General features: G+C 38.8%; 16 protein-coding genes, 2 long non-coding RNA genes, 1 other non-coding gene and 1 pseudogene across 35 annotated transcripts; 9 read left to right on the top strand and 11 right to left on the bottom strand.

The window, feature by feature from the left end:
- Positions 1 to 9,066: 9,066 nt before the first annotated feature.
- LOC114243400 (CLIP domain-containing serine protease HP8) lies at positions 9,067 to 12,801 on the bottom strand. Its single transcript, XM_028174881.2, has 4 exons — positions 12,628 to 12,801; positions 11,329 to 11,503; positions 9,937 to 10,112; positions 9,067 to 9,627 (listed from the first exon to the last, which is right to left on the bottom strand). Exons 1-4 carry the CDS (start codon positions 12,692 to 12,694, stop codon positions 9,245 to 9,247), a joined length of 801 nt encoding a protein of 266 aa, XP_028030682.2. The 5' UTR covers positions 12,695 to 12,801; the 3' UTR covers positions 9,067 to 9,244.
- Positions 12,802 to 24,431: 11,630 nt separating this feature from the next.
- On the bottom strand, positions 24,432 to 35,244 carry LOC114243399 (CLIP domain-containing serine protease HP8). Its single transcript, XM_028174880.2, has 4 exons — positions 35,036 to 35,244; positions 31,456 to 31,630; positions 28,856 to 29,031; positions 24,432 to 27,876 (listed from the first exon to the last, which is right to left on the bottom strand). The coding sequence occupies exons 1-4, from the start codon at positions 35,115 to 35,117 to the stop codon at positions 27,497 to 27,499; spliced, it is 813 nt and encodes a 270-aa protein (XP_028030681.2). The 5' UTR covers positions 35,118 to 35,244; the 3' UTR covers positions 24,432 to 27,496.
- Positions 35,245 to 40,924: 5,680 nt separating this feature from the next.
- On the bottom strand, positions 40,925 to 203,368 carry mim (missing-in-metastasis). Of its 5 annotated transcripts, none has more exons than XM_089738985.1 (25): positions 202,857 to 203,368; positions 127,935 to 127,996; positions 126,509 to 126,582; positions 100,331 to 100,415; positions 94,955 to 95,171; positions 93,120 to 93,236; positions 92,406 to 92,513; positions 91,684 to 91,825; positions 90,423 to 90,508; positions 89,279 to 89,368; positions 87,828 to 87,930; positions 86,995 to 87,087; positions 85,386 to 85,489; positions 83,561 to 83,675; positions 82,747 to 82,841; positions 71,120 to 71,237; positions 68,519 to 68,710; positions 67,460 to 67,566; positions 66,550 to 66,646; positions 65,748 to 66,071; positions 64,539 to 64,664; positions 63,523 to 63,693; positions 62,160 to 62,249; positions 61,448 to 61,575; positions 40,925 to 47,917 (listed from the first exon to the last, which is right to left on the bottom strand). In XM_089738985.1, exons 1-25 carry the CDS (start codon positions 202,926 to 202,928, stop codon positions 47,810 to 47,812), a joined length of 3,024 nt encoding a protein of 1,007 aa, XP_089595111.1. In that variant the 5' UTR covers positions 202,929 to 203,368; the 3' UTR covers positions 40,925 to 47,809. The 5 variants fall into 5 exon arrangements, with proteins under 5 accessions (XP_089595111.1, XP_028030670.2, XP_089595112.1 ...); XM_028174869.2 differs by having other exon boundaries at positions 90,423 to 90,517; positions 202,857 to 203,367; XM_089738986.1 differs by lacking the exon at positions 89,279 to 89,368.
- Positions 75,735 to 81,213, top strand: LOC114243397 (uncharacterized). The gene is made up of 5 exons (XM_089739083.1): positions 75,735 to 75,871; positions 77,933 to 77,965; positions 79,806 to 79,998; positions 80,454 to 80,593; positions 81,074 to 81,213. Exons 1-5 carry the CDS (start codon positions 75,834 to 75,836, stop codon positions 81,153 to 81,155), a joined length of 486 nt encoding a protein of 161 aa, XP_089595209.1. The 5' UTR covers positions 75,735 to 75,833; the 3' UTR covers positions 81,156 to 81,213.
- On the top strand, positions 105,157 to 124,955 carry LOC114243395 (phenoloxidase-activating enzyme). 2 transcript variants are annotated; one of them, XM_089739113.1, is made up of 9 exons: positions 105,162 to 105,312; positions 110,179 to 110,253; positions 113,542 to 113,699; positions 115,859 to 115,995; positions 120,447 to 120,607; positions 121,604 to 121,766; positions 122,697 to 122,902; positions 123,345 to 123,499; positions 123,844 to 124,955. In XM_089739113.1, the coding sequence occupies exons 1-9, from the start codon at positions 105,255 to 105,257 to the stop codon at positions 124,099 to 124,101; spliced, it is 1,371 nt and encodes a 456-aa protein (XP_089595239.1). In that variant the 5' UTR covers positions 105,162 to 105,254; the 3' UTR covers positions 124,102 to 124,955. The 2 variants fall into 2 exon arrangements, with proteins under 2 accessions (XP_089595240.1, XP_089595239.1); XM_089739114.1 differs by lacking the exon at positions 110,179 to 110,253 and having other exon boundaries at positions 105,157 to 105,312.
- On the bottom strand, positions 160,137 to 160,226 carry LOC114243424 (U6atac minor spliceosomal RNA). The gene has a single exon (XR_003624693.2). It is a non-coding gene; the product is annotated as a U6atac minor spliceosomal RNA (small nuclear RNA).
- A 1,522-nt stretch (positions 203,369 to 204,890) lies between the features above and the next one.
- Positions 204,891 to 222,164, bottom strand: PPAE (prophenoloxidase activating enzyme). Its single transcript, XM_028174877.2, has 8 exons — positions 222,004 to 222,164; positions 210,617 to 210,771; positions 209,377 to 209,504; positions 208,079 to 208,257; positions 206,887 to 207,049; positions 206,207 to 206,412; positions 205,709 to 205,875; positions 204,891 to 205,217 (listed from the first exon to the last, which is right to left on the bottom strand). The coding sequence occupies exons 1-8, from the start codon at positions 222,065 to 222,067 to the stop codon at positions 204,954 to 204,956; spliced, it is 1,326 nt and encodes a 441-aa protein (XP_028030678.2). The 5' UTR covers positions 222,068 to 222,164; the 3' UTR covers positions 204,891 to 204,953.
- A 12,466-nt stretch (positions 222,165 to 234,630) lies between these two features.
- Positions 234,631 to 250,594, top strand: SMC5 (structural maintenance of chromosomes 5). Its single transcript, XM_089739002.1, is given in 21 exon segments — positions 234,631 to 234,840; positions 235,261 to 235,402; positions 235,689 to 235,877; positions 236,148 to 236,368; positions 236,577 to 236,823; positions 237,394 to 237,601; positions 238,159 to 238,306; positions 238,858 to 238,999; positions 239,289 to 239,494; positions 239,992 to 240,155; positions 240,880 to 241,009; positions 241,269 to 241,404; positions 243,081 to 243,287; positions 243,654 to 243,737; positions 244,467 to 244,556; positions 244,559 to 244,687; positions 245,729 to 245,838; positions 247,219 to 247,336; positions 248,429 to 248,586; positions 248,946 to 249,063; positions 249,340 to 250,594. Coding segments are annotated over 21 exon segments (3,150 nt in total). The 5' UTR covers positions 234,631 to 234,769; the 3' UTR covers positions 249,472 to 250,594.
- On the bottom strand, positions 250,314 to 269,181 carry LOC114243360 (armadillo repeat-containing protein 6 homolog). Its single transcript, XM_089738996.1, has 9 exons — positions 268,912 to 269,181; positions 267,873 to 268,019; positions 267,268 to 267,485; positions 263,678 to 263,834; positions 261,809 to 261,944; positions 260,880 to 261,045; positions 254,126 to 254,219; positions 252,924 to 253,073; positions 250,314 to 251,151 (listed from the first exon to the last, which is right to left on the bottom strand). The coding sequence occupies exons 1-9, from the start codon at positions 269,026 to 269,028 to the stop codon at positions 250,936 to 250,938; spliced, it is 1,401 nt and encodes a 466-aa protein (XP_089595122.1). The 5' UTR covers positions 269,029 to 269,181; the 3' UTR covers positions 250,314 to 250,935.
- LOC149499715 (tektin-4-like) lies at positions 258,784 to 260,138 on the top strand. Its single transcript, XM_089738997.1, has one exon. The coding sequence runs from the start codon at positions 258,897 to 258,899 to the stop codon at positions 260,136 to 260,138; it is 1,242 nt and encodes a 413-aa protein (XP_089595123.1). The 5' UTR covers positions 258,784 to 258,896.
- A 755-nt stretch (positions 269,182 to 269,936) lies between the features above and the next one.
- On the top strand, positions 269,937 to 277,884 carry shrb (charged multivesicular body protein shrub). 2 transcript variants are annotated; one of them, XM_089738999.1, is made up of 6 exons: positions 269,937 to 269,954; positions 270,023 to 270,324; positions 272,049 to 272,226; positions 273,207 to 273,357; positions 274,694 to 274,808; positions 275,905 to 277,884. In XM_089738999.1, exons 2-6 carry the CDS (start codon positions 270,144 to 270,146, stop codon positions 275,946 to 275,948), a joined length of 669 nt encoding a protein of 222 aa, XP_089595125.1. In that variant the 5' UTR covers positions 269,937 to 269,954; positions 270,023 to 270,143; the 3' UTR covers positions 275,949 to 277,884. The 2 variants fall into 2 exon arrangements, with proteins under 2 accessions (XP_089595125.1, XP_028030666.1); XM_028174865.2 differs by lacking the exon at positions 269,937 to 269,954 and having other exon boundaries at positions 269,995 to 270,324.
- Positions 277,885 to 280,985: 3,101 nt separating this feature from the next.
- LOC149499716 (uncharacterized) lies at positions 280,986 to 283,634 on the top strand. Its single transcript, XM_089739001.1, has 2 exons — positions 280,986 to 281,271; positions 281,909 to 283,634. Exons 1-2 carry the CDS (start codon positions 281,242 to 281,244, stop codon positions 282,311 to 282,313), a joined length of 435 nt encoding a protein of 144 aa, XP_089595127.1. The 5' UTR covers positions 280,986 to 281,241; the 3' UTR covers positions 282,314 to 283,634.
- Positions 283,635 to 284,276: 642 nt separating this feature from the next.
- PICK1 (protein interacting with PRKCA 1) lies at positions 284,277 to 295,692 on the bottom strand. 4 transcript variants are annotated; one of them, XM_089738992.1, is made up of 13 exons: positions 295,512 to 295,666; positions 294,596 to 294,715; positions 294,003 to 294,056; positions 293,884 to 293,928; positions 292,925 to 293,011; positions 290,997 to 291,108; positions 290,469 to 290,597; positions 289,646 to 289,878; positions 289,092 to 289,266; positions 288,346 to 288,539; positions 286,077 to 286,229; positions 285,832 to 285,934; positions 284,277 to 284,654 (listed from the first exon to the last, which is right to left on the bottom strand). In XM_089738992.1, exons 2-13 carry the CDS (start codon positions 294,682 to 294,684, stop codon positions 284,295 to 284,297), a joined length of 1,734 nt encoding a protein of 577 aa, XP_089595118.1. In that variant the 5' UTR covers positions 294,685 to 294,715; positions 295,512 to 295,666; the 3' UTR covers positions 284,277 to 284,294. The 4 variants fall into 4 exon arrangements, with proteins under 4 accessions (XP_089595118.1, XP_089595119.1, XP_089595120.1 ...); XM_089738993.1 differs by lacking the exon at positions 293,884 to 293,928; XM_089738994.1 differs by lacking the exons at positions 292,925 to 293,011; positions 293,884 to 293,928; positions 294,003 to 294,056 and having other exon boundaries at positions 295,512 to 295,692.
- Positions 295,693 to 297,508: 1,816 nt separating this feature from the next.
- Positions 297,509 to 301,502, top strand: LOC114243409 (uncharacterized). Its single transcript, XM_028174891.2, has 2 exons — positions 297,509 to 297,720; positions 300,147 to 301,502. The coding sequence occupies exons 1-2, from the start codon at positions 297,664 to 297,666 to the stop codon at positions 300,438 to 300,440; spliced, it is 351 nt and encodes a 116-aa protein (XP_028030692.2). The 5' UTR covers positions 297,509 to 297,663; the 3' UTR covers positions 300,441 to 301,502.
- A 5,451-nt stretch (positions 301,503 to 306,953) lies between these two features.
- On the top strand, positions 306,954 to 308,105 carry LOC149499717 (uncharacterized). Its single transcript, XR_016325539.1, has 2 exons — positions 306,954 to 307,199; positions 307,276 to 308,105. It is a non-coding gene; the product is annotated as an uncharacterized LOC149499717 (long non-coding RNA).
- Positions 308,106 to 310,478: 2,373 nt separating this feature from the next.
- On the bottom strand, positions 310,479 to 439,840 carry sano (CABIT domain-containing protein serrano). Of its 7 annotated transcripts, none has more exons than XM_028174905.2 (6): positions 439,565 to 439,837; positions 395,461 to 395,480; positions 360,874 to 360,900; positions 340,346 to 340,401; positions 321,843 to 323,734; positions 310,479 to 316,396 (listed from the first exon to the last, which is right to left on the bottom strand). In XM_028174905.2, the coding sequence occupies exon 5, from the start codon at positions 323,719 to 323,721 to the stop codon at positions 321,850 to 321,852; it is 1,872 nt and encodes a 623-aa protein (XP_028030706.2). In that variant the 5' UTR covers positions 323,722 to 323,734; positions 340,346 to 340,401; positions 360,874 to 360,900; positions 395,461 to 395,480; positions 439,565 to 439,837; the 3' UTR covers positions 310,479 to 316,396; positions 321,843 to 321,849. The 7 variants fall into 7 exon arrangements, with proteins under 7 accessions (XP_028030706.2, XP_028030707.2, XP_089595114.1 ...); XM_028174906.2 differs by having other exon boundaries at positions 360,849 to 360,900; XM_089738988.1 differs by lacking the exon at positions 395,461 to 395,480 and having other exon boundaries at positions 439,565 to 439,840.
- Positions 327,546 to 328,355, bottom strand: LOC149499718 (uncharacterized; annotated as a pseudogene).
- Positions 439,841 to 470,670: 30,830 nt separating the features above from the next.
- Positions 470,671 to 471,543, bottom strand: LOC149499719 (uncharacterized). The gene is made up of 2 exons (XR_016325548.1): positions 471,150 to 471,543; positions 470,671 to 470,820 (listed from the first exon to the last, which is right to left on the bottom strand). It is a non-coding gene; the product is annotated as an uncharacterized LOC149499719 (long non-coding RNA).
- Positions 471,544 to 484,350: 12,807 nt separating this feature from the next.
- glv3 (gloverin 3) lies at positions 484,351 to 492,500 on the top strand. 2 transcript variants are annotated; one of them, XM_089739055.1, is made up of 5 exons: positions 484,351 to 484,453; positions 489,676 to 489,767; positions 489,872 to 489,986; positions 491,066 to 491,251; positions 492,126 to 492,500. In XM_089739055.1, the coding sequence occupies exons 2-5, from the start codon at positions 489,682 to 489,684 to the stop codon at positions 492,258 to 492,260; spliced, it is 522 nt and encodes a 173-aa protein (XP_089595181.1). In that variant the 5' UTR covers positions 484,351 to 484,453; positions 489,676 to 489,681; the 3' UTR covers positions 492,261 to 492,500. The 2 variants fall into 2 exon arrangements, with proteins under 2 accessions (XP_089595181.1, XP_089595180.1); XM_089739054.1 differs by lacking the exon at positions 484,351 to 484,453 and adding an exon at positions 489,252 to 489,405.
- A 47,611-nt stretch (positions 492,501 to 540,111) lies between these two features.
- Positions 540,112 to 573,741, bottom strand: LOC114243401 (nose resistant to fluoxetine protein 6). Its single transcript, XM_028174882.2, has 13 exons — positions 573,596 to 573,741; positions 564,299 to 564,447; positions 563,268 to 563,438; positions 561,572 to 561,728; positions 559,936 to 560,038; positions 559,065 to 559,152; positions 551,535 to 551,701; positions 550,799 to 550,984; positions 545,989 to 546,168; positions 543,346 to 543,496; positions 542,772 to 542,952; positions 541,706 to 541,848; positions 540,112 to 540,486 (listed from the first exon to the last, which is right to left on the bottom strand). The coding sequence occupies exons 1-13, from the start codon at positions 573,681 to 573,683 to the stop codon at positions 540,283 to 540,285; spliced, it is 1,968 nt and encodes a 655-aa protein (XP_028030683.2). The 5' UTR covers positions 573,684 to 573,741; the 3' UTR covers positions 540,112 to 540,282.
- Positions 573,742 to 576,716: the final 2,975 nt, after the last annotated feature.

Consider the following 576,716-nt stretch of genomic DNA (forward strand, 5'->3'; position numbering starts at 1 on the left):
TCAAACACTTGAGTACATATGTATGTACATATGCTTATTACATGTGAACATGGTTTGGCACACCCTGTATATAGATAAGTGAATGCATTACGCCAACAAGAAATCTAGTCGTGTAAATAATTTTTTTAGATATAAATCTGTTGATAGTTGAATTTGAAATGCGAAATTCGAATTTTTATTGTATTTGCTAGAGGGAGTTTTCTAGCAGATAATTTGTTGCCTAAATTATTATGAGCGAGATAACTATAACATATTAGACAAAGAGGGCAATAACGAAATACTAGTTCTTAAAGTGGCAAAGTGGAAGGAAAGAGGCCTAGGGGGCGTAGTCCCATGCGCTGGTCCGAACAGATTAAGACGACTTTGGAATCCAGCATCAATGTCGCTATCCACTGCGCGGAGGACAGAAGTGAATGGAAGAACATAGTCCTGACAAAAGTGCTCAGTAAAGGTCACGACCCTCAGAACTGAGGAATACGACGCACGGAGGGAGTTCTTAACGACAATTGAATTTCTTCGAGTAGCTTTCAAACAAACAAATAAATATTATAATATACATCACTATTTCACTATTGTGCCAATATCAGATTGGTTTGGACCTTCTCGATTCGATTGGAGATTGAGATTGGATTATCGGTTGGACCTTTGCTAAATATACGTAAACATTTATGGATTCATGCCACATGCCAATAGCAGTAGTCGATTTTCCAGGCACATTAAAAAAATTACAATGAATTTTATTTTTGTGAGCACGCAATGTACAACAAAAATCACTTGCGGGGTCAATGTACTCCTGTGTCGCAATGGAGCTACAATTAATATTATTTCGAATTTCACATTTTAATAATATAGTATAATATAATAATAATATAGATGTATTAAATAAATCGTTTAAGCTCTTTAGAACTAATGTTAAATTTTAATATCTACATAAAAAGACTGATTTACCATCTAATTGTTTCGTTCTATACATTTTTGTTCCGGATATAAATAAATGTTAGATTTAATCTAAGTTTTGTTTGATTTATTATTTTTTAAATATAGCCTTTTACGAAATCACAGATCCCCTGGTGTTCAATAATTCCATTAAACCGGAATGCATGACCGCTTCGTGGCTGAAATAGATCGCTCAGATCGCAGACTCATTCAGAAAACACCTTTGCAAAATTAATATGGCATTATCAAAAATGATGCCCTAAATCACAAACTGTTAGGTGCCTTGAGGTGTACGTGAGTAAGGGCCCTTTGACCTTGAACCCGCGGGCTGCTCCCAACATCAGCAGACCGTCAAGTCCCAACACTTTTGAGGATCGCCCCCTTGATAAACAAAAGGTAACTCGAAGTGTAGTCACGAGTAATCAGGATAATGCTGGTAACAATAAATTTAAGTTAAGGTGGACAAACAAACGTTCAATAACACTTCATCACTATCATCAGCCCATAGACGTCCACAGCTCGATATAGACCTAAAAGACTATGCCACTATGATATGTCCTGCGCAGTCCGCATCCAGCAGATTTCCGCTATCTTTAGCAAGTCAAGTTTTGATGTCGTCGTGGCCTAACGGATAAGACGTCCGGTATATTCGTGTTGCGCACGATGCACCGATGTCATCTCAGGCGGGTACCAATTTTTCTAATGAAATACGTACTCAACAAATGTTCACGATTGACTTCCACGGTGAAGGAATAGCATCGTGTAATAAAAATGAAACCCGCAAAATTATAATTTGCGTAATTATTGGTGGTAGGACCTCTTGTGAGTCCGCGCGGGTGGGTACCACCGCCCTGCCTATTTCTGCCGTGAAGCAGTAATGGGTTTCGGTTTGAAGGGTGGGGCAGCCGTTGAAACCATACTGAGACCTTAGAACTCATTACTCAAGGTGGGTGGCGCGTTGTAGATGTCCATGGGCTCTAGTAACCACTTAACACCAGGTGGGCCGTGAGCTCGTCCACACATATTAGCAATAAATAAATAAAATATCGGCCTACCTTGTGGCAGGCCTTAAGATGTCTTGACATCACTCACGACATCAGAACCTTTGCCCTAATCACTGACACTTCAATCACGTAATCCATTGAGCTTATTTGGCTATCATGGTTCTACTGCTATTCTCCTGATTCGAATCAGGTCAGTTGCAGGAAACTTCAGGAAACTTCAAGCCCTCCCCGCTGCTCTTTGAGTTTGCTGTAAAAACGGAGACATTAGAACCCATATCTCAAGGTGGGTGGTGGTATTTATGTCATAGATGTCGATGGGCTCCGGTAACCACTTAACACCAGGTAGACCGTGAGCTCGTTCTAATATCTAAGCAATAAAAAAGAGTGACCTAAGAAGAACACTTCATTGACTAACATATAAATAAATTTGGAATAATTTAATTATAGCACAGTCGGTAAAGAGGTGTGGTTAAATTTATGTATTTCTTGGATAAATGCATTCCTGTTCTCATTAACTTGTGGCTTAGTGTTCTTGGAATGCAGCATGTCATGCGCGATGGTCGTTACAACGAAATTCTGGTCGTCTAGAGATTAAGGTCATTGCATTACTTGCCATTCATCAATATGAGTCAGATAAATTTAAAATAGCATGTGAATTTCTGCACATTTCAACTATTATTGTCTAAGAACAGCACTAGTATCGTTGTGATAGAGAGAGAGAGAGGGAGAGGAGAGAGAGAGAAAGAGTATTCGTTGTGATAGTGTCATCAATTCTCCATCCCATTTCGAATTCTTACACCTTTCCAGACAATTTTTTGTCTATCATCCAGCCTTGGGGTGAACTTCCCCCCCACAGTGTTTTCTGAAGAATACATGATTTTTGAAGTCAAACTTCTAATGCGGCTTCCAACAAGGTTGCGTTAAACGTTTAACGCTACCATACTAGAAAGAGACAGAGCGAGAGTGAATGCGTGGGACTCGAACGCATGCGCGTAGTATACCTGCCATATACCTATATATACCATATAATATAAATGTTGAAGATGTCGCATCTGTTATACACAGCATTCCCTATTAAAAGAGCAATCTGATTTAAGGATGAAAAATGAAAAAAAAACACAATACTACACATCGAAAACGAAGTTTCACTTCATTCACGTGCACTAAGTTGCACGCCCGCCGTTTTTTTTTGTGTTTGTTATCTTCTTGAAATAAAGTTTGTGGAGAAGGTTTGAGAATTAAAACTAACCTCAGCCATACAATTCAGAGACACCGCCTGTCGGACATAAGCTAATATTATTGCAAAAACGACTTTGGAATTTAGAAAAAATATATCCAGAAGCTATCTGCTTTATATCTAGTGATCTAGTTAATTCGCTTTTCTTTATTTATTGCTTATATCGGTGGAGGAGCACACAGCCCACCTGGTGTAAAGTGGTAACTGGAGCCCATAGACATCTACAGCGTAAATACCGCCACCTACCTTGAAATATGAGCTCTGAGGTCTCAGTGTAGTTACAACGGCTGGCCTACCCTTCGAACCGAAACTGCTTCACGGCAGAAGTAGGCAGAATGATGGCACCTACACGTGCGGGCTCACAAGATACCACCACCACCACAAGGTACCACCAGTAAAAACGCCTTTCGCCACTCCAATACCTTTCATCGTTTCACTTCAACTATAAATCTGTGGCGGCTGCAAAATCAACCACCACCATCAAGTGGCACGATTCAAATCTATTTGGAGGAACCTGGAAAAGAGTCGACAATAAATAACATCTAAAAATGACAACAGAAAAAATGTGAATAGAAATTTATTTACAACTAGTGGTCCCCTTGTAGTCGAAATTCGACTATAACTAATGGAAATTATAAGTTTGTACACTATTATGATTCTATTGTCAAGGACTATTTATTATACTTCTTAAATCATAGATTTCGTCAAGACTACACTATAGACAAATAATATAAAAGATAAACAATAATAACCTACTTTCAATTTGACCACAGAGTTTAAGCATTAACTAAAGTTTGACAATAAACAAAGAGCATATATACATAATACCTATGTGTGTGTGTCAAATACATGGTAGTATGTGTAATGTTTTCTTTATTGATTTACTGTATCTTTTATGCATTATTTTTAAAAAATATTAGCATTGTGCACTCCTTTTCTATACTCCTTCTCCTTGCAATCTTCGTAAAAAGGGACACAAAGTTTTTGCTTCACGTATTAATATAGATTACCTACATATAACTTTAGAAAGAAATATTAAAAAGAGAATTACTTATAGCTTTAATTTTATATGAATTAAGTAAACGGTGCTTTCAATGATAAAACAAAATATCGAATGCATAATATTTGTTTGATTACAGAGGCCCGAGATTTATTTGATATTTAAATGGATATTTAAATGGTAACGTGTTACCACACAACCGAGTTCAAAGCAATTAAACAATTAATGGAGTGCGATGATAATTATAATTTAATAATATTTTCAATATAATTCAATCGCCCCTGACGCAATCGCGCCGGTTCCATGGTAACAGTGAGTGGGAAATAATTTATCCTGTGCCACTTATTTAAACATCTTTTATATACCTAGTAGCTGACCCGGCAAACGTTGTTTTGCCATATATAAGATTTCTAGGGAATTTGTAGTGTAGAAAAAAAAAAAGTTATTGTAAGTGTGTAAGGATGTGGTAGATGAGTGAAAGAGGCATGTAGCGCTGTGAACGATGAAGGATTATAAAAATAACAATATCTCATTCAACCAACATAATGTCTCATTATAACAAAAAAAAAATTCCAAAAAATAAAAAATAAATCTTGGGGGTGGACAACCCTTATCATTTAAGGGTATGAAAAATAGATAGTAGCCGATTCTCAGGCTTACTGAATATGCATAAAAAATTTCATGAGAATCGGTCAAGCGGTTTCGAAGGAGTATGGGAACGAACATTGTGACACGAGAATTTTATATATTAGATTATAAGTACAGGTAGCCCACATATAACACGGTATTTCAGAACACGGTTCAACACTAACATGATAAGAAAAATTCCCCAAAAATCCTCTTAAAACACGATGCTTCTATAACAAAATAACGAGTTTTTTTTTTTTAAATAAAAAAATAGCATACAAACATAGTTGAGATGTTTGAAGGTGGCACCTATGACAGATTAGTTGAGAAGTGCGCGTGTCGGATGGTATAGATATGAGACGATGGTATAGATATGAGAGAGATATGTGATGAGACGAAATGATAATGAGGTTGGTAACAGAGTTTTAACTATGTATGTGGAAAGCTATAGAGGAAGAGGTAAACCTAAGAAGAAATGGATGGATTGCGTGAAAGACGATATGGGTAAGAGGAAAGTGAGGGAAGAAATAGCATGTGGGGTGCTTAACGACGGAGCAAAGATCTTCCACCGAGCGGGTGATATTGCTCGGTAGACCGACAGACCGAATGTTGTTGTTCGGAACTTGTATATAGGTATATACAAGCTTATCTTGAAAATGTCGTGAGCGAGATTCAGGCATCTGTCAATTATCTTGCGTTGTATGATGGCTACCCGCCACAGGCATATGATAGAGAAGTATGGAAGAAGAAAACAAGTTACGCCAACCCCAGATGACTGGGGGAAGCACAGGATAATGATGATGATCATCATCATCAGCCTGCGGCAGGCAATAGGACTCCCCCAAAGCTCGCCACTGAACCCGATCTTCGGTTCTACGCTTCCAGTTACTGCCAGCTGCCTTACGCAGTTCGTCGCTCCATCTAGCAGAAGGGCGTCCTACACTACGCTTGCCGGTTCGTGGTCTCCACTCCAGAACACGTCTACCCCAACGGTTATCGGTTCTGCGACATATGTGACCAGCCCACTGCCACTTCAGCTTACCAACTCTGCGAGCTATATCGAGAATGATGATAGTTGAGATGTTTCATTCAGAAAAAATACTCTCCTTTTTGTATTGGCTTCTAGTCTCATATACCATGGCTTTGTTGGAACGTATCTACCGTGTTATAGGAAGGCTACCTGTACTATAATTCTTTACATACTAACATGGGTTATATTACCACAAAAATTAATATGGATCAGGTTTGCTGTTAGATGGTACTAAGTGCACTCATAAGCATTAAATTCGTTCATAGTAAAGCTCTGTTTGTACAATAATAATATGTCTGTATATTATAGAAAGATTAGTCAAGTATAAAAAAAATCCCCTACGTATTCGCTACCCTAAGAGGCTATTCTAACTACGTCTGGACTGGTAGGTGAGCTCACGGGGCTCAACCTGAGTCGCGACCCACTGAGTAGATCCGGCGAGAAACTCAGTGGGCTGTTAATTTACTCTACTGGATGATAAACTCATTTTTAGTATGCTTTTGTTAGCTTGCTTGTATAACAGATTTTTCAACATATTTTTTTTATTATTTGGTTGTGTGATCGAGCTCACAGCCCATCTGGTGGAAAATGATTACCGAAGTCCATGGTCATCAACAAACGTAAACGTCGCCACGCACCTTAAGACATGAGTTCTAAATTCGAGTTTTACAGTATAACGGCTGTAAAGTCATTACTGCTTCACGACAGAAATAGGCAGGGCGGTGGTACCTACCCGCGCGGACTCACAAGACGTCCTAGCACCAATAATCACGCAAATCGATGTTGCGGGTTTGATTTACACAATGCTATTCCTGATATTTCAAAGTAACTCGTGATTGTGTGTTGGGTTCTGATTTCATTTGAAAATATTAGTACTTGAGCACAGTCACACCGAATTTTAGTTTATAGTAGTGGTCCCGCAGTAGTCGAAATTCGACTATAATTAATTGACTATAATTAATTGAAATTATAAGTTTGAACATTATTAAGGTTCTGTTGTCAAATACTATAATCACAGATTTCGCCAAAACTGCACTATAGACAAGTAATATTAAAGACAAACTATATTAACCTATTCTCAATTTGACCACAGACTTTAAACAATAACAAAAGTTTGACAGTAAACAAAGAGTATATGTGTGTTGTGTCAAATACATGGTGGTGTGTGTAATGTTTTTTTATTGGTTTAATGTATTATTGATGCATAATTTAAAAAAATATATTAGCACTCTGCACTCCTTCTCTATATTCTCTATAAGTGTGGAAAATTTCATACTCCTCCGTCCGCGCAATTTTCGTAAAAAGGCGTACAAAGTTTTTGCTTCACGTATTAATGTATAGTTAGCAAATAAAACAATTGGCCATAAAAGTTTGACTCATAAGACCGGTGCTAATTGAAGAAAAAAATATGCATATAACCATACCAACCAAAACGAATATGTGGTGGGTCATTTACTTTTCTAAGAACATGCTTGTTCGATGAATCAGTGCTTTGAGTAATTTCTCCGCGATCATGCACTATGACGTCATTGTTTGAATCACTAAAATCCCGTCTACTCAGAAGTTTAATAATTTTTTTCTCAATGTGGGTCAGTCAGGTCAGGTCATGGTCTGCTTGGGGTTAGTGGTAATGAAACAATATAAAATGAGTAATGAGACAATATAAATTTATTTATTTTTTTGTATATAATACAAATGTTGAAGATATCGCATCTCTTATACACAGCATTCCCTATTACAAGAGCAATCTGATTTAAGGATGAAAAATGAAGAAAACCACAATACTACACATCGAAAAAGAAGTTTCACTTCATTCGCGTGGATCAAGTTGCACGCGCGCCGTTTTTTATACACATTAGTTTCGTCGCGACTTAATGTTTTTCTAAATCTTACTTTTCAATATTAACGTTCGCTTTCTTATCTTAAACCTGCTATCGAAGGCAAGACTACTGAGTTGGCTATCTTTAAAACGTAGATTGATACATTTTCGATTGAGATACCTAGCAATGCTTGCGATAATTTCCTCTTATTATTTTTTATGTAGTGTTATAATCTTTCCAGCTTATCATGAAAATCTTTGTATATATTGTTTATGATTTAGTGATTTGCATTTTATTATTATAAAGACTAGAAGTCTCACAGTAGTCGAAATTCGACTAAATTAATTAATTGGAATTGTAAGTTTGTACACTATTATGATTGTATTTTATACTTCTATAATCACAAATTTCGCCAAGACTACACTATAAAAAAATATTAATAAAGACAAACAATATTTAATCTATTCTCAATTTGACCACAGACGTCAAGAACAAAAGTTTGACAATAAATAGTATGCATGCGTGTGTGCGTCAAATACATTGTATGTAGTGTGTGTAATGTTGTCTTTATTGATTTAATGTATCTTTTATGCATTATTTTAAAAAAATATTAGCATTGTGCACTTCTTCTCTATATTCTGTATAAGTGTGGAAAACTTCATACTCCTCCGGGGAGGATCCGAAATGACGTAAAATTTGCACTCTATTGCTTAATTAAAGATGACAATTAATTGTCGCCAAGTCTTTGAATATCGGTAAAGAAGTTCATCAAACATTGCGGTCATGCCATAGCAAAATTTATTTTAGAAGGCCTTAAGGCAGGCACTTAAGTCTTTATGACTTTACAACTGAATCATCTCTTATTGTCGGATTAATAGCGATTACATTGTTGCAAGAGCATTCAATAAAGTTTACAGACCCATTTTCTTAGTAATCCAAATCATTTTATTCTATATATAAAACGCCTAAATTTCACAATTGAACCTAAATCCTGATTACATATTTAAAAAACATGATAATAGAGTATAATTATAGTATAATAAGAAAAGCAAACTGAATGGAAGGCTTTAGAGGAAGCGGTAGACCTAAGAAGAAATGGATGGATTGCGTGAAAAATTATATGTGCAAGAGGGGAGTGAGCGAAGAAATGATATATTATGATAGAAGAGTATGGAAGGAGAAAACATGTTGCGCCGACCCCAGGTGACTGGGAGAAAAGGCAGGAGAATGATGAATAAGAAAAACAAATTACGTCACTTCAAAATACCAAATTACTGAAGCAATTTTCATGGAATTTGGTGATGGAATTTGAAATTTCGAAAAAAAATGAGTCATAAATATATGGGAGTAAATATTTGGGTAGCAAAAGGTTTTGAAGTCTTTTAAAAATAAAACAAATTTGATAATTTCAATACATTTATTACATCAGCTTACATTATGAGTAATGTATTAAATATCATGGATTGCGACTCTTTCTTCGCATATGCTTGATTAAGTTCTTTAGTTATATCTTCAACGAAATCACATTCCGTCTTCGGCGTCCCCCGGGACAACTAGCAACTTGAAACCGACTACCGCGTCTTAGACAGCTCAAATCTTCATTACATCCCCGATCCAGTCCAAGAACATGGTAACATTCGTATAAATCCCGGGATATCCTTGTGAACCGCAATGGACGTGGCCAGCGCTGGTGATGCCCCACAACTCAGATCTCCTCTTCATGACCACCAATGGCCCACCGGAGTCCCCGCGGCACGTGTCCATTCCTCTTTCGCCACCAGCACAAATTATTTTATCGGGCAACTTTGTTTGCTTGTACATTGCTTGGCAATCTTCAATCGACCAGTTCGGTAATGGTATCAGCTTTTTGATGTGACTGTATAAGCCGTTTGCTTGCTGTCCCCATCCTGAGGCCAAGAACAATGTCCTAGGACTTAACGTTCCAGTAGGAAGACAAACAGGACGGATGAAATCTGTAAAAATAGAATAGTTTAATTCTCTAACCGTTTTTTGTGTCAATGTCGAAGGATTCCAAAAAAGATCGGCAATGTCCTACATTCAAAGTGGTCCAAATTAACAAACTAACAATCTAACATTCTGTTTAATATTTACGGGTACTGGAACCGATAGATATCATAATGCTTAATGCGAAGACACACCCTGAACAAGTCATATTGTATCACGCCCGACCCAATTTTCGCACCGAAATATAATGCTTCGCAAATATACGTGGAATTGCGGTCCATTTCCTACAACCAGTAACAGGTGTAAGCGATTCTTACCAGTATAAGGAGCATCCTTTTCTAGCTTCAACACAGCGATGTCATTTTGTTTATCAACGTAGTCTGGATGCGCGAAGATCTCGGTGACATTGATACGAACAACTTTGTCAGAACAAACACCTTCAGAGCAGTCAATTTTAGAGGCCGTGTCGTATTCCCCCAAGCGTACGGTTAACCTGTAAAAGATCGTGGTCATTATTTCTGGTTTCTTGCTTATACTTAGTATAGATCGGAATCGATATTATTATGTATTTTGTAGATCCGTAAGTGGGGTCGCCTTAACCTTTTGTTAAGCGGATAACGGTCCTCACATAAATGACAGTTTTATTGGTATATTGGACAACACATGCCCGATTCAAGGCATCAATAGACAGGATAATTGAGGCCGTCAGCGCAAAAGTGGCCTAACCCACATTTTTTTATATTCAAGCTTATAATATGTATATTGGAATTTATTTAAAATGTAATAAGTTTTGATGCAAAACCGGCCTTAGTTTTATCCATAGATAACATATAGCTTTGTAAACATTATTGTACTTTTGCCGACCCAAATTCAAATTCATGAAAATTCAAACCTAATTGCCTCCATACTAACTATGGTAAGCTTAGACCACTTTTGCCCTGACGGCCTCAATTATAACTACCCTTTTTGGCTCATAATATACCCTTGATTGAAAATTCCCTTAAGCGAGAAAATATGAGGTAATGCCATTCTAAGCCAATATTTATATCTATCTTAACCATTACATTAAGGACTACAAAAAGGAGAAAGCGTCTGCTTTAGATTGTGTTTCATTGCACCTCGTGCAGAATGACAATTAGAGTTTGTTCAATTAGCCGCCGGTTACAGCAATTTATTTCCTTACGTAACAAAATTAATTATGGAAATATAATTATAGTCGTGAATCTGAATTGAATTTTGCCTTACTACTTGCCTTTGCCTACTGCGAATTTGTGGACATTGTTGTTAGCAACAGAGTAATAGGGATAATTAATTATTGTCCTATTTAATTTTCTAATTGAATTACAATTGAACTAATTATCACGTTGATTTAGAGTCGGGTATTACGAATTCAGATGCGTGTTTATCAACTATCCTAATTTGATAGATGAGAAACTTTGAGATAAATCAGTTTCAAATGGTGTGGTGGTAAAATCATTTTTTCTTACACTATTTTTAATTCAAATTTATTAAAAAAAATATTCTATTTTTTAGTTGGATTTTTTTTTCATTTCCTTTTTAAATATTGAATTGTCATCGGTCCTTAGTAAGTATATCAAAATTTCGAGTTAATCCGACATTTTGCAGTGGATCAAAATCATGTTCAAAGATTCCGTTACAAACATACATACGTCTGAAACTGATAAAACGCGTATTAATAAAGAACTAACCGATCGAAGACGGCGTTCCTGACGCAGTGAGCAGCAGTGATGACGTGACGGGGTCCGACCAGCGTACCTCCACACCTGGCACCTGTGCGTCTTCCTTCACGGTGGTACTCGAGCAGAACCAGCCAGGGGTCTTGGTGTATTAGTCTCCAAGAGGCTGTGACACCGCATGGTTTCTCTGTGCACAAAAAGCAACGTAATGCAATTAAATATAGAGTTTATTTTTGGCAACTACAAAATCGATTCTATGCTTACGGAAATACAAAGAGTCATTCAATACTTTTGTTCATCTATAAATGTTATAAACAATGTATGCATATTCACAATTCTTACTAGTGAAATGACTTATAAGTCCACATTAGTGGGTAATGTTTACATATCATTAACTTAACAATTAATAGGCAGACATATCTCATGTTAATGAAAAAAATAAGACCACAGAACTTGTAAATTCAACACGAAGTGCTCGTCGCCAGATTTCGTCACTGTCAACGGCATGGCAACAAAGAGAAACGATTTATAATTGACAAAAATTTGCAACGTCAGAGGATAAACCACGCGTTGAAAGCGTTTTTCCTCTTAGTCATGGGGATCTCCGTTTTATTAGTGACAATTTGGCCGATTGGGCTATTTAATAACAATAGTACTTTAATTAATATTAAACAAACTTTTCTCGATTATTTTAACAAAATTTAGCTTTATTAATAAATTCCGTCTTACATAGGAAGTCTTGGACCGCGTGGACTGTTGACATTGACAGTGATTTGTCTGACAAAATTACTATGCACTTATAACTTTTTTTATTGCTGGTTGCTATAACTTATTATTGCTATAACTTGTTTTTTATGGCTGGATGGGTGGAGGAGTTCACAGCCAACCTGGTGCTAAGTGGTTACCGGAACCCATAGACATCTACAACGTAAGTGCCGCCACCCACCTTGAAATATGAGCACGATGTCCATGGGCTGCCATAAATATTAACAACAAATTTCCTTTACCTCGTATACCAATTAACAAAAAGACACCAAAAGTAAACTTTAATATTGCAGTGCCTTAAATATATAATGATATTGTTTTGTGAACTAAAATTTATAGAGCGTCTTGTAACGCACGGCTTGGGTGCCACCACTCTAACTAATTCTGCCGCGAAGTGGTAATGTTTTCAGAACTGAGACTCAGAACTGATGTCTCAAGGTAGGTTGCGGCATTTACGGTAGCTGTCGTCCCCGGTAACCACTTATCGCCAGGCGGGCCATTAACTCATTCACCCATCGAAGCTTAAAATAAAAACAACAAACTCACCATCAGGCAGATTCAAGAACAAAACGAATAAACCAAAGGCAAAAAATGCTAATATGTAACACTTCATCTAGCCGAAGTCGCGTAAGTGTATCAATCGAAAATAAAAGCAGTTCAAGATTTTTTTGTTACGAAAATAATGCATCTTTCAAAATTGTCCAACTGTATCGTAACGCGTCTTTGTATAAACTGAATTCAATTGGGTTTTCGCGGCGTATATATGGCGACGCGATCGACGCGCCTACAGCTGATTCCGATGCAACCGGTTACGTGTTTGGCCATTGACGCAGCGACGGGTCTTTTCTCACCTAAGCTGGTTTTTACTGGTACCTCTTGTGAGTCCGCACGGGTAGGTACCACCGCCTGTTTCTGCCGTGAAGCAGTAATGCGTTTCGGTTTGATGAGTGGGGCAGCCGTTGTAACTATACTGAGACCTTAGAACTCATATCTCAAGGCGGGGGGCGGCATTTACGCTGTAGATGTCTATAGGCTGTGGGCTCGTCCAACCATCTAAGCAATAAAAATAAAAACCTAGAGGGCTATGCCAGCGTAAACGGACGAGTAGATGATCTCACGGGGCTCTAACCAGAGGACACTGTTAATATTGGCCCTAGCAAGAGCAGTGCTTCGCAGAATCTACCACCGGATCGAAAACTTGACCCACTGAGAAGGTCCAGCGAGAAACCGGTTCGACGGGCCTTAAAAACCCCAAACATCTAACATTCCCAAACGTCTCATCAATCTGGTTTGAGGAGTTAGCTTTTTGTCAGCATTCATTTCGTCTCACTTTTCAAGGTCCTTATTTTACATTTCTTTTATGATGCAACTGTAATCCTTATTCGTAAACCAGTGGTATTGTCCTGCATATTTTTGCGGTGAAGCAGTAATGCGTTGCAGTTAGAAAGGTGGCACGAACGCTATTTAAAATCTAAAGTTCAACCTTCTTCCTTCGACATTGGTAACACCTCCTCGATTGGGTCTATTCTCGGTTTGATGCTGAGATATATACCAAATCCTTATTTGATTTTAATTTCGATATGTTTACTTGGTATTACTGGTGATCGAGCCACGTGGGATAGTGGAAGTACAATCCATTTTATAGCAGTGTTAGGGAACGCTCTGAAGGATTGTTTGAGAAGATTTTGTCATGATGTTATTACCGTTGTACCCGCCATCGGAACTGAGTTCATCTTTTTATTTAATTTTTTATTTCTTAGATGGGTGGACGAGCTCACAGCCCACCTGGTGTTAAGTGGTTACTGGAGCCTATAGACATCTACAACGTAAATACGCCATCCAACTTGAGATATAAGTTCTGAGGTCTCAGTATAGTTACAACGGCTGCCCCACGGAAACGCATTACTGCTTCACGGCAGAAATAGGCAGGATGGTGGTGCCTAACCATGCGGACTCACGAGAGGTCCTACCACCAGTAATTACGCAAATTGTAATTTTGATTTTTATTACACGATGTTATATTCCACGCGGACGAAGTAGCGGGCGAAAGCTAGTTAGAGAATAAAATAATCATTATGTAAATTTCAAGACGATTCAATTTAGTCATAAGGCGACTCAGACTACCAGAATTACATCGGAATGTTTTTTTTAACATTGACCGGACCAGTCTAACTGGTATTACACCTCTAATTTGTCTGTCGGCGTATGATTATCAACAAAACCCGGTCGAGATTATAAAGAGAGTAATTTATAATATAATAATATAATCCGAGATTGTAGTTATTATTTTTATTTAATTCTAGTATAAATGAAATGTTAATGCAGTGCAATGAAGTGTAATATAGATATGCAAAATCTGAAGTAAATAAATAAATAAAATGACACAACCGGGTCGTTCGTTTTAACTAATATAACTAGTCAGGTCATAAGTATTGTCACACAGTAAAAACTTTTCTTTTAGAATGCTGGCCACAAAAAAGTTTATTGAATTCGAATTTCGGATTGTTCATGAAAATAAAAATGTATACTTTTAGAATTTTACTCATTTTTAAATATGGAGTGGACGCTTAAAGAAGACCGTGTTGCAGTTATTGCGTTGCATCGTTGCGGTTACGCGCCAATTCAAATTTTTAACATACTGAAAAATTGGAATATAACCAAAAGATTCGTTTATCGTACCATCAAACGATACAATGAAGACTCTAGTGTAGATGACAGGTCAAGAAGTGGTCGCCCTCGGTCTGTTAGGACTCCAGCAGTGATAAAAGCTGTGAAGGCGCGAATTCAAAGAAATCCCAAATGTAAGCAGAAACTGTTGGCCCTTCAGATGGGGTTAAGCAGAACCACGGTGAAAAGGGTGTTAAATGAAGACTTAGGGCTTCGGGCATATCGAAGAAAAACAGGACATCGTTTGAATGCTCGTCTAATGGACCTGAGACTGAAGAGATGCCGCGCTTTGTTGAAGCGGTACGCGGGAAAAAAATATCGGGAAATTCTTTTTTCGGATGAAAAATTTTTTACCGTAGAAGAGAGCTACAACAAACAAAATGATAAGGTGTACGCACACAGTAGTGAAGAAGCGAGCAACCGTATTCCGCGTGTCCAACGAGGTCATTTTCCATCCTCGCTCATGGTATGGTTGGGAGTTTCTTATTGGGGCTTAACAGAGGTACATTTTTGTGAGAAAGGTGTAAAAACGAATGCAGTTGTGTATCAAAATACAGTCCTGACGAACCTTGTGGAACCTGTTTCTCATACCATGTTCAATAACAGGCACTGGGTATTCCAACAAGATTCGGCGCCAGCTCATAGAGCGAAGAGCACACAAGACTGGCTGGCGGCGCGTGAAATCGACTTCATCCGGCACGAATACTGGCCCTCCTCCAGTTCAGATTTGTATCCGTTAGATTACATGATATGGCAACACTTGGAGGAAAAGGCGTGCTCAAAGCCTCATCCCAATTTGGAGTCACTCAAGACATCCTTGATTAAGGCAGCCGCCGATATTGACATGGACCTCGTTCGTGCTGCGATAGACGACTGGCCGCGCAGATTGAAGGCAGATTCAAAATCACGGAGGTCATTTTGAATAAACTTTAGTGTCATAAGAATCTATGTTTTGTTAAGTTCATTTTGGTATATGAATGGTTACATAATGAATAAACTTGTTTCAATTATTTTACATTAAACATGTGACAGAATTTATGACCTGACTAGGTATACACGTGTTAAAACTAATAGCGTTTTATTTCATAGGCGACAAACTAGTTCATTGGAAACACCACTTTTTTTACTTATGGGAATTACAACAGCTATAGAGAAAGTATCTACATAGTTACTACGCAAACTTTTGTTTTCGTCTATTGACCATTTAATGCGAATAACACGATTGACATTGACATTGCACAGGGCAATACGAGAGTCGTGCTGTTAAATAATAATCGTGAACTCCTTTTCCCGGAAAAATAGGGCAGGTAGTCCCCCTATACATATTTATTTATGACATATGACAGACTTTTATTTTAGCGATATTAAAATCGATTATCAATTATTTTGCGAAATCGACCGACTTAAATAAGCAACTCTTTTAGGGGGCTGGGTGTACCACTTTTCAACAAGATCCCACTAAGCGTTCAATTACTACCTGTTCATAGATTTAAGAAAACTGTCAAGGAACGTTTGTGCAACAAGGCATAATAATATTATAAAGTTAAAGATTATTTACTAGATGGCACTACGAATGAGGCGTTCGCTCCTGGCCTTTTCATTTTTCATTAATATTATTATTATTTTTATTGTATTTTTTGACTTGTTTTTTCCTTTATTGGAAATATTTTTATTTATTTAAAAAAAAACATTTTTGAGAAGAAAACAAAAAAAAAAGCCTGCTGAGTTTGTTTCGCCGGTTCTTCTCAGGACTGTGGCTTTTTGTGGAACCGGTGGTAGAGTTAACATTGTTATCTAAGTATATTTTGACATTCAACAAGTGTGTCATACTGATATTTAAGTTGTAATAAATGATTTTGAATTTGAATTTGCTATGAAATTCGCGCTAGCCCTTATTTTAATGCCACTAACATTTCGACTAACTATCGAGAAATTTGAAGGTAATATTCAAGTTGAGATATTTATGGACGCATGTACTTTAAATATAAAGTCATCTTTTCACCTGAATGCCTATTTCTGCCGCGAAGCAGTAATGCGTTTCGGTTTGAAGGGTGGGGCAGCCGTTGTAACTATACTTGAGACCTTAGAACTTGTATCTCAAGGTGGGTGGCGCATTTACCTTGTAGATGTCTATGGGTTCCAGTAACTACTTAACACCAGGTAGGCTGCGAGCTCGTCCACACATCTAGGCAATAAAAAAAATAATAATAAAAAAAACAAAATAAAAAAACAAGATCAATGAACAAAAATAAATGACAACTTAAATTAACACCTAAAGTTATATAAATTTTAATGTATGTACTTACATATTTATTCACAGAATAAATGCATATTTTAATATAGTTAAAAAACCTATTTATTTACATTGTATGTCTGGAAGAGGCTTAGAGAATACTAATTACTGTAACAATACTGGCCGGTGTACTTTTAAAATTTTTCGTATTTTCTGTCCACTAATTGAACTTTCAACTTGATTAGATTTTTGTCTACTTCGCTATCATGCGTTTCGGTTTAAGCTTTAAGCTTCATAACTATACTGAGACCTTAGAATTTATATCTCGAGATGGGTGGCGCATTTACGTTGTAGATGTCTATGGGCTCCAGTAACCACTCAACATCAGGTGGGCTGTGAGCTCGTCCACTCATCTAAGCAATAAAAAAAAAACAATTGAATAGTTTGATTTAATGACTTAAGATGAATGTCAGTATTCACGTTTTTTAGGCCTCTGTAAGCAGACGAGCATACGCTCCACCTGATGGTGAGTTGTTACCGTCGCCCATGGACTTCAGCAATGCCAGGGACAGAGCCAAGCCACTGGCTGCCATTAAGTACTCTCCATAAGCCTCGTTTGAAGAAGGACACGTCACAGCGCTCGGGAGACACCGTGGAGGGGAGTTCATTCCAAAGCCGGATGGTACGTGGCAAAAAAGACCTCTGGAAACGCACTGTCAATGAACGCAGCGGTTCCAGACAATATGGATGAACTCTGCTCCGATGGCGTGAGGTGTGATGATAAAAAGGAGATGGGGAGATCATTTCGAATTACTCCTCAGAGCACTCCCCATGGAACATACGCTAAAACACAGATGATTGGTATTAAATCTCGTAAAGTCTAGTGTTAGTAATTTAAATGGTCATAATATGTAACACATAGGAAAGTGCTGTTTTCGTGGCCCCAATCTACGTGTTTCGTAGCGATGACGTTACACTTGTGTTTCGTAATATTTATACAATTAATTTATTTATATGAATTAAATGTTATTTATTGAAAGCTTTGAAATGCAGCAGTACATTATGCAATATAAATAGAGCGCTTTCTGAAATTTAAAAGGACATCGACGCTTGAAAGACAAACGTGTCTAAGCGACAATGACTGCTATATACATAAATGATAGGCAATAACCATATTCGATGCGCAAAAAATATATATTTCTAGGTCTGTTAAAATCATCTCTATCCTACAGCTAGATTCGTTAAAATAGATTTTTTTTCAGGTATTTCAACTTTAAATTAGTCTACTGTAAAGTTCACGCATTGTCGCTTGGAGTCACGTTTGCCTTTCAAGCGTCGATATATTACATTTATCCGATGGGGAATGGTCAGTTGTCCATGGACAGCTGTCACACTGTCACAGCTGTTGAGATTTTGACTTCATATCGGGGTGAACCATTCATGATGGGATAACTATAACCTCTCTTAAGTACCTAGTACCAAACACGCCTTACCCTGGTCTGGCTAACTTCAGCTTGAGACCATGACTTGGTTGTGTCCCTAACTTTGCTAATGACCCTGGGCAACGGCGATTGCTTACCATCAGGTGATCCGTTTACTTGAGAATATAAAGGTAGTAAAAAGTAAAAAGATCGATCCGAACCGGCTTACGCATCAGCGTGTTTCCCCATATAAAAACCTTCATGAAAAGACGTGGATTTATCTATTGCGTAATCGGTCAACGACCTCACAGTCTATCTTTTTTTTTATTGCTTAGATGAGACGAGCTCACAGCCCAACTGATGTTAAGTGGTTACTGGAGCCCATAGACATCTACGACGTAAATGCACCACCCACCTCGAGATATCAGTTCTAAGGTCTCAGTATAGTTACAACGGCTTACCTTTCAAACTCTCAACACGAATGCACCGGACGTCTTATCCTTTAGGCCACTACGACTCCTTAATGTACATGTACAACATAAATGCCGCCAACTACCTTGAGATATAAGTTCTAAGATCTCAGTTGCTACAACAAAACGTAAAACATAACTGTATCAAGATTCGAAGAAATACAACTAGTTTATCAAGGATAAAATGTTTATAAATAGTGTAGCGAAGCACGCGGTTATCACGTGTATCAATGAACTCTTCATAACCTACATTAGTCACTCCTACGTAACAACACTGGGATTGCCCGGCAATGGACTTCAAAGAATGTATATATTACACATGCAGCTTGTGACGTAATAACAAACAACTCGGACAAGGTTTGAATATTGCAGTAAGATTCTTGTCGGAAACAAATTTCCTAGTTTCACACAGGTTCTAAAAGCTCCTTCAAACATGTACGTTGCATATTCCAACGTAAACTTTATAATATACTAGCTTTTGCCCGCGACTTCGTGCGCGTGAAATAGTTCACAAATAATGCTTTATTTTAGAACAAATATGGTTAGCATAAAAAACGTTATAGTGAGCCAACCTTAACCAATAGACATATGCTGTCGCGGACTTTTTTTTTAGATCTTTTAAAGGGGAACATTTCTGTCATACATTATTTTAGCGAAACTTTAACCGTTTCTGCAGCGCACGCAACGGAAGCTCTCAAAAGTGAAAAATCCCGATTTTAAAACAATATTTATTGGTGCTTCGCTTGTATTGATCTTAGCGTAATGTAATATAGCCTGTAGCCTTCCTTAATAAATGGGCTATCTAACACTGAAAGAATTTTTCAAATCGGACCAGTAGTTCTTGAGATTAGCGCGTTCAAACAAACAAACGCTTCAGCTTTATAATATTAGTATAGATTAAAGTTTATGGTTTTATCGGGCTTTAGCGGGAGGCTTCAGTTTTAATTCCTCAAAGGTCCAAGTCAGTGAAGCTCTCATGATAAGGAATGAGGTACACCTCCTATATACTACTACACCAGAAATAGGCAGAATGATGATGTCCACCTGGGCGGATTTGCAGAGTGCCAAACAGTTTTTCGGAAATTATATTTCACGCATTTATAGATGCTGTAGTTGTAGTGCTGCTTCACTAACTGTATCGGGTAGGCGCTGACACGAAGGATGGCTTACACAGTGAGTATGAATATCTACTGCTTTGAATAATTTATTGAAGTTAAAAATATACACAAACAAACTATAACATAAGAACGAACATGTAGGAGTAGTAAAGGCACTGACACGAACGATGGGTAACACAGCGATTATGAATATATGCTGCCCTCAGTTTTTCAAGATTGCCGAAGTGTTGAACAATCAATAATGGATGATTGCCTAAAATCATAAGCGACAGCGATTTTGTCGAATTGTAAGGCGGTTGCCCAAGTAGTGGCGGGTAAGTGAGTCGCCACACATTCCTTTTTTTCGCCTACCTATTCGTTGGTAGCCTAAGAGGTTAGCCTATGTACAACAGACTTTTGCGTTCGGTCCGCGGACCAGTTCACAGCTTATCTTAGATTAAGTGGTACAACGTGTTTGAGATTAATTAGTTACGTTGAATTTGCAGTTCTAACAGATTAACAATAGATCCATTCAACTAAATTAAGGATGGCAATACCGCAATGCTTAAAGGTAGGCAGCGGCTTGCCTCTGCCCCTGGCATTGCTGGATTCCATGGGCGACGGTAACCACTCACCATCAGGTGGGCCATATGCTCGTCTACCTACAAGGGCAATAAAAAAAGGCAAAAGTCTTCAACGCTTGCGTGCTGCCGGTCATGACATATCGCGCTGAAACGTGAACATTGGCCTTAGGTCTGGTCCGTAAGTTCAAAGTCGCTCAGCGTGATATGGAAAGGTGTATGCTTGGAGTTTCTTTGATGGATTGAGTCAGAAATGAGGAGATCCGTCAAAGAACCAAAGTAACCGACATAGCCCTAAAGATTAGCAAGCTGAAATGGCAATAGGCCGGACATACCTATGCCATTTCAGAGCAGATGCGTTCTGGAGACCCCGTACCGGTAAGCGCGGCGTTGGGCATCCCCCTGGGGATATGCTGGAAAAGATTAGATGTGGAAGGTGGAGGATCGTTCATTATAGCGGACTATGGGAGAGGCCTACATCCAGCAGTGGCGAGATACAGGCTGACGATGAAGGATGGTAATGCACATCTACGCCCATCCTAAGCTTTCGCATTAGTCACTAGCATTAATAAAATTCATTGATTAATTTCATACGTATTCATCAAAACTTGAATCACCCGTTAATTGGCGTATCAAAGGTCTATTCTGGCGGTCTCGATTTGAGTCAACGGCACCGTGACGTAAATACATCATCATTAGTCCGCAGCGGTCCAGCTATGGGCATGTGGGTTCGCTACCACCATGACTGCACCAGCAATGTCCGCATCTCGCAGACTTCTTTTTTTTTTCCTACCTAAGCTGGTAGCCTTGAGAGGCTATTCCAGCGTAAGCTTAACTAGTAGGTGAGCTCACGGGGCTCAAACCTGACGACGTTGCTAACACGAACCCTAGCAAGAGCCGTGCTTCGCAGAATCTACGACTGGATCGGAAACGCGACCCACTGAGAAGATCCGGCGAGAAACTCAGTGGGCTGTGTCTGAGGGTTAATTTACTTGTCGAGCCCTTCGTCGCAAGCGACGGGTTGCGCCCCACAAACCCGCCTATTTCTGCCGTGAAGCAGTAATGCATTTCGGTTTGAAGGGTGGAGTAGCCGTTGTAACTATACTGAGACCTTAGAACTTATATCTCAAGGTGGGTGGCGCATTTACGTTGTAGGTGTCTATGGGCTCCAGTAACCACTTAACACCAGGTGGGCTGTGAGCTCTTCCACCCATCGAGCAATAAAAAAAATCAACAAAACATTGCTCTTGCTAGCGCTAGTGTTATCAAATTTTCTCAGGCTTAACCCGTGAGCTGACCTACCCATCCGGGCGTAAATGGAATAGCTCTTTAGACTAAAATCGATTAAGTAGGGAACAAAATTAACGCGACCACAATTACAAGTGATTCTGTGTCATTAATTTCGGATTGTCATTTTTACATAAATAGTGACTTTATACGCTGTACGCTTTATGCTCTGACGAGTGCTGACGGTGAGGTGTTGGTATTCTTAATAGTCACAATCATAGGTCATGAGGCAGACACGGTCGGTAACCGCGGAATTGTGAATAATTTTTGTTTTATTACTTATATCGGACATTCTCACGACTAGTCTGGCTTTAAGTGGTTACATCTACATGTATGTATACACTGGCTTTTACCCGCGACATCGTCCGCGTGGAATAGTTCACAAATAATGCTTTATTTTAGAACAAATTTGGTCAGCATAAAAAACGTTATAGTAAGCCAACAGACATGTGCTGTCGCGAACTTTTATTATATCTTTTAAAGGGGAACAATTTTATCATACATTATTTTAGCGAAACTTTAACCGTTTCTGTAAAGGGAAAAAAACCCGGTTTCGAAACATTCTTTATTGGTGCTCCACTTGTATTGATCTTACCGTGATGTTATAGAGCCTATAGCCTTCCTCAATAAATGGGCTATCTGACACTGAAAGAAATTTTTCAAATCGGACCAGTAGTCCCTGAGATTAGCGTGTTCAAACAAACAAACTCTTCAGCTTTATAATATTAGTATAGACTAACTGGATGAACACGAACAATAGTACCACTGACCTTGAAACGTGTGTCTAAGCTGAGGTTTCACAGTAAAACGGCTACCCCGCCCTTCAAACCGAAACGCATTGCTTATCCAAGTGGACGCAGCCCGTGTTCACTTACGACTTCGGCAGCGAAGGAAGAATGTTGTCCATATAAAAAAAAAGATGTGTGGTGTCGTGGGACACCGGATAAGAACGAAGTTCCTTATTATAAAAATATTAATTTTAAGTTCTGTTCGAGGTATAAAGAAAATAATTCTTCGGATGTACATTTTGTATTGTGATTTTTTTATTGATATAAATAAATATAAACTACTTTACAAAATTATCAACTTTATTTTATTCACAATGATTTATAAAAAAATATATAATAATAATATACAAAGAAACAGCTATTTATATGAATAATAATAATAGCCGTCATCACGTAGACTATACATTAGACACTGTATAGCAATCATACTAAGACTATACATAAATAATAAAAATCTTACGTTACGGACGTTTTTTCTCGGTTAGGGCACCCCTCCGCATCGTCCCATAAGGAACTTCGTTCTAAAAAGAAACCCGTAAAATTTATTTATTCAGGTCGCTTCTTGTGACGCAGTGCACTTTGAACCCGGCCGGTTAAATACCGACAACCTCCTACCACGAAATATTCGCGGGTTGCGGTTTAGTGAGTATCGTTGTAGTCAAGAATGACAACTAACTAGGGGTTTCGAAGTGTGACAGCTAAGCTGACAACTTATTCCACAGTTTTTCCCTGAGAGCTGTGGCGCCAAAAGAAAAACATTCTTTGTCTGAGTCACTTCAAAAGGTTGCGGTCTCTTGCCTATCTCGTGTTCATTTGCATAAAGTGGGAATTCCTTGGTGACTCACAGATACACAATAAAATCCCTCAAAATTAAGATTAATCTAACATAGGTTATATTAGTCACAATAAATCTTTTGAAACAATATACCGAATGTCAATCCCTTTAGAATGATATGGCCTACATTCCATAGCCTGCAATTTTCACTCACCTCACTTGATTCCAAATCTGTAACTGTCACGCAGCTAGGAACCACAGCTGGGAGCTTTAATAAAGTCTTATAAAGGAGCTGATGGACCTACCAACGACTTATCTTTTCTATTTTCTGCACAATAAAATTGCATTTGCTACCTTTGAGACCTACAAATTATTTTCAAAAAAGGTTTTAAGTGCTTTGTTATAGATGAGTAAAGTTAAGAAACGAGATAAGAAAGAAATGAGTAAATAGCTAACCTGCCATGGTACCCCTTGCTTTATTTGCAACTGAAAAAGTCTGAAAGTGGCACCTGTGACCGAGAAGTCGCCAAGTGCGCGTTTGGGATGGTATGGACGTGTCATGAGACGAAATGGCAATGAGGTTGGTAAGAGAGTTTTAGTTATGAATGTAGAAAGCTTTAGAGGAAGAGGTAGACCTAAGAAAAATGGATGGATTGCGTGAAAGACGATATGTATAAGAGGGGACTGAGCGAAAAAATGGTATATGATAGAGGAGTATGGAAGGAGAAAACAAGTTACGCGGACCCCAGGTGACTGGAAGAAGGGCAGGAAAATGATGATGAATTGGTAATAATGGGATATGGTGATGCTTCGTGAGGCCCGTCAATACTTTGCCCTCCAACACTAAATGTCAACACGACCACTCAGTCAAGAGAGACACGATTGAGACAAAGACATTGATAATACAACTGGTTACTGATACTAAGGCTGTCTTATGAGTCCGCACGGGTAGGTATCACCGCCCTGCCTATTTCTGCCCTGAAACAGTAATGCGTTTCAGTTTGAAATTTTGAAATAAAACAAAAAAGAAATCGATTGACAGTTACTTTATTTTTAACCTTTTTTTGTGAAATATTTTTAATAAAACACGATTACATAATAATTCATTATTTACTATAGTAATAACCACGTGTAATAACGAATACATTGTAAAGTTTCTTTGTGTCACTCGTATGAGCTCCTGAGTGTGCGAAAGTGTTTGATAATGAGAACTACATGTAAAATTTATCACCACACCCTACACTTATAGGCATGACTTTTCACTAGCTATAGACATAATTAGATTTACTTTTACGACTTAATCTCGTGATATTATTTTCGTATGCGACCATAAAAACTGTGGAGCATTTGAAATGTCGGAAATAATATGGATACAATAAAAAAAAAAGCGAAGCCATACCGTAAAAGTAATTCTGGTTACATATAGGTAAATAATTTATAAATTACCAATAGTTCTTCAATTAATCTTATAATAGCGAGGACAGAAAGGTTATTAGGTTTAAGCGCCATATTTGCAACTTTACAATGACTTAAAATTTAAAATTTGGAAAATATATCGTAACAAAAAATTTCTTCATTTATTTTTATGGAGTTAACTTAGTTAAAGTTAAATTAAAAACATCAAACTGTGGATATTAATATCAAATAAAACGGAGCTTTCATTACAAAGATAAATGGCGCGTATTCGTACGTCATTACCGATCCTCCCGATCCATTAACGGTGCTTTTAAGTACCACAAGCACCGGTCACTGTCCTCGTCGAACCCGTCACTTGCGACGAAGGGCTCGACGAGCGAATTAACCCATAGACACAGCCCACTGAGTTTCTCGCCGGATCTTCTCAGTGTATTTTCCGCGAAGTACTGCTCTTGCTAGGGCCAGTGTTAGCAACACTCCGGTTAGAGCCCCGTGAGCTCACCTACACGTCAAGGAGAAGCTGAAATAGCCTCTGAAGGCTATCAGCATAGGTAGGAAAAATCGCGTATTTAGCGAAATCTCCCTTTAACTAAATAGTCTTTCACCCATCGATATATACTTAATAACGAATCAAAACGACTCTATTGCCTTAACCAAACATTGAATTCCGTTTCACCGATAGTTGTAATTCAATTAATTAAATTGAAACACCCTTTGTATGTGTGTGTAAGTATTTATAATTATTTTTTAATTGTTTTAATTAATGATATTAAAATTGTGTTTTAACTTAAAAACAATTGTAATTATAATTTATGATCTGATTGAATTCCGTTTCACCGATAGTTGTAATTCAATTAATTAAATTGAAACACCCTTTATATGAGTGTGTAAGTGTTTATAATTATTTTTTAATTGTTTTAACTAATGATATTGAAATGGTGTTTTAACTTAAAAACAATTGTAATTATAATTTATGATCTGATGTAAAGAAAAAAATGCAAGGATGGCTATAAAGAAATAATGTAATTAATTAAAGATTCAGCATTCCTAACTTCTTCAACGTGCCTTCATGGAACTTAGGTGTGTTAAATATTAGACGTGTTTCACTTATAGCACGTGGTTGAAATATTAATATTAAGCAGCCAAGATATTTTTAGGATATTTTTTAATATTTATAGATTTTATAGATTTTTATTTGTTATTTTCTATATTATATATTTTTGTATTTATTATTTTTTACCGACTTCGATAAATAACGGTATCAATTCGATTATATGCCTTGCTTTTTGCAATTCGATTATATGCTTCCAGGTTGCCTGGAAGAGATCGGTTTCAGCGATAAGGCCGCCAATTTATATCACCAACTTTTATTTGTTTTATTAGTTTACTCTGTACATAATATGGTGTTAAATAAAGAGTTATATTATTATTATATTTTTTTGTATATACGTTACCGCAGAACTTTTTTCTAGAAGGATTGATTTTCACGATTCTTTTTTTTATTTCAAAACAGGTGTTTCTTATGCGGTCCTTTTTAAATATTATCAAGATCTGACCGGTAATTAATGAGTTATCCTAAATAATTCATTTCGTAATTGACTTCGTATGCATTGACGATATATAAACTTTGTTGAAGTCGGTTTCATTTTTTATTTTTTTACAAATATAATAAAGGATAAATTTAATTATGTAGACGCTTAAACAATATTATAGAACAGTCTTATTTAAAATAAAAGGTTAATAATAAAAGTCCCTACGGACACCAGATAAAACATCTTTAAGCCTATCAAATATTTACAATTGAGGCCATCAGCGTAAAAGTGGCTTAACCCACAATTTTTTATATTCAAGCTTATATGACGTATATTGGAATTTATTTAAAACTAGCTGACCCGGTAGACTTCGTAGTGCCTCAATCGATAAATCAAAGACCTACATTATTGTATAAAATAAACTTAAAACAAACAAAAGGAATCTGTCCGACGGGGGACACATCGAAGGGAAAACAAAATGCATTTTCATATTTACCTACCTTTTAAACCTTCTCTGGACTTCCACAGATAATTCAAGACCAAAATTAACCAAATCGGTCCAGCCGCTCTGAGTTTTAACGAGACTAACGAACCGCAATTCATTTTATATACATAATCGGCCAATCCCTATCTCACCCATAGATAACAGATAGCTTTGTAAACATTATTTTTGAGCGTATTGTTTTTCTTCTACTCAAATTCAAATTCATCCATACTAACTATCGTAAGCTTAGGCCACTTTTGCGCAGACGGCCCCAATTGTAATATTGTTAATTTATCGGAACCATAATGAACTTTTTAACTGTAATGAACTTCGATAAAGTGTTTGACAGTCTTCGTATTGAGGTCTCATAAGCCACTAAACAAATCTTTTTGGCTTTTTTTAATATTGCATATAAAACATAGATTGATTGGAATATTTTTTTTATTGCTTAGATGGGTTGACGAGCTCACAGCCCACCTGTTTTTAAGTGGTTACTGGAGCTCATGGACATCTACAACGTAAATGCCGCCACCCACCTTGAGACGTGAGTTATAAGATCTCAGTATAGTACAACGGTTATCTATCTATATAGACTGGTTATTTCTTATGAAATTTAGTCATTTCAAAAGATCGAAAATTTCCTGGTCATCACGTCATTCGCAGTTCAGTGTTTCGTGACCAAGCTTATCCAATCTATGTAGTCATAGACACTGACGTATACAGCTGGGAAGCCCTTGGTTCCGCATCGCTGGCACCCAGTGCTGGTGACTCCGACGAACTCCACTCTCTCCTTCACCAGAGCAAGAGTACCACCAGAGTCTCCGCGGCAAGTATCAACGCCTTCTTCGCCTCCAGCACAGAGCACCTTATCTGGCAGATTCTCGAAGACTCTATGGCATTGCTCTAGAGACCAGTTGGGTAATGGCAGGATCTTCTTGATATTACTGTACATTCCTATAGTGGGGATCTCCCCCCAGCCGGTAGCGTAAAGGGTGACGTTGCCCTTAATCGGATTGGATGGAAGGCAGATCGGCCGAATGAAGTCTGAAAGGAAAGTGATTTTATTATATAAATAATAATAAACATACTTAAACATCACATACTTTTTACTGATAGTAGGACCTCTTATGAGTCCGCGCGGGTAGGTACCACCGCCCTGCCTATTTCTGCCGTGAAGCAGTAATGCGTTTCGGTTTGAAGGGTGGGGCAGCCGTTGTAACTATACTTGAGATCTTAGAAGTTATATCTCAAGGTGGGTGGCGCATTCACGTTGTATTTGTCTATGGGCTCCAGTAACCACTTAATACCAGGTGAGTTGTGAGCTCATCCACCCATTTAAGCAATAAATAAAATAAAAACTTCAAAGTTCTTTATTAAATGACGGGATTTGAAAGCCTAGAGAGAAAAAGTTCATTTAAAACATATTTTAATGAACAAATGTACAAAAATTTTATTTACGAAATTATTTCACTATCAGTAATAATTGTGTATTTACAACTTAGCAACGTAAGTGCTTATCCAAAGCGAGCTTCCTGCTGTAAATTATCGAGCTTTGGGAGGAAAATGGTAAAAGTTTTCAACGTTCGAATAGTGCTTAATAGTGGGCTTTTTGGCCAACATCGGATGAATGAGGGTCACCACTTAACCTTGTCTTGGTAAATAAGATTTAATAGACAGAAGATAAGTGTTCATAAATAAAACTCTGTTTAAGGTGTGATTCTAGTGAATAAAATCGTCACAGTTTTATAATTTCGATCCGAGAATCTATCTGACACTGCGATGGTTAATTTGATACCATCGGCATCTCCATCAGTACGTAACTGTCAAGACCACATTTCGTAACTCTCTCCCTTAATTCAGTGCCAATGGTACCACGTATTGTAAGCTCGAACTGATTGACTCTATCGTTATTGCCTCTTCCTGATTCCTAACCAATGGAGAGACCCGGTTTGGGGACTAGATCTTTCACTTCGACTAACCACTAGATGAGTTACGAAGAAAACGTAGCAGTATTTATTGTTACCTGTATATGGCGCGTCCGTGTCCAGTTTCAGAATCGCGATATCCCCTTCTTTTCCATCGTAGTCGGGGTGCACGATTATCTCCGAAACTTGGATGGACAGGGTAGGATCAGAGCACAAGCCCGTCACGTAATCCTTCTCCGTTGAAACGTCATAGTCGCCGAGACGAGCCGCCAGACTGAAAATCCCAAACGTAATGTTGCTTATTGTTGTTGGATTCAAATTAGTTACTAATATCCACGGGTAAAAGGCTGTCTGGTTTCTGTTGAGTATATTTTAGGACCTGTGCACTACTCTGTGGTTATATATGTTAGTCTATAATTTAGTTTAGTTTGTCTATAATGTGTTATTACTAATGTATCTATGACAAGTCACTTCACTTCCGCTCTGCTAATAAAATGGTGCCCGTACTTTTGTGAATTAATTTGCCAAATGAAATCCAATAGTTTCCACCACCCTGTCTTATTCTCTGTTTCTGTGAAGCAGTAATGCGTTTCGGTTTGAAGAACGGGGCACCCGTTGTACTGTGAGATCTTCGAACTCATGTCTCAAGGTGGGTGGCGGCAATTACGTTGTAGATGTATATGGGCTCCAGTAACCGCTCAACACCAGGTGAGCCATAAGCTCGTTCACCCATGTAAACCATAAATAAAAAAGCGACATTTTTTCAACTTTACAGGAGAGCCAAATAAAGTTCAAACTTTTAAAGAGAGCCAAATAAAGTTCAAACTTTGAAAAGTTTAAAAGTTTGAACTTTATTTGGCTCTCCTGTAAAGTTGAAAAAATGTCGCTTTTTTATTTATGGTATTTATTTCAAAAGTCGGAATTTTTTTCCGACTTTCAAACTTGACAAAAAACTTGAGGTTCAATTAAATATCTCGAATTGTAGATACTAATACCAAATAAAAAGCTCCTTTAATTACAAAGATAAATATCGGGTATTAACTGAATTGTCGCTTAAGCCATATTTGAGATTTTCATCCCTCGATATAGTTCATTGAATTGAGTTAAAACTCCACTGAGATTTGTTCAGCTTTACAAACTCTTCGACGGTTCATCAAAGTTGAGCTTAATGTCGTAGATAAGTTAGGAGGGAAGATAGCCTAAATACTGATCTTACATTGCAGCCATTATAAAAATTATAAAGGTATTTTTTTTGTCATCTAATAATAACAAAGTGGCGGGTAGGAAAAGTTCAAGTGAGACTGGATTCTTAACTAAAATATATCGTCTTTTCGAATTAAAAGTGTAAAATTTCCAAATATATTCGAAATTGAGTTAATATGCGGAATCATTTGGTATTATTTTTCTAATAAATACTGTCAAAAAAGCGTAACCTAGTTTTAGTTTTTTTTTTAGTTTTCCTATGTTTTGACTACTATTAACAAAATTAATATATAATTTTTTCTTATTTTAAAAGACGGATAATGTAACTGGTACAAAATAAAAAATAAATGTTGCAAAGATGATTAATATTAAAAATATCACATGTTAGAATACTCTCCTTCAAAATTAGTAAGTTTTGAGATTATACAGTTTTAATGCGACAAGATATGTGATATCACCTTTCTGATACTAAGGGGTTATCGGAGGTTTTTTTTGTTAGTACCTAAGCTGATCGTCTTGAGAGACCACATCAGCGTCACTGTGCAGTGTGGTCGCGACAGCTCTGTGTCTGTATTCCGTTTTCTGTGGCCTTTGGATGTATTTTGTATTTAAATTCCAAGAAAATGAAGCGCTCTTCATTATTGAAGGAAATCAGAAAGAGAGGCACAGCCGCTATCTGCCGCAGAGAATCTTCAAGTCGTTTGGTTGATATCACCTTTTTTTTCTCCTACCTAAGCTTGCCTACCTAAGCCTTGAGAGGCTATTTCAGCGTAACCTTAACTAGTAGGTGAGCTCACGGGGCTCAAACCTGGCGTTGTTGCTAACACGAACCCTAGCAAAAGCCGGGCTTCGCAGAGTCTACCACCGGATCGGAAACGCCACCCAGGGACGTCTTAAACTAGGATGGGGCCCTTGGGCACACAAGAATTTGAGGCCCTTTTGGAAAGTAAAAAAAGCGAATTATAATAATATTTTTTTACTGAGTATGAGACCATTTATTATAGGTAATCAAATACAGTATGATATAATATGTCATTAATGATATTAGAATGCTGCTGGTTTTTTGGTTACGATTTCGATAACGGTTTCTTTCGGGATTTCTGTTGAGAAAATCTTCTATTACAAGCATAGTATATGCCTTGTAAATACCTTCTGATTTGTGAAAAAAGTGTAATGTGCCCGACAAAAATGTTTTGAGAATAAACGTGTAAGAGAAATTGTCGGTCTTTCGGGACCCCTTGAGAATGGGGGCCCTGGGCACGGGCCCCGTGTGCCCTTATAATAAAGACGGTATTGACGCGACCCACTGAGAAGATTCGACGAGAAACTCAGTGGGCTGTGTCTATGGGTTTATTTACTCGCCGAGCCCTTCGTCACAAGCGACGAGCTTAACGAGAACGATGACTGGGTTATTGGAGCCTGAAGATGTTCCAGTATCACCGCCCATAATAAAACACAAAGATTTTCTCGTCTAACAAACGCGAGTAAAACTTACCGGGTGAACTTTATTTTCCTGACACAATGAGCTGCTGTTACGACGTGCCGAGGGCTGATCAGCGTGCCGGAACACCTGTATTCCTTCTGATGATCACCCACGTAGTACTCCAAGTAGACTAACCAGGGGTTGTGATGGATAAGGTTGCCGCTGGCTTCAATTCCACATCTGTGCTCTGGAATAACGTTGGGACTGCTTTAAAAAATTGAGTTTTAGAGAAAGAGAGAGATAAGGGCTAAAGAGGAAATGAGAGAGAAAGAGACAGATTAAGGTTTTACTGGTGGTAGGACCTCTTGTGAGTCCGCGCGGGTAGGAACCACCACCCTGCCTATTTCTGCCGTGAAGCAGTAATGCATTTCGGTTTGAAGGGCGGGGCAGCCGTTGTAACTATATTTGAGACCTTAGAACTTATATCTCAAGGTGGGTGCCGCATTTACGTTGTAGATGTCTACGGGCTCCAATAACCGCTTAACACCAGGTGGGCTGTGAGCTCGTCCACCCATCTAAGCAATAAAAAAAAATAAAAAAAAGATAGAGAGAAAAAGAGACAGAGAATATAATGAAAACTAAAGCAGAATTAACATTCAAAAACATTTGCGTTATAATTCTTTATTGCTCGAGCTCTTGTGTTTGAGAGTTCGTGGATTTCTACGGACCTGCACCACGCCTCCAATAAAAATTATATCAGCCCATACTAAGAGTTCGCATTCACGTAAATACGTCAACGTATTTTTTTTTATTGTATGTGTGATTAAAATTAATGAAATTTGACCATTACATGGGTCAACACCAAATTTGACTTGGATTGCAAAGCATAAAATTTCGATATTTTAGATCGTAAGTATGACGGAAAAAAAAACAAAATGTGTGCAATTCACACGTGGTAGAAGTGAAACCTTCCAAAATTAAAATACAATTATCCTAAACGTCTTAAGTATATGTAAAATTTTGTCATTAGTAAATCATTGTAAGGTAGCGCCCTCTGTGAATTGATATTTTAATTTCACGTATAATCCTAAATTAAAATTCACTACAAGAGCTTTCATACACACGTTAGTATTAAGAAATCTCACAGATGGCGCTGTATTAAATAGTATGTATATTTCTGTCTCATTCTTTGTATTTGTGTCTCTTACCTGTCGTTTTTTCCGTTGCATCCGTTTTGAAATCACAACGATTCTAAAGAAGTTTTCACTTCAAAATACTTGGCATGAAACAGTTTGCTTTTGAACTTTAATAAATTGACCACAAATATGAAACAGAATGCATCAGCATCGTATATTTACATTTTCGTGGCATTTTAAGTTTTTCTGGGCTTGTACAAAACACCCGATCGTTGTTTATGACTCGAGTGCCATCTAGTGGCACTGTGTAAACGTAAACACCCCACTCTCACAGCGCAGCTTTTTTGGAAGGATTAAAATTAATTAAAATTTATAAAAAACGTAACGTTTGTAGGTGAGCTCACGGGGCTCAAACCTGACTACGATGCTAACACGAACCCTATCATGAGCCGTGCTTCGCAGAATCTACCACCGGATCGGAAACGCGACCCACTGAGAAGATCCGGCGAGAAACACAGTGGGCTGTGTCTGAGAGTTAATTTGCTCGTCGAGCCCTTCGTCGCAAGCGACGGGTTCGACGAGAACGGTGACCGGTGCTTGAAGTACCTAAAAGCACCGTTAGTGGATCGGGAGGATCCGAGATGACGTGTTTTGGGCGACGTCAACTGCTTTCCATTCTGTCCACAGGATCGGGAATGTAGTTACCGGCGGCCACGATGAGAGGGTTCTCGTGTCGTGCCGCTTTATCGAAGAGGGTTTTTTTTTTTTATTGTTGTGTTATCGACATTTCAATTCGTTATAATCATACATTACGCCGGCTCTCAAAACGAGATAAGCTTAGCTTTTAGCGAATTTACCTCGAGCACACAGCATCCGGTATAACACAAGGAAACTCGCGATATTACATACACTCAAAGTAATTTCCAGCGCTGGTTATTGTGAAACATATTATTCAATATTTGTTTAATACGCAAACAAATTACTATACGTCTATACATACATAAGTCGTAACAAATACGTCTATTTACGTACGTATTCCTGATTGGTACTGGTTTGCTGCGATGTAGACATGCATTCCAGTTTAAGGGGTGGGATAATCGTTAATCTATACTAATATTATAAAGAGGAAAGATTTGTTTGTTTGTTTGTATTGAATAGGCTCCGAAACTACTGAGCCGATTTGAAAAATGCTTTCACTGTTTGGAAGCTACACTATTCCCGAGTGACATAGGCTATAATCTTTTTTGAAAAAAAATTAGGAATCCTTATTAAAACTCCAATAATGTAACCCAAGGTGTAAGAAAATTACCTAAAATATTCTTTACATCGCGTGCCCTGCGAAAACTATTGATGATAGAATAAAATAATGTACTACGACTTTGTAGACCGCATTATTATTTACAAAAAGTGTCGTGACTGCATATGTCTAACTTTTATAGTTATGCCGCAACAAGTGTTTTTTTTTTTAAATAAAACAACGTCAAATATCGTTGAATTTTTTGTTAAAGACCCGAGCGAAGCCGGAGCGGGCCGCTTGTTATTACTATTTTGGTCTTTCTTTCTTTTAGAGACTTTGATCTCATGTCTTCGGCTAGTTATCAGTATTAACGTGGTAAGATCTATAAGCACTGATAACCCCTTAACACTTGGTGGCCTGTAATTTCGTCCACGCATCTGATATAATAAATAATATTTTTTTTATAATAGCAAAGCGAACTAGAAAAGACATTTTATTTATTACAAGAGGCCCACTCCGGCTTCGCTCGGGTCTTTAACAAAAATTTCAACGCTATTTGACATTGTTTTATTTTTTAAAATAAAAGAACACTCATTGCAGCATAACTATAATAGTTAGACATATGCTGTCACGACACTTTTTGTAAATAACATGTATTCTACAAATTCGTGGTGCATTATTTCATTCTATCATCAATAGTTTTCGCAGGGCACGCGATGTAAAGAATATTTTAGGTAATTTTTTTACACCTTGGGTTACATTATTGGAGTTTTAGTAAGGATCCTTAATTTTTTTTTAAAAAGATTATAGCCTGTGTCACTCGGGAATAGTGTAGCTTCCAAACAGTGAAAAAATTTTTCAATTCGGTTCAGTAGTTTCGGAGCCTATTCAATACAAACAAACAAACAAATCTTTCCTCTTTATAATATTAGTATAGATTTTATCCTGTTTTTGTTGAAAGGAGTTTTAGTGTTATCGGTTCTTGAAGCATGTGCAAAATTTAAGTCAATGGGACCGTATTGAGATCGTTAAAAAGGACATTCAAGGATTCCGTTACAAACAGATAAATATAGCACACATGTGTACATACATACTGAGTGGGTCGCAAGTCCGATCCGGTGGTAGATTCAGTGAAGTACTCTTAGTAGGGCTAGTGTTAGCAAAATCTCTTAGGTTGAGCCCGTGAGCTCACTTACCGGTCCGGGCGTAGTTAGAATATCCCCTTAGTCTCCAGCGAAAAAAACTAATAAAAGCTTGTGAAAAAGTTGTCAACACTCACCATTTCCCTTAAATTTTGGGAATTCAAGAAACACAAATACGCAAATCGCCGCGATGCACAAATATAATTTTATACTATACATAGTAAAAAAATATATGATAGATTTAATAATAACATCAAAGGATGTCGAACCAACTACGGCTAATAAGCCTTTTTAGTTGACCGAACGATCCCCGACAAGATCCGAACTGCGAATGAAGCTTAAAATTCACATTCGAAACGTTACGTATAGTTATTAAAAAGTTTTCCTCGTATTTTAGTAGCATAGTAAATGTATTTACTGATACACATTTTAGTTGTGAATCACACGTATAACCAGAAGATTTCTGGTCTGGATCAGCAGGGCTCACAACTCGCGTTAGCTGATGCCTAAGGTCGACGATGTTAACATTTTGGAACGAAATTCCTTATGGGACGATGCGGAGGGGTATCTTAAACGGGAAAAAACGTCCGTAACGTAAGAGTTTATTAGTAATGCACACAGTGTACGACTTAACTTTGTAATAACGTACAAAAAATAACATATTTTTTTATCATTCATTGACCACGATCTCAGAGCGTTTGTTTGCGCAATACACTGACTCTTATGCAAACAACCGTGAATGAAGTGTACCACAATAAGTTCGCACGTTACCGAACGACCGTGGGTTGTTGCAAAACCTCCAGTTTTATTTTCTTTACACCTTGAATAGAACTTAAAATTAATATTATTATAATAAGGAACTTCGTTCCTATCCGGTCTCCCACGACACCACACATCTTTTTTTTTCTTTTCCCTTTTCTGATCGTTAGTAGGATTCGCATCGCGCCAAACCATTGTTGAGAAATCATATTTCATGCATTATGTTTACGGTTCATCGGACGGTCGACCATCCTAAGTACCATTGAAAGGACCAGATGGAGAGACTTACTGAAACTCCAAGCTAGCCGGTGGCAGGATCGCGTAAAACGGCGTCTCTTGGTATCTTTTTCTTTCCCTACCTAATCGTCGCTAGCCTAAGAGACTATTCCAACTCCGTAAGTGAGCTCACGGGCTCATCCTGAGTGAATTGCTAACACTAGCCCTAGCAAGAGCAGTGCTTCGCAGAATCTACTAACTTCCTGAAAACTCTTCGTCGGAGTCGACGAGAACGGTGACCGGTGCTTGAAGAGCCTAAGCACACCGAGAGTGGAATTGTTAAGTGTTGCGCCCTGACACATGAGGTAGATGAATAATAACTTTTTGATTCCAGCGATTAACTCAAAGATTCTTGGATAGATCTTGTCACTATTACGACAAAATCCGTTCGTAGTATCAGTATCGTAAATAACTTACCAATTAAACACACCGGGTTTATACATATATTTTTATTGCCCTTGTAGGCAGATGAGCATGCGGCCCACCTGATGGTGAGTGGTTACCGTCGCCCATGGACTTCAGCAATACCAGGGGCAGAGCCAAGCCGCTGCCTACCTATATATTATTATGTATTTATAGCATTTCTACGGCGAAGCTATGAAGGGTTCTATTTCGTAGGATAGCACCAGCAGAGCAGTAGTAGTCTATTAGTACCTATGAATAGCGGAAACAGCTTAATATTAAATGGGGTGTGAACTCGATTGTCCATTTTAGCTGAGTGGGCGTTTAGGTCGACTTCAAACCATCAACATATTTGAATTATAATAATAATAATGATGATGAAAATTATTTATTCCAACCATAAGTTACAAAAATTCAAAGAAACGAAAAATAAAAGAAAAATATCGTATCTTCACTACATAGTATAAAACAAAGTCGCTTTCTCTGTCCCTATATCTGTCTGTCCCTGTGTATGCTTAAATCTTTAAAACTACGCAACGGATTTTGATGCGGTTTTTTTTAATAGATAGAGTGATTGAAGAGGAAGGTTTATAATATGTATAATAACATCCATTAAATAGTGGAGAAATCAATAATAAATTACAGTTTCCGAAGCGATGCGAGGGCGGGTCGCTAGTATTACTTAAACGGCTGTACTGCCAATCAGACTGAAATAGGTGAATCTTTTGCGGTAGAAATAAGCAGGAAGGTTAAATCTACCAGTTCTATAACATTTTGTGCTGGAAAGTAGACCGCTTTTTCTGACAGAGTACCTGAGAATGTGTTATCTGCTCCAAAAGATCTGTTTACGTAAGTTTTAGGCTGAATTAGCCCTGAAGAAGCCACCCGATAGTTCCATGTAGGTCGCAGTTACTAGTTGAGTTTCTCCGATGGTCTAAAAGGAAGGGAAACTTTGAACATGCAAAGGCGCTGAGCTAAGATACGATGGATAGGATAAGGACGAGCATTTTCAAGCTTCTTTGTGAGCTATGGCAGAACCTTTACAGCGATTCCGATCCGGTGGTAGATGCTCTCGTTGATCAGCTGCTTTCGAGCTGACAGACCTCTTTGGGACCTCCGCATATCCTCTCCTTCCAGCTGAGCCCTCATATTCACCCTCCCTTCATTGGCATTTCCATGTCAAGCGGCAATACCTCCGAACTAACCGCAAAAAATAATTAAATGTCAAGTAACTCTAACACATATATTGACTTGGACATGGATTCATACTGATACCTTGTGGTGGAGTGGCCAGTATCAGTATCTAGAATACCAAAGAGGTGATTAAAGTTCTTGAACCAAGCATAAAGTTATTGAGCGCACAGCTTCGGAAAATATTAGATTAATTAAAGAAAAAAAGTTCAATATGAAATTAAAAAATAATGAAAGACGTTGCATTTTCTCGAGATAATGCGTTAATCATATTCCTTGTGTCAATCGTTGGTCAATAAATTACCATTTTGCACTCGATTCGTAAATCTGCTGGTATCCAAATCACGAAGCATCCGGCTTTGTAATTATATACCCGGCTTACTTAGTTCTTAGACCATGTCATTTACCATTAAATATCCTATGTTTTAATCCAGACTATAAGCTCTTGTGTAGAATTCGATCCAGCCCATTGAGCATGATTGTTTAACAAAAGGCAGCGGCTTGGCTCTGCCCCTGGCATTGCTGAAGTCCATGGGCGACGGTAACCACTCACCAGCAGGTGAGCCGTATGCTAGTCTGCCTACAAGGGCAATAAAAAAAAAAAACTTCCAAAAATTTCATATTAATTTTAATACTAATAACACAGAAACGCTTAGTTTTGTTTTTTTTAAATAAATAATACAGAACTTTTTTTAATAGCTTCTTAATTTAAATAAGTACCTATACCTAATAATTATCAATTTACAACGTAAACATTCCATATAGCTTAGACGGCTAATAAATACCATCGGGTTGACAACATCATTTACACCGAATTGCACGCATTTTATGGTAATACGTAAATAATATATTAAATTAATAATGAATTATAGTCATTCAGCTGGACACCTACTATTAATACTAGTCATCGGGTTGATGAATATTTTTTTTATAATTTAATTACACTAAGTACTATATTTTCATTTTTGTCGACAGGCAGATGAGCGCACACCCCGCCTAGTATTGTAATACGTGACTACTGTCAGTCGAGTTTTTCCACGTTCTAAAATAACTATACCTTATTTTCAATGTTTTTATTTTTTATTTATTTCTTAGATGGGTGGTCGAGCTCACAGCCCACCTGGTGTTAAGTGGTTACTGGAGCCCATGGACATCTAAAACGTAAATGCGCCACCCACCTTGAGGTATAAGTTCTAAGGTCTCAGTATAGTTACAACGGCCGCCCCATCCTTCAAACCGAAACGCGTTACTGCTTCACGGCAGAAACAGGCAGGGTGGTGGTACCTACCCGTGCGGACTAACAAGAGGTCCTACCACCAGTAAAAAAATCCAATGTTAAATGCTATACTTAAAAACTGGAAATATGAATTTTATTTCCTGTACATATTGGCGAACAAACACCTAGCTCACTTACACATAATTACTTATACAATCACTTATTTATAGTAACTGCTTCATTTCTCTCGACAACTAACTAAATTCTTGTAGGAAAAACCCTTTTAATCACCATGGATTTCCTTCCAGCGCCACATGTTAAACTAGAAAGCACAAATAGCCTATTTTTCTAATGAAATAGGTACGTACTTGCCGTAATGTTCACGATTGACTTCCACGGTGAAGGAATAACATCGTGTAATAAAAATCAAACTAGCAAAATTATAATTTGCGTAATTACTGGTATTGGGACCTCTTGTGAGTCCGCACGGGTAGGTACCACCGCCCTGCCTATTTCTGCCGTGAAGCAGTAATGCGTTTCGGTTTTAAGGGTGGGGCAGCCGTTGTAACTATACTGAGACCTTAGAACTTATACCTCAAGGTGGGTGGCGCATTTACGTTATAGATGTCTATGGGCTCCGGTAACCACTTAGCACCAGGTGGGCTGTGAGCTCGTCCACCCATCTAAGGAATAAAAAAAAATAGCTCCGTGTCGTAAACGATTTCATTCCCGCACTGGTTGGTTGGGAACATGAGCTCGCATTAACATTTTCCACTAGTGCGCTTAGTGTGAGTTTTGTAACGTTCTCGATAGCGTAAAAGTTAACACAAATTATAAAAAAAACAGCGCCCCTAGCGACAAACGTAGGTAAACGTTCCAACTCCATACAAATCTGAGTTAACTTTTACGCTATCGAGAATGTTAAAAAACTCACACCAAGCACACTGACCTATCGTTTTTTGTTTTTTTTTGTTTTTATGATTGAAGGATTACTGGTGGCCCGGAGACATTTCCAGTTTCACCAGGACAGCTGGTGGGCGAGCAAAGGCTCAGCCAGGAGGGGTGGGATTTGCTAACAGCTGCCCGAGCGCCCCCGAAGGAGACTTAACAGCTCAAGAGCAACTGCTTCGCGAATGAATCTACTACCGGATCGGAATCGCGACCCGCTGAGAAGATCCGGCGAGAAACTCAGCCATGGGTTAGGTTGCACGTCGAACTCTTTGCCGAGTTCGACGAGTACGGTTACCGAGGTCCCTAAGCCTGCTCCTAGTATTAGAGCTGAAGGCCTCTAATGCAAAGGTAATTGGATCTGATGGATCCGTAAGGACGTGTCTATGGCGTCGACGGTGACTGGCTCCTGCGTGATCAGGGTTCGGGACGTAGTCAGCGGTGGCAAGGATAAGGGGATTATCAAGACGCATAGCCTTATCGAAGTACCGTTCCGATGCTGACTTCATGTATTTCCGGATTGATTCGAGGCCCAGGTCGTCGTGTAGGTCAACGTTTCTCACGAACCACGGAGCTCCGACGCCTAACCTGCAAAAACTGGACTGTAGGGATTGGAGGGTTCTATGTGCGTGCGGGCCGCGTGAGCGAACACCACACTCGCATAAGTCATGACGGGCCTTGTGCAGGTTTTGTAGTGTCACCTTGTTCCGAAGGGACATTTTATTCCGCTTACAGATCATTTGGTAGAGTCTGCCGAGAATAAACGCGGCACGGTCGCGGACTGATTTTACTGGTGGTAGGACCACTTGTGAGTCCGCGCGGATAGGTACCACCGCCCTGCTTATTTCTGCCGTGAAGCAGTAATGCGTTTCGGTTTGAAGGGTGGGGTAGCCGTTGTAACTATACTGAGACTTTAGAACTTGTATCTCAAGGTGGGTGGCGCGTCTACCTTGTAGATGTCTATGGGCTCCAGTAACCACTTAACATCAGGTGGGCTGTGAGCTCGTCCACCCATCTAAGCAATAAAAAAAAAATAAAAAAAAAAATGCGGGCGGAATGTCATCGATGCGCCCAGGGTAACGCCCAGGTACTTGACCTTCCTGGCCCAGGGTATGGGTTGTCTAAAGAGAGTAATCGAGGGCTGACTATCGTCTATCGACAACAAAAATACCATTAAACGCCAAAACTAAATTTGCATAACTGAAAATAGACTGAAAATAAAAAAAGACCAATCTTCGGACAATAATGTTTTTATTCCACCAATTCACCATAATCAGTTTACATAAAAAGTCTCTTCTTAATCTAATAGTTTTTAGTTTTAAACGGAAGTTTTACATACACTGAACGGTTACGTGGAAATTATATTATTTATTACACATATCAAAAGAATGTAAACATTATATATTAATAATAAATAACTTGTTTTTTTTTGTCTACAATGCGTCTCATATTAAAAAATCACGTCAGGCGGCCATTTTGTCAAAGCGTTTTATGTCTGAATGTCAGCGGTTAACACAGTATAACTGAGGCCATCAGCACAAAAGTGGCCTAACCGACAATTTTTTTTTTATTCAAGCTTATATGACGTATATTGGAATTTATTTAAAATATAATAAATTTTGATGCAAAACCGGCCTATCCCTAGTCTCACCCACAGATAACAGATAGTTTTGTAAAAATTATTTTTGCGCGTATTGTTTTTTTTTTTTGTTTACTAAAATTCAAATTCATGAAAATTCCAACCTAATTGCCTCCATACTAACTATGTTAAGCTTAGGTCACTTTTGCGCTGAGGGCCTCAATTTACCTAAGAAGGTATGACTTTAGAAATGCTCAAAAGAAAAGTCCATACGTCACTATTTCGAAGAGGTGAACAAGATTAGTGAACATATCACACAAAAACTTATAACAGTTCATTAGTGTGAAAATCACGAAAAGCATTCCATGAGCAAACTTTACTGGAGATTCTTTATTTAGTGCTCAATAACGTAAACCGGTTTCTTTTAGAAAAAATAGTGATTGTGCTTAGTTTAGTGATTGATTAGTAGATGTGTGTATGTGATTATTATCATTATGATGTGATTAGTAGATCTAGTGTGAAGAGATTGCGATTAGTCACAATCACATGATATGCTCCTGCTATTAATTTATAGCGTTTCGTTATATGTACCCGCTACAAGCTTATAGCAATTTGGTTTTGATTTGAAAAGAACAAGCCCTAGTGTTTTAATGTCGATTCTGCGCGTCTATAAACAACAACTCAGTTATTTTTATTTTATATTTTATTGCTTAGATGAGTGGACGAGCTCACAGCCCACCTGGCGTTAAGTGGTTAAATACTGGAGCCCATAGACATCTACGACGTAAATGCGCCACCCACCTTGAGATATAAGAGTATAGTTACAACGGCTGTCCCACCGTTCAAACCGAAACGCATTGCTGCTTCACGGCTGAGATAGGTTGGGTGGTGATGTCTACCCGTGCGGACTCACAAGGGATCCTACCACCAGTAATCAATTCAATCAAAAAGTCAATTTTAATACATGCTTTTTTCTATGATTAACAATATAATATCCACGCTACCGAAATAATTACAAATACTACGAAACACAGTAACGGACGTCAAATTACGCGACTTCTTCACTATACGATATGTTTAAAAACAACTACACCTACACACCTATCTTTTTTTTATAAACACGCTTAGAAAAACAAAAAATTAAAATAATAAAAAATAAAAAAAAACCTTTTATAACGATTTACCATTTTCAATTAATAATTACTTAGAAGACATTACTTTATCAGATAGAAATTATATAGCAAGTGTTTTTTTTTTTTAATAATAATAAAGTTCCTCACTTCAAATAAGAATAAGTTAATATTATTCTTTGTCATGCAAAAACTTTCATTCAGTTTCGACTGTTTCGATTTGCGTTAAAAAAAATAAGTAAAAAGTCATTATCCAAAATTGTTCGTTTAGATCTACGTATTAAGATTTATTTTAGCTAAAATAACGACTCGACAAATAGCGCGTAGCACGCGTTTACACAAACGCGAAATACGTTTACGCTAATCTGTATCGACTGCGGTACGGAATAAGGTTTAGTTTTTGATAGCGATATTTTAAGATGAAAATCCAACTAAAAATTAGAAATCATGACAAGAACTGTGGAATAAAAGGGTTTAAAATTAAAAAAAAAAGTGCTAAAAGCTAATAAGAAGCCGTTATTTTAGCTAATTACAACACTATGGCAAATAGCACGGAACCTAAACAGTATTCAGTCTATCTTTAACAATATATAGCAAATAGAATTTCAAAAGTCTGAAAATTTATACATAGTTTATATAATGTTCATCTTAGATATTATATACATATATAGTTCAATGTATTTTATTTTAGGCATACAATAAATTTTGTTAGCATGCGTGAGTTATTGTTGACTGCTATGTTCGATAATTGAAGACACTCAAAACGGGTTAAGTCAAAAATTTGAATTTGACAAATCGTTATTACCTAGGATATGCAGTTCTCACATTCGATAATATCGGTAATTTATACATTAATCTTATTATTATATTATAATATATTCAATGTTCCAACATTTACACACTCAAGAGGTAATTATTAAAGAATGTTTTATCTTATCATTCATGCATGATATAAACAATTTCAGATTTCATTCATTATTTGGATGAGGGTAGTAACATAAAATATATGAGATTTCATTAAAACCAAATGTCGATATTAGTCGATATTTCGACTCTATATTTGTGGAATATTTACGATATGTGATTTTTCATAACTAAATTATGATATAGCTACAATTTTAGATAACATCGCTTATTTGGGTGAGGGCAATATTACAAAAAATATGAGATTTCGTTCATTCAACAAATGTCATGATTTTACTTGACGTCGCGTCATTTCATAGGCGCGTCGTGAGCCTACATCTTTCTTTTTTGTTTCTTATCTGGGTGAACGAGCAAACCTGATGTTAAGTCACAACAAAACGATATCGGTGGATTTGATTTAAGTGACATTTCACTTAATATAACACATTTATCTTTATAATTAAAATATCCGTTTTAATTGGTATTAGCAGCATCAAGAGTTCGATGTTCTGGTTCGATGGTGAGTGGTTACCGTCGCCCATGGACTTCAGCAATGCCAGGGGCAGAGCCAAGCCGCTGCCTACCACTTAATACTCTCCACAAGCCTCATTTGAAGAAGGACATGTCATAGCGCTCGGGAAACACCGTGGAGGGGAGCTCATTCCATAGCCGGATGGTACGTGGCAAAAAAGATCTCTGGAAACGCACTGTGGATGACCGCAGTAGCTCCAGGTAGTATGGATGAACTCTACTCCGGTGGCGGGCGGTGCGATGGTAAAAACGAGATGCCGGTATCATCTCGAACAATTCCTCGGAGCACTCCCCATGGAACATACGGTCGCTCGCCTTTGTTGCTCGCGTTTAATAAATGTATATTTTTTATTTGATTAGTTTTGGTAATTTTAAGTATATTTCAACGATACTATGTACACATATGGACTTGTTGTTGCTGTCTGAAATATAATAAATCATTCACTCATTCATAATTCATTTGAATTTTCAAAAATGACGCTTAAACAAAAGAACCCTTCTAGCCTCGATAGTACATAGTCAAAGAAAGGCCGAAATTGATAATTTCATTCAAAAGATCTTTAGTTCGGAATGGCGATAGGCTTTTTTCTCACTAATGTAAACGGACAACTATTTTCATTTTTTTTATTGCTTAAATTGGGGAACGAGCTCACAGCCCACCTGGTTGTTAAGTGGTTACTGAAGCCTATAGACATCTACAGCGTAAATGCGCCACCCACCTTGAGATATAAATTCTGAGGTCTCAGTATAGTTACAACGGCTGCCTCACCCTTCAAACCGAAACGCATTACTGCTTCACGGCAGAAATAGGCGGGGCGGTGGTCCCTACCCGTGCGGACTCACAAGAGATCCTACCACCAGTAATTTTACATTATAATTACATTTAAATTACAATTACATGTACAGCGTGTGTTAAAACTATATTAGTTCTATTAAAAACGAAGTTTAGTGATAGATCCCGAAAATGATTTGCACGCAATGTATCACAATTAAAAATCCACTGACGTGCGAGGTCAACGACCGCGAGAGCGAACGCCTTAATTACGGATTACTATTCATTTCATTATTTATTAATTTTTAAGAGCGAGTAGATTGTATTGTAGTACACCTTAACATGACCAAATTTTATTTGTGATACATTGCGTGATAATAAGGTTCATGTTAATTAAAACTGTCCATTAAAATAAACTAAAACATTGAAAACAACAGAGCTCAGGTTTTATATTTGAAATAATTCTTATTAATTTTACGAATGATTCCATAAGTTTTTTTTTTATTGTTGTTTGTTAATAAGAGATTTGGTATTTGGATATACATCCGCTTAATCCTGTTTGCGGTTCACCGTCGTTAAGTTTTTTTTGGTTTTTTTTTTTTATCTGAACCATATGAGTCATTTATCGGATTCACTATGTAAGTTCCAAATTCTTTGTTTTTTGGTAGACAAGCTATAGATCTGAAGACACCAGTTATAAATAATCATACATAGATGATTTATGTATATTTTTTTTCGAATACCTTAATTTTACCTACATACCTGTTTATTTTCATATATTAACTGAAATTTATTATTTTTCGGAACATAATTTTTTTTATTGCCCTTGTAGGCAGACGGAGCATACGGCCCACCTGATGGTGTGTGGTTACCGTCGCACATGGACTTCAGCAATGCCAGGGGCAGAGCCAAGCCGCTGCCTACCAAAAATCTGTATGACTGGAGAGTAAACGCCTGACGCGTCCGTATTGCACTTTTTTCAAGGATAATACTTTGATCGTGGTATGAAAAGGGAATTCGCCACAATTCTAAATTACCGTCCTGTTGTTAGGCAAGCCTTCCAGTTTCGACGGTAGGTCTGCCGCTGTTGAAATTTCAACAATGAAAGTTTTTTTTTGTTTTTTTTACAGTATCTATATATTAATACGTGAAGCAAAAAAATTGTATCCCTTTTTACGAAAATTGCGCGGACGGAGGATTATGAAATTTCTCACACTTATAGAGAATACAATGAAGGAGTGCAGAATGCTAATTTTTTTTTAAATTATGCATTAATACATTAAATCAATAAAAAAACATTACAAACACTACCATGTATTTGACACACACACACACACATATTTATACTCTATGTTTATTGTCAAACTTTTGTTGTTGCTTAAAGTCTGTGGTCAAATTGAAAATAGGTTAATATTGTTTATCTTTAATATTATTTGTCTACAGTTGTAGTCTTGGCGAGATCTGTGATTATAGAAGTATAATAATTTTTGACAATTGAACCATAATAATGTTCAAACTTATAATTTCAATTAATCATAGTCCAATTTCGACTACTGCGGGATCACTAGTCATTTTAAAATGACCTATTCATTGTTTAATCAAAAGCGAATTGAATTGTGTAAACAGTAAATAAATGCTATTCCTTTACACACATTGAAGCAATGAAAAATATGGTTGTTTTTTTTTCGTAGAATCGATTTGTACACGTAACATTCATGATAATCAACTACATTTTCCTATTATGTAGGTAGCCATTTACGTAATAGCTTATGCTAGATTTACATAGCAATATGAATGTATACAGGAAAATAACGGTTCATTTATGCTTGTGCATATTACCCAATTTTAAACATTGCCTACTAAACGAATGATAATTGATGAATGTTTTTATTTTTGTTTTTATATGGTCATTTCACGTCACAGATCGATGCCTCCAATGAACACTACGCTAACTCCAAATTCGTAGGTTTACAGGGGGAGCGTTTAAACGAAAAAATAAAAACTTTAGAGGTGTCAAGGGACACCCGGATGGAACGAAGTTCCTTTCGATTAATTAGTGAAGGAATTGTAATTTTTTTTTAAAGTTATAATAATAAATTACGGCATTATGAAGGAAAAAAAAACAATACTATGAACTAAATTACTATTGTTGAAACGCTATCTCGAGAAACTGTACTCATTACGCGGACCAATCGGATGCGAGCAATGTCACGCGATAAGCGCCTACACGTTGATTGGTCAGAATGACGGATCTAAAAAATGTCGTGACAACTTTTCGTAAGAATTTTTTCCGTCTAGCCCCCTTTCACAACGCGCGATAAGGAACTTCGTTCCAAAAGTTGATAAAACCTTTATTATTGCAGATACATTTATGGTTTCTTCTTGTGTAACCAGCTGATTTACTCTTGCTTCGAACCCCATCAATAATGATTAATTGTAATACTTTTAAAATAGTGAAGCGATTTGCGTGAAAAACGAAAATTTCATAATTTTGAGTTATAGTAGTGTTCATTGGAGGCATCGAGATGACGAATGTCGCAAAGCATCCGACATAACGGAAATCGTGAAACGATATCTTGATATCGGAATCGTAATTTGTAAAAAATCCTTTTTTTTTAGAAATTTCTTTTTAACATGCGTTTTTGTGTCTGTATGTGTGTGTATGTAGTATGTACATGTGTTAATAAACTCGGATGCTTCCTACGCTTTCCATTGCGTGTTAAAAAAATAACAGAAAAACTGTTTGTGTTAGGAGTAAGAGTTATCATCATCCTGCCTATTTCTGGCCCACAGCAGTAATGCAGTTTCTAAGGTGCGAAATCATTTACACGATAAACGACCTTATGTCTTCAGTAATGCGAGTCTTCAATGAACCTAGTTACCCGTTTACGTGAGGATAATACATTATTTAAATAACATAGATTTACCGCACAATTTTCAACCTTATAACAAGTAGTATAAGAACGTTTCAAGTTCTGAATACTTTCGTTATTGATCGTACTGCCATTGCTATTTTTAACACCAATCAAAATTCGAACTTATTTCTCTACACATTTAAGTTGTAATCATATTAACGTATTGATCCATTCAATGCTCTGTGTTAGAGCACTGCATACACATTAATGTTTCGCAAAATATAGCAGTCAAATTTCTACCTTATCGCGTATGCGTTTAAAGTAGCATTTCCTTTGTCTGTTTTCGTGTTTAGCGTATTTTCGGTGCTGATCTGTCGTTGCAGTGCTTGTTCCGACGCAGGGTCGCTCCGCGTTTGATCTGCTCCATCAGAGACGTGTGGCACACCCTCGGATCGGGCTGAAACAAGAACACATAATATAACACTACATATACAAAAATGAATTGCTGTTCGTTAGTCTCGCTAAAACTCGAGAACGGCTGGACCGATTTGGCTAATTTTGGTCTTGAATTATTTGTGGGAGTCCAGAGAAGATTTAAAGGGTAGATAAATATGAAAATGCTTGGAATTAAATAAAAATAACAATTTTGTTTTTCCTTTGATGTGTCCCCCGTCGGACGGATTCCTTTTGTTTGTTTTAAGTTTATTTTATACAAAAGTTTAGGTCTTTTATTTATCGATTGAGGTACTACGAAGTCTGCCGGGTCAGCTAGTCTACCAATACAAATATTATGCCGGTACGACAACGCCATCTGTTGTCCAATAACAAAAAACGAATATCAAAACAACCGGAACGTCTCTTGAATGATCTGGAACATAGTAGACATGGTCGTAACGGCTATAAAAGTAACTCAGACGACAGGGCAACAATACATTTCGGATCATCCACATTCCACTCTCGGTGCTTTTAGCCATTTTATCAATCGCTATTGTAATCAAGCTGGTCGATGCAATAGCTAACTTAATTGTAGTTATTGTTTTTATTTAATTTTAGTATTCTATATGAAATATTATTGTTAATGAATGTAATATGGATGCAAAATCTGAAGTAAAAGAAATAAATAAAATACATAAATAAATAAAGGGTTCGATTTCCCACCGGTCACCGTCCTCGTTGAACCCGTCGCTTGCAACGAAGGGCTGACGAGCGAACTAACCCATAGACACGTTTCCGATCCGGCAGTAGATTCTCCGAAGCAGTGCTCTTGCTAGGGCCAGTCTTGGCAACACTCCGGTTTGAGCCCCGTTTGCCTTCACATTAAGGCGAAACTGAAATAGCCTCTCAAGGCTATCAGCATAAGTAGGAAAAAAAAAGGAAAAAAAAACCATGGACCCAACCCAATGAGTTTCTTGCCGGATCTTCTCAATGGTTCGCGATTGCGATCCGATGGTAGATTCGGCGGAGCACTGCTCTTGTTAGGACTAGTGTTAACGAATTCTCTTAGGTTCAGCCTCGTGAGTACGCTTACCCTTTCAGTAAAATCAGAATAGCCCCTCAAAACTATCGGCAATTAGTAACAAAAACGAAACATCAAGGCAGCTAGCTTTTTTTTATTGCCCTTGTAGGTAGACGAGCATATGGCCCACCTAATGGTGAGTGGTTACCGTCGCCCATGGACTTCAGCAATGCCAGGGGCAGAGCCAAGCCGCTGCCTACCGCTTAATACTCTCCACAAGCCTCGTTTGAAGAAGGACATGTCATGTCGACAAACGAGTTACCTCAAGAAAGCGAATTGTAATAGTGAAACCTTAATCATCGCAACAATTATATTACAATTTACAATAATATAATAAAATAAAAAAAATGACTGGTGATAGGACCTCTTGTGAGTCTGCACGAGTAGGTATCACCACCCCGCCTATTTCTGCCGTGAAGCTGTAATGCGTTTCGGTTTGAAGGGTGAGGCAGCCGTTGTAACTATACTGAGACCTTAGAACTTATATCTCAAGGTGGGTGGCACATTTACGTTGTAAATGTCTATGGGATCCAGTAACCACTAAACACCAGATGGGCTGTGAGCTCGTCCACCCATTGTCTAAGCAATAATAAAATAATAAAAATTAAATTATGCTTTAATTATTTTGAGACCCAGATCTTTAGTCCCGTTTAAAAATTATAAGCGTGTGCGTAATTTATTAAAAAAAAAAATACAAGTTTCCGTTTTTATCTTGGTGGTTCTTATAGTCGGTGATAATTATTCCAATATGGTCGCTTATTCGACCTATATATGACCCGGCGTCCTATAGCATACTCCGTGACTCGACATTTCCGATTTTCATCCAATTAACCACAACATATTTTATTCAAGTTGATTACGTTTTTAAATGCGTTCCGAGACCGCAAACGCCTTTAAAAGTTCGTTTTATTGCTAGATTAATTAAATCCGTCGAGGTTACTAGCATAGGTAAGACAAAAAAAATCTATATATTAATACGTGAAGCAAAAACTTTGTATCCCTTTTTACGAAAATTATGCGGACGGAGGAGTATGAAATTTTCCACACTTATAGAGAATATAGAGAAGAAGTGCACAATGCTAAGATTTTTTTTAAATAATGCATAAAAGATACATTAAATCAATAAAGAAAACATTACACACACTACATACCATGTATTTGACGCACACACGCATGCATACTATTTATTGTCAAACTTTTGTTCTTGACGTCTGTTGTCAAATTGGGAATAGATTAAATATTGTTTGTCTTTATTAATTTTTTTTATAGTGTAGCCTTGACGAAATTTGTGATTATCTATACTAATATTATAAAGAGGAAAGATTTGTTTGTTTGTTTGTTTCGAATAGGCTCCGAAACTACTGGACCGATTTGATAAATTCTTTTTCCATTAGAAGCCGACATTGTCCCTGATGAACATAGGCTACTTTATTTTTATTTATTTTTTATTTATTTTTTTGGTTTCACGTGTGTTTTAATGTTTCCGAAGCGAAGCGAGGGCGGGTCGCTAGTAGAATTATAAAATACAATTATAATAGTGTACAAACTTTTTATATCATTCCAATTAATTATAGTCGAATTTCGACTACTGCGGGAACTCTAGTAAAATTAAAAGTGTATGAATCAAAACGTCCCACATTTTCGTTTCGCTAATATTATTATAGTTACGCGTTGGGGTTCGGGATAAATAAAAATTATACCTATATGTAAATTAATACTGCATTAACACGTAGAACACTTAACGAGCAAAAAATTAAAAATCTTAATTGGCTTCTTCCGCTTCGCTTCCGATCAGGTGATCCGTTCGCTGGTTCGCTTCGAGTAGTTCCGATTACTGACTAATTGCGTGCCATCTCAACACCGCTTTTATAGCCGATACGATATCCCTATATTTATCGAGAACATTCTGGGCAAGTCGAATAGCTTCGATGCGTGTTTCCGCTATCTGACAATAGACGGTGTTGTACTTCTCGAGCATTCTCGACGTTACGCCTTTGATATTCGTTTCTACTATTCGGCGATAGATGACGTTACTCTTACTGGGGTAGCATTATTATTATCCGTCAAAATGTTGCTCTAAGGAGCATATAGAAGTTACACTTCAAAAAAAATCGGCTGTAGCGTGCAACCCTACCGACATAACAAGTCGCGCTCGGGCATTATCGGGCGCGATCGGAATTCCCGAACCAGAAGGCGTCTCCTGACGTCAGTCGACAAGTTTCGCGCGCGAAAGTTTAACATAAAAATAATATCTACGTCATATTAATATAGTTAGTATCGTTTAGTATCTGGATTCTTTTTCTCCGTTTCCTGTTTATATTATAACATTGTACACTACAAAAACATAAGAGTTTATAAAATACAAGCCATACTCGCCCGGTTCGCTGAGCATTTAAAATTAGCATTATCATTTATTTCCATTATTATTAGGGAGTCCAACACTCATATAAATATTAGCCTATCCATTAAGTACATGTATTTTCTACATGGACACCAAGTTTCAAGTCAATCGGATGCACGGTTCAGTAGTTATAGCAGATCATCCGTAAAAACCACTGTAAATTTATATATTAGTATAGATATAGAAGTATAGATTGCGTTCGACTTATTTAGTTTTGAGTGACAGTTTTCCGAGAGTAGCAAATAACAAAACACAAGAACAGCCTGATCGTGAGCTCATCTATGTATGTATGCTGATACGGCGCCCATTCTCCAACAAAATTCGTCTCTCATACGATCGTATCAGAGCTGATTTTTACTGGTAGGGCCTCTTGTGAGTCCATGCGAGTAGGTACCACCGCCCTGCCTATTTCTGCCGTGAAGCACTAATGCGTTTCGGTCTGAAGGGTGGGGCAGCCGCTGTAAGTATACTTGAGACCTTAGAACTTATATCTCCAGGTGGGTGGCGCATTTACGTTGTAGATGTCTATGTGCTCTTAACACCAGCTGGTTTGTGTGCTCGTTCATCCATGTAAGCAATAAAAAATAAAAAAAATCCGCGGCAACGCTGAGCGCGGAATCAAACAAGATTATCGTACCGTCGGTTTTAAATAACAGAAGCCTAATCTTATAAAAAACGAGCGATATGTTCGTTCCTAGAACTTCAATCGATTCTATGAAATACGACCGATAACAGTGACGCCGAATTAATTATAAAAAATATTATAAAGCTGAAGAGTTTGTTTGTTTGTATGAACGCGCTTATCTCAGGAAGCACTGGTCCGATTTGAAAAATTCTTTCAGTGTTAAATAGCCCATTTATCGAGGAAGGCTATACACGTTACGACCAATACAAGCGGAGCATCAATAAAGAATGTTTCTAAATCGGGGTTTTAATCCCTTTTGAGAGCTTAACCGTAGTTTAGCTAATAAAAAAAAGTGCGTGCGTACAAAGTACACATGCCAGAAGTGAAACTTTTTTGGCGAACTAATTTATAAGTCTTGCTTATATTTATACAAATCTAAAACTTTAGATTTCCGAGACTTAGAGGAAGGGAAAAAGGAAGAATGTTCCCGCCAAAAGTCTGTCAAATGTCAATCTCAAACCTCACTGTTGACAGTCACATTATGGCCGTTTTCCAATTACAGCACAAGAGCGCATTATGCGGCATAATGCTCAACTAAGCTTCAGCATAATTCGGCATTGTGCGTCACTGAGTCGCATTATGCTCTGTAATTGGAAAACTACCTGTATGTACTTAATGGTTGGTTGAGCATTATGCCGTATAATGCGCTCTTGTGCTGTAATTGGAAAACGGCCTACGTTTAGATTTCTAAATTGTAAATGACTAATATTTTTCCAATTGAATTGACTAATTTAATTTCATGCTATTTGATTAATGTTCCAAACTCTTTTCATTTCATTTAACTTCCCATTAACATTTTTCACAAAAAAATTATAAAATATTAGGCTGTATGGTATAATACATTTGCCTTTCCAGTTGAAAAAATACAACAACTACCACTACTAACATTTGACAAGTACTTAATTTCAATAGTAGTTTGATGTCACTTCCGTTGCATACCTGCGTGACGTTCTGTAAAAATTTTACCCTCATGCGCCTAAAGAAGTTTCACTTCAAAAATTATGGTCGAATTGATAGCTTCCACTTTTGAAGTCGGTTAAAATCATTTTGGTACCTTAAATAGCTCCTTAGCATTCTATTATTCAAAAATATTTTCACTTTCTACGTAAATGAAGAGGCGGGTAAAATTTAGCGTTATGCCAAGGTAACTATTCCACACGAATAAAGTCGCGGGCAAAAGCTAGTTAATTATAAAATGAAAATGTAATATCAAAATATATACCGCGGAATGGTCTAAGCAATATTTCACGTAATACGCGACATTCATCTTTGTAATTAAGGGTTCGTTTTATTTGGTATTAGCATCAATGGTTCGATGTTTTTAATTCTGAACTTCAATGCCTTTTTTTTATTGCTTGTATGGGTGGACGAGCTCACAGCCCACCTGGTGTTAAGTGGTTACTGGAGCCCATGGACATCTACAACGTAAATGCGCCGCCCACCTTGAAATATAAGTTCTAAGGTCTCAAGTATAGTTACAACGGTTGCCCCGCCCTTCAAGCCGAAACGCATTACTGCTTCACGGCAGAAATAGGCAGGGTGGTGGTACCTGTCAGCGCGGACTCACAAGAGGTTCTACCACCAGTGAAAATCAATAAAGTTTAATCCATGGAAATAGCTGAAGAGATTTTTTTGTCATAATGTGTATTTTTTCCGAATCATAGATTAATACACATTAACTAGTTATAGATAAGCAACTCAAGTACTCAACAGAAATGTTTACGGGCGTTGGACACTAAATGGCTTCGCTTCGATTAGTTTTTTTTTTTTATAGATATTAGTTTTATAGATATTTTTTAGATAATAGTTTAAAAATACTAACAAAATACGCTTTTATAGAAAATCCAACAAAAAATAAATTGAAATAAATTTAGTAAAAAAAGCGTGGGGTGCATGGTATCAGCAGATATATATATTTTATGAACAGATATGAATAGAAGGGTTATTTTGATATCCTGAAAAGCACCCCACGCTTTTTTACAATAAAATCATTTTTTCTTAAATTATTTTTAATTCAAATTTATTAAAATTAATTATTTATTTTTTATAAAGGTTTATTTTGTTAGTTTTTTTAAACTATTTTTTTTTATTGCTTAGATGGTTGGACGAGCTCACAGCCCACCTGGTTTGCGGTTAAATAATTAAAAATAATATAATTAGCATTTGAAGAAGTAAACCAACGCACTTATTCATTTTCCTGGCCACCTCAAGATACGTATAAGAAATAGACGCATGACGGGATAAATCTCTTGAATGCGTAAAACATTGACGATCGTCTTAAGTTTGATGTGACGCAATCTGTCTTTAACACAAACACAAATAACATAATAAATGAACATTTAGCCTTCAAATCGACGGCCCCTTCGTAAAAAGCGTCATGTCAATTAAATGATAGTTTAAAAAAATCGGTTGTCTGTAAAGTCGGTTTACTGACGATAGTTGAACGTGACAACGTCATAAGAAAATACTGATGGAATGGTTTTCATTTTTCAAAAATTTTAATTTTATTTGTTTGATAGATATTTTGTATGGACAATTGACACCACATTCACTTTTCACTGAACTTCATACTTGACGGAAACATGTAAATGTATTATTGTATAGCAGCTGTCCACGCGGATGCATCGCTCACTCAAGTAGGAGAGAGACAGATGCCGAACGCTGCCGAACGCGGAGGCCGATTGTGCCTCTTTGTCGCTCGTTGCGCGCTCTCGCTTGCACTTCAAGCCTTAAATGGAACGCCTCAATGAGTCATGTTTTTTCGTGCGTGCAGTCGGTTCCATCGAATTATAAGACGTTGTCACGTCAAAAACTAACAAAATACGCTTTTATAGAAAATCCAACTAAAAAATAGAAAATAAATTTTAATAAATTTGAATTAAAAATAATGTAAGAAAAAAATGATTTTATTGTAGTCTTTTTAAACTGTGTGAAAAGTAAGTTTTTAAACTATTATTTATTTGACATTTTTAGTTAAATTTTATTTTTTTCAATATTTTATTTTATCATTTTTTTTTAAATATTAAATTGTCACTTGTCCTTAATATAAATAATAAATAAAATAAAAAATAAAAATAAAAAAGCCTTATATTTCTTGCTTTTCATACCAAAAAAAAATTTACATTATTAATATGCATGCAAAATAATTCACATTTTTAAATTTATTATCCAATATTCAAAATAATTAACAAAATAATTTTTAATTGAATCTTGATTATTATTTTTTGATTATGTACATGTTATGAGTGATAAGAAGTATTGAATTGTGTTCTTATTTTAAGAAATAATATACATAACATTTGGAATAATTTTTACATAGAAAAGTACTAAATATTGATTTAATTGGTTAAATTAGTCAGGGTTTATTTATGTTAGCAAGAACCCTCTCAATGAAAGGTGAAGGCCTCCTCCAGAGATGACCAGTACTCTCTATTCTCTGCCGCTCGCGGCCATTGTACACCTGCTACTTTTATGATGTCATCTGCCCATCGTGTAATTGGTCTACCTCTTTTCCTCTGTCCTAGTGGACCGCGCCATGATGTTGTCTTTGCGGTCCAGCGGTTGTCGCTGAGCCTCGCTACATGTCCAGCCCAACGCCATTTCAGCTTTTGTGAATAGCTGAGAGCGTCGATGGCTTTGGTTTTCTGTCTTATAGTCGTATGGCGGATCCTTTGGATTTTCTTAATTTTCAAGATGCTTCTTTCCATGCTCCTTTGACAGGATATAATTTTATTTTTTACTTTTCTGGTAAATTTCCATGTTTGACAGGCGTATGTTAATGAGGGTAGTAGGCAGGTGTTCATGACTTTCGTTTTCATCCGTATGCTCATATCGCTTTTGAGTATTTCTTTGAGACTCCAGAACTTTTTCCATATGTTGTTGATCCTTCTCTCCACTTCTAATTCATTATTTTGTTGGTTGAATGAAACTTGCTTACCCAGATAAATGTAAGCACCGACATATGCTAAAGAAGAATTTTCAAGATATATCGGTCTTTCGATATGGTTCGTCATGATATTGGTTTTTGTTAGATTGATCTCCAAGCCTACTTTACGACTTTCTTCATGTAGAGTGTTTATCATTATTTGCAGTTGGTTAATACTTTCTGATAGCAGGGCTATGTCGTCGGCAAATCTCAAATGGCTCAAGTAACATCCATTTATATTTATGCCAACTCTTTCCCAGTTTAACTTGCCAATGATGGACTCTAGCACCGCTATGAAGATGGTCGGCGAGAGTGGGTCTCCCTGTCGTACGCCTTTTCTTATTTGTATGGATGGCCCTGTAGTTTCCAGCTTCACTCTGCTAGTGCTGTTGTCGTAAATATTTTTTAGGACTTTTATGTAATCTAGTGGTACTTGTTGAGAGAGCAGAGTTTCCCATATGGATGAGTGGAGCAGAGAATCAAATGCTTTTTGGTAATCGATAAAGACAATGTAGAGTGGTCTGTTGAACTCTTGGTACTTTTCTATCAGCATTTCTAGTGAGTGTATGTGGTCCAGTGTTGAAAAGCCTCTTCTGAAGCCTGCCTGTTCGATGGGTTGGTATTTCTCTGTGCTTTCTTTTATTTTTTTCTCTATTATTGAGGAGAACAGTTTATATAGTGAAGGTAGTAAGCTTATCGGTCTGTAATTACTTATATTATTAGGGTCTCCTTTTTTGTACAGTAAGATGATATCAGACTCTGACCATTGACGAGGTGTATACGAGCTGTTCAGTATCTGATTAAATAGTCGAGTTAGTGGTTTTGCTAGATACGCGCATCCGAGCTTTATGGTTTCGTTGGTGATCCTGTCGGGGCCTGGACTTTTCTCTATTTTTAGTGATTTAATCCCTTTAATCACTTCGGATTCGTCTATGACTGCTCTCGTCTCTACTTGATTTGTGCCCGGTAGTTCATATGTACATTGATTCGGTGCGCTATATAGCTCCTTGTAAAATTCTGTGGCTATTTTCAGTATTTCTGTTCTATTTTGGGTATTTTTTACTTTGTCTTTCAATTCTTCAATCCATGTTTTGTGTGTTCTGATTTCTTTGTATGCTTTCTTGACACTATTTGTAGTATTTAGATGTTTTTCAATGATTCTTGTGCGGTGCACCTTATAGTCTAGATTAATACGTTTACTTATGAGTTTGTAGAGTGCTTTTAGTTCATTTTTCATGGTTCTGGATTTCGGTTTTGTCCTTTGTAATTCTTGTCTTCTGCAAATTAACGCCTTTGTGCGTGCTGATAGTACTTGGTTTTTAACTGAGTTTCTGTTGGATGAAACCTCGTGAGCTTTTTTCAGGCTGTTGTTTATTGCGTTTGTTATATCATCATAATAATTCTGAACGGTGTCCTCATCTCTCCGGTCCTCTAGTAGGTTTATTAAGTTGCTATTTAGTGTCTGCTTGTAGGTTTCCGCTTCTTCTTCGTTCTCTAGTTGGAATCTGGGGCATTGACCGAACTTCCTACGACTTTTTGTTTTGGGGACAATGTTTAATGATGCTCTCACTGGTCTATGATCTGAAGGGTAAGTGATATTTAAAACCTGAATATCATATATGTTTCTGTGTAAGTTTGTTAAAATGTAGTCTATTTCATTTTTTATTTTCCCATTGGGTGATCTCCAAGTCCATCTTTGTTTGTTTGTTTTTTTGAAAAAGGTGTTCATAATTGCAAAATTGTTCTCATGTGCAAAATCGATGAGCCTGTTTCCTCTACAGTTTCTATCTCCATATCCGTGGTTACCAGTGACTGTTTCGTTGGGATTGGTTTGTCCTATTTTGGCGTTAAAGTCACCCATGACTATGATATTGTTTTCTGAGAGTTGTATGGCTTTGTCAACAGTACTGTAGAAAAATTCCAATTCTTCGTCGCTCGAGGCCTCTGTTGGAGCGTAAACTTGAATTATGCTTAATTCTAAGCTATCGATATTCATCCTTAGCAGCGCTACTCTTTCTGAAAGACCTATGAAGCTTGTAATATATCTTTTCAGATATTTTTTGACAATAAAACCCACTCCGTATAATCCGGGCGTATCTCCGGTGTAGTAGAGGATAAACTCATCATGTTCTTCGATTGTGTTTCCTAGTTTTCTTGTTTCCGAAAGACCGATAATGTCAAAGTTTATATTTTTCAAGCATTCTGTTAATTCCAGTAGTCGTGAATACGTCGACATAGTTCTAACATTGTATGTGGCTATATATAGAGTGTTCTGGTGACTGTTTTTTCTGCATTTTGTTTTAATTTTCTCTGGAGGGTTTTGGTCGGATTCTCCCGCGGTGACCAGCCGTCTTGGGAGATTGAGGTTGAGATTGTTATTTTGTCTAATTCGCTAATTGTTATTTTGTCGTTTTCTTGTTTTCTTGTTCTGGAGAAGACCGAGACCGAGAGGGGAGCCCGTGAAGTGTTAGCGTCGGCTTTTTTATAAGGTAGCTCGTCATATTATTATTTTTAATAATTTTTGTTGTTTGTTTTTTGTTTCCGCTGCTGCTTGAACTTCTCAATGATTCCGGTGATTCTGATGAGTTCCTTTTCTTATCTTTTTTCTCATGTTCAATTTGCTCGCTTGGTAAAACATTTTCCTTTTGTGTATTTTTGGTTCCTAAAACGACAAGTCTTTGATATATTTTATGATTGCCCTGTTTCCGGATTGTCTTTCTTTGATTAACTCGCTCTGAAGCTCCCTGCGTTTTTTTAGTATATCTTGGGGGAAATCTTCTTTTATGTAAACGGGTGATGATATCAGTTTTTTCTTATTTTTAAGTCATTTTATTTTTAACCCCATAGTGCTCAATGTTACTACAATGGGTCTCGTGTTTTCCCCTCTTTTTCCAACTCGCCTTACAAATTCAACGCTGTTTTCATTGCATTCAATGCTTAAATATTTGTTTATAATTTCTAGCACAATTTGCAACAGATCCTGATATGACCTTTCACCTTCTTCGACTCCGAAAAAGAGCAGATTTCTCTTTCTCTTCAATCTCTCCATGTTATCTATTTTGTTTTTCTGCCATTCTAATTGTTGTTCAAGTAACTCGGTCTTTAATTCAAGACTGTGAAATTTTTCATTCATATTATTTATAATGGTATTTTTTATTTCCTCCTTCATATCTAACATATCCGCTTTTTGTTGTTTCATCTCTTCTTGCATGCTTCTTAATATATTTTTAATTTCTTCCATTACTTTTATACCTCAAAGTACTACTAATACAATCTTGTGGATAGTATTGGAACTACGTTGCTTATAGCAGATGTTATCTTCAGTTTATCGAGTTTTATCTTGAGAGTTCAGCTGCTCACGCTAGGTGGCGCTAACGTTTTTGTACGAGGTGATTTGTGTGACGATGCGAATAATATTTATGTTAGGTTATACACCAATGCAAAAAATAAATCAAATAGAATCCTTGTGTTCACTATTTAACAGTTTAACGATTTTAATGATTATTTATGTCCCCTTCACTGCACTTAACGAGTTTTAGATCATTTACACTTAGAGTAATGGATATAAATGTCAGTTGCGCGTCCCTTGATATTTTTATAGATTTTGTATTGTTTACGCACTCTTTCAATAGGAAAACATTTGTTCCTGTGGTTCTTAGTATTGTTCCTTTATTTATCACTACTTTATCACACTTTAACCGCTACTACTATTTATTACTTAGTTAAAAAGCAGACGATGAAGTGAACGGTGGCACAGTCCGCGAACTACCTTATCCTTAGTCCTTAATATAAGTATACCAAATTTCGAGTTAATCCGACGTTTTGAAGGGGGTCAAAATCATGTTCAAAGATTCCGTTACACACTAACATATACATACGTCTGAAGCTAATAAAAGCATATTAAAATGGTGGTTTACAGGAGAGCGTTTTAAAGTTTCAATCTCATGTGTAATGAAATCATAAAAGTAGCTTCTATCTTTTAGTATTGATTTCAAGTATTCAATTTAGGCCGGTTCTAATGGTATAATCATTGTTTATAATTTCCTCAATTTTCCCGGAAAAGTAGTTAAGATGACTGTGTCTACCACAACTATGAAATAATAATAATTTATTAATAATATTTTTTAAGACCGTATAAAAGTTTATGTAAAGTTGACTCTGTATTTACATCAACAGTCTTTTTATTTTGAAAAGTTGACGTCTTATACGTTTATTTATCTTTTGAAATATTACATAATATATAAAATTTAAAATTATATGGTAATATGAGAGAGAGTGAGAGTGAGAGAGAGTGAGTGAGAGTGAGTGAGAGAGAGAGAGAGAGAGAGAGAGAATGAGATAGATAGAGAATGAGATAGAGAGAGAGGGAGAATGAGATAGAGAGAGAGAGAGAGAATGAGATAGAGAGAGAGAGAGAGAATGAGATAGAGAGAGAGAGAATGAGATAGAGAGAGAGAGAATGAGATAGAGAGAGAGAGAGAATGAGATAGAGAGAGAGAGAATGAGATAGAGAGAGAGAGAGAATGAGATAGAGAGAGAGAGAGAGAGAGACAGAGAAAAAGAGAATACACTTTATTGCACACCAAAACAAAATTTACATTCAAAAAACAGTCAAAAAGCAGATACATTTGTACAATAGGCGGTCTTATCGCTAAAAGCGATCTCTTCCAGACAACTGTTTAATTTACAGAAATTCTGTACATGTAGAATTTTTTTACATTATTTTGGTTCTAGGTTCAAAGACTTACTTCTATAATCACAGATTTCGTCAAGACTACACTATAGATAAATAATATTGAAGACAAACAATATTAATCTATTCTCAATTTGACCACAAACTTTAAACAATAATAAGTTTGACAATAAGCAGATGCGTGTGTGTGTCAAATACATGGTAGTGTACGTAATGTTTTTATTATTGATTTAAAGTATTTTTATGCATAGTTAAAAATTATTAGTTTTCTGCAAATTAGCGTCCTTCTCTATATTCTCTATAAGTGTGAGAAATTTCATACTTCTCCGCCCACGCAATTTTCTTAAAAAGGGGTACAAAGATTTGCTTCACGTATTAATTATATAGATAAGAAACTTTTAAGAAACTATATATTCGTTTTTTAATTTGTTTTTACGGTAGGCAGCGGCTTGGCTCTGCCCCTGGCATTGCTGAGGTCCATGGGCGACGGTTACCACTCAGCATCAGGTTGGCCTATGCTTATCTACCAACAAGGGTATATGTATGTGTACATATATGTATATATAACCGCGTGTAATTTGTTTCCAAATGATTCTTGTTCACCTGATGCGTTGTCTGGAAGAGATCGCTCTTAGCGATAAGACCCCCAATTGTACTTTTTTGTATTTAATGCATCGCACTATTAATTTGTTTTTTGGTGTACAATAATGAATACTCTCTCTCTCTCTCTCAAAGGCAATTTCTTTTTTTAACCAATATGAGGGTACCTGCGCGTGCGCGTTGATAATATCGCGTACATTGCTGGCTCGGGTCGAGTTTAATTGTCTTCGTTGTTGCTGTATCGTCGCCGAGAGCTTGTCCAAGAACGCCGGCTGCACAGCACTTGGCACTGTACCTGTATGCAAATGTAATGGTGGTCAAAATGTTTTTTTTTTTTGTAAAAAAAGTTTAAAAGTTTAAAAAAAAAACTATAATTTATTTTATTATTTGTTTATTGCTTCGATGAGTGGACGAGCTCGCAGCTTAGCCTGTTGAGTGGTAACGGGCCCATAACACCTACAATGTAGATACCATCGCCCACCTTGTGATATGAGTTCTAAGGTCCTCAGTATAGTTACAACGTCTGCTTTAGATAATAGTTTTTTGATGTGAAACATCTATAGCCGCACGTAAAACCGATTTCTGGCGTGGCGACGCATGCCGTGGCGACGCGTCGCCATGCGCAATCGACTGTGCGATTCTCTCCCACTCGATCCGGCGTTAAGCCATCTCTCTCGCTACACTGAGCTCGGATACCTATAGTGTATACTTCGTAGTGTATACACTATAATATCGAGTTATCATCGGTCCTTTATAACTGTGCCAAATTTCGAATTAATCCGACGTTTTGAAGGGGATCGCATACTAACATACATACATCTGAAGCTAATAAAAGAATATTATTAGTGGTATAAAGCGGTGTAGTTGTATGTTCGTCACCTTTCCCCTTGGCGGGGTCGGCGCGGCGCGGGGCGCGCGGGGACAGCTGCGGCGCCAGCTTCGCGCTCAGACTCGCGATCAGCCCGCCCTCTGCCGACAACAAACAAAGCTTAGGAAACATTACAACAAGACTAAAACAAGTTGACATCAAATTTATAACGAGAGGTGAAAGGCTATACGGTTTAAGCATAGTTGATATTTGTAATTAAAGGTGCGTTTTATTTGGCACTAGCGACCCGCCCTCGCTTCGCTACGGAAACTGTAATTCATTATTGATTTCTCCACTATTTAATGGATGTTATTATACACATAAGCCTTCCTCATCAATCACTCTATCTATTAAAGAAAACCGCAACAAAATCCGTCCGTAGTTTTAAAGATTTAAGCATACATAGGGATATAGGGACAGAGAAAGCCACTTTGTTTTATATACTATGTGATGATTAGCATCCGTAGTTTACCGTAGTAGACCGTAGTTTTAAAGATTTAAGCATACATAGGGATATAGGGACAGAGAAAGCCACTTTGTTTTATATACTATGTGATGATTAGCATCAATTAAGTTTACTCCGTTTAAATAGCTGAACAGTTTATTTTTTTGTTAAGATCATTTTTCTTTAATTTTTTAATAAAATTGCTAAAATGTTGTTTAAACGAAAAAGCCGTTCATCCCCTCGATAATATGATAACGTTATAGCGTCGTTGTCAAAGCAAAATCTGCTATGTGCACTTTTTAAGATTTTTACTTTTTGATCTTTTCGTATAGTTAACAGCTCTATCTACCGTATAAAAAAAAAGTTATGTGTCTATAGCTTTAATATTTATCTGTAGCTTTCATTTGATCATCATCATCATCATCATCATCAACAGCACACAGTCGTCCACTGCTGGACATAGGCCTCTCCTAACCCACACCACTGAGCCTGGTCTACGGCTCTCCTCATCCACTTCTTGTCGGCCACCGTTCGGAGGTCATCTCACCACTTCATTCACTTCATTTGTTTTACTTCTTAAAAATTCACCTTCATATAAAATTTTATACGAAAATGTTTTTAATCGTTAATTCAAAATAGAGTTTTTGCACATAGCAGATTTTGGTTTGACAGCGACGATATACGGTTATATCGCGTGAATCAAAGATGGCACATTGTGTTCGCTATATTCAGTGTATAAATATTCAGATAATACTAAATCCTAGTAGAAGGGAAGCAATTTATTTGAGCGAAAAATGCGACTAGGAGATTCACAAGAGAATGAGCAACGCTCTGTAACACAGAGTAATGCAAGTGGTGGGGGGTATGTGCACGCCGCGCCGCGCCCCGCCCCGCCCCGCCGCGCCCCGCCCCGCCGCGCCGCGCCTCACCTGCGCTGGTCCGCTGCGTGTCGGCGCTGTGCGAGCGCGCCGCGATGCCGCGCCGCAGCGCGAGCGGGCTGGTGTCGAGGCGCGGGTTGTTGTAGCCGCCCATTAGCTGCGACGGCTGCGCGTATATGCTGTTGCTCTGACCGTACTTCTTCTCTTGCTGCAGCTTAAAGCCTGAACCGTAAATAGTTACTTTAATTATTTTTTAAAAATCACTTCACACACGTCTTCGAATCACACACATTCACACATCACCAATTACACATTCATTCATTCATTCATTCACACATCATCAATCACACACATCTTCAAATATGACTCAGTTAAAATAACAAATAATAATCAATGTTTATACATTTATCATAATACCGGTTTTTTTGAGGCTTAGGAATGACTTGGTTCTTGTCGGCGCCTTAGGACAGTTTACAATCAACAAACAGGTGGCGGATCTGTATTTTCAACAAACCGTTGTATCTCATATAATTAGCGAGTCTCACCGGAATCAAATCTGGATTTCATTAGTTTCGAATTAATAAACAAAGTAGTTTGAGGAGTGTGATCATACGACTGTATAAACCTGGTATTATCCAGTAACTGCTGGTTGCGCAGCGTGCTGTAGGGCTCGACCAGAAGAATCAGAATCAATTACTGGTGGTAGGTGGTAGGACTTCTTGTGAGACCGCACGGGTAGGTACCACCACCCTGCCTATTTCTGCCGTGAAGCAGTAATGCGTTTCGGTTTGAAGGGCGGGGCAGCCGTTGTAACTATACTGAGACCTTAGACCTTACATCTCAAGGTGGGTGGCGCATTTACGTCATAGATGTCTATATGCTCCAGTGACCATTTAACACCAGGTGGGTTGTGAGATCTTCCACCCATTTAAGCAATAAAAAAAACCTTTAGTGTCATTCACGGACCAAGCCAAGCCGCTACCTACCCAAACACTCCCATAAAAGCCTCATTTGAAAACCGGTCATTGCTTAAGTCACAACTCGGAAGGTTCCGGTACAACACGTACCGGTCTGTCCGTAGTGAGATTCGCTGGTGGTCCGGAGCCCGAAGCTCGACAGCGAGTTGTCGCTGTGGCTCGGGGTCGAGGGCGTGGAGCCCTGCGGGGAGCCTCGGCCCTCCGTGAACATTGGACCTGCCGGGGCAATAACAGTTTGAGAAACAGACGCGCTTTTGAGTCTCCGACTTCATATCTCAAGGATGACGTCCAGACGATGTCTATGGACTATGGGCAGGGGGCCATAAGATCGTTTGCCCCTCGGTACAATAAGATGATAAAAACTTTTTTGACGTGACAACGTCTTATAATTCGATGGAGCCGACTGCACGCAAGAAAAAACATGATTCCTTGAGGCGTTCCATTTAAGGCTTGAAGTGCAAGCGAGAGCGCGCAACGAGCAAAAAAAGGGGTACAATCGGCCTCCGCGTTCGGCCGCGGTCGACATCTGTCTCTCCTACTTGAGTGAGCGATGCATCCGCGTGGACAGCTGCTATACAATAATACATTTACATGTTTCCGTCAAGTATGAAGTTCAGTGAAAAGTGAATGTGGTGTCAATTGTCCACACAAAATATTTATCAAACAAATAAAATTAAAATTTTCTTTTCAAAAATGAAACCATTCCATCAGTATTTTCTTATGACGTTGTCACGTTCAACTATCGTCAGTAAACCGACTTTACAGACAACCGATTTTTTTTATTGCCTGATAGGCAAACGAGCATACGGCCCACTTGATGGTCAGTGGTTACCGTCGCCCATGGACTTCAGCAATGCCAGGGGCAGAGCCAAGCCGCTGCCTACCGCTTACAACGGCTGCCGCAACCTTCAAACTGAAATGCATTACTGCTCCACGGCAGAAATAGGCAGAGTAGTGGTACCTATCTATCGCGGACTCACTAGAGGTCCTACCACCGGTAAATGTTCGTCTGTCTGTTTGTTCGTCTGTTGATCGAAAAACGACCATAATGACGCTTTAAGCTTAGATTCGTTTCCTCTTGCGCGACGGTAACCACTTACCATCAGGTGGGCCGTATGCTCGGCTGCCTGCTCGAGCAATAAAAAAAAACACTATACTTGAGACCTTAGAACTTATATCTCAAGGTGGGTGGCGCATTTACGTTGCAGATGTCTATGGGCTCCAGTAACCACTTAACACCAGGTTGGCTGTGATCTCGTCCAACCATCTAAGCAATAAAAAAACAACATGAAACCATACCAATATTAGCTTCCTTGAAGATATCCGAGTTGGAACCGGACATGCTTGTCTTCCTCGCGTGCGCTGAGTTCTCCACGTAAGTCATGATCCGGTGGCCGGTCTGTCCGTAGATTGGGTTCAGGTTCCCAGTGTTGCTGACGTTGACCGTCGACGAGACACCGGTCTTAGCCTGCTGGAACGTGCTGAGGGAGAGCGCGGTCTGGGCGGGCGAGGTCGTGGAGTTTAGCTGTTGGACGCTACGTCGCACCAGACCAGGCGAGGCAGGCGTGTGCTTCAACTCAGTCAGTTGCTTCACGGTCTCCGCCACGTTGGTGGGTTGCTGTGCTGTACGAATGTGAGAGGTTCCGTCAACGTAAGCTTAAAGGCGACCTCCTTAACGTCAGGGTCCGATCGCCAAGAAAACAATGACGAATATTTAAATTTGCCTTTTTTATGATTGAAAAATTACTGGTGGCCCGAAGGCCTTTCCAGTTTTACCAGGACAGTTGGGCGAGCAAAGGCTCAGCCAGGAGGGGTGGGATCGAAAAAAAAAACAAAATTTGCCTTGCAACAAAAGCTATGTGCGCAGGACAAACCAAGACAATTATGCTGAATTTGTACATGGTCCTTACAACTATACAACAAAAAAAAACACAATAACAATCTAACTTATAATGTAAGGAAATAATATTACTCACAATATACACTAACCTACATATTATAATATTATTTCATATTATAACAGAATGTAAGAGGAAAATATGCTTGGCCTAAAGGTCTCGTTACGAGGCCGTAAACTTTTCATACGAAAAAAACAACTTACCATGATTAGTTTCGCCGTCAGGTTGCAATAAGAAAGCCGGTGGCGGCGGAAGGTTGTCGGCGTCGGTCGGCCCCATCGGGGGGCTCTGGGTATTTGTCTAGAAACACAAGCAGTTACTTCGCTTTTGTTCCGCACACAGCTAGCCGAGGACTTGGGTCAGCGGTTCTCAACCATTAGATTCAACGTCAATTAAAAATACAATATTATTATCATTAAAACAACGACCAGGCGTTATTGCACGTCTGGAATACATACCGACGGGTTATTAAACTGTAACATCATTGAGCTATTTAGCGTAGTTCTAGTAGAGTTTTTGCAAACGATTGTTTATTTACTTCGTATTTCGAGGGGTGAAAGGCTGTTTGGCTTAAACGACATTTTTGCAACTTTTAAGAGCCATTCAAAGTTGAACATTTTTGGGAAAATATCATAACAAAAAAAATACATGTGTGCAATTCACACGTGGTAGAAGTGAAACCTTCAAAAATTTAAATACAATTATCCTAAATGTCTAAGTATTATGTAAAATTTTGTCATTAGTAAATAATTGTAAATCATCTTTTATAGTATGAGGTAGCGCCCTCTGTGAATTAATATTTTAACTTCACGTATAATCCTAAATTAAAATTCACACAAGAGGGCTCATACACACGTTAGTATTAAAGAAGCTCAAAGATGGCGCTGTATTAAAAAAACACTACACTGAGAACATCTAATGCGTTCCATCTCATTCTCTCGCCGGCTGAATCCTATACATTTATGTGTTTGCGTCTCTATGGACTTATTTTTTCGTTTCATCGAGTTTGAATCACAACGACTCTAAAGAGGTTTCACTTCAAACAAAAAAATATCAGCTATTTGAATGAAGTAAACTTAATTGTCGCGTCACGCTACGTCACGTTAGTCTCACCTGTCCATAGGCCGGTCGTTGAGGCCGAGATATGGAAGAGGACCGGCGCACTGGGGGCGGCGGCTTACCGAGCGAGCTGGAGGAACCACGCCTCGACCACACCGTCGCTGCGTGACGGAAACACCAGTCATATTTAAAACTTTTATTTTACTGGTGGTAGGACCTCTTGTAAGTCCCCACGGGCAAGTACCACCACCCCGCCTATTTCTGGGCAGGACGGTGGTACCTACCCGCGCAGACTCACAAGAGGTCCTACCACCATTAAATATAGCACTTTCATAGGTCTTGCAATATCCTGTAGGTACTGAAAAAGACATCGCTATACCTACCGTATGTAGTGACAACATCGGAAGCACTCTGCATTACAGAGGCCTTTGTACCAGTGTGCTTAGTGTGAGTTTTTTAATGTACTCGATAGCGAAAAAGTTAACTCAAATTTGTATGGAGTTGGAATAGGGCCCCAAGCGGCAATCGAAGGGAAGCTAAAAAACTCGCACTAAGCACACTGAACCCTTTACAATGAATATAAGGAACGGAAAAAAAAAACGTGTAAATTTGGCCGCAAAAAAAAAGCTTCTAAACACCTTCATGCAGCATCATTCGTGATAAAGACATAAAAATCTAAATCAGCTGCCTTTAAGAGAACTACAAACCTTGGAGCTTTGTTGATCACCATCAAAATCCATTCTTCGTGTGTCTCGGCGCACGCCTGATTTCGATATCCAACGCTGTCACTCCGATCGAAACTTACAAACGCGACCATCGCTAGTCGGTAATGTACTAGAAACTGTTGCATACCCGCATTCCGTAAACCTCTGCTGAGATCTTCTGCCAGAAGCTGTTTTTTTATTTTTATTTTTTAAATTGCATTGTTGGTGGTTAAACGAAAGATTCCGAGTAATTTTAATTTGCTTAATAATTACTGAATAATTTCAATCAATAATATAAATCTCGTCGTGGCAATAGAGGTGTTAATTGATATTTGATTAAAATGAACCTAATTCCGGAACTAAGAAATCTTTCGTTTAACCATGTCTAGGGGTGGTAGTGGTTTCTGACCTGTCATTGACAGGGGCCGCCGCTTGGGCACGGCCGGTTTCTTCCCGACGGTGGCGAAGGGGGGAGAGTCGCAGGCCGCGTCGAGCGACCTCACCGCCTCCTCGAGACTCCCGAGGGATATCGAAAAGCTCTCGCGCGCGGCCGCTACGGAAGCTTCGGTGGCGCGACGCAGCGTTACGATCTCAGAATCGACTGAGCAACGGAAAAATCATGCAAAGCTTTGTGTAAACGAAAAAAACAAAAACAACAAACTTTTGAAAGAATTTCACGGTTGATATATCTGTTTCAAAGTCAATTAGAAGGGACTTCATGATCCACACGCTTCAAATAAGGACTAGTCAGAATTTAATCTTGACGTTTCAAAAGGTAACGCATTACTGCTTCACAGAGTTTCCTTCTTTTGTTTACATTTCTATAATTTTCTCTAAAATAAACAGTGAAAGTTTCCTAGTGTAATACGCCCGTATAAGTTTAAAGACACTACTCATTTAATTTACATTTTACGAAATCATTGAACACGAGATAATTCATCCATATAAAATGAACAGTGAATATACATATTTTATATAAAAACCGTGAAATTGATTCAACGTTATAAAAAATAAACAAAAGGAAAACATTCAACAAGCAAAAGTGAACCTAAAAACAAGGGTATCAGCATCCCCTATGGATTGACGATCATTATTTTAAATTGGTTAGTTAATTTGAAAACAATACAAAAAGCATGGGGGTCATACGCTGTCTATTAAAATTATAAAGCAAGCTATTCAAGTAACGAGACTGAGTATTGAGTATGAAACGGATAGCTGCTTGAGTGACAATCATTAAAGCCGGATAACCGGTTCAATTTATTGCAAGAAATCACAAAACCGGTCCAAAAGGTTCATCATTATAATCAGCCTGTATCCCTCCACTGCTGGATGTAGGTCAATCCCATAGTCCGCCAAAAAGTTTATTATTCACAAACCTTCCCTTTTTTCTTGAAAAGATCAAGATAATCTTTGACACTGCTTGAACGAATCTAAATCTTAGTGTACGTAGTTTAGGGTCTAATTTCGTTCCTTTTATGAACACTAGTAAAATTTAATGTATTATTATATGTTATTTGTTGGTTGTAAATGAAAACAATCCAAGACCTTCGCCATTAGCCTTATCTATATATATAAAAATGAATTGCTTTTCGTTAGTCTCGCTAAAACTCGAGAACGGCTGAACCGATTTGCCTAATTTTGGTCTTGAATTATTTGTCGAAGTCCAGATAAGGTTTAAAAGGTAGATAAATATGAAAATTCTCGAAATTAAATAAAGTTTAGGTATTTTATTTATCGATTGAGGCACTACGAAGTCTGCCGGGTCAGCTAATAATAAAATAAAATGTGCAAGGGCTTTTTTTTCCAGCTTATGCTGATAGCCTTGAGAGGCTATATCGGCTCAAGCCGGGTGTGTTGCTAACACTGATCCTAGCAAGAGCATTGCTTCGTAGAATCTACCACCGGATCGGAAATGCGACCCAGTGAGAAGATCCGGCGAGAAACTCAAGGGCATTCTCCGTGTTAATAGTAGATTAAGCAGTGTAATTGTTTAGTTTTCCCCGTCAGTAAGTATCTACAGTCGGAACCGCTGCGCCACTTTGAGAAGACGGCACGACATGAGAACCTTCTTGTCGTGAACGCTGGAAACTACATACCCGATCCTGTAGACCGAATGGTAAACCGTCGACGTCGTCCAAAGCACGTCATCACGGATCCCCCTGATCCATTAACGGTGCTTTTAGGCACTACAAGCACCGGTCACCGTCCTCGGGCTCGACGAGCGAATTAACCCATAGACACAGCCCACTGAGTTTCTCGCCGGATCTTCTCAGTGGGTCGCGTTTCCGATCCGTTGGTAGATTCTGCGAAGCACTGCTCTTGCTAGAGCCAGTGTTAGCAGCTCTCCGGTTTGAGCCCCGTGAGCTCACCTACACACGCTAGGGTAAGCTGAAATAGCCTCTCAAGGCTATCAGCATAGGTAAAAAAAAGTTTAGTTTTTATTCCGAGTAGAATTACTTTCATAACATTATAAGTTAGATCTCGTTATCTATATATAATATATTTTATCCTACAGGATCCACATTAGGAACATTGTGTACTTAGCCATTTATCTTGATTAATCGTGCGCACAGATTTTTTACTTGTTTACTATTGTGTAACTTGTAATGTTTATTTTGTGTCTAATAAATAAATAATAATAAATAAATAAAATTGAAACGTTTACATCCTTGTTAAATGATTGTTCTACAAAAATCCCGTGTAAATTCTAAGCTAATATCGCGTATTATTTTATTCATAAAACCCGTACAAGTTCACGGTAAAACTGAATGAAAACAAAGTTTTTCCTGTTACGTTGATTTTAACAAACTTTAAGGAGGCGTTAGTTCAAAACTAGAACATCGAAAATGGACAAATACGTGTAAACAACTTAAACGCTTTTATTACTTAGGTATTAAAGCTCGATATTGAAAAACACGAAACTAAATTAAAATTATAAATCTACATTGGAAAACAAGACAGGACTGTTCATTCCAAAATCAACTTTATTTCAATACAATAGAGTCCTTACCGTCTGCGTGCTGAACTTGATGCTGAATAGTGAGGTCTTCGGCAGCGAAGGCTCCTTGACTTCCGTAGCCGCTTGACGACTCTAAAGACGATTCGCTAGCACTGCTCTCTGAACACACCTGGAATTCAGATATAATAAACCTTTAGCTATGATAAATTACTTTCATATCACTGGTTTTTAATACGCTATTATTAGCTTCAGACGTATGTATATGTTAGTATATAACAGAATCTTTGAACATGATTTTATCCCCTTTCAAAACGTCGGATTAACTCGAAATTTGGTATACTTATTAAGGACAATGGCTTGGTATCAGTAGTTATAAATATTAATTGAACAGATATGAGTAGAAGGGTTATTTTGATAATATCCTGAAAAGCACCGCACGCTTTTTTTACAATAAAATCATTTTTTATTACACTATTTTTAATTCGAATTTATTAAAAAAAATACTTATTTTTAGTTGGATTTTTTATAAAAGCGTATTTTGTTCGTTTTTTTAAACTATTATTTATTTTTTTCCTACCTAAGCTGATGGCCTTGAAAGGCCATTTCAGCGTAACCATAACAAGTAAGCAAGTTCGCGGAAATCAAACCTGACGACATTGCTAGCACTTAACCCTAACAAGAGCAGTGCTTCGCCGAGTCTACCACCAGACCGGAAACGCGACCCACTGAGAAGATCCGGCGAGAAACTCAGTGGGCTATGTTTATGGGTTAATTTACTCGCCGAGCCCTTCGTCGCAAGCGACGGGTTCGTCAAGAACGATGACTGGTGCTTGAGGTACATAAAAGCACCGTTAGTGGATCGGGAGGATCCGAAATGACGTGTTTTGGGCGACGTCGACTGTTCACTATCACTGGAGGGGGTAATGTTTCGACATCGCCCCCACAAGACAAAAACCACATTGCGCCCAAAAAAAACCGCACTATTAAAGAAATACTATTGTATTGTTGCATTATTTTCAAAATCAACTACCCTACCCAGAAATTATGTGATCTTAAGCTTTATTAGGATTCGCGAAATTAAAAAATATCAGTTGACCCGTCCACGTGAAGCTGGCTATCAGCAAATTTACTGGTGTAAGGACCTCTTGTGAGTTCGCGCGGGTAGGTACCACCACCCCGCCTATTGCTGCCGTGAAGCAGTAACGCGTTTCTGTTTGAAGGGTGGGGCAGCCGTTGTAACTATACTGAGACCTTAGAACCCATATCTCAAGGCGGGTGGCGGCATTTACGTTGTAAATGTCTTAGATTCCAGTAACCACTTAACACCAGGTGGGCTATTAGCTCGTCCATCCATCTAAGCAATAAAACGAAAACAGTTAACTGCATGAATTTTTGCTGACGTATTTTGGACTTTTTTTTTTTATTTAAAATAATATCGCCGTCAGACCTCACTTCAAAAGAAATAGAAAGACGAATAGCCAATGCATGGAAAAGGTACTGGAATCTAAAAGAAGTGATGAAAAACAATGAAACAAGCATGACCATTAAAAGGAAACTCTTCAACACCTGCATCCTCCCTGTCCTTACATACGGATGTCAAACATGGGCCCTAACAATGGCACATGCTGGAAAATTAGAAGTTTGTCAAAACGCTATAGAGAGGAGCATGACGGGGAAAAGATTATCAGACAAAATAAGAACATCAACAATTAAAAAACAAACTCAATTAAAGGATGTCTCAGTTACAATAAGGAAACTTAAATGGAAGTGGACGGGGCATACTATAAGAGGACAGGAGAAATGGTCTAAAACTATAATGTACTGGTATCCGAGAGACAGAAAAAGAAACCGAGGTAGACCATTTAGGAGATGGGTGGACGACATTAAGGCAGTTGCGGGAAGCACATGGACCAGAACAGCTGAAAATAGAAGCTTATGGAGGCAGTTGGAGGAGGCCTATGTCTATAATAGACAAACAGACAATAACTAATAATAACATAGGCAAAAAAAAAAAAAAACAAGCTTGAAAAAAAAAAAAAAATTTAATTAATATTAATACCACTTGTATATGTAAAAAAAAATGTATTTGTCTGAATAAAGGCTTTATTATTATTATTATTTTGGACTTAACTGCATGGCTCAAAGGAAAATCGGCACAATTTACTATATGGCATGTGAACTCAATTTTAAAACAATTAACATGTGTATGAGATAATAATTATTGTTGCCGATCTCATGTATTACATACACATACATAATACAAAACGGAACAATGGCTTGTGATGTGATTACTGTTGCCTTCTTATTGTTTTTATTACGAATTTGTGTGTGCGTGTACCACGACCGAATGGATTTGATCATTTCTGTTCAATATTATTAAATCGAACAAAATGATGATGAAGACTTTTTTGTTTTTTTTTGTGTGTTTTTATTCATTTATTTATTTATTACACTTCATGTAAAATTAACATTGGCGGACTTAATGCCTATGGCATTCTCTACCAGTCAACCAAAGGTAGTGCAGAGTAAATAGTGGTAGGTGCAATGAAATTTATATTAAATTACAAATATGTACATACACAAAAGATATATACATATATACAGTGTTTTAGTGGTTATTGGAGCCGGTCGATCGGCACTCATTTTGAGATATTATTATGTTATCAAAAGTCTTAGTTCTATAGTACAACGGCTCTACCGCGCTCATAGCTGGAAGGCATTATTTACTGCGTCACGGCAGAAACCGACAGGGTCCAGTGTGCTTAGTGCGAGTTTTTTAACGTTTTCGATGGTGTAAAAGTTAACTCTAATTTGTATGCAGTTGGAACAGCGCCCCTAGCGGCAAACGTAGGCAAACGTTTGATAAAATTGGAAAGGCCCGCAAAATTATAATTTGCATAATTACTGGTGGTAGGACCTCTTGTGAGTCCGCGCGAACTTATATCGCGGGCCGCCAGGTTTCTTTTCTTCTTCTTTTTTATTGATGCACAAAACCACGGAATAGATAAATAAGGTTGGAATGGTAATGTAGGCGGGGCAAGCGTGCCACAGTTATGATTGTACAAACATAACTCGACCGATTCTTTCATTCACCGCGTTTAGTGCGCTTCGGACTACTTTAGCCAACAGATCTCCGCTTTATAGTGCCGTGTTGTGCAATTATAACTTGTAAAACAAAAAATCAGACCTCAAGTATAGAGCGAGGAGGTATATCTTTCGATCGGTAAGTCGAAATTACCATTTAATTACAATATTATTTGTCTAAAACATAAAAATATACTGAGCATTATGAAATTCCAAATATTAACAATATTATTGCAGCAAGTTATAAATAGCATACATTGCGCGATGTGTACTCGCCCAATGAACGCAATGACCAAGTCAGCTTCCAATGTACTACATGCATTGCGTTCTCTACACTTCAATCTTTGAAATTTCGGCCTTTGCCCTGATTGGCCGTGCAGTTTGTCGATAGTGAGGTGACCATGTGGTGAAATAAAATCATCGACAGAATTCTCGACTATATTTACATTTGACATGGATAATTTTTGCATTATTTTATATTTAATTAATGACACCTAGTATATTCTTAGTGAGACGTATTTTGAGTAAAATAAATATGTATTATTATTATTGAATTATTATCATTGAATTAAAGTGAAGGTATAATATAAAGGGACATGTAGACCTCTCATTTACGGGTATTTACTATATTGTCTAAGACGTATTAAAATCTAAGTAAAATGCTATTTGACTTATGCAGTAAATAAAAAATTTTAGGTTTCCTAAAGAACCTAACGCCAGGGAACAATGGATTGACGTGACAGGTAGAGGAAACTGGAGACAAAGACGAGTACTATTTGCTCTAAACATTTTACTGAAAATGATTTTACCATAAAAAAAATCAGAATACACTTAGTTTTGAAAAATTCATTCGCAATTAATAGCAAGCGCCAACTGCTTAACAAATACGTTTTATTCCAGCGACAGTGACTATTTGTAATTAATAATAGTAAAATAGTTTTTTTTTCAATATTTATTTCATGTTTCATTTTCTCCATTCATTCATCAGATAATTTATGGATAAAGAATATCGATTTTATCAAGCACTAGCGTGTATGAACATTTTTATTGCCTTTTTGCGTGTGTGAGTGTGTATGCCTACGGGTGTTTTGTGCTAGTTTGCGAACGAATATCTGTCCTGAGATTTATGTGTGGGTGTTTTTGTTGTGTGCGAAATACTTGTAATCACAGTGTGTGTATGTGTAGAAATTAAAATAGTGGGGATGAAGCGGCGACACTGGTTCTAATACAAAATTAGAGCAAAGGCCTTTCCAACCTTATTTATCTATTCCGTGCACAAAACAAATTACAACCATAGAAATTATTAGTTTCAATATTTAACATAACAATATGTTTTTTATACATACACACACACGCTCACACACACAAACCGCACGCGCACACACTCACACACATATGTAAGTAACTATCTAATTAAATTTAAATTAATAATAATAATTAATTAATTTAAATTAAATTAATCCCTCAATCATAAAAAAAGAGCAACTAAAATTAATTTCAAGTATCAAGACTCGCATCTTGACTGCATCTCGATACTACCAGTTCTACGGTCGATATAATAAAAGCGTCGATAATTATTTTCACGGCGCATAACGCTCCGTGTGGCTGAATACGTACGTACAGTCAGTTGTTTTGCTATCGCTTCGAGAGATTTACGTTCGAACTTAACGTTGTATTGAACATGGCCTCGAACGCTGATAAGCTGCTTTGGATTTTACTGTGAGTATTTATTTACTGATAGTTTTCACGGTACCTATCTCCTAATCGAATTAAAGATGAAATACAACAGAGTCTAGTAAGCATCGTTCGACGGTTCTTCAATATTATGTTTCCTAACAAAATTATATGTAGGTGAATTAAACTGAACTAGTGGTCCCGCAGTAGTCGAGATTCCACTATAATTAATTGAAATTATAAGTTTAAACATTATTATGGTTCTACTATCAAACACTATTATATTTCGATAATATTATCAAAGTATTCGCCAAAACTGCACTATAGATCAATAATGTTAATGACAAACATTATTAATCTGTTTTCAATTCGACCACAGACTTTAAAAAATAACAAAAGTTTCCCAATTGACAGTAAACAAAGAGTATATTTTTATGTATGTGTTGTGTCAAATACATGGTAGTGTGCGTAATGTTTTCTTTAATGATTTAATGTATCTTTTATGCATTATTTTAAAAAAAAATAGCATTGTGCACTCCTCCTCTATATTCTCTATAAGCGTGGAAAATTTCATACTCCTCGGTCCGCGCAATTTTCGTAGAGAGGGATACAAAGTTTTTGCTTCACGTATTAATATATAGATTGATAAAGCTCAATGCATTAAATATACATTTTAGATCGATACATTAAATCGGTTCAAATAAATTTATCGGTCAACCTATTTTATTATTACGCGAACATTCACAGAAGTAACCGTACGCGAATTCTCCACACTCCATAACGTTTGTTTTTTTTCTGTTCCTCTTATTATAATAGGCGTTTACTATAATTAGATTAGCATATGGATTCTCGTTTTATGACTTCTATAATATATTATGCTTTAGATTACTCATTCTGCATTAATAAATGACAATGAAATGAAATCAAAATAATTAATGAAAAAAGAGATGACAAAAAAAGAGATAGCGCGAGAAAGGGAGTGTGTGAAAGAGACAGCGTCAAAGAGAGAGAGAGAGAGAGAGAGAAAGAGAACTTAAACTTTATTTCACACCAAAAGACAATTAACATTTACAAGCAGTCAAAGTTAATAATAGTTAGGTAAGAAAAGGAGAAAACAATGAAAAGAAAAATCCTAGACATCGAAGAAGATTGAGTGAGGCGACATGTAATAAAAGTAGGTGTCAATTAGTCATAAAATAAGTTAAAATAATAGAGACGATTTGGTATGAGAACCCTCGCCCGGCGAATCTAGGTAGGAATCCGAGGTCGCGAGAATGGGTAGGAAAAACAAAAAAAAACAAAAAAGAACAATTAAACTATAATAGGGAATGTTTTGTTGCGGGCTGTATGAGCCGATTGCTGATGACACAGAAAACGTGCTTTGTGCTGCAATGCGGTTTATTTGTATGTGTATACGCCTGATATTTTATGAGTATAGTAAGCACGTCCGCTTGCGGTGAAAAGTAAAAAAGGAAGAGACTGACATCAACAATGTTGCCAGTCATATAATCTTATTTTCCATATAAAATGTTGGAGTTGCCAACAGGGAATCAGTTATATTTCACGATAATTGGTTAAGTATGGCTCGGCTAATCAATAGTTATGTACAACCCACAATATCACCCGCCCAATGCTGACTATAACACCAGTCAGAGAAGAGACGAGGCGTAGTACAATTCAGTATTGACAGACAGATTTTGGTCCATCGGTCAGCACCACCAATATATTTTTTTCCCGAACCAATCACGCACTCTGACGTGAAGGATGGATCTACCAATGTCCTATCACCAGTAAACCAGTCTATGGGCAAACAAAGACTGACCATTAACTAAAGCTTTATATCAAACTAGCTGACCCGGCAGACTTCTTAGTGCCTCAATCGATAAATAAAAGACACATCAAGGGGACACATTAAAGGAAAAACAAAATTGTTTGTTTTTATATAATTCCGAGCTTTTTTATATTTTCTCACCTTTTAAACCTTCCCTGGACTTCCACGAATAATTCAAGACCAAAATTAGCCAAATCGGTCCAGCCGTTCTCGAGTTTTAGCGAGACTAACGAACAGCAATTCATTTTTATATATAAGAGATGAAACCATTTCAGGTTCGCGGGCGTTCTTTCTTACGGCACGCAATGGTGAGTAAAATCCATTATTATTATGCACTAGCGACCCGCCCTCGCTTCGCTTCGGAAACATTAAATTTTGATTATTGATAGGCGAAGCCCGCCATGTTGCGCGCGGTACGACTATTACTGCAGGAGACGCCGCGGGGCGAAGCTAGTCTAAAAAAAGTTGCCTATGTTACTCCTTATATCATCAGCTACTTATTAGTAAAAATCTCATCAGAATCGGTCCAGCCGTTTCAGAGATTAACCGGAACAAACAGACAGACAGACAAAATTGTAAAAAATGTTATTTTGGTGTATGTACCGTATATATTATATTCATATGCATGTAGTAAAAAGCGGTTATTTCAATACTAGAAACAGACACTAATTTTATTTATATGTATAGATTAGTAATGGACTTGCAATGTCCTGTGCAATCCGACATCGCGTGTCACACAACCTATCTATTTTTTACAGCCTAATTGAAGGTAGACAGTCAATGTCGGTCATGGACATCAACAAAACCAAGGGTCACAGCCAAGTCGCTACCATTTCCTGACATCGTACCGAACAAAGACATTCTAGTCTATAGGGAATTCACACAATACTAAATAAACCGTGAATACATGTCATAAATTCGTCAATACATTTTTTTTTATTGCTTGGATGGATGGACGAGCTCACAGCCCTCGCGGTGTTAAGTGATTACTGGAGCCCATGGACATCTACGACGTAAATGCGCCACCCACCTTGGGATATAAGTTCTCAAGTATAGTTACAACGGCTGCCCCACCCTTCAAAAGGAAACGCATTGCTGCTTCACGGCAGAAATAGGCAGGGTGGTGGTACCTACCCGTGCGGACTCACAAGAGGTCCTACCACCGGTAAAACAGTATTTCGACGTTGATACTGTAATAAAATACTATTGATATTGTAATGAACTAAAAAAACATTTTTAGATTTTTCACAAGTTACATTATTGTTCAACGTATGTAAGTTATCTTCACGATTTCTTCAAGGTCCGTTTATAAAACTTATAAAAACATAACTAATCAATTAAAAACATCGATATTTAACTATAACTTCATTCTACTAAAACATTCAGACTTCATAAAAAAGTATCTAATGAATAAAAATTGTGTTTTTGTTTGTTCGTTTTCTATCCCTTCGGTCTGTAGGGTATTGGCGGTTGTTGGCACTCTTCCTGCTGGTCCTCCTTCTTGCGTCGATAATCCTCAATGCTGAGGGTCGTGGCCTCCTCTAATAACTTCCTCCTAGGTTATCCTGCGCCACTGGTGGTAGGACCTCTTGTGAGTCTGCGCGTGTAGGTACCATCACCCTGCCTATTACTGCGACACAGTAATGCGTTTCGGTTTGAAGGGTGGGGCAGGCGTTGTAACTATACTCGAGACATTAGAACTTATATCTCAAGGTGGGTGGCGCATTTACGTTGTAGATGTCTATGGGCTCCAGTAACCACTTAACATCAGGTGGGCTGTGAACTCGTCCACCCATCGAGAAATAAAAAAATAACTGCCTATTCTCGGTGGTGTGGATACCAATGTTGCCCAGATATGCTCCACCCTCAACACTTCGATCCACGTTACTATCCTGCTAGTGAGGTCCATAAATACCACCACCCTGCCTATTTGTGGCGCGAAGTAGTCGTCTGTTTCTATGTAAAGGGTGGGGCAACCGTCGTAGAGTGCTATTGTAACTTCGACCTTATATATAAAGCTCGATGGCGGAAATTGTGTTGTGATATCTATTGGCAATCACTACGCACCGAATGCGCTGTACGCACATCGGGTTTCTCTCGTATATCGACATATTTTGATTAAATTAATAAAACACCTATCTACCACAGCCCTATGCACGAAATGACGGACGCAAAAGCTGCTTACAAATCCGGCGAAATACCGGACAGCTCCATGCCTATAACGTTGGATAATATCAAAGCAAAACTCAAGGAGTCCGGCATCTTTGACTGGCAAGATACGAGCTTAAACGATAGAGAGCGAAAGGAGTTAAGTAAACTCTTTGATGCAGTGGAAATTATGGTGAGATTTTTGTTAGTTTTGCACACTTTTCCATCCACCAAACTGGGCTTATGTGATTACCGAAAACAATGAGGATTTCATCAGCCAACTTGAAATAAGATGTCGCAGTTTCAATTGTAATGTTGCTGTCTGGCCTATAATAGGCGAGGCGATAGTACCCATCCGGGCGGGCTTACAAGTCGCCCTAACACCAACAATTACACATCGGTTTAAGTCATCTGTGAGAGCACGTGTTAGGCGTGTTAACACGTTCAGCCGACCAGTGACTTAACCGAGTTAGCTGAAATTTGCGAAGCAGTTGGAACAGCGCCCCTAGCGGCAAACCTAGGCGAAGGTTCTAACTCCATACAAATTTGCGTTAACTTTTACGCTATCGAGAACTTTAAAAAACTCGCACTAAGCACACAGATCGACTCTATCGACGACGTATTCACCTAAAAAATCGAATGTTACAGACTACATCTCGCAATCGACAGCCTCCGAACGTGCAAAACATGTTCTCTACCCTGCGTCTCGTCGAGAGAGTCGTTAAGAAGCAACTCAAAGAGGGACAGATATCCGAATCTTTAGCCGGGAAATTCCAATGGGAGAAACTGTGAGTAATTCAACTGTTATTTTGAGGGGTTTTTTTTTATTGCCCTTGTAGACAGACGAGCATACGGCCCACCTGATGGTGAGTGGTTACCGTCGCCGACGGACTTCAGCAATGCCAGGGGCAGAGCCAAGCCGCTGCCTACCGCAATAGAGATGGAGGCTATACCCTCACGTTTCGACATGGGAATCAGCGCTGTGATTTTTTTTCTACCTAAGCTGGTAAGCTTAGAATGCTATGCCACCGTAACCTGATGAGTAAGTGAGAGCTCACGGGGCTCTAACCAGAAGACGCTGCTAACACTAGCCCTAGCAAGAGCAGTGCTTCGCAGAATCTAAGGCCAGATCGGAGACGCGACCCACTGAGAAGATCCGGCAAGAAACTCAGTGGGCTGTATCTGCCTCTTAAATTCTGCTCACGTGAGCTCATTTGGCACTGAATTTGTACTCAATCGATCCTGATTACATTCTTTAATGCTTCCAGATCTACACGTCAAAGGCGAGAGAGACCGCTGTACCATTTAGATAAATTCGCCAACGTCAGAATGTATAAGAACATTTCTTGAAACTTAAAATCATTATTTCATATTAATTAAATTTAATATTTTGTAATCTCCGTCCAAAGCATTTCTTTTACTTTTGATAGCTCTAGCACTAATCGATTAGTGATGTTCTAGCACGTTATCGATTCGATTTATTATAACAATCGAATACTCTAATCGAAATTATTTAGCCACATTTTGGTATTTTTCTTTCCTTAACAAAATATCTACGATACTCTTTTTGGTTCAAATATTAATACACTGACTTTCACGGCAGATTTTCTGAGTGGGTCACGTTTCCGATCCGATGGTAGATTTTGCGAAGCAATGCTCTTGCTAGGGCTAGTGTTAGCAAATTCTCTCAGGTTGAGCCCCGTGAGCTCACCTACCAATTAGTGAGTACCTAGAATAGTCCCCTAGGCTAGCAGCAAATAGGGAGGGGAAAACCTTAAAACACCGATATAAATATTTATCCAGCTGATGAGCACGTCAAAATATATAAAAAAATGCATTTTTTGTTAATGATTGTCAGATAACAATCATGGTAATTCATTAGGGTACTGTGAGATATCAAATCATATCCTAAACGCATTCGACACCTGTCATTCTGAAATGTAGCTATCTCGCTCTTGACTCAACTTCCTTCTTATCTTTTTGCTAAGTGTTCGGTTAAGTGGGCGCTCGTATTAAATGATGCTTATTGATTAATTAAGTGTTTTAATCCATACTAGTGGTCCGGCAGTAGTCGGAATTTCACTATAATTAATTGAAATTATAAGTTTGAACGTTATTATGGTTCTATTGTCAAAGACTATTATTATGTCAAAGACTTCTATAATCACAGATTTCACCAAGACCACACCATAGACAAATAAGCAATATTAACCTTTTCTCAATTTGATCACAGACTAACAGAGCAACAAAAGTTTGACAATAAACATGGAGTATTCATATGCGTGGGTGTCAAATACACGGTAGTGTGTGTAACGTTTTTTTATTGATTTAATGTATTATTAATGCATAATTTAAAAAAAAAATACCATTCGGCACCCCTTCTTTATAAGTGTGGGAAATTTCATACTCCTCCGTCCGTGAAATTTTCGTAAAAAGGGGTACAAAGTTTTTGCTTCACGTATTAAAATATAGATAATAATAAGAAAATTGCTTACGTCAAAGGTAATACATAATGATTGGATAAATTTTTTTGTATGATAAACACAATTTATTTTCTCGCAAAAAAATATGTAATTACTGGTGGCAGGACGCCTTGTGGGTCCGCTCGTGTGTGTGTGTGTTTTTTTTTTATTGCTTGAATGGGTGGACGAGCTCACAGCCCACCTGATGTTAAGTGGTTACTGGAGCCCATAAACATCTACAACGTAAATGCGCCACCCATCTTGAGATATAAGGTCTCAGTCTAGCTACAACGGCTGCTCCGCCCTTCAAGCCGAAACGCATTACTGCTTCACGGCAGAAATAGGCAGGGTGGTGGTAACTACCCGTGCGGACTCACAAGAGGTCCTACACCCAGTATAAAAACCAGTGCAGCAGTGAAGCAACCGCTGCAGTGCAAACCTTGAGACATCGACTTCATGTCTCAAGGTGGGGCACGTACCTTCTCCTGGTGCGGCTGCTCGCTGAGGGCGTGGGCGCGGGAGGCGGCCAGCGAAGCCAGCTCCGACATGTTCACGTACACTGCTTGCGGCATCTCTGTACACGGAATGATCACCACGCTACATTCTAGCTCACTGACATTGACAATGTTCATTAGAGAATAAAAACCGTTCGAGAAGTCGTCGTGGCCTAAGGGATAAGACGTCCGGTGCGTTCGCATGTAGCGATGCAACGGTGTTTGAATCCCGCAGGCGGGTACCAATTTTTCTGATGAAATACGTACTCAACAAATGTTCACGAATGACTTCCACGGTGAAGGAATAATAATATCGAGTAATAAAAAAAAAACGCAAAATTATAATTTGCGTAATTAGTGATGGTAGGACCTCTTGTGAGTCCGCATGGGTAGGCACCACCGGGTAGGTACCTATTCCTGCCGTGAAGCAGTAATGCGTTTCGGTTTGAAGGGTGGGGCAGCTGTTGTAACTATACTGAAACCACAGAACTTATATCTCAAAATGGGTGGCGGCATTTACGTTGTACACGTCCATGGACTCCAGCAACCACTTAACACCAGGTGGGCTGTGAGCTCGTCCACCCATCTAAGCAATAAAAAAAACCTAAGCGACCCAACCCAAAACTTCAATTTGAAAATAAAGAAAAAACGCAACACCCTGTATATATGCAGTAAGCAATAGAGACTTCAAAATCCTTATACACCAGATGTTCTCTATCGAAGAGGTTTCAGGGCGCTCTTAAGTCGGACCGCTAGCTGTGCTATGGCTGAAGGTCATCAGATAGAGTTAGATAGAGACCCTTAGTGAGGTGCGGCGGTAGCGACGAAGGCTTGTTGTGCTTGAAGTCCTGCTGCGGAGAGTTCGCGTTGATCAGCTTCACCGGCACGCTGGGTCGCTCCAAGGACGAACATCTCTGAACAATAAAAAAAGAAAAGATTGTTTTATGATTAAAAGATACAGGTGGCCCGAAGGTCTTTCCAGTTTCACCAGGACAGGTGGGCGAGCAAAGGCTCAACCAGAAGAGATGGGATTTGCTAACAGCTGCCCGAGCGCCTCCGAAGGAGACCTAACAACTCAAGAGCAACTGCTTCGCGAATTAATCTACTAAAGGATCGGAATCGCGACCCGCTGACAAGATTCGGCGAGAAACTCAGCGAGCTGATTCATGGGTTAGGTTGCACGTCGACCTCTTTGTCGAGTTCGACGAGTACGGTTACCGGGGTCCCTAAGCCTGCTCCTAGTATTAGAGCTGAAGGCGTCTAATGCAACGGTTATTGGATCTGATGGATCCGTAAGGACGTGTCTAGGGCGTCGACGATGACTGGCTCCTGCGTGATCAGGATTCTATTGAAGTATGACGTATACGTTAATTTTAAGTTGATTAAAACATATAATACGACTAAGTGCACTCACATTTCGGCACCGTCTTTTATTTATTGCTAAAATGGATGGCCGAGCTCAAGGTCCATTTGGAGTTAAGTGGTCACCGGAGCCCATAGACATCCAACACCCATTCCGTTTTAATGTAAAACTTATGGCAAAGTTGTAAAACTAATGCCAAATCCCTGGTAAGAGATAACACAGCATACCGACCACACAAAGAGGTAAATTAATTATAAATAAATAACTCGAACAAAACACGCATGATCATCTGGCACAAATCTAAGATTCCAAGTCTTATGGAAACCAGAGACTGCCGAACATACTTATATTTTAAATATATACATATATATATATATTTTATTGCTTAGATGGGTGGACGACCTCACAGCCCACCTGGTGTTAAATGGTTACTGGAGTGGTTACTGGAGCCCATAGACATCTACAACGTAAATGCGCCACCCACCTTGAGATATAAATTCCAAGGTCTCAGTATAGTTACAACGGCTACCCCACCCTTCGAACCGAAACGCATTACTGCTTCACGGCGGAAATAGGCGGGGTGGTGGTATCTACCCGTGCGGACTCCCAAGGGGTCCTACCACCAGTATTACGCAAATTATAATTTTGCGGGTTTCATTTTTATCACACGATGTTATTCCTTCACCGTGGAAGTCAATCGTGAACATTTGTTGAGTACGTATTTCATTAGAAAAATTGGTACCCGCCTGCGGGATTCGAACACCGGTGCATCGCTACATACGAATGCACCGGACGTGTTATCCTTTAGGCCACGACGACTTCGATATATAGACATTAAACACCCAGACAGAGAGCAAACAAATATGTTCATCACGCGAATGTTTTCCCCGATGCGGGAATCGAACCCACGACCCTCGGCGCTACAGCCAGGGCCGCTAACCACTGCATCACCGACTCAGTCATGTGGATATGGAGGATATGGATAAAATATATCGACGCTTGAAAGGCAAACGTGACTAAGCGACAATAACTGCTTTGTACAAAAATGATACGCAATAACCATATTCGATGCGCAAAAAATATATATTTCTAGGTCTATTGAAATCATTTCAATCCTACAGCTAGATTCATTAAAATAGATTTTTTTTCAGGTATTTCTACTTTAAATTAGTATACTGTAAAGTTCACGCATTGTCGCTTAGCCACGTTTGCCTTTCAAGCGTCGATATGGTCAAAAGACAAAGAGTATGGGTACACTCACAGTGGGCAACGGTGGGCGAGCGTAAATACCGCCTTCCCTCTGCTCGGCGTCCGTCGCGAAAGTGTGTACGCTGAGAGCGGGACGAGGATGGTTCCTTTCGTAGGCTGAAACAAATTTGTTTATCCAAATCCAAACATTTTTTTTTATTTATTGATGCACAAAACAAATTACAATCATTAAAGTACATATTAGCTAAATCGTACAAGTAGTACCTAGATCTAATCTGGATTGCAATCTAAATAGTATGTGCACTCAGCAAAACCATATTAATGTGCAAAGCTTTAGCTATTGAAAACACAATTGAAATTACAAATATTGATAACTAGCCATTGTTAAATAGGATATCCTTCACACATTTGACAAATCCCCTGAGTCTAGGTTCAAAGGTATCAAGGTTACCATGACAAAACAAAACCTTAAGGTTTAATTTCGCGTTTTTTTACCATCGTACCAAAATTAATTCCAAAGTTTCGTAAACGTTTACAATTGTGGCCATAGTTATATGGCGTTTACTGGAGGTCCATCCTAAGAGTCTTGTTTACGCATCAACTCCTCTTTCGCAAAGTCGGGAAAGACGCAGGCAGCGCGGCGAGGGAGGGGGCGGCAAACCGACGGAACGGCGAGCTCCGCGACGCATAGAAAACATACAACCACCTTCACTTCTGAACGGGACTCAACAGCTACAAGACGCGCAATATTATGTACAATATTACTTCATATTAAACCAAAAATAATTTAATAGTATTTTATAATTTAACGGCAGACTTCACAAGCCACCTAAGAAAGAAATCACAAAGGAAAAAAACTAAAATGTGGTGTCGTGGGACACCAGGTAGGAACGATCGGCTAATGTAGAATCGACACAATTTGCAAAAAAAAAAAACGTGCTCAATTTTATTTAGGTTTCCTTGATTTTTCTCTTAAATTTTGCTGATTAGTTTTTATTTAAGTATAGGAAAGTATTTAGGAAATTCAGTATTTTAGGAAATAATAAATTACGTAAAATAGAAAAAGAATGGATGAGAGAACGAAAAGAAAGAGGGAGAAAGAGAAAGGTATTATACACTACTCGCTTGTGTATACGACTGTCGCGCCTGCGCACGTCTCATTTAACGGTTTTATTCCACGCACTTTTTTCCACGGATTTTTTCTTACGGTTTTACCATCACATTTTTTCAGTTCGGTCGCGCAGCAAAATCCCTATCCCCTCCAAGCCTGCCGTAAGGAACTTGGTTCCAAAAATACAGTCTGAGAAATTCACAATCAAAAACAAGTCTCAACCTTGGAATTGCGATGACGTTGTTAGGGATTCTTACCCACGCGAATCTGCATGCTTTATTATCAGCTATATTTTCTTTTGTACGTCATCACTAACATTTCGATAACTTTACAGTTCTCCGATACTTGTACATTGTGTTGACGACTATCCTCTAATTATTAGATAACTTTGTCCCTTTATATCATTATAATATATAATATAAAGGGACAAAGTTATCCATCGGTCTCTTTCACTCCGTCCCCTTCCTCTTAAACAAAACTTGATCAGATGTTTTAAAAAAAAAACGTATTTTTTTTGATGCGAAAGGTACCAATTATACATTATATTTACCGGCCGATATGGTGTGGGGTCGACCCCCCATGATGGCGGAGGCGGCTCGCTCAAACTGCGCCGTGTCCTTTAGATCCGGCCACGTCGCCGAGGCTGTACAATGAAAACATGTCTATGAGATTTTTAACCCTACGACTCGATTAACTTTATATTCTCCTAGTGAAGAATTTTTTAAGATAAATAAATAATTTGTTTTTTTTTTTACAATCGAACGTGTGGTTTTTCTATAACCTTGGATATTATGTATATGTATTCAGAAGCCTTTGCGTAAATCATATTTTGTAATATACCAAACCTTATACGAGAGGCGCTAGACTGACTAACTAGCCAACATCTGTTATTTATACACTAGCAATTCTCTTTGACAAAAACCAAATAAACATGTTTCACAATGTATAGTTTTAACAATTTGGTATTTTAGCACCGCGCAATGTATAGTACACAATGCTTGGGGTCAACGACCGTTACGCTGAACATAAGTAAGGTACTATTGATCGTTAACGCGAGTTCAATGACTCGAGAGAGCCGGTGATTGTCTTATCAATATACAATAGCCGAACATAGCATTTACAATAATATATACATATAAAATAGGCAAGGACAAAATACAATTTACTTATGTTTGTCAGCTGATGTTCATTTTTTCTACTAACAAACTTCACTGTTACCTTATTAATCACAAAAAAAATGTACCATTTAGCCTTAATTCGCCAATTATAGAAAAGTGAGCATGGCATACGTAAAGTGAATCGAGTCTTAGGATTCCAGTGATTAAGGTCGAATTTCCGTCACATGACCAGCCATAATTATCCTTTAAAAACCGCAAATCTGACCTGCATTAGCGACATCGTGTGTGCTGTCGTCCTTGTCTTCATCTTCCAGAGCGCCCTTCGCCGGCGTCAGACACTCGCTGCTAACGCTTTGATTGTCAGATCCCTGTCGATAGTAAAACTATTTTCAAAATCAACCAACTTAATACAAACAGGGACATATCTAGAGAGATGTCAAGAGCAAAATTCCTGAACCGCGCTAACGACATTTGCAATTTTTTGTTACTAACGAAGATCGGCGATGGATATCTCGTACCACCTGGTGTTAAGCGTTTCCCATAAAAGCACCCCTCTTTTCATCTAGACCAAAAATGTCTATGGGCTCCGGAAACCACTTAACACCAGATGGGCTATAAACTCGTCCATCCATACATGCAATAAAACAATGGAAGGTAGTCTCGTTTGCTGTACGCATTTACTTTTTATTACTGAACATCGGGAGACGAGCTCTCGGTCCATCTGGTATTAAGTGATTACAGGAGTTCACATACATACATCGCCAGGTATATGCCGCTGCCCATCCTAATCTAGTCTAAATTCTATGGTTAACGGATGTTCCACTCTTGAAGTTCGAACGTATGCTTTGGTGTTGTGGCAATACCAAGCCATTAGGGCGTTTTCGTCCTAACATGTATTTAAGTTGAGCATCGCGTAGTATAATAGTCTAATGGCGCCCTTATATTCTTCCCCGGTCACCACCCTCACCGAACCCGTCGCTTGCGACGAAGGGCTCGACGGGTAAATTAACCCATAGACACAGCCCACTGAGTTTTTCGTCGGATCTTCTCATTGGGTCGCGTTTCCGATCTGGTGGTAGATTCTGCGAAGCACTGCCCTTGCTAGGGCCAGGTTTAGCAACGTCGTCGGTTTTGAGCCCCGAGAGCTCACATACTCGCTCGGTTACGCTGGCATAGCCTCTCAAGGCTACGTGCTTAGGTAGGAAAAATAATTAAATAGACTGGGTCTGTCGAATCCGAAGATACTGAGAATGAGGCTAATTCTAAAAGACCTAAAGACTAGACCGTACATTAATCGAGTTAATCCGACTTTTTGAAGGGGCTCTAAATAATGTTCAAAGATACCGTTACGTACCAACATACGTATGAAGCTAATAAAAACGTATTAATAAAACAAAAAAAAAATCTTACACAATTTTTAATTCAAATTTATTTTCTATTTTCTAGTTGGATTTTCTATAAAAGAGTATTTTGTTCGTTTTTTTAAACTATTATTTATTTTTCATTTTATAGTTGAATTATTGTTTAAATATTTTTTTTAAATTGAATTATCATCGGCCCTTAATAAGTATACCAAATTTCGAGTTAATCCGAAGTTTTGAAGGGGGTCATAATCATGTTCAAAGATTTCGTTACAAACATACATACTAACTAAACATACATACGTCTGAAGCTAATAAAAGCGTATAAATAATAAAATAAAAACAATAAAATTACATTGTCGACGTAGAGCGAGCGTCGTTGTAAAGCGTCCTGTGAACGGAATCCGGAGTCGGCGCTGCACACGCTCGACAAACGTGCCGTCGACTGTGTACCCGCGGTGAGAAAAACAAAAACAAAAAACAAAACAAAACAAACTACATATAAAACAGAAAAAAATATTACAACAAAACAAACTACATATAACACAAAAAAAAAAAATTACAAAAACGTACAATAATTAATTTAAATATAAAATAAAAAACCATAAATAAAATTAAAAGAAATCAGACACATAAAGTCGGATGTCGTGATTTAGGCTTCCGAAAAACAGATACTTTTAAAACTATTTGGCTTTAACACATTATTATGTACTAAAGACAAAAAGAACCATACACGAATTAGTTACCGATGATATTTTTGCCAAAGGTTAAATTCCGATCTTGATGTATTTCTGATTTCGAGAATTTTCTAACCGACACCCCAACACATTTTAGTAAATGTCTGTTAATTTATTAAATTCGTCTATTTTCGAAAAAAAACCATAATTTTTAAAACAAGAACTAACTAGGATTTAGTGTCTTTTAAAATGACAAAAAAACTATAAATTCTCGACCTAATTCGTAGGGTCTATTAAATTTTAAAAATATCACTTTTTGAAGCTGATTCACTTTTTTATTATTTTCGAAGCTCATCATTTCTTAAACTTTTTCTTATAACATTAAAAAACTAAAAAATTACGTTGTAAAATCCGACGACACTTATAATACAGTGGATCTAAAAGTATCCGTAAGTAAATTCCGTTTTAGAACCAAATCGTTTGTCTCATTTTAGTGTCGCATTTTCGTTTCATCCAATTCCAAATTCGAAACAAAAATATTTTCGCTTCTACAATTCAAAACAGACCCTTATGAATCTCAAGTCGAAAACGACTAATCACATATAACTACAAAAAACCAACCGATTACATCTCGCTATGTAAAAACATAAAATCGAAGATCAACTTTTTCGATGCCCGAGAGCGAGAGAAAGAGACAGGTAGATCTATATCCGTCTCTTTTTATCATATTATCACGAAAACATTCCCTCGGTTTGCATTTAAAAACATAGCTCTCACCGCATTGAAAAAAATATTGCTCTACCCTCAAAACAAGCAACGTACCTGGGACAACTGATCGCTGTTGTTGTGTGCGGGCATTGTACCGGACGACGCATTGGATATCGGGGTGGAACAGCTCACCGTCGATCCTGAGACGCCTATTTAATGAACACGTATACACATTCACGAGAACAGAAATTTCGGAGCTTAACCCTTCTAAGCCTGCCATGTTGGTCACCGGTACCTTACATGGCGCACTGAAACACGTCATTACGGATCCTTCCGATCCATTAACAGTGCTTTAGTCCTCGCCGAACCCGTCGTTTGCGACGAAGGGCTCGACGAGCGAATTAACCCATAGATACAGCCCACTGAGTTTCTCGCCGGATCTTCTCAGTTGGTCGCGTTTCCTATCCACTGGTAGATGCGAAGCACTGCTCTTGCTGGGGCCAGTGTTAGCAACGCTTCCGGTTTGAGCCCCGTGAGCTCACCTACATGTTAGGGTGTAGCTGAAATGGCCTCTCAAGGCTATCAGCATACGTAGGAAAAACAAAGAAGTAACTATGTCGATTTTTCTCTTAACAATGTTCGTTTAAATGCAAGCTTCGATGCCATAACATTATTCCTCAAACTTTTTTCGATCTACTCATTGGACATGTCATTTAGACCATAAGCCATAGAGGAATGTCCGATATTAAAACAAAGAAAACCGCGTCCTAGGTACTGAGATTGAAAGCCCCCTCAAAGACATCTGCCATGCCATAATATTATTCCTCAAACTTTTTTCGATCTACTCATTGGACATGTCATTTAGACCATAAGCCATAGAGGAATGTCCGATATTAAAACAAAGAAAACCGCGTCCTAGGTACTTAGATTGAAAGCCCCCTCAAAGACATCTGTCATGCCATAATATTATTCCTCAAAATTTTTTCGATCTACTCATTGGACATGTCATTTAGACCATAAGCCATAGAGGAATGTCCGATATTAAAACAAAGAAAACCGCGTCCTAGGTACTTAGATTGAAAGCCCCCTCAAAGACATCTGCCATGCCATAATATTATTCCTCAAACTATCTTTCAATATACTCATTGAACACTTCATTTACACCATAAGCCATAGAGGAGAAAATCCGGTATTAAAATAAAGAAAACCGCGTCCAAGGTACTTTGATTGAAAAACCCCTCAAAGACATCTTCCATGCCATTTTGTCAACGTTTTCAGACCATAAGCCATAAAGGAATGTTGGGCATTAAAACAAAGAAGACCGCGTCTTAGCTTGAAAGACGAGGACCTAGAACATTCCACGCGGATTACTGACCGTGGTGTTCGGAGCAGTGACTGTTTAGCGACGAGATAGACGTGAGACTCGACTTGCGGCTGCCGAGACGGGACGAGGACGGCGAGTGAGGGGCCGACTGGCACTCCCAGCCGCTCGCACACGATTTCACGTCGCAGATAACCTTACAAATAAATTCATAGTTATACCCTACGCCTGTTTGCTTAGTGCCAGTTTTTTAACGTTCTCGATCGCGTAAAAGTTAACTCTTAACTTGTATTTCTTTTATTGCTTAGATAGGTTGTTACCGGAACTCATAGACATCTAGAACGTAAATGCGCCACCCACCTTGAGATATAAGTTCTAAGGTCTTATCAAGTATAGTTACAACGGCGGCCCCATCCTTCAAACCGAAACGCATTACTGCTTCACGGCAGAAATAGGCAGGGTGGTGGTACCTACCCGTGCGGACTCACAAGAGGTCCTACCACCAGTAAAAAAATCATTATAAAAATTGGTACCCGCCGGCGGGATTCGAACACCGGTGCATCGCTAGATACGAATGCACCGGACGTCTTATCCTTTAGGCCACAGTTTCTAAATGCCGAAAATGACGACTTGTATGCAGTTAGACGAGCGCTCCTAGCGATTCCAACTGCACACAAACTTGAGTTAACTTTCACGCGATCGAGAATGTTTAAAAACTCGCACTGAGCACATCGATCTGGTTTGCTAGTTTCAGTGATAGGATTCAAACGCGTTACTTGTAAACTAGCCGCCGGCAAGGTTCTCGGTTCGGCGGTGTGTCGTATTAGCTGATCGCTTCCCTCTTGCAGGTGACCGAGCTCCGCTAGCATTGCCACTTCACACTCCTGAAATAAAACAATTGGATTCTTGCTTTTTTTTAAGTGATTTTACGACCTGGTAACTAAGACCTTTAAGTTTTTTTTTTTTTATTGCTTAGATGTGTGGACGAACTCACAGCCCACCTGGTGTTAAGTGGTTACTGGAGCCCATAGACATCTACAACGTAAATGCGCCACACACCTTGAGATATGAGTTCTAAGATCTCAGTATAGTCTCGTGTCTTATTTCAATTTATATTCTTATTATTATGAAAAATGATAACATGGAGTGAAATAAAATGAAATGAGATGATATGATATGGGATGAAATATAATCTCAGTAAAATGGTGGTCATTTACTGAGATTTTTTTCAGTGGACTTTTTAGAGGATCCAGAGAAGTTACGTCCAGCGGCTTTGTTTCATTTTCCGACATTTGTGCACCTTCACAGATATTACACAGTTAATTATCCACCGTTATTACACATTTAAACCTGAAGTAGCACTAAATAGACAAAATAAAACAAATCACACAACTTCACTCCTCGCGTTCCTGCCAAAAAGTCCATTAGATTCTCGCTTCGATTCATGAACATAGAGCTGTCGAGGTTTAGCGTATAGATCCGTCCATTACCACCACAGGGTTGAGCAGCGACACGAAGTGGCAGAAGCGGCTCCGTTCCTCGATCAAGGCTGCCTTAACAGCCTTCTCTTCCATTTCTTCCAATTGCTGCTTGCGTTCTTGAACGTCCTGTAATTTAAAGAAATCAAGCAATGTCAACTATTTTTAATATTGCATCATCGTTGATTCTTCTTCGAAACGCATAAAGTTGTGGGTTTTACTCTAGCCACGGTTACGCTGAAATAGCCCCTAAGGCTATCAGCTTAGGTAGGAAAGAAGAGAAAAAAAAAAAAAAAAAAAAAAAAAAAAAAAAAAAAAAAAAAAAAAAAAAAAACAGTAGTTGTTTTAATCTCGTTAGTATATGGATGGTAGAGGTAAGGAGAACAGTCTGTGTGTGAAAAAGTGTCCGTTAAAATCTGCTAAATAAGGGTGGCGCTACAGTAGCAACCGGGTAAATTTTAAAAAGGCGCTGAAAGTTATTAGAAGAAGTCAGAGAAATAAAAAAGGACGAAAGAACTGTAAGCACTATAAAATCACAAAAAGTATTTTATTTAAAGCTGATAAGAAAATGCAATCGATGTCTCCACGTTTTACCACAGCAATAATTTTAGGTTATATTGACGAAATTAGTTTGGACTACGTAAACATGTGAGGTCTTGTATATTACACTGTCACTAACTACTCTAGTCATTAAATATATTAAATTTCCTAACTCAGCATATTTCAATCAGTTAACAACTGCTTAATTCCCTGTGCCTACGCTAGCGCCATTCTGGAGGATTTTTGAACAGTTATTTAGAACACTTTTCAAGCCGTCCTCCTTACCTCTATCCTCCATAATCTAGTACTACATTCCTCTGAAACTAGCTTCCTCCTAGGTCCAAAATGTCTCCTTATTATTCCCTAGGGTCATTAATGAAACAAACTAAATAATCTAACAAAGAATAACAAAGAGTAGCCCTTTTAACAGCTTGCAATAGTGAGATTTATTTTAGATAAAAATATAACTAGAACAATAATTAGATTATAAATTCGTTTGTGAATTCAAATTATGGTGGCCTGTGCATCGTTCTACAACATATAGACTCTGGCACATTAGAATGATCTATGACGCAACACATCTCTATGTATACTTGATGTCGACTCTTAGTTTGAAGATGCAGATGCAGACTATACACAACAGTGTGCTTAGTGCGAGTTTTTTAACGTTCTCGATAGCGTGAAAGTTAGCTCATATTTGTATGGAATGGGATCGTTTGCGTACGTTTGCCGCTAGGGGCGCTGTTCCAACTGCATACAAAATTGGGTTAACTTTTACGCTATCGAGAACGTTATGAAACTCGCACTAAGCAGACTGGAGCTTTATCAGGAGTCCACAAGTTTTTTTTTTTATTGCTTAGATTGGTGGACGAGCTCATAGCCCGCCTGGTGTTCAGTGGTGACTGGAGCCCATGGACATCTTCAACGTAAATGCGCCACCCACCTTGAGATATGAGTTCTAAGATCTCAGTATAGTTACAACGGCTGCCCCACCCTTCAAACCAAAACGGATTGTAGGGACACAGTTTAGCAGCGTATGCAGTTTTGTACATCGCTTGCATTTGGTCAGTCGTACATAGCCCACCCGACACGGCTGACACTTGTGAATATACGGAGTTGAATTGGAACCAACTTGTTTTATTAATAAAGGGCAGTTTACACCTTTTACTCTTGCATGAGCAACCGTACACGCATTACTGCTTCACGGCCGAAATAGGCAGGGCGGTGGTACGTACCCGCGCGGACTCATAAGAAGTCCTACCACCAGTAAGATTATCGCCTCTATATTTGATAAGAAATATCGTCACCTGCATGCAAACGTCGGCCCTTCGTTTAGCGTCGGGCGGTGCTCTCCTGGCTTTCCTGGCGTGGCGCTGCGCTTCCGTCATCCTCCTCCTGAGTTCTGCTCGAGCGCGTTTACATTCCCTCGCGTGATCGCGGCTCAGAGCCCCCGTGGCGCAGCCGCCGCGCCGCCAATCATCCGCGCGTTCAGACAGCGGTGTTATCATGGTCTCCATAAGAGCACTGTAATGACATTACAATCGAATTTTATTTTTTTTACTTTTTGGCGAGAACTCGAGGAGTGAAGTAGTGTGATTTGTTTTATTTTGTCTATTTAGCGTTTCTTCAGGGTTAAATGTGTAATTACGGTGGCTTATGAAGTCTTTCATATCTGTGAATGTGCACAAATGTGGGAAAATGAAACAAACCGGCTGAAAGTAACTTCTCGGGATCCTCCAAAAAGCAGTAATGCGTTTTGGTTTGAAGGGTGGGGCAGCCGTTGTAACTATACTTGAGACCTTAGAACTTATATCTCAAGGTGGGTGGCGCATTTACGTTGTGGATGTCTATGGGCTCCAGTAACCACTTTACACCAGGTGAACTGTGAGCTCGTCCACCCATCTAAGTAATTAAAAAAAAAAGTCCACTGAAAACATCTCAGTAACTGACCACCATTTTACTGAGATTATATTTCGTCCCATATCATCTCATTTCATTTAATTTCATCCCAGTTGATTAATATCTCAAATTAATCATCTACATTTTATTTCATTTCATTCAATATTATCATTTTTTCATAAAAATAAGAATATATAAAAATAAGAATATAGGTTTTAGTTACCAGGTCATAAAAACTCCCTTAAAGAAAACAACAATATTTTTAGCACGTTGACTGCGAGACTATATGAAGGATTTTTATCCAGTGTGTATGTTATCTTTCCAAGGCAACATTGGCCTCAAAAATGTTTTCGAATATACCCATACTTTTAGAAATTTGGACTTGTCGCCTTACGCACCAAGCGAAAAGTTTTGACTGCGGCATCAGGGAATAGTTGCTTGTGGGAATTTTAAGTTGCATAACACAGCTAACGTGTTAAAACATCTAGACTACCGAACAACAAGACTACCGAAATGAATACTTGAAATGTTCATCCATTATGCTCAGTGCAAGTTTTTTAACTTTTCGATCGCGTAAAAGTTAACTCAAATTTGTATGAAGTTGGAATGTTTGCCGCTAGGGTCGCTGTTCCATTTCGGCGCGCAACGCGGTATCGTAAGTTTCACGTAGTCGGTGTGGTAGAGCTCGATGGGGTTTAGTCGGTAGTCGGTTCTGCGGGGCAAGTGATTCGCGCACCTTTTTCAATGCGTAGTCTCCTGTGAGAAGTTGGGGGAGGTGAAGGACCTCGGCCCTTCTCTTCTCGCCTTCTTCCTCTTTGGAGGCGCCAGAGTCCGACATAAACCGGTCCGTTAGCCCCCTCGACCGGGTATCCGTAAATGGATTCCTCAGCGTTAAAAAAAGGGTCGCTGTTCCAAGTATCACGCGATCGAGAAGTTATAGAATTCGTACTAAGCACACAGATTCAAGTTGAAGGTTTTTTTTAATTTCTTTAATAATTTTGTACAGACGATCCTACCCGATGGGTCGTAATTACAGTTATTTATGTATGTATTTTTTATGAGCAAATTCGTACTTAGAACTTCTCGAGGTTTAGAATCCTTCTGTATAATAAATCATTCACTGTGTGAAAGCTCGTATAGACTATGTCTAATGATAAGTTCCTTTGGCATAATAATCATTCAATGTTTAAAAGCCCGTAGTACATACGGATCCAACAAGGATATACAATCCCCCCTCTTGGCTGAGCCTTTGCTCGCCCACCTGTCCTGGTGAAACTGGAAAGGCCTTCGGGCCACCAGTAAACTTTCAATCATAAAAAAAAAAAAAGGATATACAATGACTTACAATGTCATAAAATTATTAAAACGCGAACAATCATCAAGTTGCAAACGGCTTTGTTCGTTTATTTCAAATACTAAGAGGAAAATCTCAATTAAATTCACATTTTATATATTTCATTCAAAATTTTATTATTCTGAATACAAAATATAAGGAAGCATGATGTCACAATTCACCGCATCAATAAATCATCATTTCTGCCGTGAAGCAGTAATGTGTTTCGGTTTGAAGGGTGGGGCAGCCGTTGTAACTATACCGAGACCTTAGAACTTATCTCAAGGTGGGTGGCGCATTTACGTTATAGATGTCTATGGGCTCCAGTAACCACTTAACACCAGGTGGGCTGTGAGCTCGTCCACCTATCTAAGCAATAAATAAATAAAAAGATATATAGCATATAGGAGGATGACAAAATATTACATGCTTTTATTAGCCGCAATCTGTTAGGAATGCTTTAAAGATTTCTTCGCTACTTCATAGAGCTGCCCTTTATGACAAGAGTTTTTTTAGTATGTCAACAAGAATATATAATAAACTATACCTATATATATAAAAGAAAGTCGTGTTAGTTACACTATTTATAACTCAAGAACGGCTGAACTGATTTGGCTGTAAATTGGTGAGGAGATAGCTTAGAACCAGGAGCAGGACATAGGATACTTTTTATCACGTTCCCGTGGGACGTGACATAAAACGTGATATAACAAAACGCAACTGACAGCTAAACGTAATATATTCTATGGTTAATTATCGTAGAATTTTAAAGTTGACGTGTTTAAAACAAACAGTGTGGCGGAACAAAGTTCGCCGGGTCCGCTAGTAAACTATAAAAATTTTGAAGACAGTAAATTTACAAGATTTTAAGCAAAAATTGCAAGTATTTTTATTAGATAAGGCTTACTATACTATGTCAGAATATTTAAACGATAACATCAGATAATTTAGATGATAAAGTAGAATAGAGTTAAATAATTATAATTTAAGTTTAATGTTTTTATGTAGATTATACTTACACCTAATATTTGTACGCTTTATTAGCAAGACATAGTGATACATTTATTAATACTAGAGGTCCCGCAGTAGTCGAAATTCGACTATAATTAATTGGAATTGTAAGTTTGTAAGCTATTGATTGTATTTTATACTTCTATAATCACAAAATTCGTCAAGGTTACTCTATAAAAAAATTTAATAAAGACAAATAATATATTTTATCTATTCTCAATTTGACCACAGACGTCAAGAATAAAAGTTTGACAATAAATATGCAAGTATGCATGCGTGTGTGCGTCAAATACATGGTATGTAGTGTGTGTAATGTTTTCTTTATTGATTTAATGTATCTTTTATGCATTATTTAAAAAAATATTAGCATTGTGCACTCCTTCTCTATATTCTCTATAAGTGTAGAAAATTTCATACTCCTCCGTCCGCGCAATTTTCGTAAAAAGGGATACAAAGTTTTTGCTTCACGTATTAATATATAGATTAAGCACCATCTTTGTTAACCTATGACCACAAATAATAATAAAATAAAAAAAGCATATGCAGATATATGTATATCGTAGCACATACATATATGTATATATTTACACATCATATTATATAACACCATATTGTTGGTATGTTGGTATGTGTTGTGTGCATGTCGTTCACATTTATTGATATTCTATTACTACGTCGCTATACTTCTGGTCGTGATCTTGATTGGCGTGTGTTTAATTAACAACTAGAGGATGACCGAGCTTTGCTGTTTTTTTTTTTTTTGATAAATTGTTGTTTGAGATTTTGATATTATATTACATTATTTGTTACTTTTTTTCAAAAATTTTTTTTATGTTTAAGTTGATTATCGATATAGTTGATTATTGAAAACACGAATAAAACAACATTTTCTGAAAATAAACCATAGCTAAATCGATTTATCGCCCCTGAAATCTCCTGTATACTAAATTTTATGAAAAACGTTGGAGCCGTTTCCGAGATTCAGATTATATATATATATATTTACATAGTGTAAAACAAAGTCGCTTTCTCTGTCCCTATGTATGCTTAAATCTTTAAAACTTCGCAACGGATTTTGATGCGGTTTTTTTAATAGAAAGAGTATTTAGAGATATAGAGGATTTAGAGGAAGAGGTAGACCTAAGAAGAAATGGATGGATTGTGTGAAAGACGATATGGGTAGGAGGGGAGTGAGCGAAGAAATGGTATATGATAGAAGAGTATGAAAGGAGAAAACATGTTGCGCCGACCCCAGGTGACTGGGAGAAGGGCAGGATAATGATGATAATGATGAGAGTGATTGGAGAGGAAGGTTTATATGTATAATAACATTCATTAAATAGTGGAGAAATCATTAATAAATTACAGCTTCCGAAGCGAAGCGAGAGCGGGTCGCTAGTATATTTATGTACAAGAATTGCTCGTTTAAAGATATAAGATTTCACAGACCTACTTCAGTCCACTTCACGGGAGACCTACCACGGTCTGACAGCCTATATCTTGCCGTGGTACATGTACCACCAGGCACCCGATCGAAAGATCCCCATGACGCGACATTGCATTAGTTGGTATTCATAATTACGGTCAGTCTCCCAGGTATTTCACTATCGCGATTGGTCTTTAGCTACGCACTTAGCTTAGGGCCAGATTGGCCAGATTATCTTCGTCTCCGCTCCCACAACTCGACACTATGTCTGCTTCGGACGAGCTACTTTTCGCTTGGAGCTGTCTACTCCAGTACTTGCCTCGGGATGTGTATGAGCTCTCTTCCTAAGAGTATGGTCTATTCTACGGCACGCTTCTCACAAGCGTTCGTTGGTATTACCTAGTATTCTTTGGTTTCTAAAATCCAGAGAATTTAGAAAGAAGGCGTGACTGTTTCGCGACAGGTTCAGACGGAATGGTGATACCCACTGGTGGGAATCTACACTATCACCAATAAATGATTGATATTGATGCATTGATGAAATTGATGATCGCAGCGTGGTGGTACGATAAAAAAAGGAACGCTGATGGCTATTCCCCGGTTACAGGCCTAGTCGCCTATTGCGACACCCATAAAACTACATATATCAGGTGATGGAATGGTGTGTCGACATCACCCAACTAACTTGTCCGTATATACCCCGAAAATATATTCTAAGATCATATTTGAATATTTTTGTTTTTTTTCTTAGATGGATGGACGAGCTCACAGCCCACCTGGTGTTAAGTGGTTACTGGAGCCCATAGACATTTACAACGTAAATACGACACCCACCTTGAGATATAAGTTCTAAGATCTCAGTATAGTTACAACGGCTACCCTACCCTTCAGACCGAAACGCATTACTGTTTCACGCCAGAAATAGGCAGGGCGGTGGTACTTAACCCGCACGGACTCACAAGAGGTCCTACCACCAGTTGAATCCAATAAAACTAATAACAACGTATTCTGTACCTGATGAAAGTCTTCATTCTGGTTTCGATGGCGCGATGTCGAAGGCACACCCGCGTCAGGGCTGTGCCGATCTCCTTCGTTGCGCCTGAAATAAATAAATAAACAACAATAAATCGTAATTTTTTTGTATTGCTTTGATAAGTGACCCAAGTGACAGCCCTGTGGGTGTAAATTAGTTACCGACACCCGTAGAAATCATAACTAGATAGCAACTACATAACAGTTGGAAGACAACGCATTTTAAAGATTAATCGTAATATGAACAAGGAAAGTTCATTCTTGAACCGATTGGTACGCGGCAAGTGTGGCGGGTAGCCATCATACAATGCAAGATATTTGACAGATGCCTGAATCTCGCTTACGACATTTTCAAGATAAGCATGCATATATACAAGCTCCGAACAACAACATTGGGACCGTCGGTCTACCGAGCAAATATCACCCGTTCGGTGGAAGATCTTCCATTTTTCGTTTAAGCCTCCCAAACTGGACATCCAGTAATCCATAAGCGAGATTCAGGTATCTGTGAAATATCTTGCGTTGTATGATGGGTCCATCTATTCTAACGCCTCCTTTCCAGTTTTCTAAAGTCTGGCGCATTATATATTCCCCATATAGATTGAAGAGAATAGGTGAAATAACATATCCTTGCCGGACTCTTTTTGGAAACGAATTTAACTTGAAGTGGAATTTTCGATAGAGATAGACCCAAACCCCGACTCGTACAGGTTACGAATCAACATAATAAGATGACCCGGAACTCCTGTTTCACTTAGGACCTCCCACAGTTTCTCCCATTTCACGCCACAGCCAGAACAATATCTGGAATGAACAGTTGATGAAGGCAGTTGTTCTGGCTAGTATGGACGTATAGAAGACAGCATCATCTCCAATAGTTCTTCAGAGCACTCAGACACTAAACACAGACTTGATGTTTTTGTAGCTGTTTGTAACGAAGGGAAGCTGTTCCAGCTCCATACAAATTTGAGTTAACTTTTACGCGATCGAGAAGTTAAAAACTCGCACTAAGCTCACTGTGGGTAAGCTGTTCCAATGCCGTACAAAGTTGAGTTAACTTTTACGCGATTGAGAAGTTAAAAGCTCGCAGTAAGCTCACTGTGGGGAAGCTGTTCCAATGCCGTACAAAGTTGAGTTAACTTTTACGCGATCGAGAAGTTAAAAGCTCGCAGTAAGCTCACTGTGGGGAAGCTGTTCCAATGCCGTACAAATTTGAGTTAACTTTTACGCGGTCGAGAAGTTAAAAACTCGCACTAAGCTCACTGTGGGGAAGCTGTTCTAATGCCGTACAAATTTGAGTTAACTTTTACGCGATCGAGAAGTTAAAACCTCGCACTAAGCTCACTGTGGGGAAGCTGTTCCAATGCCGTACAAATTTGAGTTAACTTTTACGCGATCGAGAAGTTAAAACCTCGCACTAAGCTCACTGTGGGGAAGCTGTTCCAATGCCGTACAAATTTGAGTTAACTTTTACGCGATCGAGAAGTTAAAAACTCGCAGTAAGCACACAGAACGGATTACACGACGAAAGTAGTAATTATTAAATCGCGTCACAACAAATACTTATCGTTACAGTACATTATCGATTACATAAACAATCACCCACATTATCGCAAGCAAAACATTGACACGCAATTACCTCCTTTGCTCGACGGGGTTTCCCCGTTACTGAGAAAACATAACAATGAAATATGAGACTTAAGACGTTTGGGTTAGAAATAAAATTGCTCTGTCTTGAATGGTGATCGGACGCATCAATGAAACAATTCACGAACTCTCCTTATATATTCGTGTCCTTATACGACTAAAACACAATAATGATTTAGCCAAAATTTAAGGTAGCAAGTGAAGTCTGACTTTACTTGTACTTAATAGTTTATTTGATATATACCGGGTGCTATTATGAAGTCGAAATTCAAATCGAGTCATCAATTTAATCGAGTAACAAATACGAATATAACAAGTTTAAATCAAGCACGTAGGGAATACGTAAAATAAAACCATCGCCTTCCGTGATGACGGAATGGTGTCATGTAATAAATATTAAACCAGCCTATTTGATAGCCTAACTAGCTGACCCGGCAGACTTCGTAGTGCCTCAATCGATAAATAAAAGACCAAAACTTTTGTATAAAATAAACTTAAAACAAACAAAAGGAATCCGTCCGACGGAGGACACAACAAAGGGAAAAAAAATTGTTATTTTTATTTGATTCCGAGCATTTTCATATTTATCCACCTAAAAAAAAAAAAAAAAAAAAAAAAAAAATTATAATAATTTAAATCGCGACACAACCATGCGGACCTGGTTGTAGGGTGGTGCAACTAAGACGATTTTTTTCCCTTCCATTCGCTGGTGGCCTAAGGTTCTATTGCAGTACCGGACGAGTAGGTGAGCTCACGGGCTCAACCCGAGAGGATTTGGTAACACTAAGCCTAGCAAGAGCAGTGCTTCACTGAATCTACAACCGGATCGGAATCGTGACCCACTCAGAAGATCCGGCGATCAACTCAGCGGACTGTGTTTATGGGATTAGACAATGCGCTTCTTTCTTTCTGGTCCGTTCCCTCAATGCTGAGGATCGTGACTGTATGTCAATCTTCTCCACTCGGTCCGGTTCTGCGCCATATGTACCGCTCCCCATATCTGGCCTCCAGTCACCTCTTTGAGTTGGTCAACCCATCTAGCTGGCGCTCTTCCTCTAGCGCACTTCCCCTCCATTTGTCCGAGAATTGTGAGTTTCTCCAGGCTGTGCAATGAGGATCGCATTATGTGCCCAAAGAAACTCCGGATCCTTTCCTGGCACATAGTCAGCATGCGCATTTAGACTTAAATAATATGTCTCAAGGTAAATTATAAAATACACTAACTAGTACAAATACAAATAAACGGACTATAAATACAAGATATACAAATAAACGTTTTATTGCACATACTCACATTAAATCTTGGCACAAACATAGATTGTAAAATATACAAGATCATTGCAAACACGTTTCTATTTATTTATTTATTTCATGTTCCGTTTATTGCTAAGCTTCATAGATAGACGTGTGTGTGGGTTGTGAATCCAAAAGGCGGATTTCGAGTTTCGACTCTTTTTTTTTTTAAATTGTATACAATATACGAATTATAGTACGCTTTATAAAAAAGGCTGATGTATCTCAATATGGTCTTCAATATGGTCTCAGTTCATTGTTTAATAATTAATCATCTCTTTAATTAAAACCACTTTTACTCTTTTAAGCGTGCGTTTTTTATTGGTTTTATAATTTTTACTGCCCTTGTGGGTAGACAAGTATACAGTCCGCCTGATGGTGAGGGGCTACCGGCGCTCATGGACATCAGCAATGCCATTTTATTTCCACCTTTCGAATACCATACAATTTTCGTGGTTACAGGTGACTGACGAAACAGTAGCTTTAGAGAAAGACTCGAGAAATGCGAAAAAAATACTATAATCACCTGAAATTACCAGTAACTAAGCAACAATTAAACATAAGACAGACCCTGATCTCCTTTTTTTTTTATTGCTTAGATGGATGAACGAGCTCACAGCCCACCTGGTGTTAAGTGGATACTGAAGCCCATAGACATCTACAACGTAAATGCGCCACCTACCTTGAGATATAAGTTCTAAGGTCTCAAGTATAGTTACAACGGCTGCCCCACCCTTCAAACCGAAACGCATAACTGCTTCACGGCAGAAATAGGCAGGGTGGTGGTACCTACCAGTGCGGACTCACAAGGGGTCCTACCACCGGTAAAATCTGCCAATTTATAGCAATAAATAAATAATCAAACATCGTATTTAGAAATTTCTGGACACGCGGCTTTATTTGTCACCTTTCTGACCCACCGGGTACTCCGGTGGTAGACTCCTTCGTTGAGTCGACAAACTGAATAATAATTATAAATCTGTATCTGTAATCTGACGAAGCATGTTGCGGATAATAACATGTACTTTTAGGTTAGGAATATTGTGTTCTTTTTTGGAGTTTACTCCTTTAGAATCGATTTACATATATAGGCCCGGGGTATGAAAATTATGGGGACCAAAATCGTACTAGCATGTCACACGAAATGCGTTATGCGCATTTCGTGTGACATGCTAGTACATGCGCCGGCAGTCCGCCACAAAGCCTCGTACTGATCGCGCGTTTCTCTCATTATTGTATTTTCATATATTTGTTAGTCGTTTGTTTTGTGTCTCGTTAATTTGTTAATAATCTGTAGTGTATCGTGTTGTCGTAATATAGAACTATTTCTCGTATTGTTTCGTTTAATTTTTTATATCCAGTAAACTCCAGTCGTGCGTCGGAGCGGACACACACACTTTTTTTTTTTTATAATAAACTCTAGGAATGTTTTACTTGAAATATGTCGATGTGTTTATTGTACATACTCATATTATGGGTATAAGAGTGATAGATTTCGATCCCGTGTCGTGGCTGCTTTCATATTGTAATACTGATCCATTACGCTAGACACTTAATAATAGTTGGACTATATCATCGTGGCCTAAGCGATAAGACGTCCGGTGCATTTGTATCTAGCGAAGCAACCGTGTTCGAATCTCAGGCGGGTACCAATTTTTTAATGAAATACGTACTCAACAAATGTTCACGATTGACTTCCACGGTGAAGGAATAACATCGTGTTTCGCCTTGAAGGGTGAGGTAAGCTTTACTAAAAAAAAAAAAAACAGAGAAAAAAAAAACGTCTCTCAGAGGACAAAAAACAATAGGTAAACTGTAACGCAACAAATTCGCTTGACTCATCTGTGACACACACAGACATTAGACGATGACCGGTCGAACTTGTCAGAGTAAATACGTTTACCGGTGAGTGCGGTCGTGTTCTAAACGTTGTGATATGAAGTGATTTTTAATAAAACAAAATAAAATGTCTCCGTTGTTGTTTACGACAATCGTAGCGGCTTATTTATGCATCGCAAACGGACGTGAGTTCATCGAAATAAGTTTTTACGTACGACTTGAATAGAAACCTTGACTTTCAGTTTTTATTCGCGCGTCTTAAGGATAGAATGAATTGTACCAAATCATATGCTAGTCGCTAATAAATTTTTAGGAATTACTACGAGTTCTATTCTGACGATCGAACTACTGACAGAATCTTATCATTAATTTATTAGTCTTATTAAGTTATCATCGTCCAGAAATGGTAACGAAGAACAGTGATGCCCTTTAATTGCAGACCATCCTCTCAGGTTGGGCCCGTGAGCTCACCTTACTGTCCGGGCGTAGCTGGAATATACTACCAACGAATAGTTAGGGGAAAACAAATCAAACCAAAAAATACCTACTTCTGCCGTGAAGCAGTTATGCGTTTCGGTTTGAAGGGTGGGGCGGCCGTTGTAACTATACTGAGACCTTAGAACTTATATCTCAAGGTGGGTGGCGCATTTTTACGTTGTAGATGTCTATGGGCTCCAGTAACCACTTAACACCAGGTGGGCTGTAAGCTCGTCCAACATCTAAGCTATAAAAAAATAAAAAATAAAACCAGAAAAGCATAAGGCGGTCTTAATTGCGTTCGGCTTCACACAACCATTAAGTCAAACAGGAATTATAAATTATAATTAAAACAATACGTTGTAATTTTCGGCGCGCACAAGAAGCGTTAAAAGCGACTTATTTCACGTGAAACAAGAATTATAAGTGATTATTTGAGAAGCAGTATTACTTTTAGGTGCACGCGTCTCTCTTCGAAAAAGGAAAGTGTCTCCAAATAAGAATCTTGACGGTTCTAATCGCGGTCGCCGCCATTGAAATCTGCCTACACAGACGTTTAGACAAATGTGTAGGTAATTATCGGTAGACCACCAGTGTTTCAGTGCAAGTTACTGTGGCAGTATGTAGCTATAACACTGTGGTAATAGCAACTTGGTTGTGACCCTGGGATGCGTCCGTGACTGACAGCAACCTCTGACCTCTCCCCATTACTTTTTTTTCTCCCTAAGCTGCTGGTCTAGAGAGATCATGTCAGCGTCACCGGGTTAGTAGCTTAAACCTGACGATGTTGCTAACACGAACCCTAGCAAGAGCCGTACTTCGCAGAATCTACCACCGGATCGGAAACGCGACCCACTGAGAAGGTCCGGCGAGAAACTCAGTGGGCTGTGTCTGTGGGTTAATTTACTCGCCGAGCCCTTCGTCTCAAGCGACGGGTTCGACGAGAACGATGACCGGTCCCGATTACGTAGCCGTACGCTTTTTCTACTGATTGAAATGAATAGGCGAGCTCACATAGCCTGGTGTTGTGATTACCGATACCCGTAAGCTTCAGCCCGTGAATGCCTTCTCCTTCAACTCTAAGCCATTATTAGTACACGGCTAATGACATAGATATGGACTACGTTTAAAAATGTATTAATTGGTACTCGACACCATTAACAAGAGAATAGCCGTTAGTTGTTTTTGTTCTTTTTTTTTATCAGCAACCTATTTCTTTTTTTTTTAAATCAATTCATTTTCGTGCAAATAAGTTTAATTTTAAATACAACGACATTTTTTTATAAGCTTTATAATATATTTTTTTGATTCTTTTTATCTATAGACCGACGAAAACTCGATAAAATAAACCTTTTGTTTTGACACGTCATTTTAATAATAAAAACAATAAATAAAACTGAATGCAATCAATGAATCTGAATGTTAAGATAACAGTCATTATACCTAATCGATTATCCGATCATTGGCCTTAATAAATACGTATTTCCTTAACTGGGTCAAATCACTATACACTTTATTCTCTATATACAGTCCAAAGCACGAAGTAGGTATTATATAAGCTAGTAGTAGGTAGGCACATAGATTTTCTCTGTTGTACAAAAAAAACAACACGGATGTTTTATTTATAAAGAAAAAGGATTATTAAGGAAAACTTGTAAAACTTATATAATTTTCTAGTTCTATTTCGCAAATTTACTATGAAATATTATCCAAGCATTCCAACTAGTTTTTGACACGGTTTATTAGCTTAACCTCTATATAGGTATCTATCGTACTGATTTTTTCAACTTTCTGTATTAGAGTAAAACAAGTTGTTCTAATCATCAAACCGGAGCTCTCGATTTACGGTCGGGAGAAGCTGGACCAACCCGAGCGTAATACACAACACAAACCAAAAACCGTAAATGCCTTATAAATAAACTACCGACCCGCCCACGCTTCGCTTCGGAAACTGTAATTTACTATTGATTTCTCCACTATTTAATGGATGTCATTATACATATAAACCTTCTTCTTCAATCACTCTATCTATTAAAAAAAGCCGCATCAAAATCCGTTGCGTAGTTTTAAAGATTTAAGCATACATAGGGATATAGGGACAGAGAAAGCGACTTTGTTTTATACTATGTAGTGATTGCGTTAACAACACTAGCCTTGCTCTTCACTCACTCTAACCGGCGCCATCTAGGCGGGCTTCGGATAGCCTGCCGACCAAGAGGGCTGGTGGTCGTGGCGCCGACGACCGCCAGTCCGGCGTCCCGAGGGGGAAGGTGATGGGAGAGATGTGCTCCACACTAAACGCTTCACTTTCCCCCCTTTGCCTTTTCATGAGTTCTGTCTCATGCGAGGTTTGGACGTTGGTTGTTGAACGACAGGAGGTTTCAGTCGGTTCGACTCCGACATACTCCGCCCGCCATCCCCAGTGGAGGGCGGAAGTCCGGCGATTTCCTACTGATCAAAAACAAAAAAGCCTTGCTCGTCACCTACACAATTACTGATTTTGTTAAATAAGACCTTTACGGATTGCGTGCTCACGGACTATTTACGAAAACATAATTACCCAGTTTTGGGCTTGAACCAACAACAGACCCAGCTAGATAGAGGCCATATATAAATTTCCAACTAATTATATTAGTCATAGCGCACAATCCTTTGTATGTACAGCTTTACTTATCCTTGTGCTAATATTGCATTAGCAATAGGTAAATTTATCATTATATTATTCATTTATTTGTTTTTTCATCCGATAAGTGCAACGCGGCTAATTTCTTTCCTGAAATGATTCTTGTCAACCCGATGGCGATCTGGAAGAGATTGCTCTTACCGATAAGATCACCTGATAAGTTTGTTTTACATTATCTTTACTTATATTGTCTTCACAGAATCACTAAACGAATACAAATATCGTTAATATCAATATTCTTAATCTAAGGCTAATAAAGATTTGAATGAAAATATCTCAAAAAATGAATAACTTTGTGGTGGACATTTTTTTGCTTTCCGTATTAGCTTTGCATCTGGTGAGCAGTTAGTTGGTCAGTCCACGCGCGTATTAATAACTAGCTTTTGCCCGCGACTCCGTCCGCGTGGAATAGTTACTTTGACATAACCCTAAATATTACTCCCCACTTCATTTACGTAGAATGTGAAAATATTTTTGAATTGTATAATGTTAAGGAGCTATTTAAACCCTTATTTTGAAACATTATTTATTGGTGCTCCACTTGTATTGGGTCTTAACCATGATGTTATATAGCTTTTATAGCCTATAGCCTTCCTTAATCAATGGGCTATCTAACACTGAAATAATTTTTCAAATCGGACCAATAGTTCCTGGGATTAGCGCGTTCAAACAAACAAATTCCTCAGCTTTATAATATTAAGTACTAGCTGACCCGGCAAACCTCGTAGTGCCTCAATCGATAAATAAAAGATCTAAGCTTTTGTATAAAATAAACTTAAATCAAACAAAAGGAATTCGTCCGATGGGGGACGATGTGTCAAAGGAAAAGCAAAATTGTTATTTTTATTTAGTTCCGAGAATTTTCATATTTATCTAACTTTTTAAACCTTCCCTGGACTTCCACAAATAATTCAAGACCAAAATTAGCCAAATCGGTCCAGCCGTTCTCGAGTTTTAGCGAGACTAACGAACAGCAATTCATTTTTATATATATAGAAGATAGATGTCTTAAGTAACAGAAGTTTAAGATAATTCTTTCGATTGTAAAAATAAACATCCAGGGGATCCGCAGTCAATTCTGAGTCTATTCGCATTCGTTCACGGATTACGGTGCCATAATCTCGAACCAGAGTCCGAAAGCGATTCCAGAATGTTCCAAATGAAATCACATATTAAGGCTAACGAACTTTTTTACTGGTGGTAGGAACTGTTGTGAGTCCGCGCGGGTAGGTACCACCGCCCTGCTTATTTCTGCCGTGAAGCAGTAATGCGTTTCGGTCTGAAGGGTGGGGCAGCCGTTGTAACTATACTTGCGACCTTAGAACGTATATCTCAAGGTGGGTGACGGAATTTGCGTTGTAGATGTCTATGGGCTCCGGTAACCACTCACCGTGAGCTGTGAGCTCTTCCACCCATCAAAGTAATAAAAAAAAAAAACGAAGATCTTCGAGAAATATCAGCAACCAAATTAACACGCGGTTTCGGTATTTCTAATATCAATTTAGCACGAAATTCAATGAATCCTTATTTATAAACGATAAATCAATGACCTTTACAAAACCTAGACTTTTTATGCCTTAGATGGGTGGATGGGATCGCAGCCCACCCGCTGTTACCGGAGCCCATAGACACCTACAACGTAAATGCCGTCACCACCTTGAGTACCTGCGGCTGCCCCACTATTCACCCTGTGTGTGTGTTCTTAGTAGACGGTGGAACTTAGTATAACACTAAAACCACAGTCGCTTTTCTAACTAAACGTATTAGGAGGCGCCGAGCTGGGACACGTCGGCGTCCCAACTATCCGACATAGCCTAGGTCCTACGAAGTCAACCAGTCATCATATCACGAACATCCCCCGGTATTGAGTTCCTTGTTTTCCTGCTTATAGGTACCGCAGCACACATAGATAACGATTCAATTTATTTTGAGGATGACTTAAGAAAAAACGAAATAAACGGTGAAGGTAAAAACCATTAACGTATTAAAACTAACTAGAGGTCACGCAGTAGTCGAAATTCGACTATAATTAATTGGAATTGTAAGTTTGTACACTATTATGATTGTATTTTATACTTCTATAATCACAAATTTCGCCAAGACTACACTATAAAAAATATCAATAAAGGCAAACAATATTTAATCTCAATTTGACAACAGACGTCAAGAACAAAAGTTTGACAATAAATAGTATGCATGCGTGTGTGCGTCAAATACATGGTATGTAGTGTGTGTAATGTTTTCTTTATCGATTTAATGTATCTTTTATGCATTCTTTTAAAAAAATATTAGCATTGTGCACTTCTTCTCTATATTCTCTATAAGTGTAGAAAATTTCATACTCCTCCGTCCGCGCAATTTTCGTAAAAAGGGATACAAAGTTTTTGCTTCACGTATTAATATATATTAAAACTAATGCTAGAGTTTTGCAAGTGACAATCGCGAAGGAATAAACGATGTTGAACTATCCGCGCAGAAAATTCAAGATAAAGATATTAGAAACTGTAACACAACTTATCTTCGTATTCCGATATCGAAAACTAAGAAATTTTATACGTCGATATTCAAATATTTCCCGTCCGTGAGAAGCTGACATAGCCCTTTAGGCTACCAGAAATGGGTAGGGAAAAAAAACCCACTGTAGATTTATATATTAGTATAGAAGTATAGATTGCGTTCGACTTATTTAGTTTTGAGTGACAGTTTTCCGCGAGTAGCAAATAACAAAACACAAGAACAGCCTGATCGTGAGCTCATCTCTATGTATGTATGCTGATACGGCGCGCATTTTCCAACAAAATTCGTCTCTCATACGATCGTATCAGAGCTGAAGTCGTCGTGGCCTAAAGGATAAGACGTCCGGTGCATTCGTTGTTGCGATGCACCGGTGTTCGAATCCCGCAGGCGGGTACCAATTTTTCTAATGAAATACGTACTCAACAAATGTTCACGATTGACTTCCACGGTGAAGGAATAGCATCGTGTAATAAAAACCAAACCCGCAAAATTATAATTTGTAATCACTGGTGGTAAGACCTCTTGTGAGTCCGCACGGATAGGTACCACCACCCTGCCCATTTCTGCCGTGAAGCAGTAATGCGTTTCGGTTTGAAGGATTGGGTAGCCGTGGTAACTATACTGAGACCTTAGAACTTATATCTCAAGGTGAGTGGCGCATTTACGTTGTAGATGTCTATGGGCTCCAGTAACCACTTAATACCAGGTGAGCTAGTCCACCCATCTAAGCAATAAAAAAAAATTAACCATTAATAGAAAAATTAACGAGTAATACGTTAGTCATCCGTGATCCGATGAAAACTGTAAAGTATTCTAAACGTCAAAAATAATGAAATGAATATAACAAACACGATACGAAACGCCATTTCTAAATAAACAATATGGAATAATAAATTTAAAAAAAACAAAAACATAATAATTCTAAATATTATTGGATATTGAAGGACTTAAAAAACAATTCAAAGATTAGAGTCTGAAAACTAAAGGAATAAATGACATGATCATATCATAATTAAAATTAAAACTAGTGTAGTGTGTAATATCCAAAACGACAATAGTAATTAGTAAATTATATTTCATGTATTCGTGTATAAATTAAGAACGATTTAGATTTTTCAATATCCAATTATATGTAACATTAATGGGATTTCTCATATCAATCAACTTCTGAATTTACCAAATCATTCGTTCATTTCATTCACCGAGTTACATAAGCTTCGTTCCGTTAGAAGCCATTTACCCATCAAGTTTAATATATTTTCTAAATATTATAATTATCAATTGCTTAATTTACCAGAACGGGCCTGCTTTTAAAATGGCTACTATTTTACAATCATAGGTGTGTTCAATTTAAATAGTCCAGAGCCCAGACTCACAGGCATTTTTGGGGAAATATCTCGTATTATAATTTATTACTACAAGCTTTTACGGATCTTTCTTTAAAGTATCTGAAAAACATGGCGATAATTCAATATCTAATGGCTCCACATTATTGGTATTTGTAAGACCTATACTAATGAACGTATGACTGAAGACACCCAATCTAACGAAATTTTTCATAAAGCGAAACCATTTTTATAGTTGGAGTTAGCAAATTTGAATTGTTTACCGATAACATTGACTGTGTATTAACCTGTGTATTATAAACCCCTTAAAGTATCAAACACATTGTATAAGTTATCAAAGATAATATAGGAAATAGTTTGCAATTATATACATACATTACTACCAAAAATCATCGATTCTATTCCGTGCTATAACTTGTAAAAATTAAATATATTTTAATGTGCTATAAAAAAATACAAAACGCATGTCCCCGGGAGGTCAAATCACCGATTTAACGATTACGGACATACCCAAAAATCAGTACTTTACAACAGATGCAGATACGTCTGTAACATTGTTTGCCTGTTAGATCATCACTTATCACTTTGCGATCTAAGGTTTTTGTGTGTGTAGAATTTCTAACCATTCGTAATTCTACTAATTGTTTTAATATTATCAATATTATCGTCCATAATTATTATTAATAAAATATGTTGTATCTCAGGAATGTGGACAAGATAGGATCATAATAACAAACTACATTATTATTTTTGCAACGTTTCGGTCTTTTATTAGACCTTCATCAGGCATCTGAAAATTACACATATTATTAACCGACAATATAAAAATAACAAATGTCAACACTACAATATTTACCATAATATGAATTCCAACAATCACTATCTTACACTGCACAGTTGCCTTAGTCATCATAAATTAATACAAATTATATATAAATTAATAATTTATTAATATGTGTAATTTTCAGATGCCTGATGAAGGTCTAATAAAAGACCGAAACGTTGAAAAAATAATAATGTAATTTGTTATTATGATCATATCTTGTCCACATTCCTGAGATACAAAATATTTTAATTGTTTTAATCTTTGTGTGTGACATAAAAGGCTTTATTATAATGCGGAGTTTCGACAAGTTTTTTATTTATTTATTTAGACACACCAACAGCAATACACACAAAACATTCAAGCTTAAAATCAACTTGTATATAAATAACGATTACGGACATACCCAAAAATCAGTACTTTACACCAGATGCAGATACGTCTGTAACGTTGTTTGTTTGTTGTTTGTGAGTTTTAACATAACTTGTTTTTTTTTTTTTGTGTGTCACTAAGGCACCTTTTAGTTTTTCAATAACATATTAATGAAATCGCATATCTCGCATTTCAGAGTCAACGTGCACGGCCTCCAGTGGCGGTCAGGGAACTTGTGTGGATATCTACAAATGTGAGCCATTGCTGGCCCTCGTTAGAAAGCCTGATCGTACTCCACAGGATCTGGAAACTCTCAAGAAATCTCAATGCGGGTTTCAGGGAGGGAAACCGTTGGTAATGTCATTCATTGGATACTTGTAACTTTGTTCATTAAATAACCAAATCTGGGCATGACTCTTAGATTTGAAAGAAATCATGGCCTATAGGATATGACGCCACGTGTATTCGTATTGAAAGATGTGACTATGGCGATGTTCAAAACCTGTAGGCGTGTACCAAATGTTACCGTGATACTTTGACAAACAGAAAACCCGTAGTGCAAAACATTAAGAATATAGTGTTGACATTGTTATTTAAATCTGTCATTGTCGCACTGGATGGGGTTTAAAAATAACATGTATTTTGATTTTATTTTGAGTTCTAGTGATGTTTACATCCGTATTTGACAGCGGCAAATCAAATATTGTTCTACAAATCAAAATTGAAGTTAGAGGGTTGACTTAGAAATCCAAGCGAGAAACCAGTTCCACCAAACCAAACCCAAAATGAGCACATTATTCGTTTAAGGAATCTAGTCTTTCCTCTTAAAGCGATTGACCTTTTCCAAACTAAGCTGTATCGTGAGATTTTTTTGGATTGAAAAAAAAAACATTACTTTGTAAAAAAAAAACATTACTTTGTAATTTTTTTTTATTCCTTAGATTGGTGAACGAGCTCACAGTCCACCTGGTGTTAAGTGGTTACTGGAGCCCATAGACATCTACAACGTAAATGCGCCACCTACCTTGAGATATAAGTTCTAAGGTCTCAGTATAGTTACAACGGCTGCTCCACCCTTCAAACCGAAACGCATTACTGCTTCACGGCAGAAATAGGCACGGTGGTGGTACCTATCCGCGCGGACTCACAAGAGGTCCTACCACCAGTAATTACGCAAATTATAATTTTGCGGGTTTGATTTTTATTACACGATGTTATTCCTTCACCGTGGAAGTCAATCGTGAACATTTACTGAGTACATATTTCATTAGAAAAATTGGTACCCGCCTGAGATTCGAACACCGGTGCATCGCTCAACACGAATGCACCGGACGTCTTATCCTTTAGGCCACGACGACTTCAAATGGCTATCTGTTTCAATATAGTCAAGAAGCATACGAGGAAATGTAACCGAAAGAGCACATCAACCATAATCGATATTGTAAATTGCAACGGGAATTACATTAATTAAATGCAAAGGAAAAACAGAATTTTCCTGCACGACGTGAAAACTTTACGGACACACATCTCTGTAAATATGAGTCATAAGTAGCATGCGTACGTAATGTGATAAATTTTTAGTAATTAGTTTTCCTCGTCATATGACTTTTTGTTGTTTATCTCATTTAAATTCTCACGGATATAATCTACGCGAGTTAATATTTCTAAATCAAGCATTTTTGATGATCAAAATATTTTCTGTTACCAATCCAAATGTTTAATACGCATTTATGAGACAAATACTTTCAAAGAAAGAAAACTACACTACAGTCAAAGAAAGAAAATGGTACATATTAAAACTAGTGTTCGCCCAGTAATCGAAATTCAAACAAAACAAATTGACTGGCCTCCTCAACGTTCAAATAAAATTTATGTATTAATTTTCCTCATTTGTTTTACTGTATAATAGCTACTAAACAAAAAAGTAGATCGGTTCACGAACAAATTAGAATTTTTTTCCTTTATGGGCAAACGATCATACGGCCCAACAGTTGATGAATGGTTACCGTCGCCCATGGACGTCAGCAGAGCCAAACCGCTGTCTACCGTTAAGTAATCTCCGCAAGCCTCGTTTGAAGAACAACATGTCAAAGTGACATAGTATTTATTTATTTTTATTTGTCTGTTTTATCTTTGCGTAATTATATACTGCGAAATTTGTAATGTTCTAAACAGCATTTAGCTGAGTGAGCTTTACTCATTCGTGACTAAAATTACAAAAACCCTCGCCGAAATAGTGCATGACAAAAAATTTGAATAATCATATCCTTGCTTTAATGCTTATCATTGATATCGCTTGGATGCTATTTTAACTACTTGGTTCATGACAGGGCGCAATGGAAGCCTCAACGGGCTAAATAGGGTCGGGTCAACGGGTTAGTTTAATTTTATATACATGATATATTACAATATGCATTAAATCACTTACAACAGTTAGGACAAAAGCGCGATGAGCAAAAACATTAGCTCCGACATTCGAAGCTTGAAATTCCATTGTCATCATCCAATTTCAGGTATGCTGTCCAAGTGAATGTCACACACCGGATGGTAAACCAGGAAAATGTATAAACATATACTCTTGCGAACACCTCACTCAAATGTTGAGGCCTCCGACCTCGAAGGAAAACATGTTATACGTACAAAACTCCAGGTAAATTATTATTTTTCAATAATAGTTTTAGCGTTTCTAGTTTTTTTCTTTTATGTTTGCGAGATTACTGGTGGCCCGGAGGCCTTTCCAGTTTTACCAGGGCAGGTGGGCGAGAGCAAGGGCTCGGCCAGGACGTGTGGGATTTGCTAACAGCTACCCGAGCGCCTCCAAAGGAGACCTAACAACTCAAAAGTAGCTGCTTCGCGAATGAATCTACTACTGGGTCGGAATCGCGACCCGCTGAGAAGATCCAGCGAGAAACTGAGCGCGCTGATGCATGGGTTAGGTTGCACGTCGAACTCTTTGCCGAGTTCGACGAGTACGGTTACCGGGGTCCCTACTCCTAGAGTGTTAGAGCTAAATATGTCTAATGCAAGGGCGTTTCCAGTACACGAAAACGGAACGGAACAACGGAAATTGTTTAATCAATCATTAAAATACAAATAAAATTATTAGAATGGTCTCTTTGTCTAAATATTTAATTAGACTATGACGCGGACGTCGATCATATAGGTACCTTTTCAACGCTCAAAATAGAGGAACTCTTGGGCCATACAGTGTTAAGTAGTCAATGAATCACCCACTACCTCACAGTTTTATAATACCTTTTACTGTAAAACACATTTTCGAGAGTTAGGGCTCATATCACAGCGTATAGTCGTATTTTTAATTAGACGAAGCGACCTGACAGTAGCTAGTGTCACTTTGTAAAATAATGTTGCCATATTGAAAGTAATAGTGATGCGTTCAGTTCTCGTTCAATCAGATGAATGAACAATGAGTGTGAATAGTTAATCATTTCAAACTATAAAAGAATATTATTTCTATTTTACAATAAAATTGTATTAAAGTGCTCTAATATATGTTACTAGTAGTATGTAACTACAATCAGTTTTTTTTAAATGTCATTACCTACCTGTAATTGTTATATTTTATACATCTATAGTTTCAACATATACAGTAGAATTCATATACAACGACTTCGCTTATAACGACTAACCGCTTTTAACGACGATCATGATTACTTAAGTTAGGTTTCATAGTTAGGTACTGAGAAAATATAACCGTTTAGTGCGACTCCGTTTTAAGCGACCAACTGCTTATAGCGACCCTTAATTGTGAATATTATGATGATACGTCCGGTTAAAACGACGCACAATGCTTTGTTTACATAAACTACCAATACCTCGGCGCCCCAACTTCACTCAGATTAGAAGCCGGTGAATCAAATGCAACCCTCGCAAAGAAGTTTGGCGTATCTCATTCTACAATATCAACAATAAAAGAGAATAAAGATAAGATCGAGCCGCTATTTAATTCCAATGTTTTAAAATACAAACGTGTAAGGACTTATAGTCATAAGTCGGTGGATAAGGCATTGTTCCAGTGGTTCGAGCTTCAGCGCGATTGGGGAATACCCGTGAATGTACCTCTGCTACAAGAGAAAGCAATTTTTCGCTATACAGTTAGACATGCAAATTTTTACATGCTCCATGAGTTGGATAAACATATGTACTTAACATATGTACTTAAGAAATAATTCTGCCGTTTTGTACGTCATCCGGTTAGTACGACATAGTTTCGCCGGTCCCTTGAAGGTCGTTATATTCGGATTCTACTGTAGTTGATGTATTGAAAATAGAAGTCTTACAAGTTTCCGCGCAATCTTTTCCTTAATGTTTAAAACACTCGGTATTCAGTATAGGTAGATACTGTAGGAACATAATAGTCGAAAACTCGTTGGTATGTACAAAGCACGACTAAAATTCGAACCCCGTACCCGATATCGGCAGTTCGGCACACTAACTATTCACTAGACAACCGAGGCAATTTCATTAAATCAGGAGTTTTTTCAATCATTCACTTTGTCACAACACTATTTTTATTTCATCAAAAACTGATCACACAGTAAACGTCAATTGACTTCGTCTAATAAAAAATACGACTATAGGTGGCGATATTCGCAATATTATATTTATATAATATATAATAAGTATAACTTCGGGGACCGTTTAACATCAGGTGTGCCGTGACCTCATTCACTAATATAGGCAACAAAAAAATTTACCCGAATCACACACTTGATTGTATAAGTTTATCATCAGTCGTAGATATCGTACGGCAACGCTTCGTCAAACCAGTCATTGGCAGTGATGTCACGTGTGTATGTTACGAGATTATACATTAAACCTGTTATTGTAATCGCAGACAACCATCTCACGGACACGTCCTCCCCCATCATTCGAATATCGTGTCTTATGTAACAATATTTTTTAACAACCGAAACCGGCTGAGCAGCTTGTATTTAGTTTAGCACCAAAACAAGTACAGTCAATCCTGGGTAAGTGAGAACTGGATAAGTAAGAAAACTCTATAAGTGAGAGTAATAGCCATGACTCGTCATTTTTAGCTCCCAAAACCTCTATTAGCGAGAAACAGAAACCTTTGTAAGGGAGAGTCGTTTTTCCCCCATGGACCTCCGTAATTGAGACTGCTACTTATCTATACGCGACAGTCGAGCTTTATTTATTTATATTATTTAGGAGGAACAAATGACAAAATAAATTACAAATTTAACATTTGACTCATTATAACTCATTCTTAACTTTCGTGGAACTTCCTACCATTGTTTTTGTATTGTTTTCTCGTCAATATTGAACGTATTCTATTTCGTGGAACTAAATAACGTTGTTAATTTATCGCATTCTTTTCGAACGGACACGTGTGCCTGTGTACCGTCCTGTTTGTCGGACTTACTCAGTTTATCGTTAATCCATTGCGAAGGAAAGTTCTGGTCTGCATCGTGTCAAAACGAAAAATTAAAGTACTGTCATTAGGTGATAAAACTTAAAATAGTAAATGTGTTTGAATCGGGAATATCACGAAATGAAATTCAGAGGGTGCATTAGAGAGAAACTCGCGTTAGTGAGAAACCTCTATAAACGTTCACGATTGACTTCCACGGTGAAGGAATAACATCGTGTAATAAAAACCAAACCCGCAAAATTATAATTTGCGTAATCACTGGTGGTAGGACCTCTTGGGAGTCCGCACGGGTAGGTACCACCACCCCGCCTATTTCCGCCGTGAAGCAGTAATGCGTTTCGGTTCGAAGGGTGGGGTAGCCGTTGTAACTATACTGAGACCTTAGAACTTATATCTCTAGGTGGGTGGCGCATTTACGTTGTAGATGTCTATGGACTCCAGTAACCACTTAACACCAGGTGGGCTGTGAGCTCGTACATCCATCTAAGCAATAAAAAAAAAAACCTGAATGAGATTGTGCTCCCTTAAACTCTCGCTTATCCAGGTTTGACTGTACATTGCATAACTTACAAAACTATCATTTCGTATTTTCATTTCAAAAAACTCGTTCCAGATTATTTACGTGATCTTTCTCGTATGCTGTTTTTGTTATTTGTTTCTTTATCTATCTTCTTCTATCTATATATATAAAAATGAATTGCTGTTCGTTAGTCTCGCTAAAACTCGAGAACGGCTGGACCGATTTGGCTAATTTTGGTCTTGAATTGTTTGGGGAAGTCCAGGGAAGGTTTAAAGGTAGATAAATATGAAAATGCTCGGTATTATAACAGTTTTGTTTTCCCTTTGATGTGTCCCCCGTCGGACGAATTCCTTTTGTTTGTTTTAAGTTTATTTTATACAAAAGTTTAGGTCTTTTATTTACCGATTGAGGCACTACGAAGTCTGCCGGGTCAGCTAGTCTTATATATAAAATTCTCGTGTCACAATGTTAGTTACCATACTCCTCTCTGAAACGGTTCGACCGATTTTTATGAAATTTTATATGTATGTTCAGTAGGCCTGAGAATCGTCTACTATCTATTTTTCATATCCCTAAGTGATAAGGGTTGTCCACCCCTAACAATATTTTTTTATTTTTTCGACAATTTTTTTTTTTGTTATAGTGAGGTATATTGTGGTTGAATGAGGGTTTTTTTTTCTACACTAGAATTCCCTAGAAATCTTATATATGGCAAGACAACGTTTGCTAGGTCCGCTAATAATGATAGAAAAACAAATTATGAAAAAAAAATTACATCTGAAGAGATTTGCTCCAATTCGAACGTGTTCCAATAAATACAAAATACAAATACAATACAAAATAAATAAATATTTACTAACAATCACGCCACGTTAACTGGTCCCGTGATAAGTTCGTAAAGAACTTGTGTTACAGGTACCAGATAACGGAAATAAATGTAAGATTTTTATTATACGCATACATATATTTAATATACATCCATAACCCTGGAAAAGACATTTATATTTATCATACAAATATCTTCCCTTGGCGGGTTTCGAACCCGCGACCCCTTATGTAGTGACCATGTCACTTACCACTACACCAGACGGCCGTTTGTAAATAAATACAAAATCTCCACAATGTAATGAGGAAAATTGACACAAACGAAAATAATCTGTTTCAGGTGTAAAAGTGCAGATCAATACAGTGTATGCTGTGGCCCAGCGCCTTTAGTCACACCCCCCCCTCCAGCGGGCAGCTGCAGGGCGACTGTTTCGGCATTACTACCCAACCCAGCGGACTCTTGTTGTGGTCTAGACGCCAACGTTGGAAACAAAATCGTTGGTATGTACGTCATCAAATACGTATTGTCGTCATCGATCTAATACAGCCTTTCCCAAAGTGGGCGATAACGCCCCCTTGTGGGCGCCGCAGGCCTAAAGGGGGGCGGTAAGAGACCCAGAAAAAATGGGGGCGTAGAGATTTGGGAGGTGATTTGTAACTTCATCTAGAATTCTTAGACACCGACTGAGCTCTCGCTATAGTGGTTTTAAAGTAGGTGAAGAAATGGGGGCGCTAAAAATAATTTATTCTCAAAGTGGGCCGTAAACAACAAAGTTTGGGAACCCCTGATCTAATAGTTTGGAATTAAAGCTATTCGATCCGTTGAGGATTCGGGGTTAGGCTACAACAGATATGAGGCGAGCGCATCAAAGGATACAAGTTTGGCTAGCTCTGTTTTACACACAATTGCGTTTCGATTTCACCCTGTGGAAGTGTAGTGCACTAAACCGATCCTTGACATGGCTAATCTCGATTTCTAGGTTATTCATAGCAGACATCCCGATGTACTCTACAGGCTCAACGCCGGTGCGAGTTGGGAATCGCGGCGCGATCACCCGATTTCTCTTTGAGAAAAAAGACCCCACAAATCCCCTAACCTCGCTAAGCAAATTAAGGCCTTTTGCTCCGCGCGATAAGACTTAACTTTATTTTTATTTTTTATTTTTTCCTACCTAAGGTTACGCTGAAATCAAATCAGTGATTTCAGCGTAACCTTAGCTAGTAGGTGAGCTCACGGGGTTCAAACCGAGGTGATGCTAACACTGACCCTAGCAAGAGCAGTGCCTCGCAGAATCTACCACCGGATCGGAAACGCGACCCACTGAGAAGATCCGGCGAGAAACTCAGTGGGCTGTGTCTATGGTTTAATTCGCTCGTCGAGCCCTTCGTCGCAAGCGACGGGTTCGACGAGGATTGGGGCCAGTGCTTGTGGTACCTAAAAGCACCACTTAACTTAATGAAGAACAATAAAACTAACCGATGAAACTTTTTTGCCAGGTGGAACAGCGACTGCTATCGACCAATACCCGTGGCTGATAGTCATCGAGTATGTCAGTGATAACAGGATCAAATTATTGTGTGGTGGCTCGCTGATAAGCGGTAGATATGTTCTTACAGCTGGCCACTGCATAGCCGGAGCGGTCCTTCAAATCGGAAAACCGTAAGTATTTCAGTCGCGGATATATCTTACGTTTCCTTTAACTCCAAAATATTCAAAATAAGATTGTTTTATGCTGTGTAGCTTATGATCTTATCCTGATGATACGGTGTTCGTTGGTGGTATTTTCCATAAGATGTACCAACGAATTCAATAAAGCCAAACAAATCAGTAGGCAGCAGTTTGGCTTTGCCCCTGGTATTGTGGACGTCCATGGGCGATAGTAACCACTCACCATCAGGTGGGCCGTACGCTCGTCTGTCTACAAGGGCAATAAAAAAACAAAAAAAAACACGACGTGTTTCTGTAAATTTCCAGAAACCCAACTAGAGACTAAATTTATTGTTTCTCAAGGGAAGAACCAGAACACAAAAAATACATACTTAGCTAGAATTCCTATGACGTTCCAAGATTTTCATCAGAAGTGCGTGCACGGGATCATTAATCATACTTAATTGTTTAACTTGAGGAAAACTTTGAAAACCACCGTTTGAACATAGTGAATTTCCAATCGAAATTATTTTTTAATAGTAGCGGTGGAATAGTTCTAGTGGGTCACAATTCCGATCTTGGGGTAGATTTAGGCAAGCGGTGCTCTTACTTGGACATATTAGCAAACTATTTCAGGCCGAATCCCTCGTCCACTGTGAGCTCATTCACTATGCTTGATAAGGCCAAAATAGTTCCTTGAGGCTACTTTCAATACTACTTACTTAGGCGAAGAAACACAATGAAAGGAAGTATTCTAGCATAGCACAAAAAACACTCAATGTGACACGCGATTAATTAGAACAACTGACTGTTCTTCGTACATTTCGAAGGCCTCAAAGCATTATCTAGTCACAACAAAGATATACCATTAAATTATACTTCAAGTACAGTACTAAGTCAGCATTTACAGTGATTGACCGAAAAAAATCACAAAATTTTCAGTACCAACATTAGACTCGGCGAATACGACACGGCTAATAGCGGACCGGATTGTGTGGTTGTCGAAGCCGGAGGCACGGACTGCACGGAAGATATAGTAGTCATACCTATTGAACAGATCATACCCCATCCGGAATATAATCCTGTCAGCCCTCAAAGGAAGAACGATATCGCTTTGATTAGAATGAGTCAAATGGCTCCTTATACTGGTCAGTATATTGCATTACTTGGACTCAGCTCTTTTTATGTTTCAGTTCTATAGTTTATTCTATAGTTCTTCGCGGCAGTAATAGGCATATTGGTGATACCTAACCCAATGCTACCAAAAGCTTTTAACAATCCAACGAGGGTAACAAAAAAAATTGTCCCAAAAACATAATACAATGCTTACACCACAACCATGATTATTTCTGTTGCGAAGTAATGCCCTATCTCTCAACGTGTATAGCGGCAGCATATATTGAAATCGATCGTGTTTGAGAGGAAAATCATTTTTTGTTTTATTTACCGCAAATGAAAAAGAATAGATAAAAATAGGTACACATTTTGGCCTTTGTACACGGCACTTTGCTCTAAATTTAAATGGGTAAAACCCTTTACTTTACTTTACTGTACCCAGGATTAAAGATTGTTGTTATACGCGTTTTTCAGATTTCATCCGACCGATCTGCCTTCCATCGGCGGACATTACAGTGAACACACCAAATAAAACAGTATTCTACGCCGCCGGTTGGGGTGCAGTGAGCACGAACCAGATCAGCAGCGATGTCAAATCCCACGTAGACTTGCCTTACATTCCCCACAGTGTGAGTTTTTTTTTCCCTACCGGTAACCTAGACACGCTATTTCTGAGCTAGCTAAGCCAGAGACAATTTGCTAGCACCAGCAAGAGCGGTGCTTTTTTGAATCTACTACCCGATCGGAATTGCGAGCCACTGAGAAAATCCGGCGCGAAACTCAGTGAGCTACATTTATTCTAAAAGTAGAAATGCACCTCGATTGCAGTTTAGGACGAGTAAGGTATAATTTTCAAGTTGTGTTTTGTCAATTTAGTCTCTCGTTCCATTAGTACCGGGAATCCTAGTTTGGGGCCAAGAGACCACGTGTGGTTTGTCCCCGATTACTTATTTATCCCGAGTAATTTTTTCAGATTTGCCAACCAGCGTACTCGGTGCAAAACCGCAAAATAACTTTATGGAACAAACAGATTTGCGCTGGCGGTGTTCCGGGCAAAGACTCTTGCAAGGGCGACTCCGGTGGGCCATTGATGTACGAGAACGGTAGACAATATGAAGTCGTCGGTGTGGTCAGTTTTGGCCCAACGCCGTGCGGCCTTCCCGATATTCCGGGCGTTTACACCAAAGTCTACGAATACCTCGATTGGATCAGGAGCACGGTCAAATCATAGATTTAATTTCGAACGTGAAGTGCCTATGAGTGATCACAATTGGCAACATCTTTAGCCACATAAATGTTTACTGGCAATGTTAATAACATGATGACAGTTGGGTTTAAGTCACCCGCATGTCTGTTAGCCTAAATTAATAAAACTAACAATGGACAACTCAAATTGAATTGATGTTATCGTGTTAAATGGAATACAAATAAGAGAAAATTAGTAGCGTATAAATTAAAGCAGATAATTATTGGTTATTTTTTTTCTAGACTAGTTTCGATGAATGGCTACGGGATTTTATTTATTAAAATTTACTCCTATATTCGATATTCACATGTTACAACCGTTGCATTATTCTCTTGCACATGAGACGCTTCTGCGAAACTAATTTGTGATTTGTGCTTGAAATCAACCGTAATTAGATTTTGTTTTCACAAGGTCTAACATTTTTTCGATTACGAAGATGAAGGGTATATTTGCAATGTAGCCTTAATTAAATTTGCGGCCCAGTCAAAATTTCGAAGTGGTTAAAGAGCCGTGTCATATATATGGCATATATACATACCTAATGCGGCATACGCTACAAAAAATATACTGTAACTTCAGACGACTGATAAAAAGTTCAAAAGTACTATTGGTAATATCAGATCATTACTTTATTTGAATCTGGAGGAAGAATATGTGGAATCTGGTCGAGTTGAAGAACAATAATTATTGTTAAGCGCTACTAAAACTCTATTAAATAATTTAAAATGTAACATTGACATGTCATAACGATCTCATTCTCTGGATTCGAACTATTCTGTTGGTGTTTATTTTAAGAACCAGCTTTGTATTTTGATAATTAAAACAATTTACGTTTTCGAGTATGAGTCTTATTTGAACTAAGTCTATACTTAGTCTGGCCATAAATACTGTTACAATTAAAAATAAACAAAATATTACATTTGAATTTGGAATCTGTCATTTTTATATGATTGCTCATTGAATTTTCTCACTTTGGCGCCAATACATTGTACAATATTTTGCGATATTAAAATGGAATGGGGTGATAAAGAGAACCGAAAAGTAGTGAAGCCCCTTAACAACACCATGTTCAATAATCAAGAATGGTCCTTCCAGCAGGACTCGGCACCAGGTCATAAAGCTCGGTCTACGCAGTCTTGGTTGGAAACGAACGTTTCGGACTTCATCAGAGCTGAAGACTGGCCGTCGTCTAGTCCCGATCTTAATCCGCTGGATTATGATTTATGGTCAGTTTTAGAGAGTACGGCTTGCTCTAAGCGCCATGATAGTGGAGTCCCTAAAACAATCCGTACGATTGGCAGTGAAAATTTTTCCCATGGAAAGAGTGCGTGCTTCTATTGATAACTGGCCTCAACGTTTAAAGGACTGTATTGCAGCCAATGGAGACCACTTCGAATAAGCTTTTTATACTTTAAATTGTTTTATATTTATGTATTAAACTAATACACTGTAAAAGTAATAAATGTTATTTGCGATAGATTTTTTTTTGTTTTCCTTTGTAACAGTATTTATGGCCAGACTAAGTATACACAAACTTTTCCGATACAATGCGACCATTATTACTGTTTACTATCGAAAACCGCTGCACAAACAATGTTTTTTAGGTATTTCCTGAGAGCTACAGCTACTTCCTCATTTGACTGCTGACGGCTGACGATTAAGACACCTTGTTTTCCAAAACAATTACGCTGCCAACAAAGGTCGACTTCGGCGATGGGTATTATATCGCATACCAAAAAAAACATGTCACAAGTCTGCACAAGTCTTTTGCTTTTACACATAGTCACATTACAAATATTCTCTTTATTGCTGAGGGTAGGACCTCTTGTGAGTGCGCGCGGGTAGGCACCACCACCCTGTCTATTTCTGCCATGAAGCAGTAATGCGATTCGGTTTGAAAGGTGGGGCATTCGTTGTAACCATACTGAGACCTTAGAACTTATATCTAAAGGTGGGTGGCGCATGTATGCTGTAGATGTCTATGGGTTCCAGTAACCACTTAACACCAGGTGGACTGTGAGCTCGTCCACCCATCTAAGCAATAAAAAAAAATCTCTTTAAATATCTAGAATTTCCGTGGCATTCATAACTTGACAGAGATTAATGGCTCTGACAAACCGGGTGAGCTATCAGCACATTCAACCTTCAACGCTAATAATTGAGCTTATCATCATATAATTATTGACTCTGGAAGTTCAATACAACCACCAACATCAGCAGCATCTTACAAAGCCAGCATTAAGTGGGGCTTATCAATGAGCGACTACTTGGTTATACCCAGAATTTAAAGACCACAAAGGCAGCAACGAGATAAGATACGCCGTTGACACTTCAAAAACATATGGTATATCTGAACGTAGTGTTAAGAATGTGAAGTTCAATCTCTACTCACCTCTGGCATTGGTCGCGGCGTCTGCTATCTTCTGAAACGCGTCCAGAAACGCAGCAATGGCGACTAACGCTGATCTGCGAAAATGATAATTAACATATAAACCCCAAGGTCTTAAATACTATACATTTAGGACACACAAATTACCAGTTGCCATATTCTAGTTGCAAAAACAAACGACTAAAGTTCCTTGTGAAGCACGAGGTCATAGTTTTAGAATGGCGAGTTAAATCAGGACTCCTATACTGTAGAATACTGCATACTATCCTATACTGCATACTAATAACCATTCATTTTCCTCACCACAAGTATGACATATTTCACATATTGCACAGTTTTATTTTTATTTTTGCAAGCAATAGCTATTTTGATTTTGGATTAAGGCCACTTGCCGTTAGGACCTGTGATAGATTCGATAGTGGATTAAGGCCAGTTGTGGGTATGGTTTGGTATTTGGACATAACAGGCCTGATCTCTATTGGCCGCGGCCGATATGCGTAAATTGGATTCTTCTGTGGTTTCCTACCTAAGCTGATAGCCTTGAGAGGCTATTTCAGCGTAACCTTAGCTATTAGGTGAGCTCACGGAGCTCAAACCGGAGTGAATGCTAACACTGACCCTAGCAAGAGCAGTGCTTCGCAGAATCTATCACCGGATCGGAAACGCGATCCACTGAAAAGATTCGGCGACTAAGGACTACGATAGGAGCACGTTTGTTACAAGTCTGCGATACGACTACTGTCTATTACCAGTAAACGCGCCCTATAAGTGATATGAATTCTAGACAGGTTTCAACGAAAGCAGCGGTAACTGCCAAGTTAATAGTTATTTCAAAAGGATTCATATTCGTTTTCAAATATAGCACCTAGATGATACCGAATAGCAAATTGTTTATCATTAATTTCAATATTTACAATTGAAATGTTAGTATTGTACCCGTTAAAACTGTGACGTGAAATCTCATTTTATTTTCCCATGTTTTTGGTATGCATATACCTACCGATACCGTATATATTCGAGTGTGAATTTTATTTATTTATTTAACGGCAATATTTAAATAATATTCATAAGGATGGTTGTATTTATCTTGTACTTAGAAGACATAACAATAAAAAACCTTCGTCTTCATCGTGTCTTAGTGTGGTCTAGAATAGCACAACCCTTTTTCTTCCCTTGCGTGTTGTAATAGCGACTAAGGAATTACTAGTCGTAGGACCAGCAGTAATGCATTTCGGTTTGAAGGGTGGAGCCGTTGTAACTATACTTGAGACCTTAGAACTTATATCTCAAGGTGAGTGGCGTTTTACGTTGTAGGTGTCTATGGGCTCCAGTCACCACTTAACACCAGGTGAGCTGTGAGCTCATCCAACCCACCTAAGCAATAAAATAAGGCATAAAAGTAATTTTACTATTACTCTCTGATACTCACTTCAGTGCTGAATGTAGCTTCGTTGCTTTGGATATGAACTCCTCCCACATCGGAGTACTGTTCTGTAACAACAGAAAAATAACGATGATCTATCTATACTAATATTATAAAGAGGAAAGATTTGTTTGTTTGTTTGAATTGTATAGGCTCTGAAACTACTGAACCGATTTGAAAAAATTCTTTCACTGTTGGAAAGCTACGCTATCCCCGGGTGACATAGGCTATATTTATTATATATTAAAAAAAATTAGGGATCCTTACTGAAACTCCAATAATGTAGCCCAATGTGTAAAAAAATACCTAAAATTCTTTACATCACGTGAGCTACTTCCCAAGCGAAGCCGGGGCGGGCCGCTAGTTTAAAATAAAAACGAACGAATAAAAAAGTTTCGAGTTTCGAGTTCTTTGGACATATCGCCAGAAAGAGAGGTGACAATCTGGAAAAGCCGCTGGTAGCAGACAAGGTATGCGGAAGAAGGCCCAGAGGCAAAGTCCAATGCGCTGGTCGGACCAGATACGCTCCACTCGCAACACTTCAGTCTAAGTTGCTATCCACACAGATAGGCAGGGATGGCGCAGGATAATACAGCCGAAAGTTGTTAGAGAAGGCAACGACCCTCAGCATTGAGGATTATCGACGAAGGAGAAGGAGGAAAATAAAAACACATGGATTTATTTAAAAAAATACAAAACCCGGTCAAACTACGCCGCGACCACCACTAGTATGAAACACAATGACTTCGCAGTCCCCGAGTTGCTTACTTGAGTGGACGAGCTCACGGCCCACCTGGTGTTAAGTGGTTACCGGAGTACATAGACATATACAACGTAAAGGCACCCTGAGATATGAGTCCTAAGGTTTTAGTTTTTACAGTATAACGGCTGCCCCACTCTTCAAACCGAAACGCATTGCTGCTTCACACATCATCATCATCATCATCATCATCATCAGCCTATAGCGACCCACTGCTGGACATAGGCCTCTCCAATTGTTCGCCACTGAGCACGATCCTCGGCTTCTCTCATCCAGTACCTGCCAGCCACCCTGCACTGCGTTTTCCAGTTCGCGGTCTCCACTCAAGAACGCGTTTACCCCAACGGTTATCGGTTGTTCGGCTAAAATGGCCAGCCCATTGCCACTTCAGCTTACTAATCCGCTGTGCTATGTCTATAGCTTCACACATTGTTTTGAAAATGAGCAAACAGATTTAGGTCACAAAATTCCGACCACATTCCATGCACGCCGTGTTTCCTTTTGTTGAGCTCCGCTAAAAGCAACGTATAATTTCTCAATTGTCGATCATCGTGCGCTTATTTCGCTTCATTGCAAACGGCTGCCGCGTAACGGATGCTAGCAATTTGTCAGATATTGTTCTTTGTAACAGGTGAACGGATAGTTTTAAAATGGACGAGTCGAGCTTGAAACTAGATTATTTATTTAGACTATAGTCTGTTCTATTCTAAGATTCTTTATGTATACCACAGTCTACATAGAGAATCTAGTCCTAAGAATAATTATCTAATATTAGGCTTTTACTGACGAAATCGCCATTGAGTATACACAAAGTTGGTCATTTTTTTATAAATACTTTCTATTACTTCTATTAATCAAAATATGCACCCATGGTGTCGATGTTTTCAATGTGCTACTGGAAGAAGTCAGATTTACAGGAGCCAATAAGCTCTTCAAAGGCATTTTGTACTGCCGGTCGGGAAATGAAATTTTCCCTACCCAGAAGTTGTCCAAGCTTTGGAAAAAGAACAATTCTGGCAACGGTACGAAGTAATATCTAGTGAGAACGATGGATGCGCAAAACGCCAAATGTTAGACGTATTCAAGTCAATAAATAATGAGTTTGTAGTGTTTAGGCTTCTCAAGATCCGGTCACCGTCCTCGACGAAGGGCTCGACGAGTAAACTAACCCATAGACACAGCCCACTGAGTTTCTCGCCGGCTCTTCTCAGTGGGTCGCCATTCCGATCCGGTGGTAGATTCTGCGAAGCACTGCTCTTGTTAGGGTTAGTGTTAGCAAATTCCCTCAGGTTGAGCCCGTGAACTGATCTTTCCGTCCAGGCGTAACTGGAATAGCCTACCAGCGAATAAGTAGGTACAAAAAAAAGTATGTAGTGTTAACTCCGTACACGTCATTAATATTGTGAGCCGTTTGTGCGACATATTCCGGTCATCATTCTCGTCGAACCCGTCGCTTGCGACGAAGGGCTCGACGAGTAAATTAACCCACAGACACAGCCCACTGAGTTTCTCGCCGGCTCTTCTCAGTGGGTCGCCATTCCGATCCGGTGGTAGATTCTGCGAAGCACTGCTCTTGTTAGGGTTAGTGTTAGCAAATTCCCTCAGGTTGAGCCCGTGAACTGATCTTTCCGTCCAGGCGTAACTGGAATAGCCTACCAGCGAATAAGTAGGTACAAAAAAAAGTATGTAGTGTTAACTCCGTACACGTCATTAATATTGTGAGCCGTTTGTGCGACATATTCCGGTCATCATTCTCGTCGAACCCGTCGCTTGCGACGAAGGGCTCGACGAGTAAATTAACCCACAGACACAGCCCACTGAGTTTCTCGCCGGATCTTCTCAGTGGATCGCGTTTCCGATCCGGTGGTAGATTCTGCGAAGCACGGCTCTTGCTAGGGTTCGTGTTAGCAACGTCGTCAGGTTTGAGCCTCGTGAGCTCACCTACTAGTTAAGGTTACGCTGAAATAGCCTCTCAAGGCTATCAGCTTAGGTAGGGAAAAAAAAGCGACATTTTTATCGCATAGGAACTCACTCGTATTTCAATGTATGTACTTTTATTGTGTCCATATTGATGACAAAAAATTCAAATGTAGTGAAAACAAAACACTAATCAATAAACATATGACTGAATTTGAAAATAGATATCTCTATATTTCAAATAAATTTAATTTCAATTGCTAGTATTGTAAATCGGCTACCTGTTATTTTATTAAGGGAGATTCGTTAGCAATACAACTTTGAGACAAGACTTGATGATAGTAAATGAAACCTAGATCCGTGATTCATTATTCAACAATCTATACTAATATATAAATCTACAGTGGTTTCTACGGATGTTCCGTTATAGCTACTGAACCATGCATCCGATTGGCTTGAAACTTGGTATTCATGTAGAAAATACATGTACTTAATGGATAGGCTAATATTTAGATGAGTGTTGAACTCCCTAATAATAATGACAATAAACAATAATGTTAATTTTAAATGTCCAGCGAAGCGGGCCAGTGCCGCTGGTCATCTATAAAACGTCAAAGTCCCACAGATCAATCAAGTGACCCTTGAGACAGTACTCCGTACATAATACTCCAAAATCTCTTCTATGTATAGCACAACGCAACCCTTCAATCATCATTTCACAACTATAAAGATTCTCATAACGCAATCACGTCATATTCCCGACGACTGAGAAAGATCAAAAGCAAGGGGGGCTATAAACAACTTTCAACATCGCCGACTTTTTAATATTACTGCATGCTCACTAATTAAAATTAATAACCGATGTTAAAAATAAAACATTTTGACATATTATGTCTATCATGACACTTGTCAAATCTAAATTCTAAAATTATCAAGATTTTTCAGTCAACTTCAATCTCATAATCGAAAAATTTCGGGGAAAAATATTGAGATAGAAAAGCTGTGAAATGTTATATGAAGTCTTAAAATAGCTACGGGAACGGGAAACGAATCAGACACAGGTGGTGGCAGTACCGAAACTGCTGGTAGTTTTTGCCACAACATTCGCCATCAAAGCGTGCTTATAAAAATACAGGATATGGCTTAAATATCACCGCCTACAAAAAAACAATAAACTAGATTAGGTGTTATACTTGCGAGATCTTACGTTTTTTTTATCACGCAAGGCCGTATTTGCGTCTAGCCCACTTAGGACTTCGCAGTCAGAGGATCTTACACTTATAATTGCCCTTAGCATACGGATTGGTGACCTAATCACTCCTAGCTACTATTACGATATTGCCTTAATTACCCTATTACAAAATGGAGGCCCAAACCTTAATTTAACGGTAGTCACATGAGCTTAACATAGATTTCCTGTGATATCGTTTTATTTACTGGTGGTAGGACCTCTTGTGAGTCGGCGCGGGTGGGTACCACCACTCTGCCTATTTCTGCCGTGAAGCAGTAATGCGTTTCGGTTTGAGGGTGGGGCAGCCGTTGTAACTATACTTGAAACCTTGGAACTTATATATCAAGGTGGGTGGCGCATTTACGTTGTGGATGTCTATGGGCTCCAGTAACCACTTAACACCAGGTGGGCTGTGAGCTCGTCCACCCATATAAGCAATAAAAAAATTTGTGTCGACGGATAGAAGAGCTCATCATGGCTGTCTTGGTTTGAAGTTGGTACAGGACCCCGTGAATCTCAAAAAAGCTATTGAAGGCTATTAGGAAGATGCCATCGGCAAACACTCACTGGAACAACATCGTTTTAAAGGCGAGGAATGATGATGGGATTATTCAATTGAGTGGCGTATTAAGTTCATCAGCACCAAACCACATTACGTACAATGACAAAGCAAACAATTTTCGTCTTCATTAGAAGACATTATGAATGAAGGTACCAATTTTTCAATTTGGTCCGCATACTCTCGACTAATTCTGTTTATCGAATCTAACACGTTCACATGTGAATATCTGATGGCTAACAATTACCTGCAAATACAACATATTCAAATAAAACACGTACTTAACACGCTTTCTACAAAGATAGACAGTATTAAAAAAATTTGGCTCTCTATAATTGCAAATATTGATTTTATGACGTGTTGTGAGTGGCACAAACAGAAATTATCATGATTGGCTATCTCTGTCCCAAAACTTTGGTTGAAAGGTCGGAGACAACGTTAAATTATAAAAATCGACCTAATGTCTTAAGATGTTCAAGTTATGTGTATGATCTCTGGCAACCTCGTAAAAAAATAAGGTCTCAAGTATAGTTACAACGGCTGCTCCACCCTTCAAACCGAAACGCATTACTGCTTCACGGCAGAAATAGGCAGGGTGGTGGCACTTACCCGTGCGGACTCACAAGAGTTCCTACCACCACTAATTACGCAAATTAGAATTTTGCGGGTTTGATTTTTATTAGACAATGTTATTCCTTCACCGTGGAAGTCAATCGTGAACATTTGTTGAGTACGTATTTCATTAGAAAAATTGGTACCCGCCTGAGATTCGAACACCGGTGCATCGCTCAACACGAATGCACCGGACGTCTTATCCGTTAGGCCACGACGACTGCATGACCTGATTAATCAAAACGATTGCACGATTTCATTAATATTAAACCCATTTCGGTATTGAGAACAGCGTCGTCACACCCTGTATAATTAAATCGCGTTAAGGTCTTTTAATATCTTAAAATTTAATTAAATACCGAAAAATCCTCCTACCCTCAATACAATGAACTCGAAATTGTCATCGGCACAAGGTATTGTTGAATTGAAAATGTTCCGATCAGCGTGGACGTCCACTCAAACAATTATCCCTCTCAACGCTTCCCGGGGTTCGTCCCAGCCGATGTATAATAGACTGCGGATGTATACGACTGACTACACGGTCTATGGTACTGCCAAATTGTCATGTCCGAACCCCGTGATAATGCCTCCGTGACATGTTGGACCGTTTTACAGCTTGCGATACGATTTCGTCTTTTTGTTTAAAATGGTGATAACTTTAAAATGTAATTTAAGGATAAATACTTTTTTAAGCCTATTATATTTTAATGATAGGTATATCTCGTGAGGGTCATCGTGACTGGTAAGGTAGATGGGAAAAGACCTCGGGGGCGCAGCCCAACACGTTGGTCCGACCAGATCCGCACCGCTCTTGATTCCACGTTTCACAACGCCCTCCACACCGCCAGAGACAAGAATGGATGGAGAAAGATCGTGCGTGCGAAGGTGATACAAAAGGGTGGTCACGACCCTCAGCAATGAGGAATACGACGCAAGGAGAAGGAGATATCTCACTGTTTCTCTGTTTATTGTAACTAAGCACCGTAGTTACCGAGGGAAACGTGCATTATTTTTATTTTATTTATTATTAGCCATATCTTTAGTGATCGATATAAGAAAATGCTAGAAAGCGGAAAATTTTAAAGCAAGGATTGCGGCCAGCACCGCGGTATCACCTAGTCCACAATATTTTCTTAGCCGTATATTTTAATGAGACCAGAGAAACAGTAGCATAGTTTGAATGCAGAACTTTTTTTTATTATCTGATATTATCTAAATCTGTCGCTGCGCGTTCAGTGTAGAAATTTCAAAGCTTTGTCAAACTACTATAATGATCCCTATTTCTCGTGGATCACACAGGTTCGGGTATAATGTCCAAATATTGTAGATAAAAAAGGTGTTTGTACATTTTTAAAAAAAACTAAATTCTCTACGTATTCTATGAATATCATTGAAGCAGACCATCGTCAAGGACGTGCTGCTAAATTTAATTTAAAAAATTCCGCGAATCGTTTTTCATGGTAAACGATCTCGACCGATCTAGAACTTTCATTGAAAACATTCGAGAACAATCGCGTCGATATTTTCACGTCAAAATTTTCTTACGTTTCCCTGAAGCGTAACTAGATCGTACAATCTAAACAGACCTCGACGAGTCAATGACCCGGAGCGCGGCTTGTTAGGGAAAGCGGGAACAACGGACCCATCATGATACTTCGGCAACGGGATCGCGCGAAAACTGACAACTCGTTTTTTTATGTATTATTTGTATTATAATATAAAGGATCACATTATGGCGGATATTGAGGAGAATAACTCCACCCAAAACGATGCCGAAGACTGGACAAACTTTTTTTTAATTGCCCTTGTAGGCAGACGAGCATACGATCCACCTGATGGTGAATGGTTACCGTCGCCCATGGACTTCAGCAATGCCAGGGGCAGAGCCAAGCCGCTGCCTACCGTTAAGTGCTCTCCACAAGCCTCGTTTTAAGGAGGACAAATCATAGCGCTCGGGAAATAAAAAAAATAAAAAAAGCTACATAGCTCACAAGATATTTGATAGATGCCTTAATCTCGCTAACATTTTCATGATAAGCTTACATTTATAAAAATTCTGAATACCAGCATTCGACGTTCGATTTACCATGCAATTTCACCGGCTCAGTGGAAGATCTTCCCTTTGTTGCTACCTCAAAATAACATCACTGGGTGCGAGTATACTAGACGTTTCCCCGTGAAGCCGCTCCAATATAAAACCTGGTTAGTTACTTTGCTTGTCGACAATAACTCACTATCTCTATATTTAAAAATGAATTGCTGTTCGTTAGTCTCGCTAAAACTCGAGAACGGCTGAACCGATTTGGCTAATTTTGGTCTTGAATTATTTGTGGAAGTCCAGAGAAGGTTTAAAAGGTAGATAAATATGAAAATACTCGGAATTAAATAAAAATAACAATTTTGTTTTTCCTTTGATGTATCCCCCGTCGGACGGGTTCCTTTTGTTTGTTTTAAGTTTATTTTATACAAAAAGTTTAGGTCTTTTATTTATAGATTGAGGCATTACGAAGTCTGCCGGGTCAGCTAGTCACCAATATTGAAAATAAGGCTGTACATTCGTTTGTCTTCGTCAATCTATAAACTAATACCACCTAATCAACCAATAGCAAAATCATGATCCCCTTAATAAAAATAATAAAAAAACATGTCCGTTGCTACACCCGACGGATCCTTATGGGTCTACTTAATGCTCCTTCCCTCTCCACTTACGCCATTAGTTAAGATAAAAAAAAACGTATATAAGATAAAGTCGTATCTTAACGAATTATCAAGATGATTTCATAAGCTTTCTACTAAAGGTTTAAGTAATAACGCGATGTAAAAGAATGTTCGTTCAACTTGTGATAAAAATACTAGACCGATTCCGGTTTAATGTAAACTTTTAATTAGGGTTGTGAAATTAATAAAAATTAAATAATAGTTAAAAAAAAGATGGTATCAGCAGTTAAAAATATTTTATGAATAGATATGAGTAGAAGGGTTATTTTGATAATATCCTGAAAAGCACCCTACGCTTTTTTTAATTCAAATTTATTAAAATTTCTTTTCTATTTTTTTGTTGGATTTTCTATAAAAGCGTACTTTTTTTTAAGTTTATTTAAAGTATTTTTTATTTTTTAGTTGAATTAAAAAATTTTCAATTATTTTTTTTAATATTAATTTGTCATCGTTCCTTAATAAGTATGCCAAATTTCGAGTTAATCCGACGTTTTGAAGGGGTCCAAAATCATGTTCAAAGATTTGTTTACATACTAACATACATACGTCTGAAGCTAATAAAAATAATCACAATAGTACTTTTATTGAGAAATCACATAGGAAGATCCGCCACTGAATCCTTGTCATTGCCCCGTAAGCCGACAACCTGAATGTAAAATTATCGTTAGAGCGATTCGGGTAATTGTCACGTACCCACCTGTGTGCTCAGTGCGAGTTTTTTAACTACTCGAACACGTAAAAGTTAACTCAGATATGTATGGACGACCCGTCGGTCGGGCATCCTTGGGGTGGCGCCGCGTGTCTGGTTGTAGTGTTGACCGCGGGAACCCCGACCGGGTACTGAGATCGGACGTCGGGTGTAAGAGTGCAGGGGAGTCGTTTAGTGCGGTAGGGCCCTAAAACTCCTTGGGCCCGCGGTCTGCTGCGTCTGTGGATGAAGAGAGCCGAAGACCGGTGTTTCCCGAGCGCTATGTCATGTTCTTCTTTAAAAGAGGCTTGTGGAGGGTATTAAGTGGTAGGCAGCGGCTTGGCTCTGCCCCTGGTATTGCTGAAGTCCATGGGCGACGGTAACCACTCACCATCAGGTGGGCCGTGTGCTCGTCTGCCTACAAGGACAATTAATAAATAAAAAGACCGGGCTCAGTGGTGTGATTCCGCCCTAGTTGAAGGTATGTATATTGTGGACACATGCTGTCTGCAATAGCGTTCAACGTGTTAAAAAACAAATTCCACGCGCCCGCCAACCCTGCGCTTGCAAGTCCATAGTTAACAAACTGTTATAAAACGGATTACACTGCGCGTGCCGACTGAGCGATGCAAGATTAAACCGTCCTGACCGGCTGTTTACGTTAAACTACGATTTTTCGTCCGTCAATCGTGTTCCGATTTACGTTAGATTCGCTTTGATGCACAACTTTTGCCGATCGACCCGAATTCTGAGGTGAATGAAGTCGCCGTGGCCTAAAGGATAAGACGTCCGGTGCATTCGTGTTGAAGCGATGCACCAGTGTTCGAATCCCGCAGGCGGGTACCAATTTTTCTAATGAAATACGTACTCGACAAATGTTCACGATTGACTTCCACGGTGAAGGAATAACATCGTGTAATAAAAATCAAACCCGCAAAGTTATAATTTGCGTAATTACTGGTGGTAGGTCCGCGCGGATAGGTACCACCGCCCTGCCTATTTCTGCCGTGAAGCAGTAATGCGTTTCGGTTTGAAGGGTCGGACAGCCGTTGTCACCATACTGAGACCTTAGAACTCATATCTCAAGGTAGGTGGCGCATTTACGTTGTAGATGTCTATGGGCTCCAGTAACCACTTAAGACCAGGTGGGCTGTGAGCTCGTCCACACATCTAAGCAATAAAAAAAAATTATTTATCGATGTTATAATACTTAGTTAATCTCCTGCCTAAATATGCTTTCGAATACCACATATTATTATAACCACGTCCAGAATACGAACAGTGTAGTTCTTTATTATCGGGTCGTCGACATAAATCGATACGGCCCGCTTACCCTTGAGAGATTTGAGACGCTTTGTAATGTCAATAAACAGACGGCCGAGTGAAGAGTTCAAATCGTTGACATTAACGGTTTGTGTGTAACCAATATTACGGGGTCAAGTGGGGGGAAAACTAAAGTTTATGTAGTTTTTTTTTTATTGCTTAGATTTGTGGACGAGCACACTGCCCACGTGGTGTTAAGTGGTTACTGGAGCCCATAGACATCTACGACGTAAATGCGCCACCCACCTTGAGGTATGAGTTCTAAGGTCTCAAGTATAGATACAACGGCTGCCCCACCCTTCAAACCGAAACGCATTACTGCTTCACGGCAGAAATGGGCCCGGTGGTGGTACCTACCCGTGCGGACTCCCAAGAGGTCCTAACACCAGTGATTACGCAAATTATAATTTTGCGGGTTTGATTTTTATAATAATACGATGTTATTGGAAGTCAACCGTGGAAGGCAATCGTTAACACTTGTTGAGTACATATTTCATTAAAAAAAAGAAACATGTGTGCAATTCACACATGTTAGAAGTGAAACCTTCAAAAATTAAAATACAATCATCCTAAATGTCTAAGTATATGTAAAACTTTGTCATTAGTAAATAATTGTAAATCATCTTTTATAGTATGAGGTAACGCCCTCTGTGAATCGATATTTTAACGTCACGTATAATCCTAAATTTAAATTCACTACAAGAGGTTTCATACGCACGTTATTATTAAAAAATCTCATAGATGGCGTTGTATTAACATTTTTCGACACTTCCGTTGCATATCTGCGTGACGTTACATCTGTAAAATGTTTACCCTCATGCGCCTAAAGAAGTTTCACTTCAAAAAATCGTGGAAAAAAAACAATATTACGCGTTCACAGCACAGCTTGTTTGCGACTCCTGTTGTTGTACAGCCTGTGTGCTCAGTGCGAGTATTTTACCGCTCTCGATAGCGTAAAAGTTAACTCAAATTTGTATGCAGTTGGAACGTTTGCCTACGTTTGCCGCTAGGGGCGCCGTCTAAACAATTTAATTGTCATTTTTTGGTAAAAATGTTGTCTTGGTGAACATATAAAAAAAAAATTTGCCTGTGAAGCTTGACTGTAATATTAAAAAAAAAAGATAATTCGAAAAAAAAACAGCGTCATTTATTTATGCATCTCAACGTAAGATTTCATCATTTTTACGGCAACATTTCATAGGAATTAGGGGGGCGCGATCAAAACACACGCAATAAATGAAGCATAATAAGGAGTTTACGCTCTATGTCTAGGAGGAGTTTCAAAGTGAGAAAAAACGATGTGGGTGATTTATTCATATTAATGTTTGCTCACTGATTCACTGAAAACAGAATCGTAATCACTCAAACCTTAAAATTTAAAATAACATACAAAAAAGTCCAACAATGGGTTTCCAAATATATTAATTTAAAGCTAAAAAGCATTAATCTAAGGTTCGCAGATAAGATTAAATAAAAAAATCAAATCGGTTGCCGAACTGAGGAGAAAAGTAATAGGCATTTAACTGTTTTGCTTTACCTCTTTATAATATACTGGCGGCCCGCTCCGGCTCCGCTCGGGTGTTTAACAACAATTTCAACGATATTTGACGATGTTTTTTTTTTAAATAAAAGAGCACTTATTGCGGCATAACTATGATAGTTAAACATAAGCCGGCGCGAAATTTTTTGTAAATAATAATGTGTTCTACAAAGCCGTAGTACATTCTTTTATTCTATCTTCTCTATATATAAAAATGAATTGCTGTTCGTCAGTCTCGCTAAAACTCGAGAACGGCTGGACCGATTTGGCTAATTTTGGTCTTGAATTATTTCTGGAAGTCCAGAGAAAGTTTAAAAGGTAAATAAATATGAAAATGCTTGGAATTAAACAATAATAACAATTTTGTTTTTTCTTTGATGTGTCCCCCGTCGGACGGATTCCTTTTGTTTCTTTTAAGTTTATTTTATACAAAAGTTTAGGTCTTTTATTTATCGATTGAGGCACTACGAAGTCTGCCGGGTCAGCTAGTCATCAATAGTTTTCGCAGAACACGCGATGTAAATAATATTTTAGGTGTTTTTTTTACACCTTGGGTTACATTAAGTATTGGAGTTTTAGTAAGGATCCCTAATTTTTTTCAAAAAAGATTTTAGTTTATGTCACTCGGCAATAGTGTAGCTTCCAAACAGGAAAGAATTTTTGAAATCGGTTTAGTAGTTTCGGAGCCTATTCAATACAAACAAACAAACAAATCTTTCCTCTTTATAATATTAGTATAGATAGTATAGAAGTATAGACTATGATTTTAAAACTCGTTCGAAAGTAATATGTCCATTGTATTTTAATACTTATCTGTTTCATTCTAACACAAAAATCTGAATCACTTCAAACTTTAAATTTCATAAAATCGAGTAATAGAGTTTTACGTCCGGCTGAAATCGATCCGAGATCGGTTCGAAGGAAAGCGGAGCGTATCACAGTCACTTCTCTAAGCCTGTCACATCAATCACAATAATCTTGTAATCGAGATAAAATCGTTAACTGTGTCACTAACATCACTACAGCATGTAGGTTCGTGTGCTGATTAAAAGACTGGGTTACATTTATATATTAACTAGCTGACCCGGTAAACATTGTTTTGCCTTAAATAAGATTTCTAGGGAATTTCTAGTGTAGAAAAAAACTAACTTATTGTAAGTGTGTAAGGATGTGGTAAATGAGTGAAAGAGGTATGTAGTGCTGTGAACGATGAGGGAATATATAATAAAAATAACAAAACCTCATCCAACCACATACCTCATTATAACAAAAAAATGTCCAAATAAAAAAAAATGTTAGGGGTGGACAACCCTAATCACTTAGGGGTATGAAAAATAGATAGTAGCCGATTCTCAGACTTACTGAATATGCATAAAAAATTTCATGAGAATCGGTCAAGCGGTTTCGGAGGAGTATGGGAACGAACATTGTGACACGAGAATTTTATATATTAGACTAGATGATGACCGAGCTTTGCTCTGTTTTTTTTTTGGTTACGTTGTTGTGTCTTTAAAGCGGTTAGTTGCCCTCAATTAAGAAAAATAGTATTATTATTCGCCAATAGATGTCGGGAAGAGTTGATTATTGAAAACACGAATAAAACAACCTTTTCTGAAAAAAAATCGTAGCTAGATCGATTTATCGCCCCCGAAATCCCCTGTATACTAAATTTTATGAAAATCGTTGGAGCCGTTTCCGAGATTCAGTTTATATACATATATATTAATATACAAGAATTGCTCGTTTAAAGGTATAAAATACGTGAAGCAAAAATTTTGTACCTGTATGTAACCTTTTTACGAAAATTGCGCGGACGGAGGAGTATGACATTTCCCACATTTCCAAATATAGTATTATTGTTGGTAGCTTGTTCTATGTGAGTTATTTGAAAGTATAGTTAGCAACAAAGCAAATCCTTATATCAATTATAATCGTTCAATATTTCATGATAGACAGGGCATTAAATGCAGTGGCATTAAACAATGACGTCTGACGTTTACTGGTGGTAGGACCTCTTGTGAGTCCTCGCGGGTAGGTACCACCACCCTGCCTATTTCGGCCGTGAAGCAGTAATGCATTTCGATTTGAAGGGTGGGGCAGCCGTTGTAACTATACTTGAGACCTTAGAACTTATATCTCAAGGTGGGTGGCGCATTTACGTTGTGGATGCATATGGGCTCCAGTAACCACTTAACACCAGGCGGGCTGTCAGCTCGTCCTCCCATCTAAGCAATAAAAAAAAAAACCTCACTTTTCAAATGTACCACACAATTTCTACATAAAAACTGTCCACTCTTCTCTAACTCTATCAAAAACTCCAACCGCTCCTGAGTTGCGAACCTACGACATGAGTGAGTTTCATCTTGCAAAACAATTACTTCACAATAAAAATCTTATTACGTGTTAATAGCTCAAATTGCAGCGGAGTGCTTTTTAAATTGATTTACGTTATAAGTGATTCGAATTTAAAATCGGCGCGTTGGGAATTGTAAGCGTGTCATTGACGTTATCACATTTAATGTACTTAATTAAATAGATTTAATAAAACATTTCGAATTAGTTTAATATTCTACAAATGCTTTTATTTGTGTTATTATTGTACACTTAAACTGAACGAATGAAAAAATTGAGTATGAATAAATGAGTATGAATAAATGAGTATGAATGAATGAGTATATCAGAGGAAGTGTGAAAGTAGCCCCGGTAAGCAACAAATTAAAGAGCGGACGATTAGCGTGGTATGGACATGTGATGCGTAGAGAGAAGATGCATGTGACTAGATGTATGGAAATGGTAGTGCAAGGTAGAGGGGGTAGTGCAAGGTAGTCATGGATGGAGTGTGGGAATGATGATATGAGAGAGAGAGGAGTGAGTGTTTACGGCTAATAGAAGAGAGTGGAAGAGAAAAATTAGCTGTGCCGACCCCGCCTAGTGGGATAAGGTGGAGAATAAGAAGAAGAGATAGGTGAACGAACTCACGGTTCATCTGCTGTAAAGTTGTTACCGCAACTGTAAGCAGCACATACCTATATCGCTATATACACCTCGAGAAACGAATTCCAAGTTTCGATTACATTGTACAAGGACTATTGCACCTTTGAGAGCTTTTTGTAGCTTTTATCCCAAATTATGTAGGGTTGGCGTAGTATATCCTCCTAATATACTGCATAGGGACCAAGCAAGAGTTTTACGACCAGCCTACCTGACGACAACCCTTTAGTGGAACTTTTTCTGTTTCTTCTTTTCGTATTTCTTTCACTTCATCCATTTTTTTTTGTTCTATGATTACGAGTATAAGCGTTATTTTTATTAGCTTGTATACACTAAAATTTAGGTATGCAGCGACTTAGCTCTGTCTGTGGCATTGCTGACGTCCATGAGCGACGGTAACCACTCACCATCAGGTGGGCCGTATACTCGACTGCACACAAGGAAAAAAATCGTTTTTCTGTATTTTCATAACATTGTACCCTTCAGAGTAGAACGCATAATAGGTTTTTGACAGAAATATTCAGGTTATGTGGCCTCATAATACGCTTTTATCAGCAAATGTGGGTAGGCAATCGCGCTACTCTTTTATAAAATAATAGTCACAGAACGCTACCAACGCTACCGCCTTCTCCGAAGAAACTTTTAGAAGCTATTTGCGACACCTACGGCAACAGGGTGATTCTATTGTAGACCGTTATACAATGTTCGATCAGCATATTAATTTTGTTAACAAGTATATGTAAGCATTTGTAAACAAGCAGGTTTGGGGTTCAGACCAAATTTTGTCACTAATTGTTTAAACAATTAACCAACTTTCCACTAAAGGTCTAGGCAACGTGGGCGACGGAAAGCAGCGCTCATCGGTGATATACAATTATCAGCGTTAAAACAAAGCATTAATGGAGTCAATCGTGTAACACATATTGAACTAACGGGGGGCCATAAAAATCGCGGTCTTCTAATACATATTAAGGTATAAAATAAATAAAGAGAAGTCGAGGAAGATTGCCAACCAGGTGGTCGGACATTATCAAGGAGGCCACAAACACCAGCGTCCCGGGCGCCATTAAGCAGGCCGAATGCAGGCAACATTGGAGGAAGCTGGTGCAAAAACTGGACCAAGGTGGTCACGACCCTCAGTAATGAGGAAACGACAAAGAAGAAGAAGAAGAAGAATACATATTAATTGAATACTAGACTTAATTAAATCAATATTAATATTTCGATTTCGCTCCAATGGAATACCATACATTTTTTTATCACACAATAATTACTCTGAAAGAATAAAAGTCCAGTAGGTACCGAAAAAACACTGGTCTACTAATATTACAATGAAGTATATATGAGGTATTGATTGGACGCTTATTAAAAATGTGTTTCGCTAAGTCGATTTTGCTGACAGAGATAAGCATTTAAGATAACATCTACCCATCCAAAAGGGGCGAACAAATTGGGAATACGTCATGAGATGTTTACGATAGGAGGAATGAAAATCTGAATCCATATTTAATTAAAACTCTCCGAGCTATTATGCTACGACCGAATTTCGTTTCGCATTTACTTATTAATATACATAGGTAATTAAACTAAGCTTAAAACTATTGGGTAGATAATTCGTACTTAATGGCGATTTGGGGTGTCATAAAAATAATAATTTCGAATACTATATATATGACGCCTGGTTGTATTTTGTTTATTGCCCTTGTGAGCAGACGAACGTACGGCTCCCCTGATGATGAGGGGTTTCCGTGGCTCATGGGCGTCAGCAATGCCAGGGGCAGAACCAAGCCGCTGCCTGCCTATTATCTATACTAAAATATAAATCTACAGTGGTTTTTACGGATGTTCCGTTATAACTACTAAACCGTGCATCCGATTGACTTGGAACTTGGTATCCATGTAGAAAATTCATGTCCTTAATGGATAGCCTAATATTTATATATCCATGTAGAAAATTAATGTACTTAATGGATAGGCTAATATTTATATGAGTGTTGGACTCTCTACAACAATTGCGAGGGCGTTAATGATGAGAATCTTTGTGGGGGTGAGAAATAATAATGTTAATATGAAATGCCCAGCGAAGCGGACATGTACAGCTAGTATGCTAATAAAGTCAAAAGTCAACTTGTACGTTGACACAGAAAAGTTTTTAAATTTTGATTAACATAATAATTTTACATTATTTATATAATGAAACGACTACGTTCAAACTTGGACACCATCATGCGTTCTCAAACGCTTGAACACTGGAATGTCAACACGGATCAGTTCTGCCGTCGTGTCTGCGGAATTTAATGAGCCCCTTGCATTAACTTTCTCTCCCGCATCTTCCATTATGGATTTCGAAGATGATGTTCTTTGTATATGCGCTCTCGATCCGAAATCAAATTAAAAACTACAGCATGGTACCAATTTTTCTAATGAAAGACGTACTCAACAAATATTTACGATTGACTTCCACGGTAAAGGAATAACATCGAGGAATAAAAATCAAACCCGAAAAATACAATTTTCGTAATTACCTTATATCTCAAGATGGGTGGCGCATTTACGTTGTAGATGTCTATAGGCTCCAGTAACCACATAACACCAGGTGGACTGTGAGCCCGTCCACCGATCTAAGCAATAAAAAAAAAAGCTGCTGAACAAGCTCATGGCCTACCTGTTGTTAAACAGTTACCAATACACATCGCAACGTCAATGTCACTACCTACATTAAATCATGTGGTCCTAAGTCTTGTTTAATACGTGTATCAGACCCTTGAAACCGGAACGCGATTGCTTCATAGCGTGGTAGTGATACCATCAGTAATTACGCAAATTATATACTTTTCAGATTTTGTATTGATTACACAATGTATTGTTCGAATACCTTCCATTTTTCTAAACAGAATGTAAGGTTAAAAATGCAGAAACGTTGCATCACAAAAAAAACACATAATATATTCTGGAATACCGCTTGTTTCGCGGCTCGATCTATGAATAGAACGCGTAGGTAAAGCCGAATAGTGTTGCGATCGTGACCGAACTGTTGAGTGTCGATGCAATTTGTTTGGGACGGATTCGCGACGGATAAGCCGCGAATCGCGACACGTATTCCGTGAGCCGAATCTTTTATTATTGTTATTTTAAAAACGATCGTCGCGCGTAACTGTACAGTTTGTACTATGACGCGGTTGACGAACTCAAAACGATTCCGATTAGTTATACCGAAGATAAATGAACAACCAATACATAGATACCTATATATATAGACTAGCGACCCGCCCTCGCTTCGCTTCGGAAACATTAAAACACACATGAAACCAAAAAAATAAAAAATAAAAAAGTAGCCTATGTTCATCAGGGACAATGTCGGCTTCTAATGGAAAAAGATTTTTTCAAATCGGTCCAGTAGTTTCGGAGCCTATTCGAAACAAACAAATCTTTCCTCTTTATAATATTAATAATAATAATAAAGTATATAAGTATAGATTGGTTGTTAATTTATTGGTTTTTATTTTAATTTAAAGATAATATGAATGAATATCGTCATTATTGGTGATAGAGCTAGGTATGTTAACGATCTTGCGCGTGTACCACGTGATCTTTATTAAAATCTTGAGTAAAAAAAGGTAAGCCATCGACATATCAGTTATAACGATTGCGCATTCCTACCGTGTGGGTCTATTATTGGGAAATATCGATTCGTACTTTATAAAGATCAGAATGAGCGAAACCTTTCGAAATTTCGCAAATTTCTTAAGACATAACGGAAGCAGCGAGCTATGTATTAAAATGATATTTACTTTCATATAAAACGTTCTGTTTATTACAAAGCCAAGCCGCTACCTGCCGCAAGTGTCTATAGTGATAATAAATCATTTTACCTGCCCTCCTGCACCTTTGTGCATTGATTTTAACAAATCCTAAATCCACTTAACGCTTATGTGGCTTGGCTATTGATAATCATCAGTTTTGTAGCGACGAAATCGGTTCACGAATTTATTTTTTATTTAATGCTTAGATGGGTGGACGAGCTCACAGCCCACCTGATGTTAAGTGGTTACCGGAGCCCATAGACATCTTGAGATATAAGTTGTAACGTATAGTTGCAACGGCTGCCCCACCCTTCAAACCGAAACACATTACTGCTTCACGGCAGAAATAGGCAGGGTGGTGGTACCTACCAGTGCGGACTCACAAGAGGTCCTACAACCAGTATAAATACGAATGAAAATTACACGTTAATTTAAAGAAACGTAGATATAAAATCGCGAGCCACTCTTATTATCAAACTAGCGGTACCGGTCCGCTTCGCTGGGCATTTAAAATTAACATTATTATTTCTCACCCCCACAAAGATTCTCATCATTAATGCCTCCGCAACTAGTGTAGGGAGTCCATTACTCATATAAATATTAGCCTATCCATTAATTACATGCATTTTTTACATGGATACCAAGTTTCAAGTCAATCGAATGAATGGTTCAGTAAATATAACGGAACATCCGTAAAAACCACTGTAGATTTATATATTAGTATAGATAAAATCTCAGCTACACACGGTAGCCGCACTACGAAGCCGACCAATCATTTTGCAACATTATTAACGACTTATCCCTTTCAATGTTGAACAGATGATATTACTAGTCTTGGTGCCATCAAGGTCAGCAGAGCCGGCGTGAAAGAAAGTAGGTCGTAGTCTCGTGTTGAGAAACAAACACATAATTGATCATTACGATCGTGTACTGACAGGGATTTAGTATATGTAGGTTTTGTGAACGCGTGGCGTGATAAAGCCAATTCAAGATGAATTCGTCAATAAAATAGCAGCAGAATAAGCAATCGACCTAATCAAAATAAATAATAGTTTAAAAAAACTAACAAAATACGCTTTTATAGAAAATCTAACTAAAAAATAGAAAATAAATTTTAATAAATTTGAATTAAAAAAAGTGTAAGAAAAAATGATTTTACTGTAAAAAAGCGTGAGGTGCTTATCAGGATATTATCAAAATAACCCTTCTACTCATATCTGTTCATAAAATATTTATAACTACTGATACTATGCACCCCTATGCTTTTTTTACAATAAAATCTTTTTTTCTTACACCATTTTTTAATTCAAATTTATAAAATAAATTTTTTTTTTTAGTTGGATTTTCTATAAAAGTGTGTTTTTTTTAGTTTTTTAAACTATTATTTATTTTTCATTTTTTAGTCGAATTTAAAATTTTTCAATAAGTATATCTATATATTAATACGTGAAGCAAAAACTTTGTATCCCTTTTTAAGAAAATTGCGTGGACGGAGGAGGATGACATTTTTTAAAATAATGGATAAAAGATACATTAAATCAATAAAGAAAACGTTACACACACTACATACCATATATTTGACGCACACATGCATGCATACTATTTATTGTCAAACTTTTGTTCTTGACGTCTGTTGTCAAATTGAGAATAGAATATGGTATATTTTTTATAGTGTAGTCTTGGCGAAATTTGTGATTATAGAAGTATAAAATACTATCATAATAGTGTACAAACTTACAATTCCAATTAATTATAGTCGAATTTCGACTACTGCGGGACCTCTAGTATTTTTTAAATATTGAATTGTCATCTGTCCTTAATATGTGTACCAAATTTCGAGTTAATCCTACGTTTTGAAGGGTGTCAAAATCATGTTCAAAAATTTCGCAAACATATATACTAACATATACCTATACGTCTGAAGCTAATAAAAGCGTATTAATTAGTCGCTAACTGTCATGAATATAATTCTCATGTCTCCATGTGATTCGTTGGCTTCAGTAAACTAGAATTATTTATGACGGAGTGACTGATTCCATGGTCTTTTAAAATGATTTTCTTCATTATTATCATTGCCTTCTATAGTGAGAGCAATTAAAACTAAGTAATTAAAATTCCTTTGATAGAATTTGAAGTGTACTACAATAACAACAGAGAACTCCACTTTGATCGGCTGCTCGAGCTGTTTTTTTTTCCTACCTATTCTAGTAACCTCGAGGGATTATTCTAGACTCACCGAACTAGTAGGTGAGCTCACGGGGCTCAAACCTGACGACGTTGCTAACATGAACCCTAGCAAGAGCCATGCTTCGCAGAATCTACCACTGGATCGGAACCGCGACCCACTGTGAAGATCCAGAAACTCAGTGGGCTGTATCTGTGGGTTAATTTACTCGCCGAGCCCTTCGTCGCAAGCGACGGGTTCGGTGAGAACGATAACCGGCGTTTAACCTACTTAAAAGCACAAGAAATGACGTGTTTTGGGCGACGTGGACTGTTTACCATTTGGTCCGCAGGATCGACTATGTAGTTACCGGCGGCCACGATGAGAGGATTCTCGTGTCGTGCCGCTTTATCGAAGTCACGTTGTGCAACAATAGTCATTCGTATTTAGAACAGTGGGTCTTATCCATCATGAATTTTTCTGAATACCTCTTAAGCAATTGTTTACAATTGTTCGTAGTCATCGTGGCCTAAAGGATAAGACGTCCGGTGCATTCGTGTGTAGCGATGCACCGGTGTTCGAATACCGCAGGCGGGTACCAATTTTTCTAATGAAATACGTACTCAACAAATGTTCACGATTGACTTCCACGGTGAAGGAATAACATCGTGTAATAAAAATCAAACCCGCAAAATTATACTTTGCGTAATCACTGGTGATAGGACCTCTTGGGAGTCCGCACGGGTAGGTACCACTACCCCGCCTATTTCCGCCGTGAAGCAGTAATGCGTTTCGGTTCGAAGGGTGGGGTAGCCGTTGTAACTATACTGAGACCTTAGAACTTATATCTCGAGGTGGGTGGCGCATTTACGTTGTAGATGTCTATGGGCTCCAGTAACCACTTAACACCAGGTGGGCTGTGAGCTCGTCCACCCATCTAAGCAATAAAAAAAAAAGCGTTGAACTTATAACAGGTAACTACAATACATCTTAGCTAAGCAAATAGTAGTGCTGTGCCGATATATATTTAGTATTTTCTATCTAATATTCTATAAGATTTGTACAGAATTGTATCGTCGACTGTGACAACGAAAATTGAGTACACTAAAAATGGGAAATAAAGCAATGACAATAAAACGCCAGATTAAACCGTTGTGAATTACAATTTTATTGGTATCTCTGATATAAAACGGTATGATCAATATTCTTTACTCGAGTTCTATGAATTCAAAGCAATCATCGACATGTGCGAAAAGAACAAAAATCAACAGGTCATTAACAAAAAAAAAATGCACAGAACACGGTTCAAATAGTTGTGAAGATGGAGGGAGACCTTGTATTTTATAGTGCTGGCCAGACGCCAAAACCGCGAACCCAAACAGTTCGGATATTAAGGAACGCATCATCACATATGACAGACAGTTACACAATTAGGTCGATCCAACCGAAACTAACGGCCCGGTTCTGAAGTTTTTGATATATCATAATTTGCTTTTGACATAACGATACGACATACGATTTGTTTGTGAATGCGGCAAATAAGAAGCCAATCAATAACAACACTGGTCATGCATTTTGATATGCGCATGCATAAACAGCCGGTAAACAGTTCAAGAAGTTTCAACTCAACCTCAAACTACATCTCTTTTTTTATTGCTTAAATTGGTGGACGAGCTCACAGCCCACCTGGTGTTAAGTGGTTCCTGGAGCCCATAGACATCTACAACGTAAATGCGCCACCCACCTTGAGATATAAGTTCTAAGGTCTAAGTTACAACGGCTGCCCCACCCTTCAAACCGAAACGCATTACTGCTTCACGGCAGAAATAGGCAGGGTGGTGGTACGTATCCGCGCGGACTCATAAGAGGTCCTACCGCCAGTAAGTCTGAATGTAACTAAATCCGTGTAAAGAAACGTGAAGTTCTAAAGAAAGTAAGATAAGCATTCAATAATAGTAAATAATAATAAAGATAAGCGAGGTAAAGATAAACAATTGGGCAGTATTTATGATACGAAGTCTAAATGCTGAAAATGTTCGAGAAAGATATCATTTAGCAAAACATTTAATTAAATTTGTCTTCGATTGCAAATACATTATAGATATCGCAAACAATATTGAAGGAACAAGTATATTCACTAACCAAGGGTATGATAGGGCTTTCAATTGCACATATACTATAGCAGAACTAAAAATCGAACTGTATCATAATATCAAAATCAGTATATACTCCCATTTTACCGAATCACAATTTGAAAACACAAACACATTCCGCCGTAACTTCGCATCATTATAAAGTAAACAAGCTCCTAAAATTGGGACAACAAAGTAACGAGAGCCCATGAATATGCGAGCGAGTCCACGGGCGATTGTTTTAACGAAACACGGTATTCAGAAAACAAGCATCCATGTAGTTAATGTAATAATCGAATTGTTGTTACAGAAATAGCTTTAATTACAGTTTCTGCTCTGAACAATGAAAGTGAATTTCCAAATAATTACAAAGTAAATACATGAAACTGAAATTGTCTGCATATTCGCAAAATACGAGATATTCGATAATCATTACATATTACAATCATGTTTATTTCTGCCCCAAAATTAAGATACGTTCGAGGGTGAAAAGTAAGACAACCCATTCTATTCAAATCAAAGCACTCTATATTTCAGCAGTCAATAGAGACTGAATGTCCTACGAAATCCTTGCGTCGAAGGAATGCTCTGGGTGGGATCCAAGTGGAATCCAAAACGCCCGGGACAAAATCTGACCCTAATTATTACGGTTAGCATCCAAGGCCAACTATGCAACCAAACACGCGGCCATTGTATCTATGGGACACGGTAGCTGTTCAACATCATAATAAAAACACAAAGACCTTTCAGGTGTGGTCTTAGCGTCAAAGATCCTGTCGACAAAAGGCCAAAACACAGAAAAGAATTCACCGTACAAAAAACCACAAAAATATATATTCAAGGCACGCTGTCGTAGCACTGTTACACGTCATATTACATAACTATTGATACAGTTGTTCAATAACAATGCACATGTTTACGGTATGTTTTGAAGTGAAGAGGATTTTGTTTCGGTCTACTGGTATCCGAACACAGTTCGTGCTATAGTGAGAAACCTTTGAACTAACTGCTCTTCGTTCCCAGAACGAAAACATGTTTTAGATGATTGAAAGAAGTCAATCCCTGAAGACAAAAATCTGGTGAGATCGATTTGAAAAGCGCGTTGACAGAACACCGAATGGACAAATTAGAAACTACCGAATATTTTATTTACAAAAACATGCAAAGTCAAAGATATAAGTTGTCATAGCCGAACAAGATAGCCAAAATCAAATGGGATACGAATTCAAGACTTAATTTTTTATCTAATTCACTTATTGTCTTTATGATAGATTAAAAGTATTTTCCTTAGAGTTAGTTCCTGAAGAGTTCATTTTTTTCTTCACTTGTGATCACTTCAAAACGCGAGGAACAAATAGGTTTCAAGAACAGGATATGGTGCTATAATTGATTTGGTTACATTCAAAGACCACGTCTTCGACTCACAACCACAAAATTTCAATTTCGTTACGAATCCATTCCAAATAAATCACACCTAAATGAAGAATACCACTGTTTGGCGATACAATCGAAATTGCCCCCGGTTGGTCGTTGGAAAACAAAAATAAATAAATCAGAGAAACATACTTTCAATCGTAAAGCTTTAAGTAAAACAACTAAGAGGTTACTGAATAAAGATCCTAGTAACCATTGGAGGACGCTATTCTTTCAACAAATAATACCATGAGACGAGATTAAGTATAAACATATTCCTTTAATATCCGTTTCTTATTTCATTAACTCACTACATCGTAAACATAAAATCTTATCCACGGTTTCAGAAATTTATTTGTGGGTGTGTGTGTGTGTGTGTTACGAATAATCAGATTATTCTTATACTGTCGGGGACAGTATAATGTAGGGAATGATCTCCATGATTTTGTAACAAGCAAGCGCATCGTGGCGTGGCGTGACCGACCGTAACATGTCCACAAAAACCACGTCCACACGTATTTGTAGTGAAACCTGTCAGTTGCAAGGAACCGGAGAACGAGCGCGTCCGCTCTGGCGAAATCAATGTAAGGTCAGTGGAAACGAAACAAGGAAACCTGAACTGAATTTAAATTTTTTTATTACATGCAATTACTTGTATTAAATTATATTGCACTAGGCGATTTTAACGATAATTCCGAGCTCAACGTGTTTGGTATGAAATCATCAAGGTAATTAATAGTGAAAACGTAATAATAACAAAATATTTACGTAGCAATTTTAAAATTGAAAACCAATTTAATCATTACGACCTTCGAAGACTACAACTATCCATATTTGATACATGGCATTAACTTAATCAAACTTCTTACGTAATTGATAAAACGCTTCTTTCCGCTTATCCATACACATCCAGCTAGACAATGAACCAATAAAACAAACGGCAAATAGTTTGGCGACGTTTGAATACGATGCCAATAATCGAGCAGCGATATCGTGGACTGAATATTAAGTTGAGTAACACGAGCCTCATAATAATCAAGGTCACGAATGTCAGACATGTAGAAATGAGTCCGTTGTATTTACAATGCGTAAAGGCAAAATTCAGAAGGCGCGCACGTTATTTGAATGAACACAACGTAGTGTAATATTCTTTCAATACATATTCCTATGGTTAACCTTGTATATATACGCATACTGTTCTTCTCTAAGCTCGTCTATAATATCTATTGCGACAGACAAACCTCTTACAAATATAAAATTGTTTTTTCAGTGTTTTTCTTTCTTATTGCAATAAGACATTTGGAATTTGTTTGTCTGATAATATAATATTAATGTAGAGACACGTCTGATGTAATTTAACTACAACTTTGAAATTAATTTAATGGTGAAATAAAAAAAACTAAACAGAAGGTAGGTGTAAAGACATCTCTACTTCTAACAACTTTCGCTCAGTTTTCAGTCTAGCAGCAATTTCGCTTGCAGCAGCACTGAAATACTGGGAGCTATGCAGATCAATAATCTTGTTAAAAAACCGTGTAATATATCGATTTTAAAGTAATTAATATCGATAAAGGATAATCGATATGTAACGTGCATTTCATTTAACATTTCCAAAGTTTATGAAAGCACAGATTCACTTACGTACTTTTATTTATTCCTACCTATTAGCCTAAGCGGCTAGTCCAGCTACGCCCGCATGGTTAGGTGAGCTGACTGACTGAGCTTGAGAGATTTAGCTAATACTGGCCCAGCAAGAGCAGTACTTCGCAGAATCTACCACCGGATCGGAATCGCGACCCACTGAGAAGATCCGGCGAGAAAATCAGTGGGTTGTATCTACGAGTTAGTTTGCTCGTCGAACTCTTCGTCGTAATTAGTTGAGACTTTAACCGTACATCTTAATGGTAATCATTCATCCACCTTATGCAATAAAAGATTTGCGGGATTCGAGTTATGTTATCTATGAGCTCCGGTAATTTGATATTAATCAGACCGTCAGTTCCCATGCCTATCTTGGCGAATAATAATAATAACATCAAGCCTGAAAGTAGATCGCTATTCAAACAGAACTTTTCCCTCGCGTCTCTGAATCCCAGCGCGTGAAAGGGTCAGAGTACCGCTACTACAGCCACGCCGGCGCCGGCGCAATGCTCTGCGATCGATCTGACCCAACACGTACTGTTGAATTATTGTAGTTCATGTACATAATTTGTATTGGCAATTCGACATTTCGCTGGAATTATTCCTAATTTGATGACAGGGAGAGATGACGCGACATCGTGAGACGCATCAAGTCTGCCCCTTCCAACACTACATGACGATCACGACCACTCTGTCAAGAGTGACACGACTGAGATGATGATGATTCCTAATTTACAACCAAAAAAATATGACTCCACAATTTAGGCATAGAGAATTCATAGACACCACAAAGAATCTGACTGTCATTCAAAATCCTCTTTAAAATCTCGTTTGATAACCGGGAGTATTACCACAATTCACAATCACTTCCCATTTTTTCCATAGGTTAATCGAATAATCAATTGGAGCCGCATCCAGAGTGTTCCTGTCTTCTTTTAACATATTTGCTGCGGCGGAGAGTATCTGACTTAACATTTCTCGTCTCTAAGTCTTTTGCCAGAACCAAAGAGACTTTACTGACTGTAAAGATGATTTTTTTTATTGCTTAGATGGGTGGACGAGCTCACAGCCCACCTGGTGTTAAGTGGTTACCGGAGCCCATAGACATCTATAACGTAAATGCGCCACCCACCTTGAGATATAAGTTCTAAGGTCTCAAGTATAGTTACAACGGCTGTCCCACCCTTCAAACCGAAACGCATTACTGCTTCACGGCATAAATAGGTAGGGCGGCGGTACCTACCCGTGCGGACTCACAAGAGGTTCTACCAGTTCAAAACCCTCTTTAAAATCTCGTTTGATAATCGGGAGTATTACCACAATTCACAATCACTACCCATTTTTTCCATAGGTTTATCAAATAATCAATTGGAACCGCATCTAGAGCATTCATGTCTTCTTTTTACATATTTGCGGCGGCGGAGAGTATTTGACTTAACATTTCTCGTCTCTAAATCTCTTGCCAGAACCAAAGAGACTTCACTGATTCTAAACATGAATTTGAATTATAAACAAAAACATCATCAGATATGAATTCATACGACCCCAGTAAGGTACCGGATGCTTGGTATGAATGTTTTATGCGTTGAATCGGCGACGATTCCCGTGTCATCCATCTAAGACGTGTTTACTTATAAATTGACTTGTAAATGAAATGACGGCTTGGACTTTATAGCACGGTCGTTTATCATTTTCTCCTGTAAAATGAATTGAATAAGTGGTTCGTTTCGTAAACTTATACTTCGATATCGTTAAGGATTTATCTTTAGCGATAAATAACCCAAGACGAAATTAATTAGCATAGAAGATGTTTTAATCAACCTGTATTAGTTGGAAAAGTGTAAAATCTAAATGGGATAATTAGGTAAAAGCCAAGCAAAAATATCTCGAATTATAGTTAACGCCAAAACTCTTGACCTTTAACTCAGCTAAGCAAACCGGTAAACTTCGCCAAATAAACGCCAGTTTGTTGGTTGTCGATATAGTTTACTTAAAAACCGCTTTATGTTAATAAAGGTACCTCAGCGTTCAATTAAGCACCTTATTACAGAAGAAACACGACGTGATTTTCGATGGACACCTATGCCATTTACGAACCAAAACTAAGCGCTTTGATTAACCAAACATTTGAATTAGGGTGGACCAAACGAATTTTTCGCAATCCAAAAGCGAAACCAATTTTTAGTTGCTTAAGTCCAACAAACCTTTTAGGTAGAGAATCCGCGAAACAATTTCGAGCACAACCCCAGACATTAACCCCTTCTCTAGTTGACACGTTGCCTATTACTACATATTTTATGTCGCTATTGTGTGCTACGTCAAACTTTGAGGTAATGAGGGTTTGAAAGGCTTTATAACACAGAGGTAAGTTGTAGACACATTCTGTAATAGTTAAAAGTTGCGGTCCTCAACCTTTTTTTACTCAACGACGCACTAACATACTGTTGGTACGCAAAATTCTTACGTACTTAAAAAAAAATTTGCTGAAATGAAGGTACTTACTTGTACATACATTGCTTGCATTTGACGTCCTTTAAATATTAATCATAGTTGGACAATTAACAACTAGGAAACAGTTGTATCTTTACCCTATATGTTCACCAGCAACGCAATTTCTCTAGATAAGAATATCACTTTTGTAAATCTAGCGACACACTTGACAGGGGTATGTCTCACCACATGATGGTTGAGAACAGAATGGAAAGCAGTCGACGTCGCCCCAAATACGTCATTTCGGATCCTCCAGATCCACTAACGGTGCTTTTAGGTACCTCAAGCACCGGTCATCGTTCTCGTCGAACCCGGCGCTTGCGACGAAGGGCTCGACGAATAAGTTAACCCTCAGACACAGCCCACTGAGTTTCTCGCCGGATCTTCTCAGTGGATTGCGTTTCCGATCCGGTGGTAAATTCTGCTAAGCACGGCTCTTGCTAGGGTTCTTGTTAGCAACGTCATCAGGTTTGAGCCCTGTGAGCTCACCTACTAGTTAAAGCGACGCTGATATAGCCTCTCAAGGCTATCAGCTTAGGTAGGGAAACAAAATGGTTGAGAGTCGCCGGATTGTATGGTCTCTTGAGATTTAAAACTTTTAAGAGAGCCTTGTACATTATGTTTGTCCTTACTATTATAAACTTTAAATTTGGCTATTTAAATTTATATCTAATGTATTTTAGCCCGTGCTTTATAGGATGGATTTCTTTAAGTGAAGATCATTTGAATTACTACTATTTATTTCTTTTAGTCTACAAGTATTTATGTTTGATCAGAACTATTCTTATTAAAAAATATGAACAACAAAACAAACAACAGTCGAATGGCTTCATACAAAAAACGCTTTCTCATGCATTTCGCTTTTGTGCTTACTTCCCCGGCTGAAATGTATGGGGTCCGTGCTTTGGTACACTCCTGTGCTCTTTGTCAGACTTTTGTTTATCGATGCATAGACTTTTTCGATATAGCACGACCGAGGTTAATGATCTGTAGAACATTCATTAAATATACTGGTACTATTTGTAGTTTGTCTCTTGTTATTACACTCGATTACCAAATATTCGGTGTTTGTATAACACCATCCTATCCTTCATCGTTGATATCGATAATCATAAGTCGAATTCTATTATTATCTATATATTAATACGTGAAGCAAAAACTTTGTATCCCTTTTTACGAAAATTGCGCGGACGGAGGAGTATGAAATTTTCTACACTTATAGAGAATATAGAGAAGGAGTGCAGAATATTATTATTTTTTAAAATTATGCCTAAAAAATACATTAAATCAATAAAAAAACATTACACACACTACCGTATGTATGTATTTGACGCACACACGCATGCGTTCTATTTATTTAATGTCAAGCTTTTGATCTTGACGTCTGTGGTCAAATTGAGAATAGATTAAATATTGTTTGTCTTTATTAATATTTTTCTATAGTGTAGTCTTGACGAAATTTGTGATTATAGAAGTATAATAGTCTTTGAAAATACAATCATAATTGTGTACAAACTCACAATTTCAATTAATTATGGTCGAATTTCGACTACTGCGGGACCACTAGTTTATTGAATTATTTCATTGTTACGCTACGCTGCATTGTTTTATGATGCAATTCGCAAGCAGCGGACCTGGCAACAGAGCTCACGACGACCACAGATCCATATCTAGACACAGTCCGGTGCGTCTGGATCATGAGTGGTAACTTCACGCATCGATCGTTGCTGTTCTAGTGATGGACCTCCTATTATTGACAGGTATGTCGATGATCGAAAAATTCATAGTTCCCTATCTACTACAGCCTTGTCACATAAAAACCAACTCTGTATAAAATATATAAATCGATTTTTGAAACGCGTATCCGAAGCTATTTTTAAAAATGCAACATGTCTTTGAGTTCGAGAATGTGTACTTTTTTATCTAGTTCATACGTCAAAAGGTAAATTATAAAATAAAAACAAACCGAACTCGATCAGTTAGTCGTTCTTTATCGACAAAACTATTCACATCACTATCACTCAAGCTAGAGTTCGTCGACACGGCAGGCGCTAGTTTTTGCGGCACGTTTCCTGTCAACTAATGAGATGCAGCATCCTCCGTCGTCTTTGTGTGATCTCGACGGATGCTTCGTATAGACGTTCCATTTCTTTACGAAAGTTCATTCTATTGATTACTTTGGAAATTGTGGGACTTCAAAGACTTTGATAATGATGGTGTGAGTTTCTCTCGTTCTATCTAGTTGGGACTTATTTGTCGACGAAGGAAGGTGGAAGATTTTTTTATTGCCCTTGTAGGCAGACGAGCATACGGCCCACCTGATGGTGAGTGGTTACCGTTGCCCATGGACTTCAGCAATGCCAGAGGCAGAGCCAAGCCGCTACCTACCGCTTAATACTCTCCACAAGCCTCTTTTAAAGAAGGACATGTCATAGCGCTCGGGAAACACTGTGGAGGGGAGCTCATTCCATAGCCGGATGGTACGTGGCAAAAAAGACCTCTGGAAACGCACTCTCGATGAACGCAGCGGTTCCAGATGATATGGATGAACTCTGCTCCGATGGCGGGAGGTGCGATGATAAAAAGGAGATGAGGGAATCATCTCAAACAATTCCTCAGAGCACTCGTCATGGAAGATCTCATAGCCCATAGGAAATATTACTTTAAAGGCTAATAGAGTGCGGACTATAGCGAGTATATTACTACCCACTCTTGTTTTGAGCATAATCCGATACGTTATCAATATTACCTATAATAAATCAGTGAAAATTCGACTTAATATACATTTCCCGTTACGGTCTTTGGTAAGCGCACAATCAGATAGCGTGAGAGCTACGTTGACAGTCATACGTTTATTTAATCAGTTAAAGTAGCATTCCGATGTTGGCGACCGCGACCGACGACTGCGACAGGGTCGCGCGACTTACTGCTTAGTATAAATTTATATGGAACCCTAAACAACGCAAACGACCGGTCGCTAGCAAGCGACGCTACTGCTACTGGAGCAGTGACTCCGCGCGACCCGTCCACGTTGCACGTCAAAATGGCGTCATTTTCCACACATGATGACGAATTATTAATAGATGTAGTATCTAAAAACCTACCTATGTATGATTCGACACTCCGCTCATATCGAGATAATGTTATTCGAGACAATATTTGGGAAGAAATTGGCGAAATTCTTGTTTCCGAAAGCAAGGCAAACAAAATAAGTGTATCATCTTCTTGTTCTAATAAAAATCTGTATAGCTCTTTTCCTGGTTGCGGATAAATTGTCCGACATAATTATACTGAGTACTAGAACACAGCTGTGTACAACAAAAACTGCGGGCAGACTGGCCGTCGGTCGCGGTCGTTGATATCCGAATTCCATTGATCATCAGGCAACAGGCGACCAGGGTCGCGGTCACTTGTCGCCCTGGTCGCCAACATCGGAATGCTACCATTAGACCGATAAAACTCATCGAAATAGGTACATCTATAGAAGACTATCACTCGACCTAACTATTTCAATGTTAGTATGTCAAAGAGTACGTCAACTGGGCTGGTGTGAGTGATGCCCAACACACTCGTATCAGACTTTCGCGATACGTACCCATCGTATTCAAGTGGAACATTTACAATTCAAAATGGTCTCTTATTTCCTAAATTAACAGAATGTGAAAGCCTATTTTTAAAAGACATTTCGGTTAATATGCGACATAATATACCATTGTAAATTAAAGTTCTATCCTCTATTAAAGACCTCTTGTGAGTCCGCACGGGTAGGTACCATCGTCCTGCCTATTTCTGCAGTGAAGCAGCAATGTGTTTCGGTTAGAAAAGGTAGCCATTGTACTGTAAGAAACCTATACCTTAAAACTCATATCTCAAGGTAGGTTATTATTAGGTGGCATTTAGGTTGTAGACGTCTATGGACTCCGGTAACCTCTTAACATCAAGTGGAGCGTGAGTTCGTCCACCCACCTAACCAATAAATAAAAAGACATCGACTACCGTGTAAATCTTAATAAGCTGTGGCGGCTGCATGGTCGGTACTCTTGAATGCAGATCTCACTTATCAATACAGATTTATACAAATTTCATAACTAGTGAACGACAATATTGTGACATGAAAATTGGTGCAATTATATATTCTAATTTTTTTCCCTACCTAAGCTATCAAGCCTTGAGAGGCTATTTCAGCGTAACCTCAACCAGTAGGTGAGCTCACGGGGCTCAAACCTGAAAACGTTTGGTTAATTAGTGCCTTAACCAAATTATGTGTTCCATCCTTGTCAAGGGGAGTGCTAACCGTCTCTCCTTTCAATAGACACTATATTCTGAGAATATCTGACGTCTAAGGAGATTTCTATCAAGACTCGCGAAGCCCGAAGGAAATTGTAAAAGCTTGATTAATTGCTTGCTACGCTCGATCGACAATGATGACGTAATCAAAAATACATAGCTACCGATAGTTGCTAACGCACTGGAACTAGTTATGATGTCATCAATTGAACTTTGTTAAGCTAACTTAGTTGAGCGACCTTGTCGGAACTTATTTACTTAGAATCACTACTACAATTACTAAGATAGCAAGCTCGTCGAAATAAATGTTTTCTAAAATATCCTTTGAAGTTGCACACTTTAAGTTGACATTCTTTTTTATTGCCCTTGTAGACAGACGAGCATACGGCCCACTTGATGGTGGGTGATTACCGTCGCCCATGGACGTCAGCAATGCCAGGGGCACAGCTAAGCCGCCACCTACCGTTAAGTACTCTCCACAAGTCTCGTTTGAAGAAGGACATGTCCTAGCCTAGCGCGTTCCAAAGCCGGACGATACGTGGCAAAAAAGGTCTCTTGAAGAGTATCATGTATGAACGCAGTGGTTCTAGTTCTAGCATGATCTCTATTCCAGTTACAGGCGGTGCGACGGTAAAACGAGATGATGGGATGATCTCAAATAATTCCTTGGAGCTCTACCCATGGAACATACGGTACAAAATACGGAGAGAACCGAGGTCCCTCCGCAGAGGTTGCAAACGATCCGTGAGAATGGGATTATCGACAATGTGAACGGCCCTTTTTTCGCCGTTTTAATAAAAATTTGATTAACGTACACGAACACTTTTATATTGTTTATTTTGAACTTAATTATTTGACGAACCATGAATTTTTTTCAAAATGTGAAATGCCTAGAGGTCGAAGTCCAAACCGGTGGACTGACCAGGTTACTCAGCAGCTAGTAATATCAATCAATGAAGCTCTCGATTAGGTCAAGGTGGAAAGAAAGAAAAGTCCACATACAAATGACGGTCCTCAACAACGAGGGTACCACTGAGAAGACTGGCCAAACAAAGCCAATGCTACCAAGTCGAGCAGACTTAACTGTTCATTAGCCTAGAACTACGCGAGTTGGCCTAGAACAATTAATTGAACATATAATAAAAATTAATAGCCACAATTGCGAAATGGCTTTAAAATTACGAGCAGGCAACGTACATTTCATTGATGCGAGGCACTCGAGAACGTTAGGAAACCGGTTGCGTGCGCCGCGCCGTTTGTGGCCCGGACGTCAATAAGCAGAAACCAACGGACGTATTAATCCTTATTAATGATGGCTCATTTGACTCGTCAAAATCCAAAATGACAATGGTATTAAAAATCGGTTTGGGAATCATGAGGTTAAAACCCTTCGAAATTCGGTGATGAAGCCAATTGAGGCCGTTAGGGCAAAAGTGGCCTAATCCACAATTTTTGATAATCAAGCTCATATTGGAATTTATTTAAAATATAATAAATTTTGATGCAAAATCGGCCTACCCATAGTTTCACCCATAGGTAACAGATAGTTTTGTAAACATTATTTTTGCCGTATTGTTTTTTTGCCTACTCAAATTCAAATTCATCCATACTAACTATGGTAAGCTTAGGCCACTTTTGCGCTGACGGCCTCAATTGTTATTAGCTTTTATAAGAATGAGGACGTGCAAGTTTCCCGTTACGCACCCATTCTTTTGAATACCTATTTCCCAAGGTACTACAGATACAGCAGCGCTGGTACGAAATCTCAGATACGTCTTGAGGTGCTCGGCAATTCGTCTACTTGCCTCCTACACTGATCGAAAATGGAAATGGTTATGTACTATAGAGTAATACAGACCTTCGATCTAAGGTTAAAAAAGTTAAAACCGGGGCCAATTTGTTTATTTCGATCACGAAACATTCGAAAGGTATCGGGCGTCTTTCAGAATCGATTCTAAAACACACACACTCGCGTACAATATCATTGCCGGAATGGGGAAATGTAGATCAATGCCGGAATAATATAAATAAATAAGAAATCTCAACTGCATTGGAATAAGAAATTGCTTTGCAGCCGAAGTGAAAAGTCTATTTATTTTTTTTTGCTTAGATGGGTGGACGAGCTCACAGCCCACCCGGTGTTAAGTGGTTACTGAAGCCCATAGACATCTACAGCGTAAATGCGCCACTCACCTTGAGATATAAGTTCTAAGGTCTCAAGTATAGTTACAACGGCTGCCCCACCCTTCAAACCGAAACGCACTACCTCTTCACGGCAGAAATAGGCAGGGTGGTCGTACCCACCCGCGCGGACTCACAAGAGGTCCTACCACCAGTAAATTGTTTTTATCTATTGTGTTCCCTGGTTATTCACTGGAAACTCAGTGGGCTGTGTCTACAGATTAGTTCGACGAGGACGGTGACCGGTGCTAAAAGCACCTTGAGTGGATGCCGGGGGAAAAAAGTGTCTGAGACGTTAGTTTAAACATAATTTACGCAGCATAATGTATTACTTGGCAATACTATTGCATTATATATTTGCATTGTTAATAATGAGCAACAAATTAGGTGATATTAAAATAAATTGCTTGTTTACAAACAATAATGCGGAAAAAAGGTACTACGTGTCCGTTTAGATATAATTCAAAATGGTAACATAGAAAATTTAGGTATTAAAATAAGCTTTATCCTTTCGGTCACATTAGATTGCCTTATCCATTATTTTAACACAAGTTGTTCAACTTTCATTCGTTCTTTGATCATAGCTCCACAAGCATTACACTCATCGTGAGGCGGTCAATTGTGAAACAAAAGAACATCAGGCCAGCTGTCACGACACCGCTGTAACGCAATGTAATTACATTTTCTTTTTTTTTAAACATTCAATTTCAATAATTGACCCGAACACACCAGAGACACCGGATTCATTTCCTCGCGTACTTTCCCTGTCGCCTATTGAATTACCAATCACGGAAAGTAGGTTTTATTGTGGAGTTGTGCTGGGGGATTTTTTCGTTTCGTACCCATATGTTTAAGGCACGTATTCGCGTGACTCGGCTCTCGTGCTATTCGATTCGGAAACGTTTAAGAACGCGGTTTAGTGGCGAAGATCGAGTGAATCGAATCATTTCTGTTTGATCGAGTGTCCCCGTATTGAATTTTATCTTTTCGTATTTCTTTTTTATTAGCTTTAGTTGACAAACAGACTTTCTTGAATACAATTCATTCATGCCATGAACAATGTTAGTAAATTCCTTTTTTTTTTTACCTAAGCTATGCCAGCGTCACCGAGCAAATAGATGAGCTTAGGGGCTCTAAGCTGGGGTCGTCGTTAACACTAACCCAAACTAAGTAGCGAGAAACTCAGTGGACTGTATCTATGTGTTAAATAGTTAAAAGACCGCATTCGTATAACGCGTTTGTATACGAACATGGATAGACATGGACTTGTGATGTCGTATATCAGAGGCAAACACCGAAATATTTGGTAATAATAAACTAATCAATTGGCGAAACTAGATGCGGTGACTCCTCGACCACCTTGACCTTGTCTTCTTGCTCTTTCTGAATCCCGGCTTGGCTGGGGGCGGAGACCCTTGGGCAACGGGCGAAGGACTGGTCGTCAGTTCCATCACTAACATCGATCGTCTCCAATCAATTCCTACTGTTTTTTTAAGTACTTTTGGCAAAAATCATCAAAGCACATCACCTGGACGGTCAATCCTTAGTACGCCCACTCGTAAATAGTCACATTACCTGAAGAAAAAAAACACGCACTGTATTATTCATATTCACGTTTAAGTATTATCTCTTGTAACTAAATATATAGATATGTTAATGCCTATTATTTTATACATACTAACAAATCAGTACCATGAGTTTTACGACTGGCCCGACGTCAACCCTCCTTGGGACAGCTATCGTTAGCATAAAATGATAGTCAGAAGAAGTTTCTTTTTTTTTTCTACCTATTCTAGTGACCTCGAGGCCACAGGCTCTAACCTGTGGACATTGCTAACACTAGCCCTAGCAAGAGCAGCGCTTCGCAGGACTTACCGCCGGATTGGGCACGCGACCCACTGAGAAAATCCGTCGAGAAACTCAGTGGACAGTGTCTGTGGGTTAGTTTACTCGCCGAACCCTTCGCAAGTGACGGGTTCGCCGAGAACGGTGACCGGTGCTTGAGTTACCTAAAAGCACCGCTAGTGGATCTGGTGAATTCGAAATAACGTGACAGAAGTTCCTTATTCGCCTTTTGTGACACCCACGGGAAGACATGGTCCGATTTTAAGATGGGAATGACCTTGTTTATAATTACTATGTAATAAAATAAGGCCCTAAATCGGTTGCGAAATTTTTTTGGTCACATTGACAGCTATTAAAAAGGATTTAGAAAAAAAAAAAAAAACGACTTAAAATATGTTTAAACAACAAAATTTCTTTACAACAAAAATCGTGACCACGAAACCCTTCGGAGAATGTTTTCGCCGTAATCACAGCGCACTGATTACTATTTAAACTTTTGTTTCAGTCAAAACAATTGTAATCGTGGGAACGTCGCCGTCGTGTCATTGACATTGGAGCTGAAGATAATGTGAGAACGATACGTGTGACTTGATTTAAAATTGTGTTTAGTTAAAAATGCTTATGGAATAGAACCGATGTTCTTAAGGAAGGTATATAAATAAGCCCTTTCATTAGTATGAGACCTACACAATGTTGAGAGGATTGGAGGAGCTGACAGAGAATTTAATTTTATCACTCAGAATGAGCACACGAGCTCACGAGCCACTCGGTATTAAGTGGGTACTGGAGCGCTTAAATATCACAAAGTGAATGCCGTGATTGACTTCCACGGTGAAGGAATAACATCGTGTAATAAAAATCAAACCTGAAAAATTATAATTTGCGTTATTACTGGTGGTAGGAACTCTTTTGAGTCCGCAGGGGTAGGTACCACCACCCTGCCTATTTCTGCCGTGAAGCAGTAATGCGTTTCGGTTTGAAGGGTGGGGCAGCCGTTGTACTGTAAAAACCTTACAACTCATATCTGAAGGTAGGTGGCGGCATTTACGTTGTAGGTGTCTATGGGCTCCGGTAACCACTTAACATCAGGTGGGCCGTGTGCTCATCCACCCACCTAAGCAAAAAATAACTGCTTATTTCGGCCTATAAGCAGTAATGCGTTCCGGTTTGAAGGGTGCAGTGGTCATTGTTCTATAGAACTCATGTCTCAATGTTGATGGCGGCATTTACGTTGTTGACGACTATGGGCTCTGTTAACCACTTAACACCAGGTAAGCCGTGTGCTCGCTCGTGTGCTAAGCAATAACATAAAAAAGCCGTGTCATGTTTGCAAATTGTTCGACTGATAATCGTGATCAATGCCTGTTAATAAAATATATCACAAATAAACCTCACGATCAATAGGTGCTGTGTAATATTTCTAGCTAATCTATCTATTGATACGAAATGCTGAATACTGATAAAACTTCAAGTGCTTCGTTACAGCATTAGTAAGGTAATTTCCAACTAAACTCATTACGGACCTTGCAGACTCATCGAATCGAAAACGTCGCATGATCACGTACTTACGTACGTTTCATTTACACGTTGGACACTAGACTAGAAACAATGTTTAGGCTATTGGGCTGCGAATGACATGCGACTGTCGTTCATGGAAAGACGGGTAAATATCCTCGCTGGCCACGACTGACCCTGATGTCACATCTAACATCCTGAAAAACATTGAGGGTATCGCTGTTTCTGTAAGTCCATTCTTGAACTATTCGACCCTTGGAGAATGTCATGGCTTTGAACGTGTTAAGAATTTTATTTACTTTTTTTATTTCCCTTGTAGGCGGACGAGTATACGGCCCACCTGATGGTGAGTGGTTACCATCGCCCGTGGACTTCAGCAATGCCAAAGGCAGAGCCAAGCCGCTGCCTACCGCTTAACGCTCTCCGCAAGCCTCTTTTAAAGAAGGAAATGTCAAAGCGCTCGGGAAACACCGTGGAGGGGAGCTCATTCTATAGCCGGATGGTATGTGGCAAAAAATACCTCTGGAAACGCAGTGTCGATGAACGCAGCGGTTCCAGATAATATGGATGAACTCTGCTCTGCTTACTTTATTTTGGCCATCCATTTTGATGGAAGATTACATAAACAGCCGGTGAACAGTTCACGGAGCCTCAACTCAACCTCAAACTACATCTCTTTTTTTTATTGCTTAAATTGGTGGACGAGCTCACAGCCCACCTGGTGTTAAGCGGTTACTGGAGCCCATAGACATCTACAACGTAAATGCACCACCCACATTGAGATATAAGGTCTCAAATATAGTTACAACAGCTGCCCTACCCTTCAAACCGAAAAGCATTACTGCTTCACGGCAGAAATAGCCAGAGTGGTACCTACCCGTGCGGACTCACTAGACGTCCTACCATCAGTAAAAATCAATAAAACCAACTTAATCAACAATATTATATTTATTGTTTTTCAATGAAATAAACGTTCAAATTCTGTGTGTACGTGCCCCGATAACCAAACGAATGTTATTTGAATTAGAGATAATTTAATTTGAAATTTAAAACATTCGTCGAGGTCATGCAAACAATACAAAAATAAACAGGAATATCATTATTATATTCGGAATTCTTAAGCAGGATCATTCAGGGTCATTTAGTTTACCGGAGTTAGTCCTATACCTATGTATTAGCTGATACAATACATTGTCCTCCATTAAGGCAAGGTGGAAGAGTAGGAGAGTAGGAACTGAACTTTTTACTGGTGGTAGGACCTCTTGTGAGTCCGCACGGGTAGGAACCCACCGCCCTGCCTATTTCTGCCGTGAAGCAGTTATGCGTTTCGGTTTGAAGGATGGAGCAGCCGTTGTAACTATACTTGAAACGTGGTCCGAAAATGAAAAACATAGAACCTGTACAATCTCAGAAAAACGCAACCCTGTACGGTTTAAAGGCAGGACAGGACCCACAATCAAATAAACGGGATAACCGGTCTAATCCAGTTATACAACAAGCATCCACGTTGTAGATTGATTTCGCTTACAGTTCTACGACCAGCCGCCTCATTTTGATAGCTGAGCTGAAGCGGATCCGTCTGGTGTAAACCAGTTACCGGAGACAACACGAGATAAATTCCGCTACCCACATTGGGACAGAAAATTTTGGTCTCAGTAGCATTGATGCAGCAAAAACGAAATAGCATGATCTCTGGGTGGCAGAAATACGTAGGAAGGTATACCTGACGCTTTGACGTTAACCTTAGATTGGTCAAGCAGAATAGGCATTAATGGGAATCATTCACAGACAAATATTACTACTACCTTAGATGGTCAGTTGGTACCAATCATAGTATTTAATAAATAAAAAACATGAAGGATTACTTGTGCCCCTGAAGCCTTTCCAGTTTCACCCGGACAGGTGGTTGAGCATAGGCTTAGCCAGGAGATGTGGAATTTACTAACAGCTGCCCGAGCGCCTCCTAAGAAGACCTAGCAGCTAAAAGGCCACAGCTTGGGGAATGCATCTGCTACCGGATCGGAATGGCCATTTTAAATTATATTGCCAATCCGTCTAGAACTGAAGCAGTACTAATATTAAAATTTATACGACCATATAAGGTTTACTTTCCTTCCTTTCCTTTTTAAATTCCCCGTACTTCGCCTTTTCTCGTGAAAGGGTAAAGTAGGTAACGGCCATCATTTCTTGAGTTAATGATCCTTAAATTGGCACTTTATACGGGGCTCTGTCGCGAGCGAGATATTTCAGGTAATTCTGTTTCGTTAAGAGAAGATATTAAACAGAAAATTGGAGGGCGCGTTTAACACATAAACAAGAGTATTGACGATTTGGTTAAGGAGTGTACCGAATATTATAACCGCTTTGAACTTCAGTTCTTAATTCTTATAATCCAATTGTATTAAAAAAATATTTCGAGAAAAAGCATTAAATTTTAATTCTAAATCAATTCAACAAATTTGTGATATTTTTAACAATTCTAACAATTCTTTGTTTCATTCCAATGGGTTTAAGTAAATTATTCGTGTTCATATTTAAGTATCTAATCTAGAATCGTAACCGGCCAAATTAGTAACATCACTATATTCATATCTATGGGTCAATGTTACTGTTTGTCACATTGTTTGACAGTAAGTAGAATCAGAATTTATTGTCGACGATACCTCCACTGCGAAAGCAATAAAAAAACATGATATACCACAATTATTCGGGATCCGAACAATCCAATGGGGCCCGCCCGGAAGTGTCTCAGAGCGTTTGCCGTGTTTACCGAATAGGAAATGTTTGTTCCCTAAATAGAGTTTCTGTTTAGTGTTTCACACGAAAATAGGGTATCGCTGGTAGCATTTTCGGTTAAAACGATGAGTTTTTTATAGTACGTACAAACTGGCCTACTTATTATAACGGCACTCGTGAAGAAATTTCATTTTACGTCCGGAAAACTGACAACTAAATTATGCTAGCAAACTGGTAATTTAGAAGAAAAGAAATCCTGAGATCGAAATCTTATGGGTTAGCCCGATCAGGCGTGGGCATCCTCAAAACCCTGTGTCTGAAGATATCCATGCTCCTGAAGATCAATAGAAATGCCAACTGTCCGAATATTGTTATAAAGAATTTATCGGCGGACGATTTTTTTGTAACTATTGCTAACATGACCACAAATAGTTATTTTCTTGTCCTAATAGAAATCTACATAACATTCCTGAAACATTGCAATCCGTTGACAATCGAGATAAACAGAACTACTTCGAACGAAGCCTTCAATCCAGACTTAACCGCCAATCCAAATTTGCAACCAAACTAGAACGCAATATTACATCCACCAAACAATATTACGGCGCCAGGAAACTAAATCTCGACACGACTAATGCAATAATAAAGCAATCACGGAGCTGAGCATCCAACTTGACTATTAACGTTGAAACATTATATGGAATATTCTAGATAATATATACGTTCACATTTATTAACAAACAATCGAGTTAGCTTATCTTATCTATTTTAACTACATTTTCATTATCTATTTATTAATACGTGAAGCAAAAACTTTGTATCCCTTTTTACGAAAATTGCGCGGACGGAGGAGTATGAAATTTTCCACACTTATAGAGAATATAGAGAAGAAGTGCAAAATGCTAATATTTTTTGAAAAGAATGCATAAAAGATACTTTAAATCAATAAAGAAAACATTACACACACTACATACCATGTATTTGACGCACACACGCATGCATACTATTTATTTATTGTCAAACTTTTGTTCTTGACGTCTGTTGTCAAATTGAGAATAGATTAAATATTGTTTGTCTTGGTTAATATTTTTTATAGTGTAGTCTTGGCGAAATTTGTGATTATAGAAGTATAAAATACAATCATAATAGTGTACAAACTTACAATTCCAATTAATTATAGTCGAATTTCGACTACTGTTGAACCTCTAGTTATCACTATTCTACAAAAAATGTCAAAAGAGAACTTATAATTATTTAAGATCAAATTGCTAGTTAAATTTTATTAATTTTGCTATATTCATGCACATTTAGAATTTAGGCATAATTGTTAAATTAATTCAAAGGTTAAATTTTTCGTTCAGCTCATCCTATTAATTGAATTCAAATGTAAAAAGACAAATTAGGTTACAATTTGGTACACACAAAATAATGATAGAAATAATGTTAATCACTTTCGTGGCCACAAATTAGGTGTGACATTAATCCCTTAAAATCTTGTAAACATTGAAAAGCTTACGAAAACTAATAATATGTTGATGTTGATAAGGGATTATGAACTATAAAATGTTTGGCCCATAAATCCGAACAGGTCAACTAAGCTGACTACAAAAACGTAATGGATAAGAATAAATATATCAACGATTTATATCAAAATCAAAATAAGTCCCGAAAAAGGTAAATTGTTCGATGTGTCCTTTACTAAATCTAGATTGCAGCAATAAATAATAAAGATTAATAACAATTAAGGCTTTAAGCTTAACGGGTAAGATGCTTAAGATATTTCAATTCCTAGATACTATTTTAAGTAAACCAAAAACCTAAATCGTTTTTTATAAATAGCTTCCGCTATGACGTGTTCAAATCTAGCAAAACTTATAAGTTGCGAATTACCGGTTCGGTGTATTGTGAGTTAGTACGATACCAATGTCTATCTATCTACCTATACTAATATTATAAAGCTGAAGAATTTGTTTGTTTGAACGCGCTAATCTCAGGAACTACTGGTCCGATTTGATTCTTTCAGTGTCAGATAGCTCATTTATTGAGGAAGGCTATAGGCTATATAACATCACGCTAAGACCAATAGGACCTTTTAGAAGTCGTCGTGGCCTAAAAGATAAGACGTCTGGTGCATTCGTGTTGAGCGATGCACCGGTGTTCAAATCCCGCAGGCGGGTACCAATTTTTCTAATGAAATACGTACTCAACAAATGTTCACGATTGACTTCCACGGTGAAGGAATAACATCGTGTAATAACAATGAAACCCGCAAATTTATAATTTGGGTAGTTACTGGTGGTAGGACCTCTTGGGAGTCCGCGCGGGTGGGTACCACCACCCTGCCTATTTCTGCCATGAAGCAGTAATGCGTTTCGGTTTGAAGGGTGGGGCAGCCGTTGTAACTATACTTGAGACCTTACAACTTATATCACAAGGTGGGTGGCGCATTTACGTTGTAGATGTCTATGGGCTCCAGTAACCACTTAACACCAGGTGGGCTGTGAGCTCGTCCACACATCAAAGCAATAAAAAAAAAGGACCAATTGGACCAAGCGGAGCACCAAAAAATAATGTTTCAAAATTGGGGTATTTTTCCTTTTTGAGAGCTTACGCTGTATGTAGATATACGTCAAAGTAACTATTCCACGCAGACGAAGTCGCGGGCAAAAGCTAATCCTAACATAACAGTACAATCCATTGAAACATATTTATCGAACACAAATATACCAAAGTACGAAAACCCTATGACACGATACAAGCAACATAAAGCTTCCGTAAATCCACGACAGAAGGTTCTTAGCGTCTAAATGCGAATGCGAATACAATCAGTAAAGATTAGCGCGAATCCTTTTTGTTTCTATCGAAGGCTCGACAGCTTAGGAACCAAAAAGCTTACGGTATATCTGGTCTTTAGTGACCACCGGTGGCCATAGACATCCTGATGTAAATAAAAGATCTCAATCAACTTGTAATTCTTGTTCTTCTAACCTCAACACCTGACTAGTTCGCGAAATCAATTGGTAGGAATTAGAAGTTCTGCGCCCATGGTTATGCATCAGATGATCAGATGATCATGCATCAATGTAGAAATCATTCTTGAGCCCATATTAAGTTATTAGAAATATCTGAACTTCACTGTACCGTCACTTCGTTTTCGCAATTAAAACATTTGACTACTTAGTCTAAATTAAGGCAAGTATGATCAGTGGAAGATCAAAATTTGTACACCCTTTTTAAAGGCATAATCATAATGACTTTGTCTCCAAACTATATTCAATAAATACTCAATCATTTAATACAGTTTTGGTATTAAATGTCTTAAGAACAAGCTGTAGCTGCATGATATACACGAATAGCCCTAAAGCAATATCATTAAGTCACATGTCTACATCAGGTCATTCGATAACTACCTTTTAACGTATTGAAGGCTGGGTCACCCGGTCATTTTTCCATATTACGACGTCTCAGGGTGTGGCGGCATCCATTCTGATATACGCAGATACACCATTAGGTGAGCTATTAGCCAACGATAAGCAATGACTTGTATGATACTTTTTGTGACTTTTACCCGCATTCTGTAGCAATCTTATTGCTGGTAGATTTTTTTTATTGCCCTTATAGGCAGACGAGCACACGGCCCCCCTGATGGTGAGTGGTAACCGTCGCCCATGGACTTCAGCAATGCCAGGATCAGAGCCAAGTCGCTGCCTACCGCTTAAGACTCTCCACAAGCCTCGTTTGAAGAAGGACATGTCATAGCGCTCGGGAAACACCGTGGAGGAGAGCTCGTTCCATAGCTGGATGGTATGTGGCAAAAAATATCTCTGAAAACGCACTTTGCGCGTGGACTTTTTCAACACCGGCTGTCCAGTAAAGTTAACTGTTAAATCTTCGTAAGCTGCGAAGTGTTTATATAACTGTATTTCTGTTATTCGAAAGAGTGAGAGATATTATTGATAATATTTGTTTATATATGTTTTTATAGGCATACATTTATGATTTATGTATATGTATTTATTTATGTATATCTATATATTTATGTTATTGTATTTATTTAAATACGAGTATTTGTATCTATAAATATTATGTATGTTAAGTAATACCACCTTCACACTACACCTACCAAGTTTCATCTCTGCACTCCCCTAAGGTAGACTATTAGAGAATGCCTATGGCATTAAGTCCGCCTTTATACTGTCTAGTATATGAAGTTATAAATAAATAAATAAATATTAATAAATCGTCTATACACACCGTTTACCGATAGTAAGGGATCAGTTTCTTGAAACAAGGATTAAATAACTCTCTTATGCAGCGCTGATCGCTCCTGTGGTATTTAGTTTTAGTAGTTTTAGTAGAGGTCCCGCAGTAGTCGAAATTCGACTATAATTAATTGGAATTGTAAGTTTGTACACTATTATGATTGTATTTTATACTTCTGTAATCACAAATTTCGCCAAGACTACACTATAAAAAATATTAACAGAGACTATTTCAGACTAATCAGAGACAGAGAATATTTACTCTCAATTTGACAACAGACGTCAAGAACAAAAGTTTGACAATAAATAGTATGCATGCGTGTGTGCGTCAAATACATGGTAGTGTGTGTAATGTTTTCTTTATTGATTTAATGTATCTTTTATGCATTATTTAAAAAAAATATTAGCATTGTGCACCTCTTCTCTATATTCTCTATAAGTGTCGAAAATTTCATACTCCTCCGTCCGCGCAATTTTCGTTAAAAGGGATACAAAGTTTTTGCTTCACGTATTAATATATAGATAACTACACATCGACAATAATCTTAATAAACTGAAGCCGGAAACGAAGACTGGAATACAGATATTTACAAACTGAAATCCTACGACGATTTTTACAGTACCTACCGTCGTTACGTCAGAGCGTCGGCTTGTCTATAATGACGTCATCGTGAAACATAGAAACCTGAAAACGATAGTCGCGCCACCCGCATGCATGCCGCAGCCCCCGACCTAAATCCAGTGCAGCGACCCTAAGAACTTTTATCGAACCAGCTCACGTGGTCTCCAGATGAAGAGGGAAGAAATAAAAAAAAAAAACAACGACCAACGGGTAAAACTAAACGCGTCGAGTGGGCAGAATCAGGAAGGAGGCAGATTAGATTCTGCGGTCGGCGGTACAATACCGTTTGAGGTTGAATTACTGTCATTCTTGTTACGTCACGACCGTTAACTGTTGATGACGCTATTGCCCATAGGTTATATATAGGCCGTGAAAAGTCCCTGTTTCTCTTGTCAGGTTTGAGCCCCGTGAGCTCACCTATTAGTTAAGGTTACGCTGAAATAGCCTCTCAAGGCTCTCAGCTAGGTAGAAAAAAAATGCCTTTTTCTCATGAACAAAAGGAGTTCTTAGGAGGTTGTTGGCATATTTGTCGCATTTGAACAGTAACCATACCGACAATCTTTTTCAGTGCTCTGAGCTTCTAAATGTTATGGGTGGATTGAAAAGAATCGTGCACATGTAAGAATTACGTAATGTAAAAAAAAAGATGCTTAAAATTACGAAGCGTCATTATCATTACGGTACGGACGTGCAACACGGTCCCATTACGCACAGATTCTTCCTAATATCTTTTTTTTAAAACTTCATTTCACAATTAATTTGATGTTATTTTCTTGCAAAGATTCTAATAATATCTACCGGTTACATAGAGAAATTGAAGTACACAATCAAAGAAAGTAATATGCCTACAAGCTCGAGTCAGTTTCTTATAAGTTTATGAAAACATTAAGTTTCGGAGTAAGCTAATTAAAAGTTTCGACCATGAACATTTACAACATTATCGAGAAATACAATACTAAAGCTCAACTAAACAAAGCCAGCGTGGAAAATAGAATGGTAAAGTTTTCAATGATTACAACGAGCTAACGAACGTTCGTGTTAACTAAAATCATAACAATGAGTCGATGTTGCTCGGAGGACCAAAACCGAATCAAATACGCACCGAACTAATTTTACGGTTTTGCGACTATTCGAAATCAGGTCGAGACATCAAACGTTGAATTTGAGACATTAATTTTATTAAGAGCATCGATCGGTTGGGATAAACGATGCGGCCTACCTATATTTAAGTCAACGGCACGGAATTAAGTGAGTAGTTTATTATTTGCACTCCAAGGGTGGCACAGTCGTCAAGACATCATGCTGGTTGATATATTATGAAGCCGTATCTTTCAATCAATAGTCTAGTTATCTACTAAGAATCACTCATGTTTTGTTGTTGAATCGCTTATGTTGTCAATAGTTTTACCGGCGGAAGGGCGTGTTATGAGTCCGCACGGGTAGGTACTATCAGTCTGCCTATTTCTGGCGTGAAGCAGTAATTTGTATCCATTTGAAAGGCAACTGTTGTGCGGTAAAAATGAGACTTAGAACTCATATCACAATGTGGGTGGCGGCATTTACGTTTTTGATGTCTGCGAACTCCAGTAACCAATTAACATCAGGTGGGTGGGTAAGCTCCTCCACTTATATAAGCAATAAAAAAAGGAAAGATAACAATGTCCAGGCGTTCTGGTTTGAAGGGTTGAAACCTTTTGACAGTTAAAACTTAGAACTCATATCTCATAGTGGACGGCGGAATTAACTTTGTGGTCTCCGGTGAAACCATTAAAAATTAGATAAACCTAGGAAACTGGCCGCTCAGTGGATAAAGAAATATTTAAAAAGAAATAATATATATGTCGGAGAGGGTCATTAGTTTGGTAGCCAAACGAAACGCAGCACGAATCCCGAGAGATGGCAGCACGGTTGCGGTATCGTCGGAGCTCGGCTAACTTCGTGCTGCGACAGAGCCTAGCCGACTGAGGGGCGTAGACGCCATCACACTCACCAACCAGCCTTCTTGAAGAGCGGTGCCTCCGTCCTAAGAACTGTCATTCGTTTTCGTTTGCTAACGTAAAGAGAAGATTTCTAAATTGCTCTAAGACAACAAATGTGATTGGTGTACTCTATATTTCTCTTAGCTCGATCACCCTATTCGCCTCTATGATGTCTGACGATAGTGTTAATAATTGTGTCTTCTCCGACAAATACATATTTTCCTGGAGACCGATCTTTAATCGTCACACAAAAGGTAATTTATATAACACAATACAACACGTACAAATAAAAGAATACAGTTGTATAAATAAAGAAAATCAATTCGATACACTTTTACGTTCGGTCGGGTTTTCATTTAAATTGTGCCAAAACTATTTTATACGTTTGAAAAATCGAATTTAAAAAATGATTTTATTGTAAAAAAAGCGTGGGGTGCATGGTATCAGTAGATAAAAATATTTTATAAACAGATATGAGTAGAAGGGTTATTTTGATAATATCCTTAAAAGCTGCCCACGTTTTTTTACAATAAAATCATTTTTTCTTACACTATGTTTAATTCAAATTTATTAAAAAAAAATTCTATTTTTAGTTGGATTTTCTATAAATACATATACTATTAGTTTTTTAAAACATTATTTATTTTTCATTTTTTAGTTCAATTTAAATTTTTCAACATTTTTTTTTTCATTTTCTTTTTATATATTGAATTGTCATCGGTCCTTAATAAGTATACCAAATTTCGAGTTAATCCGACGTTTTGAAGGGGGTCAAAATTATGTTCAAAGATTCCGTTACAAACATACATACGTCTGAAGCTAATAAAAAAGCGTATTAAATTAAAAAGACAAAAGAGAAATGATTTCGCAAAAACACGAACGCGATCAGTGTCTCGAATTCACAGGTTACTCGATTCCATTCAAAACAAAAGACATACCAACGTTATACATAATAATATATCGAGTTCGCTTGCGTTGACAGATGATAAACGCGTAGCAACCATTCCATAATACGATCGCCTTGTAACGTTGTGAGAAATTAGACACTCGTGTTATTCTCATAGGATGCTCGGTCAACAGATATTAACGGGTCACGTCCTTATGGCTCCATCAGATCCAATAACCTTTGCATTAGACGCCTTCAGCTCTAACACTAGGAGCAGGCTTAGGGACCCCGGTAACCGTACTCGTCGAACTCGACAAAGAATTCGCCGTGCAACCTAACCCTTGAATCAGCTCGCTGAGTTTCTCGCCGGATCTTCTCAGCGGGTCGCGATTCCGATCCGGTAGTAGATTCATTCGCGAAGCAGCTGCTCTTGAGCTGTTAGGTCTCCTTCGGAGGCGCTCGGGTAGCTGTTAGCAAATCCCACCCCTCTTGGCTGAGCCTTTGCTCGCCCACCTGTCCTGATGAAACTGGAAAGGCCTCCGGGCCACCAGTAATTCTTCAATCATAAAAAAAAAGATATTAACGGGAACCCTTAAGCCTTGTTCCGACTAGGCGAGTATTTTAGTCGAGTACTGACTAATTTAGTGGCTAAACTACTCGCTACTCGCCTGAAAAATAGAACAAAATGGATTGACTTGACTAAATTATTTACTAACCTACTCGACTAAATTTTTAGTGCTCAGACACATTTAGCTACTAAATTACTCGGTACTCGACTAAAATACTCGCCTAGTCCGAACAAGGCTTAACGGATAGGTACGCTGTACTTATAACCAGACGCGTGTTCCGATTTAAAGAAGGGGGTGCACCGTTTTACAGCAAAATTGAGTCTTCGATCTCATGTCTCAAGCTCGATATATCAGCTGCAATTACGTCACCAAAAGGAATAACTTATTTTGAGATGAGGCTAAATGCATCTTATTTTGCGTAATCACTGGTGGTAGAGGACCTCTTGTGAGTCCGCACGGGTGCGTCCCACCACCCTGCCTATTTCTGCCGTGAAGCAGTAACGCGTTTCGGTTTGAAGGGCGGGACAGCCGCTGTAACTATACTTGGGATCTTAGAACTTATATCTCAAGGTGGGTGGCGCATTTACGTTGTAGATGTCTATGGGCTCCAGTAACCACTTAACATCAAGTGGGCTGTGAGCTCGTCTCATATAAGCAATAAAAAAAAACGTTCATCGTCTACAATCCATTCGAATATTACCCAGAATAAAAATATTTTGAAATGATATTGATCCTCAAAAGGTAAATCTCCTAATTTATAACATGCTTCGAACATTTTCCAAACAAGCTATCAACACCCACGGTCAATACGAACTAAATTATTTAAGCATAATACATTTTTGTAACAAAATTCGAAACTGATGTTCGTCTCATTATGGTTTGCGGGATGTTTTTTGCTGCCAACGTTGACGGACGACATAACAAAATACTCCTAATGAATGAATACTCATGTCAGAGGTTCGAGGTTGAGAGAGAGGTTTGAAGGGGGGAGCCGTTGTAACTATACTGAGACTCTAGAACTTATATCTCAAGGTGGGTGGCGCATTTACATTGTAGATGTCTATGGGCTCCAGTAACCACTTAACATCAGGTGGGCTGTGAGCTCGTCCACCCATTTAAGCAATAAAAAAAAAGAAAAAACAATCGCTCACATTTCATAATTTTTTTGTAATTTATTTGTGTTTCCATCTCTTTCTTGCCCTTATCCCGCTATGTAGGGTCGGCTATACATGTCCTTTTTTTCCATTCAGGCCTAACATACCTCATCTCTGCACCTACACCCTTCTCTCACATATTTTCGTCAACACAATCCATCCGAGTTTTTTTGTCCTTAATATTTGTTTAATATATTTCTGTATACCAAAAACAATTTGCAGCGAGCCGAAGTTGTTGCTCGTTGTAACGGAGCGACCCATGTCCCACGGGGTGAAGCAGAAATCGAATTAAAAGTGGATTTCGTTCGCGCAGACCGTGATCGTTTAGCGGTAAAAACGTGCAAAACAGTAACATTTGCATTTCCGTATACTGGCGTACCAACGCCTCGATCCTAAAGTAACTAAACATCTCTCAAAGGTCGTCATCAACAGTGCAGTCCAGGATTCTCAGATATTCTGGACACCGTATCGCGACGGTCAGTTGAGTCTATTAAAAAACTTGTTGTTCACGGTAGGGTTGCTTTAAAACCTTACGAAAACACCATGTTAAATGGGGTTTTCATAAGGTTTTTCACGTGCGTGCGCCAAGCCTTAGTTCGCGAGCTATAGAGAACAGCTGTCAAGGATATAATAAACCAGGATTCCACATGACCACGACTGCTCTGCCAAGAGTTACCGACTATGATGATACTGGCGGACTCTTACACAAATCTACGTATTTCCAAATGTGTTTTTCCGAGAATGGAAAATCTGATTAAAGGACACTAAGAATTTAATCTTCATTTCACTTTCTTTCTTGAAAACTAGCTTGACAGCAAGTGGTAACGGAAGCCCTTAGCCATTATAATATCATTGCAGTCACTCGCCTTTAACTATCATAACTTTCTGATAACATTTCACCAATATCAATATTCGGTATTTTGCGGTAGGCAGCGGCTTGGCTCTGCCCCTGGCATTGCTGAAGTCCATGGGCGACGGTAACCACTCACCATCAGGTGGGCCGTGTGCTCATCTACCTACAAGGGCAATAAACATAAAAATTCATTTATGGTTTAATTAAGCAAAACCGTATTAGTTTTAAAATGTGATACCCAGAAATCGCGGCAAGTAAACTGGCAAACGCAGTAATTATTTAATTATATAGTTGTAACCACATTCGTCACGGGTCTTGGCTGTTCCTATTTACAAAATCAACGTTTCGTCATAATTACGTAATGACTTCACAGTCTCAAAAAATTGTGAGCTACCGTAATGTTACCGTGAAATCGGATAATCGGCAAATTATATCATCAGTGGACAAGTAAGTCCAGCGAGGCCATTCCGAACCTGTCTAGTAGTTATTCGTAAAAGTTCTATTATCTTAACACTAATCATACCAACGCTTACTGGTACTTATTTCTACCATAGCGGGTAGTTAACGGTATACGACAAGTATTACTCAAAATAAACAAGACAAAAATAGTATAATAGCTGTAGATTAATTGGTAAGAAAAGTCATTAAGTCAAATTTGCAAATGCAATAAGATCATACGTGCATTCTCGATGCAAAAGTTCAAAATGGGTCATTTAACCCGTTAGGGTATGTTTAGTGTTAAATGACGTTTCGGCTAATAACTCCGTTTATAGGTCCGATAAGCGTTTCACTGTGAAATAAGGCCGTTTCGAATGTACTATGATACCGGTTTTAATTTTACCACCACAGTTATCCAACAATAGCAGATCTGCCTGAAACTCAACGGCACCGGAGCCTTAGATATCAAGTTCTAAGTCCTAAGTTTTAGGGGAATTATTGCTTCAGCAAAGAAATTGTGACTTGAAATATATCTTATCACCATTGCTTAAGAGAGAAATTAGGAAAATTACTGAAATTACGATATGAACCTGGAAAGACAGGCCTTTCTTCTTCTTCTTCTTTGTCGTTTCCTCATTACTGAGGGTCGTGACCACCTTGGTCTAGTTTTTGCACCAGCTTCCTCCAATGTTGCCTGCATTCGGCCTGTTTAATGGCGCCCGGGACGCTGGTGTTTGTGGCCTCCTTGACAATGTCCGTCCACCTGGTTAACGATCAGGCCTAGGCTAAGCCAAATCAAGGAATCCCATCCAATAAAAATCAGAACCAGTTATTAAATGCATACAATAACATCCTGTCAGTGTTGTAGATCGTTTAACTGTTCCTTCGTGACTTGAAATCCAATAGGACAGTAGTCATATCACGAGGACCATATTAATGGGTTATCATAATTGTAGTTGTCTACATTAGGTGTATATCAATCAGTGCTGCTAGCCGTTGAGGAGTCCCCTAATCCGGTTCCCTAATCCGGATCCGTGGCATGAAACAAATAACATTTATAATAGAATCCATAATCAAAAATTGTAGTACTGTGGTCCGTTGAAGAGTTTCTTTGTCTGAAGCTAATCCTGTCAATTAAATCGTGATAAATATAAGCAATGCATTGACATCGAAAGCAACATTAAAGACAACAATCTCATAGGGGTTCTAATGATTCTTACTAGGTTTGACCTAGACAATCATACGTGCAATCAAAAACCGCTAGTCTTATATATTAAGTATATTATTATCTATGACCTAGTCCAAACAAAAGTGCTCCGTAAAGGTCACGACCCTCAGCACTGAAGAACACGATGCAAGGAAGGCCATCTGTGACCGCAAGTAACATAAAATCTTGTAAAGACAAAGTCCTCGACGCGCCATTTTCGTTACCATGGCAACCGCTTTCAAATTAATGATACCAATGTATTGTTCGTACTCTCACCAACGTCCAAAACAATGACTAGATTGTCGTCGGCGTTTCAAAAGCCAAAAGATTACTCAGTGGAACAGTTATCATTCTTTTCGTTATAATGATCGCCACTGATGACCACATTCTCGTGACAACGCAACTATTATACGGTACAATAATATCACCGAACTGTAATGGAAATATTATCTTTAAGTATTTGTGAGTAAGTCCGTGGAGAAATAAGCCGTTTAACCGTAAAATTAAAATATTAATTTGAGTATTTCTTAGATTGACAATTATACTTTTTAGCAACGAAGAAACTGATGGTAAAACGCTTCAAAAGATACTAAGTACTACTACTTCGGGACCACAACAGCCAAGAGGAAGCGAAGTGAAAACAAATTTCTGAGCAGACGGATATCACAGTTAGGCTGGGTTTTGTAACAGAAGCCGAACCTAGAAATATATTAACAGCAATATAATTCGAATTCACGCGGTATGGATAATTACTAATCATTTACTAGCCCTAGCAAGAGCAGTGATTCGTTGAATCTCCCACCATTTCGGAATAAAGATCCAGCGGACAGCGCAGTGGGTTATTCTAGCTCTTTTTAATTGCTTTCTGAAGACTAAAATAATGTTTGCAATAATCTGTCTCGTCCCTCCAAACAAATTCACTACCTAGCTAAGTATACAAAAAAGCTGTAGCATAAAGAACAGCACAGAAAGAATATTTTAGTGCTCTAAAAAATCTTATAGTTCCGTTCTGGATTGAGTAAGCCGGTCACGCGCACAGCTGACGACGCGTGCTCGGTAATACCTCATTTACATTGCTGAATATATTAGACGTCGACTTCAGAACATGTGAAGTTTTCGGATTTACACGTACTCTGGTTGTGATTTTACGAAATCATCATACACGTCTCGCAGTCCGCGATGTTTGGTGCCAAAGTCAGATTCCACTACGTGTGAGATAAAAACGTAAGTTACTCTCATGATGTGTCTGTGTGGAGGAAAGATGTGGAACCGAGTCGCTTGTAAAGAGATGTTAGAGTCATATCTTCAGTAATGAATCTTGCGGGTGATATAAAGAAATCCAAACATTACAGAATTAGTAGTCATAAATGCCTAACCTATACTTATTATTATTATTACTCTCCTGCCTAAAGCCCTAATCTTACGTACATATGACATGTTACCGTTAACCTACTCCGGTCACCGTTCTCGTTGAACCCGTCGCTTATAACGAAGGGCTCGGCGAGTAAACTAACCCACAGACACAGCCCACTGAGTTTCTCGCCGGATCTTCTCAGTGGGTCGCGTTTCCGATCTGGTGGTAGATTCTGTGAAGCACGGCTCTTGCTAGGGTTCGTGTTAGCAACATCGTCAGGTTTGAACCCCATGAGCTCACATACTAGATAGCGATGACGCTGACATGGTTACTCTAGACTAGTCTAGACCATCAGCTTAGGTAGAAAAAAAAGCTACCTGGTTTCTCCAAAGGGACCCGTCTCAAGCAGTTGTAAGAATCCCGTTTTGTCTTCAATCCTACGACTCAGTCAACATTGTAAGCTTATACTTTCGGTCTTTTAATCAACAATGATGACCTCACGTTTATTGTATCAGAGAAACTAATGACTCACCTAATGGTAGGTGCTTGTTTTCCATAAACGTAACATCCGCCCACTTTGCAACATTAAAAAAGAAGCTTGCAATCCTTAAAGAAATACACCTAACTAGACTAAAATGTATTCATTTCACTGCGAACATCTGACCATATGTTAAAGCAATAATAATTATAGTCGGGGACAAGTAACACACACGGTCATCTGGTCCTAAACTAGGATTCCCAGTACTATGGGGGGAACCAAGAACTGATATAAATACTTATATACGTTTTAATATATAAGTAATAAGCACCCAGGGTAAGAACAAACAAACCTGTTCATTAGACAAAATTTAATGTTTGCCCGACTTGGGAATCTAATCCACCAGCCTCGGTCCAGTAGTCAGGGGCGCTACCTACTGCGTCACGGAGTCAGTCAAGTAAATCATGAGCTCAATCGCGACACCATGAGTGACACATATCAAGTCAACTGACAAATGCTTAGTAATCGCAAAGCAGAAGAAACAATATAGCCTATTACCGTTTGAGTTTATCAAAAATTCAAAATCTTTTCGTATGTGACATATTCAAGAAATATCCAGCATGGCTGGATGTGATTGTAAGAAAACGTAGTCATAGCTTAAAGTAAATGATTATTACCCGCACTTCAATCAGATTAACCGACCAAATCCCTTCATCTCTCACTTCCAAGCTTCATGGTTACGGAATCATGCAATTCAAGTTCGTCACAGGTGGCGTAACATCGTCAAACGGAGAAAGGAATTATACAATTTGTTCTCGAGATAAATATTGGTAAGAGACTGGCGTTATCCCTTAATCTTGCTCGTAGATTAGCATTGGAGCGACCCGCGCCGTTACAGATTCAGTTTTTCTGAAGTAACTGAACATTTTAGACCAAACTATATTACATAAACAACACACCCTTTGAAACGTCTGACCGTGACCAAATAGATAAGACGCCCGGTGTACATGTATCAATTGATACAACAACGTCGTACCACTCCAGGGATAGATATCAATATATCTAAGATGTGTATCTAACACGTGCTAGCTAACGAATGAAAGAGCGTCGTGTAATAAAATCGCTCACCTAAATCTGTGTACTCACTGTCCTCATGCGTATGTACTTCATATTAATCGTTGCCTACTTAACAGAGTAGTGGTGATCGTCTATACTGCATAGTATTGGAGCGGGAAAATTTGATGGTATGTGCTACCTATTAGCGGCTTATCCGGCCCAAGCGACGCAAACGAAATGCCACCGTGGCCCAAAACATGTCTTGTCGGATCTCCCCGATCCACTTTTATCCGCTTTTGGGCCCTTCAACCACCGGTACCATCTTCGTCAAACTTGTCGATTGTGACTAAGAGCAAGCGAACTAACCCACACATACAATCCACTAAGTTTCACGCCGGATCTTCTCAGTGGGTCGATTCCGATCCGGTGGTAGATTCTGCGAAGCACTGCTCTTGCTTGGGCTACTGTTAGCCAATTCTCTCAGTTCGAGCCCATGAGCCCAGCTACCCGTCCGGGCGTAGTGGAATACCCGTGGACATATCTACAGCAACAAAAATGTGCGACAAGATTCGTCCCGTCTGTCGCCTGAACCTTTAGGATAAGCAGCATTGACAGGGTGCAAGGGTGCAGTGCGCTCATAACCCTAACCTTCGTTTAAGAAATCAATACTCACCCTTACGAAACATTACGACCCTCTTTTAAGGGCTCTGCGAGTGTAATGTCCATTAATTGTATACGTTCATAGTTACAAGTGTTGCGTTGGATTTAGTTATGATATGTCCGCATTCGAAGTTTAGTATTCGTTAACGTATGTCCTTCTTCTAACCAAACTAGCGACTTTGCTGTTTTTTTTTATTTCGACAGCAACACGCATTAGCTTTACGGTTAATTAATCTTTCGATTTTTTTATTGTCATTATATTATTTCAGACATTTCGAATACCTACTTTACGCTTGGTTACATCGACGACATTTTCATATTTTGCTAACTACCGTCTATTTGTATAAAAACTATTTCTGGACTTTTAAGTTTTATATACAGAATTGAACTAACAGAATCTTAGGTTTGGCTGCTCATGTCGAAAGCTCGCAAAAACCGAAGAATACACTATAGCCACAGGCGTGTTATTAAACATGTTAAATCATTTTAAATAGCTAATAAAAGAGATTCTTCATCCACGCAATTATGTCCTAATCACAATGTTTCGATTAACTTTGACAAAGCCAAATTTTAATATCCGTTTCTCTTTGTTCGTCTCAGTTTCGTCTCGTTTTGTTGCTTCTTGTTCGTACATTATTCGTGATTTATATTTTTATAAACACATAGAATCCGCAATTAATGAGTACACCAACCTCTATTGCTAGTCTAAACCTTAAGAGTTCATCGAACCTTGCTGTTTTTTTTTTTTTCTCAAAATATTATAAATCAATTCTTCAGCGTGTTGCTTACATACTCGCGATAATAGTTAAAACGTTTCGGGGTTTGGGTACTCGAATGTTTTTAAAATGTCGTGAAAAACGACTTATGTGATATTAAGACATTGGTTTTAATCGCAATTTAAATAATATTTTTTTTTTTTGTTTTTTATTGCTTAGATGGATGGACGAGCTCACAGCCCACCTGGTGTTAAGTGGTTACTGGAGCCCATAAACATCTACAACGTAAATGCGCCACCCACCTCGAGATACAAGTTCTAAGGTCTCAAGTATAGTTACAACGGCTACCCCACCCTTCGAACCGAAACGCATTACTGCTTCACGGCGGAAATAGGCGGGGTGGTGGTACCTACCCGTGCGGACTCCCAAGAGGTCCTACCACCGTGAAAAATATCGCACATACGGTGCTATAAAGTAACTTTTGCAATTTTTGTTAGCACTGAACTGAGTATGAGAAAATACATTTTTTTATAGTTATTAGTGAGACGAGAGAGATGTTTGCTTTTACTGATGAAGTTTAAAGTTGTAGTTTAAATATTATCATTTTATTTCTATAGCCTAGCAGAACTATATAAGATGTTGAACTATCCAACGTTTCTCCTTAAAAATTACATAGTTTGCATAAGTGACATTATTGCACCGTATGTGCGATATGTTGTTTTGATAAATATCAAAAAGGTTTAGTCGTCGTAGCCTAACAGATAAGACGTCCGATGCATTCGTGTTGAGCGATGCACCGGTGTTCGAATCCCGAGGGCGGGTACCAATTTTTCTAATGAAATACGTACTCAACAAATGTTCACGATTGATTTCCACGGTGAAGGAATAACATCGTGTAATAAAAATGAAACCCGCAAAATTATAATTTGCGTAATTACTGGTGGTAGGACCTCTTGCGAGTCCGCGCGGGTAGGTACCACTACCCTGCCTATTTCTGCCGTGAAGCGGTAATGCGTTTCGGTTTGAAGGGTGGGGCAGCCGTTGTAACTATACTTGAGACCTTAGAACTTATATCTCAAGGCGGGTGGCGCATTTACGTCGTAAATGTCTATGGGTTCCAGTAACCACTTGACACCAGATAGGCTGTGAGCTCGTCCACCCATCTAAGCAATAAAAAAAAAAGTACTACCGCTCAGCCATCTCTGGCGACGTAAACTAATATACACACATATTATGTATTTACAATAATAACGTGTCCGTGTTTGTGTATCAAATCGGGGATAAACGCAAGTGACCCTTTCGAAGCCCTTCACTGTGCTCGCTTGTCTCGTCATAAAAAATTACGGTAACCGTAACGGTTTGAGATATACTTTTGAGGCTGGCAACGTAGTGATGTGCTGTTGCCATACGGTGTGGAGGAGGAAAATGGGGCGCGCTTGCAGCGAAGAGTGGGGAGAAAGTCACAAAAGCGATTGCTTATTTCAAAATCATGCTCTCTCAAAAATAACATCAATTAGTCATTGTTATTATTAGTTTTTTAATCAATCGATAGGTACGTCGTGGGTAAATTATTTCCTAAAGTGAATCTTGTTCACCTGATGGTTTACTGGAAGAGATCGCTCTTAGCGATAAAACAGCCCATTGTAGTTTTTTGTATTTAATGTTTTGCATTAATTTTCTTTGCGTACAATAAAGCATACTCTCTATATCTCTCTCAATTATATTAAAAGCAAGTTTATTAAAATTCAATTGCGGTTTTTCCTAACCGCCTCCTCACTAATTCATTACACTATCTTTATTCCGAGGAACCGGTTTTGATATTTCATTTATACGATTAAAACAGGTAATTTCGGTGAAATTTAAACATTTGACGATATTGTTATTTTCCATTCCAATTGAAATAAAATTAATAACGGCCGTCTGGCGTGGTGGTAAGCGACATGGTCACTACACAAGGGGGTCGCTGGTTCGAATCCCGCCAAGGGAAGATATTTGTATGATAAATATAAATGTCTTTTCCAGGGTTATGTATGTATTTTAAATATATGTATGTGTATAATAAAAATCTTACATTTATTTTACATTTATTTCCGTTATCTGGTACCTGTAACACAAGTTCTTTACGAACTTATCACGGGACCAGTTTACGTGGCGTGATTGTTAGTAAATATTTATTTATTTATAAAAATTATCGCAAGAACTTAAAACGTTTCACTAGTGATGATTCCGTTGTTTCATCTCTTCATTAATACCCCGTGAGCATGAGAGCTGTAAATATCAGAAACATGTGCGGTTGATAAGTATTTTTATCTAGTACCGGTGAAATAACGGTTGCCATAACTACCGCTAGTTGTGCAAAAAACATTTATTCTTTGAAAGTACTCGCCGCACAACCTAGCGGACAATGACAGTGCCATGGTAATACTTTCCCTGGAGTCCTAACTATATCTATACCAAATGCCATTTCGATAAAGCGGCACGACACGAGAACCCTCTCATCGTGACCGCCGGTAACTACATAGCCGATCCTGCGGACCAATTGGTAAACAGTCGACGTAGCCCAACACGTCATCTCGGGTCCTCCCGATCCACTAACGGTGTTTTTAGGTACCTCAAGCACCGGTCATCGTTCTCGTCGAACCCGTCGCTTGCGACGAAGGGCTCGGCGAGTAAATTAACCCACAGACACAGCTCACTGAGTTTCTCGCCGGATCTTCTCAGTGGGTAGGCGTATCCAATGGTAGATTCTGCGAAGCACTGCTCTTGCTAGGGCCAGTGTTAGCAAAACCTCCTGGTTTGTGCCTCGAGAGCTCAACTACACGCTAGGCTAACGCTGATATAGCCTCTCAAGGATATCAGCATAGGTAGGAAAAAAAACCGAAAATCAAAATACTTCGAGCACCATATTAATACGTCAGCAACACAGGAACCCACTAACCGGGTCGGTCATACAAGGTAAGGAGCTGCATCCGACAGACCTACATAATTATTATTCGCCACAATGAACGTAAGAAGCTGCAGCGACCCAAATACGACCGAGAACCGGTACCGTCCCGACTCGCAGAACGGGTCGGTCGCAAGCACGGAATCGATTATTCGATTTGTTCGCATCTTGCATGTACACATGTAAAAAGTAAGTCATCTGATTTTTTTATTCATTCTTGTTGGGTGTCTTTTGAACCCGCACGGGAAATTCGTTAATGACATTATCAAGATTAGCTTGCATATATAAAAGTTTCGAATAATACCATTTCTACAGTCGGCGTATCGAGCGATATCATTCGATCGTTGGAAAATCTTCCCTATATCCTATTCCCATTTTTTCCCCAACATATTTATATAAAGGCCCATAAAAGGCTACTCCAGCTACGCCTGGACGAGTAGGTGAGCTCACGGGCTCAACCTGAGAGAATTCGCTAACATTAGCGCTTGAGGGGCCTAAAAGCACCGAAAGTGAATCCGGGGGATCCGACGAGACATCCCTTTTCTCCCAAATAGATAGCCAACACGTGTTCACAAACGACTTCCACAATGAGAAAATAACTCGAAAAATAAAAGACAATTAGGAAATACTGGAATAGTCTGTAATTAACATTTTATTAACCGCAACAAGTGTGGCTGTGTAATAAAATAAAACGTAATATAGGAAAAAAACAGTTTTAAAGCGTATCAGAGGGTAGAACGAAAACACAGTTCGAATTTTCAGTCACTACTCCGTTAGAAGCTTCTCGAAATGATGTCGCTGGTCTGTATCCTGTCAGTGCATCGACCCGTACACGTGTTTGTACGCTGTACACGGGTGCGCTACCTACAAATAGCTATAAGATAAGATAACGGCGATGCAGTTCTGTCTCGTCCCTTTTTTTGTTTGCACCTACGTACTCTTCGGATACTATTCAAATAGTTCGTAACGGACTAACCACATTTTGAGGGTCGAAAGAAAGTGCGGTAAAAATCTGAATCGCAATATCGACTTATAAATGTGGTTTTTTTTTATTACCCGCGTAGGCAGACGAGCATATGGCCGGTATAGTCGCAAATCGCAAATCCCGAAACGGTATTCGGACCGTCAGTTGAAGATCGTCCCTATGCCGTTGCCTATAGCGAGATGGCATTTAAACAAAATAAGCCAGGCGGTAGGGCGTGTTAGGAATCCGCACGGGCAGGTACCATCACTCAGCCTAATTCTGCCTTGAAGTAGTAATCTATGGCAGTAGCCATCATACAATGCAAGATGTTTGACAGATGCCTGAATCTAGCTTACGACATTTTCAAGATAAGCTTGCATATATACAAGTTCCGAACAACAACATTCGGACCGTCGGTCTACCGAGCAATATCACTCGCTCGGTGGAAGATCTTCCCTTTGTCGTTAAGCCTTCCCAAAATGCGTTTTGGTTTGAAGGGCGGAGCAGCCGTTGTACTATACAACAGATTTAGATTTCATATCTCAAGGTGGGTAGCAGCATTTACGTTAACCACTTAATGGTCCCGGTAACCACTTTATAACACCAATACGATAAAAAATTAAAAGGGTAAAAATGAATTAGTTTCAATACAGAGGCGGTATCATTTAACAACATACTTTGGGCACGGTTGTATTAAGATCTATTTTCGTTTTTTATTAGTCTATTTGACGAAGAGTTTACAAAGGATATTCGGTTGGATATCAACCTATTGGAATCCTTTTAGCGATATACCAATTAGATTCGTTAATAGAGAAATCTTTAGCCGTGAATATAGAAATTGGATCGCATTTTTTAAAACCGGGATTAGTGAACACGCGAATGAAGGACACGCGAATAAGGAGCTTTTACCGTATTCTTCGGACACATAATTACAAAAGCTTCAAATGCGTTGCGAAAACGTCGATTAATAATTTAAAATTCGACGCTTGAAAGGCAAACGTCACTAAGCGACAATAACTGCTTTGTACATAAATGATAGGCAATAACCATATTCGATACGCAAAAAAAATATATTTCTAGGTCTATTGAAATCATTTCAATCCTACATCTAGATTCGTTAAAATAGTTTTTTTTCAGGTATTTCTACTTTAGATTAGTATACTGTAAAGTTCATGCATTGCGCTTAGTCACCTTTGCCTTTCAAACGTCGAATACATACAATACTGACTGACTTTAAAATATTAAATATTTTTGAAAACATGATTAAAATTAACACTAATAAATTAATATAGTAAAAAAGAACAAAAATTCACATCCACTTGAATACGGAACCCTTAAAAAACGCGTACGTATCTCCGCCGTCTACTATTGTATCTGTCTACTCAACGATCAATGTATTTCGTAAACCAACCTTGCAATATAGTAGCCGATACGAATTTATCGATGTCTTTAGTACAATTTCACGAACTATCAAACATAGCGGATCACGATCGTACTGTTATTTTTATCAAGCATCGAATATCGACTATCATGCACTATACAAAGATAAGTCAATAAAAATAAATGCCTATATTCAGAGATAATTGAATGTCATTTCTAAACCACTAGGTTCGTGTAGAGTGTAGAGTATTTGACCTAGTGTGTAAAAGGCTCGGTGTAATATACTTATATCAATTGACTAGCGGCCAGATCCGGCTCCGCTCGGGTCTTTAATAAAATTTCAACGATATTTAACGTTTTTTTTAAATAAAAGAGCACTTATAGCGGCATAACTATAATAATTAGACATATGCTGTCACTACACTTTTTGTAAATAATAATGTGTTCTACTAAGTCGTAGTACATTATTTTATTCTATCATCAATAGTTTTCGCAGGGCACGCGATGTAAAGAATATTTTAGGTAATTTTTTTACACTTTGGGTTACATTATTGGAGTTTTAGTGAGGATCGCTAATTTTTTTTTAAAATATTATAGCCTATGTCACTCGGGAATAGTGTAGCTTCCAAACAGTGAAATAATTTTTCAAATCAGTTCAGTAGTTTCGGAGCCTATTCAATACCAACAAACAAACAAATCTTTCCTCTTTATAATATTAGTATAGATAGTATAGAAGTATAGATGTATTTGTGTATAAATTAAGAACAATTTAGATTTTTCAATATCCAATTATATGTAACATTAATGGGATTTCTCATATCAATCAGCCCAGCAGCATCTTAAGCCCCTCAAACACCTACTTCATGGCAAAAATAGGAAGGTGGTATCTGCTTGTGTGGGCTTATAATACACCTTAACCCTATTCGTTTGAATGAAGTACATATTTTGATATAAAGACATTGTTCCGTAATCGTAAACAATGTAATTTTGGTGCCTTCTCATATTCTGTCATCCCAGGATATATTTTCTTCCTACCTATTCGGACTATTCCAGCTACGTGCGGACGGGTAGGCGAGCTCACGGGCTCAATCTGAGAGATTTACTAGCCCTAGCAAGAGCAGTGCTTCACAGAATCTACCACCGCATCGAACAACACTGAGAAGATACGGAGGATCCGACAAATTATGTTTCGGACGACTTTGGCTTTGCGTTTCCTCGTCGCATGGATTGAATATGCTTAATCATGAGTACATCTTAGTATAGAATCTTTGTACAGGTACTGCACGAAACACATCCCTTTGCATCTTGTTTGTACATACCTATTTCTGCTAATTCTATAAAAATAAATAATAGTTTAAAAAAGTAAAAAAAGACGCAATATAAAATATATTTTAAACTATTTTCAATTTAAATTTATTAAAATTTACTAGCGACCCGCCCTCGCTTCGCTTCGGAAACATTAAAACACACATGAAACCAAAAAAAAAAAAAAAAAAATTAAAAAAAGTAGCCTATTTTCATCAGGGACAATGTCGGCTTCTAATGGAAAAAGAATTTTTCAAATCGGTCCAGTAGTTTCGGAGCCTATTCGAAACAAACAAACAAACAAATCTTTCCTCTTTATAATATTAGTATAGATTTTCTATTTTTTAGTTAAATTTTGTATAAAAACGTATTTTTAAAGCTATTAAGTATTTTAACATCAATTCCTGCCTTATCGACTATAGATAAAAATTATATAAATTGGCAAAAATCTTATTTTGCAAATTGAATAATGGAATAATATTATCAAATTAGTGTATTGTCATCGGTCCTCGATAAATCTACAAAGTTTGAATGGCCGTTCAAAGTGGGTCAAAATCGCGTCTAAAGGAGTCAGTTACAAACATACAAACATACATACAAGTGAAGCTAATATAAATCGTGTAAAAAGAGAATAAAATATGACGAAGAGGCATCAGGCGCGCTGTGTCTGCCCACAATACTACATAAAGAATACGAACACCTAAAATAATGACACGCTGAAGAATATTCTCAATCGAATATCCACTCTACTCTGTGCGCGCAGTTTTAAGTAAAAACGATAAAGTACGCTAACCAAACGCATTAGAATCTATATTTAGATATTGACTGAGAGCAGATGAATTCGCTGAGCCTAACCGCGTGACCTTTCACGAGTCGCGCGGTGAACGCCTAACCCGCTAAGGTCAAGGAGACTGAGGTTGCAAATGGGTGTTTTAAAGCTGTCCCGAAAGCTCAATTTGCTCCTTCGAGAGACGATGAAAGTTGTCCCAACATTTTAGAAGTAAAGCCTAACAAGGACTACGCCTCATTCACGTCACTGAATTCTCTATCAGGATATTCTCATTCATTCTTAGTAATTTTGTTTAGTGTCTATTGGGCATTAAAATCACTTGATATAAAACTACTGGAATCTCACGGTTACTTAGCTATGCAGTAAAAATTATTAACAAAGTTTGTTCTTATCTAATGCCACAATGTGGGGTCGGCGTAGTATGTCCTCTTTTTCCATTCCGGCCTATCATACGTCAACTCTGCACTAACACTCTCCTCACACATATCCTCTATCACACAACCCGTCCAAGCAATTTTAGGACGCCCCCTCCTCATATTAGGTTCCCTTTTAAATAAATAATAAAATCTATTTAAAAACAGCATATCTGAATCAGCTTTTACGTTAACATGATTTAGATCAAATACAGGAACATGTCACCCCAAAGGTACTTACAGTGACACAGAAGATATAATCTGCGGACGATGTCGTTACAAGTCGTTACAAGAATGAATATAAGGAAAATGTTATACGATCCTATCCGTCACAGCTAATAGATTCCATTGCATTGTAAGGAAAGGATCACTAAAGAACGTCCTGATCGATTTGACTTTCCATTTGTATTCATAATCTGAATTAAGATAACGAAAACGGAGAGAAATCACTGAGAAAATTAGAAAAATCGTATAGAAAAACGATAGGAAACAAAATTGAAATCTAAACGTGACTTTTGTCACGTCATCAAAATATTTTTTGAGCCCTTTGACTGCCGTGTAGGTGACCGGTGCCCTACGTCCCACTGAGGTAATTATATTGATTTCTGTTACTAAGGCGCCTGGATTGCCTAGCTTGGTCTTTTTGGTCTCTCAGAAACAGATTCATTATCAGTTTTTTTTTTATTACATAGATGGGTGGACGAGCTCACAGCCCACCTGGTGTTAAGTGGTTACTGGAGCCCATAGACATCTACAACGTAAATGCGCCACCCACCTTGAGATATAAGTTCTAAGATCTCAGTATAGTTACAACGGCCGTCCCACCCCTTTAAACCGAAACGCATTACTGATTCACGGCAGAAATAGGCAGGGTGGTGGTATCTACCCGCACGGACTCACAAGACGTCTTACCATCAGTACCATCAAAGTTTTTTCGGATTCGTCTTTCCCAAAGTCTACACTGAATATTCCGGGGCTTTAGTAACAGAAATCGACTTAATTACTTCAGTGCGCCTCGTAGGGCACCGGTGACCTACACGGCAGTCAAACAGTTGAACAATGAATGCACATTCGTTGTCTCTTAGTGCTAGTCTAATTCAATAATCCATTCAGCATTGTTACAACATCCTCAATTTCGCGTCGTCTATTCACTGAAGCATGCACAAACAACTACTTCGATGCGATCTCGGACGAGAAATCAGAGCTGCCAGATTTTTTTTAAAACGGATTTTATGACCTGGTAACTAAGACCTTTAGATCATATCTTACTTTAATTTATATTCTTAATTTTATGAAAAATGATAATATGGACTGAAATGAAATAAAATGAAGATGATTAATTTGAGATCAACTAGGATGAAATTAAATGAAATGAGATGCGATGAAATATAATCTCTGTAAAATGGTGGTAATTTACTGACATTTTTTCAGTGGACTTTTTGGAGGATCCCGAGAAGTGACGTCCAGCGGCTTTGTTTCATTTTCCCACATTTGTGCACTTTCACAGATATTAAACAGTTAATAAATCACCGTTATTACGCATTTAAACCTGAAGAGACACTAAATAGACAAAATAAAACAAATCACACAACTTCACTCCTCGCATTCCCGCCAAAAACCCAGACATGCCGGATAGAGGGCATCCCAAGCTCTTCATAAGCATTTTCGACCAGAATTTGAGAAGTCTTTACTCGTTTTCTTTGTAAGGAAGGGTCACGAAAACAAATTTAAAACAATATCCCCCGGGACAAATCGATGTCTTCTAAAGTAATTCCGTGATTTTAAATAAAATTAGATACTTTTGTTTTTAGCTTATTAACCTACTTTAAAAAAGGAGGAGGTTCTCAATTCGACTGTTTTTTTTATGTTTGTTATCTCATAACTTTTGACTGGGTGAATCGATTTTGATGATTATTTTTTTATTAGAAAGCTGACGCTTTCCGTGTGGTCTCATTTCAATTTAGTTCAGTTCTGATAATGGTATCCATGAGAAAACCACATTAGTCTTAAATTTGCACTAAGTACGTGCGCGACAAATAGATGATTTTTTTTTCTACTTTACTTAACACCTGCGATCAGTCGCCAAGACTATAATCAGGTGAGTTGTGATTTAACAATTGGTTTGGAGGGACAGAGCCAATGCTCCGTCTCGCCTTAGTAGGGTAGCACGTCGGCTCTCTTGAGTCTTCTAATCGGATTTGGATGCAATAGTAAGCTGGACAACGGGTTTGGGTGAGCTTTCAAGCGGTTCTTATAGTTGGCTGAGTATCGTTTAACTTCATCCAAGATGGTTGGGATTTCCAGGTACTCGTGGATTTCAGAATTTCGAGTATACCAAGGCGCCGACGAGAGTACCCTCAGGATACTGTTTTGAGCTCAAAATAGATGAATAACTCAATGTCACGCCAACCGATTTCGATGATTATTGTTTTTGGTGTATATTAATTTGTTTTGGAATATCTTTTTTTTCTATTTGAAGTCTATTTTGTTAAAGCATGTCTATTTACAAGTATTTATGTTCTGTTTCAAAATTGAATGTATCTTTCGAGAATAGGTATGCACGTCTAATTCTTTGGATGCTCTATGGCTTAAGCCTTTTAACGGATTTCAATATGTTAATCTGAGGTGTTATTATATTCGTCTCAGTTTTGAAAAATTGCCATAAGGTGCATTATTTATTTGTTCAATGAAGTTCTTTTTTTCGTGAGGACCGCGTTTTTTTTTTCTTGCTTAGATGGGTGGACGAGCTCACAGCCCACCTGGTGTTAAGTGGTTACTGGAGCCCATAGACATCCACAACGTAAATGCGCCACCCACCTTGAGATACAAGTTCTAAGGTCTCAAGTATAGTTACAACGGCTGCCCCACCCTTTAAACCGAAACGAATTACTGCTTCACGGCAGAAATAGGCAGGGTGGTGGTACCCACCCGCGCGGACTCACTAGAGGTCCTACCACCAGTAAAATTGTAGGGGTATTCGTATTGGCTCGCGCGAATCTAAGATTTCCTCGTCAATGACGTGAACTTGTATGCAGTTTTTATACGCAAAAAAAAAAGTTAACAATCATGTTTCGTGTCGCTTCTAGTACCGAGTACAGTAACGTAGAAATATTATATTTGATTTTTTTATTAATCAAATCATTTTGCGGTTTGTTATTAACTCTCCTATTAACGAAAAATTTGCACTCAAAAATTAATACGTCAAATACGATATTTTATAAGAACTTATAATGTTTTGGTAGTGTACAGTATTATATTATTAGCAGCAAACGGAGAAAACAAAGCTTTACTAAGAAAAATTTTGTTTTTTTGCTTTTTTTTTTGCCACGTTAATTGGTCCCGTGATAAGTTCGTAAAGAACTTTTGTTACGTCGCTCGCGACGAAGCGCTCGACGAGTAAATTAACCCACAGACACAGCCCAATGATTTTCTCGACGGATCTTCTCAGTGGGTTGCGTTTCCGATCCGGTGGTAGATTCTGCGAAGCACGGCCCTTGCTAGGGTTCGTGTTAGCAACACCGTCAGGTTTGAGCCCCGTGAGCTCACCTACTAGTTAAGGTTACACTGCTATGGTCTCTTCAGATCATCAGCGCAGATAGGAAAAAAAAAGCGAATCTTGTCGATTGACAGAGACATCTAGTGACAGTTGCGTATTCGGGAATTCCGATTGCGCCCGATGACGCCCGAGCGCGACTTAGATGTACCGCCAGTGTTGCCCGCTACAACTCCGCTGCGAATCTCGATGCACCGGTGTTCGAATCTCAGACGGGTACCAATTTTTCTAATGAAATACGTACTCCACAAATGTTCACGATTGACATCCACGGTGAAGGAATAGCATCGTGTAATAAAAATTAAACCCGCAAAATTTTATATGTTCGCTGAAAATATTGTATTATACACGTCTCGTACGTCTTAACGGTCTGTTTATCAATACAAACGTTCACGTGTGTTTATTAGTACGAAACCGAACGTGTATCGGCGTTACTAATTGATCTAACAGGTTAATTGGGTTCTCGATTCAATAATCGTTTTAGATGTTCGTATTTTTTTTTTGTTTTTGTTTTTGTCGATAGCGCGCGATGACACCGTTTTGTATAAACATGATAGAATAGATAAATCTATATATTAATACGTGAAGCAAAAACTTTGTATCCCTTTTTACGAAAATTGCGCGGACGGAGGAGTATGAAATATTCCATACTTATAGAGAATATAGAAAAGAAGTGCACAATGCTAATATTTTTTTTAAATAATGCATAAAAGATACATTAAATCGATAAAGAAAACAGTACACACACTACATACCATGTATTTGACGCATACACGCATGCATACTATTTATTGTCAAACTTTTGTTCTTGACGTCTGTTGTCAAATTGAGAATATTGTTTGTCTTTGTTAATATTTTCTATAGTGTAGTCTTGGCGAAATTTGATGATTATAGAAATATAAAATACAACCATAATAGTGTACAAACTTACAATTCCAATTAATTATAGTCGAATTTCGACTACTGCGGGACCTCTAGTATTTAGAAAAATCTTCGAGTTGATTTTGTGCAGAAATGAAGGATATTTTTTTATTGCTTAGATGGGTGGACGGGCTCACAGCCCACCTGGTGTTAAGTGGTTACTGGAGCCCATAGACATCTACAGCATACATGCGCCACCCACCTTTAGATATAAGTTCTAAGGTCTCAGTATGGTTACAACGGCTGCCCCACCCTTCAAACCGAAACGCATTACTTCTTCACGGCAGAAATAGGCAGAGCGGTAGTACCTACCCGTGCGGACTCACAAGAGGTCCACTAGTACCAATTTACATATGTGCTTTGAATTACTTAGCAAAAAATTACATTCATTTTACGCGTTACAAACATGAAACGCTTTATTCTTCTAATAATCTTAATACTGTTCACTGTTAGCTAAAACAAGAACTAGCAAATAATTTAACGCGCTCCCAAGATATTGCGATAACTGTTCAGTACGCGCGGTACGTAAACGCAGCCGTCCGTGACCACAGAAACCGTAAATTATATGAAAACCTAAAATTAAACCAAAAAATACTGTACTCGAGTTGTTAGGTCTCCTTTGGAGGCGCTCGGGCAGCTGTTAGCAAATTCCACCCATCCTAGCTGAGTCTTTGCTCGCCAGGCCTGTCATGGTGAAACTGAAAAGGCCGCCGGGCCATTATTTATCCCACATTCATAAAAAAAAAGTTTTTGAATGGATCCAAAGATGCCGTATTGTCCGAAGACCTTGCGGGAACAGAAGACCCAGAGACCTTGTAGAAGGGGAAGGTTTTGCTAACGCTCCCGGGGACTTAACAGCTCAAGGGCAGCTGGTTCGCGAGTGCATCTACCACGGAATCAGATCGCGACTTGCTGAAAAGACCCGGCGAAAAACTCAGAGGGCCGATGCTATGGGCTAAGATTCAAGTCGAACTATTAGGCGAATTCTACAGCTACCCCGACCTATGCTTTGGTTGCTATTACTAGGTAAAAGAGACTTAGGAATTCATGTCTCAGGTAGGTGTCAGCATTTTTTGTTGTTCATGTCTATGGGCTCCCGTGACCACTTAATAACAGGTGGACTGTGGCTCATCCACCGAGCAAATAAAAAAATAAAAAAACAGCACTGAGAGTAAATCATGAGGTGAGGCAGAACATAAGATCAAGTATTCAAGCTAATGTAAACCTTTTACCTTTCAAAAAGGAATATATAGTTATAGTAATAGAATGGTTTTGTGACATAAAGAACAAATTTTATCCCACCTCTCCTGGTGAAACTGGAAAGGCCTCCGGGCCACCAGTAATCCTTCAATCATAAAAAAAAAACAGTTTTTTCTCTCTCATATAATTTCTATTTCAAGTTGAATTGATGAACTAGTTCCACATAATAATGCTGTTAAACTATTTTGTGTTGAAAACTCCTTTAGTAGTGGTAAACTTTTATTACGCTTTTTATTAATAATGAATGCAGATCCATCTGTTGATCGCTAGCTACTTTGCCCTGATGTTAAATCAATACCTAAAGCCGTAAGCATCACGATGTGAATAACACCTTGGGATAAAAAGTCTTCTTCTTTAAAATTGTGTGTTTAAAAAATGTTTATTCTTTAAAATGAAACAAAATTGCTTTCGTTATAAAATTATTTACTGCAAAACCAATTTAAGGTGTTACGAAGATGGTTTTTTTTTAATTAATCTATACGAACGCCATAAAACGAACACGCGTATCGTCGAGTTAGTTCTTCGCTCTGTTTATTTTTAAAAGAAAGCTGCCATGCTGTTGTAACAGACTAAGTAACATCGTTCAATTTTTTTTAATACCTCGGATGAATATGTGGTTTATATCCATTTCGACAAAGCGGCACGACACGAGAACACTCTCATCGTGGCCGCCGGTAACTACATTCCCGATTCTGCGGGCAGAATGGAAAGCAGTCGACGTCGCCCAAAACACGTCATTTCGGATCCTCCCGATCCACTAACGGTACTTTTAGGTACCTCAAGCACCGGTCATCGTACTCGTCGAACACGTCGCTTGCGACGAAAAGCTCGGCGAGTAAATTAAACCACAGACACAGCCCACTGAGTTTCTCGCCGGATCTTCTCAGTGGGGCGCGTTTCCGATCCGGTGGTAGAATCTACGAAGCACGGCTGTTGCTAGGGTTCGTGTTAGCAACGTCGTCAGGTCTGAGCCCCGTGAGCTCACCTACTAGTTAAGGTTACGCTGAAATAGCCTCTCAAGGCTATCAGCTTAGGTAGGAAAATTTTAAATAAAAAGGTTTTTTATATTTGACGCACTCACCGGCATCTATAGACAGAACATTATCGTTGCCCATCTGAGCGGTCGGTTCGTACCTTCGTCGTCTATTTGGTATTAAATTGTAATCCCTTTTCTGTTTTCCCTTTTTCCTCTTTCTCTGTCGTCTTGTTCAGCTCAACGATCGTCTGTATTTATTTCTCTTGTCCAGTCTAGGAAAGTCACATTGTCGAGTCTCCCTTTTAGTCTCTCTCGGGTTATTGTAGGTAGTATGTATGGATGAAGTCGTCATGGCCTAAAGGATAAGACTTCCGGTGCATACGTGTTGAGCGATGCACCGGTGTTCGAATCTCAAGCGGGTACCAAATTTTTCTAATGAAATTCCTACTTAACAAATTTTCACGATTGACTTCCACGGTGAACGAATAACATCATGCAATAAAATTCAAACCCGTAAAATTATAATTTGAGATATCTCGATCATACGATCTGCAACGATCTGCAGGTGTTGAGAGCAGATCGCGGGCCCACCCACTAAACGAGTCCCCTGCACTCTTACACCCGACGTCCGATCTCCGTCCGTGGTCAAAACCCGGTCAGAGTAGGGGGATTCCCGCGGTCAACACTACAACCAGACAGACATGCGGCGCCATCCCGAGGACGCCCGACCAACGACGTCGGTCTCCGCGGTACGGCGGCCCTACCAGGCCGCCCAGGCGATGCCAGTAGTGTTCCGGGATACCCCGCTGGGCCAGAACCAGCCTGCCGGGTCGGAACGCGATACACCGCCGACCGGGTTGCTCTTCCACAGTATGTTCGGCGACGCAAGCGACGACGAAAATGCGGACAAAAAAACAATTCAGTTTACCTGTTGCCTTTTGACAAAATATATACGAAATATAAAACTATAGCTGTATATAATGTTGGATATTTTTAGAAAATTATTTGGTTAAAGTCATCTTTTATTTACTGCAGCCATTACCTGTTCGTAATTAAATCGTAATCAGCTTAAAAATACCACAACATGATATCACTCATACTCTATTGAATAAAATTAAGTTGATTGTGTGCATAAACTGCTAATTGGTTAAATGTGAGAATGATGTAAGCATCTTAGATTAATGAATGGCTTGAATATTATAGGTAAGTTTGTTTTTTTATTCCATAGCGAACAAGCTAAGACCTTTCTGCTGTTAAGTGGTAAGGGATCCCAGAGACGTCACTATGCGAATGCTACCACTTTAGACACAAGTTCTGAGTCTCAATTGTATATTATTAAGAATGTCTTATCAGAACACAATACTCCTTCTCGACCAATATGTAGTTAAGTAAAAAATATTAAGTATTTCTGTACATTCCATACATATCAATTCTATACATACCAATGTTTACATCATCAGCCAACATTGATTTAACCTTGTTAATAATGTTGGTATGCACAATACATATTGTACAATGCTCATCAATTGAATTTATTAGTAAGTGTTGAATTATAAATAATCTTGTTTCATTTTATATCAGTCTGAATTTTTTAAGGGCATAGATTTCTAGTATTGGTTCACTTGCAAACTAATTTTAGAATTCGTAATTGTGTTTCTGCATCACGCAAGGCATTTCAGTTCAAGGAGTGAGTTGTCCATTATTAATAAACAAGTGGCATCTTAATCTTGTATGGATACAAGTCACATTTAGAAAGTGAATGTTTTTTTTTTGTTTTTTTTTATTGCTTAGATTGATGGACAAGCTCACAGCCCACCTGTTGTTAAATGGTTACTGGAGCCCATAGACATCTACAAAGTAAATGCCGCCACCCACTTTGAGATATGGGTTCTAAGGTCTCAGCATAGTTATGACGGCTGCCCCACCCTTCAAACCGAAACAGTTTACTGCTTCACAGCAGAAATAAGCAGGGTGTTGGTACATACCCCTGTGGACTCACAAGAGGTCCTACCACCTGTAATAGCACAAATTTTGCAGATTTGATTTTTATTACACCCTGTTATTCCTGCACAGTGGAAGTCAATTGTGAACATTTGTTAAGTACGTATATCATTAGAGAATTGGTACCGGCCCGTGGGATCCAAACATGGGTGCATCGCTAGATACGAATGCACCGGATGTAATATCATTTAGGCCACAATGACCACAAAATTTGTGTATAAACATCTCTTTTTGGATTAAAATTAGCCCCACATATACACAATAAATATCAATCGAAAAGGTTCTTAAAATTTATATTAAAATTCTTAAACTTAACTTCCTTGACTTGCTTGCTGTCTTTATTGAATTGGAATATTAGTTGTTGTCCTCAAGTTTACATTAACAGTTGATCATGATGGAAATAAGCTAGAGTGTTATAGTTTAATGATGCTTGCAAAGACAGTCAGAACATATTAAGTCGTTGTGGCCTAAAGGATAAGACGTCCGGTGCATTCGTATGTAGCGATGCACCGGTGTTCGAATCGCGCAGGCGGGTACCAATTTTTCTAATGAAATACGTACTCAACAAATGTTCACGATTGACTTCCACGGTGAAGGAATAACATCGTGTAATAAAAATCAAACCCGCAAAATTATAACTTGCGTAATCACTGGTGGTAGGACCTCTTGGGAGTCCGCACGGGTAGGTACCACCACCCCGCCTATTTCCGCCCTGAAGCAATAATGCGTTTCGGTTTGAAGGGTGGGGTAGCCGTTGTAACTATACTGAGATCTTAGAACTTATATCTCGAGGTGGGTGGCGCATTTACGTTGTAGATGTCTATGGGCTCCAGTAACCACTTAACACCAGGTGGGCTGTGAGCTCGTCCATCCATATAAGAAATAAAAAAAAAAAAAAAAAAAACGTGCTTTACTAAGATTACTCAGGGTAATACTGCAGGTAAGGGTAATAACTGCAAACTGACATAGATATGATTCTGATGACACATGTACCAGAACCCAAATTCTGATCAACGGTTAGAAAACTAGGATATTACACAATTTTCTTAACATACCAATGAGATTAATCAAAGGAACACAATGTTTTCTTGGAATTGTGAATCTATATTATAAACATTACCATGGGAGTAACAAAACATTAATATAAATCATTGTAAACGCTACAAACAAACCAATTTTGATGGCTGTATAATGCAAAGTGTACTGTATTTGACAAATATCACCATCTCCCTCAAAGCCCTCGTGTATTCAGTTTAAAATGTATAGCCATTACACAATTTATTTGAGGCTTTGTCCACATCCCTCGTGGTGAGCAACATATTCAAGTCTGGACTCACAAACCAACACTGTGGAGTGAGACCAATTACCCAATTCAATTTAAAAATAATTTACTCCTCTTTTTTTATTCTGATGATGATGATAATTGAAAAAATTGAACACCTATAAATTAAACATGAACGTCACAAATAGAACGAAAATATTTTTTCCATCAAATTACGCCTTGATCTCCAAATATTGAAGAGTCAAATTTTTTCAATATAATCGGTTTATTTTGGTACTTTGTTTAATGATTTTGCACAAATTCTGGGGCAAGAAACCAAAGGCTACGCACATCCTCCCACTAACTATTATTCTACCTACCTTCATATCCGAAACAATCTGCTGGTATAGATTCCATAACGGCGAGCAATCCTTCTCAGTGGTCCCCTCCATTTTCGTTATACACAAAAACACTACAAGCACGGTCGAATTTTATCTAAGAAAGCTACACTCCTCACTTCTCAGAGCACGCCATTAAAATAAAGCAATAAATGTTTCATTTTTCTGTTACTTAATTCACAACAATTTTCTAGTACATTTCAAGATTACCTACATTCACACAAGAACATTGTTAGAAACATTAACAAATAAATCAATATTTATAAACACATTTCGTTCATAAAATAGTAATTTTCACATATTTCTATCACACTACAGTTGGATAGTTTCTAGATACGTGAAGAATAAATGTTTGGGGGTACTTTAATTCAGAAAAACTTCAACAGAATTGAATTTCATACAAAACAAACTATCTTTACATCAATATCGAGGCGCGAATCTTACTAAAACGACAAACACGCTCGCCGATCGGGCTCGATTTGTTTGATGCTGAATCGGTTCATTTTTTTGTAAAAATTCACGGCCACCGGTAAATAGACCTTATAGTGTGTGCCCATGCTGCCAGATCTTATAGTCAAAAGCAGAATTTTAATGGCGCCGTTTTATGAGTGTAATTTTCAAGTTTCAATATTTTTTATTACAATTGTGAACGAAAAACATAAAATACACAAAAAGAAAACGATTTAAATTAAAATAAATTGTACTAGATTACTGTGGATTCACAAACGTCCATCCCAGTTAAAATTAAATGACTCAAAAGAAAAGTATATATTATCATTTATCATATTGTTGAGCTAAAAACTCCTTTAACAACGTTGTGATTAGCTACTCGACGAAACAAATAGAAGAACGAAAGCAATTTAAAAAAAAAACATTTGCGTCCAGAATTTCATCTGTGAGGCAAATCTTTGGAGGTTTTCCTTTCACTATGGGTCAATTACAAACTTTTTTGTCCTACGGTTAATCAAAAATCTCCTATCCTTCGTGTGAAATACACATCTAATAATGACTTTAAGATTAATGATAAACGACTATTTATTTGGCAATGGTTATGACTCCCAGGCCACGGGCCAGTTTTAACATATTATTGTGCTCAATTACTTATGAACTCAGCAGCAGTGTCGCTGGTTTTTTTTAACGGCTTGACGGCTTTTGGCAACTTAGCTTTTTAGTCTATTAAGGTAATTTACTGTAACTTAATAATAAGCTTTTTAAAGAACCCTTTAATCGTTTTCAGTTGTTTTTATTTCTGTTTCCACACTTTTGATGTTTTGTAATAAAAAAAACTACGTTAACTGTTTTGTGTGCCCAAAGACAGGCTCAGCTGCCACAGATATTGTTTTGAAATTTACACGTTGCAGTTTCTGCCTTTCCAGCTTCACCAGGACGGGTGGACGAATTACATGGTTCAACTGGAAGGAGGGTGGGTGGTAACAACCGCCCCAGCACCCCCGATTGTGGACTGGACTGTATCTGACCTAACATCCTATAGCAGCGAATCTGGACCAGGTGGATCCCTCAAAAGGTGTCGAGCGTCGTCGATCATTGGCTGCTGCGTGTGGGTCATAAGTAGCTATTAAACATCGTCTAGCATCGATAAGCATGAGATTCAAATCGTCACGAGGGTCCACATTCCTCACATATCGTGTTCCAACTGCTAAAATTGAATTGATTGATTGAAGAGTTTGGAGGAGTTTTGTATGGGAGTGGGTTCTGTGACTGAACATAATATGTACTCTGATAAGTTATTGTGTTCGACTGATGTTGATCTAGTAATTGCTAAGATTTTAAGGCTGTTGATTCAAAATACCTTAATTTATAATGTAAGCATGCAAGTTTCTTTGTGAAAGCTTTCGATGTAACTTACTTTTTTAGTCTAAAAATTAAAACTAGTGACTTTTACTCGTTTACAAATAATGACGTCATAGTCACAGTACAGATTATACAAGTATTGACAGTACGAAACGGAATGCTGCAAGATGCAGTCACGAAGAAGGTATCAATAACAAAACAAAGTTTAAGCATTAGTAAATTTAATGGTTTTATTAGTTACATTTATGCAGTAATTTTACGCTCATCTCAAGGTTCAATTGTATTTTGTATCCATGGCAGGTATTCATAAACATTTGTGTAAACTCCAGGTATATCGATCTGGCCACACTTTTCGGGTCCGAAGCTCACAATACCGACTGCTTCGTATTTTTTGGAATGTTCATACATAAGAGGACCACCCGAGTCACCCTTACAAGAATCTTTACCTGCTTCACCGCCGGCACACATTTGTCCCTTCCACAAGGTTATTCTTTGGCCATTGCGCAATGGTTTCTGGTTTGCTTCGCAGACCTATGTGTGCGACAAAAAACTATCATTAAAATCAACCTAAATAAATATCTTTGAATTCGACTTATTAATTTCATTCTGTTAGGACTTTTTTTAATTAAAAATTTATAAATGTTGTTTAAATTTTAGAACAGTTTTAGATCAAGAGATCTGAACCATAGAGTTTGACTATTTGACACAAGATAGGTACTGAATGACTTGAAATAAAGCGACCAAATAAACAAATTAATTAAAAATAACCTAAAATATTCCTTCCGTATAACAAAACTCTGAACGCCGGTAATCGCTCTGAATGTAGTAATATGTTTATTATATTAAACTATAAGATGACTATATCTCATTTTAAGTGAACGATTTAAAAAAACATTCTTCAAGCCTAAGACATTTTAATATAGAAGTCTTACATAATTTATTTTGAATGGAATTGAACAGAAAACAACACAATTATTGATCGTAAAATGAATTTGACGAATTTGTTATTTAATATTACTCACGTCTCGTTGTACAAAAGGCAGTGTTACGTGAAGCTTGATCTTGCTGCTTCTAACTGTCCCATTGTCGAACTGCAAGTATCGTCCCCAGCCAGCCACAGTCAGAGCGAATTTACTTGGCGGGTTCACTGTGTAATCTGTACTCGGCAAGCATATAGGCCTGATGAAATCTGAAATTAAAATCTCATTTTTACTGGTGCTAATAAACTGCCATAGCGCAATACGCATCGTTCAAACTGCTTCGCGGTAGAAATAGGCAGAATAGTAGCGCCCACCCGTGCGAGTTAACAATATACACTATAAAGGTTTTATGTGTGTGTGTTCTGGAGAGTACATAACGGTGGGCAGCGAGTTAGTTCTGCTCCTGGCATCTGGGCCGTATACTCGTCTACCCATAGAAATTTAAGATTCGACTTTTCACTTTCCCGCCAAAACTTGGCAACATAATAATGTTGCCAGCAATTCCAAACTGTAATTGAAAAACTACCAAAACAATATTACCTGTAAAAGGCGCGATGCTTTGCAGCCTGATCAACCCGATGTCGTGTTTCCGAAGTACATGATAGGGCTGATAGTCGGGGTGAGGTATGGTCTTCTCAATGCCTATCTTGACCAATGGGTCCGTGCAATCCGTGCCACCCGCTGATACGGACACGCAATCACGGCCCGGGTTCGTCGTGTTGTACTCGCCGAGACGCACTGTTTTCCTGAATATACGACGTATTATCAAAGCAAATATCCATCACATGTCCTATACATATTATAAATGCGAATATGAGTTCGTTCAGTGATTTGTACGATTTCACGTCTCAAAAATGGCAAAATGGCACAGAAAAAGACAGAGTGTATTTCAATTGGAAAAAAATGCGATTTTCGAGGTACAGATTTTTTTCTACATTAACACAAGATAAGCCGCGTGTAAGGGCTAGTCTACTTAAGTTTCCCTCCGCGCAATGGCATTTCTAATCCATGTAGCGCCCGTGTGCAATCGTTATCCTAGTGCTCTCTAGTCATGCAGTCAAAATGGAAAAGCTACAAATGTAACAGGTTCATTCTCAACACAGTCTCAATTACATTTGTATGGCTTACGCGAGTTGAAATTATCAGAATTAATTTACGATTCAATGTTAGGTTTTTAGTGTGGGTCTTTAGTTTTAGTCAGGATGTAATGTGAAACTTACGGCGTGCCTACATCCAAGATCGCTCCTTTCACGCAATGACCGGCAGTGAGCACGTACTTCCCGCTGATGAGCGCCCCGCCACAGAGCAGCATCGTTCTCTCAAGCCTTACATACTCGATGACCACCAGCCAAGGATACGAGTCGATGGATGCGGGTGCACCACCTGTTATGAGTAAGATATAGCCATATAAGCTATGGAAGTTGCTTGTCATGTAGACATAAACGATGGTGACGTCACAGCTCCGGCAGAGGCCAGCTGGTGTGAGAAGCTATCTTGCGACACATTGTTTTTTTTATGATTGAAGGATTACTGGTAGCCTCTGAAAGTTCATGACAGGCGGGCGAGCAAAGGCTCAGTCAGTAGGGGTGGGATTTGCTAACAGCTGCCCGAGCGCCTCCAAAGGAGACTTAATAACTCAAAAGCAGCTGCTTCGCTAATGAATCTACTACCAGATCGGAATCGCGACCCACTGGGAAGATCCGGCGAGAAACTCCGCGGGCTAATGCATGGGTTATGAGGAAGACACATTGTGCCCAGATTACTTTTTCGAATAAAATGTTTTGTTACTAGGATACATTTTTCTTGCTCGAGACATACGCTGCGCAATATGGTTCGGGGAACTCCATCATTCTGAACGTTAGCTTCAACCGATAAATTAATAAAAACATTTTATTTCTAACTAATCTGTGTTACAAATGTAACGCTTCAGTGATATTGAACGGCTCGTGTTGCCGTAAAACCTACATCCTGTTTTCTAATTTGAATCCACTTGTGGCGCACAGTTCGAATTGAGTAACACATAACTCTATATTTATTTATTAGTCGGTTCTTGTGGCAAGCTCTATAGGCTCCAAAGCGGCTGAACTAAATACAATGAAATTTTCAGAAAATTTTCAGGTTAGCCTAGCAGATCGATCCCTGTTTGATAGTGATCGAAGATAAATCAAAGATCCGTCCGCAAAGCGATTTCTACTGGACAAAGATAATGTAACGTTTTGACTTTGAATTTGAACTGATCAAGTAAAAATCCTTACCAAAACCCGACTTAACGAGTGCGTGCTCCAAGCCTCAGCTCGCGAACTATGGAGAACACCTGTCAGGGCTTTAATAAACAAGGATTCCACACAACCACGACAGCTCTACCAAGAGTAACCTATAACGATGAATGAATATCTAACACTGTTAACTAACCAACGATTTTGTCTCCGACGGCTATGTCCCGGCCGCAACACTTCCCTTCCGGATTAGGGGGGGTGGCAGTCATCTCGCTCTGACAGGCGTGCACCCGCTTCGGTCTGGGGGTCGTGGTCACTGCCGTCGACTGTGGCGCAGTAACACAGCATATGCTCTGTTGTTCTGATCCTTGACAACTGGAATAATGATTAACAACTAAGTGCAGAACGAGGTCTAATACACCTTGTACGAATTGCGCTGTCTCTCTGTTGTAAGGAGGTCGTTGTAGTTAAAGAAAGAGATCATTAAAGATATTACTTATTAAAACAGAATGTCCGCTGTGAGCGGGTTCTGTCTTAAATAGCCAGGAAACTACGAGTCGGACCACAATTGGCCACATTCCAGGTTAGATGGTATAATATGTGCTTGGTGACTAAAAATCGTTAAGAATAAATAATACAGATTTGTTCGTCACAACGCTTACAAATCGTAGATATATAATGATATTACCGCCCTTCTTCTTCTTATCAGCCCACAGACGTCCACTGCTGGACATAGGTCTCCCCAAGTCTCGCCACAAAGACCGGTCCTGCGCTGCCTGCATCCAGCACATCCCCGCAAACCTCGATAGATCGTTGGTCTATCTTCTGGGAGGCCTACCCACGCTACGTCTTCCGGTACGCGGTCACCACTCAAGAACTTTCTGGCCCCAACGGCCATCCGTTCTACGAACAATGTGTCCCTGCCCACTGCCACTTCAACGTCGCGATTCTTACCGTCCATTTGATCTTAATTATTTAGAAGAGCTTTGTCTATTGCTAGTCCTAGGAAGCCCTTTCGCTAGGAAGGGATGTAGAATATTTTTCAGACACACCAATCAATTAACTGGTGAATTAATTCATCATAATATGTTGAGGTTCGTAGACCTCGTTCGTAGAATTAAACTTTATTTTACGATTCATTCATGTGTATGTTATTGGATGTTTGGAATAAATTGTAGACAGGTTTCGCGGCTCCGAAAAACTATTGTTCTTATTCGAATACTGTTAACTGCCGTCTAATTTTCTAGTGTTAACTACCGTCTAATTTACACGCGAAATTAAACCGTGAAATTCACTTTAATTATGGCAAATTCATTTCATGTACATTACAGCGTTAGTAATACAGCCAGCAGTTGAGAATTCAATATGTTTTGAGCAGGCCACCGACGGACATCAAAGTTGGACTGGCTGTTTACTTCTTTATGGCTGTAACATCGGACACCCAACAAAAAGACGCCTTAGGTATTTGGATATACAATACAAAACAGAACATACACAGATCCCCGGACATAATTTAGATTCGCTTCATTCGGATTCTTCAGCAATTGAAGAACGTGCGGACATGAATTTATGTTGACACAATTCCCTTGCTGACCATCAGCTGCGTTGCATGGACAGCAAACCTGCAAAAGCAACGTTTCCAAGATTACAGTACAATTCTAAAGCAATCTCAATATAAATAGCAAGACGGACTAAAGCTAAATTAAGCTATTATTTTGGTGCTCCTGATTAGCGCATCGTTGTATTATCATCGGTTTTTGACACACCCGTAAGATTTCAGGTCAATAGCACGTCTTGAAATCAACGAAAATTACTTTTATATCCTCCATTACATGAATAAATTGATACAGGTTAAGCTGATAAAAATGTGTTAAGAATAGCGCAAAAACAAAATAACAACACATTCCATCCACCGATCAATGCTTATTGTTAATACGACATGTTCTAAGCACAGATACGTTTAGAGCCTATGGGTCTACGGAGGGACTTTGTTTCTCTCTGTATCTTGTACCGTATGTTCCATGGTGGTCTGAGGAATTGTTTGAGATGATCCCACCATCTCGTTTTTACCATCGCACCATCCGCCACTGGAGTAGAATTCATCCATACTACCTGGAGCCACTGCGTTCATCCATAGTGCATTGCCAGCGATCTTTTTTGCCATGTACCATCCGGTTTTGGAATAAACTCCCCTGTACGGTGTTTCCCGAGCGCTATGAAATGTGCTTCTTCAAACGAGGCTTGTGGAGAGTACTTAATGGTAGGCAGCGGCTTGACTCTGCCCCTGGCATTTCTGACGTCCATGAGCGACGGTAACCGTTTATCATCAGGTGGGCCGTATGCTGGTCTGCATATAAGGGTCATAAAAAAAAGATTGGTGCACTATTCTATTTTTGCGTGTACGCGAAACCGTTAGCTCGTTCGTCCGTAAACACATTAAAATAGAATTGGAATACTCTTAATTTTTACAACTAACATGTTAAGTCCTATAGTTTGGCCCGAGCGCAGAACTTTCTACGATGCTCCCGCGCAAGCTATTCCGAACTTGGTAGCCGTTGACGGTAAAAGCAGACCCACTGAACGATTCCCTGCATTCTCGGCCGATCCTATCCCCGATAGAGACAGAACTAGGTTCGAGCAACGTATTCTGTTAAAATTTGTGGTAATATCTATCCGCATCGGCTCGCGATGGGGTAATACCGTAATCTAATAAAAAGATAATGTAATTACTCACAGCAGGAACTGAATTCTTGGTGCCGCATTGGGAGTCCCTCAAGAACTTCTCATCTTGCTGGGTTCTCCTCTGATTATTTAATATGGCCAGGAGTGCCTTGCATTCATACACGGATACGCAATTACCGTTAAGTCCGTTCGGTGTCCGGCATGATTCTATAAAATAATGTATATTGTCAATTAACAAAAAAAAAAACAAATTGTAACCAAAAACAATACGAACGTCGATAAAATTAAATGAGAATATCATCATTGTAGAACGAAGTCAATCAAATTTGCGTTGTAGAGGTTAACCTAAAAACAGCTCATGTCTTCATAAAGTCAGTATAAAGTCAGTCTTGATAAAATTTTACCAACTCAAAAACACCGGCCTCCTAATAAAAAAATAATATCCGAAATCGGTTCACAAACAATGTTGTAACACACATAAAAAAACTTCCTCCTTTTGTTGAGTAGATTAAAAAGCTATGGACAATTTTGTTTGAATATCTGAGGCTGTTGTACTGTTTGCAGCGATTTCATCGTGAAAATAAGGAAAAAACTATAGCTATATATCATTATATCTATTGAATTATTATGCATAATAATACGAGTATAATATACCTAGATTTTTTTCGTTTTTCGCAATTTATAGCTCTAACGTTCGAATACATAAAATTTAATATTACTTAACGTCATGTCATAATGTCGTAATGTCAAAGTTCACGGACTTTTCGAGTGCCTTTCTTAAAATCAATAATGGGCACCCTGTATCTTTAAATGAGCTTCTGCGTATCTATCATTTAGCTAACGCAAGAAACAAATCAATCTACTGTAATTTTTTTATTTGTAGATAGCAGCACAAATCTATAGAGCTGACAGAATTCTAAGCTGCTTTATTAAAGTTCACTTTTTATTGCTCTTTTAGGCAGAAGAATATATGGTCCAAGATATGTCATAGCGCTTATTAAGCATCGTGGAGGGAAATTAATACCAAAGCCGGCCGCTTCGTGACAAAATAGATCTCTGGAAACGCATTGTTGATGAACAGAGCTACTCTAGTTAGTACGAACTCTGCTTCATTCACTATTGTATTGCAAGATTTCCAGTAATGGCAAGGGTCATAGATTCGTAGACTTTGATAACGATGAGTTGAAAGTAATATAGGAATTTTAGTATCTTATTATTTTATTTAAAACTACTTTTACGGTTTAATTTCACTATTTTTCTTGTAATTATTTTCGACGCTTCGAATAGTTTAGAGTTTCGTTGTCGACTATCGATTTAATAGTGCCAACGACTCGCGAATACCTACAGAAAAGGAAACCTACTTTAAGTTGGGCCACATCCGCGCAATATTACATAGCTCACAATATATTTTATGGCTCTGCTGTGAAATCTAATGCACCCATGCGTACGCGGAAGTCTAGCGATTCCATTAAAAAAGCGTGTGAAATCCAGAAAATCGTCAGCCATATAAATTATATGGTAGAAATTCGTCATAATCATTTATTTCCAAAAAAAAAATTATATCTTAAATACAACATGGCAACACCTTAAGTAAAAATCGTCATTTTTAACTTTTTTTTTCGAATATTTTATTCAATATCAATATGTACTGATTTTGTGCATTTATTTACCAAATTCATAACCTTTATTTTGGAAACACTGTACGATTAAGAAGTCTTAATTTAAATGTTGCTAATGTAGTAGGTAGTGACCAGAACTAGCAGGAAAAAGTTTTCAAAATTGATCTGCAAAAAATTTAGCCTTGATAATTTAACAAACTGGTAGCAAAGTTCGCTCAACAGAAAATCATAAATTTAAACGCGGCTTGACGCCATTTTTTAATTATTTTTTTAAAATTTGAACATACGAACACGTTATTATTTAGACATGTAAATATGTAATTATTTTAGTTTTTATCGAAACATCTTGTTTGATTGCAAAACGAACATAATCATATGGAATATCAATAGTAAATAGAAGCTTCAGTTAGTTTTTTGCTAATATTAAATACAAAAATATTCATCCTATGCTGATAGCCTTGAGAGGCTATTTCAGCGTACCCTAGCTTGTGTAGGTGAGCTCGCGGGGCTCAAACCGGAGAATTGCTAACACCGCCCTAGCAAGAGCAGTGCTTCGCAGAATCTACCACCGGATCGGAAGCGCGACCCACTGAGAAGATCCGGCGAGAAACTCAGTGGGCTGTGTCTGTGGGTTAATTCGCTCGTCGAGCCCTTCGTCGCAAGCGACGGGTTCGACGAGGACGGTGACCGGAAATATTCATAATAATGCCTTTATGGAACAGTTTCTTTACACTGAATCTTTATCTGTATCTAAATCTAATATTAAAACCTTGTTTTTAATGATATACTAAATATATTTAAAAACAAGGTTTATCTATAGATTCATTAGGTACGGCGCTTGCAACAGGACGGTATATCAAAAAATAGACCCCTGAATTAATAGTGTTTTTAATGTACTTAGATGACGCTTACATATCAAGTGTATAATCAAGTGTATAATCTGTGTAAGTAGCCGCGAAATTTTAATACGACGGGAGGCGGGTGATTTAGGGCTGAATAAATCAACCAATCGAAACGCTTTGTATAATATTTATAACAATAATAATGATAATAACTGGGAACGAGTCACGCACCGTAATCCGATCTCAATTTAGGATTCTCTGTGTTGAGACCACTACAGACTGACAAATCTACTTAGATACGTTTATAGTGAGGGGTAGGTCTCAGGGTACTATTTAATAAAACTATGGGCTAGTCACCAATATCAAATGTCTAAGTCCTGTTACACAAACAATTTACGAGATAGAACAATAATTACCGCAAGCCACCGGAAACAAATTTAATTATCTGTCAAAAAAAAAACTATGTAGTGTCTGTTTGTAATATTGAAGTAACCGCTTTTTGCTGCATGCGTATGAATACTACAATACATACACCAAAATATATTTTTTTACAATTTTTGTCTGTCTGTCTGTCTGTTTGTTCCGGCTAATCTCTGGAACGGCTGGACCGATTTTGACGATACTTTCACTGATAGGTAGCTGATGATATAAGGAGTAACTTAGCTTACTTAAGCTTTTTTAGATTAGCTTCGCCCCGCGGCGTCACTCGTGGTACGACAATAACCGCGAGCAACGTCGCGGGACTCAGCTATTAATAATAAAATTTAATGTTTTCGAAGCGAAGCGAGGGCGGGTCGCTAGTAAGATAATAAACAACCAGAGCAAAGAGCAAACAAATCTGTTCATCACATCAATGTTCGCCTGATGTGGGAATCGAACCCACGACCCTCGGCGCCACAATCAGAGCCGCGAACTACTACACCAACGAGTCGATCAAGAAATTTTATCACCCAGCATGAAATAACTCGACGAATGCCTAGTATATCTGCTTCCATAAATATGACTGCGTATTCACTGATTCGTGATTTTACGTACTAACAGATCTACAAACAAACTGGTTTTTTTTTAGGATTGTAAGATTAGTGTTGGCCCGGAGGCCTTTCCAGTTTTACCAGGACAGGTGGGCGAGCAAAGCCTCAGCCAGGAGACTTACAGTCTAGAGAACGACATTTAAGCAACTCTCTATCCCGGAAAACGCAATTCACGCAGCTGAAACCGCGGAACAATAGTCAGGACTCTGTAACTGCGATACTATAAGACAAATGTTTTTTTGTATAGAAACTAGCGACATCTTGGAGCAGATGCCCCTAAACTTACATGTTGTAAAAGTTAAGGCATTTATTTGTTGTACAACTAAACACAGAAAAAAAAAATATATATCATACAAGTCTTTATTTGATAAAGACAAATTGATTAAATTTTATCAATTTGTGGTTTGTGAAAATTTACAAAATCCTTCATTAAAAACAAAATATAGGATAGGTAATATGCTACTGCCATCTACAGGAGCGATGAGAAACTAATCGAAGCGAAGCCATCTAATGGCCGACGCCCGTAATCATTTTTGTTGAGTGCTTCAGTTGCTTAACTATAACTAACTTATGTGTGTTATCTATGATAAGAGTTGTTAAATCAAATAATCTCTAATATATAAAAATGAATTGCTGTTCGTTAGTCTCGCTAAAACTCGAGAACAGCTGGACCGATTTGGCTAATTTTGGTCTTGAATTATTTTTGGAAGTCCAGAGAAGATTTAAAAGGTAGATAAATATGAAAATGCTCGGAATTAAATAAAAATAACAATTTTGTTTTTCCTTTGATGTGTCCTCCGTCGGTGTTTTATTTATCGATTGAGGCACTACGAAGTCTGCCGGGTCAGCTAGTTACTATATAAAATATCATTGAATTATAAACCGGAAAACGTCACGCACGCACTACCACTCTAAGTTGGAAAAGAATTAGGCACGACGTTTAATCATGGGAGGATCATGAAGCGAGCAATACAATTTTTTGTATATACAAAAAAAGGCAGCCAATATAGGTGCTCTACGATGAAAGCCAATAGTATATACAATTAAAGCCACATTTACGGTTTAATCTCCCCTTTTTTTTACATATTACAACATATTCTTTCCGACTTATCGAGTACTTTACAGTATTCGTGGTCGCACGGACGAATTGCGGTTTTTAATTCGTCGACATTTGAGTATTGTGCTAAATGTAATATAACTATAATGTAACTAAAATGTAATGTAATGTGACTATACTGAGACCTTAGAACTTATCTCAAGGTGGGTGGCGCATTTACGTTGTAGATGTCTATGGGCTCTAGTAGCCACTTAACACCGGGTGGGCTGTGAGCTCGTCCACCCATCTAAGCAATAAATAAAAAATTCGGAATAAGTAAACGAGTATGTGACTTGTAATAACATAACGTTAATAAAAGTCGGTTGTCTGTAAAGTCGGTTTACTGACGATAGTTGAACGTGACAACGTCATAAGAAAATACGCCTCAGAGCGAGGTAACGCTGCGTGAGTCATGTTTTTGCGTGCATGTAGCCGGCTCCATCGAATTATAAGACGTTGTCACGTCAAAAGAAAACGCGAAATTAAACCGTAATAGTAATTTTAATGAAACATAAACTTAATGTAATTAAAGATGAGAATTAAATGGGAGGCTAAATGTTTCGCACGAACTCACCAAGACTATAACATCTAGTTCAGTTAGCCGGACCGGAAAAACAGGTCTTGTGATGCACAAACATATTCGCTGCGTGATGTTAATTGTTTTTTTTTTTTTGTTTTATTACTGGCGCAGACGAACGACGCCAAAGGATCGTAGATATTCGATTGTAGAAGATAAGGCCACATAGCTCTGTGGTATTAACAATATAATTTTATATTGTTTTCTCACGTCATTTCGGATCCTTCTGAACCACTATTGGTGCTTTCAGGTACATCAAGCATTAGTCCTCGTCGAACCGGTCGCTTGCGACGAAGGTTTCGACGAGTAAACTAACCCATAGACCCAGCCCACTGAGTTTCTCGCCGGATCTGCTCAGTGGGTTACGTTTCCGATTCGGTGGGAGATTCTGCGAAGCACTGCACTTCCTAGGGCTAGTGATAGCAACATCCTCAGGTTAGAGCTCCGTGACTTCACCTACTTGCCCGGTTACGCTGGCATTGTCCCCTAGGTTTGGGAGGAGATTAGCAGTATAGGTAAGAAAAAGAAAGCCAGCCGGTGTCCGAATTCTCCTAGATAGACCCTTGCCGAGGGGGTGCTTAGTTAAGCTTACTTGGGTCCAGTCCAGAATCTAACCGGGAAAGGTAGGAGGATGAACCATGAACAGAAATTCAGTCAGAGACGCGGTCACTCTAAGAACTCTACAGCGAAAACAACACTACCACCACGGTCATCGAATTAATCATACGTTTGGAAGTCGATGAACTACGAATACCTCTTTATTGATTCATCCAAGATACATACTTACCTATATTACAAATAACATAAACATGTAAAAACATGCCTTTGAATTTTCCTGTTTATTAAAATCGTGAGCAAAAAGAATTATCAAATAAAAATATTTTATTGAAAGTGATTCAAAAATCTCTACGTACATTTAAAAAAGTAAGAACCACGCTAAATAACAAATCGAATTAAGGGTTGGTTTTATCTTTTTTTTTATGCCCCATTAATACTGGGTAGGATATTAGAGCGAAATTATGAAATTGCTCTATTGTCAGCTGTCAAGCGTGTGAAGTTTCATGGAAGTTTCCAAATCAACCCGACGTCTATAAGCTATGCTATAAGCCTATGAAAATGACGTTATTTAACTTTTACAATTATTTAATTCTAATTTTTTCTTAGTATTTCTGAACAAAAATACCGACAACTGTTTGTACTTTAGTACTAGTCAACCATTTATTTCAAATATAGACAACATTTTACTATTATTCCAGCTACGCCCTGACGAGTACCTGAGCTCACGAGCTCAACCTGAGAGAATTTGCAAACACTAGCCCTAGCAAGAGCAGTGTTTCGCAGAATCTTTTTTTTTTTTTTATTGCTTAGATGGGTGGACGAGCTCTCAGCCCACCTGGTGTAAAGTGGTAACTGGAGCCCATAGACATCCACAACGTAAATGCGCCACCCACCTTGAGATATAAGTTCTAAGGTCTCAAGTATTGTTACAACGGCTTCACGGCAGAAATAGGCAGGGTGGTGGTACCCACCCGCGCGGACTCACAAGAGGTCCTACCACCAGTAAATCTACCACCGGATCGGAATCACGACCCAACGAGAAGATCCGGCAAGTAACTCAGTGGGCTGTGTCTGTGGGTTACTTCGCTCGTCTCGCTCCTTTGAAAGATTGGGTCGCTACGCCAAGTCAATAGTAGTAATAATATTGACAAATGTAAGGTCGTCTCAAGTACCACTAGAAAAACATCAAAACAAATTATTAAATATCACATTTCGTAATGTGCGTCATCAATTAAATAAAAAAACGCTAAATAATATCCTAACTCTGATTCTTTGAATGCGAAATTATTTATGAAGTTTGGAAACACGTTTTAGTTGGTGAACGTGAAAAAAAGACCTGTTGTTGCTTATGGACGCTATTCTCACGCGGATACAGCAACAAATCAGTATTCGCAGATTCAGATGGGACTTACGTCATTTTTCAGCGCTATCTTTTGTGACAAACATCTATGTCATATATTGTCTCTTCTTTACAGTGTCCTGTTTAATTCCTCGTCCCCGCGCTACCTTCAGGAACGTTTTGATTTCCTACATACTGCAAGCTCTCATTCACTCAGGTCATCGGAGAATTTAATGCTGAAGTTTCCGGCTCACGGGACGTCATTTTATGACCATTCCTTTGCGGTTGAAGCTGTCCGCTTATGGAATGCGTTACCCTTAAGCGTCAAACAATCGTCCTCGCCGGAAATTTTCAAGTCCAGATTGAAATCGTACTACACACTGCACAATGGCTCCTATGATATAACTGTATAAGTTCCTACTTCTTTTGTATTTAATCTTGTATATTTTTAGTATTTATTTGTATTTAATCGTATGTAAGTTTATCTTATATGGTATTTATTTTTCACATGTGTATATAAGTATATATTTTTATGTAAGTTTATTAAGAGATAGCACCGTCCAGTTAACCTATTCCTCTCCCTGCAAGGTTGCCTGGAAGAGATCGCTTTCAGCGATAAGGCCGCCAATTTATATCACCGACTTTTGTTTTATTAGTTTACTCTGTACATATTAAGGTGTTAAATAAAGAGTTATTATTATGTGTGAATGCGTCTGTTATGTTCTATCACAGATCCAGACCAATTAAAGTTTAACGTATTAATTAAGTGTGCTGTGGCGGTAGCCATCACACAACGCAAGATATTTAACAGATGCCTGAATCTCGTTTACGACATTTTCAAGATTCAAAACAATACAAGCTCCGAACAACAACACTCAGAGTCATCGTTCTCATCGAACCTGTCGCTTGCGACGAAGGGCTCGGCGAGTTAATTCACGCACAGGAACAGCCCACTGAGTTTCTCGCCGGATCTTCTCAGTGGGTCGCGTTTCCGATCCGGTGGTAGATTCCTACTAGTTAAGGTTACGCTGATATGGTCTCTCTAGACCATCAGCTTAGGTAGGATAAAAAAAAACAACACTCGGATCGTTGGTCTACCTGGTCTACCGAGCAATTTCACCCGCTCGATGGAAGATCTTCCTTTCGTCGTATATACCTACAGTACTAATTATTAATTACGTATATAGGTAAATAATGTAGGCTTACATAAAGGGAAGTATGTTCGCAAATTTTCAAAATTGTCACGGTGATCTTTCAGCATAATATTTAAAAAACAGAGAACTCTGTCTTAATATGGCCACGTTTTATTTCCAGTTCTTACAACAAACAAGTTGTGTGCTATTTATTTAAAGGATTGCCTATTTTCGCTCATTAAAGCATATACTCGATGATGAACAACTGAATAAATTATTGACGATAAAAATTCAGGCTGACGAGTTTTGGGTGTGATGAGTTTTCAATTACAATATGAACATTAAAATTGCCGAATACTGTAAATAACTTAATGTTAATACAGTACCAGGCGATATGAAGTGCACATCGGACTTTAGAAAGAGATAATCGGCTAATTTCGGCTTCGTAGAGCATTGTCTCTGTCATACGAAACGCTAATTTTCTTGCCTAATCGGTGGTGGGCCTCCAGTTACGCGGCGTTTTGCGAGAAAGAGAAATTCTGACACTAGCTCTAGCAAGAGCAGTACTACGCTGAATCTATCACAAGAAATCGCATTGTCTGTGGGTTAGGTTGCACGTCCAACTCTTTGACGAATTCGACGAGATCGGTGACTGGTGCTTGGAGTACCTATAAGGTGAGGAAATGAGGTTCCGCGTAACTACTATATCTGTTTTTTTATTGCTTAGATGGGTGGATGAGCTCACAGCCCACCTGGTGTTAAGTGGTGACCGGAGCCCATAGACATCTACGACGTAAATGCCGCCATCCACCTCAAGACATGAGTTCTTAGATCTAAGTTTTTACAGTACAACGGTTGCACCACCCTTCAAACCGAAACGCATTACTGCTTCACGGCAGAAATAGGCAGGGTGGTGGTACCTACCCGTGCGGACTCACAAGAGGTCCTACCACCAGTAAAAGTAATGGTTTAAAATATAGCAATATTTTATGTACGTATATACATATTTTATTTGAACCCCTGTTGTACTTTTGTTGCCCACTGTACTTAAATTATTAAAATAAACGTTAAAAGATGATCTATTATATAATTATTTTAATAATTCAACATACAATTTAAATTTACATTGTAAAGGATTGTATTTTAATAATTCGTATCATAATAATATTGAAATTTATGTAAATGCAAAAAAAAAAATTGAATCAAGACACTAAGGTCATAATAATCTCAGGAAGTAATAAATCAAATTTGTAAAGAAAAAAAATGTTTTCTGTGGTTTGTTTGTTGAGAAAAATTCTGTCTGGTTTTGGGAACATAGGGAATATTGCCGATGCTTTTAGAAAAGCCAATTAACCGGCCAACCTAATGTGAAAAACACATACTTAATTCGGCATAAAAACATGGATGCTAAGTAGTCTATTCTGAATTGTTCGAAATTAGCCGAGGCTTAGACCGCGAGATTCAGCTTCGACAACACAACCCACACAGTTTCTTGCCGGATCTTCTCAGTGGGTCGCGATTCCGATTCTGTATTAGATTCAGCGAAGCACTGCTCTTGCACCTTGGTAACACAACCAGTGTTACCAAGCTCTCTCAGGTTGAGCCCGTGACCTCACCTACCAGTCACCCTGAAGCTGTAATAGCCTCTTAGGCTACCAGCAAACAGCCAAGGACAAAAAAACAACCTCTATTTAAGACAGCGTCTAAAAGAGATTAAAAGACGTACCGCGTCATGAATTATTTGGTTAACTGACATTTATAAATTCATAAAACCTTAATTGTAATGTAACACAATCTACCATTATAGCGACCGTTTAAAAATTATTTAAATTAAATACATAAAAATACAAATAAACAATCGTTTTTCATTACTAGACCGGAATTTTATTTAAATCAAACAAACACCCTTTGACTGTGGAGATAATTAATCGACAATATTAAACATAATGTTTGAATACAATAATAATAATGTGATTTATTTTTTTGAACTTCAGTAAACAAGTTTAATTTATTCAAATACAAACGAGATACGGCGGCAGCTTGTTCTTTTTTTTGTTTTAAATCAAAAAACAGTCGTGAACTTTTCGAAACCTTTCGACCTGCCTACCTCTACGGATTGAAGAATTCAAATACGCATTACATAATTGCGGAGATTGAAATTCATTAAGTTCTCAGATTTTTTCTCGTTTACCACATCTGGTAGAGATTGAACTGCAGCAGGATCTCTACCATATTTTCAAAACTCCACAAAAACGTGACTTTTACTTAATTTGCGTTGCGACTGAATAACAATAACGAATAGTCTTTACGTCATAATAATTTTACGTAATAGTCTACGCCAACGTAAGCCCCATCGAGTCTCTGACTGAGGATCCACCTGGACCATTCTGGGAACTAAGTATGTAGAGAAACGTCGGTAGACCATAAGCTATGAGTGCAAATGTAAAGCACTAGTCAGGCAAACTACGTAGACCTCATTCGTGCACAAAGCTCTGGAACCTCGGGAAGGAGAATAGAAAGCGGCAAAGATTGACGAAACGATGAGGTCACCCTTTGATCCACAACAAGAACTCAGCTGACTGTGGATATAGAGACATGACTTGAAATCCAATGACATTACGTCGGGTCATAAGTAGATTCAACTTTATATCTGTGATGTTAAGGTACTCTTTTATGTTTCAAGTCGTAAGGACACTGAAGACTGCGATTAAGTTGATCGCTAGTCAGGGCAGCATTGAGTTAAGAATCGGGCCGCTAATATAAGGGGAGCCCGCAGTAATCGAAGATAGTCATCTACCCTTCAAACCGTCATATACATAACACAATTTGTCAAAGCTGATATTGCATTGCGTGCTTCGAAGATTGATTTGCTAACAGCTGCTAACTAATATTTCAATTTTTTTTTTTACGGGTTTATTGTCCGGATCGCGTTTTAGTTGATGAAACTAAAAAGGACATTCAATGTTGTATCTAAAGGGTAATATGAAAGCAAGTTTCGATTTAAAATGCGAAAAGCTCATAAAATTTATTACTGTTTTAAGAATGAAACGGCGAGAGAATGGAGGATGATTAACAGCTCTTCAAACATAAAATACTTCCAACTTTATCCGGAATTTTGCTATGTAGCTAAATGTCAGTGAGAAAAAACTTATAACATGCTTTAGCACCTTTAAATCCGGTTTTATTTCGAAACACAAAACAAAGGATTTAAAGAAAATGAAACAAGAAAAAGAAAAAAACTTACGTGCAACAACACTTTTGGTCTGGATCGCCAGAACAGCCACGATGAATGTCCAAATTAAAAACATTTTACCACGTAGGTTCCACTAATATAAAACCTACACGTCCGATACGTTCGGACTTTGTTGCTGTTCTGAGCGAAATCAACAACAGACGTAGTATTTCTAGTTTATAAAACTTCGCGTATCTGCCAAGTGACCAAGAGAATCCTTTACGAATGACTAATTTTAATAAGCACATCATAATGTATCGTAATTGAGGAAAATGATACATAATTTTTTAAATGAATTCAATATGCAATTAATTGAAGCGTCACTGAAACAAACATCCTCATTTACAGTTTATCCTTTGGGAAATGTTTAAGTTGCATTTAACCAAACTAGAGGTCCCGCAGTTGTCGAAATTCGACTATAATTAATTGGAATTGTAAATTTCTACACTATTATGATTGTATTTTATACTTCTATAATCACAAATTTCGTCAAGGCTACACTATAAAAATATTAACAAAGACAGACAATAATAATAATAATAATAAGCCCATTTTATTTCCAAACACAAATAGAAAAAAAGAAAAAAAAGAAAAAACGCCTTATCAAATAAAAATTACAAAATTAAATATAAACTTGTGCTTGGAACCCCATTCGGGTATAGGCCTCCTCCAGCTTGCTCCACTCTTCCCTATCCTTGGCTTTGTTTCTCCATTCTTTTCCAGTTGCTGCTATTATTTCGTCGATCCATCTGCTTCTTGGTCGTCCTCTTCTTCTTTTGCCCGCTGGTCCTTCCCATGTTGTAATTTCTAATGTCCATCTTTTATCCGTATATCTCGCAAGATGTCCTGCCCAGCGCCACTTTTGTGTCAGAGCGTACCTGAGAGCATCTATCAGCTTTGTTTTTTCTCTAATGTATTCGCTTCTTATCCTTTGTATTTTTCTTATATTCAATATACTTCTTTCCATCACTTTCTGAGAGGTCGCTAATTTTGTTTTTATTTTTGTGTTGTAAGTCCATGTTTGGCACCCATATAAAAGAGTCGGAAGAATACAGGTATCCATCACAGTCTTTTTCAGGTGAAGAGGGAAGGACCCTTTTAGAATTTCCTTTAAGCTCCAGAATTTTCTCCAAGTTATATTGATTCGGCGTTCGACTTCTTCTTCATCGTTGTTGTTTTTAAATGAAATTAATTTTCCGAGATATATATAGCTGTTTACGTACTCTAACGGTTTGCCATACAAGCTGATTCTATCAGTACTACTGTTTGTCATTACTTTGGTTTTGTCTTGGTTCATTTTGAGACCGACTTTTTCGCTTTCCTCGCATAAAATATTTATCATTTTTTCGAGTTTTTCGTTTGTTTCAGCGAAGAGAACGATATCATCAGCAAATCTCAAATGTGTAAGTCGCTTCCCATTTACTTTGATTCCGTTCGATGGCCAGTGTACATTTTCAAAGATAAGCTGTAGTACTGCTATAAACAGCTTAGGCGACAAAGGATCACCCTGTCTTACTCCTCGGCAGATTTTTATGTCCTCTCCCCGTTTTTCCAGTTTGACTCTGCTGATACTTCCATCATAGATGTTTTTTAATATTTTTATGTATTTATCATGAACGTGACATTTATCTAGGGCTTTCCATATGAAATTATGTACGATTGTATCGAAGGCTTTAGCATAGTCGATGAAAGCTATGTACAGTGGTCTATTGAACTCTTTATATTTCTCTACAACTTGTTGTATAACATGTATATGATCTATTGTGGAAAAACCCGAACGGAAACCTGCTTGTTCGATCGGCTGGTGTTCATCAATTTTTGGAGTCATTCTGCTTTGTAAAATTGATTTTTTTTAAATGAATTCAATATGCAATTAATTGAAGCGTCACTGAAACAAACATCCTCATTTACAGTTTATCCTTTGGGAAATGTTTAAGTTGCATTTAACCAAACTAGAGGTCCCGCAGTTGTCGAAATTCGACTATAATTAATTGGAATTGTAAATTTCTACACTATTATGATTGTATTTTATACTTCTATAATCACAAATTTCGCCAAGGCTACACTATAAAAATATTAACAAAGACAGACAATATTTAATCTCAATTTGACAACAGACGTCAAGAACAAAAGTTTGACAATAAATAGTTTGCATGCGTGTGTGCGTCAAATACATGGTATGTAGTGTGTGTAATGTTTTCTTTATTGATTTAATGTATCTTTTATGCATTATTTTAAAAAAATATTAGCATTGTGCACTTCTTCTCTATATTCTCTATAAGTGTGGAAAATTTCATACTCCTCCGTCCGCGCAATTTTCGTAAAAAGGGATACAAAGTTTTTGCTTCACGTATTAATATATAGATTCAAAGCGCAGCGGAGCAATAGCGACACGATTCACTAATATATTTGCTGATGTCTGTTTTAAGGATTATCACGCGTGTATTTACATAATTACTAAATGGGGTTACCATATTTTGTGTCAAATAATTATGGATGAAAAAAATAAATTTCTATTTCAAGCGTATTTTAATTGAAAAGAACATTTATCTAATTGCAAACACTCATCCTTGATATTTTCATATCGACTAGAAATACTATAATTCTAGTTTCTTATTTCTTCATTATAATTTCTGTTGGTCCATCCTTACTTGGTTCTGTTAGTTTTGACATGGCCATTAAATAAATAATGTAGCCTACACATATTCCAGGCCAAAAATCGCTTCCAAACTTTCGTTATAACGTGCGAATCTCAATGGGAATTTATATTTATATTATATTTTGCGTCAGTCTCGCTAAAACTCGAGGACGGCTCGACCGATTTGGCTAATTTTGGTCTTGAATTATTTGTGGAAGTCCAGGGAAGGTTTAAAATGTAGATAAATATGAAAATGCTCGGAATTAAATAAAAATAGCAATTTTGTTTTTCCTCTGATGTGTCCCCCGCCGGACGGATTCCTTTGGTTTGTTTTAAGTTTATTTTTTACAAAAGTTTAGGTCTTTTATTTATCGATTGAGGCACTACGTAGTCTGCCGGGTCAGCTAGTAAAATAATATATTTTTAATAGATTTCTACAAATAAGTGAAGCACTGCTCTTACCGCAGCAGATGTCGGCAAATCCTTTCAGGCTCTCTTCCTGTGAGCTTCGCCTACCAGTCAGGTATAGCCAGAATAGCCCCAGAGGCTATTGATGATCGGGCAAGATTAAAATCACTGCTGTCATTAATAATACATGACATGACTGCGGCAGAATAACGGTGGTGGTATCTATTCTTTCGCCCTCACGATATACCACAGATACCGATAAAAAATTTAAAAAATTGTATTTATGCAAAGTTATGCTGGAAATGTCTTTAGATTCAGACATCTGTCAAATATGTTGTGTTCTATGATAGCTGATATGAGCAGTGGATTTCTCAGTTGTTAGTAGGAGACCACAGATTGCAGAAGTAGGGTGGATTGTTTTATAACAACACTGCATTAGTGTGGTGGAAACGGCAGGGCGGGCGTCGTAAAAACGTGCCAAGGATTACTACCGGAAAACGAACAACAGCATTCTGAACATACATCCAACAAAAACCAACCAACTGGTAATATTTGCGTATTGTATTGTAAGCCCGCACGGGTAGATATTACTGCCTTGCCTATTACTGCAGTGAGGCAGTAATGCGTTTCGGCTTAAAAGGTGCTCTGAGGAATTGTTCGAGATGATACCGGCATCTCGTTTTTACCATCGCATCGCCCGCCACCGGAATAGAGTTCATCCATACTACCTGGAGCCACTGCGGTCATCCACAGTGCGTTTCCAGAGGTCTTTTTTGCCACGTACCATCCGGCTATGGAATGAGCTCCCCTCCACAGTGTTTCCCGAGCGCTATCACATGTCCTTCGTCAAACGAGGCTTGTTTGTGGAGAGTTATTAAGCGGTAGGCAGCGGCTTGGCTCTGCCCCTGGCATTGCTGAAGTCCATGGGCGACGGTAACCACTTACCATCAGGTGAGCCGTATGCTCGTCTGCCTACAAGGGCAATAAAAAAAAGGCGGGGCAGTCGTTATACTGTAAAAATTGAGAATTATGAGCGGCGGCATAAACGTGGCTAATGACAATGGGCTCCGGTGATCACTTAACACCGAGTGGGTCGTGAGTGCGCCCACAGATCTTATCATTAAGAAAAAATATATAATAAAACTATCACATTTACCGCTTCGTTTCCTATAATCAGGAGTAAATTAACTAATCAACGTTTGTTGAAATATAACTTCCAAATGCCCCTTCCATTATTATATTTTGTTATGTTTAAGTTTTATAATTATTTTTGTTGGTTCTCTTTTATTTAACGCCTGCCGTGTTTTGTTGTTCAGGATTACCAAGTATTTTAAAATTACCATTGTTCGCTCAATGATCTAAATTTAACTGTTCTCATTGACATTACAAGCTTTCGATTCTTCTTCTTCTTAGCGTTTCCCGATCTACTCTTACAAGAAATAAAATAGCAATTGAGATAAATAACATGCAAAGTTTACAAAGATTCAGTTTACGATCAGATCTTCTTTTTTTTTATTGCTTAGATGGGTGGACGAGCTCTCAGCCCACCTGGTGTTAAGTGGTTATTGGAGCCCATGGACATCTACAACGTAAATGCGCCAGCCACCTTGACATATAAGTTCTAAGATCTCAGTATAGTTACAACGGCTACCCCATCCTTCAAACCGAAACGCATTACTGCTTCACGGCCTATTTCGGCAGGGCGGTGGTACTTACCCGCGCGGGCACACAGGAGGTCCTACCACCAGTAAGTGCCAGAGTCCGCTTTCTTCTCCTTCACTTTGCGCGGTCTTCGGCATCCTTCTGGGTGAGGTTATTCTCCTCCATTTACAACATCCAACCAGCGTTTCTTTGGCCTACCACGGGATCTTAGTACCTATACTTAGAGATTGAGGCATCTATTTCGGACGCAGTCTGAAGGCCTGTGTGGTTTATTATGTGTGTTATGGTATGGTAAATCGATTTTTTTCTGCCTAAGGCTTAGAAGCTATGCCTGTGTAACCGAGCGAGTAGGTGAGCTCTCGTCGTTCTGACCTGGTCACGTTGCTAACACTATCCCCATCAAGAGCAGTGCTTCGCTGAATCTACCACCGGATCGAAAGCGCGACCCACTGAAGATAAGGCGAGAAACTCAGTGAGCTGTGTCTGTGGGTTAATTTACTCGCCACACCCTTCGTAGCAAGCGACGGGTTCGACGAGAACGATGACCGATGCTTGAGGTACCTAAAAGCACCGATAGTGTATCGAGAGGATCCGAAATTATTGTTTACCATTCTGTCTGCAGGATCGGGTATGTAGTTACCGGCGGCCACGACGAGAGGGTTTCCGTGTCGCGCGGTTTTCTCGAAATGCCGATTTTGATGTTTTTATTCTTCGATCAATAATACTATTTTATTTTATTTTATTTAAAATCTGGTATTCCTCATGTGGTCTAATTTAAATGTTATCAAGGTCTAACTAGTAGCTTTTGAATTATCCTTAATAATGCATATTTAACTGACTCCGACTATATTGCTGATGTTCGCATTTAATTTTCTTGAAATCGCTTTTTTATATAGGTATATTCTTCTGTTATATGTAAGAGATCGACCGGAGAAGACATGAATGGAATGTGTGAATGATGATATGAGAGAGAGAGAGAGAGGAGTGAGTATTGAGATGGCGGCTGATAGAAGAGAATGGGAGAGAAAAATTAGATGTGCCGACCCCACCTAGTGGGATAAGGTTGAGAAAAAGAAGAAGATTCTTCTATTATATACATTTCATTTTTAATTAGGTATCACGAAAACGTACGTAAAATGAACAGTAGAGAATAACAATACAGTACTTAATTATTTAATAATTGCCTGTAAATGTTTATTATTAACTAGCTTTTGCCTGCGACTTCGTAAGCGTGAAAGAGTTACTTTGGCATAACGCTAAATTTTACCCGCCTCTTCATTTACGTAGAAAGTGAAAATATTTTTGAATAATAAAATATTAAGGAGCTATTTAAGGTACCAAAATCGCGCTTTTTAACCGACTTCAAACGAGGAAGTTATCAATTGGACCACAATTTTTTTATCTATGTATGTTCACCGATTTCTCGAGAATGCTTGAACCGATTCTGATAAAATAAACACTTTTTTTTCAAAAGGGTAAACTTCCCGAATGGCCATGTTATCATCAAGATCTGATGATAGGATCCTGGAGAAATTCAGAAAAATGTATAATTTTCAAAGCCTAAATATTTTTAGAACTTTTAAAGGGGAACAATTTTGTCATACATTAATTTAGCGAAACTTTAACCGTTTCCGCAGCGCACGCAGCGGAAGCTCTTAAAAGGGAAAAATACCCCGATTTTGAAATATTCTTTATTGATGCTCCGCTTGTATTGGTCTTAGCGTGATGTTATATAGCCTATAGCTTTCCTTAATAAATGAACTATCTGACATTGAAAGAATTTTTCAAAACGTACCAATAGTTCCTGACATTAGCGAGTTCAAACAAACAAACAAATTCTCCAACTTTATAATATTAGTATAGATTTACGTTCTAATGTAAATTCCGTTGGAAATCCTCCAACAAATAAACAATCAGTACTAAAAACAAACACTAATTTTTCAGTAAAGCTAGAGACCCTAAACAAACATATTCAAATGTGTTACCAATAAATTTATACGCTGAATTCTGAAGTTGTCTTTTTGAAGTACGTTAAAAATATTATACAAGATACATCAGGACGAATGAGACTTTTTTTCCTACTTATGCTGGTAGCCTTGAAGGGTTAAGCCCACTGAGTTTCTCGCCGGATCTTTTCAGAGGGTCGCGTTTCCGATCCGGTGGTAGTTTTTCACTGATGGTAGGACCTCTTTGTGAGTCCGCACGGGTAGGTACCACCACCCCGCCTATTTCTACCGTGAAGGAGTAATGCGTTTCGGTTTGAAGGGTGGGGTAGCTGTTGTAACTATACTGAGACCTTAGAACTTATATCTCAAGGTGGGTGGCGCATTTACATTGTAGATATCTATGGGCTCCAGTAACCTCTTAATACCAGGTGGGCTGTGAGCTCGTCCACCTATCTAAGCAATAAAAAAAAAAAAATCTGCGAAGCACTGTTCTTGCTAGGGCCAGTGCATGGCTGTACAACCTTTTTATAAGTAATCGTATTAACCACTCTATATATATATATATATATATTGGTCTGTGGATGCGACTTACCCCTACGGCTCTAAGATGGGTACTGAAGCTATTAGAGAGAGCACGATAAATACGAACTTTTCCGAACAATTACGAAGGAAAAGCTTTTCTCACTATATCTATGGCACACTGGCGCAGTCGGCAGTTGCCTCTGCACAGACTATCAAAACTTTAAATGAACATCACTACATTCAGAATATGGTATGCTATTCCCAAACCAGTCCGAACCAATTTCAAATGACATTGAAGTAGAAAACTTCTCTCAATGGTTTCTCTTTTGTTTCTGGCTCTCCAATATTCAAATAACACATTACAAATATCATCGAGTAGTTCTTAGTATGGGCACTCCCTCGATTACAGGAAAACACCGTATTTAAAACACAACAATGCTAACACTAATGCATACAATAATACAGGAATATAAGGAAAGGCAAACCAATAAATTCAAAAACAATGGAATGTCTTTAAAAAAATGTGAAATAATAATAATTAAAAAAACATAATGTTTATTGCGTTGATTAACCAGTTTTAAGTCTAAGTGTACTTAGGGCGAGTTTTTTAACTTCTCGATCGCGTAAAAGTTAACTCAAGGCTATGGCCCTAAAAAAAAAAAATTTGTACTGTGTTGGAAAGTTTGCCTGTGTTTTCCGCTAGGGGCGCTGTTCCAACTCCATACAAAGAGTTGATTTTTACGCTATCGTGAACGTTAAAAAGCTCGAAGCACACAATTCTTTGACTCCTCTGCTACGGCTCTACAGCGAAATGTTCAGGTACGGAATATTATTTACTACCTTGCCTTGTACGAGATGAATAAAATTGTTTTTGAAACACAAACCTTTAAAAACATGTGTTAAAAAATTGAATAAATTTCAATTGTGGGTTTCAATTTCAATGTTCATGATTGACTTCTACGGTGCAGGAATAACATCGTGTAATAAAAATCAAACCCGCAAAATTATAATTTGAGTAATTACTGGTGGTAGGACCTCTTAAGTCCGCACGGGTAGGTACCACCTCCCTGCCTATTTCTGCCGTGAAGCAGTAATGCGTTTCGGTTTGAAGGATGGGGCAGCCGTTGTGACTATACTGAGACCTTAGAACTTGGTGCATTTACCTTGTAGACGTCTATGGGCTCCAGTAAACACTTAACACCAGGTGGGCTGTGAGCTGCTCCATCCATGTAAGTAATAAAAATAATTTTTTTTAATAAAATAAAATTTGTAATAATTTTTTTTTTGCGTGATGTTATTAGATCGATGGCTTCGCAAGGTAAGACAGGGGTCTTACAGGGGTCAGGGGACCCCTCCTGAGATACATAACGAACTCGACCACTTTGTCATCATGTACATGGCATATAGACATCATACCATATAGCAGATACCATCATCACTCACCCGGAGACATGGCGTCGATTTTCCAATTTTTTACGACTATTATACTCTATTCCGATTACGAAGTCCCATGACACAGATGTTATTATGTGTGTGTGATTTAATTGTATAATGATTTAAATTGATTGTGTATTTTTTAAATGATCTTTATGACCGTGAACAAAAAATGATTATTCTTACAAATTTTGCAAAACGTGAAGAGTTACCTACGTTCTAAGAAGTGTCAAAAGGGAGTTCGTAATTAGAATAGAGTATTTTTTTTATTGCTTAGATGAGTGGAGAGCTCACAGCCCACCTAGTGTTAAGGGGTTACTGGAGCCCATAGAAATCTACAACGTAAATGCGCCACCCACCTTGAGACACAAGTTCTAAGGTCTCAGTACAGTTACAACGGCTGCCCTGCTCTTCAGACCGAAACGCATTACTGCTTCACGCAGAAATAGGCAGGGTGGTGGCACCTACCCGCGCGGACTCACAAGAGGTCCTACCACCAGTAAAAGAGTATATTCGAGCCGTAATGCGGGGCTGCTTCGCTGCAGAAATATGCAAGATTGCAGTTACAACCGAGATGGACTTGCAAAGCGCAGTACCCACGGTTAGTAAATAATTCTCAAAACAGAGATTTATATGGTAACATGTCGAAAGGGTTAACGCATTATACATTTATCAAAAAGGAGAATCACCAATTGTGCTCACGTACTGTGCAAATAACACAAATCTTCTGTATAAAAATGAATTGCTGTTCGTTTGTCTCGCTAAAACTCGAGAACGGCTGGACCGATTTGGCTAATTTTGGGTCAGGTAGATAAATAAACATGAAAAAAGTATGGAATTAAATAAAACTAACAATTTTGTTTTTCTTTTGATGTGTCCCCCGTCAGACGAATTCCTTTTGTTTGTTTTAAGTTTATTTTATACAAAAGTTTAGGTCTTTTGTTTATCGATTGAGGCACTACGAAGTCTGCCGGGTCAGCTAGTTGTTTATAAAAATACAACAAGGAAATTTCCCAATTTGTCTGTGATATACTTGGCCAAATATCTACAAAAATTATTTCTCGCATTCTCAATTATTTAACAACATAAGACAATTGGGAAAATCCGGAATGCTTTCCTAAACGCAGTGAAATCACACGAGCGTGTTAAGGGAAATCCAAAATGTGAAGGTCCATGTTTTTTTTTTTTTTTTTTTTTTTTTTTCAATATGTAATAAGACGTATATACCCGCCATTTTAGTAATATGACCTTCTACATTACTTCATTGATATTTACAAGATAACTTAAGCGATTCTTTGGGATTTCACAGATATTTATAAGGATTATTCGCGTTAGGAGGTATTAATTACTTACTTAATTAAGTACTGGTGGTAGGACCTCTTGCGAGTCCGCGCGGGTGGGTACCAACCACCACCCTGCTTATTTCTGCCGTGAAGCAGTAATGCGTTTCGGTTTGAAGGGTGGGGCAGCCGTCGTAACTATACATGAGACCTTAGAACTTACCTATATCTCAAGGTGGGTGGCGCATTTACGTTGTGGATGTCTATAGGTTCCAGTAACCACTTAACACCAGGTGGGCTGTAAGCTCGTCCACCCATCTAAGCAATAAAAAAAAAAAAGAATAATCGTAACTCATTTTGAATTTTACTACACTAGTAAAACAGAAATAGCTGAAAAATTATTCAAAATGCACAATTAGCAAAACTTACAATTAGATGAATTATAGTTTGCATTGATTTTTCGGCTAACATATTCAAAATGTCCGATAATCAAAATAATTTTAAAACTAGGTTTTAACTGATGCTTTTGAATAGTAATTACTTTCTTAAAATATCAGTTTACATTTTTATATTGTTTTTTTTCTTCATAAAATGGCTTGAGAATATTATACTTTTTTAGTAATATGTTGGAAAACGATCAGGAAGCGTGACCAGGCGGTCCCCAGGACTTTTGATGTAATGTAATGAATCCATTCTTTAACATCCATCACAATGCTATTAGGAAAATTCTTCCTTTTGTAGGTACATCTGAAGCAGTTCACAGACGAAAAAACAACGGTCAGCATCTCTTGGCTTCAATTCATAAAGAGCCGAGTTCCTTCATCATAATTATCATCTTCAGCCCTTTGATACCCACTGCTGGGTATAGACCTACCCTTTATAATACCATAATGTTCCATGCTGATCCACGTCCGCGCAGGCTTTTCGACTATGCCATCGGTCCACAGTCCCATAGGTCTCCCGGCACCTCTACGACCAAATATTGGTAATTTCACCTTGCTTTCTTACTTTTGAATTATCCCCAACGTATAAAATTGGTTGGAAATGGCTTGACCAGTAACGCCTAATGCTGAAGCATGGTGATCTTGTGCTTGGCATGGATCCTCATCGAGAATGCCTCCAAATTGGCGTCCTCGAAGGTTTTAAGATTTCCTTCACGTGGATGGTCATGGACATCGAAATTACAGTCTTTGTAGCGACGGAACCAATCAGGACACGATGTTTGGTTCTAAGCAGCATCAGCATAAGCTTTTTGGAGCTGTCGATGCACTTCAGGCTCCGTTTTCTTCGGATGATAGAAGATGAGCAACATTTCCCGCAAATGACGCTTAGTTGGTACAAAATCAGACATTTCAAAAATATCATCATCCCAATTATCATTATCAAATATGAATGTTTATTTATTTATTGCTTAGATGGGTGGACGAGCTCACAGCCCACCTGGTGTTAAGTGGTTACTGGAGCCCATAGACATCTACAACGTAAATGCGCCACCCACCCACGCCACACCATGCAACATCAAATTCACTAATGTAGGCATCTAAGCACTTTATGTACCACATGACTGTGGAGGTTAGAAATAGGAAAGACTATCTTATATCGTGAACAAGTAGAAAAAGTACCTACCTGTAAACAGCAAGTTATTGTTAGAAGAGTCACCGAAATAGCATGTGTATGAAGCGGAAATGATATGAATATAGCAGTTTTGAACAGAGTGAAGTGTGCTTGGTTGAAAAATGCAGTATTTAAATTTTCAACTATGTATTTTTATTAATATATCTTAATTATAGTATCCTACTCTAATTTTTTTTCACCTACCTAAACTGATAGCCTTGAGAGGCTATTTCAGCGTAACCTTAAATAGAAGGTGAGCTCACGGGGCTCAAACCTGACGACGTTGCTAACCGAACCCTAGCAAGAGCCGTGCTTCGCAGGATCTACCACCGGATCGGAAACGCAACCCACAGAGAAAATCCGGCGAGAAACTCAGTGGGCTGTGTTTGTGGGTTAATTTTACTCGTCGAGCCCTTCGTCGCAAGCGACGGGTTCGGCGAGAACGATGACCGGTGCTTGAGGTACCTAAAAGCACCGTTAGTGGATCGGGAGAATCCGAAATGACGTGCTTGGGGCGACGTCGACTACCTATTATCCATTCTTTCCACAGGATTGGGAATGAAGTTACCGCTGTTTTTAAATTCTTTCCACTTGCTGGTACACATTTTAATACAGTGAGATGGTCCTCCGTATTTCTAGCCTCCATTCGTATACTTAATTAAGTGTATTATCTGATCCATTTGACTAAGCTTGGTTCATAATGTTTTAGGTTTGTCGAAATCAAACAGATTTTAATGCTTCAGCCATCTATTGACAAACGGCGAATAAAAAATATTTAACTGTATCGGCAATTTATTTTTCCCTAACCATTAAAAAAATGCCGGATTGCAATTATAGCTGCCAAACCTACGAATAAATTATTTATTCGTAGTGCCAAACAAATACGCCCATGTCAATGTATGGCTCACATTGGCGTATGTATGTATGTATGTATGTAAGCCAATATCATACGTCAATGACTTTTTCGCGGGAACGCGAGGAGCGAAGTTGTGTGAATAGTTTTATTTATGTATCTATTTAGTAAAATTTTAGGCCGTATGGAAGGATACTTTTGCCTTTCCAGTTGGAAAAATAGAACTACATTGCCATACGTCAATTTTCAACTTGACACTTGACATAGATAGCAGATGCCAGATAGCTTCATTCAACTTTCAACAACCGGAAAACGGCCGTAAGAAAGAACTCTTCACAATCACAACAATTAGTTTTAGTCGAATGTCTCAAAAATGTATTTTTATTGTGATAAATGATAATAACCTCTAATAATTTTTATTATGTCGGAAACTTCTAATAATATAGGAGCGAGGCCTGGCTCCATATTCAGAATTGCGTTAGAAAACTTCCTGTAAGTCAAATTTGTGTATTACCACTTTATTTTTTACTGATCACAATAAATTAACTCTTTATGCTTAAGAACACAATCTTAGTAAAAACCGGATAGTTTTATTACTTAACAACTATACAATTGATGAAATAGATTATCTAGGAATAGTGTTGAAAAAATTGGCGCGTAAACTATTTTTGAACTGCTTTTCCGAAAAAAATTTGGCAAACTGTGTAACCTACCAGGACATCGGCCCAGTGTAACCTGATAACAATCAACCAAAGAATCTACTCTAATTTAGATGCTATGTAGTTATCTAATCCGAAACACCACTAGTGCCGTATACAAATTGAACGTAATATTAATTCATTTAAAAATGTATGGCTATTTCTGAATTAGAAGCTTACAAAAAGAAAATCAAATCTCATTATTTGATTCCAGCACATATAAAGAAATAGAGCTGTTCCCAAACACATCACTGAACCTGATCATTGGTCCCAATGGAACAGGGAAGTCTACGTTTGTCTGTGCAATCATACTTGGACTGTGCGGTAAGCCCCAACTTACGGGCCGATCAAAAAAGGTAAATAAATCAATTTTGTTCTAAATTTGTTAAGAATAGAAATCTCATGATATGTGTGCACAGTTAACAAGATATGAATCCTAAGGTCTCAGTGTAGTTACAACGGCTGCCCCACCCTGTAAACCGAAACACATTACTGCTTCAGGGCAGAAATAGGCGGGGTGATGGTACCTACCTATGCAGACTCACAAGGGGTCCTACCACCAGTAATATTCGTGATGATTACATTTAATATGGCTATTAGTTGTAATGTTGGCCAATGAAATATATGGTTTGATGATTACAGATAAATGACTATGTGCGCACTGGATGCGAAAAGGCAAAAATTGAGATAGAATTATATAAGGAACCGGATGAAAGAAATGTGATTATAACGAGGACTTTCAATTTACGAGGAGAGTCTTCATGGGCGATTGACTATAGAAGTGTGAAAGAAAAAACTGTTCAGGATTTAGTAACTAGTTTGAAAATACAAGTAAGTAAAGTATTTGGAAGTCAAGAGCTGAATAAAGATAGATCTAAATAATATATATTGAAGCAGGTCTTGACAATTATTCTTAAACCTTATTCATGTATACTAACAATTTAGTGTGTTAGTGCTTGAATCATCAGAAACAATATAATGATAATGAACACAAGATTAAATTATAAAAAAGTTATAATTATGTTCTTAATACAATGATGATTTGAGTGCATTTTTACCACCGAGAATCACAAAAAAACTCAATTCTTATCTTTCGTCCAGGTGGACAATCTATGCCAGATGTTACCACAAAACCGAGTCCAAGATTTCTGCCAGATGAACCCTCAGGAATTGCTCAAGAGAACGCTAGCAACGATCGGTGACCAGGAGGCCATAGGGCAAATGAACAATTTGGTAAATTACAGAACCGAACAAAGACAGTTGGACAACAAAATGCAAACTAACACCAAATTAATCGAGGAACAGATGACATTACATGAAACGTTAGTATGAAAATATTAAATACTTTAACATATAACTCAGCACTCAGTCTCTGGTAAAGAAATGATAATAATCAGCATTTCAGTATGAAGGGTGGAGTCTTTGTACTATAGAACTAAGATTTAGAACTCATACTCCCAGTACAGTGCTGGCATTAACATTGTCAATGTGTTGGGGCTCCAGTAAACGCCTAGTCTTATAACCTTTCAGCTTAAAAAAGAAAATAGAAGCTATGCGACATCGAAACGAGTATGAAAAGAAAATTGGTATATGTGAAAAGAAGAAACTGTGGCTTCAATATAAACTGTTAAGTGCCAGAGCAGCACAGACCGAGACTCGCATGGCGGAGGCTCTGAAAATAGTCAAGGCTAGTCACAAGAAGAAGCAGCCATTGGAAATGGCCGTACAGAGATTGAGAGAAGAAAAAATCAAATTGGAACAGGAAAGAGCAACAGGGGTGAGTTAAATGCTCTTTTTTACATATTACTGGTGGTAGGACCTCTTGTGAGTCCGCGCGGGTAGGTACCACCGCTCTGCCTATTTCTGCCGTGAAACAGTAATGCATTTCGGTTTGAAGGGTGGGGCAGCCGTTGTAACAATACTTGAGACCTTAGAACTTATATCTCAAGGTGGGTGGCGCATTTACGTCGTAGATGTCTATGGGCTCCAGTAACCACTTAACACCAGGTGGGCTGTGAGCTCGTCCACCTATCCAGCAATAAAAAAATTTAAAAAAATACGATTTTGTCTCGTTTTTTGAATTATTGTGTTAATCATATATTATAATACTGTTGTTGAAAGTGATGTCATAATGCCACTATTCCATTTAAAATTCAAATAATAGAAATGGTTTTATAGTAAAATCTACTCTTACAAGAAATAAAATAGCAATTGAGATAAATAACTTGCAAAGTTTACAATGGTTCAGTTCACGAACAGATCTGATATCGAGAGTAAAATCTAATTTATCGTCATTCATATAATGAATCTAAAATAATTTGTTCCATATTTTAATTTATGTCAACAGAGTAGAAAAATAAATGAGCTAGCGGATAAAGTGAAAGAGCTGCTAAACGGCATCCAGGACTACGATAGACAGATCAAGGAGGTGGACCGCGCTTTTGAGGAGAAGCTGCAGAGGCACAGGAATAGAGAGAGAGAGTTGGTCGAGGCCAGAACGAAACTCGACAAACTGAAGAACGACAGAACTAGCCTCATTGAGAAATTTGGCGACGGTGAGCTCACGAGACACATCTCATGGTCCATGGTCCAGAACTGAGGCGAGAATGTCACTGAATCAGCACAAACCACATTCCTTTTTTTTCTCTTATCTTTAAGATATGAAACTTGGAGAAAAATTAAAAACAAAAGTTCGTAAGAAAATTCTTTTGTATGCTATTTGATACAGTTTTCACAATGTGGCAGCTGTTATGTATCACACCTAAGGTTTCAACCTTATGAACCAAGGGAGGTTGAGGAACTCAGTGTGCGTAGTGCTAGATTTTTAATGTTTTCGATAGTGTAAAAGCGTAACTCAAATTTGTATGGAGTTGGAACGTTTGCCGCTACCAAACGTTTCTGACATATCAAATACTGTTGCAGTTCAGTTTTGGTCACATATGAGTAAGGTGTGTTATTCATCTAAAAACTAAATAATAATATTAATAACTAACTTGTGAACTGACCATATAACTACCGTAAGAAAACGCCAAATTAAACCATAAAAAATGGTAATTATGGCTTTGCTGAAGTTTTTACAAAAGCAACTTATCCGGGCCTTGACATGTTTCAGAGAAAATAGCAAATGAGAAAGCAAGAGCGCTGAGGGAACGTATAAGCGAGATCCAATCACAAATCCACAGCATTCAGAGGAGCAAAGCCAGGAAGGAGATGGAATATGAACAGCAGACTCTACCCAACCTGAGGGTATTGAAAAACAAGTAAGCTTATTTAGTTTGCACTGGAAGTTCTAGGGGCCGACCGCCGCGAGACGGGGCCTTGCTGACCTGTGTACATAATAACAACAAAATGATGATGAAATGCGTGCATAATATTGTTTCACGCTGGGGTTCGGGATAAATAAATGCTTTACCAAAGTACAACTTAAAACTGTATTTATCACATAAAACACTCACAGAACACTTTAAAATTCTTAATTCACTTCTTCCGCTTCGCTTCAGGTGATCCGTTAGCTGTTTGGCTTCGAGTAGTTCTGATTATTAACTGACTGACTGCGTGCCATCTCTGCAACGCTTTTATAGTCGAAACGACATCCCTAGATTTATCAAGAACATTCCGGGCAAGTCGAGTAGCTTCGATGTGTGTTTCTGATATCTGACAACAGATGGCATTGTACTTCTCGAGCTTTCTCGGCGTTTCTAGTTCTTTTGATGTTCATTTCGACTATTTAGCGATAGATGGCGTTACTCTTACCGGCGTAACAATAGGTTAATTTTGGACTTTCGTCGTTACCCGTTGTCCTGAATTTCAGATTAAGGAAATTAGAAGATGTTGAGACGAAGCGCTTAGAGACTTTGAAAGAATACAGCGAGGACACCTACAAGGCGCTGGAGTGGCTCAACGAGAACAAGGAGTTGTTCCATGACCAGGTCTACGGGCCCATGATGCTCGAGGTAATGGAAATACTTCTCCAAATACTGGACTGAAATTTACTTGTGGTAGGACCTCTTGTGAGTCCGCACTGTTAGGTACCACCACCCCGCCTATTTCTGCCGTGAAACAGTAATGCGTTTCGGTTTGAAGGGTGGGGCAGCCGTTGTAACTATAGACCTTAGAACTTATATCTCAAGGTGGGTAGCGCATTTACGTTGTAGCTGTATATGGCCTCCAGTAACCACTTAACACCAGGTGAGCCGTATGCTCGTATGCCTACAAGGGAATAACGAAATCGTTTTCCGTCAGTTGAAATTTACGCATCCGGAGACCGCCCGCTACCTCGAGTCGACGGTCTCTAGCAAGGACCTGGTCGCCTTCACGTTCCAGTCCAGCCGCGACATGAACCTCTTCCTGCAGAGGGTCCGCGAGGAGCTGCAGCTGCGCGCCGTCAGCGCCCTCTGCAGCCGCGGCGGGGACTTCAGCGCGCCCCACCACGACATCAGGGAGCTCAGGTACGGCTAAGGACCGGTCCTTTTTTTTTATTGCCCAGATGTGTGGACGAGCTCACAGCCCACCTGGTGTTAAGTGGGTACTGGAGCCCATAGACATTGTACAAGGTAAATGCGCCACCCACCTTGAGATATAAGTTCTAACTATACTAAGACCTTAGAACTCATATCTCAAGGTGGGTGGCGCATTTACGTTTCGCGATTCCGATCCGGTAGTAGATTCATTCGCGAAGCAGTTGCTCTTGAGTTGTTAGGTCTCCTTTGGAGGCGCTCGGACAGCTGTTAGCAAATCCCACTCCTCCTGGCTGAGCCTTTGCTCGCCCACCTGTCCTGGTGATACTGGAAAGGCCGCCGGGTGACCAAAAAAATGTCTATGGGCTCCATTAACATCAGTTAGGCTATGAGCTCGTCCACCCATCTAAACAATAAAACCTCGGAGGATATTAAACGTCCCTCTGAAAGTTTTAGTTCGCATTCTGTAGTGAGTGGTTGCGTTGCAGCTACCTCGGGTTCCAGAGGACGCTGGTGGAGGGTGTAGCGGCGCCGGGCCCGGTGCTGCGGTACCTGTGCGAGCAGTACCACCTGCACAGGATCCCCATCGGGAACGACCACACGTACCACCACAGCGAGAACGTGCCCGATCACGTCACGCTGTTCTTTACAAGTGAGTATTTTTTTTTTAATACCCTTTTATTTGATTCAGACGTATGTATGTTAGTATGTAACGGAATCTTTGAATATTATTTTGAGACTCTTCCAAAACGCCGGATTAACTTGAAATTTGGTATAAGATCCATGACAATTCAATATTAAAAAAAAATTAAAAAATCTAAATTCAACTAAAAATGAAAAAATGATTTTATTGTAAAAAAAGCGTGGGATGCATGTTATCAGTAGTTATAAATATTTTATGAACAGATATGAGTAAAAGGGTATTTTGGTAATATCCTGAAAAACACCCCACGCTTTATATATATTATATATCGTGATTTCTAATTATATTTACACATATAAATAAAATTGGAGTGTTTGTTTGTAATATTGAAATAACCGCTTTTTACTGCACGCATATGAATATATATACGGTACATACACCAAAATAGCATTTTTACAATTTTTGTCTGTCTGTCTGTCTGTTTGTTCCGGCTAATCTCTGGAACGGCTGGACCGATTTTGACGAGACTTTCACTGACAGGTAGCTGATGATATAAGGAGTAACTTAGGCTACTTTTTTTAGACTGACTTCGCCCCGCGGCTTCACCCGCGGTACGACAATAGCCCCGGGTAACATCGCGGGACTCAACTATCTATAATAAAATTTGATGTTTCCGAAGCGAAGCAAGGGCGGGTCGCTAGTGTATATATATATATATATATATGTGTTGCAGCGCGGCACCGGTTCAGCGTGCGCGTGTCGCAGTACAGCGGCGCGCGCGCCAGCACGGTGGGCGAGGTGCGGCCGCCGCGCCTGCTCGCCAACGCGCGCGACGCCGACCTCATCCGCACCTGCGCGCTACAGTCAGTGCATAACACATACACTTCTTCTTTTTTGCGAAGTGAAACTTCTAACGCGACTTCCGGCAACGTAGCGTTAAACGTTTAACGCTACCGTGGAACAGAAAGAGACAGTGAGAGTGAATGCGTGGCACTCGAACGCACGCGCGTAGTATACCTGTTACAGCGCGAGCGTTAGCAACGATTAGAGGCCAATATTTTAATGAAGAATAATAGAGATTGAAATATCTGATTATTTTAATGGTTTCTGTAATTTTTTTAGATTGAAAACATTAAATGCGACTTCGGAAAGCCAATTGGCCGCCATCAAGAGTCTGGGAGAGCACATCTCCGAGCTGGAACAAAGACAGGGCCAATTTAATAATGAATTGAAAGTTATTAAAGACAACGCTTCAAAGGTAAGTTGTGTATCAGTCTTAAATTATTATTTTTATTAATGTGTTACGCGCTGGGGTTCGGGATAAATAAAATTCTACCGAATTACAAGTTAACACTGTATTAGCACTTAGAACACTTCAAAAATACTTTAAAATTCTCAATTCGCTTGTTCCGCTTCGCTTCAGGTGATCCGTTCGCTGTTTCGCTTTGAGTAGTTCCGATTTTTGACTGACTCCTTTCCATCTCTGCATCGCTTTTATAGTCGAGAGGAAATTCCTAGAATCCTCGAGAATATTCCACACAAGTCGAGTATTTCGTGTTTCCGCTATCCGGTAATAGATGGCGTTGTAAGTCTCGAGCGATCTAGGATCCTTCGATATTCTTTCGGCTATTCGGCGATAGATGGCGTTACTCTTACTGGCATAACAAATGCTATCACTTTACGAAAGCTTAAAGAAATAATTCGTTTAAAAAAATGGCTTTCAAGCTAGTCCCAACTAAAAAGTTGAAAAATATTATTCGATGCGAAGAATTGGCTCTACACTGACGTAAAAGTGACTGGCCTACTAAATTGTTTGATAAAAAAATGATTACGATATTAAACAGCAGACAAGAAGCAAACGAAGTTCATCACCCGAATTTTTGAGATGTAATCTTGAGTCAGTAATGAATGTTTTGAATTTCGATAATGTTACCTACATTATCGAAATAAATAACATATATGTTTAGGGGCATCCGCTACAAGATGTCAATAGTTTCCATACAAAAAAAAAATATTTGTCTTAAAGTATCGTAGTTTCAGGGTCCTGTTGTGCCTTATATAAGGGATTTTATGACCTGGTAACTAAGACCTTTAGGTTAAATCTTATTTTAATTTAATGAAAACTTTTTTATATGAAAAATGATATTATAAAACGAAATGAAGTCGAAATAAAAACGAAATGTAATGAAATGAAATGGGATGAAATATAATCTCAGTAAAATGGCGATCATTTACTGAGAAGTTTTCTGCGGCTTTGTTTCATTTTCCCACATTTGTGCACTTTCACAGATACTATATATTTAATAAACCACCGTTATTGCGCATATAAACCTGAAGAAACACTAAATAGAGAAAATAAAACAAATCGCACAACTTCACTCTTCGCGTTCCCGCCAAAAAGTCTGTTGTGTTTTACTTTTAAGGGATTTTATGACCTGGTAACTAAGACCTTTAGGTCAAGTCTTATTTTAATTTTAATGATACGTAACTTTTTTAAATGAAAATGATATTATGAAATGAAATGAAGTTGATTATTATGAAACATGGCATGAAGTGAAATGAAAACGAAATTAAATGACATGAGATGAGATGATATGGGATGAAATATAATCGCAGTAAAATGGTGGTCATTTACTGTGATTTTTTCAGTGGACTTTTTGGAGAAACGCGAGAAGTTACGTCCAGCAGCTTTGTTTCATTTTCCCACATTTTTGCACTTTCACAGATATTAAACAGTTAATAAACCACCGTTGTTACACATTTAAACCTGAAGAAACACGAAATAGACAAAATAAAACAAATCACACAACTTCACTCCTCGCGTTCCCGCCAAAAAGTCTGTTGTGTTCTATGATGGCTACCGCCACAGATAATTCAACTAATACACAATTTACTGTGACCGAAGAATTAATAATCAAACTATTAACGTTGCAGATCGCAGAGATATCATGCCAAATAAGAGTTCAGGCGAGGAAAGTGGAGGGCATCGAGAACGAGGAGTCGTTCGACGTCGCCGCCGAGTCGAGCCGCGCCGCCGCGCACCGCGCCCGCGCCGCCGCCGCCCAGCGCCGCCTGCACGCGGGGGGCGCGGGGGCGCTGCGCCGCCTGCACGCCGCCGCCGCCGCGCCCGCGCTGCTCAAGGTGCGACCGCGCCCCCAACACCCCGCACCCTCCTACTCATTTAAAAAAAAAAAAAAGCCTTCCTTAGCGGATATAGCCTGATAGCCTTGAGAGGCTATTTCAGCCTAACCTTAACTAATAGGTGAGCTCACGGGGCTCAAACCTGACGAAATTACTGAGACTGGCCCTAGCAAGAGCATTGCTGCCCCACCCTTCAAGGTAGAAATAGGCAGGGCGGTGGTACCTACCCGTGCGGACTCACAAGAGGTCCTACCACCAGGAAAACCTCCTCTCAAATATCCTATCACCTATACGATTTAGTCTGTGAGAGAATGAGATGGAACATGTGATAGTTTCGGTGGAGTGATACATGATTTTCATTTACAGGTTAAACTGGAGATAATACGCGATGAGATCGTTAAACGGGAATCAGAATTGATCGATCTGAGAAACGAACTGGACGAAGCCAAGGTAATTAATGTTATTATTGCTTTTCTAAGCAGCCAAGCGTACGACCGACATGTTGGTAAATCGTCACCGTCACGCATGCCTACAGTACCAATGCATAGTTAAGCCGTTGCTTTCTCCATGTTAGATGTTACACAATCCATTGAAACGTGAGTGTGCTTAACAAATTATTATACGCGATACTGCAGCAGGTAATGTACACAAGAAAATATATTATGTGCGTGACGTTATTTGGGGCAAAAACAAATTGCAATTCAATCATTGGGGTATTGATAAAGTTTTAGAAACCTTTTTATTTATTGCTTAGATGTGTGGACGAGCTCACCTGATGTTAAGTGGTTACCAGAGCCCATAGACATCTACGACGTAAATTGCGCCACCCATCTTGAGATATAAGTTCTAAGGTCACAAGTATAGTTACAACGGCTGCCTCACCCTTCAAACCGAAACGCATGACTGCTTCACGGCAGAAATAAGCAGGGCGGTGGTACCTACCCGTCCTACCACCACCAGTAATTATGCAAATTATAATTTTACGGGTTTGAATTTTATTACACGATGTTTGTACTACGGAATTATTTCATTAGAAAAATTTGTATCAGCCTGCGGGATTCGAACACCGTTGCATCGCTAAACACTAATGCACCGGACGTCTTATCCTTCAGGCCACGACGACTTCAACTTTATACAATGAAAATGAGTAAAACTTAAGTCGTTGTTATTGATCCGCAGAGATCGCTGGAGCTGGTTCAAGCGCAGCACGGCGAGGCCCAGTCGAGGGCGGCCGCCAAGCTGTCTCAGGTGCGGGCTCGCTGCGGCGCCGCGGACCCCGCCGGCCCCGCCTCCCCCTCGCGGCGCAGTTCCGCGACCTGCCCGACGAGCTGGACGCGCTGGCGGAACACTGCTACGAGCTGCAGACCAGCGTCGACTGTATGGACAAGGAGACCGGGAACGTGAGTGGACCACGTCACTGCAGGACTGGTCAGTGACCCGTCGGATTGCAGAGTGATATTGTTACGCGCTGGGATTCCGGATAAATAAAATTCTATCGAATTACAAGTTAACACTATATTCAATACTTAAAGCACTCAACAAACACCTTAAAATTCTTAATTCACTTCAGGTGATCCATTCGCCGTATCACTTCGAGTAGTTCCGATTACTGACTGACTGCGTGCCATCTGTGCAACGCTTTTATAGTCGATACAACATCCCTAGAATTATCGAGAATATTCCACACATCTATTTGAATATAGTTTCTGCTATTTTAATATAGATGGCGTTGTGCTTCTCGAGCGTTCTAGATGCTACTAGTGCCTTCAATATTCTTTCGACTATTGGGCGATAGATGGCGTTACTCTTACCGGCGTAACAATATATTTAAAATGCACATTGTACGTTGCAATGCGTATGTGTGTATAAAAAAAATCCCCTATTTATTCGCTAGTAGCCTTTTTTTTAACCAATGTTGATAGCTGTTTACGCCATCTATTGGTCAACTGGAACAGACTGCTTAATTCCATCATTTTAAATTTATCGAATGCGCCATCTACCGACGTAACTTTTTTGTTTCATTCATTTCGATTCCATTTTAAGTATGTATAATTCAAGAAAAACTTTTCAACGACACAATGCGATTAACCTATAAAATTTTATGTAATGTATCAAAGGAAGACTAAAGTGGATTACTATTATAAAAACGGCCCTTTTTCATTTCAAAATCACTAATACGACGAGGAACGAACCTGCTGCTGCACAATAGCCTTGAGAGGTTATTTCAGCTCTTCCTTGACGTGTAGGTGAGCTCACGGGGCTCAAACCGGGAGTGTTGCTAACACTGGCCCTAGCAAGAGCAGTGCTTCGCAGAATCTACTAGTGGATCAAAAACGCGACCCATTGAGAAGATCCGGCGAGAAACTCAGTGCGCTATGTCTGTGGGTTAGTTGCTTGAATCACAAGACACCGTCGTCTAATGCTGGTATTTACATTTTTAGGTGATAAAGGATTACGAGGACTGCGAGAAAGCGATAGAGGCTCTCCAAGCCGAGAACAAGAGTGTTGACCGACAGAACCAGACCTTGCTGCGGCGGATGGACACGCTCAGGTATCAGACATTCAGGAGCTTATGAAATACGTACTAAACAAATGTTCATGATTGACTTCCACGGTGAAGGAATAACATCGTGTAATAAAAATCAAACCCGCAAAATTATAATTTGCGTAATTACCAGTGGTCGGAGTAGGTAGATTGAATTTATATACTTGCGTAAAGATATTATAATATGGACATGACATTTTATCCATAATGATTATTTTTTGAAATTGAAATAAATTTTTAGTCGTCATCGGATACAATTTCTATATTTATGAGATAAAGTAACAAAAAAGCCCTGTCTAAGTTTTGTCTCACACTGACAAGCGTCATTTCTAATTCAACAGAAAGGGACCAAATACGGTGTAACTATTCCAAGGTGTTTTTGTATAAAATAAAATACTGATTTCTTTCACCATTAGCTAGCACTGGTAGCGTAGATTAATATTATTAACATGTTTTTCACATTAAACACAGATTCATGCTAATTTCAAAATTCCGGAACAAATATTACAATTAATATGAAGTTTTTTTTTTTTTTTTTATTGCTTAGATGTGTGGACGAGCTCACAGCCCACCTGGTGTTAAGTGGTTACTGGAGCCCATAGACATCTACAACGTAAATGCGCCACACACCTTAAGATATAGTTCTAAGGTCTCAGTATAGTCACAACGGCTGCCCCACCCTTCAAACCGAAACGCATTACTGCTTCACGGCAGAAATAGGCAGGGTGGTGGTACCTACCCATGCGGACTCACAAGAGGTCCTACCACCAGTAATTACGCAAATTATAATTTTGCGGGTTTGATTTTTATTGCACGATGTTATTCCTTCACCGTGGAAGTCAATCGTGAACATTTGTTGAGTACGTATTTCATTAGAAAAATTGGTACCCGCCAGCGAGATTCGAACACCGGTGCATCGCTCGATACGAATGCACCGGACGTCTTATCCTTTAGGCCACGACGACTTTTCGGTATTTTGCAGGCATGTCCATATTATCCTCTACGTTTGACGTCAACGACCTTAAATCAATCTACCTACTCCGACCTCTAGTAATACTGGTGGTAGGACCTCTTGTAAGTCCACACGGCACCACCCTGCCTATTTCTGCCGTGAAGCAGTAATGCGTTTCGGTTTGAAGAGTGGGGCAGCCGTTGTAACTATAGTGAGACCTTAGAACTTATATCTCAAGGTGGGTGGCGCATTTACGTTGTATATGTCTATGGGCTCCAGTAATCACTATAACACAGGTGGGCTGTGAGCTCGTCCACACAACTAAGCAATAAATGCGATACTTACTCTACATATATATGTATATAATAGCATCTGTGGAGCCGTGACCTTTTCGCCCGTCAATGTAATACAAAGTGCGAATGCAACGTTCCCAGCATGCAATGGCTGCCGACCGTCGAGAAACTTCTCCAGGAGATCGACAAACGTTTCGGCGAGATGTTCGCGTTGCTGAACTGCGCCGGCGAAGTGAGACTCGACAAAGGGAACAGCGACGTGAGTACCCTCAAACTTTAAAAAAAAAAGGATTTTATGACCTGGTAACTAAGTCCTTTAGGTCAAATTTTAATTTTAATGAAAACTGCACTATCACTTTTTATATATGAAACTAATAAGTATGAAGTGAAATGAAATGAAGTTGATTAATATGAAACATGGCATGGCATGAAATGAGATGATATGGGATGATATATAATCTCAGTCGAATGGTGATCATTTACGGAGACTTTTTCAGTGGACTTTTTGGAGGATCTCGAGAAGATACGTTCAGCGGCTTTGTTTCATTTTCCCACATTTGTGCGCTTTCACAGATACTAAACAGTTAATAAATCACCGTTATTACACATTCAAACTTGAAGAACACTAAATAGACACACAACTTCACTCCTCGCGTTCCCACCAAAAAGTCCCCTCACACTTTCAAGCGGTTGTTTATGTATTGTAATTGTAGTAGTGTTAGAATTGAATGGCTGTGTGTTACCTTTGGTAAATATTTGCTAATCAAAAATTATCCTCTCTCTACTTTATGTTTCATTGCTTGCAGTGAGTGTAAAATAAACACGTGTGGCACTCGGGGACTGCCGCGGTAAAGCTATTGCATAGCATTTTTTATCAACTTATGCAATTATAATTAGACAATAATAATTTAATATTAAAACAATAATAAAATAAGACCACGCTATATTTATAAACATTAAGAAAAGTAAAACATTAACTGTCCCCTTTCACACTCATAAGCTAGGCCGCGCGAGAAAGAGATGGGCAGACTTTGATGCGCATGCAGTGTGACGTCACGCCGCGCACTTATTCACAAACACTACACAAGCGCAACGTGTGAGCGTGTTGAACGCGAGCTACATGGTAGGCGGAGTGGGGGTGTTAGGTTTTATTTTCGTTACAGAATTTCTTGATTCGGTCGCCGCGATCAAAGCTATGCAATAGCTTAAAAAAACGTATCAGTAAATAAAACTTTACGAGCAAACCAATCGCGCCATTGTCTCGACCTCGACTTGAATTGTAATTTATTTATTTTGCCTCTCATTTTTCGATATAAAAACATGTGGGTGTATAATGTGGGGGTGTTTCCAGGAGGACTACGATAAGTACGGCGTGGTTGTGCTGGTGAGGTTCCGGGAATCGGAGGAGTTGCAGCCGCTCTGCCGCAAGAGGCACTCTGGGGGGGAGCGCGCGCTCTCCATCGCGCTGTACCTCATGGCCCTGCAGAGGCTCTTTACAGTGCCCTTCAGGTAGGAGAAATGCTCACGATTGACTTCCACGGTGAAGGAATAGCAGGAATAGCAATACAGGAATCGTGTAGTAAAAATCAAACCCGCTAAATTATAATTTGCGGTATTACTGGTGGTAGGACGTATTGTGAGTCCGCGCAGTATATTCACAACGGCTGCCCCACCCTTCAAACCGAAACGCATTACTGCTTCACGGCAGAAATAGGCGGGGCGGTGGTACCTACCCGCGCGGACTCACAATACGTTCTACCACCAGTAAGTTTCATCAAAGAGTAATCATGTTTTTTTTTTTCGATTTAGAATCTTGAATATAAATCTCGACATGGATTGTTTTAATAATTGTTTATGTTATGTAACAGATGCGTGGACGAAATAAATCAAGGCATGGACGAGATCAATGAACGCAAGATGTTCCAACTCCTGGTCCAAGTGACGAGTGAATGTGAGAACTCCCAGTATTTCCTGTTGACGCCCAAAGTGAGTTCAGTGACAACTGGTTATTTGATAATACCACGCAACATAATATGCAACTTATGTCTCAAGGTGGGTGGCGGCGTTTACTTTGTAGATGTATATGGATTCCGGTAACCACTTAACACCAGGTAGACCGTGAGCTCGTCCACCCATCTAGTCAAAAAAAAAACCGACCTCATGTCTCAATAGATATGGCGTTCGTCTAATTAATTCACTACAACAACAAAACTGGGCTATAGAGTTCGTGCTGCTAATCGAGAATTTTAAATCGATTTCCAGCTGCTGTCCAATCTGGAGTACAACGACAAGATAATGGTCCACACCATCATGAACGGGAAACACGTCATGAGATATAAAGAATGGGACCACGCCACGTTCGTGCAGAGGGCACGGCAGCTAAGCAGATCCTGAACTGTGGTTCAGGGGTCCCAGGTTTACACTAAACAATTTCAAAAATATTGAATGCAGTTATTTAGTACCTTTAGTGTCATTTGTTTTTGTTATAGTACCTTTAGTGACAATTTTTTGTTATTAGTACCTTTAGTGACAATTTTTCGTTATAATACTTTTAGTGACGATTTTTTTAACATTTATCATGAAAATTATTTAGTCTAATCTTATATGCAATTAAGTTTGTTTAAAAAAAACTTTTATTGTTCATTTAACGATTTTACAAATGTATCTAAACCAACAAACAAACTTTGTTTTCGTAAAATAAAAAGCCAGTCGTATCGGTAGATAATCGCGCGCCATGAGGTCGAATGTCTCAAACGCATGTGGCGGGTAGCCATCATACAACGCAAGATATTTGACAGATGCCTGAATCTCGCTTACGACATTTTCAAGATAAGCTCGCATATATACAAGTTCCGAACAACAACATTCGGACCGTCGGTCTACCGAGCAATATCATCCGCTCGGTGGAAGATCTTCCCTTTCGTCGTATATTTCCAAAACGCACTTAAGTTTTCCACTATCCCAATATTCTCCCCTGTGTTCCGTTACACATAAGAAACAAGATCTTTGATGATCAAATTATCAAATACATAAAATATTCCAACCGTTAAGTCAATCCTCACCTATCCCAATGCGGACACAAATACAAGACTACCGCCTATTCTATTTTTAAAAAGAGCCCGTCATTTAGACAAAGCGTTTTAAATAAATGTGATATATCAAAAATATGTTAATTCTAAGGCCCGTTGGTTACCGTTGTATAATGTAAATAATGGATTAAAAAAAAACAAATAATGTTGATTTTATTTTGTACAAATAAATTATTTTTTATTAATAAAATATAAAAATGAAAACGTGCTTTCCATAGACATTTATTAGCAATTTTTTAAGTCGAACTTCTTTAGATGCGATGAGTAAATTGAAAATTTTTAAAACGAACGTTTGTGGTTCATGAAAAATAGTTCCTCCCTCTTTCTCTAAAGAACTTCGGTTGCTTATAAGCGTTTCCTTTGCTTACATGACCTCACAGTTCTGTTGCGCGAATACAGTCCGCCATTTTGAGATGAAGAAACCTCAATTGTGTTGTATAATCTGTGACACACCCCAAACCTTAACGTGGCAGAAACAGGGTAAATAATTACGGTAATTTATAAAATTTAATTAGTTTTGAGTTCGTAAATACGTTTTAGTGAGTATTAAGGATGCCACGCATGTTATTATTTACGTTAACAATTACTTTTTTATTAACATATTTTAGAATAGAATATCAGACTAGGCACGTTATCAACAAATTGACAGTGATACCTAAAACGCAAATGTATTATTTTAAATTTTTTTCCCTACTACCCTCTCGCTGTCAAATTTAATATTTTACATAAAAAAAAATCGAGTCCATTTTTGTGTTTTACATTGCACTCGTTATTTCTCTATCTGCACTCCCTTGCCGTGCCATTGCTCGTCGAGCGTGACGTCACAGCCGAGGTCCCGTAGCGCGGACCTGATGTCGAACCCGAATTCGTTGCCGAAGCGCTCGTGGGACGAGTTGAGTAGGGCTTCGACTCCCAGTTCGAGGAATTTCACGTTTTGCTCGCGACACCGCGCAACTATGTTCCGTATCGCCCAGCACGCGTTCTTCTGAAAACCAAAATTTAAATTTCTACCGACTTATTTTTTTTATATTGCTTAGATTGGTGGACGAGCTCACAGCCCACCTGGTGTTAAGTGGTTAATGGAGACCATAGACATCTACAACGTAAATGCGCCATTCACCTCGAGATATAAGTTCTAAGGTCTGAAGTATAGTTACAACGGCTGGCTTACCCTTCGAACCGAAACGCATTACTGCTTTACGGCAGAAATAGGCAAGGTTGTGGTAGCTATCCGCGCAGACTCGCAAGAGGTCCTACCACCAGTGAACTCGCAAGAGGTCCTACCGCCAGTGACTTATTTGGGGCGGGAACGCGAATCATGACGTATGCAAGCGTAGTGTTCGCTCACGCGGCCCGCAACAACTTGAAACCCCTTCAAGACATTTAATCCCGTTTTTTGCAAGATAGCCGTCGGAGCACCGTGGTTCCTAAGGAATGTGGATCTCCGTGATGACCTGGATCTTGACTCAGTCAGAAAAAAAAAGCTTTCTTTCTCTTTTTATAAATTGTTAAGAATACAAATAAAATTTTATAAATGTTTATGCAAATAAGATTAAAGCAGTATGGCTCCGGCGCCCTTTGTCTCGCGTTTCTCTGTGAGAATTTAAAATTGTAGTCCCTTTTTGGACTTTTTGGCGGGAACGCGAAGAGTGAAGTTCTGTGATTTGTTTTATTTTATCTATTTAGTGTTTCTTCAGGTTTAAATGCGTAATAACGGTGGTTTATTAACTGTTTAGTATGTGTGCACTGTGAAAGTGCACAAATGTGAGAAAAATGACACAAAACCGCTGAACTCGAGATCCTCGAAAAAGTTTCAGTAAATGACCATCATTTTACTGAGATTATATTTCATTTCATCTCATTTTATTTCATGTCATGTTAATTTTTTTGCTAATTTTTATTCGTTTTTATTCATTTATGTTATGTCGCGATTAGTTTCCTTCGTTTTTTTTAATTCATAAATTGTAAATAATTAAAATGGCGAATTATTCAAATCTTATTACTTGACGCTGGCTAATGCACAAACCGTGCCGGAGTCAAAAAATAAATAAGAAGAAATTTATCTCCGAATCAATTCAGGATGTATCATGGCCAGTCCATTTAATATATTTTTTATGTATAATTAAAAACTATTAGCATTCTGCATTTCTTTCTATTCTCTTGTAAGTGTAGGTACTCCTCCGTCCGCGCAATTTCCTTAAAAAGGGATACAAAATTGTTGCTTCACGTATAAAAAATTCTAACCTTAGAATAAAAATTGAATTTGTTATTTACAAAATTTCGTTTGAAATTAATAACCTATTTTTTTTTTATTGCCCTTGTTTGTAGGTAGACGAGCATACGCCCCACTTGATTGTGAATGGTTACCGTCGCCCATGGACTTCAGCAATGAGAGGGGCAGAGCCAAGCCGCTGCCTACCGTATATATATGCAAGCTCATCTCGGTAACGTGGTTGGAGATTATGTTGCCCGCTACCAGAGTGGTACCAGTGACTACCAACGGCTACCAGCGACTACCAGCGGCTCCCAGCAACTACCAGCGGCTCCCAGCGACTACCAGCGTCTCCCAGTGACTACCAGTGGCTACCAGCGGCTATCAGTGACTACCAGCGGCTACCAGCGAGTACTAGCGGCTCCCAGCGCCTACCAGTGACTACCAGTGGCTACCAGCGGCTACCAGTGACTACCAGCGGATACCAATGGCTACCAGCGGTTGCCAGCGACTACCATCTACTACCAGCGGCTACGGGCGGCTACCTGCACGGCGGCGTTGCGCGGGTGCAGCTTCATGCAGTGCACGATGACCTCGGGCGCTCCGCTGGCCAGGAAGTGCTCGCTGTGCGCCGGCTCGCGCAGCGTCAGCGCCGCCACGGACCTCAGTATTAAGGCACAAGCGGTCGCGTTGTTCTGTGACACACATAAAACATCTTTACTGGTGGTAGGACCTCTTGTAAGTCCGCACGGCACCACCCTGCCTATTTCGACCGTGAAGCAGTAATGTGTTTCGGTTTGAAGGGTGGGGCAGCCGTTGTAACTATACTGAGACCTTAGAGCTTATATTTCAAGGTGAGTAGCGCATTTACGTCGTAGATGGCTATGTGCTCCAGTAACCACTTAACATCAGGTGGGCTGCGAACTCGTCTACATATCTAAAAAAAATATCTTCCGAACGATTTTTTTTCTTAAGACACGAGCCTCATCAGTGTGCGACGATGATGGTATGACGTCACCACCATGCCGCCGTTACGGTACGACGTGCGAGAGGGACAGAGCGATGCGATATTTCTCCACTCTACGCCTGGTCTCACACGATGTCATTAGAAATGCGAATAGAATCGAAAGATAGCCTTAATTGATAGGACCGGTTATTTATCTGCAAAATTAAATCAACTAAATGGAAAAATACTGGTTTTTTTTTTCGTTTTTCCACATATTTATGAGTAATTGATTACGAACCGCGAGTTTGACGAACGATTTCAAGTTAAATTTTTTTTATTTCTACGCCCGCTTTTATCATTTAGGCTAGAAAATAAAAAAATTGCTGCACGTGAATGAAGTGAAACTTCTGTTTCGATGTGTAGTATATTGTGATTTTTTTCATTTCTCATCCTTAAATCAGATTGCTCTTGTAATAAGGAATGCTGTGTATAAGAGACGCGACATCTTCAACATTTATATGATATAAATATTTAAGTTTATAGATAGAAAATTGAATATATGTATTTTTTTAAGTACTTCATTAAAATATTGGCCGCTACTGGTCGCTAACACTCGCACTGGCCTGTAACAGGTATACTATGCGCGTGCGTTCGAGTACCACCTGTTCACTCTGGCTCTGTCTCTTTCTATTTCATGGTAGCGTTAAACGTTTAACGCAACTTTGTCGGAAGTAGCGTTAGAAGTTTCACTTCAAAAAAAAAACGTAAACAAGCCTGGAAGTAAATAAGATGATTACTGACCGCGTGTCTAGACAGCAACGTGACTAACACCGGAGCTATACCACTTCGGACCAAGTCTCTTTTCACGTCGTCGTGACCGGCTAAGGCGGTTATTCTAAAAAAAAAAAACATACATACGTCATTAAATATGTTCCAAAAACACACACAAAAGGCGATATTCATTGAATAAAAAACTGACTGGTGATAGATTTTTTTTATTTTTTTTATTGCCTTTGTAGGCAGACGGGCATACGGCCCACCTGATGGTGAGTGGTTACCGTCGCCCATGGACTTCAGCAATGCCAGGGGCAGAGCCAAGCCGCTGCCTACCGCTTAATACTCTCCACAAGCCTCGTTTGAAGAAGGACATGTCATAGCGCTCGGGAAACACCGTGGAGGGGAGCTCATTCCATAGCCGGATGGTACGTGGCAAAAAAGATCTCTGGAAACGCACTGTGGTTGACCGCAGTGGCTCCAGGTAGTATGGATGAACTCTACTCCGGTGGCGGGCGGTGCGATGGTAAAAACGAGATGCTGGTATCGTCTCGAACAATTCCTCAGAGCACTCCCCATGGAACATACGGTACAAAATACAGAGGGAACCGAAGTCCCTCCGCAGACCCAGAGGCTCCAAACGATCTGAGAGAATGGGATTATCGACAATCCGAACGGCCCTCCTCTGTATGGAGTCAAATGGAAGAAGCTGGTATTTGGGAGCCCCAGCCCAGAGATGGGAGCAGTACTCCATGCGAGGCCGGATTTGTGCTTTATAAAGCAAAAGTCTTTGTCCAGGCGTGAAGTACCGCTTCGCTCTGTTGAGGACTCCCAGCATTTTGGACGCCAACTTGGCTTTGCCTTCCAAATGACTCCGAAACTGGACATCGCTCGAAATGTCGACTCCAAGTATCCCGATACTCTCGGAAGGTTGCAGGGATACTCCTTGGAATTGCGGCGCCATGACAAAGGGGTCCTTCTTCGCAGTGAACGCGCAAACTTGTGTCTTTATCGGGTTGAATTGAACCAAGTTCAATTCACCCCATTCGGAGACTCGCCCCAGAGAGTTCTCCACTTCAGACACAAGTTTTGATCGTCTCTCTTGCACCACGCTCCGAGAGAGACTCTGATGGCCGATATATCGCGCATCCCCCGTGCTGTCATCTGCATAGCAATGCATGCCATCAATAGACAGCATGTCATTGATATACAGGATGAAAAGCGTGGGGGAGAGCACCGAACCTTGTGGAACGCCAGCGTTAATGGTCATGGTATCAGAACAGTCACCGTCTACAACGACCGTGATGCTCCGCCCATCCAAAAAGCTAGCGATCCACTTGCAGAGACCCTCGGGGATTCCGTAAGATGGTAACTTCGATAGAAGTGCCCTATGCCAGACCCTGTCGAAGGCCTTCGCGATATAAAGGCTCACAGCAAAAGCCTCGCCCTTGCTTTCCAAGGCTTCAGCCCACCTGTGAGTAAGGTATACAAGAAGATCGCCAGCTGAGCGACCGTGACGGAAACCGTACTGTCGGTCACTGATCAGCTGGCGATCCTCCAGATACTTCAGGAGTTGTATATTAATTATTCGCTCCATCACCTTGGAAAGCAAGGAAGTTATCGCGATAGGCCTATAGCTCGATGGGTCCGACCGGTCACCCTTCTTGGGGATAGGGTGGACGTGGGCAGTCTTCCATGAAGACGGAACCCTGTTAGTGCAATAAGAGAGGCGATACAAACGCGTTAGCGCAGGCGTCAGCTCAGGGGCGCACGTTTTCAGAACCACTGCAGGGATGCCGTCTGGCCCGCTCGACTTATGGACGTCCAGGAGTCGGAGTTCCCGCCTGACTGCACACTGTGTAAAGCAGATCTCCGGCAGGGAACTATCACACCGGAGGATGTTCGGTGGTGTGGCACCCCCGTCGTCCACAGTCGAGTTCGAGGCGAAGAGTTTGACCAGAAGGTCAGCCTTCTCTTTCGCACTATGGGCCAGACTGTCATCGGACTTGCGTAGTGGTGGGAGACTAGACCTGCAAAAGTTTCCTTCTGCAGCTTTGGCGAGCGACCAAAAAGCACGGCTCCCAGAGGGATAGCTCTTCAGTCGCTCGCCAATTCTAGCAACGTGCTCCGACTTCGCCTTGGCAATAACCTTCTTGTAGGACCTGGAAGCGGCGTTATATTTCCGCCTTTCCTCTGAGATGCTAGGGTCCTGACGTCTCCTGGCATTATCCCATGCCACGTATGCGGACCGCTTGAGGTGTGCAGCATCCCTGCTGGCATTGTTATACCAGGGTCTGCTGCGACCCCCAACGGGCACTTCAGAGGAGGGAATAAACAATTCCATCCCCTGGAGCACCACGTCTTTAAGACGGTCCGCACAGACGTCAGGATCAGCAGAGGAAAAGCAGAACCGCCCCCATGGGTAGGATGCGTAAAATTCACGCAATCCATCCCAATCTGCTGACATATACCGCCAAACTCTTCGATACCCGGTCGTCGTTCGACGATCAGGACGAGAGAGTGGAACGGCAGCACGAATAAGGCAGTGATCAGACGATCCAAGCGGAGCGTCGACCACCACACTGTATCCGGCCGGATCTGTGGTCAGCAGAAGGTCTAACAAAGAAGGCTCGTGCCCCTCGATATCTGGGACACGGGTGGGCTGTGTCACCAGCTGGGAGAAGCCGTAGGCCAAGGCGAAATCGTAGGCAGTCCGACCCGGGAGGTCAGTGGTTCTGGACCCCAACCACTCTTGGTGGTGAGCGTTAAAGTTTCCAAGAACCACCACCTTCGCAGATGGGTACTGCTCAAGCACGCGGTTAGTCCCCTCTTGCACATGCTCTATCAGAGCTGAACCTGCATCACTGCTGTGGGACCTGTACAGGCACGCGTACATTCAGCTATGGCCACCGTGATCTACGCGCAGCCACAAGAGGGACAGGTCCCGTTGTTCGAGGCCCCGAAGACGGCGACAACAGACCTCAGCCCGGACGAATACGCACACCCCGGCTTTACGCAGGAAGTTGTGCTCCAATACGTAGCCGGGGTATTCAAGGTATGAGGTATCATCCGGAGCAGATATCTGCGTCTCCGTTAAAAAAAGCAGGGCAGGCTGCGCCGTCTCAAGGTGGTGGTGTACGGCGTCAAGGTTGCTATGTAGGCCCCTGACATTGCTGAAATACACATTAAATGTGGAATGGGGAGCCGCCTGTAAAACCCTTTTCTTTTTTTTCGACTTCATTAATTAAGTTGTTTATTTCGGGAGAGTAGGATTAGGAGAGGTAGGATGTTAGAGGTGAGATCGAGGCAACACCTGAATGAAGCGCGGAACATAGTACGTGCTCGACCACGGGTTGCGTGAGAGACTGACGCAGGGCATGGAAGGGCCCCCAGTCCACTCTGCGTGCGATCGCCGGGATCCACTCCGGTCTCCGACTCCGGCACGACGACCGCATGACAGAATTTTACACCGGTTGGCGGGACAGCTTCCCGGGGCGGAGTTTAGTAGAGACACCCGGGTTCAGGTCCCCTACTGACCGGCGGGCGGCAGCGGATACCGTTTCACTGGGTCTCCCTATACCCCCGTCAGACAATCACGCCCCGCGAGTTCGCACGCACGTCTGCTCCGCAAGTTCCAGGCGTAACCAAGACTCACCCCCAACAAGGAAGGGGAAAGGGAAGGGATAGAACTGGCTCTCCAAAAACTGGAATCTCTCGTCAGTCCGACAGGGTCCCTAACCTGCCTATTTCTGCCGTGAAGCAGTAATGCGTTTCGGTTTGAAGGTTGGGGTAGCCGTTGTAACTATACTGAGACCTTAGAATTAGAACTCATATATCAAGGTGGGTGGTGGCATTTACTAGAGTAACCACTTAACACCAGGTGGGCTATGGGCTCGTCCAACCATCTATGCAATAAAAAATAAATAAATAAAAGCCAAGCCCGTACGCGTAGGTGAGCTTACACGGGCTCAACCTGAGAGAATTTGCTAACACTGGCACTAGCGAGAGCAGTGCTTCGCAGAATCTACTACCGGATCGGAAACACGACCCGGCGAGAAACTCAATGGGCTAACAAAGTTTGTCAAAGGCAAACATTGATATTGTATACGCTTGTGTGTGTTTTTGTAGGGGGCAGTTGGTGAGGAAAGGGGTCGCAATAACTAATTTCATATTACCATTATTAGCAAGTATCCTCTTAATTAACACTGGGAATGTATTACCAAAAGCGAAAAAAATATTCTTCTTAACTTATTAACATTTTAAAATTTTCGACTGTAACATTCAATACTTTATTTAAAGCTTACAGATTTCAGATCCATAAAGTACATTCTTGAAAGTGTTTTAATTGGAATCCAAATTGATAGAATGTATTTTATTTTTTCATCGATTTAGTACCTACTAAAAATTTTTTAGGGCCATAGAAATGGTTGTTTTTGTTGCAAGGCAATACAAAAAAAAACAATTTGCAACTACGTCAAGATAAGTATGCACCTTTGAATGTGCTGGTTCTCAATTGATTCCCATCTATATTATTTTCGAACTGCGTAATACAAAAATTAATGGGAAATGTATTTGTAAAACAACTTTACTTCTATGTCTCAGCTCTAATTGCGTTTAGTACACGGCAATTGATATCGATTTAACACGACATTGATTGGTTCTAACCATCGTTTGACATTGATTAAGCATCCCATAGCGACAAAAACACTGTTAAATCGATAAACACAAGAAGGCCTTAGCGCTGGCCACACCAATCACACGTCTACTAAATTGAATTTAAAAAAAAAAACCAAGCAAAATGACTTCAGCCGAAAATGGAGATTTACTTTCGTATGGCGACAAGAACTGTGGTCTCGGTGCGATGCAGAATTGGCATGAACACAACGAGCGAATCCTCAAAGGCGACATCATCAGAACAACTGACGATGAAACATCCATAACTAAAAATTGCATCATCAAAATCAACAATACATCTTGTAACGACTTCGCGGACACAACCGACCAGTTGAAACAGAGAGCCAGACACATCAACTACTGGCAGGCCGAGCTAGAGAGAGCTATAAGGGACATTGACGCCGAATCAGACGTATTGGAAGAGCAGAGGCAACAGCTCAAAAACGCTATGGACGTATTAAAGATTCCGGAATACGTGACGGAAGAATGTTTGGACGTTAGACGTAACAGAATGCAATCGGACCTTATCTACGATTCGCCTCAAGAGGAACTATTCACCGAATCAGCTCTAATTGAAAACGTTAAACGTTTGCACGGCGACATGATTAGAGACGTAGAAAATCAGATGAAAGTTAATTTAGCAGCCAAACATTCTCTGGAGAGGGACTGGAGTGATAAGCACTTGGCGTTTAAATACGAAACCGCTAATTCCGAGTTAGAAACGAAATCGGTAAACGTGAAATATTCGCCAGGAGCCACTAGACTCTGCGAAGGACAATCCGACGTCCCATCTTGGGAGGGACACACTGTTAACGCACTAGATCAGTTTAAAGCCGCACTAGATTCGTCACAGCAGCTCAGAAAGAGAGTTGAAGCTACCATATTGAACACAGCACGAGATTTAAGGAGCCAAGATCTGAAAGTGAACAGGGCGATCGCCGAGCGCATCGCCAGAACCCAACAAGTGAAAACCGAATTGGAAAACCAACTGAGACTGACGATACAAAAGATCGGCGAAACGGAAAATATTCTAGAGACGCTGCACGAGGAAACTATGAAGGTTGCCCAGAGGATCCAAGTCGCGCAGACGAGGTTGAACACGAAGAACAACAGACCAACAGTTGAGAATTGCAGAGAAGGTTCCCTTTTCAGTTTGATCGAAGAAGTCCGAGATCTGAACGACAGTATGAGTCTACTACGTAAACGATCTCTGGTAACGGAGAAATTGAGAGCGGAACTGATCCAGGAGAGGTCTCTATTGGAAAATGAAATAACAGTGAAGAATAAAACTATACATATAGATGATGAACGATGCTTGTTTCTGAGATCGCATTTTCAATCAGCTGAGAAATTGAGCGGTTTCTAAGCTTGTAGTACTTGGTTGTGGAGATTAAGGAAGATTCCTTGTCGAACCCGTCGCTTGTGACGAAGGGCTCGGCGAGTAAGTTAACCCATAGACACAGACCACTGAGTTTCTCGCCGGATCTTCTCAGTGGGTCGCGTTTCCGATCCGGTGGTAGATTCTGCGAAGCATGGCTCCTGCTAGGGTTCGTGTCAGCAACGTCGTCAGGTTTGAGCCCCGTGAGCTCACCTACTAGTTTAGGTTTACGATGAAGTAGCCTCTCAAGGGTATCAGCGTAGGTAGGAAAAAAAACTGGCCAAAGCTGCAATGTGTAAGCTTACACGTATATATTTTTTATTGCCCTTGTAGGCAGATGAGCTTATGGCCCACCTGATGGCGAGTGGTTACCGTCACTCATGGACGTCACAATACCAGGAGTGGAAAATTATTTTTTATTGCATATATGGGTGGACGAGCTCACAGCCCACCTGGTGTTAAGTGGTTACTGGAGCCCATAGACATCTACTACGTAAATGCGCCACCAATCTTGAGATATAAGTTCTAAGGTCTCAGTATAGTCACAACGACTGCCCCGCCCTTCAAACCGAAACGCATTACTGCTTCACGGCAGAAATAGGTAGGGCGGTGGTACCTACCCGTGCGGACTCACAAGAGGTCCTACCACCAGTACCAGTTTTTATTGCGTATATGGGTGGACGAGCTCACAGCCCACCTGGTGTTGTGAGTTATATGCGACAGACTCACAGCTTGCAGGCCTGCTGGACGACGGCGGCGCTCTCGTAGTTGTCGGCCAGCACTGAGAACAGCACGCCGGGCCCGCAGTCCGCCACCAGCTTGCACAGCTCGTGCCGCACCAGCAGGCTCGCCATCGTCAGCATCAGCTCCGGCGCCAGCGGAGGCTTCGTCTTCTCTGAACAATAATACCTCGTTAACATACCGAAAGGTGAAAGGCTGTTTATTTGTGTAATTAATTCACTAGTGATAGGACATGTTGCTCGTCCGCCCATCTATGCAATAAAAAAATAAATGAAGAAGGTGCGTTTTATTTCGTTTTAGCATCAACAGTTCGATGTTTCTAATTGAACTTCAATTAAGTTTACTCCATTAAAATATAAGTTTTTTTGTTGTAATTTTTAAGCTATTGCATAGGTCTTATAGCGGGCTTTGAGCGCGGCGACCGAATCAAGAAACTCCATAACGAAAATAAAACCTAACAATTCCCCACTCCGCCTACCATGTAGCTAACGTTCAACACATTCACACGTTGCGTTTGTGTAGTGTTTGTGAATAAGCGCGCGGCGTGACGTCGCACTGCACGCGCATCAAAGTCTGCCCATCTCTCTCTCACGCGTTCTAGCTTATGAGTGTGAAGGGGACAGTTAATGTTTTACTTTTGTTAATGTTTATAAATATAGCGTGGTCTTATTTTATTATTGTTTTATTTTAATATTAAATTATTGTCTAATTATAATTGCATAAGTTGATAAAAAATGCTATGCAATAGCTTTACCGCGGCAGTGCCCGAGTGCCACACGTGTTTTTAATTTTTTTTAAATGATTTTCCTGTATAATTGCAAAAATGTTGCTTAAACCAAATAACCTTTAGCCTCACGACATAATTATTCATAAATCAACAAAGATATAAAAGACACAAGTTCAGACAAAAGTGATACCTTTTAACAAATTAGTGAGAGGCTCCAGCATCTGTGCCCCCAGTTCCTTGGCGTGATCGTGTGCTTTACCGAATTCAACTCTAACGTCATCGTCTAAAGTCAGCTTTCGGATTAATTGAAGAGTTTCGCTCAGGAGCTGAAAGAAGTTTTTATTTTTATTTATTGCTTAGATGGGTGGACGAGCTCACAGCCCACCTGGTGTTAAGTGGTTACTGAAGCCCATAGACTTCTGTTCTTGATTGTCAAATTTTCAGGCTGTATTTCCTTTGTGATTTCTTTTAGGTGGTTTGTGAAGTCTGCCGTTAAATTACAAAATACTATTAAATTATTTTTGGTTTAATATGAAGTAATATTGTACATAATATTGCGCGTCTTGTAGCTGTCGAGTCCCGTTCAGAACTGAAGGTGGTTGTGTGTTTTGTCCGCGTCGCGGAGCTCGCCGTTCCGTCGGTTTGCCGCCCCCTCCCTCGCCGCGCTGCCTGCGTCTTTCCCGACTTTGCGAAAGAGGAGTTGATGCGTAAACACATCTATAATTTAAATGCGCCACCCACCTTGAGATATAAGTTCTAAGGTCTCAAGTATAGTTACAACGGCTGCCCCACCCTTCAAACTGAAACGCATTACTGCTTCGCGGCAGAAATAGGCGGGGTGGTGGTACCTACCCGCGCGGACTCACAAGAGGTCCTACCACCAGTCATTGACGTGGTTATGATGTAATCACAGTGTTTTCCTACCTAACTTTGGTGTTACGGCTCTTTTTAAACATGTTTTAGTACGACCATTCTACCCATTCTTGTTGCGAAATAGTTACAAACTGAGAACTGCAGGTTAGCCTAATTAAAACACTCCAGACACATCCACATAATACATGATTGCAAAAATGGCGTATCAAAATAAACACATACATTCATATTCCAAAAAGTAAGTCCTACAATCCAACAGTAATGATAATCTATCTATCTAGCAATGATAAAGCTAACATAGCTAGTATACCAAAACGGCACATACTAGAATTGAATATTTTTATGTATGGTATCATTTGATGGAACGGTACCCATAAGATCCGATAAAAAGTGAATAGCAAATTTATTAATTAACTAGATGACCCGACAGACTTCGTAGTGCCTCAATCGATAAATAAGAGACCTAAACTTTTGTATTAAATAAGCTTAATACAAACAAAAGGAATCCGTCCGACGGGAGGGACATCAAAGGGAAAACAAAATTGTTATTTTTATTTAATTCCGAACATTTTCATATTTATCTACCTTTTAAACCTTCTCTGGACTTCCAAAAATAATTCAAGACCAAAATTAGCCAAATCGGTTCAGCCGATCTCGAGTTTTAGCGAGACTAACGAACAGCAATTCATTTTTATATATAGAGATATAAGATATATAGAGATAGAAGATAAAAAAATACAAATACTTAATGACAGCTGGACTGGAGTCTCTCCTCATTCCCGATCCTGCGGAAAGAATGGAAAGCAGTCGACGTCGCCCCAAGCACGTCATCTCGGATCCTCCCGATCCACTAACGGTGCTTTTAGGTACCTCAAGCACCGGTCACCGTTCTCGTCGAACTCGTCGCTTGCGACGAAGGGCTCGACGAGTAAATTAACACTCAGACACAGCCCACTGAGTTTCTCGCCGGATCTTCTCAGTGGGTCGCGGTTTCGAGCCGGTGGTAGATTCTGCGAAGCACGGCTCTTGCTAGGGTTCGTGTTAGCAACGTCGTCAGGTTTGAGCCCCGCGAGCACACCTACTAGTTAAGGTTACGCTGAAATAGCCTCTCAAGGCTATCAGCTTAGGTAAGAAAAAAAAAAGGCTCTCCTGAAGTGAAACAAGTTTTTACATGAAAATCTCTTACCTTTTCATTGCCGACGACCTTTATAAGTAGTTTTAGGTTTTCTGTGATGTTTTTAGCGAACAACCGCTGTCTGTTCATTTCGTGTTTGATACAACAAGTGGACGCCCATTTCAATGTTCCTACAAGAATGTCATCATTCTCTACATTATCTAAAATTCTGGAACACAATATTATAGAATAAAAATAAAACTATCAAAATAAAAATCAAGCCCGCAAAATTATAATTTGCGTAATTACTGGTGGTAGGACCTCATGTGAGTTCGCGCGGGTAGGTACCACCGCCCCGCCTATTTCTGCAGTGAAGTAGTAATGCGTTTCGGTTTGAAGGGTAGGGCAGCCGTTGTATCTATACCTTAGAACTTATATCTTAAGATGGGTGGCGCATTTACGTTGTAGTTGTCTATGGGCTAGTGTTGACCGCGGGAACCGCCCTACTCTGACCGGGTTCTGACCCCGGACGGAGATCGGACGTCGGGTGTAAGAGTGCAGGGGAGTCGTTTAGTGGGTGTGTCTATGGGCTCCAGTAACCACTTAACACTAAGTGGGCTGTGAGCTCGTCCAACCATTTAAGCAATAAATAAAAAAATTAATAAAAGGAATAAGATGCCTGTCAAAAATGCCTGTCTTGAGGCATGTGGCCCTATGCCGACTGCCGTCAGAAGCAGGAGGCACTGCGGCGGGTCATCGGCGAGGCCAAGTCTCAGAGCATGAAGACGCTCCTAGAGACGCTCGACCAGGATCCCTGGGGGCGCCCGTACCAAACGGTCCGCAAGAAATTGCGGCCGTGGGCGCTCCCGGTGACAGAGCGTCTCCAGCCTCAGCAGCTGCGGGAGATTGTCTCCGGACTGTTCCCGCGGATGGAGAGGGACTTCGAGCCCCCCTCCATGGGCGCGCCGCCACGGGGTGATGTGAGCGGTGATGCCCCTGCTGAGGTGGTCCCTCCGAGCATCTCGGAGGAGGAGATTCGTGCGGCCGTGTCGAGGATGCGGAGGAAGGACGCGGCCCCCGGCCCTGACGGTGTTCATGGTCGGGTCTGGGATTTGGCCTTCGGTGCCCTTGGGGACCGGCTCGTGCGGCTCTTTGAAGCCTGCCTCGAGTCGGGACGGTTTCCGAAACAGTGGAAGACGGGCAGACTTGTTTTGCTGAGGAAGGAGGGACGCCCTGCAGACTCACCTGCGGGGTACCGTCCAATCGTGTTGCTGGACGAGGCGGGAAAACTGCTCGAGCGAGTGGTGGCCGCCCGCATCGTCCAGCACTTGGCGGGGGTGGGTCCCGATCTGTCAACGGAGCAGTTCGGATTCAGGGAGGGCCGCTCGACCATCGACGCGGTGATGCGCGTGCGCGCCCTCTCTGATGAGGCTGTCGGCCGGGGCGGGGTTGCACTGGCGGTGTCCCTGGACATCGCCAATGCGTTCAACACCCTGCCCTGGTCGGTGATCGCAGGGGCGCTGGAGTATCACGGCGTCCCTGCGTATCTCCGTCGGCTGATCGGGTCCTACCTCGAGGACAGGTCGGTCATGTGCACCGAGCACGGTGGGGCGGTGCTCCGCTTCCCCGTCGAGCGCGGTGTCCCACAGGGGTCGGTCCTTGGCCCTCTCTTGTGGAACATCGGCTACGACTGGGTCCTGCGGGGTGCCCTTAGCGCTCCTCTCCCGGGTCTAAGCGTAGTTTGTTACGCGGACGACACCTTGGTCGTGGCCCGGGGTAGGGACTTGCGCGAGTCTGCCCGTCTTTCCTGCGCGGGGGTGGCCTTCGTCGTCGGCAGGATCCGAAGGCTGGGTCTGGAGGTGGCGTTCGATAAATCCCAGGCCCTGTTGTTCCACGGGGCCCGGAGAGCGCCGCCTCAGGGGGCCCACCTCGTGATCGGAGGCGTTCGCGTCGAGATCGAGGCGACCGGGTTGCGGTACCTCGGCCTCGTACTTGACGGTCGTTGGAGCTTCCGTGCTCACTTCGAAAGATTGGGTCCCCGACTGATGGCAGCCGCCGGCTCGCTGAGTCGGCTGTTGCCGAACGTCGGGGGTCCCGACATGGTGGTGCGCCGCCTCTACACGGGGGTGGTGCGGTCAATGGCACTGTACGGGGCGCCCGTATGGTGCCACGCCCTGACCCGTGACAACGTCGCAGCGTTGCGACGTCCGCAGCGCGCGATTGCGGTCAGGGCGGTTCGTGGGTACCGCACCGTCTCGTTCGAGGCGGCGTGCGTGCTCGCCGGGACGCCTCCCTGGGACCTGGAAGCGGAGGCGCTTGCTGCGGATTACGCGTGGCGATGTGATCTCCGCTCCAGGGGGGAGCCGCGTCCCGGCGCGGCGGAAGTTCGAGCGCGGAAGCTTCAATCTCGGCGTGCCGTGCTCGAGGCGTGGTCTCGCCGCCTGGCGGACCCCGCCTACGGGCGACGGACCGTCGAGGCGATCCGCCCGGTCCTCTCGGACTGGGTGAATCGCGACCGCGGACGTCTCACCTTCCGAGCGACGCAGGTGCTCACGGGACACGGCTGTTTCGGTCGCTACCTGCACCTCGTCGCCCGGAGGGAGCCGACGCCGAAGTGCCACCATTGCAGTGGCTGCAACGAGGACACGGCGGAGCACACGCTCGCGTGCTGCCCCGCTTTCGCGGAGCAGCGCCGCGTCCTCGTTGCAAAAATAGGACCGGACTTGTCGCTTCCGACCGTCGTGGCTGCGATGCTCGGCAACGATGAGTCCTGGCAGGCGATGCTCGACTTCTGCGAGTCCACCATCTCGCAGAAGGAGGCGGCGGAACGGGAGAGGGAGAACTCTTCCTCCCTCTCGGCGCCGTGCCGCCGCCGTCGAGCCGGGGGTCGGAGGAGGGCGTTTGTCCAGCTCCGGCCCCTATGAGGAGGCAGTCTCCTCCCGGTGATGGTCACGGGGCGACCTAAGGGGGCTGAGACTGCGCCGCACGCTACCGTCACTCTAGCGCGCTGGCATCAGGAGGACGGGACGACGCGTCGGCGGCTGCGGACTGCGATGCGGTCCGCATTTTCGTCGTCGCTGTCGTCGCCGAACATACTGTGGAAGAGCAACCCGGTCGGCGGTGTATCGCGTTCCGACCCGGCAGGCTGGTTCTGGCCCAGCGGGGTATCCCGGAACACCAGCGGCATCGCCCGGGCGGCCTGAAGGGCCGCCGTACCGCGGAGACTGACGTCGTTGGTCGTCGACTATCGCCTCGACGACCCGTCGGTCGGGCGTCCTCGGGGTGGCGCCGCGTGTCTGGTTGTAGTGTTGACCGCGGGAACCCCCCTACTCTGACCGGGTTTTGACCCCGGACGGAGATCGGACGCCGGGTGTAAGAGTGCAGGGGAGTCGTTTAGTGGGTGGGCCCTAAATTCCTTGGGCCCGCGGTCTGCTCTCAACACCTGCAGATCGTAGAGTCTCACATACCCCGCGCGCCCCCTAGGCGCGGGGACCTCGTAGGAGGTTCGGCCCTCGGCCCGGAAAAAAAAAAAAAAAAAAAAAAATGTGGCCCTATGCATATAATTATGTTAAATATTATGATAATAATGTCGAATAAATATGTGGTGTCTAAAACTAATATTTCGTTTTTATTAATGATTATATAATTAAATGATTACTTACGTCTTTATCAAGTCAATGCCTCTTGCGTCAAGCAAATCTGGTTGCGTGTCCATTAATGCTATCAATGTGTTTAGTACATTAATTATAAATTTAGCATTTTTATCACTTAGTTCTTGAGCGAAAACCTCTTGCTTGCTCTGTAGTAAATCTATTAAAACTTTATAAGCACCATCTTTACCGGCTCTTACTCTTCTGGCTATGTCTTTAGTGCATTCTGTCTGAAGTAAAAGAAATATTACCCTTGTAACATTCTTGGCTCTGATAAACATTTAGTTTACTACATGGATAAATCAAATGTTACTATTTGATTTATCCATGATTTATCCATTCTGAGATAAACATTACAATCCATTGTGTTGTTCAGTGCTCAATAATGTGTTGAGCTAATCCAGGACACAAGTAAATGGAGACAAATCATATATTGTCATGACTCTCTCTAGTGGAGGAATGACTAAGGAAAAAAAAAAGTATATATTAACATATGAAAGGTGATTTGTGAGTAGTTTCAAGTTGATAAGTTTCACAGTCATCACAGCAGAGCTTGATAAGACTCCACTAGTTATTAACTAACTAAATAAGCCAGTGTGAATAGATAGAGGCAATACCTTCAAAACATCCAAATATTTAAACAATTCTTCACAATCGTAATCTCTGCTGTTAAGTTCCTTTAGCTTTGAAACTGTTGTGGTGACCAAATGATCTTCTTCAGAGCTTAAAAACAGGTCTTTGATAATATTGGAGAGGTCTACACCCTGAAATAGACCAACAATATATATTTATCAATACATGTATGTTTATAGCAGTATACTGAAGTATTGAATATCAAAACCTCTGACATTTTAGAGAGAAAAACATAAAGATATACTGTTGCAATTAATTCACATTTTATGAAGATGCAATTCTAACAAAACAAAGCTAGGTTGCAAGGACCAATTAGCTCTTGGGTCAACAGTAAAATATTTATATATTTAATATTTCTGTGCACAACCCGGTTTTATTTTGTATTTTTGGACAGAGTCATGTTTTTTGCTCTACCATAAGCTGTTGCTGTTCAAAAACGAATGGTTCCAGAAAGAGGTTTATTTAAAGGTAAAAAGTGGTGATTTTTCAGTTCCTTTATGTATTGCCAGGCTTATTAGTACATTTAACGTTACAAAATTGCTTCCTTAATTGCTAACTTACATAATTTTCTCTTTGCACAGTTAATTACTTTAACGAAAGCTACTTTTAAAATTCTTATAAATTTACGTTTTATTGCATATTACGTTTATTTAATCTACAATTGAAATATCTATTTTAAATTTTGTACATAATTTAATACAATTTAGTAATAAACAGGAAATTAGATTATTTTCGTAAAAGTGAATTTTCTTCATGAATATTAAGATAGAATTATTGGAATTAGAATTATGTAAGCTTGTCAATGAAAACGTACTTTTGTAATACTACATTTAAACTGTCCATTTAACTATTTAAATACATATTTAATAGTTTTGTGTAGTCTATAGCGTGTAGAAATAGTGGTTTTGAAATTTCGGATTAATGGAAGTAATCTTTAGTTTTAGACTTTAATGTATAACAACTTAATAAAATCTTATGTGATACATAGGTTGAATATATACTTAACTGCCCCTTAATACATACTTGTGCTTCAAATTGTGCAATTGCTTCATTTATAGCTTCTTGAGGACTCATTTCGAATTCTTCCATATTTTCCTTCACAACTTCATCGTAAGTTTCCTGAGTTATAACACGTACCATGTTTGTGATGTTATCTGAAGTTTTATATTAAAAAATTGCAGTATGGTAATTTAATTTTGTTCAAAATTAAATTTAGTTTCACATACGGTATTTTTTGTTGTCAATTAACTTTTGAATGACTTCATTGTTGCTTCATTGTTGTAGTTTTTTTTTGTTCTTGTTCGATTCGTCCATTGGTTAAGCAAAGGGAACAACACCCATACAATTAATTTACAATTAAAAACAAGCCGAAAGCTATGTCTATTGTATAAAAGTGATTGGTTTCGCAAAGTTGTGTAGATGATGTAGATCACATAGCTTTTATGGCTTATTCACATTTTGGACGTGGACGAGCTCACAGTCCACCTGGTGTTAAGTGGTTACTGGATCCCATAGACATATACAACGTAAATGCGCCACCCACCTTGAGATATAAGTTCTAACTAGTTCTAAGGTCTCGTATAGTTACAACGCCTACCCCACCCTACAGACCGAAACGCATTACTACCTCACGCCAGAAATAGGCGGGGTGGTGGTGCCTACCACTAGCACAAGACTAGACACTCAAGAGGTCCTACCACTAGTAAAAACTTAAAATTAACTTCGTAAAACGTAAAACGTAACGTTTGTTGTAAGACTTGATTGATTCAATAATTCTAGTTTCTGAATTCAAAATAAAATTTTAATGAACGAAATAATTTTGGATAATTTTGGAATAAAATATACTTTATTTTAAATTATATCCAATCAGAAATAGCTATAAAAAATAATTTAAATTCGTAAATATTGTAAAACAAAATTTAAATCAAATGTTATTCTTGTTACCAATGTTAGCATATAAAGTAACATTTCAGATTTTTTGTGATTTTTAATTGAAATTTATATGCATTAGTTGCGTCAAATTGTATTGCTAAAATTGTTAAACGGAAGTTTTCGAACTTGTCACTGTGTATGACCATAGATTATACACTTAATATATTTGAGAATATATTAAGTGTATAATCTATGATTTGAGATGTATGACGCATACGCCAAGAAATAACATCGAATTAATTTCGCATTGTACCTACGCGTAATTCATGATTGTGTTACGAAAGCGCTGATTTAGGCCTAGAAAAGAATAAGTGGTTTCCAAAATGAGTTTTCTCGGGAAAATATTCGGTGGCAAAAAAGAAGAGAAGGGGCCCACTACGCATGAAGCTATCCAAAAACTCCGTGAAACTGAAGAATTGCTGATCAAGAAGCAAGAGTTTTTGGAAAAGAAGATCGATTTAGAAGTACAGACAGCCAGGAAACATGGCACTAAGAACAAAAGAGGTACGTGTGTGAGAGTGTTTTTGTTGTCATCTGTCCCATCATCAATTTAGTGACCTTGTTTTAAATTTATTTAGTTTATCCTTTGTAAAACGTAATCATCCACAGCTGCCGCATTGTGCGGACACCTAGTCAATAAAGAAATGTTACAGATTTTTTTGCATTCCTAATTGAGTGTCGAATGAATATTAATAATGATGCACAACTACTTAAAATGGCTGTGTATTGTTTGGAAATTGTAAAATTATATACAGTAGTTTTATGTAATAACTAATTATATTGGGAATCTGTGATAGTTGTGCTTATATGAATATATAAAGGACTATGTGAATAAGTTTGTAAATCCTAGTTGCCTGGTTATAAATTGTAAGGTACAAAATCTTGTATGATGATGAGTTACTAGATTACAGCCACTACTTAATATTCTATTGGTAGTAGAAGAATCTTTGTCAAATTATCTAATACACTTGTTATTTCTTATATTCACTTAGATTAAGTACTGGTACTTATAAAACTAGAACATCAGACTTCAACATGATATATTGACATTGCTTAACATAGCAACAAAATGGATAAGAGCAGAGATTATTTACATAACTTTAATGTATATGAAATATCTCTATTTGTAACAAATCTAAATAAGAAGTGCCCTCCGGTGCAATGTAGGCTTTCTGCAAGGATGACCGACAACCTGTTGAAGGTTACAGGAATGAAGATGCGGGGAGTAAAGCTTCCAGAGGCTTATGTCTAGAAGACTTGTGGGTGATGAATAAACATTCAATTAGTTTGTTAGTTTTGTATTGATAATAAACTTGTAAAATACCACCACCACATCATATTCATGCTAAGTAAATGATATTAAACCAGAGACTTCTATGCCAGCCAAAAATAACTAGAAGTAATTCAACTCGATCTTGAATGCAAACAAAGAAAAAAAAACTTAATCTTAAAACTGAGCAAAAGAAATAGTTTTGTTTATAGAAGTATCTTAATACATATAAAATTAAAAAAGCTAACATATGCTTAATAGGTTGCCCTTAAATTTATATTCCCCTTGATTCGTTGTTTGTCAAGGATAAATCCATCAGGGAGATTTTTCGAAACCTTATAGAATAATATTACTTTGTGTTGTTTGTACTGTATGGCTTGGTAATTGACTGCTACTGAACAATTTCAGTAAACACTACACCTGTACACTATTACACATAAGCTACGAACAACAGTCAATAACAATTCAGTTCTAAAAGATTAATTGAAGTGTCTGGACCCAAGACTGAGCCACGCACGACCTTTTTTTGCATCACGATGCTCAGCAATGAAAGATCGACTGAAGGAGGAGGAGAGAATTTCTGTCGAATGTGCTCCTTCCGCATGTATTTAAACTTGTAACAAACTCTTAGTGTGTGTGTGTGTGTTTTTTTTTTCCTATCTAATCTGATGACGTTGGTTACACGAACTCTAGCAAGAGCCGTGCTTCTCAGAATCTGAGGAGCAGGGCTCTTCCACCTGATCAGAAACGCGACCCACTGAAAAGATCCGGCGAGAAACTCAGTGGGCTTTGTGTATTAATTTTAGTACAACAATACTCTACTCATATTAATGAATGAATATGTATGAAAAAACTAATGTGTATGCTCCATCAAGGTCAGACAGAACTAAAATTACACATTGTGCATTATACAAGATAATTCTGTCAGTTCTGATGTGGCTTTCTCTTGTCATTTCAGCTGCCATTGCAGCTCTCAAGCGGAAGAAGAGATACGAGAAGCAACTTACTCAAATAGATGGGACCCTCACTCAGATTGAGGCCCAAAGGGAAGCGCTAGAAGGTGCCAATACCAATGCCCAAGTATTGAACACTATGCGCGAGGCAGCTAATGCCATGAAGCTTGCACACAAAGACATGTATGTATTGAATCTATTGATAATTGACAAGCGGCCCGCTCCGGCTCCGCTCGTGTCTTTAACAAAAATTTCAACGATATTTGACGTTGTTTTATTTTTTTAAATAAAAGAACACTTGTTGCGGCATAACTATAATAGTTGACATATGCTGTCGCGACACTTTTTGTAAATGATGTGTTCTACCAAGTCGTAGTACATTATTTTATTCCATCATGAATAGTTTTCGCAGGGCACGCGATGTAAAGAACTTTTTAGGTCATTTTTTACACCTTGGATTATATTATTGCAAGTTTTAGTAAGGATCCCTAATTTTTTTCAAAAAAAGATTGTCACGCGGTAATAGTGTAGCTTCCAAACAGTGAATTAATTAATCGATTCAGTAGTTTCAGAGCCTATTCAATACAAACAAACAAACAAATCTTTCCTCTTTATAATATTAGTATAGATAACAGAATAACCCTACTTGTTAAATAACTGACAGCTAAATATATTGAGGTAAAAATAGAGATCATAAATTAGTGGTTTTCCCAATTACAAACCTAAACATATGATTGTTTTGTATTAGAAATGGACAGAATGGTTTGTAGCCACAATTTGAGTGGCAAATAAGACTGATTATTTTTTCCTTTACTGTATCGATAGTAGTTTTATTTATAAAAAAAAAATCGTAATTAAAAAAAAAGATGATTATTTTTTCCTCTACTGTATCGATAGTAGTTTTATTTATAAAAAAAAACCTAATTAAAAAAAAAAGACTGCCACGACAATAAATATGTTCATGACGTAGAAAAAAAAACCATTTATATATTGTGTAGTGTAATAATGAGGGTATGAGGGTATTCATTCTCCTTTTCACAAAAATGATTACTAAGTGCAGATACTATTAAAACACATACATAGTGAACTGATATGTTACTCAACACATGCTTATAATTCACTATATAAAATAATAAAACAATGTGTGTTCTTGTGTATCACAGCGATGTGGACAAAGTACACGATATCATGGATGATATTGCTGAACAACACGATATCTCTCGTGAGATCACCGAGGCGATCAGTAACAATGTGGCCTTCCCTAATGATATAGATGAAGATGAACTCGAGAAGGAACTTGAAGAATTAGAACAGGTATGTAATGTGCATGGTAGAGTCATATTTATATTTTATATTACTTCTATATTTCAGTGTTGCCATCACAAGGCAAATCGACAATTTATGTCAGATATATAATTAAAAAACCTTAACCTCTGGGTCTGCGGAGGGACTTCGGTTCCCTCTGTATTTTGTACCGTATGTTCCATGGGGAGTGCTCTGAGGAATTGTTCGAGATGATACCGGCATCTCGTTTTTACCATCGCACCGCCCGCCACCGGAGTAGAGTTCATCCATACTACCTGTAGCCACTGCGGTCATCCACAGTGCGTTTCCAGAGATCTTTTTTGCCACGTACCATCCGGCTATGGAATGAGCTCCCCTCCACGGTGTGGGTGGAGTGCTTGACATGTCCTTCTTCAAACGAGGCTTGTGGAGAGTATTAAGCGGTAGGCAGCGGCTTGGCTCTGCCCCTGGCATTGCTGAAATCCATGGGCGACGGTAACCACTCACCATCAGGTGGGCCGTATGCTCGTCTGCCTACAAGGGCAATAAGAAAAACAAAAAAAAATTAAACACTGTGTTATATTTACTTGGATATAGATAGTTCCACCTACTGATGTAGTGTTGAGCTATTTATTCATTCAAATGTTTGGTTTGATAATTCTGCACAAACCATCGTTATCAATTCTAGTGCTATTGACAACCCTAAAGTAAATATCATAAAGCTATCATGTTAAATATTCATATGCATTGAAATATTAAATTTGGAGTAGTAGTACCTATTCTCTTCAAGTTAAAGTACTTTTGAGGTCTTACTTGACCCAAAACGAGAAGTGACTTACTGGTGGTAGGACCTCTTGTAAGTCCGGACGGGTAGGTACCACCGCCTTGCCTATTTCTACCGTGAAGCAGTCATGCGTTTCGGTTTGAAGGGTGGGGCAGCCGTTGTAACTATACTGAGACCTTAGAACTTATATCTCAAGGTGGGTGGCGCATTTACGTTGTAGATGTATATGGGCTCCAGTAACCAATTAACATCAGGTGGGCTGTGTGCTCGTCCAACCATCTAAGCAATAAAAAAAAAAATGACCATGAACCGATGACTACCACATGTTTTAACCCTCAGACACAGCCCACTGAGTTTCTCGCCGGATCTTCTCAGTGGGTTGCGTTTCCGATCCGGTGGTAGATTCTGCGAAGCACGGCTCTTGCTAGGATTCGTGTTAGCAACGTCGTCAGGTTTGAGCCCCGTGAGCTCACCTACTAGTTAAGGTTACGCTGAAATAGCCTCACAAGGCTACCAGCTTAGGTAGGGAAAAAAAAAATGGAAATGTTTTATATGAAAGTAATGTGGTTTTTTTTTTAACAGGAGGATCTGGACAAGGAGATGCTGGGCATCAATGTGCCGACGGACACGCTGCCCGATGTCCCGGCCTCGGAACTGGTACACGACAAACCCAAACCGAGCAAGTCGAAACAAACAGGTACGATCTGTTCTTTTGTCTCATGGAGGGGACTCAAATAAATCAAACCTGCCAAATTATAATTTGCTTAATTACTGGCGTTAGGAAGTCTTGTGAGTCTGCTCGAGTAGGCACCACCTACCCTGCCTATTTCTGCCGTGAAGCAGTAATGCATTTCGGATTGAAGGGTAGGGCAGCTGTTGTACTAATGTAAGAAATCATGTCTCGAGGTGGTTGGCGGCATTTACGTCATATTTGTCTATGGGCTTCGGTGACTACTTAACATCAGGTGGGTCGTGATCTAGTTTACCCAGGTAAGCAATAAAAAAAAAGTCACCGGGCTCTGAGCTAGTTTATTTTATTGTTGGGTTTTTGGATAGAGCTCACGGCTTACCTGCTGATAAATGTTTACTGGAGTGGATAGCATTAACAGCGTCAATGCCACCACCCACCTTGAGGCGTGAGTATTAAGACTTGTGTTTACCGAAACGTGGCACTGCTTCACGGCAGAAATAGGCAGGGCGGTGGTATCTACTCGAGCGAGCAGTAATTCGGTTTGAAGGGCGGGGCAGCCGTTGTAACTATACTTGACCCCTTAGAACTTATATTCAAGGTGTGTGGCGCATTTACGATGTGGATGTCTATGGGCTCCAGTAACCACTAACACCAGGTGGGCTGTGAGCTCGTCTGTCCATCTAAGCAATAACATTTTTTTTTTTTAAACGCATTACTGCTTTATGGCGGAAATGGGCGGGGTGGTGGTACCCACCCGCGCGGACTCACAAGAGGTCCTACCACCAGCAAAGATACGCAAATTATAATTTTTAATGCGTTTCATTTTTATAACACGATGCTATTCTGTCACCGTGTCCCCTTCACACTCATAAGGTAGACCGCGAGCGCATGCAGTGTGACGTCACGCCGCGCGCTTATTCACAAACACTACACAAGCGCAACGTGTGAGCGTGTTGAACGCGAGCTACATGGTAGGCGGAGTGGGGGTGTTAGGTTTTATTTTCGTTACGGAATTTCTTGATTTCGCCGCGCTCAAAGCCTGCGATAAAAGCTATGCAATAGCTTAAAAATTTTTAATAAATAAAAAGTGCTAAATTTCCAGAGGACGACGACGAGCTTGCTCAGCTGCAGTCGTGGGCCACATAGGACGCGGCCGCGGCGCTCCGCTGTACTTCGCCGGAGCTTTCATCGGAGCTTTCACAATCCAGCACTGCACCGCTTATCGTATCCCTCAATCCCATACAAAACTTGATACGGAAGCTCAGTCAAAGCTTGTCCGCAATATCGGTGCCGAAAATCGAGCTTCCGAGAAAAGCTTCGGCCAGATATAAGAGGCATCGGCAGATGGGCGACGACTTACATCGACGTTTAGAAATCGATCAGGCATTAAGAATGACAGGTCTATGGTAATTTCAATATCGGCATTTTGTCAGAACTTCGCTTGGGTAATAATAAGCTCTGCCATGATTTGTAATATACGTTTGGCAATAAGCAAACCATTGCTTTGTGTAATTTTTCATAACACTATGGAATATTATGGTCGATAATACAATAATAATTATAATCGTAATAAACTCAGAACTTTAATTGGTCAAGACTTCACATTTTACGACACGGTCATGTAACTTTGAGTTTTCTTGTATGTAATATTGACGTTGTTAACTTAACTAACGTAATAAGATCTGTTAAAATGCTTTAAACGGAAATATCAAAAATACTTGTCTTTCAATTAGAATACTCACCCCAAAAAAATATGTGATTATAAGCAAGAAGAAAATGTAGAAGTGACTGATCAAGTGAGTGAATTAATTGGATTAAAATACAATATATTGTGAGCAAAGTACAAATATGACATAAAAGATTAGTCTTAGTATGATTAACATACGATTCAAGATTGATCTAGTAATGTTTAACAGATGTTCAAGCAAATTCATAAAGAATCCTTAATAATAATAATCTTTAATAATAATACCAATTAATCAACTCAAATTCAATGAGTGTGTTAATTGTAATGGTACTTCAGGTATTGTCAATGAATGTTCTAAAAATTGTCGTATAGTATTAATTTAGCATGAAAAAAGTTTTTTCAGGAGTACACAGAAATGATGAATCGATCATTAGACAACGCACAATTCAAATTATGTGAAACCACATAACAGTCTCTTATATGCAATTTTCGATATCTGTGCTCGACTGTGACCGCGTTTCATTGGGAGGGATATAGGCTCATTAATATTTATTCTTTTTTTTTATATTGGTGGACGAGCTCACAGCCCGCCTGGTGTTAAGTGGTTACTGGAGCCCATAGACATCTACAACGTAAATGCGCGCCACCCACCTTGAGATATAAGTTCTAAGGCCTCAAGTATAGTTACAATACAACGGCTGCCCCACCCTTCAAACCGAAACGCATTACTGCTCCACGGCAGAAATAGGCAGGGTGGTGTTACCTACCCGTGCGGACTCACAAGAGGTCCTACCACCAGTAAAAAATAATATTCGCAATGATACTATAACAGTTAATTAATAACTTTGCATAAAATAATCACCCAAATTTGACCCAATAGGTAATCCAATTAGTTCAATTAAATAGTACAGTAGCTGTATAGCAATTTCATATTCTAATTATTAACATTAATAAAATAATTGAATGATTTTAGAAGTTGAGTTTTACAATTATGGAATTATTTTAGACAGTATTCCGTTAATTGTTGTATTTATTAATCGTTATTGTGGCCTTGTTTTAGATGTATTAATGTCGCTGGTGTGTCGCTCTTCTGCCGTTTGTGCTTCTAATTATGTGATATGTATGTATGTATGAAAATAATTATGTATTATAGTGTGACATAATATTTAGCGAATTTGTAATTTTCATTTTTTATTTTAATTACAAAATAGTCGTAATTATTATTTTTCTGAGGAAAATAATTGAATTATTTTTTTGGGTTAAATAAAAAGCTAATAGATTTATTTTGAGATTTATTTTCTTTGCATGTAACATAATTTCATAAGTGTAATACGGTTCTTTTTTTTAAATTGTAAACGCCTTATATTAAAAAGATAATAAAACTTAAAAAAAAAAGGTTTTGATTTTTATTAAGGATTGTATCACATCGCTCATTGATATGCTACAGATCAGCGGTCGGGGAACCGGGGGTAAATTACCCCAAATGGGGTAAAATGAAATTTTGGGGGGTAATTTTTTTTTTATTGCCCTGGTAGGCAGACGAGCATACGGCCCACCTGATGGTGAGTGGTTACCGTCGCCCATGGACTTCAGCAATGCTAGGGGCAGAGCCAAGCCGCTGCCTACCATGCCAAGCCGCTGCCTACCGAGCCAAGCCGCTGCCTACAATGAAACTTTTGTGAGTAAAAAGTATATATTAAAGTGAAACCGTTTTGTATTACTAGGTATTACATTGATAAATTGAATAAATGATGTTTAAATAAAATTTTTAGTTATTGTTTTCTTTTCAAAATTATCATGGGGGCTATAAGTATGAAAGATGCTAAAAAGAAGCGATTTCGTTTTTTTTTTGTTCTTCGCCACGGGGTAATATCAACTTACACAAAAATATTTTGGTGTAATGATTAAAAAAGTTCCCCGACCGCTGCTATAGATTGATGCTCGATGTTAGATTCGAGTTATTCTAGGTACATTCATCGATATTACGATAGGAAATGGATATTGAATCGAAACTACACCCTCGTCTCTCAAAGTCGGAGGATGTGACCATCAAACTCCTAAAACCATCAAACCTATATTATCAGTGTGTACTATATTTTTTGCTTATGAAATTAACTGCTTTTGACTGAGTCGATGGTGTAGTAGTTAGCGCTTCCGACTATTGCGCGGCCGTGGATTCGATTCCAGCATCGGCAAAAGATTCGTGTGACAGGTTTATTGAAGTTAAACTTCTAATGCGACTTCCAACAAGGTTGCGTTAAACGTTTAAAGCTACCATACTTTTTTTATTGCTTAGATGGGTGGACGAGCTCACAGCCCACCTGGTGTTAAGTAGTTACTGGAGCCCATAGACATCTACAAGGTAAATGCGCCAACCACCTTGAAATATAATGTCTAAGGTCTCAGTATTGTTACAACGGCTGCCCCACCCTTCAAACCGAAACGCATGACTGCTTCACGGCAGAAATAGGCGGGGTGGTGGTACCTACCCGCGCGAACTCACAAGAGCTACTCCAAGCTCCAAACAAGCTACTCCAACCTCCAAGCAAGCTACTCCAAGCTCCAAGCAAGCTACTCCAAGCTCCAAGCAAGCTACTCCAAGCTCAAAGCAAGCTACTCCAGCTTACAACTACCACCAGTAAAACGACAGAAAGTAGACTAAAAAGAAGAAAGACTAAATACTAGAAAGAGACAGTGAGAATGAATGCGTGGCACTCGAACGCACGCGCGTAGTAGATAGCAACGAGTAGCGTCCAATATTTTAATGAACTATTTAAACAAAAAAAATATTTTTCTATCCATAATTTAAAATATTTAAAGTATAAATGTTGAAGATTTCGCATCTCTTATACTCAGCATTCCCTATTACAAGAGCAAAAAGAAATTTCACTTCATTCACGTGCACCAAGTTGCACGCGTATTAATTTAAATTTTTTTTGCTCTGTCGTGGTATCTAATAATATGCCGTAACACCAGGAGTGGAAAGAAGAGAGAGAGAATATACTTTATTGCACGCCAAAACATAATTAGCATTAAAAAACTGTCAACGACCAGGTATATTTATTCAATAGGCGGTCTTTTCGCTAAAATTAATTTCTAGACAAACGTTTTATTTACAGAAATTCTGAAAAGATACCTTCAGTAGGTATGCTGTAGGTCTAGGTTTTAACAATATCTAGAGTGGTCTATCAAGATGGACCAAACCATTATGCACTTATATATTATATTATGTATTTTATTAATGTGCATACTTATGTTACATATAGAAATGAAGGTAGGTAGTTGGGGAATTGGTAACGCTATTATCTGTCCAGACTGGACGCCGATGCTGGTTGTAAGCGGGTAACTGGCATTATTTTGAATCGGGAAAAGAGTTATTGTGGAAGAAGAGAGTGCGTATTTATTTTTGATAGGATACATGAATATACCTAAGCGTTAAAGTCATATTGGTAGTGATTACCAATCAACACTAGATGGGGTGAGACCTCGTTCACTTAAAACAAACAAACAAAAAGCAATGAAACTTAACTTAAATCACAAAATTTAATAACGGACCAAAACACGAAGGTCGAACCTCATCCTTCTTGAAGTCGATTAAAAATATATTATTATTCGTGTTTTAATAAATACGTAATGTTTTACACAACATTAATTACACAATATTTTATAACAGAATGCCATAAATCATTGTGTCGTCCGTGTTTGTGATTCAGGAAGCGTTATCGATTTGCGAGTTGAATTTTTTGAATCGCAATGAGCATACTTTCCCCTCGCGGGTGTATTCTGGAGTGCGATTATCGAAAAACAATCCTATTTCTTTTTTTGTATTTGAATATTTAGCGGTTTTTAGTGTGTAATCGAGTTAATACACGGAAAGCCATGTGGTCAGAACTCACGGGTACCTTTATACTTATTGATAAACTGTCAAAGACTGGTGGTAGCACCTCTTGTGAGTCCGCACGGGTAGGTACCACCACTGTCTGTTTCTGCCGTGAAGCAGTAATGCGTTTCGGTTTGAAGGGTGGGGCAGCGATTGTAGGTTTTTTTTTTGCCATTTTAGGCAGAGGAGCATACGGCCCACCTGATGGTAAGTGGTCACCGTCGCTCATGTACGTTAGCAATGCCAGGGGCAGAGCCAAGCCGCTGCCTACCGATAAGTACTCTCCGCAAGCCTCGTTTGAAGAAGGACATGTCATAGCGCTCGGAAAACACCGTGGAGGGGAGTTCATTCCAAAGCCGGATGGTACGTGGCAGAAAAGATCTTTTGAAACGCACTGTCGATGAACGCGGTGGTTCCAGATAATATGGATGAACTCTGCTCCTGCTCTGCTCTGACTTGAGACCTTAGAACTTATATGTCAAGGTGGGTGGGGCATTTACGTTGTAGATGTTCATGGGCTCCAGTAACCACTTAACACCAGGTGGGCTGTGAGCTCGTCCACCCATCTAAGCATTAAAAAAAAACCAATTTCTTACTATATTTGTTTTGGGCCGATGTGGTATATATTAGTGCTGTGAGTATTGTCTAATCCATGTAAATTGCTGATGGCACTCGTGAACATCCCATCGCATTATTATGAAAATTTTGGGTAAAAAGTTATGCCTATGTTCACTAACGCAGTTTTTACTGTGTGTTATTAATACAATTTCTAGTGAACAGAATAGGGCGCCTCCTAAATTTAAGTCATGCTGCAATCCGTAGCATATATCGTGTACGCGTGGGGACATTAGCTCAGTAACCTGCCTGTGGCAATGTCTGGCACTATGAGAGGACTCATACTGGTGAGTTGCTTTTAAAGTTAATTTAAAGAATGAAATTCTACAATATCGTATGAATTTCGAAGTTAGTTTTTCATATTTCGTTTGATGTTTGGGCTTGAGAGACTTGTAGGTAGTGTAAAGAATAAAAAATGTTTAACTCAGTGAAATATTTAGATTGGATTTTGTAGATATACACAAGCAGTTTTTGTTTGGATAAAATATTCGTGGAATTTAATGCTCCTAGAAAATGAGGTGGGATTAAATAAAGGCTCAGTGAAATTGTGGTTAGAGACTTCAGTGAACTTTTCCGAATAGTCTGAGAAGCTACGTCTAGCGATTTTATTTCATTTTCCCACATTCGTAAGCTTTCACAGATGCGAAACGGTTAATTAATTACCATTTTCACATATTTCTCATATCCCATCGAGCGGACGGGGCAACACAAATACACTATGGCCGCGAAATATGTCTCATCGGATCCCCAGTACTTTTAGGCTATTCATCAGTTGCCATCTTCGTCGAACACAAAGATTTCCAAGCGCGAATTAATTCACTGAGTTTCTCGCCGGGTAACTTCTCAGTGGGTCGCTATGGCCCCAACCAATGAAATTCCAACTATATACCTATGTGATTATCTTTAATACATTTAATTCCTTAGATAACCCTCCTCCATCTGTCATTCGCGACGATTGACATTAAGAAGCTTACAGAAGAAGCTGGCACCAAACTCCACACTTTGACAGACACTGCCGCCACGAAACTTCAGTCTATCGGCGACCAGGCCACGATCAAACTGCAAACGCTTAGCGATCAAACATCAGCGGCCATAAAGAGCTTAGTTGAAAACATAGATTTGTATAAACTAAAGCAATTAGATTTTTTGAACGTAATCCCTAGAATTCAAGATCGCTTACATCACGCCCCCAATCATTTGGAAAAAGCTAAAGCGCTATTGGGAAAAATCCAAAGTCTTACGGGCAAAGATTTGGTAATGGCTTTCGACGGAGATGTCCCTTGGCCTTTGAGAAGAAACGACGAAATATATAAAGTTTATGAAATATAATTACTTCAGTAGCAATAGCAGCGTTATATCTAGATTAAAAGGCACTCGTCTGTGACTAACATTTGGCGATGCCTAAAAACGTACATATGCCATAGATTTATCGACCATAAAGACTAGAGATTCGGTTAACAAATCGTTTAATATGGAGAGTAGAATTAGGGAGGACCGTCTCTCTAAAAGGGAGCCAATCAAAGTGGCGCCATTGTAGCAAGTGGATAGATGTTAAAAACAGCGCCATAAAATATTAGAGTAGAATACTAAATTACGAAGGAATAAGACACTTTCCACGTAAATAGGAAAATTTGTTGAGGTTTTTAAATCTTTTATATATCTATATATATAAAAATGAATTGCTGTTCGTTAGTCTCGCTAAAACTTGAGAACGGCTGGACCGATTTGGCTAATTTTGAGCTTGAATTATTTGTGGAAGTCCAGAGAAGGTTTAAAAGGTAGATAAATATGAAAATGCTCGGAATTAAATAAAAATAACAATTTTGTTTTTCCTTTGATGTGTCCCCCGTCGATCGTATTCTTTTTGTTTGTTTGAAGTTTGATTTATACAAAAGTTTAGAGCTTTTATTTATCTATATGATACACGAAAAATATTAAAATTTCAAATCTAGCACACTTCACTCTGTTTAAAGACTTGCTATATTCATATCATTGCAATTCCTACACTAGCGCTATTTCGGTGAGTCTTTCAAAAATAACTTGCTGTTTACAGGTGAACACTTATTTAACTTGTCCCCTGTACAAGATGGCGCTCCTTACTTCTACCCTCCATATCGGATACAAAGTTCTCCGAACTATCTTCGAGTTTTGATATAATATTAATAATACTTCATCTGTAATGCATTGCATTTGAATATGCAATTACGAAAAGGGCACATCTCTGAAAATGTAAAATGTTCAGGAAATGAAAAAAAACTGATTATTTTCTAAAGCAGTGTAAAATTTAAAATATTAACCTTTGAGATATATTTTAGTGTTAATTAGCAATTGAAAATTACTGGAATTATTATAAAACGGGTGTAGGTAAGCCTCAAAACTACATGTATATGAAAAAACGTATTTGACAAAATATGCGACATATGCCCTTTTCGAAATTGCATATTCATTTGTATTTTGATCAACCGATGAACTTGAGGCTTTATAACTATGAATTAAAGTTGTTTTCGCAAATGAAATGCCGTGGCTCATTGTCAGTTATTGCATTATTGGACATTTGTGAGACGAAGTACCTTAAAGTCGAATTGGATTGAACTCGATAAACCTGCCATAAAATTAGGTACCTTCAAAATCTTGCTAAAATATTTATTAGTATTTTTTTATAATAAAATTAACAATAACTTAAAATGAGTTTTATTTGATGTACGTTTTGCTAGACGAAAGTAAATTCACAAAATATCGTGACGTCATTAGGGGATGTTAAAAAAAATCGATTTTGTACGATTCACCTGTGAGACTTCAAATGCTTGGCCTCGGCCTGAAGATGAATATGGGCATCTCATTTTTCCGCAGCTCTCGTATAAGGGGGTTCGACATATTCTTATATTTTTACTGGTGGTAGAACTTCTTGTAAGTCCGTACGAGTAGGTACCACCACCCTGCCTATTTCTGCCATGAAGCAGTAATGCGTTTCGGTTTGAAGGGTGGGGCAGCCGTTATAACTATACTGAGACCTTAGAACTTATATCTCAAGGTGGGTGGCGCATTTACGTTGTAGATGTCTATGGGCTCCAGTGACTGCTTAGCACCAGGTGGGTTGTGAGCTCGTCCAACTATCGAAACAAAAAAAAAGATCGGTTTGCCAATTTGAATGCATAATCCCACTTACGCATTAAAATTGGCACTTCTAACAATGCCTTGGGTTAGACGACGGCATTCACATCAACAGGTATCAGCAGACCCTAAATACCAAGTAAAATAATGACTGGTCTGTTTACATAATTAAAAAAAAATCTCACTTTATTCAATCTATTTATTTTCCGATACTCAAATCGTTCAATAGCTTATCGAAAACGTCATCGACGTCGCTGCTGCTCTTCGGCATGAAATCGTCCATCAGTCCGTTTTGGAAGCTCCCGAATTCGTCATTGGCTCCCGCGTCCGCCAGCCCTAGCTCTGTCAGGAGTGTCAAGTTGTCCGAAACGTCATTATTTTCGGACCTGTCAATGTCAACGGTGTCGATACCCGGGAGAAGCTGTTCGGTAGCGTCATTGTGCTCATTGTCGTCCGTCTGACGTTTCTTCATCAACTTCACCTCTCTCGTGTCGGTAACAGACAAATCGTGGTACTCTTGTATTTCTTTTGCGTATTCTATATCTTCATCTTGGGCGTCCTGGATTTTTTTCAATTTAAATTAAAAATGTGTTTCTACCTTTTCGCTGGTAGGTGAGCTCACGGACTCAATCTGAGATAATTTATTAACACTGGCCCTAGCGAGAGCAGTGCTTCGCTAAATCTACCACCAGATCGGAAACGCGACCCACTGAGAAGATTCGATGAGAAACTCAATGCGTTAATGTATGTGTTCCTTCGAGCTTTGCGATTTCTTTTAAAATAGCTAAGGCAAGTGCGGTTTAGATCACATTACCAGACCGACATCCATGTTAGTTACATATCAGCAATAATTAACAGACTACCCGCGCGGTTAGCATTAAACTACAGCACACGGAAGACAATAGGAGCTTAACAGCAATACGAAATATTTACAAAAAAAGCTACTCCTCATTAACATCATCATCATCAGCCTATGGCTGTCCACTGCTGGACATAGGCCTCTCCAATTGCCCGTCACTAAGCACGATCCTCGGCTTTTAGTATCCGACTCTTGCCAGTCACCCTGCACTAAGTCTACCAATTCGTTTCCACCCAAGAGCACGTTTACTCCAACGGTTATCGGTCCTCCGGTTAACAGTCGACGTCGCCCTAAGCACGTCATTACGGATCCTCCCGATCTATTAACGGTGCTTTTAGGTACCACAGGCACCGGTCACCGTCCTGACCGAACCCGCCGCTTGCGACGAAGGGCTCGACGAGCGAATTAACCCACAGACACTGAGTTTTTCGCCGGATCTTCTCAGTGGTTCGCGTTTCTGATCCGGTGGTAGATTCTGCGAAGCACTGCTCTTGCTAGGGTTCGTGTTAGCAACACTCCGGCTTAAGCCCTGTGAGCTGACCTTACACATTAAGGCGAAGCTGAAATAGCCTCTCAAGGCTATCGGCATCGGTAGGATAAAAAAGGTCCTCTGGCTAATATGGCCGGTCTATTGCCACTTCAGCTAACTACTCAGCTGTACTAAGCCGATTTAAAAAAAAATGCGAGTATCATCAGAATATTCGAAGTCAATTAATGCATTATTAAATATAACTCATTAACTAGCCGTCAGATCTTAATAATACTTAATGGGATGGCATGAGTAGAAACAGCCTTCAAATAAATAAAAAGGACTATTAAAATTGGTTCAACTAGAAGGATAAGTTGCTCCATTTTTAAGTGGGTTAAAAACACTTACCTCACTAATTTGACCTGCCGATTTATACTGAAAACAGTTCTGCGAGAGGTCAACTTCGACTGGGAACAATGTAGAATTCTCCATTAAATGCTCCAAGGTTTCGCTGTAAAAGGTTTTTAAGTAAACTCTTTCAATAATGGCCTATATTTAGTTTCTATATTGGAGTATCCCAAATTTCAGTAAAACCGAATGTCTTCAATGAACCAAACCGCAATATCTCCACAGCCTTATTCATGGAGACTTACTTGTGGTAAACGGCCAGTCCCTGAATGAACTTCTTGAGTTGATGGGCGACGTCCTGTGCTTTCTTATTCTCTAGAAGCTCCAGCTTTACCAGAACGTCCGATCTGAGTCTGGCGAATCTTGTTCTGGCGTCTTGGCGACAACGCAATATCAACCTGCAATTGTACAAGTGACAGAGCGAGAGAAGCCTGCGTTGTACTACTATGGTAACATACCGTCAAACAGAGACCCAGCGCTATAAGTACGCAACGCTCTGTCTCGGCGTTAGGAGGCTTTGACGTTGTAATTTTTTACAAATTTTATTTTAGCGTCCGAGTGAATGTGTATTAAAATATTGGATAATGCCCGATTAATTGATAGAATTAGAAAATACCCATGCTTATATAATGCCATATCTAAATCACTCGACATCTTAATACTTTTAAATTTTCACACTGCTATCGAAAGGCACTATGATTTGGCGAATGCGTTGCGTCAAGGAGCGTTGGGCTCATCTAGTCAATTTGTGTGACATGTAAAGAGCGCGACGTTAAACCGCAGCGCTAAATACGCTTTCTGTTTGACGAAGCCTTTAAGTGCGAGTTTTTTAACTTTCTCGACAGCGTAAAAGTTAACTCAAATTTCTATGGAATTGGAGCAACTCCCTTCGCTTTCCGCTAGGGGCGCTGTTCTAACTTTTTTCTTTTATTGCTTAGATGGGTAGACGAGCTCAGTGCCCACCTGGTCTCAAGTGGTTACTGGAGCCCATAGATATCTATAAGTTAAATGTCTTCTAAATGTCTAATAATCTTCAAACCGAAACGCATTACTGCTTCACGGCAGAAATAGGCAGGGTGGTGGTACCTACTCGTGCGGACTCACAAGAGGTCTTAACACCAGTAATTTTAAACCAAACTGCGTACAAACAAACTTTTACGCGATCGAGTTAAAAAACTCTGAACTAAGATCACTGGTGACAGTCTGACCTGATAATTCGTCGAAGCGCATGGAGGGTGCGTATAAATATAATATATATGTACATTTGGGTAGATTGGTATTGTCAAGCTATAATTTACATCTTATTTTTACAGTTTTTAATTAGTTCACACTAGCACACTAGTTTTTTTTAAAAAGAACATGAATGTCAATGTCAATTATTGACTGGCCATGACGATGTTTCGAGTGCTTTTAATTAATTTTAAATAAAAGATTTTGGTGTTAAAATTAAATTCCACTAGTTTTCGCCCTACGATCCCATATACATATTATTATCTAAATTTATTGCTTAGATAGGAGAATAAGCATATGGTCCACCTGATGTTTAAGCCTAATCTTGAGATATGGGTTCCAAGTCTCAGTTCTATAGTACATCATCAGCCTGTATCTCTCCACTGCTGGGTGTAGGCCTCTTCCATAGTCCTCCCCAAAAAATGAATATCGCCACAAGTCATTGGTCATCCAAACAGGGTACGCCCAACCCCGCGCTCACCCCTAAGGCTCTATAGCATAACAGCTGCCCCAATTTTAGTACAGGAACACATTACTGCTTCACGCCAGAAATAGGCAGGACGGTGGTGCCTAGCCGTGCGGGCTCACAAGGTGCCACCAATACTTGTGAAGCGTGGATTATGGTATACGTATGTACATTCTAAACATGATATTCTATCTTATTTATCTATACTTCTATGCTAATATTATAAAGAGGAAAGATTTGTTTGTTTGTTTGTTTCGAATAGGCTCCGAAACTACTGGACCGATTTGAAAAATTCTTTTTCCATTAGAAGCCGACATTGTCCCTGATGAACATAGGCTACTTTTAAAAAAAAAAAAATATTTTCTTTTTTTGGTTTCGTGTGTGTTTTAATGTTTCCGAAGCGAAGCGAGGGCGGGTCGCTAGTGCATATATATGAGTATTTCTTTCATAAGCACAATATTTGCTTACATACTAAGAGACTATTACCTTAGCGCCCTCTAGTAAGCACGTGGTCAAAATGGAACAAGTACAGATGAAACTTGGATTTGGCCCTTTGATTGGACCTGTTACTGAAAGTGCCAAAGTCAGCACTCTCTAACACTCACACTCTGCACCAAAGGCAAAGCCACCTCTGTATAGATACAAGACGGACATTCGCGTTTAAAAATGGAGGGATTGCGTGGAAGACAATATGTGTAAGAGGGGAGTGAGCGAAGAAATGGTATATGATAGAGGAGTATAGAAGAAGAAAACATGGTGCCTGGGAGGAGGGCAAGAGAATGATGATGATGATGATGATGATGGGCGTTCGCCTTTACCTGTATTCATAATTCCCGGTCTCCACTCGGTACAGAGGCTCCTGCAGAGCGTTATACCCGTATTCCTCGTCATCCATCTCTTTGACCTTCAGACAGTAGGACAGGTACTCGAATTTCGTGTCCGCGTATTTCCTTATCGTCAATTTGGTGTCCGGTATAGCTTTGTTCAAGTAAGTGCCCATGTCAGACAGGATCTGAATTTTACACCATAAATAATTTTTTGGTCTATCTATTAACTTTCATCTCAGTAAATACTGCGTAAGCCCTTTTCATTTATTAAGTTTTTTAATTAAATTAAATAGCCCTAAAACAATTTCTCTCCTGCAAAACGATCGTATGTGTGTCTGGTGTATTTAAGCAATAGATAAGTTACATATAAGTACTGTCTCATCTTCCAAACTCTTAAGGATCACTGTATTACAGCAGAAATAGGGTAGTTGCATCTATCTGTATTGGCTACATACATATTGACCGATACAGGATTGTTGGCATTGGAATTAGAATCTTAAGACCCCTTTCACGAGACCAATGAGAAGAGACATGGGTGCCAATAGTAGAGAAAAGTTAAATATCTCCAGTTAAATATCACCTATTTGTTAATATTAGTCTAAAACTTGATTTTATACGATAAATCATTCAACAATGGTGATTATTGAAAAAAGTGTGCGATAGAAACGACAATAATTCCTTCGCAGATTTCAGTACCTAAATATGCAATGTGCCACATTAGATATAGTTCAACATACCGGCTTTAGAGTTTTCAACATTTTAATGCCGTCTCGTTCGAGCAGTCTATGATATTGACCGAACTTCGAGAAAGCCTCGGAAGCTCTAGCCTGAGGCTCTCTCACCCCGATCGCCGAGAATATATCCCCGACAGCTTTGTAAGTTTGGAGTAAGTCAAAGTACGACTTTAACATTCTGAAAAGGGCCCAAAGGGTTACGGTATTTGAAAGATCCCCCACTAAATTACGCATGCAAAGTGCTCTGAAGCTTTATTAAGGCTTACGTAAGAGAAGCTTGTTCTAATTGCATCAAGTGTTTGGAATGTGTGTGTTTTCGTAAACTTTTAAACCAGACTCAAAGAATAATATCGTTTTCAAGGCAATAACGAGATTTCTTAAAGCAACACTGTAACCAATGCCGCTAAAGTCTTAAGGGTGGAATAGCGGCTTTGTCTACACTTGAGACATTTGAGAGTCTAACATCATGTCTCAAAGTGGGTGGCAATATCCACCAATGCGTTAATATCCGGTGAGCACTAGAACAAAAGTGAATATGAACAGCAAAAAATCCATGCCTCTTAGAATGCTCCACGAGTCTCTTGTATGTATTCTCGGTTTCCCTCAGCTCGTCCAGTTTCGCTACCAGCGTGTCATTGCACAGTATAGCCCTCGATAATCCAAGGGCATCAGCGGCCCCCGAAGACATGTTCTCCACTAATCTGTGTTTCATCTTCTTCATGATTATATCTAGACTTTTCCCTTGTTTGGGATCGGCGTGGAGTTTGTTATAGTTTATTGTTACTTCATCCTGGAATTATTTATTTTCTTTTACTGTCTCACTGAGCAGTTATAGAATCATATTAGTCTGAATTTTCTGGTAAGGTTTTTAATAAAAAACATCTTAGTGAAACTTAACAAAGAATAGAGAGGGCTGTCGTCTATCAAAACGATAAAGAACTATGTTATCTTTGTAGAGGTACCAATTTTTCTTATTAAACACGCACCTAACAAATGTTCACGAATGACTTCCATGATGAAAGAATAACATCGTATAGTAATTAAAATTAAATTTGCCAAAGAATTGTATTTTGTAAGAAGAATTGCGTAACATAATTGAGGTTCACACCTCAAGCCTCAGGGTGAATAGGGGCATCCGCATTAGTAATATTCCAAGCGCTGTGACATGTCTTTCTTCAAACTAGGCTTATGAAGAGTACTTAACGGTAGGCAGCGGCTTGGCTCTGTCCCTGTTTATGTTGGTGTCCATGGGCGACGGTAACTATTCACCATCGGGTGGGCCGTACTGACTAATAGGACAATAATAACAAAAAAGATAGTAAATATATTATATAAACGTATTTTAGCCTAAAACCCTGAGCGAATAAAGGAACCTCTCACCTTGGCCGACTGTATCATTTTCGCGACCTCAACTTTGGTTTTTCCTTTTACGGACTGCCCATTGACACCGACCAGCTCGTCACCGCTCTGCAGGGTGCCTTCCTTGGATGCTGGAGTGTTGTCGAATATCTCAAAAACACATAAAAGATACAAGTTCATTATCTTGCTACTCGACGAGATCAATAAGCATGAATGCCGGTCACCGTCCTCGTCGAACCCGTCGCCTGCGACGAAGGGCTCGACGAGCGAATTGACCCATAGACACAGACAGCCCGCTGAGTTTCTCGCCGGATCTTCTCAGTCGGGTCGCGTTTCCGATCCGGTGGTAGATTCTGCTAAGCACTGCTCTTTCTAGGGCCAGTGTTAGCAACACTCCGGTTTGAGTCTCGTAAGCTCACCTACACGTTAGGTTGAAGCTGAAATAGTCTCTCAAGGCTATTAACATATATAAAGAAAATGAAAAACTTTATATTCTAACTTATTTAAAGGTTTTCACATCATCGGTACGGTCCCTTGCTTATACTATACCTGTACGATGTAAAGGCATGGACACAATGGAGCTCCACCACCGATGCTGATACCTATCAAGTTCTTTTCATCTTTACTCAGCACGACGCTACCAGACGTCACGATCATACCCCTAAAAATGTTAAACGGTTACACGCTCGAAGGAATTGTTACTGAAGCTAAATTAGAGTGTAGGCAAAGGTTTCCTTGAGCTTGTCTTCGCGTTTCTGATCCGGTGGTAGATTCTGCGAAGCACTGCTCTTGCTAGGGCCAGTGTTAGCAACACTCCGGTTTGAGCCCCGTGAACTCACCTACACGAGGAGAAGCTGAAATAACCTCTCAAGGCTATCAGCATAGGTAGGAAAAAAAGAGCTTGACTTCTTGCGCATTTCTTGGTTAAGGAACAGATTGTCAATTGCCAGGCAATGCCCCGGTGATGTGTTTGAGTTCCGGTCACCGCTTAACTCCAGGGATCGTCATTCAATCTTATTAAGCAATAATACCATCCGCTGTTTCCCGAGCGCTATGACATGTCCTTCTTCAAACGAGGCTTGTGGAGAGTATTAAGCGGTAGGCAGCGGCTTGGCTTTGCCCCTGGCATTGCTGAAGTCCATGGGCGACGGTAGCCACTCACCATCAGGTAGGCCATATGCTCGTCTGCCTACAAGGGCAATAAAAAAAAATAGAAATTTTAAATTCACTGAAAACTTTTTGAGTAAAATTAAATAATACATTTTGAACTAATCTCGTATTGCTGTAAGAGCGATTGATTTTATTTTTGTTGGCAACTTAATTACATGTATGTATGAAGTATACTTATCGGTACTTTTTTTGGTAGATATATAATTACGCTATGCAAATATTACTAGCCCGATCCATGAGCTTCAAATGGTCATGAGCTATGTACCATATTTATGAAATAGTTTTTCGTAGTAGTCTCTTATTATGAAAAACTACATCGCATCTAATATAAATTAAAAAATAAGCTGTTCGGTAATGAATAAGTCGAAAACAATTAAATTCTAGCGGAGGAAGTAACTAATGACGTCAGTGCCAACTCAAAACGGCCCTGCGAAAGAGATAGCATGATATGCCCAATACACACTCACACACCCTTACAGTTAACTACGAAATATTCTTAAGTCAATTATATTTGTTATATGAAAATTAATATGCACAATAAAACAAAGGGCACATCACTTTTTAGAATAAGTATAAATAAATGTAAATGAGCAATTGTGGTAAATGTAAGGGAATAAAACTTCTTTGTTATTTATTTACATTTTTATTTGGATAGCGAGCATTACACACACATATACAGATCTACTTTCTACAGTAACAAGCTTGGAAGGTGAGGATTTAATTAGATTACGTAGCATTTTAGGGCTAAGAAGTGCTTTCGTCGGAAAAGGTGGCCACTCCATATGCGCAGAAGACGATGGAGCTTGAGCTAGATAGCGCTTTTCTTTCCGCCGTTGTGTCAGGGACAGGAGGGGGGAGTTTTCCCGACTCTTGTGACGTTCAAAGCGGTAACCAGCTTAATTACTGATAACGATATCATTTTACTTCGACGATACGACGAAAACCGCTGTCCGTAACATTGCGTCATATGGACCCTGGCGATTCTTAATCTTAAAGTGGATCCCTAACTTTTAAATTATTCAAAATGGATACTCCAAATACATTTGGCCTGAAGAAAATTCATTAATATAAGAGTAATCTTTGCAAAACGTAGATTCGTCGTTACGGTTTCACTGTGGAGGATTGGGCCACTGAATTTGTCGTTCATTTCACGGTGACCTCATCAACTCCGCTATACAGCTAAGCGATCCTACGAATGATTCCTATTACAAAACCCGTGCAGGCTTGATGCTTACACGACTACACCAGGAAAATTTAGCTATCAAATAGTGAACGAGCGAATTAGATCTTTCTCAATTTCGGCTCACATTAAATCCTGATGCTGCACCATATACCTCTCGCGTCTTGACTCGTTGTATACGCAATCTGTCGTTTCTGAAGGCTCTGGGTCTTCTCTGTATAGAAAATAAAATCTAGCGATTGGTTTTTAGTGATGGAGCGATTGCTTGGTGTGCCTTTTGAAGATAATTTGGCGAACTAAGGGGTTAAAAGTTAAAAGGGCTAAACTGAAGGAGGGAAAGGTTTGCTAACAGTTGCCCGAGTGCCCCCAGAGACCTAACAGCTCAAGGCCAGCTGCTTTGTAAGTGCATCTACCACCGATTCGGACATCTGGCGAGATACTCAGCGGGCTGATTCCATGGGTTAAGTTACATCTGTTTTTTTTTTCAGAAATATAATTGATGACATTACGTATTTTATTACTCTAAAATTAAATAAACAGAAGAGCTCTATTGGCATGTGATTTCTTAAGTAGGATGATCAGTCAAGAATAAGAACAACAAAAATAAAAAAATCAACGTCACTTCAAAGCTATGTCAACCGCTCTATCACAACCTGTCAGGGTTGCATTCTTATAGCGGCCGCACTATAGTTGCATCCCACTCTCTCCTTCTCACATTTCACATTCTCCTTATAATTCTTATCTTCCACCTACCTGCCTATTTTTACAACAAATTGATCACGAGTTTGGGTTTCAAGAGGTAGGAAGCCTCGCAGTTTCCAACCGTGTCGGCTTGCATGGCGTTTAACGGCAATCCATTTGCCGATTTAAAAAAAACGCGTATATATTGACGTATTGAAAATACAGATTACAGAGGGTTGCTTTTTTTTTAATTTTACTGTACAACCCTACTAGAGCATAATAAACTTTTTTTTAATTACTTTTTAAAATAGTGCAGGAAAATAAATGACCTGTTATTTTCATTGACTTATTGATCCCTTGTGTGGTACACAGCAATGATTGGAGATGTTGTCCATAATTACTTACTTATATGGATGTGTCACGTTGTTTTGAGTTCCTTCAGTAGGAGCACTGAATTAAGAAAAAAAATTATGAAAAATATGTGAAGGTTTGTTTCTTTAAATATACCAAATAAAAATACTTACTTTTCATCTATCGCCAGCAACAAATTATTATCCATTTCACATTCACTCGATATTCTGACGTGAGAAAAAATATTAAATAATTGCTCACATTAAAAATTGAAATGAATATAGAATCAATACTGTTTTACTTATCAAATTATAGAACAGTTGATGAAATCCGTTATATACGAATTCACTCGATTCTCTTCATACAATAGAGAAGTTAATTTATTTATGAATTAATAAAATTTGCAAGAAACACAAACAAAAATATATTTAAGAACTCTAATCTTAGACGCAAACAAAGACGTGTTTACTTTACAGCTTTACAGCATTTTTTGATGATTTAATTTGCTATTATTGTGCCATTGCTGCTTTCAAATTCGCATATTGTCTAAACGTTTCAAAATGGCCACTTTTTTTCTGAACGCATATTTACGTAACATATTGTGTTCACGAGTGATAATATTCCATTGATTGTTATTCATCACTTTCTTCATTGAAAGAACACATAAAAAATTAAGAATTTAAAGTATGATAGTCAGGGTCGGGTGAAAAAAAAACAGAGAGATCAATGAAAGTGTCAAAAAAAAAACAAATAAAAAAAAAATTACATTCGATCTTCGAACGTACACCGCGCCATGGTGTCGTGCAACAGCGGGTAAATCCTTGGATCGAAATACAGTTCGTTTTGCTGCCACATCGATAACGGACGAACTCAAACATAAGATAAGCTGAAACGGCACAGGAAAACACTGATAAACAAAACTTTATGCAAGGACAAGTAAATGTGACACGAAACAATGAAACCTTTTTATGTTAATTCTGTAAACTTTTTACAGCTTTTGAAAAAAATAAATAACAAAGTTGAAGAGCTCTGCAGATTTTCCCTAATTTCGGGAAATTGTGTACGCATCAATTTCCGGTTTAATCTTTCGAAGGAGTTTTGTGTAGTCGAGTTAAAAACAAACTCGAAAATATTATTATTTTGCTTGAATAAAACCGATATTCATACTTGCGGGTCATGATATGCCCAATAATTATAATCTGGAACTGTTGCTACAAGCATTCTGCCTCATTGCTTATAATGAAATTAAGAAATTTGTGACTTATGTTACATTGAGGTTTATATGATTTGATCATATCTATGGCTGTGATATTCTCGGTAATCACTGAAAAATACCTGTAGCGAAGATGGTACGCTTTGAAAAAAAATAAGCAAAGCATTTAAAACAGCCCTAAGAAAATAGTTGGAAAAAAATCACTAACGAATAAATTAATGTGAAAAATTCATAGTTTTCTTATAAAGTCTATCATTAATTTACGTTACGATAATGATTAAGGCAAATAAAAGACTAAGCTAGACTAATGATTACACAGTAAATATCTATTTCATATATGTACAAATTTTAAAACATTTTCCACTTTACGTACGGAACGTACTATTCGAGTTTTCAATAAATAAAATCTCTAAACATTATTTTATATTACGGTAGTTCGTGACATAATATTTAAAATAACATTACTTACATTTTATCCTCTTCAAATAAAAAGTCGTCTTCATATTCTTGCATCATTTTTACAATATTATTGGATTAATGTTTAGATTTGATTAAAACAGATCCGTGTCGTGCCTTTGTCAAAATTATTGATTTTAGCGCGCGTCGCGTTTGACGTGTTGAAATGTCGCTAAAACAGCACTAGCCAATAGGCGTCCTGTTTGAAAAAAATGGCGGCTGTTTTAAATGTAAAAAGTATTGAACTGCTGTTTGAGTATATTTATGGATTTCGTGAATATATTTTAGTCACTTATGATAATTATGTTTTAAATTTGTTAGTAAAATGGAAAGTGTTTTAAAATCTTACTCTCTATTATAGCACGTATAAACTAATTTTATATACACAAATTCCAAAGCCTTATTTGTATATTTTAAATATTAAAATAAATATCAAGTGTTTTACGTATGCACCAAAGGCGTTTGGTTTATCCATCACGTTTTGTTTCCCTTTTTTAAAAGGTAGAGTTGCGGGCTGACGAGTTCTAAGCTATATCACTTGTCATAAAGTGGTATTTATATTTATTTCGCAACAAAAATGGGCACGCAGTGGTATCCAATGCGAACTTGCAACTTTCTAACACCAGTATTATTAATTTTTTTATTAGCGGCTTCAAAATTGGGGAATTAGGTTTAATAGGTCTAGTTTTCTTACATCCATCGTGTCACTAACTCGGGATAATGTATCGTCCGGATAATTAATAAAATCCACTGAGAGAGCTAGTCAAATCTTTTTACTCATTATATTACCGGTATGCATATATTATATTCTTACAAGATACGAAGCAAGCTCTAGCAAAATGTATTACACAAACACCTTACCAATTCAAATGTACAAAAAAAAAGAACACAAAAGAACTTTTACGTAACAACGCGAGGTTAAAGTTATTATTTAAAAATTGCGAATAATTATCTTATATTATTTATGAGACGCGATCAACAAAACTGGTATACATCAGTGTTTTAGTGATGGGAAATATTAGGAATGGAATTTGGAAAAGGTAATAATGTATCGATATTTTTTTAATTCTAAATGAGTATACGACATTACCTGTATTTAAATAATCTTCAGATGTGCGACTCAAATTAGGTAATTAGGTGTGCGTAAATATAAACGGTCACTGTCGCCCATGGACATCAACAATATCGGGGACAACAACAACAATTTAACTAAACGGCTACATATTTGACGTTTCTATTTGTTTTTTAAGAGATATCGGTTGCTACTTAGTACTGTTCTTTTTTTTTTATTGTTCAGATTGCTGAACGTACTCTCAGCCCACCTGGTGTTAAGTGGTTACTGGAGCCCATAGACATATACAACGTAAATGCGCCACCCACCTTGAGATATAAGTTCTAAGGTATCAAGTATAGTTACAACTCCTGCCCTACTCTTCAAACCGAAACGCATTACTGCTTCACGGCAGAAATAGGCGGGGTGGTGATTGATATCTACCCGCGCGGACTCAGAAATTTTCTGATAATTCCAATGAAGTAATAAGCTATATTGTACTATGTGCTTAAAGGTAGCTGATGTCACGATGATATACGGCTGCTAATCAAAGCACAATTCCCCCTGTCTTGTGTGTTTTGTTTCACCAATTCTAAAACTTTTTGTGTTTCTAGAAGCATAACTTAGACGTAGGATTAACTAATCTCGTTTTGTTTAAAAATGTTTTTGTAAGATATTTAAAGAATGATCAACAAATTGGCGTGTAGTTATCGCTTTAAGGCCAATGTTGTCTTGGGCGATAACTGGAACTGACTGCTATGACCGCAATGGAGTGCCTGAGATACGAAGTCGTGGCCTCATTTGCATTGAGACAATGATTTAATACATTCAAATACCACATTGAACTTAATCGGTAGCAATGTATAATTCTAATAATCGAAAATCTTTAATCGATAACCCAGAGTACAGCCGTATGTAAGTGACGTAATATCAAGGTATTAAGTAACTGAACTAATTTTTTTTGTAACGCAAAAGTTGCAGTGTACAACCTGAGTCAGTCGTGGCGTGTCATGCGAACGTGCCATTAGGTTAACTTTAAAATATTACAATAGTGTTACCAGCGTTGGAGAGAAAAAGTTTTTTTTTTTTATAAAGCTAACGAATCGTGGTTAATATGTTTTTTTTTTATACAGACGCATTTTCAAAAATAATGAAGAGTTTTTTTGTGATTGTGAGTATGATTTTTGTCTTCTTATTTTTCCTAGGTACTTTTAAATTATTTTCCTAACAGTCCTTTCAATTCGTGTTGTGACTATTAAAGCTTAATGAAGTTTGTAAATGGAAAGTGTAGTGGTCCGAACTGCCATTAAGAAGACATATTGCTCGTATCGAATATTGCTTTCTTCATGCAATATTCAACTTATTTAGCAATTAAATTTAATGACGATACTAGTTATATAGACCTGTTGAACCGGATAGTTGCTTCCCGCTAAATACAGGCGACGGTATGGAGAGGGTATTTAATTAATTGTTAAAGAAATATTATAATGTTTTGTTACTTTCATCGCTATAATTATGTTGACTTTAGAAGATACTTAATATTGCCTTAGTTTTCTGTGTGCGATTTAATTAAGAAAGTCTTGCAATATAGTCATATAGTTTAATTTGATACATATTAGTGTTTCTACAGATAATAGACTATCGTTTGTTGAATGCTATTATCACATTCGTCCAAGAGAAAATTACCTCTTTTTTTTACCTATGCTGATAGCCTTGAGAGGCTATTTCAACTTCTCCTTGACGTGTAGATGAGCTCACGGGGTTCAAACCGGGAGTGTTGATAACACTGGCCCTAGCAAGAACAGTGCTTCGCAGAATCTACCGCCGGATCGGAAACGCGACCCACTGAGAATATCCGAAAGGCGAGAAACTCAGTGGGCTGTGTCTATAGGTTCATTTACTCGTCGAGCCCTTCGTCGCAAGTGACGGATTCGACGAGGAGGGTGACCGGAGATGTCCTCAAGAATCGGTTACAACACATTGCTTACTTCTAGAGCGAAACCATAATGCGTGTCGTTTACGTAGGTAGGATAAATTTGATAACACATCTACTTAGTAGGCAGCGGCTTGGGTCTGATCCTGGCATTGCTGAAGTTCATGGGCGACGGTAACCACTCACCATCAGGTGGGCCGTACGCTCGTCTGCCTACAAGGGCAAAAAAAATAATTAAAAAGAAATCTTCGGGCTTCCTAGGAGCCGCTCGACATCAGATGAGCCGAGAGCTTGTTCGTTAATTTACTTACGCAAAAATAAACTGGTCGTGTGATATGATAACCCATTTGCATTTGTCACAAAGTAAAAAAAAAAAATTGTTTATGGACTGTATTCTGACTCGCGGACGACTAGAAGGGGAAAAAATTAATAGTTTTTCATTTTGATAAAATGTAGGGATCAATACCATGTCTTTTATTCAATAAATATTGAAACCGGTGTGTCGAAGGCTGTTTGGCTTAAGTGACATTTGAATGGAGTAAACTTAATTTAAGTTTATTTATTTTATTTATTTATTGCTTAGATGGGTTAGTGGAGGCTGACAGTCGACAAGCTAAAACGGAGTCACGATCCTCAGTAATGAGGGAGCGATGGAGAAGAAAGAAGAAGAAGATGGGTTGACGAGCTCACAGCCCACCTGCTCACACCTGGTGTTAAGTGGTTACTGGAGCCCATAAACATCTACAAACGTAAATGCGCCACCCATCTTGAGATATAAGTTCTAAAGTGTCAGTATAGTTACAACGGCTTCCCCATCCTTCAAGACGAAACGCATTAATGCTTCACGGCAGAAATAGGCAAGGCGGTGGTACCTACCCGTGCGGACTCACAAGACGTCCTACCACCACATAAGTTCAATTAAAAACATCGAATTGTTGATACTAATACCAAATAAAACGGACCTTTAATTATAAAGAGAAATGTCGCTTAATACGAACTAGCTCTTCACCCCTCGATATGGAAACCTAGACGAGGGTTTAGAATTTTCATACTAATGTAATGGTTCCAATACATTTAAAATTTTGAGCTCATATTTGAAGGTGGTATTGCACTGCCCTATAGATATCTCCTCCTTGCGTCGTATTCCTCATTGCTGAGGGTCGTGACCACCCTTTTGTATCAACTTCGCACGCACGATTTTTCTCCTACCATTCTTGTCTCTGGCGGTGTGGAGGGCGTTGTGAAACGTGGAATCAAGAGCGGTGCGGATCTGGTCGGACCAACGTATTGGGCTACGCCCCCGAGATCTTTTCCCATCTACCTTACCAGTCACGATGAGCCTCTCGAGATTGCTACCATCCTTTCGTGCGATGTGACCAAAGTATTCAAGGACTCTTCGAAGACACTCGGATGACAGCCGCGAGGAGATTTTGAGTTCTTGCAAGATTGATACGTTGGTCCGAAATGCTGTCCACGGAATACGCAGCATCTTTCTCCAGCACCACATCTCAAAGGCGTCAATATATATAGATATATGATCTATATATATTGATATATGTTGTGGTGATTATTACATCTGGCAACATCAGCTAACATCACCAGTTCCTTGATCAAAGTATACCAAAAAAAAAAGTAATAATAACGAAATTAATATTAAATTCCAGATTTTTCTATACGGCCTTCTTCAGCCGGGCACTGCGCAGACCGGTCTGATAGGTAGTTTCGTCCGGACAAATCTAATCGGCTATCCGGTTATCCACGACAAGGCGGTCTGGAAATTCGACCCGGACGTAGCCAAGAAACGGAGGGAGCAGTTCATAGAATTGCACGGAGATAAAGGAGAGAGATTAATCGAACGACTCGGCTTGGGCATCGATGGTGACAGCGGACGGAGGCTGGAGGACCAGAGGAAAAGAGATGAAGGGCATCTAGGTGGCATTAACGCGTTTTTGCCATAAATTCAATGGCTTAGTCCAATATATCATTGAAACTAGACTGAAACTTTCCAATAACTTATTACGAAACTAGCTGACCCGGCAGACTTCGTAGTGCCTCAATCGATAAATAAAATACCTAAAGTATTGTATAAAATAAACTTAAAACAAAAAAGGAATCCGGCCGTCGAGGGACACATCAAAGGGAAAACAAAATTTAATTTCGAGCATTTTCATATTCATCTTACTTATCTTATCTTATCTTTTAAACCTTCTCTAGACTTTTACGAATAATTCAAGACCAAAATTAGCCAAATCGGTCCAGCCGCTCTCGAGTTTTAGCGACACTAACGAACAGCAATTCATTTTTATTTATATACATATTTTAAATTTTTGTGACTGTACACTTCTTACCACGATTTTGTTTGTATTGTACTGTCAATATTTCGACGTTGATAAATTAACCCGTTAGATAATAGTATTTATTTTTTATTTCACGTTTTATTGTAATAAAACCATAAATAAAATTGGTATTTAATTCGGAACTTGGTTTAAGGGCAGCTAACCACAAATACTTAATTTATTTAGTGCGATTATAGTAGGTATAAAGTGTACAATATAATAAAATTAAATGGATTTAAAAAAGAAAAGAATTAAAAGCAAATATGGTATTAACTTTTTTTGTTGGGAAAAACCGATAAAGTTACAACCTCTTTGGTAAGTTTCATTAGATCTATCGCTCAAGGCCCTAAGATGTCTTAACTTTGAGGAGTTTTCTACGAATGTTTGATGCAATTATAATAACTGAGTATTGGCTTAAGTTAAGGAAAACATTGAATTCGTGAGTCGACTTGTCGAATCGTTGTTTCTGGAAACAGTACCTCAATTTGTGTGTTAATGACATTGACATTGAAAGCCGATCACTTTGCGCAACTCGCTGATTTATAAAATTAACAGTGTCCCTTAAAATTCAAGCTTGATCTTTCCAAAGATGAAATATAAATAAAAATGGTGAACGACAAATCCTATTTACGTATTTTTTTATATTTTTTCTTTTGTCAGAGAATTAATTACACTGGCAATCTTTAATGTAGTTTTATTTATTTATGAATTAATTATTAACATGACAATTTTTTTTTAAATCATGTTTACATTGCAACCGATAATAATTAAAAAAATACGCATTTTATGTATATTATCAACCTACGTAGGTACTAATTATCTCTGTCATCAAAAATGTATATATATTGTATGTACCTATGTATGTATGTATGTGTGGTATACATATTACGGAGCCGTGTTTCACAGATGGCGTAGGTAATAGCGATGTATAACGTAGATAGTACAAAACCAGTTTTGGTTTTTGTCCTAATTTCTAAGTTGCGGGGCGAGTTTACGCAGATAAAACTGTCCTAATGTTCCAAAGAGAGATGTAGCAATTGATAATTGAATGCGAATATAAGACGTGAACTGGAAATTTGATGGAAAATGTAATAAAGTTCCAGAACGTGGCTTCTTGGGTTTTTCCAAAAATATCTCTACAAAAGTCTTAGTGAATTTCCACCATTTAATTGAGACATTATTTCATTTAATCTCATCTAAGGTCCTTTGAATTTAATTTCAATTGATTTAATTTCAATTGATTTAATCGTAATCGATTATAATTTCAAATAAATCGACCACATCAATTTTTTTTTAATTTACATGGAACCTCCATGGGAGATTTCAAATTCGCCACTGGCAACAATGGAGTCGCAGGAAGCTGATTGCCATACTGAAAAAAGAAAAAGACGTGGATTTGAGTTATTCTTAAATGTCAGAAGTTTTTTATAGGTTTCCCACTTCAGTGTTTAGGTGCCAGGGATAACAGTATCGCCATAAACGCTTATGTACCTGATAAAAAAGAACAGATTTAAAAATGAAAGTTTTATTTTAAGAAACTAAATAAAATTAGGTTGTTTAATGTAGGTTTGGGGTACGTGGTAGGTTTTTAATATCGCATATGTGGATATCACCATCCCTAAAAATCAAAGAAAAATATATTAAAATTATTCTAAGTATCCAAAAAATAACTATTTTCTTCGACTTTCCCGGGTCGCAGACGCGTTTTTTAATGTCATCATAATTTCGTGGCTAAAGTGTTATTCGCCGACATTTGTATATTCAGCGAACTAATGTGAATAAATTACTATAATTATTTTTAAAATGTATGTATTTAGTTTTTAGGTTGACCATTTTTTTTCATTGTATACCAATTTAAATGCTAATAGTATGATCATACGTAAATATAGTTTGAATTTTATTAAATTTCAAAGATGCTTCTTCAGTGTTCTGAGAATATCCAAAACGTATCTTTTTGTTTCGCGTTTGCGTGTACTACTTACGAAAATTATACAGTTTTGTAAGATTTCGTGTGTTGAAATATATGTTCTTCAAGGGTAGTAGAAATGTTGCTACGTATAAGGCGAAGGTTATGTTGCGAGCGTTTTTATTACTAACATTTTGTTTTTCAAGTCTATTAACGTTGTAGCTAGGGAGGGTAGGTAGAGGTAAGAAGTTAAGTCTTATATTGTGGATAAGTGGAAAAAGTGTCCAAGGTGAAAACCCATCGAACGCCAAGCATAGCTAGTGATTATTACTGGTGGTAGGACCTCTTGTGAGTCCGCGCGGGTGGGTACCACCACCCTGCCTATTTCTGCCGTGAAGCAGTAATGCGTTTCGGTTTGAAGGGTGGGGCAGCCGTTGTAACTATACTGAGACCTTAGACCTCATATCTCAAGGTGGGTGGCGGCATTTACGTTGTAGATGTCTATAGGCTCCGGTAACCACTTAACACCAGGTGGGCTGTGAGCACGTCCACAATGTGGGCATGGCAGAGCTGTAGAGATAAGGTGGCAGTGTTTGTTCTTCTCAGTCGGACATTTTTGTCAGAGTGGTCGTGGTTGCGCTGACGCTGTATGTCTAGAAGGACCCGTTAGGTCACCCATGCTCCCGAGGACCGCCCTCCGGGCAATGCGCTTCCAGATATTTTTTTTCCTACCTAAGCTGAGAGCCTTGGGAGGCTATATCAGCGTAAGCTTAATTAGTAGGTGAGCTCACGGGGCTCCAATCTGACGACGTTGCTAACACGAACTCTAGCAAGAGCCGTGCTTCGCAGAATCTACCGCCGGATCGGAAAGCGACCCACTGAGAAGATCCGGCGAGAAACTCAGCCCTCGAGCCCTTCGTCGCAAGCGACGGGTTCGACGAGAACGATGACCAGTGCTTGAGGTACCTAAAAGCACCGTTAGAGGATCGGGAGGATCCGAAATGACGTGTTTGGGCGACTTCGACTGCTTTCCATTTTGTCCGCAGGATCGGGACGCTTCCAGTGCGCTTAGTGCGAATTTTATAACGTTCTCGATAGCGTAAAAGTTAAATCAAATTTGTATGGATTTGGAACGTTTGCCGCTAGGGGCGCTGTTCCAACTGCATACAAAATTTGGGTTGGCGATGATCTCCTGCCTTCCACCCGGCCTTGGATTACCGGTCTCTCCATCGAGTTTTTGTTAGTTGTGTTTTTTTTAATATTATTAAATGGTAGAAACCCTACCACAAGTAAGCCCGCTACAGCTCATCACTATGGCCGTGTCTCGCTAAAGTCACCGCATTAAATTCCAGCGAATGCGTGTTGCATAATAAATTATAACTTTAACGTTTTATTGGACCTGGGACCTTGGCTCTAATAAACTAGGAACGTGCTGTTGTAGATCTGGTCACAAAATTGCGTTAGCATTAATCGCCACTGATTTTCATCAAATATAAATTAATTTACAGTTAATACATATTGTTAATACATTAGCTGTATGTAACTGTATACAAATCGATTTGTGATTTAAGCCTTTGCGGTTTTGAGAGGTTATCGTCTATCTCTTTCCCGCAACGTGTACAATCAATACGTCATTTATTTATTCGTCGAAGAGTTCGATGTGGGCTTGAGTTCGTAGCATCAGCCCTCTGAGTTTATCGCAGGATCTTCGCAGTATGTCACATATTTGGTGTTTTTACAAATTTATTATACCTATTCGATGGTAGCCTAAGAGGCTATTCCAGCTATGCCCAGATGGGTAGGTGAGCTCACGGGCTGAACCTGAGAGAATTTGCTAACACCAGCCCAAGCAGGAGTAGTGCTTCTCAATCTACCACCGGATCGGAATCGCGACCCACTGAGAAGACCCGGCGAGAAACTCAGTGGGCTGTGTCTATGGGTTAGTTCGCTCGTCGAACTCTTCGTCGTAGTCGACGAGTTAGACGAGGATGGTGACCAGTGCTTGTGAGTCCTAAAAGCACAGTGAGTGAATCACATTACATATTTCGGACGATGGCGGCTTTGCGTTGCCCCATCGCGGTTGGATAAGGCTTTCGTAAGTGTAACGGCCTAATAACTACAAGAATGAGCATCCTGCGCAATGGTTGGCCTAAATATCTATGGTCTTAACTCCGAACGCTGTTGCAGAATACACGCCACCAGTTTAAAAAAAAGGAAATAGCACAAAAGGCGCCGATAGCTCTAAGGAACAAAATTCAAGAGAGACTTTCATTAGCTCCTATGAGTACAAGAATAATTTATGATATTATTGTCAAAGTTAAACTTGGTGATACTAATTGAAATCGGATATTTTAGGAATTGGATATGTGCCAGATTGACTTCTGGCGATCCCTAGAATCCCTTGAAACAACTCAAACTTTTGCCTTGAAAACAACAGGATGAGTGCCATCTAGTTATCCTGATGACAAGTATAACGCCGTTACCTACCTACCTACATTCAATAATTTTTATATTAGGAGTATAGATGGCGCTATAAAGTATTTTTAATCAATAAGTATTAATGTATCTATATATTAATACGTGAAGCAGAAACTTTGTACCCCTTTTTACGAAAATTGCGCGGACGGAGGAGTATGAAATTTTCCACACTTATAGAGAATATAGAGAATATAGAGAAGGAGTGCACAATGCTAATATTTTTTTTAATTATGCTTTAAAAATACATTAAATCAATAAAGAAAACATTACACACACTACCATGTATTTGACACACACACATATACTCTTTGTTTATTGTCAAAATTTTGTTATTGCTTAAAGTCTGTAGTCAATTAAGAATAGGTTAATATTCTTTATCTTTAATATTACGAGTATTTGTCTATAGTGTAGTCTTGGCCAAATCTGTGACTAGAGAAATATAATAGTCCAAACTTATAATTTTAATTAATTATAGTCGAATTTCGACTACTGTGGGAACACTAGTTTGTAATAAATTCAAACATGTACCAGAAAATATTTTGAGCACTACTATAATCACACGTCATATTTTATGTGGTAATACGAATTCACATGAGCCTCTTGTTAATCGGTTATTGTAACGGAAAACAATTATGTAAAAGGAACAAATTAAAGTCATAGCGGGATATTTTTTTAACATTTGATTGATAATTTAAAAAAAAAGTATGTAAATCTTATGAAGGATTTTTTTTTTTTTTTTTGAGTTTATGGCCTGGTATCTAGACCTTATGAAGGATTGAAAAATTTTTTTTACAGATTATTTCATCCAAAACTTTTGGTGGCGACTACATTTTAGACGATCCATAGGAGAAGCATAAAGGGGAATGCCCACTCTCCATAGTGTGCTAGGCCCAAGATGGACATCAAATATTACTATAAAAATGTACTGATTCAAATTCTTAATTGTATTGGATATCTAAAAAATATATTGAAATTGTCGCCACTATTATAAAAAATATAATAAAAATAAAAACTCGTTTTGAGGTTAATTTTCTATATAAATAAGTGTCGGATTGTGAGATACTTCAAGATTTTTTCTTTTCTTAATGTTTAAGATGTTCCTAATGTATTTTTATCCAATAGGGTATAAAAAACACACTTAATTCTTTAAATATCTATATTTTATTCATCTTCATACACAATTAGTATCATCTAAAAATAGCAAAGGAGAGCAAATACACGGTTTTAAATCTCGGTCAGGGTAAAACCACAATTCACACAATGTTTTTTAGTCGTAGTATGAAAGGTTATTGATAAAAGTAAAATAAATCGAAGAAAAATTAAAACACATTCATTTTGTACGCAAGCACAACACCACAAGCAGCAAGCGAAGTGTCAGTCAGTCAGATTAAATTCAGTGTTGTCAGTATAAAAAAAAAAATTACATGAAATTCATATATCGATTTTTTTTTAATAACGAATAATGGGGTTGGTAACTGTCAAAGTGGCGCTGGTGTGCATTGTTCCCATAACATTCAATATTTGTATTGGAATTCTTGATTAAAAATTATTTTAAGCACAATGACGCGTTGTTTTGTGCCAATATGCTCAGAAATTGGAGCACATCAATTCCCGAAGGACAAGAAAATTGGAAGACTGTGGTTAAAGGCCATTTGACGCGAAAAAAGTACTCCCACAAAAAGTTTGAGGTTATGTCGTAAACACTTTGTGGAATCTGACTATGAAAACATTAGTAAATACACAGGTATGCTTCTTTCTGTCAAATATTTATAATGCATGACTAGGTGTAGCACACATCTTTGTTCTCTTATTAAAAAAATCCACTAATAATAATTTCGGCATACTATTAGTTGCTAACATATTTTGCAAGTAGATTTATGCTGTAAGGAACCTTTTAACAAACACAAAATCAGACTGAAGGAAACACATTCCTCATGAGCTGTTGTTCATTATCAGCTGTTACTATTGAAAGTTCTATCTAAATCGCTGCATCCATTGTAATAACAAATATTTTGAAACTATGGTCAGGTTTCTTTGTGATAGTATATTTAAATGTTTTTCTTTGTGTTGTAGGTGTCAAACATTAACATAAATATCTGAAGAAAGGTGCTGTACCATCTATATTTTCATGGAATATGAAACCAGTTTCTGAAGAAACAAAAAGTAGAGAACAAAGGTTACAAACTCGTAACCTTAAAAAACAGCTTTTTAGCCTTCCCAACACTTCCCAATACTGTGAAGATATAGTACCCCTTGAAGAACACAGCAATGTGCATTTTGATTCAAATGTCTCTCAAGAAATTCTAATAGAAAATAATAACTCTAGTATAGATGAAACAATTACAAGACATCATATTACTATTGGAACTCAAACATCTAATATATTAAGATTGTTCTCTACAGAGCTATTACTTGGCTATTACAGACGATGAGACAGTGCAATAACCGGGTTGGAAACAGCATCTAAGTTTTCATTTGTTTTAATCACACTTTTGCCAATGTCAAATGATATAAGGTATCGCTGGAGTAGAGTGGTCGGCATATCAATAGAAGATCAATTTTTAATGTTACTAATTAAGCTTAGAAGAAACACAACAGATTTTGAATTAAGTAAAATTTTCGGTGTAAGTAAAACTGAAGTGTCTAATTTTGTTGTAACATGGATAAATTTTGTCAGTGATATCTACCTGGATGTCAGTGATATCTACAGGATCTGTTTGCCTCTAAAGGAATTAGTATAAATATCCCATCTTTTTTAAAAGATAAATCACAAATCCCAGGTGTCCAGTTAAAGATAGATCAAAAATTTGCTATTCAGAGGGTTCACATAGAACGATTAATTTCATATGTGTAATGTTATGTAATTTTAGAGAAGGAATTGTCAATAAAAATAATTAAAAATATTCCTGATTTTTTATTTAGACAAGTGTGTATAGTTATAATACAGATATTTCTTATACAATGCTTCTTTGAAAATATTTTCATAAAAGATATCTAATTTATAAACATATTATTTATAAAATTATTGTCTTTTTCAACATAAATCACTTTGATGTCCTTGTAGGTGTAAATGACCAAGTTGCAGTATGTTTTGCCTGAGCAGTATAACTGCCCTTGGATTTGATAATAATATGGGCAGGTTTTTTTAGAGACAATATCCCGTTACATTGTTCTAAGTAAGGCACCGTTGTTAAATTTATTTCATGTTTTTTGCTAGCGTATGGACATTTCACTTCAATTATAGTTGCTTCGCCAAACACACCATCAGGAGATGCAGCAAGATATGGGCGCTCTTGGCTAATGAAAATGCCACATGGCTCCACTAGCAAATCATATATATTAGCATATCTTGCTAGAGCAATTTTTTCATTTTGTTTCAAAATCAAAATTTTGGTCATATAGCTCTAATCTGAAAAAAGTAAAATAATACATTAGTTGGTAGGTAATGTGTGTAATATGAGCAATTCTTTTTGCACATGCTACAAGGAATAAAGTTCCTAAGGTACACAATTTAATACTATTATTATAATAGCTACCGGAAACAGTTTGAGAGAAGTTTTCTAAGTTAAAATAAAACATCAACATTGTACCTTTCGACAAAATCCACTTTTTTTCCTCGTAAAGATGCACCACGTTTTCTCAACTCCTCCTTTAATTCTTTAACTATCCAGTTGGAATACATGTTGTAAAACTGTTTAGCACTACTTAGAAAGTATTAAGAACCGTATCAAAGTCACAAAATACCGAAATATCACGAACGCAAAACACACAAAATGGCGGCTCTCTGTGACAAGGGAACAAGCTACGCTGGCGACATCTGAGAAAAGCTTTAACCGGCCAACCCCATTGATTTATATCTTAATCTTTTTTTTACGTATTATTTTTTATGTTTTTGTTTTAGTTGTACATATTTAAATAACAATACCAGTAAAGTTTTTTGGAGTTTACTCCTTTAGAATCGATTTACATATATAGGCCCGGGGTATGAAAATTATGGGGACCAAAATCGTACTAGCATGTCACACGAAATGCGTTATGCGCATTTCGTGTGACATGCTAGTACATGCGCCGGCAGTCCGCCACAAAGCCTCGTACTGATCGCGCGTTTCTCTCATTATTGTATTTTCATATATTTGTTAGTCGTTTGTTTTGTGTCTCGTTAATTTGTTAATAATCTGTAGTGTATCGTGTTGTCGTAATATAGAACTATTTCTCGTATTGTTTCGTTTAATTTTTTATATCCAGTAAACTCCAGTCGTGCGTCGGAGCGGACACACACACTTTTTTTTATTGCTTAGATGGGTGGACGAGCTCACAGCCACCCTGGTGTTGCTAAGTGGTTACTCGAGCCCACATACATCTACGACGTAAATGCGCCACCCACCTTGAGATATAAGTTCTAAGGTCTCAAGTATATGTAGTTACAAGTTAAAGTCCAATGGGTATGTCTTCGATGTTATTTTATGTGCATAAAATCCATTAAAATAGATTGATTAATGATAATACTTGAAATTATTTATTTATATGTTTTATTTATATACTCAAAATATTTACTTCATACGTAAAAGGTTTAGAAGCTGGCAATATTTTTCCCGCAAAAATAAAAATCCTTGTTTTTTCAATAGAGTTACTTTTTTTAAACTACTTATTGTAAACTGTAGTGGCGCTTATTTGCAAGAAAGTAAATGCATATTTATTTATGACAAAATTAATGCACTAAGTATTTTTTCTATAATCTATTGTCCGCTTTGGGCCTAAAATGGGCATTCCCCTTTGAATAACTTTAAAAAAAATATCGGTTGTGAACTTTAGCGGTAGTACTTGTGATATTGTCGGTCGTAAAACTTATGCCACCAAATCCTTATCCGGCTTGATAAGAGGGTATGTTGACCCCCATAATGTGGGATTAGGGCAAGAATAAGAAGTTAAGGGTTAAACAGCTAGCAGCTGTTTAACCTTTAACTTTGGTGGTAGGCCCTATATCTTAGAACTTATATCTCAAGGCGGGTGGCGGTTTACAGGTAGGTACTTTTTCTACTTGTTCACAATATAAGATAGTCTTCCCTATTTCTAACCTCCACAGTCATGTGGTAAATAAAGTGCTTAGATGCCTACATTAGTGAATTTGATGTTGCATGGTGTAGCGTGGGTGGGTGGCGCATTTACGTTGTAGATGTCTATGGGCTCCAGTGACCACTTAACACCAGGTGGGATGTGAGCTCGTCCACTCAACTAAGCAATAAAAAAAAGGTAATCCGTATTAAAAAAAAAAACACTTTTTCATTGTTGATTTCGTTTATTCATATCATTAAGTATTACATTGTCCGTACGTACGTTTAAAAATAGTAGTTACAAAAAAGAGTACTTACGTAAAGTGAAAAAAAAACTTACATCATTAATCTTAATTAAAAATAGGTTTTTTGGGTATAAATTCATAGTTGAAGCTAAAAATGACGATAAATCAATCGAAGATTCAAAGGCGATACTTTGGAACTCCAAGAAATTTATCACAGTATACGTAATGTTTATACCGACAGTTTTAGATTGAACTAATGTTAAATGTTCTTAACATAAGAAATATATGCACTAATCATTTAAGAAAAGTGCAAAGCAAAACTATCTTTATAAAATTTTAAATAACGTCGTTTTTGGACTGAATAAATACAGCAGAAATGCAGGCTGATGCTATTTAGTAAGTCACAAGCATTATGGATTTTTTTTTGAGGCTGTCTTTAGAGGGAAGACGATTGCTTCGTGGGATTTTTGACATTTTAACTTTTTTTAAGCTATTGCATGGCTTTTATCGCGGGCCTTGAGCGCGGCGACCGAATCATGAAATTCCGTAACGAAAAAAACCTAACACCCCCACTCCGCCTACCATGTAGCTCGCGTTCAACACATTCACACGTTGCGCTTGTGTAGTTTTTGTGAATAAGCGCGCGGCGTGACGTCACACTGCATGCGCGTCATGAAAAGTCTGCCCCTCTCTCTCTCGCGCGGTCTAGCTTATGAGTGTGAAGGGGGCAGTTAAGGTTTTGCTTTTATTAATGTTTAATATAGCGTGGTCTTGTTTTATTATTGTTTTAATATTAAATTATCATTGTCTAATTATAATTGCGTAAGTTGATAAAAATGCTATGCAATAGCTTTACCGCGGCAGTTCCCGAGTGCCACACGTTTTTTTATAACTATGTTTCCCAAACAATAACTTCCTGAGAAATATCAATATGAAAAATCGAATTATTTCATTAACATTTAAAACTAAATCGCAAGATTTGACTTGAAATATCGTGTGTTAATTTGATTCCTGCTGTAATTTATGTCATTGCTATGCAGCAGTAACAACATTGTCGTCTTGAATCGCCGAACGTGGATCTCCACGATGACCTGGAGCTCGTCTCTGTCAGTAAGTATCTACAGTCGGCATCGCTGCGCCACTTTGAGAAGGCGGCACGACATGAGAACCCTCTTGTCGTGGCGCTGGAAACTACATACCCGACCCAGTAGACCGAATGGTAAACCGTCGACGTCGCCCAAAGCACATCATTACGGATCCTCCTGATCCATTAACGGTGCTTTTGTGTTAGCAACACTCCGGCTTGAGCCCCGTGAGCTCACCTACACGTTAGGGTGAAGCTGAAATAGCCTCTGCTATGAGCAAAGGTAGGAAAAAAAAATGAATCGCCTGATAATTCGTTTTGTTAGTAAATTTCAATCTAAAACTATCGTTCGATACTTAATTAATTTATAAAACTAAAATCACTATAATTTTAACGATTACATTGATAAATGCAAGAAAAAATATTTTAATAGTACTATTTAAATCTATTAAAAGTGCGTAGACACATGTAGATTCCATCTAAGGAGGAGAAACAAACGATTTGAAATCTAACTGACTCAGATTCTTTAATTTATAGAATAGTTAAATCTCTTAAGCCATCGTCGATGTGACAATGTCAATAAAGCACAAATATGATGGAAAATATGCGTGTAATTGGCGGCAATAAGTAGGTATTAAAACTTCTAGAAAGAATCAATTAGTGTTGTCTCTGTTTAATTCACGGAAGTATTGGTTTTAACTCGGCTGTTGTACTGCACAGATGACATTCTAGAATTATTGATTCACTGTCTCTCTCTAATAATTAGAGAGACAGTGAGGTGTGTATAATATAAATTTCTTAATTTCTAGTAACTTAGTTGAAGATTTAAAAAAAAAAAGATGTATTTATGTTTAAAGTATTGTAATGTTGTCATGAGAATTCTATAGTATTAATTCGTTTTGCTTCATTTATACTTGAGTTAAAAAGTTAACTAAATAATTACAATAATCGTAATTTTTTTTTGTTAAATTTAACAATTAAATTTACTAGATTGGACCGTGTCTAGAAGTAGTTACTGAAAATTATTATAATTAAAATTAACTGTAAATAATAATATGCGTAAAATATTTTCAAATACGCACTTTAAATTAGGAATATAAATGTGAATAACTAAAATTAAAACATTTTTGTGACTGATTACTTAAATTAATGATTAATTATATTAATAAAAAACCAACAAGATAATGATTTAAAATTTATATAGTAAGGCACCTCGAGTTTTTGGTTTTAAATTAAGAGAAAACAAAAAAAAAAACGAAAAATGAAAATTTTCTTAACTTTATAGAAAATCGTGTATTTCTATATAAAGGTGTAAAAATGAAGCGTTTTGAAAGTAACATGTACACGTGGCGTGCCCTAAGATAAATATATTACCATTAATTCGGTTGCTTTCTCTTTTTATAAATTGTTAAGAATACAAATAAATTTTCATAAATGTTTATGCAAATAACATTAAAGCAGTATGGCTTCGGTGCCCTTTGTCTCGCGTTTCTCTGTGAGAGTTTAAAAATGTAGTTCCTTTTTGGACTTTTTGGCGGGAACGCGAGGAGCGAAGTTGTGTGATTTGTTTTATTTTATCTATTGAGTGCTTCTTCAGGTTTAAATGTGTAATAACAATGGTGTATTAACTGTTTAATATCTGTGAAAGTGCACAAATGTGGGAAAGCGAAACAAAGCCGCTGGACGTAGCTTCCCGAGATCCTCCAAAAAGTCCACTGAAAAAATTTCTTAGTAAATGACCGCCATTATACTGAAATTATATTTCATCCCATACCATCTCATCTCATTTTATTTAATTTCATCCAAGTTGATTAATGTCTCAAATTAATAATCTTTATTTCATTTCACTCCTTATTATCATTTTTCGTAAAAATAAGAATATAAATTAAAATGAGACTTGACCTAAAGGTCTTAGTTACCAGGTCATAAAATCCCTTAATAAAAGTAGTTCCTTTTTCGGACCCAAGCGTACGCTGCTCATGTTTGAATTAAATTCTCAAATTACAATTTTAGTGCAATAATCTGTATTTTTCAACAAATAATTACCTAATAACAGAAAATATAGAATATACACTCGCGAGCAAAAGTTTGGAATCACTTACTTGAAATTAGTTTCTCGCGATCTCTTGTACTAATTTTTTTTTAATAATCATTAAAACGACATCGTTTTAAAGGTTCAATTCTTAACTTTAAATTGATACTAAATTCATTAAAATCAAGCCAGTATTTAAGAAGCTATCCCGGATTAAGTGAAGGAATAACGAAAAAGACGTGTTTCAATTGCTTGATACGTCGCGAGTTGCGACTTATTGACCCCTATAAAAGCACCTGTTATCGGATTTTCTTTATCAGTTGACTTTCACACGTTGACTGATACACATCTCCGCTAATTTTGATCCATTACCTTTTACGACAATGGAGACAACACCTCCAGAAGCAGCACAAATCGTAGACCTATTGCAAGAAGGGCTCAGCCTGCGGGTTGTCGCTCGTTGGCTCCACATAAGCCAGTCCTGTGTTTCGAAAGCTTACAAGCACTTTCAGGAGACTGGTGGCTTTATCCCGAGACCAAGATCTGGACAGCGCCGGTGCACGTCGGAGAGGGATGACCGTTTTATCGTGTTAACCTCTCTCCGAAATCGGCATTTACATGGTGTCGACGTCCAACAGGAGCTCCGAGATATTCGTGGGGTAGCAGCCAGCGAGTGGACACTTTGTTGACGACTCAAGCTAGCGAATCTGACTCCAAAAAGGCCTCCCACAAGCACGAAACTCACGGAAGCTCACCGACAAGCTCTCCTTCAATTTGCTCGCACCCATCTTGATTGGGAGGTTGAGCAATAGAGGCAAGCCTTGTTCTCCGACGAGAGCAAGATGTGTTTGCACGGTAGCGACCGAAGAGGTCGGGTCTACAGGTAGCCTGGGGAGTGACTTTCGCAGTGCTGTTTCGCTGAAACAGTGGCTTATGGGGGCGCCATTGTATGATGTGGGCCGGCATTTCCTTCGATGGTAAAACCGAGCTTGTTTTCGTGCCTGGCGGGGGACGAGGAGGCGGTCTAACTTCGGACTGGTACATTTCCAATATTCTGCTGGAACATGTCTTTACCTATGCTGGATATATCGGTGATCACTTCCTCCTTATGCACGATAACGCTCGTTGTCACACTGCCCGTGTAACAACTGTATACCTCGAAGAAGTCGGTATCGCCACATTGCACTGGCCAGCGCTCAGCCCTGACTTGAATCCCATTGAGCACGTGTGGAATGAACCGAAGAGGAAGTTTCGTTCCAGAACTCCTGCTCCTTCATGTCTGAATGAGCTGAAATTGGCGTTGATTTACGAGTGGGAAGGTACCCCACAAAAATCAATTCAGAAGCTGATCATGTCTATGAAGAATCGTCTTCGAGCAGTTATTAGGGCGAGAGAAGAGAACACAAAGTACTGATACTTAATTTTAAGGCTAAATAATTTCTTTTACTTATTAATTTTTGTTGTTTTGTTCATTCATTATTTTTCCATATTTCCTTGTTTTCCTACCTCCTTCACTTAATCCAGGATAGCTCCTTAACTACTGGCTCGATTTAAATGAATTTGGTATCAATTTAAAGTTGACAGCTGAACCTTTAAAATTATGTAATTTTTATGATAATTAAAAATTTATTTAGTAACCAAGATCGCGCGGAACCAATTTCAAGTAAGCGATTCCAAACTTTTGCTCGCGTGTATAGAAAAAAATATTACAATAAAACGCCGGTAGTATAGTGATGAGTAAATATGTTTGTTTATTTTTCATTGCGCGGAGTAAGCAATGAAGATAAGACAAACTAACCCTTAACTAAGCTGGTTCTTAGGGCACGTCGAAAATTGTGCTAAGTGAAAAAGTTATAAAGTGACAATCGATATCCTTAATTAACGAAACAAAAAATTACACCTTAATATGGCATACAATTATAAATAAGGCTCTTATTTATTCGTAAAGAGATCAATAGCTATGATAATTAATAAGTTGAATTATAATTAAGTTTTACATTAAAACAGAAATCGTAAAATATTGCGTGAAATTAATATTAATTATATTTCATTCGGGATTTGCTAAGTCCGGTGCGTGTCAGCGCCATCATTACTTCAGGACGAGTCCAATACAAAGCACAAATCTATATATATAAAAATGAATTGCTGTTCGTTAGTCTCGCTAAAACTGCTGTACCGATTTGGCCAATTTTGGTCTTGAATTATTTGTGGAAGTCCAGGGAAGGTTTAAAAGGTAGATAAATATGAAAATGCTCGAAATTAAATAAAAATAATTTTGTTTTCCCTTTGATGTGTCCCCCGTCGGACGGATTCTTTTTGTTTGTTTTAAGTTTATTTTACACAAAAGTTTAGGTCTTCTATTTATCGATTGAGGCACTACGAAGTCTGCCGGGTCAGCTAGTATATGATAATTTTTCACTATACTGTTTTCGTTCAAGATGAGTTCAATCTCCGTGTAAAATTATAAACCAATTGGTGATTGATAGCTTTGTTAGTACATCTTATTAAAATAAACTTTTTATTACAATAACTAACAATTTAATACTTCATTAAATATAAAACCAGATAATTGGAATAATTAAATTAAATAAATTGCATTATTTGTTATCATTTATCGGATGGACCGAGTTGAATGAAACATTAGATTATTTTACGATTTCTGTCGTAACGTGCTGTTTTTCAAATCTTCTGTCGAAATCTGTATTAAATTCGTCTTTGTTGATTCTTTTGTTCATTTATTCTTTGCATTCTTCTTTTCGTTTCACGTCGAGCCCAAAGTCGTCTGAAAATTAAAATAATGTTTACAGTCAAAACCGTTTACTGCGACATCGTTTAATACAACATGCCGGTTATAATAACCAATAACAAAGGTCCCGGCTGAATGCCATATGACCGCCTTATTAAAAACATTGCTTTCTACGACATACCTCATAAAACGACCACATTTAACTAATATTTCGGAGAATTAGATCTGTTAGAACGACCGGCTAACCTGTATTGTAAACAATTTGAATACGTATCCACATTTGTCTTCAATGGCTTTTAAAATCAGGAAAGAAAACAATAGGATTTAGTTTAGTGTAGGGTCTTTTCTAATTCTTAGAAACAAAACACGTGCATGCGGTAGTCAAAGCCCGCTTCTTCATATCTATTCAGTTAGTTTGTTACTTATCTATACACAAGATGCACCAAAACATTGTGGAGTTAATATTACAAATTAATATTGAAGAAAAATCGCGTATTATGTAAATATATTTTTCCAATGATTCCCTATCGATTTGTTTGTACTTGCACGATACACATTAAACATCACCGGTTGTTACGACTATCGGTTTTTACGACTGAATATGAGCAGTCCCTTCGATGTCGTTATAACAGATTTTGACTGTATTTGTATGTATACTAACATAGTAAAAGCTTTGTATAAGTTACTTTACTTTATTTTATTGGCGGTACGACCTCTTGTGAGTCCGCGCGGTTAGGCACCACCACCCTGCCTATTTCTGCCGTGAAGCAGTAATGCGTTACGATTTGAAGGGCGGGTCAGCCGTTGTAACTATACTGAGATCTTAGCACTGATATCTCAAAGTGGGTGACGCATTTACGTCGTAGATGTCTATGGGCTCCAGTAACCACTTAACACCAGGCTGTAAGCTCGTCCACCCACCTAAGCAAAAAAAATATATATATGATATGACTGCAGAGGAAATCACGGTGGTGGTCCTCCTAAGAAATTGGGTTGGATGTCAATTGCATTGAAAGAACGAATGTAGCTTGAGGGCTGAAGCTCTATTTGGTTTAAGCGATATTTGTTTTAACTCTACAAGAGAGCCAAGTTTAAAATCAGGAGCAAAAAAGTGGTAAAAAAAAATCTTCTTCAGCCATTTAAACGGAGTAAACTTAATTGACGTTCAATTAAAAACATCGAATTACAAAAATAAATGTCGTAATAAATATTATGCAAAAGGTCACTTAAATCAAACAGCATTTCACCCCTCGGACTGATTGCTTCGCCACAGAAACAGGCAAGACTACAGAAACCAGTGCATTTACAAAAGAGCCTTTATTTATTTATTTTTTATTCCTTAAATGTGTGGACGAGCTCACCTGGTGTTAAGTGGTTACTGAAGCCCATAGACATCTACAATGTAAATGCGCCACACACCTTGAGATATAGTTCTAAGGTCTCAGTATAGTTACAACGGCTACCCCACCCTTCAAACCGAAACGCATTACTGCTTCACGGCAGAAATAGGCGGGGCGGTGGTACCTACCCGTGCGGACTCACAAGAGGTCCTACCACCAGTAAAAACCTACCTGTTCGAAGCGATAAGGGGTAAATTAAGTAACAAAAATGGAAAATGTGAATACGCTGTAAAAAATACAGTATTCAGGCATTCAGAAGTGATATAATACAAGTAAGAGATAAGAAAGTGTTATATAATAAATAGATCATGAACATTTTATACCCTCTGCGGCACGAGTTTTAGAGTTGAAAACTGCGCTTTAGAATCGGCCTCATACCCATACGCTCTGGTTAATAGACGAAATATTACTGCGATGTCTACATTCTACAACTATAGTATTATCATGCCACTGTAAGTTACCAATTGGGCAGGAGTCCAACAAAAACTACACGTAATTGGTCAACTAGGCTATTTATTGTTTTATTAGGGAGATGGCTGTGTCTTTGTGATAGTTGACGTCCAAGAGTGATCATTACCACTCCACAAAATGCTATAACTATATGGCTATATGTTTGTAGAACCGAGCTTGTCAACCGAAAATCGATTTTAATCGTATTCCTATTTCGGTTCCGTTAAAAAAAAAACAATAATAATGATCTATTTAATGATAGAAATGCATTGAACTCGCCTTTTTTTTCATTGCAAATCAAACTATATTGTAATGTTTTTTGTAGTGTTCTATCTCGATTCAGAGTTCTTTGTACTGTTCTGAAAGGGAACTGTGTGGATCTTGTACATGTTTTATTGTTACTGGCTAGTTAAGGCATGATACGCTCCGCCGTAACAACCGCTGAATATTTTAGAAATAATGATTAGCGCGCCATCTATTATTCGTGAATCGTGTTAATTATTATTTTCTTTGCATTAGGGCTTGCGGTTGTAGTACATAGAACATCAAGCATTAAAATTTACCATGAGATATGTGGATCGCCATTGTGTTATTGCATTTTGAAGTCGTCGTGGCCTAAGGGATAAGGCGCCCGGTGCATTCGTATCTAGCGACGCAACGGTGTTCGAATCCCGCAGACGGGTATAAATTTTTCTAATGAAATACGCACATAACAAATGTTCACGATTGACTTCCACGGTGAAGGAATAACATCGTGTAATAAAAATCAAACCCGCAAAATTATAATTTGCGTAATTACTGGTGGTAGGACCTCTTGTGAGTCCGCACGGGTAAGTGATTCTATTCTATTCGCGCCTATTTCTGCCGTAAAGCAGTAATGCGTTTTGGTTTGAAGGGTGGCGTAGCCGTTATAACTATACAGAGACCTTAGAACTTATATCTTAAGATGGGTGACATCTTTACGTTGTACATGCCTATGGGCTCCAGTAACCACTTAACACCAGGTGGGCTGTGAACTCGTCCACCCATCTAAGGAATAAAAAAAAATTAATAACAGAACACTTTATTCGTACAGATATTTAAGTAAAAATTTAATAAGTTCCTTGATAATAGCGAGTCTATTTGTAAATTGATTTTATTTTATTTGATACCACTATTTTATACGACAGGTATGTCATTAAAGCTTTTTTCACGCTTCTACGAAACCGTAAAAGTAATTCTAATTACGTGTCTGCGACTCGCGAAAACCAGAAAAACAATAATGAATTTTCAAATTCAGTCTAAGACGAATTTATTTTAGCAGCTTTTCATCGCGCAAAGCTCTAATAAAGGGTGTCGCCCTCATTATACGGTACCTATAAATAATTCAGTAGCATTGCGTCTGGATATCGGTTGTGTATACAGCAAAAACTGGACCTACATTACCATCTAGTTTTTGTGGTGAAATTAATGTACTTGGGCTCTATGTTTATCCTGGTGGTTAGTGGTAGGGCTTATATTTATAACTAACTGGTGGTAGGACCTCATGTGAGTCCACACGGGTAGGTACCACCACCAATTTCTGCCATGAAGCAGTAATGCGTTTCGGTTTGAAGGATGGGGCAGCCGTTGTAACTATACTTGAGACCTTAGAACTTATAGCTCAAGGTGGGTGGCGCATTTACGTTGTAGATGTCTATGGGCTCCAGTAACCACTTAACACCAGGTGGGCTGTGAGCTCGTCCACCCATCTAAGCAATAAAAAAAAAAAAAAAAAATTTTTTTTTATTAATAAAGCTAATAAAATATAAGCTGTTCCTAGTATTGTGAATCAACATAGACACCATAATATATTAGACAGGTCTTTAGGTTTTAAAACAAATATAATAATATCCGAAAGATACTCAATTACTCATTCAAAATGAAATCTTCAAAGCTCTATTTAATTGGATTTCTTTTTGCGTGACAAAAATGCAAAAACATGTTTTCACGTGAAGCAATTAGGCTTATAATCCATTAAGGTATCGTGTCGCATGCCAGAACCGGGCGTCGTCAGGACACTCCCAGCCGTTTTCATTGCATTAACTTCGCCAATTAATACGAAAGGAAATTTTTTGCGTGTGTTTTTTTTTTGTTCGTGAGTTATTTTTTTAATGTCGAGGTGCCCTTGATTTTTGCAAGGTTTTTGGAGGCAATCGATTAGTTTACATAGTTATCTACTAATTTATCAGCCCACAGACGTCCACTGCTGGACGTACGCATTCTACAAGCCTCGCCACAAAGATCGGTTCTGTGCTACCTAGTATTGCATTAGAATAGTGAACGAGGGTCTATCTAGTGTTTAATAGAGCCCATAGGCAGTATGGATGCAGCCACCTATCCTTGGACATGAAAAATCCTTTTCCGCTTATCATTAAACAGACTGGAACGCGCGAATTTTCGCTGCAGAAATAAGCGAGGAAGAGCCCCCCCCCCCCTCATCTTGGAGGCGTATTATCTCATCAAATATCCTACCGCCACTATCCAGTATTGGATCAATAGAAAGACGCCATTATCTATACCCATCTACTTATATACTCATATCATAAAGAGGAAAGATTTGTTTGTTTGTTTTTATTGAATAGGCACCGAAACTACAGAACCGAATTGAAAAATTCTTTCACTGTTTGGAAGCTACACTATTCCCGATTGATATAGGCTACAATTTAAAAAAAAAAATAGGAGTCTTTACTAAAACTCCAATAATGTAACCTAAGGTGTAAAAAATTTACCTAAAATATTCTTTACATTGCGTGCCTTGCGAAAACTATTGATGATAGAATAAAATAATGTACTATGACTTTGTAGAACACATTATTATTTACAAAAAGTGTCGCGACAGCATATGTCTAACTATTATAGTTATGCTGCAATAAGTGTTCTTTTATTAAAAAAATTAAACAACGTCGATATTTGACGTAATTCACATTTTTTATTGCAACCTCTGGGCCTTACAATAATTAACAGACAATGATAATATTACGATTGTTTATAGCTTAACAGAATGAAAACATAAATTCCGTACTGGAATAACGTATTCCGAAACAAATCGATGTGCAATACCATTACTTGCAATTACCAATTGCATTAGATTATTTCCTAATGTATTGATGCATCTGTAATGTTTTGAAATAAGCGAACGAAGATTGAATGTCCTCACTGTAAGCAAGTAATTGCTAACTGAAATGCTACTAGTATACGAATGGATAAAGAACATCTTATATAAACATAAAAATATTTTTTACTGGTGGTAGGACGTCTTGTGAGTTCGTAAGGGTAGGTACCACCACCCTGCCTATTTCTGCCGTGAAGAAGTAATGCGTTTAAGTTCGACGGGTGGGCAAGTTGTTGTAATGTAAAAACTAAGACATTAGAACTCATATCTCAAGGCAACATTTACGTTACCGGTAACCACTTAACACCAGGTGGGCTCATCAACCTCTATAAGCAATAAAAAAAGGGCTTCGTTCCTTCCTAGACAAGGCATATGTTAGATATGATTTGTGAATTGCTTTGCGTCTTATTTGATAAATAAAAACGTGCTCTAAATTGAGGTCATAATTCAAGATACATGGCAAGAAAGAGCTTTCAGCTTAAAACTATAAAGTACTCACCATTATTTCAAAGGTAAAGCGTTGGTACCCGCTTCTGCGCACCCAGAGACAATTTAGAGGTAACGTTCTTGTAATTCTCTTTTTTCACCCTAGCTTTTGGTTTCTCATCAACCGGACACCCCTTAAGTTCCCAGACCAAGTTCGTCAAGCTTTTTGGTCTGCTTATCTTCCTAGATCGTTTCTCGGGTAATTTCGGTCCATTGCCAGAATCTCCAGATGTCCTGCCACCTGAATGACTGGAGTCCAACGTTCCATCTAACTCCATGGCTTGGTGAATGTTTGAAAGACTCTTATACCTTATGTTGAAGATAGGCGAATCGCCTTTAGTTAAAGGTCTGACTGGACTAGCTAAGGGACTAGGCGTTTCTTTTGTGGGCGAGCTACTTTTCTGCCTGAAAACTATTTTAGTTTTGCTGTTGTTCATGTTGTTTTTTATGAACAGCTTCGGTAAGTTCGGTACTTGCGCCACAGAGCATTTCTCTTTGTAGACAATCACCGGTGCCTCTTTCGGCACAATTGATTTTCGGGTTCTTTTCTCTGCTTTCTGAATGTTCAATGGCTTTTTGGTGGGGATCGTTTCAATGGGGGGCGGCTCTGGCTTGATCTCCGTGATTAGTGGCATGTGGATGGGCGTGGCTGCCGGCGAAGCGGGGGCCGATTCATGTCTAGGAGGGGGATCGTTGGAATAAGATGCTTTAATGCTTTTCGGTAATGGAGCGAAACCCCTAACGTAGTCGTAAATTTGGTCGATCTCATCATATTCGTCGGGAATGCTGTTCTCGTCTCGATGACTGCTGTAAATGTGATTGTGTCTCAGATGCTTGTGTTGGTTCGCGGAATCGGATGACGCGCTGCGTCGTAAAAAGTAACCGGTTTTAACTAACGGTGGTGCGTTTAATGGGCCATTAAGGAGTCGTTTTGGGTCTCCCAATTTGCCATCGAGTACGTGCATCCTGTCAACAACGTCAGTCAGCAGTCTGTTACATTTCTCGACTAATCTTGAGAATTCCATGAAATTCTTAATTAGTTCCTCGTTTTTGCACTTCTGCATTTTGAGAGGAGCAGCTAGAGGTAAAGCAACTAATGCATTGCCTTCTTTGGGTAGTGGCAGAGCGAAAACATGCTCTTCTTCGAACATCGAAAGCAGTCTTATTTCAGGAACGAAATGGCTTGCACTCTTCAATCCCCGCGGCGGAGTTCCGTGCACTAGTCTTACCGTTATCGGCAGTCGTTTCGTCAGCAAAGTCTTAGCGGTGTGAACTCCACTGATGTTCTCTTCTTTAGCGATAGCAGAAAACTTTCCTCTCTGATCCAGGCTCAACAAGATCAGATCTCCTTTTGAGTCTGTGCATTTCAAATACTTATTCTTGCCCAAGAACGTTTCACCTTTAGGCGTTATTATTTCGCCGGCGGGTAAGTTTCTGGTTCCATCCGCTGTGATATTACCATCTAAATCTGTTTTCCCGCAAATTACTCTAATAGGATCTCTAACCAAGCAGCCATCGTCTAGTTTCCGTCTAGATAGTTCAGTTACTGTCTCAATACATCTGACCGCCCTACCTTCTTCACTAAGCAACTCGAAGTATCCTCTATACGTGTCTGGGATGGCGATTCTTGGCCCTACGGGTACCATGCGACGACCTTCTTTGAGTTTGATAGCTTGGGCGATGATTTTCTTTCTCTTCCCCGCTGATATGAAGATCGCTGTGCTCTGTAGTCCGGGGCTCGGTAAGGTCGGGACACCCAGGCCTCCATACTGTCCTTTGATGATCTTGGCGACGCTCGGAAGGCGGTTCTTGGCGACGAACTCTCTTAAGTAATTCCCCTCATCAGACCAGCGCGAGGCAGCGACAACGATTTGCCCGTCTGTGGCTGCCATGGTTTTGTCACATCTGGAATCAGATAAACTAAAATTAATGATTGATTCAATTTGCATCCTACCTCCCTTTGTTTTTAATGAACAGAGTTACGCTGATACACTTTCATTTTATTTATTTATTTATTTACTAGCGACTCGCCCTCGCTTCGCTTCGAAAACTGTAATTTATTATTGATTTCTCCATTATTTAATGGATGTTATTATACATATAAGCCTTCCTCTTCAATCACTCTATCTATTAAAAAAACCGCATCAAAATCCGTTGCGTAGTTTTAAAGATTTAAGCATACATAGGGAGAGACAGATATAGGGACAGAGAAAGCGACTTTGTTCTATGTAGTGATTTATTTTATTTGGCACATAATACATATTACAAGTAAAAGATCTGGCTTGTAACAGAAGCCAATGTGCGAACGACTAATCAAGACAAATGTGCTAAGCTTATACACGATGTTCTTTAGCTTTGGAGCTGATAAATCCGTTATGTAATACTATCGAAAGCTAAATATCTTTCTTTTTCTTGGTAGATTCTTGTTCATTTAAGACCGCCTAATGTATTTTTTATCCCTTTTAAATTTGATTTGATTTTACCTAGTACTAGCCGTACTCGCCCGCTTCGCTGGGCACTTAAAATTAACATTGTTATTTATTTTCATTATTATTAGGAAGTCCAACACTCATATAAATATTAGCCTATCTATTAAGAACATGTATTTTCTACATGAATACTAAGTTTCAAGTCAATCGGATGCATGGTTCAGTAGTTATAACGGAACATCCGCAAAAACCACTGTAGATTTATATATTAGTATAGATTAGGGTCCAATGAAACATAATCGACTCTAATCACATTTCTTAGAATGTTCTGGGTGAATTAGATAGTTTTTGGTAAAAAATCTGGATGATCTTCTCAACGATGCCGATTTTCGTTAACCATAGATAATAAGAAGAAATTACCACGTACCACCAGTATATTGACAACATGAAGATCCGTATAAAGTTGAGTTACCGGATCGTAAAGTAAAAATAACAGAACGTGGGAAACAGCCACGGAATGAATTAAAAAGTTGAAATGTTTTAAGCATTGACTTGGTTAAAGTCTTGGATTAGTTATGTTAACGACTTCTCGGCGGAAACATTCAGTGTGTACTTACCGCGTACTTCAGTACCGAGAAACTGTGTGCTTTATTTCACGATTTGAGCTTTGCGAAGAATTGACGTAAACTTTTTTTTATTGTCATTGCATGAAGTTTATGTCACCTGATAGTAGGTGGTTATTGTCGCTAATGGACACTAGCAATGCCAGAGGTAAGGGCGAACCGCTGTCTAGTATTGAAGACTCTCCTTATGATTCAGGGTTTTATTTTTTGGTCTATATGGCTACGCGTGCTTTCCTTCAAGCTGGTGTTCAGACGAACCTTAATACCATCATTTTAACGATATTTAACAACTTAATTTTATTTACTTAGGTTTTCCAACATGTTATTTTTATTAAAAAAGTAATAAGCGGTTTTTAATGTATGTCCTTCTTAATTCTAGAGAGACGCTGGGAAATTATAAATTAAAATATTCGTCAACGAAAAATTAATACATAAAAAAAATTTAATCAAATTATAATTGTATTGCACACAGTTATTACAGTATTTTATAGGCAAACTAATTATTTGTAGTAAGAAATTAATTAAATTGTATACGAGTAGTTATCAAATTTTATTGCTTAGATGAGTGGACGAGCTCACAGCCCGCCTGGTGTTAAGTGGTTACTGGAGCCCATAGACATCTACAACGTAAATGCGCCATCCACCTTGAGATATAAGTTTTAAGGTCTCAGAATAGTTAGTTACAACGGCTGCCCCACCCTTCAAACCGAAATGCATTACTGCTTCGCGGCAGAAATAAGCGAAGTGGTGCTTCCTACCCGTGCGGACTCACAAGAGGTCCTACCACCAGTAATTACGCAAACTATAATTTTGCAGGTTTGATTTTTATTACACGATGTTATTCCTTCACCGTGGAAGTCAATCGTGAACATTTGGTAAGTACGTATTTCATTAGTAAAATTGGTACCCGCCTGCGGGATTCGAATACCGTTGCATCGCTAAATACGAATGCACCGGACGTCTTATCTTTTAGGCCACGATGACTTCGGAAGTTGGAACGTTTGCCTACATTTGCCGCTAGGGGCGCTGTTCCAACTGCATACAAATTTGGGTTAACTTTTACGCTATCGCGAACGTTAACAAACTCGCACTAAGCACACTGATCTATTGGCACTATTCATTAGCGGTTCGCTAAACAAAACAAATATTACGAAAACAATTCACGTTGTATTTAGCACATCGTTCAACAAATTAACGGTTCTAAATTAGTCAATTTTCGGCTAATTAACCCGTGAATACGTTCAAAACAAACTGTATTGTAGTGCGTCATTGTTAAAGAGCACTATCCAGTAATGCAGCGATGCTATTCTATTGCAAATCTATGTTTTATTGTATTGTTATTAAGTGTTAACACTATAGCTAGTAGCGATAAGAATAATCGTATTGTCGATGGACATTATCGCTTTTGGACGTTCGCATAGCAAGCCGAATATACTAAAGTCGTTACCTATGCCTGAAAATCTCATTTATGTGAAGTTTAAATAGAAATTCAGAAGATATTTTACTAAAAGAGAGGGAGAGAGAAAGAGAGATGATTTTATACATACCCACGTAACCGTAACTATGAGACATTTGGGGCAAATTTAATAAGTAAAATATCCTTTGGTCTATTAATAGATTTAATTTATTGATCGACGATGATAAAGAAAAAGCAGTTCTAATTCTGGCCTCCTGGAATTTTCCTGCCCATCCAGTTTCACGTGGTCGGTTAGGTCAGCTCACAGGCTCAGCCTGAGAGAATTTGCTAACACTAGCCCTAGCAAGTGCAGTGCTTCGCAGAATCTACCACCGGATCGTGATCGCTACCCGCTGAGGTGAGGTGAAGATTAAGCTGATTGGTTTAAACGTCTTTAACATCTGTACACATTTAAATAGTTTACTTCGTTAAGAAAGAAGGTCTTATTACTACTGGTACTATTTTTACTGGTGGCAAGACCTCTTGTGAGTCCGCGCGGGTCGATACCACCACCCTGCCTATTTCTGCCGTGAAGCAGTAATGCGTTTCGGTTTGAAGGGTGGGGTAGCCGTTGTAACTATACTTGAGACCTTAGAATTTATATCTCAAGGTGGGTGGCGCATTTACGTTGTATATGTCTATGGGCTCCAGTAACCACTTAACACCGTGTGGGCTGTGAGCTCGTCCACCTATCTAAGAAATAAATAAATAAATGTTATTTTGTCTTATTTGTGTTACAAGGCATAATTTTTACTCGACTTTCAGAATTACGTTTTGATTGCTAATTAAGATTGTTTAGCTGGTTGTAACTAAATCGTTTGGCGTATTAGGGAATATGTATGGCGTATTAGGAGATAGCTTTGACTATGGGTCGGTATTTACGGGCAAGTTTAAGGTCAACGTACGCTAAGAATGGCGGTGTGTTTATGTAACACAACGTCACGCTACGATGGACGCGAATTTACTGTGCGCTTTCCGAAGATAGGAGGCTTAGTTTATTCCGATTTTGTTTTTGTAATGTCGACCGGAGTACCTGGCTACCGTAGTTCTAGTAAATTAACTCACAGACACAGCCCACTGTGTTTCTCGCCGGATATTCTCAGTGGGTCGCGTTTCCGATCCGATGGTAGATTCTGCGAAGCACTGCTCTTGGTAGGATCAGTGTTTCCAACGTCGTCAGGTTTGAGCCCCGAAGGCGAACCTACTTGTTAGGTATTGCAACGTATTTGCTCGCCGGGGCGCCACCCTGGGGCTTGGAGGCGGAGGCACTCGCTGCCGATTACAGGTGGCGTAGTGACCTTCGCTCTAAGGGGAAAGGACGCGCTGGCGATGGAGTAATTAGACCGCGGAGGCTCCAATCTCGGCGGTCCGTGCTGGAGGCGTGGTCTCGTCGTTTGGCGGACCTGTCGGCCGGCCTTCGTACCGTCGAGGCGGTTCGTAAGGTTCTCGCGGACTGGGTGGGCCGCAATCACGGACGTCTCACCTTCTGGCTAACGCAGGTGTTGACCGGCCACGGATGTTTCGGAAGATAGCCGGAAGGGAACCGATGGCGCAGTGCCATCATTGCGAATTGCGCAGATGAATGACCCACACATATTGGCGTGTTTCTCTGGTTTCGACCAGCAACGCGCCGCCCTCGTTGCGATCATAGGGGAGGAACTCTTGCTGCCACGCGTCATGGCAGCGACGTGTCCTGGAAGGCGATGCTCGACTTCTGCGAGTCCACCATCTCGCAGAAGGAGGCGGTGGAACGAGAGAAGTAGAGCTCTTCCCTTTCCGCTCCGATTCCGTGATCCGTCGCCGTCGAGCCGGGGGCCCGAGGAGAGGCTACGCTCGCACATCTCGGCCCCTGTAGATGGCGGCTTCACCCCGGTGAAGGTCACGGGGTGACCTGAGGAAGTTGGGGCCGCACAGCGTGCTACCTGCACTCTAGCGTGCTGCCAAGGAGAAATATCTTCGAGATAAAAAAGAGCAACTGGTTGGCGGTGTATCGCGTCTCGACCCGGCAAAAAAATCATTCAAATCGGTCCAGCCGTTTAGGAGGAGTTCAGTAACAAACACACTAAAGACATATTTTTCTTGTGTGCGTGTTTGTTACTGAACTCCTCATAAACGGCTATATCGATTTGAACGATTTTTTTTATATACGTTTAGGTGGTACCCAGGATGGTTTAGATTCACAAATTATCCCGGCAGATGGCGCTGCAGTCAGTATCTAGGTTATTTATCTTGCCTACAAATAATTTATGTGGCAAAACAACGTTTGCCGGGCCCACTAGTAAATACTATATAAATACTAACAATTGCGCGACAATGTTCAACACGTTCTATATTTACAAACAAAATATTCTTTATCAGTTGATCAATATTAATAAAAAACTAGCGCTATTTCGCTTAATGTCATCCCGCATTTTTATTAAGAACATTATTTGGGACGAAGATACGTCCACATAAAGACCATCTTTGTGTAAAATAACCGTAAAACTTGACCATTTTTGTGTACGTCTAGTTATTTATCTGATCAAACAGATGATACAATGGCGAGAAGTCGGCGAATCATCGCGCCTTCTAAAGTATTTTATCGGACGGCCTTATGCAGTATTGAGTTAGGAAGAATCTCCATTCAAAATAAATAATCAAGTTTTTTTTTTAAGCATTTTTAAACGATAATTCGATGTTGTATTAAAATTTTTATACATAACATTTCGACCATTGGTGAATGCTGACAAATCATTTAAAAGCAAGTTACAATCGTAAAAGAAGTCTTAGAGACTATACAATAGGTATTTTGGGCTACTTAAAATATTTGGACAAGTCAGAGACAAAACGATCTATTAAAGGATTACAGCTGCCAATAATGTACTGACTTTTACCAGGAATAACTAAAAAGTTCTAAATTAAATGAATTTCACTTATTGTTTAAAAATTGTTTTTTCTTTGCTTTTTTTCAACCTATTTTAATGACCTTGAGGGGTCATACTCGATTCAACTAGATTCACCGAATGAATATGTGAGCTTACGGAGCGCTAACCTGTGGACGTTGCTAACCCTGGCCCTAGCAAGAGCAGTGCTTCGCAGAATCTACCACCAGATCGGAAACGCGACACACTGAGAAGATCCGGCGAGAAACTCAACGGGCACTATTGATATGAATCCATTTCTCGTATTCTATTCTGTATTTTTTTTTTTTTTTTTTTTTTTTTTTTATACACCCGTCCTCACAGGGCGTTGCGTCCTACCTCCAACATAATCGGAGCTTTAGCTGCTAGGTTTAACATTTCTTACTATTCTACTTATTTCTTATATAAAATATTATAATATTTACAGGACTTTTTTATGTACATTGTTTAATTTTTTATTCTTACAGTGATTTTTACATCCTATTTTTAACGATTTGTTCTTAAACTCTACATCTTTATTTATCTAATTCCTTACTCTATGCTACTCTATAATATATATCACTATATTATGATAGCATAATTACTTGCTACGCTGTTTTGTTTCTGTTTATAACATTTTGAGCGATTTCGATACAGAATTTTAAAAACGTGTCTCTTTCTTTACTATTTAAGATGTTTGGTACATTTTCCCTTACAATGTTTTCATTTATTTTATTTCCTAATTCAAACCTTTGCATTGCAGGTATTGGGCAGTCGAAAAGGATGTGTGGGACGGATTCCTCTGTTCCTGGCTCGCATGCGCACGATGGGCTCTCTTTGCACTTAAAGCGATTCAAGTACTCCGAGAACCCACCGTGCCCTGTCATAATTTGCGTAATTATACCACCGATTTTTATTTTGCGGATCATCCGGTACGCCATCACAGCATCCGGGAAGAATATCTTTGTGACCGACGCGGTTTCTCCAGTTCGATATCTGCGATTCCATTCGTCAAGCGTCGCAAGTCGAATGCTTCGCTTGGCGAATGAGACCGGGTACAGATCGTAATCAGGTCTTCTTTTGGAGCCCAAAGCGGCACTTTTGGCAAGCTGGTCAGCTCTTTCGTTACCCTCCATCCCTGCATGAGCCTTAATCCAGAATAAGGTAACAACCTTACCCTGGAGAGATGCTGTTGTTAATTTATCTCTGCTCTCTACTGCAAGGGGATGGAGGCAACTATGATTTATGACCGTTTGTAGAGCTGCCATTGAATCACTGTAGACTCCAAAAGAAGACGCTGGGTGTCCGAGAATTACATGTGTGGCCTTGCATATAGCCAGAAGTTCAGCCTGGTAGACGGTGCAATACCCTGGGAGAGCAAGCTTGAAGGCTTTTGTTTCGGTCTCGCTGTTCCACACAGACAAGGCAGCACCGACTTTGCCCTCAATCCTGCTCCCGTCAGTAAATATACGAATTTCAAAGTCACTGTTTTGGTTGAGCTGTTCCCGATCTACCAGGCTCACGAGCCTCAGGCTGATACGCTCAGCGGGGTGTGGCGCCTCAATGGCTGGGGCCACCCGCTCGATCTCCCTGTCCCCCAGCTCCAGCCGGGGCACTCCCCTCTTGGCCTCGTACAGTGAGGCCGCCTCACGCACTCTGAGATCAAGGGGAAGTATCCCAGCCAGTAGCAGCGCCGAGTTCAGGGAGACCGTTCGATAGCCCTTACAGATTTTCTGCGCTATCCCACGCTGGACCACTTGAAGCTGTTTGATCGTCATCAGCTTCTTTGCCGCCGGTGCCCACACGCTAGCAGCGTACAGGATGATCGGCTCTATAGTAGCCGTATAAATAATCCTAACTATATCAGGGTTGAGACCCCAGCTCACTCTCGCCGCTCTGGAGAGTAGCTTATATATTCCAGTAGCCTTTCTGCAGACATTCGCCACGTGAGTGTTGAAAGTCAGCCTGTCGTCTATGGTGACACCAAGGAGTTTTATTTCCCTGGACATGGCAATGTCTATCCCTCCCATCCTCAAGCGTGGGGTGTCGTGTTTAAGTTTTCTGGTAATAACCATCGCATTTGTTTTTTGGGGCGCAAATTTAAGCTTATTTTTGACACCCCACGTCCGAACATGTTCGAGAGCGACATTGGCGCGTCCTTGCACCTCTAGTGCGGTGTCACCATCGAAGACAAGCACGACGTCGTCCGCGAAGGCCTGACCATACTCACCCCAATTCTCTAGGCTTTTTAAGAGAGGGTCCAGGAGGAGGTTCCACAAGATTGGTCCTCCGATGGAACCCTGGACGCACCCCTTGGTAGTGATTTTGGTGCACTCCTCTCCCGCATACCTAACCACTATCTCTCTGTTCCTCAGGTAGCTATCAAATACCTTCCTGAGGTTCAGTGGGCACTTTTCCTCAGCCAGTCGGACTCGTATAGCTGGCCACCAGGCGCTATCGAAGGCTCCCTCTATGTCCAAAGAAACCAGAACAATTATTTTCTTTTCATCTAATTTCCTGTGAATGTGTTGCATTAGATTATAGAGGGAGTCCTCGGTGCTTCTCTGGGGCATGAATCCGTACTGGCGAGTACTCATTTTAGGCAGTAGGTGAAATTTGAGGCGTGACACCAACATTTTTTCATATATTTTGCCTAGTATTGGCAGTAGACCAATTGGTCTATATGCTTTGGGGGTGGTATAGTCAGTCCTTCCCGGCTTTTTCAACACCACGACCGTAGCCTTCTTCCAAAGCTCTGGAAAGTGATGGTATTCCAGACACTTGTTCAAAAATATTAAAAATGCATCACTGTGGTTTCTAATGACGTGTTGGCAAATATCTGCAGTAAAGCCATCCGCTCCCGGGGCTTTTTTCGGGTTAAAGGATTCGCTGGCCTGTTGTAGCTCCGCCATCGTGAATGGTGGGTCGCAGGGCTCAACTTGCTTGCCATCATTCACTTTTTCGGCTTCGGCTCGCGTTTGACGGTGGTCACTATTTTCGGCGTCAGTGAGATCGTCTGGATAGAAGGTCTCTGCCAGAAACTTGACAGAGCCCTTCTCATCCAGAACCTCCCCTTCCTTTACCAGCGGCTGATCCTCCTCCCTATTCGTTGTCCTTCCGATCACCCTGTAAATACCCTCCCACACACCCTCCCTGTCCTGCTTACAGCAAAACTCCTTCCAACTTTCCGTCTGAGCTTTTGCTGCTTCTAATTCATACTTTTCTTTTTGTTTCAGGTACTCCTCGATGACCTTTGACCTCCGGATTGGGGCAGCGTTCCTGATTCTGCGTTTTTTAGTGGCAACGTTCCTCTTCAGATCTGCGAGTTCCTCGGACCACCACGGCAGGGTAAGTGTTTCATTTGATTTTTTGATTGGCATCGACTCTACGCAAGCGTCCGTAATTGATTTCGTAAGACCTAGTGTGGTGTTGTTAAGTTGTTCAGCACTTCGTACATTCGTGAGTTCAGCGGTGGTAAATTTATTTTCTACTAATTTTTGATTTAGTTTCTCACGAAAACTCGTCCAATTGGCTTTCTTTGTGTTGAACAACCTAGTGGTCCTACTTATTTTTGTGCCCTTAGATTTTTGCAGCCGAATACTAAATACTATGCCGTTGTGGTCAGCGCTCGTCAGGCCCTCGTCAACTCTCCAGTCTTCCACTACGCCAATTAAGTCCGCAGAACAAGCTGTTACGTCCACAAAACTTTGGTATCGCTTACCCCCTCGGATGGTATCAAAAGTCGGAGTTTCCCCTCTGTTTTGTATGTGTAGCCCCAGCTCATTGAGAGCACCCAGCATCTCCTCACCTCGGTGGTCGTTTAATGGACTCCCCCACCATGAGCTTTTAGCGTTGGCGTCACCTCCAATAATCCACTTTTTAGACCCGATTTCTTTGTCGATTCGCACTAGATATTCTATCTATTCTGTATTGCATAAAACACGACAGAGAAAAAAAATGAATTTTTTTTTTCCACAAGAGAAAATCGCCGAATTCCCACCCGCACGGCAGCTGGGGTATGTGGAAGTCGAACCTCACTAAAAACTCCTGCCGCTCACAGCCGGCGCCCTACCCCGGACCGAGCGGGAGCCCAGTCGGAGCTATTGAGACGGCGGGACAGGGTTTACGCAGTGCACATCACATCCATCCCGCCGTCCCCCAGACGCCGGACCGGCGGCCGCCAGCAACATGACCGCCGGTTTCCTCGGTCGACGGGCCAAGAGCCCGCATTAATGGCGCCGCGCTACACCTTCCCCCGGAGCGGTCGGGGGAACGCGACCTAAGAAAAAATGAATAACATATTTTATGGCTTATTATTGCATAACGCTTTTAATTTTTGATGGTTATTCTATTGGCGAGTGTACATCACGACTGCTACGTCACGATTAAAGTTATTGTGCTGTGAGATAATATTGCGGCTAACTGTACCGAATCGTTTGTAGACAAATAAGGAGCTTATAATTTGGCCATTAGAATAGCGTTTTCAGTGTTTTTATAAATGGCGTATACAGCCTATCTGATTTATAAACAAACAAAGACAAGATAGTATATAATTTGGATTTTTTTTCGATGAGCTTTTAAAATTTAAAATTTGTAGTAAATACCGAAAGCCAGTAAAAAAAATTAATAACGCTAATGGATTTTTTACAGGTTTAGATTTTGAATTCCGGGTATTGGAAGAAAGCTTGCAAAAACAGTTTAAATAAGTTTCTCGCTCTTCACTAATAATGATAGTAAAACTTATCTGTGCGTTGGATATATTGAAATCGTCTTGCCCTAAAAGAAAAAACGCCTGGCCGAGTATCTGTATCGAGCGATGCAACCGTGCCGTACCAAAACCTACCTCCAACTTGACTATTTCTGCATAGGCCGTGAAGAGTGAGAAACGTACTTAAACTGTTTTCGCAAGCTTTCTTCCGAATGCAAAAATCCAAACCAACAAAAAATATAGTTTACTTAAGTGTATTATGGCGACCTCTAATCTCGATGCAGGTAGTCGGCGTTTACGCGGTGAAGTGATTTCACAGTGTGTTTCCAGGTATTTGTTTTTCCACATACCATCCCACTTTGGAATGAATTCTCTAGGTGTTTTCCGACCACCATGACATGGCCTTCTTCGAGCAACGTTTGCGGAGTTTTTAGTGTCGTCGTCTGCATAAATAGGCAAAATCAAAGAACAAGATAACATCAAAACAGCATCATTGATACTTCGTACACTTTGTTTAAAAAACTAGCTGACCCGGCAGACTTCGTAGTGTCTCAATCGATAAATAAAAGACCTAAGCTTTTGTATAAAATAAACTTAAAACAAACAAAAGGAATTTTGATATTATCTACCTTTTAAACCTTCTCTGGACTTCCACAAATAATTCAAGACCAATATTAGCCAAATCGGTCCAGCCGTTCTCGAGTTTTAGTGAGACTAACGAACAGCAATTCATTTTTATATATATATAGATAAAGAAGAATCTGTGATAAAAATCGCTCAGCTGAAACTCTACCCGCTCGGACCATATGTCCGCTTCCTTTATGGCCCGACATCCGAGAATTATTCGGCCGCTATCGTCCCGTTCCCATGGCACTTAACGTCAGCTTTAAGTCTTGTTTAAAAAAAGAACTGGATATATTTCTGTGGGTCAACGGTGCTCTGTAAATTTATTTGCATAATATGACCAGATTTAGTCCAGATCTATCACGTGATACGTCTAACAGGTAATCTGTAAAAGGTGTTATAGTTTTTTTTTTATAAAAAAATATTAGGTTGACCGAAAAATGTCATAGTTAGGCTATGCGTGTTTCCATAGCGTTCATCAATTTTTTATTTTTTTATTTTTTTTATTGCCCTTATATGCAGACGAGCATACGGCCCACCTGATAGTGAGTGGTTACCGCTGCCCATGGACTTCAGCAATGCCAGGGGCAGAGCCAAGCCGGTGCCTACCAAAATAGCAACGTTGCGTTTTTTAACGCTAACAGAAGAACTACCACCGGCCTTTTAATACGAACATTTAATACTTTTAATAAGCATACAGCCCACCTGATGGTGAGTGCTTACCGTCGCCCATGGACTTCAGCAATGCAAGGGGCAGAGCCAAGCCAGTGCCTACCTAAAATGGTACGTTTTTAACGCTAAGAGAAGAACTACCACAGGCCTTTTAATACGAACATTTAAAACTTTTAATAAGCATACGGCCCACCTGATGGTGAGTGGTTACCGTCGCCCATGGACTTCAGCAATGGCAGGGGCAAGCCAAGCCGCTGCCTACATCCACTATTCCCCATAATTCCTTTCTAATACGTAATAATAGTAGTATAAAGTAAATTTTCGCTTGGTGCCTCTAAATCGCGCAAAGCGGTTTTGATACAGTTTTAATTATCAGTCAGTCTCTTCCGACACGATGAAATGTTAAATACATGTAAATTATATTCATAGAATGCAGAGAAACGTTCATGTTTGGTTCTCGACAGTATATAAATTAAAAGGAATAATAAAAACCCACTTTTACGGTTTTTATTTCACGTTATTCTTTAATGATTCGTCATTGCATTATTTTTTTAATTCATCCTTACGAGATTTCGAATAATTTTTTCGGTTTTGCGACCACGAAAACTTTAGATTCTTGGACATAAAAACAAAAACAAAAGAAGATCAATTAACAATTAATTGAAAGAAGCTACATGAAAAATTAGACGCAAATTTGTTAATATATTTTATCTAAATAAAAAAATGTCGCTAGTTTAGATTGTTTTTCAAAGAGATACAAAAATATTCTCCTTTTTTTAAAATGGTTCCTACGTTCATTTTTATTTAGAACGAAGGTAAGTTCTAATTTATTTCAGCTCAATCACAGCGTATCAAGGTTGGGGCAGATCATGCTATAAAATACTATAATAGAAAAATAAATAAATAAACTTAAAAAAAAAAGCTTTCTCGATAGGAAGCTTAAGAAATTAGATTTACTTTTAAATCGGTAGATCTTGATTACTAAGATCGTTAGATTAAAGTTATTTTCATGTTAACAAAACTTCTTGAAACTGTTTATTTGAACTTGATTTTTTTTTATAACGTCTTTGCTAATTTAGTCCATATAATCTATAATAATATATAAATCTACAGTGGTTTTTCGGATGTTCCTTTATAACTACTGAACCATGCATCCGATTGACTTGAAACTTGGCGTCCATGTAGGAAATACATGTACTTAATGGATAGGCTAATATTTATATGATTATTGGACTCCCTACACCAGTTAATGATGAGAATCTTTGTGGAGGTGAGAAATAATAATGTTAATTTTAAATACCCAGCGAAGAGGATGGGTACAGCGAGCATTACTATAAAATCTGGGCTTAGAATACGTCTTTCGACCAATCAAAACACAATCCAGAATAGAACCAGTACCGTCATTAATTACTGGTGGTAGGACCTCTTGAAAGTCCGCGCGGGAAGGCACCACCACCCTGCCTATTTCTGCCGTGAAGCAGTAATGCGTTTCGATATAAAGGGTAGGGCAGCCGTTGTAACTATACTTGAGATCTTAAAACTTAAATTTCAAGGTGGGTGGCGCGTTTTACGTTATAGATGTCTATGGGCTCCAGTAACTACTTAACATCAGGTGGGCTGTGAGCTCGTAAACCCATCTAAGCAATAAAAGAAAAATGATAATTTTAAATGCCCAGCGAAGCGGGCGGGTATAGCTAGTATTACTATAAAATCTGGGCTTAGAATACGTCTTTCGACCAATCGAAAAACAATTCAGAATAGAACCAGTACCATCATTAATTGCTGGGCTGCGCGCGCCGCACTTACGAGAAATAATTACTTGTTACATGTTAAGTGCTAGCGCTGATATCCAACTGGTAACTGTGCGACCGGTCCGTTGAGCTTCCTGTTCAAAAGCCCGCAATTCCTTCCCGAGCTTTGAGGTAGCTTTGCATGATTTGAACGGGACAGTCGATAAAAAGGTGAAAAGCTCGCTTCGGTTTCAGCGACATTTCACTTAACACGCTACATTTATCTTTGTAATTAAACGTCCGTTTTATTATGTACTAGCTGACCCGGCAGACTTCGTAGTGCCTCAATCGATAAATAAAAGACCTAAACTTTTGTCAGATAGCAGAAACCCAATACTAGAAATGTGTGGAATATTTTCGATAATTCTAGGGATGTCTTATCGGCTATAAAAGCGTTGCAGAGATGGCACGCAGTCAGTTAGTAATCAGAACTACTCGAAGCGAAACAGCGAACGGATCACCTGAAGCGAAGCGGAAGAAGCGTATTGAGAGTTTTAAAGTCTCTGTGAAGTGTTTTAAGTTTTCTAACTGTTTAATACAGTTTTTTTAGTTGTACTTTGGTGGAATTTTATTTATTCCAAGCCCCAGCGTGTAACAATATCAAGAAATTAAGTTCACGTATATAATTTCGTGAACCAAAGTACAGTTTTCGGATCTCAATGATAGTCTCCTTTTCTTATATATAAAGTACATGAAGTAACACCTAACCGACATGCAATTCAGATTTATCTTGCACTAGAAATGCTGGCGGACTTAATTTCTTCCTGGATGAGCGATTCGACGCACCGTCCATGGTATAGGATGTAGCGTTTAAACGAATTAGAACGCAGTTTAATTCGATTTTTCTATTCTCTAATCACACACTGTATGATGCGAATCTCAAATGAATACTAATAATAATAAAACTAATAATAAGATAATATGGAATGCCGATATTAAAACCCGACCACTCTAACCGATATTTTTCAATGTCTGAAAGTGGGTAGTAACACTTTCCTTATAATGTTCAGGGGTATGTAATGTGATTGGCTGCCTATGCCAATTTAACAAAATCAATAAAGCTTTAATTTCACAACTGCTGTAGCTCTTCCAACTGCATACAAATTTCAGTTAACTTTTACGCTATCGAGAACGTAATTTTTTTTTATATAATATTAAAAAAAAAAAAACATATTTAAAAAAAAAGACATGCCCGCTGAGTTTCTTGCCAATTCTTCTCAGGACAGAGGCTAGTTTTTGTGAATTGGCGGTAGTTCTTTTGACGTTCAACAAGTATGAACTTTCACTTATGTTGAATAAATTTTTTTTGATTTGATTTGATTTGATTTGTTAAAAAACTCGCACTAAGCACACAGGCCAATTAATTATTTTATTTGACTTAATTTGTCTGCACTGAGATTTATTTAATGTTCTCAATGAAGGCTATAAAAAGTATTTATTAAGAGTTTTAAGCTGTTGATGGCTTGGGTGCTATTCCAATGACATTTGAACGTGTCTTTTGGCTTTAGATTTTGATTTCATTGACAAAAAGGGGTTTTATGGTATTAAGATCATCAGACTAGCAAATTATAACTAAAAATTGTTAGTTTATACGTAGCGGCACTTAGGCCCAATTATAACTTCAAGAAAATATTTTACACACGAAAATTAGACTGTAGTCGGCATAATATTCAAATATCGACGCATAATAGCTTAGAGGTCCACCTCCTCTAAAATTGTAAAGCACTAAGCTACTGGGTTTTTTAAACTTCTGGGTTTAAAATTATAATTTGCGTAATTACTGGTCGTACGACCTATTGTGAGTCCGCACGGGTAGATACCACCGCCTTGTCTATTTATGCCGTGAAGCAGTAATGCGTTTCGGTTAGAAGGGTGGGGCAGCCGTTGTAACTATACTGAGACCTTAGAACTCGTATCTCAAGGTAGGTGGGACATTTACGTTGTAGATGTCTATGGGCACCGGTACCACTTAACACTAGGTGGGCTTTGAGCTCGCCCACCCATTTAAGCAATAAAAGAAAAAAAAAATTCCCGATGGAAGACTGTGCTAATTTACTTCGAAGTAATTAAAATTAAGATCGCGTTTTTCTTGTGCTTTGGGCCGAGCCCGGATGGTCGTTGAAATTGATTGAGACGCTGTCTAATCCAACGTTAATTGAGTTTGCTTTTAACGGTTTTCATCCTTACGACTTATAAACTGTGGTACCAGGGGAACTGAATCTTCCTGGTAAATCAACGGGATTTAGCGAAATAAGACTTTAAGCTGTGACGAATTAGCACTAAATTCGATGGCGATTTTTCGTGGTCAAGAGGTAGCAGTTCTGTCCGATGTGCCGTGGTCATCAGAGACGATATTAATAAGCCCTGAGTTTTTTCAACAACTGAGCTTTTTTAACAAATTGATCGCGAAGTCATCACACAGCAAAAGCGTTACGAAGATCAATTTGAATGTTTTTTTTTTAATTGCCGTATAGACAGATTTTTTTTTTTTCTCTACGGGGCAGAGTCCTGGACAATTAAGGCATCCGAGCGCAAGAAAATAAATGCATTTGAAATGTGGTGCTGGAGACGAATGCTCCGAATTCCGTGGACGGCCAAGAGGACAAATAAATCTATCCTATCTATCCGCGGCCGATTACCTAGCCGTTGGTGTGATCAAGTAACCGCTCTAACTGGGTTGCCAGTCGCAACCGCCATTCGAGCAGCTGAGGACCGGACGAGATGGAAACAGCTCACGAGACAGGCAACGGTCAAGTTTCAGGGACACGACCTTCAGCAATGAAGAAAGCGACGAAGAAGAAGAAGAATAGGCAGACGAGCATACGGCCCACCTGATGGTGAGTGATTACCGTCGCTCATGGACGTCAGCAATGCCAGGGGCAGAGCCAAGCCGCTGCCTACCGTTTACATATTATGTTGATATATTAGGCCATAGTCAGCTAACTTATGCGCACATCTGTGATGGTCGGTGGGTATCACAGCAGTGATTGCTTCTACAGTGATTATGGGCTCCCGTTTTAAGGATATGAAGCCGTTGTCCTTTAAAATTATTCTTTGAACTCACCTCTCAAGAAGGGCGGTATTATTATTTTTTTAATTACCTTAATATGCAGACGAGTATATAGCCCACCTGATGGTGAGTGGTTACCGTCGCCCATGGACTCCAGCATTGCCAGAGGCTGAGCCAGGCCGCTGCCTACCGCTCTACCTACCTTTGATTTCTACGAGATAGATAAGTAATAGTTTTATCCAAGTACACCATTCCGAATAAAACTTTAGATTAATTTTTTATTTGAAATTCAGGTCATATTGATATTCATACGAATATTGCTTACCTTATATACCAATGCTGGTTAAAAACCGTAGTTTTAACGCTTCTGCTTTATAATATCTGAAACAAAGAAAAAGTTTTTTGTTATTTTTACGTATTACGTAGGTACATAATATATCTGAAATTCGCAACAGCGCGAATTTTCTTAAGATTTTTTTCTTCAGTCTAAAAGATTAAGCGCGAATGTTACTTAAGTTATTATCGAAGAATTAAAAACAAACACTGGTGGTAGAATTTTTTGTGAGTCTGCACGGGTGGGTACCACCAGCCTGCCTATTTCTGCCGTCATGCAGTAATGCGTTTCGGTTTGAAGGACGGAGCAACCGCTGTACTGTAAAAACTGGGATCTTAGAAGTCTTATCTCAAGGTAGGTGGCGGTATTGACGATGTATATTGCTACTCACTGTGGTTCGGGATAAATACAATTTCACCAAAGCACAACTGACTCCGTTCCATCTCTGCAACGCTTTTATAGCCATATAGATACCATACCCCTAGAATTATCAAGAATATTCCACACATCTCTAGTATTGTGTTTCCGCTATCTGACAATAGATGGCGTTGTACTTCTCAAGCGTTCTAGGTGCTACTAGATCCTTCGATATTCGTTCAACTATTCGGCGATAGATGGCGTTACTCTTACCGGCGTAACAATATTATTATGTATATGGACTTCGGTAACCACGTAACACCGGGTAGGCTGTGAGCTTCGTGCACCCGCCTAAGCAATAAAAAAAAACGATACGATGTAAAAGTTCAAGCTACCTTACAGGGTGGACATAAACAACAATGTTTTATATCAAGTTTTTAGCGTTAAAAATTATTTACAGCTTCCAAGTTTAACGGTTTGCTTAAGTTATTAAACGCTATTTATGTCCTAGTAAACTTGTCCCGTGGGATGGCACTGGGTACGTATAAAGGACCTTTACGGCCTTAGGCCTTAGTTAAGAAGCCTTAAATGTCCGTCTAAGCAGCGCTGTGATGCTATGCCTATATTATTTGAAGAGAGGATATAAAGTGGTGATAGCATATTCAACTATATACCAAATGTGATAAGAACTATTCTGCCGTAACGCTTCCAAATGTGACTGTTTTTATTAGAGCAGAGTTCGTTAACGTGGCTTGTGATCATCGGCTGAAATCGTCACATAACGAAGAAGCGTTGTGCCTGTTGACTTGATACGCAAATGTGATCGTTAAATATGAGCAAGTTAAGACTAAACTTCGATGCGCTGCTGAGACGGTAGACAGCGGCTTGGCTCTGCCCCTGGCATTGCTGAAGTCCTCAGCCCCTCTCCGTCATATACGTTTTTTTGTAATCTCTACTCTTCCGTTTTTTTTGGAGGCATTTACGTTATAGATGTCTATGAGCTCCAGTAATCACTTAACACCAGGTGGGCTGTGAGCTCGTCCACCCATCCTAAATAAATGCCACCCAATTCCTATATTCGCGACTAAAGATTTCTTAGATGTTCCCATTTTATTTTTATGAAGTCGGCCTTATTTTTTGTTAATTTTTTTATATTTTTACGCATTTTAAACTAGATTTTTTTATTATTGGGTAGGTAACAAGGTAGCTTTACACCGAGCAACGAAGCCTAAGTTGTTTATTTATTTGTATGAAATATCTTAATATTTATTAATTTGTTTAAAATATTTATTTATTTATTATATTGCTTAGGTGGGTGAACGAGCTCACAGCCCACCTGGTGTTAAGTAGTTACTGGAGCCCATAGACATCTACAGCATAAATGGGCCACCCACCTTGAGATATAAGCTCTAAGGTCTCAGTATAGTTACAACGGCTGCCCCACCCTTCAATATCTTATCTAATTTATCTTAACCTTAGACTGATATTTAGTTATGCGTGCAACAACAACAATTAGCTTAAATATACTAATTAATGCATTGCGGTCATAAATCTGCTAAACTAGAATATAAAATAAAAAAACATTGTAAAGTATCAAAATTGTGTGGGTGGTAGTCTATACTAATATTATAAAGAGGAAAGATTTGTTTGTTTGTTTGTATTGAATAGGCTCCGAACTTACTGAATCGATTTGAAAAATTCTTTCACTGTTTGGAAGCTACACTATTCCCGAGTGACATAGGATATAATCTTTTTTGAAAAAAATTAGAGATCCTTACTGAAGCTCCAATAATGTAACCCAAGGTGTAAAAAAATTACTTAAAATATTCTTTACATCGCGTGCCCTGCGAAAACTATTGAGGATAGAATAAAATAATGTACTACAACTTTGTAGAACACACTATTATGTACAAAAAGGGTCGCGACAGCATATGTCTGACTATTATATTTATACCAAAATAAGTGTTCTTTTATTTTTAAAAATAAAACAACGTCGTTGAAATATTTGTTACAGACTCGAGCGAAGCCGGAGCGGGCCGCTAGTATGGTATATACGCAAACTAGAATAAAAATAAAAAACATTGTAAAGTATCAAAATTGTGTGGGTTGTACTATAAAATAAATAAATTTACGAAGATTTATGTATTTTTTGTGACGACCATTTTGAGTGCCGTATTCTATCGGTTTGATTAATACCTTCCATTGTCTTTTTCTGTGCGTGGCGTGAGATAGAAGTCATAGAATTCGGGACTTGAATGAGTGTCTCAAGAGAGGTCATTCGCGTTGTGATGTCCACGGACAACGGTAATTATCACTTTAAGAAAATTTGTGGGTGGTGCATTTACATTATAGAGGTCTATGGGCTTTAGTAACCACTTAACACCAGGTGGGCTGTGAGCTCGTCCACCCATATAGGCAATAAAAAAACAGGTAATATTAGCTTATTTCAATAAAAAAAGTGGCACAGCAACTTATCGTAATTTTCGCTTAGATTTTATCACTAATAGTGAATCGGTACTCACTCGTTTTCTAAGCTAGCGAAATGGCAACGAAACAAAACGTAAAAAGCTCCCCACAGTGCTTTAAGTAATCACCATAAAAGCTTTCATTACCAATAAAAATGAACTGACGTTTCTACGACATCTAGAATGTTCTGAATTTATATCTACGGCGAAGAATATATATATTTTTTGATAAATTTACAACAATCCATACCTGTATCTTACTGGTTTGACATTTTCTAGTGATTTAGTTTTTTTTTTTTGCTTAGATGAGTGGACGAGCTCACAGCCCACCTGGTGTTAAGTGGTTACTGGAGCCCATAGACATCTACAACGTAAATGCGCCATCCACCTTGAGATATAAGTTCTAAGGGTCTCAGTATAGTTACAACGGCTGCCCCACCCTTCAAACCGAAACTTATTAGTGCTTCACGGCAGAAATACGCAGGGTGGTAGTGCCTACCCGCGCGGACTCACAAGAGGTCCTACCACCAGTAACATTACAATTAAAATAATCATCGTTTTAAAGTAGCCTTAAAATAAATAAATAATAAATTTTTATTTGACGTCATAATAATTTCCAATTTTTTTTTACTGCCTATTTAGGTAGACGGCATACGGCCCGTCCGATGGTAAGTCATAACCGTCGCTCATGGACATCAGCAATGCCAGGAACAGAGTTAAGATCCTGCCTAACGTTAAGTATTCTCCACAAGCCTCGCCGGTAGTCGTCGTGGCCTAACGGTTAAGACGTCCGATGCATTCGTGTTGAGCGATGCACCGGTGTTCGAATCCCAGGCGGGTACCAATTTTTCTAATGAAATACGTACTCAACTAATGTTCACGATTGACTACCACGGTGAAGGAATAACATCGTGTAATAAAAATCAAACCCGCAAAATTATAATTTGTGTAATTACTGGTGGTAGGACTTCTTGTGAGTCCGCGCGGGTAGGCACTACCACCCTGCGTATTTCTGCCGTGAAGCAGTAATAAGTTTCGGTTTGAAGGGTGAGGCAGCCGTTGTAACTATACTGAGACTCTTAGAACTTATATCTCAAGGTGGGTGGCGCATTGACGTTGTGAATGTCTATGTGATCCAGTAACCACTTAACACCAGGTGGGCTGTGAGCTAGTCCACTCATCTAAGCAATAAAAAAAAGGGACACTCTTAGTCTTTCTTGACACTATTAATAACATAGGCGACGTCTGTGTCTAATGTGTGCTATTGTGTCGGTTAACCCGATTTCTGTACAACATCAGAGGAATTACGTAAACAGACTCTCTTGACCAGGCCTTTGAACCGACTTACAGGCTGTGGTACAAGTCACCAGAGGTTCCTTTAATTTATTATAAAATCTCAAAATTTTATTGTACCCACAAAGCGAGCATTACTCAAAGCAAAACCTAATAAATTGATAGGATAACACAAAACAAATTCACTACAAACAGGTTTCTTTGTTGTTTTCCAAAATATATAATAGATAGGTAAATCTCAACAGAGCTTGTGGATATAGCGTTAATGTCGTCACGCATCTCGGGACATAATGGAAATCGTATTGTAAAAAGACTCTTATTCCGAAATTATGAAAAGCTGTGTTTGTCGAAGCGGATCTCTAAATCCCCTCCAGCGAGGCGCTGAAGTTATCCATCATAGCTGTACTTGGGCATATACAAATAACTATCTATAAATAGAAAACACATTAAACGCTCGGGCATACAACACTGGGATGGGTGAGAACGGGACTATTGACAGCCTTAACCGCCCAGTTTTGTATGGAAGCAAAAGGTCTCTAAGTTAACTGTCACATGACAACTCTAACTGCCCCCTTCTATATAAAAGTCAAATGGTTTCTAAGCTAATTGCCACCTGACAACCCTAACTGCCCCCTTCTGTATTGAGTCAAATGGTCTCTAAGTTTATTGTCACCTGACAACCTTAACTGTCCTCTTCTGTATGGACTCAAATGTTCTCTATATCAATTATCACCTTGTTAAAGTTAAAACATATCGCTGAAATTCTCTCACTTGGGCCACGCGCGAAACCCGACGTCCCGTTAATGAGATACCGACCGATATGTAAGTTGAAGGGTCAACGCCGATGCGGACCTCTATACGCAATACACGCTACACTCAAGTACCGTATTGTACTGATGCCAAAACAATTTATTTAGTACCAATATTATTATTACCCTTTTTTCCTACCTATGCTGATAATTTTGAGAGGCTATTTCAGCTTCATCCTAACGTGTAAGAGAGCTTACGGGGCTCAAACCGGGAGTTTTGCTAACACTGGCCCTAACAAGAGCAGTGCTTTGCAAAATCTACCACCGGATCGGAAACGCGACCCACTGAGAAGATCCGGCGAGAAACTCAGTGGGCAGTGTCTATGGGTACTCATTACCCTCAAAGTTCAGTAAGTATTGTGAGAGTGAAAAGAGCGAGCACAAACTTGCCAAATATTTTCTGGTTGTAGATTCTTAGATGTTAGCAATTCTCTCTGGTCGAGCCCGTGGGCTCACCTACAGGTCCACGCGAAGTTGGAATACCTCCTTATGCTACCAACGATTAGGTAGGGAAAAAAGACATAGGTCAATCTTTTCAAATCAAATCAAATCAAAAAAGTTTTATTCAACATAAATGAAAGTACATACTTGTTGAACGTCAAAAGAACTACCGCCAATTCACAAGAATTAGCCTCCGTCCTGAGAAGAATTGGCAAGAAACTCAGCGGGCTAGTCTTTTTTTTTTATATTAGATTTTTTTTTTAAATATTAGATTTTTTAAATATTCATTTTTACAATAAGTAATTATAACATAACAATTTTACAATATTGAAATGCCCGGAGCGAGCAACTCATTCCCACTTTGTGCAATCTTCTAGCGGTCTTGTTGAGGTATTGCCTACAAATCCGTCTAACATCTGCCTATTTTATTTCTCGGTGATACCACTGCAAATCGACGCGACATTACACACTTACGGTATCGATTAGCCATGAAAATGGCGCTTGGCAAAATATGTTTTTTTTTTATTGCTTAGGTGGGTGGACGAGCTCACAGCCCACCCGGTGTTAAGTGGTTACTGGAGCCCATAGACATCTACGACGTAAATGCGCCACCCATCTTGAGATATAAGTTCTAAGATCTCAGTATAGTTACAACGGCTGCCCTATCCTTCAGACCGATCCGCATTACTGCTTCACGGCAGAAATAGGCAGGGCGGTGGTACCTACCCGCGCGGACACACAGCAGGTCCTACCACCAGTAAACGTTTGAACGAGAACTCGCTAAAATTAATAGTCGTAGTGAGAACTCAATAATAGGAGTACTTTTGACAAACATCACTTTTCTTTTCATACGAATTGCGAAACTTCAAACAATACAATAGCCGTCAAAATTATGAGACTATTGACAGGTGTTTGTCAATAGTGTGGTACGCATAAGCCGACGGCTCCGGGAAGACTGCGTCATGTTTGGATAGAACGAAACCTTTGGCCATGACATTAGCAGTGCTAACGTAACATTATTGACGGTCCGTTGGTTCTCGTGACTGCACTTCAGCCATTTAAGTCATTAAAATATATATTTTACATTCCATTGCTTGCTTGCATAAATAAAGAATCGAGATCAATTCCCAAACCCCAGCGCGTAACAATATTTTTATCTACCCCACAACTCACGGATACTGATGAAATTGATGAAACAATATTAATAAAAAAAATACTTCGATGCTTGAAAGGCAAACGTGACTAAGCGACAATGCGTGAAATTTACAGTAGACTAATTTAAAGTTGAAATATCTGGAAACAAAATTTATTTTAACGAATCCAGCTGTAGTAGAATATAGCTAGTAGCTGTAGGATTTAAATGATTTTAATAGACCTAGAAATATATATTTTTTGCGCATCGAATATGGTTATTGCCTATCATTTATGTACACAGCAGCTATTGTCGCTTAGTCACTTTTGCCTTTCAAGCGTCGACTTACATTTCGCAACTGCCAAGCGTCAAGTCTAAAGTTGTCGATTTACACGTATTATTTGAGTAAGCGCTTATCGTCGCTCTAAGGTCGTAGGTTCAATGATATTTCTATGAATTGAATGAGTTCTGTCATTTCTTTGTCCATTGTCATTGCGCGATACATTTCGTCATAGTTAGGAAAAATCTAGAGGAAAATTGAATTGTGTGTACGACTCTTCACAGTTTCCCCGGTAAGTAGAGCGGTCGAGAATTTGCTGTCGAAAGTTTTTGGTGGAATTTTGACATACAGGTCTGTTGATACAAAAGACATCAACGCGCTCGTAGCTAAAAAGCACCTAAAGCTTCGCTGTTGTTCGGACTTTCATATAGAAAAGGTAGATTGCTTCGCGCGATAATAAACAAGAGGGACAGCACCCAGTTCCTCTTCAGTTCTTTTCAATGACGAAACATAAATCCTATATATGTTTCTTTTCAGGACACCGGTGCCCTACGCGGCGCACTGAAGTAATTATGTCGATTTACTGTTACTAAGGCGCCGGAACATCAAGTAAGCTCTGGGAAAGACGAATCCGAAGATACTGAGAATCTAAGAGACCAAAAAGACGAAAAACATATAATACATTAAAAAACAAAAGAAGGCGAAGTTAGACAATCCATCCGACAATTAAATAAATAAAAAATATAATTTGCGTAATTACTGGTGGTAGGACGTCTTGTGAGTCCGCACGGGTAGGTATCGCTACCCTGCCTATTTCTGCCGTGAAGCAGTAATGCGTTTCGGTTTGAAGGGTGGGGCAGACCTTAGAACTTATATCTCAAGACAGGTGGTGTAGATGTCTATGGGCTCCGGTAACCACTTAGCACCAGGTGGGCTGTGACAACGCCCACCCACCTAAGCAATAAAAAAAGAAAAACGTGTCTTCTATGACGGCTACCTGACAATGCCTTAACATCCCATACCCTGGTCAGTTTCGCAAATCATGTTCAAAAGCATAGTCGCTTTTTTCCCCAACCTAATCGTTGATAGACTAAGGAACTATTCCAACTTTACACGGTCGGATAGGTGAACTCACAGGCTTAACCCGAGAGAATTGCTAACACTAGCTCTAGCAAGATTAGTGAGAAGATCCGGCGAGAAACTCAGTGGGTCACCATAGCCGCAATACTCGATGTGCATACAACTACACATTTCCTTTCCTCCGGTAGTAGATTCATTCGCGAGGCAGTTGCTCTTGAGTTGTTAGGTCTCCTTTTGAAGCGCTCGGGCAGCTGTTAGCAAATCCCACCCCTGCTGGCTGAGCTTTTGCTCGCCCACCTATCCTGGTGAAATTTGGAAAGGCCTCTGGGCCACCAGTAATTACTCATTCATAAAGACATATTTCCTTACAGTTTCTTACTGTTTTCAGATAAACAGTAATGCCACTCATTAATCACAACCTTCTCATACTGATAAAACAGTGCACTCTGTAATATATTGCGTAATTACATTTAAATATTTCAAGGTTTAATCAATTACAAACGAGCGAATGCACAGAGGATGGTACTTAAATTCTAATCAGGCGATGTACAGTCGCGCGCTGTGTTCTTAGTGCGAGTTTTTTTAATTTGTATGAAGTTGGAACAGCGCCCCTAGCAGCAAACCAAGAGGCACTGTTAAAAATATGCCACGTAGCATCCGGCTATGGAATGAGCTCCCCTCAACGGTGTTTCCCGAGCGCTATGACATGTCCTTCTTCAAACGAGGCTTGTGGAGAGTATTAAGCGGTAGGCAGCGGCTTGGCTCTGCTCCTGGCATTGCTGAACTCCATGAGTGACGGTAACCACTCACCATCAGGTAGGCCGTGTGCTCGTCGGTCTACAAGGGCAACAAAAAAAAAACTTCTAACAAATTTGAGTTAACTTTTACGCGATCGAGTAGTTAAAATACTCGCACTAAGCACACAGATGGCGTATGAAATATTTATTTACTCATCCCGAATGCTATTAATTCTTGTTCTCGTTGTTCAGGGGATATGAGTAAACGATCCTAGCGTAGTTTTACGAACAGGACGTCTTGTGAGTCCGTACTGGTAACCACAATAATTCTGTTTCTGCTGCTTAGCAGTAAAGCTTTCTGATTTGAAGGGTAAGATTCCATTCTTACACGAAGTGGGGCGTATGTTCTTGTACCCATTTTTGTAACAAAAAAGCTACAGGCTGCTAATACGCTTCAATATTTTTAATTAGCCTGTCAGTATTGGTAGAAACCTCTGCTTTATTGCCTTCTCTTTTCCAATCTCTTCTCCTCGCTCTTAATTGCTTTTTATTTACTGGTTACAGGACGTGGGTTGCTTCTGGTAGAAAGGCCGCAATTCAGATTAAAGAAACGGTGATTAGAATGAGAAATGCGGAAGCAAATGATTTTTTCCAAGACCCAATGATGAGGTCTTTTCAGGAAAGACAAAGGTCAAACTTACTTCACATATTAATAAAGTAGTGTCATTCGTAATTTAAAAACATGGATGATGTCAGCTTACTGATCGTAACTTAGAGGTGCCGGTTTGATTCTTAGTTGAGTAAGAGCTTTCTCAAAGTTATTTAGTAGACGTATTCTGATAGGAATTCGTAAGTATTTTTCCTTAAGAACTTCTTTGTTATGAGTTATCCTAAATACACATAAAATAGACAAGAATATAATATGCACTGCGTATGTAATGTTTTAACATGTATTAGGTACTATTACTCGTACTAGTATTAAAGGCTTTAACAAAGAAATTTACTCTAACCTGATATGGCTTGATGATCACTGACCCGTATTAAGTAGGTAGGTAATGGTACATATCACGCCTGTATCCCCAAAATGCATAAAACCAGAGAAAATCCTACATAGAGAACATTAAATATAAACACAGTAACACTTTTGCGCGCGACCGTACTCACCCCGAGTAAGGTAATACCATTATTAATTTTTTTACTTTTATTTTTCACTGTCCGCTTACAGTATGACGTGGAGCGCTGCAACACGATCGTCTTAGACTTAAAAAAAGAAGTTTATTTATAAATAGATTGTTCGAAATGAGCCTTATGCTATGATTGATTGATTTGAAAATCGATTACCCTTTTTTTGTTACACCATATAGTCATTTTTATGTTTTGTGGTGCCATCGCTTTTTAAGGTGGTGAGAATTTTACGTTGGACATTGAAGCTTGGAAAAGAGCCGGAGTCTTGGTAAATTTTTGAATCGTAATTTCTGAATATTAGTATATGCCTTGCCTATGCTTGTATACGACAATATACCTTATGTCTTGAAGAAAAAGGTCGTAACTTCAATTGTATTTCGCGCCCTTCAGATCAGAACGCGTGTTGGCTTTTGCGGAACCAAGCAGCAAGACGCTTTTTTTGACATAACATAAAACATAACATGACATAAAACTGGTTACTATTTTCTTCCTACCTAATCGCTGGTGACCTAAGGGGCTATATCAGTTATGTCCAGACGGGTAGGTGAGCACACGGGCTCAAACTGAGAGACATTGCTAACACTAGTCCTAGCAAGAGCAGTGCTCCTCTGAATCTACTACCGGATCGGAATCGCGACCCACTGAGAAGATCCGGCGAGAGTTGCGTCTATGGGTTTCCTTGACGGGTTCTTTCATTAATTCCTGGTATTTTGGCGTGATGCAAACGCCATGGTGATAGGTAGACTGAAGACGGCGAGTAGGATGTTAGGAGCAGACATATCAGCTTACCTACATTCTAAATATATACCGTTTTTGGTGCCAGAGGTCATGAACCACTTAACACCAGGTTCGTGATCTTAAGACTTGAGGTCTATGTCGCAAACGTAGCTGTCAAGCAAATGATTTTTATTTTTGCGAATTTGATTTATATTGCACGATATTATTCCCACATCGTAAAAATCATTCGTGTCGACTTGTCTCAATTACCTATGCGTTTCCGGCTGCCCCACCCTTCAAACCGAAACGCATTACTGCTTCATGGCAGAAATAGGCAGGGCGGTGGTACCTACCCGTGCGGACTCACAAGAGGTCTTACCAACAGTAATTACGCAAATTATAATTTTGCGGGTTTGATATTTATTACACGATGTTATTCCTTCACCGTGGAAGTCAATCGTGAACATTTGTTAATTACTTATCTCATTAGAAAAATTCGTACCCACCTGCGGGATTCGAACATCGTTGCATCGCTCGATACGTATGCACCGGGCGTCTTATCCTTTAGGCCACGACGACTTCAAAATTACTTCACGTATGAAGTGAGCCACGATTTTCTAAGCTTATCCGCAAGTTTAGGTTGACAATAAAAAAAGAACTTTTAAATAAGTCACTCTAACGTGCGTTTCGATCTAACTTTATGCCTTATGCATGTTTACGTAGGCACTTTAATAACCACGGCTAGTGATGCGCTTTATCGTATCGATAAGTTCTATTAATTTTTTGATTATCCATTTCTTAACTTTTGATTTATTTGTGGGATGAACTCAAAGCGTGTATGATTAGGAAAAATGTTATATCGATAAATATTGTTTTGTGTTAAAAAAGAATTCAGGTATTTGCCGTACACAGGATCCAGGACCTGTCTTTCGGCTGATGTTTTTTTTTTATTTATTGCTTAGATGGGTGGACGAGCTCACAACCCACCTGGTGTTAAGTGGTTACTGGAGCCCATACACATCTGAAACGTAAATGTGCCACCTACCTTGAGATCTAAGGTCTCAAGTATAGTTACAACGGCTGCCCCACCCTTTCTAACCGAAACACATTACTGCTTCATGGTAGAAATAGGCAGGGTGGTGGTACTTACCCGTACGGACTCTCAAGAGCTCCTATCACCAGTAAAACAATTTCTCCTTCTTGAATTGATGACAATTTCTCTCAATAATGTAGCATACTTGAACACATATTCCGGGTTTACGTATTGTGACACCTTATTGACTATATTTACTTACTGACTCATCATTTTTAAGGTGATGGGATCCATGTCATAGTCCCAGTAAGCTGATAATAATTACTTAAGTTAGTCGATCCGCTTACTTCAATACGTAAAGTACCTCGAATTTAAAAAAAAAAAAATATTACATACAAACAAAAAATGATTATATCCGATTGAATAAATATTATATATCATAATATCTTTCGTTCGTATCAAATCGAATAATACACATAGCTTAAACAAGATATTTACAAGTTTTTTTTTGTCGAATTCAAATTACCTAACAAAAATAAAAACTAGAAAATTACGTAATGTTACGTAAGATAATATTAAAAAAGAAATACTAACGAACACGAACTCAAGCTCTAATTAATTGTTAATGGTTTAATAACATTTTACAGTACCAATTTGCGAGACGAGATTTGATTGAGATGTCTTTGATAATCAGCCGAAGGTCGTCCGTGTTCTTGACAACACCGCTTACAATCCACGTCATGAGAGAAGGACTTAAGAAACGACTCACTTCACTGTGAATGCCGCGGATAAATTAAGATTCATTACATGGAACTCCACTAGCGCCATCTTACGTGGAATATCAGCGAAAGCTATAAGGAATACAACAGATCCTCCTATTCGTTGTTATTGCAATAAACATAATTATCGTCTTCTCGCATTAAAACTGTATAATCTCAAAACTTACTAATTTTACAGGAGAGCAATAGTGTTTTAAAAGTTTAACGTATCATATTTTTTATATCAATCATCTTTGCAATATTTATTTTTTATTTTTTTGCGAGTTAAATTATCTGTTTTTTAAAGTAAGATAAAATTATGTATTAATTTTGTTAATATGTAGTAGTCAAAATATAGGTAAACTAAAAAAAAAAACTACGCTCTTTTGACAGTATTTATGAGAAAAATACTGGTGATAACAAGTGATTCCGCATATTAATTAAATTTCGAATATTTTAGGATATTGTACACTTTTAATGCGAAAAGACGATATGCTTTAAGCTTTCGAAAGTGCCAACGCAAGCTCGTAGTAATATAAATGTAGCCAATTACTGCACATCAGTTTTGTATTACAGATATTCTATTTTGATGGACTGTTAAACTTTGCTATTGGGCTATATCTAGATACGGCTACATACATATATTACACCTTTAGAATTGAAGTGGCTTAACTAAAAATTTTAAGAAAATGAATTTTATACCTTGAACTAGCTGACCCGGCAGACTTCGTAGTGCCTCAATCGATAAATAAAAGACCTAAACTTTTGTATAAAATAAACTTAAAACAAACAAAAGCAATCCGTTCGATGGGGGACACGCCAAAGGAAAAACAAAATTGTTATTTTTATTTAATTCCAAGCATTTTCAGATTTATCTACCTTTTAAACCTTCCCTGGACTTTCACAAATAATTCAAGACCAAAATTAGCCAAGTCGGTCCAGTCGTTCTGGAGTTTTAGCGAGACTAACGAACAGCAATTCATTTTTATATATATAGATTACTTATAAACATGTACTCTATGAGCTTATAAAAGTTAATCTTTAAAATTAAAAATTAAATTTAAATTTAGTTAGAAAAGAACAAATTACACATGCCGTCTCTTTTAAATCAAGCGCAGACCTTACAGTGTACTTTAAGATGTGCGCTTTAAGGCTTAAAGTATTAAAATGAAAAATTATAATTCTTAGTTTTGGCGTTTACAAAAAAACAAGAATTTTGGGTTAAGCCATTTCAATTCTAAGGGTGCGATATAAAGGTCGATGTGCGTGTGTGTGTGTATGTTTTCTATAGACTCTAAAGCGTTCAGATTGGCTTAAGGAATGATTCTATTAAGTTTGATAACTGATTCGGTGGGTAATTAAATATTTGTAGCTTTCCCGGGTCCGAAAGACACAGTTCATTACAACCTTGTACATATCAGTTATACAATACCAAATTACATACAAGAAACGCTAAAACTTCTCAAAACGTTACATAAAATATACAATTAAATATAAATATAAATGCCTTTATATTATGTTGCAAGCAATAATAGCACTAGTTACATTTAAAAAAGTCATAATACGTATAAATATAGGATATATGTACTTTTTTGCCTCACCTCTCCTCGAGTGAAGGCCTTCTTCAACGAAAACCATTGATCCTTATTTTGGGAAACTACATAACAGTCAAATTACAGTTTGAACACAAAAACCTCTCATTCAACAAATATTATCGATAAAACTGTGCGTCCCATCACTAGACATTAGGCGACACGTCGCTAACAACACAGTTGCGCCTACACAGATTCCAGCGCTCCGTCACAGCTGTCAGCCTTGAGGTTCTGACCTGAATACAGCAGACGGCCAGACCGGGTCTGAATTCTAGACTACGCGTCGTATGCTGGGGTCAAAGGGTCAAAAAGCACCGTTGTTCGGTCAACGTTGCTCAGTTATTTTGAGGTCTTGTGCTAGTCTTTTTTTTTTGAGTTTTTTTTATTGCTTAGTTGCGTGGACGAGCTCACAGCCCACCTGATGTTAAGTGGTTACTGGATCCCCTAGACATCTACAACGTAAATGCGCCAACCACCTTGAGATATAAAGTCTAAGGTCTCAGTATAGTTACAACGGCTGCCCCATCCTTCAAACCGAAACGCATTACTGCTTCACAGCAGAAAGAGGCGGGGTGGTGGTACCTACCCGTGCGAACTCACAAGAGGTCCTACCACCAGTAATAACCTCTAGTTTATTTCGGCGAATTTACGTATTATTTAGTAGTTGTTAAAATGATACTCTAAATAGTTTTTACAATACTATACTGTACTGTATTCGTATAGCCACATTCCACTTTCAAGCAAAGCACAGCGCAAGGACAATGCTAAATGTTAGTAATTAGTAAGTATTTCTCAAGCTAAGGCCGCGTGTGACCTACTGATATTTGTAAGACGACTCTCTGATGATGTGCCTATGTGATATTTGTTTACGATTGTAAATGTATAAAAATTACGTTGATTTTCCTTTGGTCCAAAGTATTTCTTGTAGTACAAGTGAAGGTATCACATAGGGGTGGTGGAACGTTTAGAGAAGCAGGTATGGTGGTTTACTGGTGGTAGGACCTCTTGTGAGTCCGCGCGGGTAGGTACCACCGCCCTGCCTATTTCTGTCGTGAAGCAGTAATGCGTTTCGGTTTGAAAGGTGAGGCAGCCGTTGTAACTATACTGAGATCTTAGAACTTACATCTCAAGGTGGGTGGCGCAATTACGTTGTAGATGTCCATGGGCTCCAGTAACCATTTAACAGCAGGTGGGCTGTGAGCTCGTCCACCCATCTAAGCAATAAAAAAAAAATGATACCTTCCTTTCCCACTTTGGTCCCGGTCGGATAATACCTCTAGCCTTTACACCGCCGACTCGTCAGATTACCCGACTATGCGACCGGATAAGCGGGTACCCTAGCACCGAAGTCCGGATCTCGAAGAACCGGTTAAGAAAATTACTTTACAAACAGTTTCGCACGCAAAACTAACCACACGTGCACGAAATAAAAATATAAAAAAAATTCTATAATGCATATAACGATCCTATAATTTACTTACACGCGAATAATTTTAAAATCCACTCTACGCAGCTACAAGCCGTTATTATTTTTAAGTTAATGTGAAAATTGTGGCTAGATCGCCTAGATGGCTGCTTCAATAATTGTTTCTTACAGCTAAGTTGACATACGTGTTTCTGCTCGTAAATTCAGCGCCTGTTTGAAACTAAGCGGCTAGTTGGAAACATTAGGCTTGCTTTTGCATGCTGATGAGCGGATTGACAAGCTCACAGCCCACTTGGTGTTAAATGGTTACCGGAGCCAAAAATATCAAATCAAATCAAACTTTATTAGCTAAAACACGGTTTACAAGGTTGTTGATAGTTATTTTATAGAGGAACGTGTTTCTACCAGGCTGGCAGCAAATATTTATCGAAATCATTTACATTAAATGCAGTCAGTAAATATATTAATTAATTAAAATATCAAACAACAAATAAATTAATTGAATAAGAATTAGTTATTTAGATCATAAAATGAAAACAAAGAACAGAAAGAAGCGAATTTAAAATTAACATAATGATTTATCATTTAAAAAATCGTGAACTGTATAATAATAACATCTTAAGGTTAATAATTTTTTCAAGTTCTTTTTAAATAAAACAAAATTGTCTTTTTTCATAGCATCAGGTAGCTTATTATATATTTTCGGTGCCATACATAATATACTTTTTTGCATAAGAGCTGTCTTAGCAAAGTGCAAACACAATTTATCAACAACGTAAATGCTGCCCTCGTCTTGGGACATGAGTTCCAAGTCCCAGTTTTCACAGTACAACGGCTGCCTCACTCTTCAAGCCGAAACGCATTACTGCCTCACAGCATAAATAGGCAGTGGCACCTATCCGTGCGAGTTCATAAAACGCCCTAGCGTAAAAAACGTATTATCTACCTACGTAAACCTAGAGAGGGAGAGAGGGAGAGAGGGAGAGAGGGAGAGAGGGAGAGAGGGAGAGAGGGAGAGAGGGAGAGAGGGAGAGAGGGAGAGAGGGAGAGAGGGAGAGAGGGAGAGAGGGAGAGAGGGAGAGAGGGAGAGAGGGAGAGAGGGAGAGAGGGAGAGAGGGAGAGAGGGAGAGAGGGAGAGAGGGAGAGAGGGAGAGAGGGAGAGAGGGAGAGTATTTTTGATTGTAAACAAGTATGAATAAGCAATGCGAAGTATTAAAATTACAAAGATTAGAAAGTGCAATTGGTAGTTTTTTATTATATTGCTCAGATGATTGTAGGACCTCACAGTCCACCTGGTGTTAAGTGGTTACTGGAGCCCATAGACATCTACAGCGTACATGCTCCACCCACCTTTATGAGCTAAGAGCGATCTCTTCCAGACAACCATCAGGTAGACAAGAATCATTTGGAAACGAGTTACACGCCGTATACTTATCGATAATCTATCTAATCTACGTAAATTTTATTTTAAAAATTAGAATTGAAAAGAAACCTTCGTAATAATTTACATTCAACTCGGCAGTGTACTCATCTGTCCTCAAAAGCCATAACAAAAGGCTTCAAAGTTTCAATTGTACTAGTGTCGGCGATCATACTTCAACGCATTACGGCCTGGCCACGGGGATCGGCGGTGCGAACAGCGAAGCGGTGGACGAGGCGACCATTCGCGCAGCACCGTTTGCAGGCCACGGGTACTCACGTTCGCCGCCGCGACTAGTAAGGAAGTCCGACAGCGAAATGTCTATATCGAAATTATCTCGATATTGCTTACAAATTAATAGTTTTTTGGTTCAGGACCTATTATTTGGAAAAGATTGTGAAGTACATGATTTGAATAAGAATCGGAGTATACCTATAGATGGAGAATTCCACAAGAAGTACGAGAAATACTTTGGGTGGCTAGACTTCCAAATAGCTGGTCTAGCTATTCTATTTCAGCTATATATTTTTTTATTGCTTAGATGGGTGGATGAGCTCACAGTCCACCTTGTGTTAAGTGGTTACTGAAGCCCATAGACATCCACAACGTAAATGCGCCACCCACCTTGAGATATAAGTTCTAAGGTCTCAAGTATAGTTACAATGGCTGCCCCACCCTTCAAACCGAAACGCATTACTACTTCACGGCAGAAACAGGCAGGGTGGTGGTACCCACCCGCGCGGACTCACAAGAAGTCCTACCCCCAGTAATTACGCAAATTATAATTTTGAGGGTTTCATTTTTATTACACGATGTTATTCCTTCACCGTGGAAATCAATCGTGCACATTAAAATTTGTTGAGTACGTATTTCATTACAAAAATTGGTACCCGCCTGATATTCGACTACCGGTGCATCGCTCAACACCGGACGTCTTATCCGTTCGGCCACGACGAGTTTAAAAATATAAAAATTAATAAAAAATATAAAAATTTGGGCGTTCATTTTTCGCGGCGAAAACAGCTAAACTCATTTAATCACTGCACTATTCGCCGCGACTACCGCTCGACTCCGTGGCTTGCGCCGTCCTTATTCATGCATTTGTTTTGCTCGCCCGCCGCATCGTAAGTCGCCCGCGCGATTCGCTCGGTACATTCCGCCGGTCGCTTCACCGGTCGCCGGTGCGCGTGGCTTGTTAGGTACATTTCTATGCTCTTATTTTAGTCGCTAGACGCTTCGCCGTTCGCACCGCGCGAATATTCGTATCGGCGAATGTCCCGTGGCCAGGCTGTTACTGCTGCGCCGCAGAAACGCGGTAAATATTCATGCGGACTTACAACACGCAACTTTATGTACATACATTATAAGTGGAGCAAGAGTTCGTTATTTATTGGTATCATTATAGATTTTTTTTAGCTAGGGGCGAGCGTGCAAAGTCGAGAGCAAAAACTAGTTATATTTATAACGCAACCAGAACGCTACGGATCGAAGGCAGCTGGTGGAACAGGTTAATGTCATGTCAAACTTTTTATGACCCCCGCCATTGACTAGGATAATGCACTGCGGATTGCCACTACTGATAAAGAATAACATCGTGTGAAAAAAGTCTTTCTTCTTAGTCTTAGTCGTATCCATCGCGGCTGATGATTGCGGTGGTGTTCATCATTCTAGAACATTCTTGCAGTTCATTCCGATGAATTCTAATCATAGAATAATCGAAGTAAATTGTCCCTTCGAAATAAGGTGACACTCTATAAAACTTGCATACGCTCCGTCATGACCTATGAAAGCGTAGTGTTCGCTCACGCGGCCCGCACCAACTTGAAACCCCCTCTAGTCATTCAATCCCGTTTTTGCAGGATAGCCGTCGGAGCACCATGCTTCCTAAATAACGGGGATGTCTATGATGACCTGGAGCTTGACTTAGTCAGTGAGTATCTACAATCGGCATCATTGCACCACTTTGAAAAGGCGGTACGATATGAACAGCCTCTTGTCGTGGCCCCTGGAAATTACAAACCCGATCCTGCGGACCGAATGGTAAGCAGTCGACGTCACCGAAAGTACGTCATTACGGATCCTTCCGATCCATTAATGGTGCTTTTAGGTACCACAAGCATCGGTCACCGTCGAGCCCGTCGACGAAGGGCTCGGCGAGTAAATTAGCCCATAGGCACAGCCTACTGAGTTTCTCGCCGGATCTTCTCAGTGGGTCGCGTTTCCGATCCGGTGGTAGATTCTGCGCAGGGCTAGTGTTGAGCTCCGTGAGCTCACCTACACGTTAGGATGAAGCTGAAATAGCCTTTAAGGCAATCAGCAAAGGTAGGAGGAAAAATTATTGATGTCTATCTCTAAATTGACCACTAACGATCAAATGGTCCGTTTGCTCGTTCGCCTTTAAAGTCAATCGGGACGCAAATCAAGGTCCTGTTTTGCAAACACTTTTAACAACAAGATAATTTAATTATAAAATCAATCTTTTCAGTTTATACGACTTTGGCAGCTGTCAAAACTGTCAAAATTATTCGATTATCTGTCCCGATGGTATCGGACAAAATTATGTTTTGTTATTATCAGTATCAATCGGTCGTTTGATATTAAGCTGTAAAGATTTCGGTGAAATAAAATCGTTGTTAGGAAAAAAATATCCAATCGAGTTGAGCAGATGAGTTCACGGCCCACTTGGCGCTAAGTGGTAGCTTGAGAGGGCTGGCGAGATATAAGTCGGAGTGGCTTACTATTTTTACATATTACTGCATTAAATTCTTCGTGTAAAGGGCAATAGAGCAGTATTTTAACATCATTAAGGCTTCCATCTCGTATTCAAAGGCGGTAATGATTTCTTCTTTAGACTTCGGTAAACTTACCATCAAGTCCACTATAAGCTCGTGTATCTAATCTATCTATACTAATATATGGTTTTTAGTATGGTTATTACGGATGTTCCGTTATAACTACTGAACCATGCATCCGATTGAATTGAAACTTGGTATCCATGAAGAAAATACATGTAATTAATGGATAGGCTAATATTTATATGAGCGTTGGACTCCCTACACCAGTTGCGGGGGCGGTAATTATGAGAATCTTTGTGGGGGTGAGAAATAATAATGTTAATTTTAAATGCCCAGCGAAACGGACGGGTACAGCTAGTTATAAATAGAACTAGCGACCCGCCCTCGCTTCGCTTCGGAAACATTAAAACAAACATGAAACCAAAAAAAAAAAAAAAAAGTAGCCTATGTTCATCAGGGACAATGTCGGCTTCTAATGGAAAAATAATTTTTCAAATCGGTCCAGTAGTTTCGGAGCCTATTCGAAACAAACAAACAAACAAATCTTTCATCTTTATAATATTAGTATAGACTAGCGACCCGCCCTCGCTTCGCTTCGGAAACATTAAAACACACATGAAACCAAAAAAAAAAAAAAATTAAAAAAAGTAGCTTATGTTCATCAGGGACAATGTCGGCTTCTAATGGAAAAAGAATTTTTCAAATCGGTCCAGTAGTTTCGGAGCCTATTCGAAACAAACAAACAAACAAATTTTTTCTTTCCGCTTTATAATATTAGTATAGATAAAGATAGCATTTTTTTTGGTTATGGTATATTGAAGATAGATTACTTTTATGATATTCGTAATAATAGTAAAATTGTTATGGCACAAAAAAAAAAACAAGATTATTAATTAATATTCATTTTAAAATAAATATTCATATTTTCTTTGAATCACGGCTCGCAAATGCTTTTACAATGTTTAATTACTCACCTAAACAATTAATGAATTAGCATACCTCTGTGTACTGCTCTGCGGAATGTATCTGTAAACAAAACGAAGAGGATCGGTAAATGTTTTGTATTTAATTGTGATTGTTTTAAAACACCTTAAAACGTAAACTTCGACATAAATTTTTCTATATTGAATTATACCATACTATTTCATCATCATCATCATCTCAGCCTGTCTACTGTCCACTGTTGTAACTATGCTTGAGACTATAGAACTTATATCTCAAGGTGGGTGGCGCATTTACGTCGTAGATGTTTATAGGCTCCAGTAACCACTTAACACCAGGTAGGCTGTGAGCTCGTCCACTAATCTAAGCAATAAAAAATATGTTATTTTTTGTACGTTATTACAAAGTTAAGTCGTACACTGTGAGCATTACTAATAAAAATCTTACATTACGGACGTTTTTTCCCGGTTAGGTCTAATAAGAAAATTCGTTCAAAAAAAAAAAACAGGCCTCTCCAAGTGATGTCCAGTGCGGCCGGTCCGTTGCCACCTGCGTCCAACGTGGCCCAGGGATTTTCACCAGGTCGTCGGTTCATCTGGTAGGTGGACCTCCCACACTGCGCTTATCAGTACGTGGTCTCCCCTCGAGGACCTTTCTGACCCATCGACCATCCGATCTTCGCGCTATGTGACCTGCCCACTGCCACTTCGGCTTGCTAATCCTACGGGCTATGTCAGCAACTTTGGTTCTTCTACGGATCTCCTCATTTCTGATTCGATCTCGTAGAGAAATACCAAGCATAGCCCTCTCCATAGCTCGCTGCGCCACACTAAGCTTCCTAATAAGGAATCCATACTATTTGGGGCCGCGTTAACCTACAGTGCGTTTCAAGAGACCTTTCTTGCTACGTATTATGGTGCGGCTCTGGAATGAGCTCTCTCGAAGTCTACAACATGTCCTTCTTCAAACGTCATTTGAGTAGAGTCCTCAGCAGTAGGCAGCGGCTTGGCTAAACCCCTGACATTTCCCAAGTTCCTGAGCGACGGTAACTATTTGCCCTCAGGGGGATGTAGGGAACTGGAATTCTTTGGATACATTGATCGAAAGGAGAGTCACAAACTCGAACAGCTGACGGTGACAGGCCCCACGAGATGGTTGGACCAAATCCAAACTTCTTTGAACATCAAGTTCAATGATGATCTTGACGAAGCCAAGGATCGTAGCAGATGGAGGGAAATCGTACGTGAGGAAATGATACAGCGGAGTCACGACCCTCAGTAATGAGGAAAGCAACGCAAGAAGGAGGAGAAGGCGGATTAGAATTAGTTAAAATATATTGACATCGTTTTTATGATAAATTAAAAATAGAATGAAAGTGCATGGTTTTAAGTGTATCTTTTTTGGCTCAGGTCTGACCACGCCCGAGTACATTTTTACATAGGGGCTATTCGAGGTATCACTAATAGTAGCCCACAGCGAAGAGATCTCTTAGTGCGTGAGCATAGACGTGGCAGATATAGATTTTAGTGACTTGGAGGCCTTTCCAGTTTCACGAGGACAGGTGGGCGAGCAAAGGCTCAGCCAGGAGGAGTGGGATGGTCTAACGGCTGCCCGAGCACCTCCTGAGGAGACCTAACAACTCTAGGGCAGTTGCTTCGCGAATAGCATCGCGTCAAAAGCGGCACCTAGCTCATAATTAAAATGTAATAAAGAGAACACTACTAAAACACTCATTATGCCGCCCCCCACCTTTAGATATTAATTCTAAGGTCTCAGTATAGTACAACGGCTGCCCTGCCCTACAAACCGAAACGCATTACTGCTTTACGGCAGAAATAGGCAGGGTGGTGGTACCTGCCCGCATAGATAATACACATAAATTAGTTACCTACCCGTATGGACTCACAAGACGTCCTACCGCCAGAAAACATGCACAGCTCAAAATTTCACGGCACGTCGAATGAAATGTATATTTGCACATGTTTATTCTATAACATACATCGCTCGTAACCGACGGTCATTTAGGATTCAAGGTCCCGGAAAATTACGTGTTAACGCAATGCAATTTGCAAAAGTTTATTGACCCGTTTATATTATTTCGATCGCTCACATATGTTTTAATATAAAATGAACGAAGACACGGTAACGCTTCGATGCCCACCCTACGATAGAGGTTACAGGGAAAAATGAGCTTTAGTACTAGAAGAATAAAATCACGAACCGCTTGCTTAAAACTTCTGGTATGTTTTTTTTAAAGATTAAATCTAGTAGAAAAGGAATAAAGTCGAAAATAGTTTATAAAATGTAATTTTGAAGTTGCTTTACCGTAACGAAATATCATGCTTTATGAGATATATTTTTGCAAAAAAATTACTAGGTGTGCGTTGTTTTCTATAAAATACCCGTTTTTATGGCATTTTATTGGTCACACAAAATACACGCTGTGTTATATAGTTATGATATCACAAAAGCTTCTGACGACACAGAAGATTTTTTTTTCTTTTTTTATTGTTTAGATGGGTGGACGAGCTCACAGCCCACCTGGTGTTAAGTGCTTATTGAAGCCCATAGACATCTACAAAGTAAATGCGCTAACCACCTTGAGAGTAAGTATAGTTACAACGGCTGCCCCACCCTTCAAACCGAAACGCATTACTGCTTCACGGCAGAAATAGGCAGGGTGGTGATACCTACCGGTGCGAACTCACAAGAGGTCCTACCACCAGTAATTAGGTACGCAAATTATAATTTTCTCAGTCTCAATTGTATAGTATTAAGAGCTGAATCACCCTTCGAACGGGAACGGATGCTCACGGTAGGGATAGGCAGGTTGGTGGTACCTATCCGTGCGGGTCCACAGAACAGCCTACCTATATTAAAAATTTTTTTTTTCTTTATTTAGCTTTTAACTCAGCCAACTAATAAATACTTGTAAGCAAAAAAAAGCTGTTTAAAGAAGTCTATTGAAACGTCAAACCTTCGTCACCTTACGGAATGAGTGTGAAGTTAACCCTTAAGTAAAAATAACACAGGACATTTGTATGTGAATACGTCGCCACCCTTCCTTTTAAGGCTGGCGCACACTAGCGCGGACGTCCTGGCGTTCATTCGTCGTACATATCAATGGCCTTTTTTGATCTAGTCGCTGTAGGGTTGTCACCGTTTTATTTTATTTTTTATTTTTTTTATAAACTTCCCAGACAAACTCGCGATCTGCTTGGTATTACACAGCTATTTAATTATAGTCGGCGTAAATACCGTCACCCACCATGTTCCGTAGGGTTGAAGCCCTGATTCGCGATTACTGATATACCTCTTTAGTCTAGCGCTCTAGAGACGTCTTTATGGATCCCTTAAAAAAATATTGGTTGTCTGTAAATCCGCCTTACGGACGATAGTTTTACGTGATAACGTCATAAAGAAATATTGAAAAAAAAAAACTGCATACTTATAAAAGTTTTATTATACTCATAAGAATTGAATTGAATTATCATCACTGAATTATGATTATTTTGCATACATTATTTTGCAAAAAGAAGGTGTTAATTAAAAATTACAATTTTTGGAACAAAGTTCCTTATGGGACGACGCGGAGGGGTACCTTAACCGGGAAAAAACGTCCGTAACGTAAGATTTTTATTAGTAATGCACACAGTGTACGATTTAACTTTGTAATAACGAACAAAAAATAACATATTTTTTTATCATTCATTGTCCACGATCTCAGAGCGTTAATTACGAAAGGTGTCTATTGAGTCAGCCCATAAATGTATTACTTATGACGTCTTCTTTTTCCTTCGGGACATATTAAAAAAACACACACATAAAAACCGGCTTCCATAAAATGCATCGCTCTCAACCCTGGACAAGCGCTCGGAAACGCATAGAGACAACGACTGTAAATCTACAGGTTCGTCCGTCGCATTGTACGTGAGCCTTAGCTTTTTGTGGCACATTGTTGCTTTGTGGAACTTATTTAGAAGCACCTCTACTTATAGCGCAACGCGTGATGGACAGAAGCGTGTGCGGCGAAAAAGCTGAGAGAGAGAGAAAGAGAGAGGGAGAGTATTCTTTATTCTACACCAGAGAGAGAGAGAACAAGAACCAAAGTATCGGATGTAAGATCGAAGTTCATAACTGTCAAATGCGAAGTGGGACAGCGAGAATGCTCCTGGTGTGCTTAGTGCGAGTTTTTTAACGTTCTCGATAGCGTAAAAGTTAACTCGAATTCGTATGCAGTTGGAACAGCGCCCCTAGCGGCAAACGTAGGTGAACGTTAGCATCCCAACAACAGAACTGCATTGCTGCTTCACGGCAGAAATGGGCAGGGCGATGGTACCTACCCGGGCGGGCTCACAAGACGTCCTACCACCAGAATTACACAACCGTTACAACCTGCTTATAAAATAATTTGAGGTCAACCTTTAGTGACGAAGAAACTGAAATGGTGAACAAAGCTTACCTTAATTCGGTCTAAAACAAATCAACTAAGATTGTTAAAGTTACTTGCTTTCAAAGATAACAATATAAGTATAAAGTATTTCCTTCTGTGCAGTAACTGTTAAATAGTTTAAGTATTAAAGCCTACTAGAGGTCCCGCAGTAGTCGAAATTCGACTATAATTAATTGGAATTGTAAGTTTGTACACTATTATGATTGTATTTTATACTTCTATAATCACAAATTTCGCCAAGACTACACTATAAAAAATATTAACAAAGACAAACAATATTTAATCTATTCTCAATTTGACAACAGACGTCAAGAACAAAAGTTTGACAATAAATAGTATGCATGCGTGTGTGCGTTAAATACATGGTATGTAGTGTGTGTAATGTTTTCTTTATTGATTTAATGTATCTTTTATGCATTCTTTTAAGAAAATATTAGCATTGTGCACTTCTTCACTATATTCTCTATAAGTGTGGAAAATTTCATACTCCTCTGTCCGCGAAATTTTCGTAAAAAGGGATACAAAGTTTTTGCTTCACGTATTAATATATAGATAATAAATATTCTCGAAGAAATCCTTTGCCAATCAAACTATCGGCGACTAATAGTATCTGTGATGACAGTTTGGATTGGTCATTTGAGAAATAAATAACAATTATTGAGGTTGTAAAAACGTGGCTAAATCATAAAATAAAATTTCATGTTTTATTCATTATTTGTCGATCTTTCCAGAACGAAGGACAATCCTATCTATATCTTTTTAATTTGTGAGCAGTTTTCTAACAAATTAAGTTGTTTGATTGCATCACCCTTTGAAAGTTTACTAAGGGTCCAACGCTCCGTGACTTATGACGAGAAATTCATTTGAAGGTGTAAAGTTTTTAACTCAAAGCGCCCATTTACAATGTTTAAAAGCTTTGTTTGTTTTTACGGAGCGAGATGAACGCTGTTAGCTTTCGTGTTAGACTTTGTTTCAAGAGAGCTTCTCGGAAATGTTTGCGAGAAATATCATAGTGATGTTTCAAATGAAATTTCATAATGTTTCTCCTTTAGTTTAAAAGTTTTCTATAAATTCCGGATATAAATGGAATTCTGCTGAATCAGGTGAAATTATAGCAGCATCCTCTTTTCCATTTGTCCTGCTATAAAGTTTAAGATTGCCAATATTTTTATTAGTCGTAGGACATCTTGTGAGTCGGCATGGGAAGATACTACTATGCTGCCTAATTCTGCCGTGAAGTAGTAATGCGTTTCGGTTTGAAGGGAGGGGAAGCCGATGTACTATACTATAAAAAAATGTAGCTGATGTCTCAATATAGGTGGCGGCATTTGCGTTGTAGATGTTTATGGGTTCCAGTAACTATTTATAACTAGGTGAACCGTGAGATTGCCCACCCATCTAACCAATAAATAAAAAATAATAATGACTACTTTGCGACAGAAATAGGTAGAACCTTAGTAACATCTTCCCCTGCGACCCCAAAATGCCTTAGCGCCAGAAAGTAAAGATGTTAGTTACGTAAATTTATTGGATTCAGAGGGACCTTTTTTCACTGGGTTTTTTTATTTTTTATTGCTTAGATGAGTGGACGAGCTCACAGGCCACCTGGTGTTAAGTGGTTACTGGAGCCCATAGACATCTACGACGTAAATGCGCCACCCACCTTGAGATATAAGTTCTAAGGTCTCAAGTATAGTTACAACGGCTGCCCCACCCTTCAAACCGAAACGCATTACTATGCTTCACGGCAGAAATAGGTTGGGTGGTGGTACCTACCCGTGCGGACTCACAAGAGGTCCTACCACCAGTAAAACCAGTGGGCCGTATAAACACAAAGCCCTTTCTATTTGATTTCGTTCGGAAACATTTCACTCACCGTTTCAATATTACAATCGCGTGCGCAAAACTAGACGTACCCTTCGCATATTAAATATACCAAGTATTTTGCATAAGTACACTTGTGGAATATCAAACAGGTGATAGAATTTCACTCAGTTCAACGCACTATATTATGGTAGTTAATTTTTTAATTTTTTATTGCTCACTAGCTGACCCGGCAGACTTCGTAGTGCCTAAATCGACAAATAAAAGACCTAAGCTTTTGTATAAAATAAACTTAAAACAAACAAAAGGAATCCGTCCGAAGGGGGAAACATCAAAGGAAAAACAAAATGGTTCTTTTTATTGAATTCCGAGTATTTTCATATTTATCTACCTTTTAAACCTTCCCTGGACTTACACAAATAATTCAAGATCTAAATTAGCCAAATCGGTCCAGTCGTTCTCGAGTTTTAGCGAGGCTAACGAGCAGCAATTCATTTTTATATATTCGTCACGACCTTCCTGGTGTGAAGTGGTTACTGGAGCCCATAGACATCTACAAAGTTAATGCCGCCGCCCACCTTGAGACATGATTTCTAAGGTCAGCTTTAACAGTACAATGGCTGCCCCACTTTACTGCTTCACGGCAGGAATAGGCAGAGTGTTGGTACTTACCCGTGCGGACTCAAAAGACATTTTACCATCAGTTGAGGTTTCTTAATCTTGGGTAGCCGTCTTACAGCTATAGAAAAAACGTGTTAAAATTCTGCATTGTGATAAAAATAGTTTCAAGAGTAATTTGAGAAGGAACAGAAGATATACAGAATATCCTGCGTCCTTTGTCGCTTTGTTCGGATTAAATTAAGTACTCATCGATTAAAATAATGTGAATTTGAAGTCGTCGTGGTCTAAAGGATAAGACGTCCGGTGCATTCGTATTGAGCGATGTACCGGTGTTCGATTCCTGCAGGCGGGTACCAATGTTTCTAATAAAATACGTATTCAACAAATGTTCACGATTGACTTCCACGACGAAGGAATTACATCGTGTAATAAAAATCAAACCCGCAAAATTAATTTGCCTAATTACTGGTGTTAGAATCTCTTGTGAGTCCGCGCTTGTAGGTACCAACACCCTGCCTATTTCTGCCGTGAAGCAGTAATGCGTTTCGGTTTGAAGGGCGGGGCAGCCGTTGTAACTATACTTGAGACCTTAAAACTTATATCTCAGGTGGGTGGCGCTTTTACGTGGTAGATATCCATCTCCAGTAACCATTTAACACCAGGTGGGCTGTGAGCTCGTCTACCCGTTAAAGCAATAAAAAAAAAAGTTCTTGGCTATAAATCACGTGTTCAATGAAATCGCTTGGTCTTCCACTGACTCCGTCACTACACAAGCAGGGCCTTTTCCTTATTTGCCCGTTAAATCATAGAAGTTAAATAATGAGCCCAATGAATAAGTTGTAATTGTAATTCTCACAGTCAGAGATCGTGTATCCTGCAGGATTCCTTGGAAAGGATGTATTTAATGTTTCACGTTAATGGAACGTGAGCATTGTAACGTTCCCCATGCGTAGGCTCATATACAGGGTGGTGAGAAATAAAATATATTAGTCGCTTTCATTTAATATCTACGGTACAATGAGAGTGGAGTGTAGAGAGAAGGGATATTATTGTGGCAGAAAAACGCTACCAGTGATTTAAGTAGCTTTAATGATTGGACCTTCGTTAGAAGAGGGTAGTTGAAAGAAAACTATTGTAAAGATGGCATCTTCCCTATTATAATTTTAACCTCAAGTTGGTAATGCTGTCTTACGATCATAAATGAGAAATACATGTAAAATGGAATTCTTATAACAAAACAAAACAAAAAATAGATTGCAAACATGCGTATACTAGTGGTGGGGCAGCCGTTGTAACTATACTGAGACCTTAGAACTCATATCTCAACGTGGGTGGCGCATTTACGTTGTAGATGTCTATGGGCTCCAGTAATCACTTAACACCAGGTGGGCTGTGAACACCTCCACCCATCTAAGCAATAAAAAATCAAAAATCAAAAACAAAAAAAAACACCCTGTATATGCTTTATACGACTCAACTAAAAGCCTGTCATGTAAATATTTCGCATATTACATAGTTAGCGCATGCGCCACGGAATGTATGAACAAATTGCTCGACTGTTGTTTCTAAGTGAAATATTTATTACGAGGAACGAGATAAATTCGTAAATGTGTGTGCGTTGTTTTAATGGCATTCTATTTGTTTTTCGTCATGGGAACTCCTTTAGGAGATCACAGTTGGAATTTAGTTCCGCTGAAAGCAAAGGTGGCAAGGAGTCGCTAATACGCATTCAATAGCTCAGCGGTCGGGGAACTTTTTTAATTGTTACTTCAAAATATTTTTGTGTATGTTGATATTACCCTATGGCGAAGACCAAAAAAAAACGAAATTATTTCTTTTCATCATCTTTCATATTATAACCCCCATGATAATTTTGAAAAAAAAAAAAAAAACGTGTGGCACTCGGGAACTAAAGCTATTGCATAGCATTTTTTATCAACTTATGCAATTATAATTAGACAATGATAATTTAATATTAAAACAATAATAAAACAAGACCACGCTATATTAAACATTAATAAAAGCAAAACCTTAATTGTCCCCTTCACACTCATAAGCTAGACCGCATGAGAGAGAGATGGGCAGACTTTTCATGATGCTCATGCAGTGCGACGTCACGCCGCGCGCTTATTCACAAACACTACACCAGCGCAAGGTGTGAATGTGTTGAACGCGAGCTACACGGTAGGCGGAGTGAGGGGTGTTTGGTTTTTTTCGTTATGGAATTTTATGATTCGGTCGCCGCGCTCAAGGCCCGCGATAAAAGCTATGCAATAGCTTAAAAATATTTTATTTTACGTTTCGTTTCATTGCGTTTCATCAAGTTTGAAATCGCAACGATTCTAAAGAAGTTTCACTTCAATATATACTTTTTACTCACAAAAGTTTTTATTTTTACCCCCCAAAATTTCATTTTACCCGATTTGGGGTAATTTACCCCGGTTTCCCGACCGCGGCAATAGCTAAAAAAAAAAACCAAAGTTTTATTTTACTACTTTAGAGCGTTTCAAGGAGAGTGATGGAATTCAAATTGTGATTTTCTGTAGATCTAATTGCCGAGAGCTCATTCGTTTGAATGTCAGAGGATAATAGGATCCTGCATTCACAATTGTCTAATCATCAGAGGACAGTCTACGCGTTCTAACGCGTTCATTGAACTCATTTGTTGAAACTTTATTAGCTCCTCATTATCCTGTTCCATTCCAAATTATTCTTGAACTCAGACTACCTATTTTTACCGCGAAATATTTGTGGTTTAAAAAACAGGCAACCTTAATTAAGAGAATATTGGCACATAAACCTCGTGCTTTTAGATAGGACTCATGTTTATGATGTCTGTGAGGTGGTAGGACCTCTTGTGAGTCCGCACGGGTAGGTACCACCATCCTGCCTATTTCTACCGTGAAGCAGCAATGCGTTTCGGTTTGTAGGGCGTGGCAGCCGTTGTAACTATAGTGAGACCTTAGAACTTATATCTCAAGGTGGGTGGCGCATTTACATTGTAGATGTTTATGGGCTCCAGTGACCACTTAACAGCAGGTGAGCTGTGAGCTAATCTACCCATCTAAGTAATAATAAAAAATTGAGTAGCTTAGTAATTGTGAGTAGTAATTCTGAAGAATAAGACGTAAAATGCGAAGATAATTTAAGTGATTGAAAAAACCAAATACAATAAACTACAGATAAAAATAACTAAAAATAAAGGTTCAAAAGTGCCTAATACGAATGTCTCCGTGACTCATTGTAATGAGATGCGCTGTGTGGTTTTTTTTGTGCGTTGCGTATGAATAATCCGGAATTAATGTTCAGTTTTATTCAAATTTAAGTGGATACCAGCTTTCTTGACGTAGCTTCTTAAGTCAGGTTTGCTATATGATTTGATATCCAGACGCGTTAAATTGTATTGTGAGTCCAAACTGTCACTTTCCTACCTAGGGCAAAGGTTGAGACAGCGCTCATTGAGGCTTTAACCTCATGTTTCAAAGTGGATGACAGCATGCAACTAGTGTCTATGGGTTTCCGTAACCACATACCAGCAGATTGTTTTTTTTTTTTTATTGCTTGGATGGGTGGACGAGCTCACAGCCCACCTGGTGTTAAGTGGTTACTGGAGCCCATAGACATCCACAACGTAAATGCACCACCCACCTTGAGATACAAGTTCTAAGGTCTCAAGTACAGTTACAACGGCTGCCCTACCCTTCAAGCCGAAACGCATTACTGCTTCACGGCAAAAATAGGCAGGGTGGTGGTACCTACTCGCGCGTACTCACAAGAGGTCCTACCACCAGTAAATGCAAAAAATGATTGCAAACTTTACGGATACACCAGCCAAAATTGGCTAGAAGGAAAGGTTAAGACTTTGTCATCGATTTTTTTATAGTACCGTGTACCGAATTCTTCGAGGATAACTCACATCTTATCCGTACAAGTTTTTGGACTTGAAAACGTGATTGGAATCGTTTGGAATCGTTATTAAGTTGAAAATATCCAAACAAACTCTGTTGGGCGGTTACATTTGAAGGGATTGGGTTCTGTAGGTGATGAGGGGCTTATTTAAAAACACACTGCTTCATTATAATTATATTTCAGATAGTTTGAACACTGTGTTACACCATTATAAAATTATTGTCTTTATATTTTTTATAAAACTCTGACATGTTTCTTTGACCGTGTCTAGATGAGAAGTACTGTGACTTTCTAACGAAAATACAATCATCTGTTTTTTAAACATTTAAAATAACTAGAGGTCCCGCAGTAGTCGAAATTCGACTATAATTAATTGGAATTGTAAGTTTGTACACTATTATGATTGTATAATTTTCTATAATCTCAAATTTCGCCAAGACTACACTATAAAAATATTAACAAAGACAAACAATATTTAATGTAGTCTCAATTTGACAACAGACGTCAAGAACAAAAGTTTGACAATAAATAGTATGCATGCGTGTGTGCGTCAAATACATGGTATGTAGTGTGCGTAATGTTTTCTTTATTAATTTAATGTATCTTTCATGCATCATTTAAAAAAAATATTAGCATTGTGCACTTCTTGTCTATATTCTCTATAAGTGTGGAAAATTTCATACTCCTCCGTCCGCGCAATTTTCGTAAAAAGGGATACAAAGTTTTTGCTTCACGTATTAATATATAGATTCTAATATTCGGAATCTGTAATCATGTGTCAAGTGTTGCCTGCCATTACATTTATATTCAAACTAGCGACCCGCCCTCGCTTCGCTTCGGAAACATTAAAACACACATAAAACAAAAAAAACAAAAAAAAGTAGCCTATGTTCATGAGGGACAATGTCGGCTTCTAATGGAAAAAGATTTTTTCAAATCGGTCGAGTAGTTTCGGAGCCTATTCGAAACAAAAAAACAAACAAATCTTTCCTCTTTATAATATTAGTATAGATTCCAACAAAGTCAGACGACTAGAATGCTTTTCATGAATTTGTATTGCAAATTTGTCGTGTGTAATTTACGATGCTCCTAAAATGTTCGTTTTGGATACTTTACCTGTTTTTGTTTATTACTTCTACGCGCTTTTGTCTATCGGGGTAGGATAATAACATATCGCACATACGGTGCTGTAAAGTCACTTATGCAATTTTTGTTAACATTCAACAGAGTTTTTTTTTATGGCTTAGATGGGTGGACAAGCTCACAGCCCACCTGGTGTTAAGTGGTTACTGGAGCCCATAGACATCTACGACGTAAATACGCCACCCACCTTGAGATATAAGTTCTAAGGTCTCAAGTATAGATGCAACGGCTTCCCACACTCTTCAAACCGAAACGCATTACTGCTTCACGGCAGAAATAGGCAGGTTGGTGGTACCTACCCGCGCGGACTCACAAGAGGTCCTACCATCAGTAATTATGCAAATTATAATTTTGCGGGTTTGATTTTTATTACACGATATTGTTCCTTCAGCGTGGAAGTCAATCGTGAACATTTGTTGAGTACGTACTTCATTACAAAAATTGGTACCCGCTTGGGATTCGAACGCCGGTACATCACTCAACACGAATGCACCGGACGTCTTATCCCTTAGGCCACGACGACTACAGAATAAGTATGAGAAAATACATTCTTTAATAGTTATTAGTGAGACGAGAGAGATGTTTGCTTTTACTGATGAAGTTTAAAGTTGTAGTTTAAATATTATCATTTTATTTCTATAGCCTAGCAGAACTATATAAGATGTTGAATTTTCCGACGTTTCTCCCGAAAAATTACATAATTTTCATAAGTGACGTAATCGCACCGTATGCGCGAATTATAATGCCCTAAAAAATTCAAGCATCTCTTAAGCATTGCATTCGTTGTGTTGTAATTAGTTATGTAAATCTTTTTTGAGTGGTAAAAAAACACCCGTCTATGGTTAACTACCCTCCACAGTATTTCTTGAGGTCTATAAGCGACGACAATCACTCACCACCAGGTAGGTCGTATTCTCGCCAATAAAACTGACCTTACTGAGACCTTAGAACTCATGGACTCCGGTAACTATTTAAAACCAGGTGGGCCGTGAGCTGGTCCACGCATCAGTGCAATAAAAAAAACTTTTACGAAAGCTCATACAGTAACACAGCATTAAAAAAAAATGTGGAAGCTTTTTTCGATCAACTTGTCGAAAGCCGTCGGCGTCCAAAGACTACGTAACGAGTTATCTTGTAACAGTAACAGTAGATGCTATCAGTACGATCTAAATAATAGTGCTTATTCCAATGAGCAAGGAATTTAGCTTAGTCACAAACTGGCGTAACTTGATTAGTTTGGTTCGGTGCAAGCGGCAAGAGAATTGATTAAAAATAACGTAATTACTTGTGGCGATTTGTAAGGCAGCGCAGATTAGCCATTGACCTTTTTAGTCGAAACAATCGCGCGACTTAAATGGTTGCTGTTAATTCGATACTATTAAGATTTATCTTGTGTTAAAGTGGGCAGAGATATTGATCTTGTCACGTAAATGATTTTCGATTAACTTGGTCATAGATCAAAAGGAAGCCGAATTATTTTTTTTTTCAGTGCACATTTCTCGACTATTGGACATAGCCCTCCCCTAAGGCTTTCCTCGGTAACGGGCTTAAATGATTTAGAGCTTACAAAAGTTTGGTAACCAAAAAACACGAAATATTATCTTAGATATAAGGGCTCTAATTTTCATCACGCTATTTGCTTTCTTCAACAAGAGTTCTTGGAGATCTGTTAGATCGTATGAGATTCATAATTTATAGTAACAGCCATATGATTTCACTGTTGTAATGTAAACTGAAGTTTGGTAGCTAAATACCACATAAAATAATCTCAAATATTGCAAATATTCCATTTACTTTAATTATTACACCATTTAAAACTTTTTAAGCTATTGCATAGCTTTTATCGCGGGCCTTGAGCGCGGCGACCGAATCATGAAATTCCGTAACGAAAAAAACCTTACACCCCTCACTCCGCCTACCATGTAGCTCGCGTTCAACACATTCGCACGTTGCGCTTGTGTAGTGTTTGTGAATAAGCGCGTGGCGTGCCGTCACACTGCATGCGCATCATGAAAGGTCTGTCCATCTCTCTCTCGCGCGGTCTAGCTTATGAGCGTGAAGGGGACAGTTAAGGTTTTGCTTTTATTAATGTTTAATATAGCGTGGTCTTGTTTTATTATTGTTTTAATATTAAATTATCATTGTCTAATTATAATTGCATAACTTGATAAAAAATGCTATGCAATAGCTTTGACGCGGCAGTTCCCGAGTGCCACACGTTTTTTTTTTCAAGTTTAATTGGAGAAATATCGTATGGGATTCACATTTTATAGTAACACTCATTTGATCTCATTGTCCAACTTCGAAAAAGTATCACCAATCGTTTCAAAACATCAGTATATTATTATGTGATAACCTCTTGGAACCTCTGGGTCTGCGGAGGGAGTTCGGTTCCCTCTGTATTTTGTACCGTATGTTCCATGGGGAGTGCTCTGAGGAATTGTTCGAGATGATACCGGCATCTCGTTTTTACCATCGCACCGCCCGCCACCGGAGTAGAGTTTATCCATACTACCTGGAGCCACTGCGGTCATCGACAGTGCGTTTCCAGAGATCTTTTTTACCACGTACTATCCGGCTATGGAATGAGCTCCTCTGCACGGTGTTTCCCGAGCGCTATGACATGTTCTTTTTCAAACGAGGTTTGTGGAGAGTATTAAGTGGTAGGCAGCGGCTTGGCTCTGCCTCTGGCATTGCTGAAGTCCATGGGCGACGGTAACCACTCACCATCAGGTGGGCCGTATGCCCGTCTGCCTACAAAGGCAATAAAAAAAATTACAATATTTTAAGGAGTCTGGCCCACATACAAAAAATCGCCGGAAGCTTGTAAGAAGGGCCATATACACTAAAAGTCAGTTGTCCTCTGATGTCGACATACTGGAATGACACTGCGATCGATCCTTGAACTGTCCGCTGCGATTTATTCACCAACTTCGTTTCCTATGCACGAACCGTTACTCTGTATAAGTAATACGAAAATCATAAGTTGAAATCGAAAGGTTAGCTTGTCTCAAATAATAGATCATGCAACTTTTAGCTGCCTACGTTGCTAAGGTTAAATTCGTCTTGAATGTGTGGATTAATTCAATCAACAATAGTACATCAACAATAGTTAACACAAGCTGTAGATATGGATATAAAAGCTAAAATGTTAGTATAATACTACCCAAACGTAAATGAAAACTAACTTAGGCGCTTAGGCATTAGGCATTTAGGTAATTTAGGCATTCCTTGCCGGCTTAGTATATATTATGTGAAGGACGCTCAACTTCAATTCTGCGCAACAAATATTTTATTTCATTAGTTTTTTCATACTTTAGAGGTTACCTACATTGTAAACAGTATTAATTTGAATATTATGGATCATGAATTGTTTGGGTACCACTGGAATTCGATGACCAGACTTCAGTAACATTTAAAAATGGGCTAGAAAGATAGTGGACAGATTTGTCGGCTCCTAGCATCCTATCCACTTTTCATTCTTCTTTTCTACCCGTAATCATGGCACTTACAACAGCACCGTAATCCAGAACCCATTAAATAAAGAGAATTTGTCAGAAAGTCTTTAAATAACAAGGTTTTAAGGGTTCTATTTGAGTTACACTGTGTGCAGCGTAAACCGCCTTAGCTACCAACAATTTCTCAATTTTGAATATTTCGTGTTCATGTACTGGTTATACAATTTGCCAACCCTCAGACACAGCCCACTGAGTTTCTCGCCGGATCTTCTCAGTGGGTCGCGTTTCTGATCCGGTGGTAGATTCTGCGAAGCACAACTCTTGCTAGGGTTCGTGTTATTATCGTCGTCAGGTTTGAGCCCCGTGAGCTCACCTACTAGTTACGGTTACGCTGGAATAGCCTCTCTAGGCTATCAGCTAGGTAGGGAAAAAAAAAACCATTTGCCTTTGATCATGGAAATGTTTTGAATTTTAAAAAGAAACATCTGAATATAAGGAAAATAATGAACGTTTTAAATGTTAGTAGTCTATATGAAGCTCGTGATATTGCATATCAAGTACCAAGCATTAGTATAAATGAGCTTATATAAGATAGCCTCTCTCACAATTTGTTGATTCTCGTTACTAGTCACACTAGTCAAAAGTTTTTACGATTCACTTATTATTAGAACTATTAGAGCGAATCTCTAATCTTACAGGACCAAATCTCTCACTTATGAATACAACTCAAATAGAGATTCGGTGTACCTATATTCCCTACTACATATTTTATAATTAATGTAGCAAAATAGAGTAGGTGTTTGAGTCCTTATTCAGATTTATAATTAAAAATAGTGAATTTCATATAATATCCGACTACTTATAAGAATTTTAAAAGAAGAAGAGTAAAAAGTAATTTCCTAGTACCGGTTAAGTTTCATAATCTAACCTTACCGGTGTGACATAGCGCAGTGCGTGATAGGAGTGAAAACTGTTGGTTTAAATTTGCGGAATATTCATTGACCCAGATATTCCCGTGAGAAGAATTAACCGCAATTTAAAGTCGATGAATAAACTCCACGTTTGTATTCTTCTGTCTCACACAGGTAATTTAGCTTACGGTATTGAAATGTGTACCTAATAATTACTGATTGATTAATTGAGTATGATGCTTCATTGTACACGTAAAATCTTTTTAAAAATTCAAATGTTAAGTACGGAATACAAAAGCACAATGGGCGGTCTTATCGCTATGAGTGATCATTCACACAACCAACATATAGACAAGAATAATATAAGAAAGTATTTTAGGTCTTTACCTACGAAAAATTCCATTTTGCATAGTTGTCATTTATTTCTATTTTTGTATTTATTTCTATCAATCAAAATACTCTTTCTCTCACTCAGTCTTTTTTTTACCTGGCCAATCTATATATTAATACGTGAAGCAAAAACTTTGTATCCCTTTTAACGTAAATTGCGCGGACGGAGGAGTATGAAATTTTCCACACGTAAACTTATGCCAAAAACGTTCTCTTATTTTTATCGCATCCATATTGAGAAAAAAAATAATACGAATGTAGTGGAAACAGAACGCTAATCAATAAACTAATGACTGAATTTGAAAATAGAATTGTATATTTTTTTAATAAAATTTACTGATTTGAATTTACAATTTATTGCCATGTATAAATTATCCTTAAAATGGCCAGTAATGTGAAATGGCAACTTTATTAGTAAATACCTGTTATTAAATGCAGGGTAGTCGTAGGGGAGGAAATGCACTGTCCTAAGGGATTTATTTATGTTGTGGATATTCAAAAATTGGCTGCTTATTTTTTTTTTTATTGCTTAGATGTGTGGACGAGCTCACAGCCCATCTGGTGTTAGATCTACAACGTAAATGCGCCACCCACCTTGAGATATAAGTTCTAAGGTCTCAATATAGTTACAACGGCTACCCCACCCTTCGAACCGAAACGCATTACTGCTTCACGGCGGAAATAGGCGGGGTGGTGGTACCTACCCGTGCGGACTCCCAAGAGGTCCTACCACCAGTGGTTGGTTTAGAATCGCACCGCACACAAACAACACAAGAACAAATGCATTAGACTCCTAATTACAAACTTATTCGAACCTTAAGTTATCCAACGACCCGATCCATGTGAATGGTACATGTACATATGTATATTTGTTGGCAAACGGACCATTATTTATGGTAATCATACGATTACTAATATTTACGACTTTCTGAAGCAAATAAGGCAATCGTGTTCACACTACTCGGCACCCAGCCAACTAATCCCGTTCTGTTATTTGAGATAGTTTTGTTACAAAGAAAATTATAACTTTGTTTTTCTTTAACCCATAATTCCATCTTTATTCGTATTGATTTTTGGCTTGTGTTTTTTGTAAACATCTCTAATGCTGCGTCAGATTTTCTATCAAACTGCTTAGTTGTCTAAGATGGGTGGACTAGTGGATGGGTGGACTAGTGGATAGGATGGAACTACCTTACTACTTTTACTGGTGGTAAGACCTCTTGTGAGTCCGCGCGGGTAGGTACCACCACCCTGCCTATTTCTGCCGTGAAGCAGTAATGCGCTTCGGTTTGAAGGGCGGGGCAGCCGTCGTAACTATACTTGAGACCTTAGAACTTATATCTCAAGGTGGGTGGCGCATTTGCGTTGTAGATGTCTATGGGCTCCAGTAACCACTTAACACCAGGTGGGCTGTGAGCTCGTCCATACATCTAAGCAATAAAAAAAATAAAAACCTGTGCTGTCTCCAAATTTATTCGCAAACCGTACATACACATCGACGCTGTAAACATTGAGATGTGTTAAATGGCAACAAAGTCCAAAGACGTCACGAAGTGAACACTCCATTATAACCATGAGGTATTAATCTCATTACTTAATACAATTTTAATTAGACTGCCTCTTTGCATGGATGTTTCTAATTGGCAGAAATTGGAAACATCAAACAGTTCGCTGGTTGCTTAAGGGGCTATTTCAGCTATGCCCGGATGGGTAGGTGAGCTCACGAGGCTCAACCTGAGAAAATTCACTAGCACTAGCCCTAGCTAGAGCAGTGCTTCACTGAATCTACCGCCGGATCGGAATTGCGACTCACTGAGAAAATCCGGTGAGAAACTCAGTGGGTTGTGTCTTATGGTCAGTTTGCTCATCAAACTCTTATAACCTCGTAATGGACGAGTTAGACGAGGACAGTGACCGGTGTTTGAAGAAAGAATGATAATTCATCCCAGAATACATTTTTGTTTTGCTCCTAAAATAGTCCCTCAGAATGTTATGAATCATCGTCATTGTAGTATCTCTATATGCTATGAATACTTTTGTATGTCGAAATCACTAAGTTTGGTTATTGTCGTTTAGAAACTAAAGTACGTAAAATATTAATTTATAATCTAATAACAATTCATTAATACACACATTCACGTTGATCGCATTCGCTTATAAACTATCTCTGTCGGGAACAAGTGAATCTAATTCAAACAAAGTTTGATATTCATAAGAATTGCCGTCTTGTTTTTCAAACTAAAACTTGGCCATAGATATAGGCAGAAAGAGGGCTATAGGAAAACAATTAATATCCTAATCCCTTCCACCGGTATAGTGAAACAAATTTATCTTATTCCCTGTTATTCATAAGAACTAGTGTCTCGTTCTATGAACTAAAACTTGGCGATAGATATAGGCAGAAATAGGGCTATAGGAAAACAATTAATATCCTAATCCCTTCCACCGGTATAGTGAAACAACTTTATCTTATTCAACATAGTTACAAAACAATTAAATATTTCTCGAGATTATCAAACGAATGAATCACTAAGAATGCGACCTTACAAGTCAGTGTTGGCAGCGGGAGATTAAATCTCAACAATGCAAACTACACTGCTATTTAGGTAAGACATAATTCATTGTTTACTTATAGTTAAATTATTACACGTTGAGTAATTTAAAGTTAAGATTGTGAATCTTACGACCGCCCAACTGCTGTGTTGCAGTGTAGCGTAGTGTTAGCTCATTTGTGTACGACAATCCTGCTTATTTCTGCCGCAATGCAGTCTAGCTTACAGCTTGAAGGGCCAGATTATTGTTTTACAATGCAATTGAAACTTTGACTTACACATTTTTAGCAATTGGTATTATTATTGTAATTGAACTTGATTCATATTCATCCAATACCTGACAAAAAAGTCTATCATCAGACCGGTAGTCTGGTGTAAGCTCCAATGCAAGTTCTGTCTCAACAGATATAGAAGGCCGGGTGGAAAAGCGAGGAGGTTCCACATTGGACAGTCACAATTGGCGTTACAAAGTACCCCGCTTAGAGACGTAAGATCCAAAGATTCTATCTGTTCAAGCAGACTCCTATATCACATAACGACTAGCAGTAGATGAAAATATTAATGATAACATTCGAATTAAGGAGTTTTCTTTTGGTGCTGTGGCGTACACTGTATGTTCCATGGGGAGTGCTCTGAGGAATTGTTTGAGATGATCCCCTCATCTCCTTTTTATCATCGGACCTCTCGCCATCGGAGCAGAGTTCATCCATATCATCTGGAATCGCTGCGTTCATCGACAGTGCGTTTCCAGAGGTCTTTTTTGCCACGTACCATCCGGCTATGGAATGAGCTCCCCTCCACGGTGTTTCCCGAGCGCTATGACATGTCCTTCTTTAAAAGAGGCTTGTGGAGAGTATTAAGCGGCAGGCAGCGGCTTGGCTCTCACCCTGGCATTGCTGAAGTCCATGGGCGACGGTAACCACTCACCATCAGGTGGGCCGTATGTTCGTCTGCCTACAAGGGCAATAAAAAAAAAATTGTTGAAGGTCAAACACATCGACAACACTGAAACCGATCCAACCAAATCTTTGCATAATTAAGCCGAAAGTTTTCTTAAGTTTTTTTTAAATTATTATTACTATTATTATTTTTGTTTATTGTATCTATAAGTAAATTGATTAGATTGTACACTTCTACCCACTTATGTAAAGCTCACCCTCTTTAAGCACGGTTAGCTGGTAGATAACTCAATTGTTGAGTTAAGCTCGCCATTTTATAACTTTTCGCACATATTGTATTAACTGTGTGTTCAATAAAGAATAATAAAAATAAATAAATAAAAGTTTTTGCTAAGCGTTACATAACAGAATGCATTATTATTTTAGGTTTTTTGTTCGATATCACGATCGTTCGATTGTGTGATGCCTGTTTTCGTTTGTTTGAACAAAAAAAAACCTACCTTGATGATGTAATGATGTAAGTGTATCAAATGGGATTCAAAATTTTATTGTGCATGTAGAAGATGTTTCGTTGTTAATTGATAGTTAAATTTTTGGGTCCGTTTTTTTTTTGCAAATCGATTTTCGTTTTAGCGATGGCGGCGTTACAAAGATCTGTTCGAATCAGAGCGACGATACAGCGCAAGTTTTTGCTACGAAAAATTCGAGCTGGTGGTAGGACCTCTTGTGTGTCCGCGCCGGTAGGTACCACAACCCTGCCTATTTCTGCCGCGAAGCAGTAAAGCGTTTCGATTTGAAGGGTGGAGCAGCCGTTGTAACTATACTTGAGTCCTTAGAACTTATATCTCAAGGTGGGTGGCGCGTTGTAGATGTCTATGGGCTCCAGTAACCACTTTACACCAGATGGGCTGTGAGATCGTCCAGCCATCTAAGCAATAAAAAAAAGAAAATACCATTGAATCTTGGATTTTAGTAGGTTGGTGAGCTTTAGAATTTACGTTTTGATGCTTAAGGCCTTTGAATTCGTTTGATAAATAGATCAATAATAATAAATCAGAAGATAGGTATTAGTAATTATAGTTGGTAATAAAAAATGATATACAAGATTCAATACAGTTTATTCAGCACTCAATTAACTGCCGTAAATGCGACGCCATGTTGGATGTGTAGAACATTTTTTTGTAAATAAAACTATATTAATAAATCGATTACTCATACGATCTGATTAACTCAGAATAAGTCTGATTTCACATCTGCGTTTAAACGAACATATCATATATTGTTATCCATTTAAAATTCAATGCAAGATGGTTTTACCTCGATTTTAGGGCTAATGCCTGCTCTTCTCGAACTTAATTTATAAAAGGACATGTCACTCAGAAAACACCGAGGAAGGGATTCCTTGCCAAAGCCAAATGGTACGTGCTACAAAAGATCTTTGGAAACGCACTGTGGATGAAAGCAGCGATGTACTCTGGATGATAGGAACAACTTAAATAATTCCTCAGCACTCCCCATGGATAACATGCTACAAAACACAGACAGAACCATAATTCAAAAGTTCCAAACGATGAGTATCCAATCCAAAGGACTTTCGACAATCCAAACGGTCCTCTACTATATGGAGTCTAATGGAAGTAGGACGAAAGAATCATCACAAACATTCCCCAGACACAGCTTCCTAATATTTCGAAGTCATGTTGTTACATGTCACATGAGACATCTCACCACCGCACCTCTTTCCACCAGACCAGAGTTCATTCATACTGTCTGGAACCGCCGCGTTCATCGACACTGCGTTTCCAGAGATCTTTTCTGCTACGTACCTTCTTTTTATTTTATTCTATTAATGGGGTGTTACTTGTGGCCTTGAGGTCTCTCCATTTTCACCAGGACAGGTGGGCAGAAAGGCTCAGGGAGGGGTGGGATTTGCCCTGCCATGTATCATCCGGCTTTGGTACGATAGGTTGGTAAGAAAATGTTAACTATGAATGTGGAAGGATATAGAGGAAGAGGTAGACCTAAGAAGAAATGGATGGATTGCGTGAAAGACGATATGGGTAAGAGGGGAGTGAGCGAAGAAATGGTATATGATAGAAGAGTATGGAAGGAGAAAACATGTTGCGCCGACCCCAGGTAACTGGGAGAAGGGCAGGATAATGATGATGATGATGAATTGTTGAAAATTGTATTTTGTTTCGTTCTAATTATATTTTTTTTATATAAAAAGGATTTGCTGTTCGTTAGTCTCGCTAAAACTTTAGAACGGCTATACCGATTTGGCTAATTTTTGTCTTGAATTATTTGTGGAAGTCCAGAGAAGGTTTAAAAGATAGATAAATAAGAAAATGCTCGGAATTAAATAAAAATAACAATTTTGGTTACCCTTTGATGTGTCCCCCGTCTGACGAACTCTTTTTGTTTGTTTTAAGTTTATTTTGCACAAAAGTTTAGGTCTTTTATTTATCGATTGAGGCACTACAAAGTCTGCCGGGTCAGCTAGTTTTTAATATTTTCAGTCGTGATTTCTAATTCTATATTCTTTCATGAGTACTGAGCTTAAGAGTCAGGGTTGCCGATACAAAAACGCTTGAGCCGCGAAGCTGTTATGTCAATGACCCGACCGCGTGATCGGAATCCATCGGTCGATATTAATTTTTACGTTCGCAACACGACCAACGCTTTTGTCTAAAAAATCGTAGCGTGAGCTATTTTTATGAAGTACATCGGATATCGTCTAAACTGTTAAAATCGAAGCTATACCATTTTTATTCTTTTAAAAATCAAAATAATCTGTAATCTACTTTTATCTGCTTCTTTTGGTTCAAGCTTTATATGTGCTTACGTATTTGGCTTTAATGTTAAAAAAAAAGATCGGATTAAAATTTTTTTTTTAATACTAGCTGACCCGGCAGACTTCGTAGTGCCTCAATCGATAAATAAAAGACCTAAACTTTTCTTTAAAATAAACTTAAAACAAACAAAAGGAATCCGTCAGACGGGGAACACATCAAAGGGTAACCAAAATTGTTATTTTTATTTAATTCCGAGCATTTTCATATTTATCTATCTTTTAAACCTTCTCTGGACTTCCACAAATAATTCTAGACCAAAATTAGCCAAATCGGTCCAGCCGTTCTCGAGTTTTAGCGAGACTAACGAACAGCAATTCATTTTTATATATACTTTATAGAAGAAGAAGAAGATAGAAGATAGAGCGAAGATAGATTATTAAAATTTCTTCATCGTGCAAGTCGCTCGTGGGTAAGTGTTGGGTAGATTTTTTTTGTTAGCTCGTGGGATTGGGATCCCGAGTCACATCGATTTAGGTGTGAATTCGCAATAATCAATCGTATTTCAAAATTTATAATGAATAAAAGCAATAATCGAGTTCAGAGACCTCGAAACACAATCAGCGTTTATCCAACAATTATATTAATTGTTGTATCGAATTATAAAAATCAATATCGGACTAAATTATTTTTAAATGTTGAGGTTTTATTGTGTAATGTAATAATTGTGCAATTAACTTCGTAAAGACGTTAAGCCAGTTTCGTTAGGCTGCTTTGTTGACCGATGAATGGTTTGCTGAAATTTTGTTCATTTAAGCCTACCATTGAAGTCCACTTGGTGTTAAGTGGTTACCGGTGCCCATAGACATACGCAACGTAAATGCCGCCACCCACCTTGAGATAGGAATTTTAAGGTCTCAGTATAATTACAACGGCTGCCCCACCCTTCAAACCGAAACACATTATTGCTTCACGGTAGAAATAGGCAGTGTGGTGATATTTACCCGTGCGGACTCACAAGAGGTCCTACCACCAGTAATTACGCAAATAAATTTTGCGGTTTTGATTTTTATTACACGATGTTATTCCTCCAACGTGGAAGTCAATCGTGAACATTTAGCAAGTACGTATTTCATTAGAAAAATTGGTACCCGCCTGCGGGATTCGAACACCATTGCATCGCTAGATACGAATGCACCGGACGGAATGCTCCTGCGTAATATACGCTCTGAGTTCATTTCTGGTTTTATTGACTTACGAAGACCGCCCGCTTACCACTACCCGAAAGTGGAAATACTCCAACATATATACTAGCAGTACTAGTACTGTTGTATCATGTAATTATTCCATTACTCTTTTATGTTTCGTTCGAACGTGATCAAGCCATACCGGTAGCTGCAAAGCTCTCGTGAACAATAAATTCGTAGCCAGTAAAATAGTATAAAACTCGTAAAACTATTATCTTCGGTACAATCCGTTGCTTTCAGATACTTTCACTTGTTTTATTGTCACATTACAATCTATAGGTTTCTCCCGTTGATGTATTAATGGTTTCTCCTTTTTTATAATTCATTCTAATATACTTTGCTGATGATAAAGCTTTTCAATTAAATGGCGCAGTAGTCAGCGCTCTATATAATCGAGGGTCCGATTCCCATTTCGGACATATTATTGAATTTAAACAGAATGGGAGTATTACCGAAGCCGTTAAAACTGGCTTGTAATCATTTTACATTAGACGAGCTGTGACCTCTTCAATAACTTTTATACAAAAATTCTTAAATGCATCGAAAACATCATTAACATTTCGGTCAGTTCATAATTTAGCGCAGAAAAACGAAACAAAACTAAGTCCCTTGCGTCCCGATTCTATTTGTCTATTAAGAGCATTGATACTGTCATAATAGGAGTCAAAAATAAAACCCAATTCATTTTCTTTCATCAACCTCTGTTGAGGCAACTTTAGTATAAGATCGAACGCCCGACAATGACTATAGTATAGGTATATACTCGTAGTCCAGCCATAAGTTCTGTTACAAATAAAAATGTATTTTTTTTAATGAATTATGTAATGTAATATTATTATTAAAATTTATACCTACATATTTATTAAAGTCTCAGCAAAAAATGAAACAATAAATCTATTCGAAATGGCCACCTTTGGCTTTTGTACAGGCCTTTAATCTGTTTGACCACGAATCTATGGACTTACACACTGTTTCCAAGGGAAATTCCAAATTCAAATTAATTAAAAAGTTGAAAAAAAATAACAAAAGTTTTTATGTAACAGCATTTATGGCCAGACTAGTTATATGTACAATACAATCTCGTGCATAGTGGACCGTATGCATAAACATTTATGCCGCGGTCAGTCACAGTAGCAGCACCGGGAGGTAATGATTATTGTGGGTAATCCTTAAATCAATTGCACCGTCTGTTTATTACGTATTCGACGAACGGTTTACGAAAGTGGGCAATGGAAGTCTTTGAAACTAAGGACCGGGTTTCGTTGAAAGCGTTGATAGGTAATATAGATCTAATCCGTACATCAGCCCGCTGAGTTTCTCAGTCGTCTCAGCGATTCCGATCCGGTAGTGGACTCATTCGCGAAGCAGCTGCTCTTGAGTTGTTAGGTCTCCCACACCTAGCTGAGCCCGTGTTCGCCTACCTGTCCTGGTGAAACTGAAAAGGCCTACGGACCACCAGTAATTCTACATTCATAACTAGCAGACAACAGGTAATATAGACGTTATCGTTGATAGTTCTAGAATCATGGCTGGCTTTGAGACGAGCGTGCTGTGTAATATCCGCTCACAGCAGTGCGATATGCTTTCGAAGGCAATAGACATAACTAGTGGTCGCCCGGTAGTCGAAATTCGACTATAATTGATTGAAATTTTGGTGCACTATTGTGATTCTATTTTCAAAGACTATTCTATAATCACAAATTTCGCCAAGACTGCATTATAGAAAAATAATAATAAAGACAAACAATATTTAATCTATTCTTAATTTGATCACAGACGTCAAGAACAAAAGTTTTACAATAAATAAATAGTATGCATGCGTGAGTGCGTCAAATACACGGTAGTGTGTGTAATGTTTTTTTTATTGATGTATTTTATATTTGTATTTGTATTTTGTATTTGATTTAATGTTTTTTTAGGCATAATTAAAAATATATTAACATTGTGCACTCTTTCTTTATATTCTCTATAAGTGTGGGAAATTTCATACTTCTCCGTCCGCGCAATTTTTGTAAAAAGGGATATAAAGTTTTTTCTTCGCGTATTAATATAGACATCATAACAGTGCGAGTAGACAGTTAGCAAGAGGTTTTAGCGCTACAATTGAGCAATAAAGATTAGGGCTTAGATGCAAGTAATTGCGGGAGCTCCCCACTTCGATAAAGCGGAACGACACGAGAATCCTCTCATTGTGGCCGCCGGAAACTACACAGCCAATCCTGCGGACCAAATGGTGAACAGTCGACGTCACCCAAAACACGTCATTTCGGATCTTCTTAATCCACTAACGGTGCTTTTAGGTACCTCAAGCACCGGTCATCGTTCTCGTCGAACTTATCGCTTGTGACGAAGGGCTCGACGAGTAAATTAACCCACTGAGTTTCTCGCTGGATCTTCTCAGTGGGTCGCGGTTCCGATCTGGTGGTAGATTCTGCGAAGCACGGCTCTTGCTAGGGTTCGCGTTAGCGACATCGTCAGGTTTGAGCCCCGTGAGCTCACCTACTAGTTAAGTCTTTCTAGACCATGAGCTTCGGTAGGAAACAAATCGGTTGTCTGTAAAGTCGGTTTACTGACGATAGTTGAACGTGACAACGTCATAAGAAAATACTGATGGAATGGTTTCATTTTTCAATTATCGCAATTATCGTTGCTATAAACAATTGACACCACATTCACTTTTCACTGAACTTCATACTTGACGAAAATCTTCGATCAACAATGCTACAATTGTTGATCGAAGACGAAAACATGTAAATGTATTATTGTATAGCAGCTGTCCACGCGGATGCATCGCTAACTCAAAGTAGGAGAGAGACAGATGTCGAACGCTGCCGAACGCGGAGGCCGATTGTGCCTCTTTGTCGTTCGTTGCGCGCTCTCGCTTGCACTTCAAGTCTTAAATGGAACGCCTCAGGGCGAGGTAACTCCGCATGAGTCATGTTTTTTCGTGCGTGCAGCCGGCTCCATCGAATTATAAGACGTTGTCACGTCAAAAAGGGAGTTCATAGCGTATTTACGTAAACGCCGTCAAAAAAACCTAGGCCTTACCCCATCTTCCAATGAGATATCATTACTCTACGCTCCCGCTACCGCTTAATTACACTATCCCAACACACGCTTATAACGTAAGCGAATCCGGTACTTTGTTATTTATCATTTAGTTTCGCAACACGGAAGCCAGGTAGATCCATTGTCGAGAAACGGGGCATTCGAGACCGAAGCCGTAAGGACTTTAAAGCTATTGCTACTAATTTTCGTAATGCCTCCGAAGACTGTTCAAGAATGCTGTTAACGGTATAGCGCCGAGGTTATTACATAATATCATTATAGTTTATTATATATTCTTATTTTTATATCGGGTGATTCGCGGAGTTATTTTTTTTTATTAATTTTTTTATTCCCTATATGGGTGGATGAGTTCACAGCCCACCTGGTGTTAAGTGGTTACTGGAGCCCATAGACATCTACAACGTAAATGCGCTACCCACCTTGAGATATAAGTTCTAAAGTCTCAGCATAGTTACAACGGCTGCCCCACCCTTCAAATCGAAAGGCATAACTGCTGCACGGCAGAAATAGGCGGGGTGATGGTACCTACCCGCGCGGACTCACAAGAGGTCCTACCACCAGTAATAAACTGCAGGCATAAATAAAGTTAAAATGTAGGCTGTAGGATATGTGCCATCAATATAAATGCTATAGATTTTTTTTTCTGAATAGTAAAACTTGGCTTTGTTTGGGATCTTTCTCTTACCTAATCGTTGGTAAGGGGTTATACTGGTATGAGCTTCCGGGCTCAACCTGAGAGCATTGCTAACACTGATGAGAGATTCGCGTTTCCGATCCGGTGGTAGATTCTGCAAGGCACTGCTCTTGCTAGGGCCAGTGCTAGCAGCACTTCCGGTTTCAGCGCCGAGAGCTCACCTACACGCCAGGGTAAAGCTGAAATAGCCTCTCAAAGCTATCAGCATGGGTAGGAAAAAAAAAGAGGTTCATCGGATGGGAAGTGGTGGTAGGACTCTAAACAATGTTCCGGCCCTAAGTAAATTTGTTTATCAAAGGAAGGGCAGGGTTACTGTTCACCAGACAGTATGTTTTCTAGTTTTATTATATTTAATTCAACACACTCATTAAAGACATCGCTCCGACCCTCATTTAATAGAGTGGATGACTACATCTGGGTTGTCGTTGTCTGAGAACAACAAAAATAATAATAGTCAGCTAGAATCATGGTGCGGTCGGAATATATTCACAACGAAAAGAATTTACAGAAAATCTCGACAAATTTCGCACAGGTATCTGAGAGAGTCTGGTTTTATTTATAGTTTTTGTTTTATCGTCTCCAAAACGACAAGCCTTGATGGCCCAGGATGTGATTTGAATATTTAATTGTTTAACGATATACGCTACCGTTTGAATTTATTCGTTAACGGTTTTCTGGTAGTTGGCCTGATGGGTGTTATTGAATGCATAATTTAAAATTCGATATAAAGTTACGATATTGGCGCAACGTCACTTAAAGTTAACTGTTTCCTTAAGTGTAACGTATGTCAACAACTGTTTAAGACGGTATTCAAGAGAATTCATGACTAAGCTACCCCTACTTTCTACCATAAATACGAGTCAATATTGTCGCACAAAACATTCCGACTCGAGCAGCCGAACGAGGCGGAGCTCTCTGTTGTTATCGCTGTACACTTGAAATGTAATAAATGGAATTCATTGGAAAAATGAGTCTTAATTACTGTCATTATGGAAGGCAATGATAATGATGAAGAAAATGGTGCCAACAACGCTGACGTCATCATTTTAAAAACACCATGGGACCAGCCTATCAGTCAAGTACATTCTTAAAGTATTCGTCCTATCAACCGTCTTATTGGTCCATTCGTTAGTGTCGCAATGAATGAGTTGTAAATTTCAGTTTTACAATACTGAGACTGAATGTGTTGGAAGATGTGTATACATAATTTCTAAACTAATCTATAATGTCAAAATAGTTCGCAATTTGCTCACTTGTGGCGCCATTGTCTTTGTTATCTATACTATAATATATAAATCAGTGGTTTTTACGGATGTTCCATTACTGAACCAAGCATCCGATTGACTTGAAACTTGGTATCCATGTAGAAAATACATGGTCTTAATGGATAGCTTAATATTTATATGAGTGTTGAACTCCCTACACCAGTTGCAGGGGGCGTTAATGATGAGAATCTTTGTGGGGGTTACAAATAATAATGTTAATTTTAAATACCCAGGGAAGCGGACGGGTACAGCTAGTATGTCTTTTTTGAAGTTTTTTCTGTTTGCATTAAACCGTTAATAATTTATTCTATTCCAGAGTATTATTTCAATAGACTGCCTCCTATAGGGGCCGGTTCATAGGGCCCAGCTTCCGGCTTAGTGGCAGCAGCACGGCGCTGAGAAGGAAGAAGAGGTTTTCCTTTCCCGCTTCATAGTACAAAGGTTACCCTAAACTTCAAACCGAAACGCATCAATGCTTCACGGCAGAAATAGTACCTACCCGTCCGCTGACACAAAACGACCCACCAACAGCTGTAGTGGTGTTTTTAACATAACGTTAATAGCCTTTGGCATGCTTACTACATTGACAATAAACTTAGTAAAATCTGTTGAAATTTTCACACCCTGACGCGACATATAAATCCAAGTATTGAACGGTTTGACAGCTGTCATTGTGAACTAGACAGCTGTCAAATCGTTAACGGAAAATCATTAGGACCTTGATATTTGCATGTTACACAATGGTATTACAGTGTTAATGCCAAAAAAGTCATTTTTATATGCACTGGCAGGTGTAAGTTCTGTCTATAGAAATAACAATGAAAAAATATCATGCTGTACATACATGTTATGTGTTGATAGTAAATAAACAAAAAAAACATACCACGCTCGTATTGTGAAGAGTGTCATCAAATTATAATTTGCGTAATTACTGGTGGTAGGGCCTCTTGTGAGCCCGCGCGGGTGGGTACCACCACCCTACCTATTTCTGCCGTGAAGCAGTAATGCGTTTCGATTTGAAGGGTGGGGCAGCCGTTGTAACTATACTTGAGACCTTAGAACTTATATCTCAAGGTGGGTGGCGCATTTACGTTGTGGATGTCTATGGGCTCCAGTAACCACTTAACACCAGGTGGGCTGTGAGCTCGTCCACCCATCTAAGCCGTAAAAAAAAAAAACACTTTCATACGAATTCGCACTCGGAGTTGAGATTTCTTGATTTGACTTTTTGAGAAACAAATTTAGACTGAATTATTTTTAAGCAATACTTATCCTAAAAAGAAAAGCATATATTGAACTTTGTGACACAATTGTAATATGCTTATAATTAATTTCAAGCTGATTTATTGAGTTTGAGATATTGAAAACAATGATATCCGATCTTTACAATTTTTTTGTATTCTGTAGACGGATGAATAAACTCACTGTCCACTTGGTGTCAAGTGGCTATCGGAAGCCTTTATAAGTTACGTGAATCCCCACACACATCGTGCCATTTGGAGTCTATAACACCTTTGTTTATTAACAGCGCAAATAAAAAAAAATTGGGTTTGATTGTTATTATTCGGAGGTATTTCTTCACTGTGGAAATTATTTGTGGGCATGGGATAAGTACGTTTCATAACAATAATGGCAATTGTTATTACGAAATACAGGTACCAACCTGTCTGCAGGATTTGCGCATAGACATAGTCGCATCGCACGATACGACTATACTAAGCATCGTATCCTTGTACCGAGCTTATTGTTAAGTCAATTTCATCATAAACTAATGTTACGCGCTGGGGTTCGGGATAAATAAAAAAATCTACTGAATTACAAGTTAACACTGTATTAGCACTTAGACACTTTTACAACTCTCAATTCGCTTCTTCCGCTTCGCTTCCGTTCGTTGTTTTGCTTCGAGTAGTTCCGATTACTAACTAATTGCGTGCCATCTCTGCAACACGATTTTATAGCCGATACCACATTGCTAGAATTATCGAGAATATTTAACACATTTCGAGTATTGTGTTTCATTTATCTGACAATAGATGGCGTTGTACTTCTCGCGCGTTCTAGGTTCTACTAGATCCTTCGATATTCGTTCGACTTTTCGGCGATAGATGGCGTTACTCTTACCGGCGTAACACTAATTTCATCTTGCCTGAGTCTCCATAGAAATTTACGTGTATTTAAACAATATATTTAATATAAATTTAATTTTAAAGTATCGCTTTGTCATTTATTACTGGAATATATCTCAGGCAACAGTTAACATTCATGATTACGATATCGTATGACAAACTTTCACTCCATTCAAATTTTTCTCTGGCTTCGGCTCTTGAATAAGACAATGGGTCTACGAGTAATTGTTATGCGGCTTAAATGCTACGTCGCTGTCGAGCTGCGAAATCGGGCGTTTGATTTATCGTCTAGCTGTCAGAGCTGTCACGATGACAAGTTGTGTGATCTGTCAAAATTGATTTTTAAATTCGTTCTGCCTCCGAGTTTTCGTTTGGTTTTCTGGTGGAGATATAATACCTACCGCAATTGTTGTGTTTTGGTAATAGGTTATTTAAAGAATTTTATCTACCACGTGAATAGGTAAATCCGGTTTAAACAACTTAAAAATGAGAGATCTCATAAAACTAAAAAAAAATAATGCCTTATTAATGTTTGCCTAAATAGCCCGGGTGTACCTATGTACAACCATACTTTTTACTTTTGGACCTGCGTCGCAAGTCGAATGGCATTCCCTGGGATATCCAATACCGATAACCAATTAATATTGGTCAGTGTCCCAAGTGGGTGCTTACTTGGTTTGGTCACTTCGAGTAAAATATACTCGTCATTATAGGTAGACGGCATACGGCAGATGAAGGTATGCAAAATGATCGCCAGCTGAGCGACCGTGACGGAAACCGTACTGTAAGCGATACTTATATTCTACATACTTCATCACCTTGTGTGTAAGAAAGTCGAGCAATAGTCATATACTTGTCTTAGAAGTATCTTAGTGCGATATGTAATCCTTGCTCTTATTCCAATAAGCGTAATTTTAACTAATTACTGGTCTTACGCTAACAAAGTAAAAGTCTTGTATCGGCGACTCGGCAAATTTAACTAAGACCGCAACACGAGGCTTAGGCATTTCGCAAAACAACCGTATCTTTTCATTCGCGTTGTGTAGTAATTGACGCCTCCATTCAACAATGCTTTGTAATGGTACCGTCAGACACATTCGCAAATGTCGATTTGACTACGTCTTACGTAACGACGCGAATAAAAATGAAATTCGAACTGTTCTTTCGATTGTTTTGTGTCGACTTTACAAAAAAGAGGGTTTGTAAATTGCACAGTTTTACGTCAAGTACCTGTGTGAGTTTATCGTTCGCTCAATGTTTTTTTTTTATTGCCCTTGTAGGCAGACGAGCATACGGCCCACCTGATGGTGAGTGGTTACCGGCGACCATGGACTTCAGCAAAGCCAGGGGCAGAGCCAAGCCGCTGCCTACCGAAAAGTAGGTTCTCTGAAGTTCACTTTATGACGTGGGTATTACTCTTATCGACAAAGAATATGACGAGTAAGGTCCTTTTAGGGTGAGGTCTTTTTTGGGCAGGATGCTGAACCTCCTACAATGTGTGCGTGCCAGGAGGCACGCGGGGTATGTGGGACAAATCCAACCATCTAGCTTAAGGTAAATCAAAGTCTCAGTTTTGCATTCTTCTTCGCTGCAGATATGGAAAGTATTGCTAGTATTGCTAGCGCCTTAGATAGGAATCATAGGGAGCTGAAGAGGAAGTGCATCTCAAGGTCGGTTACTAATGGAAGCCACCATAACAAAGGCAAGAGCACAGTTTAGATACTTGCTGCTTAGGAATCTTTACAAGGCTCGTTTTAAGATAGGTATGTAGCCTTCAGGGTATAAGGGAAACAGCAGACTGGATCAGGGTCTAGAGTCGGATGGTGTTTGGCAAAAGTGATCTGTGAAAATGATCTCTTATCATCCGTATATATAAAAGTCGATGTGTGAGTGTGCGTTTGCCGATTGCAATGAAATTTTCAGAGAAACTTCGAATTGGTCTAGTAGGTGATTGATTATACACAGTTTGGTAATGATCAGATTAAAGTCATATCAAATATTGGCCTCTAAAGCTGGCGGCGTTAGCTAGTTTATAATAATAATATAATGTCAATTCTGACGGCTTTAGTATATTAATAAGCCATTAATAAACCCGTGAACATGTCGCAAGCTGTCACTCAAAATAAGCTTTCACATAGAATTAGCTTACAATAGCTGTGACTTAACATTAACATGCTAATCTGTTTTTTATTGTACGCAGGGGCAATTATTGAATTAATTATTACGTTAACATTGTTTAATCAAAGCTGAATTTCACTACGCGGTTAGTGGGTAGCAGGGTCACCGATATTCTCATTCTTGAGACTAAGTAGTCATGCGTTCCAGCTTGTGCTCACTATTTGGTGATGTCCAGCATTCTTGTGTTGGTAATTATGAAACTAGATTCACGTATATCATTTTTCATCATAATTTTTCTGCCCTTCTCCCAGTTACCTGGGGTCGGCGCAACATGTTTTCTCCTTCCATAGTCCTCTATCGTATGCCATTTCTTCGCTCACTCACCTCTTACAAATATCGTCTTTCACGCAATTCATCCATTTCTTCTTAGTTTACCTCTTTCTCTATATCCTTCCACATCCATAATTTACACTCTCTTACCAACCTCATTTTCATTTCGTCTCATCACATGTCCATACCAACCCAAACGCGCACTTCTCAACTTCTCTGTCACAGGTGCCACTTTCAGACTCCCTCTAACATATTCAGTCCGTATTCTATCCATTCTCGTAATTCCACATATCCAACGCAACATTCGCATCTCTGTTGCATGTAATCGCCTTTCATCCGCAATTTTAGTAGTCCAACTAGCTTCACATATACATATGATTAAAAATGTAATAAGTTATATGTGAAATTCATGTGCATGATTTTAGAAACGCCACGAAGATGCTGCTCAATGATTGATGTCTTATTAGTCAAAAGGCTGTCTGTTACTTCAATTATTGGCATCTCTAGAATCCAATGAATCTTCTATTTATCATCATTAAGCATCGGTAGCATGATGTTCCGAACAGCGTTCAAAAATAAGGGGCTATATTCATTTCAATTATACCTGACTGTTATTATTTTATTGCCAATTTTATATCATAAAAGACTAATCAGACACAGCTCGCTAGAACCTCGACGTTAAACCCCAAATGCCCCATACCCAAGCAATCCTCAATTTACAAGCATGAACAAAATAGTCACGATTCTATTTTCACAATAGATACCAGAAAAACTTGTAGATCCTGTTATGGCGTACAATTATTTTAATATCTTTTTGTGATGTATAAATTAGTCTAATAATACCCAGGGATGATTGGTGAATTCTGTAACAAAAAAAAATAGTTAAATAAAACGGAAAGCTAAAAAAACAAAAAAAAAAACCATTCAAGGCTATGAATGCTGTAATTTGTGTTGGGATCATAAATTGGGTATTTTTGTTCGATCAATCAATGTATGGTCAGATGTTCGTAAATAATAGGTGTCTATTTGGTTAATTTCTTATATATTCATGCCGTTTATCACTGTTCAATCGCCTTAGTTCTCTGGAAGTTAAGGAAAATGCCTTTTTAGAAGCCAGTCAATATATAACGGTAGGCAGCGGCTTGGTAACGGTAGGCAGCGGCTTGGCTCTGCCCCCGGCATTGCTGAAGTCCATGGACGACGGTAACCACTCACCATCAGGTGGGCCGTATGCTTGTTTGCCTACAAGGGCAATAAAAAAAAAGAAAAAAAAAGATAATTATTTGCGACTAGGATACTATAGAATTAGGCTATATTTTGGCATGTTTTTTTTTATTGCTTAGATGGGTGGACGAGCTCACAGCCCACCTGTCGTTAAGTGGTTACTGGAGCCCATAGACATCTACAACGTAAATGCGCCACTCACCTTGAAATGTGGTCGTAGATTGCTTATAAATGTGGTTGCTGTTCAAACATGCAGATTCTGTAGTGTAGAAGAAGTAGTGATTCTGTAGTGTAGTGGGAGAAGTGATAATGCGGTGTATGACAGCCCAAGATATATACACTGTGTCCGTGCAGCAGTGTCGGAGACTTCAGGGGGGTGAAATATGGGGATTTTTATCGACAAATCACTATCCCAATTTTCTCTTTGCCCCTCCATACTAGAATGGCAGCCATTTTTTTTTTTTACTTCGCAGCTCATGCGCCTGCACTGATTTAATCATTGCTATCGATGTAGACGTCTTAGGAAGACGATAGAGGTGTCATTTAAAAGCTAATAATGTAGACGATCAATCAATGATACATTTTATTCAATATATTTTTCACAAAATAACAAAAAAAGTATTAATTAACCTAAAAATTCAAAATTTTTATTGCATTTTTAAATTTTTTTCATGAATACTAACCCTGTCAGTCAGAGTGAAATTTAGTGGAATGACACATAAATAGGACATGTATTTAGATAACCAAATAATAAAGGTATTAATAAAGAACAGCACTAAAAAAAGCGCCCTATTTTCTATTATACATTATGTAATGTTACTAAGATATAAGGCCGTGCTGTACTTTCACATGGGTAATGACCTTAATTCCGTTTATTAAAACACAAAAACAAATTGTGGATTACTATTGCTATTGATGATTGAGACTAAAATAGAAAAATAGTTTAAATTACTTTTAGTTCGACTTTCCAAATACTTTACAGTTACAGTTACGAATACTGTAGTGGTGGTAGTAGAATAGTAGTACTGTGGTAGTAGATACATTCCCGATCCTCGTCGCCCAAAACACGTCATCTCGGATCCTCCCGATCCACTAACGGTGCTTTTAGGTACTCCAAGCACCGGTCACCGTTCTCGTCGAACCCGTCGCTTGCGACGAAGGGCTCGACGAGTAAATTAACTTTCAGACATAGCTCACTGAGTTTCTCGCCAGATCTTCTCAGTGGGTCGCGTTTCCGATCCGGTGGTAGATTCTGCGAAGCACGGTTCTTGCTAGGGTTCGTGTTAGCATCGTCGTCAGGTTTGAGCCCCGTGAGCTCACCTACTAGCCACGGTTACGCTGAAATAGCCTCTCAAGGCTATCAGCTTAGGTAGGAAAAAAAAGGTAGTAGAATAGTAGTACTGTAGTAGTAGAAGAGTAAAAGTAATTTTAATTATGTCTACGACTCGATACTTCGGCTTTCGATAAAGCCGAAGGAAATACTATTGAAATGTCGTATTTATGTTTCATAGTGGGCGTACCTATTCAGAGCACACCTTCTTTTAGTCGGTAACTGGACAACACAAAAGCGACTGTAGATTTTATGACATTAGGTCGAAGTCTAGATAGAATTAAACTTGTTATACTACCCTTAAAAACTCTACGATTTTTTTCTTACGAATTAGACAGGGTGGTTCTAGTCAAGGTCCAATTTTATGTACACGATCATCTACCGAGCTCAGGTCTCGTTACGACACAGATTTTTCTATTGTGAAATACAGTACAGTGTTGGATCTCGCCACAATTATTTTTAATAACTTAATTTTGAATTTGCTGTTGTGCTATTTTAGTTTGTGCAATCAACGCCGTGGCGTTTGGCAGTTACGGGTCTCTATGGGCGATGTTTTATGAGGTTTGATTTGTAAAGCATTCACTTAATTGGGTTTTGTAGTCATTTAGGGTATTCAATGGCGTTGGTGTGTTAATTATTCTTGAGGCAAATGAGCCGAGATTTAAAATTGTAGGCGATACGAAAGTTTTATTAACATGGATTTCTAAAGAAGTTGGGAGGACAAGATAGCAAATTTGTCAAATTGGAAGGATTTTAACAGGTCCCCATTCGTGTTGTGGTCTAAGAACTGTAGTAGACGCTTACATAACATGCAAATTAACAGCTTAACGTCATAAAAATTGCATTGCAGTAGATTGGCAAGTACATTTACGGCCAATGTGATTGTTAATTGTTACCATTATAAATAGCCAAGCCACTGCCAACTAAGAATTCTTTTCAATCTTCACTCGCGTATATAGTTCGCTAAGACTCAAATTTAGATATTCGTCTATTTACTAATTTTTCTAATGAAATACGTACTTAATAATTGTTCACGATTGACTTCCACGGTGAAGGAATAACATCGTGTAATAAAAATCAAGCCCGCAAAAATTATAATTTGCGTAATTACTGGTGGTAGGACCTCTTGTGAGTCCGCACGGGTAGGTACCACCGCCCCGCCTATTTCTGCCGTGAAGCAGTAATGCGTTTCGGTTTGAAGGGTGGGGCAGCCGTTGTAACTATACTGAGATCTTAGAACTTATATCTCAAGGTGGGTGGCGCATTTACGTTGTAGATGTCTATGGGTTCCAGTAACCACTTAACACCAGGTGGGCTGTGAGCTCGTCCACAAATGTGGGCAACAAAAAAAAAAGTACAATAACGTCAAACAGTAATTACAATACAATCACCATTCTGTTAAAATTTAGAATCAAAAAATCTTCTTCTAAACCCGGATACTGGTTAAGCGTATCGGAAACATCAAGATCAACATAGTCCGCGTCGACTTTCACTTGTTCTATACCTACTTAGGTGCAAGATCGAACTTAAGCCTATACGCAGCCTAAATCTAGGACACGCATGCAATGCCAGAAAGCGAACGTGTTATGTTGACCGACAAATATCTACCTCAATAATTATTGATCCGTTGATTTATAGATACTGGAAGTGCCTTTTCGTGGTAACAAAGGTGAAGGTTTTTTTTTAATTGCTTAGAAGGGTGGACGAGCTCACAGCCCACCTGGTGTTAAGTGGTTACTGGAACCCATAGACATCTGCAACGTAAATGCGCCACCCATTTTGAGATATAAGTTCTAAGATCTCAGTATAGTTACAATCAGTATAGTTCTGGTAATTAGCTGAATACAGTTATTACGTGTATGGCATTAAATCTTGCTTCCTATTCCTGTCGTTAAGGTACGATGTGTACAAAAATATGGTGTAATTTTAATGTTTTTAGCCCGAACGATTTTGCATTTCAATATATTATTATGTTAATTACAAAAATTGCGAGGCGTACCTTCGGGTCTACCACATGCAATACGAAATGAAAAGTATACTCGCATTTCATAATGCTAACAGCAAATGCAATAGTTTCACAATTTAAAATAAACTTGACTTATATTCGCGATGTTTATATCTGAATGAGCAAAGACGTGTAATGAAGTTGCAGCTATAATTGAAATTTTGATTTTTTGGCTTATTATTTGGTTAATCAGGATAATTGAATATTTTAATAATGACAACAAATAAATAGATGTTTGCTGATGGCATGATTTAATGTAAAAGAATGGATATTTTTGCCGAAAAGCAATCACGCGTTTTGATTTGAAAGGTCGGTGTGCCGACTTAAAACGCATGCCAACTTGGCACACACATTGAAATGTATACAGGCTTAATTTGTCCCTTAAAAACGTAAAAACTACCATAAAAACTAAATATTTAGAATATATAAACGACGCTTTTCCTTTATTTAATTAATTTCAATCGATAGGTACACCGCGTGTAGCTTGTTTCCAAATGATCTACCTGATGGTTGTCTGGAAGAGATCGCTCTTAGCGATAAGACCGCCATTTGTACTTTTTTATTTAATGTTTTGCATTTTTTATTTATCTTGTGCACAATATTCTCTCTAGAGAATATTTTCTCTCTCTCTCCTCTCTCTCTCTCTCTAAAGAATGCACCACAGATTGCCCTAGTCTGCTATATTGCTACATAATGGAACTACAGACAGCTATAAATTCAGATCAATTTCGCTTCCATTCTATTACAACCAGACATACTTTCAATCTCGATCAGACATATTCGAATCCAATACAAATCTTATAATCACATTAATTAAGAACTGAGGTCGAATTCTTTCGTACCAATGCTTTGCTCTGATTGTCTGACCTCTTTGCATTAATTGCGATTGTGGGCGTAGGTTCGTCGACCCATTGACATATTGAGAGAAAGGTCCTTACAATAAGCATTCTCTCAACATTCGGTGAACACGACAAAGGCTTTTACTTCATTGTTTCCTGTTGGCCTGCTGTGACAGTTTGTGGATTTAGGCATGTGAACCGGCTTTTGTAAAAAAAGTAGATGGATCTAATTGTATACAGCGCCCATCGGGTGACTCTGGCATGACCATGGCATTGAAAAAGATATTTTTTTCCACCTTTTTATGACAGATAACCTCACAGCGATCTTGGTAGATCAGTGGTGATCTAATAGTGGTCAGCTAATCTACACACATTATGTGAAAGTTAATTCCCAACTTGATATATAGGTATGAAGTCTAATTGTATTGTATTTAACTGACTTGTTAGTGCAGAGTAGTTAGCGACCCTGACTTTTGCCGTTACGGCGCTGAGGGATCGAACCCAAGATTCCCTCATCGGGCAACAATTGTGTGATGAACAGGTTTGTTTGCACTTTGTTCAGGTGCTTGTTATCTATGTGCATATATAAATATTTAAACACATATAAGTATGTTCATCAGTCTTTGGTACCCATAATACAGGGAATCCTAAATGATGGCCAGGCGACTGTGATTTGTTCCCAACTATTTATTTATTATTGCATAACGTCTGTCACCATTTAAATTGGAACGCGGCTTAACGACAGAAAAAAGGAACTTAATGGTACTAACCCTTATGTACTCACAATATCATAACACCTATAATATTTAAGAAGTACTACTGAAAGCAACGAGTAACTAAAACAAATTCGACACACCTTAGTTGTCTAAAAACACATTAACATACCTAAATCCTGATCTACACCACAAAAAACCGTATCATCCATATAAACTGAAATCGAGAACCAGTAGTTATGCTTCTACAATCGACATCCTTATACAGGCTTACGTGGGTGGACCTGTCGTACAATACGACAACATGCGTCCGATGTTCGAAACAACAAAATTAAGTCTGTTCAAGCATTGTAAGGTTTTGATCGGAGTTTGATGGAAGCCACGTGTAAGGTTAAAGCACACGATTTGTTTACATCCATTCCTTTGTTCGCGTTTTGCTTCGTTGTTATCTAAGTGTCGTCATGGAAGAGAAAGTTGCCTTTGTCAAACCCACTGATATAAATACTGGTTTTAAGGTTTCGTGTGTTTAGAGAAATTGTTGAAAGGAAATGTTGTGCTGAATTGAATGCTTGTTTATTTAAGTGTTCGTTGCTATTGAATTTTCAACTCTATGTCTAAATGTGGTTGGTATATACTGTTAGCTAGTCTTCAATGGGTCGACATGGCCGCTGGTGGTATTAAGTAGATAATAGAATCGACCATAGACAAAATATGTTGAATGCTGATAAGCTAACTTAAAAAGAATCACTGTTTTCATTTTTATTTTTTTTATAATCATATTAAAAAAGTTTAAATCACTAAATGCATGGTAAAATATTAACATTTTTATCCGTCAAGTTAACACCCACAAAGCATTATGCTGAAGTATTTAAGAACACACAAATAAAATTCACATTTGAATGTGAAGTGCATTTGTGTGTATGTATTTGTTTTGACCTCAAATGACGTCACAAATGAAGCTGCCTTAAGAGCTGTCTGATATCATTTTTATTGGATTAGCGGTTGTCCTATGCCACAAACACCTGAATACTTTAAAGAAAAAAATGGTAGTATGCTGTATCTAAGCTTTTTTAACTCAAAATAGGCTCTATCTACATTAACTACTGCATGTAGGGCACCTAGTGAGCTCACAGTGTTAGATTCTACTTAATCTAATTTAATTGATTCATGCTTATTTAATTACCTGCCTATATTTATCCTGCTTATTTGTGCTGGAAAGGGTACTGTATAACTATAGCTTAGACTTCATGTATCAAGGCGAGGGTGGCAGTCACGGTGTAATATCTATGCGTTCCGATAGTCGCTTAACAACATTTGGGCTCGATCACCCATCTACGTCATATATCATCAATAAGTCCACTTTCTGTTATAACAAGTCATTTCCTAAGGGTGAATCATCGTTACTAATGCAGTTATGCAATTAACTACGGATTTCGCAGTGCTCTATTTTAGGGTATTTATTTAATTGGGTACAAGATGTACTCCATCTCTTAATGTATCTGATAGTGTACATCGTTTTTGGGAACATGGCTGTCAAACTTTTTTTACTGGTGGTAGGACCCACGGAATATTTATCTATTCCGTGGTAGGACCTCTTGTGAGTCTGCATGGGTAGGTACCGCCCTGCCTATTTCCGCCGTGAAGCAGTAATGCGTTTGAAGGGTGGGACAGCCGTTGTAACTATACTAGACCCTATATATACTAGACCTTAGAACTTATATCTCAAGGGAATGGCGCATTTACGTTGTAGATGTCTATGGGCTCCAGTAACTACTTAACACCAGATGGGCTGTGAGCTCGTTCACCATCTAAGCAATAAATAAATAAAAAACGATAAAAACTTAAGAGTTGTAATGTCATTGATCTTACTTCATACCCTTCAACGATCAGGCTTAAGATCAATTTCGATATACCAATTACAATGATGCACATTTCATTGCTATCATCAAGTGCTTAAACAACGGACTGTCAATCATTATTAAACAGTTTTCGAAATCACGTCTGCCTGATATTGGCAATCCCTCACCGATCCGATCTGGTTATTCCTCGAATGCTCTGGTCCCCGATACGTGTATCGATATATCAAATGCTTTCATAGCTATTGTTCGGGCCAGTCGTTATATCGAAAGTTTTGACAGCCGGTCCAGTGACAAAACGTGACGATAAAGACCTTGGCTATGGCGAATCGATTATAACTAGTTTGAATACCCGATCAACGGTCAGCTAGATAATCGATCTTTTAAATGGGACATTTCGGGGCACGTGGGCGTTTCGGGCTTTGTTTTAATTTATCGATTTGGTCTAAGCTATCATTAAGCGAACTCTAATGTGCGGGTCGATTTTGACTTTGCATCGTCAACTTATGTCATTTTATTTTTTACTAGCTTTTGCCCGCGACTTCGTGCGCGTGGAATAGTTCACAAATAATGCTTTATTTTAGAACAAATTTGGTTAGCATAAAAAACCTTATAGTTAGCCAACCTTAACATATAGACATATTATGTTGTTGCAGACTTTTTTTAGATCTTTTAAAGGGAAACAATTCTACCATACATTATTTTAGCGAAACTTTAACCGTTTCTGCAGCACACGCAGCGGAAGCTCTCAAAAGGGAAAAAACCCCGATTTTGAAACATTCTTTATTAGTGCTCCGCTTGTATTGGTCTTAGCGTGATGTTATATAGCCTATAGCCTTCCTCAATAAATGGGCTACCTATCTAGCACTAAAAGCATTTTTGAATTTTTCAAATCGGACCAGTAGTTCCTGAGATTAGCGCGTTCAAACAAACAAACTCTTCAGCTTTATAATATTAGTATAGATTTTACTAACTACAGATTGGATTGCTATATTTAGTAATGACGAATACAAAATTTGTATTGATGCATTACGTAATTTTATAGTGGGATGTCTAATTATTGATTTCTGGTTCGTAATAGTAACAAATTGCTATTAATTTGTTAGCATAAGGCGTGGAAAAAAACAGAGTTTTCGCTGTGATAAGCTCCCGTATTGAGAGGCTATTTCCAAGACTCAGATGTATAGAGATAGCAGCCCCTGTATCCCTTGAGGCGGTATAAATCATAACGAACTTAAAACATCTATATATTAATACGTGAAGCAAAAACTTTGTACCCCTTTTTACGAAAATTGCGCGGACGGAGGAGTATGAAATTTTCCACACTTATAGAGAATATCGACGCTTGAAAGGCAAACGTGACTAAGCGACAATAACTGCTTTGTACATAAATGATAGGCAATAACCATATTCGATGCGCAAAAAAAATATATTTCTAGGTCTATTAAAATCATTTCAATCCTACAGCTACTAGCTAGATTCTACTCCAGCTAGATTCGTTAAATTTTTTTTTTCTTTATTTTATTTCAACGTTCAATTAGTCTACTGTAAAGTTTTACGCATTGTCGCTTAGTCAAGTTTGCCTTTCAAGCGTCGATATAGAGAAGAAGTGCACAATGGTAATATTTTTTTTAAATAATGCATAAAAGATATGTTAAATCAATAAAGAAAACATTACACACACTACATACCATGTATTTGACGCACACACGCATGCATACTATTTATGGTCAAACTTTTGTTCTTGATGTCTGTGGTCAAATTGAGAATAGATTAAATATTGTTTGTCTTTGTTAATATTTTTTATAGTGTAGTCTTGGCAAAATTTATGATTATAGAAGTATAAAATACAATCATAATAGTGTACAAACTTACAATTCCAATTAATTATAGTCGAATTTCGACAACTGCGGGACCTCTAGTACTATTAAAGCCACTAGATTAATATTGTCAGACTATTGTTTCGTTTCGAATAGTTTTCACTTTTCGTGGTCACAGGCGACTAAGGAGTCACAACCGTTCGCGAAATGATTTGATGACAAAAAAGCAAAATCTAACCGTTATGTAAATTAATTTTAATTATATCTACGCCGTAGGCATAAGTACAATGCATGTAATACGCAGACGTAAGAATTTTTCAAATAATGCAATTTTTATGGTGCTTTTTTTAATAAATTTTCCTGGACACTCAGCATTTTATCTGTCACTAACTGAAATGTTCAATCGCAGAAAAGGAATATTTCAATATATTTTTTTAAATATATTACTACTACTGCTTTGTGCTCTCAGTATTTAAAATATTTATATATCTAATATCTGTGTGAAGAAAAAACTTTGTCCCCTTTTTTACGAAAATTGCGCCGACGGAGGAGTATGAAATTTCTTACACTTATAGAGAATATAGAGGAGTGTGCTGATTTTTTTTAATTATGCATAAAAAATACATTGAATCAATAAAGAAGATATTACACACACTACATATATTTGACACACACACGCGCATATATACTCTTTTGTTTATTGTAAAGTCTGTGGTCAAATTGAGAATAGATTAATATTGTTTGTCTTTAATATTATTTGTCTATAGTGTAGTCTTGGCAAAATCTGCGATTATATCATAATCTTTGATAATAGAACCATAATAATTTTCAAACTTATAATTTTATTTAATTACTAGCTGACCCGGCAAACGTTGTCTTGCCATATACATATAAGATTTCTAGAGAATTTCTTAGTGTAGAAAAAAAATTACTAACTTATTGGAAGTGTATAAGGATGTGGAATATGAGTGAAAAAGGCCTGGAGCGCTGTGAACGATGAGGGAATGTTGTTTAAAAATAACAAAATATCAAACTTAAAAAAAAAAAAAAAAATTTTTTTTTTTTTGTGTGAACACCCCTTGTCACTTAATGTTTAGAAAAATAGATAGTAGCCGATTCTCAGGCTTACTGAATATGCATAAAAAATTTCATGAGAATCGGTCAAGCGGTTTCGGAGGAGTATGGGAACGAACATTGTGACACGAGAATTTTATATATTAGATAATCGAATTTCAACTGCCGAGGCTCACTAGTTATTTAAATACTAATAGAAAATAAATACATAGAGTAATAAAAAAATAGACAGTAAAGATACTATTGTTCAACGTAAGCGTAGGTTTTATTTGAAATTTCGTTAGCATCGACAGCATCGTCTGATGTGAAGGGCAGTTCTGTCCCACGCGATTCTGAATGCACAGCGACTGACGATCGCGGCTTATAAAATAAATTTTGGCCTGTCTACAAATCAATTCCATAAAAATGTTTCTAAGCTTTTTCTTAAATTTTGATGCAAATTTTCAATTTCGTGGCTAATTACTCAGCTTTAGACTTAAAAACGCAAATGCTATCTTGAAACATGACTCAACATTGGAACAGTTTCAAGTGATAGTGGTGCTATCACCTCCTGCAAACTGAATGGATTACAGTTTCGCGGCATTAATAAATAGGAAAGTGGTAGCTACCCGCGCTGGCTTACAATGAAGAAATCTTCTTCAAACGAGGCTTGTGGAGAGTATTAAGCGGTAGGAAGCGGCTTGGATCTGCCCTTAGCATTGCATTGCCTACAAGGGCAATAAAAAAAAAACAGATGGAAATCTGAAGGTGCAACGTCAGGATTATACGGCGGATGCATTAGCACTTTCCAGCAAAGCTCTCTTCATTTTTGCTGAGTGGCTAAAGATGTGTGAGGTCTAGCGTTATCATGATGAAAAAACACACCCCTTCTGTTGATTAATTCCGGCCGCTTTCTCTCAACTTCTTGCTTTAATCTCATCAGTTATTCGCAGTAGAGTTCAGAATCGATGGTCCTGCCTGGTGGTAACAGCTCATAATGAATAATGCCCTTCCAATCTCACCACACACAGCATCACCTTGTTGCGATTTAACCCGGACTTTGTCACAGTCTGTGAAGACTGACCGGCCTTTGACCACGACCTTTTTCGCAAGTTCTTGTCGTACGTGATCCACTTTTCATCACCAGTTATCAGCTTCTTCAAAAATGGTTCGGTTTCATTAAGTCGCAATAAAGAATCACAAATGAGTACACGCTTCATTAGGTTTCTTTCAGAGTGCTCGCGACACAGCTCCTTGAAGATGATGCAGGGAATTCGAACCAAGCACTTATAGCTCGAAGTGTTTTATCACGCAAACGTATTGAGGAAGGTATGATAAAATCGTAATAAGTAGGGCTTCAAACTAAATGATGAGATCATGATTATAGTGAGTATTAACTTCCTAATGTTCGGAGCATCTCAATTAGTCATGCGTTATGTTTTTCACCGGCTAAGGTTATGAGCGTCACGGATCATTTAGGTACAACGCTGTGTTTAAGAATTTCAGACATTTTGTTATTGTTTGGTTTTTATTTCATGCCAAAAATATTACGTAGATTCTTTCTACCATACTCTTGATTAGAAGTAAATAGGGCCATATAGGAGCGTTGAATCAATAGAACGACAGGATTGGATAAGAAATTAGAGATGAGTTTGAAGATAAGAATGAGTGGTGGGAGTTAAATGGAGTCTTTGCTATTTTCTGTATTCTTCTGTGTAAGAAGAGTATTTAATTTAAAACAATTAAGTATCCTGACAAAAAATCCTTATAGACTTTTTGTGACAAATTTCCAGTATATCCGGTACGTTGATTCTCAGTCAATGACATCGTTGCCCGATGTCTTCTTTTTAAATATATTGTTTTTAATTTTTAGATGGGTGGACGATCTCATGGCTCACCCGGCGTTAAGTAGTTCCCAGAGCCCATAGACATCTACAACGTAAATGCTGCCACTCACTTCGAGATATGAGTTCTTAGGTCTCAGTTTTTACAGTACAACTGTTGCCCCACCCTTCAAGCAGAAATGCATTACTGCTTTACGACAGAAATAGGGAACGGGTGGTACCTACCCGTGCGACTCACAAGACGTTCCACCACCAGTAATTACGCAAATTATAATTTTGCAGGTTCGATTTTTATTACACAAAGTCAATCATGGATATTTATTAGGTACGTATTTCATTAGAAAAATTGGTACCTGATTGCGGGATTCGAACACCGTTGCACAGTTTGATACGAATGCACCGGGCGTCTTATCCTTTAAGCCACGACGACTTAAAATTTGTGTGTTTCGTTAAAGAGAGATAAGTTCGATTGGTAAATTTTTCAAACAAAACTCTTCAAGTCCGCAGCTTAAGTGGCCCCAGTAATTGGCACTAAAGTAACATCATCGCGCCAACAATTACTCACGAACTTATAATCAAACTTCAGGAAATACAAATGAATTATTATTTATTCTAATAATGCTAATAAAAAATAGCGTTTCAAAAAAAAAAAAAAAACGTTTAAGGTTGCAATCGTTTTTTAATAGGGAAGCTTCGTGTGTGTGTTATGAGGTTTTTTTTTTTGTTTTCATTTTTGAATAACTAACGTATTGGGTAATTCAATTAGGAAAAACGGTAATGATCGTTTTTGAGTTGAGATCGTGTCTTGAATTACATAACTGATATTATTAGTTAAACGATCGTGAGCTTAGTGATTTTTGGATGAGCAATCGTATGACGTAAGTCGAGTTTGCTGATAGCTCCGTAATGCAGGCTTCCTTATTTCCAGCACGATGCAACCGTGGTTCAGTAACCGTACTCGTCGAACTTGGCAAAGAGTTCGACGTGCAACATAACCCATGCATCAGCCCGCTGAGTTTCTCGCCGGATCTTATCAGCGGGTCGCGATTCTGATCCGGTAGTAGATTGATTCGCGAAAGCTGCTCTTGAGTTGTTAGGTCTCCTTCGGAGGCGATCAGGCAGCTGTTAGCAAATCCCATTTCTCCTGGCTGGTGGCCTTTGCTCGGCCACCTGTCCTGGTGAAACTGAAAAGGCCTACGGGCTACCGGTAATCCCTCATAACAAAAAACCGTAGATCAGTTTAAGTGGCATCATCGCCGTCATACCAAAGAAATCAAGACTATGATAGCATATCTCAAGGCTATTATAGTCCAAGCTGAACTTAAAAGACTTCGATATCCATCTAACACGTTGATTGCTATCTATATCATCGGTACCCTACGTGGCACACTGAAGTCATTATCTCGATTTCCCTCTTCAATCTTTTTACTAAGGCGCTGGAATATCTAGTAGATTTGAGGAAATCGGCAGGCAGCGCCTTGGCTCTGTCCCTGGCTTTGCTGAAGTCCATGGGCGACGGACCATTCACCATCAGGTGGGCCGTATGTTCGTCTGTCTATAATGGCAATAAAAAAATGGAAAGACGAATTCGAAGACACTGAGAATGAATCTATTTCTATGAGACCTATAAGACTAGAACATACATTGACAAACAAAAAAAGGCCAAGTTAGGTAACCCGGGCGCTTAGTAACAATAAATAATAGTTTAAAAAAACTAACAAAATACGCTTTTATAGAGAATCTAACTAAAAAATAGTATGTATAGTTTTTATTGTAAAAAAGCGTGGGGTGCTTTTTAGGATAATATTATCAAAATAACCCTTCTACTCATATCTGTTCATAAAATATTTATAACTACTGATACCATGCACCCCACGCTTTTTTTTACAATAAAATCATTCTTACACTATTCTTAATTCAAATTTATTAAAATTTATTTCTATTTTTTAGTTAGATTTTTTATAAAAGCGTATTTTGTTAGTTTTTTAAACTATTATTTATTTTTCATTTTTTAGTTGATTTCAATTTTTTCAATACATATTTATTTTCAATTTTTTTTAAATATTGAATTGTTATCGGTCCTTAATAAGTATACCAAATTTCGAGTTAATCTGACGTTGTGAAGGGGGCCAAAATCATGTTCAAAGATTCCGTTACAAACATACATACGTCTGAAGCTAATAAAAGCGTATTAAACATCGAGATAATTACTTCAGTGCGTAGGGCATCGGTGACCTACGGCAGTCAACGTGTTAAAATATCCGTTACCCGAATCTGCTCTCATTATTCGCATATAAATTTTGCGTCCTTGACACCCAATCAAGACCCATAGAAATCATTAGCGGTTTCACAATTAAATATCCCGTAAACAATGTATGGGAAGCAGTGATAAACAGTTGAATTATATGCCGCGGTGCTATTGCTATCTTTTTGGGAAAATCGTTAGATTAGTTGAACGCCTCCAAAGAATTACGAAACTATTGAAACAATAAAATTAACTTTATTGTCGATTGTTGACTGCTCCAACGTATTTTAATCACTATATCTATATATTAATACGTGAAGCAAAAACTTTGTATGTATCCCTTTTTACGAAAATTGCGCGGACGGAGGAGTATGAAATTTTCTACACTTATAGAGAATATAGAGAAGAAGAGCACAATGCTAATATTTTTTTAAAATAATGCATAAAAGATACATTAAATCAATAAAGAAAACATTACACACACCACATACCATGTATTTGACGCACACACGCATGCATACTATTTATTATCAAACTTTTGTTCTTGACGTCTGTTGTCAAATTGAGAATAGATTAAATATTGTTTGTCTTTGATAATATTTTTTATAGTGTAGTCTTGGCGAAATTTGTGATTATAGAAGTATAAAATACAATCATAATAGTATAGAAACTTACAATTCCAATTAATTATAGTCGGATTTCGACTACTGCGGGACCTCTAGTAGTATTAAACTCATAATGTATGTTGTGCCGTGACAGCGTATAAAGAAATGCGCTTAGCATTTGCTTAATATTTAACTTTGATTTATTATGTGTATATAAGTATATTAGTTAGTAAGTATATTGGTACATATATAAATCATATAGTGATTTCATATTATATGTAAACGGTATATATCTATTTATTGTATTTTTTGAATAATGAATTGTTGAAGCAGTAATGCGTTTCGGTTTGAAGGGTGGGGCAGCCGTTGTAGCTATACTGAGATCTTAGAACTTATACCTCAAGGCCGGTGACGCATTTACGTTGTAGATGTCTATGGGCTCCAGTAACCACTTAACATCGGGTGGGCTGTGAGCTCGTCCACCCATCTAAGCAATAAAAAAACCGGACCATATGACTGCAGAAACGTGCCATACCTGGTGCCTACCCCATGTTGATTATCTGCACATAAATTAATGGGTTTTTACATGAATACTATTTAAAAAGATTGCGCTTAGAACAGTTTTACTTTGCGATTCAACGTTCAATGATGTAAGAATTAGGTTAAATCTTAAAATTCCATACAGAGAAGGTTGCTTTTAATGTCTTCCTTATCGCAATTCCGGTATTAGTTGCCAGCATTCTAAAATATAAGGTCCTGACGTAAAGCGGTGTGACAACATGCAAACGTGAAAGGGTTTTATTGTCTCAATAAATCGCAAGTGATTTCGTTATAAGCGGATGCTATTTTATGTAATTAAACCGTTTTAACGCTGTAACATTTAAATTGTAGCAAATTTAGAGTTTTTATAATTAGAGTGATTAAAAGCGCTTTGGGTTTTATGTTATACTAGCGGACCCGGCGAACTTTGTTCCGCCACACAGTTTGTTTTAAACATGTCAACTTCAAAATTCTACTATAATTAACCATAGAATATATCACGTTTAGCTGTCAGTTGCGTTTTGTTATTCCATATCAGTTGCGTTTTGTTATACCACGTTTTATGTCACGTCCCACGGGAACGTGATAAAAAGTATCCTATGTCCTTCTCCTGGTTCTAAGCTACCTCCCCACCAATTTTCAGCCCAATCAGTTCAGCCATTCTTGAGTTATAAATAGTGTAACTAACACGACTTTCTTTTATATATATAGATATTTACAAGCTATTTTTACGCTATCTATTAGTGCGAGGTTTTTTGTTAGTACCATTCAAATTGTTGGTTTATTTTTTTTTAAGTAAGAATTGCGTTTTTACTAAATTTATAGCCATCGTTTTCACTCATTACTAAATCCTTGCGGAGATCAACATAACTATAAACTCCCGTTTATATAGAAGAATATAATAGGGCATTTAAAATATACATCTAATGTAGATCCTTATGGACAAATACTTATTGTACCTATATGGCTAGGCACTACTCTCTGACTTTTACTGGTGGCTGGACCTTTTGTGAGTCCACACGGGTAGGTATCACCGCCCTGCTTTTTTCTGCCTTGAAGAAGTGATGCGTTTCGGTTTGAAGGGTGGGGTAGCCGTTGTAACTATACTGAGATCTTAAAATTATATCTCAAGGTGGGTGGCGCATTTACATTGTAGATGTTTTTGGGCTCCAGTAACCACTTAACAGCAGGTGGGCTGTGAGCTCGTCCAAGCATCTAAGCAATAAAAAAAACGCAAAATCAAAAGAAACCTAGAATGAGTCTTAGGACTTCTTCCCACGTCACCCTCTTTTTACCTCGGCCAACTATACCCAGATGTAAAAAAGGAGGAAGTATTAATTCGAACAAACAACAAAAACACCCAAGATATTCTTCCTATAATCATACGGTTTTTTTCAATGCAATTTTGCGCTCATCACCCGTCAATCTTACTCAGATATCTTCGAAAATTACATGTTCCTTACACAAAGATTTAATTATAATGATAGCCGCGTGCGATTTTAGATCGTACCCAATACGACGTAAGAAATAATTTCCCGTGAACCTTACAAATTAACTGCATGCATGTTACTTGGATTATGCGTGAAAAGACATGCAAAATTCCCAGTCTTAAAAACGCTTATATGCATCTAAATTACACGGGAAAACGACCTTTATGAATTGGAGCAGAAAGACCACACCCGGCTCGGACATAATACCTTAAGTTTGGCGAAAGGTAATTTGAAAAATTCTTATAAGTTTCATATCTTAGATCGAGATCGGTATGGAGAATCGGTACTGCATTGAATTATGTATAAAATAAAACTTTGGGTAGTGATGGGTCGCGTCTAGATTATTCGATGTATTTGATCGATAATTGCTTTTTCGCAGTTTAGACCAGTTTCATCATGGTTCCAAGACGTTTCGGTCACGGCGACCAAAATTTTCTGTTCAATAACTTAAAAGCTAATGTCCTCGCCTCTCGTGCACCCCACTTCGATAAAGCGGCACGACACGAGAACCCTCTCATCGTGGCCGCCGGTAACTACATTCCCGATCCTGCGGAAAGAATGGAAAGCAGTCGACGTCGCCCCGAACACGCCATCTCGGATCTTCCCGATCCACTAGCGGTGCTTTTAGGTACCTCAAGCACCGGTCACCGTTCTCGTCGAACCCGTCGCTTGCGACGAAGGGCTCGACGAGTAAATTAACCCTCAGACACAGCCCACTGAGTTTCTCGCCGGGTCTTCTCAGTGGGTCGCGTTTCCGATCCGGTGGTAGATTCTGCGAAGCACGACTCTTGCTAGGGTTCGTGTTAGCATCGTCGTCAGGTTTGAGCCCCGTTAGCTCACCTACTAGTTAAGGTTCCGCTGAAATAGCCTCTCAAGGCTATCAGCTTAGGTAGGAAAAAAAAAACTTGTGCACCCTAATATGGATGGCTATGGTAATCTACCTTGTTCTTAAACGTGCGCAACCAGAAGCTACACGTAAGAACACCACCCACGAAGTTGTAAAAAATGGTGGAAGGCGGTCTATTTTTCAGTTTATTACGCTCCTGTCGTTTTCAAACCCCTGCCCTGCTGCAACAAGCGTCTCCACTCCAACTCTCTGGTGATAGGACCTCTTGTGAGACCGCACGGGTAGGTATTACCACCCTGCCTATTTCTGCCGTGAAGCAGCAATGCGTTTCGGTTCGAAGGGCGGGGCAGCCGTTGTGACTATACTGAGATCTTAGAACTTATATCTCAAGGTAAGTGGCGCATTTACGTAGTAGATGTCTGTGGGCTCCAGTCACCACTTAACACCAGGTGAGTTGTGAGCTCGTCCACTCACGTAAGCAATAAAAAAAAATCTGAATAGGAACAGAGATTAGAGTATATTAATGCTATTGGGAGAAATTATCTTCATTCGTAAACGATCGTTCGTCATCGATGTTTAGCTTTACATTACGTGCAAAACATAAGTACCAGCATTGACCGCATTTTATTTTTATTAAAAATAATATTATTACTGTAGTGAGCCCTGGGGTAGGCTTATGTCTAGTAATGGACGTGAGTGGGCAGAAAAAAAACCCAAAAAAATACAGATTTTTATAATGTTCATTCTTAACATCTAATAAAAATACTGTATTTATTTTAAAGTTTTAAATATTGATGATACGTAAGTCTCGATGATTTCAACAATCGATATGCTACTTTAAGTAATGGTTATCCAAACCAAATACAGATAAAACAAACATGTTCTAAAATAAATGTATTAGAACAAAATAATAGTGTTATTGGCGTTCGAACAACACTAATGTCCCATCTCTAATGAGAACTTAAAGAGATTTTATCATTTTAAAACGAAACGAATTACAGAGTAACGGCTCTTTAAAAATGATGCTTGTATAACGTGTTTTTACAAATCAAAATTTAAATCCAATTCTATTTGAAATAAGCGTATTTATATAGGCTTTATTTTATATATATTTTATGATATTTAAGCAAATACTATTAAATTGTTTTTAATGTAAGTACTGCTATTATTGGTTGCAAGAAATATAAAGGATTTCTTATTTTATTTTATTATATAGAGATATTTGACTGACTCTGTGGGGCAGTAGTTAGCGAACCTGACTGTGGCGACGAGGGTCGTGGGTTCGATTCCCGCATCGGGCAAACATTCGCGTGATAAACAGGCTCGTTTGCTCTTTATCTGGGTCTATCTATACTAATAATATTATTAATTTTAATATTATAAAGAGGAAAGATTTGTTTGTTTGTTTGTATTGAACAGGCTCCGAAACTACTGAACCGATTTGAAAAATTATTTTACTGTTTGGAAGCTACACTATTCCCGAGTGACATAGGCTATAATATTTTTTGAAAAAAAATTAGGGATCCTTCCTAAAACTCCAATAATGTAACCCAAGGTGTAAAAAAAATATCTAAAATATTCTTTACATCGCGTGCCCTGCGAAAACTATTAATGATAGGATAAAACTACTACGACTTTGTAGAACACATTATTATTTACAAAAAATGTCGCGACAGCATATATCTAACTATTATAATTATGCCATAATAAGTGTTATTTTATTTAAAAAATAAAACAACGTTAAATATCATTGAAATTTTTGTTGACCCGAGCGGAGCCGGAGCGGGCCGCTAGTTATCTATATATCTGTATTATTTAAGCATTTATAAGTTTGTACACACGTCCTAGTCGTCGAAGCGTCAGACATTCGAGCAATGTGTTCTCCCTGTGACCACCAGTATGGGGCTGAGACATGGATGCTCACAAATCAAACTATGACCAAAATGCAAGTCATGCAAAGAGCCATGGAACAGGCTATGTAAGGCGTTTTTCTACGGGATAGAATGCGCAATACCGAATTGTCAGTTGTTAAACTTTTTCTATTGCTTAAAGTCAATACTCAAATTGAGAGTAGATTAATATTGTTTGTCTTTAATATTATTTGTCTATAGTTTAGTCTTGGCGAAATCTGTAATTAGAAGTATAATAGCCTTTGACAATAGAACCATAATGATGTTAAAATAATTATAGTCGAATTTTGTCTACAGAGGGATCACTAGTTTTATTTAAAGGATGTTAAGTTAATCTAGCACGTACATATTTCATTAGAAAAATTATGCCCGTCTGCGGGATTCGAATATCGAGACAGTTGCATCATTCGACACTAATAAGTGCACCGGGCGTCTTATCCTTTGGGCCACGATGACTTGCAATCTTTCCTTCACAAGAAAGCTTCTCACGAATCCTAACTGAAGGCAGCTTGTTGTGCTATCGACTTAATGACGTCATTAATGTCACGGTTGAAGTTTATGTAGAACGTTTGAATGTCAGCGGAAGTTCAAAAAAGCCGATTTAGTTTTAGAAGACAGAAAAAAAATTAGATCTTCTATTATCGATTTTTGTGGATATCAGTTGCGTTGAAGACGAAAAGTCGTGGAATTAGCTTCTTCCATCCAGGGCATTACCCCCGATCATTCCAAGGCTTTTGGCGTCTTTAGCTGCAGCAACCGCCTGTGGCTCTATCCCGGGCATTACTGATGTGAGCGAAGGTAAGCACTCATCATCAGGTTGGCAGGGTGTTTGTCTACCTGCAAGGGCGTTCGTATCTAGCGATGCACCGGTGTTCGAATCCCGCAGGCGGGTACCAATTTTTCTAATGAAATACGTACTTAACAAATTTTCACGATCGGCTTCCACGGTGAAGGAATAATATCGTATAATAAAAGTCAAACCCGCAAAATTTGCGTAATTACTGGTGGTAGGACCTCATGTGAGTCCGCACGGGTACCACCACCTCGCCTATTTCTGCCGTGAAGCTGTAATGCGTTTCGGCTTGAAGGGTGGGGCAGCTGTTGTAACTATACTGAGACCTTAGAACTTATATCTCAAGGTGGCGCATTTGCGTTGTAACCACTTAACACCAGGTGGGCTGTGAGCTCGTCCACCCATCTAAGCATTAAAAAAGGGCAATACAAAAATAGCTATTACATATTTCGAATGATTCTTTTGCGACGGAAAAAGTCTGACCACTGGTAGTAAGTAGTATCACGCGCACATGGTGAGAGCAATACCGTCAGAACGTTTTCTCACAGTGCAATGTCACATAATTACAGCTATTGTGTACAAAACAGTACACAGTTCATCTGTATCACAGTAGGATCAGCTTAATTTTTTTTAAACTTAATCCTCATTCGAACGCCATTAATACCTCATAGGTATTTTGATTCGGATTTTAAGTTCTATCAACAATCACTCTACTGGATGGTAATTCTGTGTAGCTTTTTATAATTTAATACAAACGTTTATCTTTCTTGTGGTAATCTTAATTCTCTATCATATTATCTACGATGTTATTATTTCATAGACGAGCAAGCATCCCATTTGATGAATGTGATTGTTGGTCGTCATTAACATCGGTAATTTAAACTGTTTATTTCGTATAGCTTGTCCTTGCGAAGCAGCTAGATTTTTTTAATTTTTTACTGCTTAGGTGGGTGGACGAGATCACGGCCCACCTGGTATTAAGCGGTTTCTGGAGCCGATATACATCTACAACTTAAGTGCCGCCACCTATCTTGAGATATAAGTTATAAGATCTCAGTATAGTTACAACGGCTGCCCTGTCCTTCAATCCGAAACGCATTACTGCTTCATGGCAGGAATAGACGGGGTGGTGGTACCTACCCGTGCGGACTCATAAGAGGTCCTACCATTGCGGGTTTGATTTTTATTACACGATGTTATTCCTTCACGGTGGAAGTCAATCGTGAACACTTTGTCAAGTACGTATTTCATTAGAAAAAATTGTACTTGCCAACGGACCGTTTCTTCTTTCCGTCTTATCTTTCAGGCCACGACGACTTCAAGACTTTTATTCCAATAGAAGAGGACCTACCGCAATTATTAAAAAAAAAATATTTTTGATTTTCTGATTGTTTTCCACTGTGTACGGTTCTCACTTGCCATAGTTCATTAAGTAAAGCGGATGCAGGAGAAAGTGCGTTACTAAATCGTTAGTAGGTACGCTTTTCATTCTGTTTTTTTTTTCTAAACAAAGCACATGGAAAGTGAAAGAAACTTCAAATAATTACCTTCCCATTAAATCTGTTGATTATGAATATTAATTAACTTTTGAAACGCCTCCAACTTTAACCCAACTGGATAACTATAATAAATAACATAATATAACTACAATATATAATAAATGTTTATTACTTTAATGTAGTCGCTCTCATGATAATAATAATAATAATTGTATGTACAATAAGATCTATATATTAATACGTGAAGCAAAAAATTTGTATCCCTTTTTACGAAAATTGCGCGAACGGAGGAGTATGAATTTTTCCACACTTATAGAGAATATAAAGAAGAAGTGCACAATGCTATTTTTTTTTAAATAATGCATAAAAGATACACTATATCAATAAAGAAAACATTACACACACTACATACCTTGTATTTGACGCTCACACGCATGCATAATATTTATTGTCAAACTTTTGTTCTTGACGTCTGTTGTCAAATTGAGATTAAATATTGTTTGCTTTTGTTAATATTTTTTATAGAGTAGTCTTGGAGAAATTTGTGATTATAGAAGTATAAAATACAATCATAATAGTGTACAAACTTACAATTCCAATTAATTCTAGTCGAATTTCGACTACTGCGGTACCTCTAGTATAGATTAGAACATCAAAGACACAACGAATGGTCGACATACAAAAAATATCTTTATAGAATATGGTTGCTAACACGAAATGTCAATCAAAATCTAAACCTCATAATTCCGTCAAACAAAAAGGCTGAGGTCACACTATTTGACCGGAGCTAATCATAAAAGGCGGATAATGTGTAACGGACTTAACAGATTTAGATACAGGCTGCTCTGACCCTGTGAGTTGACCTTCGGTATTAATTGCGAACGAGGTTTCGGTTGGAGTAACCTGAATGTAGAATTGAGGGGCTCGGGAACTTTGTGTGCGATTCCTAGAATATTAATGTTTCATTTGTGACCGACTTAAAAAAAGAAGGAGGTTATGAATTCGATGGGGTTTTTTTCGTGCGCTGCTACCATAAAAAATTTTTGTTGTTGCTTAGATGGGTGGGTGAGCTCACAGCCCACCTGGCGTTAAGTGGTTACTGGAGCCCATAGACATTCACAACGTAAATGCGTCACCCACCTTGAGATATAAGTTCTAAGATCTCAAGTATAGTTAGAACTTTTTATAGGTGAACCAATTTTGATAATTGTTTTTGTATTTGAAAACTGGTACTTCTGTTTTCTCAAATCAAGATCTGTTACAATGGATATTTAATTAACTTTAACCGCATTGATGATCATCATCATTATCCTGCCCTTCTCCCAGTCACCTGGGGTCGGCGCAACATGTTTTCTCCTTCCATACTCTTCTATCATATACCATTTCTTCGCTCACTCCCCTCTTACCCATATCGTCTTTCACACAATCTATCCATTTCTTCTTAGATCTACATCTTCGTCTATATCCTTCCACATCCATAGTTAACACTCTCTTACCAACCTCATTTTTATTTCGTCTGCAACCGCATTGATGATATTCTCGTTAAAGTTCTTCTTTTATGACGTAATAATCTTTGCATGCTGTTTAGTGAAATTAAATATACTAGAGGTCCCGCAGTAGTCGAAATGCGACTATAATTAATTGAAATTGTAAGTTTGTACACTACTATGATTGTATTTTATACTACATTATAAAAAATATTAACAAAGACAAACAATATTTAATCTATTCTCAATTTGACAACAGACGTCAAGAACAAAAGTTTGACAATAAATAGTATGCATGCGTGTTGCGTCAAATACATGGTATGTAGTGTGTGTAACGTTTTCTTTATTGATTTAATGTATCTTTTATGCATTATTTTAAAAAAATATTAGCATTGTGCACTTCTTCTCTATATTCTCTATAAGTGTGGAAAATTTCATACTCCTCCGTCCGCGCAATTTTCGTAATAAGGGATACGAAGTTTTTGCTTCACGTATTAATATATAGATCATTTTAAATTCGTTCAAATATAAATATGGACGTTATAATAACGTGGAGATACAGAGTTCGTTACGGTTTTTATGATCACGGAGGACTCGACACATATATTCTTAGAACTACGAAAGCTCTGATTGATCGATCGTAAACTAATTCAGTACAAAAACTAAATGTTAAGAAGCTATAATACTTTGTATTAATTGTATGTATATTTACGGAGATATGTATGTGTGTATGTATGTGTACATATATGTATATGTATTTCACTGGAATGGTACACCGCGCGTAGTTCGTTTCCAAATGATTCTTGTCCACCTGATGGTTGTCTGGAAGAGATCGCTCTTTTTTTTTTTTTTTTGGTCAGGAGGAAATCGCCGGACTTCCGCCCTCCACTGGGGACGGCGGGCGGAGCATGTCGGAGTCGAACCGACTAAAACCTCCTGTCGCTCAACAACCAACGTCCAAACCTCACATGAGGCAGAACTCATGAAAAGGCAAAGGGGGGAAAGTGAAGTGTTTAGTGCGGAGCACATCTCTCCCATCACCCTCCCCCTCGGGACGCCGGACTGGCGGTCGTCGGCGCCACGACCACCAGCCCTCTCGGTCGGCAGGCTATCCGGAGCCCGCCTAGATGGCGCCGGTTAGAGTGAGCTATCCTACGGAATACCCCGCTGGGTCAGAACCAGCGTGGGTCGAGGATAGCCGGCCTTCCATCACCCGGATGCTCTTGCGTAAAACGCGTGCAGAGCAGCTTGCACGACGTCTTCTTAGGTCCCTCTCGCCGGTCCCCAGACCGACATGTGAGGGGGACCCGAAACACTTAGAGGGCCAGGGCTTGGGCGAGATCCGCCTCCCTGGCCCCCGCTCGACGGCGGCGGGCTAGCGCGTCTCTAACACGCCCCGCCGCCTCCTTCTGCGAGATGGTGCACTCGCAGAAGTCGAGCATCGCCTTCCACGACTCGTCGTCGCCGAGCATCGATGCCACAACACTCGGCAACGACAAGTCGTTTCCTATTTTTGCGACGAGGACACGGCGCCACCCCTCCCATGCGGGGCAGGCGACGAGCGTATGCTCTGCCGTGTCCAAGTCGCAATCACAATGGTGGCACTCTGCCGTCGGCTCGGCTCCGATCCGGTGCAGGAACTCACCGAGGCAACCATGCCCAGTGAGAACCTGCGTGAGCCGGAAAGTGAGGCGTCCTCTGTCACGATTCACCCAGTCCACAAGGACTGGGCGAATCGCCTCGACGGTCCTACGACCAGCCGAAGGATCGGCCAGCCGCCTGGACCAAGAGATCGCTCTTAGCGATAAGACCGCGAATGGTATTTTGTTGTGTTTAACATATCGCATTGTTTATTTGTTTTTTAGTGTACAATAAAGAATACTCTCTCTCTCTCTCTCTCTATAGCCATTGTTTTGACGCGCGGTTATGGCAACGATAATGTTTTGAGAATGTCTTGACGAATTTCTTGACGCGTTGATGTTGAAGTACAAAAGCTGCAATTGTTCCGTCGCAGGTCACCATTTTGGGAATAGCGACGAAGGGACGATCTTCCACCAACCGGTGATATTGTTCGGTCAACCTTGTATATGCAACTTGTATATGTAATATGCAAGCTTATCTTGTAAAAGTCGTAAGCGAGATTCCGACATCTCTCAAAATATCTTGTATTCTCCGTTTCTATTATTTTATTGGCGACCACAAACATTAATTTATCAAGATATCGGAGGTCAAATGAGCTCACGCCTTTTGTGCTTCATCATCGACATATCAATCAATTTGTCTGCCTCTCTTATGTACCCTTGATAACGGATTTTGTTACGCCCGCGCAGATTTAAATGTTTAATATCATTAATATATTATTAACAAACAAACAAAAATTGACTTTGCGTCTCTATTGTAAATTCTCAATCTATATATATAAAAATGAATAGCTGTTCGTTAGTCTCGCTAAAACTCGAGAACGGCTGAACCGATTAGGCTAATTTTGGTCTTAAATTATTTGTGGAAGTCCAGAGAAGGCTTAAAAGGTAGATAAATATGAAAATGCTCGGAATTAAATAAAAATAACAATTTTGTTTTTCCTTTGATGTGTCCTCCGTCGGACGGATTCCTTTTGTTTGTTTTAAGTTTATTTATACAATATATTATAAAAGTTTAGGTCTTTTATTTATCGATTGAGGCACTACGAAGTCTGCCGGATCAGCTAGTTATTTATAAAAGAGTGCTTAATTGAATTGCAAGCTAAATTTTTGATCAAATATTTGGTTACTGACGTGTGACGTAATTATTGAAGGATTTTGTAGTAATAACTTCTTATGGGGGGGTAAAACGGTTCGTTACGTAACGCGTGACGGCGCTGGTCTATCTGGCGTCCCTTTCTCTCACACATACGGCAGCGGTACTTTTTCTATTTATGTTACAATTTTCCTTACATTTATCATATTAATATTGTATTTTATTTTTTGTATAAATATTGATTTGTATCTTATAATATGTATATATTATTATATGTAATGTTTACTGTATGCACTAGGTTTGTGTACCTAATTCTTCTTTCCTTCTGCGTGCCTACTGGAAGAGATTACAATATCAAAAAAGTAGTGCCCTTTTACTCTGTATCCTTATTGTCGTGTTTCTTCTAACAGCTGTGTGTACAAAAAAATATTAAATAAATAAATAAATAAAATAATATTATACATAAAATTTTAATACTAACTTAAGCTTTTCTCAAATTGAACAATTTCAATGATAAATTGTCGCTTCTGTCGGGCTTCCCCAGACACACTTTTTTTAAACGCACACAGCTTTTAACTCTGCTTTTTTATTGTTTTCCAAGAGACCGTGTCAATAATCGTAATTAAAATAATAATTCGTATTCCGAAAGAACTTCTAACCGACTTTATCGTTCCAATAAAAGCATTTAGTACGAAACCTGGAGAATCCTGACACGAAGAATTCCAATTAAAAGTATTATTCCCTTTGAATAGCAGAACTGTGTTGAAAATTGCCTCTTTTACTCAGGCAATGAGTTTTGCGGTGTGTTCATTATAATCAGGAGGTAGCGGAAAGAGTTTAGAAATTCGTGTGCCAACTAAATATTCAAAGAGGTACATTCTTTTAAAAATACTTTTACAGTTTTTTCTGGCGTTTATTATTGTCATCTATATATTAATACGTGAAGCAAAAACTTTGTATCCCTTTTTACGAAAATTGCGCGGACGGAAGAGTATGAAATTTTCTACACTTATAGAGAATATTATTATAGAGAAAAAATGCACAATGCTAATATTTTTTTAAAATAATGCATAAAAGATACCTTAAATCAATAAAGAAAACATTACACACACTGCATACCATGTATTTGACGCACACACGCATGCATACTATTTATTGTCAAACTTTTGTTCTTGACGTCTGTTGTCAAATTGAGAATAGATTAAATATTGTTTGTCTTTGCTAATATTTTTAAAAGTGTAGCCTTGGCGAAATTTGTGATTATAGAAGTATAAAATACAATCATAATAGTGTACAAACTTACAATTCCAATTAATTTTAGTCGAATTTCGACTACTGCGGGACCTCTAGTTATAATAATTGTTTGCGAAGTATCGAGTACTTTACACTTTATGTAGTTTTACGATTTAAAATTATTAATGAAATTAGTTAAAAATACAAAACATTATTAATGCTAAAAAGGTTTTTTTTTTAGAAAAAGTCGGTAAGTGTTATTTGATGCCTGGGAATTTGCGACAAGTTTTTCCTCAACATTGTTAACAGTAGTTGAGAAACAGTATATACCACATTATTTAATGGGTCAAGCTACGTGATCACGACTGAATAAACGAACAAATTAGCATTCATAAAAATATCGATAATACGCCGAAAATCATCTAACATGACCTCTCCATAAACATTATAACATATTCTAGATTCCTAACTAACTTTGTACATTGACTAATGGCGAATACCGTCAGTGTTATTGAGCATTAGGAGCGTTTTAACTGTCCACCGTAATTGATAGCTTGTGTTCTAGAAACTTTTATATGTATTCACGACTTTGATTCCGGATAGGGTCGACAGAGGCTGTATTGTAAAGACACGAAAAACAAAACCCACTGAGTTTTTCGCCGGATCTTCTCAGTGGGTCGCGATTCCGGTCCAGTGGTAGATTCTGCCAAGCACTGCTCTTGCTAGGGGCTAGTGTTAGCAAATTCTCTTAGGTTGAGCCCGTGAGCTCACCTACTAGTACGAGCGTGGAGGGAATAGCCCCTTAGGCTACCAGCAAATAGGTAGGGAAAAAATACAAAAGCTTTCCCGGCCACTCATAAGGGTATATGGGTGTTAACAACAATTTCCTTGAACGCATTCGTGGAAGCAATTACCGCTAATCTTTTCTACCATTTTCTTTTTATTGATGGGCGGACGAGCTCACAGCCCACCTGGTGTCAAGTGGTTACCGGAGCCCATAGACATCTACGACATAAATGCGCTACCCACCTTGAGATATCAGTTCTAAGGTCTCAAGTATAGATACAACAGCTGTCCCGCCCTCCAAGCCGAAACGCATTACTGCTTCACGGCAGAAATAGGCAGGGTGGTGGTACCTACCCGCGCGGACTCATAAGAGGTCCTACCACCAGTAATTACGAAAATTATAATTTTGCGGGTTTGATTTTTATTACACGATGTTATTCCTTCACTGTGGAAGTCAATCGTGAACATTTGTTGAGTACGTATTTCATTAGAAAAATTCGTACCCGCCTGCGGGATTCGAACACCTGTGCATCGCTAGATACGAATGCACCGGACGTCTTATCCTTTAGGCCACAATGACATTTACAAATATGTGCGTTGCTTTTCAGATTTTTCTTTCTGTTCCGGTCATGAATTAGGTTTTTTTTTTTTTTTTTTTTTTTTTCCTTTTTTTTTTTTTTCCTACCTATGCTGATAGCCTTGAGAGGCTATTTCAGCTTCACCCTAACGTTTGTAGGTGAGCTCGCGGGGCTCAACCGGAGAGTTGCCAATACTGACCCTAGCAAGAGCAGTGCTTCGCAGAATCTACCACCGGATCGGAAACGCGACCCACTGAGAAGATCCGGCGAGAAACTCAGTGGGCTGAAATTACGCATGCGCTTCGGCTTGAAGTAAGGTATAGACATTTCAACAAAACAATTGAGAATTGGATGGCCCCAGCCAGCCCCCGCACAAAACCTATCAACGCACGAACGTTATCATTGATAACAAATCAGAAATTATGTCAATCGGATAACCTAATTTTGCACGGCGATACGAATAGATAGCGTTTTCGTTCGAACCGATAAGTCGGAGTACTTGACATCAATGTTTTGACCCATAATCGCCGATAAGAGATTGACGCGAAATAAACGGGTGACGATTATAATAGGTATTTTTTCAATTTCTATATTTTTATTGACCGTTGAAGTTATTGTTAGTTGTAATGGTTATGAAACACATCTAAGCACTAAAAAAATAAAAATGAGTCGACGAGCTAACAGCCCACCTGGTGTTAAGTGGTTAGTGGAGCCCATAGACATCTACAACGTAAATGCGCCACTCACCTTGAGATAAAAAGTAGTCACGATTAATCTATAGTAATTAATTTAATATCAATAATCACGAATCTAGTCGAAGTCAATTGAATATGAATTATTAAGGATAATTCAAAAGGGTTGGTAGTACATGTGAAAAGTACAGTCGAATATAGAACCTCTCTTTTTCGAAGTCGGTTAGCAAATACTTCGACTCATTTGTCGGGAGTAGGTAACGACGGTAGACGCGCTCACGATGTGTCTTCCCACCAAGAAATAAGAAAGATCGCATATCATTGAACATTATTACCGGCTTAATAAATTCAAATAAATTTATATGGTCACTTCTCAAGCTACTGGTTTTCGGGTAGAACGGTACACACTTACTCTCTGTCTCTTTCTAATACGCTGGAGTGGGCACGGATAAAAGCTTTCCTCTCACATTTATATCACGGCTATGCGAAAGTTCAACATATCAATTACACACGGTTAATTCGATCTCCGCCTACGAAATAGTTTTGAGAGAAAGTGTCATTCTTCATGATCCGTTGTCATTTATCGGACACGTGCCGCCGTGACTTACTTAACAAACGTACCGTGAAATCTAAATAAATTGTTCAGCGAAAAAGAGTTCTCATATTATTTGTGAGACAATAGAGAGAAAAAAAAAATGTTACTTGTGTCTTAGTGCGCGTTAAGTGAGGCTGTATGATTTTGTATGCCTTAGTCGTGAGTTAATCGAAAAAAATAAATTATCCGTTTTGGCGCGAGGAATTTATCGGTGAAAAAATCGTATCGAAATGCATGGTATCGAAAACGTATCTTGAATTGTGATACAGAATTAAAACATAGTTGATATACTAACTATCGGCCCCAAATGTGAAATTTGTATAGCCGACCCGGCAGACTTCGTAGTGCCTCAACCGAGAAATAAAAGACCTAAACTTTTGTATAAAATATACTTAAAATAAACAAAAGGAATCCGTCCGACGGGGGACACATTAAAGGGAAAACAAAATTGTTATTTTTATTTAATTCCGAGTATTTTCATATTTATCTACCTTTGAAACCTTCTCTGGACTTCCACAAATAATTCAAGACCAAAATTAGCCAAATCGGTCCAGCCGTTCTCGAGTTTTAGCGAGACTAACTAACAGCAATTCATTTTTATATATTTTATAATATAATATAGTACATTTGGATATTGTAGATCTTTGTTCTGTGGCGGGTAGCCATCATACAACGCAACATATTTGACAGATGCCTGAATCTCGCTTACGACATTTTCAAGATAAGCTTGTATATATCATACAAGTTCCGAACAACAACATTCGGATCGTCGGTCTACCGAGAAAATATCACCCGCTCGGTGGAAGATCTTCCCTTTGTCGTTTAAGCATTCCCAAAGTTCGTAATTTAATTTAGTTAAAAAACTTTTTTTGATTATCTATATCTATATCTATCTATACTAATATTATAAAGAGGAAAGATTTGTTTGTTTGTTTCGAATAGGCTCCGAAACTACTGGACCGATTTGAAAAATTCTTTTTCCATTAGAAGCCGACATTGTCCCTGATGAACATAGGCAACTTTTTTTTATTTATTTTTTATTTTTATTTTTTTGGTTTCATGTGTGTTTTAATGTTTCCGAAGCGAAGCGAGGGCGGGTCGTTAGTAATAATAATAAAGCAAAAATTCTTCGTACATCATTTTCCAAATAGACTGTGTTCAAATAGGACAAGAAGATGCCAAGATTGAGTCGGTACTGACCTCTGGGCCACGGAAGCGACCCGGCTATCAGAGATCGAAGGTCGAACAATTTGATTGTTCCTAGCACTAACTCAGAGATCGTCGGTATTACCGGCTAATATAATTGAGAAGTATTAGTTCTAGAAGCAAAACAGTAATATAACAGTAGATATGGGTTTATCTATTTATAAACAAAAGAAGAAACAAAATTGTTATTACGTTACATTGGGTATATGTATTAATATTTATAAATGTATATATGTATGTTTAATATGTAAGGAATTTGTGTATATATATCAGTAGAGGATTATTATTTCCCTATTGAGGATACAGGGAATCTTAAATATGGGCCTAGCACTTAAATAGTGATTTGTTTCTAGTTCTTTTTATTATTATTACAATAGATGCATAGTGAAATTGATCATTCATAATTTTCTTAAAATAATATTAAGCCCAGAACTAATGAGAATCTTTTTAGTATGTTTATTTATTATTGTTCGATAATTATGATAATCAATGGCTGGCTCCATCAAACTAGTTTTAATATGGAAACCGTTATATTAACATCGCTTCGTTACGGTATTCATTGGACGTGGGAGATGTAAGATTTTATTTTGCATACGCGATACATACAAAAAAAATTATATACAATTTGTATATAATTATGTACAAGTGCCTTTGTACATAATTTTCCTATTACTCTGTACTGTGTCTTGTTTTCTGTGTGTACATAAATAAATAAATAAATAAATAAATAAAATACAATTTTAACAACTTTGGAGCTCACATCAGGCACGTCCGTATCGTGAGCAAGCTTACCAATTTAAAACGTCTTGTTGTCCAAATAATAACTGAAAAAGGCATTTTTTTTTTTTTTTTTTTATTAACGTCAGAAGAACTTATGCTTAGACGCATGATGAAATCTAATCATTTTTTCATATGGTGGCCGAGTTCACGGTCCACCAGAAGCCCATAGACATCAAAAACGTTAATGCCGGCACCCAACTTGAGACATGAGTTCCAAGTCTGATAGTACAATGGCTGTCTCACCCTTCGAGCCGAAAGTAATTACTGCTTCACGAGAGAAATAGGCAGGGCGGTGGTACCTACCTGTGCGGGCTAACAAGACGTCCTACCACCAGTAATTACGCAAATTATAATTTTGCGGGTTTGATTTTTATTGCACGATGTTATTCCTTCACCGTGGAAGTCAATCGTGAACATTTGTTAAGTACGTATTTCATTAGAAAAATTGGTACCCACCTGAGATTAGAATACCGGTGCATTGCTCAACAAGAATGCACCGAACGTCTTATTGTTTAGGTCACAACGACTTTGGAGTGTATTCAAGTGGAAGTTGGGGTCAGACTCTGCGGTATATTTTACAAGACCACCAGATTGAGATTGAGACCTGTATAGCAGATGTTTCCTAACGAGTATTTCTGATTGATATAATTGTCAAACCAGTTTTGATTACATAGACACCTGGAGAGCAAGGTGCTCTACGCGACACGCTGCATCTTTGGGCTAGCTTAACTGGCACGAAACTGTATAAATAGGGCATTAAAGATTTAAAATCCTCATAAAATTTCCTTTCATTCCAAAGCGTACATAGTAATTGAATATGCAATTTTGAAAAGGGCACATCTCTGAAAACGTAAAATGTTTAGGAAATGAAAAAAAAATCTGATTATTTTCTAATATAAAGCAGTGTAAAATTTAAAATATTAACCTTTGACATATATTTTAGTGTTAATTAGCAATTGAAAATTACTGGAATTATTATAAAATGGGTGTAGGTAAGCCTCAAAACTACGTGTATATGAAAAAACGTAATTGACAAAATATGCGACATGTGCCCTTTTCGAAATTGCATATTCAATTAAAGTTTAACTAAAATAGGGCGTATTGTTACGTCGTAACTAAATTCTAAAAATATAAAATTAATACACACAAACAAACAAACAAAATAACTAGTCGTTACAATGAATGAAAACCGCGCGCTTTAACTAGCGATAGCTTCAGAATGACCATATAAGGTATTAGTTGGTACTGGAAATCAAATTCTTCTAGAGCATCCGATAACAAAAGCCCACAATGTAAGTGGCTAGAAATTTCAAAAAAAAAAGCGAACAACGGGTCAACTGCTTGAGAATGATTCCATTTCACAGGATTCGACTATATATCCTTCAGTTTTCGTGAATCCTGGACATAATTGAAACCATTTTTACGGCTTAATCTGTCCTCGGGCAACTTCGTATAGAAACGAGACTGTCGACGGTTTGCTACCAGAAGGTTCTTGGTTACTTTGGTCATATTGCTCGGCGGCCACCAGACAACCTTGAAAGATTGATTGTGGTGGGCAAGGTGGAAGGGAAAAGACCCGCCGGCCGGCCACCAAACCGTTGGTCGGATCAGATAACTGCGGTCACTGGACTCTCTGTTGCGAACGCTCTGAGAGAAGCCGAAAACCGAAGCAAATGGAAGCTGAGGGTACAAAGAGCCACGAAGGGCTTTCAAGGACACGACCTTCAGCAATGAAGTGTTCGACTAAGAAGAAGAATCTATAATTATTTTTTAATGCGTTTCTAACTCAACACAGTTTTCATGGTGATATTGATATTGCTTTTAAATCGAATTGAGTTGAAATTTTGTTAGCCACGAATATACCGCGAAGACAGTTAACAGTTTTTTTTACTGGTGGTAGGACCTCTTGTGAGTCCGCACAGGTATGTACCACCACCCCGCCTATTTCTGCCGTGAAGCAGTAACGCGTTTCGGTTTGAAGGGTGGGGCAGCCGTTGTAACTGTATTGAGACCTTAGAACTTGTCTCAAGGTGGGTGGCGCATTTACGTTGTAGATGTCTATGGGCTCCAGTAACCACTTAACACCAGGTGGGCTGTGAGCTCGTCCACCCATCTAAGCAATAAAAAATAAAAAGTTGTCGTATCCCTCTGAAACGATAGGTTTCGTGACGCTTCAAGATATAAAAGAAAAGAAAACAACCTTATAATTTGTTTTCGTGCTAATATCCTGTTAGGCGTTAGAAAAGTTAGCGATGCGTTTCTTTACGTACAGTGCGCTTAGTATGAATTCTTTAATGTTCTCGATAGCGTAAAAGTTAACTCAAATTTGTATGGAGTTGGAACAGCGCCCGTTTTTTTTTTTTTTTTTTTTTTTCCTGCCTAAGCTGGTGGTAACCTGGAGCGGCTATTCCAGCGTAACCGTAACTAGTAGGTGAGCTCACGGGGCTCAAACCTGACGACGATGCTAACACGAACCCTAGCAAGAGTCGTGCTTCGCAGAATCTACCACCGGATCGGAAACGCGACCCACTGAGAAGATCCGGCGAGAAACTCAGTGGGCTGTGTCTGAGAGTTAAAAGCGCCCGTAACGGCAAACGTTCCAACTCCATACAAATTTGAGTTAATAAATAATACTGAATTCTGAAAATTATTCAAGGGGTCTTGGATTCTTCAATCTGGCAGCTTAAAATTACAGCCGTAGCCGAATTATTAAAAGAAAAACAAACAGTGTAACTGACATTTTTTTAAATCCGGAATGAATCAAAATAAAACTATGACGTCACAAAATCTAATAGACGTCATTAAATCTTCAGCTTAGACCACACTATAGTGGTCTTGACCTCAAAATTCCTTGTAAAATCGTGAATGTACAATTATTAGTCATATTATTGGTTACCTCTTTGATTTTATAAGAACGTGCATTCGAAGTTATTATAAATTAAAATAATAAAAAAAAACAAGCTAAAATATTCACTAAATTTCCACGAAGCCAAATGAGTTGTAATATTAATTTTCCTGTAATCCGGTATGCGCATTCACAGTATATGTTGGTGTAGGAAAATATATCTGCAGCCAAGTTTAGAAACAGTAGAACGGCTTAAAACTTAAGACTGAGTCCAGAAAGCCTGGGTGAGATCAGAGACAGAATCGACGGTGATTAGCATCAGTAGACGTGAGTAGAAAATTGGAAGCTTATTTTGTTAGAGCTTTGGGTTATAGACGTGAAGCTAGCTTAAAATATGCGCATACAGCTAAAACATGTTTTCTAAAGAAAGCGTTTAGGTTAATAAAAAAACGAATTTATGTGAAATGGCCTCCCAATAAAATTGATCGATGAATCCCAAAAAATTGTGTGACCTTTTTCACTTTCACTGCTCTTTATACTACTAAATAGCCTTATTATCAGACATATATATAATTTTTTTATTGCCTTTGTAGGCAGACGAGCTTACGGTCCACCTGATGGTAAGTGGTCACCGTCGCTCATGGACGTCAGCAATGCCAGGGGCAAAGCCAAGCCGCTGCCTACCATAAAATACCATAATTCCATAGAAACAAATATATAGATTAAGCGGTAAAAAGCTATTTGGTTTAAGTGATATTTCACTGAATAGGCGACTTATACCTTTGTAATTAAAGCTGATTTTCATTTGGCATTAGCGTCAACAATTCGATATCTTTAATCGAATTTCAATTAAGTTTACTCCGTTCAAATAACTAAAAAAGATTTTTTCTTATGATATCTTTTCCAAATGTTTATAACCTTTATTGCCGTTCGCCTTTGGATATAAAAAAAAAAACTATTGGGCGGACCCCACCAAACGATTCTCCAGAGTGTAGCTTCAAATACTTAATCAACAATCCTTCAATCATATTTAAAAAAAAACAATTTCTCCTACCCTGAACTGCAAATGCAAATAAATGGTTGAACGAACAACCATTTATTTGCATTTTCGAACAATAATTACACAAACCCGAAAACATTATTTTTCGCGATGATACCGAAACCCGTTATGCGCCTTCAGACGACCTCAAAAACTGAATAACACCGCACATACGATGTACCGTAAGCTAAAACAATTCAGATCCATTATATCATTGTTCGAGAACGCCTTGACCGACATGCTTCATATAAATTTCCTTATGTATCTATCTCTGAGATCTCTGGCTCTAGTATCGAAGAAGCTTCGCATTTCCGCTATTACACGGGCCACAGGACAACACTAAAGATAACAGTAAAGTATTGAATGAATTTTAGCAGCTCCTACTCTAGCTCTAGTATCGAAGAAGTTTCGCATTCCCGCGAGAGCACGGGTCACAGGACAACGCTAAAGGTAACAGTAAAGTATTGAATGAATTTTAGCAGCCCCTACTCTAGCTTTAGTATCGAAGAAGTTTTGCACTCCCGCTAGAACACGGGTCACAGGACAACGCTAAAGATAACAATAGCGGGTTGAATGAATTTTAGCAGTTCCTAATCTAGCTTTAGTATCGAAGAAGTTTCGCACTCCCGCTAGAACACGGGTCACAGGACAACGCTAAAGATAACAATAGCGGGTTGAATGGATTTTAGCAGCTCCTATTCTAGCTCTAGTATCGAAGAAGTTTCGCATTCCCGCTATTACACGGGTCACAGGACAATGTTAAAGATAACAGTAACGTATTGAATGAATTTTACCAGCCTACTAGGAGGAATCTGCGCCTAGAGGGCACGCAAAGTATGTAGGACTTGACTGTCTCCAGATGTTGGAAGCAGACCACGGGCCCAAGGACTTTGGTATTGTATCGACCGAAACACAAGAAAATACAAATCGCACCAGTAAATTGGACTTCTTAGACTCTTCATATCTCTGGGGACTACCTCCAGACGTGACTTACATCGTCGGGACATTGTGTCATATCATCCTCTCTTCGGAGAGCATTGTAGTTAGTGGAATCAAGGCTCTGGTTAGACTAACGCATCTGGATACCCAAACACATAGACAAAGCAATGGTTTTGGGCAGTCCATACTCATTGCAACGGAGATCCTGCTAACTACCTTGAGACATGAGGTCCGAGACTCATTTGTGTTATTTAACGGGCTTTTCACACTTTAAATCGGCACGAGTGACTTTTTTCTAAGGACCTTACACAGATATTTTTCGACACTGGTATTTTTATAACACAAATCATATTATTATTTACTCTTACATTTTTCGGCGTCGTTGAACAGTTACGGATGAGATTTTCAAGTGAATTTTTTTTTTAATTTATCTTATCAAATAGTACTTTTGATAGCATCAAACGAAACGGAATAGATGAACAATCTGTGAGAACGAATTTCACACAGAACATAGACCAAATATTACAAATTATTGTAACAAAGGGCATTTATTTAAAAAAAAAAAGTGTTTTTAATTATTTTTTTCCCCTGCTTATTCGCTAGTGGCCTAAGAAGCTATTCCAGATACGCCGAGATGGGAATGTGATCTCACGGACTCAATCTGAGAGAATGTCTAATACTAGCCTTAACAAGACCAGTGCTTCGCAGAATCAATGTACATTTTTTTATTGCCCTTGTAGGCAGACGGGCATACGGCCCACCTGATGGTGAGTGGTTACCGTCGCCTATGGGCTTCAGCAATGCCAGGGGCAGAGCCAAGCCGCTGCCTACCGCTTAATACCCTCCACAAGCCTCGTTTGAAGAAGGACATGTCATAGCGCTCGGGAAACACCGTGGAGGGGAGCTCATTCCATAGCCGGATGGTACGTGGCAAAAAAGTCCTCTGGAAACGCACTGTGGATGGCCGCAGTGGCTCCAGGTAGTATGGATGAACTCTACTCCGGTGGCGGGCGGTGCGATGGTAAAAACGAGATGCCGGTATCATCTCGAACAATTCCTCAGAGCACTCCCCATGGAACATAAGGTACAAAATACAGAGGGAACCGAAGTCTCTCCGCAATCTAGAGGTTCCAAAGAAAGCCTGTCGTCAGAGGTTTTTGTGATATCATAACGATAGAATACAGTGTGTATTTTGTGCGACCAATAAAAAGTCATAAAAACGGGTATTTTATAAAAAACAACGCACACCTAGTAATTTTTTTGCAAAAATATATCTCATAAAGCATGATATTTCGTTACGGTAAAGCAACTTCGAAATTAAACTTTAAAACGATTTTCGACTTTATTCTCTTTTGGACTTTTGGTTTGCCCATTTTTCGGGTTTTGTTATTTACAAAACGTTAGAATAGGCATTGATTAAAAACTAGATATATAGTTTTTTTTTGTAATCTATATATCACGGACCAACAAACACACAATCACATTCAAAATAGCAACACTGGATTTTGCAACTTTTACCATAATTAAAAAAAAATCCTATGCGTTAATTCACATTATTTAAATAAACATATTTACGTGATTTTGAGTACTACAAGACCACATAAAAACGTTCATCATTTATTAAACTATCAAATACTATTAAAAGTTATGGGCCATTGGTATAATACCAGACTGAATAACCAAGGCATTATCTACCGCTCGACCCGTGGGCGTTTCGTATTATTATATTGAGGCATTAAATATTAAAATAAATTAAGATTCACGCAGGAAGCTCATCAATATGTTTGTTTGTGCAGAACTCAATCAAGTCTTCAGTTTAACGATAGTAGCTTGTAGTTAACATCGTCCCGGAGAATTCGCAAAATATATAAACAACAAATCCTGTTTGTACACTCCGAAATGCCGACTGACTCGGTGGCGCAGTGGTTAGCGGCCCTGACTGAGCGCTGAGGGTCGTGGGTTCGATTCCCACTACGGGCAAACATTCTTTTCTTTTTAAGCTATTGCATATCTTTTATCGCGGGACTTGAGCGCGGCGACCGAATCATGAAATTCCGTAACGAAAAAACCTAACACCCCTCACTTCGCACATTACTGCTTCACGGCAGAAATATACAGGGTGGTGGTACCTACCCGCGCGAACTCACAAGAGGTCCTACCACCAGTAATTACGCAAGTTATAATTTTGCGGGTTTGATTTTTATTACAAGATGTTATTCCTTCACTGTGGAAGTCAATTGGGAACATTTGTTAAGTACGTATTTCATTAGAAAAATTTGTACCCGCCTGCGGGATTCGTACACCGTTGCATCGCTACCTACGAATGCACCGAACGTCTTATCTTTTAGGTAATTACTGGTGGTAGCACCTATTGTGAGTCCGCACCGGTAGGTACCACCACCCCGCCTATTTTTGCCGTGAAGCAGTAATGCGTTTCGGTTTGAGGGGTGAGGTAGCCGTTGTAGCTATACTGAGAACTTAGAACTTATATCTCAAGGTGCGTGGCGCATTTACGTTGTAGATGTCTATGGGCTCCAGTAACCACTTAACACCAGGTGGGCTGTGAGCTCGTCTACCCATCTAAGCAATAAAAAAAAAATAAAAAAGCGATGTTTGTATTCTCGCTAAATAATTAATTCAAAACTGGGAATTTGGATGTATGACTCAAGATACGTCTGCCCGTTTCTGTTCCCAAAACCCATCTCATTCGAATTTGTATACCCAGGGTGGGTAGGTCTAACGTTACGCAGCGGCTTGGCTCTGCCCCTGGCATTGCTGAAGTCCATGGGCGACGGTAACCACTCACCATCAGGTGGGCCGTATGCTCGTCTGCCTACAAGGGCAATAAAAAAAAAGGTATTCGTTCTAAGTAGTCGAACTAAAGTGTCAAATAGAATTCTCGGGCAAGCCGTCACATCGTGAGTATCTGTAAACAAAATTATCTCGACAAGCTGAGCATGTTTATTTTATTTAATCATAACGAATTGTAATCGGACCTATATAAGGTGCATTGATCTCGATGCATTGCGCAATTAGCGTAATGCTAATAATAATTATCCGTTATTGTTTTTGCGATGCCACCACGCCGATCTTCGAGTTAATGAATAGAATATCAAAGGTAATGCGTATCGTGTTTTGTTTATTGCCCTGGTAGGCAGTCGAGCATACAGCCCACCTGATGGTGAATGGTTACCGTCGCCCATGGACTTCAGCGATGCCAGGGGCAGAGCGAAGCCGCTGCCTACCGTTTATTTGCTTTATTGACACGATGGTTTTGTCGAAGACTATTTTTGACACGAAGCAATACTTCTATGCTATAAGAACAGTGTGCTAACAAAATGTTCTACCACCAGTATCGCTTGGTAAATATTTGACAGTAAACACACCCGTATCTTCTAATTTGTTAAATAATAATATATACTACAATGGAATTAACGTATAGTTTTACAAAGTAATGAAATGTCAGTAATGTTTTTACTGGTGGTAGGACGTGTTGTGAGTCCACACGGGTAGGTACCACCATCCTGCCTATTTCTGCCGTGAAAATGCGTTTCGGTCTGAAGAGTGGGGCAGCCGTTGTATTGTAAAAACGGAGACCTAAGAACTATATCTCAAGGTAGTTAGTTGGCGGCATTTACGTTTTAAGCGTATATTGGGTTCCGGTAATCACTTAACACCGCCTAAGCAATTAATCAGTCAGTATCTACAGTCGGCATCATTGCGCCACTTTGAGAAGGCGGCACGACATGAGAACCTTCTTGTCGGGACCACCGGAAATTACATACCCGATCCTGTAGATCGAATGGTAAACAGTCGACGTTGCCCAAAACACGTCATTACGGATCCTCCTGATCCACTAACGGTGCTTTTAGGTACCACAAGCACCGGTCACCGTCCTCGTCGAACCCGTCGCTTGCGACGAAGGGCTCGACGATCCAATTAACCCACAGACATAGCCCACTGAGTTTCTCGCCGGATCTTCTCAGTGGGTCGCGTTTCCGATCCGGCGGTAGATTCTGCGAAGCACCGCTCTTGCTAGGGCCAGTGTTAGTAGTTGAGCCCTGTGAGCTCACCTACATCTTAGGGCGAGGCTGAAATAGCCTCTCAAAACTATCAGCATAGGTAGGGAAAGAAAAAAAAAGGAATTAAAAAGTATACAAATCAGGAGACACTGTTATCTGTGTAGTCGGTCGCAGAATATAAGTCATGGTCGCCTATCAGTGGTTTTGACCGGAGGCATGCAAAATTAATATCTCTCTGATTACCTAGTTCCACGTAATCTACGCGGTAATGGCCTACTCTGATTCGGAGAAAACAAAAAAAAAACGCATTTTAAAAGTACCCACATTATTTTATCGATAAGATAAACAAATTTTTATCGGCTTGCGAAATTTCTCCATCGTCACTCTTCATTTTGCCTACTTATTTCAAGGTTAGATGAATCATAGACAAATAGAAAACAAGTTTCTCGTGTACGCCGAATATTTTCAATGACAGATGATTTTTATTAATAAGAACTAGAGGTCCCGCAGTAGTCGAAATTCAACTAGAATTAATTGGAATTGTAAGTTTGTACACTATTATGATTGTATTTTATACTTCTATAATCACAAATTTCGCCAAAACTACACTATAAAAAATATTAACAAAGACAAACAATATTTTATCTATTCTCAATTTGACAACAGACGTCAAGAACAAAAGTTTGACAATAAATAGTATGCGTGCGTGTGTGCGTCAAATACATGGTATGTAGTGTGTGTAACGTTTTCTTTATTGATTTAATGCAACTTTTATGCATTATTTAAAAAAAAAATTAGCATTGTGCAATTCTTCTCTATATTCTCTATAAGTGTGGAAAATTTCATACTCCTCCGTCCGCGCAATTTTCGTAAAAAGGGATACAAAGTTTTTGCTTCACGTATTAATAGATAGATTTTCTGCTGCAATGGATGTTGCTTTGTACTGACGTAAAACGCTTTGCACTGCGTACCTAAAAGAGGTAGCGTGTAACAAAGTTTTTACTTTACTGGTGGTAGGACCTCTTGTGAGAGTCCGCACGGGTAGGTACCACCCTCTCTATTTTTGTCGTGAAGCAGTAATGCGTTTCGGTTTGAAGGGTAGGGCAGCCGTTGTAACTATACTTGGGACCTTAGAACTTATATCTCAAGGTGGGTGGCGCATTTACGTTGTATATGTCTACGGGCTCCAATAACCGCTTAAAACCAGGTGGACTGTGAGCTCGTCCACCCGTCTAAGCAATAGATAAAAAAAAGAACTTGTCTTATTAATTACTCTAGCTAATCTAGTTGAGCATACTACATTACGCGCTGTACTTCAAGCAATTGCAGTAACGAAAAGCTAAGTTCATTGTAACTAATAAATATGTGCTGTCCATTGCGTTTTCTTAATTGTACGCTACCATACCTATATCATAGTCCGTTCTTTCTGGCTTGTTGACATTAAATTAGCACATGATCGATTAATATTCAAAGATTACCGTTTTTTGGAACGAAGTTCCTTATGGGACGATGCGGAGGGGTACCCTAATCCGGAAAAAACGTCCGTAACGTAAGATTTTTATTATTTATGTATGGTCTATGGCTATACAGTGTCTGATGTATAGTCTACGTGAAACGGTTATTATTATTATTCATATAAATAGCTGTTTCTTTGTATATTATTATTATATATATTTTCTATAAATCATTGTGAATAAAATAAAGTTGATAACTTTGTAAAGTAGTTTTTTTTTATCAATAATAAATCATAATAAAAAATATGTATACCCGAATAATTATTTTCTTTATACCTCGAATAGAACTTAAAATTAATATTTTTATAATAAGGAACTTCTTTCCTATCCGGTGTCCCACGACACCACACATCTTTTTTAGTACAACGACTGACCCTGCCTTACAAACCGAAACGCGTTATTGCTTCACGGCTGAAACAGGCAGGCCGGTGGTACCTACCCGTGCGGGCTCACCAGACGCCCTACCACCAGTAAGACTGCTCACAACGAATCTCTTGACTCGTATTTTATGAATTTCATTGGACAACGTGTTGAGAAGACGAGCGATCGACTCACTTGGCCTTCACAGCAACTGTCACCCAAGCCGCTAATGTCAATAAACTGCTAAAAGGCAGTTATAGTTGGCATTTACGTGCATGTTACTTTACGTGTTTGATTTTGATTTTAAAATAAGCCGTTCTTTATAACGAAGCTCTGTTGTAAGTTCAACTCGATTCACTTGCATACTACATCTTTTTTTTATTGCTTAGATTGGTGTACTAGCTCACAGCCTGGTGTTAAGTAGTTACTGGAGCCCATAGAGGTCTACCACGTAAATGCGCCTTTGAGACATAAGTTCTAAGGTCTCAGTATAGTTACAACGGCTGCCCCACCCTTCAAACCGAATCGCATTACTGCTTCACAGCAGAAACAGGCAGGGTGATGGTACCTACCCGCGCGGACTCACAAGAGGTCCTGCTACCAGTAAATCTACCTTTGATAGCAATAAAACTACTGTTACAATACTAATAATACGTGCGAAAGTGGCCTGTTGATTCGTCCTTATTTCGCTCAGAGCGTTGCTTTTATCGACGAGCTCTCTTTTTGTGTCACAGTTTCCGAGCCAGTGTGCTTAGTGCGAGTTTATTAACGTTCTCGACAGCGTAAAAGTTAACTCAAGTTTGTATGCAGTTGGAACAGCGCCCCTAGCGGCAAACGTAGGCAAACGTTCCAACTCCATACAAATTAAGAGTTTACTTTTACTCTATCGAGAAAGTTAATAAGCTCGCACTGAGCACACTGATAATGAATAGTATGCGACAAAACCCACACACATCTGAGTCGAACTATGATTCTTGTTACTGCAGGAGCCGAAAATTGGTACACACATAAATAGTATATAGATATTAAACACCCGGATGTGGAGCAAACAAGTCTGTTGTCTATACGAATGTCTGTTCCGATTGGGAATCGAAACTGCTGCTGTGCGATCACGAACCCAAAGCACTGAGCCATCGAGTCAGTCAAAGAATCACAGACTAGTTTAAATCCCGTAAAACAGAGATTGATTGTATATAGTCCGAAGAGAATGTTAACAATATCCATCGTCAATAAAAGCATAACGTTTAAGAGAATTTAATTTGATTCAAATGAATAGTAAGCACAAACAGCATTGACATAAAAAAAAGTGAAAATGCAACTTTTTACGGAGTCGATTCACAGGTCCAACAATGAAAGTAAGAAAAAAACAATCTTGATATCACTGGAGTTAAATCGGACACGATTGGACACGATTCCCGTCACTCTATAGCCAGAACAAAACCCGCATCGGTGCATCGATATCCGATCGGCAAACACACAAACATGACACAAAACAAACAGACAAAAACCGGGTAAAACTTACCGAATGTAGTAATGAAGATCTTTTCGTATTTACTTCGAACACTAAACACGGCATTAACAGTCTATAATATAAATAAACTACACGACAAATAGCACTGGCCGTAACAAATAACAAAAAAAATCGCACAAAAGATATATTTTTACATTGACGTATCGTAAAAAGATAGTTTTGAATTTGTTGCGAGGGGACGTTTAAAGTTTCTTTCTTTTTTAGATTATTCTTTCCGAGGGCACGTCCGTCGACCGCGCGGTTCGGTTTGTGACTGAGTTTGTCTCTGACCTTCGTGGACGTAAGGCTGTAACGCGAAGTTGGTTCCGCGAACCGGTTTCTAGGTTCTGTATGAGAGCTTTTTTTTCGAAGTCACTCACTCAACTTCGCTGCGTGTTGGTTAGCTTTCGGAACCGTAAGCTCGAGGTGGGCTTATTTATTAGATTCGTTTTATTGTTTTTTTTTTTCGTAAGCATGTTTTTTAATCTTTGCTCATTAATAAGCTGTCATGTATTGTTCTGGTTCAAAGGAACATTTTCTTGAGATATCAGGGTTTGAGGGGAGTCAGAAGAGGGCGGTACCCTTATAGCATTAGTGGTATGGCACAAGACTTCGGTAGTCAGCTTGCAAACGATCCTCAATAATTAATTTATCTGTCCAAATACGTGACCAAAAAGATAGCACAAGTAAAAGTAATTTAATTTTAGTCACACTAAATATTTGAAGATCAACAGATTTATTTTTTTATTGCTTAGATGGGTGGACGAGCTCACAGCCCACCTGGTGTTAAGTGGTTACTGGAGCCCATGGACATCTACAACGTAAATGCGCCACCCACCTTGAGATCTCAGTATAGTTACAACGGCTGCCCCACCCTTCAAACCGAAACGCATTACTGCTTCACGGTAGAAATAGGCAGGGCTGTGGTACCCACCCGCGCGGACTCACAAGAGGTCCTACCACCAGTATATTGAAAAAAAAAAGCACAAAAATAAATTTTATTTAGTTACACGATTCATTGAATGCGAAATATCTACAAAGGTCGTCGAACCTAATTTCTTTGGTCGCAATGAATTAATTTGCGATTGGAAAATACGAGTTTTTTATTTTAATTTTAAATAATACATCTCTATTTTAACTCTTCAGCGATTTTATAATTGTGTTGGTCTGAACGCAGCAAAACTTCTTACAAATGCATATTATTTACTTAAGGAAAGAAAATATATTTTGAAGAGGCATTTCTTATGTGCGTTCGGAAGTATGTGCCCCAAATGAATGACAGGAAGACTATGTATGAATAATACGTATATAATCTTATATATAAAATTCTCATGTCACAATGCTAGTTACCATACTCCTCTGAAACGGTTTGACCGAATTTTATGAAATTTTATATGCATATTCAGTAGGTCTGAGAATCGGCTACTATCTATTTTTCATATCCCTAAGTGATAAGGGTTGTCCAACCCCAAATATATTTTTTTAATTTTGTGGACAATTTTTTGTTTTAATGAGGCATCATGTGGTTGAATGAGTTTTTGTTATTTTTATATTCCTTCATCGTTCACAGCGCTACATGCCTTTTTCACTCATTTACCACATCCTTACAAGCAATAATTTCCTTTTTTTTTCTGCCCTACAAATCTTATATATAGCAAAACAACGTTTGTCGGGTCAGGTATAATATATAAATGTTTGTACCTACACGCTATATCCCACGAAAATTTCATGAACACTTGCACAGCCTTAATCAATTACAAGGAATCGAGCGCCATCTATAGTTCAATAGCAACAACCGAACATGCTTCTAATCCAATAGAAGTAAGTTTAAGTAGATAGGATATTTCGTCTCGCCACTACACGCTCGAACTTGTGATATACACACTGGTGTTACGGTCTATTGGTTACACGTCATTTCGGATCCTCCCGATCCACTAACGGTTCTTTTAGGTACATCAAGCACCAGTCATCGTTTTCGTCGAGGGCTCGACGAGTAAGATAGCCCACAGCCACAACCCACTGAGTTTCTCGCCGGATCTTCTCAGTGGTCGCGTTTCCGATCCGGTGGCAGATTCTGCGAAGCACGGCTCTCGCTAGGGTTCGTGTTAGCAACGTCGTCAGGTTTGAGCCCCGTGAGCTCACCTACTAGTTAAGGTTACGCTGAATAAGTCCCTCAAGGCTTAGGTGGAGAATAAAAAGGTCTATTGTAAGTCTACACCGGTTGATACAATTATTTCTATTTTGACTACAAAACCGTGATGTGTTGATTCGAAAGACGAAATATCAGCTGGTTAACAATAAATATGTATATAATTTTGTACGGCTAATTATATAAAGTATTTCATTAATGAATATATGACACGACAGATAAGCGAGAACGCGCCACCTAGTGTACGCGGGCCGCAACTGCTCGTCGAACATCGGCTTGCTTCGGGTGGTGTTCTTCGGCAAAGTCGAGATGCCATCACTCGGCTCGAATTCAAAAACATTCGTTGTCTGACTCAGGGTTCTAAAACTGCAATACTTTAAGACAAATATTTTTTTGTATGGCAACTAGCGACATCTTGTAGCGGATGCCCCTAAGATTATATGTTGTTAAAGTTAAGGCATTTAATTATTGTATAACTAAACACCAGAAAATGAAAAATATATATTAAGACATGTCATTGTATCAACGCAATTGAACGCAATTGAATAACGGCGTAAGAAATTACCGGTTCTCATACTACCAGTATGTTGAGGGAATTCATTTCCTTACTTAACTTAAACATCAGCCCGCTGAGTTTTTCACCGGATCTTCTCAGCAGGTCGCGATTCCGATCCGGTAGTAGATTCATTCGCAAAGCAGCTACTCTTGATTTGTTAGGTCTCTTTTGGAGGCGCTCGGGTAGCTGTTGGCAAATCCCACCCCTCCTGGCTGAGCCCTTGCTCGCCCCACTGTCCTGGTGAAACTGGAAAGGCCTTCGAGCCAGCAGTAATCACTCAATCATAAAAAAAAGAATGAATTTTCATATTTATTAAGCGGTAGGCAGCGGCTTGGCTCTGCCCCTGGCATTGCTGAAGTCCATGGGCGACGGTAACCACTCACCATCAGGTGGGCCGTATGCTCGTCGGTCTACAAGGGCAATAAAAAAATTAAAAAATATAGATTTAATACGCTTTTATTAGATTGGTGCGTACGTATGTAATAGAATCTTTGGCACGTTAAATAAACGTAAAAACTCACACACTCATACATACACACACTAACGCAAAAACAAACACGCACACATGCATCGAGCACTGATGACAATTTAATAATTTTAAAACTTCGCTCTAATATCTTGGCCAATATCAATAGGATGAAATAATAAAGATGAAATCAATTGTTAGTTCGATGCGCTATTTACACACTTTTCATTTAATTTTTAAACTAACTTTTTTTTTTACGATAAACTGTGGTGAATAACTTTAAAATACTTCAAAATTGACTTTTGAGTTTGCCAACAACAAAGATGGAGCATTAATTAAAATAAATAATTCATGAATTTTTAATCTCGTATTAAAAAGGTTTCAATTACAAGAATTCAAAATGGTGCTCTGTCAAAACAAAGCACGCGAATGTTAGCGGACGGTTTTATGTAACATATTCTAATGAAGAAATTTGATTGTTTCTTTTTTGCATCACGTAGCTAGAATAATAACTCTCGGTGCGTTGCTTATGCCCATGGACGCTATCTGCTTGCCTCCTTGATATGGAAGTCTCAGTTACATTCTGCTTATAAACGAGCATCCCATCTGTTTTGTTATAGAAATAGGAAATACTGTGGTATCTATCCGTTCTGGTCAAACTACTATTACTGGTGGTAAGACCTCTTGTGAGTCCGCACGGGTAGGTACCACCACCTCGCCTATTTCAGCCGTGAAGCAGTAATGCGTTTCGGTTTGAAGGGTGGGGTAGCCGTTGTAACTATACTGAAACCTTAGAACTTATATCTCAAGGTGGGTGGCGCATTTACGTTGTAGATGTCTATGGGCTCCAGTAACCACTTAACACCAGGTGGGCTGTGAGCTCATCCACCCATGTAAGCAATAAAAAAAAAAACTAACACCATGAGTACAAAAAATATCTTGTGCTCAATCAGAGTAAAATATTTATCGAAGACATGCACTTGTTAAGAACATTGTCAGTGCTATCATAATAATATATCTTAAGCAGAAGAATCACTTCAGAAAACATTTCCATAAAAAAATGTACATTGACGAATAGATTTAAAAGAAAAATTGTCGCTCTCATATATCGATTAACAAAAAATAAAATAACAATAGGTGTATAGACATAAATGTATGTGTATACTTTTCAAATTTAGTATTGGTAATTGATAACTATATTATTATACTTCAATAAAATTGTATGAAAGCGTTCAATAAATGATTTAGTAAGCAATGCACAATTCAAGTTAGAGGATAACATTTTATTCACATACTAAATGAAGCTTACGGTTTCACTTACCAATAATCGAAACTCTGGGATAAAATCACATAATTCTTTCTTTTTCTTTATTGAAGTAAATTAATGAACATTTATTTCTCTGTTATATTGAAATGCTGAGATTTGTCTTCAACCACTTGCAATTTGGACAGCAGGAGAACAATAGCGAGGTTCTCTATTTCTTGTCTTTGAGCGATCAATTTCACGCAACATACTGTTTGAATATTTTCTTTTCCTACCTAATCTGGTAGCCTTGCGACCGAATCAAGAAATTCCGTAACGAAAATAAAACCGAACACCCCCACTCCGCCTACCATGTAGCTCGCGTTAAACACATTCACGCGTTGCGCTTGTGTAGTGTTTGTGAATAAGCGCGCAGCGTGACGTCGCACTGCATGCGCATCATGAAAAGTCTGCCAAATCTCTCGCTCGCGCGGTCTAGCTTATGAGTGTGAAGGGAACAGTTAATATTTTGCTTATGTTAATGTTTATTAATATAGCGTGGTCTTATTTTATTATTGTTTTAATATTAAATTATCATTGTCTAACTTGCATAAGTTGATAAAAAATGCTTTGCAATAGCTTTACCGCGGCAGTCCCCGAGTGCCAGACGTGTTTTTTTTTTTTTTTTATTTAGAGCGAAATACCGTTCATGTAATAAGGAATGTTGTGTCTTAGTCTTAGTGAAGCGTCTAATACTTTATTAAGAAGTAGACATTTTTTCAGGCATTTACATTGTGATATATTATGTGGACTCCGATAACCACATCAGATCAGATACGCAATAATATGTAAAAAATACACACGTGCCTGTACAACGTAAACAAACAAACAAACAAACTTTTGTCTACGTAGATATATTGAGATTCTTTAAATTTGTGAGCGCTGTCACCGTTCTAATTAATTTATCGAGTCGTTGATTCTGATTCGTGATTTTACGAATTAAGAGTTTGTATTTTTAAATTAAATTAAAAATATTTATTTGTTCTGAACACATTCGGTGAGTATTTCAGAGTTATGGCCAGTAGATTTTACACGGTCTGGTTCTGCTGATTTTTGGTCATACGAGCTTTCGGCTGATCTGATGCTCAGTAGTCAGGGTGGATCATGGACAACAACAATGCCAGGGCCACAACCAAGCTGCTACCTGCTTATTCGGTTTTGTCGCGCTACAAAATTATGGTATCTTCCATAATAACATTTCACTTCTACTCTTAGTCCCCTCTGCTGAGAACTCATTTTACCGCCCTACAGAAACATCATACTATTGTTACCCCAGTAAGAGCAACGTTATCTATCGTCGAATGGCGGAAGCGAATATCAAAGGAACAAGTAAAATTGAGAACGCTCGAAAAGTACAACGCCATCTACTGTCAAATAGTGGCAACACATATCGAAGCTACTCGACCTGTCAAGAATGTTCTCGATAATTGTGGAGATGTCGTATCGACTGTAAAAGAGATGACACGAAGGCAGTTTTGTAATTGGAACTACTCGAAGCGAAACAGCGAACGGACCACCTGAAGCGAAGCGGAAGAAGAGAATAGAGAATTCTAAAGTGTTCTTTAAGTGTTCTGAGTATTTAATAGAGTTTTAATTTGTATTTCGATAGATTTTTTATTTATCCCGAACCCCAGCACCTAACACTGTTTTCCTATCTACCATTTTATTCGACTATGACCTATACAGAGGGCTGTAGGCTACTTAAAAAGTTCGCTCTCATCTATTCAAGGTCGTGGTCAAGGTCAAGGTCATGTCATTCTTCAAGGAATTCTGCGTTCCAGTCCCCTGTGTCTATATGGAGGTGGCGTGATCCTTAACTGGTGTCCATGCTCGTCACTTCGCCTTTAGGGACTCTTGGTTCACGGACGGACTAGGGTTCTTTTGGGTTCTTGGGTCTTTTATACTGTAGATTCTATCTCTAGATTTGTCTAATCAAATGCTCCGTGCCATCATCCCCTTTTAAGAGATACATTCAAAGCGCGATTGCTGAGACTTTTCTTTCATGTAGCATCGGTCTTTAGAATAAATTTCCTTGCACATTGGATCTTCCGTGATATAATAAGTCATCTAATTGACATTTATTCAAGTTATACTTCTTTAGGCGCGTTATGAAAAATTGATGAGAGTGAAATTTTACGATACGCCCGCACCGTGACACAAAATTAACAGAAATGAAGTTGCCCACTAAATCGCTCATTACAATACGACCGACGTAACTTGGCGAGTCTGAATATAGCCGCAGGTGAACTTTCGCGCATGTACACTCGTAAAAAAGTCTTATTAGCATTCATTTTTTAACGTTAAATATTTATTATTAATTATTTAAAAAAGAAAAGAAATAAATGTAATAAAAATAAAGTATAACTTCTTACACGCACCCTTTTTTTATATATATTTTATTTATTTATTATATATAATATTATTTGTTATATATATTATTTATTAAAGCACGAGTATTTGTACCCATAGACACAGCTTAATGAGTTTCTTCCGAATCTTCTCAGTGGGTCGCGTTTCCGATCCGGCGGTAGATTCTGCGAAGCACTGCTCTTGCTAGGGTCAGTGTTAGCATCACTCCGGTTTGAGTCCCGTGAGCTCACCTACTAGCTAAGGTTACGCCGAAATAGTCTCTCAAGGCTGACAGCCTTAGGTAGGAAAAAAAGTATTTGTATTTATGAATATTATGTATGTTATATATACGTATGTTTAAGTAATATCACTATCACACTACACCTATCAAGGTTCATCTCTGTACTCCCCCAAGGTAGACTGTCAGAGAATGCCTATGGCATTAGATCCGCCTTTATACCTACTGTCCAGTATAGAAAGCTATAAATAAATAAGTTCATGAAACGGGCTTTTAAATGAGACTTTTGTGGTACGCAGAGGTTTGAAGACACTCTCAGTACTGGTGATTTTCGTGAGGGACTAACGAACGCCACGTAATCGACCACTCACTATGGATAATTAGAAAGAGAGCTCTGAATTGGGCGTCTTCCACGATCACTCCAAAGCAGACCTAAATTTTGTTGAACCAATGGAAAAGGATTACTAAGCCTTGGAATCTGTGCGTGATCTACCAGGACTGTAAATAGATTGAAAAGTAACAATCTTGTACATTTTCTCATGTCAGGACGTTGAAACCTAAGCTATCACTCCGCGGATCCTATTGTTAAACGGGTTTTCGTTGTTGTATAGAAATTTGGCAGTAAGTTCACTACGCTGCAACACTCCTAGTTACATTACACCCACTGATTTCCTCGCCGGATCTTCTCAGTGGGTCGCGTTTTCGATCCGGTCGTAGATTCTGCGAAGCACTGCTCTTGCTAGAGCTAGTGTCAGCATTTCACTCAGGTTAAGCTCGTGAGCTCAACTAACGGTCCGCGTGAAGTTGAGATATTCCAATACGATAGCGGGATTATCGTATCGCGCGACGTTTTCAAAGAAAACTGAATAGTTTAGCATCAGTGAATCAGAGGCGAGAGCACGATTTATGAGTCAGCATGAGTAGATACCAGCATTCTGCTTAATTATGCCGCGAGCAGTTATGCGGTGAGCTTTGAAGGACATGACGGTCTTTAGGCAATACACCGATCACCGTCCTCGCCGAACTGGTCGCTTGCGACGAAGAGCTCGACGAGTAAATTAGCCCATAGACACAGCCTACTGAGTTTCTCGCCGGATCTTCTCAGTGGGTCGAGTTTCCAAGTCAGTGGTAGATTCTGCGAAGCACTGCTCTTGCTAGGGCCAGTGTTAGCAACACTTCGGTTTGAGCCCCGTCAGCTCACCTACACGTCAAGGAGAAACTGAAATAGCCTTTCAAGGCTATCAGCATAGGTAGAAAAAAAGGCAATACAATTGCAACATCGTCATATTTTATGGTGGGTTGTGGCACCCACGGTGTCTACAGACACTAACCATTTCACATCGGATGGGTTAAGAGCTAGTTCTCTCATTTATTGGATTGTTTGGATTTTAAGGAAAGCATCATTGAACTGCCGCAATCTTTATGCACTAGCTTTCTGTTAAGCGCAGACACACCTGTATCTCTATCCCTGTTGCACTTTCGCAAAACGATATCTCCATTTCTTTCTGCCGGTCCGTCGTGAAAAGGATGCAGGCCTGCTCTTCGTTTTTTTACTTTAAATTTGAATAAATTTACACTTTTAAAGGTTCGTAGTTTGTAAAAGTTTATTGCACTCTGCACTTTGAATCGATTATGCGATAAAATTGCCGGGTGAATTGTTACAAAATCGATTTTAAACTTATTAGTATTCGTTTTAAAACTCGGCTTCATTTCGCTTTGAATTAAATAAATAATGAATAAACGCAGCAAGCTCAATGGCGGAAAGATAAGATGTTATTAAATCAAACGGAATGAGATTTTTTTTTTTTTTTTTTTTTTTTTTTCCTACCTAAGCTGAGAGCCTTGAGAGGCTATGTCAGCGTAACCCTAACTTTAGTAGGTGAGCTCACGGGGCTCAAACCTGACGATGTTGCTAACACGAACCCTAGCAAGAGTCGTGCTTCGCAGAATCTACCACCGGATCGGAAACGCGACCCACTGAGAAGATCCGGCGAGAAACTCAGTGGGCTGTGTCTGAGAGTTAATTTACTCGTCGAGCCCTTCGTCGCAAGCGACGGGTTCGACGAGAACGGTGACCGGTGCTTGAAGTACCTAGAAGCACCGTTAGTGGATCGGGCGGATCCGAGATGACGTGTTTTGGGCGACGTCGACTGCTTTCCATTCTGTCCGCAGGATCGGGAATGCGGAATGAGATGAAATGAAGCCTCAGTAAAATAGTGGTTATTGTTACTGAAACTTCAGTGGATCTTTTGGAGGAACCGAGAAGCAACGGTTTCTTAAAAAAAATTATTGCTTAGATGGGTTGACTAGCTCACGGCCCACCTCGTGTTAAGTGGTTACCGGAGCCCATAGACATCTACATAGTAAATGCCACCTTGAGATAATGAGTTCTAAGGTCTCAATTCAGTACAACGGCTGCTCCACCCTTCAAACCGAAACGCATTACTGCTTCACGGCAGAAATAGGCGGGGTGGTGGTATCTACCCGTGCGGACTCACAAGACGTCAAGACGACGTCCTATTACCAGTAAACGGGCCACGTCTTGCGACTTCGTTTAATTTTTCCACGCTCGTAGCCCTCCACAGATGCTAAACGATCAATAAGCCACCGTTGTTACGCATTTGAACCTGCAAAAATACTAAATTAACAAAACATAAACAATTCGTGCAACTTCACTGTCTGAGTTCCCGCCGAAAACATCGTATCGCATGTCATTAAATGTCCAGTGCGAGTTTTTTAACGTTTTCGATAGCGTAAAAGTTAACTCAATTTTTTTTATTGCTTAGATGAATGGACAAATTCACAGACCGCCTGGTCTTAAGTGGTTACTGGAGCCCATAGACGTCTACAACGTAAATGCACCACCTACCTTGAGATATAAGTTCTAAGATCTCAGTATAGTTACAACGGCTGCCCCCCACCCTTGAAACCGAAACGCATTACTGCTTCACGGCAGAAATAGGCAGGGTGGTTACCTACCCGCGCGGACTCTCAAGAGGTCCTACCACCAATAGCACCAAATTGCTATGCAGTTGGTACAGCGCCCTTAGCGGCAAACGTAGGCAAACATTCCATCTCCATACAAATTTGAGTTAACTTTTACGACATCGAGAACGTTAAAAAACTAGCCCTAAGCATACTGTTGTGTACGACGTAATGCCCCGTTTTACGGTGAATTAGTTCGGTGTTTTTAAGGCTTTTCGTTTTGTTTACAACGGTTGTTCCATGAGGTCGCACCTCGCACCACACCCTTGTGACAGCAATTAGGGTGAGGCAATAAGCCCGACAAAAGCGGCGAATGTTTATTTGGATAAAGTGCTGTTTTGATTACACCGGTCTTCGAGGTCGCTTGTATGGCCGTGACTGCTTTTTTCGTCAGTGTTAGATAGATGATTGGTTGCAGTTTATGAATGGATTTTTCAAGAAATCAGCCTGCACAGGTAAGATCTCTCATTCGGCCTATTTTGGCACGAAGCTGTCATGGTTTTCGGTCAAAAATACAGGGTATAACAGTACCATTGTTGTTGCGAACTGGTCTGTGGTGTAATTAGATGCCACACTCGTACACCGATAGCACCAGATCTAGCAATCCGATCCCTAAATTAGTAGTGTCAATTATGTTCCTTAAAAAATTGAGCTTTGAGCCTGATTTACGTTAAGTTGGTTTTTTGCTGTTTTAAAAGTGGCCCTTGCGAAATAATAGTTTTTAATATTGTATTTTGTCAAATTTGCTACCTGAATACGTTTATCTGATTTATCTTAGGGCAGAACTGAATTTAGACGATCCCAAATCATCGCATTGCGTGTCTAGTTTCGTGTCCTATCGTAATTTCGTGTGGTTTTACAGCTATTTCAGTAAAAACAGAGTCAAGGGCGTAATTCTGAGGGTTCTCTAGTTTATTGTAATGTTATATTCGACTGTTTTCGTAAAGCAATAAGGTTGAATCACGCATGTAGTGATGGTAGTCGTTTACGAGGGCGATGTGAATGAATGACGTGTCATGATTTAGTTGTTTTTGGGTGTGTTTTCGTGGATTTGTGTGTTGTTTATGTAAAATTGTGAATGGATTTGGAAACTATTGTTCTTGGGTAAGATAGACAGTCAATCTGGTGACTTCCACGGTGAAGGAATAACATCGTGTAGTAAAAATCAAAGCCGCAAAATTATAATTTGCGAAATGACTGGTGGTATGACCTCTTGTGAGTCCGTATGGGTAGGTACCACCACCCTGCCTATTTCTGCCGTGAAGCAGTGATGCGTTTCGATTCGAAGGGCGGGGTGGCCGTTATAACTAAACTGAGACTATACTGAAACGCATTACTGCTTCACGGTAGAAATGGGCAGAGTGGTGGTACCTACCCGCGTGGACACACAAGAGGTCCTACCACTTGTAAATCTTACAACGTCTTATCTTACAATGTAAAATAATAATCATTATTGCATTATTATTTAAATTCACGATCGAAACAGGCAATTAAATAATATCACCGCAGACAATCACCAAACTATAAACTTGGGGCAAATAACTTTAAACGTCCATTAAAACTTAACGAATTACTAAAGTTCAGCGTTCTAGTTTCGAAATGAGCTTTTTTTGTCGGGAAGTCCTATTTCTGTTTATACCTACTAGTGGTAAATGGTGTTGCAAGACGTCTCACGGCCCGCCTGGTTTTAAGTGGTCAGAATGACAGTCTTGAGGGCGGAGTCACACTTGCATTACGAGCATACCAACTGCTCACTTACTTCTTACGAGTATCTTACGTACTTACGCATTGCACCTCATATCTCATTTTGGCAATAATAAAAAAAAGGCAGCGGTTTAGCTCTGCCCTTGGCATTGCTGACGTCCATTGGCCATAACCATTCACCATCAGCTGTATGCTCGTCTTTCTAGAAGGGAAAAAATACACGATGTTGTTCACGAGTGTTGATGAGGTTTATGAGACACCCATCTTATTCTTGAGACGAGATCCTACAATTATTATACTGCATCAATAAGTTTCCATAATTGAACCTGAATTTGTAATCATAGTACAGACAAAATTTTGACATTAATTTTACATAATAGCTATAAGCGACACAGTTCCTTCGTGTAACTGAAAATTGTATCTAAATGATAATTGTGGAATAGAATAACGGCAATGTGTCGTCAACTAAAACTTTCAGGTTAATAGCTTTAAAGCACGGAAAGCTCTAATTACGAAACTACCAAACGAAAGCTGAATAATGAAAGTTTTGACTTCACTAACTGACTGTCTGAGTTCGCTTTGAATAATTCCGTTTGTTTTTAAAATTTACGACTACGTGGTTACTTGAGGAGAGCTTGCGTTATTAGCGAAGCTCTTTTATAATAAAGTAGCTTTTGCCAGCGACTCCGTCCGCGTGGAATAGTTTTGTTTGGCATAACGCAAAATTTTACCCCCCCTTCATTTACGTAGAAAGTGAAAATATTTTTGAATTATACAATGTTAAGGAAGCTATATAAACCCCTATTTTGAAACATACTTTATTGGTGCTCCACTTGTATTGGTCTTACCGTGATGTTATATAGCTTATAGCCTTCCTCAATAAATGGTCTATCTAACACTAAAATAATTTTTGAAATCGGACCAGTAGTTCCTGAGATTAGCGCGATTAAGCAAACAAACTCTTCCGCTTTATAATATTAGTATAGATATAATAAAAGTCTTGAAATCGTCGTGGCCTAAAGGATAAGACGTCCGGTGCATTCGTTTTGACCGATGCACCAGCGGGTACCAGTTTTTCCAATTAAATACGTACTTATCGTATGTACACGATTGACTTCCACGGTGAAGGAATAATAACATCGTGTAATAAAAATCAAAATCCGCAAAATTACCCTTTTCGTAATTACTGGTGGTAGGACCTCTTGTGAGTCCGCACGGGTAGATACCAGCACCCTGGCTATTTCTGCCGTGAAGCAGTAATACGTTTCGGTTTGAAGGGTGGGGCAGCCGTTGTACTGTAGAATTAAATCATTTCTCAAGGTGGATGGTGGCATTTACGTGTTTTATTTCTATGGGCTCCGGCAACAACTTAACATCAGAGGGGCTATGATAAAAAAAAACTAGGTTGAGATTAAGTTTTGTTATTTGCTGAAATTACTGTCTATGGACATAAGTGGACTCCGTAAGGAAGTGGATATTGATGATATCACTGCGACAATGCCACTTCTACATTGAGACATGTATTCCAAGTGCTTAGTGTGCTGAAAGGTAGCTACGCGGCTAGGGTTTACACGTGTAGGTAAATACACAAATGCTTGGAATCGAAATAAGCTAAGTCTTGAGGCAGTCACGTGGTTTATTTTGGATATTTGTATATATTCCTACAAGTGCCAACCCTAATGCAACGTGTTCGGACATCCGCACCTTTATTCCTGTCGTCTTAGCTGAAAGTGAAAATAATAAACACAATTACAATTACTGGACCTCTTGTTAGTCCGCACGGGTAGGTACCACCACCCCGCCTGTTTCTGCCGTGAAGCAGTAATGCGTTTCGGTTTGAGGAGTGGGGCAGCCGTTGTAACTATACTGAGACCTTAGAACTTGTGTCTCAAGGTGGGTGGCGCATTTACGTTGTAGATGTCTGTGGGCTCCAGTAACCACTTAACACCAGGTAGGTTGTGAGTTCGTCCAAGCATTTGAGCAATAAAAATAAATAAAATAATTACAGTACCAGGCAATAAATACTGCACATCGATATTTAGAAAGAGACAGTCGTCTAATGTTGTTTTTGTTGTTGAGCGTTACCCGTGTGCGACGAAACACTCCGGTATCTATGGAGACTAAATGTCAATTAATTAATGTGCGACAGATATAACACTCTACGAAGCAAAAATTAACTGTCTCTTTCCCACGGTCTACAAATACTACAAATAAAAAATTTACTCATTCGATTTCTAGTGACAATAATAAATGCGTAATTATATCGTACTAGAGGTCCCGCAGTAGTCGAAATTCGACTATAATTAATTGAAATTGTAAGTTTGTACACTATTATGATTGTATTTTCAAAGACTATTATCTTATACCTTTAAACGAGCAATTCTTGTATATATATGTCGCATCCGGGTCAATAGTTCGGAATATCAACGATACACAAACGTCAAGTGACAGAATGGCCGTGTCGTGGTTGACGACTTTTAGTAATATTAGGACGGTGGTTTTGATTATTATTTTAAATGATGAAATGTTGTTTTGATAAATATCACAAAATGAAGGGTAGACTCCGTAACGCCACAGTTATAAAATGGCGGTACGTGGACAGAGTCGTGGCATTCGTGTCAGACAGTGATTCCGTCCGTCTCAGCAGTGAGTCTCTGATAGTCAGTCAGTCAGTCAGTCAGTCGGTCTGTCGGTATGTGCAACGAAACTGTCGGTTTATCCTGTCATTGTGAAAGATGTGTGTGTTGAGTTTCAATAATTATTATTGAAAAGTTTTATTGACTAAACTGAGTTCAATCGAATACGAGTGATGACGAAACTACCGCTCAGCCATCCCTGCCGCTGCCGCCGACATCAGAAGTGAGATCAGGACTGTACTCTCACTGGCGTAACGTGTTTGAACATGTTCGAAGTACAGCAAAAAAACATGATGCAGATCAGAAAACTAGTAGTGGTACGCCACAAGAGCGTGAATGCAGCATACGTAAGTCGTGTAATAACGTCTCTGTTACCTCGATGGAAGATCTGAGCCACGAAGAAATCGTCACATCTTACGTTCTGGCTCATGTTGCCCAGTTGACTCTCGATTTATTACATGGCATTTACTAGCGGAAATACGACACGTAACAAGCTATTACAAGAAATTAAGGCAAGTGCAAGTCTCAAGTGAAACTTCGATCGCAATAATGGGTCTGTCATGACGAGTGGGTAGTTCCGACTCGAATCGTTTTTAAGCCAATGACTACTGCTAGAGTTACATGGCACTAGTGCAGTAAACCAGGACATGAGACTGTGAATTGTCGCTGAAATTTTGGAATCTACTAGATTCAATACCAATAACATTACACGTTCGATGACTTCGGGCTCCAGCAAGCAAGCAAACAAGAAAGCAAGCAAGTTTCCGTGGGGAAGAAAAATTGACACATCTGAAGTCGTCGTGACCTGTAAGATAAGACGTCCGGTGCGTTCGTGTCTGGCGACGCGGCGGTGTTCGGGTCCCGCTGGCGGATGCAAGTTTTTCTGGTGAAGTGCGTGCTTGTGCGTGCTTGACAAGTGTTTGCGGTTGGCTTCCGCAGTGTGGGAGTAACATCGTGTAGAAGAGGTGGAACCCGCCAAATTGTAGTTTGCGTGGTGGCTGGTAAGATTTGCTGTGGTAAAAAGTTTGCGTGGTGGTAAAATGTCTTGTCAGTCTGCACAGGTAACCGGAGGTGAGTCTTCCGCGGTCGCGGCCTACCCAGTCCGCGAGAACCAGGCAGATCGCCTCGACGGTACAGAGGCCGGCCGACGGGTCCGCCAAACGACGAGACCACGCCTCTAGCACGGACTGCCGGGATTGGTGCCCCCGCGCTCCGGCTACACTTGCGCTAGGGCGCGCCACCTCGTAGGAGACTGTGAGGTATCCTTGAATGACTGACTGCGATCGCGCGCTGCCGGCGTCACAGCCCGGCGACGTTCTCGTGGGTAAGGACGTGGCACCAGACGGGTGCTCCGTATAGTGCCATCGACCGCACGGGTACCATCACCCTGCCTATTTCTGCCGTGAAGCAGTGGTGTATTTCGGTTTGAAGGGTGGGGCAGCGGTTGTAACTGTGCTGAGACCTTGGAACTTCTATCTCAAGGTATGTGGTGCGTTTACGTTGTGGATGTCTATGGGTTCCAGTAACCACTTAACACCAGGTGGGCTGTGAGCTCGTCCACACATTAAAACGAAGAGCGTAATCAAACGAAATTAGATCCGAAGTTTAAAGGGCCGTTTAAAGTAGTTGAAGTATTGGATGGTGACCGTTACACATTGAAAGCTTTAAAACGTACTTACAAATACCCACATGATAGGCTAAGAAAAATGCCAGCATGACACATACCAGTCGAGGTTGATGTAAATGATGATAATGAAGAGCAAGCTTAAATTGTGGTGAAAACTCGAGTAAGGATAGTCTATCGGTCGTATTGTGTTCGACCGTACCAGTAGCTATTACGTAGTCGTAGCCCGGTAGAAATCGGTTGTCTCTTGAGGCTCTGGCGGAGGTCGGGGTCTGTAAAGACCATCGTGTGTAGTCAGCGGGTGATGCACACGGGCGATCCACGCTGTGGATGCGCATCATGAGGGCAATTGCGATTGCTGGTCGGCTGGAGAGCCGTGGCGTTAGATATTTTTACTCGGAAGTTTTCTTTGATCTGAGTTCCTGTAAGCTATGCCTGATTTGTACAGAGTAAATTTGAAGTTTGATGAACGACTGTGGTACGTACTCTGGCTGCTAAATAATGAACTTTGTATACCCTATTGTTTGATTTGGTTAAAATGGTATTAAAACAGTTTAAAGCTTTGATGACTTTAAATTTTCCGATAAGTCGTAAAGTGTAGTCAGGAGGGATCGAGCGGAACAAGTGTTCTCGTGGATGTTTTTGATTGTAGGTTAACCATCACACGAGGACGTGTACAGCCAGGAAGACCGTGTCGCAATCAACACGTGATTGCTGCAGCCAATACGAGATATGGGACGCAAGCGCCGTCTGTCGGCGCTCGATGGGTCAACTATTCACCGGCCGAGCGGAGCGACATGCCGGTAGCTGTGTAATATCGAGTATTTTTGGTAAATGAGAACAATCTGGTGAGTCGTATTATTTTTATTTGGATTTTGGTGCCGAATGTTCTCTTGTCGAGAAATCTATATGCGATGGTTCTCATAAAAGGACTGTTGATTAGAGTCACAGGGATGACTGTCGATTAGAGTCACAGGGATGACTGTCGATTAGAGTCACAGGGATGACTGTCGATTAGAGTCACAGGGATGACTGTCGATTAGTCACAGGGATGACTGTCGATTAGAGTCACAGGGATGACTGTCGATTAGAGTCACAGGGATGACTGTCGATTAGAGTCACAGGGATGACTGTCGATTAGAGTCACAGGGATGACTGTCGATTAGAGTCACAGGGATGACTGTCGATTAGAGTCACAGGGATGACTGTCGATTAGAGTCACAGGGATGACTGTCGATTAGAGTCACAGGGATGACTGTCGATTAGAGTCACAGGGATGACTGTCGATTAGAGTCACAGGGATGACTGTCGATTAGAGTCACAGGGATGACTGTCGATTAGAGTCACAGGGATGACTGTCGATTAGAGTCACAGGGATGACTGTCGATTAGAGTCACAGGGATGACTGTCGATTAGAGTCACAGGGATGACTGTCGATTAGAGTCACAGGGATGACTGTCGATTAGAGTCACAGGGATGACTGTCGATTAGAGTCACAGGGATGACTGTCGATTAGAGTCACAGGGATGACTGTCGATTAGAGTCACAGGGATGACTGTCGATTAGAGTCACAGGGATGACTGTCGATTAGAGTCACAGGGATGACTGTCGATTAGAGTCACAGGGATGACTGTCGATTAGAGTCACAGGGATGACTATCATTGAACACTTGTAGTCACAGGGAAGACTATCATTGAACACTTGCAGTCACAGGGATGACTATCATTGAACACTTGCAGTCACAGGGATGACTATCATTGAACACTTGCAGTCACAGGGATGACTATCATTGAACACTTGCAGTCACAGGGATGACTATCATTGAACACTTGCAGTCACAGGGATGACTATCATTGAACACTTGCAGTCACAGGGATGACTATCATTGAACACTTGCAGTCACAGGGATGACTATCATTGAACACTTGCAGTCACAGGGATGACTATCATTGAACACTTGCAGTCACAGGGATGACTATCATTGAACACTTGCAGTCACAGGGATGACTATCATTGAACACTTGCAGTCACAGGGATGACTATCATTGAACACTTGCAGTCACAGGGATGACTATCATTGAACACTTGCAGTCACAGGGATGACTATCATTGAACCCTATCATAACATTGAGAGAAGAAGTTCGTTCCAGATTCCTAACCAACTTTGTACATTGACTAATGGCGAATACCGTCAGTGTTATTGAGCATTAGGAGCGTTTTAACTGTCCACCGTAATTGATCGCTTGTGTTCTAGAAACTTTTATATGCATTCACGGCTTTGATTCCAGATAGGGTCGACAGAGTCTGTCTTGTAAAGATACGAAAAACACAACCTACTGAGTTTCTCGCCAGATCTTCTCACTCGGTCGCGATCCCGCCCGATGGTAGATTCTGCGAAGCACTGCTCTTGCTAGGGCCGGTGTTAGCAAATTTTCAGAGGTTGAATCCGTGAGCTCTCCTAACGCTCCGTGAGTTACTGCAATAGCTCCTTAGGCTATCAGCGATTAGGTACAAACCGAAACAAAGACAGCTTCCACAATCGAAGTTGGATCAAGTAAACATGTCAATAAAACATTAGCAAAAACATAGCATTCTAGGAATGCTTTTATGCTTACGGAGAACTCTCCGAAACAATGGCTATGATAGAACAATAAGAATCACAAAAAGTACAAACAAGCAAAAGGAATTATTGTCTTATAAAAAGGCGTTGCGAAAGTTATATATTTAAAAATAAAAAACGATTGGGTTCTGTTCGATTTTCACGCAATAATTTGAACTAACTATATCCAAGTCGGTTAATTGAAGTTTGGAGCCCTATTTTGATTGTTAATCGCAAAAAAATCTTAATCCGATAAGAATAGAATTAAAATTGGCTTTTCGGTTACATTTACGTATGTATTGTATTTGATTTAACTGGCATAGCCAAAGTGATATCTCGGAAAAAGTGAGCCGGCCAGATTTTTTTATTTACGGCCACATACTATTTCGTCGTATTGACAATCGGTAGGGCACAAAAGTACTGTAGTGGAGACCTCGTACTAGACGGCGTAACGTGGGCACCCAAGCCAGACCAGACCAGGCACCCAACGAGGTGGACTGATGACCTGGTCAAAGTGGTTGGTAGGGGTTGGATGCGAAAGGCAAGAGACCGAAGAGAATGGGGTGCATCCGATAATAGCTACACTCAGCATTGGGTGGACATGGGTTGAAGAAGAAGAAGATGTATTGTATTAAAATTTTGCGGCTAACTTAGGTACTCTTGAGGGCACGATTTTCTCATTAAATAAGTTCCCAATAGTTCGATTAGTGTTCAGTCGAACATTTAGTAAATGATTAATTGTTTTGACACTAATTTTAGTAGGTCGAGTGGTCTCTCTGAATCTACTAGTGAATCTAATAATGTTAATGATAATTGTCTTCTTTCTTGTATCATTAGAAATAAATGCAAATAGATAGTCTTCTAACTCAAAAGACAAAAAAAAACTCTTTAAAAAAAAAGTCTTATGTTACAAGTTTACCAATGCATCTTATCTCTTAGGATGCAACTATCTTATCCAGACTATAATAGGTACATTGACTCAGGAGAGAGATATACACATATAGCATAACAAGAGCTGATGTATCTATTCTAGCCCCTCAACTCATAGATTATTATATAAAGTAATTTCCCTGTCTCGATAAAACATTTGTCGATTGAACCATTGCGTTAAAATATAATTTAGACAAGACTTAAGCATCAATTGAAATGACAACGGCTCGAAGAAGGTGACGAATTTCTTGGTCCAGAAAAAAAACATGTCCATTTATTAGGTTTAACAATTATTGTCGAAATAAAAACATGTGACCCTAATCTGAAACAAAGAAAATACTGTGGTATCCCGACTGTACATTAAACCTTTTGAATAGCGCCTTCTTGGAAACATAAAATCCTTAAGGCCTCAGCGATTCCATATTGAATTTTACACATCATTTTCCTGTTTCGCAACATCGAAAGTTTTGCTTTGACCCATGACCCTAATAACTAATGGTAAAAATATTGATGAAGGCAAATTACGTCATAAGTTAGTAGTTTTGATATTTAGACCGGGCGAATTGGTGTTTTAGATAGCAAATTTACAAGTCTGGTAAAATGCCCTCAGTAACATCGGGCAAGTTTTTAATTGTATTTATTGCTTAGATGGGTGGACGAGCTCACAGCCCACCTGGTGTTAAGTGGTTACTGGAGCCCATAGACATCTACAACGTAAATGCGCCACCCACCTTGAGATAAGTTCTAAGGTCTCAGTATAGTTACAACGGCTACCCCACCCTTCAAACCGAAACGCATCACTGATTCACGGCAGAAATAGGCAGGGTGGTGGTACCTACCCGCGTGGACTCACAAGAGGTCCTACCACCAGTAAGATAATAAATTCTCCGAGTATGATTTTCAAAAGACGATATTAATGCATCCTTATGGGAACTTACGTAGGCTTCTGTTGTAAATTTACTATAAACTAGTAAAGGTTCAAAGTTATTAAATTTCGGGATGTTGAGTTTAAAAGCCACAACTAAAAGTGCATAGCTTTAATATATTCGATTAGAAGCTGTCAAATACTTTGATAGTTTGAACAGGAATGTATTGAAAATTATTACCATTAAAAAGGCGTTTTAAAGTTTCAACCCAAGTTTGGATTTTAAAACGCCAGTAGTGATATACAAATCCTATGGAAATTCGCCTCAATAGCTTAGCGCAAGGATTCCTGATTTGATCTTTGAACTCAGACCAAATTGTGAAAAAATGGGGTTCTTTGAAAGGTAAATTGAAAAGGAAATAGCAATATACTCATAATGGGTGTACATATAATAATAAGCAGATATCTACTCATCTTTTACTGTTATATCTTCTATTGAATCGTGGTTTGATTCTTAATTGAATTTAAGTTTTTTTTAAGTTCCTAGCTCAGATTTTGTTTGCAGGCTAATGGGGTATGCCGAAATAATAAGTGTGGTGATGAAAAACTTTCACTTTTTGATAGCTATTTTTGAAGCATTTCCCGATGACATAAGAAATTAAAAGTTTTTTTCTGTCGGGTCGAGCTTGTTGTAAATTTTGAGAAAATGAGAAAAAATATTAATTTGTACATTTATAATAAAAAAATTAAAAGCTCATATTTGTTTTTTAATTAATATTCCTGAAATTTGTTAGTGAGAGGCTTGGCTCTGCCCCTGACATTGCTGAAGTCCTCAAGCGACGGTATCAACTTACCATCAGGTGGGCCGTATACTCGTCTGCATACAAAGGCAATAAAAAAATATTATCGGCAACACCAACCTTAGTCGCATTTAATTATCATTAATTAATTATTTAATTTAATTTATTTATATTTTATGATTGGTTTAACTATTCTCTGAGTTTTTGTTTTTTATTTTGATCATTACTTAATAAAAACACCAAAAAATATATAGGAAAAGAAAATCCGTTCTAAATACGACATTTATCTTTTTTGTTGCTAAATCTTTCAAAATCTCAATCTCAGATGAACTGAATCAAAAAGATCACATCTAAAAGCTAATCCAAATTCTTTTCTGCTAAACCAATCTACAAAAATCGAAGTTATAAACAATCCAAGAGAACATCCATTCCTATCAAGCATAAACTTAAAAAAATAAAGTCAAAGTGGAAATTCTAAAGGTAATGTAAGAAATCGTAAAGTTTTATTCGTTCAATGCAACAAAGTCTCGTGTTGTGGAGGATATGTGACAAAATTCTGTGAATCTCTGCGGCTGTTCCGTCTCACCTCCGTGTATTGGAATTTCTCAAGAACCACCCGTCGAGCCAAGTTAAAAACCATCCTTCAAAAGTCATATACAATAGCTATAACTATAACATCAAATTTATATCAGAGTTTTTACTACATGCCGATGTTTGATTCCACCCGGAAAGAATACTATTCCAATTATCGATAATTCTGATCGCAGTTATTTGGTGGATCTGGGTTTATGGAGACTTTGATATTTTCTGTACATAATTTGGTTTGAAGGTTTGAAGTCGTCGTGGCCTAAAGTATAAGACGTCCGGTGCATTTGTATTTAGCGATGCAATGGTGTTCGAATCCCGCAGGCGGGTACAATTTTTCTAACGAAATACGTACTTAACAAATGTACACGATTGACTGAGGTGAAGGAATAACATCGTGTAATAAAAATCCTAGGTCCTTTTGTGAGTCCGCACGGGTAGGTACCACCACCCTGCCTATTTCTGCCGTGAAGCAGTAATGCGTTTCGGTTTGAAGGGTGGGGCAGCTGTTGTAACTATATTGAGTCAAATGAAGCATCCACGTCTTGTAGGTCCTATCGAGTCGGAAAAAACACTAAAAAAAAGAAGAAGAAAAGAATTCGCAGGACGCAGATAGCATACAGTGCGGGGTATTAAGAATATTATATATTTGAATGGATATATCCAATAACTTTATTTTGTGAGATACACAGACACTTCACAATATTGCCTTTATACAATAATAGATTATATACGATTTCGTACTTTGTAATAAACTGGTAGTTTCGAAGTATGGGAGCATCATAAAATGTCATGCGCTTTGAAATATGCAAACCTTTTGCGTACGGAATAATCTATACTAATATTGCATACGTGAAAGTTTGTTTGTTCGTGACGTAATCACGCAAAAATGTCTATAAGTGTTTGAATATAATTTCTCATTGAGGTAGTTTAGAATTTTACAAACCATTTACAATTTACTGCAAATGACAGGGCTGGAGTACCACCCATTCTAGTATTGCTTAGACGGGTGCACGAGCTCACAGCCCACCTGATGTTAATTGGAGCATACAGACATCAATTATGTAAATTCCGCCACTTGAGACGTAGGTTCTAAGTCTAAGTTTTATAGTACAACGGCGTTGGGAACTTTTTTTATTTATTGCTTAGATGTGTGGACGAGCTCACAGCCCACCTGGTGTTAAGTAGTTATTGGAGCCCATAGACATCTACAATGTAAATGCGCCACCCACCTTGAGATATAAGTTCTAAGGTCTCAGTATAGTTACAACGGCTGCGCCACCCTTCAAACCGAAACGCTTTACTGCTTCACGGCAGAAATCGGCGGGGTGGTGGTACTTACCCGTGCGGGCTCACAAGAGGTCCTACCACCAGTCAGTATAGGCAAGCAATAAAATGTTTATTACTTTTAAATTGTAAGCAAACATAGTTTCTATTTGCAATGTCATCTTTAGCTTATAGCTAAATCGTGTGATAATAATGAAGCCGGTATAAATTATGATTTGCGTAATTACTCTTGTAGGTAGAGCGTCTTGTGAGTCCGCACGGGTAGGTACCACCGCCACTCTGCCTATTTCTGTCGTGAAGCAGTAATGCGTTTCGGTTTGCTAGGGTGGGGCAGCCGTTGTACTGTAAAAACTGAGGATTTAGGACTCATGTCTCCAGGTGGGGGCGGTATTTACGTTGTTGTTGTTTATGGGTTCCCGGTGACCACTTAACACCTGGTTGGGAATGAGCTCGTCCACCCATAAAATAAAATAAACATATATATCTCCAAAAATCGGCAGAGTGAGCCCAACTTACACGCCTTTTTGTTACTCGTAGGACGTGCAAAATTAGACATATTTTGTCATTTAAATGAACACCAATAAGCCTTGTTCGGACTAGGCGAGTATTTCAGTCGAGTACCGAGTAATTTAGTAGCTAAATGTGTCTGAGCACCAAAAATTTAGTCGAATAGGTTAGTAAATAATTTAGTCAAGTCAATCCATTTTGTTGTATTTTTTTGGGCGAGTAGCGGGTAGTTTAGCCACTAAATTACTCGGTACTCGACTAAAATACTCGCCTAGTCCGAACAAGGCTTTAGGGACTCGCGATTAGTTCGCACAGACAATCGTAGAGGTGTTGCTCGCAGTATTTTGCCTTATTAACACTTTCAAAACAATTTGCTCGCTCGACCAGGGGGCAAACATAAACCAGAAAAAACTTTAATACAGGTTTATCAGTTGACGATACGTTCACAATTCTTAAACAAGTTGTAAGCAATCAATGTTCACAAAGCTGTTTTAAAGTCGAATACTGATTGTTTGTTTAACGAGGTAAATTATCAATGAAAATCAATGTTGTTTTTCTTTAAATTAATATAATTATATGGAGTGTTTCAGAATTATAAAATACTTAATTGCCTTTTCTGTGACATAATAAGAAAATAACATTTAAAACCCTTAATCTCTTTTAAAATTGATATTAAAATGATTAGCGTGGTATGGTCATGTGATGCGTAGAGAGAAGATACATGTGACTAGGAGATGTATGGAAATGGTAGTGCAAGGTAGAGGGGGAAGAGGTCGACCGAAGAAGACATGGATGGAGTGTGTGAATGACGATATAAGAGAGAGAGGAATGAGTGTTGAGATGACGGCTGATAGAAGAGAATGGAAGAGAAAAATTAGCCGTGACGACCCCACCAAGTGGGATAAGGTGGAGAAAAAGAAGATTAAAAATTAAACAGTACAGAGTATTAATAAACTATACAAAACTGAACTCTCTTTTTATGGAATGACATACTTCATTCCATGACTATGATTAACACTACAGAAAAATCCTTTTTAAAAACTTAAGAGTTTTAAATAATAAAGATTGTTCTTTACATAAATTAAAAAATCAAGTTCCAATCAACTGGTATAACCGCTACATAAATGTGTTAAGTGAAATATACAGTTGCCGAGTAAAATCTCATACCTGAATCTCATATTGAAGTTACAATGATTTACAGACACATATAAATGCATGCTTGGTTTGCAACAATTGGTCCAGCGCAATCCACGTAATAAGGAAGTGTGAATTACCGCTGAAATTTATTTCAACAGGTTGGATATTTGATGCAGTTCCCGGATACATAAGGACGATTGCTCGTTATTTTGCTTCAGTTGAATTCGTGATTTGTAGCCCACGTAACTCCGAAGCAAAAGGTCGCAAGTTCGGAGCCGGCCAGTTTAGCTGTTATTCCAGTGCAGTTAAGGACTTAAATGCGCTGATCGAGTTTATTATTAAAAAACAAATGAAAGCGACAATTGAATAAAAATCTATCGGAGGATTAGGAATCGTGGCACGGTAATTAAAGATTATACCACATTCAGTGATGCCTTATACAATCGAACGAGCAAACAAAAGCTTACAGTACAGTAAAGCACAGAAGCTCGTTAAGAACCCAGTTCACAGTTCGACAAGTATTATATTTTTCGTGAATTCGAGTTTTTTTCAGTATCAAATTCCATTTTCGCACCTTTGAATCTTTTCATCTATCGCCATTTTTGTTTGTGTCTGCATGCTTATTAGCTTTATTGATAGCGTTAATTACGAGTATTATTTATTTTAAATGGTTACACGTCCTGCACAAGTAAGCAATTATAGGCTTGTTTGATGCCTTTAATCTTAATAGGTATTTTAATCGCATTGGGCAGCCAAGCGATTGGATTAACATTACCAAACATTGACATAAACATTATCTAAGTCCGCTTTTTCATATGAGGTCCAATTCTCAGTTGTCTTATCGTCGTACCACCTTTTAGTTTGGAACCCATTACGGTACTACGGTCGGATAGTTATGTCAGTAGACCCATACGGGCGAGCAATATAATCAGTAATCATGGAACGTTATGCAGGTTCGATCTTTGTGGCATTTGCATACGCCTTCCTTCCGCCGCCTTTTTTCGTAAAATAAATTTTTAGCGTTTGTTTAATGCCAGTTATAGGCAATTTTGGATTTTTAAGCTATTGTATAGCTTTTATCGCGGGCTTTGAGCGCGGCGACTGAATCAAGAAATTCCGTAACAAAAATAAAACCTAACACCCCTACTCCGCCTACCTTGCAGCGCGCGGCGTGACGTCGTACTGTATGCGCATCATGAAAAGTCCGCCCATCTTTCTCTCGCGCGGTCTAGCTTATGAATGTGAAGGGGACAGTTATTTTTTTGCTTTTGTTAATGCTTATAAATATATCGTGGTCTTATTTTATTATTGTTTTAATATTCAATTATTATTATTGTCTAATTATAATTGCATAAATTGATAAAAAATGCTATGCAATAACTTTACCGTGGCAGTCCCCGAATGCTGCACGTGTTTTTTTATATTCTTTTTTTGACTTGATATCATTAAATAAACTGACGAACACCGGCTGCACGCAAGAAAAAGTGTCACGTTCCGCCTGAGCCTAAGCGTGCAAGCGTAATAAACAATAGAGAGGCACGATCGACCCAAGCGTTGGCTTGTATGTGACACATTTATCTCTCTTCTCGCGTGACGTCAGAGCTAGCAGTTGAAATAGTTCTGTTACTGACGTTATCACGTAAAACTATCGTCCGTAAACCGACTTTAGAGATAACCATTTTTTTTTTTTTTTTCGGTAATCGAAGTTGAATCGTGTACAAACCCACTTACAGTAGGGAAAGTAAGTCGTGCGTCCCTAAGGGCAGATAACGATGTAACTAATATGGACGCAGTAATGAGCATTCAGGAGCCTAACGTGGAATATATTGAGGGAACAGAGATGGCATTAGACCCGACTACTGAACTTAAATGGGCCGACGAACTAATTGGCTCCCGCTGAGAAATAGCCTTACAGTATTAACTAGTGGTCGCCCAGCGGTCGAAATTTGACAACAATTAAAAATTTAAATTATAAGCTTGAACGTTATTGTTACGCGCTGGGGTTCGCGATAAATAAATGTTTCACAAAAGTACAACTAAAATTGTATTAGCACTTAGAACACTTAAAACACTTCTTTTTTTTTTATTGCCCTTGTAGGCAGACGAGCATACGGCCCACCTGATGGTGAGTGGTAACCGTTGCCCATGGACTTCAGCAATGCCAGGGGCAGAGCCAAGCCGCTGCCTACCGCTTAATACTCTCCACAAGCCTCGTTTGAAGAACGACATGTCATAGCGCTCAGGAAACACCGTGGAGGGGAGCTCATTCCATAGCCGGATGGTACGTGGCAAAAAATACCTCTGGAAACGCACTGTGGATGACCGCAGTGGCTCCAGGTAGTACGGATGAACTCTACTCCGGTGGCGGGCGGTGCGATGGTAAAAACTTCGCTAGGACTTTACAATTCTCAATTCGCTTCTTCCGCTTCGCTTCAGGTGATCCGTGCGTTGTTTCGCTTCGAGTAGTTCCGATCACTAATTGACTGCGTGCCATCTCTGTAACGCTTTTATAGCCGATATCACATCCCTAGAAATATCGAGAATATTCCACACAAGCCGAGTATTGTGTTTCCACTATCTGACAGTAGATGCCGTTGTACTTCTCGAGCGTTCTAGATGCTACTAGATCATTCGATATTCGTTCGTCTATTCGGCGACAGATGGCGTTACTCTTACCGGCGTAACATTATTATAGTTCTATTGTCAAAGACTTCTATAAACACATATTGCGTCTACAGTACTCCAGGCCTACACCATCTTTGGCTGACTTGTAGAAAGTACTTTATGCGTAAAGCTTATTAAATAAATTGTATGTTTTTCCGGTCTGATTTTGTTACACAGTATTCTACATACTTTAATCGCGGGAGTCAATCGTGAAAATCGTCAATCGTTGTCTGTAAAGTCGGTTTGCTGACGATAGTTGAACGTGACAACGTCATAAGAAAATACTGATGGGATGGTTTCATTTTTCAATTATCGCAATTATCGTTGCTATAAACAATTGACACCACATTCACTTTTCACTGAACTTCATACTTGACGAAAACATGTAAATGTATTATTGTATAGCTGCTGTCCACGCGGATGCATCGCTCACTCAAGTAGGAAAGAGACAGATGTCGAACGCTGCCGAACGCGAAGGCCGATTGTGCCTCTTTGTCACTCGTTGCGCGCTCTCGCTTGCACTTCAAGCCTTAAATAAAACGCCTCAGAGCGAGGTAACGCCGCATGAGTCATGTTTTTTCGTGCGTGTAGCCGGCTCCATCGAATTATAAGACTTTGTCACGTCAAAAAAATGGTATCTGCTTGCGGGATTCGAACACCATCTAATCAGGCTACGAAGGCTGCAATTTTCTCTTTAAACACCTATACAAAATCCAACGCAATTCAATTATACATATCACTTCTATAAGATGGTTTTTGGGTGTGCTCGTCTCTCCAGTTAAAATACATAGCTTCATGCCTTTAGCTCTCCTCAAGATTGGTCTTCCTGTCACCTTCAATAACACCTTGCCTTACATATTTTCAAACCAGTGTATTGTCAATGTCATGAACCATTTCCAGCTTCCTACATTATTGTTGATCGATTTGCCGCTGTATGATGATATTTTGCAGTCGTTAGTTACCCTTTGCTTCGTGTTCATCAGTGCTGAGGGTCGTGATCTTTACGGAGCAGTTTTGTTCGGACTATGTTCCTCCATTTATTCCTGTCCTCTTCGCAGGGGATAGTGACAGTGATGTTGGAGTCCAATGTTGTCTTAATTTGATCAGACTAGAGCATGAGAATAAGCCACTTTGTCTCTTTCCTTCCACTTATCGCCACTATCCTTCTATTTTTGTGCCATATATCCCATTCCACCTATCCTACGCCGCCGTCCCACTTCCTTCCGTCCCTGTCTGGCAAACTCTCTCTCAATGTTTTTTTAAAGAGAATTTCACATCCATCCGTCTTTTAAGCATGAATGTATAGTCTAGTCGACAAGTTGAAGATGGTACAAAATAGAGATACTGCTCTTAAAATTATGTGCGATAGCTCATTGGATCCGGAATGACGCCTAGAAAAATGTACTAAAAACGTGTATTTAGCACATAAAAAATTGCAAAAGTTATAAACAATTAAAGATGAAAAAAAAATGGCATATCGTTTTTTGTCAATATTTCATAAACTATTAATATTTAAGAAAATTAAAAAAAAGATTCTGAAAGAGGAGGAAATTTCCAATAAAAAACTCTTAACTCCCGGAAACCTATCTCCATTATTTATAATTTTAATTTAACGCTGAAAATAGGTCTGCGCGCGACATTTTTAGGTGGCGCGCGTGGCGTCAAAAGCGAGTACCGCACATTAATTAATTAATTTAAGGTATTGATTTAGTAGGTAAGTAATATATAGATGATGTATAGATTTAGTAAGTAAGGTATTATTTTAATTAAGTATTTAGTAAGTAAGGTAAGTAATTAGTAAGTAAGGTATTATTTTAATTAAGTATTTAGTAAGTAAGGTAAGTAATTAGTAAGTAAGGTATTATTTTAATTTGAAAAAATTATGGTGTGTTCTAAACACTATAAATAATTTATTCCCGTTGGAAATTTTACTTAAAGTTAATTTTTCAACAAGTTAAACAACTGTTAACTAACAAAATTTTCTAGACTAGACTAGTATGAAGGTGTCAAAACTATTCGCTTGTAAACAGTAACAGAGATAGGAAAGGAAGGAAAGGAAATGAGAAAGAATAAACCTTTTGTATGTATGCAAGTTTTTTTATTGTATTATTATGTCTATAGCTTTCAGTGTTCAACTGACAGAGGGCGGGGTTACTGACCCTCGATATCGACCTAAAGCAAACAGTTAAGACCCAGTCTTTCTAGATCTTAAGTCGTAACCTGTTATGTAAGTCTATGACCTTCGGTTAATTTATTTTTCTCTCGCTGTGGATTCGATATTATTCGTTTAATTTACGATTTGTTACTTTTGAACCACAGTGGTTTTAATACTAAAATTACCGTTACGACAAAAAAAATATATTGTTTGAAAAATAATACATAGATTTTTTAAGACTTTCAATTTACCGTAAACTAAGTAAAAAAAATTAAGTTTTTATTATAGCGCCATCTATCCAAAGGAACACGAAGTACAGGTTCATTTTATTTCAAATCCATGACTAAGCTGTTTTAACTTCGAAATAAGTTTGGCAGTACATAATTTTGTCGGTAGATGGCGGTGTTTTAAATAAAGCTGTGTGTGATAGATAGTTAATAAATGCCAGGCTTACCTGACGACCTGTTACAAGCAGTCAGTTAAATTCTCACTTTCAGCAACAAAATATCGAAATTGTCATAGTTCTACTTAAATCCAACGACCTATGTGCTTAGTGCGAGTTTTTTTACTTTAAAAAGTTAACTCCGGTTTGTATGTAGTTAGAACAGCACCCCTAGCGATAAACATAGGCAAACACAATGGGGTTGGCCGGTTAAAGCTTTTCTCAGATGTCGCCAGCGTAGCTTGTTCCCTTGTCACAGAGAGCCGCCATTTTGTGTGTTTTGCGTTCGTGATATTTCGGCATTTTGTGACTTTGATATGGTTCTCATTACTTTCTAAGTAGTGCTAAACAGTTTTACAACATGTATTCCAACTGGATAGTTAAAGAATTAAAGGAGGAGTTGAGAAAACGTGTTGCATCTTTACGAAGAAAAAAAGTGGATTTTGTCGAAAGGTACAATGTTGATGTTTTATTTTAACTTAGAAAACTTCTCTCAAACTGTTTCCGGTAGCTATTATAATAATAATATTAAATTGTGTACCTTAGGAACTTTATTCCTTGTAGCATGTGCAAAAATAATTGCTCATATTACACACATTACCTACCAACTAATGTATTATTTTACTTTTTTCAGATTAGAGCTACATGACCATATTTTAATTTTGAAACAAAATGAAAAAAATGCTCTAGCAAAATATGCTAATATATATGATTTGCTAGTGGAGCCATGTGGCATTTTCAATAGCCAAGAGCGCCCATATCTTGCTGCATCTCCTGATGGTGTGTTGGGCGAAGAAGCTATAATTGAAGTGAAATGTCCATACGCTAGCAGAAAACATGAAATAAATATATCAACGGTGCCTTACTTAGAACAATGTAACGGGATATTGTCTCTAAAAAAACCTGCCCATATTATTATCAAATCCAAGGACAGTTATACTGCTCAGGCAAAACATACTGCAACTTGGTCATTTACACCTACAAGGACATCAAAGTGATTTATGTTGAAAAAGACAATAATTTTATAAATAATATGTTAAATAAATTAGATATCTTTTATGAAAATATTTTCAAAGAAGCATTGTATGAAAAATATCTGTATTATAACTATACACTTGTCGAAATAAAAATCAGGAATATTTTTAATTATTTTTATTGACAATTCCTTCTCTAAAATTACATAAGCAACTTCTCTACTTTTTGTTTCTTCAGAAACTGGTTTCATATTCCATGAAAATATAGATGGTACAGCACCTTTCTTCAGATATTTATGTTAATATTTGACACCTGCAACACAAAGAATAACATTTAAATATACTATCACAAGGAAACCTGACCATAGTTTCAAAATATTTGTTATTGCAATGGATGCAGCGATTTAGACAGAACTTTCAATAGTAACAGCTGATAATGAACAACAGCTCATGAGGAATGTGTTTCCTCCAGTCTGATTTTGTGTTTGTTAAAAGGTTCCTTACAGCATAAATCTACTTGCAAAATATGTTAGCAACTAATAGTGTGCCTAACTAATTATTATTGGATTTTTTTAATAAGAGAACAAAGATGTGTGCTACACCTAGTCATGCATTATATATATTTGACAGAAAGAAGCATACCTGTGTATTTACTAATGTTTTCATAGTCAGATTCCACAAAGTGTTTACGACATAACCTCGAACTTTTTGTGTGAGCACTTTTTTCGCGTCAAATGGCCTTTAACCACAGTCTTCCAATTTTCTTGTCCTTCGGGAATTGATGTAATCCAATTTCTGAGCATATTGGTACAAAACAACGCGTCATTGTGCTTAAAATAATTTTTAATCAAAAATTCCAATACAAATATTGAATGTTATGGGAACAATGCACACCAGCGCCACTTTGACAGTTGCCAACCCCATTGTACAGATTCCCGCAAGTGACTTGGCAATGAAAAAAACTGTGACAGACTTTGACTGTGAGGTCATTGTGTCGAATTCTTAATTTAATAATGAATCTTAATGTTTTCTTAAATTTTCGCTCGTTTATTGTGTATTTTCATTAAATTATTTTCGACTTTTTATTTCCCTACCTAATCGTTGGTAGCCTAAGGCTGGCCATACGCGGACAGCCTGAAGAAGTCAGGATCGACTGCTTCAAGCTGCGACTGTATCGTGTGTAGTTCACGATACAGTCGCAGCTTGAGGCAGTCGATTACGTTTCAGAGGACCGGGCATATCGATCTAATGATCCGTATTCCGAAGTATCTGGCAGCCGTCTGGACTATGCACAGGAGAAGTAGGTAAGAGCGTTTAAAAAAAAAGGGTGCGTGTACGTATGTACGCGCGTAAGAAGTTATACTTTATTTTTATTAAATTTATTTCTTTTTTTGGAGTTTACTCCTTTAGAATCGATTTACATATATAGGCCCGGGGTATGAAAATTATGGGGACCAAAATCGTACTAGCATGTCACACGAAATGCGTTATGCGCATTTCGTGTGACATGCTAGTACATGCGCCGGCAGTCCGCCACAAAGCCTCGTACTGATCGCGCGTTTCTCTCATTATTGTATTTTCATATATTTGTTAGTCGTTTGTTTTGTGTCTCGTTAATTTGTTAATAATCTGTAGTGTATCGTGTTGTCGTAATATAGAACTATTTCTCGTATTGTTTCGTTTAATTTTTTATATCCAGTAAACTCCAGTCGTGCGTCGGAGCGGACACACACACTTTTTGGAGTTTACTCCTTTAGAATCGATTTACATATATAGGCCCGGGGTATGAAAATTATGGGGACCAAAATCGTACTAGCATGTCACACGAAATGCGTTATGCGCATGTCACACGAAATGCGCGCCGGGCTGCTGCGCCGGCAGTCCGCCACAAAGCCTCGTACTGATCGCGCGTTTCTCTCATTTTGTATTTTCATATATTTGTTAGTCGTTTGTTTTGTGTCTCGTTAATTTGTTAATAATCTGTAGTGTATCGTGTTGTCGTAATATAGAACTATTTCTCGTATTGTTTCGTTTAATTTTTTATATCCAGTAAACTCCAGTCGTGCGTCGGAGCGGACACACACACTTTTTTTTTTCATTTAAGTTTTAATCAATTTGATAAAAAATCGATTAAACAACATCCTCAAACACGCATATTGGACATCCCTTTTTTTGACATCGTATAAATTCGGTAATTCTCGGTACGGTTCGGAAAGTTCACCTGCGGCTATATTCAGACTCGCCAAGTTACGTCGGTCGTATTGTAATGAGCGATTTAGTGGGCAACTTCATTCTGTTAATTTTGTGTCACGGTGCGCGCGCATCGTAAAATTTCACTCTCATCAATTTTTCATAACGCGCCTAAAGAAGTATAGCTTCAAAAAAGTGTGATATCGTGGGACACCGGATAGGAACGAAGTTCCTTATTATAAAAATATTAATTTTAAGTTCTATTCGAGGTATAAAGAAAATAATTATTCGAGTATACATTTTTTATTATGATTTTGTTATTGATAAAAAAGACGACTACAAAGTTATCAACTTTATTTTAATCACAATGATTTATAAAAATATATAAGAATAATACATATACAAAGAACCAGCTATTTATATGAATAATAATAATAACCGTCATCACGTAGACTATACATTTGACACTGTATAGACATCATACCAAGACTATACATAAATAATAAAAATCTTACGTTACGGACGTTTTTACCGGTTACCCCTCCCCATCGTCCCATGTGGAACTTCGATCCAAAAACTCTTATTACTTACCGCAGACCCGACCTTAATAAAGATATAGGTCGCGGTCTGTATTCAACTTTGGACTTTCATTGCGATGGTAAAGTAAAGATTTTTTTTTATACTGAAAAATCATTTTACAATACGTTTTACAATAACTCGAACGTCGTAAAGAATTCGCGTCGCTTGTAAATTACCCTTCGGTCCAATTCCCCGTTTATTATCACAATAAAACAAGTAATATTACTCGGAATACGGGCTTTATGGCCCTTTGATATTAAGAAGCGTCCATTTCTGTTTTAGGGCCGCGCACCTTTCAAATTGTTCAAGGCTTATCAATTTAAATTTTCATATACGCCACGGGTCGTATTCGGATGTTTAACATTCAGTATGCGTTTTTCGTGATCATCAAAGATATCTTAATATATGAGTATACCATAGTTAGTATGGAGATAATGAAGTCTGAATTTACTTTTACACTGCTTTGCTGGCAAAAACAATACGCCCAAAAACAATGTTTACAAAGCCATAACAAAATGTAATCTATGGGTGAAACTAGAGATTAGTATATGGTTTTGCATGAAAATTTATTAATATATATGTTTTAAATAATTTGCAATATATAAGCACGAATATGAAAAAAATGAGGGTTAAGCCACTTTTGCGCTGATGACCTCATATATAAATTACATGTCACGTTGTGTTTGTCCGCGATGGACATCTAAACTACTGAACCGATTTAAACTTTTTTTATTTTTAATTATGAGTTCTGTTCCAACAGCTCACAGCCCACCTGTTGTTAAGTGGTTACTGGAGCCCATAGACATCTACAACGTAAATGCGCCACCCACCTTGAGATATAAGTTCTAAGATATCAGTATAGTTACAACGGCTGCTCTACCCTTCAGACCGAAACGCATTACTGCTTCACGGCAGAAATAGGCAGGGCGGTGGTACCTACCCGTGCGGACTCACAAGAGATCCTACCACCAGACGTTTTATCCTTTAGGCCACTACGCCTTCAAGCTATACAATAGCTTAAAAATCGTATCGGTCTTCGAGAAAATCGTAACTGACTGGAAACAAGCATGACATTTAAAGGGAGTTTTTCTGGTATACGCAGAATCTCTGCGCACATTATGATTTTTTTTTTATTGCTTAGATGGGTGGACGAGCTCACAGCCCACCTGGTGTTAAGTGGTTACTGGAGCCCATAGACATCCACAACGTAAATGCGCCACCCACCTTGAGATACAAGTTCTAAGATCTCAGTATAGTTACAACGTCTGCCCTACTCTTCAGACCGAAACGCGTTACTGCTTCACGGCAGAAATAGTTAGGGCGGTGGTACCCACCCGCGCGGACTCACAAGAGGTCCTACCACTAGTAATTACGCAAATTATAATTTTGCATGTTTCATTTTTTATTACACGATGTTATTCCTTCACCGTGGAAGTCAATCGTGAACATTTGTTTGTTGAACATATGAAGGCGAAAACCTTCAAACCAAAAATATCCTTCCTACCTTTCTGTTACTCTATCTTCTATTACATCAACGACAATCAATAAAACACTAAAATATACTTCAGATAGATAATAAAACAAACATTTTATCGTGCCGCGATCGTTTGATGTAAATTATATAAATTGTAACGATACGACAACGACAATTAAAATCGGATTGTAAAGTTGGAGTATTATTGTTACGCCAGTTAACTCTTTGATTAGTAGAGTGGAATTGAGACGTACTAGCGTTTGTTGATAGCGTTACGATTAGGGTAAAACGTGCAGTTATTGGCGGCTTGGCACAATCAAAGACTATGAACTATGATTAGTGTAAGCAGTTTAAGTCTGATAGAAAAATATTGCTTATCGATAAACGCGCTTAAGGCAGGCTATAAAATAGAGAGGTTCTGACCCCAAGAGGAGATCGGACGTCGGATGAAAGAGTGCAAGGGGATTTGCTTTTTATTTTATTTTTATTTTACTGCTCAGTTGGGTGCTCGAACTCACAGCCCACCTGATGTTAAGTGGTTACTGGAGCCCATGGACATCTACGACGTAAATGCGTTACCCACGCAAATTATAATTTTGCGGATTTGATTTGTATTATACGATGTTATTCTTTCACCGTGGAAGTCAATCGTGAACATTTGTTGAGTACGTATTTCATTAAAAAAATTGGTACCCGCCTGGGATTCGAGCACCGGTGCATCGCTCAACACGAATGCACCGGACGTCTTATCCCTTAGGCCACGACGACTTTTTTGGTGCGATAGGGCCCTAAAAATATCCTTGAGCCCGCGGTCTGCTCCCAGAATCTGCAGACCATCCCACATACCCTACGTGCCCAAAGGACACCTCATCGGAGAATCGACCCCTTCCCGAAAAAACGCAATAAAACAGAGACTTAGAACTCATGCCCCACGGCAGGTGGCGGCACTTATGTTATTGATGTCTTTATGTTCTCTTAAACAAGGTGTTTACTTTACCTAATAATTTCTGCCGCGTGAGAGTCATACGATCCAGTCAAAAGCATGAGACCGGCTTTATGGTGTTCAATTGAACTTCGAACTTATGACTCAAAGGAGGTCATGTCCTTGTATGGGCGTTGTGATTACTGTGATCTCCGGTTACCATCTTACACCATTTTTTTTTTCTTATTACTTAGGCCCGTGGAAGAGTTCAGGAAACATCTGGTATTAACCAGTTACAGAAGCCCAAAGGCATTAACAACCTAAATGCCGCTACCCACCTTGAAACATGCGTTCTAAGTCTTAGATTTACAGTACAGCGACTGACCCACCCTTCGAACTCTAACGCGTTACTGCTTCACGGCAGAAATAGGCAGAGTGGTGGTACCTACCCGTGCGGGCTAATAATAAGCCCTCCACCAGTAAACCTAGACCTGCAGTTTCAAGAAACTGGGTGTTCTTTGACCAACGGATGCCACTAAAAACATCAATACCTATTTCATATTCCTCATCAACATTTATCACACCACGACCTATTATACCGAAACTCTTGCGCGAATGAAATAACCAAATGATAAATAACTAGCCCTATCCCTTCTTCGGTATGAAGGTCCTTTATGGCCCTTAACTTCCAATATTGAATAAGCGTTGTGTACGTGACCTTACCGACAATTAGTGTTGTGTTGTGCCGTGGTAGACCTAGTCTTCACTAGTCGATAATTACAAATATTTTCTTCAAGATTCTGTTGTGTAGAATATGAGAGTTGCGACTAATCAGAGGCTCCGTAGCATTTACACTATCTGAAGGCAGTTCTTCGCTTTGAGACAGCTTGAGACAGACTTGAGGTCTCGCTTGGTTTGTTTAGCAGCTGTCCCAGCGAATAGAGCTGGCTATCGAACAGGCATGTGGAATGGTTAACGTTGACCTTGAATGACTCGCGAAATCCTGATTGAATTGATGAAAAAAAAGGTCAACACATTTTTATAAATTTTATCCGATTTTCGCGTGTCGGATACATAACTAGAGCCACTTTTACGTTTAGGAGTGATCAAGTCATCCGTGACCAGGATCCAAGTCCTTCCAGTATCCAACTTTAAAATATTCGATACTTCATAAGATATTCGTAATATAAACACGCAATAATAATAAAAACCCGAAGTACATTTTACTGTACATTACTGTACAAGTACATTTTCTGATGAGAACCTGGGTGGCTCGCACCATTTCCTCCTCGCTACATTCAAGGTCCATTAAAGAGGAATAGGAAGAGGTAGACCCAAGAAAAAATGGATGGATTGCGTGAAAGACGACGAAGAAATGGTATATGCTAGAGGAGTATGGAAGGAGAAAACATGTTGCGCCGACCCCAGGTGACTGGCAGAAGGGCAGGAGAATGATGATGATTCAAGGTCCAACATATTGTGTTGTCTGCAATTGGCTGTTTCGATATTGTAAAAAGGCATAGTTAGTTCACGACACAATTAGCCTACTACTATTTTACCTCCACTAAACTTAATACCTATACTTCTAGGACATCAAAATCTAAGCTTTCAAGTTAGTCATTACTTCCAAACGGCCGCCCGTTTCCAGATGCGCCACTCAACTGTGCAAAAGCTATCGATAAAAGCACATCTCTACGATTCACTTAAAGTCCGCAGTCACGAGTGAGCCTAACGATCGCCTCGGTTCGCAACAAATATTCAAGGAAAAGAATACCCACTTCTAGAACTTTCCACATAAAACCCTTTTTATTGTTCCAGCTAGACAAAAAGGTCAACTGTCCCGTATATTGTGTGGTCTAAAAACTAAAACAACGTATCTTTCCAAAAATCGGCATCTATGTTTGCCATATTACGTATGTATATAACGGATATAGGCGCTTGTCCCATGGTGTTTTTAAAATTATGACGTCTGTGTTGTTGACGCCATTCTTTTCATCATTATCAATGCCTTCCATAGTGACAGTAATTAAGACTCACTTCTCCAATGAATTCCATTTATTACATTTCAAGTGTACAACGATAACAACAGAGAGCTCCGCCTCGTTCGGCTGCTCGAGTCGGAATGTTTTGTGCGACAATATTGACTCGTGTTTATAGTAGAAAGTGGGGGTAGCTTAGTCATGAATTCTCTTGAATACCGTCTTAAGCAGTTGTTGACATGCGTCGCATTTAGGAAACAGTTACTTTAATTATTTTTAGTCAACTAAATAGTGGCGTTGTGCCGACATAATATATATTCTTTGAAAGTGTCAAATGAGGCTTTATATGCCTCATCTGCATCCTACTACCGTACGCTCAGTTTGCTGTTGCTTACATGGATAGGCGAGCTCAAGGCCCATCTGGTGTTAAGTGGTTATTGGAACTCGTAGACATCAGCAATGTAAGCATAGACTAACTTTAGTCGTAAATTTCTGAAACACTTTTCAAACCGAAGCGCATTTCTGTGTCATAGCATTAATATACAGAGCGGTGGTATCTACACGTGCGGACTTCTACTTCTTGCTCTTAATCCATTATGTGCGGTCGGCGCAGCATGACCTCAGTGTGCCTAGTGTGAGTTGTTTAACGTTCTCGATAGCGTAAAAGTTAACTCAATTTTTTAGGGATTTCAATCAGTATTCTTTGGGTTACAGTGGTAATGATTTTAAACTTTTTGAGATCACAACTGATTCGTTCAAAGCGAATCGCTAAATCTTCTCCCTTGCGACACATGTTAAGGGCCAGCACAGACGCAGCGCACGGAGAGGTCGTAAAACACAAGCGGAGCGTAGTGCCATAATAAAACGCAGATTTGTTAAGCAACGTCGTACTGTATCAATGTAGTATTTATTTGCTCACTAGTGACACTTGAGGCGGGTGAACGCGGTATCCTTTGCTCGTAATAAAACGCTTTAACGGTGGCACTACTGTCAGAAAATATTCAGAGACGTATGTTGGTAGTTCTGCGTGTTTCGAATACAAATTCATCGTGTTAGAATATCGAAATACTTCGAATTCTAAATCGATTTTGTACTTATGTGTATTCATTGAACAGCGACATCGAGGCTTATGGCGATTTTGAATTTTAGATAAATTTACTTCTAGTTATACTTTAACTTCAATCCAAACTATCTTCGTGTACAGTCTCCGCCAAAGACATACTGAAATTATCCAAAAATAGAACACAGATTCATTCGTGAAGCAGCTGCCCTTGCGTTGATAGATTTTTTTCGGAGGCGTTCAGGCAGCTGTTAGCAAATCCCATGCCTTCTGACTGAGCCTTTGCTCGCCCGGCTGTCCTGGTGAATTCTTTCGGGCCATCCTTCATTCCAAAAAAAAAACCAGAATAGTGTAAGCGCCGTAATAGGAAGATGTCCCAGTGCGAAAGTATTTTATTAGGTACAAAGCACACAAACGATCCTGTAGACCGAATGGTAAACAGACGACGTCGCCCTAAACACGTCATTACGGATCCTCCCGATCCATTAACGGTGCTTTTAGGTACCTCAAGCACCGGTCACCATCCTCATCGAACCCGTCGCTTGCGACGAAGGGCTCCACTAGCGAATTAACCCAAAGACACAGCCCACTGAGTTCCTCGCCTGATCTTTTCAGTAGGTTGAGTTTTCGATCCGGTGGTAGATTCTGTAAAGCACTGCTCTTGCTAGGGCCAGTGTTAGCAACGCTCCCGTTTGAGCCCCGTGAGCTCATCTGCACGTTAGGGTGAAATAGCCGCTCAAGGCTAACAGCATAATTAAAAAAAAGATACAAAGCAGTAGATGTATATAGAAGGCTTTACATTCCAAATTCATCAATATCCATACGCTTAACAAAACGTTCTCACATATAAAGCCCGAAATCGAACATCAAAAATAACATTTTCTCATTCAAGTCTGGCGAACCATTAACGGGCAGTGTCTTCGGTGTGATCGAGACGGCGTCAGGACAAAGGCGTGTCAACAAGGACAGGAATTTAATTCTGCGAGCTATCTATCCGATCAGAGATTAGGGTTTGGCCAGAAAATCGGCTTTTCGGTATCGATATTTGAGCGTTTTGTGATACATTGGTTTTGACCCAAAGTGGAAAATCGGGGACTAGCGACGTCTCTAGTGCGTCTCTCGTTTTTACTGGTGGTAGGACCTCTTGTGAGTTCGCACGGGTACGTACCACCACCCTAACTATTTCTTCCGTGAAGCAGTAATGCGTTTTGGTTTGAAGGGTGGAGCAGCCATTGTAACTATACTGAGACCTTAGAACTTATATCTAAAGGTGGGTGGCGCATTTACGTTGTAGATGTCTATGGGCTCCAGTAACCACTCAACACCAGGTGTGCTGTGAAGTCGTCCATCCATCTAAGCAATAAAAAAATAAAAAATAAAGTCTCTCCTTGGGCTTTGAACAGTCTGTCTAAAGATAGGTTCAATGGTAGCGATGCAGACTACGACCGATTTAGCCTCTTACAGCGGTGGAGTGGTAGTAAGATATGTGTTCTCGGTGCATCGCCTCATCTTAACCGCAGTTTCTGGTGAGTTCTCATCTCAGGCTTGGCTTGTACATCGACAGGGGCTTAGTCGGATCAACTTCAATATACAGTGCCTATCTACACCTGACGTTTAGTGAGAAGCGCAGTGATTTCCTCTCCCCCAAAAAGGCTAAAGAAATAAAGTTATCTAGTTTGATATGTGTTCCAATTTTCAAGGTAATTGGATCGCGAGTTGAAGAATATCAGTTTGAAAGGTTCTTTAATATAGACAGAAATATTGATACAATTACAGCTTATAAAAACTTGTTAGAAAACCATATCGAGGGTATTTTCTTTAAGCGAAATGTTTACAGCTTTACAAGTAATCTACTTAATGTTTAAATTTTGGAAAAATATCATAACGAAAAAACTGCTTCAGCTATTTATTTCAATAGAGTAAACATAAACAAACTTAATGCATTAATTAACCCTAAACACGTACCTATGGTAAAAATCATTACAACTGTTCCTTTTCTTTTTATATATATGTGTGTATGTGTGTGTATGTGTATGTATATAAATATATATATGTGTGTATATAGATGTATAATATTCGCTTAACCATTTTGATTTACTCGTATATTCAGCACCGTTATTACTAGTTTTAAGATACTCCTGTAAAAAACTCTCCACGAGACAGGCAGTGCCTAGTGTGGAGAGTTTTTAGCAAACTGTTATGTGTAAATGTTTTCAAGGTTAATAAATAAATTATTATTATTAAATTATTATTATTATAATTGAAGTTCAATTAAAAATATCGGACGGTTGATGCTAAGACCAAATAAAATGCACTATTAATTACAAACATAAATGTTGCGTATTATGATAAAAATCTCTAAAACCATTAAACATTTAACTCTTCGATATGAAAAGGTTTTTTTTTGGAAAAAAAAGTACTTGTGTTTCTGGCATCGGTTCTCATGGCCCCCGGCGGGATTACGCGTGACCCAACCACGCGTGGCGCCATTTAGCGTAAAATACCGTTGAAAATATCAATGCTACAGAATCTAGATTAATTCGGTCATCGGGTGGGTCCCTCTGGCTGGATTAATTGTGGTCGCATTGCCAAATTGCATTTCGGTTGAATTAAATTCGGGCGATTCATGTAATCGAGGTAATCCGAAATGGGAGTGATCATAAATTAAACATAATAGGAAAGTTCTCGACGGTTTTGTGGCTTGAGAAACTATTTTGTTTGGCAATTAACTAAATTGCAATGAAATTGTTCGTTTATATGAATCTACGGAGATCTTTTACGATAAGCTACCGTTGTTGATGGATAAAGTCTGTAACACACTACGTTTTGTTAACTCTTATACCTTTAAACGAGCAATTCTTGTATATATATACATATAATGTGAATCTCGGAAACGGCTCCAACGATTTTCATAAAATATAGTATACAGGGGATTTCGGGGGCGATAAATCGATCTAGCTACGATTTATTTTCTGAAAATGTTGTTTTATTCGTGTTTTCAATAATCAACTCTTCCCGACATCTATTGGCGAATAATAATACTATTTTTCTTAATTGAGGGCAACTAACCGCTTTAAAGACACAACAAGATGGCGTTATCAAAAAAAAAACCGTCAAATTAAAGTATCTATTAATTTATAGTATCTTTTTTTTTTGTAAGGTTGTGTAGCTTGTATACTCATTGTATGTTGATGCCAAATTGCCACAATTCCTTTAAATCCTAAATCATGGAATAATTAGAGTGACTCCGTGGAGCAGTTAGCGACCCTGACTGATGCGCCGAGGGTCGTGGGTTTGATTTCCGCATTCGGCAAACATTTGTGTGATGAAGAGGTATGTTTGCTCTTTGTCTGGGTGTTTTTTTATCTACTTATGTATATATTTGAGTATACTTAGTCTGGCCATAAATACTGTTACAATTAAAAATAAACAAAATATTACATTTGAATTTGGAATCTGCCATTTTTATATGATTGCTCATTGAGTTTTCTCATTTTGGCGCCAATACATTGTATAATATTTTGCGATATTAAAATGGAGTGGGGTGATAAAGAGAACCGAATCGCTGTGATTGCATTACAAAAAGTAGGTATGGAGCCAAATGTAAATTTTTAAAACTCTCCATACGTTTGGTATTAGTAAAATGTTTGTGTACCGGGCTATTAATAGGTGCAATGAGACCTCCTCTGTTTGTGACAGAAAAAGATCTGGCCGTCCACGTAGTGTTCGTATGAAAAAGGTGGTCAAAGCAGTAAGGGAAAGAATTCGTAGAAATCCTGTCCGAAAGCAAAAGATTTTATCTCGGGAGATGAAGATAGCACCTAGAACCATGTCGCGTATTTTAAAAGATGACTTAGGACTTGCAGCCTACCCGCTCGGCGGTGTATCGCGTTCCGACCCGGCAGGCTGGTTCTGGCCCAGCGGGGTATCCCGGAACACCAGCGGCATCGCCCGGGCGGCCTGGTAGGGCCGCCGTACCGCGGAGACCGACGTCGTTAGTCGTCGATTATCGCCTCAACGACCTGTCGGTCGGGCGTTCTTGGGGGTGTGCCGCGTGTCTGGTTCTAGTGTTGACCGCGGGAACCCCCCTACTCTGACCGGGTTCTGACCCCGGACGGAGATCGGACGTCGGTTGTAAGAGTGCAGGGGAGTTGTTTAGTGGGTGGGCCCTAAAATCCTTGGGCCCGCGATCTGCTCTTAACACCTGCAGATCGTTGAGTCTCATATACCCCGCGCGCCTCTTATGCGCGGGGACCTCGTAGGAGGTTTGGCCCCCGGCTCGAAAAAAAAAGAACTTGCAGCCTATAAGAGACGTACTGGTCATTTCTTAACTGATAATTTAATAGAGAATAGGCTGATAAAATCGAAACAACTAGTGAAGCGGTACGCAAAGGGAGGTCATCGAAAAAATTTGTTTACGGATGAGAAAAATTTTACAATTGAGCAACATTTTAATAAACAAAATAACCGTATTTATGCTCAAAGCTCTAAGGAAGCTTCCCAATTAGTCAACAGAGTGCAACGTGGGCACTATCTGACTTCAGTGATGGTTTGGTGGGGTTTTAGCTATGAAGGAGTGCCTGAGCCATACTTTTGTGAAAAAGGTATCAAAACATCGGCACAAATGTATCAAGATACCATTCTTGAGAAGGCAGTGAAGCCCCTTATCAACACCATGTTCAATAATCAAGAATGGTTCTTCCAGCAAGACTCGGCGCCAGGTCATAAAGCTCGGTCTACGCAGTCTTGGTTGGAAACGAACGTTTCGGACTTAATCAGAGCTGAAGACTGGCCGTCGTCTAGTCCCGATCTTAATCCGCTAGATTATGATTTATGGTCAGTTTTAGAGAGTACGGCTTGCTCTAAACGCCATGATAATTTGGAGTCCCTAAAACAATTAGTACGATTGGCAGTGAAAAATTTTCACATGGAAAGAGTGCGTGCTTCTATTGATAACTGGCCTCAACGTTTAAAGGACTGTGTTGCAGCCAATAGAGACCACTTCGAATAAACTTTTTATACTTTAAAATTAAATTGTTTTATATTTATGTATTAAACTAAGACACTGTAAAAATAATAAATGTTATTTACAATAGATTTTTTTTTCCTTTGTAACAGTATTTATGGCCAGACTAAGTATGTATGATCATCAGTCTCTGGTACTCATAACACAGGGAATCCCAAAATTCGGTGGTAGGACCTCTTGTGAGTCCGCACGGGTAGGTACCACCGCCCTGCCTATTTCTGCCGTGAAGCAGTAATGCGTTTCGGCCTGAAGGGTGGGGCAGCTGTTGTAGCTATACTGAGACCTTAGAACTTATATCTCAAGGTGGGTGGCGCATTTACGTCGTAGATGTCGTTGGCTTCCAGTAACCACTTAACATCAGGTGGGCTGTGAGCTCGTCCAACCATCGAAGCAACAAAAATTAAAAAAAAATTAAATTCTTGACACGTTTTTATTGAGTATTTTTAGTCTGTTCTTTTATTATTAGTATACATTATTATCACTCTTTTAAGATAGCCTCAAATGACGTCACACGTATTGAAGTTACGTCGGCCGTGGATCATTTGCGTGGCCATAGTGCAAGCTTAAAGCTTCGTATTTTGAATCAGTCACGACGATAATCACAACCCTCGTTCCTGTAGCTGGACTAAGAGGGTGGCCCATTAACAACCTGTCATCTTCTAAAGCTAAGCAACAAAGAAAGCACAGAAACGTTTCATTAAGCCATAAACATTCAGGTAGATGAGCTTTCATGGTCCATATAAAGCATCGTATAAGATAATGGAAACAGTAACAATTTGTATGTAACTACAGTGCTTACGTTTATAGGAAGGATTTTATGGGAACTTTTATTTCCTGTAGTCTGGTCTTGCAGGTGCAACGGGATAGGGATTTTCCATTGGAGATGATGAATGATGATGGCTACAAAGATAACTTTCCTTTCAGAAAGGACTACTTCGGACGCTAAGCAGTATAGCAGTTTGAAGGGAGAGAAATTTGAGAGCTTAGACCTCATGTCTCAAGGTGGAGGAGACTTTCGTATGGTTCGTATATAACATCTAGTCGGTCATTTTCGTTCGTTCACTCTGTCCTGGTGAAACTGGAAAGGCCTCCTAGTAATCCTTCCTACGCAAAAAAAAAAATAGTTGTGCATTACATGAATATTATGTAGGTAGGTCAAAAACTAAAAAAATGTTGATTAATAGCTGGCTAATTTGTTATCCCCCGAGTAATTGCCGTCTGCTGACAGTTTCTACTGCAAGCAGTCACGCGTTCTAACTTGACGGGTAAGAGGTCCGTATATTATGACATAGTATCTATACCTAGTCAGGTCATAAGTATTGTCACACAGTAAAAACTTTTCTTTTAGAATGCTGGCCACAAAAAAGTTTATTGAATTCGAATTTCGAATTGTTCATGAAAATAAAAATGTATACTTTTAGAATTTTACTCATTTTTAAATATGGAGTGGACGCTTAAAGAAGACCGTGTTGCAGTTATTGCGTTACATCGTTGCGGTTACGCGCCAATTCAAATTTTTAACATACTGAAAAAATTGAATATAACCAAAAGATTCGTTTATCGTACCATCAAACGATACAATGAAGACTCTAGTGTAGATGACAGGTCAAGAAGTGGTCGCCCTCGGTCTGTTAGGACTCCAGCAGTGATAAAAGCTGTGAAGGTGCGAATTCAAAGAAATCCCAAACGTAAGCAGAAACTGTTGGCCCTTCAGATGGGGTTAAGCAGAACCACGGTGAAAAGGGTGTTAAATGAAGACTTAGGGCTTCGTTCATATCGAAGAAAAACAGGACATCGTTTGAATGCACGTCTAATGGACCTGAGACTTAAGAGATGCCGCGCTTTGTTGAAGCGGTACGCGGGGAAAAAAAAATCGGGAAATTCTTTTTTCGGATGAAAAAATTTTTACCGTTGAAGAGAGCTACAATAAACAAAATGATAAGGTGCACGCACACAGTAGTGAAGAAGCGAGCAAGCGTATTCCGCGTGTCCAACGAGGTCATTTTCCATCCTCGCTCATGATATGGTTGGGAGTTTCTTATTGGGGCTTAACAGAGGTACATTTTTGTGAGAAAGGTGTAAATACGAATGCAGTTGTGTATCAAAATACAGTTCTGACGAACCTTGTGGAACCTGTTTCTCATACCATGTTCAATAACAGGCACTGGGTATTCCAACAAGATTCGGCGCCAGCTCATAGAGCGAAGAGCACACAAGACTGGCTGGCGGCGCGTGAAATCGACTTCATCCGGCACGAAGACTGGCCCTCCTCCAGTCCAGATTTGAATCCGTTAGATTACAAGATATGGCAACACTTGGAGGAAAAGGCGTGCTCAAAGCCTCATCCCAATTTGGAGTCACTCAAGACATCCTTGATTAAGGCAGCCGCCGATATTGACATGGACCTCGTTCGTGCTGCGATAGACGACTGGCCGCGCAGATTGAAGGCCTGTATTCAAAATCACGGAGGTCATTTTGAATAAACTTTAGTGTCATAAGAATCTATGTTTTGTTAAGTTCATTTTGGTATATGAATGGTTACATAATGAATAAACTTGTTTCAATTATTTTACATTAAACATGTGACAGAATTTATGACCTGACTAGGTATATGAATACGTGAAGCAAAAACTTTGTACCCCCTTTTTACGAAAATCGCGCGGACGGAGCAGTTTGAAATTTCCCACACTTATAGAGAATATAGAGAAGGAGTGCAGAATGTTATTTTTTTTTAAATTATGCATAAAAAATACATTAAATCAGTAAAGAAAATACACACACTACATACCATATTGACGCACACACGCATGCATACTATTTATTGTCAAACTTTTATTCTTGACGTATGTGGTCAAATTGAGAATAGATTAAATATTGTTTGTCTTTATTAAAATTTGCTTAGAGTGTAGTCTTGGTGAAATCAATTATTATATATATAATTTGACAATAGAATCATAATAATGCTCAAACTTATAATTTCAATTAATTATAGTCGAATTTCGACTACTGCGGGACCACTAGTTATCTTTAAGAAATATGACCTTTGCAAAAGAACCAATGAACCGCGTGTCACATCTCTTATCACATGTTCAGATTATTGTTATGAATGTAACTGCAACACAATGTTGGAACGTTGTTATGCGCGATGAAGCGATCTATATTGATGACTAGCTGACCCGGCAGACTTCTTAGTGCCTTAATCGATAAACAAAAGACCTAAACTTTTGTATAAAATAAACTTAAAACTAACAAAAGGAATCCGTCCGACGGGGGACACATCAAAGGGAAAACGAAATTGTTATTTTTATTTAATTATGAGAATTTTCATATTTATCTACCTTTTAAACCTTCTCTGGACTTCCACAAATAATTCAAGACCAAAATTAGCCAAATTGGTCTAGCCGTTCTCTAGTTTTAGCGATACTAACGAACAGCAATTTATTTTTATATATAAATACTACATCATTCAATGTTATAGGTTCCAAAATCGATCATAGATTACCTTGGTGTCATAAACGTTTCTGCCAAAGGTTAATCTGTAAGGTAGTTAATGAGAAGCTTGTTTGTTTTTTTATGTTCGTAATCATTTCTTTTTTTGATAGTATTCTCAAATATACCCTTTTGAAGGGTAGGGCAGTTAATTTTAAAATGTAACTAAGACTTGAAATTCCAATTCATTTCAAATCAAAAAATCAAATTCAAAATGATTTATTTGCCAGAGACATATACAAATTAAAAATAAATATCAAATTAATTGAAGATTAGTAAAATGTCAATTTATAATACAACATTCATAAGTTATAGTCATAAATAATTTAATTACATTCATAATCCATTAAAATCATAAATAAATAAATAAATAAATATTTACTAACAATCACGCCACGTTAACTGGCCCCGTGATAAGTTCGTAAAGAACTTGTGTTACAGGTACCAGATAACGGAAATAAATGTAAGATTTTTATTATACACATACATATATTTAATAGACATCTATAACCCTGGAAAAGACATTTATATTTATCACACAAATATCTTCCCTTGGCGGGATTCGAACCCGCGACCCCCTTGTGTAGTGACCATGTCACTTACCACTACACCAGACGGCCGTTGATAAAGTAATAAATCTTATCTATTAAATATTATTATCATTACAAAATTCACAAATATCATAATAACGTTTCCTTAAAGAAAAACCTCACCTCGTTTTTGAATTGTCGAATCTTTTGTTCCTTGAAAATATCAGCTAAAACGGTTATAAATTTTAATGGCCATACAATAAACATTTTTCTGATAATCTGTCAATCTCAGATTTGGTACTTGAAGGGTGTGTTTATATTGAATTCTAACATTTCTTAAATTTTGAAATAAATTTAAATTATTTTGTACAAAAACACATATCTCAAACATACTCGTCTATAAACGTGAAAGAGGCAAAATATTACTGGAGATAAATTTAGATTTAAAACTATCCGAAAAACCCATGCCGTAAATTGCGAGTAAGCACTTTTCAAGACTACGGATTTTATATTGAGACGTCTACAAGATCATCAAGATCTGAAGTCGTCGTGGCCTAACGGATAATACGTCCGGTGCATTCGTGTTGAGCGATGCACCGGTGTTCGAATCTAAGGCGGGTACCAATTTTTCTAATGAAATACGTACTCAACAAATGTTCACAATTGACTTCCACGGTGAAGGAATAACATCGTGTAATAAAAATGAAACCCGCAAAATTATAATTTGCGTAATTACTGGTGGTAGGACCTCTGGTGAGTCTGCGCGGGTGGATACCACCACCTTGCCTATTTCTGCCGTGAATCAGTAATGCTTTTCGGTTTGAAGGGTGGGGCAGCCGTTGTAACTATACTTGAGACCTTAGAACTTATATCTCAGGGTGGGTGGCGCATTTGCGTCGTAAATGTCTATGGGCTCCAGTAACCACTTAACACCAGGTGGGCTGTGAGCTCGTCTACTCATCTGGCAATAAAAAAAAAAAAAATGTAACCTAACATATGTACGTAACCGATCTCAGAGAAAAAAAGATGTGTGGTGTCGTGGGACACCGGATATCAACGAAGTTCCTTATTATAAAAATATTAACTTTAAGTTTTATTCGAGGTACAAAGAAAATAAAACTGGAGGTTTCACAACAACCCACGGTCATTCGGTAAAGTGCGAACTTATTGTGGTATACTTCATTCACGGCTGTTTGCATAAGAGTTAGTGTATTGCGCAAACGAACGCTCTGAGAACGTGGTCAATGAATGATAAAAAAATGTTATTTTTTGTACGTTATTACAAAGTTAAGTCGTACGCTATGTACATTACTAATTTGTACGTAATTACAAAGTTAAGTCGTACACTGTGTGCATTACTAATAAAAATCTTACGTTACGGACTTTTTTCCCGGTTAGGGTGGTACCCTCCGCATCGTCCCATAAGGAACTTTGTTCCAAAAACAAAGATTCTTGGCTCCGTTCAACATATCAACATCCGTGACGCATCTTGTGAGATAAACCACGAAAAGAACCCAAGACTTGGGGGAATATTTCTTTATCTCTGTATTCAATGGGGACTTTACCTTCCGCATGTAAGGGCCTGTATAAATACATCCTTGTCGCAATTGCTAACTACATTCTGAATTAACTAGCCAAACCACAAACAAGTGAGTACATCCTATTAATCTAATTCAACGAATAAGTATTTTAACGTGACCAACATTATCATCATTGTCAGATGTTTTCAAAAGAAAAAAACTCTGAAGATGCAATTGAAGCTAAATTTAATTATTTTTCTTAAAATTCTGGCAGACTGGAAGATAATTTGTACTTATGCTCTCATTAAAGAGAGCTAAAAGAATATGCTGTAGACACAATACATCATTGTATCGTCTTATTGTTTTGGCGATATTAGTTAATCTTTATTATTGTTTTAGCTCAAAATGAATTCCAAATTGCTGTTTTTCATCGCTACAGTCCTGGTGTGTGTAAACGCAGAAGTATACAGGTCTCCTGATTACGAAGAAGAGTGAGTAATTCTTATCACTAGTCTCGCATTTGATTACCATGGATGGGTAAATGCCTACCTTTGAATATATCCAAAAAATGTAACAAATTATATTTACACTTCAGATACCCCATCAGCGGCCTATTCTCAAAGAGACACCCCCGTGACGTCACTTGGGACACAAAAATGGGGGGAGGGAAGGTCTTCGGCACTTTGGGACAGAACGACGATGGACTCTTCGTAAGTATTGAAATAAACCTTAATCCAGTCATTGGGCAGCCTACATCTTCAACTATAGACTCTTAAAAAAGGTTTACAAGAAGATATTTTCCAAATTAATTATAGTAGCAGCAGACTGTAATGGTAGGCAGCAGCATAGATATATTTTTAGTACGATCGATATTTATGGGAAACTAGCTGTACCCGTCCGCTTCGCTGGGCATTTAAAATGAACATTATTATTTCTTACCCCCACAATGATTCTCATCATTAACGCCCCCGCAACTGTTATAGGGAGTTCAACACTCATATAAATATTAGCCTATCCGTTAAGTACATGTATTTTCTATATGGATACCAAGTTTCAAGTCAATCGGATGCATAGTTCAGTAGTTATAACGGAACATCCGTAAAAACCACTGTTGATTTATATATTAGTATAGATGATGTTCTCAATAAGTTCAGGGAACTCTGGTTTTCTGATATTGGAAATTAAAAAGCCTTCACCAAAAGCAAGCCCGTTTCTTGACATTGTTGCATCCGAATAGTTTGAGGAGCTATCGGGTTTGCCATAACTGTTTGTGAATAGCTTACTTTGAGACATGCAGAGCTATATATCTTGAAGTCCTTAGTAATTGAGGAATTGTTCGAGATGATACCGTCATCTCGTTTTTACCATCGCACCGCCCGCCACCGGAGTAGAGTTCATCCATACTACCTGGAGTCACTGCGGTCATCCACAGTGCGTTTCCAGGGGTATTTTTTGCCACGTACCATCCGGCTTCGGAATGAGCTCCCCTCCACGGTGTTTCTCGAGCGCTATGACATGTCCTTCTTCAAACGAGGCTTGTGGAGAGTATTAAGCGGTAGGCAGCGGCTCGGCTCTGCCTTTGGCATTGCTGAAGTCCATGGGCGACGGTAACCACTCAACATCAGGTGGGCCGCGTGCTCGTCTGCCTACAAGGGCAATAAAAATAAATAAAATAAAAGTAAGCTGGAATGAGAGCAATGACTAAAAAGCAGAAATCATAGTTGCATAAAACGCATTATCTTTTAGCAATCATCGTTTGATGGATCGTATAGTAATAATTGTGTTTCAGGGTAAAGCCGGTTACAACAGAGAGATTTTCAATGATGACCGCGGTCAGCTAACCGGCCAGGCTTACGGCACCAGGGTCTTAGGACCCGGAGGTGACAGCACTAACTACGGTGGACGTCTGGACTGGGCCAACAAGAACGCACAAGCCGCCATTGACATAAACAGACAAATCGGAGGCAGATCTGGGGTAAGATTTCTGTTATTGCATTTTTGAGCTCAAAGCGCCCCCTTCATAAATGCGCTAGATGTCCTGGCTGCGTTAGAATAAGTGCTATGTGCTTACTGGTAAGAGGTTTTTAATTTAGCCATAAAACAGTAGAGGAAGTAAGGTAGATGAGAACGGTAAATATGAATGATGGGAAGTATAAGAATGAGAGGTTTTGTATTGCATGCTTTTTCAGCTTTTGGCTGACGTGGTGTAGTTATCGGAGTCCACAGACGTCACAGCATGAATGAGACTATCCATCTTGAGGCAAAAGTTTGAGGTCTTCATTTAATTGTGTGACGTTTATCCCATCATCCAAATCTAAACGTGATGACATGACTATTTCGCGGCGGTAATTTGCAGGATTGTGGTACCTAACAGAGTGTGCTTACATTATTCTCCACTTGTAAACGTCGGTTGATGATCGTAGAATGCTACAGGAGTCAGAAAACGTGGCTGCCATTCTCTGGTGAATCCCTTTGTCGCCTTTCAGATATCCTTAAGAAGGGATTGGTACACAGTGATACACATTGGTAAACAGTCCAAATCTGTACTTTTGCATATTGGCCAAAGATGTTGGAGCTCTGGATGAATAGATCTCCATCCTGGATCCTCTGCTTTGATCTTCTATGACAAAACACAATAATTTTTTGTTTTTTTTATTGCTTAGTTGGGTGGACGAGCTCCTTAGTTGGGTGGACGAGCTCTTAGTTGGGTGGACGAGTTCAATAATATCTAGAATCTGTTCATAGTTTTGTAGCTCACCGTCTATTCTTAAAAAAGTGAGACCGTTCGAAGGCTGCTTAATCGTTGTCGATAAATAACCCAAGTCTTGATTCTTATGTTTCTCTTACAGATGACAGCCTCGGGCTCCGGTGTGTGGGATCTTGATAAGAACACCCACATTTCAGCCGGCGGTATGGTCTCGAAGGAATTTGGTCACAGAAGACCAGACGTCGGTCTTCAAGCAGAGATCCGGCATGAGTGGTGATTGTCAACACAATCCCATCATTCATAGAATTATGTTTGTTTGTCTTTCGCCAAACTATTTTTTTTCTGTGTATATTTTGTAATTACTAGTGTGAAATTTTATTTTTGATTCATTTAGGGAAATGTCAATATTATTAACGAAATATGTCTTACATATGTACTGTTAACTTGTTTTCTTAATGTAATTAGGCAAACAGTATTTTGCTTTATCTCATACTTTGTGATAAATTAATTAAACCATGTAGATAATAAATAATAATAATAATAAATTCATAGTTTAGTTATTGTTTTTCTTAATTGCGATAGTCGTTGCACTAATTAAATTACTCGATAAGATATATTATTCATAAATATTAACAATGATGATGTTCTATAATTGATATAACTATTCCCATCTATAATGAAATAAAACTTTCATATAAGCTTAGCAGTGGGGGGTTGGGTGACCTTGGGCACGAAGGGCCTTAGCTTGCAGCCGAAGCCAACCGAGGGCGCGAGCTTTATTCGCACTTGTCTGTTTTTTTGACCAAAACCGATTAAAAGTTTCAACTCATTTAATAGGGATCAGCCGGTTTTGCGGCTTCGGTCGAACTCGCAGAGATTTATCAGCGCAGACCACTCACACGAGTGAGTTCAGGGGATTGCGAAAGCTTTTCACGCAGCTCTCCCAAACTTTCATAGTTCACATTTATTTTTGTGCGAGTCTTTTTTTTTTTTTTTGGGAATCACATTTAGAACAACGGACGGACTTTTTATTACTTTGAAACTGCATTGCGAAGTGGCCCGAAAGTTTGAGAAACTGCGTGACGCTAAATTACCAGAGACAAAAGAGTTGGGTATCTTTAGCAAAAAGTTTTAACGCTTCTCAAAATGTTTCAGCTTCAAAGCTATTTCATACACTTAATGATACTTCTTTGTCTTCTCGCTTCGGTTTCCTCAATACTGAGGCTCGTGACCACCCCCTCGCAACAAGAGCTTATTTTGGACCATTCCAAAATAGCGAAAAACTGTCTAGAAATGGAACTGTCTAGAATGACTGGAAAACAAATCACATAAACAAAAATCTAGAAAATTGCTATGAAATTGCTCTGTAAATATCAGACCACGATCTAAGAAATTACGTTACTCCTTTAAAATGCACTATAAAATTGAATTGAAGCGATTCGCAAACACGCGATGCGCTCCCACTTCGATAGAAGTGGTACTAGTCCCGGGTATTCGTATGTTCTTGCCATATTTGTATATGTAAAGAAGATCTAAGTCGTCGTGGCCTAAAAGATAAGACGTCCGGTGCATTCGTGTTGAAGCGAAGCACCGGTGTTCGAATCCCGCAGGCGGGTACCAATTTTTCTAATGAAATACGTACTTAACAGATGTTCACGATTGACTTCCACGGTGAAGGAATAACATCGTGTAATAAAAATCAAACCCGCAAAATTATAATTTGCGTAATCACTGGTGGTAGGACCTCTTGTGAGTCTGCACGGGTAGGTACCACCGCCCTGCCTATTTCTGCCGTGAAGCAGTAATGCGTTTCGGTTTGAAGGGTGGGGTAGCCGTTGTAACTATACTGAGACCTTAGAACTTATATCTCAAGGTAGGTGGCGCATTTATGTTGTAGATGTCTATGGGCTCCAGTAACCACTTAACACCAGGTGGGCTGTGAGCTCGTCCACCCATCTAAGCAATAAAAAAAAATAAAAAAAACTTCCACGGTGAAGGAATAACAACGTGTAATAAAAGTGAAACCCGCAAAATTATTGCGTAATTACTGGTGGTAGGCAGTCCGCGCGGGTAGGTACCACCGCCCTGCCTATTTCTGCCGTGAAGCAGTAATGCGTTTCAGTTTGAAGGGTGGGGCAGCCGTTGTAACTATACTGAGACCTTACAACTTATATCTCAAGGTGCGTGGCGCATTTACGTTGTAGATGTCTATGGGCTCCAGTAACCACTTAACATCAGGTGGGCTGTGAGCTCGTCCACCCATCTAAGCAATAAAAAATAAAAAAGATCGGACTTTGATTAATGTCAAAAATAGTATAAAGTACATAGTCTTTATTATTTTATTATTTAGTACATAAAGTAGTTTTTATATTAATTATTTTTGACATTAATTCACTTCGACTAGTCTTTCTTCGGGAGTAAAAATGACTTTTTTTGTTCGTTTGTAAACAATTAACATTTTATATTATTATCAATAGAAGATCTTTTACTGGTAGATCACAGTGCGGTCATGTACATTTACGATTATCTGTAGATACTAACAGATTCATTAGGGTTAAAATCAGACCTATGAAGCTTGAAATTTTAATAGACTTTTATGTATAAGGTATCCTATCAGAAAGTTCTTTGGGAGTTCGAAGACTAGAGATAAAATAAAAGACGAACGATTGTAACGGTGCTTTTAGGTACCACAAGCACCGGTCACCGTCCTCGCCGAACCTGTCGCTTGCCACGAAGGGCTCGACGAGCAAATTAAGCCACAGACACAGCCCACTGAGTTTCTCACCGGATCTTCTCAGTGGGTCGCGTTTCCGATCCGGTGGTAGATTCTACGAAGCACTGCTCTTGCTAGGGCCAGTGTTAGCAACACTCCGGTTTGAACCCCGTGAGCTCATCTACACGTTAGGGTGAAGCTGATATAGCCACTCAAGGCTATCAGCATAGGTAGGACTTCAAAAAATAAGAAACGCGTTATTTCACACACACTACACGGATATTGGTGTTTGCTTTTTCCCCCAAAAGTGTTAGTATTGCCTTTCTAGGCGGACGAGCATACGACCTACCTGATGGTAAGCGATTATCGTTGCTTGCAGCGAAGTTGCTGCCTACCAAAGTGTAGAAGCTTAAGATTTCAATCTAAATTATTGTTTTTTTTTTCGTCCTGTTTGTAAGGCATTCATTCGATTGTAATAAATAAATAATAAAATAAAATAAATATAAAAAAACATGTGTGCAATTCACACTTGTTAGAAGTGAAACCTTCAAAAATTACAATACAATTATCCTAAATGTCTAAGTATATGTAAAATTTGGTCATTAGTAAATAATTGTAAATCATCTTTTATAGTATGAGGTAGCGCCCTCTGTGAATCGATATTTTAACGTCACGTATAATCCTAAATTGAAATTCACTATTTTTTTTTTTTTTATTGCTTAGATGTGTGGACGAGCTCACAGCCCACCTGGTGTTAAGTGGTTACTGGAGCCCATAGACATCTACAACGTAAATGCGCCACACACCTTGAGATATAGTTCTAAGGTCTCAGTATAGTCAAAACTAACAGAGGTTTCATACGCACGTTAGTATTAAAAAATCTCATAGATGGCGCTGTATTAAACATTTTCGACACTTCCGTTGCATACCTGCGTGACGTTACATCTGTAAAAAAATTTTTGTACATTGCGCTTAAAGAAGTTTCACTTCTACTATAATCTGATTACGATTAACGCTCCATTATGGGCGATATCATCGATTTACGATCTATAGTAACATCGATGTGCGGTAAGTGAAGTGCGGGTATTTTTAAAAACTCTACGTATTTCATACAATTGAACGGTAGTTGTCTTCCGTATAAAATTATTTTTCATTCTGCTCTCAATCTATAAGTTTACTGGTCCAATATTTATTATTTCCACTGCTGGCCCGATCCACGCTCCGATTCAGACGTTGATTCTGAGCGAACGGACACAGTCTGTTATAGAAATGTATTGATTTGTAAGTGGAAAAGTGAATTACGTCGATTTAGCTTTCGTCGTAGCTTCGGGACATATAAGGAGCATAAATGGCAGCTTTGTATATTATTTATTTTGTCTCGTAGCGTTTGAGGAAAGATTAGAGCAACTAAGTTAATAAGAAGCTGATCTTTATAAAGTAGAATGAAAAGTTCCAAATCTGATAAAATTTGTAAATCAGGGATTTTACTACATTATTTATATTCGTGTTATATTTTTGGTGGATAGTAAGAGTTAGTTTCGAGATTTATAATTTTTTTTTTGTATTCCTATTGTTTTTCTTGTAATCTTTTATTCGACTAAATGGTAATTTTATTTAAGAGCCGGTAACACTGATGCAGTTGCGCCTGTCATGGCGGACTAACGTCGTAGTCATTCATACCATTAGGTCAACATCATTTATTATTCTTTTAATCCCTCATTTTTCAAGTAATTTATGTAGCTATATAAATAAAATAATCTAAATTCAACACTACGGTGTAAATATTTCAACGTTACCTGAACTTAAATGCCCCCCCAGACTACTGTAGTGACTTGATTCAACAATAATATGCGACAGTCCGGCCTACCGAAGCTCCTATATATATCAATTGAGAGCATCGATTTCATAAGTAATGCATATGAACGCTATGGAGCTTATAATAGAACGCTCCACGAGGAGCTTAAAGGAGATTTGAAAGCTATCTCCGAGCACACAGCTTAAAATGGCCATTGTTGGAATCCGGATAAATCAATACATTGAGCAGTGAACGGAAGTGATAAGCTAATTTGAGCTTTGTTAAGCTCAAAATGAAGCAAAGCTTGAATTGCTTTCGATTGGTCGCGCAATGGACACGAAACTATTTTTGGTTTCCCCTACTCATTCCCTAATCGATGACCATCGGATGCGCTAGTTTGGGAACTTTTCTTGGGATCTATAGCCACTTATGTCATTCAGTGGTACAGTAGCCCACTAAGTTTCTCACCGGATCTTCTCAGTGGATCGCGTTTTCGATTCGTTGGTAGATTCTGCGAAGCACGGCTCTTACTAGGGTTCGTGTTAGCAACGTCGCCAGGTTTGAGCCTCGTGAGCTCTCCTAATAGTTAAGGTTACGCTGATATTGTCTCAAGGATTTCAGCTTAGGTAGAAAAAAAAAAGGTCCAATTATAGTACAAAACTAAAAACATGTGTTCAAATGAACTATTTTAAACTTAGTTGGTAAGCTCACGGATGTCTTAACAAAAGTAAATAGGGCAACAAAGTTTTACTGGTTTTGCGATAGTATATTACCCGGTGTATCACGAACTTTATTGGTAGCAAAGCTCTTTATTGTACTCTGTCTTACTCTTTAGAACTGACGCAGGTCTTAAAATTCGAAATCTAGATGTACCAACCGTTTTAATTAATCTTTTTGTTGAGTTTGCACCATCCAAGCTCAAGCTCAAATCTCACTAATTAAGCTCTTGCCCAGACTCCTGGGACGAGTGTCATGGGTTCCCGCATCGGACCAACATTTGTGTTATAAACAGACTTGTCTGATTTTTACCTGAATGTTTTTTGGAGATGCTTAAAGGACAAAGGGAAGATCTTCCACCGAGCGGGTGATATTGCTCGGTAGACCGACGGTCCGAATGTTGTTCTTCGGAACTTGTATATATGCGCTTTATCTTGAAAATGTCGTAAGCGAGATTCAGACATCTGTCAAATATCTTGCGTTGTATGATGGCTTCCGCCAAATGTTTCATATCTATATATTTATACGAATGTGAGTCTCTGGTTTCTATATACAGGGAATCTTCTTTTGGGGCCAGATGTGGATGACTTATTCCCAGTTATTATTATCATAATAAACTCATACAGCAATCCTATTTTCCTTCAAAAATGGCTGCTTCACTGGTGGTCATTACCATTGCTACTTAAACCTTTAGTATGATTGAAGAGGTAACCTTCCGAATCCAACTAACTAGACTAGCGTTTTCGATTCGTCCAACTTTAGATTTAATTTCTGTGCTTAGTGCGAATTTTTTGACTTCTCGATCGCGTGAAAGTTAACTCAAATATGTAAGGAGTTAACAGCGCCCCTAGCGGCAAACGAAGGGAAGTTGTTGTGCATTTGTGATGACACAAATATGAGATAATTACACGTTGACCCCGAAATTGGAAGTATTTTCGACAGTAATATCGGACGTTGTCGTAGTCCGAGTCAACAGTTTCTCTTGGATGAAAGTGGACCGATTTCCTCTTTATTGCATTCCCTTTGTGGATTAAGAGGAGAGAATTTAATGCATAGCGTCTTCATTGGAAGCAACAGCTTCGAACGCCCCGGAGGATGTTCCGGCACATCACTAGCCGTGCCTCAGTGGAGAGGCGCGGGGAGGGAGGTTTCGGCTCGCGGCTGGGAGCGCGGCCGCCGGACTTCTACTCCAAGGAAAATCGCTAAGCGTACGTGCATCAATTTTGTAATTCAAATACAATTTCGGCCACGGCGTCTTGTAATCAGCGATTGTAAAATAATTATAGTCGTGTCACAAATTTAGACCAGAATTTTATTAAGAGGACCTACAAATTCAACAGTACCAACTCATCGTGAGTGGTTATCGTCACCTATGAACTTCAGCAGTGTCAGGGGCACAGCCAGTCCGCTGCTTATCCATACTGTCTATTGTCAATCCTATTTTGAGTCGTGGAGCTCATTGTCAAACGTCATTGTCAGCTTACTAACAGGTCTTGATACTTTGTTTCTGACGTCCTACCTTACTCACTGTGAGCAATTTTAGCGATACTCACAAGAGCCTTCCAGGTTTTTTGTATCTATGTTTTTAGACCCTATCCGAGTTGCATGACTGACAATGCAGCTTTTGTAGACTTAAATAATGCCTGTAGTAGCGTTTCTTGGCAAAATCAAAGTCTTATCCATTTTTAAGTGAACATTGTTTTAATTTAATAAAAAATAGAAAACCAAACTTTAGACTTTCAGAAGACGTTTCAGGCGCTTTTTGTTTTATATTAACTTTCGAAATTTGAATAATTAACAGAATGCTTTCGAGGCACGTTGTAATTGTTGTTTTCTAGAAACTTCTTTTTTATTTATTGCTAGCGGCCCACTCCGGCTCCGCTCGGATCTTTAACAGAAATTTCAACGATATTTAATGTTGTCTATACTAGTCTATACTAATCTATACTAATATTATAAAGAGGAAAGATTTGTTTGTTTGTTTGTTTCGAATAGGCTCCGAAACTACTGGACCGATTTGAAAAATTCTTTTTCCATTAGAAGCCGACATTGTCCCTGATGAACATAGGCTACTTTTTTTTATTTTTTTTTATTTTATATTTTTGGTTTCATGTGTGTTTTAATGTTTCCGAAGCGAAGCGAGGGCGGGTCGCTAGTTTTAAATAAAAGGACACTCATTGTAGCACAACTATAATAATTAGACATAAAATATGCTGTCGCAACATTCTTTGTAAATAATAATGTGATCTACAAAGTCGTAATACATTCTTTTATTCTATCGTCAATAGTTTTCGCAGGGCACGCGATGTAAAGAATATTTTAGGTAATTTTTTTACACCTTTGGTTAAATTATTTGAGTTTTAGTAAGGATTCCTAATTTTTTTCAAAAAAGATTATAGCCTATGTCACTCGGGAATAGTGTAGCTTCCAAACAGTGAAATAATTTTTCAAATCGGTTCAGTAGTTCCGGAGCCTATTCAATACAAACAAACAAACAAATCTTTCTTCTTTATAATATTAGTATGGATTATTGGATAGACGGGTGGATGGTGGGCGGTGGACCAGACCTCATGGACAAATTTCCATTACATACAATCTTAAGTGTGATTCGTATTAAGGACAGGATAATTCCCGAAATTCAAAATCCAGTAAATCAAAGAGCTTTTAAAAAAACTTGTAAGTTGGCTTGACCAACGTGATTGCTGCTACCTACTTTGAGGTGTACATCTAACTTGTACAGTAATTTGTAATTCGTAAACATAAGTCCAGTTCTTGTTATACATATTGTTCTTTTAAAAAACTTCGTCCCTCTTTGCAGGATATGAACACCGGCATATCCGGATCGCACGATACGAGTACACTGCTCTTCTTATCCTTTATGTCAAGTTGACTTATAAGCTTTTTCAAAGTTTATCTGCTTCAAGTTGAAAAAAACGCATTACAGCTTTTTTTTTTTTTATTACTTAGATGAGTGGACGAGCTCACAGCCCACCTGGTGTTAAGTGGTTACTGGAGCCCATAGACATCTACAACGTAAATGCGCCACGCAGATATAAGTTCTAAGGTCTCAATTATAGTTACAACGGCTGCCCCACCCTTCAAACCGAAACGCATTACTGCTTCACGGCAGAAATAGGCAGGGTGGTGGTTGAGCTGATTCCACTTTTTCAGGGTTAAACTATTCTTAATACGAATCACACTTAAGGTTGTATGTAATGGAAATTTGTGAGCTTTCAGAATGATTACCAGTCTGCCTATTTCTGAAGTGTCATGTCTTTTAGTTTGATGGAACGGATATTACACGATTGAAATTTCAACCTTGAGTGAACCAAAACTCAAAAACACAACCCACTGAGTATCTCACCGGGTCACCGATGGTCTCACTGGGTCGCGATTCCGATCCGGTGGTAGATTCAGCAAAGCGCTGCTCTTGCTAAGGCTAGTGTTACCAAATCTGTCCTGGTTGGCCTCGTGAGCACCCCTATCAGTCTATATGTAGGAATACCCCACCTATTAACGATTAGCTAAAAGCGATTCCATTCTTTTAAGGCAGTTTAAAGTTGGAGCACTTCTCACTGCATCCGGCAGAGCAATACTTTATTTATTATCCGTAAATAAACAAACGTACGGTACGTGTGTGTGTGTGCCTGTTTTTTTTCTAATTTGAAACAGAACAGGATATCAAATATTTAGCATAACATACATTTTGTATGCGCCAAACGAAGGAATATCAAAGAGCCTGATTCCGAAGCAAAAGTATTTTCCTTTATGTTTCTCTTGCAATACGATTTGTCCATACATCTTAAACCGAATAAGAGCTTAAGGGTCTAAGAGGAATATAGATTTTGGGCATTCATTTTGGAATGCCTTGTGGTAACCGGTAAAATAGAGGGAAAAGGGCCTAAGGGTAGAGGTCCTAAACGATGGTCGGACCAAACAGCACTCCACCAAGCTAAAAGACGGGATTGATGGAGACAGCTGGTTGACGGAATCGGACGGAGTCGCGATCCTCAGCAGTGAGGGACCGATCGAAGAGAGAGAGAGTTAAAAATAAATCTAAGCCACAATCAATATTTAAATGGCCATCGTACTGCTTAGATTATTTCCGATCTAGATCTACTTTTGGCACTTTTAGACATTCCGAGCAACGGTCACTATTCTCATCGAACTCGTCAATTAGAAAAGATCGATCGAAGAGTTCAACTGAGTTTCTCGCCAACTTAGCCCATGTACATAACCCGCTAATTTTTTCGCCTGATCTTCTCAAAGGGTCGCAATTTCGATTGGGCACTAAATTCAGCAAAGCACTGCTCTTGATAGGGCAGATGTTAGCAGAGTCTCTCTAGCCATTTCCCGCGAGGTCATCTACCCATCCGTTGAAACTAAAATAGCCCGTCGAGGCTAATGGTAATTAGGTAAAACAAAACAATACCGGTACGTACCGATGCTTAGCAACAAAAAAGAATAGGTTTGTTATTACATACTTAAATTGAATCACAGCACTCTTGACCACCAGGAAAAAACCGCCAAACTTAACACATCATCAGGAGTGAGCATATCGTCCATGATTAGTAATGCTAGCAACGCAATTGAACAAGTTCCTATAGCCCAGGTCCTTGAAACTATCCAAGAAGCGTCTTTTCACCGCAACGATTGACCGCCGCGAATAATATTGAACTCGCAAAGTCTCAAGTTTACCGAATAAAGAATAGTACCACGAAACACAGAGATCTGTCTACATCACAAATGTACATACGTAATGTGGAGTCTGGTTGTGATTTCGTTCCACCGAATACAGAGTAAATTCTTTCTACCGAACTGTTTTTTTTGCGAGGAAGTAATGTTAAAGAAAATTAATTTTATAAACAAAAATACTATGTGCTAATAATGCTTCAAATATGTACCTTGTCTGGCATATATCATAATAAACTATAATGCCATTGAGAATCGCCTTCGCAAAGTTGGTCAAAGCGATTTTTTTCACGAAAACAAAGAGACCTTTAGTCATGTTTGCTGGTGGTAGACTCCAACTATGGTGGTCGAATGGCATTAGACATTAAGACCAATGACATCTGAACATGACTAAGCTAAGCGGCTGTAGACCTTTAGATGATGATGCAGCATATCGCAATCGAATATTGAAAGCTCTAAAGCTCGAAACGAAGTTACTTCTTTTAATCTACACTGCAATGTTAATAAACCATATTTGTGGGTATGTTTTCTTCTCATATTGAATCGAATCACATTTAAATGCTAATTCCAAACTTCAGTCTTTCTCACCGAGGAGTAAGTTTAAGTTTTCCGTAATAAGCAAACTTGTCTGATCAATGAAAATACCGGAACAAAGACTTGAAAAAAAAAAGCGCGAATTTGCGGATAACAAGCTTCAACCCTCACGCACCGAATAAGAGGAGGCGAGCTTGTAAGCTTTTACAGCTTGTTCGAAATCAAACGAAACTTTGGAACTATCGGGGCCGACGTATAAGCGATTAGGCCGTTATTTAACCCCTAAACAAGGGTTGCTATCAGGCAGTTTTTATGCCCCACAGGCCCGTGTGCTTTACGACTTTTGTTTGCTAATAAATTTTAAAACGACCAGAATGTTTTGAGCCCGCGTCAAGACGATTTATTGAATTGGGCCGTGCGGTTTTGGGTCATAATTTTTTTTTGTATTGTGCGTACTTAGCTCGTGTGATCAGAACTCATAGAACCAATATAAATGTCATCAAACTGGATCTTGGCATTGCGATAGAAATATGCAATCTGTGATGAACTCAATGTGCCCAGTTTAATATTTTACTTTGTATAGAAATTCCTAAATAATTAACTGCACCATGTCATTATCAGCTTATAGACTCTACACTCTACTACTGGATATTCCCTATCTTTTCTCAATGCTCTCCACAATAATCTTACGTTGACCGCATTCAACGGGTTCTGACGACTTTAATCAGGGATCCACCCATACGAAATTTTTGTGCTATTGGCCATCTGCTCTGCAAAAACATACCTTATTAATTGCCTCTTAAGCCTCGCAATCCTTTGGGCTGCATCGGCTACTATTATTTTCCTGCAGTTCTCCTCAGTTCTGATACGATCGCGCAGGGAAATTCCAAGCCTATTAATAATAGGATAAGACCCATTCTCAGTGACTAGTCGTTTATCTCAAGCTGTAGGATTTATGCACCTTGAAGAAAACATATTGGAGCTCGCGGTTCGGTACATATTTAGCGCAAGGACTAACTCACTTGGAAATTGCTCTTGCTAGGGCTAGCGTTGGCCATTCTCTCAGGTTGAGCCCATAAGCTCATCTACCGGTTCGCGCGAAGATGCAATAGCTCAATAGCTCCTTAGGCTACCAACAATTAGGAAGGGAAAAAAATGGAAACTATGATCATGTAATTTGAAGTTTGATCTCCTATAATATATGATAAACATATTAATTATTTTAGTCCTATAGAGACATCTATGGGAGATATTGTTGTTCGTTCTTTCCGTATAGTTGCAGCAGAATAATAGTTTTAGGCTTAATAGAAAACTAATGCGCTCTTAAAGTGTTCGAAGAAAAAACCTGTTGACATCATGAACGTGTCATTAAGTTCAGATGATATATACTCAAGAACGATCTAAAAAGGTACTTATATAGATTTATATGCTCCTAAGATTCTACTCACAGTCTTCAGTCTATAATATGTATAGTGCCGTTGCTAATATGGTTTTTAGATGTAGAGCACTTGGCACCAGCTGGTATATAATAAAAGTCTATATGTTTGTAGGTTCAGTATAAGCTCCGAAACGGCTGGACCTGTTTCAATATTATGTTCTGATCGACCCAACGGCTGATACGGTGAAGTTTGGTAGCGACGGTATAAATGTCAAATCAAACATCGCTTACCATAGCAAATTCCATTTCACTCCGATTACCTTCAAAAAAAATATCAACAATATACAACATACGTAACTATACTTGAGACCTTAGAACATGTGTCTCAAGGTGGGTGGCGCGTTTACGCTGTAGATGCCTATGGGCTCCAGTAACCACTTAACACCAGGTGTGAGCTGGTCCACCCATATAAGCAATAAAAAAAACTAATTGATTATTAGGTTTGGTAGGCAGCGGCTTGGCTCTGCCCCTGGCATTGCTGAAGTCCATGGGCGACGGTAAACACTCACCATCAGGTGGGCCGTATGCTCATCTGCCTACAAGGGCAGTAAAAAAAAAAAAAAGATTTGCAATACATTTTAATGGGACATCAAAAGCTATATATGATGTAACACTGTACAACTGTTTTGTTAACTGCGAAAGTTCATTGTACTCTGGCGTTCATCCTTACTCAATATCCTGATATCCCAGTTTGCGTGATACTCGAACCAACTTTATCCACCCGTGACGATTGAAAAGCCATGCATATATAAAATAAACTATCTTCTTTTTGTTTTTATAGGAAATCGCTCATCTTTTTTAATTTGGAATACCTTTAAAGCTAACTGAAGTTGTATCGGGTAAATGACTTCATATTTCGGCGGCGGTTGCGAGGTCTTTGATATCATATATGATATCGACTTATAAGTCGTGACTTTGTTCGCCTATGTATGAAATAAATAAAGAAGTCCTGATTAGTGCTGATTGCTAAATCGTGGTGGCAAAACAATTTTGGACTCGATTCAAAATTCAAACCAATCGTATTTTTTTCTTTCGAATGCATAAATATCTCCGTCTTGCCCAGAGATGTACTACTGCGGTTAGGTCATGTGATTATGTTTTGTTGTCAATGAAGGCATAGGACACAACTAGGGGTGAGTGTTCGCCATTGGGCATAGCTAAGCCGCTGCCAGTAGCTTGTTAATATCTTCGAACCCTTTTTTTTAGAAGAACACGACATAACCTTCAGGAAACACTTTTAAGTATTCCATTCTAGTCGGGTCGGGAATTAGGTCCGGATTATACTCGATTTAAAAGATCCCAAAACAGACTGTACTAGAGCAGTTGTACCTGATTCTGAAGATTCTGAGAACTTCGTCTTTTGTTTTTGCGCAAATAGTTAATTAGCTCTTCTGCTAATTCTATATTAACCAAATCACTAACAGCATCGTTGACTCTACAAGCCCACGTGCCCGTCATTACAGAAATACCCAATCTACACGACAAGCTACAATCATTTTGTGGCTAAAAACGGTTTACATTGATATTCAACCGGCGTTGAACGTTCTGAATTCGCTTTTCAGTTGGGACCTCGCTCTAAAATATCCTCGTTAGGTAACATTGTTGTATGTAACACTACAAAATGCAAGAGAACACGCTATATAGTCGCATCAGGACTCATTGAAAAACAAAATCATTTATTTTCAACCACGCATCTCTTGTTTGGTTGTGGCTGACCTAAAGATATTTGGGAAGTCGGAGAAGAAGTTAGGAGTTTGAGGAGGTTTGAGGAGAAAAATTCAATTTGTTCGTCTTTCACGCAGCAATGGCACAATTGTTGATTCCTAATTGTTATTTTTTATGGGTTTGCCAACACAGCGCTTGACGCACTGATCATCAATCTAATAATTAACCCACAGACACAGCCTACTGAGTTTCTGGCCGGATCTTCTCAGTGGGTCGTGTTTCCGGTCCGGTGGTAGATTCTGCGAAGCATGGTTCTTGCTAGGCTTCGTGTTAGCGACAACGTCAGGCTTGAGCCCCGTGAGATCACCTACTCACTTGGTTACGCCGAAGTGATCTCTCAAGACCATTAGCTTCGGAAAAAAAAGCTTGCCGCATTCAAATTTCATTTTGTATATAACTGGGTGCTTGAAAATTTTATATCCATCAAATTTAATTACTGAATTTGAGTACGCCGTTATATTAAAGTTAGATAAAAGTAGTTGAATTGCGAAATTAACGCGATATTAAAACTGTCTTACTGGATTGTTTCGAGATTAATATTTTAACTTTGTGCTTCGTCCGTAGACCAGTTATTGATAAGAGTGGCCAGAACATTTTTATCTATATGTCGTGGATAACGACTTTTAGTAATATTAAGACGGTGGTTTTGACTATTATTTTAAATGATGAAATGTTGTTTTGATAAATATCACAAAAATGTAGGGTAGACTCCGTAACGCCACAGTATAAAATGGCGGTACGTGGACAGAGTCGTGGCATTCCGTGTCAGACACTCATTCCGTCTGTCTCAGTCAGTGAGTCTCAGTCAGTCTGTCAGTATGTGGAACGAAACTGTCGGTTTACCCTATCATTGTGAAAGTTGTGTGTGTTGAAGTTTCAATAATTATTATTGAAAAGTTTTATTGACTAAACTGAGTTCAATCGAATACGAGTGATGACGGAAATTACCGCTTAGCCGTCCCTGGCGCGTGCTGATATATAACTAGTCAGGTCATAAGTATTGTCACATAGTAAAAACTTTTCTTTTAGAATGCTGGCCACTAAAAAGTTTATTGAATTCGAATTTCGAGTTGTTCATGAAAATAAAAATGTATACTTTTAGAATTTTACTCATTTTTAAATATGGAGTGGACGCTTAAATAAGACCGTGTTGCAGTTATTGCGTTGCGTCGTTGCGGTTACGCGCCTATTTTAATTTTTAACATACTGAAAATTTTGAATATAACCAAAAGATTCGTTTATCGTATCATCAAACGATACAATGAAGACTCTAGTGTAGATGACAGGTCAAGAAGTGGTCGCCCTCGGTCTGTTAGGACTCCAGCAGTGATAAAAGCTGTGAAGGCGCGAATTCAAAGAAATCCCAAACGTAAGCAGAAACTGTTGGCCCTTCAGATGGGGTTAAGCAGAACCACGGTGAAAAGGGTGTTAAATGAAGACTTAGGGCTTCGGGCATATCGAAGAAAAACAGGACATCGTTTGAATGCTCGTCTAATGGACCTGAGACTGAAGAGACGCCGCGCTTTGTTGAAGCGGTACGCGGGAAAAAAATATCGGGAAATTCTTTTTTCGGATGAAAAAATTTTTACCGTAGAAGAGAGCTACAACAAACAAAATGATAAGGTGTACGCACACAGTAGTGAAGAAGCGAGCAACCGTATTCCCCGTGTCCAACGAGGTCATTTTCCATCCTCGCTCATGGTATGGTTGGGAGTTTCTTATTGGGGCTTAACAAAGGTACATTTTTGTGAGAAAGGTGTAAAAACGAATGCAGTTGTGTATCAAAATACAGTCCTGACGAACCTTGTGGAACCTGTTTCTCATACCATGTTCAATAACAGGCACTGGGTATTCCAACAAGATTCGGCGCCAGCTCATAGAGCGAAGAGCACACAAGACTGGCTGGCGGCGCGTGAAATCGACTTCGTCCGGCACGAAGACTGGCCCTCCTCCAGTCCAGATTTGAATCCGTTAGATTACAAGATATGGCAAAACTTGGAGAAAAAGGCGTGCTCAAAGCCTCATCCCAATATGGAGTCAATCAATACATCCTTGATTAAGGCAGCCGCCGATATTGACATGGACCTCGTTCGTGCTGCGATAGACGACTGGCCGCGCAGATTGATGGCCTGTATTCATAATTACGGAGGTCATTTTGAATAAACTTTAGTGTCATAAGAATCTATGTTTTACATAATGAATAAACTTGTTTCAATTATTTTACATTAAACATGTGACAGAATTTATGACCTGACTAGGTATATTAATACGTGAAGCAAAAACTTTGTATCCATTTTTACGAAAATTGCGCGAACGGAGGAGTATGAAATTTCTCACACTTATAGATAATATAGAGAAGGAGTGCACAACGCTAATATTTTTTAAAAATAATGCATAAAAGATACATTAAATCAATAAAGAAAACATTACACACACTGCCATGTATTTGACAGACACATATGTATATATACTCTTTGCTTATTGTCAAACTTTAGTTAATGCTTAAAGTCTGTGATCAAATTGAAAATAGGTTAATATGGCTTCTTGACTTTTATTTGGTAATACAACTTTAATCTTATAATATAACAAATCAAAATTATTTAACATAAATCAACTAACACAGTTGAACAAATCTTCCAATGCGCTTGAAGGAGGCACAGTTCCCAAGATACTGGCTACGTTACCTCGTTGGACAGCCAGACTGTACACTGTCTGTGTAAAGTATTAATATTGTTTATTAAATATTATTTGTCTATAGTGTAGCCTTAGCGAAATCTATGATTATGGAAATAATAGTCTTTGACAATAAAAGTTCAAACTTATAATTTCAATTAATTGTAGTCGAATTTCGACTACTGCGGGACCACTAGTACAGTGAAAGTTTTAAGAAGTCGTCGTGGCCTAAAGGATAAGACGTCCGGTGCATTCGTATGTAGCGATGGACCGGTGTTCGAATCCCGCAGGCGGGTACCAATTTTTCTAATGAAATACGTACTCAACAAATGTTCACGATTGACTTCCACGGTGAAGGAATCGTGTAATAAAAACCAAACCCGCAAAATTATAATTTGCGTAATCACTGGTGGTAGGACCTCTTGGGAGTCCGCACGGGTAGGTACCACCACTCCGCCTATTTCCGCCGTGAAGCAGTAATGCCTTTCGGTTGAAGGGTGGGGCAGCCGTTGTAACTATACTCATATCTCAAGGTGGGTGGCGGCATTTACGTTATAGATGCCTATGGGCACCGGTAACCACTTAACATCAGGTGGGCTATGAGCTCGTCCACCCATCTATGCAATATATAAATAAAAAAACACGTGTGGCACTCGGAGACTGCCGCGGTGAAGCTATTGCATAGCATTTTTTATCAACTTATACAATTATAAATCGACAATAATAATTTAATATTAAAACAATAATAAAATAAGACCACGCTATATTTATAAACATTAACGGAAGCAAAACATTAACTGTCCCCTTCACACTCATAAGCTAGACCGCGCGAGAGAGAGATGGGCAGACTTTTCATGATGCGCATGCAGTGCGACGTCACGCCGCGCGCTTATTCACAAACACTACACAAGCGCAACGTGTGAATGTGTTGAACGCGAGCTACATAGTAGGCGTAGTGGGGGTGTCAGGTTATTTTCGTTACGGAATTTCTTGATTCAGTCGCCACGCCCAAGGCCCGCGATAGAAGCTATGCAATAGCTTAAAATGTAATTAATATTTTATTTTGGTTAAAAGAATTCGTTTCGAATTCAGATTACTTCGAACTTTCGCAGTTAAATCTCGATATCAGAATAAATTCTGACGTTCGACTTATCGTCATGCTTAGAATTCAAATCGCGAGCGAGCCTCCGATCCGGGCAAAATTATCGAAACTATTGATCTAGTCGCATTCGTTTTGAATAACCACTTAAAGTCGAATGTGTGACGTAAACTAGAATACTTTTACTGCTTTACTTTTTAATACGCTTTTATTAGCTTCAGACGTATGTATGCTTGTAACGGAATCTTTGAACATAATTTTGACCCCATTCAAAACGTCGGGTTGACACGAAATTTGGTATACTTATTGAGGACTGATGTCAATTCAATATTAAAAAAATATATTGTAAAAATTGAAATTCAACTAAAAAATGAAAAATAAATAATATAACAAAAAAAAACGTGCTTTTCAGGATATTATCAAAATAATCTTTCTACTCATATCTGTTCATAAAATATTTATAATTTAAAATATTTACGCATCCTACCCATGGGGGCGGCTCTGCTTTTCCTCTGGTGATCCTGACGTTTGTGCGGACCGACTTAAAAACGTGGTGCTTCGGGGGATGGAATTGTTAATTTCTTCTTCCAAGGTGTCCGTCGGGGGTCGCAGTGGCCTCTGCAAGTGGATCGCTAGCTTTTTGGATGGGCGGAGCATCACGGTCAGTCTAGACGGTGAATGCTCTGATACCATGACCATTAACGCTGGCGTTCCACAAGGTTCGGTGCTCTCCCCCACGCTTTTCATCCTGTATATCAATGACATGCTGTCTATTGATAGCATGCATTGCTATGCGGATGACAGCACGGGGGTTGCGTGATATATCGGCCATCAGAGTCTTTCACGGAGCATGGTGCAAGAGAGATGATCAAAACTTGTGTCTGAAGTGGAGAACTCTCTGGGGCGAGCCTCCGAGTGGGGTGAATTGAATTTGGTTCAATTCAATCCGTTGAAGACACAGGTTTGCGCGTTCACTGCGAAGAAAGACCCCTTTGTCATGGCGCCGAAATTTCAAGGATTATCCCTACAACCTTCCAAGAGTATTGGGATCGACATTTCGAGCGATGTCCAATTTCGGAGTCATTTGGAGGGCAAAGCCAAGTTGGCGTCAAAAATGCTGGGACTCCTCGATAGAGCGAAGCGATACTTCACGCCTGGACAAAGACTTTTGGTTTACAAAGCACAGGTCCGGCCTCGCGTGGAGTACTGCTCCCACCTCTGGGCTGGGGCTCCCAAATACCAGCTACTTCCATTTGACTCCATACAGAAAAGAGCCGTTCGGATTGTCGATAATCCCATTCTTACGGATCGTTTGGAACCTCTGGGTCTGCGGAGGGAGTTCGGTTCCATCTGTATTCTGTACCGTATGTTCCATGGGGAGTGCTCTCAGGAATTGTTCGAGATGATACCGACATCTCGTTTTTACCATCACACCGCCCGCCACCGGAGTAGAGTTCATCCATACTACCTGGAGCCACTACGTTCATCCACAGTGCGTTTCCAGAGATCTTTTTTGCCACGTACCATCCGGCTATGGAATGAGCTCCCCTCCACGGTGTTTCCCGAGCGCTATGACATGTCCTTCTTCAAACGAGGCTTGTGGAGAGTATTAAACGGTAGGCAGCGGCTTGGCTCTGCCCCTGGCATTGCTGACGTCCATGAGCGACGGTAACCACTCACCATCAGGTGGGCCGTATGCTCGTCTGCCTATAAAGGAAAAAAAAAAAAAAAACTTCTGACACCATGCACCACACGCTTTTTTTACAATAAAATCATTTTTTCTTACACTATTTTTTATTCAAATTTATTAACATCTTTCTAATAAAATTTTCTTTGTCACGGAATGGACGTGAAGCATCAAAGTTGTGAAAACACATATCTCAATGAGATTTTCCGCCGGATCTTCTCAGTGGGTCGCGATTCCGATCCAGTGGTAGATTCAGCGAAGCACTGCTCTTGCTAGGACTAGTGTTAGCGAATTCTCTAAGGTTGGGCCCGTGAGCACACCTACCCTTCCAGGCGTAGCTGGGCTCCTTTAGACTACTCCAACTATACAGAGAAGCAACGGAGTATATAGACCCCTTCTGGCTGAGCCCTTGCTCGCCAACCTGTTTTGGTGAAACTGGAAAGGCCTCTGGGCCACCAGAAATAACTCAATCATAAAAAAGATGTGTGGTGTCGTAGGACGCCGGATAGGAACGAAGTTCCTTATTGTAATAATATTAATTTTAAGTTCTATTCGAGGTATAAAGTAAATAAAACTGGAGGTTTCGCAACAACCCACGGTCATTCGGTAAAGTGCGAAAGTGCATAAGAGTTAGTGTATTGCGCAAACGAACGCTCTGAGATCGTGGTCAATGAATGTTAAAAAAATATGTTATTTTTTGTACGTTATTACAAAGTTAAGCCGTACACCTTGTGCATTACTAATAAAAATCTTACGTTACGGACGTTTTTTCCCGGTTAGGGTACCCCTCCGCAACGTCCCATAAAGAACTTCGTTCCAAAAAGTATAGTGTAAACAATGCGCGAGGGAGTCTAGAGGGGTGGCGTAGAGGAGTGAGGTGGCGTCAGAGTGGCATGCATGTGTGCATTGGCGTCACGGCACAAGGTTCGATTTTACCGCCAAGACGCGCCTATAGATGTTCCACATAAAAAAGAAGGAAGTTCTCCGTGTGTGTGTGTGTTCAGTTTTTTGGTAATCTTTAATTTAAGTTGCGATCTTAGTATGATTGTTTGGATAAATAAAAATTTACAAGCTCAATTTAACCACTTCCTTTTGAAAAAGAAAAAAAAAAACAGCTCGTTACAATACAATGAGATAGCTGTTGCCCATCCTTGGGTGAATCTCTTTTAGGACATCCACAGAATGAAACAGATGAGTGATATTTTAAGTCCCCCCCCCCCACGCATCCTGAGCATAACACATTTTTTCACAATACCAAAATAAAATTTCCCTAATAACTCAGTAATTAAAGTTCTAAAGCGCATATCAGTGTGTACGGGCCCTAAGCTAGTTAGTGCTCACGTCCTCCTTAATGACGTCACGTGCCCCGTTGGACATTCAAAGACCCAAACTTATGAACGATCATCTCGACCATTCGGCTCCCTCTGAAAATTTACTGCACGAATTTATTTGAAAAATATCGCTCATGTAGGTAACAACGTGTCTTGGATGTTTATATGGTGATTGTGAAACAAACATGCCACGAAACATTGTATATTGTAAAATTGTAGAGCTTACACCTAATTCAGGTGTGTGTTTTTTTTTATTGTTTAGATAGGTGGACGAGCTCACAGCCTACCTGGTGTTACTGGAGCCCATAGACATTTACAACGTAAATGTGCCACCCACCTTGAGATATAAGTTCTAAGGTCTCAAGTATAGTTACAACGGCTGCCCTACCCTTCAAACCGAAACGCATTACTGCTTCACGGCAGAAATAGGCGGGGCGGTGGTACCTACCCGTGCGGACTCACAAGAGGACCTAACATTAGCAATTACGCAAATTATAATTTTGCGGGTTTGATTTTTATTACACGATGTTATTCCTTCACCGTGGAAATCAATCGTGAACATTTTGTCGTGTTCGTATTTCATTAGAAGAATTGGTACCCGCCTGGGATTCGAACACCGGTGCATCGGTCAACACGAATGCACCGGACGTCTTATCCTTTAGGCCACGACAACGTGACGATGTGACGGTGTGATTTTCGGTATTGACCTGTTTTTTTTTGGTCGGCAAAAACCGTTTTGACAAAAGCTAGTTCGTATGTGTTGTGGTCCTAGGATACCCCGCTGCTACATGGGGCCCTCACAAGTTATCTCCACTTAACGCTGTCTTGCACTTGCTTCTTGACATCACTTCAGGTCACGTTGGCAGTCCTCATGTCACTCTCCGCGGTGCATCGCCAAGTATAGGGCGACCAGGTCTTCTCCTACCAAGCGGTTGCCACTCAAACGCGATTGATGCTGCGTTGACTCCGCTGCGCCGTAGAGTGTGTCCTATCCGACGATGGGGTTTTGGTCACATTTAGTCGTTAGTTCGTATATGGGACAAAAATGTAGTGTATTCAATCCCGTCGAGTTTACTATTTGCCTTTCTGATTTGTTTTTCTGTTTCGTTATCAGCAAAATAGGTTGATCGTGTATTTTTATTGCTCTGGGTCCATGTCGTGTTCAATGATTACCAGAACTTATAGATAACACGATGAAGCTATAGTTAGTCTTTAGGATGAAGTGACGCATTAATAAATGTCTGCAAAAAACTCGATTTAAATATATTAATAAATGCTTAATAACTATCGTCATTGAATCGTACAAAAAGCCCGACTACATTTAAAAAACTAATTATAAAATATTAAAGTAATATTGACAACGGGGAAGTTTAATTTCTTATATATTTTAACATGAAAGCCTGCAATTTTTTTTTTTATTTTTTTTATTGCTTAGGTGGGTGGACGAGCTCACAGTCCACCTAGTGTTAAGTGGTTACCGGGGCCACAGACATACAACGTAAATACGCCACTCAGCTTGCGATATAAGTATCAGTATAGTTACAACGGGTGCCCCACCCTTCAAACTGAAACGCATTATTGCTTCACGGCAGAAATAGACGGGGACTATCCGTGCGGACTCACAAGTGGTCCTACCACCAGTAATATGCATAGTGTATTAGATTAATGACTCAAGGTAGTATGCATAAGTAGGTGACTATGAATTTGTCGATCTTTGCTGGGACTGTACATCCAAGCTATGTACTTAATGTTATCTTTATTACTGTTTTCTATCATAAGCGCATTCTAATAAGTAAGTTTCAAAATAACTTTGAATTATCAAGCGATTCCCTTCGTATAATTCATCATTCTGTAATTGTATTTCGGTATGATGAATGATTCTCTCAGAAGTCTAGAAACGTTTTTCAACCTAGATCTCATTAAAGGAGCTGAAATTGTTTGAGCTTTGAAAAGCTTTCGCACTTTTGTTCATTAATATGAATGTTTTGAAATTAATATTTAAATTGAACTAACTCGTATCTAATGGTTAAGACGAAGTGATTTTACTATTAAAAAAATGTCAGAGGAAGTGTGAAAGTAGCCCTGGTGATTGACAAATTAAACAGCGGACGGTTAGCTTGGTATGGACATGTGATGCGTAGAGAGGAGACGCATGTGACTAGGAGATGTATGGAAATGGTAGTGCGAGGTAGAGGTGGAAGAGGTCGACCGAAGAAGACATAGATGGAGTGTGTGAATGACGATATGAGAGAGAGAGGAGTGTCTGTTGAGATGACGGCTGATAGAAGTGAATAGAAAAATTCGCTGTGCCGACCCCACCTAGTAGGATAAGGTGGAGATAAAGAAGAAGATAAAACAGATGTCTGCCGAGTAGATACCAATATCCCGCCTGTTCCTGTCACGAAGCAGTCATACGCTCCAGTGCCATAATTTGACATTATGTATCAACGCTGTAATGTACTTCGATCACTTGCTAGCATCACAAGTGCTAAGTGAGCTGAAAGCTGGTATACTGGTGGTAGGACCTCTTGTGAGTCCGCGTGGGTAGGTACCACCACCCTGCCCCTTTCTGCCGTGAAGCAGTAATACGTTTCGGTTTGAAGGGTGAGACAGCCGTTGTAACTATACTTGAGACCTTAGAACTTATATAAGGTGGGTGACGCATTTACGTTGTGGATGTCTGTGGGCTCCAGTAACCACCTAACACCAGGTGGGCTGTGAGCTCGTCCACCCATCTAAGCAATTAATAAAAAGCTAGAAATTATTTAAATTTGACCTTCACTGTGACCTTACGTGAATATTTATTTGGACGGTTCATGCACCTCACAATATTGGCCCTTCCGGCCTTCGAGCCACTAATTACCCTTCATTCTTAATAAAAAACAACTTTATCGTATAGTAAATAAATTGCTATATTAAGATACATAGTATTTTCACATTAACATCATTAGGCTTGTGTACATAGGCATAAAAGTTTTCCACGCCACATAAAGCTCTTTCAACTTATCTTAAAAAAATAAAAAAATATTGTTTATTCATCTCTGAAATCGTTAAAATTAAGAAGATAATGAAACATCTAAATAGAACCTAACTACGACATTATATCAATTGTCTTCACAACAGATCGAGTCGGTATGGTCTAGTGAATAATCTCACGGTCCATCCGGTGTTAAGTGACTATCGTAGCTCATAGATATTACAACGTGAATGGCGGTTTTGAGACATGAGGTAAAAGCCTCAACTCTATGGCGCAACGGCTTTCCCAGCCTTCAACCTGCTGCTTCGCGACAGAAATAGGCAGGGCGGTGGTACCTACTATACCTAGTCAGGTCATAAATTCTGTCACATGTTTAATGTAAAATAATTGAAACAAGTTTATTCATTATGTAACCATTCATATACCAAAATGAACTTAACAAAACATAGATTCTTATGACACTAAAGTTAATGACCTCCGTGATTTTGAATACAGGCCTTCAATCTGCGCGGCCAGTCGTCTATCGCAGCACGAACGAGGTCCATGTCAATATCGGCGGCTGCCTTAATCAAGAATGTTTTGAGTGACTCCAAATTGAGATGAGGCTTTGAGTACGCCTTTTCCTCCAAGTGTTGCCATATCTTGTAATCTAACGGATTCAAATCTGGACTGGAGGAGGGCCAGTCTTCGTGCCGGATGAAGTCGATTTCACGCGCCGCCAGCCAGTCTTGTGTGCTCTTCGCTCTATGAGCTGGCGCCGAATCTTGTTGGAATACCCAGTGCCTGTTATTGAACATGGTATGAGAAACAGGTTCCACAAGGTTCGTCAGGACTGTATTTTGATACACAACTGCATTCATTTTTACACCTTTCTCACAAAAATGTACCTCTGTTAAGCCCCAATAAGAAACTCCCAACCATACCATGAGCGAGAATGGAAAATGACCTTGTTGGACACGCGGAATACGGTTGCTCGCTTCTTCACTACTGTGTGCGTACACCTTATAATTTTGTTTGTTGTAGCTCTCTTCTACAGTAAAAATTTTTTCATCCGAAAAAAGAATTTCCCGATATTTTTTCCCGCGTACCGCTTCAACAAAGCGCGGCATCTCTTCAGTCTCAGGTCCATTAGACGAGCATTAAACGATGACCTGTTTTTCTTCGATATGCCCGAAGCCCTAAGTCTTCATTTAACACCCTTTTCACCGTGGTTCTGCTTAACCCCATCTGAAGGGCCAACAGTTTCTGCTTACGTTTGGGATTTCTTTGAATTCGCGCCTTCACAGCTTTTATCACTGCTGGAGTCCTAACAGACCGCGGGCGACCACTTTTTGACCTGTCATCTACACTAGAGTCTTCATTGTATCATTTGATGGTACGATAAACGAATCTTTTGGTTATATTCAAATTTTTCAGTATGTTAAAAATTTGAATTGGCGCGTAACCGCAACGATGCAACGCAATAACAGCAACACGGTCTTCTTTAAGCGTCCACTCCATATTTAAAAATGAGTAAAATTCTAAAAGTATACATTTTTATTTTCATTAACAATTGGAAATTCGAATTCAATAAACTTTTTTGTGGCCAGCATTCTAAAAGAAAAGTTTTTACTGTGTGACAATACTTATGACCTGACTAGTTATATATAATCTGAATCTCGGAAACGGCTCCAACGATTTTCATAACATTTACTATACAGGGCGATTTCGGGGGCGATAAATCGATCTAGCTACGATTTATTTTCAGAAAATGTTGTTTTATTCGTTAGCCTTTCGCAAACTCAACTGTAAAAAAATAACTAAAGATTTCTTTAGAGAAACGCTCTTTTAATATTAAATTTCACTGGTGGTAGGACCTCTTGTGAGTCCGCGCGGGTGGGTACCACCACCCTGCCTATTTCTGCCGTGAAGCAGTAATGCGTTTCGGTTTGAAGGGTGGGGCAGCCGTTGTAGCTATACTTGAGACGTTAGAACTTATGTCTCAAGGTGGGTGGCGCATTTACGTTGTAGATGTCTATGGGCTCCAGTAACCACTTAACACCAGGTGGGCTGTGAGTTCGTCCATCCACCCAAGCAATAAAAAAAAAATAAAAAAATTTTTTTCTTAATTGAGGGCAACTGACCGTTTTAAAGACACAACAAGATGGCGTTATAAAAAAAAAACCGAGCCAGCCTCGGTCATCATCTAGTTATATTTATAAGCATGCAAGCTTCAATAAGAAGGCTTTTTAAACAATTTAACAACAATTTTCATTGATATGTGTATATCATATGACAATTTTCAAGTTAATTATACGTCTTGAAGTCAGTGGATGCTCGTAAAATAAAACATTCTCCATCATTTTCGAACGATAAACACAGTTTAAGGATGCGCTATGCCACTACTCCGCGAGCGCTTACGGTAATTTAATTACAAATTCAAAACTCGAAATCAAAAACGACTTGTTTTAGAGGGATCACGTAATTAATTATTTCGGGGAGTACAGACCTAATTAGGATTCAGATGGGATGATTTATATTAGTTAGTAACAAGATATTTTAGCGTCAGAGAAAATCGAGATTATTATGAAGCTTGTGCTATATATATTGTAATTTTAAGTCTAGAATTAAACTGAAGAAATTTAATTAAGTTTAATTATTAATTATTAATTTAATACTTAAATATATGAACGGTCTAAGTAGAATTGGATTATTGTTTCATAAAATGTATGTAGATGAAGCAACCACAATCGTAATTAGACTGTAACTATACTTGAGATCTTAGAACTTATATCTCAAGGTGGGTGACGAATTCACGTTGTAGATGTCTATGGGCTCTAGTAACCACTTAACACCAAGTGGGCTGTGAGCTCTTCCACCCATCTAAGCAATAAAAATAAATAAATAAACTATTTTACGGTTTATTTTCGAAGTTTGATCGTGATCACGTTGTATAAATTGATGAACACCGGCTGCACGCACGAAAAAGTGTCACGTTCCGCCTGAGCCCGAGCGTGCAAGCGAGAGCGCGGAACAAACGATAGAGAGGGACAATCGGCCCAAGCGTTGGCTTGTGACTTTTATTAAATCTCTCTTCTCGCGTGACGTCAGAGCTAGCAGATCGAATAGTTCTGCTACTGACATTATTACGTGCAACTTTCGTCCGTAAACCGATTTAACAGATAATCAATTTATTTTTAATACGCTTTTACTAGCTTCAGACGTATGTACGTTAGTATGTAACGGAATCTTTGAACATGATTTTGGCCCCCTTCAAAACGTCGGATTAACTCGAAACTTGGTATACTTATTCCTTAATATTCAATATTAACAAAAAAAAATTTAAAAATTGAAAAATAAATAATAGTTTAAAAAACTAACAAAATACGCTTTTACAATAAAATCATTTTTTCTTACACTATTTTTAATTAAAATTTATTAAATTGTGTTAAATTTGTTAAAATTTATTTTCTATTTTTTAGTTGGATTTTCTATAAAAGCGTGTGGTGTTAGTTTTTTAAACTATTATTTATTTTATTCGGTTTGGTGTCTGAAGCGGGGATTACAACGCGACTGGTCTCTGTCGCTAACCATTTAATACCAGATGGAGCTTTTGCATTAGGCAACAAAGAAAAAACACCCAAACTTAATAATCTACCCTAACCCAACAAGTTCTTCAGCACCCCAAATCCTTTTAGTTGTTAATCGACCTGTGAAATACATGAACAATTTTCGGTTCAATGGCGGTACGCTAATATCGTTACCGTCTTTCAGGCTGTAGTGAACATTGGGCATACGTGGACAAACGTTGGCCGAATTGGGTATGCGAATTCGTTCGTATGTACCTAATACGCGCTGAAGTCATTTTATATATATGTCGCATCCGGGTCAATAGTTCGGAATATCAACGATACACAAACGTCAAAGTGACAGAATGGCCGTGTCGTGTTTGACGACTTTTAGTAATATTAAGACGGTGGTTTTGATTATTATTTTAAATGTTGAAATGTTGTTTTGATAAATATCACAAAATGAAGGGTAGACTCCGTAACGCCACAGTTATAAAATGGCGGTACGTGGACAGAGTCGTGGCATTCGTGTCAGACAGTGATTCCGTCCGTCTCAGTCAGTCAGTCAGTCAGTCGGTCTGTCGGTATGTGCAACGAAACTGTCGGTTTATCCTGTCATTGTGAAAGTTGTGTGTGTTGAGTTTCAATAATTATTATTCAAAAGGTTTTATTGACTTTTTATAAACTGAGTTCAACCAAATACGAGTGATGACGAAACTACCGCTCAGCCATCCCTGACGTGTGCCGACATCAGAAGTGAGATCAAGACTCTACTCTCACTGGCGTGACGTGTTTGAACATGTCCGAAGTACAGCAAAAAAACATGATGCAGATCAGAATACTAGTAGTGGTACGCCACAAGAGCGTGAATGCAGCATACGTAAGTCGTGTAATAACGTCTGTGTTACCTCGATGGAAGATCTGAGCCACGAAGAAATCGTCACATCTTACGTTCTGGCTCATGTTGCCCAGTTTGACTGTCGACTTCATCACATGGCATTTACTAGCGGAAATACAACACGTAACAAGCTATTGCAAGAAATTAAGGCAAGTGCAAATCTCAAGTGAAACTTCGATCGCAATAATGGATCTGTCATGACGAGTGGGTAGTTCCGACAAGAATTATTTTAAGCGGCTGACTTCTGCTAGAGTTACATGGCACTAGTGCAGTAAACCAGGACCTGAGACTGTGAATTGTCGCTGAAATTTTAGAATCTACTAGATTCAATACCAATAACATTACACGTTCGATGACTTCGGGCTCCAGCAAGCAAGCAAACAAGAAAGCAAGCAAGTTTCCGTGGGGAAGAAAAATTGACACATCTGAAGTCGCCGTGACCTGTAAGATAAGACGTCCGGTGCGTTCGTGTCTGGCGATGCGGCGGTGTTCGGGTCCCGCTGGCGGATGCAAGTTTTTCTGGTGAAGTGCGTGCTTGTGCGTGCTTGACAAGTGTTTGCGGTTGGCTTCCGCAGTGTGGGAGTAACATCGTGTAGGAGAGGTGGAACCCGCAAAATTGTAGTTTGCGTGGTGGCTGGTAAGATTTGCTGTGGTAAAAAGTTTGCGTGGTGGTAAAATGTCTTGTGAGTCTGCACAGGTAGCCGGAGGTGAGTCTTCCGCGGTCGCGGCCTACCCAGTCTGCGAGAACCGGGCAGATCGCCTCAACGGTACGGAGGCCGGCCGACGGGTCCGCCAAACGACGACACCACGCCTCTAGGACGGACTGCCGAGATTGGAGCCCCCGCGCTCCGGCTACACTTGCGCTAGGGCGCGCCGCCTCGTAGGAGACTGTGAGGTATCCTTGAATAACTCTGACTGCGATCGCGCGCTGCCGGCGTCGCAGCGCGGCGACGTTCTCGTGGGTAAGGACGTGGCACCAGACGGGTGCTCCGTATAGTGCCATCGACCGCACGGGTATCATCACCCTGCCTATTTCTGCCGTGAAGCAGTGGTGTATTTCGGTTTGAAGGGTGGGGCAGCGGTTGTAACTATACTGAGATCTTAGAACTTCTATCTCAAGGTGTGTGGTGCGTTTACGCTGTGGATGTCTATGGGTTCCAATAACCACTTAACACAAGGTGGGCTGTGAGCTCGTCCACACATTAAAACGAAGAGCGTAATCAAACGAAATTAGATACGAAGTTTAAAGGGCCGTTTAAAGTAGTTGAAGTATTGGATGGTGACCGTTACACATTGAAAGCTTTAAATTCAAAACGTACTTACAAATACCCACATGATAGGCTAAGAAAAATGCCAGCATGACACATACCAGCCGAGGTTGATGTAAATGATGATGATGAAGAGCAAGCTTAAATTGTGATGAAAACTCGAGTAAGGATAGTCTATCGGCCGTATTGTGTTCGACCGTACCAGTAGCTATTACGTAGTCGTAGCCCGGTAGAAATCGGTGTCTCTTGAGGCAACTCAAGTAGTCCGTGGGTGCGCGGTGCACGTTTGGCTCTGGCGGAGGTCGGGGTCTGTAAAGACCATCGTGTGTAGTCAGCGGGTGATGCACACGGGCGATCCACGCTGTGGATGCGCATCATGAGGGCAATTGCGATTGCTGGTCGGCTGGAGAGCCGTGGCGTTAGATATTTTTACTCGGAAGTTTTCTTTGATCTGAGTTCCTGTAAGCTATGCCTGATTTGTACAGAGTAAATTTGAGGTTTGATGAACGACTGTGGTACGTGCTCTGACTGCTGAATAGTGAACTTTGTATACCCTATTGTTTTATTTGGTTAAAATAGTATTAAAACAGTTTAAAGCTTTGATGACTTTAAATTTTCCGATAAGTCTTAAAGTGTAGTCAGGAGTGATCGAGCGGAACAAGTGTTCTCGTGGATGTTTTTGATTGTAGGTTAACCATCACACGAGGACGTGTACAGTCAGGAAGACCGTGTCGCAATCAACACGTGATTGCTGCAGCCAATACGAGATATGGGACGCAAGCGCTGTCTGTCGGCGCTCGATGGGTCAACTATTCACCGGCCGAGCGGAGCGACATGCCGGTAGCTGTGTAATATCGAGTATTTTTGGTAAATGAGAACAATCTGGTGAGTCGTATTATTTTTATTTGGATTTTGGTGCCGAATGTTCTGTTGTCGAGAAATCTATTAGTAGTTGCTTCATAACTCAGGAAATTTATGCGATGGTTCTCATAAAGGGTCTGTTGCTTTGACCAAGACTGTCGATTAGAGTCACAGGGATGACTGTTGATTAGAGTCACAGGGATGACTGTTGATTAGAATCACAGGGATGACTGTTGATTAGAATCACAGGGATGACTGTTGATTAGAATCACAGGGATGACTGTTGATTAGAGTCACAGGGATGACTGTTGATTAGAGTCACAGGGATGACTGTTGATTAGAGTCACAGGGATGACTGTTGATTAGAGTCACAGGGATGACTATCATTGAACACTTGTAGTCACAGGGATGACTATCATTGAACACGGGATGACTATCATTGAACACTTGTAGTCACAGGGATGACTATCATTGAACACTTGTAGTCACAGGGATGACTATCATTGAACACTTGTAGTCACAGGGATGACTATCATTGAACACTTGTAGTCACAGGGATGACTATCATTGAACACTTGTAGTCACAGGGATGACTATCATTGAACACTTGTAGTCACAGGGATGACTATCATTGAACACTTGTAGTCACAGGGATGACTATCATTGAACACTTGTAGTCACAGGGATGACTATCATTGAACACTTGTAGTCACAGGGATGACTATCATTGAACACTTGTAGTCACAGGGATGACTATCATTGAACACTTGTAGTCACAGGGATGACTTAGTTACTGTGTACATGAATTGTACGGGGAGAACTTGCAGCAGTAGTAAATCACTTATTTTCGTTTGTGTAATCTTTCAATGTCGTTATAGAATTTGTGATGACAAGACTTTTATTTTAGTAGAGTGGTCAGATATGGCCGAGCGTGAATGATACTGTGCGGTATTGGCTTTTGTTTCAGATTAACACACGAGGACGTGTGTAACACAGGATGGCCGTGTCGCATCCGGGTCAATAGTTCGGAATATCAACGATACACAAACGTCAAAGTGACAGAATGGCCGTGTCGTGTTTGACGACTTTTAGTAATATTAAGACGGTGGTTTTGATTATTATTTTAAATGTTGAAATGTTGTTTTGATAAATATCACAAAATGAAGGGTAGACTCCGTAACGCCACAGTTATAAAATGGCGGTACGTGGACAGAGTCGTGGCATTCGTGTCAGACAGTGATTCCGTCCGTCTCAGTCAGTCAGTCAGTCAGTCGGTCTGTCGGTATGTGCAACGAAACTGTCGGTTTATCCTGTCATTGTGAAAGTTGTGTGTGTTGAGTTTCAATAATTATTATTCAAAAGGTTTTATTGACTTTTTATAAACTGAGTTCAACCAAATACGAGTGATGACGAAACTACCGCTCAGCCATCCCTGGCGCCCCGCCTCCGACATATATTTATATATATTACGAAACGAAATAAAAAAAGTTAATAGCTAAATAATGTTTCTCACGTAAATTAATACGGTAGGACTGGTGGTAGGACCTCTTGTGAGTCCGCGCGTGTAGGTACCACCACCCTGCCTATTACTGCCGTAAAGCAGTAATGCGTTTCGGTTTTAAAAGCGGCTCAGCCGTTGTAACTATAATTGAGACCTTAGAACTTATATCTCGAGGTGGGTGGCGAATTTACGTTGTAGATGTCTAAGGGCTCCAGTAACTACCTAACACCAGGTGAGCTGTGAGCTCGTCCATCCATCTAAGCAATAAAAGTAAAAAATCGTAAATTATGAAAGTAAATTGAGAGTTGGTAAATGATCAAACCTTGGTAACCGTACTCGTCGAACTCGCCAAAGACCTCCCTGTGAAATTTGACCCATTCTCGAATTTTCTGAGTTTCTTGCCGAACCTTCTCAGCGGGTCGCGATTCCGATCCGGTAGTAGATGCATTCGCGGAGCCTTTGGCTGCGTTGGGGCAGCTTTTGTATTATAAATACCAAGCCTCCCGGCTGAGCCCATACTCGCCCACCTGTCTTGGTGAAACTGGAAAGGGCCCTGGACCACCAGTAATCATTCATTCCAAAAAATATAGATAAAACAGCTCTTTTCGAAACGAAGTGACGAACGGACAACCTCAAGGAAGCGAAGAAGTGAATTGTGATGGTGAATTCTACCCTTAATTATCGTACTAACGTACGGGTCGTCGCATCCCGTTACGGGGGCGTGGAAAGGCGGGATTGTGGCTCCCTGCCTATTGAGGCAGGGGTAATAAGTTACAGGATTGAGCTGTTTGGGTCTGAGCTGATGGTGGGTGGGATTCTTCTTCTTCTTCTCTGGCTAGCTCAGGCGATAGAGCATGAGACTCTTAATCATCGCATTATTAAATTGAGTCTTAATTAGTATTTCAGTGAAGAGTTTTTATATTTTATCTCAGTTCGTTACAATCCGTATCTATTTCGTTAACAGACATAATTATTTCACAACGAAACAACCTTAGAAATATCAGGATACGCGAGAGCTTTGTATGTAACATTATCCTGAAGTAGCACAAGAATTAATTACTTTAATTTAGACCTATACGTAGAAAGAGTATTACCCAAGTTGCTCAGAGGTCATTAACCACTGATTACGACATAGCTTCCTGGCATAACGCGACCGCAAATTGTCAATTAATCAACTGCGTCGGTGGCGCGGTTTGATTTGAGCTTTGTTTAATGTTGGTTCTTGTTCGAAATTTAAAAAAAGAATAATAAGTTTAATTCTAAGCTCGAATTGGTCCAATTTAATGCCGCCTTAAAGTGACCTTCGACCTTTGAAGACCTTAAATCCAAAGTAGCCTCTTGCGAGTGTTACAGGTGTCATATATTTTGATTTGGTCGAAGATACCGCATCTCACGCAATGAAGCGGTAACTTGTGACTGCGACTTAGCTCTCACCTTCATATTATGTGTAGTGGACCGAAGTTCACCTTTCGAGCTTAAAAAAGCTCACGATATTTCCTAGTGCCGATACGGTACCGGACTATGAAAGGTGACATTTAACATATTCCCATCCAGCATCCAAGTGACAGTCGGATATAATATTATCGTGAAAGGTCCTCTAGTTTGAAGACTATTATTATCTCAATATAATTGTACAATATACCTTGCTGTTTCGTTTCAGATTCAAAATTACATCATAATAATGACCCTGTGAGGTCACGTCTCAAAATGAGTATCCCCAAGAAGGTGTACTCCTCTTTAGTTTCCTGTTAAGTGTGTTCATTGGCACTCACGGCAACGTTTGTTTTAAGATCATGATCTCATAACACTTGCGTCCAAGCTTTTAGTTACAAACACCCATGTCCAAATTAATGGATGACTCCATCCTAAAGTTCGACGTATTTATATGTATCAGTGAAACTTTCCAATAAGGAAAAGCTCTGTGGAAAACGGGAAAAAAGACGGTTATCCTCTAAGCGTATTTCAAGCTTGTCTGTGTGCGTCTCGTTATATACAGACCACAATGTTACACTTTTGTAACATTGCTATGGTGTCACTGGAATAGACGGGCATTACGAATTCGAATACGCTATGTAATTCCTCCCCTATGAATTCATCGTATTATATATTATAAGTATATGACTGGTGACGTCAGCGCCTTATGACGTCAGCGACTGGCGCCATGTTGTTTTTTACAAATTTGTTATTGTCATTGCCTTCCACAGAGACAGTAATTGGACGCACTTTTCCAATGAATTCGATTTATTGAATTTCACACATACAACAATAACAACATAATATAACGCCCGACTGCAGTTCTATCTCTTGCTCTAAAGCCTTACACATTCATATTTAGAACTCTTTTACCAACCTCATTGTCATTTCGTCTCATCACATGTCCATACCATCCTAAAAGCGCACTTTCAACACCTCTGTCACAGGTGCTACTTTCAGACTTCCTCTAACATATTCATTCCGTATTCTATCTATTCTCATTACTCCACACATCCATCGCAACATTCGCACCTCTGCTGCATGCAATCGCCTTTCATTCACCACTTTAGTGGTCCAACAAGCTGATTCATACAAGACGGCAGGCCTTGTTAAGGTCGAATATATCTTCCCTTTTAGGAATAGAAGAAGAATGTGTGAGTCACACGTGGTACACACAGAGTCTTATCTTTAAAGCCACGATGACTTTTCTATCTATACTAATGTCCCTTCCATTCAATCGACATCTTTGTAACGCTATTAGTCGTGTTACGTAACTTGCGTGTCTCGTGTAACTCCATTGCGCCTGTTAGGGGGTACCATAATTATACCATGTTCACTATTTTCACGTTATCCCACGTGTCTAACCATTGGCTTTGTATTTCTTTAATGGGGTTCCGTAGATGGTGTTTACCGCTTGCTATTCAGCTTTCTGAAAAGCGTCTTTAAGGTCGTTTTTTTTATGTTGCTACGCGTTGAAGTTCGGGATAAATAAAAAAATTATACCGGAGTACAAATTCAAAACTGTATTAGCACTTAGAACACTTCACAAGCACTATAAAATTCTCAATTCGCTTCTTCCGCTTCGCTTCAGGAGATCCGTTCGCTGCTTCGCTTCGAGTAGTTCCCATTACTAACTGAATGCATGCCATCTCTGCAACGCTTTCATAATCGAGACGAAATCCCTAGAATCGTCGAGAATATTCCGTAAAAGTCGAGTATTGTGTGTTTCCGCTATCTGACAATAGATGGCGTTGTACTTCTCGAGCGTTCTAGATGCTACTAGATTATATTATATGATATTCGTTCTACTATTCGGCGATAGATGGCGTTACTCTTACCAGCGTAACAATATATACCATAATAAATTCTCCAAGGAGTAGTTTGTTAAGACTGGTGCCACCGAGGTGCAGAAGTTAGCGGCTTGAGGGTCGTGGTTTCGATTCCTACATCGGGCAAACAGTTTGCTCTTCTTCGTCTGGGTGTTTATTGTCTATATATGTATATATTTAAACGTATATGACTATGTATGTTAATTTCTGGTACCCTAACACAGGGAATGCTTATTTGGGACCGGATAACCATGCGTGATTTATTCCCAGTTATTTATTATTGTTTATTTATTATTATTATAATTCGATGATATCTCTGTGTCATTTTACTAATGGTAAGATGTGTACAGTGCCCGGCGATAAATATTGCACATCGACCGTGGGAAAGAGACGGTTAATTTTTGCTTCGTAGAGCGGTATGTCTATCAAACGTTACCTAATTGACATTTAGTCTACATAGATACCGGATCGTTAGTGTTTCGTCGCACACGGGTAACGCTCTACAACAAAAACAAAATTTGACGGCTGTCTCTTTTTAAATATCGATGTGCAATATTTAATGTCAAGTACTGTAGTTAAGCCTCATGAGATCATCATCATTATCATCATCAGCCCACAGTCGACCTGCTTGACATAGGCCTCTCCCAATCCACACCACTGAGCCTGGTCTTTGGCTGTCCTCATCCACTTCCCGCCGTCCACTGTACAGAGGTCATCGCACCACTTAGCCAGGCGGCGTCCCACTTTTACTAATACCACGAAGAACTGTCAACATTCCGTTACTAGGACAAGATATAAACTTGACTTTTGAAATGTGGGCCGGTCTGGCTACTCTATTCTTTACATGCGGTGATGAGTTGTATTGTAAGTCCATACGGGTAGGATCCACTATCCGCCTATTTCTGCCGCGAAGTGGTCGTGGGTTTGAAGGCTGCGGTAGAGATAATTTAACACGGTTGAGACTACGATCTTATACCTCAAGATGAGTGGTGGCATTTACGTTGTGATGTCAATGTACTATGGTGGTTGTCTTGTACCAGTAAGTCGGGTAGGTACCATCACCCTGCCTATTTCTGCCGTGAAGCAGTAATGCATTTCAGTTTGAAGGGTGAGGCAGCCGTTGTAACTATACTAGATCTTAGAACTTATATCTCAAGGTAGATGGCGGCATTTACGTTTTAGATTTCTATGGGCTCCGGTAACCACTTAACACCAGGTGGGCCGTGAGCTGATCCACCCAACAAAACAATAAAAATAAATAAGAAAGAGAGTTTTAAACTGCTATAGAAGTGAGTTAAGAATTATGACACAAGGTGGGCGCCGCTGTTCACGTTGCTTGATGTCTATGGGCTCCGGTAATCGCTTAGCACCAGGTGGACCGTGAGGTCGTTCAACTGTCTGAGTAATAAATAGGAATTATTTAATATTGAAGTCACCATATTATTAAATGAGAACGAGTCATAATTTTATGACATTTGGTCGATCGCAAAACAAAACATGATTTTATTAGACGAAAGCTTTTAAATATAAAAGCTCAGACGTGGGATTATGGTTTCTTTATTTCGTTTAAGCTTTAAGCAATTTCCGACAAATGCTTTTGTTTTTATTCGAAGCCTACTTTCGTCTTGGCAAGGTGAATACGCCTCAGCGTATTTTGATGACCACCGAAAGTGAATTATTTACGTAATCCTATTAAAAAACAAAAATACACATTAATCAGGCAAATGGCCCAAATATGGGTCCATTTGATCCAACCATTACTGGTGGTCGGACCTCTTGTGAGTCCGCGCGGGTAGGTACCACCACCCTGCTTATTTCTGCCGTGAAGCAGTAATGCGTTTCGGTTTGAAGAGTGGGGCAGCCGTTGTAAAACTATACTTTAAGACCTTAGAACTTATATCTCAAGGTGGGTGGCGCATTTACGTTATAGATGTCTATGGGTTCCGGTAACCTCTTAACACCAGGTGGGCTGTGAGCTCGTCCATCCATCTAAGCAATAAAAAAAATAAAAAAGTCGATACGTCATATGGGTGATGTCCCACTTGTGCACTCTTCTCTGTGTAAAAAATCATTCAATAAAAGCGTCTAATTGTGAATGTTATGTACTTAATTGAATAAATAAAAAACGAAATAAAAAAAAAAAACATTTATTCCAAGCAATTAAATTTTTTTAAAGATATTCATGTTATTATTTTTAATTACTATAATAATATGCATGGACTCCTCTCATGTGAAGGCCTCCTCCAAACTTACTTTGCTGCTTAATTGCATACTTACAATTTGTCTTCAGGTCCATGTCAATGAAAACATTGAAGAATGATCAAAATTTTGGGTAATTGTTGTATTGTATGTTTTTTTTAACAATCACGCCACGTTAACTGGTCCCGTGATAAGTTCGTAAAGAGCTTGTGTTACAGATACCAGATAACGGAAATAAATGTAAGATTTTTATTATACACATACATAATATATTTCCATAGCTGTGGAAAAGACATTTTTTTATAATTATCATTGTTCTTGATTTGTGAATTTCAGATTGTATTTCCTTTGTCAATTTTCTTTTAGGTGGTTTGTGAAGTCTGCCGTTAAATTACGAATACTATTAAATTATTTTTGGTTTAATATGAAGTAATGTTGTACATAATATTGCGTCTTGTAGCTGTTGAGTCCCGTTCAGAAGTGAAGGTGGTTGTGTGTTTTTTCAAATATCTTCCCTTGGCGGGATTCGAACCCGCGACCTCCTGTGTAGTGACCATGTCACTTACCATTACACCAGACGGCCGTTTATTTATTTATTAAGTTGCACCAACAAAGTGATCATCAATACAAAACATTAACAAATTGAATGGTAAATTAAATTAAATTAAATTCATGGTAGATGTCACCTCAATTATAGGTGCAATCGACAGTGCATTAATATAAAAAAAAAAATATACAGCTAAGATTTGATTACATTTCATTCATTGCTTGCTTAAGATTAATTTAATTGGGAGATGATCCGCGACAGATTTTTCCTGTAAGTAGTGAGACAATTAGAAAAAACGTCTATTTCACTTAAAATAAGTTCAGCGCAATCGGACAACTCCGAAGGAACATTGACGGAGACCGCGCTACCGTGGACATTATTGTAGTCCCAAAGGATTCTGTATATGGGAGAGTAAGCACCTAAATTCGAACGAGTGAGCTTTCTTATAAACGGTTTATATTTCTTCGTTCTTGGTAAGTACTTAGGGGCTGATATTTTTATCTGGATATTTATGGATGGTATTACCCTGTCTTTGTCAGCACGAGTCTGCTCTCAGTGTAGTTGGACGTTAAGGGTTCTGAAGCTGGCAGTAACTGAAATAGGTGACCGTATTCAACACAGAGTTAGACGTGACACTTAGACAATAGTCTCTGAGTCTTAAGCGTGTCGCAATATCAATCTTAAGTTTCCGATACACTCACGTACCAGCTGTTTTTGAGTTACTAAGCGTCTCTTTAGCACTTGGGTAGGTGTTAGCAAACCTTCCCCTCCCAAGGAAGCTCCTATCCTACCAGTAATTTCAGTTAAAAAAACGGTTCTATCATGTTCCGTTATGAGTAGTTAGACAACTTAATGAAATTAGCGGGTTTTAACGTTTTATTGGAAATTTTGATATTTACCTGTGGGGTTTGAAGCCCGACATGTATTTGGTTGGTATCATAGCACGTCGTTTCGTTTTAGTAATACAAATATCGATAACTTCAATGTTTCATTCAATTCAGGACATCAATGTATTCTTCTTCCACTTCCAATTTTTCTATAAGTAAAACATTCCTTGCAATAAAACGGTTCCGTCTCAAGGCGCATATCGTTTATTTTAAAGGAGGAAAAGAGATGGAGATTCCTACTATATATTGCATTCTTGGTGGTGACAGTACGGTCGTTATGGACAAGGTTTATGGGCAACGGTTTATCACGGGATGAGTCGTTGTATGATTTACCATTGGTTCTCGATAGTGTTATATAACTCGCTTTTATTAGGATTACTTATATGTATGTGGTCATTAAATGAAATTTTAACAAACTACAACACGTGTGCCTTTCGAAAATCGCAGTCAAAACAATGAGGTAACTGTAACAATAAAATTAAAGCAAAAAATTCTGTCTATTATTAGTAAAGACAATATTGTTTTGAAAAATGTTACTTGGAAAACGCAAAAACATAGAACTAACATAACTAGAGGTCCCGCAATAGTCGAAATTCGACTATAATTAATTGGAATTGTAAGTTTGTACACTATTATGATTGTATTTTTTACTTCTATAATCACAAATTTCACCAAGACTACACTATAAAAAATATTAACAAAGGCAAACAATATTTAATCTATTCTCAATTTGACAACAGACGCCAAGAACAAAAGTTTGACAATAAATAGTATGCATGCGTGTGTGCGTTAAATACATGGTATGTAGTGTGTGTAATGTTTTCTTTATTGATTTTTTTTTTTTTTTTTATTGCGTAGATGGGTGGACGAGCTCACAGCCCACCTGATGTTAAGTGGTTACTGGAGCCCATAGACATCTACAACGTAGACGCGCCACCCACCTTGAGATACAAGTTCTAAAATCTCAGTATAGTTACAACGGCTACCCCACCCTTCAAACCGAAACGCATTACTGCTTCACGGCAGAAATAAGCAGGGCGGTGGTACCTATCCGCGCGGACTCACAAGAGGTCCTACCACCAGTAATTACGCAAATTATAATTTTGCGGGTTTGATTTTTATTACACGATGTTATTCCTTCACCGTGGAAGTCAATCGTGAACATTTGTTGAGTACATATTTCATTAGAAAAATTTGTACCCGCCTGCGAGATTCGAACACCGGTGCATCGCTTCAACACGAATGCACCGGACGTCTTATCCTTTAGGCCACGACGACTTGATTTAATGTAGCTTTTATGCATTATTTAAAAAAAATATTAGCATTGTGCACTTCTTCTCTATATTCTCTATAACTGTGGAAAATTTCATACTCCTCCGTCCGCGTAATTTTCATAAAAAGGGATACAAAGTTTTTGTTTCACGTATTAATATATAGATTTTCGTAACAAAAGTAGCTCTATTGTTACAGTCCACTGACACATTAAATTTCGCGTGGAATTTTTTTTTTGTTGCTTAGATGGATGGACGATCTCACAGCGCACCTGGTGTTAAGTGACAACTGGAGCCCATAGACATCTATAACGTAAATGCACCACCTTGAGATATAAGCTCTAAGGTCTCAAGTATAGTTACAACGGCTGTTCTACCCTTCAAACCAAAACGCATTACTGCTTCACGGCAGAAATAAGAAGGGTGGTGGTACCTAACCGTGCGGACTCACAAGAGGTCCTACCACCAGTAATTACGCAAATTATAAATTTGCGGGTTTCATATGTAAATAATGGAATATTACTTGGGTTTTATTAATCGAAATGAATCTATATTAGCTTTGAGTTAACACCAATATACTTTGTTACAATTATTGCTCAAAATACAGTTAATCATAACATATAATTTGCGGTTTCCATATAGCGATGGGTGGCATGAACTTGAACTTCAGAAGAAACCGTCGCCTATGCTCTTAGAATAGTCAATTCTGCCTATTCATATTAACCTTACGCCAATACATAGTAATTAGGTGAGGTTTCAAAGCGAACATCTATATATTAATACGTGAAGCAAAATCTTTGTATCCCTTTTTACGAAAATTGCGCGGACGGAGGAGTATGAAATTTCCCACACTTATAGAGAATATAGAGAAGGAGTACAGAATGCCAATTTTTTATTTATTGTGCATTAATAATACACAAATTCTACTAATATACTAATTGTGCACTGCGCACAATGCTAATATATGTTTTAAATAATGCATAAAAGATACATTAAATCAATAAAGAAAACATTACACACACTACCATGTAGGTATTTGACACACACACACGCATGCATACTATTTGTTTATTGTCAAACTATGTTACTGCTTAAAGTCTGTGGTCAAATTCAGAATAGGTTATGTTGTTTATCTTTAATATTATTTGTCTATAGTGTAGTTTTGGCGAAATCTATGATTATATTATATACGTATTATTAGTCTTTGACAATAGAACCTTAATAATGTTCAAGCTTATAATTTCAATTAATTATAGTCGAATTTCGACTACTGCGGGACCACTAGTCTATATATTAATACGTGAAGCAAAAACTTTGTATCCCTTTTTACGAAAATTGCGCAGACGGAGGAGTATGAAATTTTCCATACTTATAGAGAATATAGAGAAGAAGTGCACAATGCTAATATTTTTTTAAAATAATGCATAAAAGATACATTAAATAAATAAAGAAAACATTACACACACTACATACCATGCATTTGACGCACACACGCATGCATACTATTTATTGTCAAACTTTTGTTCTTGACGTCTGTTGTCAAATTGAGAATAGATTAAATATTGTTTGTCTTTGTTAATATTTTTTATAGTGTAGTCTTGGCGAAATTTGTGTAAAATACAATCATAATAGTGTACAGACTTACAATTCCAATTAATTATAGTCGGATTTCGACTACTGCGGGACCACTAGTACGTATAATTACATTGCGTACGTCTGTTTAGTAAATGGATTTGCAAGACAATTCCAATGTTCGTTTAATTCATAGCGTAAGTGTCGACCTGTCAGACATCTCTGTCTGTTACGGTAACGTCCGTTGTAACACCGACGTGTAACAAATAGTCTTATTATTATTGAAGTAATGCTTCTTATCGCTCGCTTGACTTGGGGTTTAAGCTGGTAAGTGCGTGACGAGAGCGTTACGAAAAGTGTGATCGGGCTAGGCGAACGGAAGATGAGAGGGAGATATAAGTTAGTGAAGATAGAAAGAGACAGCTACGTTTCGTATATAACTGTAGAGGCCATCGGAGTAGAGTTCATCCATACTACCTGGAGCCACTGCGGTCATCCACAGTGCGTTTCCAGAGGTCTTTTTTGCCACGTACTATCCGGCTATGGAATGAGCTCCCCTCCACGGTGTTTCCCGACCGCTATGACATGTCCTTCTTCAAACGAGGCTTGTGGAGAGTATTAAGCGGTAGGCAGCAGCTTGGCTCTGTCGCTGGCCTTGGTGAAGTCCACGGGCGACGGTAACCACTCACCATCAGGTGGGCCGTATGCTCGTCTGCCTACAAAGGCAATAAAAAAAAAGATCCAAGAGAGAGAGAGTTGATAACACATATTTTCTTTGTCTCTTTCTCTCACAGCCAGTTACGTTTCGTATAACTAAGATACAGTGTAGGCCTATTGTATGTGGTCTCCTAACCTAATCTGTAGTAGTTTCCACCACTCCTGACTTTACTTGTAATACTTTAATAATAAAACAAATACTCCAAGGCATGTTGCTTCAGGCATCTAGCCGCCCCAAACTACGATTACCTTTACTATGGGAACAAGCAATTATGTACTTATGATCGTATTAACATGTACGTATACCGATTTTAAAGACTCAAGCCTCAAGAGAAAATTAACCTGATCGTAACAAAAAATTATCCCGATGTCGGAGTAAAACATTCGACTGTCGTCGGTCCAGAAGTCGGGTGCGCTTACTCATACGCCAATATAACAAACCAATGTACATACAATAACAAACAATGGTGTTTGCTTTCTGATTACTATGGACCCAGAAAACCCTTGGATTTCAAATCAGCTGCATAATCATCCATGCATCACATGCAAAAACAAAGAAAAAACACGTGTGGCACTCGGAAACTGCCGCGGTAAAGCTATTGCATTGAATTTTTTATCAACTTATACAGTTATAATTTAATACTAATAATACATTAATAAAATAAGATCACGCTATATTTATAAACATTAACAAAAGCAAAACATTAACTGTCCCCTTCACACTCATAAGCTAGACCGCGCGAGAGAAAGATGGGCAGACTTTTCACGATGCGCATGCAATGCAACGTCACGCCACGCGCTTATTCACAAACACTACACAAGCGCAACGTGTGAATGTATTGCACGCGAGCTACATGGTAGGCGGAATGGGGAGTGTTAGGTTTTATTTATGTTACGGAATTTCTTGATTCGGTCGCCGCGCTCAAAGCCCTCAAAATATTATTTAATTTTTATTAGTGATTAGTAAATTCGGAGTGCACATCAAAATTAAATATTCGTTTGGTTCACATCGGTGTAAGCCCCTAGTCTCTCCCAACTCCCACATCGACGGAAGAGGATTGCACGGACACAATGTGCATGTCACTACCATCAATCCGATCCCTTCACGTGTATAGCTCAGATACGGCATCGAAGATAGATTAGCTCGCCTCACCCGGTCCGGCTCTTCGGCCTAGTTTATGATCTGTTCGAGGAATGCGGTTTTGATGTTAACGTTCGCTGGTTTTGTGATTACGTCCAATTCGAGTTGCCTCTTAATTATCATTGTATTATCGGAAATGTTCTAGAAGAATTGAGACATTTTGTATTGGCTGTGATATCGTCAAATAGCACTTTTTTTTCCTACCTAAGCTGATAGCCATGAGAGGCTATTTCAGCGTAACCTTAACTAGTAGGTGAGCTCGCGGGGCTCAAACTGGAGTGATGCTAATACTAACCCTAGTAAGAGCAGTGTTTCGCGTAATCTACCACCGGATCGGAAACGCGACCCACTGAGAAGATCCGGCGAGAAACTCAGTGGGCTAAAAATAGCACGCCAGAGTGGCGATAACATAGAAAGACTGGGAAAGTGGAAGGCAAAAGACCGAAGGGCAGGTCTCCCAAGCGCTGATCAGACCAAATCCGTACCGCACTGAACACTACCGTATGTGGAGCGGTTCACGACGTCGAGGACAGATGGACTTGGGGTGATATAGTCTACCGGAAGATTCTGATCTCACCGAAGTGACAACCCTCAGCATTTTTTTTTTATTCCTCAGATGGATGGACGAGCTCACAGCCCACCTGGTGTTAAGTGGTTACTGGAGCCCGTAGACATCTAAAACGTAAATGCGCCACCCACCTTAAGATATAAGTTCTAAGACCTCAGTATAGTTACAACGGCTGCCCCACCCTTCAAACCGAAACGCATTACTGCTTCATGGCAGAAATAGCCGGGGTGGTGGTCCTACCACCAGTAAACTGTTACTTTTACCAGTTTACTGCTGACAGGGCATCATGTGAGCCCGCAAGAGTGGGTACCACAACCCTGCCTATTTCTGCCGTGAAGCAGTAATTCGTGATCCACGCAGCCGAAACTGTGGATGGAAGGCTACATAGTTGAGCATATAATACAACTGAGAGATGGATTACAAGCGTCACGTCTAATTGTGGTTTGATAAACTAATTATTACTGGTCAGCGCACAAGGTTTGTGTGAAATGAGACATACTGCACCTACAATATGACAAAAGTAATTTATTTATACGAATGATTTTTTATTGAAAAATATGTGGTGGTTAACATAATATTCTAATGTCGTCCGGTAGTATTTTAGTCCTCAATGGTGACCACAAAATCTGTTAAGTTTTTAAATGTCAGAAATAATACAATGACCATAATATCTAATACAACAAATACTACTACAACAATACTAGCTTAGAATGTCAAGATATTTTTGGTTAAATTTTAATTTTTATTTCTTTTTATTGCTTAGATGGGTGGACGAACTCACAGCCCACCTGGTGTTAAGTGGTTACTGGAGCCCATAGATATTTACAATGTAAATGCACCACCCACCTTGAGATATAAGTTCTAAGATCTCAGTATAGTTACAACGGCTGCCCTACCATTCAAACCGAAACGCATTACTGCTTCACGGCAGAAATAGGCAGGGCGGTGGTACCTACCCGTGGTGGTACCTACCTCTTATAAATTACCATATTCGTTCGTTTGTGGTATTCATTCCCTACACGTCATTAACCTCTTCCGGGACATTGGGACATATTAAGTGTGCATTTGGTATTTTTGTTATTCTGTGCGCGATTTAGTAAAAACTGATTGTATATTAAAACTGTTTGTTTTAATGAAATTTTAGATTTTCATAATTAGTTGATTTATTTAAATTTTAAGTTTTTAAATAAAATTTTAGATCGTAGATTTTTATGAGTAGTTGATTTATTTAGAAAAAAATATGTTATTGACATTCATAGTTATAGTGTAAGTTATATCTGTCTGTTTAGCGTCAAAGCACTCCAACGAGGTTTCCTCTATATTTGCAGTGCGATTAATTGTTATTGATAAATTATTCCAATTATCCGATATAGTATTCGATAATCGCAATAAACGAATGAATGAATAGATTAGATTAGATTATTAGATTTGTAGGGATGCGTCTCGATTACAATTAATTATAGGGATTAATAATAGGGCTGCGTGTGTCACTGTTTTATCAAGATTCTTAAATATGTCAATAGCTTATTTTATACTATTACAAAAACTATTTTTAATAACGCTTAATACTTCGGCGCTGATCTAAGCGTCATATTTTACATCACATTATATGCTAATTACATATACAACTAAGTGTTTCGGGTCCCCCTCACATGTCGGTCTGGGGACCGGCGATGGGGGCCTAAGAAGACGACGTGCAAGCTGCTCTGCACGCGTTTTGCGCAAGAGCATCCGGGTGATGGAAGGCCGGCTATCCTAGACCCACGCTGGTTCTGGTCCAGCGGGGTATTCCGTAGGATAGCTCACTCTAACCGGCGCCATCTAGGCGGGCTTCAGATAGCCTGCCGACCGAGAGGGCTGGTGGTCGTGTCCCGAGGGGGAGGGTGATGGGAGAGATGTGCTCCGCACTAAACGCTTCACTTTCCCCCCTTTGCCTCTTCGTGAGTTCTGTCTCATGCGAGGTTTGGACGTTGGTTGTTGAGCGACAGGAGGTTTTAGTCAGTTCGACTCTGACATACCCCACCCTCCATCCCCAGTGGAGGGCGGAAGTCCGGCAATTTCCTCCTGACCAAAACAAAAAAAAAAAAAAAACATACGCAACATAAACATTTTAATGGGATCCCATTAAATAATAGTGATCTTAAAATAGAGAACCGTGATAGTTTAAACCAATACTTACCATGGATTTTTGAGTAATGAGTATTTCAGTCATTACTTCTCTACATTACTTTAGAGACTTTAGACACGACCCACTGAGTTTCTCGTCGGATCTTTTCGGTAGGTCGCGATTCCGATCCGGTGGTAGACTCAGCTAAGCACTGCTTTTGCTAGGGCCTGTGTTAATAAATTCTCCGTGAGCTCGCCTAACCGGAGTAGTTAGAGTAGCACCTTAGGGCTTAGGCGAATAGGTAGGGAACAAAAATTTAAGAAAAATACTATTTACAAATAAAGCGAAGATAGTCGAGTTTTTTCGGTTCTGTTTTATTCTGACTCTTCTTGGAAACGATGGTTGAGTTTATTTTGACTTTCAATATGTTAAATGACATCTTAATATACATACTTAATAGTTTTTTTACTGGTGGTAGGACCTCTTGTGAGTCCGCACGAGTAGATACCACCGCCCTGCCTATTTCTGCCGTGAAGCAGTAATGCGTTTCGGCTTGAAGGGTGGGGCAGCCGTTATAACTATACTGAGACCTTAGAGCTTATATCTCAAGGTGGGTGGCGCATTTACGTTGTAGATGTCTATGGGCTCCAATAACCACTTAACACCAGGTGGGCTGTGAGCTCGTCCACCCATCTAAGCAATAAAAAATAAAAATAAAAATTCTCTTTACAATGAACTTTATAAATTCTTATTTCGAAAAATGCCTATGGAACACGACAAGCTACACGACAAAATGTGTAAAATTAAAAGGTAAAATAAAATGAAAAATTAGAGAATCATTTTTATTTAATTACACATTTACTTACAAATGTACTTTGTATAAAAACTATATTACTATATTTTATATATTCGCACATTTAAAAACTAATAATAATGTCAATGTTAAGGGTGATTTTTTTAAAAATAAATTTACAAAGTATTTTTTTTTAATTAATTTCCTATCCTATTTTTACAGAGATGGCCAATGATAATTTAATTGTTTTATATCTAAATTATTCTTATATGTATACATTACAAGCGCTAAAACGAACACACAGTAACATGTAAGTAATGAGGAAGGAAAAAATGTAAAACTGAAATAAGATAATAGACCTCATCATTTGGTTTCACGAACCCCTGCCTATTAAAAAGATACAAACTTAATCTAATTAAAGCAATTTTATAGTCATTAGTTCGAATGAATTAAAATTACGTTATTTAAAAATAGATAGAGGTTTTTGAAAATATCGAAAGCTATTACGGGATATTAAGATGATGCTTGAACTTTTTTTTTTTATTGCCTAGACGTGTGGACGAGCTCACAGCCCACCTAGTGTTAAGTGGTTACTGGAGCCCATGGACATCCACAACGTAAATGCGCCACCCACCTTGACATATAAGTTCTAAAGTCTCAAGTTTGGTTACAACGGCTGCCCCACCCTTCAAACCGAAACGCATTACTGCTTCACGGCAGAAATAAGCGGGGCGGTGGTACCTACCCGTGCGGACTCACAAGAGGTCCTGCCACCAGTAAAAACTGAATCACATAGGTCGTTTTCATTGGTTAAAGATAACATTCTACAGAATACCTAAATTACGCCTATACATAAGAGCGGCTAAGAAAATGTCAACCTATTTTTGCATTCATTGACATTGATTGCTAGCTTTTTTTGTTTGATTCGTCCAGTGACCAGTCAAAATTACCGAAGCCGTGTCTTTTTTTTATTTTTTATTGCCCCTGTAGGCAGCCGAGCATACGGCCCACCTGATCGTGAGTGGTTACCGTCGCCATGGACTTCAGCAATGCCAGGGGTAGAGCCAAGCCGCTGCCTACCGCTTAATACTTTCCACAAGCCTCATTTGAAGAAGGACATGTCATAGCGCTCGGGAAACACCGTGGAGGGGAGCTCATTCCATAGCCGGATTGTCCGTGGCAAAAAAGACCTCTGGAAACGCACTATGGATGACCGCAGTGGCTCCAGGTAGTATGGATGAACTCTACTCCGGTGGCGGGCGGTGCGATGGTAAAAACGAGACGTTGGTATCATCTCGAACAATTCCTCAGAGCACTCCCCATGGAACATGCGGTACAAAATACAGAGGGAACCGAAGTCTCTCCGCAGACCCACGTCTTAGTATAATGGTGGGAATTAATTTAGAGTTCAATAGAATTTCTGGAAGAACTCTAAAAGCCACTTCGAATGATTATGTTTCATATACTACACTTGTGTGCTTTCGCAGCTTAACGCTAATAGCTGCTATTATCAAGGCTTTAAGCCTGAAGGAGCACTAAATTAACAAAGTAGAATAAATCCAACTGTTTGCTGCCAAATTCTAAGTGATAGCTTAGTACCAAGAGATAAAAAAAAACACTAAAATTACCGAACAGGTACACCTTATATCATGAACTAAGGGAATAAAATAGCGAATTACTGAGTGGCGATATTCAAATTTGTCACAGATGAAGATGAGGGAAACTGGAAGTTCCATCTTCATATATGAGTAGAAACTGTAGATACAGAGACATTCGATATTCCAGGCTTCACTTGGTTAGCATTAAGGTCTTCTTTTTGCTGTACCCGTCTTTTTGGGCCCAGAAGGAGCTTCTGAAGTTGGCAGACAGGTGCTTCAACGAATAAGTATAACGGGAGAGCGAATAAATACGTGGTGCTTACGATTCCCGCGTAAAGCATAATCTGAAAAATTTATTGACTCTTATAGTATTCTGTATATTTTTTTTTTTTTTTTTTTTTTTTTTTATTGCTTAGATGTGTGGACGAGCTCACAGCCCACCTGATGTTAAGTGGTTACTGGAGCCCATAGACATCTACAACGTAAATGCGCCACACACCTTGAGATATAGTTCTAAGGTCTCAGTATAGTCACAACGGCTGCCCCACCCTTCAAACCGAAACGCATTACTGCTTCACGGCAGAAATAGGCAGGGCGGTGGTACCTACCCGTGCGGACTCACAAGAGGTCCTACCACCAGTGAGTTTGTTGGATATTTGTTCAATTATATCTTATAGTTAAGATTTTATAATATTTAACCGGCTCAAAGGTTTCGCTACTAGACCATTGCCAGTGCCATTTAATCTGAAAGGAAATTATTTTATTCTCATTCGAAAATAAAAATTATTGTTTCTCTGAATTTATCGACTATGACAAGTTAAATACTAGGACGTTTCCATTCGGGTATTTCGTTGGGTTTACATAAGCTCTCTGGACACAACGAAAACTGCTTTTGGAGTTTAATACGCATATATGTTCTATAAAAAGTAAACGTAACTAGCATAATGTTCAAATACTTCAGCTATCTCTATTACCACGAAAACAATATCCGAAAAGGCGAAAAAAATAATAGTAATCAATAATAACAAGGTTTAACTTTAAGCGTAGTCTTGTTTCCATTGAGGCTTTTAGGGCTTAAGCATGAATTCTTTCCGAATTTGAATACGAATATTTATTATTAGTTTATCAGTAAATGAAGATAAGGTACATAGTATTACTATATTATTATATCACGCGAGTTCGATGACCCGTTCCTAAAATAAAAACAAAACTGAACAAGAAAATTCGTATTATTCAAATGAAATGCCTTTTTGTTCTTTCTTCGGAGTTTAGGATTCTCTAGTGGATTTTCGTCTTCAAATTCCAATGATAAGTCCAGTGGATTTTTTTTGATTATTATACCATTATAAATATGATTATATTTAGAAATAGCATTTACTTACAGCTTAGTTACTAGAGGAAGAGGTAGACCTAAGAAAAAATGGATGGATTGTGTGAACGACGATATGTGTAAGAGGGGAGTGAGCGAAGAAATAGTATATGAAGAGTACGGAAGGTGAAAACATGTTGCGCCGACCCCAGGTGACTAGAAGAAGGGCAGGGGAATAATGAGTATTTACTTACAGCTGTATAATCAGTAGCATAGAAAGACCGTCTCATCTGACCACCGTAGGTCCTCAAAATCGTGGCGTGAAGCAACATGGCGCAGTAAGACATCCTTCCCAAGGGTTGCAAGGGACCCCACTCTACCGCGCTCACGTATATCTCTGAAAATTATAATTTATGAACGTTTGTACATAGACATATATACAGTACGTCAATAGACAGTGCTCGGAGCTTAAATCCGTGATAGACGTCAATTTAATATCTGTCTTTTTAGTGATATCAGTTTTGATTAATTAACATCGTAACACTGTAAAATACAATTCAGAGTTCGCTTCTGAAGGTGGCTGGAGTTAGTCATGATCAGATGTCTATGTACCTTAACTTACTTTAATACCAGATGGAGTGTGAGCCCGTCTACCCGTATATAAAAAAAAACGAAGGCATATATATGCGCAACGCTCTCCGCGTTCCAGACCGGTTTGGTGCGTCAAACTGTTCCTCCCCTTATCCCGCATTATGAGGGGTCGGCAAAGCATCTGATCATGCTGCATAGGGATATGGCATGAGTTTTACGATCGGTCGCTTATCTGAAGTCAACCCTTCTTGGAGATCGCATGGGACCATTATTGTGGTAGCCATAAGAGGTCCCATAGTCGTCTTTTATGACACGCGCGCAAGATATGGGTAGATCCATTCCTAAGCCAGCAGCCGCACGGCAGATTTCGTGCGTCAATGAATTGTAAATTAAATTATATTACACAAAAGTAGCATTAGTATTTTGGAGGCTACCAACTGCCTGTCTTGGTTTTTGGGAACGCTTCTAATGCATCCAATATAAAGGGAACAATTAAGCAGATAGATCGCATTTCTCACGTGAGAATCATTAGCCAAGACCTTAAAAACTGTGCAAAATTCAGACCGATCAAAACGAAATTACCTTCATCGCACTTGCAATTTCTTAATTTGATCAAAAATGTTAAGAATTTATGTTGAAAGTAAGTCTTCTTCTACTAGTAGAGGATACGATAATCCATAGTCAAAACAAAGGTAATTAATAATGAAGGTAAAAAATGGTAATACTTACTATTACATCTGAAGAAGTATCCAATGAAGAAGACGCACATGGCCAAAGCGAAAAAGTTCTGATTGAGAGCGTTGAAGATCGCTGATTCAAAGACCGAAGCTTCGCGGTGGTGAAGATCCCAGCCCATTAGGACAGTACCTAGAGCTATTGGTACTGAAGCTATGAAGAGAAGTCTCATTAGCTGGAAGAAGACCAGATTTGGTTATATCTAGAAATTTAAAATTAGTAAGTGATTTATTGATTACATAATTGATCATATCGCTAATTGCTGCCACAACTTATATTAGTTAAGAGCTAGTAGCTAGTGACTGTGAAGCTATAACATTATTTATTTTAAATAAGCAATTAAAAGCTCATATCTTTTTATTTTATTTTATTTTTATTGCAAAGATGAGTGGACGAGCTCACAGCCCACCTGGTGTTAAGTGGTCACTTGAGCCCATAGACATCTACAACGTAAGTGCCGCCACCCACCTTGAGATATGAGTTCTAAGATCTCAAGTATAGTTACATATCTGTGTTGTGTTGCATGTTTTTTGTTAGATTTTTAACAGAATGCCTATGATAAACTTACAAAAGAGCTGCCCAAATCCCATTTCTCGTTCTGGGCTTTTCTATAGAAGTAAGCGGTGAGAACTCCTAAATGGTAACCGGCCCAATTTCCTTGCGCTGACACGTAGGCGTGATAGAAAGTGTCATTGTAACCGAATATATCTCTTATGGATCTGAAAATAGGTTATTTATTGCACTGATATTTAGTTCGATCAAAACTTTTCTTACGTAACCATTTAATAAGAGTTAGATGTGCCGAAACACTTAACTCTGGAAACTAAAGATAAATTTAATGCGATTTTCGAGAAAGTGATTTAGTTTGTCGATAAGGACTGCGTTTAGGTCACAACAGTGTACAAATGGCGAAAATTAAAAATAAATTACATAATTCTTCTCAGTCGTATGCACTCTTGGCAGAGTGGTCGTGGTCATCACTTCGGGTGGTGGTCAGCTTCACCAGAAATTACATAATACCTATATAAAGTGGATGTGTCTATGTTCTCTATAGATTCATGAACGGGTATACTGAATTCGATGAAATTTTCAGGAAACTTTCGTTCAATCTAGTGATTGCTCCTCTGAAGTTTGCCAACCATCGGTTCAAAGTCAAGTCAAATATCGGCTCGCAAATCGGGTCGCGTTTGACTAGTATACAATTGTTGTAGTAAATGAGTATTGTACAGGTTACAAGTACAGTTTATTCAATGTAGGTAGCTGCGGTAGGCAGCGGCTTGGTTCTGCCCCTGGCATTGCTGAAGTCCATGGGCGACGGTAACCACTCACCATCAGGTGGGCCGTATGCACGTCCGCCTACAAGGGCAATAAAAAAAATGTACAATCCAAGACTTCTTCACGTTTGATATACGAGAGTAAAAATAGGTCATTAAAAACACCATATGGCAGTGTTAAAAAAATCTGATTTTTATGATAATTCGTTGACTACCTACCTAAAATTATCGCCTGGCATTCATAAAACTGGGTTTTTTTATTTTATTTTATTGCTTAGATGGGTGGACGAGCTTACAGCCCACCTGGTGTTAAGTGGTTACTGGAGCCCATAGACATCTACAACGTAAATACGCCACCCGTATATATGTAACTATACGTGAGACCTTAGAACTTATATCTCAAGGTGGGTGGCGCATTTACGTTGTGGATGTCTATGGGCTCCAGTAACCACTTAACACCAGGTGGGCTGTGAGCTCGTCCAACCATCTAAGAAATAAAAAATAAAAAAAACCAACCTTGAGATATAAGTTCTAAGGTCTCAGTATAGTTACAACGGCTGCCCCACTCTTCAAACCGAAGCGCATTACTGCTTCACGTCAGAAACAGGCGGGGTGGTGGTACCTACCCATGCGGACTCAAAAGGTCCTATCACCAGTAAAGTATTCACATATTTGCCAACTAACTACCTAGATTTAGGAATAAAATAATAATGAATGGTTTATTAACTTTCAACTTCTTCACTTAATGCTTTTTGATTTTATTTTGGTGTTCTTTTGTTACCATTTACCTTTTGTTAGTTACATTGCCTATTTAATTGTTAGAGTTAGATTGCCTATTGTTTGAGTGGCAATTTTCAAGCATCTCAATATTATGTAATTTGAACAAAATGTTCTACTGTAAATTCGCTTAACAAAACCTACGCATTCATAACGAATACGTAAATGACTGCTTTGTTTATCTGACAACCGATCGAAGCGTATTAATTGTTTCCCAAGAAATACAAATTCGGATATTTTACATTTGAGGAGCATTCAGCCGTTGAATAAAGAGATCGCACGGAATCCTATCTTAGAAATTTCCATTCCACTGTTATTTAAGGTTCGTCGATTGGATACATTGGTTATTAAGTACGCGCAAAAATATGTCGAACAAAAGGCAGTGGCTCTGGCAGTGAATTATTTGAAGAGCATTGTTGCAGAAAGAGAAACGCCGCTGACTCCGGACTCACTTGGCGTGATTGCTAATTAAGAGGATTAGTGTGAGGACAAAGGCCAATTAGGAACCATGTTTATTTTCTATAAAATGTTATTTAATGTTCGTTTTAGTCCATGATACATTGTCGTTATTTTCTAACGTCCAAAGTGATGCATACGCTTTTTAATGAAGCAGGTAAATATAAGAAAATGTGGTCAATTGAAGGCCGCTGGTGGCGATTGTATGTTGGACCAACGTACTGGTCTTATTGGGCTAATAGGCTCACCAATAAGATTTGCGGTCTATCTGGTGTTATGTGGTTGCCATAGTTAGGTACTGCCACCTTACCTATTGCTGCTACTTGTAGATGCGTTCTAGTTTTGAGGTCAAGGCAACCGTTGTACAATTGTGATTTAGACCTTATGCTCTATCGGTAATGCAGTATTCATTCACGCGATATCTATTGGCTCCGGTAACAATTCAACTTGCGATAGACAATGAGATTCTCGTTGGTATAGTTGACATAATCTTCCTCCTCCTCGCGTCGTTTTCCGTATTACTAAGGGTCGTGAATCCCTCGCTGCATCAGTTTCTCCTGTACGATTTTCCTCCATCTGCTGCGATCCTTAGCTTCATAAAGGGCATTGTGGAAGTTGATGTTCAGAGAAGATCGTATAGAAGAAGTGGACATAATATACATGTAGAATTGGGAATTTGTGAATAATTTACAGCTAATACTCACTCCGGAAAAATGCTGACTCTGATGGGGAGGAGTTTCATGAAATAGCTCTGGAGAAACGGTATAAGAAGACTAATAGCCATGATCACAGACAGAACTGGCACACCGCTTCTTGGCCAACGCCAGATGACCAGCAATATTACGAATGTCATCAAGAATAATTGTGTATCGGTTCCTAAGTACCTGCAAATATAATTTTTTGATTATGTTCAATTAGACTTTGCTATGAATACAAGTAAAATATAATTTTATTAAAATGGAACTATTGATAATTCACAAAGAGATGTGCAATAGGAGTATGTAATAATATTGAGGGTGCTTTTTTTTCTACATGAAGTTTTCACTTTATAACACTTATTTGATAAATCGCGCGCTGGATGGTATAGAGGTGAAACCGGACATGGGCGCATATACATATGTATGAGAGTAATCAGCAGTGGTCACGATGAAGCGATTTTTATGAGGCATTGCCCTATCGAAGTAGGAAATCTGTCGTGAAAATTTTATCTATATATTAATACGTGAAGCAAAAACTTTGTATCCCTTTTTACGAAAATTGCGCGTACGGAGGAGTACGAAATTTCCCACACTTATAGAGAACTAGCGACCCGCCCTCGCTTCGCTTCGGAAACATTAAAACACACATGAAACAAAAAAAAAAAAATTAAAAAAAAGTTAAAAAAAGTTGCCTATGTTCATCAGGGACAATGTCGGCTTCTAATGGAAAAAGAATTTTTCAAATCGGTCCAGTAGTTTCGGAGCCTATTCGAAACAAACAAACAAACAAATCTTTCCTCTTTATAATATTAGTATAGATATAGATATAGCGAAGGAGTGCAGATTGCTAATTATTTTTTAAATTATGCATTAATAATACATTAAATCAATAAAAAAAAACATGACACACACTACCATGTATTTGACACATACACAGATGTGTACTTTAAGTTTATTGTCAAACTTTTGTTGCTCTGTTAGTCTGTGGCACTGAAGTATGAAGCTTATCTATGGTCTGTGGTCAAATTGACAATAGGATAATATTGTTTATTTGTCTCTAGTTTGTATGTATAATAATATTTTTTTTTTTTCAGAATTATATTCCATATGAAGTGTTAGTAATACAAAATCTTGAAGTGTTAGTAATACAAAATCTTTCTTAAAAAAAAACAGTTCATTTTATTTATTTGACATTGACCATGACTGGTCTTGAGCCACTTCATTCCGGCGCCTCAGTATAGGGCAGCATTAGCGACTCCCTATCGCGGTCAGGAGGATGTTCGGGCTGTATAAATGTTTTGATTTGGCTATATACATATTTAATTAAAATAAAATATTATTGACACAGTCGCATTGCTTGAAACAGCTACACAGCGAATCTCATCCATTAAACTATGTTGACCTCAAAAGACATCAGATTAAAGATAAAGTTACGAAATTATTCCATTAAGAAAATCTTAAAACAACACCTTATTATCTGACACAAAGGACAGTTTATAGCAATTGGAGACGCGTGAAAAATTATGCATTTACGCAAACATTGAAAGCATATTGCATGTAATTGCATACACGGATGTACATATGTACAATCATGCGTAGATTTACATGCTAGCGATTTGTTTTGATCCCGCTGTAAAAAGTCGTTAGTAATTGTTTTTCTTGGTGACAGTATCAGGTGACAGTATGGTACCCAAGGGATGGAGCGAGGAGCCGAGGTCGCAAAACCAAGAAGATGGGAGGACGAACTTAAAATTACCTGTGGACCCCTTTGGGTTAGAGTAGCAGCAGACAAAAAGCAGTGGAAAGAGTTGGAGGAGGCCTTTGCCGAAAGGCACACCGAGACAAGAGACATTTTGTAGTATAAGTAGATTTAATTTTTTATATTTTGTTTTAATTTGTTATATTGTTTTTAGTTATTTTTTAGTCTACTTAAAATTATTAACTTAAAATGTAAAATTTTCGGGAAATAAAGGCTTTATTATTATATTATTATTATTATTAATTGTTTTTGTTACAACTTGTTTAAGAAGTGACTTCTGGATATTACGCAGAGAAACCACCTGAGTCTGATAGGACGTTTGCGATTTGCCTAATAAAAATATATATCTTTCTTTAGACATACCGGATCAAAGTAAAATTTTGTTAAAAAAATACGGCTAAATACCAAACTACTGATTGTGTTCATACTTCTTTTATCCTATTGAAACTAGTCCGGATATTAGAACGAAGTTATAAAATTATTGTAATGTCATAAGTTGATTGATGCACGTATAAGTTTTCAATTTTTTTTTATTTTTTTTTATTGCTTAGGTGGGTGGACGAGCTCACAGCCCACCTGGTGTTAAGTGGTTACTGGAGCCCATAGACATCCACAACGTAAATGCGCCACCCACCCCGAGATACAAGTTCTAAGGTCTCAAGTATAACGGCTGCCCCACCCTTCAAACCGAAACGCATTACTGCTTCACGGCAGAAATAGGCAGGGGGGTGGTACCCACCCGCGCGGACTCACAAGAGGTCCTACCACCAGTTAATCAGAAGGGTCTTGAAATCAATGATAATAACATTCAAATTTTCCATTACACGTCGAGAAATGATAATTATAAAGCGTGTTAATAAAAAAAAAATTGCCTTTGCAATAATTATAACCTACCTTAGTAAAGCCAAACATAAAAATACTTGGGTTATAAACAAAGATCACGAAACTTTGCGAAATACACAACGAAAATGGTGACGATAATCTTTACCGGTAAATAAACCTTGAGTTGACTGGAAACAGGTACATTTGGTGTTGCGAAATAATACAGCCGATGTTAATCCGCAGAGACAGACTCTTAAAATCATTGTTTTGTTTAAATTCTACGGCGGCAAAGAAGATACGGGATTTTTTTATTTTCTATTGCTTTGATGGGTGGACGAGCTCACAGCCCACCTGGTGTTAAGTGGTTACTGGCGCCCATAGACATCCACAGCGTAAATGCGCCACCCACCTTGAGATATAGGTACTAAGGTCTCAGTATGGTTACGACGGCTGCCCCACCCTTCAAACCGAAACGCATTACTGCTTCACGGCAGAAATAGGCAGGGTGGTGGTACCTACCCGTGCGGACTCACAAGAGGTCCTACCACCAGTAAAAAGTGGATTTTCTAGTGTTTTAGTTTTTTATATACCATAAGGCCTAAGTTAGGAAGTGAATAAAAAAACAGATGAGGAGACAATGAGCAAATTTTATGGCGTTTTTCAGTAGATGAATATCTGGGACACAATTATGATTAGATCACGAGGATTCTGCGACCGAAATTTCAATGGTAACTCTGCCAAATTTATAGGTTTTCGTACAAATTTTTTTTTATTTCAGTTTTATTAACTTTACTAACAAAAAATATATAAAATTCAGGCCAAACGTTATCCTACGCAATAATCTCGTTACATCCGAATAGGCTTTTTGTTCCTAGATAATAATATCGTAATCTAATGACCTCGGGCCGAATTTCTTTGGGATTTCGTTATCAGGGCCGGTCTGAGGTCTGTTTTCTATCGGATTCATTGCTTGACCTGTTCGCGCGACCTTCGCAAAACTTGGCCACCACGCAACCACGCCAAATATTGACTTTTCCCGCTGACTATTTCTATGTGGACGCGAAGCGGATTAGTGCGTCTTGAATAATCTCTGCGTCAATGTTTGCTGTGTTATATTTATTTAGATGTTATCAGTTGTGCTCATAGAATAATAATATTACGCGGAGCTGATGGATTCGTAAACTTCTCAAAATAGATTGACAAAAATTTAAGCATACTTATTCATGCGAGGTGTTTAATATAACATCCTCTCGCAGGTCTGCTGGAAGAGATTTCTTAAAGAAATAAGCAGTGCCTTTGTACATAATTTTCCTATTACTCTGTACTATGTCTTCTTTTTTGTGTGTACATAAATAAATAAATAAATTAGTAATGCTATACAAACTATAGATGAGACATGAGAAAAAATGATTATGGAAATTTCTTTTTTGAAATTCGATTACTTTACATATTTAGAATGTTAACGTTTTTAACACCCTTTTAGTAGCTCGGTATGTATCTATGTAACGGAATCTTCGAACGTGAATTTCACTCAGCTTAAAGCGTCAAATTGAATTGAAATTTTGCAAATTTATCAAGGACGGATTGAATGAAATTATTCGATTATCCTTATCAAGATCTTCAGCATTAACAACAGTTAAAGCATGGTAGTGTTTTGTGCTATGCACTAAGGTGTGTACGCGCCTGATGCCTCCCTTAGATTTGATAGCTGCTTTGTAGACTCCTCCGAAATTGAACCCATATTCTACGCTAAAGCCCGGTTAGTCACAGAACCTATAATTAGATAGAAAAACTTGATTGCTCAATGCCAAAAGGTGTGTCTCGTGTATTCGTGATGCATTGGATAAAATGGTTGGATTATACAATAAGTCAAAGGACGACCTAATAACCTGTTTTCATATAATAAAATTATATATGGCATTTTTTTTTTTTTTTTTACAATTTATTGCCTTCTTTATCAAGGACTAAAACAACGAAATATAATTAATATTTTAGTAAAACTAAAAAACACGCTTATGTGACTAGCTAAACTAAAAAGTGGAAAATAAGATATCTATTAGTTCAAAACCAACATAGAGTGAATAAAAAAAATTTTTTTAAGGATAAATAAAAAACGTGAGTTGGTTTTTAAGATATTTCATAATGACTTTATACTGACCAATATTTGTCAATAAAAACATACAATAATTGACATATCGCAACTCACGCATTTTTTAATTGTATTTTTGCACTTACCAAGCTTGAGGTAGACATAAATGTTCAAAAGGGAACAGATTGGGCATCAGGATCACTAATTGCCACCAGTTTTTCCTACACATGTCTCTTTCTCTCTTCACCACGGCGTCCCACATAGGTCCTGAGCCCATGTGTGGTACCCAGGTCATCGCTAGGCTCATCACGACTAAAACTGCTGGAATGAGTCTGCAAAAAAACACAGATAAAAGCAACAGAATTAATAAGTTTTGTTAATTCTATGATATTCTTTTGGGGTGATATTAATTAACGTTTACAATTTTGCGCAGTTGGATCCTATTCTATCTAAAATGTTTTTATATATATTTTTGGACATGGACGAGCTCACAGCCTACCTAGTGCTAAGTGGTTACTGGAGCCCATAGACATCTACAACGTAAGATGCGTCAGCCAGCTTGAGATATAAGTTCTAAGGTCTCAGTATAGTTACAACGGCTGCGACGCCCTTCAAACCGAAACGCATTACTGCTTCACGGCAGAAATTGGCAGGGTTGTGGTACTTACCCGTGCGGACTCACTAGAGGTCCTACCACTAGTAAAAATTCTAATACGTCACTGTAAGGTTTTATTATTATTATTATTTTATTTATTATTATTGCACATCTGAAAATTCTTCTTTGAGAAATTCTATTGGGAAAGAAGAAAATTCCAAGATATTGTTATAATAAAGGCAAATAATTTAATGGTCGATTTAAATGGTTGAAATTTTTCGCATTACCTAAACCACCGGTTAATGAGAGCCATAGGAACGGTTTTAAGGGTGAATCGATGGGTCTCAGCATACTCCAGCATCTTGTACGCCATCAAAAAGCCTCCCATCACGAAGAATATTTGAACGATGACCCGCGCGTTGAATAGCAGCGACTTGAAGAAATCGTCGTATGACTGTGGAATAAAGAGACATTTAAAGAGGCTTACTGGTGGTAGGACCGCTTGTGAGTCAGCGCGGGTGGGTATCACCACCCTGCCTATTTCTGCCGTGAAGCAGTAATGCGTTTCGGTGTGAAGGGTGGGGCAGCCGTTGTAACTATACTTGAGACTTTAGAATTTATGTCTCAAGGTGGGTGGCGCATTTACGTCGTAGATGGCTATGGGCTCGGGTCACCACTTAACACCAGGTGGGCTGAGTTCGTCCACCTATCTAAGCAAAAAATAATAATAAAAAACCACCCAGGAATCGAACCTGTGGTACAGTAGTCAGCGCTACTAACGACTTGACCGACGAAGCGCTTTTATGAATAATAACGTAATTAAAACGCTACAATTAGATACTTGGATCGTCCATTGAATTAATTGATATCCATTTGAGAAATACATTAAATAAATCACAATACAATGGCCGCTAATATCAGCGTAATCACTCAGGTGATGCAAATCATATGTATTATTATTTTAGTGTTGTTTGTCGTTACTACACTACCCGACACTACGACACGACACCTTAACTATATTTTTTTGATAGGTCATTGGCTTTTTGACCTCCATAAAAAAAAAGGACATTTTCCATTCCAATATTTTTCTTAGGAGAGGAAAGAAGACCTAACAACTCGAGAGCAGAGCTTCGCGAATGGATCTACTACTGGATCAGAATCGCGACCGGCTGAGAAGATCCGGCGAGAAACTCAGCGGGCTTAATGCATGGTTGGTATATAAATCATATACTGATTTCATATTATTATATGTAAGAGGAAGAGATCGCTTTTAGCGATAAGACTATTGTACAAATATATCTGCTTGTTGACTGTTTGTTTTAATGTTAATTGTGTATTGGTGTGCAATAAAGTATATCTAATCTACCTATATATCTATCTATACTAGTATATCTATCTATATCTCTCTCTCACTCTAAAGATCTAGAAAAATTAGAACGAATTATAGTCTAAAAATTGTAGTATAATACATTTTATATAAATCCTTAGAATCGGAACGCAGTTCTCATCCCATTTATAATTCCAATTATTTTTCACAAGAAATTATAATTTGCGTAATCACTGGTGGTAGGACCTCTTGGGAGTCCGCACGGGTAGGTACCACCACCCCGCCTATTTCCGCCGTGAAGCAGTAACGCGTTTCGGTCCGAAGGATGGGGCAGCCGTTGTAACTATACTGAGACCTTATACTTATATCTCAAAGTGGGTGGCGCATTTACGTTGTAGATGTCCATGGGCTCCAGTAACCACTTTACACCAGGTGGGCTGTGAGCTCGTCCACCCATCTAAGCAATAAAAAAAATAAAAAAATAAAAATAGTTGCTACGTTGAAAAATCAGTTTGTGAGTAATTTCTTAATTGGGCCATTGTCGTTGTCCTCGGCGCATCGTTGCGTACGAATTTTCTTGTGTAATTTCAAACGATGGAAATTGCGGTTTCAATTCATTATAAAAAAAATATATATACTAGAAAATTATGTGGTAAAAAATATTTAGTCGGATCGCCTTGGCCTGTTTCGTGGTGAAGATATTTGTTATCTTAATAAATTAAAATTGTTTCTTGACTCAAATTTTTTTTTATTGCATATATTATGGATGGACGAGGTCACAGATCAGCTGGTGTTAATAGCACATAGACATCTACAACGTAAATGCCGCCACCCACCTTAAGATATGGATTCTAATGTCTCAGTATAGTTACAACGGCTTTCCTTTCAAACTGAAACGCATTACTGCTTCATGGTTGATATAGGTAGGATGGTGGTACCTACCCATGCGGAGCCACTAGAGGTCCTACCACGAGTAGAAATATTCCTCTGTTAACATTATATTACTAGATGGTAACCAAAGTATGTATTAGGAGATAACGTAATTACGATATAATAATCAATACTGTTCAAATTCAACAATACTCATTATTATGTCGAATTACACAAACAATACAACACCAGTAGTGTTAGCGCGTCTTGTGAGTCCGCACGAGTAGGTACCACCACACGTCTATTTCTGCCGTAAAGCTGTAAAGAGTTCCTATTTGTTTGGCGGGTCAGCAGTTTTTCTGTTAAAACTGAGATTTACGTTAAACCAATCTAAATAAAATATATGTCGCATCTGGTCACGACAAACGAAGCGAAAGTGCGCCATCTTTTTTTATTTTTTAGGATTGAAAGATTACTTGTGGCCCGGAGGCCTTTCCAGTTTCACCAGGACAGGTGTGCGAGCAAAGGCTCAGCCAGGAGGGGTGGGATTTGCTAACAGCTACCTGAGCGCCTCCAAGGGAGACCTGAATCTACTACCGGATCGGAATCGCGACCGGCGAGAAACTCAGCGAGCTGATTCATGGGTTAGGTTGCAAGTCGAACTCTTTGTCGAGATCGACGAGGCGCCATCTAGTGGATGCGAGCCTCAACTACTTGTCAAACATCGGCTCGCTTCGGGTGGTGTGCTTAGGCAGAGTCGAGGTGTTATCGCTCGGATTGAATCAAACCACATTCGTTGCCTGACTTACAAAGCGTGAAGACGTCTCAGAACTGTCATTGTTCCGTGCTGCGCATTCTTTTTGCGCGATTACCCACCATACGCCCATAATGACAAGAAATTATGAAGATATCGGCACAATCTTGCGACATACGTTTTTTACTGGTGGTAGGACCTCTTGTGAGTCCGCACGGGTAGGTACCACCGCCCCGCCTATTTCTGCCGTGAAGCAGTAATGCGTTTCGGTTTGAACGGTGGGGAAGCCGTTGTAACTATACTAAGAGCTTAGAACTTATATCTCAAAGTGGGTGGCGCATTTACGTTGTAGATGTCTATGGGCTCCAGTAACCACTTAACACCAGGTGGGCTGTGACTTCGTTCACCCATCTAAGCAATAAAAAAAAACATAAATCTATTATATACAAGCCCCTTATTAAATTTCTCGCTTTCGACATTGCCTCATTAATGACTTACTTATGGGCTGTATACGATATATAATTACACGGAGATGTCGGTCAATCAACAAGGTATAAGTGAATTTGTTGGGCCACTAAACTATCCGAGTTAGTAAGATATATATTATAATTGATACAGAAAAAAATGATTTTAGCGAAGCCTTGCTGAAGTTTTCTTAACAGGTTAAGGACCGGGATTTTTTTGGTTATTATTGCCAAAATTAATTAAACGCATATGGATAAAGAATTACTCCAATAAGCTATTCCTAGTTTTAGTTTTTTGATTATGTAATATTGTAATATTTCCCCTTTAATAGGTTATAGCTACTAGCCTAGATGAGCCATGGCGGTCCGCGTTTCTTACATATTCAATAGAAATCTTGCGGTCAGGGGTATTCTGGGTAGGTGAGTTGCAGCAGTCCCAAGGGACCGCTAATTTTGTTTTGGCAAAGTAATAGTATCCACCCACAGGGACCGCTCCGGTCCTTAAACTGTTTTTTTTTTTTTTTTCACTGGAGAAAATCGCCGGTTTCCCACCCGCATGTGGGTATGTGGGAGTCGAACCTCACTAAAAACTCCTGCCGCTCACAGCCGGCGCCCTAAGCATATCTTGCGTATCTCTCCATATCAAATTCAAATTCTTTATCAGTTCGTATCCCTTTTGGTAGGCAGCGGCTTGGCTCTGCCCCTGGCATTGCTGAAGTCCATGGGCGACGGTAACCACTCACCATCAGGTGGGCCGTATGCTCGTCTGCCTACAAGGACAATAAAAATAAAAAAATCTAGCAAAGCAATAATTGTCAATTTATTTAATAATATCGTTAGAGTTTTCTTAGAGTCTTTATCTTACAGTATCGTTAGAGTTTTCTAGAGTCTTTATCTTACAGTACGTATCAAAATATCCTACACGAATACCGTTATAATAACACAGCTTACGTGTTAATGTGACATAGATTTTCATAAAAAAATTGAAAACGCTGTTTTTGTGACCCCTTCCACTCCTGTGTCAACATGCGAAGAGATTGTTTGCAGGAAAGTAATTACCTAAAGGTAATGTGGTTAGGGTGACACTACATAACGACCTCATTGTATAGGAATATAAATTTACATCATACATAAGCACGTACAGTTTATTTAACCTACATTCACGAGGATAAGACGATGTATATTTTTTAAGCACCTAAAATTTACGAGACTCTTGTTCGTGAACTATCTTATACCTTTAATCGAACAATTCTTGTGTTTATATAATCTGAATCTCGGAAACGGCTCCAGCGATTTTCATAAAATACAGGGGATTTCGGGGGCTATAAATCGATCATCATTATCCTGCCCTTCTCCCAGTCACCTGGGGTCGGTGCAACATGTTTTGTCCTTCCATACTCTTCTATCATATACCATTTCTTCGCTCACTCCCCTCCTACCCATATCGTCTTTCACACAATCCATCCATTTCTTCTTAGGTCTACCTCTTCCTCTAAATCCTTCCACATTCATAGTTAACACTCTATATCGATCTAGCTACGATTTATTTTCAGAAAATGTTGTTTTATTCGTGTTTTCAATAATCAACTTTATGACTCTTCCCGACATCTATTGGCGATTAATAATAGTATTTTTCTAAATTTGAGGGCAACTAACCGCTTTAAAGACACGACAAGATGGCGTTATCAAAAAAAAAACATCGTCTCGGTCATCGTCTAGTTTAAATTAAATGGACGATAATTTTGTAGCGATGAACTCTCTGGGGCGGGTCTTCGAATAGGGTTAGCTTAATTTAGCTGAATTCAATCTTTTAAAGACACAGGTTTACGCGCATACTCTAAGAAGGGTCCCTTTGTCATGACCCCGAAATTCCGAGAAGTATGCCCGCAACCTTCCGAAATTATTGGACTTGGGTTTGATATTTGGAACGATTTTGCAGAATCGAAGTCATTTGAAAGGCAAAATCAAGTTAGTCCTCCTTTGAGACATCAACAAAGCGAAGCGATACTTCAGGGCTGGGCCAAAACTTGTACATCATAGCTTTATGTTGCACAAGTTTTGGCCCAGCTTGGCCCAGCAACCTGTGCTTACAAGTTTGGTTTCCCATGAAGACTGCTCTCATCTCTGGGCCAGGGCTCCCAAATACCAGCTAATTCTATTTGAGGCCATATAGAAGAGGACCACACGGATTATCAATTTACAGCTTAGAAGGATGGACAAACTCACGGCCTACCTATTAAGTGACCACCGGAGCCCTTAGCCCATAGGGAAGTCGTCGTGGCCATGGGAAGTCGTCGTGGCCTAAAGGATAAGACGTCCGGTGCATTCGTATGTAGTGATGCACCGGTGTTCGAATCCCGCAGGTGGGTACCAATTTTTCTAATGAAATACGTACTCAACGGATGTTCACGATTGACTTCCACGGTGAAGGAATAACATCGTGTAATAAAAACCAAACCCGCAAAATTATAATTTGCGTAATCACTGGTGGTAGGACCTCTTGGGAGTCCGCACGGGTAGGTACCACCACCCCGCCTATTTCCGCCGTGAAGCAGTAATGCGTTTCGGTTCGAAGGGTGGGGTAGCCGTTGTAACTATACTGAGACCGTAGAACTTATATCTCGAGGTGGGTGGCGCATTTACGTTGTAGATGTCTATGGGCTCCAGTAACCACTTAGCACCAGGTGGGCTGTGAAATCGTCCATCTACTAAGCAATAATAAAAAAAAAAAATAGACATTAACGACGTTAATGCCGCCGCCCACCTTCAGGTCCCATTGCTAAGTCACCGTTTTTACAGTACAATGGCTGCGCCACTCTCCACACCGACACGTATTATTGCTTAACGCCAGAAGTAGGCAAGATGATTGTACTAAACTAGGAGGTCACAAGAAGTTCTAACACCAGTTAAAAATGAATCTCTAACCACTAATCTCATCCAAATAAACCAGTAATCCCATTCCTACGGGTCACTTGGTCCCATTCTTACGGTCGTTAGTCATTCTTGGTCTGCGAAGGGACTTCGGTTTGCCCGTTGCCTTTTTACCAACGCACTGCCCACCACCAAAATTGACATAAATCGGCGTGGTGGCGCAGCGAGTCTGGTATTGACCGCGGAAAACTCCCTACTCTGACCAGATTCTGACCCCAGATGGAGATCGGATGTCGGATGAAAGAGTGCAGGGGAGTCGCTTAGTGGGTAGGGTCTTAAATTCTATCTCTTGAACCATTTGCGGACCGTCCAGTCCCAAATACCCCGCGTGGCCCCAAGGCGCAGGGACCTCGTAGGAGAATCAGATGCTGGTACAAAAAAAGGCCACCTAGTACCAAAAGAAAAACTACCCTCTTTCTAATTCTTTCTTGGATGTCAACAATGGAACTCGATAGCCCGCCCCGGCAATGTACACTTAAATATGAAAATCTTTAATTAAATGTCATAACTGATTTTTCCAAAATAACTTTTTGGTAAATAAGTTTTTGGACAACTTTTATTTTATTTTGTATACTACCATCGCATAGATATTTATAGGTAACTAGCTGACCCGGCAGACTTCGTAGTGCCTCAATCGATACATAAAAGACAAAAGGACTCTGTCCGACGGGAGGCTTATGGAGAGTATTAAGCGGTAGGCAGCGGCTTGGCTCTGCCCCCGGCATTGTTGAAGTCCATGGGCGACGGTAACCACTCACCATCAGGTGGGCCGTATGCCCGTCTGCCTACAAAGGCAATAAAAAAAAAAAAAAGACACATCAAAAGAAAAGCAAAATTGTTATTTTTATTTAATTCCGAGAATTTTCATATTTATTTACCTCTTAACTTTCCCTGGACTTCCTCAAACTATTCAAGACCAAAATTAGCCAAATCGGTCCAGCCGTTTTCGAGTTTTAGCGAGACTAACGAACAGCAATTCATTTTTATAACAGACTAGCGACCCGCCCTCGCTTCGCTTCGGAAATATTAAAATACACATGAAACCAAGAAAAAAAAAATAAAAAATAAAAATAAAAATTGCCTATGTTCATCAGGGACAATGTCGGCTTCTAATGGAAAAATAATTTTTCAAATCGGTCCAGTAGTTTCGGAGCCTATTCGAAACAAACAAACAAACAAATCTTTCCTCTTTATAATATTAGTATAGATATAGATTTCACTACAATTTTAATTCAGGTTGAATTTCTGTGAAATATATATATGAAATATAAAATAAATATTTAAACAATAATAACATTTATTTAATTCACAAAAGGCGCAATGGTTAATATAATGCCTAAGACATTCTCCACCAGGTGCAATAAATGTACCACAGGGTAAAAAATTTCATAGGCTTTAATTTAAATAATTAGATATTGTATGTGTACACAAAATACACGTACTTATTGTATATAAAATTATAAAATTTTACCTTTTCTATAAATTCAGGATTTGCCGTGTAACCGTAGCCAATGAATATCATTGAATGAAGACCAAGGATCATGACCATCGTGTAGAATCTAGGAAATAATAATACATGATCTAAACAATTTGTTGTAGGGAAGCTAACACAATTTATTCTTTCACGTGATGTTCCGAAACGTGTGGTGAGATTATGTTTGTGGGCTTCGGGAACCAGCGGGTAGACCATGAGTTCGGTTACGTATTACTTAATTATGTTTACGGACGATAGTTTTACGTGTTGAGGTCAGTAGCAGAAATATTCAAACTGCTAGCTCTGACGTCACACGAGATAATAAATAAATGTGTCACAAGCCAACGTATGGGCCGATCGTGCCTCTCTATCGGTTGTTCCGCGCTCTCGCTTGCACGCTCGGGCTCAGGCGGAACGTGACACTTTTTCATGCGTGCAGTCAGTTTTCATCGATTTATAAGAGGTTATCACGTCAAAAAATCGTTTGGGATACGTTAATAGAATTTAAACAATATAGCAACTACGAAAAAACAAAAAATTCAACAAGATGTAGGGACCTTGATCTGATCTGTCTATTTTGTATTGTATATCTCATGCCAATGGTCTGACGATGAGGAAGGCTTCACTTTTAACATTGCGTCATTCGTTTCAAGGTCATCATTAGGGTTCTGAAATGACAATTCATCTCTACGGTTTTTCGTTAATACGAAGTTTGGAAATAGGCTAAAGGATGGGCAGTGACTCAATTGTTTTCATTGCATTGCTGATCTCTAGAGTATCAACGGCTATTCAAAATCAAATAGTTATCTACTTTTCTACCTTCAGAGGCGATAATATATAAAAAATAAAAAAATAATGAAATTCTGACCTTAACGCTTGAAAGCATTTGAAGATTCCACCGTCGGCACTACCACCATATTTGAGGGCCTTCCAATTCCTTTGCACGCAAAACGCCATCAAGTATCTGTTGCCTAAATGAAACAGAGTATTGACATTAGATAGTTAATTCGACTGAGGCACAAGGTCCCAAGGTGAGGCAAAGTCCCTACATTGTTATATAATAGCTCTCACCCTTCAAACTATAAAGTATTGCTTTGTAGCGGACATAACTAGGACTGTGGTATCTACCCGTGCAGCCTCATTAACAGTTCTGCTACCAGATAAAACAATACAATATTTGTGATCACAATCTCCAAAGAAATATCCACTGCTGGACTATCCTAAGAAGGCTATCGATTCACCACTGCCCACTGAATTTCTCGCCGGATCTTCTCAGTGGGTCACGATTCTGATACGGTGGTAGATTCAGCGAAGCATTGCTAGAGCTAGTGTTAGCAAATTCTTTCAGGTTGAGCCCGTGAGCTCACCTACAGGTTCACGCTAAGTTGGAATAGCCCCCTTAGGCTAACAGAGAATAGGTAGGGGAAAAAAGGTTCACCTCGTCAAAGTCTTCGTTGACATGATAGTAATACTTTCTATTCGTTTTTTTTTCTACCTAAGTTTGTGGTCTAGAGAGACCATATCAGCGTAACCTTAACTAGAAGGTGAGCTCACGGAGTCAAACGATGTTGCTAACATGAACCCTAGCAAGAGCCGTGCTTCGCAGAATCCGATGGTAGCGGATTGGAAACGCGACCCACTGAGAAGATCCGGCGAGAAACTCAGTGGGCTGTGTCTGTGGGTTAATTTACTCGCCGAGCCTTTCGTCGCAAGCGACAGGTTCGACGAGAACGATGACCGGTGCTTGAGGTAACTAAAAGCACCGTTACTGGATCGGGAGGAGCCGAAATGACGTGTTTTGGGTGACGTCGACTGTTTATCATTTGGTCCGTAGGATCAGCTATGTAGTTTCCGGCGGCCACATTGAGATAATTCTCATGTAGTGCCGCTTTATCGAAGTGGGTATTCGTGACAAATGTAGTTCACTATTATCTCCTTAGATCACGTTGTATAAATAAAATCTTGTGGTTCCGTTTTTTAAGCTCTAGGAATGAATCACAGCCAATTAATATTAATTTTGATCTAGGACCTGAACATTTTGTAAATGGAATAGTTTGAAATTTTTGTGGATGTTTGTAATTATTTTACGCAAAAACTACTAAACGGTTTTTGTGTGAAAATTCGCAATTTAATACCATATAAATTACAATAGCACATACTACAGTATAGCCAATGTATGACTGTATATATATGAATAGCTTATAGTAATTGTTGTTATTGATACCATTGATTTTATTGATATAAACAACGCGATAGCCACAGCGGGACGTGACCGGAATTCACTAGTCAATTACAAAGAACCTGTAGGTTTGACAACGAAAGGAAAGATCTTCCATCGAGCTGGTTAAATATTACTCAGTAGATTGACAGTCCGAATCTTATCGTTCGAAACTTGTATATATGTAAGCTTATCTTGAAAATGTCGTAATCTAGATTCAGGCATTTGTCAAATATTTTTTCTGTTCTGTGATGGATACTGCCACAAACCTATTAGTGTTACTTACATTTTTCCTTCTCATCGGGAAACAGGTATACGTATGCGGAGCAACCAAAGTTGACCAAGAGAACAGCTAGCAATAAAACACCAACAATATAGTCCAGGAGATCGGGTGGCACATAATCGTTCTGGGTCTTGCAGTAGCGCACTGAGAGCGACTCTACCTAGAAAGAAGCAAACAGTTAAATGGGCGAGCAACATTCAGCACAAACAGCAAGCTATTCTAGATATAACTCTGCACTAAAGCTTAATATTATTGTATTTATGACGAATTGAAGTGGTGGCCCAAAGGATAAGGCGGCCGATGCATTCGTATCGAGCGATGCGAATATACTGGTGTTCGAATCCCACACACAGGTCATTTTTTTTCTTCTTTACTGGCAATTACGGTTTGACGTCTATGGGCTTCAAGGACTACTTAATACCAGATGGGTCATGCGATGGTCTACCCATTTTAGCCATAAAAAAAGGAATATTATAAAGAACTCGACTAACAGCGCGTGAAACTATTATCTCCATCATCATCGCCAAAATATGATATGAGAGATATGCCAAAGATATGAGATTTTTTTTTTATTAAAAATTTAAATTTCGAAACAACACGAATCACAGATACAATCGAAGAACCTACGAATAATTTTGTAGTCGTTTATATTAATTAGGAATTGTGATAGCGCCGTCTAAAATCAAACAAAATGCCTAGCAAAGCCTCATAAGCAATCTACAGTATGATCTAAAATTAATAATTTTCATCCGAAATCTTCAGAATGTTTCCTCATAACACGCCTTTGAAGAAGTTTTATGAGGTCGGAAACTCTGAGCCTATATAGTTTATTTTATCTTTGCTCAAATCGATTTCAATCCGGTTATGAAGGCGATACAGATTAAAGCAAAAGGTTAGCTCTTGTTCTAGTGTTTGAGGCTTTGAATTAGTGTTTTTTTTATTCTTATTTCTTATTCGTGGCTCTTCAACATGGATCCTGTTGACCATTTTCAAACACGTGGAGTCTCTACATATTAACAAATTTGCCTTACATATTTGACACCACATAGGCATTGGGATCATCGAAAATCTTCCAATTTTTTTTATCTCAAGGTTAGGTTTGGTAGCTTTTTAATTCCTCGTAGATATTTGGGAATGTATCTATGTATGTCTTAAAATTCTGTTATTCTATTATACCACAGTGAAGGTGGAAATATTAACTGGCAAATAGTTGCTATTGAAATGGAGTTATTGTGACTTCAATTTGTTAACCGACTATTCTCCTTCTTTTTTTTATTGCTTAGATGGGTGAACGAGCTCACAGCCCACCTGGTGTTAAGTGGTTACTGGAGCCCATAGACATCTACAACGTAACTGCGTCACCCACCTTGAGATATAAGTTCTAAGGTCTCAGTATAGTTACAACGGCTGCCCCGCCCTTCAAACCGAAATACATTACTGCTTCACGGCAGAAATAACCTTGGACTAATATCCTTGGACTCACATTCTCGACTTACTGGAGGCTGATAATGTATTCTCTGTGGAGTTAGTATTTTGGTACCTACTCATAAGGTGCATTTAGGTACTCACCAGGTGCATCCTTTCTTTCATCTCAAAATACCTGCGGACTGGGTCAGTTACAAGTCCTACCTTGTACTTTTATCTTCGTAGCATAAAGAGTTCATACCAGAATTATTCACACAACTATAAATAAGCTTACTTGAAGTCCGTATCCTTCGTGTATGCTGGAATTGAAGCATCTCTTCAATTCATTTTCGGTGGTGTCGGTTTGATTGGCGTACGTTGTGTTAAGTCCACAGTTTTGCGACGCGCATACTCCTCGGTGGAGTTTTGAGTGCATGTAGTTTTTGTATGATAACGAGGAGAAGTTCTGGGTGAAGAAGAATCGTGAGTTAAGATTTTTAGGTAACACTTAGGCACTGGTAAGCATGTTACGTCTGACTTGACATCTAAAAATAAATAATAGTTTAAAACAGCTAACAAAATACGCTTTTATAGAAAATCCAACTAAAAAATAGAAAATAAATTTTGATGAATTTGAATTAAAAATAGTGTAAGAAAAAAATGATAATATTGTAAAAAAAGCGTGTTTTTGCTATTATTTATTTTTCATTTCTTAGTTGAATTTCAATTTTTTAAAATATTTAATTGTCATCGGTCCTTAATAAGTATACCAAATTTCGAGTTAATCTGACGTTTTGAAGGCGGTCAAAATCATGTTCAAAGATTCCGTTACATACTAACATACATAAGTCTGAAGCTAATAAAAGCGTATTAATAAACACATATCTAAGGGTTACTTAAGATCGACGTCCACTTTGGGAGAATAATGTAGTTTTATAAAATCAGATCCACAAACATAGGTGCTATAATCCCGTAGCGATTTGCTTGCATTCCAAACTTAAAAGGGGATATAGCTGTACTGTAATAGAGGTTAGACTTTGATCCCATCTTAAAGTAGTATTAACGTCGTCATATCTATACGGTCTGAGCTATGACCAGTTACATTTATATCTAACAGTGAAGATGATATATGAAGGTGTTATAGATATTATATATAAAGCTATTGTTAGACCTTTTGATGCAAGAATTGTTCACTCTGAAATGAAGCTTACAGATCAAGAACTAATTATATATTTTATGATAATGGAAAACACTTTTCCATTGTGCCGTTATGTATGAGTGAATAGCCATGTAAAATAAAAGAAATTTTCTTATAACTTTACTTACCTTAATAAACTGATACAGTGGCGTGTCATCTTCCATTAGCACCATATCCACAATGCAATACAATGCTTCAGGATTCTTCAGGCATAGATCGAAGTCGTCCAGCTCAGACAGAGCCGGCATTGAGTGGTAATCAAGTATCGACTCTACATCTGTTAACAAACAGTATATTTCTTTATGACCAGACTGATATGATCTGAAAACTTAATGGCTATTTAATGTAACTAATGATTCCAGGGTTTGGCTACATGAAGTCGTCAAGTTTTAGTCAAATTGCATAATAGCCACCCTTCAAATCTGGACGAAAGTTCGCTTTGCGACAGAAATAGGCAAGTAGCTGTATATAGTATGAGGCGCTGAGACCTGGTCACTGAAATCTGCAGACCGCAGACGCATTGACGCCTTTGAGATGTGGTGCTGGAGAAAGATGCTGCGTATTCCGTGGACAGCATTTCGGACCAACGTATCAATCTTGCAAGAACTCAAAATCTCCTCGCGGCTGTCATCCGAGTGTCTTCGCAGAGTCCTTGAATACTTTGGTCACATCGCACGGAAGGACGGTAGCAATCTCGAGAGCCTAACCGTGACTGGTAAGGTAGATGGGAAAAGATCTCGGGGGCGTAGCCCAATACGTTGGTCCGACCAGATCCGCACCGCTCTTGATCCACGTTTCACAACGCCCTCCACACCGCCAGAGACAAGAATGGATGGTGAAAAATCGTGCGTGCGAAGGTGATACAAAAGGGTGCTCACGACCCTCAGCAATGAGGAATACGACGCAAGGAAGAGAGGCACCAAAGCATCTATTAGTCAACTCCAAGATAAACAAGACCGATATTATTCCAGGCTGACATCACATAGCCTAAGGAAGGAAGCTATAAGAAAGACATGTCTGAACACTGAAGCCTAAAATTCTGGATTAATTCATCTGTCATTTATTACGATTACATTGTAGCTACTTTAGTTTAAGTAACCAAATGTGATCCAAAAATAGTCTTCAATTTATGACTTTCCTAAAATTGGAAAGATGGAAAATGTCCAGTCTAGAATCGCTAGATTCCAAAAGAGAATCTATCTGTAGTTTGGTACAGAAAATAAACTATTACCAACTAAAATTTAAATAGCAGTTTGTCAATATTTGCATTTCCGGAACGTCTAGGAGAATTAAGCAACGTTATGCAGGTATGAACCAAGCAAGGTTTTGTTTAAATCGAGAATGTGATTTAAAATATCTAAGGTACTATGGTGGAACGCATTTTTTCTAGGTAATGAACATGTAACTATACTTGAGATCTTAGAACTTATATCTCAAGGTGGGTGGCGCATTTACGTTGTAGATGTCTGGGCTCCAGTAACCACTTAACACCAGGTGGGCTGTGAGCTCGTCCACTCATCTAAGTAAAAACAAAAAAAAAAAAGATTTTGCACAAAAACGACTTGTGCATTGCGTAAAAAAACAGCATTCCCCAAGGAATATACTTCGTAAATATGATCATATAATAATATCTTCCTATCGTGCTCAGCTCAAACTTCTACCGGTTCGCCAACGTCGTTATTTACGTGCACTGACGACTCTTACCTTCCTTTCTTACCTATGTCTCCTGAACCTCCTTCCTATCTAACTCCTTATTTTCAATATATTCACTCCAGCCATGAGCGAGCCTTACGTTCTCTCCATAGCCTATTAATTAGTTGTCCCACGCATAGTTCTAGTTATGTTCGTAACTCTTTCGTCGTGCAGTCGTCCTTTTAATACTGTATAAACTATTGTATATATGTATGTATGTATATGTATATGTGATTGTGTATATATGTATACTTTTTTGTGTATGTATTCGTAACTTAATATAAATTTCATTGCACCTACCACTATTTACTCTGCACTACCATTGGTTGACTGGAAGAGAATGCCTTAGGCATTAAGTCCGCCAATGTAAATTTTACATGAAGTGTAATAAATAAATAAACGATACAAAAGGAAATAAGGTATAGAGAATTTAAACGGTCGTTAAAATTCCTTACTGTTTTATTGCAACCATTTTGCATGCCGCTTAAATAATTTCCTAACGCTTCTAGTCGATCGATAGTTAAGTCAATGTATTTGTTAATGCTCGTCATTCATGCGTGTATAAAATCAAATGAAATTTAATCTGCTTTGTTATTTAGTGAATGAAAATGATTGGTTACTTATTGCATACCATTAACGAATTATGGAATCGAAAATTATAACGAAATAAAAACGTCGTCTCTCGAAATCGTGGAAAATAAATTAGCGTCTCATTTAGGCGCAATAAGGTCTAGTTTCGCTTTTCTGGAAATCATTTTAAACAACATTACGAAATTGACTTCGATGCTTGCAAATTTAATACTTCAATGTACACTTAGCGTCGCGCCGTCCATTATACTTATTTAAACATTAATCATTAGTTTTCCGCAGATGCTGTTTTCATCCAGAGCTGTACAATAAATATATTAAGCTATCGCATAGCTTTTATCGCGGGCTTTGAGCGCGGCGACCGAATCAAGAAATACCGTAACGAAAATAAAACCTAACACCCCCCACTCCGTCTACCGTGTAGCTCGCGTTCAACACATTCACACGTTACGCTTGTGTAGTGTTTGTGTCTAAGAGCGCGGCGTGACGTCGCACTGCATGCGCATCAAAGTCTACCCATCTCTCTCTCGCGCTGTCTAGCTTATGAGTGTGAAGGGGCCAGTTAATAATAATAATAAATTTTATTTCAGAATTAAATTCTATATGAAAAATTAATGTTTTGCTTTTGTTAATGTTTATAAGTATAGCGTCGTCTTATCGTATTATTGTTTTAATGTTAAATTATTATTGCCTAATTATAATTAGTTGATAAAAAAATGCAATGTAATAGCTTTACCGTAAGTGGTTGCCGTCAGCAATGACGTCAGCTGCCTACCATTGACTGGATAGTAGTCCAGTCGAGCAAGACTCGTTTGAAGAAGGACATGTCATAGATTAAGTTTATTTTAGATGTATATCATGTTATCTCTATATTATTATATAAAAATGAATTGCTGTTCGTTAGTCTCGCTAAAATTCGAGAACGGCTGGACCGATTTGGCTAATTTTGGTCTTGAATTATTTGTGAAAAAAACAATACGTGCGAAAATAATGCTTAAAAAGCTATCTGTTATCTATGGGTGAGACTATGGATAGGCCGGTTTTGCATCAATATTTATTATATCTATAAATATAAATAAAATTAGAGTGTCTGTTTGTAATATTGAAATAACCGCTTTTTACTACATGCATATGAATATAATATATATACGGTACATACGGTACATATACTAAAATAGCATTTTTTACAATTTTTGTCTGTCTGTCTGTCTGCCTGTCTGTTTGTTCCGGACCGATTTTGACGAGACTTTCACTGATAGATAGCTGATGATATAAGGAGTAACTTAGGCTACTTTTTTTAGACTAGCTTCGCCCCGCGGTGTCACCCGCGGTACGATAATAACCGCGGGTAACATCGCAGGACTCAGCTATCAATAATAAAATTTAATATTTCCGAAGCGAAGCGAGGGCGGGTCGCTAGTTTTAAATACATTCCAATATACGTCACATAAGCTTGAATTTAAATAATTGTGGGTTAGGCTACTTTTACGCTGATGACCTCAATTATCGAGTTGGTTAGTTGCATTCCCGTTCCGATGTCTCCATAGTCCATGCTCCGGTAACTGAATGACACCAGTTAGCTCATGAACTCGTCCATCCGTTAGTCAAAAAAAAAGTACTACCATCCTGCCCGTTTCTGTCGTGAAGCAGTTATGTATTCTGATTTATGGTAGGCAGCGGCTTGGCTTTGCCCCTGGCATTGCTGACGTCCATGAGCGACGGTGACCACTTACCATCAGGTGGGTCGTATGCTCGTCTGCCGACAAAGGCAATGAAAAAAAAAAACATTTGAAGTGAGAAAGCCCTTGTCCAAAGCGCACCAAATTTCTTCATACGAACTGTTTTCGCAACCTTCATACCAATACCGCGAACCCAAAAACCATTCTAGAAACATCGATATTTACTGCTTACCCGTTGAATAATAATCGGAAAGTAATTGTTCGAAGTCCATACGACGCGCGAATACACAGGACTTGAGCAATGTCCTGCTTGTTCGTGATGAAGTAACTAGGCATTTCCTATCGCGGTGTGCATTCGAGTGAAATATATGATTTATTATTCATCATTCTTGTTATTGCCAAACGTTTAATCAATAATTAAATTTTTTTAATTTTTTTTTATAATTGATGGATTACTGGTGGCCCGGAGGCCTTTCCAGTTTCACCAGGACAGGTGGGCGAGCAAAGGCTCAGCCAGGAGGGGTGGGATTTGCTAACAGCTACCCGAGCGCCTCCGAAGGAGACCTAACAGCTCAAGAGCAGCTGCTTCGCGAATGAATCTACTACCGGATCGGAATCGCGACCCGCTCAGAAGATCCGGCGAGAAACTCAGCGAGCTGATTCATGGGTTAGGTTACACGGCGAACTCTTTGTCGAGTTCGACGAGTACGGTTACCGGGAAAATTAAATGTTTATTATCCAATTATATGTCAAAGATGATACGGTTACCCAGAAATTAGGATGGTGTTGGATTAATTTGGATGGCTGTGTGGATGGATAGATGCGGACTCACAATACTCCATCATCCATTTCTACCGCGAAGTTGTCATGCATTTTGGTCTTAAACGTGAGACAATTGTTACAATAAGTAATATAACACTTCGACTTCATATCTCAAGGTCGGTATCTGCATACACATCGATGCTTTATCTTTATATATCTATAGCAGCCCGCTCCGGCTCTGCTCAGGTCTTTAACAAAAATTTCAACGATATTTGACGTTGTTTTATTTTTTTAAATAAAAGAACACTCATTGCGGCATATCTATAATAGTTAGATGTATGCTGTCGCGACATTTTTGGTAAATAATAATGTGTTCTACAAAGTCGTAGTATATTTATTCTGTCATCAATAGTTTTCGCAAGAAACGCGATGTAAATAATTTTTTAGGTATTTTTTTTACACCTTGGGTTACATTATTAAAGTTTTAGTAAGGATCCCTAATTTTTTCAAAAAAGATCCTATGTCACTCGGGAATAATGTAGCTTAGAAACAGTGAAAGAATTTTTCAAATCGGTTCAGTAGTTTCGGAGTCAATACAAACAAATAAACAAATCTTTCCTCTTTATAATATTAGTTTAGATTTTTTCTGTGCGTGTGTTTGTCACTGAACTCCTAAATGGCTGGACCGATTTGAATGATATTTTTTGTATGCGTTTGGGTGGCACCCTGGATGGCTTAGATTCACAAACCAGCCCGGCAGATGGCGCTGCAGTCGGTATCCAGGTTATTTATGTTACCTAGAAATAATTTATATGACAAAACAACGTTTGCCGGGCCAGCTAGTGTATTTATATATTTACTTCAAAGTAATGGATCTGTGTGAGTATGTTGCTCTTTCCTTAATCAAACCTCCCAAATAGACTATGATAGGTTAAGGAGAAAATCTTCTATTAAAATTGAGACCGATATTATGAATTCCCTAATAAATGGAAGGATCCAAATATTTTTCTCAAAAATAATTCCAGTCTGACTTCGGCTCTGATTGTAGGTTTTCAAATTATGCAGTTTTTTTTAAATATTTGTTCTGTTAGTAATAATATAAAAAAGGGTGCGTGTACTTATGTACGCGGGTAAGAAGTTATACTTTATTAATTTTTTTATTTTTTTATTTAAATTTTAATCAATTTGAAAAAAAATCGATTAAACATGGACATCTCTTTTCTTGACATCGTATAAATTCGGTAATTCTCGGTACGGTTCGGAAAGTTCACCTGCGGCTATATTCAGACTCGCCAAGTTACGTCGGTCGTATTGTAATGAGCGATTTAGTAGTAGGCAACTTCATTCTGTTAATTTTGTGTCACGGTGCGTGCGCATCGTAAAATTTCACTCTGATCAATTTTTCATAACGCGCCTAAAGAAGTATAACTTCAAAAGAATATGAGCATGAATGGAGTGTTAAAGATCAAATTGTATAAAAACATTTGCTAAGTTATCTTGGCTTCCTTACCGCACAGCATCGTGTTGGCTGTGAGCTTGTATATCATAAAATATACAAAACTCATCAACATTATCTTAAATAAGTCATCATGAGTTCCACTATACTGTTTGTTCCAGTTTAAATTTTCCTCAGATATATCTAAACTGGCCCGTGTTTGCGAAATGCGTTGCGTCAGTCCAAGCAATGTGGTCTTAACTGTAAGACTAGACTACTGATTTAGATAATATGTATAATTTTAGAATATCTGTTTTATCTATATATTAATACGTGAAGCAAAAACTTTGTATCCCTTTTTACGAAAATTGCGCGGACGGAGGAGTTTGAAATTTTCCACACTTATAGAGAACAAGTGGCCCGCTCCGGCTCCGCTCGGGTCTTTAACAAAAAATTCGACGATATTTGACGTGGTTTTATTTTTTTAAATAAAAGAACACTTATTGCGGCATCTATAATAGTTAGACATATACTGTCGCGACACTTTTTATAAATAATAATGTGTTCTACAAAGTCATAGTACATTATTATATTGTATCATCAATAGTTTTCGCAGGGCACGCGATGTAAAGAATATTTTAGGTAATTTTTTTACACCTTGGGCTACATTATTGGAGTCTTAGTAAGGGTCCCTAATTTTTTTCAAAAAAGATTATAGCCTATGTCACTCGGGAATAGTGTAGCTTCCAAACAGTGAAAGAATTTTTGAAATCGATTCAGTAGTTTCGGAGCCTATTCAATACAAACAAACAAACAAATCTTTCCTCTTTATAATATTAGTATAGATATAGAGAAGAAGAGCACAATGCAATTTTTTTTAAAATAATGCATAAAAGATACATTAAATCAATAAAGAAAACATTACAGACACTACATACCATGTATTTGACGCACACACGCATGCATACTATTTATTGTCACACTTTTGTTCTTGACGTCTGTGGTCAAATTGAGAATAGATTAAATATTGTTTGTCTTTATTAATATTTTATTATAGAGTAGCCTTGGCGAAATTTGTGATTATAGAAGTATAAAATACAATAATAATAGTGTACAAACTTACACTTGCAATTAATTATAGTCGAATTTCGACTACTACGGGACCTCTAGTATTATAGAGATATATATTAAGTTAAAATTTATTAAAGACGAGAATTGCTCGTTTAAAGGTATAAGATTTTAGGTAATTTTTTTACACTTTGGGTTACATTATTAGAGTTTTAGTAAGGATCCCTAATTTTTTTCAAAAAAGGTTATATATGTCACTCGGGAATAGTGTAGCTTCCAAACAGTGAAAGAATTTTTCAAATCGGCTCAGTAGTTATGGAGCCTATTCAATACAAACAAACAAACAAACCTTTCCTCTTTATAATATTAGTATAGATGACTTAACTACACCCATGTAAATTAATTGGGAAATCGTATGTATTAAATAATAATTTAAGGAAATAAAAAATATATTATGTACTACTACATAAAACAAATATTTGTAGATTCGTATTAAAAATAAAAACTATTTACTATCGCAATATCACCATTAAAATTCATTTTACGGTTTAATCGCGTTTTTTTTCCAAATTATAATTTTCTTGTTTTGTGATGTTTCGAACACTTCAGGGCTTTCGCCGTCCGTGACCATAGAAATGAGAATCTTTTATTTATTCCTACCTAAGCCGATGCTCTAGAGGGACCATGTCAGCGTAAACTTAACTAGTAGGTGAGCTCACGGGGCTCAAACCTGACGATTTTGCTAACACGAACCCTAGCAAGAGCAGTGCTTCGCAGAATCTACCACCGGATCGGAAACGCGACCCACTGAGAAGATACGGCGAGAAACTCAGTGGGCTGTGTCTGTGGGTTAATTTACTCGCCGAGCCCTTCGTCGCGAGCGACGGGTTCGACGAGAACGATGACCGGGATGAGAATTAAAGCATACAATTAGTTTTAATCATGTGTAAAACTCATGAAAACCTAAACTACCTAACCTAAACCTAAAAAACCTAAAATAAAAGACTACATGTAACACTATTAATACATATTTCGGAAGCTACTGCTATAAATCGAATTCAATTTCAAGCCCTGTTCATATCTAATTATAAGATCGTTTTTTTTTTTTTTTTTTATCATAGTTTTTCGACGAAGGAAGGATTACTGGTGGCCCGGAGGCCTTTTCACTAGCATTTTGGGTCACTTTAGGTATGTTAAATCTAAATAATAATATGTATTTATTACGTCTGTCCGTATGCATGTTAATCAACTTTCCTCCTGAACGGCTGGGCCGAATTTGATGAATTTTTTTGTGTGTGTGTGATCGTGTGAATCCGAGAAAGGTTTATAGATACAATTCGATCCATTACAAATAATGATTTTTATGATAATTTTTTGCGATAAAAGTACGGAACGTTTGGATTTTAAAACGCGTATACAGGATAAAGTCTGTCGGGTTCGCTAGTAATTATGTAAAAATATTATTTGAAACCAACATCAATGGTGACACTCATCAATTATTCATCAATAATAAGCAATTCACAATTTTGTTTACAAAATAACATTATGATTTTCTGAATTACTAAGCCAATTCCGATGAAATTTCTATGAGACTAATCTGAAAATGTACTAAATTCAAATAGGTTACCCCTTTTCGGTTTATTTATAAGTCAAGGAGCGCTTAGGTAACGAACATAAAAATATTTATACTATATATAAATCTAGTGGTTTTTACGGATGTCCCGTTATAACTACTGAACCGTGCTTCCGATTGACTTGAAACTTGGTATGCATGTAGAAAATACATGTACTTAATGGATAGGCTAGATAGGTAAATTTTTGCCTAATAATAAGGCTAACCTAATGATAGGTAAATCGCCGTTGTCAAACCAAAATCTGCTATGTGCACTTTTTGAGATTTTTACTTTTTGACCTTTTCATATAGTTCGCAGCCCTATCTACCGTATAAAAAAATAAACCTGCTATGTGTCTATAGCTTTAATATTAATGTATGGCTTTCATTTGTTTTTTTTAGTTCTTAAAAATTCACCTTTATATAAAATTTTATACGAAAAAGTTTTTACTCGTTAATTCAAAATAGAATTTTTGCACATAGCAGATTTTGGTTTGACAGCGACGATATCTTTTGCATTCGTTCTGTTACGGCTCTACAAAAGTTTGGAAATGTAAATACATAAATTTAAACAAAAATAAAAACTCACTCTGTTTATTTTTTATTTCACTAACGTTACCAGAATGCACTGAATGTAATATCTGAATGAAAACCACTAAGAACCAATGTAGAGTCATTTTCTGTGTGTGAATTGCGCTCGACTGACTAGCGCCCGGCTTACTTCAGAGTACCTGAATTTTCGCAATCACATTACGGCACATTATTTGGAATTTACTTGCAGTTCGTACTTGATTCTTATTTTTTTAATGCAAACTGTAGTGACAGCAAAACAGTTTTTGTTTCTTGGTCGCGTCCTACAAGATGAAGCCTTGGACGAAATGGAAAGTTGAATAATTTTAATACTGTTGTGGACAGTACTGTTTTATCGTCATCGCGGCCTAAGGGATAAGACGTCCGGTGCATTCGTGTTGAGCGATGCACCGGTGTTCGAATCCCAGGCGGGTACCAATTTTTATAATGAAATACGTACTTGACAAATGTTCACGATTGATTTCCACGGCGAAGGAATAGCATTGTGTAATAAAAATCAAACCCGCAAAATGATAATTTGCGCAATTACTGGTGGTAGGACCTCTTGCGAGTCGCGCGTGTAGGTACCATCACCCCGCCTATATCTGCCGTGAGGCAGGAATGTGTTTCGGTTTGAAGGGTGGGGAACCCGCTGTAACTATACTTGAGACTTCAGAGCTTATGTCTCAAGGTGGGTGGCGCATTTACGTCGTAGATGTCTACGGGCTCCAGTAACCACTAAACACCAGGTGGGTTACACCTAAACACCACCACCACCACTTCGTACGTAATATTCGTACTTAATTAATTCTGAATAAGTCTATGTAATACATATATACGAATAAAGTAAAATAGTTTTTTTTTTTATTGCTTAGATGGGTGGACGAGCTCACAGCCCACCTGGTGTTAAGTGGTTACTGGAGCCCATAGACATCCACAACGTAAATGCGCCACCCACCTTGAGATACAAGTTCTAAGGTCTCAAGTATAGTTACAACGGCTGTCCCACCCTTCAAACCGAAACGCATTACTGTTTCACGGCAGAAATAGGCAGGTTATCAAACTTTGTATCACTATGATCATTACTAAAACCTACAATTGTCCTCTTCCCGAAATTTTACATTCGTCTCATTATCTTGAAGCCAAAATGTTTGAAGGTTTCACTTTTACCGCGTGTGAATTGCACACATGTTTTTTTTAAATATAAACGGACTTAATTGTCATTTTTAAATGAGATCCAGCGCTTAAAAAATATATAGCGTATTGAAATAAACCCGTACAAAATTATAATTTGCGCAATTACTATACAATTTACGTATAGGTAAACCTGAATTCTCAAATTGGGTGGCGGCATTCACGTTGTTCGGTCTACAGACTTCGGTAATCACTTAATATCAGGTGTACCGGGTGCTCGTTGACCAATCTACGCAATATTACGCCCAAAGCGAATGCCGGACTTAATTGAAACATGAGTTTGAAGTTTTTCTGGTATTACCTTTCACACTTGAAGACATAACTATTGTGAACTTTTTGTTTTTTTTATTGCTTAGATGTGTGGACGAGCTCACAGCCCACTATAGTTCTAAGGTCTCATTATAGTCACAACGGCTGTCCCACCCTTCAAACGGAAACGCATTACTGCTTCACGGCAGAAACAGGCGGACCGGTGGTACCTACCCGTGCGGACACACAAGAGGTGCTACCACCAGTAATTCAGAATTAATAAGAGTAGTGAGTTCAAATTCTGCGGGCTCACTAGGAGGCTTCTGGTAGCGTTATTACCTAAAAAAACAGCATACAAACAAACAAAAACACACACTTCATGTATATACAAATCTTTCGTTCAAAATCTCACAGTATAACGAGATCAGTAGTGCAACAATAACAACAAAAAAAAAATCAGCAACATCTCGCGATTTTCTGCTAAAAATAACTTACGTAAGTCCCTTTTTTTTTTGACACGGTTACGCAACAGTTGACGCTTGAACAACGTTCACACAACGTTTCTCGTTCAGGGTTTTTTTCTCGCCGCAAATATTTACAGAGCGCTTGCGTCAAAATGCAAAGGAGCTCATAGGTTCGTTCCTGAAGTGGTCACGTCAAACGTCCGGCTCTAGTTACGTAGAGATTTCATTTAATTCGATGATCCTCTACTCTTTATATTAAGACTAGCGGCCCGCTCCGGCTCCGCTCGGGTCTTTAACAAAATTTTCAACGACGTTGTTTCGTTTTTTTAAATAAAAGAACACTTATTGCGGCATAACTATAATAGTTAGACATATGCTGTTGCAACACTTTTTGTAAATAATAATGTGTTCTACAAAGTCGTAGTACATTATTTTATTCTATCATCAATAGTTTTCGCAGGGCACGCGATGTAAAGAATATTTAGGTAATTTTTTACACCTTGGGTTACATTATTGGAGTCTTAGTAAGGATCCCTATTTTTTTTTTTTCAAAAAAGATTATAGCCTATCTCACTGGGCTGTTGCTTTCAAACAGTGAAAGAATTTTTCAAATTGGTTCAGTAGTTTCAGAGCCTATTCAATGCAAACAAACAAACAAATCTTTCCTCTGTATAATATTAGTATAGATGCCCCCATAACATCTTTTCAAGTCAGCTAATACGCACTACAAGCAGCTCATAGAAATCAGGTATTTCGATAAGGGGACTTTCATTTGGAATCCCACAAATGAAACAGTCCCAGAAACAATTGCAATGATTTTTTTTTTTGTTATTTTTACTGCTTCATCAGATGGACGAGCTCACGGAGCCTCTGGGTCTGCGGAGGGACTTCGGTTCCCTCTGTATTTTGTACCGTATGTTCCATGGGGAGTGCTCTGAGGAATTGTTCGAGATGATACCAGCATCTCGTTTTTACCATCGCACCGCCCGCCACCGGAGTAGAGTTCATCCATACTACCTGGAGCCACTGCGGTCATCCACAGTGCGTTTCCAGAGATCTTTTTTGCCACGTACCATCCGGCTATGGAATGAGCTCCCCTCCACGGTGTTTTCCGAGCGCTATGACATGTCCTTCTTCAAACGAGGCTTGTGGAGAGTATTAAGCGGTAGGCAGCGGCTTGGCTCTGCCCCTGGCATTGCTGAAGTCCATGGGCGACGGTAACCACTCACCATC

Source organism: Bombyx mandarina, chromosome 28 (assembly GCF_030267445.1).
Source record: "Bombyx mandarina strain Sakado chromosome 28, ASM3026744v2".
Classification (NCBI taxonomy): domain Eukaryota; kingdom Metazoa; phylum Arthropoda; class Insecta; order Lepidoptera; family Bombycidae; genus Bombyx; species Bombyx mandarina.

Excerpts from the sequence above, each read along its gene's own strand:
- LOC114243409 (XM_028174891.2), top strand. The coding sequence starts at position 297,664 with ATGTTTTTTTTTTATACAGACGCATTTTCAAAAATAATGAAGAGTTTT. Across the intron at positions 297,721-300,146 it reads TGAAGAGTTTTTTTGTGATT|ATTTTTCTATACGGCCTTCT; the intron begins GTGAGTATGATT and ends ATTAAATTCCAG.
- LOC114243397 (XM_089739083.1), top strand. The coding sequence starts at position 75,834 with ATGGCCTCGAACGCTGATAAGCTGCTTTGGATTTTACT. Across the intron at positions 79,999-80,453 it reads TTGATGCAGTGGAAATTATG|ACTACATCTCGCAATCGACA; the intron begins GTGAGATTTTTG and ends CGAATGTTACAG. Across the intron at positions 80,594-81,073 it reads AAATTCCAATGGGAGAAACT|ATCTACACGTCAAAGGCGAG; the intron begins GTGAGTAATTCA and ends TAATGCTTCCAG.
- LOC149499716 (XM_089739001.1), top strand. The coding sequence starts at position 281,242 with ATGTCTGGCACTATGAGAGGACTCATACTG. Across the intron at positions 281,272-281,908 it reads CTATGAGAGGACTCATACTG|ATAACCCTCCTCCATCTGTC; the intron begins GTGAGTTGCTTT and ends TTAATTCCTTAG.
- mim (XM_028174869.2), bottom strand. The coding sequence starts at position 202,928 with ATGGAGGGGACCACTGAGAAGGATTGCTCGCCGTTATGGAATCTATAC. Across the intron at positions 64,665-65,747 it reads CTTCAAGGAAGCTAATATTG|GTCCAATGTTCACGGAGGGC; the intron begins GTATGGTTTCAT and ends TTGCCCCGGCAG. Across the intron at positions 63,694-64,538 it reads ATCTCACTACGGACAGACCG|GCTTTAAGCTGCAGCAAGAG; the intron begins GTACGTGTTGTA and ends TTTACGGTTCAG.
- PICK1 (XM_089738992.1), bottom strand. The coding sequence starts at position 294,684 with ATGTGGCAGCAAAACGAACTGTATTTCGATCCAAGGATTTACCCGCTG. Across the intron at positions 289,879-290,468 it reads AAATGATACAGTCGGCCAAG|GATGAAGTAACAATAAACTA; the intron begins GTGAGAGGTTCC and ends AAATAATTCCAG. Across the intron at positions 285,935-286,076 it reads GGACTGGCCGTTTACCACAA|CGAAACCTTGGAGCATTTAA; the intron begins GTAAGTCTCCAT and ends AACCTTTTACAG.
- glv3 (XM_089739055.1), top strand. The coding sequence starts at position 489,682 with ATGAATTCCAAATTGCTGTTTTTCATCGCTACAGTCCTGGTGTGTGTA. Across the intron at positions 489,768-489,871 it reads TCTCCTGATTACGAAGAAGA|ATACCCCATCAGCGGCCTAT; the intron begins GTGAGTAATTCT and ends TTTACACTTCAG. Across the intron at positions 491,252-492,125 it reads AAATCGGAGGCAGATCTGGG|ATGACAGCCTCGGGCTCCGG; the intron begins GTAAGATTTCTG and ends TTTCTCTTACAG.
- sano (XM_089738987.1), bottom strand. The coding sequence starts at position 439,618 with ATGCCGTGTTTAGTGTTCGAAGTAAATACGAAAAGATCTTCATTACTA. Across the intron at positions 395,481-439,564 it reads GATCTTCATTACTACATTCG|AATTCACCAATCATCCCTGG; the intron begins GTAAGTTTTACC and ends TTTTTGTTACAG. Across the intron at positions 360,901-395,460 it reads AATTCACCAATCATCCCTGG|ATACATTCCGCAGAGCAGTA; the intron begins GTATTATTAGAC and ends TTTTGTTTACAG.
- LOC149499715 (XM_089738997.1), top strand. The coding sequence starts at position 258,897 with ATGACTTCAGCCGAAAATGGAGATTTACTTTCGTATGGCGACAAGAAC.
- LOC114243401 (XM_028174882.2), bottom strand. The coding sequence starts at position 573,683 with ATGACTCTACATTGGTTCTTAGTGGTTTTCATTCAGATATTACATTCA. Across the intron at positions 563,439-564,298 it reads CACTGTATCAGTTTATTAAG|AACTTCTCCTCGTTATCATA; the intron begins GTAAGTAAAGTT and ends TTCTTCACCCAG. Across the intron at positions 559,153-559,935 it reads AAATGCTTTCAAGCGTTAAG|ATTCTACACGATGGTCATGA; the intron begins GTCAGAATTTCA and ends ATTATTTCCTAG.
- LOC114243400 (XM_028174881.2), bottom strand. The coding sequence starts at position 12,694 with ATGAAGTGTTACATATTAGCATTTTTTGCCTTTGGTTTATTCGTTTTG. Across the intron at positions 11,504-12,627 it reads GTTCTTGAATCTGCCTGATG|AGAAACCATGCGGTGTCACA; the intron begins GTGAGTTTGTTG and ends TTTTGTGCACAG. Across the intron at positions 9,628-9,936 it reads AAAGGATGCTCCTTATACTG|ATTTCATCCGTCCTGTTTGT; the intron begins GTAAGAATCGCT and ends CTATTTTTACAG.
- LOC114243395 (XM_089739113.1), top strand. The coding sequence starts at position 105,255 with ATGTCTCCGTTGTTGTTTACGACAATCGTAGCGGCTTATTTATGCATC. Across the intron at positions 120,608-121,603 it reads CGTTGGAAACAAAATCGTTG|GTGGAACAGCGACTGCTATC; the intron begins GTATGTACGTCA and ends CTTTTTTGCCAG. Across the intron at positions 123,500-123,843 it reads TGCCTTACATTCCCCACAGT|ATTTGCCAACCAGCGTACTC; the intron begins GTGAGTTTTTTT and ends TAATTTTTTCAG.
- PPAE (XM_028174877.2), bottom strand. The coding sequence starts at position 222,067 with ATGTTTTTAATTTGGACATTCATCGTGGCTGTTCTGGCGATCCAGACC. Across the intron at positions 207,050-208,078 it reads CGTCGGAGACAAAATCGTTG|GTGGTGCACCCGCATCCATC; the intron begins GTTAGTTAACAG and ends TACTCATAACAG. Across the intron at positions 206,413-206,886 it reads ATCTTGGATGTAGGCACGCC|GAAAACAGTGCGTCTCGGCG; the intron begins GTAAGTTTCACA and ends TCGTATATTCAG.
- shrb (XM_089738999.1), top strand. The coding sequence starts at position 270,144 with ATGAGTTTTCTCGGGAAAATATTCGGTGGCAAAAAAGAAGAGAAGGGG. Across the intron at positions 270,325-272,048 it reads TGGCACTAAGAACAAAAGAG|CTGCCATTGCAGCTCTCAAG; the intron begins GTACGTGTGTGA and ends TTGTCATTTCAG. Across the intron at positions 272,227-273,206 it reads AAGCTTGCACACAAAGACAT|CGATGTGGACAAAGTACACG; the intron begins GTATGTATTGAA and ends TGTGTATCACAG.
- LOC114243360 (XM_089738996.1), bottom strand. The coding sequence starts at position 269,028 with ATGGTACGTGTTATAACTCAGGAAACTTACGATGAAGTTGTGAAGGAA. Across the intron at positions 268,020-268,911 it reads TTGCACAATTTGAAGCACAA|GGTGTAGACCTCTCCAATAT; the intron begins GTATGTATTAAG and ends GGTCTATTTCAG. Across the intron at positions 253,074-254,125 it reads CGTTGCTGTCTAGACACGCG|AACAACGCGACCGCTTGTGC; the intron begins GTCAGTAATCAT and ends TGTGTGTCACAG.
- LOC114243399 (XM_028174880.2), bottom strand. The coding sequence starts at position 35,117 with ATGTATAGTATAAAATTATATTTGTGCATCGCGGCGATTTGCGTATTT. Across the intron at positions 31,631-35,035 it reads CCCAAAATTTAAGGGAAATG|AGCACAGATGTGGAATTGAA; the intron begins GTGAGTGTTGAC and ends ACGTTATTCCAG. Across the intron at positions 29,032-31,455 it reads AGGAAAATAAAGTTCACCCG|TCTGGCGGCTCGTCTCGGCG; the intron begins GTAAGTTTTACT and ends TGGGATTTTCAG.